Raw genomic sequence first — 411,856 nt, 5'->3', positions numbered from 1 at the left:
TGGGGGATGGGGATGGGGGTAAGAGCTTTCACACAGCTACTGGGAACCTGGAAGAAAAGGATAATGAACTTGGCTACAGAAAAGTTAGGAACCTAGAAGAAAAGTGAACCACACAAAGGTAAACAACAACTGGGAGGAAAAAAATTCCACAGGGCTGAAGAGATGGCTTACTAGGTAATGAAGCCTGCTGTCAAGATTGAAAACCTAAGTTCGATCCCCAGGACCCACACAGTAGAAAGAGAGAACCAACTCCAATAAGTTGTCCTCTGACCTACACATGCTCATGCACACATGGGAACACACACACACACACACACTAAATGTAATTATTACAAATGTATTTATAGCACAAATGAAAGATGAGCAGATTCATCAGTGAAAGATAACACAAAATTGAAAAACAGATAAATGGCATGCCCAGGCCAACACAGGTGAGTGACAAAAAGAAGTTACAAGGATCAAAGGACCAGCCATGATTCTTGAATAGCATTAGGCAGTGTCACCAGGACACAGTGGCAGTCACCCAAATAAGACATTCTGCTGCTTCTGGGGCCTCTGCGCAAGAGGACAGGGGTGACTGTGGATACACAAAGAGCTAGAGAGGAAAATCCAGGAAACAAGCTGTGAGTGTTAAAGGTCTGGAGGGAAAGGTATCCTGGCCTTCAAATGCCAGGCAATACCAGTAAGTATCAGAGCTGTAGGTATCACCTGACTTCTGACGGCCAGGATACCTTTCCCTTCTGAGTTATAACACTTAACACCAGCAGCTAATGACCAGGGCTGCAGGAGGCCAGATGGGGCAGTACTGTTTGAGAAAGGTCTCTGGGTCCCACTCAGAAGAGCTTAGCTGTGCAAAGGTCCTGTGGAAAAGGAGCTGGTCATAGCTGCCATGGCTGGAGCTCCATGAAGAAGGGAGTGCCTCCAACCTCACCCTACAGACCCAGCAGCACACATTCACAGGCACCCAATGAAGCTGCTAGGAGTGGGAAACAAAAGCATTGCCTGTGAAATAGAGAGCAGGCCGAAGAAGTAAAAGGCACTGGGGCGGGGGGGGGGGTGGGGGGGGTGGGGGGGGTGGGGGGGTGGAGTCTGCCGCAGTTCTGAGAGTGCATGCCTGTGACCTAGGAGCATCTCTTAGGCATATGGTACTGCAGTGTAAGTGCAGATGAGACATGCTCTCACATGTCTCCTGGTGCCCCAAGCAGGAACCAGCCCAAGCCTCTCTCTAGAGGAGAGTTGTAAAGTTCCTGTGCAAATTTTCTAAAGGAGATGGCACCCTGGTCACTCTGGGGCGAACTGGTGGGTTTTTTCATTATTTACTGTTTTTATTTATTATTTGAAAATTTCACACAATGTGTTTTGATAATATTCATCTCCCTCTCTCTGTTGCTCCAAGACCTTCCCCTATCCCTCCCCTTCCAACTTCATGATCTCCCTCCCCACCCCCAACTCTCTCTCTCTCTCTCTCTCTCTCTCTCTCTCTCTCTCTCTCTCTCTCTCTCTCTCTCTCTCTCTCTCTGGGAAACAACCTCCAGTTTTTTTTGGCTAGCTGCTACTCCTGGCCACAGGAACTGCCTGCCCTAGAGTGTCCTCAGCAGACCAGGAGTCACTCCACTGGAGAAACTGCCTTTCCTGCTCCTGGCAACAATCAAGTGCCAACAGCCCTTCAGCAAAGTGTGGGCCTTCATGTCCACCACCCCTCCTCCATGCTGGGATGTTACCGGCCTGAACAGTGCAGATGCATGCTGTCACAGCCACTGTGACTTCATGTGTGTGCACATCTGACCTGTTGTGATTAGAGAACACTATTTCTCAAAGTCATCCATCACTGTGACTCTGAAACCCTTCAGCCTGTCTTCCAAATGGATATCTGAGCCTTGAGGGAAGGCATGTGATATCAACATCCCACTTATAGCTCAGGATTCCGAAGTCTCTCACTATACTCTGACAGATCTGACCTTTTCAAAAGCAACTTATGGTGCAGTACATGCTGCTTCCCTGTTGGTATAAACAGCACTGTAGCACTGCATTCTGGGCATGGGAACATCTCGGCCGGCATCCGATGCTCAGGAACCTGGTAGGCATGACTGCCCCTAGGGAGAAATGCGGGATAGCACAGAGGACAGGTTTTCAATCTTTTCCTTCGCATTTTCATCCTTGCACTTGAAGTGTGTGATTGTTTTGGTTTTGTTGTTGTTTATTGTGGTAAACTCCCACTAAGAAGACTTCTCTGAGCTGCCACCACCTTCCCCAGGTCCTACAGGTCTTTGTGACAGTACACCCAGAGCTTCTAGCACAGCGGTTCTCAAACTGTGGGATGGGATCAAACAACCCTTTCACAGGAGTTGTGTATCAGATAGCCTGTATATCAGATATTCACATTGTAATTCATAACTAGCAAAATTGCAGTTATGAAATGGCAATGAAAATAATGTTATGGATGGGGGGGCACCACAACATGAGGAACTGTGTTAAAGGGCCGCAGCATTATGCTTTAGGAAGGTTGAGAACCACTGCTCCATCAGATTCTACCTGTCCACACTCCAGCTCAGTCTTCAGGATGGGAGCACATGCTGCTAATGGCACCCTTCCTCATGAGGAGAACATTTGGGGAGCACCATGGGAGACCTGCCAACACAAAACTCCCTCCAGAGCCCTGGAAAGCTAGCAAATGTTGAAATACCCCCTATATGTTTCAGGCTTCTGCCTAAGAAATTGTATCTTCCAGAAAGTCAGAGCTTCGGGCTCCCATCCGCACCTCTAGATGACTAGCAGCATCTCCCACTCTCTGGGGAGAAACAGGTGAAGGGTTAGTCATGGTAGCTGCACCTCCTTGCACTCAATAGCTTATTTTTCTGGTCTGCCATTTTGGTTGTGGTCAAGTTGGACTTTCTAGAGCATTGTCAAGAAGTCAAGAGCCAAGGCAGGCATGGTGGGACCTTTAGTCAGAGCTCTCAGCAAGCAGAGGCAAAAGGATCTCTGAATCTCTGAGAGTTTGAAGCCAGCCTGGTCTACATAGCAAGTTCCAGTACAGCTAGGGCTCACAAAGAAACCCTACCGCAAAAAAACAAAACAAAAGAAGCAACTATTTAAAAAAAGAAGAAGAAGTCGTGAGCTTCTCTTTCTCCCTCCTGGCCCAGGAGTCACTCTATATGACAGCTCTAGTCTGACCCCCAACCAGGACCATGCCCCACTCCCTGCTCTCCAGCCTTAGAAATCATCTCCCTTCAGGTCTTCCCTGAGAACGGCTTATGGGACAAGTTAAAGATCAGCAAGACTGTCGAAGACTTCACTTGAGAATCTGGCTAAGGTACAGAACATGTGAGAATAAATAAAAGCATGCTGGTGGCTGTGTGGGGTGAGGAAAATACTTAAAAGCTTCATTTTTTAGAATTTATGTTTTTTAAAAATGAAGTAGGAGGATGTTGGTGGCACACGCCTTTAATCCCAGCACTAGGGAAGCAGAGACAGGCAGATCTCTGAGAGTTCAAGGCCAGCCTGGTCTACCGAGTGAGTGTCAGGACAGGCTCCAAAGCCATACAGAGAACCCTGTCTCAAAACAACAACAACAAAAAAAAAAGAAATAGGAAATAGTTTGTGTACAAATAAAATAAGAACCCACATGCCCAATGGTGGTCTCTGCCAAACAATCTAAACCCACTGGCTCTTCTGGGTCAATGATCAAGCAACACTTCCGGGGCTTCAGCAGGCAGGCCCGCAGGCAGTGGTGGGGAGAGGCCATGTGATAGAGCTGGTAAATCAGATGGAATGGACAGCAGGCCCTCAAAGTGAGCGTCCTGCCTTGTATGAGTCCTTCATGGGTTCCATTCTTCTACCCTGAAAACTGAAACATAAACACGGGATAGCTCAGTCTCCTGCTCTTGGGAATATGGCCCAGAGCACCAAAAGCCTGCCATTGACACCTCAAGGGGAAGAAATGAAATTTGTGGATGGATCCACGGAGACTTGGGGTTCCTTCTCTCCCAAGCAGTGACATGGAGCAGCCGGCTGTCACAGACAGTCATGAGACAGGGCACTGCCTGCACTCTGACTGCATCCAGGAAAAGGAACCTGGACTAAACCTACCAAGCAGATGCTAATAAGATCCATTTCCACGATACTAGCAAGGCAGGTCAGTATATTATGAGCACACTTTGAGTGTTGGGAGACAAACAGCCCTCAAAATAGTATGAGACAACAGCACAGTAGCTGGTCAAGCTTCTAGGGTTCCCAGACACCATCACTGCACTCTTGATGCAGGAAGAACACTCACCTTATGCCTGAACTCTGTGCTGTTCACCCTCGAGGAACAGCCACCAGCCTGCCCCAGGTCAGCTGAGGACACCCAGATCCGGTGTAGCTTTGTCTGACATCTTCCAAGGCCTGGTCTTTCTCCTAGGGTCAAGAAATGTTACTGTGATGCTAGGCAGGCTCAGACAGTCTGAGAAGAGTTATGAACACCAGGATAAGAGGTCCTTGTGCACATAGGTTAGCAAGAAAAGTTAAACGTGTATGCTGGTCTCTTCAAAGCAGGGAGATGTTAACCTGTCTTCCTCCTGGAATGCTGGGATAGGATGTAGTTTACAACCTGGAAATCTTTGCTATCTGTAGGTCCAGGCTTCACCCAAATCCCCCATAATATTGTTTGTTTATCCCAGACCTTTCCCCCTAAATCTTGAGCATTGTTCCTAAGTCCTTAAACCCATCCTTATGAGAGATGTCATGTGTTCTTTACAACAGCCCAAGTGACTTCTATGTTATCTTAGATAGAGGCCAAATCCTGACTCCTTGTTTGCCTCAGTCATTGTCTCTAGGCCCTTATCTTCAGCATTGTTCCTAAGTCAACAGAACCCATCTTCATGGAAGAAGCCATGTGTACTTTGTAAAGGGTTTCAGTGTAAACGTGTCTTAAGCTTTGCTGTACACACAGGACTGAATTCTCATCATCAGGAAACTTTTTTCCAAAATTGTGCTATGCTTAAATATGGCTAACGTACTCTGCCTGTGTCAGACTCCAGAATTTTGGCCCAGCATTGGCTGACTAAGTCAGGCTGAATCCAGTTTCATTCTTGTCTCTCCACATATCATTCCACTGCCAGGTATGGAACTTGCAGAGACACAACCCCCACCTCACCCCACTCCAACCCCCCCACCCACACAGGAGGAAGTTGAAATTCTGGGGCTTTAGCATCCAGGACAGTTTTCCAGTGAGTAGAGTAAGTCTGCCCTCCACAGCTATAAGATCTAAAGTGTCAATCAACTTCAAATGAAAAACATTAGGAAGGATGTGGAATGGTGCAAACCATGTACCAATTTTATTCCCTGTCATTATCTCTCAAACAACACAGAATAGTAACTACTTACTAAGCAATTCCATTGTATTCACTGTCAGTCACAAAAAGAGGATTTGAAGCCTATGAAAGGAAGTATGTGGGTTTTATGTAATTACTGTATAATCCCATACGAGGGACTTGAACCTCCACAAACTTGGTCCAAAGGTGATCTTGAAGTCAATTTCCTATGGACACCAAGGGACATTCAAACTTTCTTCAGTAACTGGTATCACATGGTAGGCTGTTTCTCAGGATGCTCAAAACATTGGTGATAGTCTGGTATTTTAGACTTTGATTTTAATTAAATATTACTTATAGTTTTAAAATCAATGTTAAATAGAGGGGGTTATGTATCCATTGCATAAGCAGTATGTTGTTATTTAGAGACTGGTTCATTTTCCATATTGCATAAATGTATGAGCATCATCAGCATATAAGCAAGAACCATGATACTACACCCCACAACCAGGCACTGAAGAATGCCAAAGTATTAGGGTGTATGCATCTCTTTGACCTAGGGCCAGAAAAATCCAGAAGACAGAATCCAATTCCTGCATCCTCTGAAGGTTACATCCACACAGCTGCCAGACAGCAGCCCTAACCCCTGCATCCTTGGAACCAGAAGACCCAGGAAAGGCTTGCAGTCAGAGGAAAGATTCACAGTGGAATCTTATAGAGTGTGAGGCTGTGACAAGTCGCCTGTTGAAGGCAGGGACAGCCCTCACCACTCCCCAAACCTGGAGTTTCTATGGTTTCCTTCCACGTCCCAGAATGGCAGAATAGATCTGGACCCTTGGCCCACTGTGGATTTGTCCCATTGCACTTGAGCCATGTATGACATTCTTAGAATGGCTATCACTCTCTGTCAGCCACAGGAAGCCTGACCTGTGGTCACATTCCTAAGCACTAGGGTAAGGGTTTCAGCTTGTGAATCCTAAGGGGACATAGCTCACAGTTGAGTTCACAATGCCCTCCTTGTTCCAAAGGCTCCATGGTGGTACCTTTGGAAGCATAAAACCCAACCAACTAAAGGCAAGAAAAGGTGTTCATGATGTTCTAAGTGAGGCCTTGGGTACATGTTAATAAGAAACGCAAACGGTGTTTTCTTCATTTACAAATGCAAAGAAGATTTAAAGGGTCAGATGGACACAGGCTAAAATGTGATCTGTGACCACTTCTGACTCCTGAGCCACCACTAAGATCTAAGTTACAAAAATATTCACTTTAAATACTATAAAATGGCTCTTTCTGTGGTCTGTCTCGGGACTCTGAGCATCGTAGCAGCCAGTGCCAAAGGGACACTTTTGTCAGGAGCCCTCCCCCTTGCTCCTTTAAATCTGATTGGAAATGTCATTTTTCCCAGGGGCGGCCTGCACAGAGAACTTCCGGTGCTGTAGATATTGCTGCCCTAAGAGTAGACAGGCTACTTCCTGGAACTGAGTCTTCTAACCGCCTGCAGCAAGGGCTGCAGCTGCCGCATCCAGTCAGAACCCTGGAGCACTTTGGCCCTGAAGGCAAATAGCACAGGCTCCTCCAGAGAGTCTGGTCAGGTCCAGAGACACTATCCTGCCTGGAAGGAGATCCCATCCCTTTCAAATCCATCTCCTGTAGGAGTTTCAGAATGACAGAAAGGGGTTTTGAGAGCCACCTGGGACAAACACAGATGGCGGTCACCAGGCGATGCCAGACCACCCGAGCAGCTAGCACATTTTCCCAGCCTTGAAGGCTGGCCTGGAAGCGGGGCCTCTAGCATCATCACTCCCAACCAGAGCCCTCTTCACCTTCTACCGCTGACAAAGCCAGAGTCAGGATTCACCCATGTGACTCTCTCCCTCTCACACACGCTGCTGGCTTCTCCCCAGCTGGGCTCTTAGGAGGCATGTGGCACATTTTGGTGGCGCCGTGCTCTGCTGATTCTACGCCTGGACACATGCCTCTCAGCTTCCGGCTTCCGAATCTGCTTCAGTCTAGGCATGCTGCCCTGAGGCTTCGTCAGTTCCAGGACGACATGCCAGCTTCCGTGGGCTGCTTCCAGGAGCCACAGCCCCTCAGAACGCTCAGGACACCGGAGCATTTTCAGTGTAATGGGGACACAGTACTGGCACAGCCCTCTTTCTGTTTCCACTGACAGACACACTCTTTAGACACACTGGTAAGCTCACAGTGGCCAAGTTCTGAGGCTCCTGGGTACTCTGTCCTTTGGAGGACTGAGCATCCAGCCCCATAAGGCTGCTACTTTGTAGTTCCTGGGCATGTTTGCTCGGCATCTTTCCACTATAGTTAAATGCCCCATATAATTAATTTTAAAAATCTCATAGTCCAGTACAATCCAGGGTTACTGTCCTGAACCTCTTGTGAAGCACCAGTTGGTAACAATCCAAGATGAATAGCAGAGCAAACCAAGAAGCAAAGAGAAAAACCATCCAGGCTTCTAAATCCCTCCAGGTGTTCCTCAGAGACCTAAGGAAACTCCAGTAGGGGATTGATGGAAACCCCCATTTCCTAAAGGTTCCACAGCCCTCCAGTAGCACCACCCTGGTAACAGAGTCTTTAACACAGGTGCCTGGGGGACCCTAACCACAGCCTGGCCTGTCTTAATGGGAGGAGTCAAGGGAAAGAACTCCAACATGACTTATCCCAAAGAGACACAGGAAAGAATAAGTGCCCACTCCATACCTGGGTTATCTGATTCCTTAGCTCCAGCTACACACCCCAAAACCCTCAGACACAACACACCACCCTCACATTTCTATCACTGAGGCCTGGAGAGTCCCGGGGTCGCCACCGCTCCCTCCCTGCCTCCCTCCATCCATCCATCTCTCCTAGTCCCTCTCCTTCCCTCCCTCCCTGACAACATTCCTCACACACAGGGCAAACACAGTATGTCTTCTGTGTTCTTATGACCAAGTCATGGTGTTACAGGTAGCCCACCAGAGGTGACCACTCCAAGTTCATAGGCAATTGAAAATCTTTATTCCAGTGGGCTGGGACCACACCTAGCTGTTGAGGTGTTGTCCGGAGTATCCAGAACATAGGGTTTTTAAGGGTGGAGACCCTGTCCAGGAACCTGACTCAGCAGTAGCTTCCAGGGGTCTTCCCAGTGAGCAGTTTGAAGCAAGCAGTTTTAACAGAAGCTAAGGTAAGCAGTTAGCTATCCCCGAGGGGCTTCCACACAAACAGGTGGCTAAGGTAAATGGTTAGCAGGAGGAGGATCCAAATAAACAATCTGGTTTAACAAAGGCCAAGGTAAGTTAGCTAGCACATCCTGACCTTCAGTTCCCAGAAGGGAGCTGGGTAATTTTCCATGGGGTTCTCCATCAAGGAGATCGGGTTCTAGGTAAACCCAGAAACAGCCTTGACAGACAAACATAAGATGGAGGAATGAGAGCTGTCTTGCCCTGTCACCGTGGAGACAACAGACTCTCATCCAGAGTCTTGGTGACCTGCCCTTTCTGCCTTACCTCCAAGCACATGGGTGCCCCTCTTATTTTACAGTGACCCCAGGCAACAAGGCTCTACAGAGGAAGGCGAGTTACTCAAAGCAGGCCTGGCTGAGCCTCAGTTCTCAAGAAGGGGGCCACACGGAAGCCACAGCCTGGAATGGAAAGGATGAGGACCTAAATGCTCCAGAGAGACAGAAAGGTGAGGCCTGAATGGAGGCCAGGGATTCCCTGTGGCCAAGTAAACATGCCATTCTTCCATGTGACCAAGGCAGTCAGCCTCGGTGGTCATTAGCTCTCAGACAGCTATGGTGGGACCTCAGGGAATTAGGAACACAGCCTCTCCCACAGCAGGGAAAGAATACAGATGACCATGGTGGCCGGCAGGTGGGGCCTTGGTCAAAATACAAGATGTGCTTCCCTGGGGCCTAGTGGGTGGGAAGATGCCTAACCAGATCTTCCCAGCATCAGCCATTCTCCCTTGGCCAGAATCCTGGAACAATTCCCTCAATGGCTTCCAGGGGGCGCCCATATGCAACAGCCCAGCCTGCCTGCCTGCTGTCTGCCTATCCCAGACAGGGCCAGCTAAGAAATGGATGCCTTGGCATTCGCATTAGTGGGGCCTCTAAGAAGGGTCTGCGGGCTTGATGAGTTTACTTTGCCCAGTATGATCCTCACATGGGGAAGAAGGAATGCTTGTGGCATGTGTGGATGTAAATATAGACACCAAGGTGACCAGACAGCTAGGAACCCAAGTGTGCCTGGGGGGCCAGGTTAGGGGGTTGAAGAGACGTGGAACATTTTTTTTTCCTAGATAGGGTTTCTTTGCATAGCCTTGGCTGTCCTGGAACTAACTCTGTAGACCAAGTTGGCCTTAGACTCAAAAATCTGCCTGCCTCTGCCTCACCACTACCACCTGGCTAGCATTTTTTATTTAATATTTTGCATTTTTCTACAATAAAAATGTTAAAATGGGTGGTAGTGGCACATGCCTTTAATCCCAGTTCTCAGGAGGCAGAGGCAGGAGGATCTTTGTGAGTTTGAACCCAGCCTGGTCTACAGAGAGAGTTCCAGGACATCCAGGACACAGAGAAACCCTGTTTCAGAAAGAAAGAGAGAAAGAGGGAGAGAGGGAGGGAGGGAGGGAGGGAGGGAGGGGAGGGGAGGGTAGAACAATGTCAAATTTGTCTTGACTTTTCCATATCATAGGCTTCATAGGCTTCTACGGTCTATTCTCTACCTCTCCTTGCTCTGTGCCTCTTTCTGTCTCTGTGTCTGTTTCTGGCTCTCTCTCTCTCTCTCTCTCTCTTTGCATGTGTGTCTCTGTGTGTCTGTGTGTGTGTGCGTGCCAGTGTGCACATTGTGTATTGTGCAGGGCCAGGTAGGAACGTGTGTTCCCTCTGGAGGTCAGAGGCACACAGGAACGGGGGGTGGGGGGCAGTGGAAGGAGAAGCTGAGACTGGGGACAGACACTTCCCATGGAAGTGGTCCAGCAAAACTCGCCTCTAGAAGTACAGAGCCCCCATCCTCACAGCAGACCCCATTCTGTGCAAAGCTCCTTAGAGCTTAGAGGACAGCAGGGCTGTGTCTGCAGACCTTCACGACAGGCACACAGAAGTTTGCTGCAACTGAGAGCCTGTCCCATGAGGTGCCGACAAGAGTGAGCAGTCTGTCCCAACACCCCTAATTCACAGATGCAAAGAGGAGATTACTGGATCCTCCGCAGACCCCATACCACCTGGCTCTGGAAGGAAGTTCCACCCAGATGACCTCATTCCAGAACCACAAACTGAGATCCAAGAAGCACAAGCCCAATGCTGTGTGAGCAACCACAGACAGATGCAGGCTATACAGGCAAGTCAGAGTACTCCACTCAACTCCACAGTCCTTTGGGCTCCCACCGATGATGCAAGAGAAGTTGAAGGACCTATCCTACACTACAGAGCCTTCCCAGCAGCTGCTCGGGAGAGGAGAAGGCAACGAAAAGGCTGCGCCAGGCCTGTCAATCCACCTGAGGCCAACTGGGCAGGGAAGCCAGAAGGCAGTACTAACTACCACAGATTCACCCTACCCCACTATGCCTCTGTTTGGAGACTGGTTGATGTATTGTCCCCTTGGGGCTTGTGACTTTCTTACTACCCACAGAATATGGTAGAAATGAAGGAGCATGACTCCAAAATTCAGCCAGAAAAGGCAATGGAGCGGGCACTCACCGCTGAAGCACTCACATAGCAAACAAGTTATCTGACTAGGTCGAGGCCACCATGCTGAGAGGCACCATCAGCCATAGAGAAGACACACGTATAAGAGCCAGGAGGTGGTATAAACATAGAAGACATCTTCAGAGCATTCTGCCTGTCTCCAGAGCCACCTCAGCCATAGCCAGGTCACAGGTTGAGACCTTACACATTACATGGTAATTACATTAATCACCCCTACTCTATCCTAATCCCAGGTCCACAGAAACACAGCATGGAGAGATGCTCTTCACATACTGAGTTCTGGGACACAGGCAACCAAAAAAGTTCAAAAGCCAAATCAACTTTCCACTTTTATGGATGCCCTGGTAACCCAAGGGTTAGGGTACTTCCCCCTGTTTAGCAAGCAAGGACCCAGGCTTAGAGTCTTGAGCGCAGTGTATTGAGGACAAGTTTAGCCCTGAGCCACCACGGCCTAAGCACAGGAAACCATGAGCAGCAGGCCCTGCCACACAAAGCCACCTCTCTGTTCTCTGTGAAGGACACTGGCAAGCATGCCAGCTGGGCTGGAGGCTGGATTTGCCAGGGTGTGTTCAGTGCATCTGGACCTGATGGATGAATGGGAGTCACAGGTTACTGCAGCAGCCACCCAACCCCAAGAGTTCCAAGTACAGATCACTGGCCTGTGAGCTTGTGAACCTGGAGGGAAATGCACCTTGGCTTTGCCTGTTGGTTCTGGCCCAGGATGCTGCTGGGACTGTCCCCTCTATCGGCCACTTTGATACTCTGGAAGTAGACAGATGGAAGTTTCCAGGAAAAAGGAAAGGATGGCAGGCAGTCTCTCCAGCTGTGGGAGCAGGGCTGGCAGGGTGCTGGGTCCAGATGGCCAGCAGCAGCCGAGGTCGTAGTGGTCAGCAACTTCCCTCATTGGTCACCAGACTATCTGTTTTCAGGCAAGAGTCCCTGGGAAGCCACAACACAAGCACTTTTATCCCTGGCTGTTGGGATGCCAGCCAGGGGACCAGAGGACCAAAGGGCAGGAGAGGCCCCCTAAGGTGTGGATTTGGCCTCTCAGAACATGGGGCCGGAAGCAACCTTGACCTCCTCCTATCCACACTGTGTGCCTGGGAAACAAAGGCCCAGAAAAGCCACCAATCCAAAATGTGTCGTTGCCAGGGGCAACCTGAACACAGCACTGACCAGCCTGGGAAAAAGCTGTTCTTCCCAGCAGGGAATGGGTATTTGTCTTGTTTTAATTTTTTTAAACAAAAGTTGGGTCAGATCAGATTTTTTAAATGCTGCTCCAGGGCATGGCGTTGCCTGAACACCACTTGAAAAGGCAGATCCAGGCAGAGAAACTCTCAAAAGATTGCAAAACATCGGCTCAGAACTCCTGCATCTCTGAACAGTGAGTCTGTCCTGTCTGTGCCTGGAACCAAAGGGTCGGCCCAGGTCTGCCTATGTTGGAGGACTCCTAGCTCCTAGGAGAGCTCAGAGCATACTCACCTTGGGCCTGCACCATGCCTGGAATCCCAGTGGTGCGTACATGTGATGCCAGGGAGGCAGGCTAAAAAGAAATAAAGGAATAAGCAATACAAGACAACTGGTAGGCACAAGCTGCTCCTGCCCTAAAGTCAGAAAAATGCAGGGGGAAAAAGCATTTAAGAAAAGAAGTTCTGGATCCTGAAGACCTTTCGCAGAGGCTGTCCTCATTACAATCTGTCTTTGATCCTGTGTTCTTCAGCTTGGAGGAGATGTGGGAGGTGGGGTTTTGATGGATTGAGGAAGAGCCCAAACAGGCTCAACTTCTCTGCAGGGGCTAACTGACCCCATGGGAAGCACAGACACTCAAGGGACAACATCAAGGCTGGAGAGCGGTGTGTCCCCCATGGTTCTAGAGTACAGCAGGGGAGCAGAGGGCACTTGCCTTGCGTGTTTGAGGACCTTGTCTGATCCCCCCTCATTAGAACATGTCTACTGTGGACAGGATTCTGTGGATTTGACACCAAACAGAAAGAAACCTGAACCATGATATGTTCTCTCGGGGTGTCACAGGCTCCCTTGAGATGTGGTTCCTGAAGGACAGTCAGCTGGCCGGAGCAAAGAGGCCTACATATAAACTTCAGCTTCTCTATGTGGCTCTGGGAAAATGTCTTTCCCACTCTGTGCCTGAGTTGTCTGTGTTTACAAGCCAATGACAAAGTACCATGTACTGACTGCTGTTCCTTTTGGTTCCATGTTCTACCTGTCATCAGCACTGTGTGGCCCTTGCATCTGAAGCTCGGTGAGGCCGGAGCATCTGCCCAGCCCTGCTGTGAGCTTAGTCACGGGAGCTTTGGAGAGGAAGGTCTGGTGTGTGTCCAGGCTGGTCCCCCATGCTGATGTGTCATCCAATGGGTATCTCGAGTTGCTGGTGAGGTGGCTGTGCCCGCTTGGTGACAGGGCGCTCCAGCCCTGTCTGCATTCTCCCTGACTCCTAGTTGCCTGGACTGGACAAAAGACTAAGTCTGTGCATAGTTCACCCTGCATCCATCCTGGGACTGGCAGTGAATAGAAGTCCACGTTCACAGCGAAAATTCATTCATTCATGCACTCATTCCTAGAAGAACTGGAGGGGGGGAGAGTTGTGCCCAACTGTATTTCCCAAGATGAATGTAAAGAGAGCTCCATTCCAGTATTTAATGCTTCTCTTACAGACATTCTGACACACTTTTGACCCGGCATTGGGTCTCTGCTTCATCTACAGCCTGGTGGGGCTGTGACTTCTGAAGTGAACCATACGGCAAGTGAGCCAGGAAGCTGATTCCCACTTCTGCCCAGCCCTTGGGCTTACTTGTGCTTGTACCTGTACCTGGTCACCATGCTGGGAGGACACCCAAGACATGGAGATGGCACTTGCAGGGGTTCCATCTGATTTGCCCGTTGTGTCTAACCCCAACCACAGATGACTGAAAACTTAAAGTAGAGAGGCTTCCCTGAAGCCAATCCACCCAAGACCGCTGGGATAACACTAAGAGCAACCGCTGCTGGAAGCCACTGTACTTTAGAAGGACCCATTGCTCTGCAGCAGATGCCCAGAACATGCGTGCCCTCCATGCACCGAGGTTAGAAAGGAGTTGGGATCCAAATGAATGAAGAAACCAAAGCCCCAATTTCAGAAATGGTGGAAGGAGCTTTGGAGAAGCTTCTAGAGTATACAGTACAGGTACAGGAGACAGAATGAAGCCCCAGGTTTGGGTTGCCAAATGAGGGTCACCTTATCCAAAAGTCCACTCAGCACACCCCCTCCCAAACTGACGACCCATGCCTGCTGTTACACCAAATAGACAGGCCACCTACAGTCGCAGGTGAGCTCTTCATGAAGTCACCTCAGATAGCTAAGGAAAACTTGACACAAAACAGACACCAAACTCAACCAATAACACACCAAGAAAGGGGGGTTGTATGAGAAAGAAATCGGGCTTTCAGAACTAGTAAAATTAATACATTTATAGACATTAAGACCAGGCCAAAAAAAAAATGAACCAATTAAAGCTCTTCAAGACTTGACATGTTTTTGTCACTTTTCTATTGCTGCGACAAAACACCATGACCACAGCAACTTGCAAAATAAAGTGTTTAATTGGGCTTAAGGTTTCAGAAGGTTGGCGTCCATGGAGGCAGAGCACAGGCAGCAGAGACAGCTGAGAGTTCCCATCTTCATCTGTAAGCTGCAGGCAGAGAGCACACTGGCAACGGCTTCAGTCTTTTGAAATCTCAAAGCCCAACCCCAGTGACACACTTTCTCCCCCAAGGCCACACCTCCTAATCTTTCCCAAACAGTTCCACCAACTGAGGACCAAGTATTTAAATATATGAGTTTATGGGGGCCGTTCCCATTCAGACCACCATAGCTTATGATCGTCAAAAACATCTAATGGGAAGGAGATAATGAGTTAGAAAAGCATAAGAAGAAATAGTAGAAGAAAAGTTTATCAAAACTTATTACCCCAAGGCTTAAGAAGAGATAGTAAACTTGGGAAGATCAACAGAAAAATATTTAGCATAGAAAATAAAAAGACTTAAAAAAAAAAAGTAAGCAGGTTCTACCCACATTTAAAATGTGTGTGTGTGTGTATGTGTGTGTGTGTGTGTGTGTGTGTGTGTGTGTGAGTGTGTGTGTAGTAATTATCCTGTTAGGTGAACTAGCTGAAAGCATATGGCAGTCTAGAAAGTGAAGCAGTCTGTGGTATGAGTGCAGCAGAGATCGATGCCAAAGCTGCAGGACCTAACCCTGATGAGCAGATGCCCTCTCTGCCTTCCAACTAACATTGTTGGGATCCAGGAGTGGGATGCTGGGAGGCTGAGAGAGTATTGAAAGTTCTTGGGCTACAGACCAATACCTGGTCTCAAGGAGAGAAAGAGGGAGAGAGGAATTGAAGTCATGAATATGATCTTATTATTCTTTAAACTATGATATAATGACTATGTCATGTTTATACTGAGATACTTTGGGGGCTACATTCATTTGTATTTTATATACACATTTTTTTGGTTTTTTGTTTTGTATTATATTGTTTTGGTTTGGTTTCTCTGTTTAACAGTCCTGGCTATCCTGGAACTCACTCTGTAGACCAGGCTGGCCTCGAACTCACAGAGATTCACCTGCCTCTGCCTCCCAAGTGCTGGGATCAAAGGTGGGCCACCAACGCCTAGCTTATATACACCTTTTGCATGTAGCCTAAAGACAAGTCTAGATAATATTTTGATCTGCAGTGGGGTGTCCGTGAAGGCTTGGGAGTTTGGGGCTTGGAAGTGTGCAATGCCCTGGATCTGGGATCCTCCGAAGACTTTGCTCCCAAATGATAGTTGGAGTTCTGGGTGGGTGGTGACTGGCTCCAAAGGGCTCTGGTCTAATCAATGGATTAAACCCTTGGTGGATTCCTAACCTGACAGCACTGGGCGGGGGGGGGGGGGGGGGGGTTTAGGAGGTGGGGCTGGTTGGAAGGAGTGCCTTGAAAAGGGCCCTGTTCCTGGCTCCTTCCTAGTGCTCTCTCTCTCTCTCTCTCTCTCTCTCTCTCTCTCTCTCTCTCTCTCTCTCTCTCTCTCCCCTTCCTGGGTGTTTGTCCACCCTCTCTATCATGATGCCCAGCCTTCCACAGACCCACAACAGTGCAACAGTGGGACCAGGTACCCATGGGCTGAAAGCTCTGAACTAAGCAGCTGAAATAATCTTTCTTCCCTTTACAAGGTTTCATTCACACATTGATCCTAAGATAAAAAAAGCTAAGTGACACACAGCAGTTCAGATTTCAGATTAGAGATCCTTAAACTGTATCTTACAGGACTCTTAAATAGATCCGTACGAACATGTGTGGGTTGCATGGCCCAAAGGAGCTGTCAATGGGATGTTTATGTCCTCTTGTCTTGTTGGTTGCATACATTTGTGCCCATTTAATTACAGGAATGAGATTCAGAAGCTAAATTTTCCCAGTGGGCATATGCCCACTCCACATCTAGTCAGGAATCTTCCACAGCACCAAGCTCCAGAACTATTGGGAACCATCTTTACAGTTGAAGGGCTGGGAGTTGACAGGAGAATTCAATGAGAAAGTGACACATAGGAAGACTCATGGTGTTTGACATAGCCACTATCTGTTTGGCAACCCCAGAAATAATCAAATGTCAGCAATGAGAAGACCCCAGGGCAGTGGCAACAATCTAGAAACTACGTAATATGCATGATAGTTAATTTTGGTTGTCTGTGTAGTTGGCTCTGCAATAAACTGAGAGATACTACCTGGGAGGGCAAGAGCCTCCCCAGAGTGGCAGCTCCTTGCAGCCGCTCAGATATAAAAGGCCGGAGGGAAAGGCAATGCAGCTCTTACATAACAAAAAGCTTTGACTCCTTGTTACTAAGTGTATTTACTCTGTTATTCCTGCCACTGCTACCTGTGACCATACTTCACTGATACCAGAACACAGCTTCAGCCTCCAACACGGACTGACAACCAGTGGCTCTCCAGGAATCCTGCAGACCACAGCCTCACTAGATCCTGCTCTGGGTTTTGAGAGAATCTTGAGTAATACAATGCATTTTGGTTGCCTGCTACCTATTGTGCTAGTAGGAAAACCGTGAGCATCATGGGGGTTGGGTGGCTTGCCTAGCTAGTGTCACTCAATGTTGGCGGGCTCTGAGTTGGTGGAAAGAGCCTTCATGAGAGCAGAAATCCTGCACTGGGTGCTGGAGGCATTTGGGATTCAGGAAAGTGGTTCAATAAGCTGATTTGACTGAAACAACCCAAAAGAAAACTGGCCTCTTTGCTCTGTCCATGCTGGTCCCTGGCCATGACACACCCTTGCAAGCACATGGCTTGGGACACCACACACTCTCTGCAGTCAAGCCTTGTTGACACAGCTTCCCAGGACAGGCACAGTGAGCAGCTCAGTGGAGGCTGGAGGCTGCTTAGTTACCACTAGGGGATTAGAACAAATGCCATTGTCCTTTCAGACCAAATGGTCATCTTTGTCAGAGGGCTATCCAAGGTCCCCTTGCCTCAAAGTGAGGATGGCATAGCTCCTAGGGTGTAGGTGGCTGTCACTAATGGTCCTCACTTGGGAAGTTGTCTACCACAGGCATTGTGGTACATGCTCAGCCAGGTATCACAGACAAGCTTGTTCTAGAACTCTGTCCCTTTGACAGCTGTGCCCTGGGCCTTGGCATCATCAAGAGAACTGGAACAGATGTAGACACTGGTCTCCAGGGGTGAGGCCAGAGACAAATATGACCTGAAAGCAGGCTGGGCTCAGATCATTCAGCCTGGACAGGTCTGAAGATCTGGGGGAATGCAGGGTCCTGCCAAGGAGCTAGGGCAGAAATGGAGGGTGGAAAATTCTGGGGCCCCTGCTTCTGCCCCTAGAGTGCCTATCACTGACCTTCTTAGGATAGGTTATTCTTTTCCAGCCTACAACCTGGGCAGACACGCTGGCTGATCTCATTGTCTTAGGGCCAGAAGTCCCAAACACATGGATCCCAGGGTTGTGGTCATCTCCATAGGTCCCCAAGAGGAGTCCTTTCTGTGTCTCTTCCTGTTCCTGGGACTCCCCCCATGTTACTTAGGGCCATAGCACTCCAGTTTGCATCACGTGGTCTTGTACTTTTTCCTGTTTGACCTCCCATCCTGCCTCTAGACACGCATCATTGAAGTTAGCATCTAACTAATCAAGGATGACCCTATCTCAAGATCTGTAGCTTAATTGCATCTTTAAAGACCCTTTCCCCAGACAAGGTCATATTCGCAGGTGTTTGTGCGTAGATAGATCTTTATGGGAGCCACCACTCCCACTAGAGGGACCACCTTTCTCATGATCAAACTAAGAGAAAAAAAAATCACATACTTCCTGCAGTGCTCTCAGAGGATTTTCCTGCGATGTTTTCAAGGAACCTTCAGTGGGCAACAAAGTGCATTCAGGAAGTTGATCATTTTCTGTTTAGTCCTGACTACATTTTGACAAACGTCTGTCTTTCAAAAATCAATCTTGTCATTGAATGTCCATGGCTAGCTGACTTGTTTGCATACTGCTAATAATAGCCAAATGATATTGTCATTACCCATTTATAGGCATTTGGTTTTGTGTCAAAGTTAGAACCCCTTCCCTTCAATACACACTGATCAGTATTGTCACTATAAAGCAATCCTTTCTTCCCCTCCATGCAAGTACCAGGGCAGATCATACCCATCATGGCAGCTGGGGCATGGGGCCATCCAAACACTATGCTCTATAGCCATTTAGGAAGCAAATTCCATGCAAGTATTGCCTGAAAACATACTGGAAATAGGGACTTATCTCTTTCTACAGGCTGAATTGTGCCCATATTCATATGTTGAAGTCTTAATTCCTAGAATTTCAGAAAATAATTGTATTTGAAAACAGGGTCTTTGAAGAATAATTAAGGTAAAATAAGGTTATATGGCTGGGTCTTAAGCCAATAAAATGAGTGTCAACAATAAGAAAGATCAAGACACACACAAAGATTATATGATGACTGAAGCAAAGACCTCGTCCATCAGCCAAGGAGAGAAGAAGCCAACTCCACCCATGCCTTGTCTTCCCAGGAAACTTGCTCTCTTCCAGACTTGAAAATGGTAAGAACTAAATTTCCGTTATTTGAGCTTCCAGTATGTGGCACTTCATAATGATAGCCTACTATGGACTGCATGCGTCCCCTCAAATTCCATTAGGTTGTAACCTAACTCCATGTGGCAGACAGGGAGAAGAGGCTGTGACAGGTGATTAGGTGCTAAGAGTGAAATGCTGTCAGCCAGGCAGTGGTGGCACATGCCTTTGATTCTAGTACTTGGGAAGCAAAGGCAGGCTGATCTCTATGAGTCTGAGGCCAGCCTGGTCTACAGAGCGAGTTCCAAGGCTACACAGAGAAACCCTGTCTCAAAAAACCAAAAGGAAAAAAAAAAGTAGGATGCTCATTCATGGGTTTGTTCCCCGTCTCTCTCCTGCCAAGTGAGGACACAATGGAGAAATGGCCATCAGCAAACAAAGAAGTAAACCTTCACCAGACACCAGACCCACCAGCATCTTCACTTTGGACTATCCAGCCTTCCAAGCTGTGAGAAGTACCAACTTCCAGCTAAGCTTTCTAGCTAAGCATAGCTTGTTGAGGCATCCCCAATTCACTAGGCTCATGAGCCAGCTCCTCCAGGCTGACCATCATTCCCCAGACACAATCATATGGCATCAAAAATGTGCTTAGGATCCAAGGCATTGGTCTGGACCAGCCAGAAACACTGTGGGGAAAGGAGTTTTCTCACAGAAGTAGCTGTCAGTACAGAAATGGAGGAAGCTAACTTTCACAAGAGTAAGGTCACTAAGGACCAGTGATGCCATCACGCCCTAGAGGCAGCAGTATCTGAGATTCATCAAGGCTTCTTAATGATGTGGGGGAGGGAATACAATTGATGTAACTGTACAAATATAATACATATACAAATGCAATTGATTACAATTACATGTGTCTAGATCTGTATCTACAGATTCGGTCAACTACTGAGTAAACACACCTTTTTAAAGAAAATTGTGTTTATACAGAACACACACAGACTTTTCGCACCATCACTGTCCCATTCCCTGAACAGTGCAGCATGGATTCTTGGGCAGCACTGGTGCAGTGTTGAAAACCATACATCATATTCAGGTGGTGTGGAGTGCACTGGAGGGTGGGTACAGAGTCCATGCAGGCAGCAATCATTCTATAGCACAGTTAACATCCATACAGTTTGGCATCTGAAGTGAAATCCTGGCACCAATCCCTCATGGATGCCAAGGGACAATCATAAATGTAAACACACACACACACAACACACACCATATTATGCTATGAAAGACAGGATTTTTTTTTCTGTTGTTTTTGGTTTGACTTTTGAAACAGGGTCTCATGTGACTCCTAGCCTGGTTTTGAACTTTTGACCCTGAAATGCCTGTACCTCCCAGGTCCTAGGTTTACAGCTGTGTGCTACCACACTTGTGTCACACACTATTTTGATTCTGTTTTATTTAAAATTTTTCATACAATATAATTTGATCATGTTTCCCCTTCCCCAACTCCTCCCAGATCATCCCCACCTTCTTATCTCCCCAACTTTATGTTCTTTCTCTCAAAACTAATAGGAAGCATGAAAAGAAAGAAAAAATGAGAAGAAAGAAAGGAAGGAAGGAAGGAAGGAAGGAAGGAAGGACCACAAAGACAAAAATCAAAACAAGCAAAAGACCAGTAAGGGGGAAAAAATGTCAAAACAAAGCAAGATCAAATAAAAAGTGCAAAATAACAACAACAACAACAACAAAATGAATTTGTTTTGTATTCCTTGGCACAGGATCTGCCCTGGAGTGTGGTTGATATACCTAGAGAGACTCCATTGGAGAAATTAAATGTTCTGTTTGACAGTGTATAATGATTCCTTCTCTGTTAGGGGTGGGACCCTGTGTCTACGCCCTGATCTCCGTGCTGGGACCCCATCTGGATTGAATTGGTGCAGGTCTTGTGTCTTTTGCCCTGGTCTGTGTGTTGCCATGGGCATCAGTCCTGTTGTTTGTAGAAGACAGCTTCTACAGAGTCAGCCATCACCTTGGGCTCTCACGATCTTTCTACCTCCTCTTCTGCATAGATCCCTGCGCCTTGTGGGGAGGAGTATGACAAAGACATCCCATTTAAGACTGAGTGCCCCAAACTCTCTCACTCTCTGCATTGACCAGTTGTGGGTCTCTGTGTTAGTTCCCATCTACAGCAAGAAGAGGCTTCTCTGGTGTGGGTTGAGTGGTTGCCTCTATTTTAAATTCTAATTCCTCACTCCTCCATTATGTCTCTCCCCACAAGCATCCAGAGTCCCAAAAAGGTTTTGTTAAGAGAACCACACTTTTATCAAGAGTGTGCTCTGGGCTAGCGGTGATGGGATTTTCCTGTAACCCCAGCACTAGGAGGTAGAGACAGCAAGAATTCAAGGACACACTCAGTTATATATCTCATTTGGGCCAGCCTGAGCTACATGGGACCTAGTGCCCCCCTCCAAAGGGCAACAACAAAGCACAGAGCCTGGTCCATGCTCACCAATAATCATGTATATTCCAGGATATGAACCTTAGGCCAACGATTCATGTAAACAGAGGAGGGACCTGACACTGAGTCACTTGGTGTCATGTTTTAAGAGCCCTGAAATGTCTCCTCTGGTCTACCTAATCATTTCAGTCTAAGGAACTATTAATAACAATAACAATAATAAATAAATACACATGTTACCTTCCTCCTGATTTCTCATTGCTGTGTTACCTGTTCTAACTATGACTCGAAATCATATAAATGTCCACTGATAGAAAATGGTAAAGTAAACCATATGCACCTACTTGCTAGAGGAACATAGTAGCCATTAAGGAACGAATCACAGCACAGGATGGTGGCACATATCTGGTTCTTGGCCACTTTTGAAAGCTGTGGCAGGAATTCTTGACCAGTTTAGCCCTATCAGCAGGACCTGAGGGAGGGAGCAAAGAGTTAGGAAAAAAGGAAAGGAGGGAGGAGGGCAGAGGGAGGAGGGCAGACAAGAAGGGAGAGAGAGGAAGGTCACAGGAGAAAGTGTGGGGTGCAGGAATGACTACCTTGTCTTCCTCTTTCCTGGTATTTACTGCATAAGCAACAACCTGACAATAGACAGCATTGTCCGGGACTCCCTTACAGACTTCAGGATACACTGTAACATTGTTGGTGCACTTTTTATCAGTTGGCTCTAAGTGCTTCCTGGAGAAACCAGGAAAGGAGGCACTGTACAAAATTGCAACAAAAACCCCCTCCTTGTGGAGACACATGCTAGAGACATGCTAAGCACACCAGTGGACCCGGCATGTGGAGAGAGGGTCTCTATTTACACCAGGATTCACAGTTTCCCCCCTTAAACATAATCCTTTCTCACCCCTCCTAAACTGTTGCAAAGCAAGACCACAGCATTCAAGCCTTGTATCAATTACCTCATGCACAATTCATGAACTGGCTCTTTCAGCCAGGCCTGATAGGGCAAACTTGGAGGAGCCAGCTCCGCCTCCACCAGAACAAAGATCTAAGATCCTTCATAGCTCAGGCTGGCTAGGTGCTGTGGCCCTAGGGACTCCGGTTCAGTGGTGGGTTTATCTCCAGCCTGACCGAGATCATCGAGTGACAGCCAAGATACAGAAACAGCTTGGAAGCATCCGGAGCTTCAAGGGAGGAGCCAGGGCTCTACAGCAGCTGCTCTGAGACCCCTAGAGCTCCCATGAGTGCTGGCAGAAAGTGGTCAGTGCTGAGACTGTAGGATGCTGAAAGTCTGCTGGCCGTGACCTTTTGTCAATGTTTACTGGACCCTAACCTCAGAAGGACAGAACTGGTCCTACTGTCCTTTGTCTTCAGCCTGGTATCCCAACTCCCTTATGCAGTATTTGGGGCTCCCCTCAGGGTGATCAGCTGGCCCTGGCATTTCTCCCAGAGAACACACCTGTTTCTGAGTCTGGCCCTGCAACAACCCCTCCTCCTCCATCCCCATCCCCCATGATCATCCCAGCCCACCTCCTCACCTTCCTCCAGGAATAACTAGATACCCTGACTTTTGTGAGACCATCCCTTTCTCAATAACCATCCAGATGCTTCCATGTGTCATTACACTATCTTATGCTGGCCACTAATGTAAGCAGACAGAAGCATGATCCAGCATCTCAATGATGGAAGAGAGTCAATTCCCCTGAGGCTATTATAGCCTGGCCCACCTCAGAGCCTTGAATATCGTTGGTGAGGATCTGGGAATTGGAGCTTTGAAAAGTTCACATTTCTTAAGCACAGGCTTGGAGAGTCTTGGTGGATTTTTAGGGGAAGCCTCTTTCCCAGCCATCCTTGCACCTACCAGATGAGAAGGGTAAGGAGTAAGGAATGGTTACAGTCTTGGTCTGGTACATAAGCTGGAATACCTGAGCTGTGATGTTTTCCTTTCAATATACTGGCTGCCCCTTAAGCAACTACTGTCCCAACCAGCAATTACAACTCCACAGCTACCAGCAGTCAGTAGGGAATTCTGTTCCCTCAGGCACCTGCTCTATCAGGACTGCTAAAGCAAACTTTATCTTGATCTCTATCCTACTATAGAATTGAGGACTCAAAGGTTGAGGTGAAATCCACCTAGCTCAGAGAGGCTGAATAGCAAATAGCTAACCTTCTCTCCTTGCTTGCCAAAGGGGGCAGCGTCCTTCTGCTCAGACCTGGTTAAAAAAAAAAAAAAACCCTTGAGACTTCATTCCTCCCTACCACTTCCTGTCAGCTACTTGCTGACTCAGTCTCCTGACCACAGGAGGTTGTTTATTCAAACAAATGTCACAGCAGAAACAAATGTGCCACACCTTTACACACTTAAAATAATATTTCACAACAGAGCTTTGCACTCCAAATGGATGTATGTAAGGCTCAGTCCTAGCCTCTGGGACAATGTGAGCAGGGTGGATTGGGGATGGCCTGCTGCAAGGCCCAGCTCACAAAGCAAAGCATGACATGTTAAGGTTATGGTTTCTACTTCAGCAAAGGCCATGTGCATTGGACCCACACCTGGCCTGGGGCAGTTTGGGGGTGTACAGCAGTCTAAATAAAATGTGCCTGAATCATCTGAGCCAGGCACTGTCCAGTCTGCCAGCTCCCCCTCTCCCACAAGCTCTCAGAAGTCCTAGCCCCTGGACTAGCAGGAAGCTTTTCTTCTGGGTTTTTTTGCTAACTTACTGAGCTCAGGATTCCCAGGAGTGGCTTCCTCACTGAGGGTAATGACTCAGCCTCGTGTCATCAGATGTGACTTCTCCTGCACAATGGGTGGGTCCACCTCCACATTTGTTGGATCGTGTATAGCCTGAGAGTCAGGCACTATCTTAGACCCACCTGGGAACATGTTGATGGAGGTCTCAGATCAGGACTTTACCCTAAGAGACCCACACAGGTGGCCAGACTGCCAAATACATAACAACTGCACAAATAAACAAATGAGGCTGGGCCAGATCCTGATGGGGATGCAGGTGCCTGGACTGTGGCATCAACCCATCACTGGGTGGTCAGGAAGCTGGAGCACTCAGTATGAATCAAGCCAGCTTACCAGAAGCTTTGGGAGTCACTCTGAGCAGCTGTCCCAAATCCAATAGAAGATACATGGAGGCCAAGGCTGAGCCAGGCCTGATTCACCTCTTCAGCACTGTTCGCCAAAGTCCCCGGCCTGCTCTCAAGGCTGGGCAGAGCTGGGGTGTGGGGCAGGAGCTCAGGCTGCCTTGGCTTTCCAGGCAGTGAAATGATGCTCATGATGTCGTGATTTCCAAACAGGCTGTCACAGAAGGCTCTGAGGGACTCCAGGGAGCTCTGACACCTGGGCCACACTGCACCTAGTGGATTAGAATATACATGCTGGAGTACACACACACACACACACACACACAGAGAGAGAGAGAGAGAGAGAGAGAGAGAGAGAGAGAGAGGGAAAGACAGAGAGACAAAGGGAGAGACAGAGAGGCAGACAAAGAGAAACAGACAGAAGAGAGAGACAGAGAGAGAAGGGGATTTAGTAGAACTGCTCACATAATTGGGGCTGGGTACCTCAACAGTGGTGATCTGCATAATGGGAGGTTGAGAAACCAGTAGCTTCTCCTGGGGTCCTGAAAGTGAATGCTTCAGCAGTCCCAGTTCAATACTGAAGGCCCGGCAGGTTCCTGACAGTATATGAGCTGGTCATTCTGTTGGGAGGCCAAAGAAGCCGGAGTCGGTGTCGGTGGCAGGTGCTATGATAGCTACAGCAGCAACAGACTCTCCAGCAAGAAGCAAAAGGCAGGGAGGGAGCAACAAGCCGTTCCCTTGGATCTCTCAGAAGGTGCTGCCCACTCTGAGGAAGCATTTTCTCCTCACAGTTAATCCTCCCAGGAATGCTCCTCAGACTGCTCAGAGTCCATTCACAGTTAATTCTGGATTGTATCAAGCTAACGGTAGGATTAACCATCCCATGTCCACCCCTTATCAGCCTGACACCCAACCACATCGCCTCATGGCATGCTGAATGTCCAGATAACAATAACAGAAGAAGCATATTCTACCTAACATGACCCATGCACAACCAAACCCACTAGTTCTCCATCTGGAACATTCCTTGAGAAATGCTTGGTTAACTAGTATGGTATGACTTAAATACAATATAGATTTAATAACAGCTAACTACTGAAACAGTCTCAGTTGATGGATAGTATATAAAATGATAGAACAGGAGATAAAACATAAGCATCTATAATAAATGGGTACGTATCTATGTGGTCACAGATACTTTGTTAATGAAGTGGTCCAGAACACTCAGGATAGCACCAGATCCTCCTTTCTGTAATGGGCCACATGGCCACAGTTGGTATTTATAAACAACTTCCCTTCCGCTACTACCCATTCTGTATTTCCTCCACCCTTGACAAGCACCTCAGCTGGTCTCTGTTCTTTACTGGGAGGGTGAGCCACATCTTCACCCCTGAGGGACCCATGCCCTCTGTTATCCTGCCTGGATTGAGTTTAGTTTATCATTAACTTTAATCACAGGACATGGCAACACCAAGAGATGCCCTAAAGCAGTGGGGAAAGACCACCTTAGGGGACAAAGGATCCTTTCACGGGGATCACCTAAGACCATCGGAAAACACAGATACTTACATTATGATTCATAACAGTAATAAAATAACACTCATGAAGTAACAATGGAAATAATTTTTTAGTTGGGGGTCACCACAGCATGACAGACTGTACTAAAGGGTGGCAGCATTAGGAAGGTTGAGGATCTCCCACACTTTAGACATACTCCTTGCTTCCATTGTGGCAAAGCAAACAAATCCCCTCCCCAAAACAGTCTGGGTCCATCACCCCTTCCAACACTGTTATTCTTTGCCTATTGACTCAAGGGTTATCAGGAACCCTAAGCATTCAAGGAGAAGTCTGAGCAGTTGTATCTCCAGCAAGAAACACTTCCCCATTTGGTACCAAGGCTTTGGGCCAGCAGAACAGAAGCCGCAGAACCACAGTGCAGAAATTTTCAACTTCAAAGTATTCCTTCTCCAACCATGCAGTCTAGGACTGGGGAAATAACCATAGAATGAGTTTGGGTTCACACTGAACCCACTGTGAGTCAGACTTCAGGTAAAACTCCATTACCATCTGACTCCCATAAGCCTGCTTTCACAGCTCCTACTGGAGGGCCAAAGTGCCGTCTGAGGTCTCCCAGTCAACTCAGAACCCAGAGAGGTCTGATTATTTCTTTTTCCCCAATGTACACTTCTCCTGGTAAAAAGGCCTGGGTCCCTTTGGTGAAGGGTGGGAGAAAGATTAACAGTAAAAAGTGTTCAGTACTGCAGACAGGGTGTTCCTCAAGGGGACATGGGACATGCCCTCTTCTTCACTCAAGGTGTTCTGGGTCTGGAAATTGGTTTTGAAGCCATAATTCTTTGTGCTCTGATTCAAGGTAGCCTTTTGTCCATTTGTTATGCTTATGCAGATAGAGCAAGAATTTAGTAGGCTTCTAGCTGTCCCCCTTCTGGGAACACCATGATTAATTAGCTAGTGCCAAAGGGCTCCGTGAGGCAGACTTTATCACCCTTGCCTTGACTGTGCTGTCCATGACAGTAAGTACACCTGCTTTGCCTTTGGAGACCATATGAGTGCTGCCACTTGCCACTTGCTACTCCAAGATTCCATTAGCTCCATTGCTTCTAAGTTATCTAATTGAGCAGCAGTGGCTTCCGCTATAAGCTCTGGCATGCTGAGAAATGACAGTTTTCCAGCTATGCAGGTTTCTGCCTCACATAACTGGTTCTGGCCCTTAGTAGTGAAAGAATTAATGTGGCTTCTGGACCCTGCCCTCATGGAGGATCAGTTTTCATATGGCAAAGCCACCCCAACATTTCAACCCAAGCTTTTAAATCCCTTCTTCAGCTAAACCAAGGGGTGTCAGACACATTCAGATCATTTACACTAGGCCATCTTTTGACAAATACTACACCTAGCCAACCAAATGAGCTGTTGAACCTCTTGTCAACAGTGGGAACTGCAACATCAGGTGCAGACTCTCCACTCAGTGGTCCTGTCATGTAGCTATACGCCACGCTCTATAATTCCTCTCCTTTCCAACCACTGCCCTCATTGCTTTTTCTCTTTTAATTTAGACAGGATATCATTATGGAACCCTGGATAGCCTTGATCTTGCTACATAGACCAGGGTAACATCAAACCCAGAGACAGCCTCTTGCCTATGCCATCATGTACAGCCTCATTTTAATTGTCAACATCTTTCAAAGCTGAGACTTAAGGTTGCATTGGCATGCCCAATTGTCCAGTAAGGCCTGGACTTGGTTTTCAGCAACTTGAGTCCTGTGACTGCTGGAGAGAAGGTCTCTCTTCCAGGACACACTTAGAAACCTGCAGGTTGATTATGCAATCTGAAAGTTTTCACCTCTAATGTATGATTACATTCTTAGGTTTCCAGAAATGTTTGAAAGTGTTCTATGTAGAGTCACTAAATTCACTGAGGTGACTCAGGGGCATTGGATATGTTCTTCTCAGGTATTTCTCTAAATGGCTCATAGGCTGGGTTTCCAGTGATCTCCACGCTACCAGAAGACTTAAAGTTCAGTTGAGTTGGAAAATCAGCTCCAGATTCCACCAAGCTCAAATTCATCCTTACAATTCTGTTCTCTCTAGAACCATTCTGAATACCCCATCTATACCAAGCAGGATTCTCTAGAGGGGCAGAACTAATAGAATGTATGTGGAATTTGCTAGAATGGCTCACATGTTAGATGAGTGGTCTAGCTATTGCCATTTTCATGCTGAAGGGGCTGAGAACTGGGTGGCTGGATAACTTGGAAGAACCAGTCTGGTACTAAAGGCCTGGGAATTTCTGAGAGAGCTGCTGATCTTCATTCCACAATGGGACGTGGAACAGGCTGTGTCTGATGTGAAGGACAGCAAATGGGACAGTTGTACCCACCAACAAGAAGTGAATGTGGCAGCCAGGCAACACTACCTTTTCCTTGGACCTCTTTAGAGCCAGTGTCACTCCCCTGGAAAGTGCTGCCCACTCTTCCACTCTAGGAAAGAATCTCCTCCCTCAATTAACTCTTGCAGGAAATGCCCCTGCAGAGCTTCCTAGGGGTATGTTCCTGTCAAGCCGACAATCAAAAGGAATCATCACACCTACTGTGTAACTATAGTATGCAGACTGAACAAGGGAATATAGGCAATGTACGTGTGACATACAACACAGTGATACATGTGACTGTACGTGACACACAAGGCCACACTGAAGTGTCCAGGCTTGAAGGCAGCATGCATGGCCTGGTTCACAGCTGTTTCCCTGTGTGTGAGGACCACACAGGATTGGTGGGCCAAGGTAGTGCATGTCAGCTGAGATGACCAGCCTAAGGTCACAGGGACCACATTTCCAAAGTGGCCTTTCTGGTGATGAAGCCAGTGTTACAGAAATATTTATTTCCATGTAAAATAGTGTGAGCTTCTCTGAGTGGCAATTATCACAGAATGACCTTTGACTGTGACAAATATCTTTAGGGCCCCAAATGTCCCAGTCCCTAACAGATGCTTATCAGTGAATTCACCCACCAGCAGCAGTGGTGGCAAGAGACAAACTTCCAGTCCCCAGAATTTGCCTGCAGTCTGGTAGCCACAGGAAAGTCTGATTCTGAGAAGTCTGGGGCAGGGTGGGAGGTGGGGGGGGGGATTACCAGGAACCTGCAAATGCGCCTGGCTTCTGCTCTACGAGGCTCTTTGATCAATGCTCTGCAATGAGTAGGACTTCTGGGGTGGGACCTGAGGAAGCCATCCCTGTCTGCTTTCTATGAGTCAGCAGCTGTTTCTCCCTCCCCCACATCTACCAGGGACAGCTGTGTCTCTGGAGGGGTGGAGGAAGGAGGGCAGCTCTGACCTTTCTGACACCCCTCCAGCGTCACCCTTGGTCTTCTGTCTTGTCTCAGTATTACCCAGAAGATACACAAACTCATCTCTGGTGTCCCTAAAAGGGGAATAGTTCCCCAGTCTTATTCCAATAGCTGGATGTCTCCTCCTGGATGAAAAGCTATTTCTTGGTAGCACTGTTCCTCCTGAAAGAGGGCTGGCCAAGTGAAGCAGAAGGGACAAGAAGATCAGATCTACCAACCCAGGAGATCGCTCGTTCTTTGAGCTGTGGTAGGCCCTGCCTTAGTTAGGGTTGCTATTGCTGTGATGCAACACCATGACCAAAGCATCTTCGGGAGGAAAGGGTTTATTTGGCGTATGCCTCAACATTACTGTTCATCATTGAAGGAAGTCAGGACAGGAACTTAGACAGAGCAGGAACCTGGAGGCAGAACTGATGCAGAGGCCATGGAGGTGAGCTGCTTACTGGCTTGCTCCTCATGGCTTGCTCAGCCTGCTTTCTTACAGAAGCCAGAACCACCATCCCAGGGATGGTACCATCCATAATGGCCTGGGTCCTCCCCATCAACCACTAATTAAGAAAATGCCTTACAGACTTGCTTGCAACCTGGTCTTAAGGAAGCATTTTCTCAACTGAGTTTCCCTCCTCTCGGATGATTACTATATCTGTATCAAGTTGACATTAAACTATCCAGCACAGCTCAGGCCTTTAATCCCAGCACTAGAGAAGTATATAAGGCAGGAGCAGGGTCTCAGTGCTGGCAATTAGTTTCCAGCCATGCTGAGGATTCGTGAAGACAGGGTCACCCCAGCCTTTGGAGAGGTAAGAACTCTCTGGTGGCTTGGCTGCTTTGCTTTACTAATCTTCAGCTTGAACCTATCTTTTCTCTAGGTTTTTATTATCTGTGCTACAGGAATCCACAGGGTAGACCATGATGACTGCCCACCCTCCCAAGGGCAGGCACCCATCTCTGGAGCAAACGACAAGACTGCCCTTCTGATTGTGCTCATTTCTATGCGGTGGCACATTGAAAGTCACACATCTTCCTTCTGTCTTCACCCTGGCAAAAGGATGTCCTGACTCAGCATCTTAGCATCTCCCCTGCTCCTGATGAAGCAGAGGACCAATAATATTCCAAGAATAACCATATGGCAAATGGTTGGGATACACCACTTTCCTGCCCCACCCCAAATGCCCAGGCGGTCTAGGATAGAGCTACAGAGAAAATTTAGTAGCATGGGCCCAAGGTCTATGCAGTCATGCAGGGCTCCAGAAACGGAGGGAAAAGGGACCAGGTTCAGGGTCATCAGAAGTGAGGCTGCAAAATGGAGGCCCTCAGCCAAGCATGGGATGAAGGACAGTGTGGCCAAGCACACTATGTTTATGTATTCCCTGCCTTGAGGTCACTGTAGAGAGAAGAAGCCACTCTGCTGAAGTTGGAGGCATTTCTGCAGGATGCTGGTTGCATGCCCTCACTGCAATGTCTAAGGTGGAGCATCCCAGCTCAGAACTAACAGGGCTAAGTCCCTGCCATATCTCCTCTCAATGGCAGTGCTTGGCAAGGGGTAAGGGGATGCTCAGCACTACAGGCAAGCTTTCCCATCCATCCAAGGTGCAAGGCTGGCTGGCTTCAACAAGCAGTAGGTGCCCAGGGTGCCGTGGCTTCTGCATCCTTGTACACTGTGGACCCTTAGCTGGGGCTTTGCTCTCATCATGACCCAACAGGCTATACTGAGGAAGGCTGGCTGCCCTGTTCAAGGCTGCACAGGATCCTGTGGCTTTGACTAAGTCCCAGACTCCTGCAATCCTCTAGGGCCTGGGATCATACAGAGGTCAAAGCATTGGCAAGCTCCTGATTAAACTGGTGTTGTTTGTTTGCTTGGCAGTACTGGGAATGAACCTAGGGTCTTGTACAGGCTAGGCAAGTTTTCTACCACCAAGAGATGTTTATTGTTTATTTTGAGACACGGTCTTGCTAAGTTTCCAAGACTGACCTGGAACTCACTTTGTAGCCCAGGCCACCCTTACACTTACTATCCTCCTGCCTCTGCCTCCCAAGAATGTAGATAATATTACACGACTATATCACCAGGTATGGCTTGCTTTAAATGTCTTTTTCTTATACCAACACCCAGCCAGCCATTCAATCTATCAGACATTTAGAGGCACAGGCCAGGGAATGGGACACTGAGCCCTACCTACCTTACATAAGTCATTCTGAAGAACTGAATGGACTCCTCTGAGACCAGTAAGCAAAAGCCTGACTCTATAGATGGGGGAATCAAGACTCTTGGATACGGTGCATTGGGGCCCTCGCAAGATGAAGTGAAAGCCTCCCTTCTGCCCCAACCCAGTGCCCCCACCCACCCACCCAGTTCACATGGGAAATCCAGAGACCTGGTTTCTGTAGCCAGCAGCCTGCAGGAACCCTGCTGCAGACCATATTTCTGCTCTGACAGCCAGGCGTTGTAAAAACTAGCCTCCTGCTTGCAATCCCTCACAAGTTTCCCCTTAGAGGAGCTGACTTTGAACTTACAGAGAACAAAGACCCCTTTGTGATTTGCCTTGGGGATGGGAAAAGGGGGAGAATTGCATAAATAATATGAGAAACACCAGCCTCGGTTCTATTTTGTAACCTCTCTTGTGACTATGAAATGAAACCCACTTTATTTTGAAAACTGCAGTACAGCCAAGTTTCTCTGGCTGGATGCAAAGGCCGGGGCCCAAGCAGGGCCAACAAGACAGCGGCTGTAGTATGGGTACAGCCGGGCCAGCTGTGGGCACATCAGACTGCTCAGGCCCTGCTTGGCCCAAGCAAGACATCAGTAAAACACAGCACGAACCTGTTCTTCTCCAGCCGTGGGAAGCCGCATTCGTGCAAGAAGAAAGCCGTTTCTTTATAACTGGGGCTGGAATGAAATGGTTCTGGCCCCTCTTTTCTCCCCATGCTCTCAGCCACAAGTGTCTTCCTGTGTCTCCTTCCTCCCCTCCCTCCCCCCCAGCACTCCAAGCAGAAGGGCTGGCCTGGGGCCCCAGCACAGAGTTCGGCTTTCAGGGTTTGTTTTCACACACTGGTACTCATCAGCCACATAGATTCTACCCACCAGGTTCCATCGGTTCTCTGAAAAACCTCATTCACTGCCTCTGGAGAAGCCTGCACAGTCCCCCCCCCCCTACCTCCCCACAACAATCAGCACAGTAGGTCGCTTTGTCTCACATCTGTCCAGCAGTTGACATGTATAATTGAGGGTGTCACCCATCCTTGGTCCCCAGCACCTGACCTAGGGCTTGGCACAACAGCAGTGTGGAGGTGGATAAAGATTCACAGACTATGTGTTTCTCTTACTTAGCATGCCCCGGGCCCTGAATTGGCTCCCCAGCACTAAAGGGGGTGAAAACAGTTTTTCTCTTGAGCCATAAGGAATGATCCTTGAGTCACGACACAAACCATCCAGTAGGGACTTAAAGGGATGGAACTGAGTTATGAGTAGAAAGCTTCATGTCTGGCTTGATCCAGGACCTCTGTCTGCCACTTGGCTTTATCACAGCCCACCCACATAGCAGAGAAGTTAAAAGATAGTTGAACCAGCTCAACTGTGATGCTGAAGAACAGTACCTCTGTTTCCAGGGCTCTGCAAGGTAAATGCTCTACACCCACCCAGTCCGGGGGCCTGGAGGCAGATCTTTCTGGGAAAGTAAATGCTTCAACCATTCTGGCGGAGCAGAGTCCTGGGAGGATAGAGGCACTGCCCATCACTCACACTGTGCTCCCAGCATGGATATGGGTACAGACATCCTACATATTCTTTATCAATAATCCATACATCATCTGCTACAAAAAGAGACCCGAGACATCACCAGTGTTTGTGGCCCTGTCCGTGGTTTATATAAAGGGTTCTCCTATAGTTGCAGCTCTATGGGGCATCCACAGTGAGGAATGAGGCTCAGAGGAAGTGCCAGGCTGGGACAGCCCCCCCCCCCAACACCACCACCATATGCACAGTCAGCAGAACCAAGGTCCTCCTGCAGGAACTGAGGAGATGTTGCTGCCCACTGTCCCCAGGAGACAAAGAACAAACACTTGCTATTGCTGTCATTCAGCCTCAGCTTGGTCCCCACTGTGATAATGCCCTCTTAGAGAGGTAGATCCTTATTCCCTGCATAGAAGAGCTTGCCATTACCATGGTCCTTAATGTTGCTGCCGTTCTAGCTTGGTAATAAAAGCAGTCTATCTCTATACATATGGATAATTCATACACACACACACACATATGAAATGGTACATAACTGAGGTGCTTGGGTTTGGTTTGTCCAGAACACACACATACACACACACACACACACACACACACACACACACACACACACACGATTCTAATATAGGCTATGCATGTACCTCATGAACCCATTTTACAGATTAGGAAATGGCCTCCTGGATAGAATATCTAAAATTGTCCAGGTAAGTCTAACAAAATACTCTAACATGGGTAATTTAATATGCAGAAACCTTGTTCCTCTCAGTTCTGGGGGCTGAACGGACATCCAAGATCAATGTAGTTCCATGTCTGCCAAAGGTCTAGTGTCCAGGTCTGGAATGGTGTCTGGCTGCTGATCCTCCAGAGAAGGCAGACCCATGTGGTATCTTCATATGGCAGAAGAGAATGGAAAGGACGAGCTCCCTCCCATGCATCTTTTACACAGAGGTGGTCTGTAGAGGGGTAGAAACACAAGCTCTGGGATGGAGCCATATTCCCTCACCAGTTCTGGCCTGGGGACAGAAACCTAGCTCTAATGAATCGGTTGTCATTGCCTTGGGCATTGACTTGGGGCAACAGCTACTGATGCAGATGTTGGTGTGGCCTGAGGCAGCTCAGCAGCTGTAGTGGTCCTTTTCCTCCAGGCACCCCATCCTGAAGCATCTCAGCCTTTACCCTTATCCTCTGAGAAGTACAACTTGACCTGAGAAAAACTCTCCCCAGCGGGGATGTCAGGATCCCAGTAGACAGAAGGTCCCACTGAAGGCTTCCTCAGGAACGTGCCCCCAAGGCCTACCAGGGCTTATCCAAGCTCCAGCCATGCAGGCCACACCCTCCAACATAAGACCAATGAGGAACACTTGTTCCTTTCTCCCAAAGCTAACTCCGGCTAGAGCTGGCTAAAGAAGGCCATCTTGAAGCTTGAGCTGGCCCCTCAGGTCAGGGAAACAGTGAGGAGCTGGGGACCCCCGTACCTGCCTCCCCCACAGCTCCTCCAACAAACACAGCACTTTAGCCTAGAAATGTGGAGTGCTGAGTCCAAGAGTCCACCCAACAGGCTCTGGTGTGATGAGTGGCAAGGCAAGAAATCAGATTTATTTTTACTTTCCAAGATTGCTCCCACCAAAATGAAGGCTGCTCTTTAACTAGCATCCACTAAAAATAAATATTTAAACACCACTTTGGTGCAGCCGAGCCAGGCCGCACCCGCCACCCTGCCCTCAGCTGGCCCTGACAGTGACACTCTCACACCTTTGGCAACCCCAACATTAGAAGGGCTGCGCCTTGGCCCTCTAAGAGGACAAACTCTGATGTACATGGGCATCCTTGCTCCCAGGGTCTTGAAAAAAATAGCAAGCTGGAAGGAAGCAGATCAAGGAAGACATCGCTCCTGCAGAGTGCCCCTGGTGACAGTGTGGTACACCTGTGAGAGGGGCTCTGCTGGTGTGACTATGGCTTCCTGAGGCTGTGTAGGCGCCAACCTACGCAGGTCGGTGCCCTCCACTGTGGAAGGCAGGAAAACACCCACAGGCTCTGGGAAGACCATGCTCTGCCTGGCATGGAGCTGGCCTGGGTGGTACAGAGGTCTTACCCAGAATCCTCTGTGACTTCTGTCATCAGAGGCCAGGCAGTGGGTGTTGTGTTTCTCAGAGCCTGGGAGATGAATGACAGACAGAAGGAAACAGAGGAAAGGATGAGAGAGGACAGTAAGTGGGCAGGCGGGGGTGGGGTGGAGGGTGGGGGGGTGGAAACCATAAAGAATAAGAACAGCTGGGAGAACAGCCTGAGCCCTGTGTGCGTGGCTAAGCTTGCCCAGTGTCAAGGGAGCTGCCAGCTTCTGCTCCCCCACAGTGTTCACAGGGGTTGCAGAGAACTTCCCAGCAACGGTTGATGAGGTGGAGCAGGACCTAGGGTCACACAGACCTTCCAGGAGGAATTGAAGTCCACTTCGCCCACCAGGCTCCTGTCACCTTGATCTCTCATTCGTGCTGTGTGGCTTAAAATGCTATCTACTTGTTAGCCTTTGTGATGGTTAATTGAGATTACCAACTAGATAGGATGTGGAATCAAGAAAGACACTCCTCTGTGAGGGTATTTCCAGGAAGAGTTGACGGGTGAGAAGACTCGCCCCCAGCATGGGCAGCACTGCCCAAGGGTGGTTCAGCAAAGTCTGAAGAAAAAATGCTGCTTTGGCCTGCTCACTTTCGCTTCTGGCTGGTGAGTGCACTGACTCTGTTTCTGCCTCTGCCGCCACTGCCACTCTTGGCTGACATCAGAGCCCTGCTTTTCAATTTGGACTGAAGATGGGTGACCCTCCAGCACTCCCCCAGGCTTCAGTACCAGTTTGGGACTGCTGAGTCATGAAGCTTTGGGCCTGAGCAGCTATGACTCAGCAGGCAGCCAGCTCCTATTGTGCAAGTTAACACAACAAATCCCCAGTGGTAATAAATATTCATTCTATTGGTCTTCTCCTCCAAAGAACTCTGACTAGTGCAACCTTATATGCTAAAAAAACGCACTTTAGTGCCAGTAACATTTTTTTACCAGTCTCCTACTGTTTTTAAAATGTACTTACATTAGCTTTTCTGTCATGGTGACAAAATGAAAGGTGTTTTCAGCCAAGCCTATAGAAGCCTGAGTTCAACCCCCAGGACCTGAGTGGTAGAAGGAGAGAACCAATTCCTGCAGGTTGTCCTCTGACCTGGGCCATATCATGTGCCCCCCACCATCATACACACTAAATAAATGAATTAATTAATGAGTGAATTCATTAATTTGTAATTTTTTTAAAAAGGAGAAACAAAAAGAAACAAAAGAAAACTTTTGTTTGTGGCCATTGGTTATGTTGCTTGGGGCCTGTGGTACCAGGGGAGAAAGTTGCCAAGCATTACAGTGGCCAGAAAGCAGAAGACACCATCCCTACACAGGCCAGTGATCTAATTTTCTCTACCTCATCTCGCCAGGACTCTACTACCCCCATAGTGTCATGAGCCAGCTGCCAGCTGCCAGCCTTTTAGCACAGGGATCTCTGGGGACATGTCAGCATTCTTACTCTCACAAACAGGGAGGGCTTCCTGTGTCTGAAACACACACCTATGTACACCACGGACCCAGAGGGCCCTGAGCAAACAGTGTCCCTGTGGAGTCCAGGACAACCCCCTACATGTTCACATTGACATCTTTGACCACTTAGGTCCCACTGGAACCTGAGACCCTGCCTGCTGCAGCCCATAGCTAGGGTCGAGCAGCCTGGAGGAAAGGGCTGGTAGCAAGCCCTGGGGTGACTGGCTGGGGTTCCCAAGGCAGCTCCCACTGTAGGCAGAAACTGGTAGTATTATGACACTCGGAGGTGTGTGGTGTTCCAGAGACCCCTGGCATAGATGTTACTAGTGAAGGTGGCTCTTTTTCAGTTCCCTCCGTCTCCAGAGATACCTTGAGCAAAGTGAAGTGATGGAAACTAGCCTACACTGGTATTTCTATTGTGTGACCAGGGCAACTCATATATATATATATATATATATATATATATATATATATATATAAATTTAATTAGGGTGGCTTACAGTTTCAGAGGTTTAGTCCATCATCATCATGGTTGGGCATGGCAGCATGCACAAGACACGGTGCTGGAGCCTTCTGAGGAAGAGACTGAGACACACCGAGGATAGCTTGAGCACAGGAGACCCCAAAGCCCATACTCACAGTGACACACTTCCTCCAACAAGGCCACACCTACTCCAACAAGGCCACACCTCCTAATAGTGGCACTTTCTATGGGTCAGGCATTCAAACATATGAGTCTATGGTGGCAGGCAAGCCTTTCAAACCACCACCCTATTCAGTATTAAAATGGCATAGTAGACATAGTGGCATGTTTCTGTGCCATAACACATGAACACATATCACATACCCAGTCCCATCTGATAAATCAACAGCCCTCCCTTGCTCCCTCCTCTCTCATGAGTTTGTATGTTGGGTATGCCAGCAGCCTTCCTGACCTAGGACCTTTGTGGATGTCTTCTTCCTGCTGTCCTGTGGTGATTAATGTGGGTGACCATTTGACCAGATCTAGAACCACCCTAGAATATGAGCCTCCAGGTACACCTGGCAGGGATTATTTGTGTCAGGCTAGTGTCCTGCTTTCATTTCTGCTACTGTGACAAAATCATCTTGAAGAAAGGCTTTGCTGGGCAGTGGTGGTGCACGCCTTTAATCCCAGCACTCGGTAGGTAGAGGCAGGCGGATCTCTGTGAGTTCGAGGCCAGCCTGGTCTACAAAGCTACACTGAGAAAAATCAAAAAGAAAAACAAGAAATAAAGAAAGAAAAAAGAAAGGAAGGAAGTCTTTATTCTAGCATGCAAGTCTCAATTACAGTCAATGTAATAACTTACAACAACGGGTCACATGACAGTCTGTCAGGAGTTAGTTTCTGGGCATGCTTGTGAAGGGTAATCTTGATGAGGTTATATGAGGTGGAAGGCAGATCCTAAAGGAAAGTGATGCCATTCCCTGGGGTTGGGTCCTAGACATAACAAAAAGGAGGAAGTGAGCTGAGCATGGACAGCCATTGGCCTCTGCTTCCCGACTGTGGACACATCAAGACTGGCCGCTGAAGCTGCCGCTGGGGTGTCTCCACACAGTGGACTCCTTGAGCAGTGAGCCAAAGTAAACCTCTTCACCTGTAAGTTGCTTTGTCAGAGTATGTTATGTTGGCCCTAGGAAAAGAAACACTGGATCCATGCTCTAGTCCCTCTCTTCATGCGGACCACAATACTACTCTGTCCTTTTGACATGCTTACTATACAACCATGCATGACTCCAGAAAAATCATCTCATTCTTAGGAAATACATACTGATGTGTTAAAACTATAATGAATTAAAAATCATCACAGGAGCTTGAAAGATGGCTTAGAGGTTAAGTGTACTTGCTGCTCCTGAAGAAGACCTGGGTTAGGTTCCCAGCACCCACATATGATGGCTCACAACTGTCTATAACCCAAATTCCAAAGAATCTAACTGGATCTTCAAGCCTCTCCTGGCTCCTGCGTGCACATCGGTGCACATAAACTCATGCAAGCAAACACACATACACATAAATAAACAAATAAACCTTTTTTAAAAACCCTCCTTCAGGCACAGGTGGCATGTGCTTTTAATCCCAGCACTCAGGAGACAGAGGAAACTTCATCTCCATGAGTTCAAGGCTAGCCTGATCTACACAGGGTGTTCCAGATAAGCCAAGGCTACATAGTGAGACTCTGTCAACAAATAAGTAAGTAATAAGTTTTCTTACAGTCTTTGCATCTTCTCCATCAGGGTCTGGAGAGATGGCTTAGTAGTTGAGAGCACTGGCTGTTCTTCCAGAGAACCCAGGATCAGTTTCTAGTACCCATGTGGCAACCTACACCTGTCTGTAAGTCCAGTTCCAGGGCTTCTGACACCCTCACAGACACACATGCAGCCAAAACACCAATACACATAATTTTTTTGTTTTGTTCTTATTGTTGTTGTTTGTTTTTTGTTTTTTCGAGACAGGATTTCTCTGTATTGCTTTGGAGCCTGGCCTTAAACTCGCTCTGTAGACCAGACTGGCTTTGAACTCACAGAGATCTGCATGCCTCTACCTCCCGAGTGCTGGGATTAAAGGTGTGCATCACCAACACCCAGCCAATGAACACAATTTTTTTAAAAAAATAAATGAATATCTAAATAGGCACAGTTCATTTTCTATCCTCCGATAGAGGCAACACTTGCCCAATAGACCATGAAAGGAAAATCCACCCACAGACCAGAATAAAAGATCCCTCTATCATACAGCTGACAAAAGACTGGCTTCTAGAATATGTGAGTTCTTAAAACTCAACAGTAAAAAGACAAATAATTCATTTAAAGTGACCAAAGAAGTTCTCTAAAGAAGATTCTAATGGCCAAATAGCACACGGCTTGTCATTAAAGGAAAGGTAATGTCAACCACAAGTGGAAATGACTACTGCTTGCTTATTTTGCATCTATGGAGACCAAACCGCAGATTTTGCAGATGCTAGGTAACACTGTACCACTGAACCATGCCCAGCCCTAGAATGAAAGGAGATTTTCAGATGCACTCTGCATGTGTGTGTAAAAATGTAGAGAAATGGAAGCTCATATGGACAGCTGGTAGAATTCACAATTGACGCAGACATGTGGAGAACCAGTTTGTTGGTGTTTTAAAAAGTTAAGACTGGGTATCCATGTGAGCAACAATCCCATCCAAGGAAATTGAAAACATTGGTGCTCTGTGTGTTATGTGGCAGTTTTCTCTGAATTAGGGGAGGCCGGTAGGACTCAGGAGGTAAACAAAAGGAAAATAATAAACACTTGGAAGATTCTTGAGGGCCCCTCCCTGACAGAATATAAAGGAGTAAACAAGGCTCTGGGAAGGGATGCAGGGCAGACAAGCCAGAGAGAAGAAATGTTCCTGGATGTAGAAGCTGCCCAAAAGCTGGGCAGAGAGCTTTGCCATTGTAGCTTTCATGAGTTGTCACCTGTGTTGGGGTGAGCTTTTGGGTGCTACAGCTGCCTTTGAATCATGCCTGTGCCTGTAAGTAACCCCCTCATCCATATGTCTCTCAGTAACTCCAATACCCAACAAAAACACATTGGTTTATCAGATGACATACTGGTGCAACTGTCTCTTTGGTTTGTCATGGGTTCCTTTCTGGGGTAAATGGACATGTGCATGTTGTGCCTTCCCAGAAAAATTCTGTCATTTAACATTGTGACAAAATACCCTGATAAACAACAGAGTAAGGAGAAAAGGGTATATTTTAGTTCATCTTTCCGGGTTTCATCCATCTTGCAGGGGAAGTAAAGGAAGGCAACAGGAAGTGAAAGCAGTTGATTAGCTGCTCACAGCACATCCAGGGCAGGAACAGGAGATGAACACATGCATGCTCACTTGTCTTTACTTGTCTGCTGGGTTGTGCTCAACTGTTTCTCTCCCCATATAGTTCAGGATCCCTGGCCTAGAGAATGGTGCCACCCACACAGGGCAGGGTCCTCCCCAACAATTAACATAATTAAGACAGGCCTCAGCAGACATGCCCACAGGGCAGCCAAATGGGGACAATCCCTCCTGGAGACCCTCCTCCCAGGGAGTTATGTTAATTTGACAATGAGAGCTAACCATCACAGTTGGCTTGCACAGAATCATAGACCTGAATCTTCACAGCTATATCATTCATAGTAGGCAAGAAAAGCAGAAGAATGTCTAAACCCATACCATGGAATATCAGTCTTAAGAGGAAATTCTGACATGCTGCAATGTGGATGAATCTGGGAAACACGGTGTGGAACTAAATAAGTCAGACACCAACAGCCACATAGTCTATGATTTCATGGGTATCAAATGCCAGAGAAGGCAAATAGGTGGAGGCAACAATTAGTGTTTGCCTTGGGGGGATGTGTAGAGAGGAGAAACAACTACTGATTGTATGAATTTTATTTTTTTCAAGTAATAAAAATGTTCTAGAACTAGACAATGGTGATGTTTGTGCAATCTTGTGCATAGATTAAGCACCACTGGATCTTGCAATGACAGCATTGTGGGAATATGAATTATAATTCACAATAAAGTCAAAACGCATATGAAAGATAGAACTCCGGGCAACTGCTGCATTTCCTGTAATATTTAATTCTCTTGATTTGCTCTTTTAAGTTTAAGGGAATGTGTTTCAATTGGATAACAAAATTTTTAAATAACACGTTTCTTTTTAAAGACTTTGTTCAAATTTAGTCAAATATTTCTCACTTGGATTAAAAAATTTGTAAATCTTGCGGTTTGCATTCATGAGTTGTCTTAAACTTTAACCCAAATAAGAATGTCAGTTATCTCACAGGAAGACTGAATAGAAGTGTCTCACCAACTTCATTCCTTTCAAGCTGACTGTTTAAATGCAGGCACACACACAGCTCCAGACCCTGGGGGCTGAATCGTGTCCCAAGTCCCCTCAGGACTCTCAACAGCTGGCATTGAAAAGGCACATTTCTGGACCAGTAGTATAGTCAACAACTCTCCAAATTAAAGTTCATGTAGGAAAAAACAAGTTTGTTACAACAAAACCTTGTTGACTTGTGGCCTGTAACTCACAGTAGCCCCAGCCATTGTTAGGAATTTAGACCAACAAAGCATTCTCCCTGGGAGGAGTCTGTTGTCCTGCCTGCTAATCAAAACCAGTGGTCCAGCTTGACCAGTTGCCTGAAGGCAGAACAATTAAGAGGGCTTGGGACAAGAAAGAAGCTCTTCACCCTAGTGTAGCGCAAATAATACCAGAGACAAATACTGGGATTTAAGCTGAAGATCATAAAAGCAAAGCAGCCAGCCAGTAGCTCTTACCTCCACCAAGGCTGAATTGGAGATCCTGTCTTCCCTGTGACTAGAAACTGAATCTCTTCCGCCTGGAGACGAATTGCCTAAGACTGACTTTGCTTCTTCCTTATATACCTCTCTATTGCTGGGGTTAAAGACGTGAGCTCTGTTTCTTTTTGAGACTGATTGACTCTGATTTCCCTCCAAGTTCTCTTCAGCAGATCAGTCAAGGACCTGGCTTTGTCTGAGTGAAGGCCCCCTAAAGGGGAAGCCCTCAAGCTGCTGACAGCAACACTGGGCTGCTCCTTCCTGCCATTGCTGCCACCATTGTTCTCTTAGTGCATGATGCATTCCTTACTGCCTGAACCCAGGTAGATGCCTCCCATCACTCTGCCCCCATGTGCTCTCTCCCCAGGGCCTTAGTCTTCGGTCTATGCTACTCCCCCTAGGATGTGAAGTGTGTCAAGCCTAACTTTATACATGACAACTCTAGGGATTCCAAGTCCTCAGGCATGTTGTCTGGGACTCAGCAGCCACTTCAAGGGACCCCATGATCCTTTTTATGGATGCCCCTTGACTGCTGCTCTGGCCCTAGTCCTGGCTATCAGACTCACAAACACTGTGTCTCTTCCCAGGATGCTGACCTGCTCCTATCTTAGTAAGAACCAGAGTTCTTACTGAGAACCAACAGTAGCCTCCTTCTCCAGAAATTATTTGCCTGTAGGAAAAGAGACAGAAAAAGAGAAAGGAACGTTCCTGCAGATGCCATGTCAGGGCTGCTGGGCCATATGATAAACACCCCAGGAGACAGGCCCTGCCCAGGTCACCCCAGCCTCAAAATACACTTGCACAAACAAATTAGGTGACATATGCTAATGGCTTGTGTTTGGATGCACAGGACCAAGAAAAAACAGTTTCCTTGCTTCGGAATGGCACTATTTCCCACAGCGTAGCCATGTGAACCTGAGAAGGCAGACTCTCAAAAGGCTCTGGACGTGTCGGTTATAGTGTCCCGGCATGAGCAAAAATAGTCTAAAGGAAGATACTTTCACCCTTTGATGATTAGGCTGCTGAGACAACGTGCCCTAAGGAGCTGGAAGTCCTTAGGAGTCAATGCTGGGAGGATAAGGGTGAACCTGGAGCCAGAGGAGGAGCAACCATCTCTGAGGGAGAGGACTCACACACTTCCGACCCCTTGTCAGACTTGCTGGAGAGACTGGAAGTGAGACAATGACAGCTCAGTGATGGGCAGGGCCACTTTTGACCAGGACTGCTTAAGTTATTCCTGCAAGCAGGACCCCTAAACAGATTTGGGGTAACAAACATCTTTCTCTGTTCTTCTTCCTAAAGTGGTCACATTGACTAAGCCTCCTTCTCTGCTTTTCTGTATTACTTGTCTCTTTAATGGGTCTATTGGGGACAAGTGGCAGAGCCTGCTTTGTTAGAGTTCCCCAGGCCCAGGCTGTGACCCTAACAATTGTGGCAACAGTTTTGTCCTCCTTTGTTCAGACAGGTACTCCTCTGTAGAGCAGGGGAGTTTAACAAACCACACGGGAGGCCAATCTAGTAAAGATTTTTCCCAAGTGTCTCAAATGTGCTTAATTCTTCTAACCAGCTGGGACAGGCCTGAGAAATACGTATATGTATGTATGGATATGGATATGGGTGTATGTACACACACACACACACACACACACACACACACACACACGTGCGCGCGCGCGCACACACACACACACACACACACACACACACACAATCCAAAGTGGTTTCCAATTTCACTTTCTATCTCCACACTTCAGCATCAGAGCCTACTCTAAAGCCTCAAGCCCTTCAGGCAGGAAGTGAGGGCCTTACAGTTTCATAAGAGGGCGTACTGAACCGAAGCTTGCACAGAGCCTGGGAACCAGAGGCTGGGAGCTGCAACTTAAGTCTTAGTCAGCAGGCCAGGAGGCCACCAGATCAGACTCCCGACCTGCCTTATGACCCCTGGAAAAGACCCTAGGAGCTCTACACAGGAGAAATGACCTCATGGCTTTACTTGCCAGCACAGAGAGCCAAAAGCAGCAGGGAAGCCTCTTGGCAGTGATTTGCAGACATGCTAGGGCTGGCTCACACCTGTGAGACTCAGCTGTCATGGCAATCTCAGCTCCACTGTCCCTGATACAACTGACCAGCATCCTAAAACAAATAGACCATGATGAGAGCATTTACCCAGCAGCAATCAAGCAATGCTCACCAAGTGCTTTCTCTTTGTTTCTTTCCTTTCTGCTGCTGCCCCTCCTCCTCCTATTTTCCCTCCTCCTCTTCCAGAACTGGTGACGTATTTGCCAGCATAGCACTAGGCCGAAGGATTCACACCAGAACCCTAGCAGCAAGAGAGGCAGGAAACACAGCTGCTCACTTCCAGACTCTGAGGAAATATGAAATGGTGCTAGCTGCCAAGCCATCACTGTGACACACATTTCTAAGAATGCGTCTGACAGTGAAGTCGCAAACATGAGGCATGCTGGAGGACCGAGGCTGCACAGCACTCTGGGTAATTGTGTGGAATCATTATTTCTTGGCATGGATGGCTTCTGAGTACATGTCAAAAGTGGGTTAGCCCCCTAACCAGGAAACGAGGTGAGAACCGAATGAGCTGGTTCAAAAAGGAAATTGTTGATTTTGCATTGAAAAGCAGCTAAATGAAGTGGGGGGGGGGGGCAGGCAGCTAATTGGGCCAAGATTCTCAGTTATATTTAACATGACTGTTAATATGCCATTTCCCTATTGGCTGCACCTAATGGGATGTGAGTCCCGGCAGTCATAGAAGCAGTTCCTGGTGAAACCAGCATCCATCAGAAATAACAAGAAATACATACAAGTCAGGCCACATCTGTAGATGATAGTTAGACGAAGTTACATTCCCTGGCAGAGCCAGATAACAGCTTGCAGGCAGCCCATGCATCCAGCAGAGGTCACAACAGGGCACCCAGAAGCCAGGGTCTGTTCATCCTCTCAGTATCCAGTCTCCAGGTCTGAGGTGCTAACTAAGCCCATGGTCACTTCTCCCTACATATTGACTATAATCAGATATGGAGGCTAGCTGCTGGCCCCTGAGCTGTGGTCCTCTACCAAAATGTTCATGAGAGCCTAACCCAATGTCACTGTTTTTGGAGGCAAATTATCTAGGCATGGTAACGCAAAGCTGTGACATCGGCACTCAGAAGACTGTGGCAGGAACACTGCCTCTATTTCAAAGGCCAGTGAGAACTACACAGTGTGACAGTCTGAATAACAAAGCAGGTAAACTTAGGTGAGGTCATGAGTGTGGCCCTGGTCCTATGGGGAGGTTGCTCACCAGGAAGCAGCCTGATGAAACTCCAGCTGAGGCACCAGTGGTGGCTGCAGGCTAATACTCAAGTCCACTGCTCATTAGTGAGAACCAGTCTGTAGTGAACAGGTAATCCACAGGGTGGAAGAAACATTTGTAATTCACATGTATGATGACAGCCCTGCTTGGCTGAAGCAAATGTGACCTCCTCTTCCCACGTTCCCCGTCTTCCCAGGAAGAGCCTGTCTTCTGCCCCCCGGAGCCCCACATTCTGTCTGGAAAATGACCTCTATGACTTTGTGATCACCTGTTGGAAGAGACATCTCTAAGACCCTTTACCCATCCTTGGGCCTTGCTACCTCATAACATCTTTAAGGACACTTGTGATATCCATGGTCAAGTGGGGAAATGAGGTCTGAGAGGCTCTGCCAAGAGATCCCAGCTCTTCTGTGAGCTCCCCTCTCTTAACTCCCAACCTCTGAGAACAGAACAAAGGTCAGAGGTTACAGCTTCCAACACACACACACACACACACACACACACCCCTGTAACCTTCAAGTTCCAGTAACATCAAACCTGGTCACTATCAACTAGAAAATACTAGGCCAGTCCCATCTGCCTCTTCCAGCCCTGGGAAACTGGGTGAGGAAGTAACCAGTCCTTGTCACTGTCTCCAGTGCCAGCAAGGAGGGCCTGGTGAATGTTTCTTCAGTCACTTATGAATGTTCTCTCCATTTATGCCAGAAAAAGTCCCTTTGCTCACCAACTCTCCCTCTTCAGCCTCTCCCCAGCCACATCCTCCTGAATTAGGCCCTGGCAGATTGGCAGGACCTATGTCCCAGTGCCCAAACAAGGGCAGAGTTTTGTAAGAAATCCTTAGATAAGCACTGAGGAAGTCAGGAAAGTTAAACACGCATATTTATTTCTTCAAAGGAAAGAAATGTTAACCTGTCTTCCTCCTGGAATGCTGGGGTAGGATGTAGTTTACAACCCGGAAATCTTTGCTATCTGTAGGTCCAGGCTTCACCCAAATCCCCCATAATATTGTTTGTTTATCCTTTCCCCCTAAATCTTGAGCATTGTTCCTAAGTCCTTAAACCCATCCTTATGAGAGATGTCATGTGTTCTTTACAACAGCCCAAGTGACTTCTATGTTATCTTAGATAGAGACCAAATCCTGACTCCTTATTTGCCTCAGTCATTGTCTCTAGGCCCTTATCTTCAGCATTGTTCCTAAGTCAACAGAACCCATCTTCATGGAAGAAGCCATGTGTACTTTGTAAAGGGTTTCAGTGTAAACGTGTCTTAAGCTTTGCTGTACACACAGGACTGAATTAATCATCATCAGGAAAATTTTTCCAAAATTGTGCTATGCTTAAATATGGCTAACATACACTGCCTGTGTCAGACTCCAGAAATTGACCCAGCATTGGCAAACTAAGTTGGGCTGAACTGAGTTTCATTTTTACCTTACCGACTATTTTCCTGCAGACCATAATGCCTACAGGGACACCCACACAGTTTGAGTATGTTTGCTAGGTGAATGCCCCTCAATGGTTGCTTCTACTCTTCAGCTATCACTAATGAAGCTATGAGGAACATCCATTCACAAACTCTCATGTGGACATACATGCCTTTCATTTGCCCTGGGTGAATTACTAGGAGTTGGGTTACTGGTCATTTGGTATAGATATGTTAAACTTTAAACAATGGCCCAAATGATCATCCAGCCTATCCTCAAACTCATGGTAACCCCTCTCAAGAGCTGGAGTCACAGGCATGTGTCACTATGCCTGCCTCCAAAATCTTCTCTGAAACAATTGTACCTTTTTTTTGGGGGGGGGTTCAAGACAGGGTTTCTCTGTGGCTTTGGAGGCTGTCCTGGAAGTAGATGATGCTAGTCTCGAACTCACAGTGATCTGCCTGCCTCTGCCTTCCGAGTGCTGGAATTAAAGGCTTGCACCACCACCACTTGGCTAATAATTGTAGCCTTTTATATCGGCTTATGACATAGTAGAAGGAGTTCCGTCTGTACCACGTCTTCACCTGTATTTAGCCTCTCAACCTTTGAGCATTTGCTCTTTCAATGGGCATTTGTATGGTGTCGCTTTCTTATGGAATTGACATGCATTTCCCTAATGATTCATGACACTGAGTTTCCGTAAACCAATGGGCATCTGGCTATCTGCTTTATCAGATCTTTGACCCTCCCCATTTCCCAACAGGTTTTTATGGCTTCACAGGCAGCTTGCAGCTGTATCTCAGTTCTGAACCTACCTGGCTAGGTCTTGAAGAGCCCCCTTATTCAGCATGGGGCACTCAGCTCTCAGCTGCTAGTGTTCAGATGGACTATTCTAGAGATGGAACCAACATGAGAGCCCCATGTTAGGAATTAAACTGGAAGAACAGCCAGCACTCTTAACCTCTGAGCCAAGTCCAATAAGTACTGCCCATATGTATGTACATAGGTGTGGGGCATCCACAGGAACATGGGAAACCTCTATCAGTGGCTACACCCTCAGGGAAGAATGATTCTCCCTTCGTCTAGAAGATGTCAACCTCCATTGGCTCCTCAGTAAGGAGTGGAGTCTGGATGGCACCTCCTCCATCTGTGCCTGAGCTTTGGTGACTCTGTCTTGTGCTGGCGATCACAGCCGCTGTGAACTCATGAGCTCAATAGTGTCACCTCATCCTGAAGATGGCGCTCCACAGCATTCTTCCATATTCTCCAGCTCCTGAAGTCTTTCCACCTCTCTTTGTCCTTGATGTTCCTTGAGCCTTTGCAGTGAGGGGTAGGTGAGTTGGGAGGATTGGTATGATGCTCCATTTAGGGCTGAGCATCCAGGTATCTTGTTCTCCCCACTTTGACTAGTTATGAGTCTCTGCACTGCCCCTTGCAGGAAGATACCTCCCTGACTGTTCTCATCTGGGTGATCACTGTTGAGGTAAACACAATGGCCAAAGCACCTCGGGGAGGGAAGGGTTTATTTGGTTTGTGTTTCCATGCCACTGTTCATCACTGAGGGAAGTCAGGACAGGAACTCAAGCAGGGCAGGGACCTGATGCAGAGACCATGGAGGAGTGCTGCTTACTGGCTTGCCCCTCATGGCTGGCTTGCTCAGCCAGCTTTCTTATAGAAGCCAGGGCCACCATCCCAGGGCACCACCCACAATGGTCTGGGCCCTCCCCCTTTAATCACTAATTAAGAAAATGCTCTGCAGGCGTGTCTACAGCATGACCTTTTGGAGGCATTTTCTTAATTGATATTCCCCCTCTCAGATGACTTTATCTTGTGGCCAGGGCCAGGGCCAGGGCCAGGGGGCCAGGACCAGGGCCAGGGGGCCAGGACCAGGGCTGAGTGGTGCTAACTTCCAGCTGACCCCTGGCTCAGGCTCTGTGTCAAGGAGCAGTTCTGGGCTGGCCTCTGCTAGCTGACAGCGTTCTAAGGGTGGCGTCTCCAGTATTCTTTCCATGCACTTAAACTGACCATGCTGCCAGAGCTATAAGCCCAAGTGGTAAGAAACCTCACCAATACTGGGAGAGGTCAAGCCAGAGCTACAGCTGTGTCTCCACTTTGACTGTTCATTCGGAAACACGGAGATTTAAATGCAGCCTCCTAAAGGATACTTTATGTATCCAGGTGTCCCCAACAATAGCAAATGCTAATGTCATGGGCATAAGCCTGAGGTCCCTGGGCCTCGAAAGTACAGGGAGGGGCCACCCTGAATGAGAAAAGAGCCTGGAGATCTATACAGACTTGGGGAACATTATAAATATATGTTATAACTTGGCAGCTTTGACCTCCCCTATCCACTGCTAGAGAAACACACACACACCCACACACACACACACCCCAAACAAACAAAAAAAGCATTGCCTTTAATGCTACAGAGCCCCAGACACTCCTAAGGTTAGCTGCAGAATACTTAGCTTCAGTGGGGACAGAGGGCCTTGATGCTGAGACACACTGACCCCCCCCAGAAGGATAGGTAATGAGACAACTGTTCCCTTTCTCTGGGATCTTGATGTCCCCAAGGTTGACCAGGTACAGATGGAGACATCTCCCTACAACAGAAGTGAGAAGTGTGAAGTGAGAACATGAAACCAGTCAAAGTGATCAGTGTGCGTGTCTGTGTGCCTCTGTGTGTATGTGCACGTGCCGGTCTGAGTGCATCTCTGTATGTCTGTATTTTTGTGTCTGTAGTTATCTGTGTGCATACAAGCACATGTCTGTGTATGTCTTTATATATGTTTCTGTGTGCATATGTGTCTATGTGTCTCTGGATATGTCTTTGTGTTTGAATCTTTGTGTATATCTGTGTGTCTCTGTGGGTATGCCCACATATCTCTGTCTCTGTCTCTCTTTCTGTGTGTGTGTGTGTGTGTGTGTGTGTGTGTGTGTGTGTGTATTAGCTTGACCTAAGCTAATATTAAGGGGTGGATCCCAAAAGACTTCACAAGACGATGACTGGCTCATGCCAACATTTCACTCTGTGTGCTCCACCTGTCTCCATGGGACCCAGACACCATTTTGGCCAAGAAGCCTCTACCCCATTAAGAGAATGCCATCATTTCAGAAATAAAAACTGGCCAATTCACAGGAATCTATTTCTGTTTGTGGTAGGATAATACAGTACCCCCACCCCCCACCCCTTACCCAAAGTTTTACTTTCTGAAGTTTCTGTTGCATGTGGTTAACCTCAGTCTGAAAATAGAAATGGAAACTTCCAGAAATAATTCAAAAGTTTTAAATTGCATGCCATCCCCAGAATGGAGAGATCTTGCACTGCCCCACTCCTGTGTAACGGACTATGAATCATCCCTTTGTTTACCCCAGGGTATCCACACCATATATGCTACCTACCAGTTAGCCGCTTAGTAGCCATGTTATCAGAGGAACTGCTATAGCATGCCAAAGGTAGCTTTGCTTAACAGTGACTCCAAATGAGCAGCAATGCTCACAATTTAGTGTATTGTAATTATCATACTGCTTATCAGTTTTTCACAACATCTCTTAATTCATGTAGTATCTTTATCATAGGGTCTATAGCAAAGAAAAGTGCATGTGATGCAGGTAAAGTGTTCAGCATTAGATGTAGTTCCAGATACACGCTGCCCTTTAAAACATATCCTTCATAAGCAAGAAGAGCCTTCTGTATTCTGACATATTAACTAAGGGCTTTGTTTTCTGTCAGAGGCTTTTTTTTTTCTTTACTCATACTACCCCATCATTTAGGCCATTCAGGTAGGCAGTTAGTTGAGACTTGCTGTCCTCAGGCTGGGGGCAACATGACAGAGAACAGAGCATGCACTTGTACACGCAGACTTTCCAGAGGCTATGATGACTCTGGAAACTGAATCGAGTGGAGGCTGAACTTAAAGAGCCTGGGCTCCTCAGGCAAAGGTTCCTGGCTTTACGTTTGGGTTTCAGTTGGGAGCAGCTCAGAAGATAAAGTTTAGACCATCAACAGTAAGAGAGGAAAAAAAAAAGTTGCTTGGAAAGCCGGTGCCTCACTCAGGGTGGCAGTTTGCCTCCAGCTGGAGGAGGGGCTGGCTGAGAAATGAGAGGCAGATACTGGCTCACAACCTGACCCTGGCCTCTTGGTCTCAGGCCAGGCTATGTGCTGAAGGGGAATGCAAGAAACCCTGGAAGCATGGTTCCACTGTGAGTGCTCACCAGGGCCTGGGAGATAGTTCCACTCAAACACGAAGCTGGGGCTGCCTCAAGTTGTCCCCCCATCATCCCGGGGGCCGCCTTTGGTCCTCATGTCTAGTTATGTGTTCTAGCCATGCCATCAGTGCTCTGAAGAGCAAGGTTCAGAGAGGGAGAAAGGGGCAAAGAAGGACATCTCTTAGGGATGTTTTCCAATTGCTGGCTCAGGGTTCTCCTTTCAGCCTATTGAGTAGAAACTTGATCTCCAGTGAAGCTGGGGCATAGGCTCTTTGTTTTAGGAGGCCAGGTACCAAGTTCAAAGCTATAAGTCTTGAGATCCATTGAGGAGATATGTGTTAGGTAACCAGCACTCTCACCAAGATATGTTAATATGTTGTTCCGAGACTGCCCACGAAGGTATCTGCCCAGCATAGGGCATGCAAAATCTCATATGATTGTGCCCACAAATGCCACTGCTGTGTGAGGCCCCTTCTCAACTCTAGCATGGGTTTTCCAGTTTGGAACCTCACTGTCTTGGGACTCTCCTTTGGATAAGGATATTTTACAAATAAGAGCTAGCCCCAGGCCTATCAAAGTTGTGAAATCCAATATGGCAACAATTCCTCATTTGCTATTTTTGAAATATATGGTTGAATTGATTCAAACCATATCAACAATAGCTTCAAGCATTCAACAGCCACATGATGCTAATGGCTACCACATTAGGCAGGACAGACACAGAACATTCCATTGCAGAAAGCTCTACTAATTGCTTCATTAATGCATGGATAGATGAGTGATAGGGAAATGAATAGATAAGTAGGTAAGTAAATGGAAACATAGGTACATGGATAAGATGGGTGGGAAGATAGGTAGGCAGGTGAAGCGAGAACCCAGAAAGTCTAGTCAATAATTTATTAAATGATGCAATGGAAAAACGGCCTCACGAATACAGAACAAGGTAGACACTGCTTCTGACCCAGCTGCCGCTGCCCTGCCCTCTGCCCAAGGGTGATGAAGACCAACCCCAAGGCTTGCTCCTGCTCCAACCACCCAAGAGAGAGAGCAGAGACCTCCTAAGTTTTATCTGGTTACATATCCAGAGAAAACCATACCATAGGGCTAGTCATCTCAAATGTCATTGGCCAAAATAGATCGAATTCCCATAACAGGCCGATGAGTGGATGGATATTTGGGTAGTTGTATAGATTGGTAAGTGAATGAATGATATAAGAAACCAGAGCTCAAAGACTCTTGCTGAGGGATCGAAAGCAGTGAAATTTACCCATTACTAGCACTTCTCTCATAAACACAGCTCCATACCCTAGCTCTACCTCTGCTAATGGATAGGTTGGATACTCTGCCTGATCCTAAGGCCTAGCCAAGGATCCAAATGTCAGCCAAACCATGTATCCTAATGTGGGAAGATGGACCAACATAAATTTAGGGCAAGGAAGCTTGAGATGCTGTTGGCCTCTGTGATAGCTGACAGGGCAAATGGAGGTAAATCCTCTCCTACTTTCATTTTTTTCTTCCTTCTACCCATCTACCCATGCACATAATCATCCATTAACTCACTCACCCATTCATTTGTCTATCTACCCTTCTATCCACATACCCATTCACTCACCTGCCCATCCATCCATCCATCCATCCACCCACCCATCCATCCATCCATCCATCCATCCATCCATCCATCCACCCATCCATACATCCATCCACCCATCTATTTAATCAATGCTTCCATTTAGCTACACACTTTACAATTCACCCATCACCCACTTATCTACATACCCATGCATCCATCTATCTGTTTGTCCATCTATTCACCCATTCATTCATTCATTCATTCATTCATTCATTCATTCATTTGCTTACTCACCTACCCATACAATCAGCTTGCTGTCTTTTCCGTCATCCATACACTCACCTGCCTATCTCTTCAGTGGTTTCAATGAGAATGGTCCTTACAGGGTTATATATTTGAATGTTTCTCAGTTGGTGGACTGTTTGGGAAGGATTAGGAGGTGTGGCTTTGTTGAAAGAGGTGTGCCACTAGGGTCATGCTTTAAGGTTTCAAAACTCATCCCAGGCTTAGTTTCTCTGTCTCTGTCTGTCTGTCTCTGTCTCTGTCTGTCTGTCTCTCTCTCTCCTGCTTGTGGATCATGATGTAAGCTCTCAGTTACTGCTTCAGCACCATTCCAGCCTGCTTGCTGCCATGGTTCCCACCATAATGGTTGTGGAGTCACACTCCAAAAACGCAAGCAAGCCTCCAGTTAAATGTTTCCTTTTTAAGTTTCCTTGGTCATGGTGTCTCTATACAGAAAAACAGAAGTTAGTGGCAGGAATGGCTTATTGCTGTGACAGGCCTGACAATGCTGTTTTGGAACTTTGGGAGTTGGTTAGGAAAGTGGTTGAATGCTGTTAGTGAGGCTTTTAAAAGGTCATATTAATAGGAGTTTGGGAGACAGTAATACTGAGAGCAGTGTGGACTGTGGGGGCCCAACTCAAGAGGTTTCAGAGAGGAATAATATTATCATCTGCGCTATAGACCATTCTTGTGATCTTTTGATAATGAATGTAGCTGAGCTGCCTAGTAGTGACTATATCATGTGATTATTAGTGATCACTCTCGTGCAGAGATATAATTTTAAAAAGTTAAAAAAAGTAAAAAAATTAAAACAAGTAAAGTTAATGCAAATGAAATTCAAGTCTGGCATGGTATTCTGGACCAAGCAGGCAGAAAATGGCAGCTTTGGCTTTGGCCATGTGGTCCTGGTTTTAGAGTCATGGACACAGTAGTAAACACTGTGGAATCTTCCTCATGGTTAAGATAAACCATTGAGGCCAAGTATGTGGCAAGGGAGTCCCTGAAGAGGCCACTGAGTAAAGCTGTGAGTGAAGTCTGGATTGCATTGGAAATCGCAAGATGTTGGAGTTGCTGAAGCCATGAAATAGCTTCTGAGAGCTGCAAACAGGAAATGGAATCGAGGGGGGCTTTTTAGTCAACAAAGCTGGACAGAATAGAAGATCTGAAGGACCCTCTAAGCCCTCTGACATCAGACCTAGTTTCAGTCTTAATTGAGGTATTTCTTCCTGGAGGAAGGAGGGAGGCTCTTAAGACACAGGAGAAAATGACATTTACAAGGCTCAGGATATAAATTTTCATTTATAAGGTTTGGGAAGTTTTTGAACATTACAGGAGTCACAAGGCACCTCCCCTAGGTTACATAAGCAGTAGCGATTGCTGGTGAGATAAGACTGATGGGCAGAGCTTCCTGAAATGTATGCAAGGGACTCTAGAGGTGTAGCTTCCATGAGTTGTCTTTTGCCTGTGCTGGGGTAGCTTTTCAGTGATACAGATGATGCCTTTGGGTTTCTTGTGCTCCTGTTAGTAACCCTAGTAAACTTACTGCTTCGCTAACTTGGACTTGGAGGAGTCATTTCTTTGGTTGGTCATTGATGTCCTACCTGGGGTGAGCAGAGATTTGTTTATTTCTCCTTAGGAATAATTGTAGGACATCTGGTGTCTCTCTTAGTTAGGGTTTCTATTTCTATGATAAAAACACCATGATCTAAGGCAACTTGGAAAAGTAAAGGTTTCTTTTCAGATTATATCTTATAGTCCAACATCCAGGGAAGTCAGGGTAAGAACTGGAGGCAGGAACTGATACAGAGGCTGTGGAGAAATGTTTACTGGCTTGCTTTTTTATATACCCCAGGACCACCAGCCCAAGGGTGGCACTTCCCTCATAAACTGGGCCCTCCCATATCACTCACTAAGAAAATGCACTAAAGACTTGCCTAAAGGCAAATCTTATAAAGGCATTTTCTCAATTGAGAGCCCCTCTTCCCAAATGACTCTAGCTTGTGTCAAGTTGAAATAAAACTAACCAGGACAGACCCCAAAATTGGGCCAATATGACTGAAGATAACTTAGGGAGGAATTGTTTCATGATTCCTGTAATGGGTGGTAAGACACGCAGCTGTGGCTGATCTGTGTGAGGGTAGAGTGTCTGCTGAGGGTGAGGTGTGCTCACTCTATCATCTATCTATCTGTCTGTCTGTCTATCTATCTATCCATTTATCCATCCATCTATCTATCCATCTATCCACCCATCATCCATCTATCCATGTACCCATGCCTCTATCCACCCTCCACCTATCTACCTATCCTTCATCCATCCATTCATCTCTCCATCCTAGTATCCACCCACCATACGTTCATCTACCTGTTAACTCACTCACATGGTACCTCTCCCTTTCTGCTTTCCAGACATTGCAGGTACAAAAACCTAATGAGACATAGTCACTCACTCACTTTAGTATGAAAGCAATTATCAAAATAACAATTGGTAGAGTGGCATAATAAGCATCCTGACAGATGTGGCTGGAATACCTTGGAGACACAGCAAGTTCTTCCTCTAAGAGTGTACTGGCTATTTTTATGTCAACTTGACACAAGCTAGTGTCATCAGAGAGGAAGGAGCCTCAATTGAGAAAAATGCCTCCATAAGATCCAGCTGTAAAGCATTTTCTTAATTAATATTCAGTGGGGGAGGGCCCAGCCTATTGTTGGAGGTACCATCCTTGGGTTGGTGGTCTGTGTTCTACGATAAAGCAGGCTGAGCAAGCCAGTAAGCAGCACCCCTCCATGGCCTCTGCATTAGCTCCTGCCTCGAGGTTTCTGCCCTGTTTGAGTTCCTGTCCTGATTTCCTTCCATGATGAAGAGCAACATGGAAGTGCAAGATGAATAAACCCTTTCCTCCCCAACTTGCTTTTTTGCCATGGTGCTTCATTGCAGCATAGAAACCCTGACTAAGACAAAGAATATTCCCTGCATGTGCTTAGGCTAGGAGAGTCTTCAGCATAACAGAACAAATAGTTTCAATAATTCCTGAAAATATCCCGATCCTTACACAGGAGAGCTTTTTAACAGACCAAGACAATTCCTTAATCCAGTCAGAGACAGCATAGATCAACCATCACAACTGTCAGTCCCAATGCTGGGTCTGTTCCCAGACTACCAGAAAGAGGATTGTGGTGGCCAAGAGACACCCCCCCCCAGGACTTGCTCTGACCAGACTGTTCTGGCAAAGTGTAGCCCAGGCCAGTGACTCACCTACATGCCCTGGGGCTCCAGGTTCTTGGGTTGTCAAGTCTCCACCCTCCCACAAGAACAAGCCCAGGAGTCCCTGAGACATGAGCTCACCTGCAAGGGAGCAAATATACTCCAGTCCCATCTTCTGAGAGGAGACAGAAGGGGCTGCAACTTGGTCAAAGGTCCATCTGCTAGGGCCTCATATATAAAATGTAGACAAACTGACTTGCAGGGTTGAAGGATGAAAATGACTGCCAGTGGGGTTGGCATACAACTAGTGCCTAATAAATAATACATGTACAGTTGTAATGTGAGAAAGATGTCTTTCCACTCAGAAGATATAAACTAGGAGATGAGGTGTGCAAGATCATTTCTGAAGTTTGACAAGCCTGAACAAAACCATCTTATACCCAGGCTCTGGCTGGTACTGGGGAAAGGGACAACACACTCTAAATCAAATCACACTTCACCAACTCTTCAAAGTCTTCATGACACATGTCAACATGCCAGACAGCCTGGAGGTCAAAGATCCCCAAGGAATGGCCCTTTACAATCATATGATTGGCCACAGAGCATTGATTCATGCTGGCGATAGGCAGCTCCCAGTCACACCAGAGGCTGAGCTGGTTGGCTGCATCTCACAGCTGGTTGTTTAAAGCTTAAGACCAGATCAATGCACTGTGCACACAGCTGGAGAGCTGAGTGGGCTATGGGTTTTGCACACTCATTTTTCTCCTATAAAAACACACACCCACAGGCAACCGCTGCTCAAGAGTTCAAGTCAGAGAAGCCGTCAGAGTTTGCAGAGCACCAGGTGCTGGGCTCCATTTCTGGGAGGCTGTGGGATCACTCAAAAGCTCTGCATGGAGTGTTTGCTCTTCTTGTTGTTAGGCAGAAAGCTGGATACTTAAGTTGGGAAGCAGATAAGAACATGGGCGAACTGTGTGTAGGCCAAGTAAATATCCAAGTGTTGTGAGGACAAGGAGAAGTAGGCTTCTGTGATAGCATATCATTGAAACTGAGAAGGTGGCCCAGTTGATAAAATGCTTGCCACGTAACCATAAGGACTTGAGTTCAAACTCCAACACCCTCCTAAAAAGCTAGGCATGGTACAAGCATTTTTAATCCCAGTGAGGCGGCAGAGACAGTAGGCCAAGGCTGAGCCCCAGGTCTCACTGGCCATCTCAGCCTTGCTTAATTGGCAATCCCCAGGTCCCAGTGAGAGGGCATCTCCAAAGGAATGACACACAACATCGATCTCAAGCGTCCATCTCCACAGCCATAATGTATACAGATACACACATCTGCATGCACAAACACACATACACACACACACACACACACACACACACACACACACACACACACACACGGAAGAAATAAAGTAAGACTTGGAGAAAAGATAGTAGGTCAGTAAGTCAGTCTCTGAATGAAAACAAGGAAAACCAAAACCCATGAGACACGGGGATGTGGTATGTTTAAATGGCCCAAGGCAGAAGTTGACTTGCAAGATTAAGTCAAAGGCAGCACAGTCAGGGAGCTGGGAGAGGTTTAATCCTTAGTTACAGGAGAGGAAGAATCGCACAGGAGCCATATGCTCCCAGTTATGCCTACGGGACAGCGCTTTTCTACGGCTCTTAGGGGAATGGAGGAGAAAGGGCAAAGGCAGAAGCTGACCTGGCAGGAGGCCAAGCTTGGGAACTTCCCGGATGAACACAGATGGTTCTGTGGCTGGGGGCAGAAAGCGGAGGACGTGGCAGAGTGGAAATGTATTACAAGATAGAAGCCAATGCCACTTGCCGCTGGACTGGTACAGGGTAGTATGGGAAGAACTCAGCAAATCATAAACCGCTGGCTTAAAAAGAGTGGCACCGAGTGTGGGAGGGCACATTGAAAAGGAAGACTTAGAGAGCTGAAGAAAGGGCTCAGTCAGCCAGTAGAGGCTTGCCACAGAAGCACGGACACCTTAGCTCAACCCCCCGCACCTGTATACGTGGGCATGGTGGTGCAAATTAGTAACTTCCGACTTGGCAAGGGCTGGGGCTTGCTGCCCCCCCCCAGCACAATCAGGCAGCCCTGGGTTCTGTGATACCCTCCCTCAGAAAACAATGTGAAGAGTGCCTGAGGGAGATACCAACACTGCCCTCAGCCCCTAAAGCATGGTAAATAAGAATCTGGGAAATGGTAGGCTGATGGATGTTTATGCAGGGAGAAATCACTTACACCAGAAACAGATGACTACCACAGGCTCTGTCCCAAGGATGCCTCTGGATTCTCTCTGTCTCTGACCAGGAAGTAAGAAAGAGAGCTGGAGTCTGGGACCCCAGACCTAGTCCCCCCAGGTCACACCCACACCTGTCCCTATGCCCCAATGGGCGTGGTCAGTGCAACAGGTGTGGGCAGGGTGGATATCTCACTAAACCCCACCCCTCTGCACACACACAAAGGCACACACATATGTATACATGAAGAAATAAAGTAAAGGAGAAGAAGAGAGACTTCTACCATTTGAGACTGGGGGAATGACCAGACACTGAGGTCAAATGGCTTAAGCACGTCAGGAATTCAGAGAAGAGAGCTGCCTGGAGTCTTACTTACTTCTTTATTGCTGTGACAAACACAATGACCAAACATGCAAGTTGGAGAAGACGGGTGTATTTCAGCTTACTGTAGTAGTCCATGATGAAGGAAAGTCAGGGCCAGAACTCAAAGCAGGAACCTGGCGTCAGGAGCTGAAGCAGAAGCCATGGAGAAATGCTGTTCACTGGCTCGCCCAAACTGCTTTCTACCACAACTCAGGACCACCTGCCCAGGGGTGGCACCACTCCCAGGAGCTTGGAATAATTCATCAAGATGGTGCTTGGCCAACTTGCCTATGTGCCAATCTTATGGAGACCTCTTCTCCTCCCAAATGACTCCAGCTTGTGCCAAGTTGACATAAAACTAACCAACATGCCCTGGGATCACCTAGGTACAGAGGAAATTCCAGTTTAAGAACGGGAGTAGGGAGGGCAAGCTAAGAAGACAGAGGAGACATCACGCCAGAAGTAGAAAAAGAGTGGAGGGCATTAGAACATCAACGTAGGAGGCCTTGGAAGAGCTTCAAGGAGGCCAACAGGGCACACACCCGCAAGAGCTCAGCATCACAAAGACCTGCCAGGGACTTGCCATCTGCTAGTCCCTGCTCATATCTGACCAGAGCAGTGCCATTGTGCCCGTGGGACAGAGTAAAGGAGAAGCAGGAAAGCAGCGGCAGCATGGGAACACCTGCAGGTTTTCTGGATGCTCATATGTTTGAGATAGACAAATTGGCTCATCTCTCCCAAGGGAATTCGGTTAGTAGCAAAGCAGTGTTCAGAAATCCCAGAGGGCCGTGTGATAGCTCCGGGCCTTTGCTATAAGCGCCATTTTTCATGTTTTCTTTTCCTTTACATAAGCTGTTGGGGACTAGGAAGATTTTACTTCCCTAATTGGCAGCTGCCTTAATGTAAAACCATCAGTGGAGCCAGCCAAATCGTCCTTGTGCTGGTCCAACTGCTTTGAACAGTCGTTGGATGTCTTGAGAAACTAGACTCCAACCACAGCTTCTTGCTGTAACTCCAGTCAATGCCACACACTGCTGTCACTCACCATTACCAGAAGGTTACAATAGCTGGGTGCTGATAGTTAAAGTGTGGATCAATACTTTTCCATTCCCTTTCCCAAAACCCTAAGACTCCAAAGCCTGGGACAATAGGCACCTAACTCTCAGGGTCTCTAGCCCAGCCTCCACAGCTGAGACACTGTAGAGCTTGGAACTGACAGCCCTGGCAGAATAATGTCTTCATCCACCTGTCCACCAGCTGCCTGGTAAGCACTCCAGTGCTGTTGGAAGCACCTCTCAGCTAGAAAAGCATTGCGTCCCTGGAACAGAACTGAGAAAACGTCCTTCCTGGCTTCCTTTGCAGACAGGGCACAAGCATGTGACCTGGCTCCAACAGGTCATGAGATACCTGTGCAGGACAGGGCTCCAGGGAGCAGACGTGGCCCAGCGTTAAACTCCAAGTCCCCAGGGACCTGGTGCTAGCAGCAGGGCCAATGGAAGTAACTGGAAGCTCCAGGGAGCCCATGTACAGTGACAGGTGTGATTCTGTGGAATTGAAAGGTTTTTTTTGGGGGGGGGGCAGTTTCAAGACAGTGTTTCTCTGTGTAGCCATGGCAGTCCTGAGACTCACTTTGTAGAGGCTGGCCTCAAACTCACACACATCTGCCTGTCTCTGTCCCTCACACCCCTCGCCCCAAGTGCTGGGATTAAAGGCACATGACACCATCGCCTGGCTATGTAGTATGAAGTTTGATGTTGGACCTTGAGACTCTTTTTGGAGTCTACTATACTTATCCTTTCCAAAATTCCATTTAGTAAGCACTCACTCTGTTTACTCATCTTGACACACACAACATCCATTGTTCCAGTCAAGAACCATGCCTGCTTGGGATGGACCTAGTGACAGGAATTGTTTCATGCGTATGAGGCTTAGGCTGGGAAATTCTACCTGTGGTCACTCTAAATGGTTAAAAAAGAAAAAGCAAGCTCAAACACATCTTTTATGAATGTATTTCCAAACTAGGTCAGCCAATACTTGGAGTGACCTCCATGATCCCAAATGATCCCAAAGTCACACCAATAGGAAGCTGTGTAGCCCCCAGAGAAGGCCCAGCCTTTCATAGGTGACCACAGAAAATAACACACACAAATAACACACATGTGGCTCTAGGGGTGTGGCAAAAGACCACATTGAGTTCCATCTGCAACACAGAGAGAAAGAGAAAGCGGGGGAGGGGGACCACCCTGGAGGAACTCCCAGAGGGCAGGGCCAACTCCACACACAGGCAATGGCTGCATGGGTCCTCCTGGAGCTGAGCAGGGCCTGGATGCTTTGCGGGAGCCACTCCTTCCTGGCCAGCCTTGAGCAGCATGGTGCTCTCCTGTCTGCTCTTCCCTAGTGGAAGCTGCCATGGCAGTTTTTACTTGTGACCAAGGATGTTGGAGCACACAGCTGGCCTCCTCATGTCTAGGACCTGGGGATGTCTCTGGGGGGCGGGGCTGCCATATAGCCTGCTTGGGGTAGCAGAACCAGCCTTGGGAGGCCCTGTGTTCTCTGCTCATTAGAGAGCAGCCTGGGCTAGTGCTGACTTGCAAGGGGAGGATTGTGCGGCAGACTGCCTGCCAGCCGTGCTCCAGGACCTGTTGGCACTCTGATGCAAACTTGCTTGTCTACAATTCTCATTTCTCTATTAGAAGCGCCAGGCCCTCGCCCAGCCAGTGAAATACGGGACAAGGGCTCTGAGGAAGAGGTTCTTCTCTAAAGTGTGCTCAGCGCTTGGCTGGAAAAAAGGCTACCTTTGTTCCTCGCCCCCTCTCCTCCCTCTTCCTGAGGGGAGAGGAAATGTGATGATGGTGATGAAGGAGCCTTCTGGCTGTGTGATATGAAGAGGGAAAGGCATCCTGAATCTGCCTACTTGAGAAGTCCCCAAACCTGCTTTCTGACATCCCAGATCCACCCTCTCTGGAAGTGGTTTCTGCTTTGTCCCTCTGTTCTGAGGGGCCAAGTGCAGGCTTTTCTCACCTCGGGTCCCCACACAGCCTCCCAGCCCAGAGGAAGCGAAACAAGCCCTGGTCAGGTCCTGGGCAGGAGGTGGTGGGACTTCCTCTGGGTAGATTCCACACCAGCCTCCACTGGTTTGGTTGCCTCTGCCTGAAATCATGTGTGAGCCTGAGGGCTAGCTATTGTGGGGAAGCGTGTTCCCTTCCACGAGTCCTGTCTGCCTAGAAGGCCCAGAATCTGCAGAGGTTGTGTGGTGGGTGTGGTGCCTGCCCTGCCTGTCTGCAGGCTGGGCCCTGATTCCACTGCAATCTCTTCTTGGTTCTATGCTATGCCTAGGCTGCACCCAGCTCTCCTCTCCCCACTGGCTCCTGGTGGGCCCAGCTAGATTGCACAGAAGTACCCACCATCCCAGGACAGTCATAGCCACAGCCATCTCCACCTATACCCAATAGGCTAAAGCAGAGGCCTTGGGATGGTAGAGATGAGGAGCTTCCAGACAATGGCTGACAACCTTCAGTTCTGTTCCTCTTGCTGAAAAGCAAGCTCTGAGCCAGTGAAGCACCCTCCCCAACCCCCCCCCCAACTCCCACAAGCCATCTGACTTCCCCAGCCCCAAGTTGTACAACAGGCACTTGAACTGCCAGAAACAGTCCCCAGATAACCTTATCAGCCACCCAGCCGCAGAGCCTTCCTGCTGCCCCAGTCACCCACAAAAATAGAGCTGCTGATTAGAACCTTCCAGAAACACTGACACAGGAGCCTTCCGGAAGCTGAAGAGACACCCTGGCAACTTCTGCTGCCCTGCTGACACTGGAACCTTCTGAAAGCTGGAGAGACACCCTGGAAACTTCTGCAGCCCTGCTGTATCTTAAGGCAGCATGAGAAATTTATTTTGGGTTCTTGAAATTGGCTCTCAGGATCTTTAGAAAGAAATTTGACAACTACTTTTAAAAAGCACTGCAAAGGTGTGGTGGTATTTTGTTTATTTTCTAACAAATAAAGCTTTCCTGAAGATTAGAGTGCAAAGCTAGCCACACTAGCGAGCCATAGTGGTCAGGCAGTGGTGGCACACACCTTTAATCCCAGCACTCTGGAGACAGAGGCAGACAGATCTCTTAGTTCAAGGCCACCCTGAGCTGCACAAAATTGGTCCAGTCTAAAAGAAGCAGAGCTCATACAAAGGTGATCTCAACACTTGGGACCCCACACCTTTAATATAAGGAATATAAGGAATATAAGGAGGGAGGAGACAGGAGCTCAGGCCAGTCTGAGGTTTGGTGGAGACGGATGCAGTCTGAGGACAGGATCTCCCCTTGAGCATCGTTAGAGGTGAGAACTCTTTGCTTCTCTGATCTTCAGCTTTAACTCCAATATCTGTCTCTGGGTTTTTATTATTCGTGCTACACAAAATTATTTGTCTTCTCTAATGTGTTTAACTACAATTTCTGATAGAGCTTAAAGAAAAAAATTGAATGGAAGGAAAAAAAAGTACTAGTTTAGGTTGTCTATCAATGGATTCATTGGAGGTCTAAGCTCACCCTGAAAATGACATCATGTCCAAAAATGGGAGGAGGAAGGAGGGAGAGAGGGAAGAAGAGGAAACAAGGAAGAAAGAAAAAAGTTAGGATAGGAGAAAGGACAGATACATGGCTACCTGCCCCACTGTGCCCCCAGAGAGCTCTTAACATTTAAGTGACAGGGCTCGTGGAAAGATGACAATGGATAAGAGCACTTAGTGTGCAAGCTAAGAGCTAAGTTTGGATCCCAGCAGCCACATAAGAAGTCGATCATGGGTGTGGACTCTGTAACCCAGCACTGCGGAGGGTGTGGATACAGGAGAGCGACTGGTTTTCTGGCTGTCAGCTTAGGTCCTGGTTAATGAGAGACCCGGTCTCAAGGAAACACGGGGAAGTGATAGCAGGGCACTTGTCCTCTCCTGGCTTCACACACACACTCACGCATGCACAGACACACGCACGCACAGACATTCTCTCTCGCTCGCTTGCTCTCTCTCTCACGCACATACATGCACAGACATTCTCTCTCGCTCGCTTGCTCTCTCTCTCACGCACACACATGCACAGACATTCTCTCACTCGCTTGCTCTCTCTCTCCCTCTCTCTCTTTCACACACACACATACACAGACATTCTCTCTCGCTCGCTTGCTCTCTCTCCCTCTCTCTCTCTCACGCACACACATGCACAGACATTCTCTCTCGCTCGCTTGCTCTCTCTCTCTCACGCACACACATGCACAGACATTCTCTCTCGCTTGCTTGCTCTCTCTCTCACGCACACACATGCACAGACATTCTCTCTCGCTCGCTTGCTCTCTCTCTCTCACGCACACACATGCACAGACATTCTCTCGCTCGCTTGCTCTCTCTCCCTCTCTCTCTTTCACGCACACACATGCACAGACATTCTCTCTCGCTCGCTTGCTCTCTCTCTCACGCACACACATGCACAGACATTCTCTTGCTCGCTTGCTCTCTCTTCCTCTCTCTCTTTCACGCACACACATGCACAGACATTCTCTCGCTCGCTTGCTCTCTCTCCCTCTCTCTCTTTCACACACACACATACACAGACATTCTCTCGCTCGCTTGTTCTCTCTCCCTCTCTCTCACACACACACAGTTTTAAAGATTTATACATATGAGTGTTTGCCTGCATGTATGTATGTGCACTACATGTGTGTGTAGCCCTTGTAGGCCAGAAGAGGGTGTCATGTCCCCCTGGAAATGGAAGTGGTTATAGGTGCTGGGTGTGGCGCGCCCCTGACCCGTAGGGGAAGAAGACCACCGACACGAGGATCCTTCTCTGATCACACTTTATTGAAACACTTCTTGGTTGAGGGAGAGCTGGAGATGAGGGGCACGCAAGCAAGGAAGGGAGCGGCTTATATCTAGGCAGGATGGGCGTTCCTTCCTGAAAGGACACCAGTCAGTCTGGGATTGGTGCATAGCTGTTGCCAGGCAGACTCGAGGAGGGCACGTGCCAAAATGAGGCTGTTTACAACAGTCTTCAGCGCCATCTTGTAATGGCGAATTGTGTGTGTTCCCACACTTCCCCCTTTTATTTTATTGACGCATCATCGGTCATAGCTGGGAACAGAGGACGCCGCCCTGTCGAGTGCGCCGCTCTTTTTCCAGGGATAGGGCGATTACGAGGGCAACCTATATGCTCGACATCTTGTTCCCCTGAGTGGATCGGCTCAGTGCACTCTCAGGTGCAAACTATCCGGAATAGTCTCTGACCGACTGCTTCAACAGCCATCTAGCCCTACCGGGTGCTATGGCAACAAGGCCTCCGGGTGCATAGGCACTAGACTTCATCGGCCATCTAGTCCCACTGGGTACAATGGCAACAAGGCCTCCGGGTGCATGGGCACTAGACTAGAGATCTTGAAAAATACTGATCCAAGCTTGGGGAGATTGGCCGGCCTCCAGGGCTGTCAAGGCTCGAGCAATGGCAACCTTTTCCCTTTTTCTGACGAATCGCATCCTACAGATCAGGAACAGGACTAAAGCCATGCCTGCCAGGCAAAACATGCCGAACATACCGACTCCGATCCATTCCTTAAAATAGGAAAATGTCTTCACCATCCAATCTGAAAATTGTCCCAAGGTGACTAATTCTACCTTAGAATCATTAAGCATTTGAATGTGATAGGTAAAATTAGCTTGAAGCTGCTCAAACTCTATAGACCAATTTCCACTCAAAATGCGAGATAGTTGTCTAGACTCATTAATGGAAGCAGGATAGGGTGTAATGCAAATGTGCGGGGTTCTATCCACACAACTCACTGTCATAATATCAAAAAGATCTTGTATGTTCCCTTCCAATAAGTCTATGCTCTTATTGAGCATAAGTATTCCTGAAGCCAAGTGAGTATTTACCTTCTCTTGAACATAAAGAGCACTAGAAGTTTTTTGTATCACCTCATTAACTTGTTGAACGGTCTGTACTTGATTTGCCATAGCTACTCCGGCAGTAACCGCAGCGGCTGCAGAGACGGCTATAGCCGTAACTATGGCTGCTGTAATACCAAAGTCCCTTTTTTGTCTGAACAGAGTGGCTATAGGAAAATTGTTTGGGTCTGCCTTTACAGGAATAGGTACAAAAATTGGCAGACGCATAACCAATGCTGAGTTATAATATTCAGCACCCCAGCATTGACTGATGACACAAGTCTGGTTCTCACAATCAACCAAGTCCTGAGAATAATTAAAAAGCAAAAACAAAAATGGTGGATCTACACATACCCTGCCTCTGGGATAGGAAATACTATGTTGTTTATGTGCCCATGATACTGTAAGCTTCTTGTTGGTGGTGTTCAGGCTTCCAGTTACATTGTAAAGTTCCACTTTACTATCCTCTAGATTAACTAATGGCGAGAGGTCACAAGCAGCACCCTTGGAATTAATGAGGATCCAGGATGATAAGGGCCAACCCGTTTTTGTGGAATTATTCTTATATTGATACCTCATCAAATCTGGCGTAAACCAAAGTCCCGATGAGATGGGAACTATTTTATCATATTTTCCTCTACAATCAAGAAATTCAGGCGGATATTCAGAAAACACATTGGGACAAAGATGTGTGGGCTTAGATCCGTTGTATGACCCATAGCTATTATGCCTACTAATTTTTGGGGCAATAAAAGTCATATTCATCCAATATGTAGTGACATTAATCACCGGGCTGCCATTAGTTCCGGTACCTGAGCCACTCAAAGCGCCTGATGCTATTTGAGACAATGCTTCATGCAACATCTTTACCTCTAAATCTAGGGTCAAGGATCTTAATGGGTCTTCAAATGCTGACAGCACCTGTCTTTGCACAAGGACACAAGGGGACGCATTGGTATCTTTAGAAAAACAGAGCGTTCCTTGCAGGGGCACTCGAGATTGATTAAATGCCTGTTGTTCCTTATTAACTTTGTCTTTCGCTTTGCAGGGGACCCCAAAATGGCAAAGGGTAGAATAGAACTGAGGGAAGGTTGAGGATACATTATGTACAGGCACAGGTATTGGCCATGTTCGGGTAAATGACCAAAAATATTCTTCATTGGCATGGGTCAGATGGATTAGTAACCACAGCATCATCCTTTTCCTCCAGAATATCGTCAGTGCTGACATCCTTCTCCTCTTGATTGTCGATTTTTCGAATCAGCATCTCCGGAACCCAAATTGGATCCGTACGGTCCTGCGGAAAAACACAAACAGATCCCCTGGATCTCTGAATAACAGGATCCGGTCCATACCATTTGTTATCCAATACATCTTTCCACATAACCTGTGCTTGTGGAACCGAGACTGATTGTGCATGTCTATCAGCAGCAGTCTGATTTGAGTCATTCAAAATCAAAAAATTAAGTGTAAAGAGGACTAAGGATATTCTTTCTCATGGGGTAGCATGTTCTGCTATTCCCCCTTTTTGTTTTTGTAGCAATTCCTTAATTGTCCTGTTGGCTCTCTCAACGACACCTTGCCCCTGGGGGTTATATGGCAGTCCCAGGGTATGAGAAACTTCACGGCGAGCACAGAACTCTTGGAAGCCACGAGAGGTGTAAGCTGGACCATTGTCCGTTTTTATTCTGTGTGGCTTGCCCCATGCTGCCCAGGCTTCAAGGCAGTGGGTTTTCACATGAGAAACCTTCTCTCCTGATAATGGCGTGGCATGTATAATGCCCGAACATGTGTCTACTGACACATGGAGATATTTAGATTTTCCAAATTCAGGTACATGTGTAACATCCATTTGCCATAGGGATAGTGGTTTTAGGCCCTTAGTATTTACGCCAATATGCGGCGGATGATGAAAAGGAACACATGACATGCAATTCTTCACTATATCTCTTGCCGTGCTCCGAGAAATATGAAACTTTAACCTTAAGGTATTAGCGGGAACATGGTATAAGCGATGAAATTGTTTTGCGGATTCCAAAGGATCCAATGCGGTCATAATTGCGGACCGTGTTGCCCTGTCCACTAAATCATTCATGGCTGTCATTGGTCCCAGAAGTAAAGAATGGGCCCGAATGTGACCTATATAAAAGGGATGTTTTCTATTTAAAATACAATTTTGAATTTGTACCAAAATAGGTGCTACCATACTCGATGAACGAATATTAGCAGCAACCTCCAAATTGGCAATCGCATTAACCACATATAATGAATCTGAGAACAAGTTAAAAGGTTCATCAAATCTTTCAAAAACCTTTAAAACCATTTGACATTCCACCACCTGAGGTGCATTGGGGCGAAAACTATGAATCACGGGTTCTTGCCCCTGGACCGCATAAGCCCCATTGCCTGTTTTTGACCCATCAGAGAATATAGTAATGGCAGTCACCAAGGGCGTAGTGGAGGTTATTTTAGGAAAATAAACTAAATCTTTATTAACAAATAATAATAAATCACTCTTAGAATAATGATTATCTATTATACCAGAAAAGGCACACATTAAAATTGCCCAATCATCTATTATTCCTGCAAGTACTTCAACCTGTTGCCTAGTATAGGGGACAATTAAAACATCTGGATTTTTTGCAAAATGTGTGAGGCTAAATTTCAACCCCATCAATGCTTGGACAGCCACCAAAGTAGGATAATGTTGTACTGTCTTTGCTCCAAGTGAGTGACCATGAAGCCACCAAAGAGGACCATCTTGCCACAATACACCTGTTGGATAAGTCTTTGTTTTTAAAATGCATAACTTTAAAGGTTTTTTTGGATCTAATCTGTCTAAACTTGTCTTTCTAATAGCTATCTCAACCTTACGAATTGCAGGCTCACCCTGGGGGGTGAGCGACCTGGGAGAGTTAATGTCTGGATTACCTTCTAATATGGAAAACAGAGGCTGAAGCTCATGACGAGGGATAGACAAATACCCCCGTAGCCAATTAAAATTCCCCAGCAACAGGGAGATAAGGGGGTGGAGCCAAGACAGAGTGCGGAGCCGAAGGCGCCATAGGTCCCGCACTTGACTTGGCAAAAGTCTGTCCTGGCCGCTGTTCATATCTTTCTTCCTCATACTCTTCCTCCTCCTCCTGCCCAGTTAGTTCCTCTTTATCTGTTTCTTCATTTTCTGAAAGTTCTAAATTAGCAAATGCATCCAGTACTGGATACAAAGGGTTTTTTGTTGTATTCCACTCTTCACTTTTACTATCCTTCTTGGATATAGTTTTCTTCTTTTCCTTTTTATCCTTATTATTTTTAGGCCTTTCTTTCCCCTCTCCTAGTGACTCGGCTTCAGATAGGCTGTCCTGATGATGCTCAGCTAACGCTCTACGTCCTTGCTTAATCAGATCCATATTTCTGCCGTCTCTGAAAAATTAGAGCGTACACACCAGGATTAACCCCGCCGATCAACATACCTGAGAGGACTTACCGACGTCGCCGCTTCGTGTGTAGAGTTCTGGATCCTCTTCGGCCCCTCACTAGTGTCCGCTGAAAGCAGTTCCCGGGTTTCCGCACCAGCTGTGGCGCGCCCCTGACCCTCAGGGGAAGAAGACCACTGACACGAGGATCCTTCTCTGATCACACTTTATTGAAGCACTTCTTGATTGAGGGAGAGCTGGAGGTGAGGGTCAAGCAAGCAAGAAAGGGAGCGGCTTGTATCTAGGCAGGATGGGCGTTCCTTCCTGAAAGGACACCAGTCAGTCTGGGATTGGTGCATAGCTGTTGCCAGGCAGACTCGAGGAGGGCACGTGCCAAAATGAGGCTGTTTACAACAGTCTTCAGCACCATCTTGTAATGGCAAATTGTGTGGGTTCCCACAGCTGGGGACCCAAGTACCCAGTGCTCTTAACTGCTGAGCCATCTCTCCAGCCCTCACAACAGTGTGTGTGTGTGTGTGTGTGTGTGTGTGTGTGTGTGTGTGTGTGTGTGAGATCTGTGTATGTGCAGTGTAGTGTGGCTTGTGTGTACGTGTGTCACCTGCTCTATCACTCTCTGTCTCGTTCTCCTGAGACAGGGTCTTTCACTAAACATGGAGTGAAGCTGGTGTCCAGCAAGGCCCAACAATCTGCCTGTCTCTGTCCCCATGAAGCATGGTCACATCAAGATTTTTATTTAGGTACTGGGATCCGAACTCAGGTCCTGGTGCTAATACAGCACTCATTCCTGCCCATGAGCCATCTCTCCAGCCTCCTACCTGATTTAAAAAAGTGAAACCATACCATTGAAGCACAAGCAAAACAAGCTATAATAAAGCCATGCCTGGAAAGCAAGTCCCCCCCCCACCAACTCCCAAGTTCTTTAGCAAAGGCTCCAATCTCAGCCCATGAAGACTGGAATCGTGGAGGACTCTGCCAACCCTGGTGGTTTGGGCATGCAATACCAGTGCTAGGGAGGCAGAGGCAGACACATATCTTATCGGAGGCCAGCCTGGGCTGCTGCAGGACTCAGGGGCTTTGTATCCACCCTCCTCATCTCTGAAATGGGCCACGGGCCTATACTCTGAATGTCTTACAAGGATTGGCCTTGTGATCCTTGGGGAAGACTCCTACCACCACCACTGTTCAAGGTAGAGCCACACCCTAGAGCATGGCCCAAGACACTGGTTCCCTTCAAAGACACAGCCCCCCCCCACATCCTGACCCCAGACTGACTCACCAACACCCCTGCCTCCCAAGGGACTATTTGACACTTTATGACACCTGGAGGCGGCTTCCTCTTCCTGAGCCATGTGTGAAAACCCTCCAGGGAGAACACAGCTGCAAAAGGGGGAAAAAAAGCCACACCAAACTACCCAGACACCAGGTCAATTGTCCCTGGCTATTCACCTTTTCCCACCCTCCCTCTGAAAGCCTCTGGGGATCACATATTCCTCTGCCTGCTCAGCTTCTGCCTGCTTAACCTCTGCCTCCGCAGCCTGAAGGCGTGGGTGGAAGGGGATGCTGGGGCCTGGGCAGGAAAGGGGCTTCTGGCTGTCCCCCTGACAGCTCATACAACTAGCAAAGGATTCCCATTCTCTTAAACTCACCCAGTCACTCAAGGTTCCGGCAGAGTGATGTCAAAAGCAGGAGCTGCGGGAATGAGGACATGGGAAAACAGACCCCCTGCTCTGTCTTGTGTGTCTCTAGAGGGGCCATTCTTCAAGAGGGTGTGAGAGAGAAGAGGACAAGTTGGAGCTGAGTGGGGTTGAAAGTGGAAGGGCAAGAAGATGACCCCATGGGTGGGGGGTGGATGGACAAACGGACAGGTAGAGAGCTAAGGAGGAAGATATACATTCGCCCCAAGTTTTCTGTTGCCAGGGACAGAAACTGGTTCAAACCAGTGTGTGAAAAAAGGACGAGGAGGGAAGGAAAGAGAGAAGGAAGAGAGACCTGCTCTTAACTTACACCCAGGGGTGTCGGCTTTCAGGTATGGCTGGATAGGGACACCAGTGATCACATCATTCTGTCTTCACTTCCTCTTGATTTGCCTTCTGTCTGAGTGACGCCTTTCATGTTTTTCTGCAGACAGACTTCGCTGTCATGGCAGAGGCCACCAGTCACCCATGCTTCCATGCCAGCTTGTCAAGTCAAGCAGATGCATTTATCAAGGTCTGATGGGCTTAGCCCCTCCTTGAGCTGACCCCTGGTTCCAGGAGATGGAAGAATGCGCTCCAGGCAAGCCTGGGTCATGTGTCTCCACAGCAGAGTCCCCACAGGATCACTTCTGGCTACTAAGTGTCTGGCTTCAGCTTTAGTCCAGATTGTACAAAAGCCTAGAGCAGGGTGTGTGGAGCTTGCAGCCAAGCTTGAGGGCTTGAGTTTGAACCCTGAACTCACATGGTAGAAGGAGAGAACATACTCCTGTAAGTTGTCTTTTCACCTATACATACCTGTGCCATGGCACACGCATTGCTACACCACCCCCAATGCATGAGCTACATAAATAAATGTAAAGAAAAGCTTGGCTGGGCAGAGAATATATGCTGGAAGCTGCTGGACTGAGATGCAAAGTGGGTCAGGACCGCCCCACAGGAGGAAGTCGTCCTCTGATCCAATGGTTTCTCACATTACCTTCCATCAAAATTACTTTAGGGCTGAGCTTCAAGGCCAACCTAGGCTACATAGCAAGGCCGTGTCTCAACAGCAACAACAAAACAACCAATGACAGCAACAGAAATCACTCCTGGATGCAGCTGAGAAACAATAACAAACCCCAGTTTAAGAATGAGCAAAGAAGGCTGAAGAAATGGCTCAGTAGTTAAGGGCACTGACTGCTCTTCCAGAGATCCTGAGTTCAACTCCCAGCAACCACAGGGTAGCTCACAACCATCTATAATGAGATCTGATTCCCTCTTCACACGAATAAAATAAATAAATATTTTTTAAAAAATAAGCAAAGAATGTAAAGCGATGGGCATGATGCTTAACATCATTAAGAAAACAAAATCACACCACCACCCCACACACCACAGGGGAATTTACTTTGCATGAAAAGCCATGCGGTGGTGCATGCCTGTAAAGCAGGAGGAGGAAGCAGGGGGTCATGAGTTCCTGGGCCATGCTAAGACCTGTCTCGAGAGGGGACACGTCTCAAGCTGCTGGGATTTGTAACCAGAGTGGTTCCAAGCTTGCTAGAAAGAGGACAGATGAGGGGAGAAAGGGAAGTACCTGTGTAGCCTGTTGGTGCAGGAGTGGAGAAGGCAGAGTCTGCCTGTGCTAACAGCGGTCATGTGGCTCTGCCTCAAATAATAAACAGAGCAGACCACTCGGTCCAGCGCTTCAGCTCCTGGGCATAGACTAAAGGAACTGAAGCTGCGTGTGAAGTATACTGTTAGAATCCAGCCTCTAGCAGCTGCTCAAACCACAATGCTTTGCAGCGGTCCTCCCCTTTCATCAGTACCAACAGACATCTACCAGACACTGTGAGTCCTTAGCTAGCAGCCTTCCCAGGGCCATCTCTCTCCTGGGACTCAGATTTACAGCAGAGCCATGCATCCTGTATCCTGCTCCATATGCCCCCACCTTGGGATCAGAGCCTGCATGCAGGCTCCGTCTGTGAAACCTCTCCCATCTTTGGAAATGTGTAAGAACAGACCCCATCTCAGTCACATGGGGTTCTGATCCCACTCTTCATGGACTCCACTGATGGAGATGTCATTCTATAAATATGTTTCTCATACTGGTTAATGAATAAAGCACCGTTGGCCAATAGGAAAGCAAGATAGGTGGGACTAGGGGAGAAGGAGGAAAGAGGAAGGAGGAAGGAGGAGTCAAGATGAAAGAGAGAGAGCAGAACGCCGGTGGGCTCTCTCTCGGGTAAGATAAGACCATGTGGAGATTAATAGAAATGGGTTAATAATTAAGACAGAGCTAGCTGATAAAAAACTAGTACCTGTCCAACAGCATTATATCAAATACAGAGTCTCTGTGTGTTAATTGGGGCAGGCACAACGGCGGGACAAGACCAGCGGGAGGAAAAACCTTACTCCTTACACTCCACCATGATGTCTGTCTCCATTGCTGCGGTCTGAATTCTCTTGGAAGCCCACACCATGCTGTTGCCTCCTTGTCCATGGCATTAAAATCTTTTCCAATAAACTCCTTACTCCCCAGGAATCTGGCTCATTGTCTCTCTTGAACCCCCACATCCAGACCTTTTAGTCAGAACCTGATGAGATCTTTACACAGCCATTCTGATGCAGCATTATTCACAGTGGTCAAGGGTAAGGGTGACTCAAGTGTCGATAGTAGGAGCTTGCCTAGAGCTCATTTGGTACCCAAGGCTAGCCTGGAGCTCATGGCAGTCCTATTGATTCTGAGTTTATAGGCAAGAGCCACTACATTCTCTGGCTTTCCTTTTTTAATTAATGAGTTTATCTTTCATATTTTGCCATTTCACAAATGTATTTTATCTATTTTAGTCATTTATGCCCCCATTATCCGCTCTTATCATCTTCCCACTCTTGCTGAACCTCTCCTTTCCAGGTTCCCCTTCTATTTTCAAGTCTTCTTATGTAACCCACTGAGTTTAGAATTGCTTGCTTGAGAATGGCTGTGGGGTTATATACAGGCCATGGGCAACTTAAGAAAATGGCATGTCCCTCCTCCCTCTGCAACCATTAACTGCCAACAGATGTCCTTCCAGGAGGGGTGGGGCTTCATGTGCTTCTCCCAGATCTGTGCTGGAATGTCAACAGGCTCACTCTTGACCAGGCCTTGTGCTATGAGTCCATGGCTACAACATGTCACATCCAAAGGCACCACTTTCTGCATTCTTTGTGGTCCTCTTCTTCAGTGTTCCACAGCCTTTCAGGATGAGGCATAGATATCTCACTTAGGGATAAGCACTCCAGTCACTCATTCTCAATACTTTTGCCAGTCTGTGTTAACCACAGATGATGCTCAGGCTGAGACAGCCCTAATCAGCCATCTTGGTTTTTAGGTAGAGTCTTGCTATTGTCCCTGGTACAAACTGTATAAGCCAGCCTGGCCTTGAACTTGCAGCAATCCTCCTGCTCCAGCCTCTCTCTTTCTATAGAGACAGTAACTAGTCATGGAGATGCCTCATGTATATGGCTGGGACTTCACCTTATGAATTTTGTGAGGATATAGGCATTCAGTACACAGTAAATTAAGGTGGTAAAGTTTATATTGAATGTATTTTACTACAATTACAAAGGAAATACAAGTAAAAGGATGCTGTGTGGAGTGGCAAGTCCTTGGGCTCCCCCTCCCTGTCCAGCCACCAGCTGTGTGTGGAGGATGGAGGATCTCTTACAGGCAAATCTGAGCCCACCACAGTGTGAGAAGTCTCCCACTGAGTTATAGAGGGTGATGGGAGATTCCCAGCCAGGCTGTGGCATGGTGCAAATGGAAGATTATGTACCCAGTAGACAGGCAGAGCCATCTTGTCCAGATGGCTAAGGAAGAGAGTGGGGAAGGAGAGAGGAGACACAGATGAAAGGGTTGGAGTGGGCATTATTCAGAGCAGGGATAATCTCTGTGGCCACGCTGAACACAGCTCCATCAATTTCAAGCCCACCTCTAGCCCTACCTGCAGCCCCTCTCCAGGGCAGGCACACCCTGTCCCTCCTCCACCTTGTTCTCCCAGAGTCACCCTGACTCAGGTGTCCAGCAACAGGACCATCTGCAGACACAAAAAGAGCCACTTTTTCTACTGAGGGAAAGCAAACCACGCCGCTGGGACCCGGCCAGCATGGAATCCAACCTTGGAGTGACTGGTGGAGACAACGGCATCTACAGTGTCCCCACCCATATCTGCCAGGAGGGAAACGAGAAACCCTCACTGGGAGCCATGTGGCTCTGCTCCTAGACCTTAGGCCACAGATGACTGCTTCTCATCCGAGGGACAGTCCCAGGAGAGGAAAGCAGAGCCATATCCCTCCTGTCTAGAGCCATTTCCAGTGCAGGAGGCCCTGGTTTTGTCCAGGGACACTAAAGGTCTGTCAGAGGGAAAGAGGCATGCGTCTTAGCCCTAGGCCTGGGCTCTGTGGGTGGAGATAAGGAGATCAGATTTTCTTTGAGGCCTCTTCCTGCTCTCCAAGTGCTTGCCAAGGCTCCAAAACAGCTCCATTCAGCATGATAAGTGGATGACAAAGCTGTAGGCTCCAGGGACAGCCCCAGCCAGATGGTAGATGGCCTCAGCCTGAGACAGTAAAGAAGGAATGGAAATGGGCCCACTCAGCCTGGCATGCAAGAGCCTTTGACACAGAGGGGGCAGGTGTGTTCCATGTTGCCTTCTGAGTCCTGTGTCCACAGTGATCACTTACATTTAAAATGCACACACACACACACACACACACACACACTCACATAGACACACACACTCAGATAGACACACACACAGACACACAAACACGTGCACACACACTCACATACACATACACTCACATAGACACATACACACTCACATAGACACACATACACACACACTCACACACACTCTCTCACACACACATAAATAAAATAATTTAAAAAGAGTATTTGCAGCAGATGGAGGTTATTATGAGTTCAGGGTCCACCTGCAGCTCAGATGTCAGTCTTAGAGCCTTAAATCCAGAAGTCCCCTCCCAATACAGGAGCTGTCAAGGTCTCCATGATTTATCCACAGAGAATCTCAGGTACTTTCCACTCCACATGCTTTCTGAAGAAATCTTGAATGATGCAGTTATGGATTAAAGTATTTCTGCCTGGCCCCCAAATTCACAAGTCAGAATCCTATCTCTACTACTTCAGATTGTGGCCTTATTAGAAAGAGGGTCTGCTGTGGGATGATGCTCTTGTACACTGTAAAGATTTGTCACTCACTTGTGTTGGCTTAATAAAATGCTGAATGGTCAGTAGCCAGGCAGGAAGTGTAAGTGAACAACCAGACTAGGAGAACTCTGGACGAGGAAAGGCAGAGACACAGTCTCCAGCCAGACACAGAGGAAGCACGATGAAAATGCCTTACTGAGAAAAGGTACCAGGCCACATGGGTAAAAGTAGATAAGAATTGTGGGTTAATTTAAGTTGTAAGAGTTTGTTAGTAAGAACTGACCACTGCAGGACCAGGTGGGACAAAACCTTCCGTCTCCAAGGGTCATCAGGTATAATTAGTAAGGCTGCAATGACATAGCAGTAGGGGTGGATTTCATTCAATTTGCCAAAATCCCTAATAAGCAAAGGAGGTGTGTCACACCGGAGTTAGGATAGCAGAGATGTGGAAGACAGACATCTTCAGGCCAGGAGCGAGGCCTGGGACAGAGCTGAGGGCTCAACCCAGGGCCTCGTGTATCCCAGGCAAGTCCTCTACCAGTGAGCCAAGCCACAGTCCCTGCCATCTCTGTCACATGTGGTATTTGCATAGACCCGTGTCAGAGCTCTCCGGGCTGGGCACTCACCATCTTCCTACCCCAGGCTTTAAGCGAGCTGTCCACACTATAGGACAGCATGCCAGGATTGTGTCTGGAACAAACATTTCACTCACCCCATTTTTTTGTTTATATTTATTCATTTAGTGTGTGCATGTGTGTGCAAGTGCATAACCCTGGTTCACACGTGGAGGTCAGAGAACAACTTTTGGGAGTGGGCGCCGTCTTTTCACCGTGTAAGTTTTGGGGATTGAACTCAGGCTGTCAGACTCCCCCCCCCATGCCATCTTACCAGCCCCAGCCTGGCAGCTCCCTCATTCCAGCAGTTTGGCTGGGGGGCATCTGTTACCTCCAGGGGTGGTTATTACAGGAGAACACAGATTATAGACACAGACAATAAACACAGATGGCACATGGAAGAAACACTGATAATATAAATGTGGAGGGATAACACAGACCATGGTTCCCAACTGCAGAGGGAGAGTTCCACCTGAGATTTTTAAGCCTTTGGCGGGGTGAGAGCGGCAGGCATTCAAGTAGAAACTGTGCTTGGAATTTAAAATCATAGCTTTTCCCATACTAGTGAGTGCAAACCATCCTGTCAGTGCTGGGCTTCATTAAGGAGCCCCAGCCCCATTCACCCACAATTATAAAGGGAAGGTAGCATAGCATTCTCACAAGTTAGGTATAGCAAAAGCATGGTGTGTGTGTGTGTGTGTGTGTGTGTGTGTGTGTGTGTGTGTGTCCGCATGTGCATCTGCGTGTGTGCGTGCACACACACATTTGTGAATGTGAACTCTGGGCATCTGGTCCACAGCATTATGATTTAGATAAGTTCTCTGTCACTGAGTTACACCCCCAGCTCTAGCAAATGCATTTTTTTTTCCTTTGAGTGTTTTCAGTCTGTGGGTGGTTTGCAAGTGCAGAGTTTTATTGTAAGTTAAGGAACAACTGTAGTTAAGTTCTTCACTTTGAACTTAGGAGGCACTGGGGTGGGGTAAAGCACTTGCTAGCATTCCAAGCCCTAGCTTCCATCTCCTGCACCATACACAGTATATTGATAAGACAGCATTATTAGTTGGAGCCTGGGTGAGAAGTGAGGGCAAAGTGTGGAGACAGCTGGTCTCCATCTGGGCCACTTGTCCTGACTCTGGGTTCTCAGACACCTAGAAACAGCTGGCACCTTAGGACTGGCACCTTGAGGTATGAGCCAGGTGCCTGGCTGTGCCTGGGCTGGGACAGTGAAAGAGAAGAGGCAGGAGAATCGGCACCACTGAGCAGGAGCAAGCACACCCCATAGACAGAGGGAAGAACGCAAGGGTGGTCTGTGGGGCCCCTGGTCACTCTGTTCTGCATATCAGGCCTCATCTTGATGCGGATTAGTAACTGCAAGCCTAGGTGTTCTCCTTCCGTGTCCAGTGAGAGGCTAAGGCTGTTCCTGTGGGTTTTGGAGATATGAATTCATCTCATCAGGTTTGCATGCTAAGACTTCCTGCCCACCGAGCTATCACCCCAGCCTCTGTGGAGTCCGCCCCATGCAGAAAAATTGGAAGTCAACTGAGGTTTGGAAGGAAGTAAACTTGAAGAGGCAGCTGTTACACCCACTGGCCCAGCTCCTTCCAGGGACTTCCCCCTTCCCTGGCAGCTCTCTTGGCAGCTCCAGACTCTTTCTTCCTACTGCACATCCAGAAAAGAACAACGGACTCAATGAGTTCCAATCTCCCACTTCTAAGTGGTCTGGTCTGTTCAGTGTACATCTTGGTGAGAGGCTGCTCCTATGATCTCATGTGTCACCAGCACTTTGAGTGGCTGTCCCTTTGCTGTCAACGTTAGTTCATTGCTTTTTTTTTTTTTTTTTTTTTAAATGTGTACGGATGTTTTAACTGCGTGTATGTCTGTTCACCATGTGGTGCCCCCAGAGGCCAGAAGATGTCAGATCCCCTGGAGCTGGAGTTATAGATGGTTTTAAGCAACAGTGTGGGTGCTGGGAACTGAACCTAGGTCCTTTGGAAAAGCAACCATGACTCTTAACCACTGAGCCATTTCTTCATTTCTACTGTTTTTTATTCTTGCTTTTTCTATGGTGCACAGTTATTTATTGCCTGTGAGAGGATCAGTTTGATGCAAACAAGCTATTCTATCCTTCTAGAATCTTCTGAACACTGTGTATCAAAGGTCTCTTTTCCTTCTTTTTGTACCAAAGAGCACAAGAATGGAATGTTTGATTTGAGTGTGCCCTCCACCCCAAGATGCCTATGCTGGAAACGGAATTCTTAAGTTCATACATCAATGGTGTTTGCAGAGGAAGTCTTGAGGTAAGTCCAGTTAGAGGAGGTCATGAAGGTGAGTCCCCATGACAGCTTGAGCTGATTTCTATGAACAGTAAGAAGAAACCCAGCGTAGCATGCTCGCGTGGTCTCACCATGAGCTGCCCTCCACCACATCAGTGACCTCACCAGAGGCCAGACGCTCTTTTGGACTTCCTACTCCTCAGCACTGTGAGCCAATAAGCTTCTATCTTTTGTAAAATGTTTGGTCACAAGTATTTTATGGCAACAGAAAAAAAACCCCACTAAGATATGAAATATTTACAAAATACAACCTTTTTTGAGACAGAATTTTACTATATAGTTCAGGCTGGCCTAGAACTCATCATGTGGCTTGGTCTTGCCTCAGACTCACAACTGTCCAGGGTCAGCTTCCCAAATGCTGTGGTTATATGTTTGTGCCAGCCAACTCAAAAACTTTAACACTTTGGGAGGGGTATTTGAGACAGGGTTTTTCTATGTAACAGTCTTAGCTGTCCTAAAACTCATAGATGTTTCTATGTAACAGTCTTGGCTGTCCTAAAACTCGGAGATCTGCCTGCCTCTGCCTCCAGAGTGCTGGGATTAAAGGTGTGGCCACCACTGCCCAGCTTCAACCTTTTTAAAGTGGAGGAATTTTGAAAAGATCTCTCATGCATGAGTCCATGGCTTGTCAACAGTTCACTGTATCCAGGGGCCACCATTTCCTGGTAGTAGGTGAGTTTTCTAGGCTGAGGATCCTACATTCCTGACAACCAGACACAACACTCTCCCATCCCCACCACACACCAGTTACCAGAAGTAAGGCCGTTCTGTTTAAATAAATCTACTATTTATCAGCTCTTTGACTTTAGGCGTGTTACCCACACTCTCTGGGTCCAATTGCTCATCTGCAGCCAAGGTCAGGAACACTGAGCTCACAAGGATGAAGAGAGCCACACATGAAGTAGCATCTCTACAGTGCTGGCCACTGAGTAACCACCCCATGAGCAGTCACTTTAGGAGTGCAGTGGGATGGTGGGCAGGCATTCCATGGCCTCTTCCACTGAGAGCTGTTTGGTTATTTTCTTGGAAGAGCTAAAAGCTGCAGCTGTCTTTATAGAATTATCTCACTTTAGCTCTTGTTTTCCTTTGACAAACACACTAACTCAACTTTGCACCGTGACTTACCAAGTCCCTCGTGGGTCTCCAAAATGAGTGTGTCCTGGTCCTGCCCGGTCCACTGTAGTAGCTAGGTGACAGGGAGATGGAGATTTGGCATCTGCAGCTACAACCTAGAACCTGCTGTGACAAGCAGAAAAGGAACCTGGTTGAGGCTGCAACTGGGCAAGTCTGCAGGTGTGCCCAGTGGGGTGGAGGGCACTCCAGATGTCACGTGTCCAGAGCTTAGGTTCAGATAATGATGCCCTGATTTCCTCTTAGGCACAGAGATGAGGCAGGGATTTATGTGGACAGGTGAAGTTGGAAAGGCAGTTGAGGCCCACTGGGTAAAGTGCAGGAAGGTCAATCCAAGCAGTCTGAGCTTGAATCACAGTACATTAGGAGTAGTGTTTGGTAAGATTTGATTGGGTTTTCTTAATTGTTTTGTTTTTTGGTTGTTTTTTTTTTTTTTTTTTTTTTATGATTTTTCAAGACAGGATTTCTCTGTGTAGCTTTGTAGATCAGGCTGGTCTCGAACTCACAGATCCACCTGCCTCTGCCTTTTGAGTGCTGGGATTTGAGGAAGGGGCTGGGAGGGAGGAAGGGAGTGAGCAGGGCATGCCCCACCATGTGTGGGTCTGGAGAGAGTTTCAGCCTATAGGAGAGGGGGTGAAGGCAAGTGGCATTATAACTGACTTAAAACTACAGGAACAGCCGAAGCCAGTCAGCTCCATTTTCAGTCTGGGGAAGCGATGGGTAACCACACCCACTTTACAGAGCAGGAAACCAAACTTTGGCACAGGAAATCTGTTCAAGATCACCCAGCTGCAGGTAGGGCCTGGGGTCTATGGAGATGATTCAAACCAGTGCTGTGTGGCAAACCCAACTTTAAAAAAAAGTCTGCTTTGAAGCACTGGCCATTTCCTACAGTGTAAAAATACTCCACTTTGGCTGGCCGATTTCTGACTGCTGTTGGGATGTCACAGGCAGAACTGGAAATGGGGGCTCCTTCTCCAGCCTGAGCTAGCCCCCCCCCCAGACAACTGTTGATAAACTCAGTTCTTGGTTCCGAACCTGTGACTCCAAAGCAAACAAGCTCACCAGTCCTTTGTCTTAGCTGACACCTTCCCTGTATGTCCTCAGGTGCTTACACAGCCACTGGTCTGTCTATGAAATGAGCTGATACTTCCTACAGTGTCTTTACCCACTATCCCATGTCTGTCTGTCTCAAGCCCTGGGCCCTGACATTTCAGCATGCACAGCTTAGCTAGGGACCCATTCTGCAGCCATTGTAAAGCAACATCCTCCAGTGACAGAGATGCTGGCTGAGATGCAGGGAGCATGGTAGCACGCTTGCATCAGTTATCTAGCTTGCCCAGGAGCCACAGACTGGCACAGTTCCTAGATTCAAGGTAACAGATACCTGCTCCTTCAGAGCCAAAGCACAGCCATCATTTGTCTCAGGTAGAGATTGTGTTTCCGATGGCAGTCTTTAAGTGGATTCAGCTTGCACAGCATTCATCTTGCAAGTTGGCAACCTTACATTCTCTCAGATGATTTATTTTTGGACAAACTGTGGCATCTTTAAACCAAACAGATAGAACTCTGTGTGATTCTGAATCTTGGGGCTCATTTGAAACAGAGAGCCAACCAGGAAGGATGCTGGCTAGGTGGTACTCCTACTGGGGAGTGGAGAGAGAGCACTGGAACAGTTAAGCTGTCAGGGAGCAATTACTTGGGGCAGGAGTGACTTAAAGAATAGAGCAGCAACACTGGCCATCACCTGAGGGGAGGGCAGACAGATGGTCTGCACACGCCTAGAGCCCCTTAACTGTCAGCAGAGAGGAAACTCTGGGCAGGCACAGCACCTAAGGCTGCCCAGCACTTCTGGCAGACCTACAGGAAACCAGCTGGGACTGGACTGTGCTTTCCAATCCCTCCACACTGATGAAATCTACCAGTCACATCCGCCCGAGGATGTGGCCCAGACAGTGACTGCCCTGACAATCCATTGCAGAGAAACGGCTGGCACTCAGTAGCTTGCGGGCACAGCCTCTCCTGGGGAAATCTCTGAATCTAATTTTAAAGACCCACAAGTCATGATGTAAACTCATTTCCCAGGGATGGGAGCCACATCAGACTCTGGCTCTTGGAAAGCCACTAGGGTATATGTGATTATGGTCACTTCCCTGGAGCCCAGCGTTCCCAAAGAAACCCCCAGGACACTGATGATGGGTGGAACAAATGCCCTCCCTCCCATCTTTCTTTTGTGAATCATGTCTTCCTTTTGTCCATTCTTCTGATAAAAACACTCTTCAGTGGACTCTTCATCACTGGAACTAACTGATGGATAAACGCTATCTTCCAATTTAGCGATGCACTGAGCCTTCCAGTAACACCTAAGCCAACAATAAAATTTGTTGTTGCCTGTTTTTAGAGACAGGGTTTTTAATGTGTAGCCCTGGCTGTCCTAGGTTTCACTCTGTAGACCAGGCTGGCCTCAAACTCACAGAGATCCACATGCTTCTGCCTCCCAAGTGCTGGGATTAAAAGTATGAGCCAGTACTGTCTGGCAACAATATTTAACTAACACCTATTATAACGCCGTCTTTTAAAACAGTTTTCAAAACTAGCCTTGTGCACAGGTTAAGTAGCTCCATGGTTGCCAATCGAAGTTCATGCTCATGTATTTGCAAACAAGAATTTTTCCACTAGAAATATCATGCCTGGTTCCCTGAGGGACACCTGGGCTCCTTGTCATACTGTACTGCTCTATTCTGCACTCCTGCTACCTCATCAAGTCTGGAAAGAGCTTTCCTTATCTTGAGCTGGCAGCTTCCATTTCTCGGCTGTCTGTCTGTCCCCAGTCCAAGCCTATGAGTGGACCTCATCCCCCAAGAGGCCACATATCTGGAGCTTGCCTGAGTCACCATTATGTCTGCCCTTTCCTCGTTTGCCATGACTCAAGTTTTGTGGCCATGGGGTTGAGTTTTGGAGTTGCCATTTTTCCAGGATGTATGGCCAACAACATACTGGGACAGTCTTCCCACAGTAGTTCCCAGATGTGATTTCGTTGTTTGGGATTATTTATATATATATTGCACTTATGTGGCACTGGGGATCAAAACCAGGGTCTTATACATGTTGATAAGTGCTCAACCACTGAGCTATATCCCAGTCCACTGGTTTTAATTTGAAAATGTTGTTTGAAAGATTTATTTTTAGATGTGCAGGTCCTGCAGAGCCCAGAAGGGTATGTCAGATCTGCTGGGATTGGACTTAGAGGCAGTTGTGAGTCACCCTATGTAGATGCTGGGAATGGAACTCAGGCCCTCTGCAAGCAGTGTGAACTAACCAATGAGCTATCACTTCAGCCTCATTTTAAAAAAATGGTTCCTATTTCTAATAACCCTTTTTTATAAACCCAAGTAGTCACAAAATGTCACTGCTGACCAAGTGACAATGCCCAGTTGACTTCATAATGTCATGAATGGCCAACCCCTACCTAATCACCCAGGGATTGGTTCCAGGGCCCCTGTAGACCTGACCACCAAAATCTTCGATACCCAATCCATTTATAGAAAATAGTGTAGGATCTACACAGAACTTACATTCTTCCCGTAGTTTTAAAACACCTCTAACTTGCAATGCCCAATACTATGTACTGTTGCAATGAAAAGGGCACAGCCCACTAGTGTTTAGTAAATGAAAATTTCCCCTATTTGTAATCCAATGGAGGTTTAGAATACTTCCTTTATAATACTGACTCTTTCAAAGTGTACTTTCAGGAACGTACTTAGTTCCAGATTCAGCCTGGGGGCGTGGAGAATGCTTTGGGGTGTGGGAACAAGGACCCCCTTTAAACTACGGGACAAGAATCTAGCTTTGCCTGAAGTCTTGCTTCACTGAGAATGAATGAGGTTAGAGTGAACTTCGAAGTCACACTAGAAGGGTTTTCTTTGCCCCAAGGAGAAAGTACTTTAGAGCAACTGAGGCATTACAAGGGTGAGGGGCTGTGTGCAGTCACAGAAGGTGGCCGCCAGGAGCCCTGTGGACCCAGCTGTGCCAGACTGCTCCCTGCAGAACAGTTCATCACAGACAAGGCCTTCGAGAACCCAGGGCTTCTTATCTGCTCCATTACATGACTTGATCAATTTTAAAAAATCTTCTCATTAAAAGCAATCCAGCATGGCTATCCTGTATCAAAGGGAATATGGCTAGAATGTTCCTTAAAGGACAATACTTAATTTTTGTCTAAACTAGTGAAACATGAAGAATGTAACTGCAGCATAGGGCCTATGGCTTTTGGAGGTTTAGAGCCTATACCCGTGCAAAAGATTCAACGACAAGCAAGCAAACAAGCAAGCAGGCAAGCAGGCAAGCAAGCAAGCAAGCAGGCAAGCAAGCAGGCAAGCAGGCAAGCAAGCAGGCAAGCAGGCAAGCAGGCAAGCAGGCAAGCAAGCAAGCAAGCAGGCAAGCAAGCAGGCAAGCAAGCAGGCAAGCAAGCAAGCAGGCAAGCAAGCAAGCAAGCAAGCAAGCAAGCTCTGGAGCACATAATAATGCTGCATCTTCTATCGGAAATCCTGAAGCACAGCTTGCTGCGGTTTACTCCACAAGGTTCCGACTTTCACATCTTCACTGCATTTACAAGTCATCTTCCCTGCATTTACAAGTCAGACCAAGCAAATGCACAGTGGACATTTAATTTCCACCTAGAACAGAAGATGGCTGCTTTTAAGGGCTTGGAAAATTGTCACAGGACTCACTAGGTGGATGGCAGTCCTACACAGCCACCTTAGCTGATACAACCCCAGCTGGCTCCTGGTCGCGTGGCACATAAGCTCCTTTGCAACCTAGATACAGGTCTTTGTATCAGTAGAAACCCAGCCTAATCCCTAGAGCTAGTGCTGTACAGGGTGCTGGGGAGTGCTGGCACCTGGGATCCCTCTGGACAAAGGAAATGCATCCTTTAGGTACTGGGGACTTCAATGGAACTCCTTGGCCATCAGGAGTCTCACTTTCAAGTGTCCTTAAAGACAAGGACACTGGCAACAGGGTGACACATCTGAGAGGTCCTTTTAATGTAAACATTCCCTTCTCAGATGAGGAGTGCTCTTAGACTCTGAGCACACTGGGCAAAGCTGTCTGCAGAGACCGCAAAGCTGTCTGCAGAGACCATCAAACCCTGGGCGGTCCTTCCAGGGACAAGAAGCTGCAAAGCCTCACTGCAACAAACACCAAGCAGACAGTGTTTTAGCATGTAGCATTGGGAGAAGAAAACACATACCTACCTATTGCTGGGCTGTGTTGAGACCTGGGCTTGGAGGACTTGGTATAACAGGATGTGGACAAGGACTGGGCAGGAAGGAGGTACAGACAGACTTGCCCAGATGGCTGAACATGATTGGCACGCTCATGAAGGTTTCTACTTCCCCTTCCTGCTTCCAGACTTAGGTGTGGGTTCTGCTGCACTCTCTCCCAGGGTGTCTACAGCCCAGAGCGGATATGTCAGAACTAGTACTGTGTGACCCTCACCTTTTTTTTTTTTTGAAACATGAGGATCTCAGGGTGTTATGGCTCAAGGCCCAGCTCCAGCATCACCCTGGCCCAGCGCAGCAGGTTCAACAAAATGCTACTTACTCATGGGAGTGACATACCAATTAGCAACATCTGCCATGGCTGTCTGACCGTCCTGTCCCACCACCCTCAGGGTTCCTCCAAGTCCAATCACAGCCTTCAAACCTGCCAGGCCTGCCCCACAGAGAGCAAAGGGCCACTCTGCTCTGCCCGCAAGCACCCCAAAGGCAGTGGGTATCCCTGCCAGGATCTATGTATTATAGGAATACTACTTTATGATCATATATTCACAGGCACACTTTCTTTACCAAGGTAATACAAACCCGGCAGTCCTTGAGCTGGACAACTGGATGGGGAAACTTCCATCTGCATGCCCTTGTGAACAGTAATCTCTCCCCTGCCTCCCTAACCCCATTCACATACTTCATTTAAAAAATATTGTCAATAGGGTTTGTCTAGTGTGTTTGGGACACATTAGTTTCTTATATTTTATTAAAAACAAGGCAGTGCAGCTGGAGCTGGGTGTGGTGGTGCACGTCTTTAACCACAGCACTGGGGAGGCAGAGGCAGGTGGATCTCTGAGTTGAGATCAGCCTGGTCTACAGTGAGTTTCAAGCCAGTCATACAGTGAGACCCTGTCATAAGATAAAGCAACCCATGAAGAACAAAGGATTGGCAAGCCAGACAGAGAGGCATAAACTGAAAGCTCCCCTGGTCCAGGTGAGGGTGGCACATCTCAGCCCATCCAATGACCATAGGACTTGGTGAGAATCTCAGCTCCCAACACATCAGGGAAGCCCTGGGACGAAAAGGCCCAGGTGCAATTTCCATGAGGTCTAATGAGGGGGAGATGACCACTAATCACAGCCACACAGGTGTGTGTGTGTGGGTCTAAGGTGGCATCAGTGCAGACTTTGGGGTGTTTCAGGAATGTCAGAGCCTCTAAGGCCACAATTTTGAGCCAGAGTTGGTGTGGCTATAAGAGGTGTCCTGAGTAGGGGATAATGGCTACCAGGCAGTGTCCAGGCTGAGGGCCTGGGGCAAGGACAATTATTGAGAATTCCTTTGGAAAGAGGACACTGGGATCACCAGGCAGTCATGGGATGAGAGTTGAACTTGGGGGCCAGCAGACATCACAGGGAACAGAGAAAGGACACTAGCATTCCTGGAGGTAGTCAGGGAGCTGAGGAGACCAATGCTACCAAGAAGTATGGGAGATGGTAGAATAGGGACAGAGGACCATGTGTCACTGCTTACAGGGCAGTGTTCCTGCCCTGTTCCTGCCCCACATCCCTGCATCCTGGTTCAGAACCCAAGGACACAGACATGACATGTCATCGGGTTGTGGATGATGCTCTTCCTCACTGGAGAATAAGATTGCTCATGGGGAAAACAAACTTAAAACAAAACAAAGACAGAAAGCCCAACAACTTGCAGATTGCATGGCAACTAGGCAGATTATAGCGATTCTATGCATACTATGTCATCACACTGCAGAAACCTCTCTCAGAGAGCAATTCTCATCCACGGAACCTTGCTAATAGCACCAGAGGGCACTTTCTGATTTCTGGATTCTATAGCAACCGTGTGCATTCCCCCCTTCTGGCTGCAATGAACCTAAAACCCCAAGAAATCAATTGTTGATGATTCCACATGGGACACTATTTAACCCTTGATGAGGGTGCATTTGTAGCCAGGGCCAGACAAGGGTCTAGGCCCAGTTTGAAGCCCTGTTTTTCACAATGAGTCAATAAGTTGATGGGGAGAGGGGATGAGTTCCCCCTAAATGAGAGTTAGTTCTGCAGTCCACAGAAGTGCTGACAAAGCCTGTGAGTTTGTGTCTCAGGGTTTTACTTTCCAAATGTAATTCAATTCTTCAACTAACACAGAAATAATGAGACAAAATTGGTCTGCAAAGTACAATAGAAAAATACTGTCCACTGGTTTATTTGTTCAAATGTGCAATAGGCTATTTACAAATAAGCAGATCTCCAACAATGTATATTAAAAATGGCAAATCTATCAACTGTTTGACATCTAAATGAAAACAAATTATTAAGGCACATTTGATCTGTGAGTTGAAAACAAACATTCTGGTGTAATAACAGACTCATTTCACTTTTGTTCCCAAAACACATGAGCACCAAAATGATAAAAGAACACTTAATATTTAGTAAGATGGGAATGTAAAAATTAAAGATGAGGACAAAGTGTTTTCAAAAGGAAATCTTTGGAGATCGTTTTACTGCAAATAAAACATTCTAACCACACTCATGGTACACATAAATACTAGTAACTGACAAGTACTCAAAATGGAAGAGATCTAAACAATGGGTATTAAATAAATTAAAGGTATTTAAGATAAACAAGATAGGACAAAACAGTGATTAAAAAATGAAGCGACTATCTCCACCCACAACACAGGATCAAGAGAACAGAGCCCTAATTTCCCCCAGCACATTTTCATTAGGGTTTGTCTGTTTAGCTTGCTTCCGTAACACTACTAACAGCCACTCTCTGTCCACCTAAATAATACTGTACCCTCTAAAGAGAAGGAGCAGGGGCAGAGAGAATGCCACGCCCTTCCTGGACTTCAGTGTCAGGTCTGTTTAGGACAGGGAATTGCAGTGGGTTAGCCACAGTTGTGCTTTTCCTCCGTCCCCTATGTGGCCACAGTGGGTAGAACACAGTTTGGGGGAAATAATCAATTTGGATAGCTGTCCTGGAGATAATGACAATACAGTATTAACATGTCTCCTTACTTTGTGACTGGAACCAAAGATGGCTTAAAAAAAACAAAAATAAAACAAAAACTTGTTTAAAAAAAAAGGGGGGAAGGTAGAATTTGTGCAAAGTTAACAGTCACAACAGAACATTTACCAGAGTTACAGTGTTTTTCTGTCACAATAATACTTCTTAGGAGTGTTCACAAAAGGGGTGAGGTGGGGTGGGGGTGGGGTCTGGAAAAGGAATGTAAAAAAGTAAAAGCCAAAAACATTACAAAAGTTTTGTTCATCAGGTATGTTTCAAGTCAGGATTAAGCAGGTGCTACATAATTTCAGCAAGATGTGTTCAAAGGCAAACATTGATCACATTTTTGTTCAAAAAAGCTCAATCTTAAAGGAGTCCTGTGTAAGAAAACCACTTGGAAAATATATCCTTGTATGGACTTCGAAAAACTGATCATACAAAAAAGTTTTTGAAAAATAAATTAGGCAATTAAAACATCCTGTCCAGGGGGCTGAAATCAGGCCGTCCTGGCAGAGCCATTACTACCACTTTTGCTGTAACTGGGGTCATTCTTTTCTAGCCACATTTCGGCCAACTGCTGTGTGGACCCATACGTTGACGATTTCGACCCCAAGCACATTTTATACTGTTTGGGATCCAGATTGGGGTCACAGAAGACAGGGTGGTGGATGTGGACGACTCCAACCTCCTGGCTCCTGAATGTCTTCAACCCGGCCTGGACAACCTTGTTAAAGAGGTCCACATCCTCTAGTCCCCAGCCTTGGATGGAGACATCAAAGCCACCCACTCTGACAAGATCTCCCTTGTAAATACAAGTAATGCCAAACCCATAGTTTCTCCAGAAGCCGGTTTTCTGAGTAAAGGCAAAATGGTTGTCGCTGGGAACCTTCCCACTATAAACAATCTTTGGATCGTACTGGCTAAAGATGATTGGGAAATAGATCTGCTGACCCAGCACTGTGTTTGATCGACAGCGTTGTAAGAATTCCACAGTAAATACCAGGTCAACATCACAGAAGAAGAGTAAAGACTCATTATTAAACTGGGAAGACCCTACTTCTAGGGCCAGTGCTCTTGAAAACCCTCCAGACACAGGCAAAACCTGCATGTCAGCTTTAGGGTACTTGACTCGATAATCCCTCATCAGTTCAATCTGTTTGGCCTTGTCAGGGTTGGAGTCCGAATTGAAAAGCAGAACAACCAGCTTGACATTCTGATTTGGAATGAGACATGTCTTCTCAAAGTTTCCCATGAACCTTACAAACATGTCAAAGCGCCCTGACAAAGGGATCAGAATGTTTATCTTCTTTTCTTTGGGCTCTTTGTGCTCAATCTTGGAGCCAGGAAGTTGGAAAGGAACGAGTTTCTTCAGGGAATTGGACAAGAACGACAGAGACCCAGAGTCCTGGTTGATTCTATTGGCCAGCTCCTGTGCATCCAGTTCCTCGTGCTCCACAAACTGAATCTTGCTGAAGGTCTGCTGCAGGTATGCATGCCTCCTCACGGGGACTGTCATCTTCTTCCCTTTGTGCTTCTTATACAGGAGCAGCAGGTCCAGGATGTACTCTGCCCCATACATGGGGTTCACACGACGGTAGCCATACTGGATCTCCTTGAAGTCAATGATTCGCCCTCGGGTCTTGGCATTGGCGTTTATCATCTCCATCACCTGCATGACGATATCATCCAAGGCCTCCCTTTGTGCTGAGTCCATCCCTCTCCGGGGAGGCTGGCCATCAGTGGCTGAGTATAAGTATTTCCCAGTCAGAAACTCCCACTCCAGGATCTCTTCTCGCTGGTGGGCTTGAAAGCGCATAAAGGAGGGAGGTAAACCCAGCTGGAGGTCTTCCTTATGGATCTCTGTGCTGCTATACTTGCTCATCAGGACGATTTCCCGGTGGAGCTGGATTGTGCGATGGCGCAGCTCGGCAATCTTGCGGCTGAGCATGTAACTGTGCAGCCTGTATTGGTAGGGTGGGTTTTTGTTGGGGTGTAAGGTAATCGCTCGGTGGATTTTACTGCTATGAAGATCTCTAATGTACCCTTTCTTGTTCTGTTCATAATTCTCATAAAAAAGCTGCTGCATCTGTTAAGAGAAGAAAAGACTACTGGTTTAGAATTGCATAAGTGTGATTCCATCTTCACAACTCCTCAAATGAGTTCTAACTCTAAAGCCAAAATCTGAAAACAAGAAGCCTTTCTGAATAGGTGACAGCATGTTAGAGATCTCCAGACAGGGTAGGGCTGGACAGAGAGGATATCAGGCAGGAGAAGACAGGTGCTCATGGCAGTCTGAGTATTGGTAGAGATGAGAACTCTCTAATGGCTGCTCTGCTTCTCTGATCTTTCAGTGTCCCCACCCCTACCCTGCCCCAAAATCTGACTCTGGGTTTTTTACTATTAAGACCAACGAAAATTTGTGCTACAATCCAGTGACTCCGATTCCTCATCACTCAAAGCACCTGAAGAGTCCTTCTTAGTCACTAAAACAGCTGCATGGATCCAGAGGCCTCCAGTGGAAGTGTTACTAGAATACTAGGTCACTACTGAGGGAACCAATGAGTCACTCCTGAAAGAAAAGCACCAGCTGAGGCCCAGCTGGCAGTCAGTAAAGGGCTCACTGGGACAGGTGGAAACAGAACCACGGCAACAACACAAGCAAAGAAAAGGCCTTGAAATTAAACATAAGATAGAAAAAAGGGGATGTGTTCAAGATAATGAAATCTCCCAAGGAACCTGGAATTGTAAGATGTATAGGTTTTTCCACCTTCCGCCACTGATTTGGTCCTGTCGCCGCACCGCCAGCCCCAAATAATGTACAGAGACTCTGTATTTGATATTATGCTGTTGGCCCGGTTACTTGTTTCTTATCGGCTATCTCTGTCTTAATTATTAACCCATTTCTATGTATTTCCATGTGGTTTTACCGAGAGTGGAGGAATGGCGGTTTTGTTCTCTCCAGACTCTCCATCTTGACTCCTCCTTACTACTTTCTTATGTGGTAAGCTATGTAAAATTAAGTTTATATTTTGTTTTATTGTGTTAAATCTTTCCACTTACAATGTTTTTTTTTTACAATTATTTTTTTTACCATATTCTATGTATGTATACTTTTCTTGTATTCAAGACATTTTGTATATTGATACAATTTGGGATATTTATCTTGCTGCCCTTCTTGACACTTATACTCTACCTCTATTTTAGGGATTTACATGTATGTATATGTAAATAGTTATATTGTTTAAGTATTTGTTCCTGCTTTACTCAGGGAAATTTTGATCAGTCTTTTAGCTAAATTCCTAAGTATTACAGATTATCTTCACTCATGTTTCCTGTACCTATGAGATTAGTCAGATATAGATGCTTAATCTTCAATCACTTCATAGACATACAGAACATGGCATTTAAATGTTTTAATATTAGTACTCCATTGACATGAGACACTGTTGCTCCTGACAGCACTGTACACTTTCCCGAAAATATGTTGGACACTGTTGTTGCTCCTGCTGGAGTTCATTCTCGCCTCAGTTAATGGCCTGTTGGGCAAAGAATTGCCCCCACCTTGACCACTGATTTGGACATGCAGTCCTATGTGCTTACAGGAGACAAATATAAAAGACTGCTTGACCTTGCCAAGTCAGGGTAAGACAGCCATTCTACCTCCCTGCTGTTGTTGTGGTCTGTCAAGTTCTCTTGGCCTTAGCCAAAACTGGGTGTACCAACGTTGCTGTGAGACCTAGGGTGACTGTTCAGGTGGCTTGCTGTTTCTGTCCTTGCTGCACCTTTTGGAAGTTGTCCATCCGCACTTCCTGTCTACTCTAGTATTGTTATTTTCCTTCTCAGGTCTTGATGAGGTTGAAGATTAAACTATCACAACTATTATTCTCTCTTCCTAGTTAGATATATTAGGTACTAGACTTACGTTTTCCAGCTTAGGACAACTCTATTGTAAACTCCATTATGCCTTCACCCTGGGACTAGATATGTAGATCATTTTGTTCTCGATTTTCCTTTTCTTAGAGCACCCTTGTTATTCACTGTCTTGTATATAGTTTTGTATTAAGCCTAAATCTTTTCTTTAGACTAAAAGGGAAATTGTAGTGAGATAGTCCTTCTGTGGCACTGTCCACGCCCATTGGGGGGGTGGAACCATGGGCGAAAGTGACCTGTGGAAGGAAGTCTGTGGAAGGAAGTTGGAGGGAGAGCCGCGAAAAGCTCTCTTGCTGGCATAACTCAGACAAGAGAGGATCGGGTTAAATTTCCTGGTGTTCATCTGTCTAGGTTGTAAGTTATTTCTCCCTAAATAAACATCTATTCAGCCTATTTGTTTATCCTGATCCTTATTTAACCGCAATATGGAATAATAAGGCAATAATCATTCTAGAAAGATAACAACATAGAAAATGGACCCAGAATTCAGAATTCCAGGACCTATGAGTCTGGTCAAGCCCTAAGTACCTGGCATAAAGAATACAAGTCCAGAAGGTCAAGGAGACAACATCCTACATGTGGAAGGTGGGTGCCAAGGACACCCTCTTTTGCAATGCACTCCCATGTGTGTCTGGTTTTCTCTGTATGACCAATCATTTCTTAGAGACTTGCAAGGATAACATATTCCCAGATGCTTTGAGAAACACCGTTAGAAAATGTTTTAGAGGCTATCTTTTGGCATTATTTTCTCAGTAACTGGGGTCTAGGTAGGATTTACCTACTACACTAGTCACTAACAGGCTTTGGGAGCATTAAAACAGACTGAAAATTTTTAAAGTTGAATAAAGTTGCTGCAGGGACCTTCTAATTAAACTCTAAAGGTTTGGCTGGAGGGAATACTGTGTAACAATTATCTTAAAAAAAAAAAAAATAAGTGAAACTGAGGAGAAAGTGAACAACAACAAAAAGGCAAGTCTATCCTCAGACTGGTTCTGTATACTTACTGCTGTTGCAACCAAAGGTACCATCCACCTGATAAACTGAATGAAACATGTACCTGGAGTAATCTAAGGAAAAGCTTAACTTTCAGGAAGGTCCTTGATCTCTGACACAGGCTGAGGGAGGCGAAATAAACAGACAAAATAAAAAGACGCACCATGTGAAGGCTAGTGCCTCCAAATAATCATGTTAATAGCTATGCCAAGATCTGGGGGATGGGCTTGGATGGCACATTCAGTCAATCAGCCTACGTAACACTCACCTCAACCCTGTACAAGGCCTCATCAGGAATGGCAACACTTCTTTTAATTCTCAGTGGTGAAAATGAGGGGCTATCAAATGTTTTTCAAACTTACAAGGTAAAAAAACAAAACAAAACAAAAAAAAACTGTTTTAGAGATAAGTTACCTTAAAAATGAACAAGGAGTAGGGAGAGGGCTCAGCAGTAAGGCACTTACTACGTAAGTGCAAAGGCTGGAGTGTGGGTGCCCAGACCCATGGAAAGCTTTCTGGGTGTGGTGGCACCAGTAGTCAAGTGTTCAGGAGGCAGAGCCAGGGATTCCCCAGGGCAAGCTGGCTAGCAAGACTAGCTCAAAAATGAGCTCCAAGTTCAGTGAGACCCTACCTCAAGGCAGAAGATAAAGACTGAGAAAGATACCCTATGTCTGTCTACCTTGGGCCTTCATATATATCAACACACACACACACACACACACACACACACACACACACACACACACGTAGATTTTAAAAGCATTTTATTATCACACAGTACTTCAATAATTCATCATTTGAAATGTTAAGAGGAATACTCTAAGCTGGGTGTACACCTTTAATCCCAGCATTTTGGAGGCACAGGCAGGAGGATTTCTGTGAGTCCAAGGCCAGCATACTCTACAGAGCGAGTTTCAGGACAGCCAGAGATACAAAGAGAAAACCCTGTCTTGAAAAGCCAAACCGAAAAGAAGAACACTATAACACAAGTTAAAATGTACTTAATAAACTAATGAAAATCAGTTTTTTTTTGTTTTGTTTTTTGTTTTTTTTTTTTTTGTTGTTGTTGTTCAGCAAAGCACCGCTACCATTTTGGCTCCCGCAGAGGCATCTCCCTGATCAAAGATAACTCAAGATCCTGATCCTGTTGACATCATTCTGCTGTAAACCAGAAAAGCTAATTCCAAGGTCATGTTGTTCCCAGGAACTTCTAGTACAGCTGGGCACAGCCATCATCTACCCACATCTAATCTTCCATACAAATACCTTTTAGAGTTCTCATTAACAAATATCCTCTGTCTTCTGCAACAAATGACAACATACCCGCTAGGCCCTTGTACTTCCTGTTAGTGTTTACATTACTGCCCTCATTAAATACAGTATATTAGTAGGCTATCACTGCTCCTGATGGGAAGTGTCTGGATTAGTGCTCCATTACTCAAACTCTCTTAACCCTTTGTTCTGAAAATTGGCTTTAAAACAATATTAAGCCATCACAACTACTGATAAAATAATTTAAATAGGAGAGATGGCTCAGTGGTTAATAGCACTGGCTACTCTTGAGAAGACCCAGGTTCAAGTTTCAACACCCACACAGCAACTTACAACTGTTTGTAACTCCAATTCCAGGGGATCCAACATCCTCACACAAAGGGTGCACATAACATTTCAAAAATTTAAATAGCCACTCCCACATTTTAAATATTTAAATTGATATTCTTATACAGCATAGGCATTTCATTTCACACTTCAAGGCAGAACTTTAAACTTTTTACTTATTCTTTGTGTCTTTCACATCATGTATCTTGATCCCATTCATTTCCCTGTCCCTTTGTATCTGCCCTCTATGCCTACACAGACCCCTTCCCACAAGAAGGGTAAAATTTAAGAGGAAAAAGGAAAAGAAAAGTAAAAATCTCATGATGGAAGCTGCAGTGTGCCACGGTGAATCACACAGTAAACCCTTTCGCCCATTTATCTTTCTTGCAAGTGTTCGTTGCAGTCATTGGTCTTATTCAAGGCCTCTGGTCTCTGCTACATCATCAACTCTGGGTCTTCACTTGGACTCCCTTGATTATCCTGCTGTTGCTTGTGTCCTGGAGATCCTGTCACTTTGGGTCTGCAGGGTCAGACCCTTCACATCCTCTTGCAGATCACACAGACAGGGTGGATGTTGGAGTGGGCCTGGGTAGTTGCGGGGTTGGTCAGCCTGACAGCTCTCCCCTGTCCTCACAACCAGGGTGAGCTCTCCAGCACTGCCTGACTGGTTCACCTCTTTCAGCAATGAGCAAGGGACAGGACAGGGTTCTCATGCCCTCAGGGTGAGCTCCCCCACACCTTCATCAGGTCAGTCAGCTCTACTGTGCTGTCCAGACAAGGTGCAGGGGCTACTCTCCCAAGTGCCAAAGCAGAACTTTGGAAAGCAGGCATCTGTTAATACCTATGTCAGACCACCAGCACACACTGAATGAACTGTCTCAAGCTCCTGGGGTGTATGGTTATCCTACACATCCCAATTAGTTCTCCCCTAATTAGTTTTGTGTTGGTGTTGCCAATTTTTGTTCAATTAAGTTCAAGGAGTATATACTTTGCATTTTAAAGACTTCATTCATAAAACTAAAATTTTCATGAGAATTAAACTGGACTGTTAACAGTAAAAATTGAGAAATGTGTACATGAGCCTCACTGGTTAGATCACAATTCTGAAATCTGAATATTAAAGCCTGGCCCATTTCAAAGTCACTGAGAATTGAGCGTGGCAAAGTTAAACAAACGTGAATGGTAGAACTTAAGTCCTCTGTGTAATGCAGCACGCAGAGCACTGAATGAAAAAAAAAAAAAAAAAGGTTTTGTGAGTGGAGGTTCCACAGTGGTTAAGACTAGGAAAATCCTTTTCTACAGTCAGAAAACTGCACAGAGCCCCGATCTCTGTTCCTTACAAACCCCCGATCCTCCTTCCTCTGCCTACCGAGTGCTGGGATTAAAGGTGTGTGCCACCACTGCCTGGCTATTTTTATTATAAAATCTTATTCTACATAACTACTTTGTGCTATTTTAGTTTATACATTTTATCAAGTAGTATTATATCCCAATGCAAAGCCAACCAATTGAAAAAAAGGTAAAATATATACACAGCATTTGCACCTTAAAACTTACTGAGTGAGGGCTGTGAGCACAAAGTGGCAGGGAACAGGACACATCCCAGTCCTATTCCCAAGCCTGGAATCTAGAAACAGAGCATACACTAGAGATATGCACCCTGCTTCATTTAGAAACAAGCCCTTAGGAGCTGGTTTTACCAAAGCATTCTCTCCACTTGGCACCAGCAGAGGAACTAAAAGTATGTAGGAAATCTCTGCCTTGTTGTCTGTCAATCATCTCCTCAACCTTTCCTCCTTAGCTGCCTTGGATTTCTGCAACAACAGACACACAGGGCAGACTCACACTGTGCAGTATAAGCAATCACCTTTTATGAAGCATCTTGTCTCCTCAAGCAATCCTTTCTTCCTCTACTTAAACCCAGAGAGATGTCATTGCCCCAAAATGGACTTAAGGACCCTGAACTCCTTTATCTGCTCCTTTTCACCAGCATGGCCTCTTCTGCTTATCTCTTTAATTGGCATACTGGAATGGCCAGATAGCTTGTAGGGGCTGCCAAAGGCCAGCTTTTGCATCACAAACTCCCTTTACAATTTCATACACTAAAATCAGAACCATCAGTAAATATTTCTATCATTTGATGAGTGTTTCTACCCTGTACAGGCTCACAAATCCCCATGTGTGCATATGTGTGTGTGAGTAGTGCATACATGTGTGAATTATAATTCTGGATATCTAAGTCTTGAGCGTGACCCATGGGAGGTTAATGTTTCCACTTGTCATCACCAATAAACTAGTCTAAGGGGGAAGGGTGGTTCTTCAGTTACAATTCAAAACCAGAAGCTCCCTTTTTAAGAAAAGATATTTTATGTTGTGTGTGCCTGAGTTTATGTGCATGTGCCACATGCATGGAAGGGCCCCCCAGAGGTCAGAAGAGGTTATGAGCCTTAATGTGGGTGCTAGGAACCAAACATGGGTCTTCTACAAAACAAGTTAAGTGTTCTGTCCTGGATTTCATTTTATTATTTTTTTTCCAACTTGACATAAGCTAGAGTCATCTGAGAAGATGAAACCTAAATTGATAAACTATCCTCATTACATTGGCCTGTGAAGCATTTTCTTAACTAGTGATTGATGCTGAAGGGCCCAGCCCTTTGTGGGTGGTGCTACCTACGCTCAGATGATCCTGGGGTATATCTGAAGAATGAGAAAGCCATGGGAAGCAAGTCAGTAAGCATCACTCCTCCATGGCGTCTGCATCAGTTCATGCCTCCTAGTTCTGCTTTGAGTTCCTGATTTGACTTGGCTGGGTGATGAACTACAAACTAAGCTAAAATAAATCCTTTCTTCCCCAAGTTGCTTTTGGTCATGGTACTCTGTCACAGCAATAGAAACCCTAACTATAACATGTTCTTAACTTCTACATTACCTCTACAGTTCCAAGAGTTTTTGCTTTTACAAAAGTGAAAAAGAAAGCTTTACAGAAAGAGGGGAGTGAGGAAGGGGCAGGGGTAGGTGTTTGGTAAGTGAAAGGTTCAATTGCAACTTAAAATTCTGGGGCTGGAGAGGTTGTTCAGCACTTAAGAATGTGTACTGCACGCTGGGTAGCTTACAACCAACAGCCTCCAATTCCAGCCTCAAAGAGATCCAATGCCCTGACCTACTTGGGCACTTGCACTCATGTGTGAACACACTGATACAACACACACAAATATAAACATAATTAAAAAGAAATCTTTAAAAAAATGAAAACCTTTTTAATTCTATGGCATCAAATTCCCAGAGAAGCTATAAAAATGGCTTTCAAAACACAGGCAACCAAATGAAAACAGGTTGGAGGTTTTATCTTAACCCAGCCAGAATGGCAAATGTCAACAAACAAGGGGTGTGGGGAAAGGGAACTCTGATGTGCTGTGAGGGTGCAAACTGGTTTAGCCACTCTAGAAATGAGTTTGGAGAACCTTCAAAAATAGTGGGTCTCCCCTTTGAAAAACCTATCTCCAAAAATATTTACATTATAATTAATTAACAGAAGCAAAATTAGAGCCACAAAGTAGCAACAAAAATAACTTTACAGTCAGGGTCACCACAACATAAGGAACTGTTATTACAGGGCCACAGCATTAGGAAGGCTAAGAACCATTGCTCAAAAATCTAAAAATGAATCTACCATAAGTCCCAACTAAGAAAGACAAACACTGCACTTTCTCTCTCATTTACTATTCCTAGATCTAAATCTTCCTATGTGAATAAACAACCTGTAGTAGCTACAAAAACCAGAAAATAAAATGGGACCCACAGGGTAGGGGTGAGAATGGGCATAGCAACAGTGAGTAGAATAGCAGGGTACAAGAGGGCGAATGTGCACACACACATTCACACACAGAATGTGTTTAAGTAAGTCTATCTGGGCCGACAATGCTCCCCAAAAGAGCCATAGACTATGTAACAAAATCCCAACATCAAGCATAAGAATGCTCCTTTTTGAGGTGTTACCCTTGAATGCCTTCTAAAGATTGAAGTTAAGTCCCTTTTATGGAGATACCATGTACTCTGGACTTGGGATCTGGAGGAACCAGAAGGTCCACACAAGCTTCCAAGGGAGGAGAGAAACCTATTGTCATAACCAGTTAGGAGCCTACAAACTAAAACAATGAACAGCATGTCTCAATAGCTCTAAGGTGTAACAATGGCACATAAACCTTGGTGGTAACCAAGGACTCCAGGCCCACTTGATGAGGGAAATCACGCTTGCTACTGGAAACCTAGCCAAGTACCTAAGGCTAGTGAATTCATGTATCTTGGAAAAAAATCTATTAACTACTATTTTACTAAACTAGCATAATCTGTAACATCATTCTAAATACTTGTCCATATACCCACAGATATGTGCAGTCCTTACCCCTCATCAAGGAAACATCTCTTTGCAACAGATGGAGGCCACTACAGAAAAACAAAATCAATCAAAACACAGACAACAAATGACCATGGTGTATCAAGCCCAACTAATACATCTACAACACAACTCTTGTACCAAAGGCTCAGTTATAGCAGGAGGTGTGGAACTATTCTAAGAGTCAAAGAAACAGGAAGCTTGCTGTGAGATTTCATTTCACAGAAATGTCAGAAGTTATAAATAAACAAACAAATAAATTCAGGCAGGTAGGCAGGCTGGTTGGTTTAAAGGGCCAGGAGGTAGTGATGCACACTTTCAATCCCAGCACTCAGGAGGAAGAGGCAGGCAGATCTCTGTGAATTCAAGGCTAGCCTGCTCTACAAAGTGAGTTCCAGGACAGTCAGGACTATTATACCAAGAAACCCTGTTTCAAAAAACCAAAAAAGTCAGAAGTTATACCCATAAAGTCTTATCAACTGTCTAGAATACAACCCTTGAAAGAGAAAGAACTGATACTAGATTATATAAAGTTGGAAACTTCTATCCTAAAAGGACAATGTCAGAGCCTAGTAAATCTCTGTGAGTCAACTAGCCAGAGCTACATAGTAAGACAAGTCAGAACAGAGAACATATTCTAGTAAGACTTACCAGGTAAGTTACTTGTCCAAGTCCCAAATTCTCAGGGATCCTAAAGCTTGACAAGAAAACCAACTCTAAAGTAGTCAAATGTGAAAGGACACCAGTGCCAATAGGAAAATACAAATCAAAACAGTGAGATGGCCAAGCACGATGGGCACATGTCTGTGATCTTGAGGAGTGAGTAAACTAACTGGAAGAAAGGCCACCCTGAACCTTTGGTTTTACAGTAGACAACCTTTTAGAACTGACTGTTAGCTCTGTTACCATTCAGAAGTTTATTAAAAAGGTCATTACCACTCCCTCTCCCTGACTGTACTTAAACTGATGTCACTATGTAAAGGCACCTCCTGGGACCACATCCAGCACTTGCTACCATGTACTAATGACTACCTATGAGGTATGTACCTGACTGCCCATGTTTTACATGATGGATGTCATGTGTCTAGGTTCAGCACCTTGAACACACCCACAGTTACTGCCTAGCTTGGTCAGGGTTGGTCCTTGAAATCAGAACAACATATATATCCAGGTCTCCAGATCTGAGTTCACCCCAGAGGACTGGAGGTAATGGCTTATTCTCCAAGAGCTCATATAGTAGCATTTCAAATAGTGACGAGAGCTTTGTAGCACTGCAAAGAAATGAAACCAGTAGCAAAGATGGGTGCAGTTTCACACCCGTGAGTCAGAGAAAGCCAGCCGAACTCTGAGCAGAGATCCACAGGCAGTGAGAGGGGAGGGAGTGAAAAGACTGGGCGTTCATTCATACATTCATGTGTGCATAACAGCACTTCCAAGGGGCAAGGAGTAGCCAGGGCTGGCCTCCAGACTGACCTGACCACATACCCAGGAGCGAGCAGCCACAGAAAAGCATCACAGCAGTCTTTTCTATGGGTTCCTGTGAGGCTCCAGACCAGACACATACAGACTTTAACAGCATCACCAGTAAGATTTCAGTTAGGAATGCTACTTAATATTTTCTATACAAAAGTTTATGAACTCCAAGGAACTAACTCAAAGTTAAAATTTAAGAAGGTTTGAAAGGCAACAACCTATGTGATGTATCCAACAAATATTCTAGGCATTAAAGATGAGCTTTACCTTTAGGAACCCTATGAATCTATTTCCCTACAAAAATCTATTCTCTGGGCTGTAGAGCTCACACTGCAACCATGTCTGTTCTGTGTGTGGACAGGCCAAAATCTCAGCAACTGAGGAACCCTGGAGGAAAAGAAGACTGTGACAAGAATGGCTTCCTTCTGCTTTGCTTTCTTCCTAACACTTACTGCAGTCTGCCTAGGCCAGAACCAGAGACCACCATGCACTTTGTCCAAATGAGAGTTAACGCAAAAGCACTGAGCCATTTGCTCTCTGTGTGGTAATGAAGTCTCCCACAGGAAAATCATTACTAAAAGTATTACTCTTAATCATTAAATAAGAGAACAAACGGGCAACATATGCTTTATTAATAATGTATGGGCTGTACCAAGTACTTCTAACCAAAAGGGAGTAAGCACAAAGTCCACTAGAGTAAAGCCATCTCACTTCAGTTAATTACACACGGTGGCTCTGTTTCTTATCTTGCTGACTGCACACACACATTTTAAGTGGGTACTTCACTTGAGAAATGGTATAGTGCACTTGGAGACTCTGTATTCCATTATTGGATTGAGTTCTACCTTCCTTATTAACTTTAATCTCTGAATTACATGGCCAAAATGACTACCTAGCTATTCATTTTGGCCTTAAACTCCTGTTTACATGTTGGTACTGTTACTGTGAGATGAAGCTATACCAACCACAGTGCCCCTGGCCCTCACTGGAATGGAAGCACCGCCATCCTGGCCACCTCCAAGCTCCAGCTCATCCCATTCTCTAACCATGCCTCTATTCCCACATTCAATTACGTTACAACAAGTCTCGACTTTGTGTGCATGTGTGAGTGGAGTGGGGAAGGGCAACAGTGAGAGCTGTGAAGGGTTGGGGATAAAGAGCCACACCATAAAAAGCCAAAATCCTATTCCAGTGCACTTCTGAAAGCAGGGCTGAAAGGACAGACTCTCCTATGTTTCCTTCCCTACAGTTCAGAACAGAACCCACAAGTCATATCTCATAGTAAAACTGGCCTCACAAAACCAAAATGGGACTCCATGAGTGAAGTGTGTGTGTGTGTTTGTTTTGAAAGAAGATCTGTTTAGTGTGTGCGCGCGTGTGTATTGAGAGAGAGAGAGAGAGAGAGAACCTGCATGTTTGTACACCACATGTATGTCTGGTATCTAAGACCAGAAGAGGGTGCTGAATTTAAGTGCTGAGCCATATATATATATATATATATAGTCCAGCAGTATTTCTAGGTCTATGGCGATAAAGCATCTGATTCCTAGCATGCATTTGTAAAAGTAGTTACATCATTTACAATACTATTTTTAAACCTTTTCAAATCGTTTCAGAGCTGATGAGATGGCTTAGTGGGTGCGGATGCTTCCTATTGAGTCTAAACCTTGGAACTCATGTGATGCAAGAGAACTGACTGCTGCAAACTGTCTTCTGACATCCAAATGTTTGGTGTGACATGCACACGAAGGCAAGCACTAACACATATAAAGTAAAAATTAATCTTTAAAATCTCTAATGGAAGTACATACTGACATTAAAACCGAAAAAAAAATTCAATTACACTACATAAACTATTGCAGTGTTCAGTTATGACATCCTACTACTTCTGGCCACTTTAATTTCCTGAAACAAACAACGGCCAATCCTTCAGGCAGTACAGGCTATATAAAAAGATGCACTAAGATTATAAGGTATAAGAACAGTGAGAAATTCATAGAAGCAAGAAAATTTGAAAGATTAATTGCAAAGAAGTAAATTATGCATCAGCTAAAAACTAGAACAATTTTTTTTTCATGAAAAATGATGGGAAAAACAGGGTAACAGCAACAGAGAACTAGACATACTCAAATTCCATTTTTGTGGCATCTTGACTTCATTAGCCAGTGTCAGTTACATATAAATGTAAAAAGTAGAGCCAAATGTGGTGGTTCAACTTGTAATCCCAGAATTTAGGATGTTTAGGCACATGAATACCACCAATTAGAGGCCAACTTGGGTCACATACTGAATTCCAGGCCAGCTTGAGCTACAGAACCCTTTATTTTTATTTTTAAAGAAAAAAAAAAAAAGGACAACAAAACATAAATAAGCAAAATAAAAGTAGATGCAGATACAGAGTAAACATACATTATTTTAAAAACAGGCTACTCATGAACCCTGAAAGAATGACTTGCACTTGAAGAAGGTCAATGCTCTATGTTTCTGAACCTCCTCCTCTCCTTCCTCATGTCCCATCTGGTGGCCAGATCTCAGACAGTACTGCACTCATGTAAAGGGAGGAGACAGAATTAAGGCCTTGGAAAAAAAAGAACAGGCCAAACCTAAGTCAGTAGATAGTAAGAAATAGTCAAAATCAGAGCAGAAATTAATGAAATGGAAAGGGGAGTCAACAAAACAGAGTTGGTCTCTGAAAAGATACACAGGTAGCCACTCCAGGACAGGGAAGATCCACATTAACCTAATTCAAGATAAAAAGGTAGCTTAATAGAAGGTAGTGAAGAAACTCAGAAAATCATTAAAAACGTATATCCATCAAACTAGAAAAATCTAGACCTTAGAAAAACCTGGAATGCCTGGAGGAGTCAGCCAGTATTGAATATAGAATTTTTTTCTATTTCTACTTCATTTTTTGGGTGTCTATTGTATTAGTTTAGCCTCTTCCTAAGATATACATATACATATACATATATATATATATATATATATGTCATATTAACTATTTCTTAAATAACACTTCAGAAGTATATCTCAATAAAAAGACATGGTTACATGACATTTCTGTGACCCCATGTCAGCCCTAAGTATCCTATTAGTCACATTGTTCCCATTTTGGGATAGTGGGGGAGCTCTAACTGAGAGCCAATAAGGGAACTGCCAGTAACTACAGGCTCAATTTCAAAACCTTCATGCCCACATGGAGCAGGGTCAGCATGTGTGCACAGCTGGTCTTGCTGAGTTCCTGTTCCAGCTGCTGAGCTCAGCAGCGGGAGCTGAGAGTCTATGGCCACAGACACTGACAGCTTTACTATCTGGCCCTTCGGAGAAAAAGTCTACAGACCCTTTATCTAAGAGCTTTTTGGGACTTTTCCAAAGGACACAAGGGTCCTAAATGTGGTATTTTCCCCCTGCCTAGAGCTGCTAGTAGCATTAGCTTTACCAGAGACCACTAAGAATATACAACAGGTGACAACTAGTTTTCAATAAGCCAACTCACTAGATGAACTCCCTGATGGAGAGCCCCACCTGGCAGGGACCCTGGGATCACTGGCTATAGATATCTGTAGTTTTTCTCATGTGCCACTACAGGTATTTGTCCCACTGCATATGGGAAGCACAAATTCTAATTGTTCTTAATTAAAAAAAAAAAACTTGGAGTCAGCTATCGGGGTGAAAAGCTGAGGGACCTGAGAAACAGCCCCTAGAGGTCTTACCAATGCTCAGACCAAAGGAGAGAGCTGTCCCTACCAACTCTCAGACTTCATCAGACTGACTCCCCAGACTGCATCACTGCCTCTGTCTAACCCTAACTGCCTCGGACCTGTCTCCTTCTGCCTTATAACCTCTCATATATCCCAGCCATTTCACTCCTGTCTCCACCTCCCTAGTGTTGGCATTAGAGGGTGTTATCCCAAGTGCTGGGATCACCTTTGTGTGAGCTCTGTTTCTCTTTTATACTGGATCACTTTCATGTAGCCAGGGTGGCCAGATCCATCTGCCCCTGTTTCCCAAATGCTGGGATTAAAGGTGTGTGCTACCATTGCCAGGCCTCTATGGCTAACTAGTGTGGCTAGCTCGACACTGATCTTCAGGCAAGCTTTATTTGTTAAAACATAAACAAAATGTCACCACATTTTTGTTTTTATCTCATGAAAATATTCCATCTACTAGGGACACATATAGCCATGGATGGTCAGGAAAATGATTTCTGGTTAATCTGTATAATTCTGATTAATAGAAATACTAGGTATTTTTCATTACTTAAACTGACAGGAAAGTAATAGTATTCTCAGTCATAAAAACAGCTAAGCTAATTTTAGACTTCAGAACAAATTCAAAGCAAACTGGTTGCTCCTGGAGACAAATACAAAAGGATAACTTCCCAGGTGTTTATTGCTGATGCAGTCAGGCATGAAGCAACTTTAGTAGATATAACTTTCTCAGCAACAGACTTTCTGCATGTACTCCTAATCCCAAGGTTCAGCCAACTAACTTTATTGTTTAAATCCTGAATTTTAATGTCACTTTCTGTCTGGGTCTGGGAACACTGACCACTTAAAGCACAGCCAAGAATTTCTCACTGGCCAGTCAGTGCAACCTCCCTAGCCTGAGAAAAAACTGTGTGACTTGCCATGTGTTATGAGACTGGGAAGACCCTGACAATTTAACATATAATTGTCTAGAGTTTGGCTGAAGGGGTATATAGAAGAGAGATGTGTATACAGGAGATATGTGTGAAGAAGTGCATGGCTGTGTGGAAAATGTAACTATGTAGACAGAAGTGCAGCTGTGTAAAGACTAACTGTGTGAAAAGAGATGTAACTGTGTATAGAGATATATGGCTGTGTAGAAGAGAGACTTAAGTATGTAAAGACAGATACATACCTGTATATGTAAAGAGATGTAACTGTGTACAGAGATTGTCAAGAAAGAGAGAGTATTTAAGTTGAGGGAAGTGAGTGTGTTTCCTTATTACCATCAGATAGAAAAGGTCTAGTACTCAGAAAAGAAACTGTTCTAGTCCCACTGCTGTGAAGGCATTCTTTTCTGCACCCTGGTGCAGTGCTGGGAACTGGCCTCCCATGGTATCTCCCAAGCAGTTTGCCTTCTCTTCCACAGCTAAAGTTCTCCTTGGTTCCTGAATGCCAAGCTAGCATTCTAGACCACTTCTGTCTCATCAATGGCAAGGTACTGTGTTTAACCTGCAATGTTACACCTCTGCCTTCTAGTTCTACCTTGTCAATGCTAACAGAACACCTTTAGGGTAAAATATAATCTTGGATAAGAAAAATTCTAGAAAAATCCCAGAGACTGTATTACAACAGGTGACTATACTTAACATTACTGAATTAACAGCTGTGCTAACAAATGTGTTATATGTATTTTACAACTAAAACCAAAAGCTGCTGAGCATGGCAGAACACACCTGTAATCCTAGCACTTTGGAGTCTGAGGCAGGAGGACTTCTGAGTTTTGAGGGCAGCTTCAGCCTCAAATAAACAAGTAGGAAACTAAAAAATTAAAATTTTAGCTAGGCGGTAGTGGTGCACACCTTTAATCCCAGCACTCAGGAGGCAGAGGCAGGTGATCTCTGTGAGTTTGAGGACAGCCTGGTCTACAGAATGAGTTTTAGGACAGTCAGGATTGTTAAACAGAGATACCTATCTTGAAAAACAGAATAAAACAAAAAAATTAATAAAATAAAATTATACTGTAAGCTCTCTAAAAACTGTAAGCTAAAAACCTGAAATTTAACAATTCCAGAAACAGAAAACATGCTGCATAAGTTGCACGTGGCCTTGACTTTGTAATATACATCATTCTACTTTGGGTTTGTGAAAGCAGTTTCAAAAAACTAAAAACAGATATAGCACTCCTAAAAACAGAACCCTCAAAGACATCAAAGAGCCAAGTATGTTCACTGAATCCCTGCTTCTAACCAGTATTACAGCTGCATCAGCAACTTATGGACCACAGAGCGGAGAAGTGTCATTCTGGTAAGATAGAAGAAAGCGGCTTCTCATACAATTCACTTTACACAGCATTGTCAGTGCCTGCATAGTGTATGGTTAAGGCACACCCGATGGCATGAAGGAAGTATCTTAATTCCAAGCTCTCATGATATTCAGGCATAATGGTCATTTAGACAGAATGAGAGAAAAGGCAGTCATTTCATGAGCCAAAATTATTTTCCATTTTTCTAACTATCAGGATAAAAAGAGAAATCTTTACACAATGAAGCTGGCAATAAACAAGATTACTGGGGTTCACAGTGCCATTACACTTAACACGACAGGAAGATGCTACCTAGAATGAGAAGGAAGTCTGTGTGCGTCCAAGTTTCCCAACTAACATGGTCTCAGTTTAGGCTAACTAAAAAATATCTTCAGAGGTTACAGCACAATAGGAACAAGACTTAAGATTGTTGGAGTCTGTTTTGGAGTACAACGAAATCTGATGAGGACACCTGGCTGCCCTGTGCCTTTCCTGGCCCCTAGATCAAGGGTCTGCCCACTTGGGATGCAACTGGATCTTCCCCACTAAGACCTTCTGAGGCCCACAAACAAGGCTCTTGGTACTGACCTCCTCACTCAACTGTCTGATGCACACGTTTCTTCTGTCCTTCCTGCCTCAGCCTTGGCCTCCTCTTTTGATACAGAAGCCTAGCTGTATTGCTAACCTGCTAAGAAAAATTTAATCCATCCAAACTATACAAGTCCTTGGCAAAAACCCAATTCAATAAAGAAAATAATGAAAGAAGGAGGGTGATGAAGTATAGGGAAAATGCTGAAAATATATACTTGCATAATAATAGCCTTATGAGACCCTGTCTGATAAAAATGAAGCAATGAGTCTCCTGTTCCTCTCTTGCTCCCCAGCCCTGTAGACATGAAGGCACAACTGCAGGAAGACTCATCTCAAGCCCTGTGGACTAAGGTGAAGCTTGAGAGTAGAATAAGGAAGTATGCATAAACTGCATGGTGACACTTATTTGTTGTCATAGGTCATTAGCTACTAAAGGGGCTCAAGTCGGAAAATCAGGGTTGCCTAAGAGTTCAGGGCCAGCCTGGACATCATAGCAAAACCCTGCACTCTGCTCCCCAAGGTGATGCCTAAGAACAGATGGGAGGTTGGTGGGCAATCCCCAGCACACTCCTCAGTGTCCATCAATGGCCAATCTGATCCAGCTGGTAGATAGACAGAGAGGCTCCTTTTCCAGCTGGCCATTGGGGAGATGGAGAGAGCAGGCACAATAGCCAAGTCTTAGCAAAAGTGGGAGTCTTAGATGCAGAGACAGCAGCAGGATGGCAGAACCCACAGGAAGAAGCACAGACAGTCCCTGGCTAATAAGAGCTACCCCAGTCCCATTTTAACCTTAGCCTATGTGATCATAAATAGGCCAGGTGAACTCAACCAAAGAAAATGAATACTGTGTTACTAGCCACCTTTCCTGAATTATGCCCAAGACAAGATGGAAGGTTACTTCTATGTCCTCCTAATTGGAGATCAAGTAGGAGTTGAAGCAATGTCAAGTCAGAGCAAGGCAGCTAGGAAAGGATTTGAGATCAATCCTCACCTCTGAACATGCTCCAGCAGCTTTTAATCTAAGGTCATGGAAGAGAACAGCTTGCCATGAGCCTTAGCAACCTCAGGATGCCAGTGACATGTTCACATTATCCAGCATGGCTGGAGGAGGAAGCAATAGAAGATGGAAGGTCCTGGTGTGAGACTCAGAGCAGAGGGGAGAGACTAGGAACAAAGCCGACCACTGCATATACTAGTATGGCTGGCTTGTGCGCGAACATATGTGCACGCACACACACGCGCGCGCACACACACACACACACAGTATTAAAAAAAAGATAACCACCCAGAGAAGTTACAAAACTATCATTGGGAAACATCACTGCCTTTTGCACCAGCCAGCAAATCATGACCAGACTTCTTAAAGGTTCTTAAACATTCCAAGAGACTTCCAGAAACATAAAGCAAAAAGTTTTTGTTCTGCAATGTTTTACTACACTTAAAGTTTGAAATTTTGCCGTCTGGATCTTTTTTCCTCCTCCTCTTATAAAAATGGAATCAACATGGTGGTATCTCACTATGTGCTTTCAGGGTTCCTAGACAAAAACCATTACTATTTCTGTCACTAATTCATTCTTGCTTGCCCTTCTGTGGGCATGACATCAATTTATTATAACCAATAATTTACCATGCCTTCTAGTCACCCAATTACCACCACATGCGCTGGTGATTCAGAGGGAAAAAATGAGTCTATGCAAGTTAAGCCACTATGCCATCAGCAGTATAAAGAAAAGCCTGGTCTTTATTTATTTCTCCTTCAATACAAAATACTTGTTATCAATCTGCAAAGAATATGTAGAACTTCTAGATGAAACAGAGAAAACACAGCTCCACCAGGATTTTAAGCTTCCAATCAGTCAGGACTCAAACCTGGAGGGCACCAAGATAAAATAGAACAAACCTAGGGTTTCTGTGTACATCTCTCATCAGCATTCAACATTAAATGCAAAAACACACACTTATTTGGCTCTGAGTAAAAACATCCATTTTGGAAATGGTTAAATAAATTGTTCCATCTCCTGTGTTCCTAGTAAGGTTATTATTTTCTATTTTATTCAAGGAACTAATATGTTCCTTCTTTAAAATAACATCAACAATTTTGATGTATATCACATAATACCTACATTGATAAATAGGGTTTCATTTCAAACCCATGCCTACCCCATATCTCCCCCTAGGATAGGCTCTGAGCTGAGAGCTAAAAAAGTAGGGACAGTGCCTGTACCACAGTGTCAAACTAAACAGGTGAAGAAAAACTCAACAGTTTTCAAATCAGTAGGACTAATTACCTGGGATGTGTTTCTCAAGAATCACATGATCCACTCAAAGAAGGACCTGAGCCAATGAGACCAGATGGAGGATACCAGAGGCATTCCTGACCACCAGAGCTAAGAGTCCTCATCTCTTGATTCAGCAACAAGGATGCTAAGGACCACTCCTGCTCAGAGATATGCCACTACTGAGCCTGCTTCCTGTGAAAATGTTTTGGAAAGAAGCAAACAGTAAACCAGAATGCAAACAGAAGCAGCAGCATTGGATCACATGAATGAAATGGCTACAAAAGAAAACAGATTATCAGCTGTGAGAAAACATGCCATTTTTCCATCCCACATGTAACTACTACTTATGGCAGAGAGAAGGGAGTAAATATCCATAGTTTGGGAGCTTAGCCCAAAGCAGTGTTCCAGTAAGAACAGAAGGTTTTTTCTTCCCATATTCAAATACACATATAAATACACATAAGTGTGTGATGTTCATTAGAAACATGTTCTCTCTTGTCCCAAACTTCAGGTAAAATTTACAGCTTGGGCATGTCCATCTATGCATGTCATGGAGAAACCTGGTTCCAAATCAAAATTTTACTTAAAAGAAAACAAACCACCCCAAACAGAAAACAGTATGGAAAATTCCTAAGGCATCGGAAACAAAATTCTATCTCCAACAAATACTTTTAACATTAACACAAGAGCTACCATCAAAAAGAAAAAAGAAACTGCTCACTACCTAACACAGAACTACAAAGCTTTTCCTCTGCAGCCAATGTGTGGACATAACATTTGGCTTAAAAAGGCGACGTTACAACCTACCAATCCCACAGAGGGCAGGACTGGTTATCTCTGAATGCTTCTTTACTGTTACTCACTGGTTGGAGTTATCAGAGAACAACTCATAATGCTGGCTGCCAACAATACTCTCATCCATATAGTATTTCATTTCAGAAATGGCAGAGCATCTTCTTACAATTCAAGAAACCTTTATTGAATTAGCTATATATGGAAGTTTACCACACATTAGGTGTCGTGGGGCTGTAGAGATGGCTCAGCAGTTAAGAGCTCTTACTGCTCTTGTAGAAGACCTGAGTTCAGTTCCCAGAATCAGTCACAATTACTTGTAACTCCAGATCCAGAAGGTCCAACATCCTCTTCTACCATCTGTGGGCAATTGCACTAATGTACAAAACCCTCCATCCCCCAACATACATAATTTTAAAAATAAATCTTTTAATTAAGTGTCAACTACATTAACCATAAAGAATATTTTTTTTCTTTTAAAGACAAATGTCTGGCACAAACACCTAACATACATATATACATACTATCAAGAAAAAAATAACTGCTTTGTTTTTTTAAATTTAGCAATTACATATTTCATATGTTTAAAAGAAGCCTGTATTAGCACATGAAAGAGTTGGGCATTTTCTAGTGCCAAGTTGCTAAAATTAAATCCTGCTTTTAGGAGTCAGTGGTAGAGTGCATGCTTGGCAAGTGTGGGACTCTGGCTTGCTCCAGCCTCCAGCAGCAGACAGATAGCTGATTCCAAGATGGGTTCAGACTTCTTTCAAGACCGGTCTGAGCCTTAGTCCTGAAGTACAAAACACGCCAGGGTGCCAGATTGGAGAAGACAGGCTCAAGAGCCCAACAGGGGGTGTCAGATGTTAGTGAAAAGGCTTCTATAGGTATTGGGAGTGGTAATGGAGTAACCTAACATAGCCAGCAGCACGGGTATGAAGAGGGCCTGGAAAGCATGGTGGGAATGCGGAGGCAACAGGATACTGTTCTCACACAAGGTGCAGTGAATAATTATATCTGAGAATAATGGATCCGCACCGTCAAAGAAACAAATTACAGATATGGAAAGAGATTAATAAGAGAGGAGTTTGGGGTACCAGCATGAACTAACAGACAGACATGAATCCATTCAAATGCACAAGACCTCTTTTCTCTGATTCAGTCCACTAAACATGGCTGTGAACAGCTACACCTTAAAGCAGTGATTGTGCCTTAATTTTTATGTTTTCCACTGTCCAGAATGAGGGTCTCAGCTGTAGGACTAGGGTATGAAAAATACAGATTTGGAAGAGGTTATTACACCAGAAAGCAAAGAACTGGTCAAGAAGGATAAAGGCCTATCTGAAAGACAGAAGCCAGTGAGGAAGTACTACAAACCTGGAAAGATTTCAACAGGAAGGCAGAACAAAGGAAGTGTAACCCACTGAACAAGATGGAAATGCAAGAGTCTACAGGTACAAACACAACAGAACAAACAGGAATAGGAACACTCTTTACTTTCAACTAGTAACAGCAGAGGGAGTGGTTATTTATTCAGCCGGAAGCACTGGTGAGTGCTAAAGCCAGTGGGGGTGGTGCATACGGAGACTCTGAGACGCTCCCCACAGATGCTTATTACTTTTGCACTATTTCATTACAGGATGGGAACTCTACAATGGAGAACCAGCACCCTCAATGGAGTCAAAACCACACACTGAGAACACAAGGCAGTGCAGCTCTTCCACCCTAAATGCACAATGAGAACAACTCATAGGAAGTCAATCCAACTGACTAGTCTACTCACCTGTGACCTCAGAGTATCAGTAATAAAAATCAATCTGATGACCTGTTCGGCATAAGAGTCATAACACTCAAAGCATTTAAGGCTTAATTTAAATAAAATGAAGACTTATACAAACATTCAGAATGACAGTAAAAAGAAAAGAAAAAAGGTTAAATACTGTCGGTTATGAAACTGGAAATAATATAAATGTAATATGCTATAGGGAAAAAACACTGAACAGAAACAACCAATACAAGGTGAGCAGCGACATAGCAATAAGCCATGTTCATTTTGAGTTAAGGGAGGAGGGTAGAGTGGTCAAAGAACCTGCACTTCCTGTGCTGAGTTTAGTTTCCAGGGCAGCACTATCTGAGATTGCTTTAACAGCTCAGAGCAACTGTAGAACACGCATACTAGCACTCCTTAGTTAATGTGTGTGTGTGTGGGGGGGGGGGGGCACAGTAACAGCATCAATGTCAAAAACCAACAGAGGGGTGGAAGCTCAAAAAATAACATGGGCTTTAACGTTGATACAGGATCTCACTAATTAGTTAAACTAGTATGAGCACCTTCTGTTGGTGAGGATTTTTTTAAACTACTTGGACCCAGAAGTTAGGGTGGCATGATCACATTCACGGTTTTACATATAAAGCAAAGCTGCTACAGAAAAGGAAACTAAGAGTCCCATTACACCTTGAGTATCAATCAGCCTCTTAAGACTGCATCTGTCGGTCTGTCAATCGAAAATCCACCCTAATGTAAGAACAGTGACAATCTAAAAATACAGCAGTACCTAGGTGGATAAGAATATGATTATGTTCAATCTCAAGTCCCATTTCCTTCAGTTTTAGAATTAAATTCTGTGTCTCAACGAAAATTATAGTCCATGCTGAAATAAAAACAAAACATAAAACCTAGTGTTAAGGGGTGAGGGTGTAACGCCATGGTAGCGTATATGCTTATTAAATTTGAGGAAATGCATACAAACAACTGAAGAGAATGGAAAGCTATATTTTCAGAGCAGAAATAAACTAGAAACAGTAATCTTAGAACAATGAAGCAGCTCTGAACCAGCTATATCTCCATCTCAAATGTGCAATGTGTCACACACTGAGTGTCTCTTGGAAGCGTAATTACAACCTTACTTGGGGACAACACTCATATCCAAAACTTGCCAATTTTACACATCTGGTATTTGTCAAGAGTTATTAGCCATATCAACTGTTAAACTGTGGGCAAATTAGAGAGAAATACCTTGCAGGAGGTACTGCTTTGTGGCTTCGGAGGCACATGGTTTCTTAGACAAAATATGGCAATGGGTTATGACCATGCAGGAGCAGAGAAAAGAAATATGGGCATAGCTGCTTTTCAGGTCTCCAGTCTATGGGACGGCACGGCATGGCACACATTCAGAACAGTTACTGCCCCATGTATATGTCCTCTCCTTGTGACACAGGTATACTTTACTAGTCCTAGGCATGTCCCAATCCAGTCAGTCCAACAAGTACTTAACTACCACAAAGACCAAATCCATGGAAAAGAGAGATGAGGTGTAAACATGAGATCAACATTTATCAGAAACAGACATTGAAAACATGTAACTAACATTTTTAAAAAGGATGATATAATGGACAACTTCAGTGAGCAACTAAAAATATCACCAGAAAACCCAAATCATGAAATATACTAAACTGGATGTGATTGCACATGCCTGTAGTCCCAGAACTTGGGAGACAAAGGCAGGAAGATGAGAGATGAGACCAGCCTGGACTGCTCTGTCTCAAAGAACAAAACCAGTGCTGACAAGATGGCTTAGCAAGGAAAGATACCCACTGTCAAGCCTAGCACACCTGAGTTTGATCCCCTGCACCCATACGGCACATGGAGATAAAGGCTACAAGCCCTTTAGTTTCTACATCATGCTATGGAACAAGTACACACACACATGCATGCACACACCACAAAAACATAAGTATGGGGTGACTGGAAGCAGAAATGCCATTGAGACCATGAGGCAAAGTGACCCTAATTCTTCATATATTATGGTTGAGAGTTAATATAGCACAACCATCCTTAGAGAAAAACACAGCCGTTAAAAATTAAAAACAAACAAACAAAAAACCCCTACCTTTTAAACCAGTTAACTCTACTTCTGGATATTTACTCAAAAAATAAAAGCAATCTCCATACAAAATTCATATATAAGTTTGTTCATTTATAATAGTAAAATTAAAACCCTGTTCAACAGTCAAAGACAAACTACAAAATACATAACCATAGGGATGAGTCTCAAAACCATTTTGCAACAGTGAAAGAAATTTCACACAAAGAACACATACATGACTCAAAATGAAGTTCTACAAGAGACAAAAACAATCTCAACAGTATTTGCCTTGGGAAACATGGGGCGATGCTTAACAACAGATCAGGGAACACAGGTATACACACCTGTTAAGAGGGGACTATGCATATAAGATTTGTTCATTTTATTACACATAAATAATTTAACAAACTACCCACCAATAGTGAAAACCAGTTCATGTGGACTGGGGAGGTGGCTCAGGCAGCAAAGAGTACAGCGAGCACTACTGCCCAAGCTATCTCCCAAGTGTGGACCTCTGCTCACATGAAACCCTAGCAATATGCTTCACATATCCCAGCACTGAGGAAGTGATGGCACAAGGATCTGTGACACTCAAAAGACAGCTAGTCTAGCTGAATTGCTGCACTCCAAGTTCAACAACAGACCATTTCTCAAAAGATAGTATGGAGTAACCAAAGAAGACATCAATCTCTGTCATTGACAAATGTGCATATACAACATATACCCACACAGTGTAACCATGTTCATACACAAAACAGCAGCAAATTCTAGGTAATTGTATAGGCATTCTGAAATCAGAGGATAGTAGTATGCCATTATAATTTACTTTGAAATATATAAAAAATAAGATGTACGGATGGTAGACAAATAAGCAGCAGATAAAAGTGTTACTGGAAGACTCATCTGTTTCAAGTTTTTCATAATAAAATGTTGCAGAAAACACAAAAGTAATATTCATTTTTTTCTAACAAAAACAATTCATAACAGAAGATAGGCGTTAAAGAAAACCTGAAGGAATTAAATTCTTCTGAAAGAAAGAAATGATTCCAGATGAGAGAACAGAAATGAAGGAAGTAAAAGAAGGGGTAACTTTGAATGTAAACTAAAATGTATAGTCATGGTATGGAACATTATAAACCACATCTTACAGGATATACAGACAGATGGCAACAGAACAAACAGCAGGAGTAAAATGGAGTTATCTTCTAAAATTCATGTACTACTGGGAAATGAAATTAACTTAGTCATTTACTAAGACAAAACTGCATGATATACTCTTTACTAGAGTTAACTACTACTATCACCAAGAAGGAAATAGAATTAAACATGATCTTGAAAGGTAAAGAGAACCAGTCCCAAGAAGAAACACCAATTTTTAAAAAGTAGCAAAATTGTAGTCTCTAGATCCAAGTATCAATTATTATTTAAAAAAAGGAAATATGGGATACAATTAAGACTCCCTTTGTTGTTTGATATAGGGCCTAATTATATACCCAAGGGCAACGTAGCTACCCACTATCCCATTTTCTCCCCAGTGAGAACAGACTGCTGATCCGACATTGGGAGTCCAGGAATGCTAATGCCAATCCTGTGTGTGTGTGTGTGTGTGTGTGAATGCTAATGCCAATCCTGTGTGTGTGTGTGTGTGTGTATGCGCACGCGCCCATGTGACCAGGATCCATTACCTGCCATGAAGGCATTTAAAAAGCCAGCACTGAAATGTGCATGGCACAGTCATCAGGGTGCATCACTCTCCTGCCTCCCATCTGCCAATCTCAGCCTTAACACACATCTGTTAAAGATACATCAACCTCACATCACTGGGCACAGCCATCTGCTGGCCCTGCCTGATAAACACTGACCTGTACAAAACAAAATGCAGTGATACTTATTTTACTACAATTTCTATCACAATGAACCTATATGTCCTTTTTCTGGGAGATAATGATTAAGATGTTAATCACACTTAAAGCCTTCATGTGTTTCATCTGCCATCTTAAAGAAAACATGAGTACATCTTGTGCAATGAGTACATCTTGTGCAATGAATACATCTTGTGCAATGTGGTTTACACTGGCAACTGAAAGAAGTGTTTCAGCTAAGACTAAGTCACAGAGCTTAAAATTTTATGAAGTTTACTATCTAGTATACTATCAATATGAGCTGACTAAGTCAGGAAGAACCCAATTAAGTTTGAAATGATCTACGAAATGAGTTTCAGGACACTCAGGGTTACACAGAGAAACCCTATCTCAAACAAACAAACAAAAAAACGGGAGGAACTGAAAGGTTAAGCATACAGAATTTGACAGGTAATAAATAATCCTTTCATTCAGTTGCCATGGCACAGTATCTCCTTCTTTAATCTTAAATCTAAAGAACAAACCCATTCCAAAATTAAATTATTATATAAATTTTAAATTTACATACTTAATATTAATTTTCAATTATGGATTTATAGCATTCTCATTACTTCCAACTTAATGCCATTTGATTTTTAATATTTTAATTACATTTATGTAGTGTATGTGAACATATGGTAGTATGTCCCTGAAAGTCAGAGAACACCTTTTGGGCATCAATTCTATTCTTCCACTATTAAGTTCCCAAGATTAAACCCAGACCATCGAGTTTGGCAGCAAGTGCCTTCACCCTCTCTGCCATTTTGCTGGTCCTTGTTTTCTGATATAGAGTCTCATATAGCCCAGGCTGGCCTCAAACTTACTATGTCGGCAAGGAAGGATTTGAATTCTCACCATTCCTGCCTCCATGTACAGGATGCTGGGATTATAGGAATGCATTATTGTACCTGGTTTATATATTGCTGGGGATGGAGACAAAGACTTCATCCATGCTAGCTGGGTCCTCTAATTGAACAACAAGTCTTGCACCTTTTCAATCTTGAAATCTTTTCCTTTCCCTAGCATATGAACTCAAACATGGTTGTATTATATATGGTTATCACTGCATGCACATATGGCCTCTGTCATTGCCTCATACACTTTCCACAAGGTTCTGAGTAACAGTCACCATATACATTGATTTGCCCTATCCATCCTATTCTGGTTTCCTATAACTATTTGTTTCTTTTCTCCCCCTCCCCCCCCACCCAATTCAGGGTTTCTCTGTATTGCTTTGGAACCTGTCCTGGAACTAGCTCTGTAGATCAGGCTGGCCTCGAACTCACAAAGATCTACCTGCCTCTGCCTTCTAAGTGTAGGGATTTAAAGTTGTGCGCCATCCAATGACCAGCTTAACCATCTGTTTCTAGCTGCACTTGTACTTCTGAGACACACTGCTGTGCACATCCTCTCCTCTGTGGGACAAACTCTTTGGAGGTAAGGTTGTTTTACCTATCTGTGATCTTTGGCTGTCTGAAATTACAAGAATGTCTTTATACTTGTACTTTCTATTTTTTATGACAAAAATTATTCTAAAAATATCCATTTTCTAACACTTTCGTTATGAAAGGAATGGCTGGAGGTAAGGCATAAAAACAGTACTTGCTGAGGGAAATGGCCAAATTAAAAACAAGCGTGCAGATGCTACACTAAAGGCTCTGGTACTAAACTGCCCTCCAGCTAGATGACTCCCACTAACTGTTGAGTTCTCCCCAGGGACTTGCCTGCCACCCACCTGAGTCTGTTAAGTCCCCCTCTTCCTTGACACCTCCCTCCATCCCATCACCAGGAAAGTGCTGGGCTCACTCTCAGTTTCTACACTTCTGTCTTCCTGGAGTACAACCCTAATGAGTTAAAGAACCCTCTCAAGCAATGACATGAGTTATGAGGAGGGCACACAGACTCAAGCAGAAACCCTGCCTGTTGTTCAATCTCACATGTCATGTGGTAGAGAATATGTACAATAATTACTGACTGCTTTTTTAAAAAAATAAATGCATATTCCTAAGTGAAAAAAAAATAACTTTCAAAAGCTATGTATTTCTGCGATTGTGTGAATCACAGAAATTATCTGTCTCAGATGAATTTCATAATGGTCAGCATTCTGGCAAAAAGTGCCAGTATCACACAGGAGCATTTAACAATGACCCTATGAGCAACAAATGAATGAACAATCCATGTAGTTTTTCAAACCATCTTCAGCTTGCTAATAATCATCTAAGTATAAAATGCAGAATGCTATTATCTCTAAGCTGTTTAGACTTGTCCTTAAATTTTTACATATCCATTAATATTATACACTCTATTAATATTCCAGATGCCTAAGGCACATGGGCCACCATAAAAAGAATGGGGGTTGATCAAACCCAACTCAAAAAGACCAGTTGAACAATTTTCTAAACCATCATTATATTCAGGCATAAACCTGCCCACAATTAGTATTAAGACAAAAGTGGGATGTGCTACCTGCCTAAATTACCAACAGCAAGAAGCACAGTGCCAAATAAAAATACCCCAATCTGAATTAAACAGAAGCAGCATTAAAAAAAAAAAAAAAAAAAAAAAAAAAAAAAAGCCTCTTCCCAGAAGGAAAACATAATACTGCTACACAACTATTAGCATGGGCTCTATTCCCAGCACCAAGGAGGAGGAAACAGAGAAGAAGGCTGTTGAGGAGAAGGATGGTGCAGCTGCTCCTCACGGGGATTCAGGCAACAATTCCAAAACCACTAGTCAGGAATGCTAGTAGATAATGTCAGGTGGTAAAAGGACTCTGCTAGGGTGGGAAGTTGGCAATTAAGCAAAGGACAGCAACTTCAATCATCCATGAGGTAGAGGCTAGAGGTCAGGACAACAGTACTGACTCATGTTACCTTAATCTAGATCTAGATGGTCAGACAGAAATGTTTGTAGCTATGTGTGTACACATGGCTTAGCACTCACATATGTCCTTGTTCTATCATGTGAGGGTACTAGACGCCCTAAGAAAGGATCTTAAATCCTAAGTTATCTAACAGAAGGAACCTGGGTTCCCTGAGAAACTGAAGATTCTAGGACAGGATAAAAAGTGTGGACAAGAGGAGAGAACATCTTCCAGTGCCTGAAAGTGAGGAAACATGGGAAACAGTTTGCTGCCGTGATATAAATGCATATCCCAAAGCAGAACAGGAACCATGGCCTGCACTGAAAAATGTCAGTGAGGTCTGGTGGCACGGGCTAGCCTGGGCGAACTGTGAATTCCAGGTCAGTCTAAACTATAGAACAAGAGAACCTGTCAAAAAGCAAAATATGGAGGTCAGCATTGATGGTGCAATGTAGCTGGCAGTACATTCCTCTATATAAGGTGAGAAAGACCTTTCTGTCTCTGTGGCCTCCTCAAACACCCCTAGTCCCAGTCTAGTTATGAGGAAAACATCAGATAAATCTCAGCTAAGGAAATCCTACAAAATATGTAACTATCAAAGTCATCAAAACTAAGGAAGCCTAAAACACCGTCACAAGCACAAAGAACCTGAGGAGACACATGAAAAAATGGAGAGTACACATTGCACATGGTAGGTAACATAAGTTTATACCCCAGCATTAGGGCAGTTGAGGCAGGAGAAGCCTAAGTTTCAGGCCAGCCTTGGCTAAATTTGAAAAAAAAAAAAAAAAAAAAAAAAAAAGGTAACTATCACTATATAAATAATAGATTTTGTCCTTATAATTTTTTTGCAAACCTAAACGTTTACCACAAATGAAAGTTTCAAGGACTGGAGGGACAGCTCAGCAGCTAAGAGCACTGGCTGCTCTTCCAGAGGTCCCAGGTTTGATTTCCAGCACCCACATGGCTCACCACCATCAAATACTCCAGTCCTATGGGGATCATATGCCCTCTTCCGGCTTCCACAGTCACAGAGCATGCATGTGGTATATAGACATACATGTAGGCAAAACACTCAAACATAAAAATAATTAAAAAAAAAAAATCAAAGCCAGCCAAACAAAAAACTCTCTTTTCGCTGTTCTCTAGTGTGGCCTCAGTTAGAAGGAATATCACTGCCTGGGAACATGTCAGAAATACCCTTTCTAAGCCAGACATGAGGGCATATCTGTAACCCCAAGCCCTAGGAGGCAAAAGGAGCAGGAGTTCAAGGTCAATCTTAGCTTTATAGCAAATCTAAGGACAGCCAAAGGGGGAGAGGGTGCTAGAAAGATGGCTCAGCAATTAAGAGCAGCAGCTCTTCCAGAGGACCCGAATTTGGTTCCTAGCACCCATGTTGGGCAGCTCCTAACTACCTCCAGCTCCAGGGAATCCAACACCTGGCCTTCATGGGCACTCATATACAAGTGGCACACAAACATATGCACCAATGCACACACTTTTTTTTTTAAATGGAATACTCCTTCCCATGGTGTCCCCAGATTAATAATTAAGACTAAAGGAAGCAGGGCCCCCAGTAATCTCAGTGATAGCACTTTTCTAGCATGTAGGATCCTGGGTTCTATCCTAAGGCCAGGGAAGGAAGACAGGAAGAGGAGGAGGCACAGTGTGATGCCTGTCCTTGGGAAACAGAGGCAATAGGAGTTTTGTGAGCTATTTAGTAAGTCCCTGTCTCAAAACAAACAAACAAATCAAAACCAAAAGGCCCTTAATGACTCTGATACATGCTTAACTCTGGGCACGCAGTGGCTCTGGTTTTTGATAGAGGACATGTGAGGACCTTGAGAACAGATACACAGCCTGCTGGTCGGGGGACTATACAGTAACAACCTCTGCATTAGACAACCAGACAGTAAGGTTGGCCATTACCAAATGCTCACTGTGAGCCAGGTACTTCATACAACATACTCGAAAGGCAGGAGTCCTATTATCAGAGACGGACTTTAGCAAGAGCAGTCCTTGGCCCCACAGCTCCACAATGGGGTGATGGAGCATCACTGTTCTTGTCTGGGTAACATGCTTCTTAAGACTGCTGCAACAGCTGGGTATAGTGGTGCATGCCTTTAATTCCAGTACTTGGGAGGCAGAGGCAGGAAGGTGTCTGTGAATTCATCGGCCAGCCTGGTCTACAAAGGCCAGCCAGGGCTTAAGAAACTGTTGTAACTAACAAATCACCACAGATTTACTGAATTAAAAAACAAGAAATACAGACCAGGTGGTAGCGGTACACATGCCTTTAATTCCAATAGATCTCTGAGTTCAAGGCCAGCTTAGTCTACAGAGAAAAAATTCTAGACAGCCAAGGCTACACAAAGAAACTCTGGTTTTTGTTTGTTTTGTTTTGTTTGGGTGGGGTGCAGGTGGAGGGAGTTAAGTATATTCATATTACCTGGTTATGTTCACATCTACAGTCATGTCATCATCATACTCTAATAGAGCAAACAGAATCCTAAATCATTACAGTATCCATCTATAAATATATACCAGGACAGCAAGCCTTCTAGTACCTTTACATTACATTGTTACAAGTAAAACTAAACTAAGCCTTCCCCCCCCCCTCCGGGGAAGGGGTTGAGGGACAGAGCATAAGACCTCTCATCAGGCAAAGGCTCTACCACTGAGCTAAGTCTTCAACCCCCACATCCAGAGTCTTTAAAAGTTATGCAGTATTTTTCTGGGTTCAATTGTTATTTTGCTCAGGAAATAAATGCCAGACATCAAATAAGTCAATCTGTACAGATTTCCTTATCTCCACAGTGGCAGAGGCTGCAGGGTTAACACCCACCCCACCTCACCCCACCCCGTGATGTCAGCAGGGGATTAGCATTCAATTGCTATGTGAATGATGAAAGAATTTTGCTACCCAGGAAAAGGGTTGGCTGTAATGGTCCCATTACACATTTTTTACAGACATGACATGGCACATTATAAGCTTGCTCAATGATAAGCTCTTTATGAGAGCTACAAGCCTTGTACAACAAAGACCTCTTCTGTCTTCAATTTCCTAGAAATCAGTAAGCTACAAATCACATCCTGTACAATATCCACTCAGAGGATCCAGTCTTGTATTACTTTGCCCAGTTTCCCAGAGCACAGCAGTTCACAGGACATGGCAACCGCAACAAATCCTTTATTTTCAATTAGATGTATGGCTCTGCCTTCTAACTGCCCCCATCCCACTTTTGGAGTCAGACTCATATAGTGGTCTAGGCTGTCCTCAAGCTTGCTATGTAGCTGAGGTTGACGTTAAACTTTCTTCTAAGTGGTGGAAACATCCTCCATCACCCTTGGTTCTAACTTTTTAAATTCTGAAATAATTTTAGCAGGACTGATGAGATGGCTCAGTAGGTTAAGGCAGTTGTCATGCAGTCTGATGGCCTGAGCTCAGTATCTGGGACACACATGGTAAAGGGGGAGATCTCTAACTGCATGGGTTATCCTCTGACCTCTACATATATACTGTGGCTGACACACATTTTCTCTCTCTCTCTCTCATATGTAACAAAAGTGCAGTGAAACCATTTCCAATTTCAGGGTTGTAAACAGAGAGATGCACCTGTCACCCTGTTTCACATCCTTCTACCTACAACAAACACATCAAAATGAGGAAATTAATATTCATATACCACTCGTCACTAAGCTGTAGACTCTGTTCACAATCCACCAGCTTTCCCTTCCATGCCCCTTTCTCTTCCACCCCAGAGTCCCACAAAGAACAGAGTCTTCCAGTCTCCTATAGTCTCCACTCTATTTATCTACCTTTCTTTGCTTTTTACGACCCTGACACTGGAAGAAACACTGATCAGGTGTCTTGGAGGAAGTTCTATACTTTGAGTTTCTACTTTAGTGTTGATTTAACATTAGGGAAGTGAGCTGTCCTCACATTCCATCACATTGGAGAGTCTAACATGGACATACCATCCCACTATGACTCTCTGTTGGTGGATGCTGAACTCACAGTAAGTCACACTTTGTAACTACTTAAACATGTAACTAGAATCATAAATAAACTTTAAGTTACTTAAAAGCTAATCTAAAAAGCTGAGTTTTCAGAGTGATTGACAACTATACCATGTAAATAACTATTTAGTTTTAACTTTGTAGTGGTACATGCCTGTAATACCAGCCCTCAGAAGGTAGAGGCAGGAGAACTGGGAATTTAAGGCCAACCTAGGCTACATGATGAGAACAAGTATCAACAAAGAAAAATCTTGCCAAAACTCTGTATTTGTCATCTCCTGTGACCGATGTCTTCCCCTGCTGTCACTCAGGGATTACTAATGTTCTTCATTCTCACTCATTTTTTATTTGGTCACACAATGGTCTGTAACGAGTACGTTTTTTTCACCCGCCGCCGCTGGTCTTGTCCTGCCGCTGCGCCAGCCCCAAATAACATACTGAGACTCTGTATTAGATATAATTCTGTTGGCCCGGTTACTTGTTTCTTATCGGCTAGCTCTGCCTTAATTATTAACCCATTTCTGCTGATCTATATATTTCTCTTACCAGGGAGCCAGCCTGCATACTGCTTTCTCCCGACTCTCCATCTTGTCTCCTCCTTACTACTTCCTATTTCCTCCTTGTCTCCTAGTCCCTCCTATCTTCCTTTCCTATTGACCAACAGTGCTTTATTCATTAATCAGTATGAGAAACATATACAGAATAACATCTCCCATCAATGGTCATCATGGCTTAGAGAAGGAACATAAATAGTGCTGACCTTATAAAGCACAGCCCAAGGGGGGAACATCTGGTGACCCATCTGGCTTCCCCCAACCCAATTATAGGCAACACTTCCTGAAAAGCTGGAGTCAAACTCTTTCTGCTACAAAGGACAAGGAATGACAATGAAATACTAAATTCTACACAGTTCCAAAACACCATTAACTCCTAAAAAAAAAAGTCCTGTGAGTGAGTATAAATGAATTGATGACTCCTGCATGTCTAGTGGCTATAAGAATCATCACAGAAGTACTACAGTAGACAGGGAAATTCCACCCATCAAGATGCCAGGTCTAGGTTTGGAAGTGGAGACATTTCCTCCCAAGTGACTGAAGTGAATCTACCTAAAGTCTACCTTCGATAAACTCCAACCTGGTGTAAGATCTACAGACAATCCCAGTACTCGAAATATACACATACATACAACATTCCTCATTAAACAAAGTCCCTCTGTTGCACAAGATTGTAACACATCAATTTACAACACTCTTCTAAACCTTAAGCAATTTTACCCAGTTCTCCTAATCCAGGCAACACTGCCTTTACCACCAATACTGCACTGTTAAATTCATTCTCACCTTTGTCCCCTCACATCCTATGTTAAATACACCAGATTAATTTACCAAACGGGATGATCAACTATCAGAACTAGAAACTTAAACTCGCTGCTGCCATTTGGCCTCTTAAAAAGTGGGAAGGTATCATAGTTACTCTTTGAAGCAATCTATAAGATGTACTTGCTTTATCAATACATATACTAAAACTGAACATTCCAGGTGTCCAATCATCTTCAGAGAAAGAGTCCCAGCCTGCCAAAGCCCTTTACGGTGCACTCCTAATCCACAGTGCTCCTCTCTCCACTGCTGCACAGCTCTGCTTGCTCTCCTGTGTAGACTGCAGTGTTCTGACCAGTTCACTGCCCATTTGTCAAGTAGACACGGAAGTACTTATACTTTCATGTTGATAAGAAATTCTTGGAATCTCAAAAAAGACTTTGAATACGTATACATTAAAAGGCAGGCATGCTATACATTCTGCTGGAGGAATGAGAGGAATAACACCTGTGATCTCAACTTTTCAACTATGCAGGAAGTGCCATTGGGCTATATTTTAAGGTTAAAAAAAAAAAGAATGTCCCTATCCTACCTCCTGTTAATGCGCTAAAGAGCTTTCTTGTCAACTGCACAAAAAAATTTAATAGGCAAAATGATACCTTCCAATAATAAAAGTGATTAAGAAACAAAGCCTAGAATACCTTTAACCCATGTCCACCAGACTCAAGAATTATGAAGACATGTGCTAGCCTGCCTTTCTCTCAAGCATAATCAATCCACCTATACACCATTTCAGAGATGCTATTGAAGATTTAACAGTTCCAAGTCTAAATGCAAGAAGAGGAATTCCAATTCAATGCTCTTTACAAACCAGTCAAAACCCTGTCTATACATGTCAAAATCTGCACAGATGGAATGAGTTCTGAATGACTGTTTTCCAATACCCAAGGTATCAGGACCAGCCCTCTCAATTCACAGAACTAACTCTTATCCTGCTCCAGTTATGATAACACGCATCATCATCACGATCCTTGACCACTCTCCTTCTGGGGCAATTTCTACCCTGTGCCATTCTGAAGGAAATTCAGGTTTGGGGAAGATAGGTAACTTGTTTCACAAGACCACATAGGTAAATGAGAAGCACCGTGATTCAAATCCAGGGATATTTGTGACCAATGTTCTCCCCTGCCCTCGCCATGTCTCAATTGCTGTGCTACTCTGGCCTCTCCATCCATTACTTCTCATGCTAGTCATTTTGCTGTCTTAAAACCATACACACTCTGTTTCTTCGTGCTCTAGTCCATTCCTTCTAGAGTATAAGAGTATAGGGTTTTCTTTGTTACTTTTGCATTGCTGTGATAAAACACCACGGCCAAGGCAACTTCTTAAAAAAGCATCTCATATGGGGCTATGGTTTCAGAGGGTTAGGGTCCATGCAAAGGCATGGCAGTAGAACAGCAGGATACTTACAGCTTGATCCTCAAGCTGGAGGAGAGAGAATGGCAAGAAAGTCCTTTAAAATCTCAAAGCCCTTCCCAGGTGACACACCTCCTCCAATATAGCTACATTTCCCAATCCTTTCCAAACAGTTCCACCAACTGGGGACAGTATTCAAATGTATGAAGCTGTGGAGGCCTTTCTCATTCAAATCACTACAAGGATCTATGATTTGTGCACCAGTGTCCCCAGAACAGAAGTGGTCCTAATTTTATTTTTTAAATGAACATGTTGTAACTCACTGCTCAGAAATCTTCCAAATTTTTAGGGCACAACTGTTTGACTTCTTAAAGTTATAAAGAGATACTAAGAATAATGTATCTAGGCCAGGCAGTGGTGGCACACTCCTTTAATCCCAGCACTTAGGAGATAAAGGCAGGTGGATCTCTGTTGAATTTGAGGCCATCCTGGCCTACTGAGCAAGTTCCAGAACAGGCTCCAAAGCTATACTAAGAAATAGGGTTTCAAAAAACCAAAAAAGAATAATGTGTCTATGTGAAAAGACACTTTAAGCATCCAATAAAAGTATATGAAAAGAGAAGAGTAAACGATTAAAAACTTCTGTCCTCTGTAAAAGTATACAGAGCACTTGTGAGAATACCCAGAAGTAGCCTTTTTTAGAGCTCTGAATTCTACCTGGGTAATCCAGGGAACATTTACACAAGAGAAGCAGCAAACCTGTGCAAACAGTTAGCTCTGTGGCCTTAGAACTTACTCTGAATCTAACTCACTTTCTAGATCTACACTATGACCACAGTGAAAATGAGCAGCCTGGGGGGAGGGGAGGGGGAGTGTGTCATGGATTTCCTTCAAAACTCCAGAACTAGAAAGCCGTCTCAGTGGTTAAGAGCATCTGTTGCTCTTATAGAGGACCCCACTTCAGTTCCTTGTACCCACACTGGGTGGCTCACAATTGCCTATAACCTCTGCTCTTGGGGTATCTAATACCCTCTCTGCTGGCTTTCATGGGCACTTGCATGCACATACCCACATACAGACACACATGCATACACATAATTAAAAACACAATTTCCAAAGAGCTGTAATATTTGTCTGGTAGGTTTCCTGAAAGACCCCACTTTACAAAGCTGTTTTTATTTAACTAGACCATGAGCTTTCTGATTGCAAATAGCATCTTTGGCTTAAGATAAGGGTAAAGGGATAGTATCTGCTCCAGATGACTGACTACTACACTGCTCACAGGATAGTTAATAGTCAAAGCAACAGACAAATGAGAAAACTTTTATAAAATGGGGGCAGTTGGTGGGCATGGCAGCATATGCCTTTAATGCCAACACTTGCGAAGCAGAGGCAAGCAGATCTCTGAATTCAAGGCCAGCCTGATCTATAGAGCAAGTTGCTGAACAGTTAGGACTACACAGGGAAACCCTGTCCAGAAAAACAAAAAACAATAACAACAAAAAGGAAGAGAAGGAGGGAGAGAGGAAGAGTGGGTAGTCAAGGGACTGGAAAGATGGGTTAGCAATTAAGAGTGCTTGTTGCTCAATCATAAGGACCTAAGCTCAGATCTCAGAACTCATGCAATAACATTCACACACATAAATAAAATAACCTAAAAAAAAAAAAAAAACAAGCAAACAAAAAATGAGGCAAGGTAGCTTTTTAATCACAGCACTCAGGAAACAGGTTACAGGAGTTTGAGCACAGCCTAGCAAAGTGATTTCCAGGACAGACAGAGCTACATAATAAGAGAGACCTTGATTCAAAAAAGAAAAGAGGGAGCATGCAGAATGGCTCAGTGGGTAATTATGCTTAGTGCCTGACAATGCAAGCCTGACAGTGTGAGATGGATCCCCATACCCACATAAAGATGGGTCCATAAAATCATCCTGTGGCCTTCACTCACATGCATTGGTGTGTGCCCTTTAATAATAATAAAGAGTTCCAAAAGAGACTCTGAAAAGTTCCTATGAATATACTGGAAGAATATACTAGAAGACCATAACCATGCAGGGGTTGTGCATGTTCTCAGGTTAGTTCTCAATTCTGACTGGCCGTAAGGTTCTGTCTGCAGTTTTCAGCTAACAGGTTTGAAGAAAGCATGGACTCATGTCTATGTGTGCAATATCCTCAGCAGGGTACAAGACTTATTGGATCTAGGCATCCAACTGAGGACTGAACAGACCAGGTGGTGGTGGCTTATCAAATACAGCAGCTGTTACAGGACTATCTCTGAAAAGTCACCAAACAGCACTGGCATTCCGAGTGAGGGACAGTCACTGATTTCCACAACTACCACACTTAAGAGTGTGAGAAGATGCCATTAGAGATAAGAAACTACTGCTTTTTTATTAAAGAGCCAAACAAATTCTGGAGTTGAAAAGTACAATACCTGAAATGAAAAATAACAGATCTGAACAGGCAGAAGAGACATCAGTGAACCTGAAGACATGTCAGATTATCCTGTGTGAGGAAAGGAAAACAGAATGAACAAGAATGAACACAGCCTAAGTACATGCACATGGGAGTCACAGATGGAAAAGATGCAGAAGGGAGCTGGGTGACAGAAGGAACAATCAGAAAAACATGGCTGAGAAATTCCCAACACTGAGGAAAAGCAGACCACTCAAACAAGAATCTCAACAAACTCAAGGATGAACACAGACACCACACACTGGAAAGCCAGAAATTCTCAAAAGAGCAGCATGGTAAAGAGACACATCACACACAAGGGATGCTCAGGAAGGAGGACAGAGAAGGGCAAAAACTGTAACACAGACAAAGATGGCACTTTACCACAGTAAAAGCATCAATCTGCCAGGAAAATAATAATAAAAATATGCATCTAAAATGCACTCCAAAATAAAGAAAACACTGACAAGGAATGAAAGAAACAACTAATTCAGCAATAGTAGACTTCAATGTTCTACATTCATAATGGATAGAATACTATATTCATAATGGATAGAATACTAGACCAAGAAAAAAAATCAATCAAAACCCAGAAAATCTGGTCAAATTTTGTGTATGTATGTGTTTCATTTTCAATAATGAATAGGATTATATAGCAACAAAGATGATTCAGTCAACACTTCTTGTGTGTGCTCATGTGTATATAGCATGTTGGGCATAGGTGCACTTGTGGAGGTCTATATTTGGTGTCTTCTTTAGCTGCTCTCCACCTATACTTTGGCAGCTCGTTTTTGTTTTTGTTTTGGTTTTTTTTTTGTTTGTTTTTTTTGTTTTTGTTTTTGGAGTCAGGGTTTCTCTGTAGCCTTGGCTGTCTTGGAACTCACTCTGTAGACCAGGCTGGCCCCAAACTCAAAAGAGAGCCACCTGACTCTGCCTCCTGAGTGCTGGGATTAAAGGCATGCACTGACCAGCTAGTATGTCTTTCATTTCATGCTGAGGATCTGTACTCAGGTTCTTATGCTTGCACAGATAGCTGTTTACACACTGAATCATTTCTCCAGCCCCTGTGAACATTTAAATTAAACCTAACAGATCCATAGAAACATAATTCACCAACAGCAAAAGACATAACTCAAGTACATATGGAACATTCTCTAACAGAGACTGACCATTTGTTGAGTCATAAAGTCTCAATACATTTAAAATACTAAACCTACACAAATGCATTCATTCTTTAACCACAGTGGAATGGAATTAAGAGTCCATAGAGCAATGGCTGGTCTTCCTTTCTCCAATTTTCCTCTTTCTCTTATGCTATTCCTACTCAGTGCTGATGTGGTTTTCTTACAGTAGCCTCTGTGGATGCGTGTGCATACATATCTGTGTTTTGAGACAGGGTCTTTCACAGAACCTGGCTGATCCAACTAGATTAGTTGGCCAGGAACTCTCCTGTCTGTCACTCCAGCTCTGGAATTAGGAAAGTATTGGGTACTAAGGATCCAAACTCAGCCCTTCATGCTTGCATGACAATGTCCTCAGCCCCTAAAATTTGCTATTCGAATCCATCAAAGGCTAAAAAACTGAGCCAACAAATTTACAGAACAACAACAAAAGTTTCTTCTTGTTTCCTCTTTTAAAACAGTAACATAGTAATAGTCTATACTTATGCCTAAATAAAACAAATCACTTTCCCAACTCTTCAACATTGCACCTCAGAAATTTGAGATAACAGTAACTTGAGGTAACAGTATCCACCCTATGTGAAGGGTACCAGACTTAACCAGCCTTTAAGCTTCTAGACCCAGTTCTTACTTTTCTTTAACTTCTCTGCGAAACTCAAAAACTAAAAATCAAGTGCTTAAAAGGCAGTTAATAAATACCAGCAATAATGAAAAAAAAAAGCTTAGAAATAAATCTGAGTTTTGGCTTTGACAACTGTTTCTAGTGAGTCATTTTAATTACACAGCTATTACTGGAGGAATTATTTCTACATCAAGGCAATTAAAAAAATTATTCCTTTGGCTAGGCTTACAATTGTGAAAAATAAGTACTTTCCAAGACTCAAAGCTTAATGTAATTCTCTTACAGGAAGTTTAAGGAAGGATTAATCTCGCCTGAATAATGAACATGGAACGATTGAATAGTAAATGTTCCAGATAATGTATTTCTTAAAATGAGAATGAAGAACTATATCTAAAGGGTAAAATTTTAAACACAGAAAAACACAGGATAAAATCTGTGTGACTCAAAGGAGGAACAATTTCTTAAAATACTAAAAAGATGGGCTGGAGAGATGGCTTAATGATTAAGAACATTGGTTGCTTGCTCTTCCAGAGGACCCAGGTTCAGCTGCCAGCAACACGTGTCAGCTCCAGAGTGGGGGATCCAACCCTCTCTTCTGGCCTCTGAGCAATGCACATGTATAGTTAGTTCACAGACACACATGAAGGCAAACACCCACACATATCACTTTAAAAAAATTAAAAAGCACAAGCCATCTAAGAAAGGTTATATTGAATTAGATTCAGATTCACCAACTAGCCAATTTTTAAAATTCTACAATTCAGTGAAAGCAAAAAGACAAAGCACATAGTCTAGAAGATACTGTATTGAGAACAAAGCACTTGAACAAAATCCTAAAACAGGCAGCATTCCATGTGAAACATGGGCCAAAACTGTGAGCAAGCAACTCATAGAAAACAGAACTCTCAGCACAGCTGAAGGGAGGAGCCTTTGGCACAAGCCCAGGGAAGAGCCAATATAATCTAGGAACATCAATGTCATCATAATGCATTTAAAGAACTGCAAAGCATCAGGGACATTCCTTCCAGCCTACCTGCTGCGTGCCTGCCCACATTCCTGGGGAGAGTCCCCATGGCTGCTGTTACTGAGGCAGCTGCCCTCTAGACCAAGAGAGGTAGGGGCTTTCCTATCAGATCCTCTGAGCCAGTAAGGCTATTTACAAGGTGCAAAGTCCCAGTGTCTGTGATATCGTGATATTGATGTCACAGATATTCCTTACCATGCTGTTTGCAGCTTTCATGTCACATTATCTCAGAATGAATGGGAACCCACCCCTCAGCCTTTTAAGTCCTGGAGTTCTAGGACCCCAACAATTTGGCACTGGTGTTAAATCAAAGTTCTTGCTCTAATTCAAGATAATGACTTTATCTAATAGTATCTATAAGTTATTAATGACTATATCAAGACACAATTATTTTCTAATCTCAAAAAAGGCCTGGGCTGTGTGGGAGTGGTAGTCAAAACCTGAAATCATTGAGTACCAGGCCAGGCTGCACTCCAGAGTGAGACCCTGTCCTCTACCCACACACACGATACCTGTAATCCCTGAACTGTGTGGGCAGAAGGCAGGAGTTCAAGGAGTTTTAGCTACAGAGCAGGCTCACCATCAATCAACCTGAGCTACCAAAGAGATCTCAAAACAACAAAAAGCAAGCTTGCCCTCTATATATATGTCAACAAGACAAAGCATTCCAAAATATACAAAGCATCATATATTTTAGCCATAAAGTATGTTATGGTGTAACTAATTAAGGATGGATAATATGCAGAAACACTGTCAGATGTAATCTACTCAACACAGCATGAAATACTTACATGGCTTTTGTAATAGTTTAAATGAGAATGGCCCTCATAAGCTCCTATGTTTGAATGCTTAGTTGTCAGTTAGCGGAACTATCTGGGAAGGATTAGGAAGTATAGCCTTGTTTGGGAGGAGCTATGACATTGGGGACCAGCAATGAGGTTTCAAAAGCCCACAACAGGTCCAGTTTTACTCTCCATCTGCCTGCTGCCTGTGGATCAGGAAGTAAAAAAAAGCTCTCAGCTACTGCTCCAGAGCCATGGTTGCCTGTTCCACCATCTTGCTCACCCCCTCTGAAACTGTAAGCAAGCCCCAGTTAAATGCTTTCTGTTATATGCTGCCTTGGGTCATGGTATCACTTCACAGAAACAGAACAATAGACAGCTTTCCTCACTGCAAACGTTCATGACAAAAGAGTTCTCCCAGGTTTGGTATGCAACCACCAGGCAATGGAGGCTAGCAGAGGAGATGGTAAGGCACATAAGAGATTAAAGGGCTTCCTCAGATCATATTTAGTATTTAAAATACCCCCTTGTTAATGTATAATTAAAAATTATACAAAGACCATTCCTGTACATTTAAAAATGTCTTGCTCCCTAAAAATTAGGTAAAAGTAACAAAATAATTGGAGAACATTTAATAGCAAGTTGGGGAGTGTGGAAGGCACACACAGGCAAAAGCAAGTCCCTTCCCTCAAATGCTTCGGAAAAAGCTGAGAGCTCACATAGGCGGGCACATTCTTGCTTTGGGCAAAGGCCTAGCAGTTCCTTCTGCTCTCCACAATCACCAACTAAACACAACAAATTCATTTCACGCTGCTTATCTTAGTTAGGGATTCTATCGCTGTGAAGAGATACCATGCCAGTAACTCTTATAAAGGAAATTAATTGTGGTAGCTTGCTTATAGTTCAGAGGTTTAGTCTGTTATTGTCATGGTGGGAAGGAAAGCAGCATGCAGGCAGACATGGTGCTAGAGAAGAAGCTCAGAGTTCTTACATCTTGACTCACAGGCAACAGGAAATGGTCTGAGACACTGGGCATGGCTTGAGCATCCACAAAGCCAGCATCCACAGTGACACACTTCCTCCAACAAGGCCATCTGTTGTGGGTGGTTTTCTTGTCATGCCAGGTCCCACGGCCCTTCTCAGCCCCAAATAAGCACACTGAGATACTATATTAATTATTGACTGTTGGCCAATGGCTAGGGCTTCTTATTGGCTAGCTCTCTCAATTATTGACCCATAACTACTAATCTATATAGTTCTACATGGTCTTGGCTGACCAGAGAATGCCCGAACCTGTTAACTCTTTGTGGTCTACATGGCAACTGTCCTGGTGGGCTCCCTCTGCCTACCTTTCCCAGTAGTCTCCTCATCTCCTAGTCCTGCCTACCTTCCCGCCTCATTGGCCAAGCAGTGTTTTATTCATCAACCAATAAGAGAAACATATATATAGAAGGACATTCCCCATCAGCCATACCTATTCTAACAAAGCCGCACCTCTCAATAGTACCATTCCCTATGAGCTTATGGGGACCAATTACATTCAAGCTATTACACTGCAGTTATTAGGTCTTGAAACTACAGGCAAAAGGCACACATGTACAATAAAATAGAAAAGCCCAAAATTAACTCATGTCCCCTTATTAAAGAGAAAATACTTTCAAGCAGACTCCCATAAAGGTTTCCTATGTTAAACTAACTCAGAACTGCCTGCTACCTAATGTGAAAGGAATGACTGCATCATAAGCTTACAGACAAAAGGTCAAGGTGTGTAAAGGTCATTTATTTCTTTTTGGTATTGGCAATGCCCTCAGGGATGCTAAGCACATGCCAGATCACTGTGCCACAACCCTAGCTCTCAAATGCAAAGCCAAAAGCTCCTGACTATTTCTTATCACTAACCATTTTATAAGTTGAAAACATGTAAGTTTCTGATCTGTGTAGGTCATCTTGACCATATGAAAGTACAAACTTTTGGGAAACGAGAAACAAAGAAGTATGCTATGCTCTTACAGAAATCATATGTTCTGCATGTCATGGAGAAATGTCACTAGCACTATCAGTAAACCCTAGGTCTTTTTTTTTCAAACTACGAGTACCTTTACTTTAAAAAGACATTAGGAAGTACAAGAAGTATGCTCTATCTAAAGGCCAGGGGAAACCACGGTAATAAGAACTTAAAAACTTTATACCAGCTTTAACCCTAAAGAGGGTAGTATTGCTAGCTTCCTGACTGATTCAGAACTCACATGGCAAAACTGATGGTTTTCCCATGTAAAGATTTCTGCTCTTACCTCATATGACCAGACACACTGCACACCTGCAAACCTCCGGACACATCTTCCCACCTCGACATCTTCATGGGTGGTGTACATTTCCCGGAGACACTTGCCAATATGTGGTGCCATTCTCCGAAGCACCTCCCGGCTCAGAATCACACCAGGCCCTCCCATGCAGAAGTTCTCTCCAGGCTCAAGAGCCAGTTTCCCCATTTCTTCTGTGGTGCCCAGTCCAGTCTGCCCGAGAAAGAGGGGCTCGCTGCTATTCAAACTCCTCAGAAAACTCTCCAAACGATCTCCTTTGATGTAAACATCATCATCTGCTCTCATAAACCATTCATATTTGTCCAAGTAGTGGTCATGCATGTACTTGAGCATCATGAAAGACTTCTTCTGGGGTGGATAGGAGTCATCTACACCCCGCAGTGGCACTATCGGAATGGGTATAGATGTATCGGAACCTTCACTAGAGAAGAACTCAACTTTCCCAGGAATTGTCTTGGACCATGTTCTGGAAATAAAATAAGCAGTGATTAGAGGACAGTCATTTTCAGAAATGAATTTATCTGCTCATTTCAATCACTATGTGTGGTCTATCTGCTTCTATCTAATGGAAACCCCCATTGAGTAATACAAAATCCAGATTCATTTTCAGGACTTTCAGGAAGGGTGAGATCTTAAAGGATCATTAAGTTCTAGTTATAGCTAAAAATCAAATTATCACAGCAAGATCTAGGTTGTCAGGTCAACTTTTGGATTTCATCAACTTCTGCTGACAAACTCCTCAGCTCGGTAAGGATGGCTAAGCCATAAAAGCTCAAGCTGCCAAGTCTCACCACCAACCTCAGTTTGGAAAGAGAGAACCAATTCCTACAAGTTGTCCTTTGACATGTGGCATGCACAGGCCCACATACTCCCACAAAGTAAACAAAATGTAAAAAATAAATGACAACAAAATCAAATTTTCTAGTCAACAAATTTTGCTACAAAGCTCAAGTGCCTATCAAGACAGATGCAATGGTGAACTAAAGCACAGTGGAGTCACGGAGCAGTCACCAAGACAGACAGTTTAGATGGTCACAAGGAAAGCCAGAACAGAGAATGCTTCCCTGAGGCAGGGAAATGCCGGAATGCTAAGGCTGACTCAGGGTGCAGAGCACAGCAGTCTGCTATGTGGGAAGATGGAGGAAAACTCAACAGAACTAGAGGTGGGGTCTACCTGGAAGTGGTCCTCTATGGTACAAAAGCCCTGGAAGGCACCAAAGGGAACACTGCAGGAGAAAAGCAAGGTACACTCTGAAATCCCCAGGTGGGTTTGAACGGAAAGAAGCTAGAGGTGTTTAAAAGGAGCTGCTTCAAGTCAGACAGAGAAAGGATCAGTAATCAATGAAGTGGAAACAATGTGCCGTTAGGAAGAACTAATTTAAGGTCATCATAATGTCCTTCCTCTTGCTTCAGGCTACTGCTAAAAACTTAAAGATTTAGCTGTAATCATTCATTTATAAAAACTACTTCCAAGAAAAACATGATAGGAAACAAATAAAATACAGGCTGAATATCCTTTATCTGGAATTTTTTCCCATTGTAAAATATGTATATATATTTCACCAGTAACATATCCCCTAACCCAAATAGCCAAGTGCCCTGAAACCTTGAATACTGCTAGTGTAGAGAATTTTGAATTTCCACATCAGAGATGTTCAATTTGTTGTAAATTTAATATTAAGAAAATCAAGCCCACACACTTTTAATCTCAGCACTCACACAGGGTAGCTGACAACTGTTTATAACTCCAGCTCCAAGGAATCCTCTTCTAGCCTCCAAGAGCACCAGCACACATGACACAAATATGTACAAGTATATGTGTAGAGACTCAAATATACAAATAAAAACAAAGTAAATCTTTAAAAATACATAGTTATTCATGGTAGCACATGGCTAATCCCTACTCAGGAGTCAGGGGTAGGACAGGACCACTTCAGATAATGAGTTTGAGATCAATCAGTCTGTACAACATGGCGAGATTCTATTTAAAAAAGCAAATTAAGCAAGGGGGAAAGAAAGGTAACAATACAGGATAGATGAACATAAAGGGACAAGTTCTTTGGCACATGCCTACAACATACAAAATATATGACAATCTACAGGTACTCTTGTGATGTGTTCCTCTCAGCCCTCCTCTAACCATAGGAAGCCAGTGTACCAGGTCCTTTTAAGCCAAGGAGCCCTGATTCTGCTCTCCTTACACACTGTTTGGCCTTCCTTGTTTTCTTTTGGTCACAATATCCTTTGAAAGTGTAAATAACCCAAATGCTTGGCATGTAACAAGAGATCAGTGAACACGTGGAATGAAAACTGCCCCCTCCTATACAGCAAGTGGCTTACAAATGCTGTGTGTTGTGTTTGCCAGAGGACAGATGAACTTCATAACTGTCCAGCAGCCCAGCCATAACCATTCTTACAATTCGTACATGAAGAAAATCAATTTACTCAAAGTACAAACAAGTAAACAATTATTCAAAGGGAAAAGTCACAGGCTCCATGTGTTGAAACACACTACAGCTGTGGTATCTATGAAATGTAACTCAAAACTAAATAATGTGCATCATCTTATGCCAGAATGAAAGGGACAATGAACGAAAGTACCTTAACTTCTGCCTATCAGTGTGAGTATGCCATGTGCTTCTATACTAAAATGTGGTCACTGAAACAGACTGAGTGCAAAGTAATACTGTAGCAACCAACCCCAGGAGCCATGAATATGGGAGCAAGAGGGTATTAACTGGGGAGAAGCAGCAGCTAAGGTGATCCCTGTCTTCAAAGCTGCAGCCTATTAAAGAAACTGGCACTCTACAGTGCTTGGCTTCAATGCACTGCTGGGATGGGTCCTGACTCCATTTCTAGCACTGCCTCAGTGTGACTTATTAGAGAAGGCAGAAGCTTGCAAATAAAATAAGGTAAGGAAAGAAGTAAGAGAGACAGGGCAATGTGGGCTAAACATGGAGTAGTCAGATTTAAGATTGCACTGTAGTGATGGCAGTATAGAAAGTGCATCTGGCTAAAACCGTAAACCCTCAAGCCATGTTCTAGATGAGAATTGTGTTTAACTCTAAATTTCAGACATTGTTTTAGGGTAGAATTCTAATAAGAATGTAAATATTATGTGTTTTTACTTAAAACACTAGGTTCTTTCATATTAGACTAAAGGTCAAACTTCATTTCTGCCTGGCACTATTTCCCAGTGCTCCAGGCAGAATGCATGCAGAACATACTGGTAATACAGCCGTCACGGATGCAATTAATGTCCCAACTGTGACTTGGAATGGTGTAATTTGTCCAAGAAGAGAAAGCAATTAATTTTAAAAACAGACAATCCAACCTCAAACCCTCCTTAAAATCTCCTCTGTAGCCCCACCCAATTATTATCCAGTCCTTTTTAGGTAACCTAGGGCAAGCCTCATGTTGTCTTTTCTATTCTAATTGAAGGGTGGTTTGAGGAAAATCTTCTCATGAATTCTTTTCAAACCCTCCAATCTTAAAAAAATTATGATCTTTTCAATTAGGGTCCCACAAAGTGAATGTATTTTGGAACATAACTCCATTCACTACACTGAGGGGGGAGGAAAACACACATTTACCATTTCAAATTGAAGGCCATACTGCTGAACAAGCAAGCCTGCCCTCCTGTGATCAAAGCAGGTCAAACTTCCGTGACTCTCATGAGCAAATGTCTACTTGGCCATCAACGCGTGTGCTGCCTGGAGCTCCTAATGGAAATGGCAGAACATTTGCAAAGGTCCTTGCCAGAAAGCTCAATTTTCAATGGACTGATACCCAACTCTTTCTACAGCCCAGATAAGACAGCTGAAATGTGAGAGTGCCAAGGAAACCTTCTATTTCCCCAAGTTTCTAAATGTTCTCCCCTGTACCAAATTAAGCCACAACTAAGAAGTACAGCTGGACAGATGGCAGCTTGGCCAAGGAATGCCTGTGTTGAGTTAGGGCTTTGTATCTGTTTCTACTTCTAGTCAATATCATTATAAGAAAAACTACATCTACATTATAGACATTGTCCTGGATAAGAATCCACAACATATGCCTCGGTTTACAAAGCAGGTCACAAGGGCTCAGAATGTAGCAAGTGATAGAGTGTATGACTACAAGTGCACAGGGAAGAGTATACGAATACATCCTTGCTTACTAAATACACAAAAGTAATGTACAACTTGACCCCAACATATTCACTGTGATTATTTCTAAATGGGGAATTAAAGATATTTAACTTAGGACTACAGAGATGACTCAGCAGCAAAGAACACCAGCCCCTCTTCTGGCTTCCTTGGCACTAGACATAAATTCAGGCAAAATACCCACACACATAAAATAAAATAAAGTCTCACCAACATGGCTGCCTAAACATGACATAAACAAGGACAACAACAATAGCCAGGCTAACATGGACTGGGGGGAGAGGGAAGGTGGCAGAGGGGCTGTTCAGTCCTACACAAAAGAACTACAGGCACTGAGGAACGTTGAGAGCAAGAGTAATTTTCTTCCCTAGGGCGAGCAAACCAAATGGTCAGCACTAAAAACATGTATATATACAAGTAACATTATGTGGACTGAGCAGGTTGTAGTTATATATTTAGGGGGATGGATACACATACACACACACGTTAATAATTTAAAGAAAAAACGAGACTACAAATTTTGAAAGAGAAATGGGTACATGAGAAGGTCTGGAGGGAAAAAGGGAAATGATACAGTTATAATTTCAAAAAAATATTTAAATTGATTTTAAAAAACTCTGAAAAGAAAACATTCCATTTTCTTTTTAGTTTCTACACCTTCTACAATAGATATATGTATATTTAGAACCAAGAAAAAATTCCCAAGGGACGCTTTGTGCTATCAAGAAAAAAAGAAAAACACAACAGTTTATTTTGTAATAACTTATCCAACAGGCAAATCAAAGAACAGTGGCATAAGACTGAGTTCCTCCTTTTATTTTCTAAAGTTTAATCGTTATGCTAATATTTATAGTTAAAAACAGGGGAGACTTTCTATTTCACAAAACCACTCTTTTACATGTTGCCTGGTGGTTACAGAATGCTGAGTTTGAAAGGCTAAAATCATCTCAGTTACTGCTTCTCAGTCTTGTTGCTGAGTCTAAGGAGGAAGACAAAATATCTTGTAAAGCTGAAGGACACTAAGAATAAATGTATCTAATCCTTTCTGCTTCAGAAAAGATTGACAGTTCAGTAACCAAAATGCATGCATGAGTAGAAAAATGAGCAAGAGAACATTAACAAGAGGAGGTAACCCAAAGCAAAGCAAGCAGGACAAATCTAGGTGAACAGGGGGCTCTGCCCTGTTCTGTAACAGGGCAAACTGGGACAGCAAGAACACTCCCAAGAGGTGCCCCTCAAACTGGAGCAAACTCCTGTGCTCAGCCCTGAGACCACAGCATCATCCATGTGTGCTAGCAGTGGCCCAGTTTCAGCTACAAGCTAAGGCAGAAAGGAAAAGTCACCAAACTGCCCTATTGCTCAGGGCTAAGTGTTAAACTATACCTGACACTAAGCGCTAAAAGAAAAGCCTCCTCCAGGCCCATCTCTGTGGGAAGCAGTCTGAGGGGCAACAGTCTAAGTAAGTCCTCTCAGAGAGTATACAGAAGGAAGATGCTGTCCACCACTGTCTGTCAGAGCAGCACCGGAACCTATGAAGACTCGGCTGCCTCCCAAGACAGAGGACACCCGATAACTGACGAGAGTTGCTTCTCCCCAGTACCAGGAACTCTACTTTTAATGTCCTCAGCATCTCTGTAAGTACATGGCTTCCGGGCATATGGTTTCCTCTTTTTAAGTCAACCGACTCACTGTCCTTAAGACATGAGTAAGCTCAAACATAACAGAGAATGGTGGGGAAATTATTTTTAAAGGCTAAATTATAGTCTTTCCTGCTGATCCTTAAACATAGACTTACTGAGAGAGCAAGTATAAAAGAGAGTTTTTTTGCTGGGCAAAGTGATGCATACCTTACAATCTAAGCACTTGCGAGGTTTGGCTGTATTATAAAACAATATCTTGTCCTAAAGGGGTGTGTGTGGAGGTTCTTCTCAGTTGAGTTGTTGCCAGGGTGGATCACAACTTCCTACCTCAACAATGGTCTGGATAGTAGTCCAGATGCATTTCCAACTATTAGGCACTAAGAGGAGCCAGCCCTGAGCCCAGGATCACAATCAACAATGAGGACACTCACCAAGACCACACACACCTTTTTTGAAACCTGTGAATTAAAATGCAGGTTATAAATGACAGAAGGTGCATTACAAGCCCCTGAAGGCTCCAGACGCATTTTCAAATCTTAGGGAAAAAATTCTGATCAGAGAAGTTATGCAAATAATAAAACCATCCTGGCCTTACTCTTGTAACTCAGTGCCCTGGTGCTACCTGGAATCAGCCTGTTTATCAACTACCACCAGCCAGAGATCCTGGACTCAACAATCAGACTACTTTATAGCCACTCACTCTTAGCAGGTGGAGGACTCTGAAGTATCATTATCCACAGGAAACTCAGGGCCGGTCAGCACAGAAAGCTAATGAGTATGTGCCAAGTGGAACAAACAGGTGGCACTCAGCAGCCTCTAAGGGGCAGCCTATCTCCTCACCACACCTGTTTCCTGGTTATGGCCAGTTCTTTCACAGTGGGGACAGGAGCACTGATAATACCAAGGAAACAGTCCTCTTAAATAAGGAGGGCAGCCTTGCACACACTTCTGCCACTTCCACCGGCCCTTTGTCTGCCTGGCTTGGCAACACAAAAACTCCTTCAGGTTGTGACTGGGTTTAACTGGAAGGCAAAAAGCTTGATTCAAACCCTCTTGTATGGACTTGTTTACTGTCCCAGATCCTGCACACTCACCTGTGGACATTACCATCAGAAACAAATTCAACAAAGCCTCCAAATGGCAAGACTATCATCTGAACTTGCAAACACAGATCCCATCAAGCTACTCTCATGCTGAAATACCACTTCTGGCTCTACACAACTCAAGTTCCCGAGTCTGGTAATAGGTCAGGTCCAGAAGACTGGACCAAACTCCAAAAGGCAGTCCAAATACTCAGAAATGGGCTGAGCCTGGACTAAAGGAAGATTTCTGGTGGCTAAAGGCCAGCTTTCCTCTGAAACTTGTGACACTGTTTCTCTCTACCAAAAGGAGTCACCTCCCTTAAGCTTGCCGAAGGGACCAATGGCTACCTGTGGTGAGTACCAGCACATCAAAGCTCATGCTGTCGTCCAGGCTCCTTCAGTGTCCCACGCAGTCCCTGTTACACATTTCAGAGTCCATGCTAGCACCCTAGCCCTTCTCACCTGCTCCCCTATCCTCAACTCGCTGCAGCGCATGGCTTCCCTGCCCAGCTGCTCAAGCTCCATATAACCCTGCTAGTTTCAGAGGCCATCCCCAGCTCCCTGCTACTGCCTCTCTCACCTCGTTTTCTCTATTCTTCGCCCCGCTATTCTCCCCTCTCTTGCAGATAACCCTGGGCCATGTCTTACTGGCTATGTTTGATCTACTTTCTTACTCTGGCTATACTCTTCCAGATGCCTCTGGATGTTCTTTCTCTCATATCTACAATAAAAGCCTTCCCCTTAACTATAGCATTATACAGCACACAGGTGACTTCTTTCAGCCTGGCCCTTGGTGTCCTTGTCATCGCTTTCCTGCCCAGAACTCACAGCTCAGCTCCAAGGAATTATCCTTTCTCATTACCTACCATTACCATTTCCTGCTGCTACACGACTTAGAAAACCTGCTACTGTCTCTGGCTCAGAAGAGAAGAAAGGGTTGCAGTATGGGTGAGAATGACCTTGACCCTTCAACACGAAGCATAAGTGAGTCCTTCTGCACATTTTCCTACAGGTACCTTGTGAGCCTTTGTCAATCAAAACTGTCTTCAGTTCTTCATCTAGACAAGGCTCTGAAGGGGTTGAAGCCCAGTATTACTAATCTTTCAATAACTAACAGCTTAATTATGGACAGCAAGAAATCAGACTGCCAGTGGAACAAGAACATATGTATCATTTTCTGCTGACAGCCACAGCAATCCTTAAAGAGTATTTTATTGACAACACAAAACCGTCAAACCACGATAGATAAAACTACACTCATTTCAGGACCACAACTTTCAGCGCTTTTTCTACAGGTAATTCATAATTTGAAGTTAGTTGTGCTGCAAAGTACACTTAAAAATTAATTATTTGGATTTACAGGTAAATACTTCCCATATTAATATTTGCCAAATTGAACTTCGTGGAAGAGAGCAACTGCACTGCTTCAAGGTAAACATAGTTTACTTAGCTCAAGAAATAAGGAAATTACTGAGATATATTAGGGAAAGCAGCTCATTAAGCTGGCAAGAGGAACAGTGTGCCTAGATTCAAAGCATTAGGAAGGGTCATTAACTGATAAAGTTGTCCTTAGTAAAAGTCCTTTATGTAAACTAGTGAGTCTTACCTCTTCTTCCCACACTTTGTCTGCATACAAAAGCTAATCACTCCTAGACAACCACTGCATCTTCAGAGGAAAGTAAAAAAGAAACCAAGAAAAACTGCTTCCCATCTTCAGGTCAGGGTCAGTAAGATCCAAACTCCTGTGAAAGGTTAAGCTCAGTGTTTTTTTGTTTTTGTTCTTTTTCCCATGGGGGGAGGGAAAAAGAGGGAGAGGGGGAGAGGGGTTATGTTGCTGGGAAACAGGCATTCATGGCCTGGAATTTAGCAGTCAGGCTAAGTTGGGGTCTAGTAGGCCCCAGAAATCCTATTCAGTCCTCTGTCCTGATCTTTTTGAACCTAGGTCCCAGGCTAGAACTCAGGTCCTCATACTTTCCAAGCACTCTATCGACCAGGCCATTTCCCACAGTAGAAGCTCACTGTTCTGAGCATTAAGAACGGATGGGATTAATCCCAGCACTTGAGAGGCAGAAGCAGATGGATCTCTGAGTTCCATGGCAGGCTCCAAAGCTACACAGAGAAACCCTATCTCGAAAAACTTAGGGCACTGGCCTGGTGACAAAGTTTGCAATCATAGCTAACTGAAAGCTAAGGCAAGCTCTAGGCCAGCCTGGACAAGGTGGTGAGGGCCTGTCTCATTTGAAAAATCAAAGGGACTGAAGGTAACTTTTTGAACTTAAGAAGGAAAATCTAAAATCAGGAGCAGGGAATAGTGACTTTTGCTTGCAATACCAGCACTCAGGAGATTGAAGGGCAGAAGGATCACTAACAATTCAAGGCCAGGCTGAACTACAAAGTGAGTCTCAAAAAAAAAAAACAAAAAAAAAAAACAAAAAAAAAAAACAAAATGGGGTTAGAGAGACAGCTCAGTGGGTAAGAGCACTGGCTGCTCTTCCAGAGGACCCAGGTTTGGTTCCCAGCACCCACATGGTAGCTCACAACCATCTGTAACTCCAGTCTCTGGGGATCTGAGGCTCTCTTCTGCCCCCCTTGGGAACAAGGCACATACACAGCATGCAGACATACATGCAGGCAAAACACCCATACACATTAAAAATAATAGACAATAAAGGAAGGCAGGTTGAATTATTTGACCCTTTAGCTTCTATATGTTAAAAAAGGAAAAAAATACAAAAATTGCAGATACCCAATCAACCTGTTGATAATTAGCACAACAAATTATTACATGTGAGTCATATTTCAAAGTAGAAACACCTAACATTAGACAAATAACTGCCAGTGAGTCTACATGAATTATTTTCTATATTTATTTGTAGAATCTCAGCTACCCATCTCCCTTTCTGCCCATAGCATCAAGTGGTTTTTCCATTCACTTGGAATACAATTCCATGAGTCTGAACAGTCAGACCCAGTTCCTTCTTTTATGGCCTTCTGGCTTCTGCCTCAGCATCTAGCTTTCCCTTTGCCAATGTGTTTATCAGCAATAGTCACACAACCAGTCTTTCACTATCTAACCCAAGTGGTATAAATGTCCCTTTCTCTAAAGCCTTCAATGGCCACCTACTACAGACAGGACACCACTCTGCCCAGCCCTATTTTCTCATCACTAGCCCAAATCCTTTTTAGAGCCCTTTTAATAGGACTGGCAGAACAAAGATAGTTTTGCTGTGCCCTCAAGACTCAGGTTTTGAATACACAAGTACCACACAGGTTACCTACTTTACAAAGGGCTGAACTGTACCTGAGTAGTGAGTCAGGATCACTCCTGTGTAGCAGTTAGACAGCTACATGGGATCAACAAAAGTTGGCTCCAACTAGTTTCTATCTGCTACACTTTAGTTTCATTCTGCCTACTTTCAAAACTGTTTTGTGTCTGATATTAGTTTTCATTGCCCAGCTGTCTCTCAGTGGGAGCCAGCCTCATTCTAAGTGTACTTAGTAAGAGTATATACAAATGAGTCTGTTCTACCATCAAAGCATTACACTGAAGTAACTACAGCCCAGGCAAGCATATCTTCCTAGAGTTTTCAAGATCTTCTTAGCTCCCTCCTGGATCTCAGTCCTCAGAAGGAAAAACTTTCAAGTTACTAGTCCCAAAGCATAAATTCTGACATTTTTACCTTATATAACAATGCCATCTTACTCTAAAGTGTTAGCATCTCCTTCATGTATAAGCCAAACAAAAGTTTTTTTTTTTTAAATTGGAGGAGGGGAACGATGATGGCAACAATCTAAAGAAGCTTTTGTTTGGTTTTAAAAGACAGTCTAGTGTAGCCAGGCTGGCCTTAAACTTCTAACCTGCCTGCCTCCACATCTTCAATGATGGGAATTTTCATATGATGAAGAATAAGCCAGGTGTGGTGGCATATGCCCAAAATTCCCAGCACTTGGAGGCTAAGGATGGAAGGTTCAGTTTAAGCTAGTCTGGTCTACACACACACACACACACACACACACACACACACACACACACAAAGAAAACAAATGAAAATTTACTTTTTAGGAGAAACAACACTGAGCACACCCACTTCTAAACTCAGGTTTCACCTTGTGCTCTAAGATTCAAGAATCAAGCTATTTTCACACAGTACTGTACATGAATGTTCCAACTTAAGAGCTCAGTGTGGATTTCTGACCCAGGCTGCAAAGAACAGTAAAACTGTAGTAATAACTTACAACCCACTAATCTCCCTCCCAATTTAGGCCTTCCCTGAAAGTTCCCTAAGGCTGGCCAATCTAACTATGGGGCTGACAGGCAGAAACCCTGACCAGCAATCAAAGACTTTCCTGTGCTTTCTTCAGATCACAGAGCATAAGTCAGAATAGGGAAGAAATGACTGGTGCATGCAGTGTTTCCTGGAAAGGATTCCTTCTTTGTCAGAGGAAGAAACCAAACAGAAAGCATGTTCTACTTCCCCGCTGACTAAAAGAAACTAGACAACGACAAAGTCTTAACATTAAAGAGGCTAAAAGGACTGCACACACTGCACTTCGAGATGGGCTTTGGGCTGCCATGGTCAATCACAGGGCAGCAGAGCTGGTGCACACTACATCCTGCGTGCCACTGGCACAATGAGTACTGTCCATTTCTGTATACTGACTTCATAAACATGAAATTGTGGGCGAGGGGCTAAGAGTCATATAATCCATCTGAAGAGACTACTCTGCTGTCTCCAGAGTTTTGATTTCATGTGACCTGACACTAAACTACAGTTCCATGGATTTATTTTCAAAACCAGAAGTCAAACAATTTGGCGGGTTCGTCCTCACTTTAATTTTATTACTGAAAGGACATATGTTTAATATTGTGTGTATGCTGTGTGGGAGGGCAAACATACCTGATGGCACAGGTGTGTAAGTCAAGACAATTCTGGGGAGTCAGCTCTCTCCTCCTACCATGTGGGATCTTTCTGGGGACCAAACTCAGGTTGTGATGTTTAGCAACAATCACCTTTACCTACTGAGGAATGGAGTATTTGGGGTGAGGGAAAGGTTTCCTTTCCTTTTACTGCTTGATTTTTCATTTTTGAGTCAGGGTCTCACTGTTAAGTCACACCTGTCATGGCAATTTGAGTAGATCAAGCTGTCCCAAAACTCACAGAGATCCACCTGCTCTACCTCCCAAATATGAAATTAAAACCCTGTGTCACCACATCTGCCCTAAATTTCTGATAAAGACATTAAATCACAGAACATCTGGCAGGGAATTTTGACCTACTGGTTCTTAAACTATTCTGTTGGTGCACACACGAAGCCAGCCACCTGCACTCTAAGCATCCCTGGCCACTCAGAACTTTTCTTTGCAAAATGCAACCTCTTGGCTTGAGCAGCAGGAATGGTGCTCAAGCCATTGAAAGGCAGCCTCTGGTCACTCTCCAGGGCTTTTCACCTTTCCCCCCTCTTCCTCACTTGGCTTAAAGAAAGGAGAGATCCTGCTGTGCTTTTCCCCTTATATCTGCTGCTGCCTGAAAACTTAAGGCCAGAAACTCGACTTAACAGCTAAAGTTACAAAAGTACTGGTTATTTAAAACAAACAGCAACCAGTGCAGCCTTGCTCCAAATAATTCAGAGCCCCAGAACATCCGTGCTCTGAAACCACTCCTGTCACTGAATCTATGCCTGGAGGAACTCCAGACTTCACCCATACAGTAAAGGTTTCTGTACTACACACACACACACACACACACACACACACACACACACACACACACACACCAAATTCCTTCGCTTGAGTCTACACCCCTCTTCCATTTCAGATTCGCTGCAATGCAAATGCCTTTCTAACCATGCCCTCCACTCCCAAACCATCTCCTTTCTAAAGGCTACTTTGGCTAATCCCTTTGATAATCCTGAACATGATCATAGCCACTTCTATGACTCATTTAGCTTACTAGGGCCCAGTTCCTTCCGAACATGCATACACCTCTGTAACTGAGCCAGGAAACACCAGAATGTAGTCTTGCATTGACTGAATCTATCACATAAGCTGTTTTTTTCCCCCCTCAAGATTCTTTCTCTCTACTTAACAAGCCCGAGTGGGTACTCTCACTAAAAGGAGTGACTGAAAATCTTGTGTGGCATGGAAGAATTCCAGCCAGGTTAATTTAGGCGGGCTCTCCCTTCGCAAGGACAAAGTGCCTATTTTGGGGACTCAAATAATAACCTCCACCTCTACTATCGCAGGTACAACGCTCTAACCCTTATGGAGGGGAGGTGGAAGACTGTTCCTTTTAACAAAGACGTCCTGGACCTAGAAAGCTTATTAAGCATCTTGCAGGAGATCTGGGTGACAGGCACATCCTGAGAAGCCAGGCTACTTCACTTAATCCCAAAGCCTTGCCCTTGAGCGTTGCACTCCTAAAACCCCCTGCTGCCTATGCCGGGAGTCGCCTACAGTTTCCACGGAAGCCTCCGGAGAAACCTCAGGCCGCCCGCCCGCCAGGATGCTGGATGCGGGAGATGGTGTCCACGGAGAAGGGGCTCACCTGTACACGGCCACGGCGCGGGTCTGCAGGTACTTCTGAGCCGTCATGACTCCCACGAAGAGAAAGTTCCTGTCACGCGGGACGCCCTCCGCGGCCGAGCTGTGCGGCCAGAGCTGCGCCCCGCGCGCATCGCCTCGCGCACCGCCGGGCTGCAACGCCGACTGCCCTGGCCGGCATCCCTCGGGACTGGGGCGCCGCCGCGGGCCCACACGCTTCAGCTCCGAGGCGCGGGGCAGGACGAGCCGCGAGGCCAGCACGAAGCCCAGCACGAGCCCGAGCAGCATGCTGAGCCAGGCGCGCCGGCCGCGCGTGGCCATGCCCGCGCCCCTCCGCCCGCCGGGCCGCTGTCCCCGCCGCAGGCTCCGCGCGCCCTCAGTCCACCGCCCCCGCCCGCGGAGGCCAGTCCGCCCTAACGCCACCAGGCCCGGCCCGGGCAGCGCCGCGGCCGCCGCGGGCCCGCCGCGCCCATCGCGGCTCCCGAGCCGCCCGCAGGCCCCGCGCCGGCGCTTTGTTCCGCGCGCCCGCCCGCACCGCCGCGGCCTGCGCCTTTAAGAGGGGACCATGCCCCGCGCGCGCAGCCGGCGACTCCGGCGCGAGGCGACAGCGGCTCCTCCGGCTCGCGTCCCCCGGCTGGCTCAGCTCGGCTCGCGCTGCGCCCGCCCTCTCGGTGCCCTACGCCGCCGCCACTGCAGCTGCACATCCTCCGGCTTAGCGCGCCATTGCAAAGGAGCCCCTCACGTCACGCACCGCGCGTTAAGAAGCGGCCCGCCGGCGGCGTGCCGTGACCCCTCTCGGGATCCGTCCGCGCTTCGTGATTGGCGCAAAAGTGAATGGGGGGCAGTTCACGTGGCCAAAGTTTAACCAAAAAAAAAAAAAAAAAAAAAAGGCGTCCGCAGTCAGCCGCGGGCTGAAGGGGCGTGGGTTAGCATCGACAAGAGCCCAGCGGCCGGGACTCCAGCCAGGGCTGCCCGTTACCCGCGGCCACGCCCCCGCCACCCGCGCCCCGGCTCCGCACGTGGACAGAGTTGACCGGCTCCCCAGACGCCCTTAGTCGCCACGCCCTTCCCTCCCCAGGCCGAGCTCCCGGCTCTGTGGCCAGTGCAGCTGTGTCCACACAGCTTTGTAATCGCCGTGCTATGGGCAGCCGAGCTGGAGCGAATGCAGACACAGTCCACCTGGGAACGCTTGCGGCACGCGGGCTGGGTGCCAAGCGTGAATTCGCTTAGTGGCTATGGCTGGCCTCGAACTCGGAGACTCGCCGGCCTCTGCTGACTTAAAGGATATGGAGGAGTAGTGGGCGAATTAACGGTGATGATAAACACCCTTATTGAGTCCCGGTGGGTGTTAGGGTTATAACAGCCCAGTAGCCACCTGGGCCTGAGTGGTTTTTTGAGAGTCTAATAGAGCTCAGTGTGGGCCAGGAGCTAGCTGAGGCTGAATATTATCTTGGATAATCTTCTTGATTATGCAGCTAGAGAGGCTGAATTCCAGGCCAGTGTGCTACCACACTGGTCTAGTGGGTGCCAGGAGTTAAACCCTGAATCTCTGATGGGCTACACCAGAATTCTACCCTCTGAATATGGCTCTAGGGCCTGAGAAATTCACTCATTTAACCAAACAAATAGAAGACAGAAAACAAGCATTCGTGGGGTGGGAGGCTATTCTTGGATCTCTTTTCCATGATTAATATATCAAAAGGCTGAAATACTCCAATTGAAACAGCAAAGCTGTGCAAGGTACAGATACCTCTCTGCCACTGAATGGTGGTTACTGCTGTTTATTCTTTGGATAGTGCCACTTTCTTTGACACTTGTGATTTATTTCAGAAATAGTTCGTTACCTGCCTCCCCAGACTCCCTCTGTAGGGATGGTCCACATCTAAGAATAAAATATTCATTATGCAGTGAAGACAGGATTCCAGCAGTGGTCTTTAAGGAAAATACAGAACACAGAGCCATGAATTACAGGCTGGGAACCATAGAGAAAGGTTCCAGTAAGACCATAAACCACAAACGCCAAGAAATCACCAGAGCCCCCAAATTCACACTGATTTACATAAAGTACAAATCTGGCAAGGCACAGATGCTCAACTCTGTGACATAGTCAATGCCTTCAGTGTCTTCTAGCCTGCTTTATGTCTATATTTTCTAATTAAGTCCAAATGAAAAGACAGAACTGTGTGATGAGAATATGCTGAGAATGTTGAACATCTTGTTCCCTGTTCCCTGCTTCCTAGAAGTCCCTCAGTTCCCAAGTCAACACCCTTACCCACCTGAGCTCCTGATGAACAGAGAAGCTATGTGCCCAAGTTGCTCCTTGTAGACTTGAGGTTATTACATTTATTTATTGTGTGATTCTGTGTGTGTTTATGCTCATGGTACGGTGCACATGTGGAGGTCAGAGGACAACGTTCATCAGTCTGTTCTCTCCTTCCACCATGTGAGGCCTGACAAGCACCTTTCTTTACCTGCTAAGCCACCTCACTCAAGCCAGGGCTCATCCTGGACACATGCTCAGCCTGGAATGGGATGTGAGTTCTACACTGAGGCCCTACTTGGCCAAGCTCAGAGTCTTAGGACATGACAGTCCCTTGTATTTCCTCTGGAGCACATGAAGGGTTCTAGACTAATGGTTCAAAATGTATTCAGAAGTGACAGCTTACTAAATTTTCTGTTTGCCTGAGTGCAATTCTTTATGACATCATTAAAACTGATCTCTGCCTGCTTTACATTTCCTGGTTAATTGCAGCTTTATTCTCTCACACATTACATTTTTTTTCTGCTGCTAATACACTGATTGCCTGTTTAAAACAGTGTAATGTTTCATATGATTTGTTGCCATTTCTTGGAAACACACGGTAAATACCTCAGTTGTTTGTTGGCATCATGCCTCGAACAACTGACAGGGTTCCCTGTATGGATTTCTTTAAAGAAACATTGAGGCCTCAAGCCCCAAACAGGAGTCTCTGGAAAAAAAGTAGTCATCTTTTCAAAAAAAAAAAATTCAGGAATGCCCCTTTTGTCCTGTCAGCCGGTTCTGTTTGCTGCATGCAAAGAACCCTCATGGCCATTCCACCGATGTGGCCACTTAACCTCAATTAATCCAGTGGAGCTTTCCTTCATTACCAATACTGCTATTAAACTGACAAGCAAGATCCTCATTAGCTTTTTTATTTTTCTAGACAGGAATGATAGCACACACTTGCAATGCTAGCATTTACTTGAGAGGTTGAAGCAGGAGGATTGTCAGCTCAAGGCCTCAGGAAGTGGGTGAGATCTTGTTTTAAACTTAAATAAATAAGGGAAGGGAGAAAGAAAGGGTTGTGAGTGTAGCTGAATGTAGAGTGTTTGCCTATCACACACAAGGCCTTTGGGTTCAATTCCCAATACTGCTCCATTTTTTTCTCAATATCTCCCTCTATTTAGGGGCATTTCCAGTATGAGACAGGAGATGACAATTGATTGTGTATTATGTTACATTTGTTGTCTAGAATGTCCTTAGTGTTGCATCAGTCAGGGTTCTAGGTGAACAGAATGGATAGAATCTATGTATGTTAAAAGATTTATTAAAGTGGTTTGCAGGTTATGGTCCAACTAGTCCAACAATAACTGGTGTCCAACGGAATCTGGTAGTTGCTCCTTCCATGAGGCTGCATGTCTTAAAACTGGTCTTTAGTCTGTGTTGGAATCTCAAAGAAGTAGGTTCTAATACCAGGAGAAGAAGGCCTTAACAGCAGGGTAGATGAACTTGATATCAAGAGTGAGGGTGGGCAGGCTAACAGCAAAAGCTTTCTTCTTTTGTCTGGCCCAGATTTGGGGTGGGTCTTGCTGACTCAAACAATCCAATCAAGAAAAATCCTTCACAGCACAGGAGTGCCCAGCTTCTTGGTTTTAGGTGGTTACAGATTAATCAAATTGACAACCAAGTTTAGCCATCACAAGTGCCTCATGTACTTGGTTTATTTATGAGTTCTGTATCCGGTTTCGTGAGACACACTTTTCCACACAAGCCTGTGTATATGTGCACACATGTATCTCAGAGAGAGTGAGAGAATTGCTAAAAGAAACAACACAGCTCTGGGAGCTGGCAGGACTCTTGGGAAATAGCTTAAATGTTTTTTAGGAGAAATCTTCATGACAAGGTTTGCTCTAGTCAAAGTAGCAATGATGTGTGACTAAACAGTGGTTGCCAAGAAATGCCATTGATTTTCAAACTGAGGCTGGAGCTTCCCAAGTTCATACAATGACAGTTCATACAATGTTTCTATCCACAGGACAGTCCTCCCCTCTGGTGAATCATGTCTGTGCCGGATGAGCTGGCTCAGACATGGCCACCTGAAGGCTCCCCACATTTCTGGTCAGGTCTGGGTAGCTCATGGAGCCACTCTGGAAATGTAGCTCAAGCTACATTTTAGTCTTAATGGAGGACTAATAAGTTGCAGAAGGCTGAAGCTACTAATTGAGGCAGCAATCTGAATCTACAAATCTCTAAAGTATGATTCCGAGGATAAGAAAACATTTATAGTGTGCCTTTTGATCCACCCATGTGTCACACACCCTGTTAATCTACAATCACTACAATACCGAGGCCATCTTGTCTTATCACTCACCTGATGGGTGCTGACTGCTGTTATCCAAGAAATAAAGGCCTCTCTGAGAAACCACAGTAACAGAGTAAGACACATTTTACTAGGGAAAAGCAAATCATATAACTCATTTGGAGGCCAAGTTTGTCAACATCACGTGATCACAAATGACAACTGCATTTTGGTTTTTTGTTTGTTTGTTTTGTTTCCAGACAGGGTTTCTCTGTGTAGCCCTGCTGTCCTGGAACTCATTTTGTAGACTAGCAGGCCTCAGACTCACAGAGATCTACCTGCCTCTGCCTCCCAGTTTTGTTTACTTTTGGGGGGGGTTGTTTTGTTTTGCTTGTGGAATGAGTGTGTGTTTGCCTGTGTGAGGGCACATGTGTGGGCATTAGTATGGAGACCTAAAGTAGATGCCGGACATTTCTCTTTCTTTTTTAACAAGCTTTATTTTTATTTTATGTGTATTGGTATTTTTCATGTGTGTCTGTGGGAGGGTATTGGATCCCCTGGAACTGGAGTTACAGACAGGTGTGAGCTGCCATGTGGGTGCTGGGAATTGAACCTGGGTCCTCTGGGAAAAGAGCCAGTGCTCTTTAGAGTTGAGCCATCTCTGCAGCCCCAATGCCGGGCATTTTCTTCAATTATACCCCACTCTATTTATTGAGGCAGAGTCTCTCAATAAAAGCAGAGTTCTCAAATCCAACTAGTCCAGTTAGCCAGCTTGCCCCAAGGACCTTTTTTTTCTGGGATTGCAGACAGCTGCCATGTCTGCTCTGTTTCTGTGTGGTTTCTAGGGACCCTAATGCCCTCACATTGCTAGAATTTCATCTAGCAAATCACCTCCTTGGCCTCTGCATTAACTTTTGACTTGGCAATCCCACTTCTAAGAACTTGGTTTCATTCAAACCAGTACAAAGTGCCTCTTGGACAGATTACTCTTTGCTCCATTGTGTGTGAGGGTTAACTGGGCAGCCCAAGTGTCTGTTTATAGGGCTACAAATGAAATACAGCTGCTGCTCTATTTGTGATAGGGCTACATTACATTCTGATTTCTCATTGTAAGTTGGGACTGTTGTAAGTGGGAAAAGCATAGAATATACAGAATGCACCCAAACACCCCAGTGAAGCTACAGGGCCCCATTAAAAGCTGGTTGTCTCCCCTGTGTGGCTGGTGGGGTGAAGATGCAGTCCAGCAGCAGAAGAGGGGATTGGATCATAGATCACCAGTCTAGGCAAACAAAATTCAAAGTGCAGTTTCTATTGAATGCTCTTTTTGTTTGTTTTGTTGTTGTTGTTTGAGACAGGATTTCTCTGTGTAGCCCTGGCTGTCCTGGAACTCACATAGATCCTCTTGCCTCTGTCTCCCAGGTGCTGGGATTAAAGGCTGTGCCACCATGCCCGGTTTACTGAAAGCATTTTCCTTTTGCCCTGTGATAAAGTCAAAAAGCCAGAAGTCAAACCTTCTTCCATTGAGACCATCTGTGTTCTACAGAGTGTAGACAGAGTGTTAGGGCTCTCTACACAGAGTTGGAAAGAATTCCACGTGATTAGAGACACAAAGCAGTAACAAAAAACATTTCCTTCATGTCTTTATGACAAATTATAAGATCTGAAAGTGATGACCCAGGGGGACCTGGGAAGGGAGGACGCTGGAAAGAAAGATGGGAGTGAGATTTCCCACCAGGTTCTCTTAATATTGGTCTGGCTTTTTATTGCTTGAGGAGTTTACAACAACAAAATGACACTGAAATACTGATAGTATAGGAAGACAATGGATTCTACCTCACAGTTCAAGCCTTTATCTTAATGTGAGCAGAAACTAAGTCCTGGAGAGGTGAAGCATTGAGTGCCTTCCCCAGCCACAGCCCAGAGAGCTCAGGCTGGAAGCAGGAATCACCCAAACACTCATTTGCATGTTTTGTTTCTTGTCTCTCAATACTTAACTAAAGTAGAAACTGCAAAGAATACATTTCATTTTTTGCTTTGCATTTCCTTAATAAACCAGCAAGAAAATGCCACTGATGATCTTCTTAGATCATTAAAGTGCCTACACAAGGTGAGCATCCATTTTTCAGATTACTGAAAAATCTCAAGCCCAAATGTTCCAAAATCTGCAACATTTTAACCACTGACAGGATCCCACAATTGAAAAACTCCATAACATAAAATTTTGTTTCATACACAAAATTATTTAAAGTATTGCCTAGAATTGCTTTCAGACTAAGTAAATGAAGCGTATATGAAGCATGAATGTACTCTCATATTGAATATCTCGACTGCCATTAGAATCTGTCTACGTATTTCACACTTAGCACCTTCGTTTATTCTCGAACCATCCATAATACTAGAGATTTATCTTTTTAACTATAAACATAAAAGAAAAAGTCTTCCAACACGTTTAGTACAGTGGTCATAAAAAAAAAAAAAAAAGGGTTAGTGCACCAGCAGTACTGGAACTTGAGACAACAGCGCCCTCTTCTGTTATACATAAATCTTGTCGTGACAGGGTTTCTTTAATTTTTTTTTTTTTTTTTCATTTTTATTTCTTTACTTTTTACATGTATGTCTATGGAGGTTAGAGGATAACTGATAGGAAGGAGTTGGTCCCCTGCTCCATCATGTGGGTTCTGGGAATCAAACTCAGGTTGCCCAGCTTTCAAGGTAAGAACCTTAACCCACTGAGCCGCCTGGCCCAGCCAGGGTTTCTTTAATCTTCAGTCTCACAGAGATCAACAATGATTGTAGTAAATCCCAGCATTTAGTTTAATCCAAGCACTCAGAAGGCAGAGGCAGGAGGACTTCTCTGAGTCCAAGGCCAATCTGGTCTACATATTAAGCTTCAGGACAGTCAGGACTACATAGAGATATGAGAGAGAAGGGGAGGAGGGAGGGAGGGAAGAAAAAGAGAGACAGAGACAGGATAATGGCCACATGCTTCATGGTTTATTTTAGTCTAATTATTGCCTAATCCAATATTTTCAAAGCTAATGTCTGGTTCTAGAGTTGTGATGACACTGTAAACAGAGCCGTTTAACTTTTGAATGCTGTCAGCTAGAATGTATCCTCTGCATCCTGAATTGAGAGTATTGGAGAGGTGGAGTTGGCTTCTGAAAGTTTATTCCAGCTGATCCCGATGCCCACATTGGTATGGAGCCATGGCTGACCTCTTTAATGAGCCTCTCATCCCCCACCAATGAATGCAAAATATTAACCAACATAAGTATCACATATGGGTATAGACATTATTGAGAAGTTTGTGTTTGTAGGAGTCTCTTGCTACAGAACCTCAAATCTCTGATATTATATAGCTACAAAAACTAGAGGGTGTATGTGTGTGTGTGTGTGTGTGTGTGTGAAAAGGTTGTGAGACTGCCTTCCCCAAGCCTTGAAAGTCCACAGCTTCTGGATGTTGGGTAGTCATGGAGTCAATTGGTATGCAACTGGAGGAAGGGATAGAGCTAAAGGTCAGAGAGGTATATTTCATCAGTAACCTTGGCAGCAATGTTCCTACAAGGATGCTATAGTTTGGATCTGGAATGTCTTGCAAAGGTCCATGTGTTCAAGGCTTGCTCATTAATTCCTAGTACTATTTCCAGGTGATAGACCCTTTAAGAGGCAGGGCCTACTGAGTGAGTCCAGTCTTGGAGGCATGCCCTTGGAGGGATGTTGGGGCCTGGATTCTTCCTGTTTCTCTGCTTCCTGGCTGCTATGAGGTGCTGACATTATATTACATAAAAAAGATAACATATCTTTATTACTATAAAGGGTGTGGCTTTGGTATGTAATTGTCCCTGAATCTCAGCTGCTACAGCTGATGGCTCAACACATTTCACTAATGGTGAAATACTGAAATGAGTTCAGGGCAGTGGTACAAACCTATAGTCCAAAGAACTCTACAGCACTAGAGTAATTTTTCTTCTCATTTTTCTGAATCTCGTGTGTGTGTGTGTGTGTGTGTGTGTGATGCATGCATGTGTGAGTATGCTTGCCCCTACATATGCACATGGAGGCCAGAAGTCAGTTTATCCTCCACAATCACCTTCTATTTTGTGAGCTCCTGTTTCAGCTAGACTGGTTGCCTAGCAACCCTGTGTGGTCCTCCTGTTTCTGGTCCAGCACTTGAGCTACAAGCATATGCCACCAGGCCAGCTTTTACATGAGCTCTGGTGATCAGAACTCAGGTTCTCACGCTTGTGCAGCAAGCGCGTTCCTCCATGCCCTTGTGGTATTTCTTAGCCAATGGGAAATAGTTTTTTGAAAAAGAACTTTGAACCAGTGAGATGACTCAGTGAGTAAAAGTGCTTGCAACCAAATAGACTGAGTTCACACTCCAGGTCTGAATGGGGGAGGAAAAGAACTGACTTCTCCAAATTATCCTCTGACTCACACACACACACACACACACACATAATTAAACCCTTTTGTCACTTTTTAATATTAGAAACAAATGTTCACACCATTGCAATATGTATTACATTTTAAAATATCTGGTCATAATAAATTTACCACCTGTGATGGCACATGCCTTTAATCCCAGCACTCAGGAGGCACAGCCAGGTGGATCTCTGAGTTCAAGACCAGTTTGGTCTACAGAGTGAGTTCCAGGACAGCAGGAGCTGTTATACAGAGAAACCCTATCCTGAAAAACCAACCAAACAAACAAACAAATAAATAAATAAATAAATTCACTACTTGAGCAGAGTGAGGAGCTGTGTGGCTCAGGCTTGCATACAGGAGCTTCCCATGCATTTGCCTAGAACACATTCCAACCCATTCACCTCTACTGTGCTACTGTGTCAACTTTCATGGTGCCAAAGGAGCAAAGTGGCTCCAGATCCAACACCAGAACCATTCTGTCACTTGGGGCCCTATCAAGGGACAGAAACATCAATTACTTTTTAATAGAAAGAATTTTAAGACAACTTCAGTGCGGTATGTCTTAGCTGCTTTTGCTGTCAAGGCACCATGACCAAGGCAGGCTACTGAAAAACGTTTATGGGGCTTACAGTTTCAGAGGGTATGATATGAGCCCATGACCATCATGGCTGGCAGGGGATGGGCACTGCAGCAAGTAGGGAAGAATGGCTGTGGAGCAGTAGCTGAGAGTTTAACACCTGACCCATAGGTCAGAGAGACAGAGTTAACTGGCAGTATCGTGAGCTTTTGAAATCCACCCCCAGTGAAATACCTCCTCCAACAAACACCCTAATCCTTCCCAAACAGTTCCACCAACTGGAGATCAAACATTCAATTATGTGAGCCTATGGGGCCATCCTCATTCAAATCACACATGGTATAGTCGACACACAGTAACTTGTGTATGTTTAAAACATATAATTTGTTTGTTTGCTTGGTTTTTCAAGACAGAGTTCCCATTGCAGCCCCGACTGTAGTGGAACTATGTAGACCAGGCTGGCCTTGAACTCAGAGATTCACCTGTCTCTGCCTCCTGAGTCCTGGGATTAAAGGCGCATGCTGCCACCATCCAGCTAAAATGTATAATTTAAGAGGTGTGGCTTCAGGAGTGTGCCTGAGGTCCTAGATTTGATCTCTAGTACTACAAAAAAATAAAAGTATACATTTTAGATTTCAACATCTGTATGTGAATGTATTAGTTATTTTTCGATTGCTGTAATGAATCATGATCAGAAGCAACTAGTAAAAGGAAGAGTTTATTTGAACTTACAGTTGCAGAAGGGTTTATCTTGGCTGGTGGGGGGGTGGCATGAGGCAGCAGGTAGGCATGAGATGAGAGCTCGAACAGCAAGCTGTGAGCTTACAATTCATTGGCAAGAACAAAGCTTGAGAGTGTACTAAGAATGCATGAGACTTGAAACTTCAGAGCCCACCTCCCTGGTACTTCCTCCAACACAGCCACATCCCCTAAGCCTACCAAAGCAGCACTACCAACTGGGGACCATTTGTGCAAACATCTGAGCCTATGGGGGACATTCTCATTTAAACCACCATGGTATCTATGACACTAAAGCCACCATCAGTTGAAACAGTGAACTTATTCATCCCAAATGTTTTCTCCCACAACCCTCCTTTGTGGGGGAGGGGGACTAGTCTCACACTATAGCCCCGCCAGGCCTTGAACTTCTGGCAAACCTGTCTCAGGCTGTTTTCAGAGTGGTGGGATCATGGGTGTGAACAACATCTAGTGTTTTGTTTGTGAGGATTCAGACTGGCCTAGAGATCGTTATCTTCCTGCCTTAGTTTCTCAATGCTCTACCAGGTTCAATCCCACCCCACTTCTGCTCACCTCTCTCAATCTGAGGTGTGCTCCATCACTATGGCATAGTGGGCCGCACTGGGGTTTTGTATAAAACGGAATCGTGTGTGTATACTTCATTTGCCCAGCTTCTTTCTGACAGCATTAAATATTTTGAAATCTGTCATGCTGTTGCATGTGTTTTATTCAATCATTCCATTGTACTGCTAAGTGGCATTTCATCCTAGGAATGAACATGTCTGTCAATTCATCAGTCCTTGGATGTGTGTATTGATTCTGGCTTAGGCTGTGATACATACAGTTGTTGTGAACATGTATATTATGCACATGCTTTCCCAGGGGCTTGAGCGTCCATGTCCCTTAGTGAATACTTATGAGTGCAATAGCTAGGTAATATTTGGTGCTATAGTAGACATAAATTCATTTTTTAAAAAATTTGTTTTAGCCAGGTGTGGTGGCACACACCTCTAATCTCAGCTCTGAGAAGACAGAAGCAGTCCATCTGAGTTTGAGCCTAGCCTGGTCTACAGATTAGTTCCAAGACGAGAAACCCTGTCTCAAAAAAAAAAAAAAAAAAAAAAAAAAAAAAAGAAAAAGAAAAAAGTTTTTAGTGTATGCTTGTCTTCCACGTTTGCAGGTGCCTGAGGTCAGAGGGGGGTACTGGATCTCAGGAAGCTGGAATTACAGTAGATAAGAAGCCACTGGACATATGGCTATGAAATGAACTTAGTTCTTCTGGATGAGCAGCAAGCACCTGATGGGCATGACAGACCATTTTTCCTTCCTTCCTTGTGCCCTCCAGTGTGGTGCTAGGGGTGGACCCCAGGGCCTTGCACATGCTAAGAAAGTACTCAGTCACTGAACCACACCCACAGCTTCCATTTTCTGCTTCTGACAGAGATGCATGAGTGTTCCAATTCATGTTGAGTGCACAGCAACACTTGAAAGAGTAAGTCTTAATTTCAGCCTTGGTGGCATTTCACTATGGCTGGCCTTCCTTCCTTCCATCTTGTGTGTGCATGTGTACACACACACACAGGTGCCTGCAGAGGTCAGAAGAGGGCCTTGGGTCCTTAGCAGTTAAAGTTACAGATATGAGCTGCCTGATAGGGGCACTGGGAACAGCACTCCAGGTCTTTGGGATAACATTACAAGCTCCTAACTACAGCATGGGGTCATCTCTCCCTCCAACCACTCTCACTGTGGCTCTTAAACTGCAGCCTCCTGACTACTAATGATATGAACACAAAATCGGATTAGAGAAACAGAGTACTTTCAGAAGCAGTCATAGAGTCCCTGGACATGACTGTGGATGTAGACATAGCTAAGCTGGGCGACAGGAATCAGAGGGCTGCAGGTATGTGGCAACCAAAGGGATTGCAGAGTCAATTTGCTGCTTCTGATGGCCTTTGCATGTACACAGAAAAAAAGAATCTCAAGATAGCTATGGGCCAGTGTAGAACACGAGGGAAAAACCAGGAAGCCCTGCTGGTCCCCATCCTGAGCCTCATTATACAAAGAGCTGCAAAGAATTCCTGACTCTTGGTCTCAGCACTCCACCACCTACTTCCATCGGTGCTTGTCAGTGCATGCACCAGGAGCAATATTCCTCACCTTGTGAGGCTCACACTCAGGCCTCAATCCACAGCTCATGAGATTTCCCAACATTCTTTGGAGAAGTATAGGACTGCTCTGAGTGGCCACAGCTATTCGATGAGTGTGGGTCAAGACCCTATCTATATGCACAGGCAAGCAGTGGGCAGTTATTGGAGTGGGACCTCTAAGGCTGGTAGGAGAATGAGGAATGAACAGGCTTATGGAAATGGGAGTTCAGACTCGATGTTTTGGGTTAGGGTAGTCCACAGTTCTTACCTTAGGGAGCTGGCCCAACATCCAGCTCCCAAATAAGTTCACAGAAACGTATTCTTTCTTAGGAATGCCAGCCTTGGTTTGGCTTGTTTCTAGACAGCTTTTCTTAAATTATCCCATCTATCTTCTGCCTCTGGCTTTTATCTTTCTCTATTCTATATACCTTTCTTTACATCTTACTCTGTAGCTGTCCATGTGGCTGGGTAGATGACTGATGTCGTCCTCTCTCCTCCTTTTCTTGCTCCTTCATCTCTCTTCCCAGATTTCTATTTATTCTCTTTGCCTGCCTGCCCCAGCTATTTCTCGCTCCTGCCTACCTTTTGGCCATTCCGCTCTTTATGAGACCAATCAGTTGTTTTAGGCAGGCAAAGTAACATAGCTTCAGAATTAAACAAATGCCACAGAAAAGAAGGCAACACAAGCTGGGTGGTGGTGGCACATGCCTTTAATCCGAGCACTTAGGAGGTAGAGGCAGGTGGTTTTCTTTGAGTTCGAGTCCAGCCTGGTCTACAGAGTGAGTTCCAAGACAACCTCCAAAGCTACAGAGAAACCCTGTCTTAGGGGGAAAAAGAAAAAAAAAAAAAAAAAAAAAAAAAAAAGGAATGCTTCACATTTTTGCATCATTAAACAATATTCCACAGCATAAAGAAATGTAACACATCTTCAACTAATATTACATAATACCTGTGTGCTTCAAAAGGTTTTATGACTGGCTCAGCCCATTCTTCCACATGAGGCTTGGGTTTTGACCTTTACACTCCTGCCCTCAGTTCCTTCTTTCTCAAGCAGGCAGGCCTTGAGTGATGCCAGGCCACCCATCTGAGTAATTACTGCCCTCAGTTTGTCACACATAATTTCCACAGAGTTGCTTCTTCAGTTGCACTAAGCTGAGCACACCTTGATTAGCTCAGGCTTTGGGTGAACACAAGGAACACAAGGATGAAATAGACTACATTGATTAGCACTGAGCAAGTTACTTAACTCCTCTAAGCTTCAGTTCCTGAAAACCAAGCAGGTACAGTGTTAACCAGCTCTGCAGATACCACATGGGAAATGCTTTCCCAAGCTATTACACAGGTGGCATCTTAATACCTAACACCCATTATTTATATATCAGCAACACTGATACTTCATAGATTCTGCATGATGTCATCAAAGCCTGCCAGGAACACCTAACAGTACACAAAATCACACCCTTCTACTACATTTTCTCCTATTTAGTTTCTACTATAAATCAACACTGCCGCTTAGTTGAAAGTCACTTAACACAACTCAATCCCTCTAGACTCCACGCCTTAATGAGCTACTTGTTTCTAACGCCAGTGCTGTGCCCATCCCAGTTCTTCCCTCAAGCCTTCCCCAAGACATTGATTGAGCCTCCGTATCTGTCCTTGAACTTGAAATCCTCCTGACAGCCTTCCTAGTGCTGTGACTACATGAGTACTGCCAGACCAAACTCCCCAACGGAAGTCCTAAAAAGACTATTTTCTCTTTTATTATGTCAAGACAGACACTCCACATACTATTTTGCCTCTAAGACTTCTAACTTTCTAGCCAAGTGTGCTATTATGGTTTAATTCTTTTTTACTTTCCATGACTGATTCTATGGCAAAAGTGTCTAACATCCACCATGTAAGCCAAAGCTGGCCTGAGTTAAGAATGGTTTTGCTGTTTAAAACAAGTGTTAAATAATACATAAAATTCAAAGACTGTAGCTGGGCACAGTGATGCTAGCTAGGCTCAACACCCAGAAGGCAGAGGTTAACAGATTTCTGAGTTCAAGGCCAGCCTGGTCTACAATGTGAGTTCCAGGATAGCCAGGTCTACGCATAGAGAACCTGTCTTGAAAAACAAAAACAAACAAACAAAAAAAATCAAACTGTGACACATAAATATATATACATACATAATCAGCAGAGTCTTACAGAAAATCCCTAGCAGGTCCTCTCAAGGTCAAAAGAGCCTAAATGAGCATAAAGGAAGTCCTGGCAGCTCAGTAAAGGCTTTGCTGTTAGGTTTGTGTGTGTTTAGACAGGGTTTCACTACCTAGGGCAGTCTGGCAATCCTCCAGTATCTGAAGTATTCACAGGCAAGTACCACCATGCCTATCTGTTTTCCTTTTAGCAGTTTGTTACAGTGTACTTGGGTTTCCTTAGGCAGTCTCACCATGTAGCTCTGATGAGCCTGGAACTCACCATGTAGCTAAGGCTGGCCTCAAATGTGCAGATATCCTCAGGTCCCAGTGTGGGGACAGAGGCACACACCACCGTAGCCTGCTATGCTATGTCTCTACCCTACTAATGCAGCGACTTTTAAAGTCACTGAGACTATCTGCTACTAGCCATGAAAAATAAGTAAAACAATTGGAGACTGAATGACAAAAAAGCTGTTTAATGCCTGGCAGACAAAGTCAAGCTCACAAAGAAATTTCCTTGAGTTTAATAAAGATGCTAAAAATGTTACTTTTCAAGTATTTAACTTTTTCTTTTTTACAAAGGTCTGTACATAAAAATAAATATACAGAAGCAAACCCAGTCAACTGTTTACATCAGTAATCCTCACTGGTGGGCTCACCATTTATAAGGAAGACATCATTCAACGCATCCTGTCACAGAGACTGTCCTATCAGCAAGGACTTCTACCCCAAAAGATCATCATTAGGCCTCCTTTACAAAGTCTGCTAAACAGCAAGGGGCCTTCAACCTACCAACTAGCAAGTAACCATGAAATTAATGGCTGTCTCATCTCTAAGTAGAGTGTGGACCTAATGACGATGTCTTATCTCATACTGATCAAAGCCCTTAAAATACAGGTAGTGAAGAATGGAAATAAGCCCCACCGTTCCTTGGCTAGTCACTGTGAAAGTGTGCGTAAGGCAATTGAGTTGAGGGTTAAGGGTTCACCTTGCTAATGTCAAGTGACACTAACAAGAGTCTTAACTTCATCCACCAGATGATGGGCCCCTGCGTCCAGGTCTCCAGGAGCAGGTTCCACCCCCTTCACCAGTCAGAGGGTTATAACCTGAAAGTGAATGGAAACAGAACCATTTTGATGGCTGGAGAGGTGGAGACATTATATATTAAAAACTATAGCCACAAATCTAGCATGTAAAACACTGCAAAGACATAGGTTCCATCTATTGAAGCTACAGAAAATGGACTTTTAAAAACAATTAAATGGCCAGATGTGGGATCTCACCCTTGTAGATCAACTCAGGAGGTTGAAGACCTTGCATAAGACCAGCCTTGGCTACACTGTGATTTCTAAAACAGCCCAGGCTAGAGTTTGAGACCTTGTCTCAAAAACAAAACAAAAGCAAAGCAGAACATTTTAAAAGGGTGTGATGGTCCAGGCCTGTGATCTCAGTCCTTGGGAAGAGGTAGCAAGAACAATGGTCAAGATCACCCTTGGCAACACACTCAGCTGGAGGGCAGCGTAGGCCTAAGACTTCGTCTCAAAAATGAACAAAAAACAAACCAAACAACCAACCAGAATGGAACTTTCCACTTCTAGGAGTCAGAACTGGGTCACCTACATCTTTTTTCCATCCTTCCCTCCTACATCAGATCCTCACAGCCAATATGAATAAGTGGGTGTTTCTTTCTGAATGCCCTAGGCTCCAGTCAGCCTTATGTGGGTTGGTTCTCCTCCTTGTTCACCATGAAATCTCACCCTGGGTCAATTTCCTCATTGGCAAAGCCAGGCTGTTTATGCTGGCCCTAGCTCAGGACTACTGGACAGCACAACAAACCATGCACAAACTGAAGTGTGTTGGGTGAGCTAGGATGAGAGAGTAATTAGCTCTGGAGGGGAGCGGGTGAGATACATGTTCCATTTCCTCAGACTCAGCCTGAATCACAAAAGATTGCTAACTTCTCTGTTTGTGTGTCCCATCTTCCCAAGATATGTGAAATCCCTCAGGGACAAAATGACAACATGCTGCTATGGTGTCACCTAGAGTGTCTAGTCATGTTAACACAGAAAAAACAGCTAAGTGAACATCTGTCTATATCTTGAGGAAGTTACTCATAGGAAATAGGGCAGCACCGTTAGCTAAACAGTGTCTCCAGACACTGCTCTGTCAGATCCTGGCTCTCCTTTCCTATCACAGCACTATCCCAGGAACAATTAAAACATTGAATCCAAGCATCCTTACTGCTCAGTGAACAGCCACAGCGCATTCTGCATCTGCTTCCCTTATCTCTACAGTCCTAAATTTGGGGACACAGAAACAAAGAGACTTTTTCCTCACTATACAGCCTAGGCTGGCCTCCTCCCAGAGGGAAGCTTCAGCTGCCCAAGTACGAGGATTGCAAGTATACAGTCTATGCTCAGTGGGAAAAAGAACCTGAGCAAATGCAAGGACCTGACTGCAAAGCCCTAGCACTTGTGCATAAAGCCAGGCACAATGACACACATACTTATAAACTCAGTGTTTAGGTTAGAGACAGGACTATTGAGACTTCCCAGCTGCCAAAATAGCTCCAAGAAGAGGGGAAGACCTTGTCTCAGTGAATAAGGTGAAAATTATAGAGCAAGACATCCAGTGCCCGCTGGCCTCTGTGTACAAGGATGTATGCACTGGCACAGTGAAGTGTGCACACACCACACATACACAGAAAGTATGAACAAAAAGACAACAGATCTTGTAATTGTTAACATTTCTAAATGTTTCACATTGCCAGGTTCTTACCACCTCCCCTCAAAGGCTTTTTGTCAGATTTTCTTTTGGGGGTGACAGATGAAGTAGAAGGCCCAGGACCATCTTCTTCCTGTTTGAACATACACAAGTTTAACAATCAGTAAATTCTACTCAGGGCTATAGCTCAATATGCCATGCTCTGGGTTCAATTTACAAAACCACAAAACCAATCCAAGTCCCAGCATTCCACATGGCTAATTTCTGTCAACTCCAGTTACCTGAGGCCTCCCTGTATTTCTTCTGTAACTTCTGCCTTCTTGCATGCTGTCCCACATCTCAATCTTCTGTCTTCTTTTCTCTTCTTCAAGCTAAGAAAGAATCACACACATAAGAAAGCACTCAAACTCCTATTAATCTCAAAGAAAATGCTCATCGAGAATTCTCAATTCAAACATCTCTCGAAACACATCTTTACTTTCATTTATTCCTTGGGGGAAAAAAGCAGCTGTGCATGGCTGGGCATGATGGTACACACCTGTAACCCTGGCACTTAGGAAGATGAAAGAAGACTAAGTTTGAAGCCATCCTGGCCTACACAGTGAGACCCTCTCTCATAAAACCGTTATTAAAATGCATGGAGGGGCTAGAGAGATGACTCAGCAGTTAAAGAGCACTGACTTCTCTTCCAGAGGACTTGAGTTCAACCCCAAGCATTCACATGATAGCCCACAACTGTCTGTAACTCTAGTTCCAGGGGATCTGGCATTCTCACACATACATGCAGGCAAAACACCAATTCATATAAAATCAAAACAAAGTTTTTAAAAAGTATGGAAAAGGAAACAAAAAGATTCCATTATTTCAACCCACTCTTATCAGGCCATTCTGGCAATGCAGAAGAAATGACCTGGAAAGGGTATGTGGCTGGCAGGTCTGTTTTATCAGTGGCTGTGCCACTTAGTCCTTTTGCCTTGGGCATTAGATCATAGGACAACAGACTGACAATTGCATTAGGAAGTTAAGCACTATGGAAACAAGCAAAATGATCACAGCAGAAAATCACACTTAGCAATGAGTGCCTGAAAAATCTGTGGTAGGTGTGGATATGTGTTATTTGCTTCTGCTTGCTGTTCCATTGACAGTAGCCATTTTTTTTTCAAGCAGCCAAGCAATGCATGCATGTCAGGGGCATTTGATCTCTCATTTCCAAAGGAATTCAAACCCAATGCAGTCCATTCTGACCCTAATTAGTTGTGATGTCATAAGGACACATGATGGATGAGATGCATTAAAAGCACACATTCTGCAAATTTCTCCATGGTATGCACATCTCTTGCCAAACCTGTCCCTTCAAGCTTGAGGACCTATTTGAGCCCCAGAACTCAAGAGTGGCAGGAGAAATGACTACTATATGTTGTCCTCTGATCTCCAACTGTATACCATGGCATGGACATGCCTGCACTCACACAAAAATAATAACTTTAAAAAATCCAAAATGATTATATAGCAGATATATTCAAGCATTGCCTATAAGAGATCTAAGCTAACCATAAGCCAGGCAGATACGATGGGCATTTGAAAAAAACATGCACATACTATTTCCATTTCTATTCAAAAGGACCCATACAATACACTCATAAAATACTGGATAAAATATATCTGTAAAAATACTTTAAAAATTAACATTACTGGGATATTTAGGCAGTAGGTAAGAAGCAGGGACAGTGGAGACTTAATTTCCACAGAACAAACTTCTATACCACAGGTTTTTAATTATTAACTTTAAAGTCAAGCTGGTGACTAAGGAGAAGATAGGCAACTAACATTGAAGGCTGCTATTGGAACAAATGTTTTAGGAAGAGGAGTGTATGTTTATGTTTTATTATGTCCTTTCCTTCTGGGTCCCAGCCAAGCTGGGAAGACCAGACCCAAAGGGATGACCAGGCAAAAGTAAGAGAAGCTGCCAACTGTGGCAGAAAGGCACATGTCCCTGAAAGCCCCAGCGGCACAACCGAGACTAAAAATTCTTTGAGACCAAATTCTCTGGTGCCTCAAAGCCAGCAGAGGGTTCTTTTTTGTGGAGATCAGACAGGCTGATGAGGCAGGCTCTGAAAACTTCTGGCATGAAATTGGAAAGCAGTCATTTCAATGACAGAGTAGCTCAATGCTGGTGTGCAAATATGATCTAAACGAGCTTGGTCTTCAGCTGGTGGCAATGTTTGCAGATGCCATGGAACCTTTAGGAGGGGCAGCCTTGCTGGAGGTTTTATAGCCTGGCTCCCTTTCCTGTCCTCTCTGCTTCTTGTGTGAGGGTGGTATGTCATCAGTCTGCTTTCTGACTGCCAGGCTGGCCTCATGCTCCTGTTGTCATGACAGACTATATCCTCCCCCAGGGACTGTACACCAAAATAAACCCATTCTCCCCAGCTGCTTCTGTCATTCCATCATAGCAACAGAAGTAACTAATACAGCAGTCATACTCCCATGAGGTCCCATGAGGACCAGTGCAACCCACCTGGATGCTCAAAGTAATCCTTGGTTCTTCCTTCCCCTCACTTCCTACTTTTCCTCCCATGGGGGGGGGGGGGATCTTCAAAATTCCCATCTTCTGGTCCACACCTCCACCAATACAATCGTCATCAAAGCCTTATGCTGTATTTTCTTGCTCTCCTGAAACCCACTGCAATGTGCTTCACCATCCCTAAACCAGGTCACATGCAAAACATAGCTTCAAACAAAGCTAAATGTGGAACTTGCAATCTCAGCACTTTGGAGGTAGGCAGACTGGTATCTACCCTGGTTCCAGTGGCATGTGACTCAGGCATACAGTTTTGTTGAGTAATAGTTATAAGGAAATACTTAAAGGCAAGACATAAAGATACACCTTTCTTCAAGAGTATTTCTTCCTTGACAGTTCTGTACAAAGCAAGCATGCTGACACACAGTAAACCAAAGGAAATTAATTCTTAACACCCACCCAAAAGACATGCATTCACTCACACACACTGTCCTCATGTGCTGCCTTTCACTGTAGCTAAGCATTCACACATCCATTCCTAACTAACATATTTTACTTTATATCTCCCATGTTGAGATAGTAGACTCTGAAATGCATCTTGATTAATGAGACACAACCCTGCTCTATAAGCTTGCAAATAACAGTAAATATATTTTATGGACTGTTATCACTAAGCCTCAAACAATTTAAAACTTCTAGGTAAACACAGTTCAAGGATAGAGGTGTGCATCAGTGATAGAGACCTTGCCTAGCATGCTCAAGGCCCTGAAAAAACAGAAAAGAAAAAACCCAACACATTTATTAAGTCAACCCAGGTCATACCTGTCTCAGTTTTTCCTTATGTTTTTCAACTTGGGCATTTAGATCTTCCTGCATTCTCAAACGAGCAGCTGCTAAAGCCTCTTGTCGCCTAACAACAACATCAGGTTCTAAAACAGCAGGGAAAAACATTAGGTATGACTCCATATGAAATAGCCTATAAATATAGAGGGGCTCAAAGGTCAGAAAACCATCACAAAATAGATCCTTGCATACGCACAGTAGAGCAATAAGCGCACTGATGGCCACCACAGCAAAACTCTACTATGCAATTTGGTCATCTCACTTGCATCTGATGTCTAGGTTGACATCAAAGCAAAAGCAAAGCAAAGCTGATGGCTTTGGCACCTTATCTATCACTTTATTAGCCCAGGTCTATGAAAAGAGGTGTAAGATCTTGTTTCAACAAAGGACAGTCCTTCCAACTAGCATTACAAAAACAAATGTCCCAGTTTAACTTGCTTTTGGTCTCATGCAACCTTGATTAGCCTCAAACTCACTATGTAACACAGAAACACCTTAAAACTGATCCTCCTGCATCTACCTCCCAGTGTGAGACCACAAAAGTTTGCCAACATACCTCCTTTTATTTGGTACTGGAGACTAAACCCCAGGCCTTGTGTATGCTAGTCAAGCACTCTACCAAAGAAATCACAGCTCCAGCCCCAATTCTTTAAAAAGAAAACATTTCTTTCTTTCTTTCTTTCTTTCTTTCTTTCTTTCTTTCTTTCTTTCTTTCTTCCTTTCTTTCTTTCTGAGATAAGGTCTCACTGTATAGCCAGCCGACCCAGAACTCTCTTTGTAGACTGGACTGACCTCAAAGTCATATAGATCTGCCTGTCTCTGACTCCTCCTGAGTGCTGGGACTAAAGGTATGTGCCCCATACCTGTAAATATGAAAAATAAAAAGACCCAGAGACTGATATTGGGGTTCAAACTTCAATCTTAAGCTCAGAAAAGCAAAGCAGCTGGGCCCTAGCTCTCACTCTACCTTAGACTGAAAGGTGATACTGGCTCCACCAAACCTCAGACTGCTGCCTCTCCTCATCGTGGCTGTAGAATGAATGAGGACTTCAATGTCTTCCTATCCTCAATGTGGCTGGAGAATGAATCCTTGATACTGAGTCCTTGCTTCTGTCTTATATACCTCCCTAATACTGAGATTAAACATGTGTGATCCCAGGTGCTGAGATCATTTTCATGTAAGAGGTTTCTCTTTAGAACTGGATCAATCTTGTGTAGATCTGAGTGGTCTTGTACTCACAGAAATCCATCTATTGCTTAAGCCTGAGTCCCAGATTAAAGGTGTGTACCATCACTCCTTCTGGCTGCTGGGATTAAAGATGTGTATCACCATTGCCTGACCGCTCTAGCTTATGGCTGACTTTGCTTTCTGAATCCTCAGGCAAGCTTTAATTAAATCATAAATAATGTATCACCACAATACCCAACCCTAGTTTACATTTTTACCTAGCTGTAAATCAAGGCTTTCCACCCTAATCTCAGTACTATAGTAATTCTAATGGATGGTAAAATTCTAATTTTAGTTATACAGAAACATAAAACACTTTCCTTTGGGCACACCCCCAGAAATAGCTTCTAATGGAATGGGTGCCCTTTAAGGTGTTTTTTTGTTTGTTTTGTTTTTGTTTTCCTTTTCTTTTAAAACAACCAAATGAAAAGTGGAAATCAGATTTGATGAGGTCAGTGAAAAAATTCAAAACAAAGTGAATGCAAAATTCTAAGAGTTTCTAGTCGCTCACAATAATTCTAGAGGTCCCTCAATGGATGTAGGTGGAGCACAAATAAACAGTTTTCACGTCAATCCTCTCTAAAATTAACAGTCACTAAACAAGATGTGTATTATGTGTGCTACACACTATGGAAAATTTTTGTACTTCCATAAATATTTCAAAACCCAAACTTAAAGGCATAAACTGCTGCCACCCACATATGTAAGCTACAGGTGCCTTCATTTCTATCACACTAACCCAGAACAGTCTCTGCTTGGTCCAGCTGCCTCTGCCTCAAGGCCCTCAGTCGGACTGCAAGTTTCTGGATGACAATGTAGAGAAGGATGCAGCTGAAGAGGATGTACCAGCCATAGCTGGCCAGCAGGGAGCCCACTGAAAAAAGAAACCAGTTTCAAAAACGGAAAATGCCATTTTTTCAATAATACCCAACAAAGATAAATCACAGCTCCTGCCTTCATAACCAGCACATCTAGCTGTGGAAATGGACTCCTAAGTAGTTACTATCTGGGTGAGGAATGTAAGGATTCCGGAATCGCTGGGTACACAAACTTGTCAACCACCAGGGCACTCGGGAGAAGCCTGGAGAGTCCAGGACACAGAAGCTGAGTTAGGAAGGACTAGGGGGACGTGTCTATCAGATTCAGGAAAGCAAAGGCCTTCCTGACTCCGGGAGCTGCACTTTGTAAAAGAGACGGCAGTGGGTTAGGGTTGTGCGGAGCGAAACGCCGGCCGGAGGACTCCAGTCACTGCAAAAGGAAGGTTTAAAGATTCCAGCGAACTAGGTCCGAGAGCGCCCGCCCAGCCAGGCCGACTCCCAAGAAGCTGAGCTCGGGCCCAGCCTGCTGTCCCGGCCTGCCCGCAGCGATAACGCCAAGCCTCCTAGAGGCCGACCCACCGAGCATGGCGGCGCCCGCCGCACGCCCCGCCGCCCCTCACCTGTGACGTGCAGGAATCTCAGGCCCTCGGTCTCCAGCGCCGGGCGCGCGGACAGAGGTTCCTCGGCATGCTCCATGGCCGCTAGCTGCCAACGACTCGGCCGCTCTTCTCGGCTCGCAGCTTCCGGTTCGGCCCTATGTACACGTGGCGCTCGCGGCCGCCGCGGTCCTGGCCTATCGTGACTCGATCTGTCTCGACGTTGGACCAATCATAGAAGGGGTGTGGCTGGAGGGCGGGGCTAGAGGATGCCCAGGCGGAAGCACGTTTGACTTTTAAGGGAGGAGCTGGCGGGTTTGGAAGCTCTGGAAGCTTGAGTTCGATCCACAGCTCAGCGCGTATAACCGATCTTAAGCTGATATCCTACAGACCTTGGGCTTGGTACTGATTGGACACCGAGGACCAAGAGATTTGGAGCCTCCTGGGGATAAGATTTGCATCCCGCCCTTGTCATGGGGCGACTGAGGGTTGTAGCATAGGTCCCCTCCACAAACGTGAAGGAAGCGACCTAATATTCCACTGACTTAAAATTATTTCTAAGGAACCACAACCCCAAGGGAAGGAATTAATCTAGTAATGATTCCAACATGTTTAGACTCTTACTATGTGTCACATGACCAGCTTTTGTAATGCTTCCCAGCTGGAATTTGAAACGAAACTGATGGAATCAAATTTCCCAAGTCTTAGGTTAATATGGGGATTAAGAAGGCAACAACTGCCTGGTGGTGGTGGTGTCACACGTCTTTAATCCCAACTCTCTGAATTGGAGACGGGTCTGATCTACAGTGCCAGTTCCAGGACAGCCAGAGCTACAGAGAGAAACCCTGTCTCAAAAGGAAAAAAAAAAAAAAAAAAAAAGCAACAATTTTATCTGAGGTGTTTAAAAGCGGGATCTTTGGGAATTTATATGAGGTCAGTGTGGAGTTCTCCAGGAAAAAGGAAACCAGATTTATATACTCTTCCATGACATAACACAGCCAAAGGGCCCTGGCAGAATTTATAACATGTTTTGTGGACTTAGAATCTCCAAAATGTCATTGCTTCATAAAATTAGTCTGTCAAGTATCTTGCTACAATAATAAAGTAATGCAATGATTCCTATTGAAGGACTAGTGTTCATGGGTCAGAGAGAAAAGCCTGAAATCGCTTCACATTATCAGCCACCTTGAAAATGGACTTATAAATCAGAAATTTGATGACTGGATACATCAATTAAGATATGACACTAGCCATCAATTTGCTGAATTAGTTTTATAATCTCAGTGTTTTCTTAGTGATAAAAAATTGTCACTCTGTGTAAAATTTTGGGTATTGACCCTCTACAATCTACTTCTGAGCTACACCCCCAGTTCGAACCATCACTCTTCACTTAAAGTGATTTCTCACTTGCTTAGGCTTTGTCATACAAATGCAAGTGAAAAAACTAGTTAAGGGTTGGAGAGATGATGGCTCAGCAGTTAAGGTTAAGAGCACTGAGTTCAATTCCTAGCAACCACCTGGTGGCTCACAACCATTTGTGATGAGATCTGGTGCCCTCTTCTGGCCTGAAAGCATATATGCAGACAGAATACTTACTATGTACAATAAAGAAGTTAAAGAAAAATCTGGCTCATTAATATCTGTGGTCATGATGATGAAATTAGTAGTATTTAATTTCATTAAAAGGGGAGGTGGAAAAATATAAAAAGAACAAAATGCCAGGCATTGGTGAATGTCTTTAATTTAATCCTAGCACTTGAGAGGTAGACTAGCACTTGAGAGGCAGAGGCAGGTAGATCTCTGAGCTCTGAGTATGGAGTGAGTTCCAGGACAAGCCAGGGCTATATGGAGAAACCTTGTCTCAGAAAACAAAACACATATATGAAAAATGTCATAATGAAATCTTCTCCACTTGGAATTTTGTAATATAAAATAGAGCCTAGCAGCAATTCATAAAGATAATGCATTAAAAATATACAAAGTAGGACTAGGAATGTTTCTCAGTTTGGTCAAGTGCTTCCTTTGTTGGACCCTAATTCTGGGGTCCTGATGGGACGGTGGGAGAGCCCCGTGACACAAACACCAAAACCAGAAGATGCAACAAGCAAGAGGTGTTTATTGAATGAGTACACTCGGGTAACAGCAATCCTGAGGAAAGCTGCACATAACTCCCCCAAAGGGTTTAGGCTCTCTTTTTATAGAGAAAGACCGCAATCAGCATACATGCATGGGACACAAGGTGATTGATTACAAAGTATGATCTCATGTTTGAGAGATCACTCAGGTATGACCTGTTCTTCTTCAAAGGATAAACCATAGAATGACTTGGAAAGACCCCAGACTGTCCGTTGGCCAGGAGTGACCCAGACAGGGCTGTTCATCTGGGACCATTTATTCCAGGGTTGGGGGCCTAGTTCCTTGTTGTGGGCCAAGAAAAGACCTGTGAGAAACTTTTTTCATACTCTGGCTTTCTCTTGGCTGTACATTTAGAGCCTTCAGTTATTCCACAAAAGATTGATGATTCAGTTACTAGCCCTATTTAACAAGATCAGTCTAGCATATAACCACTAGCCCCATCACCACAGTAACATTTTTCTTTTCTCATAATTTCTGTCTTTTCCTCCCATGTCAATGTCCATTCTTTGTGATTTTCTATATTCCGCTTGCAAGCATTATTCTTCTGCCCCTTTCCTACATCCTTGCTCTGCAAACTAAAATCTTTCACCTTGTCTAGTACTTACAAAGTCTTGGGTTTAAAGCTCTGCACTGCACAAACTGAGTATGGTGGCAAATGCTTCTAATTCCAGCATTTGTGAGGCAGAGGTAAGAGGATCAAGAACAAGGTCATCTTTGGTGTCATAGGAAGGCCAAACTGGGAAATGTAAGACTGATTAAAAAAAAATCAAAGCCATGGAAAATAGATGCAGCTGGATCTCTAGGAGTTCCAGTCTAGCTAGGGCTATATAGTTAGCACTTCTATAAAACGAAGCCAATTTAAAAAAAAAAAAAAAAAAATATATATATATATATATATATATATATATATATATATATATAGTAGATTTGTTTACTCTTGGGAAACAACCAGTGTGCATACTTAAGTGTGCACAGTATGATATTCAACTAAAATGTAAAGCATTTTGAATTGAGCTCATAGATTTTAAGCTTTTATTCCAATTTCTACAAAACTGCCCCTACATCTCAGGTGTGTTGCTTTTGTCCCTTTCATCAAGTGGTAGCCTTCTACAACTCAACTTTATCTGGCACTTGAACAGCTTAGGTGTTACTTTCAAAAAATAGGACAAAGGTGAATAGTAACCACAACTCTGACTACTGGTTACATAAGACTAAGGGGAGTGAGGCAGGCGTCTGGTCTCCCCGGTCTCTCCATGCTCTCCTTCTTACTTCTTCCTATTTCCTCCTTGTCTCCTAGTCCCTCCTATCTTCCTTTCCTATTGGCCAACAGTGCTTTATTTATTAACCAGTATGAGAAACATATACAGAATGACATCTCCCATCATCTCCTCTTTTCTGTTTAAATAAAAAGGGGTTTAACCTTAACATAGCAAAATATATCACATAACAGTTATCAAATAAGAATTACAGTTAACACTATTTAGTCCATTAACATTTAGCAAGATTTAAGAAAATATTCCATCATCTATTCTATCTTTGTGTGTCTAAAGTCTAAGTAACTTATCTTTAAGCCTAACTAAGGAAAACTATAACCATAACTATCTGTCTTCAACTCCTTCAAACACCACAGAAGGATAATATATAAACTCTACAAATGACAGAGACATCTTGCCTTTGTCAGTCACGTGAAGTTCTTCTGTAATCTTCCATCTTCAGCCCATAGGCCATAGTGTGTCTGGCAGACTCTTCAGCAAAGCAGGAAACTTTAAACTGTCTTCTTGTATTGGCAGTTTGTCAGTCACTTTCCTCTGTGTCCTGCAGACTGTCTGGCAGACTCTTCCATGAAGCAGGAACTCTATAGCAATGTCCATCTTGAATCAGCAATCACTTTTCTGTGGGTCCTGCATGTCCCAGTTTATACAGCATAAAGTCAAACAGTCCAGACAAGAGCAGTATCTTGTCCAAATGGCTAGTCTTGCCATACTGGAAGCAAACTCCATAACGAGTTTCTTCTATGTCCATCTTCCTTTCTGGTACAGGTGGTATTGCCAAGAGCAATTATGTCTCACTGTCACAAAAACCCTAAACCATTTTAAATGCCATATTCTGTAGGTCTTTGAAAGGTTTGAAGAATGCCTATCTATCTCAAATACATCTCTGTGTATCTTGAAAACCTAACTAACTTAACTCTAAGCTTTGACTATCATAGGTAATTATCTATAATCTGTACTACATTATACAATACATTTCTGAATGAACTATATAAACACAATACCTAAACAAAAGGAGAAATATACACATCACAAAATTGACCTCAAATTGTATCAATAAATGAAAATCCATTCCAAAACAAAGTATTCATATCTATACCATAATCCCTTTTTTACCTTTAAAAATATTTTGGTTGTGATCATTAACCATTTATAACCAACCCCATATAAATGAAAACAAACATTTATAAACAATATTTGGGAATTTGGGCATTGTTCTTTCCAAACTACTTCCTGCTCGTAAGGGGCGCTGACATGGGGGATTCTAAGAAGATGCAGAAATCCTGGCTGTAGTCTGTAAGGCTGCTTTGTTCAGCTGTTTTGAATGTAGGATCACCTGGAACTCTGTTTCAGGGGGTCTGGCTTGATCAAACCATATTAGTCTGGAAGGAATCCACAGCTTTTCATTTTCTGTGGAAACAAAAATAGAAATCCTTTTCCCCAGTAACTTGTCCTTGAACTTAAATTTTGGAGTCAAAGCATTTTTAAAATATATAAATTGAATTAATCCAGCAGTATTTCCTTTAACAGTTGTTTCCTCAGCAGTCAAACGATATAAAGACAATATAATACCATACAGTAACCAGAATCTCTCTGAGCTTTTTTCATCTTTACGTGTTTTTATTATTACTGTTTCTTTTACTTTTTATTTTTTATTTTTTGAGACAGGGTTTCTCTGTGTAACTCTTATCTGTCCTGGAATTCACTCTGCATACCAGGTTTACTTTGAAATCACAGAGATCTGCTTGCCTCTGTCTCCCGAGTGCTGGGATTAAAGGTGTGTGCCACCACACCCAGTTCCTCTTTGTCTCTTTAAAACCATTTTATTTTTTTCCATGTCTACGTATATTTTAAAACACACTGTAAACTTTTAGCGCTTTTTCTTAATGTGAATCTGTCTTTACTGCAAATCCTTGTCTTTTTCTGGCCACGAGTCTTTTATCAGGTAAACAACAACATGGCTAAAATGAAAGTCTTTATTGTTTCTGCCACGGTTTATAAAAGATGGTGGAGGGTACTTTTACCGCCAGCACGGAAAGCTGTGTTCACCGCCTTGGTCTGCACTGCCACCCAGAAAGCATGCTGCCGGCTTGAAGATGTGGTCACTGCCATTGCCATCTCTCATACACACCAATAAATTGTTAGCAGAGTTTCTTAAAAGCTGTGCGGTTTTTTGCCGCTTATGCTGAGTCAGGAACCTTCCCTTAAAGGAACCGTGTGAATTTCTGTTTGTCTCTCGCAAAGCAGAATTCAACCAAGAAAAATACTGCTACCAAGAAACCTTGCTTGTCTCTGTTCTTTTGTTTCTAAAACCCTTTTTTAAGCTTTTCTTAAATTTTAAGTGGAAGTTCTTAATAGCCACGTGGGCACCATTTGTAAGGAGTACGGTTTTTCCGCCCACCGCCAGCCCCAAATAATGCACAGATATTATACTGTTGGCCAGTTACTACTTTCTTATCGGCTAGCTCTGTCTTAAGTATTAACCCATTTGTGTTAATCTATGTATTTCCATGTGGTCTTCTTACCCAGAGCCGGCTGCTGTGTACTGCTCTCTCCAGACTCTCCACCATCTTGGCTCCTCCTCTTTACATATCTAGTCCTAGGGTGACTGTTCAGATGGCTTGCTGTTTCTGTCCTTGCTGTTGTCCATCCACACTTCCTGTCTACTCTAGTATCGTTAGTTTCCTTCTCAGGTCTTGATGAGGTTGATGAGGTTGAAGATTAAACTATCACAACTATTATTCTCTCTTCCTAGTTAGATATATTAGGTACTAGACTTACGTTTTCCATCTTAGGACAACTCTATTATAATCTCCATTATGCCTTCACCCTAGGACTAGATATGTAGGTCATTTTGTTCTCGATTTTCCTTTTCTTAGAGCACATTTGTTATTCACTGTTTTGTATATAGTTTTGTATTAAGCCTAAATCTTTTCTTTAGACTAAAAGGGGAATTGTAGTGAGATAGTCCTTCTGTGGCACTGACCACGCCCATTGGGGGTGGAGCGATGGGTGGAAGTGACCTGTGGAAGGAAGTCGGAGAGAGAGCCAGGAAAAGCTCTCTTGCTGGCATGACTTGGACAGGAGAGGATCGGGTTGAATTTCCTGGTGTTCATCTGTCTAGGTTGTAAGTTATTTCTCCCTGAATAAACATCTATTCGGCCTATTTGTTTATCCTGATCCTTATTTAACCGTGATAGTGGCTAATTAAGGAGAGGGAAGTAATTCTAAAGACAAAGGAAGGTAGCAGGTGTTTGTAGGTGTGTGTGTGAGATAAAATACATTATCTGCATGTATGGGAATGTCATGAAACACATTACTATATACAATTAATATAAGGAAATAAAAACATTAAAAGCAAAGAACAGAGTCAAATATGGAAATATGTAGATGATGTGGCAGTAGCTGCTGGTAAACTGCCAAAACTTGCTTACAAGATAAGAAGCAACTACATAGGACTAAGGGTGTGGGGAGCTCAAGAGCTCAGAGAAGGCAATAAAATGACAGTTCTGTTCAAACATGAATTAGGCCCTGCCTCTTTCTATGGACACTCTTTTTAAAAAAAAGTGTTTTGCCTGTATATGCATTCACCATACACTTGCAGTGTTCATGGAGGCCAGAAGAGGGTGTTGGATACCCTGAAACTGTTCCAGAAGGTTGTGAACTGCAGTGTTGGTGCTAAGAACAAACCCAGGTCCTCTTTGAGATCCTATGTCCCCCCCCCCCCCCCCCCCCCCGCCACACACACACAGAGGCATATGTATGGAGATCAGTTCTATCATGTAAATTCAGTGTCGGGTTAATCATTATTTCAAGTCTTATAATGATATCCATTAATTCAATTAGGTCAAGTCCTCAAACCAGGGCATTTACCAATTATATAAATATAGAGCAATAACATTTAAGGTCAGGCATGGTGACATACCTGTAATCTCAGCTGTTGGGAGGTGGTGGTAGAATTAGGAGTTCAAGGCCAGTTTCAGCTCTGTGGCTAGTTGAAAGCCAGCCTGGGCAACGAGAGACATCATGTCAAATCAGTATAGTCCTACAAACAAATTCTTGCAGGTATTGCATGACTATTGGCTGCTACAATTTTCTGCTGTAACATGGACAATAGTAGCCTGAATGAAACTCATGATCTACGAAACTCTTCACTGAAAATGTTAGGTTCTAGGGAAAACAACATGCATTAGGGTGAACCTGATCAATAATTTGGGCCCTGAGACACAGATGGAAGAGAAAGCCTCTCTTGCCTCTAGCCAGCTTTGTGAAGTCCTTGATCAGGACAATGGCACATGACACAACTATGTGTTGATTTTGCTTTTTTCCCCACCAACCTCAAATACTGACTCAGCTCTGTTAAGTTCAGCAGTCTCCATCATTCTCTAATGCTGTAGTGTAGCCCAGGCTTGGGTACCAAACTCAAGCTACTTTTAATAAAAAATTTGCAATTACAAATTACCTCAGGCTGCTGGGTGGTGGTGGCACATGCCTTTAATCCCAGCCCTCGGAGGCAGAGATAGGCAGATCTCTGTGGGTTCGAGGCTAGTAGCCTGGTCTGGTCTACAGGGTGAGTTCCAGGACAGGCTCCAAAGCTACAGTAAAAAAGTTACCCCAGGACACCAGCTTGTCATCACTGGGACTGTTGACTAAGAGTCTCACCCAGGAAAAGGACTCAAAGAAGCTATGGAAAACAGGAGTCCGATTTCTTTTCTTTGGTGCTAAGGGTCTTGCACAGTCTTACCATAACTGTCATCAAGCCACAGTCTCAGCCAAGAGGGAAGCATCTGTCTTATCAGCAACAGGGGCTGAAGCATGAACAGAAGGGCTATGGGAGCAGTAGGGGAGTCCGATTTCTTTTCTTTGGTGCTAAGGGTCTTGCACAGTCTTACCATAACTGTCATCAAGCCACAGTCTCAGCCAAGAGGGAAGCATCTGTCTTATCAGCAACAGGGGCTGAAGCATGAACAGAAGGGCTATGGGAGCAGTAGGGGTAGTAAACCAGACTTCAATCCAGAATGGAAGGAAACTTAATTTAAGCCTGGGGCTTAATTTCACTGTTCCTGCCATTCTTTTCACCAAGACCAACGCATCTCAGGTATCTGATAAATGCCTTACAAGATCAGTTATCAATGAAAAGCATCTAGAGAGTATTTAATATGCTTGTCACATTCAGAATTACCAAAGAAGCTTGGAAAACTGTAACCAGGGGCTGGGAAGATCATTCAGTGGGCAAGAATGCTTGCTATGAAAGCTTGAGTACTTGTGTTCAAATCCCCACCACCCAGGTAAAAGTGGGTCTGCTGGAACTGGCTGGCTCCAGGCTCAGAGAGAGACATTTTTCTCAACGGATCAAGGCAGAGTAGGGAAACCAAGGCACTAATATTTAACAATAAAAAAACTCTTTGCTAGATAAGGAATACAGTTAAGATACCTAGATGCTGAGAAATGTGCCCCACAAAGAAGTCATGACCCTGTGCCTGTTATAGCACCAACAATTCCTACTTAGAATTTTTCAAATCACTTTGTTAGATGTTCAAGTGTGCTTAATTAAAAAGGTCAAAGGATGTCTATTTGTCTAGTCTTAAGCCTGACTGCCTTTACAAAGAACTGTAACATTTCATAATCGGAAGTAATGTTCATTCAGAAACAGTATCCTCCCTGTGCTGGCTAGTTTTGTGTCAATTGACATAGGCTAGAGACATCAGATAGGATAGAGCCTTAGTTGAGGAAATTTTTCCATGAGTTCCAGCTATAAAGCATTTCCTCAATTAGTGATCAGCCAGGGAGGGCCCAGCCCAAGGTGGCTGGTGCCTCCCTGGGCTGCTGGTCCTTCTGGGAAGCCAGTAAGCAGCACCATGGCCTCTGCATCAGCTCCTGCCTCCAGGTTCCTACCCTGTTTGAGTTCCTGTCCTCACTTCCTTCAGTGAAGGACAGCAAGTGCAAGTGAAAGACAAATGAACCCTTTTCTCCCCAACTTGCTTTTTGGTCATGGTGTTTTGCTGCAGCAATAGAAACTCTAAGACACTCCCCAACTTCCAGCTTAAACATGTCCTTATACTTCACCGCAAACACACAACAATAGACAATCTGGCAGCAAGAAAGTGGCCTTTATTTTAACATCTGTAGAAAACTGGCATTTAGATTCCAAGGTTCATATTAAAAAATGATCAGCAGTAGTTCTGAACATTCAGCAACATGGACAGACCCCATGTTGCTGATACAAGCAAGGCTGTTACTCCATGCTCAAAAAGCAAGACTTGTCCCTAGACAGCCCATTAGACCACCTGTCACAGAGCTCAGGACCCATTTGTGACTGTGTCCTCCATCTCTTCTTCACCATCATCACTCGGCCCTGAAAGAACCACAAAACCAGAAGCCATGTCAATTTTGGATATCTGTCCACTCATCCGACACATATGCATTAACTAAAAATAAAGTGAATGAACACACAAACACACAAAAGGTTAACTGTTCTCCATAATCTGTGGTAGATTGTTTTGTTTTTTAAGATTTTTGGTTGCTGGGTGGTGGTAGCACACCTTCAATCCCAGAACTTGGGAGGCAGAGTTGAGGCCAGCCTGGTCTACAGCGTGAGTTCCAAGACACCAGAGCTACAGAGAGAAGCCCTGCCATTAACCACTAAATTACCATATACAGCCTTACCAGGCTTTACAGGGATCTATATATATTTCAGGAATTTTTTTCTGAATATGAACATGACAGAGCATACTTATACAAACTAGATGGTATTAAACTACCTATCTGGTGAAGACAATTATAAAACTAGACAATATGTCACTGTTCTCAATAATATGGACAACTGTAAAACAAAGTACCTGTGCATCTACAGGCATGTAAACATAGACTACATGTAGTAAAAATACCAGGCAGACAATGTTTAAGCTGTTACTTTATGGGGTCACTATTGTATGTGGAATGTATCAGTTCACCAAAAGGCCCATTGTCCATTATGTAGCATGTGACTTAGAAGTTTACAATCATCTCTAGAACTTTGTTCTTTTCATGTTATAGAATGTTTTGCTACAACTTGTAAAGACCTCATAAATATCCCAATGGCTTCACTTTACTGCTCCCTATCCTTTTTTTTTTTTTTCTTGGAGAAAGGGTCTCCTGTAGCCCAAGCTGGTCTCAACCTTATTTTGTTGCCAAGCATGACCTTCAACTCCTATTCCTCTTGCCTCAGCCTCCCAAATACAAGGATTCAAGGCCTGTGTGATCACGCCAGCCAGGTACTCCTCTGTAAACATTCCAAATGTGATGTTTTGAAGTACACACAGAACAGCTTTCTGACCTGATCTGCGCTCTCTGCCAGGTATCTGGCCAGACTGCAGCAAGCCTTTCAGCCTCTCAACCTCAGCCAATGTTGACGCATTTGCTATGGCATTCTGAAAGACACAGGAAAAGGGAGATGGATGATTACAACAACCCAAAAGACACTACAGAAATTCCTAGCAACTTTCCCCTAGAAAGTCAATCACATGGCTGTGTGGGAGAAGAATTTCACTGGCAAAAAAAGTCAACCTAGAAAACACAAGCATCTGTTTGGAATTCTATTACTGGAAACTTTAAGATTTTCTACAGATACTTCAATAGGAGAAGTCAGCCAACAAAACTTGGGAAGCAGAGGAACTAACACTGCACACCAAGGTCCTATCTTTACTATCTCCTGTCTGACAACACATCCTTACCTTGATTGCTTCTACATCCCCTGCAGATGGCCCACCTTTCTTTTTGTCAGTTGGCAAACCAGCACCTGGATTAAAACTTGGGAGGGAGAATATGATCGTTACACTCTGAATAGTGCAGGCTGCTTCTCTTACTTTCAAAAGCTTTGAAAGTAATTCAACCAGTGTAGTATCTTATCTTTGTTAACAAACTGATACAAGAACTCTCTCCTTCAGAAACACCACCCGATCTATCTTCCAATAGAGAAAGCAGGGTGTTTAACACCACATTAAGATGGTAAACCGAAATATATGCTTGCTAACCTGTAGAAATTTCCCTGTGATGTACAGACCATGCATGGTCAAATACCATCATTCAAATGTTAATACCACACTAACAAGTTTGGGGTTTAATTTTGTAGGAGGCAAACTGCCAGTTTTCTGATAGTGTTTCTGAAGGTGAAGTAGAGTTAAGTTGGATATCCGTATCTTACGTTTTGCTTCTCCTGGCAATATCCTTTGCAAGCTGTGCACCCCGTTTGCCCTTGAACATTTTCTCTGCTTCCTGACGCTCCTACAGCGACACCATACACAGAGTTAATCAAAATAGGAATACCACATGCATTTAGATGCATTCCTTAGAAAACATGGAAGAGAATTCTTCTGAAGTATTCTGGGTTGGTAAAAACACCAAAAGCCAACTTTAAATTAGGGCACACAGTGGTCTGACCTTCTTGGGCAAAGCTCTCAAAAAGTATCCCCTCCTAGTTTCTAAGTGGGACTCCCAAGGAACTAGAGAGAATCAGCACAGAGAACAGCCATTCTAACAGGCAGAGCTGCTCAAAGCTGGGTTATGTACGCCCTTGTTGGGAACATATCTAAGCAGACAAAGCACTGTGTAGTTCTAACATATGGCCAACTTTGAAATGGTCAATATCACCCTACCATAAACTGCTATCAGATGAAAACAAAAAAAGCCCCCCCTCCACAAGAACAACAAACAACCGTGACTTAATGCTTTCAAAGTAATGGTAAAATTTACTCATTAGGTAACTTTATTCAGTCATGAAAGCATAAGGAAGAGGACCATTCTGTAATGACTCAGCCAGTATGCAATACTCACTTTGAGTTTCACTTTCTGAAAGTCCAGCACTCTGACTTGTGGAACTTTGTAGATCACATAAAGTCGGTAATGCTTCTTATTTGTTACAGGATTTCTTAGGATGCTATAGAAAAGGGACAGTACCAATCTTACTCACAGCATTCCATTTGAGAGGGTCACTGAAAAGTGTAATGACTGTAACAGTGGAAGCACACCATTCTTCCCACTTTACTGTGTAGTACAGTAGCAGCCCGACGGTGTTATCTCAGGACTTTAATAGTCAAGTTATCACAACAAGCGATTTCCATACCTAAGATATGTCAGTGATTTGAGAGATGCCAAAGGATCCAGATCACCCTATAAAATAAGGGTCAAAATAAGAACAAAGTTGATATACACACTACTATCCTGATATTCTGAAATGATGAATATCTTTAAAACAGGGTCCACACTATCTTTTACTTAGTCTTTTTTTGCTGCCCTGGCACCTTGTCCAATATTAATACAACACAACTGCCTACATCTCCCACCTAATTAACTGCTGAATATAGTCTAGCTTCTTTAAGTCTTGGTAGTAACAGCACCTGTTTCAATAGGAGAAAAAAAATTGATTTCCTACAGCAATCTTAAAATGGCTACTAAGCAATGATTCAAAAGGAAACCAATGTCAACTTTGGTGATTACTTGGAGCAAGCTATTTACACAGGAACCTCAAGCCAAGATCTTGGTTTATTTGTGGGGTTTTTGTTGTTTGAGACAGAATTTCCTGAACTTGCTATGTAGCCTAGGATGTTCTTCAATCCTGAGCCTCCCAAGTGTTGGAATTATGGGTATATGCTGCTGAACCTGGTACAAAATGTCCTTTCTTGTTAGTATATCCCAAATAGCCCCAGGGAGCTTATTATCTTTGAGAGAGGGCACTGTTATCTTAGTCCACCCCACCCATCTCTTCAATTATTTTCAAAGACAAGGTGAATACTATAGTTCAAAACATTATGGACTCCAGTCATGGTGGCACATGTCTTTATCCCAGCACTCGGGAGGCTGAGATACAGAATAGGTGGCCTCAGACTCACAGAGACAGACAGATAGGTGGGACTGGCAGGTAGACAGTATAAATAGGAGAAATGAGGGATGAGGGAGGAGCAAGAGAACAAGGATAGATGTCAGGGGCCAGCCACCCAGCCACCCAGCCAGGCATGGAGCAGGAAGGAAAGTAAGGCACACAGAAGAAAGAAAGATAAAAAGCACTGAGAGAAAAGGTAGATGGGTTAATTTAAAATAAGAAAACCTGGTTAGAAACAAGCCAAGCTAAGGCTGGACACTCATAACTAAGAAATAATAAGCCTCTATGTATATATTAGGTGCTGGGTGATAGGCCCCTCAAAAAGAGAAAAGAATAAAAGAGCAAAAACATAACAAACATATCTATGTAAGAAAAAGAATAGCTAGGCCTGTAGTTCAGTAGTAAGAGGTTTAGCTAGCATTCAATTTTTGATTTCACGATGTATCACTCAAGGCACTGACTCCAGAAAGAAGCCCTGCTGAGACCTTCTACACCCTGGCTGTATGTGGTACATGTGGCTCATGTCTGTAATCGCTGCATTTGGGAGGCTAAGGCAAGAAGACTATAGTGAGTTCAAGGTCACCTTAAGTTACATATGGAGTTGCAAGTTAGCCTGGGTGACATGTTAAGAGACTGTCTCAAAATACAATATAGGCTAATAGCTGATCTAGGCTGCCTACCAGAAACTTGATGGCAAGACCCTATTGGTGAAGGCATCATACACTTTCATCACTTGGTACTGACCAGGAAGCTTCCTACTAGCTGGCTAGTGTTCAAAACCGTCATACCCAGCTGTGAATGCTGTCAGCTCAGTAACGACCATGTGGCAGTGACCCATGGGTGCAGTGGTGGCATAAATGTTATAATAACCAACCATTTTCTGGTTTGAACTTAGACCTACTTCCACAGGAGGAAATGCATGCCTGGGACAAGTCTGGCTAAGAACCCATGGTTGGGCAGCTCACAGGCCCTAGAGTTCACCCTACTACTGTTATTCTGCTAAGTGGACATAGCATCAAACTGCCCTCTAATATGTATCTCTTCCCCACAGATGAGTAGTGCAGCTTCTGGACCTCATCAGAGAAGTTTCTTTGTGGAGTGGAGAGTACTTTAAGAAGCTCACAGCTGGCAAAAGTGTAGCAAATGCATGTTTCTGGAGGGCTCAGTCACAGTGGGACATCTCTATCACAGCTCTTCTCTGCAAGGCTCAGACTGTTGAAGAGGAAGGGCAAGGGGAAAGACCCTAAGAGCCCAAGGTGGGAAGACCATGCAATACAGTATCTTCTGAACATGGCAGGACCACTACTCACATGAACTCACAGTAGCTGTGGTCATCTGCACAGGTCCAAGCCAGTCAATATTCTTGAGTTGAAGGTGACCGGCTTGGGGGGTGGGGGACAGGCAGGGAGCTCACAAGCACCCACCTCTACTAGAGGAATTTTTTACAGTTGAGGCAACTGGGGGAGGGAAGGGAAAGTCAGTATTTTTGAAGGGTGTGGCTCCTGGTAGGGTCAACCATTTTCCTGTAGATGGCCCAGCTCCATATCCCAGAGTACATGGCCAGCACAAAAAGGACATGATGGTTTTAAGGGGGGTGGGGGGACATGGGGGCATATGGCTTTAGTCCCAACACACAGTAGGAAAAGGCAGGCTCTGTGAAAGATCCCGTGTCACCAAAAAGAGGAGGAAATTAAGTTGTGAGAAGGTGGGAAGCAGGTATGGAACGTATGAATATGACCAAAACTCATTGTACACAGATATTAAATTCTCAAAGAATGAAAATACTATATTAAATAATTGTTGAGAAGGGTAAAGGTATTGGTTGACTTTAAACTGTTGAAATTGCTAGCTATGAATAGAAATAGACACAGCAAATAATATATAAACCATCTGAAAGAAAAAATGAAATGACAAATAGACAATACACACATGTACATAATAAAAAGAAACAGATCAGGTGACACAGAGGAAGTACCCCTCAAAAGACAAACTGTGATATAGCAATAATACTAATAAATGTAAATAACATACAGGCAATGTATTTAAAATACAGGCTTAATACTGGACTTAAAAGAAATTCTATCATTGGAGCTGGAGAGATGGCTTAATATTTAAGAATATTTCTTGTTCTTGCACAGAAACCAGGTTTGATTCCCAGCACCCATGTGGTGGCTCACAGTCATCTGTAGCTCCAATTTTAGGGGATCTGACGCTCTTCTGAGCTGTGTGGGCACCCAGCACATATAAGGTCATGCTTACACAATGCAGGCCAAAAACTTATACACATAAATATAAACATTTTTGAGAAATCTTATCATATGAAGTTCCTAAGAGACAACAAAAGTGAAAGTTCTGGATGGAAAAGATTTATCATGGAAGCATTTAAACAAAAAAAGCTTGTTTGAACTTATATATTACATTACATAAACCTCAAGACCAAACAGTATTAACAGAGACAACCCCTACAAAAAACAAACAAACAAACAAACAAAAAAAACAAAACAAAAGGTCCAGCTCCCAGGATAATATTGGCAAATTTAAAACTTGTATGTAGTAAGATTTCTAAAACTGACAAAACTCCAGATAGGTGAATGAATCTAACTGCAAACTAGAGCCTCTAAGCCCAGTTTTAAAACATGGACTCTGGAGTTAGAACACCATGCTTAAGTGGCAAGAGATTTACTGACGGTCTATCTCATGAGACTCGGGCATTTTAAAACTAGCTAGTAGCTATATTTACATAGAAAAACAGGTAAAAGCAAATTTAAACTCTTACCTAAAATATCAATGCACTGTGCATATAAAAAGCCACGAAGAAAGTCTATACCTTCATTTTTAATACTAAACCTGAAATCTGGCATATATTCTCTAGTTCTGTCCATCTCACTTAAGAACATTAAGGTACAACCATTCAACCCGTCACAACATGGGAGTCTATTTATACATGGGAGGGAAAGGCAAGTTTCGACAGAACATCAGAAGCACTAATGATAGTGACAGATAAATAAGATTGCACAGGAATGTTCCTACCCAGACACCCAACAGAGTCAGAACACAAATGGCACACCTGAGGGGGCAAAGAGATCTTTGACATGTTATCCAAATGCCTTACCAATTCCCAGGGGGAAACAAAAACCAACACAACCAAAAGGTTTGGAATAGTAAAATAATTATGAAAAAACACAAAGAGAAACTAGGAGATAACATTTCAAAGCAGGAAGTATCCTTAACCTTTCTCCTTAAATATAGCTTCTCCCATTTAACTTACCAGTTCGACTAGACTGTTATTGGTGAGGATGAGCTCTGTCAGACAGGGAAGAGCCTGATCAAGTCCCTCTCCAATACGGCTACAATAAAAACAAAAAGGATCTCAGTGACAGCAATACACAAGCCAACATTTATCTTCATCTTTGCAAGTATCTGGCACCTCAATGTTACAATACCCCTCTCCCACATCCCATCTCAAGGAGAGCAGCAGAGGAAGTCTTGTGTGAGGCACAGAGTCAGTGACAGGGATGGGATGACCTCAGAAACCCATGCCTCCTGGGCTTCTTTCCACATCCAAGTGGTCTAGTGCAACCCAAAGAAAGGTGGAATTCCAAGGTAGAAAAATATTTACAACATTTTGTTCAGAAAACTCAAAAACCAATGATTCTGCATGAACAGAGCTGGTATAACACATTCATCCTGAGAAAATATTAGTCATGAAATGGTTTCTACCTAAAAACACCACTCAGTACTTTCACGTGTATGGGTGTTTTGCCTGCACTTATGTCTGCATGCCACTTATGTGCCTGGTGCCTGTAGAAGCCAGAAAAGGGCCTGGAACTCCCCAGAACTGGAATTATAAGCTGCCATGCTGGTGTGGAAAGGAGAAGAACCCATGTCATCAGAACTGGAAAAGAAGCCACCAGTACTCTTAACCACTGAGCCATGTTTCCAGACCCTAGAATCTTTCCTTAATGAAAGCTTTGCCTTCAGTAATCCCAGTCCCCGACAATATTTCCCACAAGAGCCATAGACCCTAACAAAAACAACAGTAGCAGGCATGAGAAGCCTTCTTTAATAACTCCATTAATCACTCTTTATATAAAGCAGATCAACAGACAGGTTGTGGTGTACACATTCAATTCCAGTACTTGGCAAGCAGAGGCAGGTGGATCTGGAGTTCGAGGCCAGGTAGTCTCCAGCCAAGGCTACATAGTGAGACCCTGTCTCAAACAAACAAAACAAATAGCATCTTAATTTCACAGAATTATATTCTAGGAGCCAACTACAAAGAAAAAACAGCAGGATGTATGAGGTATATATAGGCTCTCAGTGAAAGTAGTTTTATTTTATAAAAAAGATTTTGTTGAGTTAGGTGGCGGTGGCACTCACCCACCTTTAATCCCAGCTCTTGAGAGGCAGAGGGAGGCAGATCTCTGAGAGTTGAGGCCAGCCTGGTCTACCAAGTGAGTTCCAAGACAGGATCTAAAGTTACACAGAGAAAACCTGTCTTGAAAAGCAAGCAAACAAAAAGAGATGTTATTGAGACAGGGTCTAACTATGTAGCATCAGCTGGAACCTGCTACAGAGACAAGGCTGGCCTGCCTCAGTCTCCTGAGTATTAAGATTAAAGGTGGGCACCACTACACTTGGCTTTTATAAATCTTTTTATTATGATGCTGTTGATAATTGTTCTAGAATCTGAAATGTATACATAGCAACATGTTTTAAATTGAAATTCAAAGTTTAGTATTAACTACAAGTACGAGTGGCTAGTAAGGTCAGACCAATGCCCAAGTTAATCTCCCAATCTCTTAGGAAAAGTATTTGATTCATTTCTCCCTTTAAGAAAAGACATTGACAGGCTGGAGTGCAGGCTGCTCTTTCAGAGGACCTAGATTCTATTCCTAGCATCCACATGATAGCTCACAACTGTCTGTAACTCCAGCTCCCGGGGATCTCACACCCTCTTTCTGGCCTCCAAAGGTACCACATAAGTATATAGATAGTGCAGACACACTTGCAGGCAAAACAGTAATATACATAAAATTAAAACTGAAAAAAACAAAACAATGTCTTCAGAGTACATTATAACATCTCTTCAAGGTAGAAAGTATTCTCACCAAATTCTGTTGTTGTTCACTAATAATGTTTTCAGTCTTCTCAATAAAGGAAAACCATCCAGTTTCCTGATTTCATTGTCAGAAAAATCAATAGCATCAAACTGGTCTAAGGTAGCACCTAGATTTTCAATGACAGGAATTTTATATCCTGTAAAGAGGAAAAAAAATACACACAACAAATATTAATATACACGAAAGGTCCTGAAAGCAGGAGTATCTGATTGTAATTAGACTCAAAATACTCATTCAAGAAGTAAACTGGCACAGGTGCCATATCACACGGTGCACAACAATACTGAAGATAAATGTACTGAAGATAAATGACAAATGAGTTACAGGGTCCTTACTGCCTCTAAGTGTGTGGTCGTGCAGTAAACCTAAAGAGGAGGTTGAAGGCAAGAACACAGGAACTATATTGGTGTCCACTGTTTATGAGAATATCTACAAGGTATTCACACTGTTCAAAGTCCTTAGGTTATCAGGCTCCATGACAAATTAACTCTGCTTACTGTTAATGCCCAAGCCTTGGGACACTGGTGACAAGAATACTGAACCATTCACGAGTCACCAGTATATCCTCATGGTACCCTGACTTACTCTCCTCTCCACCAGCTCCAATTCTGAGCAGAAGATGGTGTATATACAACATAAATCACACTGTGAGCATCCCCTTGATTGTCTAATGGGCATAATTATCGAGCTAGGTGCCGAAGGAAGAAGAGAAATTTAGCACACAACTCAGTTATGAAGGAGTGCAATACAATAAGCATTCTCAAGATTGCATGGTCTTCAGAGATGCAGCAGAGACCATGCCTCAGGTCACAGTTACACAGTCCAAACCCCCTTCAAAGCCATCTCCTGAAAAGTTGGTAACTGCACTTTCAATGCTATATTTTGTTGTTGTCGTTTGTCTTGTTTTATTGGCTTCGAGTTCAGAGATCTGCCTGCCTCTGCCTTCAGAGTGCCAGGACTAAAGGCGTGTGCCACTACTGCCCAGCTAACGCTGTTTGTTTTGTTTTAAAGCAAGCTCTGCTTAACAGGTGAGTGTTCCCCACCCCCCACATAAGTGATGATTATAAGCCCTAATCAAACAGATCAAGCTAGAAAACACCTTCATAAAAGTGGCTGGGGATCTGGTTCTGTGGGGCGAGTGATTGCTTATCATGAATAAAATCCTGGGTTCATCCGCAGCACCATATAAACAAGGGGCACATTTAAACCCAGCGCCAGGAAATGGAGTTAAGATGGTCGGAAGTTGGAGAAAATCTTTAACTACACAGCGGTTTGAAGTCAGCTCTGAGTACAGGAGACCCTGTCTTAAAAACAAATGAACAAACCCAAAAGGGATGGATTTATTGTATAATTAAGATAACCTTGACATATATCTACTCTACCCTCATGTGTCATATTAACGCATTTGCTAAAAACCAGCCGGTCGCCGTCCTGTATATGCCGTTTTCTATCTTCCTGGCTCTCAAACAGTGCTGGCTGCTGAACACGTTGAGCAAAGCCTACCGGATACGCACCCGGGAAGGAATCGAGGAGCCGTGTCTGCTAGCAGGAGCGGGTAACAGACGGCTCCAAAGGGCCCTGGCGGGAAGCCCGGGCCAGGCTCCGGCCTCCGCGCACGCGGCGGGGCCCTCTCCTCCCGGCCGTGCGCCGAGCCCGGACACAGCCCGCGCTCCGCCTACTCACCGCGAAGGTCCAGCTCGCGGTCCCGCACAGCGTTGGTGTACTGCGCCGCCTGCTCGATCAGCTCCGCCGTCAGCTTCACCATCCTGCCGCTGCCGAGTCCCCCTCACCTCGGCCACCTGAGTGCGCCTCCCGCCAGTGCCGTGTCCCAGACTGCACCGCGCCGCGCTGCCAGACAGCACCAATCGTTGCCGCGCTCACCTCGACCATCAGGCTAAAGCAATCGAAGACACCGCCGGGCATTGCGATCATCGTTTTTGCTTGTCTCAGTTGGAGCGTTCCTGGAGTGTGGAGAATCCGATTCCAGACATTTGTGTCCAAAAGATAAGAGCACGAGAGAGGCACTCTCGCTTCAGTGAACCTCGAGGCAGGGGTATTTGAGATTGTCCCCTTCTGCATTCAACAGGGCGAGGAGACTCCGCAAGGTTCCAGGGATTCAGGTTCCTAAACCGGATTTGGGGTCCCACAGAGTCTGGGCCAGTCCGCTGGATTGCCTTAAGATGGGCCACACCCTAGCTAGTGTGGTCAATTAAAGCCTCAGGGGAGACTTCCGGCCTTTAGACATTTAAATATTGATATCGAGGGGCTAGCCGGTGAGATGGCTTAGAGGTTAAGGGCACTTGTTGCTTTTGCAAATGACTTTTGCAAAAGAAGTTCTTCTAGCACCCAGTTGTGCACCTCACAACTGCTTGTAACTACAGCATCAGGGGATTCTTCACCCATTTCTAACCTCCTTGGACACCCGCAATCTCATATATAAAAATAAAATAAATCTTAAATGATATTCACATTGTACGCTGGGTATGGCTGGGAACGCCTTTAATCCCAGCACTTGGGAGGCCAGTTCCGTGAGATGTATACCAGGCCATTCTGATCTACATAGCGAATTCCACACCCAGGGCTACACAGAGAAAACCCAGTTTGAACAAACAACAGCAACGAACTTCGTATGAAGCAGGGGAGTTCGCATCAGAAACCTGACATTTGATGAATGCTAACAAAGTGAACACAACACACCTGCATAGCCTTGACCTCTGTCCCCAAAGACGACCAGGAATCCAATTCCACGAATCGGTGTGCTTTTTTTTTTTTTTTATCATAGCTTATTAATTAGTGTATATGCCACCTGTGTGTGGGTGCCAAGGGAGGCTTCTGGTCTGAGATTCCTTGGAACGTGCTGTTGTAATCCTGTGGACATGTTATTACAGGCTAAACACCACTCCTCTACAAGAGCAGAAAAGCACTCTTTAAATCTTTTTTTTTTTTTAATTACCTGTATATCTGTGTGGTTTTGTGCACGTGGGTGCAGATATCCACAGAGCTCAGAAATGCTGAATTCTCTGAAATTGGAGTTACAGGTGGTTGCTGGAAATGAACTCAGGTCCTCTGAAAGAGGTGTATGCATTCTTAATAGCTAAATCATGGGATGACTTTGAACATCTCACCCCCCTGCCTCCACCTCCAAGTGCTGGGATTATTGGATTGAGTTTGTCTAGTGGTGGGAATAGGCTCTGAGTTTCTGCGCATGCTGAGGCAGGTACTCTACTAACTGAGCCACATGCCCAGCCCTTATTTTGGTTATTCTAAGACAGGGTTTCATACTGTAGCTCGGACTGGCCTGTAAGTCTTCCCAACTTAGTCTCCCAAGTGCTGTGGTTACAGGTAGGCACCAATGAAATAGCTAAGATAATGCCATTTTGTCCTGACTGTTTTGTGCCTACATATTCTACAGCTTCCCCTCCCTCTCCAAGGGTCACATCTTAGCAATGCTTTTGGGACTGTCTGTGATCCTGATCATGGTCCAATGTATGAACCAGAATAACTGATGTTTGTGCAGGCTAAAAATGTAAAATTCAAATAACTAACAAGTTCGAATCAGAAGTAATTGTCATGGGGTAAGCTCTGCAAAAAGATGCAGTGCTGATCCCCCTCAAACATTGATGTGATTATGGGTTTTGTCTTGTAAAATGCTGTACTCCTCAGCTTCAGCACCAAGAGACTGGTTGCTGGCTAATAATGGGACTTAGATACTCCTAATTGCTCAGTTATTGTGATAACTATCTCATGTGGATTATTGCTGTATCCAGCTGATCATTGCACCTTTTTTGTTTGTTTGTTTTTCAAGACAGGTTTTCTCTGTGTATCCCTGGATGTCCTGGAACTCGCTTTGTAGATTAGACTGGACTAGAACTCCAAGTTCCATCTGCCTCTACCTCCTAGGTAGTAGGATTAAAGGCGAGTGTCACCACCACCCAGCTATGATCATTGCATTTTTAATGTGTGTGTGTGTGTGTGTGTGTGTGTGTGTGTGTGTGATAAATGCATTTGTGTTTGTGAGTGCACCTACCTGTGGGCATCTGGGGGCTAGAGGAGGGAGGAGGTGGCCTGCACTAGTACTCTCTGTCTTATTCTCTTGAGACAAGTTCTCTCACTGAACTTAGAGGTAGGACGGCAGTAAGCAAGCCCCTTAGTGGTCCTTGTATGTCCATGTCCATTTTATGCCCCAGCTCTGGGGTTATAGGCCCACACTACCACACTTGGCTTTTTATGTGGGTCTTGGGGACTTGAACTCAGGTTCTCATGCTTGTGCAGCAAGCACTCTTCATTGCTAACCCCTTTCTCTTGCCCTTGGTCTTTCGTTTTGATACATCATGCAGTATGCTTCAGCACCAAGAGACTTGGAGGCAGTATGACTCAGAGCAACTTAATGACAGAAAGGTTTATTTTAGCTTACCAATACACACACACACACACACACACACACACACACACACACACACACACACACACACTGTCATTGTGTTCATGATGTAGAAGTCATGGCTGTACTCATTGAAGCAGCTCCTCACATTGCATCTGTAGTCAGGAAGTAGAGAGAAACAAGTGCTGAAACCACCTCACTTTCTCTCTCTCTTTTTTATTTGACTGTGAACCCAGTTCATGGAATAGTATTACTTTTATTCATAGTGGATTTTTTTTCAGTTAAACTTATTGGGAAACACTTGGTCTGACACACCTCACTAATGTAGTCTGCTGGGAATCAGTTTGGAATCAATATAGAAAGGAAGAAACCAAAATATACTTTTTTCCTCATCTGAAAATTAAGTTGACTCAGCACCATCTTCAAAGGCCATCCTTTCCACACTGCTCTCCAAAGCCACTGTTGTCAAAACCAAGTGTCCAACTTGTGAGTCTACTTTTTGACTAGTTATTCTGTTCCATGAGTTTACTTGCATAACATCATAGTGTTTTAATAATACATGCTTTGTAAAAGAGCATTCAAGCTTCACTTTTTCTCATTACCTCCGTTATGCTTGTCTTTTATAGCTTTAAATATAAAACTTAGCTATATCTTATATCTGAAAAGAATCTTTGTGCTGGACAGCGGTCACACCTTTAATCCCAGCACTTAGGAGGCAGAGGCAGGCAGATCTCTGTGAGTCCACGGCCAGCCTTGTCTACAGAGCGAGTGCCAGGAGTCAGAGACACATAGAGAAATCCCATCTTGAAAAAACAAACAAAAAACAGCTAATACAACAGATTACTTATTTTGTACTATATTGAGCCTGTAGGTAAATGGAAAAAAATAATATTCTTACAATGCGGAGTATGCTAGTTTCTGAACATGGTATAACTTCACAGTTATTAAAATTTTTAAGCTTCAGGAGGAGTGTTTGAAAATTTCTGATAGAGGCCTTTCATAAAGTTTAGTCTAATCATTTGTAAAAGTATCTTTTATTGATGAGTCCATGTTCTAATTTTTAAAGTTTATTTATTTTAGTTTTGGAATATGTGTGCTATAATCTGCATTATCACCAGATAAGGGGTCTGGAAGAGGAGAAGATCTTTCAAGGAAGGGGAAATAGAATATAGAGTTATGGAGAGACAAAGAAGAAACTAGAATAGGGGGTTAAATGGGGAGGGGATTGGGAGATCAGGATAAAGAGGGAACATCACACTAAAGGCTTTTTGAAGAACCATATGGAAACCTACTACTATAGAAACTTCCTAAATTATATACATATATGAATGGGATCTAAATGGAGTCACCACATAATGGGAGAGACAATGCCCTAGCTAGACATCTTACGCCAACAAGTAAAACCTCCAGAGCTCAGGGTTATATGTAGTTGACTGTAGCTCCTGAACTACAATCTGTTCCACTAATTGGGCAAAGGCCTAGAGATTGAAAAAAGACACAAGACAGCTGGTCATTCGTTCAACAGGAATGTCAAATGCTGTTATAGGGGAAGAATCCAGCTTATATACTGACTCACAGCACAATGGAAAACAACCCAGGGTCAAGAGTGCAAGTTTTCAGGCTTAGCTCCTCCCCAGCAGATGTGTGTTAGCAAAGCAGGAACGACCCTGGGGCAAGAAAACAGGAAGAGCACCAATAATAACTCTGGGGCAAGATGTTCCAGCCAACAGCTTCAGGCTTGCTCAAGGTGCCTCAGGAATCCATGCAGGGCCCTACAGGCACCATGTTACAGGAATAACCCACCATTTTTGGTTGGATTTAAGGTCCATTTCATGAGATGGAACCCATATCTGCTGCCACTGCTGAAGTGACCCAGAATCTGAGACTATAGGTCATGGGCATAAGGGGAAACCTGCTATTTTTCTGCTAGAGGAGCATAGCAGTAAATTGATGCCTGCTATCCTCATAGATCAGTGCATCTCTCAGCCATCATCAGAGAAGCTGCCTCTTGCAACAGAACAATGTGCAGAGAATGAGAGACTTTGGAGCACTCAGTCCTAAATGGGACGTCTCCATCAAACCCTGCATTAGTCACACCACACTTTAGGGCAGGTCCCATGTCCAGGAGTAATTGGCCAACACAAAAATGAACCTGAGGTGCTTTGAATGAGTATGGCACCTATAAGCTCATATGTTTCAATGTTTGGTCCCCAGTTAGTGGTACTGTGTGGGAAGAGTTAGAAGTATGTGGTTTTAACTTCAGCACAGTAGCTGCATCTTAATCTGCTATCTCAGCCAGCAATTGCAACTCTGCAGTTACTGGCCTGCTTCTCTAGCAGTGGTCTGGCTGCTCAGGCTCTGTTGCTGCTGCTAAATGCAGCTTTAACTAAACTTCTGTCATTCTATTTACAAGTATGACTCAAGATTCAAAGGCTGGGGTGGAAACCTGCTAGCTCAGAGATGCTGGGTTGCAATCAGCTGGTGTCTCCCGAGGACCCGTGCTTCCACTTGGCCAAACTAGAAAAAGCTTAGCCACTCCAAACCCAACTCTATTGCTTCCTGTTCTCTCTATCTCTCCCGGATGCCTCCTGACCCAAACTTAATTTTATCTATTTAACGCAAATACAAACTCAAGGTTCACAGAATGATTCAAATATCCCCCAGTGGTGTTGGGCTTGTTGGAGGAAGTGTGTCACCTGAGTTGGGCTTTGTGGTTTCAAAAGTTCACACCAGGCCTACTCTTACTACTATGTGATGAAAATGGACTAGTTTTCTGAACTGGTAAAGAAGCTCCTAGTTAAATACTTTCTTCCAAAAGTTGCTTTGGGAGCTGGAGAGATGGCTCAGTGGTTAGGAGCATTGACTGCTCTTCCTAGAGTTCAGTCCCCAGCAACCGCAACCACAGGGTGGCTCACAACCATCTATAATGAGATCTGCTGCCCTCTTCTGTCATGCAGGTGTACATGCAGATAGAATACTATATACAAAAAAATAAATTTTAAAAAGTTGCCTTTGTCTCCTCATAGTAATAGAACAATAACCAAGACAGAGCTCCAGTGTGTGTGTGTGTGTGTGTGTGTGTGTGTGTGTGTGTGTGTGTGTTTGTGGTGCATGCATGGTTTTTGCTTTGTTTTGGCATTTTTTTCTTATTGTTTTGTTTGTGGGTTTTTTTTTTTCTTTTGAGAAAGATAACATGAAATTTGGTGGGTAAGGAGGTAGGGATGGGGGGGAGAAACATGATCTAAATATATTTTATGAAACAAGTAATGAAAATTAATTAACTAATTTATTTTGAATGTGCACCCTCTATGGCACATATATGACAGTCTGGGGACAATTTTTGGGAGTCAGCTCTCTTTTTCCACCAAGAGAATCCTTGGGATCTAACTCAGGTCATCAGGTTTAGTGGCAAGCACTTTATCCACTTAATAATCTTACCAGTGCCCATGTTCTAATTAATACTTTTTGGTACATGAAAATACAGTTGATTTTTGTTTGTCCACATTGTATCCAGAAACTTTGTGGAATTCCCTTATTAACCTTGTAACTATTCTTTTGTTTTTTGTGTGTTTGTTGTTTTTTCTAGATAGGGTTTCTGTGTGTAACAGCCCAGGCTGTCCTGGAAATCTCTTTATAGACCAGGCTATCCTGGAACTCACAGAGATCTGCCTGCCTCTGCCTCTCAAGTCCTGGGGTTCAAGGCATGTGCCACCAATGCTGGGCACTCTTAACGTATCTGTCTGTTTGTAATGCCGGGTTTCAGAAAGGTACTCTTAACATGTCTGTCTGTCTACCTACCTACTTACCCATCTATCCATTTGTTTGTGTTGGTATTTTACCTGTATGAATATTTGTGTGAGGGTGTCGGACCCCTTGGAAGAGGAGTAATAGGAAGTTGTGTGTGGGTGCTGGGAATTGAACCTGGATCCTCTGGAAGAGCAGCCAGTGCTCTTAGCTGCTGAGCCATCTCTCCAGCCCCTATGAAAACATTTTTGGGTTACGTAACTTTTCTATAAGTATGTCCGGATTGTTTAAACAACAAATCAAAACAAAATAATGCAGACTTTATTTCCAGGGTGAACCACCAGGTGGAGCCCTTGGACTAAAGAGCTGTTTTTTAAGCCCCAGAAAGACCTTGCAGTAGATAGGGGAGGCTCTGAGATACAGCAAAGAATATGGAAACAACAGCAACAAAACTGTATGAAATTCTCAAAAGGAAATTTTAAAAAAGATGTAAGAGTGTTTCTCTGATTTAAAAAGGGAACTGTGTCAAGCCCTTTGGAGGAGGCCAGAAGACCAGAACATTGGACACTGAGTTATTTACACTGTTAGAACTTGGCTTTGCTTGGATTGTGGTTGTGCCCTGGTTCTTCCCTCTTGGAAAAAGAAAGTATTTAATTTGTTTTTGATTTACAGGAACCTACAGTGAGAGTGTTGAACTTTTAAAAAGATTTTAAAAAAGAGACTGAACTTTTAAAGTGTTGAATTTGTAAAGACGGTGATACCTTTAAAGTTTGCAACATGTTTTATAATGTAATATTAGTGATGTCTTGGGGATAACAAGAAAGGAAAAGTTATGTTTAATAAGCTATCAACATGTGTGTATGTCAAGTTGATACAATTATGCCAGCTAGTTTTTATGTCATCTGAGAGGAGGGAACTTCAACTAAGGGAATTCTTCCATAAGATCAGACTAGAGACAAGCCTGTTGGGCATTTTGTTAATTAATGATTGATGTAGGAGGGCCCAGTCCATTGTGGGTGGGGACACCTCTGTGTTGGTGGTCTTGTATTCTATTAAAAAAAAAAAAAAAAAAGCAGTTTAAGCCGGGCATGGTAGCACATGCTTGTAATCCTAGCACTTGAAAGACAGAGTCAGGCAGATCTCTGTGAGTTTGGGCTACAGAGTGAGTTCCAGGACAGCCAGGACTGTTACACAGAGAAACCCTGTCTTAAAACAAAACAAAAGTAAGTTGAACAAACCACAAGGATCAAGCCAGTAAACAGCAATTCTCCGTGGTCTCTGAATCAGATCCTGCTTTCAGATTCATCTGGTTTGGGTTCTTGTCCTGACTTCCTTGGATGAAGAAGAGTGATGTGGAAGTATAAGTTCCCCACGTTGCTTTTGGTTACAGTGTTTTACCACAGCATTCATCACTCTAATGCAAACAGAAATTGTCATCAGGAGTGGGGTATCTTACTTTAGCAAACAAATAAGAGAAGTCAAACTATAGGTGGATCCTGATAACCTTATGACTTTTTAAATGTTTATCTTTTTAATTATATTTCCTGTTGCTAAGCTTTCTCAACCTGAGCCCTACTGACACTTTAAGCTCATACTTCTTGGTTGTCAAACCTTTGTGTATACTATAGAGAGCTTAGTAGCATTCCTGGCTTCTACCTGATAGTTAGATGGGAATGAATCCCTGTAGTTGTCAAAAATGTTTGCAGACATTGCTGAAGAACCTCTGAAAAACTAAACTCCCACCAGGTAGAGAACTTTTGTTTTAGGTAATAAGATGTTCTCAGCTCCTGACACTTGGTTCTTACAGGAATAGGGATCTTTATAATAATAGGCTCCACAGGAATGCTAAGAGATGTTTGCTCACCCTTAGTGTGGATAGTCTATGTGGCAGTTTGAATGAGAATGGCCTCCATAGGCTCATGTTTGAATGTTTGGTTTCCAGTTAAACTGTCTGGGAAGGATTAGGAGGTGTGGTTTTGTTGGAGGACGCGTGTCACTGAGGAGTGCTTTGAGGTTTTAAAAGCCCATACTAGACCCAACCCCCCCACCCCACCCCACACACACAGCCTCTTGCTTACAGATAAGGATGCAAGTTCTCAGCTACTACTCTAGCACCATGCTTGCCTGCCTACCTCCAGGCTTCTGCCATGACAATCATGAACTAACCCTCTGAAATTGTAAGCAAGCCCCCCAATTAAATACTTTCTTCAATAATTTGGCCTCGCAACAATAAAACAATAACTAAGATGGCCTATGATCCTGTATTTAAAATAATCTTTACCTTGAGGGTAGGCATTTGTGAACAGGTACTGGATGTGGTCAGCTCTTTGCTATGTGTAGTGATAGAGTGTCAGGCATAAAAGGAGCCATGGCCTCTGCTACTGAGCTAGACCTAGCCCCAGTCTATTTTTAAAAGGTGCCAGTTAGTCATTAGAACTTTGTCAATAGCTTCTCAACTTCCCAGGCCCTGGATGAGCCAGCCTAGATCTGTAATATGCATAGGGGCTTGTAAGACTGTCTGGTTGGCTGCTTGTACTTGGCGTTCTCTGGGACATAGAAGCTACATGGTGCACTCTGTCTGTCTGTACTGGGGATTAAACCTCATTGCATGCTAGGTAACTCCTCTTTTACTTAAGACATAGCCTAGCCTGGCTTTCTTTTTTTACTTTCCTTTCCTTCCTTCCTTCCTTCCTTCCTTCCTTCCTTCTCTCTTCCCCTCCTTCTTTTCCTTCTCTCTCTCTCTCTCTCTCTCTCTCTCTCTCTCTCTCTTTTTGATTTTTTTTGAGACCGGGTTTCTCTGTGTAGCTTTGTAGACCAGGCTGGCCTCAAACTCACATAGATCCACCTGCCTCTGCCTCCTAAGGGCTGGGATTAAAGGTGTGCACAACCACCTGGCTTTTCCTTGATTTTGATGTAAGGTTCTGTCATATAGTCCAGAATGGCTTCAAATTTGAGATTCTCCTGTCTACACTTCAGTAGTGGGATTATAATATCTGTCACCATTACTCAGCTCTCCATACATCTGGAATATACACTTTTAGTGAACAAAGAGCTGGTAATTTTTGATGCTTGAATCTAGAACGTGTCTTGATCCTTTTGGGAGGACAAAAGATCCTTTCACAGGGGTTTCCTAAGCCCATAGGAAAACACAGATATTTGCATCAATTCATAACAGTAGCAAAAATAAAGCCATGAGTAGCAACAAAAATATTATGGTTGGGGGACACCACAACATGAGGAACTGTATTAAAGGGTCTCTCAGTATTAGGAGGATTAAGAACCAGTGGTCTAGAGGCTGACAGCACACTCCATAACTTGCTGGTTTTAATTCAGAGGTAGTTCACCTAAGAGACAGGGCTCTGTGTGTGTTTATGTTGGGATTATCTAGACTAAATTAGTCTCTGGATGTCTGTAAAGGAATATATAGGTTAAATTGAGATGGAAAAGCCATCCTGAATGGTCCCAATATCATCTCATGGGTTGGAGTCCCAGACTGCGTATAAAAGCTAAAGTGAGCTAGTGCAAGCATTCGTCTTCCTGACTGTGAATGCAACATACCATTGCTTCAAGATTCTGCCACATCAAGATTCTGCCACGTTAAGATTCTGCCACATGGCTTCCCTGTAATGATGGGCTATTCTTTGGAACTAGGAACCAAAACAAATCTTCCTTCTTAAATTGCTGTTTAAACATTTATTTTATTCTATGTTGTGCTTTGCCTCACGTGTGTTCCTGGTGCCCACAGAAGTCAGAAGACATTAGATTTCTTGGAACTGAAGCTACATACAGTTGTGAGCTTCTATGGGGGGATGCTGGGAATTGAACCTGGGTCTTCTGCAAGAACAAGTGATCTTAATCTCTGAGCCATCTCTCCAGTCCTTTAAATGGCTTCTTGTCTGATATTTTGTTAAAGCAATGGGAAAAGTAATGAATACAGACATCAAACAGATCAAGAAACCACAAAGTAATCTTCATTTCATACACTGGCCAGGACCAAGGCTCAAATTTTTATCTTGGAAAGAAATCCAGGCTCCTTTGCAGTGGGATGTTAACTCTTTTTATTAACTCAGGGTTAACATTAGATTTGCTTTACTGATTTCTTATTTGAAGTTGTGGATTCAACAGACAACAGCGGGGTCCTTGCCACTCTCAGGTGACAAAACACATTATAGTCAGAGAGGGGAGCAGGACAATATGGAAAGACATAAGGTTGGAAAAATTTAAGGCAAATGTTATTCCCATAGTAAAGGGAGCTGATCAAGCAGATCTGCGCATTTCAATGAAAATATATGAAATATTTGTCAAAATAATTAACATCGGTAAAAATTAGAACACGTAGCTTATAAAATGCCTACATAGGCTTGGCAGAAATCAATCCAGCTATCATGTAGGCTCATACTCTACTGGACCAGAGCAGCATCTACCCGAGAACAGAGTCCTGAGAGCAGAGGCCAAATGCACTTGAAAAGCAGTTGTGTAATGTGGAGGGCTGGCGATTAGTGATTTGGGGGCTGGCTTTGCATGTTTAAGGAGGAAATGCTTGGCCATCAGGTGTCTTTTGGTTAGCCCTAAATGCCTTCCTTGAACCCTCCTCCACAGGCTCTGCATCTGTAGAAAGCTGGTGGCTCAGGTCCAGGCCCCAGGACACAGGAAGAACAGTCATGAGGATTAGCTCGGCTCACTCAGGAGAATGGCAATCGGTTTCCGTTTGGTGCTGGACCCTTCTAGGCGGTGGCTGCAGTTCTGGAAGGAGCTGACTACATAGACATAGATTCTATCCCCAGTGGTCATACATCTTATGTCCTGAAACCTGTTTTATTTACAGTCTGACCAAACTGTCCCTCAGGCTGTTTGATGGCCAGTGACACATGAGTAGGAGGCTAGGCCCTTTGTCATAGGTGAGGATAGCAGAGGGTCCTGCCAGCCAGCTTGGCGAGTTTGCCACGGTCACACAAAGGTGTGGGAGGAGAACTCGATGTGGTCCTTGACATCTCTCTCCTTCTGCTTTGGTCTTGACATTGCAGTAAACCAGGGTCCTGAAGCCACTCTGAAGCTGCAGGTGTGAGCCTCATAATTCATCTTGTTCCCATTTTGAGATCAACTTTAGACTGTAGCCACCAAGCAGAGTTTGAGGGGGTGTTGCAATTTTAGCCACATAGCCTTAAGGGTCACCTCCATCTGGTTCAGGCGCTGAGATGCTGCAGTAGGACCCAGCTCTGGGGGCGATCCAGCTGTCAGATGCAGGACCACCCCAGAAACTATGGCTGACTGTCTGGAGGAAGGTGGATGGGCAAATGGGCAGAGAGGAGGACCCTGCCCTCTGCGGGTAGCTGGTGCCCCTACCCAGCCAGGAGGCAGGTGCGGCAGCAGAACTGGATGAAGAGCTTCCGTTCGCAGAGCCGATTAGACTTCACCATCTCACAGAAGGTCTCATCAGCTGGCGACAAGAAAGGAAAAGGAGGCATCAGACTCTGGGTCTTGTTAAGGCTCAGCTGTTCTCCATTTGCCAGGCACTGATGGTGTTCCAGGCAAGGCACACAGTCTCTTATGAGCCATTTCAGTGCTAATGTCTGGTGAGGCTCAAGTGGCACTGAAGTATGGAACTTCTACTAAGTTTAAGTGACAATGGGGAGGGGCTTCCTGAAGGGGCTGTTGGGGCGAGATGGGGTATGCTATAGGAGGATCCCCGGACGGACAGAGGTGCAGGGCTAAAGCAGGGGGGAAAGCAGGCTTCAGGGAAATAGTCTAGGGGAGGAGATGGAGGGAGAAGACAGGCAGGAGGGAGTACTCAGTGATGGCGAGGCGGGGAGGGCAGTGGGGCTGGGAGTGCACCTCTGCATTGTCACTAGGGAGCAGGGTGTCCTATGGCAGCCTCACTTTCTGGGGCTGGACACATAACCTGAGCAGGGGCTTCCTAAACAGGAAACCTCCTGGGCTTTGGAAGGACAGGATTTTGCAATTTAAAAAAGTAAACAAGGCACACGTAGGTCACCTATAGTCAGGACACCTGCAAGGTGCTATCTGGGCACTCTGCCTGTGAAGGGCCCTGCCGGCATTATAACTGGGGATTATCTGTCCACCCTTGGACACATGGGGTGGGTGGATCCCTTCTCCTGCGTGTCAGGATATTGTATCCGGCACTGGCTCCATGCAGCTTAGTATAAGTCCCCCTTCTAAGACACAGCAATCCTCTCCTGTATGAGGCCTCCCGGTCAGAAGCCTCTGCTGACCCTGCTCCTGCCTGGCATCCCCACTGCTCATTTCTTCTGAGTTCCTATTTTGATAACTTGTCCTCTTACCCCCCACCATCTATCTACCAAGCCAAGGCCCTCCCATAGCACAGCTATTGTCAGCTGCGTTCCTATTACTGAGCATGGGGCTCAACTTCTAGTGCTGAGGATGAAGTCTTTCAGGCCTCCTGGTGTTGACCTCTTCTGGGGGAAGCCGCTGTATTCAAGCTGCCCATAGCCTAGGCCAGGGGAATGGGAACGGCTTACATGTAGCTTCAATTACTTTCAAGTTATGTAGCCAACTAGACGGTCAAACAAGTCAGAGAACAGCATCCCTGCTCTGGGCAGCCGTGCTGTGCTTTCTCTTTCTTTTTACTGCTTCAGGGACAGCTCCGAGGGTCACCCTGTTGGCACTCACCATTGCTGCAGGTGTGGTTGGTGATGCAGGAGGTCCCCAGCTGTGTGAAGCCAGCCTTGCATCTGCTGCAGTTCCTACTGGAGCCCTCACAGCTCAAGCAGTTTTCGTCACATCTGTGGGAAGACATCAGCCCCTCCTGAGGTTTGGGGGGAACCCAGAACCTCCTGACATACACTCCCAAGCCCTCAGCTTTGGTTTCAGTGGAGTAATGCCTTGACGATGCACTGAGTGTTGGGCACATCATTCTTGTTCAACCTCCCTGTTGCCATGGGAAGGCAAAAGTGGGAGCATTTCCAGGACGGGAGGCCAGGCCTTGTTCCCAGAGACTCTCTGTGGCACACCTGGAAATCCTAGTAGACACTAGTCCCCTCCCCACATGTCCTTCCCAGAGCTTCCAGATGTCCAGGTGTGATGGCTATAGGCTTGGGGTAGAGGACACATTCTACCTAGGGCCATGGCAAACCTGTTTCTGGAATGGGTCCTAGAACTTCTGCTGTCTACCAGGCTGAACATGCTTAACTGGTACATCTGCCTAACCCGGGGAGGGCCAGCCATATTCCTATTTCTGATTCCACAGATAGTCCTGGCCTAGCCTGGCCCCATGGTCCTGCTAATACAGAGTGCTATGACCTCAGGGCACAAAAGTGAACCACATCTTAAGTCCACTCCACAGTCTCAGGGGAACATGAGTTCATTTAGACCTGATCTGTGGGTGTCTGTGTCTCAGTCGTAAAGCTAAGTAGCTCTGATAGGTTGGCCCTGCAAGCCTGAATTATGCATTGTATGGCCCTTCACAGAAACAATTTAGCTTGACTCTGCACGATTCCCACTCAGGGCTGTGTGTGTACCCAAACTGCTATTTCCAGCTCTAGGTGACCAGGACTCCACAGTGGCTTCTGTTTCCCACTTCCCATGCTACTGTCAATAATTGTGGGTGGGACAGGCCTGGGGGAGGGGAAGAAGCCTGGCCATGCTTTGGCCTGCCCTAGGGGTCCCATGTTTAAGACAGATGACTGCTGCCACCTATGTGAGCCCTTCAGTGATGAAATGCTCCTGATGGGGTTTAATCTGAGTTACAAGAAGCCATCGTGCAGCATCTCCTCATGGATGAGGTGGGTGTTTATTCCGAATGCAATGGAGGATGGTGAATTGCTAGAGCTCAGAGCCCTGGTTTCAGATCAGTGTGTAAGCAAAGCGAACCACTTCTAGGCATAGTTCCCAGACTACAGGAACACTCTACTTCTGGTGCAAATTTGGGATGTCCCTGGTGTCTGGTTCTAGCCACACTGTCTCCCAGTAGTACCCACTGGGTCCTGATGACACAGGTTCCCTGGAGATCTTCCTGGCCTCTCTCATGGGCACACATGCCAGGCCAGCCCTTTCAAAGGATATTGGTTGTCTGGGAGGTTCAGGGACTTCCAGGTACTGGTTGAGTGCGGTTTCAGCCATGAGCAGCTACGGTATGGAGTGTGCTGCAGTGAGAACCCAAGCCAGGCACAGCTTGGCTCCTCACATACTGCTCTCTGAGCTCAGCAGGATGGCAGGTGCTTCTGCTTTCTATTTCTGCAGTCCAAACTGCCAGTAAAACATCGTACCTGAGCAAGCCTGGGCTCTGTAGCCAGAAGCCCAGGCAAGCTCAGAGGGAGCATTTTGCACAGGTCTCTGGGGGCCCAGATGTGGTGCTGGCCACCCCTAGTGCTCATTGAGAGTTGGAGGGGGAAGAGGGAGAAAACTGAACATAATGCTTCCTAAGGAAGAGGTGATATCTCCCATACCCCACTCCCCAAATGCCTCCTGTCTCCTGCTTCTGACTGTAGCAGCATACTGTCAGTGGTCTGTAGGGCAGGTGGGCTTTCGGGGATACCTATGGTTCTTCTGTAGTACCGAATTCACTCTAAAACACCATGGCAACTTTTTCATGCCAAATTCTGGAGAGGGAGCTGTGCTCATACAGACCTCTCGCTGTGTCACAGCAGGAGCTACCCCCTTTCGGGAAAGAGTGGGGCACAGGCCACCTGCTTCAGTCTGGGTAGAAATTAGGCAGGAAGCACAGCTTGAGGACTTCTGTACCTGCTGAGGAGTCGGGAGATTGTCGAGGGCTGGGGGAATGACTGGTAAGTCTGCCCCTGGAGCAAAACCCCCAGAGTTGCTCTCATTTTCTTCTAAGAGGTCCTTGCTTGGGAGCAAGCAGTTCCCTTACTGAGTCCTGAGTGTGGCTGGTAGTTTTTCTGTGGCACTGGTACAAACTGCTTTCAGCTTCAGGCTTCAGCGTCCACCTGCCTTCTTTATTCAAATTAGCAACCATGCAGGCCTATGCCATTCTGGCTTCCACATCTAGCCTCAGACAGTTATGCATTCCTTGGGGCTTCCCTGGCTCTTCTGTAAGGAAAGCATTTTGGGGCCTGGAGGATGCTTGTGGCTCACTGGCAGCTGTGGCTGTCTGAGTTGGGAGAGGCATCCAGAACCATGTGTATTTCCCTTAAGGGAAGGTTCACACTTATAGAGGCTCCCCAGGACCAGAGGCTCCATGAGGTAGAATCATTTGAAGTTCTGGTACTTTATCACTTTGGCTCTGTGCAAAGCTCCTGGGGGCGTGTCTCCAGGATTTGGTATATCAGCTCCAAGATAAGGCTGAACTCTCCTCTGGGTCTGTTATGGTCCCCTCAGATAAAAATTAGTACCCAGGAACTTGTGTCTAAGGAGCATTTGCAGCTGGTCTCCTGTCTCCTAGAGACTGGAATGCTTCTGGATGCCACAGTAAGTGCCCCGGGAGTCTGGGGCACTTGACAAATGAAAGTGATTATCACCATTAAGTTCCATGCTGTCCCTGTGCTGCTGTCCTTGGTTTAATTATCAGTAAACCAGCTGGCTTGTGAAATGAAAGGTTTACTGCACACAGCTGTGTCCACAGCCCTGCACACAGGACTCCGCATGGCAGAAGGAGGTGGTTAAGTTCCCTGTTTCAAACCAACCATCGAGGTGTTGACCCTTGTACACACATAAGGCACCCCCCCTACACACACACACACACACACACACACACACACACACACACTGGTCCCTTTTGTTCAGTACAAGGACTTGAGCTCATCAGCACACTGTTTATAGGTGACAACCCACGGTCATCCTCAAAATAGCCTAGGAGGAAGACCCCACTTAGGGCTTTGACACTGGGAGTGGGAGCTGGGCATGGGCTCTCACCTCTGCCTGACACAAGTGTCCCAGAGTGGCTTTGCTTTGAGTCTTTTGCAGCCAGAAGTCCCCTACTTCCACTTCCAAGGCCACCCCTCCTTTGCTTCAGCACTGTCACCTTCAAATGGCCTCCCTGTTGCTCTCACACCATAGTCTGCCTTTCCAGTCCTGGCCTGTTTATGATGTCCTGACCTGGCACAATCCCCAGCCAGCCAAATGCAGACTAAAGCACAAATCTGCTCCTTGAACAGCCTGTGTCCCACAGTACAGGAAGCACTCCCATGTGTCGCCAGGAGCAGACATATCTCCTTGTCATAAAAGGAAACCCTATGTTATTAAAACATCTTAAATGCCATGTTCTGTACATCTCTGAAGTGTTTGAAGACCACTGTCCACCTAAAATATGTCTCTGTTTGGCCTTGATAATATACTTAACATGACTACAAGTTGGGACTCCCAACAGTGGGAGTAGGGTTGTTCCCTGCTTTGGCTGGCTTTTGGTAACTTTTCCTTGCCCAGCCTTCATACAGGAGAAGTGCTGAGCCTGACCTCGCCAAGTGTGTGTATTCATGGGAGGAATGGAAAGAGAGTAAGAGGGTTAAAACACATGTGTGCACTGTCTAAGCCAGGACTGGTTTTGCCATGAGGACATGAACAGGTGTTTAATTTTGTTTAAAATATCTAATGTAGAGAAAGTGTTAACTCCCATACATGTGGTTGCCTTGACCACCTACAGTATAACAGCACCCTGCACCACGGCTTGAGCAGAACTGCCCTGTACCATCTGCTACTGGGGAGGGCCATGTGGCAGCACCTTGTTAACTCTGTATCCTGTCCTAGCCCACTGCTGCCCAGTGCCTGTGTATGGTTAAGTGCTTCACAAATAATTAGGCATTAAGAGGGGCTTGAAGGCTGCCAGCTGGCTTGAGACTCCCAGCAGTCACTAACTGTAGGCATCCCTTCCTCAGTAAATGGTTTCCTGTTTGCCCTCTGCATCAACTGCAGCAGGTGACGAATTGTGTCGATTCCCTAGGCTCCAGGGAAATGACACCACACCTGGCCATCCAGCTGTTCTTTCCCAGATGACCACTACTCCCCTCCAGGCTGGGTCACAGCCTGGAATACCATACCTTCGACACACTTTGTGAGGTAAGCCAGGCATCTCCTCTGGGTAGAAGCCTTCACCACATGCTGGCACACATTTCCAGTCTTGGAAGTGGAAGCTTTTTGCACAGTGAATACATTCTTCTCTGCTGGGCCCTGACAGGCGCGGGGAAAGAAGCAGATGTCAAGGACATATCTGTGTTTCAGAACATCTGTGGGGATCTTCAGCTGTCCCCAGGACACTCACACAGCTGACACTTTCCAGGAGCTCAGTGAGAGTTGGCTATGTGACTAGAGATAGGCCACCCCCTCTTCACAGATGGGAACAACAGAGGCCTAAACTAAGCTCAGTGGGGAGCTCTACTTGGGCCATCATGACTGACTTTGGTTCTATGTAATACCTTTCCCATCACCTTTAGGCTAGAATCAGTGTAGTAGCTACTCAATAGGTACAAACTGAGTCGGTAAAACACAAGCATGCTGTATTTTAATTGTATCACACTGAAGTGATGGTGTCTGAGGTTCACTGGGTTAAACTGGGCATGGTACCCAAGCTATTTCCACATGGTTCCTATTTTTCTGTGTGTGTGTGTGTGTGTGTGTGTGTGTGTGTGTGTGTGTGTGTGTGGCTTGGAAGATAATCTTGGATGTTCTCTTCAGGAATACTGCCTGCCTCTTTTGAGATGAGATCTCTTTTTGGCCTGGGGCTCACTAATTAGGATAGACTGAGTGACAAGTGAGCTCCAGGCCTCCTCCTACCTTCCAGCTTCTGTAACAGACAAGAATACCCATAGGGAGTCTCTTTCTTTCCTATGGTGTGGTTGTGTAGCCAACCCCCAGCCCCTCAAATTCGAATTTTCTCAGGTTTATCTTGCTTTTGATTGAAGCTTAGTCTCATGCTTGGGCCAATCTTCCCCCATGTCTGTCTCTAGAGAATATCTTCAGGGGGTCCCTCCATATTGGGTCTCAGGGACTCTCAGTGCCCAGCACTGTCCTACTCCTGTATCTTGTCTCTCATCTGTTCCACTGCTTGGCTTCCTCTAACCTAGGTACTACTATTTTTTTTTTTTTTGTTTTGGTGGTGGTATTGGGGTTCATGTATATAAGGTGTACACACTACCACTAGGCAATGAGATAATGCTCAGTCTAGTAAACCTAACAGTAATTATGGCACACTTATAACCCCAGCACTCAGGATGTGGAGGCAGGAGGATTAAAAAAAACTTAGGGACAACTTACTGAGTCCCTGTCTTTATTTTTAAAAGTTGATTATGGATTGAAGGTGATGTACTACATCATTGCCTAGCATGATGAAGGACCTGGGCTTTTGTTTGTTTGGTTTTGGTTTGTTGAGACAAGGTTTTTCTGTGTAGCCCTGACCATCCTGGAACTCACTCTGTAGAGCAGGCTGGCCTTGAACTCACAGAAACCTGCCTGCCTCTGCCTCCTGATTGCTGGTATCCAGTGCCACTCAGGAAAAATGTTGGTCACAGGTTCAGTACCCAGAGGAAGAATGTTGGTATAGGTCACATAACAACGTGAATGTGCTTACTGCCACTGAATTGTACATCTGAAAATGGCCAGGCTGGGATGGCAGGCACACTGAGAGTGGGAATTATAGGTGCCGGGACACTTGCAGATGAGAAGCTCTTCTAATGTTCTTGTGATGTCTTGATGGTCAACTCGATTGCATTTAGAATCACCTAGGCAACACCTCTGGCTTGTCTAAAGGTGTTTCCATAGTTTAACTTCCCTCAGTGTGGGTGGTACCATCCCAAGGGCTGGGGTGCTGGCCATCTCTCTTTCCTAGCTGTGCATCAGTGTGGCCAGCTGGCACACTCCTGCTACCACTGCTAGAGCCTTTCATGCTACCATGCCTTCCCTGCCCCCATAGATGACATCCTCAAACTGAGAGTCAAAATAAACCTCTCCCTAAGTTGCTTTTGTCAAGCATTTTGCTACAGTATTTTGCTAGTGAAAAAACTAATGGAAACAATTCTATAGCAAGAATAGGGCAACTAGCTGGCGGGTGATTACACGCCTTTAATCCCAGCACCCGGGAGGCAGAGGTAGGTAAATCTCTGTGGGTTCAAGGCCAGCCTGGTCTACAGAGCAAATTCCAGGACAGCCAGAGCTACACAAGAGAGACCCTATCTTTAAAAAAAGAAAATAAAGTAGAATAAAATAATAAATAATTATAGATGGCTAAGATGTCATATGTAGCCTGTTATAATAAAAAAATGCCAACGAGCACATTTTCTATGAAACTTTCACAACTACTAATTATGATGTTATACTCAAAATCTCTCAGGGATTCCATGCAGTCTTTATAGACTCCAGGCACTTTAGGAGCCCCACACTGTTAACAATAACAGCTCAACAGGATATGCTAACCCATCATGCTGGGTCTGGTACACATAGAATCCAGAGCCTTGTTCAGAAGGCAAGAAGAATATGCTGTGAGAAGTGCTAAGGTAGAAAGCATGCCTTTCCCTTGAAATCTCTCTGGACCTATCATGGTATTTTTTCACTCACTGTTTCTTGTTGTACCTTCCTAGGCACACACCGTGATAAACCATCCCAAGGGCTTAGGGCACTGCTTCTTATCCTAGTGAGCATGTAGGCATGTCCACCGGCTGCCCCTTGTCCTGGGTAGGTAAGTGAAAGCGGGCACTTCCCTCTCCCATGGGCTGACTCATCAACCCTGAGCCAATGATCACAGCCTCAATGCCAGGATGCTCTGGGCACTGGCAATCGAGATGGTAAGTCTCAGTGTATTTGGAACACTGTGGGCTAGGCCACCATGCTGTACCAAAGATGTCACCAGGCACAAGTGCTTCTAGGGAGACTATACCATATGGAGATGACTGAGTGGGTAAGAGAAGGCTCTGGCCCCCAGGTTACATGTGTTCCAGGGAGGTTAAAAAGAGCCTAGGCAGAGGGCATGGGGAGACATGGAGGATTCCTCTCTTCCTGCAGAACTACCTGCTGTTGAACTGAAGTCTTCAAATGATGGAGGAGATACAGGACTGAGATAAGAAAACCTACAAGTGACTCAATACAGCCACTGGCTGCCAGACAGTCTGGGGACTCCAAAAAAGATAAGGGAATTGAATTATTGAAATCAAGAGTTATAGACCACAAGCTTGAATGCTATGGATTCAAGCGACTCTGACATTTAAATAGGTAGCACTGGAGATGCATCTTAAATAACCTGGGTTAAACCAGGACTAAAACCAGGAAATAAAAAGACCGCAGGGCAACCAGGTAGGGAAAGCTGCCAGCTGCCTGTGGAAAAGATTCTTCTTAAGGTTAAGCCTGGACCCTTCTGGGGTTGTCTGAGGGTGGGGTGGAGGAGGACATGTCTCCCACAGGAGGCTTAGGGTCAGCTCCAGTCATTGCTTGTGGATACTGGATCTCTGGCATGTCCACTTGGATAGCATAATTGATAGCTACATGAAGCTCACACAGGACCATAAGGAGGATGACAGTGCCTGCCTCCTGGCATTTCTAATAAATGGTTTTGTGGCAAATGAGATTTAGCTGAAACCTAATTCTTATATTGTCACTGTAGCAAACACTCCATCTAATGTGAGTTTCTTAGAAGGCAGCAAAGTGCTGGCGGCAGGAAGGGAATCTAGAAGAAAGCTTCACCTGGAACGTGTCTTTGCACATAACTCACAATGCATGCGGATGACTGCAAAACGAAACCCAATAAAATGAATGAAAACTCTGCTATATTCTGCATAAAACCTGTGCCCGGAGACATCTGTGCTATAATCTCAGTGGGAAACGATAATGCATGTAAAATTGTTTATGGCAGTCTTTTCCTCTTTGAATAAAACGTTCAAAATAAGAGGAGATGGGTACAGAGGACTGAAGTTCTGTTTTATCACGCCCTGCCTGGAACTGTCCCCACCCCTCTCTGAGGCCTCTCAATCTTTATGATGCTGCATTTAGTTTAATTCTGCAGCAAGAGTAGAGTTTTAGGGCCAGCCAGCTCCCAAACTGCTAAACATCCTTTATTTCTTGCCTAAAAGCATTCATGGCATGGCTGTTTTTAAGGCTGGGAAACTCGGGCAGCTTGCTAGGAGTGGGTCTTTGCACTTTTGGATGTTCGTTTTTAATTTAGAAAACTGTTGGCTTCAGGAACATCACAAACTTTATCATCTGAAACATCTTAAAGTGTAGAGTTGGGTGGCATTACTGACTTCACATAAGTGGGCGGCCATCAGGACCCTCCATCTGTGGAACATTTTTCACTTCTGTACTTATTAGACAGTAACTTCTCATTCTCCCTCTATAGCCCTGGGAGACTGGGCGGACCTTTGTGTTTTTATAGTTTATTTGCTCCATACATCCTACATGGGAGACAAATGCTCTAAGCCATTTGCCTTTGAGTTTTATTCTGTAATAAGTGCAGAAACCCACAGAGTCATAGAACTTCCTGAATTTCAAGATAGCTGGCCTATTCACCTTGGTGACCATGCATGCAAATATCCAATGAGACAAAAGCCTTGGCAGCTTACCCACGCAGGTTCTGCAGGTGTGATGGCACTCCCCACATTTGATCAGCTCAGAATCAAAGTAGGTGCCCGGTTCACAGTCTGGAATGCAGCTGCCCCGTGCCAGGCTGGTAAAAAGAAAATAAGGCCTGTTTCCATGTGTGTTCCAAATTTCTAATTAAATTATGATCTATCCTCAAATGCTTTTCACAGGAGGAAATGAAAGTTATCAAAGCACTGTGCTTTGTGCCACTGGAGGTTCCCAGCTAATGAAAGCTGGCAAAGCTGTTCTGAAGCCAGCTGGAGGTCCTGGGGCCTCCATCGTAGTACAGAAGGCCAAAGCTTCCAGCCTTCTCCCACTCTGCGATGGCTTCTCTCCACAGCTTGTCCTGACACCTGAATTAGAAGCACCCCTCTCCCTTGGAGAACTGGAGCATCGAGCACTTGCCACTGTGGCAACCAAAGGGTTGTGTGTGAGGAGGGTAATGGTCACTAGGCTGACCATCAGTCCTAGATCTGCCCTGGATTCTTCCTTACTTAGATTAGATTAACTTGAAACAAGAGCTCCTCCTGGCAGCTGACAGCCTGCTATGTGTGGCTTCTGCCTTCCTTTCTCATCCCATCAGTGGCTACACATCTTTCCCTTAGCCAGGCAGCCCAGCAGGCAAGGCATCAGGACACAAACTGAGCTATACCACCCACACAGGACCTGGCTCCACAACTTCCCAGCTGTGCAACCCCAGGCAAGCCAGCAGACCCTGCTTTCTCCTGGTAATTGGTTCCTACAGCATAACACTTCTTGGAAGACTCACTGAGCAAATGCATATAACTGTTCGGTGTCTGGCACACAGCAGTGTAAATAAATGTCACCTATTATGATTTCTTTGGTTCCTGGGATTGTACTTTGTCTGATGCACACATTTTAAATGGGTTTGCCAATAAACAGATTGAGCAAGGGCTCTGGGGTACATCTGTCAGATCCAGAAAGTCCTGCTGTGATGTGATTTATAATTAGAAATATATATTTAGGCTTCATCCTGGCACATAGCTCCCAAACTCTGTAGAATCAATAGTGATAAGTGTCACTTTGTGTGCTAATGAGATGACTGGTAACCGGGGCTCTTCAGCAACTTCATGGTGGGGGACGGGTTGCCAGGTGAACAGACCATTGATCAGAGAGCAGGATTCTCCAGACCTACCACCCCAACCTCAGAGGAGGTGAAAGAGACTGAAGGTAGGACCAGTCACCAAGGGCCAATGATGTTAACATTAACTTAGGCCTCCTAATGGAGTCTCCATGACAACACCAAAGGAGATGATTTGGACTTCCCAGGTTGGTGAACAAGAACATATACACAACTCAGGAGGCTGAGGCAGGGGGACTGCCATGAGTTTGAGGCCCACTTTGGCTATAAAGAACATATCCATCTACCTACTTGGAGGGTGTTGCACCTAACTCCGAGGGAATGTAAGATCCTATACTCTTGATCCTGCCAGTGTTGCTATGTATAATACCACTTCAATCTACTTCCTTTGTGACACCTGTATGATAAATGGCTAAAGTAAGGAGAGTGTCTCCCTGTTCCAGGAGCAGGTGTAGCAAAGCAATCAAACCCAAGGACAGGATGACAGACAGCTGGAAGCCAGCATGGGGACTGAGTTCTCAATTTGTGGGACATTCAGTTAGGCTCATGGTTATCCAGTGTGTGGATAACCCCACCCATGTTTTGATGATCAGAAGGTAAGTGTGCCTTCTGTCCGTGCTGCATATGCAGGCACCCCTCCCTGTGTTTGGCACCTCCATCCAGATGCTCATGGGGTTGCAAGCTCCTCACCACAGATGGCAGATGCTCCCCTGGGACTCTTTCACTGTGGTGCCAGACCACCAAGCAGGACAGTTAAACCATGTTTGTAATAACTGACGCTTCCCTGTGAACTCCTCCAGTGTTTAACCCCCTGAAGAGATGGTCGGCCCAGAGGCAGCAAGTGGCTGTTCCCTCACAGCTGTGACTGACAACAATGATTTGAAGTCACAGCTGAAGAGGATATGGGGCAATAAGAGGAAGCTTTCTGTGGATTACGGCTGCTTTGTTTGTGTTCCCCCATGAAAGCTTGTTCCTATTGCACCCATCACACCTGCCCAGTGATTCCTGCCCAGAGGCACCCTCTCCCTTGCATCTGTCCCTGACTTCACTCTTCCCCACAGGATAGAAATAGGTATCTCGGACCCCTTGGCACTTTTCCTCTGGGAACTAGGTTCCAGGGAGTTGGATCCATGGAGGCTTCCATCCTTTGCACCTTCAGCTAGCAGCCTGGGGTTCATAGCAGGAGATACCAGTGCTAGAGGGGCCCAGGATATTAAAGCTGGCCTCTTCCAGCCTCCTGGCCACAGCCTCTAGTAACTGTCTCCTTTCTCTCAGCTTTGCTCCTTTTGGGACCAGTGGATCCTTTCGCTTTTAATCCTGCCCTGTCTAGCCAGTGGGTTTAAAGAACGGTAGATACGATGTATCACTTTGGAAGGTCTTGCTTTCCTTGCCTGTCACCCAGACTCTTGATCTGAAGGGAAGGGCAGGATGAGGGCAGTGTTCACCAAGCAGCCACATGGAGCCTTCCAGGAGAGTCACTGACCTCCTCTGCATGAAAACTTAGGGAAAAAACATTAATGACTTCCTAAGCTGCTGTACATGTTAACGGGGCGACATTGGTGGGGGCACTTGCAGTAAGAACAGATGCTCGTTAAGGCCATGTCCACTGTTCCAGGCTCTCTAAGTTCTCCTCCACCATTCTTCATTAGAGAAGGAGGAGAGAGGCTGAGCTGGGTAAACACGTGTAGCTTTGTAGTACCTACACCTGCTGCTTCCCGTCTGGACTGCAGCATCCCCTCTCCTGGGCACCTGGTGGACACACAGGCATGCAGGGTTCACCTTGCCTCACTGTCATTTGGACTCAAACCCCCAAGGTCCCTATGTCTCTCACAGGCACCAATGGTGCTGAATCCTTCCCTTTCTTGCTTTCCATGGAGACTGTGGTGTTAGTCCCTCTATGTGGGCATGTCCACAGCTTACTTTGAATACTTGCTTTCCACACTTTCAGGCAGTAACTGGTAATGGGCATCTGATGTCACTAAATGTAATCTGGGTGCACTGAAGGAGTCAAACACAAGGATGAGAAATTATTTGAAGAAGAGTTTTTTTTTTTTTTTTTTTTTTAAATGCTGAACTTTATAGGGCTGAGTTCTGTGGAACTGGGAGGATCAAGGATCCCTGGGAAGTCCTGGGGCAGCCAAGTTCATTCTCTGGCTGAAGATGGAAAAAACTGTGGTGGTGATGAGAAGAGTCAGGGTGGCCGGGAGGGAGGGTGGGTCAGTCCTTGCACCCGTGGCCTGGGCCAGGAGGGGAACTGGAGTGGAGGGGGTTTGCTATGGTAAAGGAAAGGGACCCAAACTTCCTAGGACAACAAACTCTATTGTACCTGATGTCTTCAACTCTCACTGTAACAGCTCTCCCAACCTGGCCTAAAATGTAGCAATTTTAACCGTCCTCCAGCCTTCTCTTCTTATCAGTCCCTTGACTTGACAGCCAGGACTCTTTGGGCTCCAGGCCTTTGGCATCTTGGCTTTCAGGAAAAGATGCAAATTCTTGAGAAAGCAAACACAGCACAAATGCTGTCTTTTTTGTTTTTTGATGTTTTTTTTTTTTCAGTTCAGGGCAGCCTCACCTGAATCCTTCCTTACACACAGTGCACTTCTCAGGCTCATCCACGCACTTTTGACAGCTCGGGTGGCACTTGAGGCAGTGTCTCTGACCTGGAGAAAGGCAGGAAGATGGGAGGCAGAGGATGGTTTGGGGGTGGGGCAGGCTCACAATGGAGGACGAGCTCCAGCATGCTAGGTGGTCTTGGCATGACAGCTCTCCCTAGGGCCCTCTCCAGAGCAGGTCAGGAAATTAACCACGGACCTGGGTGTTAGACCCCAGCTCTTCCACATCCCTTGTCTGGAGTATGTCAATCCAATCCTCAAATGACCAGCGGCCTTCGGAGGTGGTCCCTTCCTAGAGGAGATACTCTCATTCTGCTTATGGCCACAGGGACTGGAGCCAATTCCTGGCTAGCTGAGTACACTTGAATCCAGTGCAAGCCTTTATAGACCTTTGGGGTACCCTGCAGGCCAATGGCCCCTCTCTCAGTGAGTCTTCTATGGCAGTCTTCACTGAGGTCTTGGTATCTCTATAGTGAGGTAGGACCGGATCCCTCCTCCCAGGAGCTTCTGCATCATTCCAAGTCCCACTTGCACTCCCCAGCTTTATTATCTAGCTCATTCGTGTTGGTGCCTGATCAAACCCCACCTGGCGTCATCACTGCACCATAGGCCTGCGAGCTGAGGGCCCTTGCTGTACCTCTGTGTAGCCTCCCTGGGGCCCCGGGGTGGCATCGCATGCACCCATTTGGTACTCAGCAAGGACAGTGGTGAAGGCTGACTGACCCGACCTGGAAAGGCGAGGAAGCTGCAGATGAGGCTGAAAATGAGGTGTCTATGGGACTTGCCCTTCCCCCTCTAAAAGAAGTCTTTCCTTGATAATGTCTTTAAAGACCTAGTGGCTCCTTTTCCCCAGAGCTAAGAGGCATGGTGTGACAGGTGACAGGCTGGATCAGTGCAGGGGTGCTGCCTGCAAAACCGCTGAAATCTCTACCTGAGAGCCATCACCTGTCCGTTTAACACAAGCCTTCTCTTTCACCTCTTGCAGAGTGTGAGACCAGATGCTACAACATACACTGGAGTTCCTGCCCATCCATCCCTCACATCTACCTGGGACAGGTGGACCTGCCAGATGTCTGGCTGCCCCGCTGAGGGTGAGTCCTACCTCTGTCATTACTAGTTAGGGCCTTCTTCCTCCCTTTCAACTTCAAGATAAGGAAAATGGTGCTCTCCTCTTAGGGTATGGTCACTGCTGTAAAGAGCCACACAGACACTACCCAGACTTTCTGGAACCTGACTCCCACCTGTGAGCAGGGCCTGCATCTAAATCCCAAGCTGTCCTCATAGCACTTTCTAGGAGCTTCAATCTCCCAATTATGTAAACCTGTATTGATGCCCACAGCGCCGTCTTTCCTGGGCGAGAAATGACAAGACAGGTGGCAGGGCACCCTCTTCTGGTGTCTCAAGTGTGGCTGAGTTGTGGACCTGTGGACGAGCTACTTTTTCTGTATCCTGAATTCCAGTGTGCAGGGCTCGTTTCAAATGTGCTTTGGCTGAGTGTGCAGCAGGCTGCAGCTGCTGAGTGCTGTGGTTTCAAGCTCCCAGTCCCCTGTAAGCCCCAGGTAAGACCAATCGAGTACAGGGCTCCAATGGCCCAGGGAAGCCTCCCAGGGTAGGAGAGCGCAGCCCAGGGACAGCCACTTACTTTCATCACCATAAAGTCCGGCAGGACAGAGGGTCACACAGGTGTTCGTCTCCTGGTGGTGATAGAACCCACGGCGACAAGACAGGCACTGTGTTGGGCCCCTGCCCATGCAGGTCTCACATCCCTTATGGCATCGACGGCAGCGCCTTGCGGCTGTGTCCCCAAAGTAGCCCAAGGGGCACTCGCTCACACACTTCCTGTGGGACCAAGTGCAAATGAGGGTCTGTCTGTTTCAGTCCCACCCTGTGCCCACCCTGTGTGGCTCTTACATGGGCTGAGGCATAGCTAGTGGGAAAAATGCTGAGGACATAGGATCCTGGGGGAAGGTTAAGCCATAAGTAAGTTCCCCTATGCCTGCTGACTACAGCTGGGGGTGGGGGTGGGGTGCCTAGGCACGAACAGGCAGGTCTGAAAAATAGGAATCCAATTCCAGATACTGGGTCTGGTGGCCCACAAGTGTAATCGCAACACTTGGCTGAGGCAGGAGGATTCTGAGTTGAAAGTCAGTTTGGGCTACATATGGCAACCTTATTTAAATGAGACAAAACAGAGAAGGAATCCTTTCCCATTAAGAAGGTCCACTTGGTTTTCTGTAGGCATTAAGACTTCAGTGTTGACTTGAAATTTCATTCATTTGTTTGTTTTTTGGGGGGTGTTCTTTTTTTGTGGGGAGGACAGGGTTTCTCTGTGTAGCCATGACCTGTCCTGGAATTTAGTCTGTCAACCAAGCTAACCTTGAAATCCGAGACCCTCCTGCCTCTGCCTCTCAAGTGCTAGGATTAAAGGCATGTACCACCACTGCCTGGCTTGACTTGGAATTTCTGACAGGGTCAAATCCTACATGGTTGCCCGCATAGAACAAGTTTGGTGGTCAGTGAATGAGGCTGCAGATGACTGCCCTTGTCCAGGCCAGGGTGTGTCCTGGGCCTAGGGTGGGGACTCCAGATACAGCAAGAGCTGCATCTAACCACTTGTGACTAGCCTGCCTGGCCCTCATGGACAGGCATCACCATCCAGACCTTTAGGGTGTCCAGGGGTGTCTGGCTATCACCTTGTCTTTCTATGAAAGGCACGTGCAACACATGGTGGATGCTCAGGAAGATGTATGCATTGACTAAATAAAAAAGGGCAGCTTCAAGCCAGATAGGGCATGGTACAAGGGTCTGCAGCTTGCACATTCCCCACAGAAGGGACAGTTTGAGCTGGGACAATTGGTTATAGGCTCCGCAACCCAGGTCAGCTCTATCTGAGGTCTCCTTCAGGGAACAGGAAGTTGCACAGACTTTCTAGGCAGTCCATGAGTCATGTCACCCTGCTGGTCCTTTGAGGCCTACAGTACAGGGTCTTGGCCACCATCCTCTGTGGGCAGGCATGTGTACTCAGGATCCAGTATGGATGCAGAATGATGTCTAAGCACCACCAGCAAACTGTTCAACTCCTCACCTTTTCATAATGGACTTGTATCATTTTATAATGGGCTTGTTTCACTTGTGTGATTGGAACTGAGATAGAGAAAACTTCAAAAAGCACAAAGCTGTTAACTTGGATGCAACTTCTTTGTCGAGGGTTATACAGCTCAGCATGACCACCTCAGTGCTACAACATGGGGCTCTAGGGCATGCAGACAACAGCTTCAGCCACTTGTTACCTGCTTGTCTTGGCATTCCCCAGACTGAAGTGGACACAGTTCAAGCACTGGTCTGCATTGGGGCCATCACAGCCTTTGTCACCACACTCAGGATGGCACGCACCTTAAAGACACAAACACTTCTTTTCATCCAGAGAGACGCTTTCTCCATCTAATCTAGCCCTTTGTCAGGTTAGCACAGCCCCCCAGGTCCTGGAACTTCCTTCAGGAGTGATGTCTTATAGGGGCGACCACACTGAGACCTAATTATGGGATATGGTCACAGATTGGGGCTGAATCTAGCTGTCCTGACCCGCTATGGAAGAAAGACATGAGAGCAAGTGATATAGGCACTGGTGGTAGTGAGGGAACAAGGCCGGTGAAGAGATGGGAACTGAGATCCTAGAAATGCCACATTACAGCCATCATGATGGGCCAATCATCCTGTTATATCCACTGTGTTTGGGTTCTGACAGTGCAGCCATGGAATGCCAGAGGAGGGTAAAGGAGTCGCTCCATTGGCACACCTGGTGAGCCTGCTGCTACACAGGACGGGAGGGGACAGTGGGAACAGGGCACCAAATGAAGCTCATGGTGACTGTGGGTTGAGCTCCTTCCTGCCAATTTTTTTTTTTTTTTTTTTTTCTGGTTTCCCTCACTAGCTGCCAGCAGTAAGCCACTAATGTTTTCCGTCAAGCCTTGGGTGACTTGAATTCTAACTGTGGGCTCCATGCTGTTGGAAAAGCCATCTAAAAGTGCAGGGAGCTCTGTGAATTCCAGAAAACTGCCACCTTGTAGGTCCTCCCCCTAGGACCCCACAAGGATGAGGCAGGTTTAAATGTCTGCCTCCTCAGCTGCAGTGGGCATGGCTGCAGGTTCTCAGCTGCAAAAGCCAGCCTGAAGCTGGCCCCTGCCTTTCCCACTGGTCTGCTTTTGCTAAGCACACAGAGGGGACACATCCCTGGAAGTTGGAGTGATGCAGGGAGGGGCTGGAGGAGGCACTGGGAGGCTTCTGAGATTTGTGCTGGCAGAGGATGGGGAGTGAGTCCAGAAGCAAGGAGGAGTTGAGGTGCTGGCCACCTCACCTCGTGGGGAACATGAAGACAGCTGCCCTCATTTCCCAGCCCACAGTGGCTGGGAAAGAGGAGCACAGAGGCCTCTTTATTCACCCTCCATGTCTGGAGGTCCTCCCGGCCTTAGAGCTTGCTTCCTCTGCCTTTGTTGATCCCTCCCAGTTCTGCTGTGGGTGTCCATCTGTCTCTGTTCCCACTATGAACCCCTGCAGAGCTGAGGTCTTTTCCTGGATGTTCTAGACAGCCTTTTCAAGGGACTGCTGGCTTATTCTGTGTCCTAGATACACATCCCTGTCATTTCCAAAGTCCAGCACCTGAGCCACACCCTCACCCTGCCTCCCAAGACTGTTCATTATTTTGGAGTTTCTTGTTGGCCTCATCCCAAGTCAGTCCCTGGGAAACCTCTACTTCTCATTCTATCACACTATTGTTTGGCTACCTTCCCACCCACCAGACATGGTGGCATTCTGCTGTGGCCCTGCTGACCAATTCCTTAAAGGACTTGCCTTTTGGCTTCTGCAGAATTTTCTTTATAAGACTCAGAAGGCAGTAGGTAACAACGAAACCAGCCAGGTTGAAAGGAAGACACTAAGAGGCACTGTGTCTCTCAGTATGACTATGAGACCACTGTAATGATGGACTCCTAAGACATGATACATCCCTAAGATCACATGCTGGGAGAAGGAAAAAGCATTAGCCAGAGGGGGAGCTTGTCAATTGGAAAGAGATGTACAACTTGTCAGACCACCTTACATTATGAGACTGAAGCCCAGACAAGGATGGGTCAGTGGTATGCAGAACCACAACTTGACCAGGACATCTGACCTAGACATCTATCAAAACTTTAATCTCACTTCAGGACCTGGAACATGGACCTGGGGCACAGGGTCAAAGGATTTCCTTGTCCCTTTTCCTAATGTGGTCACATTGAATAAATCTCCTTTTCCTGCCTTTTTACTATTTGGTTGTTTTAACTTACTTCTTAAGGATGGGTAGCCAAACTTGGCTTCTTGGAGTACAAACTATGCCCCCAGGTTCAGTAATAATTTTCCATTTTAGGAAGATTAGCGGTTTTGGGGGAAGAGGGACATGAACACCATTTCCTCACAGACAGACTGGGGTCTGACAGGGTGCGATCTAGCTTGTTCAATGCAAGTTTCCAGGATGTATCTGTGTGGAGCAGCTTCTAGGCAAACATTTGCTGGTAGCTGAAATGGGACAGTATGGGCGAAGGGAGAGGGGAGCAAGGGTGCCCAGCATCTGTGTAGGCAGAAGTCCTGAAACTTAAATGGCCTTGGGGAGGGGCCTGGGCTGGGCCTTCCCTAGCATTGGTCCACAGGATGGTGATGTCACCTTCACTTTCCTCTCCCTCCCAGGCTTTCCCATAGTGGGAAGTTTCATCAGCCATCTCTACAGAGGAGTCCCCGCACTGGTCCACATGACAACTAGGGCAGCAGAATTCTGGTATAGCATCAAGGTCATGGGCAGCAGCCAGCCCTCAGTTGGAAAGGTTGGGATATGACAGTGTCCATCCAAGAGCAGCTATCAAATTCATAAAGCAACCAATCAAACCAGCATGTGGCTTTCTGGATGGGTTGAAAAGCCAAGTATCAAGCTTCATGTCACCCATGAAACAAGCTGAATCAGTTCCACCTGGCTGGCTATCATATCCCAACCACTGCTTCCCTCCCAGGAATGCTGGGGTCCAGCTGTAACTCATTCTCTCCATGAGCATCTGTTTTTGTTGTCACAATCTGTAATTCTGTCTGCTTTGCATCTCTCCTTAATTAGCTGGAAGTGACTCCAAGGCCTGGCTTTCTGAGTCAGTGTACTGGAGGCCTGGCTTCTGGAGTCAGTGTAATTGCCCGTCATCCCGAACAGAGAGAGAGGCTCCCAGCAGAAGGAGCGCTCCAATGTTCTGAACAATCTGGCTAACATAGATCACAACCCCACAGGGCTAACCAACACAGGCTAATTTGAAAAGCCAAATTTCAGTCCTTTGTGGGGCAAATCCAGAGTTGAAAAAAATAAAAAATAAAAACCAAATCAACAAATGAGGAAAGCAACTTGGGATCCTGTTCTCTCTCTCTCCTCTTCATCCCTCTTCTATCTCTCCTTTCTTTCCAGGACTAGGGACTGAATTTGGGACTGTACATAAAACAGGTAAGTGTGCTATCACTGAGCTATGTCACCTGTACTTACATCTTTAAGATAGAAATTGCAAGTTGACCAGGCTGGCTTTGAATTCACTCTGCAGCCCAAGTAAGCGTTGAAGTTAGAATCACATACCTCAGACAATCCCAGTACCCCAAGTTCCTGGGATGATAGGCCTGTACCATGAGGCCATTCATTTTCCTTGCTCAATAGCTGCTTCATTCCCAAGTCAGGCCCCCATCATTCCAATAATAGTTGGGTCACATGCTTGTAAGAACCCCACCCCAAGTCCTGCCTCCATCCTTTCTGGGCTTAGGTCTACTAGCTGCCTGGGTATAGTCCTACTTGGAGTATATCTTATTTACTTGCTATGAGTATAGACTTCAGAGCACCCCAGATCTGCTGAACCTGGTCTCTTAGGTGGGGCCAGCCTAGAGTCTGCTCTTTAATCAAGTGTCCCTATCAGTTCTGGTGGTGATGGTGGCAATCTACCTGCAATGCCACCACCAGATGGCTCTGTCACTGTAGCTGGCCCTAACTCAAGGTATTTATTCTTAGTTCCCTACCCTTCCCTGTGCCTGCTGAGGCTGCTACCCTTGCTTCCAGCAGGCCTTCTAGTCCCCAGTCCTCCTGTTCTCCACCACTCCACTTGCTAATGACACTGCTCATCCTCTACTTGACCCCAGTCTACCACTCACTTCACATGGAGACTAGTCCTGCTGCCTGGCTCTGACCAGGGCCTGGTCTAGTTTGGGGATGGCCCTAACTGTTCATGAGCTGGAATCTTGGTCCTCAGTACTAAGGTGATGACTAGCTCTGATGGTCAAATGATTGGCCTGAGGGAGCCTAGGAGATAACTGCAGCACACCTCCATGTGTATCTGTGTGGGTGCTTCCAGAGAGAACTGGATCAATTATGCCTCTGACCTAGTCAACACTTTTAGCCACTGATGGATTAAAAATGTTGACAGATTTGGGGAGGTGGTAAAACCATGGAAGGTGGGGCACTGCCAGAGTGTCACTGGGGTACCAGCTTCTTTCTGTCTAATTTCTCTTTCCTCTCTACCATGCAGTAAGCATCCCTGCCGCACCCACCATCTCCATCATGATGCTCTGCCGCAGCACTCAGAGCAATGGTGCTAAGCAACTGTGAACTAGAGTCTCTGAATCCATGAGCCAAAATCCATTGTTCCTTTTAACTATTTCTCTTGGTTGTTGTCCCAGGGATGAAATTCCTATGGGCATGTAGTGCAAGGTAGTTAGAACACTTTGGAAGTTGCCCTCAGAAAGGATTAATGCTAACTTGTGGCACTGAATTCTAGCAAGGGCAGGTTGTTATAAAGCAAGGCTTTGCCACCTACTTGACCTTTATACATCATTCTTTTTTTTTTTTTTTTTTTTTTTTTTTTTTTTTTTTCCTGCTTCTCCACTCTCCCGTGATATAGCCAAGGGGATTTTTCTCAGAGTTGGACGGGTAGGCTGCATTTCTAGTCCCTTGAATTGTGAGTTAAATAAATCTTCTTTTCTTTAAAAGCACTCAGCTCTGGGAGTTTTGTGAAACAACAGAAAATGGACCACTGCGATGCTGAGCATCCTCTGCAGAAGCCCTACTTCCTGTGGTGGGCAATCTTGCCAGCTATTTCTCTGCAGTCAAATGCTCTACCACTGAGCTATACCCCTCTACAAACATTCTCTGATCTTCCTCTTTCACCTCCTATTTCTTGTTCCAGGGAGAGTTGGCCCTCCACCTCTCGCCTCTCCTGTCTGCCTCTCCTCCTCTGATGCTACTCTCTGAGACCACTGTTCCATTGTACTCTCTGTCTTTCTTAATATTGCAAGTACTATCTTGCCACTATGTGCCACTACTGGCCACAAGGTCCAGGTGGAACCCATGCCAACCTAGACATTACCACAAATGCACTGTTTGTCAATGGTCAGCTTTCCATGTTCTGAGAACAAAAGCCCACGGCTCACTCCCTTGCCCTTTCTTTGGACTGTGAAGTGGCTGTTCCTCACTCCTCCTGCTTGACCACTCATACCTTGCTCCCCCCCCCTCACTCTGGCTTGCCTCTGTGATTGGGTCTCCTTTCCAGCTTCCCCCTAGACTTTAGGAAGCTTTCCGGAGAGTCAGAAACACATCTTATTCCCATGGAAACCTCCTCCTCCATGCTGGGTAGAGACCAAGTGACTCAGAGCAGAATAGCATAAGGATGAGGTGGCAATGTGCATGGCTGGAGTCAGTAGCAGATTTTGAGCGTGCGCGCGCACACACACACACACACACACACACACACACACACACAAATCAGCTCTTTATTAATAATTACTGAATCTAGCCATAGTTTATGAATCACAGGGGAAAACATCAGATTAATCCATACATAATTCAATGTTCTGTTTTAAAGGAAAGGCAGAAGAAATTAAAAATGGAATCGATCAGGGTTTATGCTTGATTTGTATTGGTGGAATTTTCCATTTAGTTATCCATATTCTGAGAGATCACCCATCATTTGTCAGGTAGCTAGGATATTTAGCTAAGAAAAAAAATATGCCCAACCAGAAACACCCAGTGTCATACAATTGCTGTGGAATGGATCAGAGGAAAATGAACAGCTTTAGGCTCTAATAACATCTTCACTCTGTTCAGAGGCAGGAGGTGTCTAAAGACATCTTTGGGTTAGTGTGGCTCCTAGCCACCTTGCAAATGAGCCAGCGGTCTAGAGACTAAGGGCACTGTGCCAATGGGATGTGTACAGGAGCACCTGCACCAGTGGTCTTTGCATGCTTCTGTACTGACTCATCTCTTGACAGCCTTTCCTGGGTACCAGCCCTGGAGAGTGGTCACTTCTCAACACCAGCTGCTTCTTGGAAACAAACTTGTGGAAGCCAAGTTTTCTTCTCATTTCTAGTTGCTCAAAGGGGATAGACTTGAGAGAGTCAGGATGCTGAGTCCTGCAATGGGGGCCCTGATGAAAGGGGGGGGGGGACCCTGGAGCTAGCTAATTAACCCAGGGCAAGCCCCAGTTCTGGTTGGGCATATAGGAGCTCAGTGCACAGCCTGGAAGTTCAGAGAGTACTTACTGGTTTGAAGCATACTTACTGGTCTGTAAAGTATTAGGAGAGCCTTGGGTGGAAGGAGCTGTATGAGTGCAAATTACCGTCATTATTACAACTTCTGGGCAAGATAAGACTTACAACCAAAACCCCACCTTTTGCCTGAAGGGGCCCCATCTTCAAGCTACAATGGAAAACAGAGTTGGGAGGCCAACCATCACCTCTCATTCAGTTTCATTACCTGTGTACTCTTCCTCATCCTCAGGAGTCTCTGCCTGGGGTGGTGGCCCAACAGCTTTGGGAAGCTCCAGCTCTGGCACTGAGATCTCCAGCATCCGCGAGCGAGACTGATGGGAACTGAACGTGTGGTACGGGTGCTCCGCTGTGCCGTATAAAATGAGGCTCCATGCTTTCAATTTTCCTGGAAGGCACCAGAACCACAGTTATCCCCCAAAGCTCTGCATGCTTGCCAGCTGCTAAGCTTGTACAGCAGCCTCCGTTCACCACTCATGAGAGCACTGGATGCGGCCTGGCTGCTGCTCCTACAGCAGGCACTTTGTCGTCACTTCACCACCAGCTCACCTGTTGGCCACGTGTGATGGTTGTTCCAGATGTTGTCAACTTGACTACATGTGGAATTATCTAAAACCCATGCAGCTGGGTACACCTGTGAGGGATCTTTTGAGGTGGTAAAGTGCGCCTTTAATTCAGATCTTTTAAGGTGGGAAGATCCACCTTTAATCTGGACCACACCTTCTGCTGGCAGCCTGTATGAAGGACATGGGAGAAGGAAGCTTGCTCTCCTGCCAACTTGCTCTCACTCCCACAGGCAAGTCCATGCCTTCACTGGCATTGGAGCTTACATTTTGGGGATTCTAGTGTCTACTGAAGACCAGCTGAGACATCCAGCCTTGTGGACAGAACAACTACTGGATTCTTGGACCTTCTGTTGGTAGACAGCCATTGCTAGCCTAGTTTGATCACAGCCTGTAAGCCAGCGATTCTCAACCTGTAGGTGATAACCCTTATGGAAAACCACTGTCTTCAAAAATATTTACATTACAATTCATAACAGTAGCAAAATTATAGTTATGAAGTAGCAATGAAAATAACTTTATGGTTGGGGGTCACCACACATGAGGAACTGTGTTAAAGTGTAGGGAACTGTATTAAAAGGTTGCAGCATTAGGAGGACTGAGAATCAGTGTTGTAAGCCATTTTAAAAATCCCCTTTCTATATATATTTATTCATTCTACAAGTTCTATGCCTCTAGAGAACCCTGATTAATACAGATTTTGGTGCCAGAAGTGGTTCTAGAGCAACAGGAGTATGAGGATGATTTTTTAAGGCTTTCCAATTTGTCAAAACCTACAGCTACTGAAGACTCTCCAGTCACTGAAGCCTCTTCCAGAAGCTCAGAAAATATGGAAAGACCATAGTGTAAACTACTTTACAAACTTAAGGAGGCAAAGCATTTGACTGATTGCACCCTAAAAGATCCTGGCTAAAAAGGGTCTTCTCACTTTAAATGACATAGTTAAAAAATAAAACAAAACAAAACAAACAAACAAACAAACAAAACAAAAACAAAAACAAACCCTCTTATAAGTGTACTCAGCACATGGTTTTTAGTTAATTCCAGATGTAGTCAAGTTGACAACCAAGAATAGTCTCCACAAGTGCACCCCTTATCAACTTGACATAGAATCATATCTCCTTACATCATGAGTAACTTTCAAATGAGAACAGTAACCAGGTCATAATTACATCTAACATGATATAAGTATCCCTCCAACAACCACAAATGAATTATGAATTTAAGAATTTAGTTGGCAATGTCTCTTGAGGAACATTCTTATAATATCTCAAACTTAAATATGATAGCCACTGATATTCTTAGTTGATATTATATATTACATGATCAAGAAATCAAGGAAAGAAAACACAAATAACTGTTTCCACCAAGGTCCAATAGCAGGCCAAAAGCTGTCTCTCAAAGGGAGAACAGTTGTCTACAGATGATGGTAAATCCCAAAATCCCAAAGGTCTCTTCTGTGATTCATCTACAGGGGACTCTGAAACAACATTCCTATCTGCCACTGACACATCAAATAACATTGTGTCTGCTAGATCATATGTCCAAGTGGTAGAGAAGCCTGCACAGCAGCCTGGACCTGTTGAAGAGCCTTCTCCTGTTCCAGGCCCCATAAAAAGCTAGCAGCTTTCCAAGTCACTTGGTATATGGGCCAGAGTAACACACCCACACGAAGAATGTGCTGTCTCCAGAATCCAAAGAAGCCCACTAAACTTGTGCTTCTTGATGGTGGGAGGGGCCATGTGCAAAATTTATCCTTCACCTTAAAAGGAATATCTCTGCATGTCCCATACCAGGTCTACTAAGAATTTCACTGAGGTAGAAGGTCCTTGAATTTTGGTTAGATTTATTTCCCATCTTCTGATGTGCATATGTGTTATCAAGGAGGCCAAAGTGGTGGCCACCTCCTGCTCACTTGGTCCAATCAACATAATGTCATTAATGTAGTGAACCAATATTTTGTGGAAGAGATAGCTGATCAAGATTCCTTCAAACTCAGTTATGACACAGGGCTGGAGAATTAATATATCCTTGAGGTAAAACTGTAAAGGTATACTGCTGACCTTGCCAACTGAAAGCAAATAGCTTCTGGTGCATTTGCTAGATCAATAGCTGCATACCATGTACCAGGAGATGTGTTAATGTACTCATGTAAGGACACCACCACATCTGGTACAGCAGCTGCTATTGGAGTCACTACTTGATTGAGTTTTTGAGTCAACTGTCTGTCATTCTCCATGATCCTTCCATCTTCTGCACTGGCCAGATAGGAGAGTTAAAGGGAGATGTGGAAACCACCACCCCTGCACCTTTCAAGGCCTTGATGGCGGCACTACTTTCTGCAGTTCCTCCAGGGATGTGACATCGTTTTTGATTCACTATTTTCCCTGGCAGAAGCAACTCTAAGGGCTTCTATATAGCCTTTCCAATGATAGGTCAGAGAACACATGTGAGAATTCAGCCAACTTCTAATTATGATTATCCCAATTATACATCTTGGACTGAGGAAATAATCAAAGGAGGAATTTGGAGACCCACTGGGCTCTACTGTGAGTCAAACCAGCCAAAATTCCATGAATCACCTGATCTTCTTAAGCCCCAACTTTGGGTAGAGGGCCACAATGTTTCTTGGGGTCTCCCAGAATCAGAGTTAATTCAGAACCAGTATCCAATCGACCCCAGAAAGACTGATTATTTCCTTTCCCCCGATACACAGTTACCCTTGTAAAGAGCCTTAGATCTCTCTGGGAAAGGAGTTGGGAAAGGCTAACAGGAAACTCTTGGCAATTTTATCAAGGTCCTTATGGGAAACTGGCTGTCCCATCATTCAAGGTGTTCTAGGTCTGCAAACTAGATCAAATCCAGAAATTGTTTCATAGACTGAGATTTCCTTTTGTCACAATCTTTTATTTGTCTGAGAATTTTTCTGCTTACATAGATCAAACAAAAATTCTGTAGGCTTCTTATCTATTTCATTCCTGGAAGCACCATGATTGATTAGTCACTAGCAAAGGTCTATATGAGTCATGCCACCATAAAAATCCCTCTGCCTGTGCTGCCCATTATGGGTCAGGCCTTGTGGAATTGGTTTGTCTATGCTGCCTATTACAGTAACAAATATCACCTTGACTTTGGCAATTCAGGGTTGTCATCTGGTTCCTACTACCTTGGGGCTCAATTAAACCCATTGCATTTAGTTAATTTGCCCAATTGAACAGCAGCATCTCAGACTCTAAGGTCTGGCACGAGGAAAAGGGTGACAACAAAGCTCTTTAAATGTGCTAGTACCCTCTCACCATTTTTGCATCTATAGGAATCATGAAGGGAGTGACTTCTGGGCCTTCCCATTGTGGAGGATTAGGTTTGACATACCATACCCACACTAGCATTGCAATTTCTCCAAACCTTGAAATCCCTTCAACACTAAGCCAAGGGATGTCAGGTATCTCCAACTCCTTTTCAGTAGGCCATCTTTTGACAAGCACTTTAGCCAACCTTCAAACAAACATTTTCTTTAACTGTGAGAACTTCCATATGAAACCTAGAATCCACTCAGAGGGCCCGTACCAATAAACTCGACCTGATCTAGTTTTATGTTCTTTCAACCATTTACCCCACACCCTTAAAATCCATTCCCACACATACTCCCCAGACTTCTGCTTGAATGAATTAGCAAACTCATTAAGCTCTTTAGTACTGTAGCAACCTCCTCATGGACTACATTTTCTATCTTCCCTTAGAGCCTGCTTTGCCTCTAGTCTGGCTGTAGGTCTAGGGGAAACTATTGGTGGGCCCTGGAGGACATCAGTATTGTCTTGTCTGGCATCCTGTTCAGGGAAGGTCACTGCTGGTTCAGCAGACAATGAAGATTAGTTTCCTCAGTCAAAGGCAGTAGGCCTGGGTGAGTGATAGCACCGTGCCACAGCATGGTGGTGATTTCCATGTGTGGCTCATTTGTAACAGAGTTTTTCTTTTGGCCAGTCCTAAGTTTACAGTCCCCAAACTGTCTGCTGTCCTTTAAATGTGTCCCCTTCAAAGTTCAGATGTTGTAAACACACCCCCCCATTAATAATAATAACATCTGGAGGTGCATTGGGAAGATAGCCGAGGGTAGATTATGTAATGTTGGTCAGGAGAGGAAGCGAGAGCGGAGCCAGCACACTAGCTCTGACTCACCATGGGATGCCCTCGCCAGTGCAATGCAGCAAAAAGGTTGCACCCGATGCTGGTGACGCAGTCTTGGACTTTTAAGCTTCTAGAACCACAAACCAAGCCAACCTCTAATCATTGCAAATGACTCAGCCTCAGGTATTTTGTTATAGCCACACAAGACAGAATTAGGCCTTCCCCCATGTCAGACCCTGCATTGTCTGAGGCTGGCTTGGCCCGGGCAGCATTAGATAGATGTATACAGGCAGGGTCCTTCTGCTTCCAAAAGCAGACCTTTTCCTAGTGCATAGACTTCCAACGGGTCTAGTTTATTTAGACACATGGTGGCTTAGCCCCTTCACACATTTCACAGGTGCACATTTGACAGTAACACTCGCTGAGTGTCTCACACAGCTCCAGCCATAGCGATGCCTTTATCCATCCAGTACTCCTGAGGCTCACATTAAAGCTATCTTTCAAACCACCAAGGCATCTGGGCTCTTTAACTACTAAGCAATGAATGGTGATTACAGAGTGGCTGTGGTGACTGAAGGACAGAGCCCAAGGGCTCTGTAAACTATAATTTAGCCAGGAGTTATTTCGGTCCTATAGGATGTCTCCAAAAACACCCACAAAAAGCCAACTCACTGAAATTAGAGTCCTATTTTGGCAGACAGTTTCAGTCGGACAAATAAAAGGAGTTGCTCCATCCTCAGGATCAATAGTGTCCAATGTGGAGGAGGAACCAGGCAAGCCTTCCCAGGAGCCACCCTGCAGGGGGAGGCAGCAGGGAGGCTCCTGCTCAGGAATGGAAGGGAGACTTCATTTTTTATTACAGGCCCTTGGATTGATTTTCTTAAAACCACAAACACCCACCATATTTCCTGTTCACATATATAAATTCAAAAACGCATGACTTAAAAAAAAAAAAACCCTACAAACAAAGAAGATACATGCCAAAGAAGAGATAGCAAAGAACAGTAGGTACATATGGAGTTTGTTTCTAAATAGGATGCATAAATGGATGGCTCAAACCCAGTTAACAAAAGCAAGATAGAGTCTCCCTGCCAGAGGGTGACAGAGCCTCATGCTGTGCTCATGGTGCTCTTTGAGGAATCATTTGTTTGTTTGTTTGCAGCCCTGGGAATTGAGCATCCAGGGCTCTACCACTGAGCTATAGCCCCAGCCCCAGCGTGTGCGTGTGCATGTGTGTGTGTGTGCGTGTGTGTAGAGTCCAGAGCCCCATACCACCCATACCAGGTGTTTTGATCAGTTGTGTGCCCCCCCCACACTTTTCTGAGGCAGGGTCTTCACTGAACTTGGTGCTCACTGTTTTGGCATGACTGACTGGCTAGCAAACTCGAGGTATCTGCCTTCTGCTACCCTCCCCAGAGCTACGTTTCAGATGTTTCAGAAGTACCTGCAGCACCTGGCTTTTAGGTGGGTGCTGGTGATCCAAACTCAGGTCCTTACACTTACTCAGCAAGACATTTTCTGACCATCTCCTCTGCACCCCCAAGTGCACATATGAACACCTAACCCTTTATTGACACATCTTGTGCCCCCCACCCTGCTTTTCCCACTACGCACCATGAAGGTCATTCCCTTGCTGCATTGCAGACAGTGGGTGTTATTTACTTACATCATCTCTGTTCTTTAGATTCTGCATAACAATTCTATGGCTCAGAATACCAGCTGACATAGAATTCTTGGCAAATAAAATCTGATGAACATGTCATTTCACATCTTGTTTTAAGGTAGGGTCTCAGTGGATCCTTCTCCGTGGGCCTTTTGTGGGTTGGGATCACATTTGCATCCCACCATGCTCAGCACACTTTGTGTCTTCTTAAGTGTACTTGTGGGCTACATTCTTGTACTAAGCCTGAGTATCAAAAGATGTGTGTCCCCTCGTAGCCCGAGACTCTCAGCTAACAGCTCTGGAAAGTTAACCTTGCATTTCCCTTCTGTGAGAAGCTGAGCAGCTTTTCAAGCGATTAAGTGCAAACAATTTCCTGACTGGGCTTGGTAACAAATGACGAGTCTTCGAAGATGTGTCGACGCACACCAAAGCCACATGGGCAGTGAGCCAAGGGGGACAAGAAGTGTTCTTGCTCACGCCTGCTCCATAGTTTTGTTCCTTCTACCTGCAAGATATTTATGAGTGTCTCTGAGGGCCCAGGTGGTATGCTAAGAAACTATGGCTCTGAGAAGCAGGACCTCGGCACGGAAAATGAGTTTGCAGGGGAGGGCAGCAGGGCCACAGGAACCCTGCATGTGCCCCCAATAGTACAATGCCTCTTTCTAGTAGGTATGATTTCCACAGCCCGTCCTAGGGTTACACATCAATTCTGAATGCACTCCTCCCCTGTTCTCTTATGCTGGTGCTCTTTTCACTTTGCTGCCTTCGTAAGACATGAAGACCTGCTAAGACCGGCTAAGAGTGCTTGTTGCTCTCACAGAGGAGCCGAGGTGGCTTCCCAGCACCATGTCATAATGCCTGTATCTAGAAGGTCTGGTGCCTTCTTCTGGCCTCTGGAGTACCTGCACTCCAGAGTGCACAAACCTGTATAGATATGCACATAAAGAATAAAGTAGATCCTTAAAAAGGTTATTCCACACATTTGGCAAAAAGTACAGGACATAAAACACATGGAAGGGATTTGAAGATGACTCTTTTGAAAGGTTATTTTCTGCTACTTATAGAAGACAGATCATTAAACACTGACGCACATAAAAAGGAAAATAAAAGTCATTCACAACTGCTCTGGCATGGGCTTTTCATTTACTTTCTATGTATGTGTATTTCCATGCAAGTGTATTTCCATGCAGTGTGTCATCTCCTTCCCACTCAGTGCCACATGGCATTTACTGAATTCAGGAACTACCTATTTACTAGTTCATTGTTTTCAGGGATGTGCCTTTCTTAGTTGGGTACCAGCTTTAGTATATGGCAAGTATCCTACATATGTTTACAGAATATATAAATTAATAGCTAAAAACATCGGGGGGTTTCTTTTAAAGAAAAATACTTCACTACATGAATAACACCCCACCCCCATGTGTGTACGTGTCCATGTGGGGACAAGAGTTCAATACCAATATTTCTCAAGAGTCATCAACCTTGATTTTTTGAGCCGAGCTCTCACTAGCCTGGAATTTTCCAAATAGACTAGGCTAGCTGACTAGTGAGCCAAGGCAGTTGTCCCTTTGTCTGGGATTACAGACATGCACTGCTGATTGGCTTTTCAGATGGGTACTAGGGAATCAAACACAGGTCCTCATGTGTCTACAGCAAGCATTTTACAGACTGAATTAGCTTCCTAGCCCTGCAATTGCTTCTTAACCAACACCTTAGCATGGATTATAAAAGAATGTCTCCCTCCCTCCCCCCCCTCTCTGCACACTCTTCTTTCTCTGGGTAGAGTCCCTCAAGCAGAACCACTGGGTCAGATGCTAAGATATCATGGAGGCTTCCCTCACCTAATGCCAGAAGCCACACACAGGGCCACCTGGGAAATCCAGTTCCTGAAATAACCAGATCCTGTATCTGGTCCCTTCTCCAGTCCCCACTGTCACTGAGTCAGTAAGCCAGACACTCTGGACTCAGCAAGGCACATCCCAGGCACAAAGAGCTGTTCCCAGGTCCTAGTTTTGGGGATGAAGGGGTGTTTTCCTCAAGTTTAACATGACCTTCACCTACTGCACCCCTTCCCATGTATGAGGACAAAGTCCCCAGAGGCCAGCTCCCTCTACATCCTCTAGAGGTCATGCTCCAATTGGGAAGGGGGGTAAGGAAGATGAAAAAGACTCAAGGAAGAGAAAGCAGGCTCACCCAAAGTGCTGCCATGCAGCCTGACCCCACACTTACAGAAGTACTACGGAGAGGCAGCTGTGGATCTGGCCTCCTTTGGGCAAAGCATTTAACTAGAAGGTATGAATCCTTAAGATCACCAGCAAGCATGCTCAAGTCCACCGTGACAAAGACCCAGCTAGCGCCACACAACTCTTTTCAGAAGGGGTCTCAAAAGATGCCCCAGTCTACAGTCTTCTGCTGTTTTGACATCAGATTCCTGAGATCAAGGACGAAAGACAGTCAAATCCACCTGCTGACACCCTGGGGCTGGGGCTGGCGCTGCTGGCACCGGCAACATGCTGCTTCCAGGTGCCAACAACGGAACCTGGATGACTATAGTTGCCAGAGGCCAAGGATAATCCCTGGCTAATGCCATTGGAGGCTGCCAGTCACAGCTTTATCTGCATCCATTATCTTCCCAATGCATTTCCCCTGAGTGAATTAAATTCCCAACAAGCCAACAGGATTACTCCTGGTTTTCAAAGAAAAAGCCAGTATTAACAGAGGACTGAGGTTGAGCTCGCCAGTAGGAAAGTGGCAGCAGTAATGAAGCCTTTTCTTTGCCCATAGTTTTGAAGTAATCCTCAAAGATCCCCTCGAGAGGAATTTATAACTGGAGGCAACATGGGGCATGGTGGGAGAGGTTCTGCTGGATTGCGACTATGAGCTAAGAGTTTGAATCCTAGCTTTTCTTGCTTGTACAAGAAGTTATTAACAATTGAGACTCTATTAAATCTCCCACACTCCTAGACTTAACCCATGCAGAAAGAAATACTCTAGTTGAAACACAATAAAGGAAGAAAGGGCTAGAAAATCAAGTGTGGAAGTTCTCGTTTAATGCTCCAATGAATGGTTTTCTTCTTCTGAGGTTCAAGGAACTAGTCACCCAAGAGCTACATTTCAAGTCACAAAGTTTAATTAAGCACAAAGATTCGGGCAAGAGGAATGAAGAAGGCTGCCCATGTCTATTTGTAAGAATACACAAGAACACCTTACAAAGGTCAGCTTTATGATGTGTGAATTTTATTATTCAAAAATATTGTGTATATATTATATCCGCACAGTTGCCATCCATAGCAACATTTACTCAATAAACCTAACACATGATTTGAAATGTGTTTAAAATCCTCATTATGGGAAGTAAGAGGGAGAAAGATAAAGAGCATCAAGGAAATGGCTTGGAAAAGGGCACATATGCTACTCCCCCCCCCCCCCCCGCAGTTTTGCCCTGGATTTTGTAGTCAAAAAATCCCTGAACAATGGTGTTTCAAATGCCAGAAGGATCCAAGAATTCTAGACTCCAGTTATTTGGGTGCAGGAAGCATCCCAGTGGATGCTGGGAATGGCAGATAGCCCTGTTCTGTGGAGACACTGTTCCCCCGTGCATTCATAGTCATGTTGAATATTGTCGGCATCTGAACTAGGCACCTGGCTTGCACTGTGGCTGTAACTTCTTCAAAGAGCAACAGAGAAACCAGTAGGAGCATCCCCTTTTCACACTTTTATGAATGGGAAAGTCTTTCTTACTGTAGCACACAACAACCTCAGTACACCCTTTCTCACTTAGATGAAGAACTTTCACTTTCACGCCTAAAGGAAGCACTTGGTGGCTTCTCTTTGGTACACCTGAATTGCCAGCCTCACTCTGCATATGCACTAGGGCCTTTATTAGCTAGACAACAGTGCATTGGACATGGACACTGTATTCGGTTACTGAGACAGTTAACTTGATAACCTAGGCCAGTTACTAAATGCCCAACAGGAAGATAGCCTGTCCAGTGTGAACACACTAGGGGAAGGGAAGACTCACACCTTCACCTGGATGGAGTTTAGCATCCTGCTCAGAACAGCATATGCTTGAAAGTTTATGAGCTGCTAATCTGTGAGATTCTTCATTAACTATTTCCAGAGTATGGTTGATTATGAATAACTGAAAGCAATGTGGTTTGAATGAAAAAATGTTCCCTACAGGCTCACACACTTGAACACTTAGTCTCCAATGGATGGCACTGTTTGGACCAGTTACAGAGCCTCGCTGGAGGGAGTATGTCATCGGGGGCGGACTGTGAGGGTTTCCAGCCTGGCCCCACTCAATGGTTTTGCTTTGCTCTCTGTGCGCAGATGCAGTGCAATCAGCCAGCTTCCTGCTCATGCTTTCTCTGCCGGTCGCCACATTTTCCCCCCATGGAGGTCCACATCCCTACCTTTTCTCCCTTAAGTTCCCCACCATGGTGGACCATGTCCCTATCCTTTCTCCCTTAAGCTGCTGTTGTCAGGGTATTTTATCAGCAATAGTCAAGAAACAGATACACAGAGGAAAACAAAACTGTAGCTTCAGAGACTACTGTATTTGCTGGTTAACAAGCAGTACCTGAGTATGCCAGTACACTTGGTGCTTTCCTTAGTAACCCTGTCAAATTTGACACTGGGATGCCTTCTTTTAATTAGTTAATTCAGTCATTGATTATGTGATGATGCCATGGAACCCAGAGCCTCACGCATGCTGGTAGGTAGGTGTTCTACCTCAATCTGAGTGTTAACTCTAAGATCCTTTGATTTCCTGAGGTGTAGGGGTTGAGACAGTGTTCTATGTAGCACAGGGTAGCCTTGACCTTCCTGTCCCCAACTCCTAGTTCTGGGATGGTAGGCATATGTCATCATATCCTGTGGGAAAGAGTGAATTAATAGTTTGAAATCCCAGATAAGACTCTGAGGTTTATAATGCATGGCAGACCCTTATTTGTTCCTTCTTCTTCCTTGGGATCCCATCAATGCACCACACACAGGAAGCTTCCTTTAATACCCTGCATGGCCTTCGCTGGCATTCACAGCAGATCCCACATGTTCCCCTGCACTGTCCCCCTTCCTTGGCTTCAAATACTGCCCGATGCCGCCCCACCTGAGGTGTGAGCACCCAGTTCTCTCACGCCACCTCACATGCCCAGCGCTCCTCTCTTCCTCTCCTGTTCTTCCCACACAAGTCCTTCAGCTGATATCCAGCATCTCGTCTTCACCTTCATCTCACTTTCTGGGGGTAATCCCTCCAGTTCATTGCCTGATTTAGCTACCTGTTTTTGGGTTCTTTTTAAACAAAACCTTTTATGTTGCTCTGGTTAGCCTGGAACTCATGGGCTGAAATAGTTCTCCTGCCTCAGCTTACTGAGCAGCTAGGACCACAGGGAGATGCCACCATATTCAAATGGACTCCAGCTTGAGTGTTTTAATTTTTTTTTATTTTCACATCATGTTTACATTTTAAAGGCATCTATCTTCTGGTGTTCATATAAAAACTACAGCGGCTGGCTCCTGTTTTACTATTGACATGCTTGTAGTTTTCTAAAGTTTCCTTTTGCTGTCTGAATTGCCCTTTTCCCTTGCCAAGTTTATTCTCTGCTAGATTTGTTTCTGCTTTAATATTGGATAACTCCCTCCAATCCCTGGCGGGTTCCTGGGCCTCCTCTCATATTTACCAGCCAGGCAATAAAAAGCTGATTGGGAGTTCTCCTGTGTTCCTGGAATATGGAAGTGTACCTTTTGTCTGTTTATTCATTTTGTATACAGCAGAATTGCTAGCTTATATAATGTGGGCAGGGAAGTGTTCAAACATAGCAGTTGGCTCAGATGTAAACAACATTCACGTGGCAAATACAAACATTTTCCATTAAAAACAATAGAGGTCACATGAAGTTGTAGTATCTTCAAACTGCTGAGATTACACAAAACATTCTGCCAAGTCAGATTCTACATCTAATCCAAAATCAGTTGAAATAAAGGCATTTACGAATATATCAAGCAAAGCTGAATTCACTGCCAGCAAACTAGCATGCCAATCGAGATGGTGGATGAACACACCTGTGAGTCTGGCTCTTGGGAGGCTGAGGTAGGAGGAACATGAATTTCAAGCCAGTTATCCGCTACATAGGAGATCTGTCTTTTAAAAGGGAAAGGGATTCTTCAAGTGCAGGGAAAAATGACACCAGGCAGGAATTTGGACTGGACATGGCAGATGTGTGGTAAATATTAAGGAACTGGGGATTTCCCTCTCTTAATGTCTCCCTCTCTCACTCTGTGCAGGTAGATCCGTAGTCTGTCTGGTGTCCTCTTCTGTTGCTTTCTACCTGATTTTTAAGACAAAGTCTCATTGAACCTAGAACTTAACAACTTAGCAAGAGTAGCTGGCCAGTGAGCCCCATAAGGATCTTCCTATCTCTGCCCCCCATGATAGGATTAGGCATGTGCCACTGTGTCTAGTTTTGTTTTTTTTTTACACATAGATGTTGGGGGATCTAAACTAAGATCTCGTGCTTGCTTGGTAAGCACTTTACTAACTGAGCTATCTCCCCAGTGCCTCCTCTTTATTTCTTTAAGGCATCCAAGGGAAAAACAGAAAGACCCAAACACCCCCGCCTTTCCTTTATCAATGAAAAATGAAGTTTGTAATGCACACAGAGATACAAGATGCCCTCTCCCCATCTGCTGCAACATAACACACACACACACACACACACACACACACCCCACAGATGGGGAAAGAGGGGACAGAAGTTGCTGGGAGGCCCTTACATTTGTGGTGATGGAGGAGTTTTGTGTCAGTTCTATCTGAACTGTAAACTATTTGGTGCATTTGTAATCCTACAACAACTGCTCAGAGTGTGGCTAAGAAGCCAATGCAGGAAATAAAACAATTTAAAAAATATTTGATTAATCTAAAATATGGTAAGAAAAGCAGTACTGAGTACATTACTCCAAAAATGCAATTGAATTTTGTTTTGTTGAAACCGACTTGGAGTTCTTTGTATTTGGTTCTTGAGTGAGGTCTGCACTTTCAGAATGCGTTATTGGGATTTGCTACCATAGTTGTATTGGTTTTATCAAACTAGTTGGATCCGGTTGCCCTCTTTGCTACTGTCTGGAAAAGTTTATGGAACACTGACACTATTTTTCATTTACATGTTAGTAGAATTTGCCAGAGACTCCACCTGTCCTTGAGGTGGAGTCCTTCCAAATTATAGAACTGCTTTCATTAATAGGACTATTCTAAAACTGTACCCAAAAGCACACTGGCTTCTCAAGCACAATGATATAATGATGAGACATAGAGCCACATAATTTGTTGGTCTGATGTTAATATAGCTGTATCATCTTTACTTGGTTATTTGATATATATATACTCATCTACCTTATTTTTCATATTTTGGCTTTCTTATGGTTGAATAATTTTCTTATGTATGGTTATAACAGTTCTAGCAGGGAGTAGACAGAACAGCTAACTTAGGAGAATCCAAGGCTTTTATAAAGAGACTATTCTGTGAGCAGAGCCTAAGAAAGCCAGAGGGAGATGTCCTTCTGTATATGTTTCTCCATCCACAAATGATGCCCAACATGAGGCAAGAATTTCCACATAAAACCTGACAAAAGCTTAAAAAGGGATTCTAAACACAAAAGAACAGAGGCAAGCATGGCTTCTTGATAGCAGCATTTTCTCAGGTGGGCTCTGTTTGCTAGAGACAAGCAGAGGCTCGAGGCTTCTTTAAGAGAGGTTTCCTGACTCAGCATTAGCATTGAAAAGGAAAGCGCTCTTTTAAGACGTCCTGCTATGAAACAATTATGTGGTGTTCATGAGCAGCAGGCAGCATGCTTCTTGGTGGTGACTTGAACCTAGAAACTTCACAGAGTTGTGGCAATAATCATGAAGCTAGAAATGAAGCTAGACTCCTAGAAAGCCAAGGAAGAGAACAGGGCTAGGCACTGCTTTAATTTTAGCCATGCTGTTTAAAGACTCATGTGGTTAGAAAAAGATGGTGATACATAGTAAAGATGATTCAGGTGAAGAAAAATCTCTAAAGGGCTTACAGTATCTTTAAAAATATATGTAGGCTTTGGAGAGAAAAGAAAAAGAAAAGATAAAGTCCTTAAAAAAGAAATAGAATAGCTGGGTGTGGTGGTACACCCCTTTAATCCCAATACTTGGGTGACATAGGTAAGTAGATCTCTGTGATTTCAAGGCCAGACTGGTGTACAGAGTGAGTTCAAGGACAGCTAAAGATACACAAAGAAACTCTGTCTCAAAAAATGAAAAAATAAAAAATGAAAAGAAATAATTTAAAAAAGCCACATAAAGATGGAAAGTATACAGAGTCTGGATACTGCTAAAAGACATTTGATTATAAATACTGATGGATTAATCCAACCTATATATTTTGAAAATGCCTTGACTTTAAAATTCAAGTCTAAGGACATTTTACTTTGGAAAAGAGATTCTGCTTTTGTTTCCACAGAAGACGAAAAGCTGTGGATTCCAAGCTAATATGATTTGATCAAGTTAGATCCCTGAAGCAGTGGCCCAGGTGATCCAACATCCAAAACAGCTGAGACAATGCAGCCTCAGACTACCACCAGGATTTGGCTAGGTTTCTGGATTTTCTCAGGATTCCCATGGTATTGACAGTACCCTCAAACAACAGGAAGCAGTTTGGACAGAAGGACACCCAAATTCTCAAATATTGTTTATAAATGTTTGTTTTCCTCTAAAAGGTGTTGATTATAAATAGTTAATGTCCACAGTCTCTGTCTAAAGAAAATATGAGATAGAAATGAATACTTTGCATTGGTATGGATTTTGGTTTACTGATACAAATTTAGTTACGTGTGTATTTCTCCCTTATTTAGGTATTGTGTTTATACAGCTCATTTAAAAATGTAATGCATAATTAAATACAGATTATATATAGTCACCTAAAACTTATATAGTTAGTTTTTCTAGATATACAGATATTTATATTTGAGATGGATAGATTACCATTCAAACCTTTCAAAGACTTACAGAATTCAGCATTTAAAATGAATTAGATTTTTTCATGATAGTGAGATACAACTGCTCCTGGCAACACCAATTACGTCAGAGAGGAAGATAGGCATGGAAGAAACTCATTATGGAGTTTGCCTTCAACATGGCAGAAATAGCCATTTGGACAAGAAACTGCTCTTGCCTGGACTTTTGCCTGTATGCTGTCTAAACTGGACATGAAGGACCCATAGGAAAATGACTGCTTAACTTGCCAAAACAAGATGGGACAGTCCTGCAGGATTCCTGCTTTGTGGAAGAGTCTGCCAGACATTCTGCAGAAGCAGGGAAAAATGACTGACAAACTGCCAGTAATAGGGGGAAGGATTCAAATTTCCTGCTTGGCGGAGAAGTCTGCTAGACACTCTAGGTCTATAGGCTGAAGATGGATGCCCCAATGTTACAGAGGAACTTGGGGTGGCTGTCCAGGCAGCGAGATGTCTCTGTATGTCTCTGTCACATCTAGAGTTTATAAATTATCCTTCTGAGGTCTTTGATAGAGTTGAAGACAGTTATGGTTTTTCTTAGTTATGATAAAAGATAAGTTACACATAAAACTTTAGACTCAGAAAGATAGGACAGATAATAAAATGTTTTCTTTAAATTTTCACCAAATGTTAATGGATTAAATATTGTTAACTATAGTTCTTGCTTGACAACTGCTTTATTATATATAATTTTACTATGTTACAGTTAAAAACCTTTCTTTTTATTTATACAGAAAGGAGGAGATGATGGGGTGTCCTTCTTCTGTATGTATGTTTCTCTTATTGGTTGATGAATAAAACATTGATTGTCCAGTAGCCAGTCAGGAAGTATAGGCAGGGCCACCAGATGAGGAGAATTCTGGGGAGAAGGTACAAAGAAGCTGAAAGGAGATGCCATGTAGCTACTGGAAATGTAGGATACCCAGACATTCTCTGGTAAGATAAGACAATGTAGAAATACATAGAGTAGTAGTTATGTGTTAATATTAAGAGAGAGATAGCTAGTAAGAAGCCTGGGCTATTGGCCAAACAGTTTATAATTAATGTAAGCCTTGTGTGTTTATTTGGAGCTAATCAGCCATGGGACCAGGTGGGAAAGAAACTCCATCCACACTGGTCCTTGGGGCTGGTATTCGATAAGCAAGAGGAAGATGGCCTATGACCTTGAGGAATGCTGCTTTCTAAAAGACCAGAGGAATGAATAACATAAAGAAATGTCTCCGCACTTCCTCCACTTAACTTCTGGAGTCTTTCTCTCTGCTCTCCCCTCTACACCAACTCAATCAGGCAATCTCTGAAGGGGTCCACTTCCCAAAGCAGAGTGATAGGCTGTGCATAAATAAAACATTCTGACACAAAAGCAAATACATTTTAAAAACCAAGTGTGATAATCTTTGTCCTTTAAATAATTAGTCCAGTTAGCTTTGTTGAAATTGTCATTATTATTGCACACACACACACACACACACACACACACCCTAAAGGTTCTGGGGATGGAAGCTAGGCACCTGTGAGTATACCTGCATTCATCTATTGTTAAAATTTTAGCACCCTGCTTTCCAGGCTTCATTCAGTTCTGCATTTCCTGTTTTTCTTTCCTTTGGTTCCTCCAAGGTCTCAGTGTGGGAAGGTCAGCTTGGAACTCTGCACACTCATAAGGAAAAGCTAGCTTTGCCTCTCCAGCCTGACTTTGGATACCAGCTTGCCCTTCAACAGATACTTAAAAAATTCTTTTCTATAGAAAGGAGGCCTCTAGATTCTTGGGTCTTCTATGGCATCGAAATGGAAGGAAATCTACACCATATTTTAATGTTTTAATTCTTTGTTTTTGGGTAATTTGTTAGCAATTTAGGGGGAGAAAGCTATGTTAACTTATAATAAAAATATAAACAAATTATTTAAAAAAATAAAGTTAAGAATTTGGAAATAGAAATAATTGCCAAAACTCTGTAGGAGATATTTGGAATTTTTAAAAGCTTTCTTTATTCTTACATATTTTTATGCATATAAGTACTTGCCTGAATATATGCTTGGTGCCTGTAGTGGTCAGAGGACAGCTTCAGATCCCTAGGAACTGAGTTACTGGTATTTGGGAGCTGCCATGTGGATGCTGGGAACTGAAACCAAGTTCTCTGCAAGAGCAGTCAGTTCTCCTAACCACTGACAACCTTTCTAGCGAAGATCATTTTTGAAAAAGGATATGCAATGACATTAAAATCACTGGATATGCAAGTAACAAAAAGAAATGCCAAGTTACATGTGTAACATGACTAGAATGCTGAACAGTGTTCACACTGGAAAGAAGGACTGGATGGAAATAGAAATATATTTTTGAACATGCCATATTTCTCAAAATAAGTTTTATCACTCCTGTTTAAACACTAAAAGCAACCACCAATTCTGGGGAGGGTTGGGTTGCTGCAGCACTGGCCAGCCAGGCAGCAGGCAGATCTGAGTGAGCCTTCACTCCTAATGCTGGCAGGAAGAATCCAAGAAAGTGGCTCTGGGGAGCCTTCCCATTCATTTCTCTCTTCCTCCCCCCTATCTCTTTCTTTCTCTCTCTATCCCTTTCCTCCCTCCTCCCTCCCTTCCCTTTTGAGCCAGGGTAGCTTTTCCTTTTCTGAATATCTAATTTTCTTTCTCTTTTTAAAGATTTATTTCATTTGTGTGTGTGGGAGTGTGTGCTTGTGTGTGTATGTGTGTGCGTACATGTATGTGTGTGGTTATGGATACCTTCAGAAGCCAGAAAGAGGCAGGTTAGCTCCTGGAGCAGGAACTATAGTTGGTTGTAAGCCACCCTATGTGGCTGCTGGGGAGTTAACTGTAGTCCTCTGGAGGAGCAGCAAGGGCTCTTAACCACTCAGCCATCCTCTCTTCGGGTCCAGGAGGGTCAATTTTCATTTTCATTTCATCATCCTGAGCATGCCATTTGCAAATTAAATAAGGGATAGATAAGCCTCCTCAGTCTACATTTGCTACCAGGACAAAAAGAACTGGCTAACAACACTGTGCTCCATGGAGGAGCCCAGCAGTGGTGGGGTAGGTGCCTCACCTACTGAGCAAGGTATTTCTTTTGTTCTTGAGCCAGGAGAGTTTGAGAGAAATATCACCATATTGGTCCCTGGGAAAGTAGAAGTGGATAGAAGTGACTGGCTGTAAATAATGCTAAAAAAAGGGATTGTGGCAACTGTGTGTCTGGGGGCCGTTTAGAAACTGTACTGGGTTCTTTGGTGCTGTTTCCAAGGCAGTGGGAGAGACGCTTGATAGTAGCTCTCTGCAGAAATGAGTTGAGTGGAAAACTTTAAAGCCAGCACAGAGGACAGGCACATTCAGCCTGTTTCCCTCTGAGTATAGAGGATAAGACAGATTGAGACATTGGCCACAGACTGCAAAATTCCAACTCTCATTTTGGAAATGACAATCAGCCCAAAACAGATGTCAATAAAACCAGCAATGAAGCAAGAGCAGTTAGGAAAAGACAAATATGAATGAGCCATGAAGAGGAAATCAAGAACCCATGGAACTTCTCAAGAAGATGAAGGAAGATACAGCCCTGAGAGACTCTTTCTTTTCCCTTTGATTATTGAACGTCCCACTGAGCATGCATGCTGAAAACAGAGTTGATTAGAACCACACAAGCTTTTGATTTAAATAAGGCTCACGAATGCACGCACGCCTGCCATTCAATCACTCAACAACTACTTATTAACCATGTTCCCAGCGCTGCGCTGGGAAGCGCTGGGAGGGGAGAGATGAGACCAGATTCAACCCTTGACTTCCCAAGGCCACTGCACAGTCACACTGTATCAGGTCTACACACAGTGGCTTTGTGACCTAGCCCTGCAGACTATTTCACAGAGATCATGGAGACTTGCCTGCCACCTGAGCATGGGTTAGGTTCTCTAGAAGACAGTATAAGGTGGTGTGGTCAAAAACAACACAGGGGGTAGCGTGGCCAGGGAAGGGCTTTCAATCTGGTCTCATGGGACTAAACTTAGACTGTCAATCAGGATGGGCTGTGTCCTTGCCTCATGGATAACCCTTCTGGGTTGGGTCACCAGCCTCACCACAGGGCACATGTTTGGGGGGGGATAAGGGGGCAAATGCCAAGTCTACCTGGAAGGTAAGAAAAGCCAGACCATAGGTCCTGCTAGCTTGGATCTGACCTGGAGCTACCAAAGCGCATGAGACCTATGAGGAGAATGATGGCAACCATGCCAAAGCCTGTCTCTACCTCAAGGGAGCCTCGGAGAAAGGAAGCAAGCTGTGGGTAAGGTCTATGGGCAGCAGGACTGGGCAGTTCTGAGGAGTCAATCAGAAGTTCAATGAGACATTAATGGAGTAAATGTCATCAGTACTGGCGCTTTGAGGTATGAGTCAAGCCCACAAGAGTCACCTTCCTAGGTTCTCCTTAGCTTTCCATTCAGCAAGCAGAGCTCCTCTTTGAGACTATCTTACTGCTGAGTCGAGTAGGAAAGTGGTGTAGTTGGTTCCCAGTAAGCTTAAGATCAAGTAGTGACTTGTGGGCTGGGGAGACAGCTCAGTAAATTAAGTGCTTGCTGCACAAGCAGGAGGACCCGAGTTAGACCCTTGAGCCCACATAAAACAAAAACAAAAACGAAATCCCCCAAAACAGATCCAGCAGTGTGCATCTGTAATCCCAGCCCTGGGGAGCAGTGTGTTCATGTGACTGGAGAGTCACAGACAGGTAGATCCCTGGGTCTTTCTGGGTAGCTAGTCTAGCCAAATTGGTAAATACAAGTTTAGCAAGACCCTGCCTTAAAAAAAAAAAAAAAAAAAAAAAAAAAAGTGAAAAATGGCTGCCAGAAGACACCTGCCAATTACTGCTGTCTTTCACATACATGAACAAAAGTGTACATGTTACCTCTCCATCCTCATCCCTGTACACTTATATGTACACATGTGGACGATGTGTACTTGTGGAGGTCAGAGAACAAGCCTGTGGAGTTGGTTCTTTCTTTCACGTTGATTCAATCTCAGAATGCCACTAGCTGAGATCTGAGATTTATCTCTCCATTTCTCCAATTTATAACATTTACTTACATAGTCCTGGCTGGCCTTGAATTTACAGAGATCCAACCACCTCTGCCTCCTGAGTGCTGGAATTAATGGCATGTGCCACTACACTTGCATAAGACTTATTTTTATGCCTCTTAATTATATGTGTGATGGGTGTGTTGTGGGAAAGAGTATGTGCACCTGCCTGCAGAGGCCTGAGGCATCAGATGCCCTGGGACTTGGAGGCGGTTGTGAGCTGTCCAACACAGGTGCTGGGAATGTAAGAGCTCTTAGCATTGAGCTATCTCTACAGCCCCAATTATAAGACTTTAAAAGCAGAAATCGTTATGGATGATCACGGCACTATGGACAGGGACAGACTATACTCTGAAAGCTTTTCCACTTCCTCATGGAGGAGTTTATTTAAGGCTTGCCTGCATTCTAAAGTCCTGTGCAGGTCCCAGAAAACACATACAATTATTTTTCCATATGAATGCAGAAGCTGGAACAGACAGAGTTTTGTATTAAGCCTAAATCTTTTCTTTAGACTAAAAGGGGAATTGTAGTGGGATAGTCCTTCTGTGGCACTGACCACGCCCATTGGGGGGTGGAACGATGGGCGGGGTGACCTGTGGAAGGAGGTCGGAGGGAGAGCGAGGAAAAGCTCGCTTGCTGGCAAGACTCGGATAGGAGAGGATCGGGTTGAACTTTGTGGTGTTCATCTGTCTAGGTTGTAAGTTATTTCTCCCTGAATAAACATCTATTCGGCCTATTTGTTAATCCTGATCCTTATTTAACTGCGATATCGGCCAGCAAGTGGCTTGCTGGAATTCAGAACTGGGCCTGCCAGATGCGCTGCTGTGAGTGTGCACAAACACAATCCAGAAGGCAGGGTGCTCTGTGGCAAACACAGGGCCTGTACTGAGCAGTGGTGCTGCCTCAACCCTACCCTTGTGCTTCTCTCAGGAGGCTGGGTGGACTGCGTGTCCATCTTCCTGGCTTAGCCATGCTTCCAGAACTCACTCTGAATGTTTTAACAAAAGCATTCCCATTCTCCCTAGGCCTCTTTGATCCCTCCCCAGCCTTAACTTTTCACACCTGTGGGAAGGCGGGGACCAAAGATGGGGTTCCTCTCCTCGGAAGCATGCAGTAGAGGTCAGGTGTGCCAGGCTGAGTGACAAGGAAAGCCAAGATGTGTGGGAACTGCTCTAATGCTTTGACCCCGGAGAACGCAGCTGAGCACACTGGAAGCCACCAGAAGCTGGGTCCCAGATGAGTGTCTGCTCACAGCAGTTCTGAAGCAAACTGTTGATTAGCTCATTTCTACTTGCATTGATTATAAAAAGCAAGACCAGAAACAAAAAGGGCTGCTTGAAGAGAAGGGAAGAATAGGTGTGCGCCTGTGGGGTTCGGAGAGTACTTTCCCTCTGGTCAGTTGTCTAAAATCAGCTTGCCTTCAGTGTGGCAGCCTGGATTCTCTCTCTCTAAACTCCTGACTTTTCCAGAAACACAGGCTGTGGGGGCTGGTATCTAAAGGTACCCCTGGGCTTGCTAGCCCCAGAAAGCAAATGGGCCAGTTCCTTAAAACCTACTCGTGAGGTGGGAATTGGGGAGAAAGAGGACCTCGGTTTCCATGGCAACTGATTTAAGTTGCACTGGGAAGTTGACTCCTTTCGGCAGGGAGCTGCATGACAACTGGGAAGCTGTGACCACTCCAAGGTCTCAGTCAGTAACAGGTATTGTGTCTGCACTGGGACCCCCAGTGTAGACAGCCACATCCATCCTGGAATTTTGCAATCCCTGGAACTGTGTTGAAGGGCTTGCCATCATACCTACTTCTTGTGTTGTAATTTGTTGTCGGTGCCCATAAAGATGACTGCACTCCATCTTGGCACAAGGAGAGTTCAAAACTGTCCTCAGCAAGTCATAAGACCTAAAGGTCAAAGGTGTGGCTACAGTAGGATGTTTGGCTGTCTTATTCTAAATAACAACAGACATGAGTCTGAGTTGTGACTACTCCTGATCCTCAAGGGAAGAAGTTGAACCTGAGAGGTGTGGCTACTCCTGACCTCAAGGCTAGGTAAGGAGAAGTTGAAGCTAAGGTGTGGTTACTGAATCCTTAGAGTATGTGAGGAAGAAAAGTCTGTTTGTTCCATATACATGATACTGTGTTCCCCATTTTTGGATAAGGTATATAAGAGTGGTGAAAAATAAACTTGTGGCATTTCAGTATTGACTGATCTGCTCTTCTGACCTTTATTCTGTCTCTCTGTCTTTTCTTTATCATCTATAGCTAGCCTTTCCCTCATCCACACTCCCCCACTCAGGTATGGACTTGGGGCCACTCGGCTGGTTCCGATTGCAGCTCCACAAAGACCGCTTCCAACAATTTATATTTTTTCAGTGATTGATAAAAAAGCTGAATGTCTTTCATTTGATAGTTATTTGCATTTTTCTTTGTAAATTAATTGAGGGCTCTTTTTATTTTTTAAATTCACTTAGGAGCATGTGCGTGCACACACGCACACATCCGTATGTATCTACTCATCTGTGTGTGCAGCATGTGCACACTGACCCTGTAGAAACCAGGAGCATGCAGCATGGAGCCATCTTTCTAGCCCTTGGGCTCTTTCTCTCCCCATTTATTTAAGTCTTTTGTTCATACTTAGTGATTTCTAAATGTTCTTTATATGTAAAAGTAAGAACAAAATACAAAGTTCTATGTATAATCAACTAAACACTGAACTCTGAGATTTTACAGATAAAGAAAATATCTACCTCTGTATTTCTGTATTAGACAGACATTTGGTTTTGTTGTTACTGTTGTGGGGTCTCTCTCTCTCTCTCTCTCTCTCTCTCTCTCAAGACAGGGTTTCTCTGTGTAGTCCTGGCTGTCCTGGAACTCACTCTGTAGACCAGGCTACCTCAAACTCTGAGAACCACCCATCTCTGCCTCCTGAGTACTGGGATTAAAGGTGAGCACTAACACTGTCCTGTTCTGTAATCCAGGTTTTATACTGTTGTTTTAATATTTGTCTTTGAAAGCAAATGACTTTTTGGTATATTGAGAATTCAGAGGATGGTTAATTAGCAAGATTTAGTCAGGTAAATAGCTTGATTTACATAATAGGCAGTTAAGCCAGTGGCACAGAGCCATGAGTGAGCTGGCCTGGGGGAGAAGTGAGCCAATGAATTTGAGAGCTTGTGGTTGTCATATACAGCCCTAGGAAGAGTCTAAGGTGCTAACAGGAGAGGCTCTCTCTATTCAGTAAATGAGGACTTGATTGGCAGGTGGCAGAATACTGATAAGATCTGAGTCTCAATCACATGCTAAACACTTTCTCCTTACATCATGGTTTCCACCTTCCTCATGCTATGACCCTTTAATACAGTTCCTCATGTTGTGCTGACCCCCAATCATAATATTATTTTCACTGCTACTTCATAACTGTAAATCTTGCTACTGTTATGAATCATAATGTAAGTATCTGTGTTTTCTGATGGCCTTAGGCAACCCTTGTTGAGAACCACTGCCTTACAGGATATTTACCCTCAAGATAGACAATCATGTACCTAATTCTTTATATGGAACATTTTGTTGACTATAAAAACATGGTTTTCATTTAAAATTAACATGAGGCCAGAGAGATGGTCAAGAGCATTTGTTGCTATTGCAAAGGACATGAGTTTAGTTCCCAGCACCCACATGGTGGGTCATAGAAATCCATAGCTCAAGTTCTAGGCAAATTTGATGCTCTCTTCTGATCTCCTTGATTGCCGGGCACTCATGTGGTGCCCAGACATACATGCAGGCAAACACTCACAAATGAAAGAAGACTGAAATGATCTCTTATATCCTATGGATCAATTTGGAAATCAACAGTAAGATAAATCACATAACATAAACGAAGTCATGAAGAATGAACAATATATCATTGAATGATGAATAGACCAAGGAAAGTGTAAGAGAAAGTTAAAAGTCCCTAAGCAAAAGAAAACAAAGACACAGCATACCAGAACCTGTGGCACACAGTGGAAACAATTCCAAAATAATTCAACAGCTAAGAGGGCTTCTGTTCAAAAAGCCAGCAAGATCTCAAATGAATAACATAATGATGTATCTCAGGGTTCTAGAAAAACAAGCAAGCCAAACCCCAAATAAGTAGATGGGAAGAGACAATGAAGATCTAGACAGAAATTATAATGGAAATTTAAGAATACAAAGAATGAATGAAACAAGGAGTTTGTCTTTGGAAAAGATAAACAAGATTGAGAAAGTCTTAGCTAAATGACACCAGAGAAAGAGAGAAGACCCAAACTAAGGTTAGAGATGAGAAGGCAGACACTGCAACAGAAACACAATCATTAGAACACACTTTAAAAACATACATTCCCTTAAACCAGTAAGTCCAATAGAAATGCATAAGTTTCTAGGCACAAAGTGTCTACAAAATTATGCCAACAGTGAATGCCTTAGAGAGAACTACAACAACTGAAGAAATAACGAAAAGATGCTCAGTTGAAAAGTCCCCAACCCAGAGGCAGTCACTGCTGGGACCCCACAGCTCCTTTAAGAAAAACTAACGAAAATGCTTCTCAAACAAGTCCATAGAGCAGAAAGGAAGGACCACCACTAAAGCATCTCTACAAAGCCACAACACTCAAACCCAGGCCAAAACGCAAAGGGAAAAGAAAATTATAAGCCAAACTTTCTGAAAGCACACAGAGGTAAAATATTCAATGACATATCTGCAAACCAATTCAACAACACATAAAAGATTGTTCACTATGAGCAAATTGGCTTCATTATAGGCATGCAAGGCTAGTTTAGCCCAGAGAAGCCAATTAATGTAACCAACAAATAGACTTAAAGATGGAAGTAACATCCGCAGCAACAGACACCGAAAAGGCCATGTACTAAGTCTGACATCCGTTCATGATAAAAACTCGGCAATGTGACAAAAGACCTACAGGCCACATTACACTAAATGGGGAAAAAGCTAAAGCGTTTCCACCAAAGTCAGGGACAAGATGGGGCAGCGTCCAGCCCCTCCATCCTTACTCACTCCATGTAGTACTTGAAGTGTTAGCTAAAGTAATATGGAGATTTAAAAGAAGAATAAAAGGTATGCACATAGGAAAAGAAGAGGCCTAAGAAAGCATCAATCTCTGAAGATGATAGGATCCTAAACATAAGAGACTCCACGATTCTGCCTGAACGCTCTCAAAAGTGACAGACACCTTCATCAATGTAGCAGGATGAAGTCAATACATAAAATTAGTCTTCCTATATGCCAACAATGAAGATGATGAAAAGGAACCAGAAAATACCATTCAGAATAGTCTAAAACTATATGGGAATAGACCCTCCAAGGGAAGTGAAAGACTTCTACAGTGAAAAAGATATTTAAATATTAAAACTTCTTGAGCTTTCTATACACAGCCATTTTATTTACATTTGTTTCCTGCCTTTCCATGCTATGCCCTGACATAATTTAAAAAAAAATCCTAGACATAGACATATTTCACTTATGAATATTTAGGATATACACTCCAGCAACAAAAATATTTATTCTTCAGTTTTGTGGTTCTAGGAACCGAACCTCGTGCCTAGGGCTTCATACGTGCTAAGCAAACTCCTATCACTGAGATGTAGTCTAAGCGCTTTTTCTTTGTTGTTGTTTTGACTGGGTAGGCTGTGAACTTGCCCTATCGTTTAAGCAGGCCTTGAACTTGTGATCCTTCTGCCTCAGACCCCTCAGTAGCTGGGATTATAGGCTTGCACATCTATGACTACTTAAGAGCCTCTGATTCCACACTGATTTTAACAATGAGGTCAAATGTGCCAGTGCCCAGTGAAAAATACACACATCCCAATTTTCTCTTGTCCTTTGGTAGATTGTTGGAAATAATGCTGTTGAATACATCGAAAACAGCATAGTGTGTGTGTGTGTGTGTGTGTGTGTGTGTGTGTGTGTGTAAGGAGTAAGGAAACAGCAATATGTGTGTATGTGTGTGTGTGTGTGTGCGTGCACGTGCGTACGTGCACGCGCCCATGTACATGTGTGCATGTGTTTTGGAGCTCTATTGGAAACAGGAAATAAGAGAGAAAGAGAAATCTTAATCAGAAAGAGTGAATTGCCAGCATTCAAGAGAATGACAGAATTTTAAAAAAAACGTTTTCAATTATTTCTGTCTATTTATTACTATGTGAATACAGAGCATTGGGCTGTGGAATGAGATACATGGGTCCGATTAGAGAGAGGCATTGAAAGGCATGCTTCATCATCTGCTCCTCCTGAACGCTGATGCTCACAGCTCCCAGGGCATGGGAAATAAATACTAGGAGCTGCTCAACTCTGATTGGTTACAAACAAGGGCTGAAGAGATCAGTATAATGGGAGATTTGCACTGACAGAACCACATGCCTGCCAGGCACTGGACAGAACACAGTAGCAAAGAATGAAGGTGCATGTCTTTGTCCCATACCTATTCCCGGAATGCAGTAGTTTCAGAGTCAGAGACGCACCAAGTCAAGACCAAGACCACCCAGGTCTGCTTGAAGCTAAGACCAGTCTCTCGGTGGGAAAACACACACTTCACCTTCACCAGGAGCTCAGAAGCCCCAGGTTATACGGAGGTGCCGTGTCCTTTCGGCACAGGGTGCTGAATGGGACATGCACCTGGGCAGGCAGTTGCCTGGCCTGACTTTAAGTGGATGCAGGGCTCTACCTTGTGACCTAGGAGTGACTTCCACTTGGAGCTGTGAAAGGACAGCACTTCCTGTCTGTGGCAGCCTGTACCACCACCTCTTGTGTAGTACCAGCTGACAGGAGAGGCCCAGTGTCAAGGCTGGAGAGCTAGTGAAACTGGAGGCAGGGGGACCTAGCCACAGGGTTTTGCATCCTGGAGGATGGAGCATGTATTTCTCAGAGAGCTGAGGCCTCACTACACATGGTGCCGACCCTCACTTTGTGACCGTTCTAGATAGAAACAATGGAATATGAAGCCAGATGAGCTGAGAGATGTTTGTGCACAAGGAGCCACTCATCCTGCCTCTGGCTGCACCACTACAGCTCCAGGTCTCTGGCCAGGCTCAGAAAGGAAGCAAGGCCTCCGCTTGTAGAAGCCCCGCCCTGAGAGGTGTGGTACACTGGAATGCAACAGGCACTGGCCTCCTATAGCATAGCCTTCCTGGGAGAGGCCACACCCCTTCCTTGTCTTAGTAGTAGAAGTGGATGGCTCATCTCCACTCAGGTTTAGAATATAGTTTTAAAACTAATTACATAAATCGAGCAAGTTCAATGGGACAGCTGAGGGCTCCAGCTAGTGTGGTTCAGATGACTTAATTACTTAGCAAACTCCAGTTCTTACCTGAGACTTTTCAAGCACTTTTTGCCCAGCAGATCATTTAAGACTGAGCTCCTTTTTTTTTTTTTTTTTCACATCTTCCTCCCTTCTTCCCTCCCTCCCTGACTTTTTCCTTCTTTCTTCATTATGTTGCAGAACTACAGGAAGAGTAAAATGGGTAACACAGATAGGAGGAGGTGCCTTGCCCTGAAAGCAGGCTCTCAGGGTTCCTACAAAGAACTGTTTTCTTCCTGAATTTGCTAACTTATGCCCTGAGGCCAGCAGCCAGGGGAGATCTCACTTCAAAAGCCACCTCACCAAGGAGCAAGTCACACGCCACAAAAATACTACCCCCAGGGCAGCAAACCCTGACAATACCAAAAGGACTTTCATTCTCCTGGACTCTAAACCCTGGAATGACAGTGTCGCCTTCTCAGGATGAGGTCATAGCAGACACCATCAGAGCAACCTGAGTTTTTCAGCCTTGTTTCCTTACACTGCACACCAGATGTGAGGCTGTACCTCCCTCTCTGTGACAATGATGGAGTGTTGAGGGTATAGGAATGAGCTACCACATGGTGTGTTTGGCAAGCCTTAAAGTGGGCCCTTCCCTGTTCCTTCAGTCAGAAGTTGCTGCTTGCTATAAATTCTGAGGCCTTCCTCTGGCTCTGGGGTGGCCCTTGGGGCCAAACCCTTCCTGCTTAGCCTGCTGGTCAGAAGCAGAGGTGGCATGTTAGGGTCCCTGAACATCTGTGTGGCATCTGATGAGTAAGGGAACTGCCTCAGTCAATCATGGGATGAGGACTAAATAACGAGCAGCAAGTATAGAACGTCCTGATTTGGCAGCTGAAGGTGACTTATCCTGGACAGACTTCAGCTGTGTTTGGTACCCATGGCAGCCAGAGGGGGCCACCTTGCTTTTACTGGAATCCCTCTGGCCCAGTTTTGGCTTCTGTCCATCACTGACTCACCATGTGCCCTGGAAAGCTATAGCACCCAGTTCAGAGGCCCATCCTTGAGCAGGTGGGTGACACAAGGCAGGTGGGGCATCGGGGAGGCTCAGCTGCTATTGCAATCAATGGACTCCTTCTATGGAGAGATGAAGAGAGACTAAGGCTGACTACAGCTATATGGAGGGCCACCAGGTATCAGGCATGGCTGAGTGTCCTACCAAGAGAAGGGAAGGGACATCCTACCCAGAAGAAGTGCCATGGGTCTCAGCTATAGAACTAGACAACCCTTGCCCTGGTATAGACCACACTGAGGAGTAGCTGGGAAAATCTGTGCAGAGCAACCTCAACCCAGAAGCTGCTCTCTGGGACAAGTGATGTGTTCCTACCCAAGTCACAGGAGGTCAGGGCCAGAAGAACTCATGAGTTTTTACTCTGCTCCCAATGCAATCCACATGCAAAGGCTTAGATACTAAACATGCTTAAACTTTGAGACCAATTCATTTCAAGACATAACTTGGGACCATTCTTGGGACTGTTTTGCACCCAATGACCGATTCACATGTTCTCTGTAGCTTGCAGGACATCTGGCCACATGGTGATTGTGGACAGTTCTGACAGTACTGATTAATTTCCCAGCATCTATGGGGTACCTATCATGAACCAGCATAAACGACTGGGGCATAGCAGGGGTCAGAATGCAGGCTGCATTGACAGGAAAACAAGAGGTAGTTGCTCCTGCAGAATGAGGCAGCTGATGAGCAGCACCTGCCTGGGCAAGAACACAGGTGTGCAGGACATGCCACTGTGACTTGTGTAATACCACAGACACGCTGAAGACCACTCAGCACACCAGCACAGACAGTTCTAAAGTATGGTCATCATGCAATAGTAGACCACCCACTACGCATAAGCCCTAGAGAGCTGACATCCTTCACAGGGAATGCATAATCTCCAGCCTGCCCTGCCCTGCCCTCCAAGTCTACATCTCTCCTGGGATTTATCAGAGGTGTCTTCAACTTGACCCTCCCCAAAGGAGGTCTTGACCTCTGAAGCACCTGTTCCTCCATGGTGTTCCAGCTTTAAGAAATGACAACTCCATTCTTCTGTGCAAGACAAAAACCGGAATCGTTGGTCCACTTTTCCCCTCCCATAGCCCACTGACCATCAAATCCCTCACCTGTCCATATATGATTGCTTTGCCAACCTCCACAGCTACGGCTGCATCTGAGTTACCGTCATTTCTTGCTGCAGTGACCTCCTAACTGGCCTCCCCATCTTTGTCTCTTTCCCTTCCCCATTTCAGTCTATTAGAACGGAGCTGACTTTCAGTTTATTAACGGAGAAGTTCAGGTCTGTTCTCTGTTGATATAAAATGACTCGCGGCTTCCCATCAAGGCCTGTAATGACCTACAAAGCGGTGCAGACTGGCTCCATGTTCCCTTGGTGAGTGACCACGTCATATTCTGTGGCTCCGACACCTCTCGCTTGTGTGGATGAAATGCCTTGACAAACGCCCCAAGACCTTTGCACCTGACAATACCTTTGCCTGTCATGTCCTTTCCCTAGACTGTTTGTGCACCTCACTTCCTCATCTTCAATTTACTCCAACATCTCTTTCATGAGGCGTTCCCTAGCTACCCTGCCCTGCCCTGAATCTCACATGCATTGCTGTGACACTTGTGATACCATGTGTGACACAGTACAGTCAATGTAGTGAACAGTTTGGCTGTCCCTTGACATGTTAAATTCAGAGTTACATAGGACTCATTGATTTCACTTCCAGGTTTATAACAAAGGACTGCCAGGCTTTCCTGGCTAGCTAGAAGATCAAGTATTGCTCTGAGGGCTGGGGAAGGCTGAGAAATGGTCACCAGGAATGTGGTCATCTGTGAGGGCTCAGGGCTTCTGTGCAAGTGGCTATCATTGCTACATGCGGGGCAGGAAGTTCAAGGGAGGTGAGTGTGCAGAAACTGGGAGGAAGGAGTAGACGGATGCTTATAGAGCAGTGGCTCTCATCCTTCCAAAGGCTGCAATGCCTTAATATGTTCCCTTATGTTGTGGTGACTCCAACCATACGATTATTTTGCTACTGTTACGAACTGTAATATAACTGTAATATAACTGTTTTTCAACAGTCTTAGGGGACCCCTCTGAAAGGAACTTGGACCCCTAATGGGGTTGTGACTCACAGGTTGAGAACCACTGTTGTAGAGGCAGATGAGGGAGGAGGATGGGGAAAAACCAAAGGTTAACCCAGGTTTGGGCAGAATAAGCATGCTGACAGAGAAGTTGCTTATACTTTGTGGGGTACAAGGAAGATACTTGGGGCACAGAGTTTGGCAGAGTTCAGGTGCAGAGCTCAGGAGGCTACTGCAGGGCCTGGGATGAGGAGGGGCAGGGAGAGTCAGGCTTGGGTACCATCATCTTGTACTGAGTTGAGTGGCAGTAAACAACCTGGTAGCATGTTGGGGGATGTGAAGGAGAGGGAGCATGTAGAGAAAAGGGAGCATCAAAAGAGATTCCTAGGAGTTGTTCTGAGCCTGTGAGGTGAGGCTTTACTGCCGCTATGCAGGATGAGCACTTCCAGAAGATAAGAGCCCAGCCTGCTCTCAACATCTTTATATTGATGGACGTCATCCTGTAGCTTGACCTGGTGACATCAACATCCCATTTCCCTTTTCTTTTCTCTCTGTGTGTGGGAGGTGTACGTGTTCACGTGGGTGCATGTGTGCATGTTCAAAAGCCAGAGGTTGATGGTAGATGTTTTTCCTGATCACTCTTCACTTTAGTATTTGAGATGGTGCCTCTCACTGAACCTAGAGATCATCAATTCAGTGAGGATGGCTGTCTAGCAGGGATCTTCCTGTCACAGTGCCCCTGTCCCTGGGATCACAGATGTGTCATGGTGCTTGGCTTTGATGTGGGTGCTAGGCTTCCTCATGGTTGCACGACTGGCACTTTGCTGACTGAGGCATATCTGTAGTCCCTGTCATCCCATTTTCTAAGTGAGGAGACTGAAGCCCAGGAAAGCTAGTGCTTTGCCCAAGGTGATAGGCATCTGCAGGAGTTTAGCTCCCAAAATCAGAGTTTTAACCACTGTACCATGTAACCACAGCAGAGAGTGACCATGTTGGGTGGTTTTTGTGTCAGGTAGACATACATGGGAAGGGGAACTTCAGTTAAGAAAATGCCTCCATCAGATCACCTATGGGTACGTCTTTAGCATGTTTTCTTGATTAGTGATTTGATGTGGGAGGGGCCAGCTCACTGTGGGTGGTGCCACTCCTGGGCAGGTGCTTCTGGGGTGTACAGGAAAGCAGGCTGAGCAAGGCACGAGTAGAAAACCAGTAAACAGCTCTCCCATGCCCTCTGCTTCCATTCCTGGCCTGACTTCTCTCAGTGATGGAGCATGATCTGAAGGTGCAATATGAAACAAGCCCTCCCCTCCTCATGCCTTTGATGGTTTTCATCACAGCAATAGAAACCCAACTAAGACAGGGGTCAATCATCCTGTTAAAGAGGCTTGGACTTATTTTGAAAAGCTAAGGAGAGCCAGGAACACTAGCTTAGGAAGCAGCGTCACAGTCTTAGGCAGGGATCACTGTATTCTGCTCATGACACAGAGCAATGACTGTGGCCCAGAGAGGCGAGGAGACATGCTGCCAACCTCCAGGTGCTTCTGCCCATAGAGCCAGCCTCATGGGCAAGCAGGCTGGTGGGCTGGCACAGGGACAGGAACTCTGAGGTACTCAGAGTGGTGTGCTTGACAGGGTGGCTCGCATGGAAAAGCAACCTCAGATTTTAATGCTAGGCCCCTAAGCTTTGGGGATTCTAAAAGAAACAATTTAAGAGCCTCTGCTATGAAAATGGGAAAAGTCATTAAAATTTTATGCTTTCATATTTTTAGAATATATCAATATTTTCTTATAATAGTTACTTTAAAGTCAGAAAGTGGATTTGAGAGAATCCTTACAGATGACTTGCTCATTTAAAGTAAACCTTTTGGATACAGCCACCACTGCCCCCACCCCTATAAAACAACAATACATCACCCTTGAAGCCCTACTTTATAAGCACTGGAAGTGACTTGAGGCCAGAGGATATTAGACATTCATAGGTTGAAAGAGGGAAAGTACGTGTCTTCATAGAAAAGGGGCAGGAGCAAAGCAAACCTCAGGGAAATGTTCCACACAACGCTAAGACTCCGGCCCATGTATTTAGCTATGAATCTACAGAGAACTGAGGGAAAACTGGCCTCTGTGGGCGACTACAGGGTGGGATGTTTACCCCAGCTCTTTTTCTTGGTCTAACTCCATCACCTAGATCAGTGCCTGGCTCTTAGTAGTTACTCTATAAATACTTGTTAAATAGATTATCAATTAGGAGGAATTACAGAAAGATGTAAAAGTTATCAGAAATAAAACTAAGAAAAAACATCTTAGGGGCTGGAAAGATGGTTCAGTAATGAAAAGCATTTGCTGCTTTTTCAAAGGGCTGGAGCTCAGCTCCCAGCATCCATGTCCAGGTCTTACAGCTGCTTGCAACTCCAGTTCCAGAGGATCCAACACCCACTTCTGGCCTCCTTGGGCATCTGGACACACATGACATACACTCACACCGACACACAGACGCACATCCAGACACACACACACACACACACACGTATATACATAAATAAATCTTAACTTAAAAGAAAATTAGGTCTGGAGAGAGAGAAAGAGTTCATTTAGTGGTTAAGATCACCGGCTGCTCTTCCGGAGGTCCTACATTCAATTCCTATCATCTACACCAGGCATGCAAGTGTGGCACAGACAGACATGCAGGCAAAACACCCGTACACATCAAACAAAAATTTAAATTAAACAAAACAAAAACCTGTTTCATTTAGAATAGCACTCAAAAGACAAAATAGTTAACAATTAGTTTGAGAAAAGCAGTACAAGGCCTATACACTGCAAACTAAAAGCAAAACATTACTGACTGGTGAATTAAAGTGAGTAGCGAGGGAAGTACCCATGGTGATAGGCTGGGAGTCACTATTTTTCATTCATTTATTTATTTAGTTTTTCAAGACAGGGTTTCTTTGTGTAGCTCTGGTTGTTCTGGAACTTGCTGTATAGACCAGCCTGGCCTTGAACTCACAGAGTCTCTGCCTCCTGAGTACTGGGATTAAAAGCCTATGCCACCACTACCTGGCTATTACTATTAGGATGGGAACTTGCCCCAAAAGAATTTAACTGCTATGAAAAAAAAAAAAAAAAAAAAAAAAAAAGTAAGGAAAAAAATCCACAGGGTCATCCTAAAAGTCATATAAAAACTTACAAGAGATTCAAAACAGCCAAAACAATTTTGAAAAACAACGAAGTTGGAAGGCCTTGAATTTATGAAACAGTGCAATGCAAGCCAGTTGAGTGTCCAGAATAAATCCTTGCACTCATCACCATGGATTCTGAAGCAGTGCCTGAGCAGTAGCATGGGGAAGGAAAGAAGACTCTTTCATAAACGGTGCTTAGAAAATGGATAGCCTTGTGTAAGAGGGTGATCTGGCTCTTCTCCTCAAGAGAGCCTTGTTTTTTTAATGCTATTATCAGATGCCACGAACAAAGCAACTTATAAAAGAATGTGTTTAACTTGGGGGCCTACAGTTTTAGAGGGTTAGACTATCACGGTGGGGTGCATGGCAGCGCACGGTACTGGAGCAGCAGCTGAGAGATGAGAGCTCACATCTTGATCGACACGCACAAGGGCAGAGTAAGAGTTAACTGGGAATGGCATGGGCTTTTGAAACCTTAAAGCCCACACACCTCCTCCAACAAGGCCACACCTCCTAACCCTTCCCAAACAGTTCCACCAACTGGGGCCCAAGAATTCAAACATGCAAACTTACAGGGGACATTCTCATTCAAACTGTTGCGATTAGTTAAAATGGACCCAATACCTAAATTTTAAGAGCCCAAACTACAAAATCCTTAAAGGGAACACAGGAATAAATCTCTGTGATGTTGGGTTCGTGTGCTGGTTTCAACTTGACACAAAGTAGAGCTGCCCAGGAAGAAGGAAGCTCAACCGAGTAATAGCTTCCCATCAGACTGGTCTGTGGGCACGATGTAGAGTCTTTTTGTGATTAGTCCCACCCTTGGGAGAGTGGGCCTGGGCTACATAAGAAAAGTAGGCGAATAAGCCAGGGGTACAATCCAGTAAGCAGCACTCCTCCATGGCTTCTGCTTCTACATGTAGTTTCTACATGTAGGTTCTTGTCTTGAGTTCCTAACCTGGCTTCTCTGGACTCTGTCCAAATAAGCTCTTCCCTTCTCCAAGCTGCTTTTGATCATGCATTGTGTTTATCACAGCAACAGAGAGCAAACTATGACAGTCAATATGCATGTATATATTGCATACATATCATTTATATATATGATACCAAAGAATAACTAAGAGAAACAAGGTAACTGGGCCTCATTACAAAGTTCTGTACATGAAAGGATCCCATCACTCAAGTGAATACAACCCACAGGGTGGGAAAAATATATTTAAGTCATATACATGATAAGAACTCCTACAACACAACACCAAAGCAAGGAACCCAGTTTTAAAAATAGGCAAAGGACTTGAACAAACATCCCTCAAAGAATATACACGAATGAATAACAAGAACATGAAAAGATATTTAACTTTCTTAGTCATCAGGGAATTGTAAATCAAACCCACAGATACTGTTTCACACCCACAAGGATGGTTATCAACACAGAGAAAAAGTAAATAGCAAGTACTAGGGAGGATGTGGAAAGGTCCCAGCTCCTTGACACTGGCGAATACAAAACAGTGCATAAGAGTCAGACCCAGCAATTCCACACCTAGGTTTAAAATTGGAAGAAAAAAAAAACCCATATCCATGCACACGATGTTCTTACAAACCCAATTTGGAATGGAATGGAATGGAAAATAAGCCATGTTTCCATCAACCAGTGACTAGCCAACAATGAATGTACGCCACCCAATGCAATATGTATATCTCCATAGATGGATCTTGAAAATAACCCTGAATGAAAGAGCCCACACATTGTATACCTTCATTTATAGGAATGCCCAAATAGAAAAATACAGAGACAAGAAGTGAAGGGGAGGCAGGCAGGGGTACAGCAAGGGAACGGATAGGAGCAACTGCTGTAGGTACAGCCTTTGCCTCTGAGGGGGTGAGGTGTTCTGGAATTCAATGGGATGGCTGTGCAACAAACATCATGAGTGAACAGAAGTTTCTGAACTTGAAAATGATTGTGATGGGAATTTTATCACCATAAGACAGAGAAAGACCGGCAACCCTGCCCTTAAGGTTGACACATAGAAGAGGTGAAATGCTGAGAGCCACTGACCTTGTTTCTCTGGGTTGCGGACCTGGGACGGTATATCCTGAATTTCCAGAGTCCATTCCCCTTCAGCCTTTTCTCCCCAGCAGTGGACAGTCATGAATTCCCAGTTTGTGAACCCCTCATTGGAAAAGTCCAGCAATCTGCAATAGGAAATGTCATGTTGGAAAGTGAAGGCCCTGTCTGGGGAGCCAGACAGAGGGAGCAACTCAAGGAGGACTCTGACCCGCCCACCTGGGGGGCAGAGGCCAGCTCTCTCCTACCAACATGGCTTCCAGGGAACTGAGCTCAGGTGGACCTGCAGGTAGGTGCCCTTATCCACTGGCCCATCTCCCAGGCTCTGTTTTCAAGGTCTTACAGCTGAGACCGACCTCCATCACCTCACAGGGCAGGACGTCCCGACATTGGTGAGGCAGGGCTACCTCAAGTACCCAACAACAACCAGAGACTGGTCCTGTATTCCCCTGGGAGTAGCCTGGGGAGGAGGAAGAGGAGGAGCTCCCCAACTCTTCCAAGGTTTGATGTCTCACCAGGCCCCTAGACCTTCAGCCTCCTCCATTTTTCATACTTAGTTCAAACAGAACAGACAGAACTTTTAACACTAATTTTCTCTTCTTGCAATGCTGTGGGATTGAACCAAGACCCTCTGCATGCCAGGAAAGCAGTCTACCACTGAGCTACATCCCCAGCCCTCTTAAATTAGGCATTTCTATTTGGGGATAAGAATTTGCATGCAGGACTGGACTCTTCTACTGTTCATCTGAAGTTAATATAGGCGAGCTGTTCCACTCTGCCTCGGGGGCTCCTTGAACACTGGAAGCAACATGACGCAGTCCAAAGGAACAGTCTTTGCAGTGAAAACAGTGCTAAGAAACTGCCAAGGTCAAGGTTGACTTTCATACGAAGCCAGGAGGAACCTGACACACTGGGGCTAAAACAAGGACAAACTGTCTTGTCGATGCCGAGGCCTTTAGGAATGCCAACTTTCAATGAAAAAAAAAAACAAAACCCAACAACCCTCCCCCGCAAATCTGGCAAGCTGAAATGCCTGCAGAACCCATTAAGATGTGAAGTAAGGTACAGGGTAACGGATCCCCAAACCACAATCTTGATATCATGCACAGATTCTTGGCAAAACATCAAATTCCCAAGGCTGCCAGGTGGCCTCAAGGGCGGTGCTTGTAGGCACTCCTAGCAACTGCCGAGTTCCAAACAAACCCATAGGACTGCTCTGGGTTGCAGGGAGCTCAAACACCTGGACTGATAGACAAAGATGAGTGACAGGTTGGAGGGGAAAGAAAGCATGGCTGGCCGTGAGCCTGCTGGGTGCTGGAAGGTTTTCACAGGTCAGAGAGCTGGTCTCATTTCAGGGGACATGAACAGTAGCCAAGCATTTTTCTCTGTTATCATATTTGATTCTTATAACATTCTTAATGTTCATGGATAAGTGGAATGGCATACCCAGATGAGGAATAAAGAGAGGCCATGCTCGGCTCCCAGCCTGGGTGGGCTGTGCAGAGGCTGGGGCATAACTTCCCTCTCCAGGCTCCAAAGCACAAGCCGTGTATCCACTGTGTCTCCCCTGCCTACCGCCTGCTCCCAGCCCCTAGCCCTTATGCTTCCCTATGGCCTCAAATACCCATGCCAGGATCTCTCAGACAAGGTTCACCTCTGTGGAGATCACAAAGGAGTCACAAACTCAGATGCTTCCAGGTGTAAACACAGATGCGAGTAGATGCACAGGGCAGGCAGCATGGGGTACCCCGAGGCAGGCTTGCCCCTCTCCACTAGGCTCTAGCATGGAACGGGCATCACGGGATACCCTGAGCAGACCTGCCTTCCACTGGGCTCTAGTTAGGCTGTGCTACTAGAGTGGGTTCAGAGAGTGCAAGCTTCCAAGTTTTCAGCAAATGCTAGAAGTGTCGATCTCTAGACAAAATTTTTAAATGGGGAAGCAAAATGCCTTCAGGCTTCAGTTTGCTGGCTAGCACCTTCAAACTGCATGTGCTTCTGATAGTCTCCTGGATGCAGAGGTTGAGCAAGGCTGAGTGTGCTGAACATGCTGAGGTGGCCTCCAGGAGAGGAAATGCCTCCATATTGGCCTTCTGCTAGGAAAGTGAGAGCTGGTAGGGACTCCTGGAACCCAGGCACTACAAGTTGCTCTATGGTTGACTCGACTGTACTGAGGACAAAGCTGATGCCAGGCCCATGGCCTGCTGCCTGCTGTCCATCTGTGGGCTGCAAATAGAGGGGTGGAGAGCACAGAACAGACCCCCTCTTCTCGGGGCGGTGGACCCAGCAACCTTGCATTGCTCTTTGACAGCTGTCTTATGCAAGAGGAATGGCAGAGGGTTAAGAAAAATGGATCCTGCCTGGCTTGTGTGTGAGCATTTCCCATATACCTTGCTTCCCAATCTCCCAGGCTCCCTATGTCTCAAATAAGGGCTACAACAGACAGGGCACACCTAGTCACAGGTGCTTTCTCAAGGGCTAAGGAACACATGCAAGTTCTAGAAACACTGGTTTGTCTGTGACTCTTGCAAGAGACTGCATGTGCCCTAGCCCTCCCTGAGTTTCCCCAGGTTCCTACAAATGTCTCTGCTCTATTTACCTGAAAGCTATTGAAGTTCACCCAAGCACTTGCCTTCATGTTATAACTGCACATAAGAAAGACACTCAAGCCATAACTGCACAGCACAACCTTTCACAAACCCTACAGGAAGCTGAGGACGCTCCAGTGGTCCCAATCGGAGCTCAGGCCTTTGCAGGGGAAGGCTATAGAGAAGACCCTGGGAACCCTCCCTGTACCTCACCAGCCAATCCTGACCTAGCCATCTGGATCAGTTCAGAACGGGGTGGGGATGCTCCCAGAGAAAAGCAAACATGGTGGTTTGTGTCAACTGAACAGGATGGTCATGGCCTTTAATGCATTTCCAGGAGCAATGGGGACACAGCATGCATTCTACCCTCACCATACCCCAACAATAGGCTGCAACTCCTATCACTTCTTCTTGAAGATTAAGGTTTAACAGGTCTGTTTCAAAGACCCTGGTCTGCTCTCCAGGGTTGTGGGTTCTGCCTATGTAGACCCAGGGAGAACCCCACTTCCCTGTTCAGGGTACCTTGCAGGGATCCAGAGTGGATAGGGTCTTCATGAGGAGCAAATTAGAGAGAGTGGCCTTACCTCTTTGCCAAAAGTTGAGACTTGGTTCCAGAGGGAGAAATCAGGTGGATTTGGAGGTCTCCCCGGCGTGGGTGTGAGATAGAGATGCGAGCTACCACATGCTCCAGGTAGACCACTCGCTGGTCTGAGTGGTCTGCACAGGCATTGGTCAGGGCCATGGTCCGTAGCACCTGCATTATGGGGATGCTCCTGGGGAGGAAAAACAAGCACAGTGCTGGACACCCAATTCCTAGTCTCACTTGAAGAGAGCTGTGGCTGTTTACAGAACCCCAGCCTGATCCTCCCCTGCTGTGGCTTCTGGGTTCTGGGGTCCCCAGTGGGTCACAGAGGTCTGACTCTTAGGTGCTCCCTCCATTCTAGAATTTGTTTATGGGTCCTCATGCACACTTGGGGCCAATGTATCTTCCTTCCTTTTGGTACCCAGGAGGCAGCTCTTTTTACATAGCATGTAGTCAGCTCTCTTTTTCCAGAGCTTTATCCTTGGAGATAGCATTATGAATGCTGACCAACCAGCACAAGGCGCTGGCTTAGAGGGATTAAGCCATCCATTCAGGGTGAGGTAAGGACTACACTCAGTGTCACACAGCTACCAAGAGGCAGAACTTCCATCTCTCATGTCATGCATGTCTCTTTGGGTGGACCCACATTTAAGAGACCAAATTTGCTTCAGCAGACCTGTTGCCAGTCATCCTGCTGGAAGACTGCCAACCATTGCCCCATGAAGGAAATGAATGATGGCACTTTCACAGCTCAATGGTCCTTCTGTCACATGGGATGGAGAATGAGGGCAAGCACATCTCCAGCCACTCAAGAACCAATCCCACCAGTTTTTGGAAGCACCAAACAGCCACAAACCCACAGGCTGCTTTGGGGGCTCACATCTCTTAAAACCTTGGCCCCCTCCCTACCAATTTATAAACAGAATAAAGATAGCATTCTTTGGTAGAATCCTGATTGCCACCCAATAGGACATTAGTAATTCCCTGCTACATGTGGGTTTATTATAGGAAGGTTTTTCCCTCTGTGCATGTTTCACTCCAATGTGTGCTTGCAGTCTCTTAGGAATGGTATCTCTGGGCTCTACTGGGCCTGAATCACAAGAAAGCATTCAAAACAGCTAGAAAGAGTGATGTAATGCCCCTGGGACTCTGTAAAAATTTGAAAAACACACTTTGCATGTACTATAAATCGACTTAGAGGCTGGCTTCTTTCATCACTTTCTTTAGGTTTTATGGTCTGGGTTTACTGGTCAGGAGCCCCACCACTGTGGCAGATCCAGGATACAGCAGAAAGTTCCAGAGAGGCCTAGGCCTTGCAGGGCTCACATAGAGGGCCCACATACCCTACCAGGTAGTGCTCACCTACAGCACCCAGCCTATGTACTCAAGATGCAAACTGAATGTGTTGGTGTCAGGGGCTCCTTGTCACAGGTCACCAGTGCTCCTCCAGGACTTCCAAGTTGATGCCAAAGACCCAGGAGTGACTTCATTCTTACCCTTCTAACACTTCCAAAGTAGGATAGCAACATCAAGGCAAACAAGTTCTGATCAATATTAAAGCACTGCTCCCTCCCTCAGCCTTTCGCTAACTGCTGGAGACAGCAATCGCCACACTCTAGAAATAGACTTGGAACCCCACTGAGGAAACCTGGATCCCCAGGTTAAAGACACAAGATTTAAGTGCACGGGAGTGTGATGAAGAAAACAGTCACCTGGCAAATGCCTCACAGCTGTAGCTTGGGGCTCAATGCACCCAAACTTTTTCACTCAGCTTCACTAGTCTTAGTGTGTCTGCTGAGGGAGAGGAATCTGGGCTGGTTTCCCCACAGGGAGCCACTCTGATGCTAGGCCAGGATGGTGGGCTGGTGGGCAGTTCAGCTCCTGCAGGAATTAATGGCGTCTCCTGTCTCAGTTTTCACAGCCAAGATATTAAGCTCCTCTGGGGTTGGGGACCAGCCTGCCCGGGGCACAAAGCTAACTGTAACAATTAGTTTTTATGTGAAATCTCTTAACTGTGAAATCACTCAGTTAGCCACCAGGACTCCTCATTCCTGCAAGTTTCAGGAGAGGCTGGTAGCTGGGACACTCCTCCATGAAAGGGCAAGATGTTGTCCTTTCTGGGCGTTATTGCTGTTGCTGCTGCTATTGCAGCACAGCAGCAGCAGCAGCAAATAACCTAGCAAATAGCCTAACACTCCAAATAAAGGGCTTTTTACATTTCTTAATGAAAAGCAAAAGGGATGAAGCTTTGAAATGGTCAAAACATCCAAGTTGGCTTTTGATAGAAACTCCAAGTCGTGACTCCAAGGGCTAAAAGCTCTTATTTTTAAGACTCACTTAACTCCAAGACAAAAACTAAAAGAGCTCATGAAAAGGATAGAGCTTAAAAAAAAAAAAAAAAAAAAAAAAAAAAAAAAGGGAATTATTCTCTATCCTGAAACCATTGCAAAGGCAATACAAAAAAATGTAAGTTAACTGTAAATTTAGTTTTTTACCTTGATTTAAAGATTCACAGGGTATATATTTGTCACATGGACACTCTTTGTTCATCATGAAAATTGACTTAGAAAGATCTTAAAGTTCACAACTGCAAAGGCTTTTCTGCAATTAAATTTTGAAGTTGTCTTGTGTGGAGTCATTTTCCCTGAGTCCTAGAGGAACTCAATGAATTAAAGCAGTCTCTGCTTAATTGAGGGACACTAGGGATTTGGATGAGATCCCTAATGACACAGAAATGCCACTTCCCATCAAGCTACACTTTAGAACTGATTACTCATCTTCAGATGTTCTCGTTGCAGCCTTAAGGCTCTGGACCCACTCCATTCCAAAGAGGCAGAGGGCTACCAGATGGTAGCCATCATTACAAGCTACTATCTCCACCCATGCCACTAATATGGTGGCTTCCTAGTTTTCCCCAATGTATAAAAACTTCTGATTTTCTGATAGAGTAATATTCAAAGCCAAAGATAAATATCCTCAAGTAACTAAGTAGCAGGGACAATCAGAGGAAGGCAGGCCCCTGTCAGAAACCTTTTCCCGCTGGGGCCTCCAGACTCTTCACTTACTTTCTGCTCCAGCCATGAAGGTACTATAAGCCATGATTTTCAGTTTCACCCCGAAGACTTCACTCCAGCTCCTTCACCCTTTCATTTCATTGGCAGGCCAGTCCTCACTCCGGCTCCTGCATCCTTGCCTTGGCAGGCCAGTCCTCACTCTGCTCCTGCATCCTTGCCTTGGCAGGCCAGTCCTCACTCTGGCTCCTGCATCCTTGCCTTGGCAGGCCAGTCCTCACTCTGGCTCCTGCATTGGTAGGCCAATGCTGCCTTTCTAGTTGGCAGAGCTAGGGGCAAGAACTAGCTAGCTCCTGTTTCTCATCAGCCAATTCTGAAATCATTTTGGGATTCCCATGGGAATGAAGAGATCACAGAGTCCTTCCCTCTGGTATATTTGGCATCTGGATGGAGAAGAAGGGATGGCTGATCTACTGGGTGGGACCATAGAGAAGACACTGGTCTAGGGAAAGTTTTCAATGGCCTTCTAAAGAATACTGAGAGGGTAGGTGGGAACATTCATTGGAGTCTACATACTAAATCCAAGTATGGGAAAACAGTTCAGTGAGTCATCTGCTAGATCTATGCTCTAGAATTAATGCTATCAGCTGAATCATCTGAAGTGAAGATCATTTTGCTAATGACATATGATATACCACATGAATTGGGATATATTTTGGGCTGGGGGAAAGATTGAGATAGGGTCATATGTAACTGAGGCTGACCTTGAACCAACTGTGTACAGGAGAATGACCTTAATCTCCTGATCTTCCTGTCTCCACCTTCTGAATGCTGGGATTATATTCACAGCTAGATGAAATAACTTTTGATTATTAAACCATAGATGATATTAATAGAAATAAAATTTAGCAACAAAAATGAACCTATTATACACTTAGACTAATTTAATTCATAATTCATTGTTCTACAGAGTATACAATGTATATTTGTAGCACACCTTTCTCTTCTATGTCCAGTACTAACAACAGTCTGAGGTTCAGCCTGATAGAAGTTAAAATATAGATTAAAGTTCCACAGCTCTTTTTGTTCAGAATGTGCATTTATCTTTTTGTGTACTCGCTAGGCGTTCAGGACTCAGGACTCCTTTGTGGCTATCTGAGAGCATGCGCAGAACAGCGAAGTCTGAGTCACCCAAGGCACGTCCCAGCTGAGGTCAGGCCAGGCCATGCCTGGCTTCTTGTTTCAGCTCTTACACTGTGAGGAGACTCCCATTTCACACTTTCTGTCATGGTGTGCTTTTCATGTTTAGGCTTTTTTATTGGGGCTCTGCTACTTTCAAGCCCTGACCCCCCAAACACCTCAAGCTCAGGCTGAGGTACTGTCTAATGTTCCTGGACCCCCAAAGCAGATGATGTGTCTTATAGGAAAATAGATTTACCGCATTCAGATCAGGCACAAGTGAAGGTGTCAGAGGCTCCGAGTTCAATGTCAACTGAGTCAGCAACAGTCAGTAAAAAAGGCACCTTTAACCAGCAATCCTTATGGTGAAACTGTCCCCCATTATCTGTCATCCACAGACATACTGAAAGTATCATGAGCTGTATGGCTTAGTGAAATCCCAGAAATAAAGAAATACAGGAAAGGGAGGATACAATTAACCTACAGCCAGTTCTACACAGACATCTAGGAACTGATCATCAACTGTGTAGATCATCTTCAATGATCACCAAAGGAGGGGGGTGGAGAGGAAGCAGGGCAGAGGCTTGAAATAAAAGATGGGTCAATGGGAGCAAAATTCTGAGTGGGAATCTTCAAAAGGAGCAAAACCTTGAGACCCACAGTACTGCTCTCATGCTCTCTGCTGGCTTAGCTGACCCTTTTGTTATTGTTGCCTCACCACCATCGAGTTGGGGGCCGTGGACGTCACAGACTTCTCAGCAGAAGTCTGCATATTTAAAAATGCAGGAAGTACTGGCCAGAAAAACCTGGTGGGTCAGCTGTGATTTTAATAATTCAAAGGAATTATACTAAGCTTAGCTTTCTTTTTCACTCGAATAGGAGCTATGAAAGGATTCATTTTGCCTGCCTCTATGCAGAGATCCAAAACTCACTCTGCACAGGCAGGAGTCGCTGCTTATGATGCTATTTACCATCCCTTCATGGAAGAAAGGCTCCAAATAAATTAAAATTACTTATCTCCAAAGCAGGGAAGGATGCTTTCAACCTACACTGGGCTTGGTTATCACAGGAGCAGTGATCCAGGCCACACCTAGGTTTTCATCCAGAAATACCCACACGATGTTTAAGGTTCAAGTGATCGTCCCTTGTTCTTGCATTTAGAGTTAGCATCTGCAAAATATTGTCCACAACAGCCTTGTACTGTGGCCCCTGCAGAGGAAGTCTTGGTTCTAGTCCTGTCTATTGTGGTTCATGGGGGACAATGGGCCATAGTGATACTCAGCAAGGCCCAGTAAGAGCAGCGGTCCTGATCCTTTGACTGTCACCCAAGACACTCTTCCTGTCATCCTGTTTCCAGATGGCTTCCTGGGCCTTAACCTGAGAAACTTCTATGTAAAGCCAAGTGTCTCTGAACATTCAGGGTCTAGATTAGTGATGCCCTGGGTCCCCTCTGGCCAGTCCCTTTCTATACCAGTCTTCTCTTCAGATTACAGATAACCTAGGACAGCTTTCTCCCAGAGAGGGAGGTGAAGTCCTGCATCTGTGGTGACGGTCAACACAGGTGGAGCCAGCCACACACTCCAGCCCTCCCCACTCTCAGCTGTTGGCCTCTTGGCTCCTCTTGGTATGGCTAACCATTCAGAGGCCGCGGCACACCAGCTGGGTGGCATGGGAGAAAGCTGCACAATAGAGGGGTCAGGGCTACTGAGTGCCAATGCCAGCTGGTCATTTGGGGCATAATGACAGATGCCAGTTTCTAAGCAAGGTTGGGCAAGCAGGAAGGCTCAGTAGCAAGTGTCAGTCACTGTTCTTGTCAGCGAGGATATCATAGGACCTACCATGCTGTGGAGAGGGATGTGTCCCACTCAGGGTTGGGACAGGGGTTGCTATCCTACATGACCAGAGAGATGGATGCTACAATGACACCTAGCCACTTTAAATCAGGACCTCATACAACATTACCCTAGTCACAGCAGGTGCAGGCACAATGCCTTCCAGACCCTGGACTTAAAGTCTAGTAGACAGACTTTGGTCACAGCAGGACAGCATTTCCTTTCATCCAGGAGTGAGGCAGGTAAGCGTGCCGCACACAATATGCACAGCCAGACACACAGATATTCCCCTCCCCTCCCCCACCCTGCTCTCCCTCTCCAGTTCTGTCTTCTGCACTTGCTCTCACTCTTTGTCTAGCCACAGGAAGCAGCTGAGGCCAGATTTAAAATATAAAGACCTAGGCTTCCACCAAGAGAAGAAGAACCCAGAAGGAGGCAGAGAGCAGTCAATGGGTCTGAAAGGCAGGGAGAGGTAAAAGAAGACATATGGGAAACGTCCTGTCCCTTTAAAATCAGGTGACCCAGTGTGGGAAGCATGCAGCTGAGAGATGGGGGTCAGCAGTCCGGGTGCAGATGACAGGAACCCCCTTCTGTAGCCTGACAGCAATCGAGCTGTAGCTCTGCAGGCGGTGAAGAAACAGGAGTAGAGAAGGGAGATCTGCCCCCTGCCCCAGGTGACGCTGCTCCCTCTGAAGGCCCCTATGTCCTTAGGAACAAGGAAGCTGTAGAGGCAGGAGGTTAGCTGAAAATTCCAGACAGCGTCAGAAACAGCAAAGGGGGAAGAGGATTTTCCTTTGGAAACAGAAGTCCGATTCTTGCCCCCTTTTGGAGTTTGTAGGGGCCTTACTTTCCTCAAAGAATAGGAACAATGTTACACTGTATTTTAGTGTGTGTTCCTTCAACCTATGCTGTCTAGACTCTGTGTGCTTTCACTCAAAAAACAAAATAAAACAAAAATAAAAACAACCACTCGCCACCTAGGCACCACTCGATCATCTTAAACAGATTTCTGGCAGGAAAAGAATGCTTCATTCAGGAGTAGCCCTCCCTGGGTGGGAGGGAAGTGGGCAACACCACAGGTCAGAGACCAGAGCAAGAGACAGCTCCCCTAACCTGTGTTGCAAGCAGCTCACAGCAGAGGAAGTCAGCACCAGCAAAGGCCCTTTATCCCACAGCAGGCCCCTCCTTCTGAGGTCTAGCACAAAAGCTTTCTAGAGGAAAGGAGGCCTTAAGAAACCAACAGTGAGACCTGCTTGCTTGCTGGCTAGTAGACCTGTCTGGTTCTAGAGTGATGGCCCCAGAAGTCAGTGGGTACAATTAGGCACAGAGTGGAAATTTGTTTCGAAAAGTCCTTCAATGACTATTCATCCTACTCTCTGAACTCTCACAGTTTTCAAGGCATGCTCAAGAACACAACTCTCAACCTTTTGTGGAAAAGTGCTTAATGTAAGAGATGTACATGTTCATGGAGGTGTACATGTTCAAAGACGTGGTTCTACATTTGTAGTTAAAACTAGGTAGCCTACTTTCTCTCCTCTCTTCCTGTGTGTGTGTGTGTGTGTGTGTGTATGCATGCGTGTGTGTGCACATGCACACACATGTGAAAGCCAGAGGATGACTGAGATGTCTTCCACTATTGCTCTCCACTTTATCTTTTGAGAGCTCACTGATTGCCTGGACTAGCTGGCCAGACATTTCCAGAGAGCCTTTTGTCTCTATCTCCAAGTGCTAAGGCTACAGACATGTGCTGCCATGACTAGCTCATGTGTCTCTGATTATCCAAACTCAGGTCTGCAGGCTTGTGCATCAGACGCTTTACTGGCAGAGCCTTCATTTTTCAGTGCTGGGGACAGAACTAAGGGCGTTACACAGGGCAGGCAGATGTTCCACTACAGCCACATCCCCAGCCCAGCTAATGACTATATCAAGTCTCATTCAAGCACATATTTCCCAAAGGTAACAAAACACCGTGTTCACATTCTTAGAAAGCACAGCTGTAATGGCACAATCCAGGATAATCTGGTTTTTTAATGGAGTAGGCTTCTTCCCATCTGATTTATGTTACAGTCCATTTTGATTGTTTCATTAAAAACAAAACAAAACAAAAAACTTCCAAAGGATAGCACAGAAAAAGAGATGAAGCCAGAGTCCTACAGACCCCTGCTCAGGGTCTGTTTAAACATTCCAGTACATGAGCCGTAAGAAGGTGTATAGGGCTGTATAAAGGCAACGCTGAGATGCTGTGCAGTCCCTGAGCCCCCACACCCAAGCCTGCTACAGAGAAGGGGCAGACCCTGCTGCTCCTGTTCACATACAAGCTCTAGGGCAGTGGGGCTGGGTTATGGCTATGGCACCAACCTCTAGCAAGTGGAACAGAAAGGACCCTGTGGCTGCTGCTCTTATATCCCATGGGCAAAGCAGATCCCTGGTCTGGTTGGCTATGCCAAGCCTAAGGATGAGAATTTCCAATACCAGGCCAAGAAATGCAGGCTGAGAAACAGACCCCCTATACCTGCATCATCTTCTACAAAAGGACAGGAGGCCTCCAAACAGTAGCACATCTAGAAGGGCATCTTCTCCTAGCTGCATAATACGTAAGAGAAAACTTGGGCATATTCACATGGGTACCACCCACGTCACCCTTCCTGTCTATGTGCATAGAGATGTAGGGCTGAATGAACACCTTCCCTCCCACCCTTGCTGCACAGCCAGGTTTCTGGTACCTTAGAAGTCACCAGTGTCAGAGCAGAGCCTTACCTGGGCCTTTTGTCTGCAGTGGCTACACATATGTGTTGGGATGGTACTGCTGTCCATTTTCTGGCCTCCAGGACGAGAGCTTCGGCATCCACCAAGCCGAATCCGTAGAGATGGCTAACTGAAAAAACAGGGCCTTCAGAGCCAGTTCTTCCTGCCCCTCCCCTCCAGGAAGAGTACTACCCCATTAATCTATGATCTTAGGAGCACACAGCAGCTGGTGTTACCTCAAGGTCACCCTAAGGTGCTGATAGGCTCCCTAGGTAGCTTTTGGCTCAGGAAGGATGGCAGGGAAGTATGTCCAACTCTGGGACAGAGTCTAGAACTTTCTTTTGAGAGGATAAGGTCAGTTCTTTTTTTGTTAGGAGGACCTGCAACATGTGTGTCCCTGAAACTCGGACTAGACATGAGGCCTAAAAGCCTCAGAGCCCAGAGTATTGGTACTGGGCACCAAGTCTTGGCTATGAGCTCCAGTACACACCCCTAAAACCCAGGCACCTGACTCTGCTATGCAACAAATACAATAAAACAAGGCCAACTGTTGTTTCAAAAATAATTTTCTGTTGGTACTGAGTCTCAGGGTTTTCAGGATAGCAGGATACTGTCAGGAGTGCTGGTAGAGCTGGGTGGATCTGGGATTTGACTTGGCCCAGAGAGGTTTCAAAGCTTAATTCCAGGCAAGGTCAAGACCTGATACAATCTATTTTCCATTTTAATTAGACAAAGATGGAAGTGGAGGGCAATGTTACGGGACACCACCGCCAACTACAAACGAAGATCTATGAGGCTTGGTCAGTGACCTCTTTATTCAGAGGGGTGCCCCTCGTTACTCACAGTCACAATGCTTGACCTATATGTACAGAGAGTGGTATCAGGCTTGGAGTCACGGTAGTTGGATCTGAACTTCAGAAAAGGGATGAGTTTTCTCTACTACACCATGGCCAACAGGAATGTTTTTTAAGTACTTCCTGTCCACTTACTTCTCCAAGACCCCAAATGTCTGGACTGGCTATGTCCTCATCATGGAGCCATGTTACCACCCTTGTGTCTGTGGTGGGGACAGAGGACCCATGCGCCATTAGTTATCCCTATAACAGAGGCTGGCTGGCAGCACGTTTAGCGATCAGAAGTAAATTACACAGCTATCTCAATGTCTCTTTTGTAGAGATGGGAAAAGTGAAGGGGAGAACTAAAATGGAGAGCCTGGCTGGTGAATTCATGGTCCTCTTGCTGCAATCTCCCGAGTACTTGGATTGCAGGCACATGTCTTCATGGCTGGCTCTAAAGTTGAATTTTGAGTCACATTTCTTTGTGGAAAAACAGAAATCAGGGAGCAAATTGAGACAGGACTATTAAACAAACCCTCGACATGGCAAAAGTTGTGGCACTTAGGGAACTGGACTCTGGGAAACTGAGGTTGTCCCTTCACGACAGTATGTGCTCTGGGAAACTACCCTTAAATCACTGCTAGGTAGTTTAAATTCTTGCAACATAAGTCAGTGATGACAATGGATGCTATTTGGGTCACCAGAGTGCCTGTCCCAGCCCACCAGGAGCACCCGCACCTTTGTGCCCAGCACTGTTGACTTTCCAGTCGCTCGCCTTCAGATGAGCTGTCTGTGACGTCTTCACTAGCAGGTGCTGCACATCCCTCCAGGTTAGCTGGTTGCTGCAGTGGCATAGCAGAGACCACTGAAGTCAGCGGTGTTGGCCAGGCAGGCCATTCCAAAGAGGTACCCAGCAGTCAGCCCAAGGCTCAGCTCGCATACCTCCACAAGGGTTCACTTTGCAACAGTGGTTTCCAGCAACTGAACCCTAGGCTCAAAGAGTTCAAAGGTTCTAAAATCTACAGGCACGAGAGACCTAGCCTGGCTGCCAAAGCCACTTGAGTTTATAAGTGAAGCTGGGCTCTGTCACCATGCACAAGGGTATGCGGAGCTCTGTTCTAAGGGGAAGCACGGGCTGCAGACTGTAGGAATTCTAAATTTACTTCCTGTCACCGTACATAGAAACATGCCATCCAAGAACACATGGCCCCCCAGTGTCAACCACAGACCATATTTCTTGGATTTTAAACACCTCTGAAAACTGGCTCCATCATATTCTGTCTATTCTAATTGCTCTGTCCCCAGCAGTGAGCCCATGTTATACTGTCTGGGATTGCTGAGCGTGGTGCTGGCTATTTTTATTGTCAATTCCAAGTTGAAATAACCCTTAGGATAAAAGAACACTACCCTAGTTGTACAACATCTAAGAAATATAAAGACATTAGTATTACCAGCACTTGTGGTCTTTCTGGGAGCATTTTATATTCTGCAGTCCTGGGTTAGATGAAGACAGTGCTTCTCATACTATCACCAGATAGAGAAAAGCAGGAAATGAAACCCTATTCCTGCCTTCTCTTATGCATTAGTTATCATGGAATCTGGATATCTGAATGCATAAGCTTTAAATATAGTTCATACAACAGCTACATCAGACTCATGCAGAGAGTAGGAAAAATTTTGCAATGTGAAGCTAACAGCTGAATGAAAAGCTTGAAGTATACATTCATGCTTCTAACCATGATCCTAAGAAATAATTATAATGTTTTATTAAATGGGTCTGTATTTCAATTAGCTCTCAATCAGAATGCCAGCCAAAGACAAATGAACATTCTTCTTATTCCCTTCAAAAAGATAATTCCTTTCCAATCTATCTTTTCAGGACTTGTTGAAATGAGAGTGACCAGGATAGTCCTCAGGACTGTCTCAGGACTTTGTTGGTCATACTATTTGGGCATGTCAATGAGGCCAATACAAGAATGCTGAAGCCAGAAGCCAGTCTTCCTGGAAGTTTATCACCAAGGTCCCAGAGAGCCATGAGCCTCAGATTTGGGAACAGACTATGTCCAGATAGGGAGGGAGACTATAGAAACCATTATTCCCTTTATTTGCATTTATTTTATGCTGAATTTCTCTCCATGTCATGAGTTTTTATTTCTTCGGAGATATCTTCCTCCTACGTACCCTTATCTTCCAGCTTAGGCACTGTTTCCTTATACTGAAAATCGTCTCCACATGGCAGAGAAGCCCAGGAGGGGCTGATATGACCCTGAGCTCTGTGAGTGTAGTCTGCAGAGCACCACGGGCACTTTACTTACCTGGAGAGTCTGCATCTGAAGCTCGAAGTTCAATTTGTTAGTTGCATGCCTTGTTACACACGTGTGGCAAAACCTCAGCATGCCTTTTGGGGCCACCAATCTTGTGACTAGCCCAGTCATACCTACCAACTCCACTATCAACAGCATGGGGACACACACTGCTTCTGTGAAGTGACATCTTTCAAATATACAAGGGCTTTTAAAAGATGAATATCCTTAAAAGCCTGAGCTCATGAATTGTAACCATTCCACAGGTCACTCAGGCCACTCTCCAAGAAGAGGCTAGGGACCATCTCATCAGGAGGAAAGAAACCGTTTTTTGCTTTTTTTTTTTTGAGTTTTGTTTTTGCCTCTAGGGGATGTCTGAGAAAGAGCAAAGAGTGTTTAATTTTTGTGCAGGGTCTGAACTTGGGGCTCACACACTCTACCTCTAAACTACAGCCCTAGTCCCCAATACTCTTTTCAGTGAAAATAGAGGTGGATGCACATTTGGAATCGGCACCAAACTAGAGGGAATTCTTAGGTTGTCTGCCCGTGCCATTCTTATCACTTGCTGCCCACAGGTCCTCCCATCCCCACTGGGAGTGTCTTCCTCTAGGACAGTGATTCTCAACCTTCCTCATGCTGCGACCCTTTAATACTGTCCCTCATGCTGTGGTGACCCCTGATCATAAAATTATTTTGCTACTATTATTATTATGTTTCATACCTATAATCTTGCTACTGTTATGAATCGCAATTTAAATATCTGACAAGTGACCCCTGTAGGGGTCACAACTGACCTGCTTTAGGACTTTCATCTACGACACTGAAGAAGGCAATGCTGACGTTCTGCTGCCTGAGCCTGTAGTCTCCAAGTATCCTAAATTCATCTGAGTCCCTAGACACCACATGGTCCCTCCTGAACCAATCCTAAATTCTAAGCAAATTCTCCCATGAGGTTTGCTTGAATTGCACCTGCAAATCAGCCTGTCATTAGTTTTTTTCAGGTCCACAGGCAAGCTTAAGGGGACAATTGGTCATGAAGTGGAGCGTGTTTTCTATTTAGGTCTGACTAACAAAATTCCTTGCATGTTTCCAATAAGGAATGGAGGGAAATAGAGAGTGATGAACTGCTAAGTATGAGAATGGAACTTTTCCACACAAGTAACTAATTATTGCAGAGCCCCAGGACACAGAAGCTAACATTATTTTTTGGCCTGAAAATTGAAAATATTTCACTGTTTTTGTTAAATTGGTAGCATTTGAGCATTTTGGTCTTTAGCTCTGGAAATCAGCATGCAAGCATGCATAATTTCAAGGATTTACACATCTCAAATATTCTCTCTGAATTATTTAAAAACTTATCTAGAACAAAGAATTACTGCAAATGTAGAGCCGTTCTGTGACAGTTGATGTCTAAACTGTTTCTGACTCTACAACTGCTCATGAAGTGTTTTTGTTTGGATGGGGAATGGCCCCATGGGCTCCCACCTTTGAGTACTTTGTCTCTGGCTGATGGCATTGAGTTAGGGGGGAGGCTGTAGAACCTCTCATAGGGTGAGCCTACGAGTAAGAAAGGGGCCACTGGAGGTTGTGAGGGTGGACCTTGAAGGTTGTAACTTAGGCCTGGTCTAAGTTTTCTATTGCTGGGAAGCCACATGTGATCATGGCAACTCTTACAAAGGAAAACATTTAATTGTGGTGGTGGCTTACAGTTCAAGGTTCAGTCCATTATCATCATGGCAGGATTTGGCAGTGTGGAGGAAGACATGGGGCTGGAGAGGCAACTGAGTGTGCTATGTCTTGGCTTACAGACAACAGGAAGTGGCCTGTCTCACTGGGACACATTTCCTCCAACAAGGCCACACCTCCTAATAGTGCCACTCCCTTTGGGGGCATTTTCTTTCAAACCACCACAACCAAGAACTAACAAGCTGTGCTATGAGCTGTTGTCACCACATACAGTGCCAAGGTGCCAGGCCTTCTCCACCATGATGAACTGTATCTCTTCAAACTAGGAGCCAAAAATGAATTTCTTATTACATTAATGAGGAAGTGGCTCATTCACAAAGTTAACCCTTTTCTGTTGACCATTTTCTAACTCTAGGTTTAGATAGGCAAAGTGGTACTTAGTCACTGTCAGTTTATGAACCAAGATTCAAGGAAAGAAGCTATGACAGACAGCCTAGCACACAGTTTAGGTACGTGGATATGAATGGAGATCTCTGGCCCATGTAGCTCCAGGGAGAAGAGGCAGTAAGTAGGCGTTATAAGAGAGAAAGCGCTTTGAGAATGGCCTAAAAAGGAAGGAAATTCTGACACTGACTACAACATAACCACCCATGGCTTCATGTTAAATGAAATACACCAACCACAAAGGGCAGAACAGGCAAGGAAGCATCCTTATCCAAAATACAAAAAAGGTATTACAGGTTTTAAATGTTTGGAGTGTCTGCATAGACTTCATGAATGTCTTTAACCTGAAAATCCAAAATTCCTCAGACGTGAAACTTTCTGAGCATGCTATCAGTACTAAAAGCAGTTCAGAGTTCGTAGCATTTGGCTTTGGGGTTTTAGGACTGGGGATGCTTGTGTGAACTGTATGGTCTGTTACTGGAGGTACTCAGAGCCAACAAGTTCAAAGACAGGAAGCAGCACGGTAGTTGTCGTGGCTGAAGGACAGGGAGTGTTATGAGCTGGACTGTGGCATGAGATGAAGGCCTAGGCCCTGCCCTGCTCCTCAGAATGTGACTGTATTTCAAATATGGCTTACCAAAAATAATTCAGGGGAATGAGGCTATCAGCATGAACCAATTGGAAGCGGCTAATAGAAAGTCAAGGAGATGGCAACCCTGCTGTTGCCTCAGTCCAGGCAGGGACTTTGAGGTCACATATTTCTGTTGTATGAGCAACCTTTTATGGCAGCCTGGGCAGATCAATACAGAGAGTTAATGTTTAATGGGAACAAAACATCAGTTTGGGAAGATGACAAAATTCTGGTGATGTGACAGTGATGGGTACAATGGCAACGAAAATGGGAACATACAGCTGAGCTTGTCATTTAAATTTCTCAGCATGCTAGGTCTCATGTCAGGTGTGTTCCACCAGTGTACAAACACCCTTTCAAAGGAAGAGAAGGGAGGTTGAAACTTACTTTGCTTCCAGAGCCAAGGCAATGATGCCAGCCACCATGGGGGCTGAGACTGAGGTCCCAGTGTGACCATCTGTGCAGCGCTGACGCAGATCCGTGGTGACCTGCATGAAAGGGAGACCTGTGACGAAGGGCAGCGGGGAGGCTGGCTCCCTATGAGAGAATTGAGGCCCTCTGCAGGCTGCCAACTGGAGACAGTGACCTTGGGTGCTGGTGGCAGAAAAGGCATGCTGTCTGGCTCTTCTGCCTGTGCACTCAGGTGCAAAACTGCAGGCCATGCTATAGATCAGGCTAATACCAAGGCGAGAACAGAGAGGCACAGCAGGGAAGACAAGCATCTAAAAGCACAGGGTGTGCTTTCTGAAGGGATCAGCTCAGCTGGTTCCTGAAGACCACAGAAGCCAGTGTAGACAAACGGTAAGGCAAGATGAAGTGGACCCTCTGCTGACCCTTCTTCCTGGGGTCCCCCTGCTTATGCACTAATATGCATGAAACCTGATCCCACCTGCAGAGCTAAACTCAGTGACTCAGGACATCAGAAACTTTCCCTGTGAAGTGCTCAAGAGCCCAGATGGTGTTTCTACCTTTAGCTGCAAGATAAGGATTGGGATGGTGGACATCCCTCCCTGGGGAATCTTGTTATCACAAGGCCTGCTGAGCAGGACAACAGGGCTGCTGGTCTTTCTTTTGAGGAAGGGGAGGTTGGCTCTGTGAGCTGGGACTCCTCTGCCTGTCCTCACCTAAGGTAATGGCTCTAGGAGGGTGGGGCACTGACTCATAACCTCACAACCGCTCAACCTGACTTACACATGCCCAGGGAGGACACAGGGGCAGAGGTTGTGGGATCAACACAGAGTTCAGTTGGGATCACAGCCCCTGTGACTTGCACTCCTGGATTGAATTCTAAGCCCTCTGCAGATGGAATCAAGACTGCTAACTTTGAATCAGAGGGAGTCTTCTGGGTTTTCCAGCTGGGCTGGAATCAGAATGTTTTAGAGGTGGAAGAAAAAAAGCAGAAAAACCTGTTGGAGAGGTGAGTCATGAGCAGACTCCAGCCGTCACAGCTGGCTTTGAAGAGGGAGCTGGAGAGCCCTGAGCCAAGGGTGTAGGGAAAGAGGGGCTCTAAAATCAAGAGTGCCTGTTATCCAACAGCCCACAAGGGAACGAGGACCTCAGTAATGCATTGACAGGGAGATGAGACTTGTCTAGTCTGCATAAGCAAGGACCTCCCCAGAGATGACAGAGAGCCCTTCCGACATGTTGACTTCAACCTGTGCTTCTGGAGCTGAGAGCCAGAGGCCACCTGGCTTCTGAGTTACAAGGTGGGGGGATGTTAGTCAGTGCCACCTTAGGATGCTAAGTTTATGATGACAAACATGGTAGGGCAGCAATAAGACACCAGCTCACCCATCTGCTGCAAAGCTAATGCAGCCATTTTATGGAACCCTTGAGGATGAATTTCTCCAGCACTAAGGTCGGATCTTTCCACATAGACCATGTCCTCTGGTCATGTTGTAACTGGACTTACAACCTCCCAGGGGAGGGGTATCTAACCTGGGCCATACATTTATGGGGGGGGGTGGAGAATCTGACAGGTATTTTACTAGAAACCAGCTTCCTCACTGCACACACTGCAACTCGAGGAAAGAGAGAAGGTCTAGCCCAGGAAGGACTTCTTGTGCTGCTCCCATACAGGCCACAGCAGGGCACCTACTGCTGCTCCTGTTTGGTAAACAGCCTTTGGGTGGGCCCAGCAACTGCAAGCAAGCAAGGCCCAGGGCGGGCTCTCTACCTGCAAGGCAGAGGATTTAGGGAGGGAACAGACTAGCCCTGGAGGGAGCAGAACCAAGGTGGGCAGAGCCGCTCCCGCATCTGAGGGTCCTGCGTGGAACACCACTCACGTTGGATGAACTGACCCTCATCTTTAGTCCCTGGGGTGAGAGGTAAAGGTTTTAGTTCTCTGATGGAGAGCCAGATCAGTTCACGAGGGGTCCCCCACTCCTGATGGGCTCTGCAGGGAGGAAGCATGCAGAGGCAGCTTTGACTGACACTAGAGCTCACCTGAACTCAAGGCTGTGAGGTATATGCTGTCTATGGGACAAAAAGGCCCAGAGCAGAGTTCCAGGACAGCAACTCTTGACACTCAATCTTATCTTTTCTCTCTCCCAACCGTCTTTCTTATCCATATGTATTGCTCAGAGGAGGGGAAATTATTTTAAAAGAAGGAACTCAAGAGTCGAATGCCTGTCACATCTGTGAGGGAAGCCAAGAGGAACAGGAATTCAAGGGTAACCTCCACTATACAGTAAGTTCAAATCCAGTCTTGGAAACAAGGTTGGGGGTGGGGGTGGGGAACTAAAGTGTCATGTCGATAGATGTGTGCACATTTAAGCATGATAAGTAAATAAAGTCACAAGTCCTACTTACAGAGCTGAGTGCCACCTCTGAGGAAGCAGCTCTAGTACTATGTATCCAACAATGCCAACCTCAACTTGTCTCCAGTTAGCCAGGAGGCCTTTGCTGGGTGTCAGCAAAGCATCTGTTTAATAAAGCATCAACGGGTTTGTGCTCAAATGAGATGAAAGAGGAAACGAACAGGACATGGTGCGGAGACTCAGCTGTGCATCCCAGAGCTGGGCGATGCTACGGGATGGGTAAGCAAGACCTTAACGTGTCTTCGAACCAGCCTGGGCCACTGCCAGGCCTACAACACGATGATAGTGGCTGACCTTCTGTGGACACACAGCAAATAGAGAACTGGAAGCCTGTGTGCAACCCGGGGAAAAAAATAAAAATAAAATTGAAAATAATTTGTGTCTAAGTACCAGGAGGGATGAGAAGGCGCTGGTGAGCGCTAAAATCAAACCTTGTCTGGGCAGCTCCAGAGACTCATTTGTAAAATGTCTACACACTAACTTAATGACTCTGCATCTGAATTTTGCATTAATTTAGACTGGGGACCTTCTCCCACATCGCTCCCCCCCCCTTTTTTAATGTAGGAAAGTATGTACAGAAGGAAGAAGCATAAATCTTAGCCATATACTTAAACAGTTACCATCTGAGAGACAAATCGGGGGCTGGGAATGTGGCTTGGTGGTGGCGTCCCTGCCTACAGTGGGTTTAAATGCCTCAAAGAAGAATAAAAGAAAACTGCAGTGAGCAGAGCTGGCAATAGCTGTGGCTTTACTTCCAAGTGTCTAGGGTGCGTCCCTTGGCTGAAGGGAAGCCTGGAACGCTCGGGTTTCCAGAACATTTCAGCATATAACCAAGACTTTCTATTTTAAGCACCAGAACAAGACTGGTCAACTGGACTCTGGGATATGACCACAGAATTCCAGAGAGCTAAAAAGAGATATGACAAGGATGAACCCCATTCTTAAATGACATTTTTAGGTCTCTAAAGTCACAGAGGGTTTCATTGGCATTTCTGGGCACAGATAAGTGGAGCATCTTATAAAATAGTAAAGTCCGAGGCTGGCTGCCAAAGCACTGGGGTTGACCTTAGGCTCAGCCTGTTCACAGATGGATGAGGAAGGGACCTGAAACCCAACATATCTGGCCCTGGCCAAGCTTGCCCTGAGGAAAAGGTAGCCCTCGAGCTTAGAAGAGAACTCACAATCTTCCGTTCGTAGAAGGCCCCACTGCTGTAGGTGGTAGCCAGGGTGGAGGCGCATTCCTCCAGGTACCAGGGTTTGTGGCCGTTCTCAGTGGTGCTGCTCACAGAGATGGTGTAGATGCTGTTGGTATAGCCGTCACAGGAGCAGTGGTCCCCTTCTCTCCCTCCGTTCCCAGAGGCCCAGACAAAAATGGAGCCCAGGCCTTGGCGGCCCTATGTGGAAAAAGAAGAGGAGGTCAGCAACTGTAGTGGGACCCTGTGGGGAGCGTCCCACACCAATCTGCAGCTCTGCCTTCATCATGTTCCTCCATAGGGCTGTGATGGTGCTTTGAAACCATGGAGGCCCTGCCCAAGGGTTCCATGTGGGTTTCAGGGAAGCCATTTTGCCCATGGTAATAGCATTAAGAGTGCAGATAGTCAAGATCCTGTCAGAGGAGGGCCAAAAGACCCTTCTGTCATTCACAGGAAACTCCAGGCCCCAGTGCAAGCTGTTCTAGTTCAGACAAAGCCTCTAATCTCTAGTGCAATATTGGATGACCAAGGGAACTCAGCCTAAGACCAAGATTACAGATAGACACTAGCAGGATTTGGAATGGTTTCAGTTCATGGGTCAAAGGAGCTGGTTTCAGGAGGGAAGAGCGGGGATTTTCCTGAAAATATAGTTGCAGAGGCAAGCTTCTCAGAGGTCCAGCTCATTTTTCAAAGAGGGTGAGGGGCGAGGGGCTAAGACTGACTTCTACATTAGACTGTTAGATAAACACGATTATTGTCCAGAATACTGCTATGTAGACTATGACTACAGAAGTCCCATTAGAGTTCCCAGAGATTGCTGCCATGGACAAATGGATACATGTTAAAGCAGTCAAGTCAGATGTCAACACCAACCCAGGCTGCTGACTTCACTAGTTCATGGGGAACACGAAAGAAAGTGCATGACCGTGGCGGGTCAGGCAGGTTCCTGCAGCTCTGTTCTATACCCCGCCCATGGGATCAATGGTTTCTGACCAAACTTCGTGTCATCCCAGCCACAAACACTAGTAAATGATTAGCTCATGGAAGACTGGCCTGAGTCAGCCTTAACAGCTGGGCCCATTGAGGGTGCACATCATGAAGTGGACCTCCCAGGCTCTTAACAACTGAGAACCCTCCCTTCCAAACTTAGGGAGGGGACTGACCCCAAATCAGTCAGTTTAAAGATAGCTTTCAAGCAGATTTTATGACCTGATGCAGATATCACTCCTCAGAGTTCAGAGCTTTCCTTGGGGGAGTGGACCCACCTGCTCTGAAGCCAGTGACACTCTATTTTACATACTAAAGAGACTTTGGTTCTAGGCTGAGGCTCCCAACAAAACCGACAGGGAGGTTCCTGTCGTCCCCTGGCCTTGCTAGGTCAGGATGGCCATTCACCCTGCTTTCTCCATCTCTAAGACGCAAAAGTGTTTATCACAAAGGTTACCTAGACTTAGCCCCAAAGGTAACTTTTAGGGTTGGAGAGATGGCTCAGCAGTTTAAAGCACTTGTTGCTCTTGCAGAGAACCTGGGTTCTATTTCCAGCACCCTCCTGATGGCTCACAATCATCCATAACTCCAGTTCCAGGAGATCTGATGGCCTCCTCTGACCTTTGCAAGCACCAGACATGCATATGGTGTATATACATGCATGTGGGAAAAACACTAATACACACAAAAGATAATTCTAAAAGAACTTCTAAGATATAGGTTAACTTCTAAAAGAAAGGCATTAAATAAGGAAATGGGTGTGACGTGTGAATTGGGTCATGCACTGTGTCAGGATGCTTCAATCAACAGTGGATCACACAGGTGCAGAAGCTAGGTGTGTGGAAGGGTTTCCTGCCATCCACGTGTGTAATGAAGTACTCTATCACGATGAAATCGCCTAATGATGGCTTTCTCAGAGGATGTCCTCATCATTAAGCAAAGCAAGACTACAATTACCTGTTGGAAAAGATTAATCAGAAGCCAGTTTAAAGTGATTAAAACACAAACAAAAAGGCATGCAGCACATCAGCGTATATCTATTCCTTGCAAGAATCATCCCCAGGGTACCGGTACCATCACTCTCAACTCCATATCCAATGCAGAACTCTTTATAAAATGTTCTTATTTTATAAAGCTCAACAATCTTATTATTTCAGAAGTGTAGGTAACAACTTAAAATATAGTGCTCCTCACTCTTAAATGTGTTGTGTACACTCTGAACCACAAGGGAATCTTGTTACAAACATCTTTGGGTCCAGCAGGTCTGGAGTGGCCTGTCAGTTAGCCATCCAGTATTGCAACAGATATGTGAGGTAAATCAAGTTACAAAGGAAAAAAAAAAAAAAAAAAAAAAAGAATTTATTTGGGTCATAGTTTTGAGGTTTCAACCCCATGATTGGCAGTATCCATTTTTTTAGCCTTTGGTCACAATGTCACAATAAAGACTCAAGGCAGGGAAAGTTTATTTGCCATATGGTGGGGATAGGGTTGGGGGAGCAGGGTCCCAAAATCCCCTTCAAGGCAAGGACCAGCTCATCTCCCACTAGGCTCCACCTCTTCTGGTTTCCTCCGTAACCCAGCAGCACCATGTTGATGGGCTTGAAATTTAGCATGCCTAAGAATTCTCAGCCCATGCTGCACTACTGATCCTAGCCTTCTACCTGACATAGGGCATTCATTGCCTGACCATCTAACTTCCCACAGGCACCGCAGTATCTATGGCTTCTTTCTTGTCTTGCTGTGGTTTTCTAGGGAGACATAGCTCAGAGGGAGCAGCTAGGTTTGGACTGTGAGGAGAAGCCTTGGCCGTCCCTGGAGGTTTCAGGTTCCCTTTCCAATCTTATCTACACAGGAGCTGGGGTGAAGGTGGGGGGTGTTCTGACTCCAGCCATGCTAGCATTTCTGTTTAGGAAAGCCATGACTTGAACTTCAAATGGCACTGGTATCCTCCCAGGGGGCAGGCTGTCAGGAATACTCTCCTGAGGGGTGTCGAACCCCAGGTATCTGGACAAGGCCAGCTGTTCTTTATCAGTGTTTAATCCCCTTTCTGAGTGAACACTCAGGTGAGGAGTGCGATATTAAAATTTTAAAGTCCCCTGCCACTCCACCACATCATCTACTGAAGATGCAGCCATATTTGACAGGAAAAGATAACAGGTCACACATGGAGTGGCATGGAGGAGTAACAGATGGGACCATGTGCTGTGGTTGGAGGTCATCACATTTCCGGGAGTATTCTCCCTGGTATCTCTAGACAGCTGTGACTTAAGGGCCTGTATAACACATTTTACTTCAGAATGACTAAAATTTAAATGGCCTCTGTGTCATAAAAAATCATGACAAGAATGGGAAGGGCTGAGTAGTTCCCTCTACATATCCTGTTACCTCGACAACCTGATGAAGCAGCTGTTCAGGGTTCAGAATGCAACAACGTTCCCTTCTTAGTAGCTCCAGCCTGTGTAAGCTAGGTACACAAACCTAAACACACTGCAAGTGACCCCTTGAAAAACCGGCATCTTTTCTCCTGGAAGCAGAGCCGCATCTTTAGGCAGCATCTCACAGAAATGCCAGATGTTCAGCATTAGCACCATTCCAACCCATGCCTTTTGTGCAGAAAAAAATGCGACCTCTGGGCTTAAGTCAGCCTCTCCGAAGCTGCAGCTCAGCTTAATTTTTAGGATGTTTCACTTGTCATCGAGTCTGAGATCTGAGTGATCTAACGGTGGGAGGGGAGTTAAGTCATGGAAACAAGTGATTTATTTATTCAGCAATCCCTGGCAGGACAGAGGCTTACTTGGTCATGCCTGAGTCTGCCAGCAGTCCCCTAGCCCAGCACGTGGCCCAGCACACGGCCCAGCACATGTAAGGGAAGCTGCCTCTGCTGGTGCAGTGAAAAGTCGGTTGTCCAAGTCTGAACACAGGTCTTATGCTGTCTGTGTCTGTACTCTGCCTCTTTTACTTTCCTTCCTCTGCCAGTCAGACACCACCCTGATTCTGGTTGCTGGTTTCTCAGGCACTGTGGCCCCGGGTGGCCTGATAAATTAGCACTGAAAGAGGATGGTGTCCCTTGTACTGTGGGGACATGCAAACCAGGTGTGCCTGGCAGGAGGTGAGGACATAGTACGCCCCTAACAGAGAAGTGTAGAGAAATGAAGGCACTCCATGTTCTTAGCGTGGCTGAGGTGGCAAGGGAGGATGCCCTCCAGCAAAGCTCTAGTTGCCATAGAAAAGATTACACACAGCAACCATCTCAATACATCCAAGAAAGAAATCAAGAGGCAATCAGAAAAAGAGCCCTGAGCAGAGTTTTAAGAAGACCGGGCTGGGAAAATGGCTCTAGTCAGTAAAAATACCTGCTACTGAAGCAAGAGGACTCAAGTTTGATCGCCAGAAACCATTTGTAAAAATAAAGAAAGAAGAAAGGAAAAGCTGGTGAATGGCACACACATTCTCAATGCTGGGAGAGAGGCAGGCTTGCTGGCCAGCCAGACTAGCCAATTAGCAAGTTCCAAGTTCAGTGAGCCCAATGAGAAACTGTACAAAATATAAGGTGGTGGTACACATCTCTAATCCCAGCACTTGGGAGACATAGTAGATCTCGGAGAGTTTGAGGGCAGCCTGGTCAACATAATGAGATGCTAGCCAACCAGGGTTGACATGGTAAGACCCTGACTTAGATAAATAATATATTTAGATAAATAAATAGGGGCTGAAGAGATGTCTCAGCAGCTAAGAGTAACTTCTGCTCTTGCAGAGGACCCAGGTTCAGTGCCCAGCACCCACACTGAGGCTTACAACTATCTGTAACTCCAGATCAATGGGATCCAATGACTTTTTCTGGCCTCTGGTCACCAGGCATGCACATCACACACACACACACACACACACACACACACACACACACACACACACACACACAGAGCACAGAGATTGTTCCTCTTTGGAGCAAGACTGCAGAGGGGAGGGTAGGCTGAGAAACACAGATGCTGTCAGTGTACACGTTCAGATTTTTTTTTTTTTTTTTTTGAGATAGGGTTTCTCTGTGTAGCTCTCGCTGGCCTGGAACTAACTCTGTAGGCCAGTCTGGCCTCAAACTCACAGAGATCTACTTGCCTCTGCCTCCAAAGTGTACTGCCATGCCTGACACTTTTGGATGTATTTATTCACTATTAACTGCATCTGAATAGCTTCGGATGGATTAAAATATAATAAAAAACTTTTAAAATGTTTTAAATCTTATAAATAATAAAATGAGTTCAATCCCTGTACCCTTTCTTTCCTGTTTTTCACAGGAAACAGAAATGCCTGGGCTTCCTGACAGAGCCTGGCCCACATCCCACTCCTGCCAGTATTCATTAGCCACACCTATGCTGTGGTCTGGGGCTTAGTGGGCCACCCAGGGCCTCTTGGATGCTAACCATGACTGCATCGGACTCTTCAAGAAGCTGTGCTCACCTGGAAATCTGTCTTGCCACCTGGCTTGTAAAGACTGGTTCATCTCCTGCTACCTCTTCCCAAGCTCATCTCTCCTGAGTCCCCTGTCCCACCAGCCCACCACACTGACAATGGGTGATGCACACAGGCTTAAGGGGAGGCCTCCTGGGATGAGCCTACTACCCTCCCGGTTGAGGAGTAATCGATCTCTTGCATGTTCCCAGAGGTTTGCCTATGGAACTGTAGCTGGGCTGGGCTGTGTGGTGGTAAGGGTGGCAGTGTCTAGGTGACAGCTCCCTGCTGCAATGAGGCTTTGGATTAGCCACGCCCCCCCCCCATGACAGACAGAAAGCTCTACTCCTTATTTTAAATACTTCAAGTAGGCCTGGAGGTCTGATTGAGCTGCTCTTTCCACCTATACAGGTCTCTTCAGACTCCAGTGGATTAGTCAGGGATGGTGGGTGCTAGGCTGACTTTCCCTGGACCGGCTATGGCATTCCTCCTGAGCTGGCACACACCATTTCCCAGAGCCCTTAAGAGACTTCTCCTTCATTCTGGCACTGCAGGGCTTTCCTGCCAGTCTTGTTTCAGGCCATGGCTGATGTCACTCTGATATTCAAATGGTGAGAATGTGCAGTCACCCCCACCCTGGGTGCTCCCCGTAGTCCTGGGTTACTCATACCTTTTTAATGCCATACTCGAAAGCCTGTTTAGCCAGAGGGCCGGGCCCGTCCACTGTCTTCCCATCATCATCTGGCCCCCAACTGGCGCTGTAAATGTCAATGTAGTTGGGTCTGATGCCCAGGGACTTGGCCTCAACCACATCAGTCACATCGCCATCCAGCATCCGGATGCCTGCAAGCATAGGGGAAGGCTCACTGTCAGTGCTGGAGAGTCTGATGGACATAGATCAGTGTAGAACTTGAGGACCAAGAAGTCTGTAAGGCCTGGGAGCCTCAGGAAGCTCATCTCAGGACACCATGCACTAGGCTCCCAGCAGGCGCCTGTGCCCACTGGTTTTATGTCATTTTGGAAGAGGAAAGCTCAACTGAGAAAATGCCCCCACCAGACCAGCCTGTGAACAAATCCTTGGGTCATTTTCTTGATCAATGATTGATGTTGGAAGGCTCAGACCACTGCTAGGGATGCCACCCCTGGGCAGGTGATTCTGGGTGCATAAAAAAGCAGGTTCAGCAAACAATCGTTGCCTTTGATGAGCAAGCCAGTGAGCAGTACTCCTCCATGGTCCATGCATAAGTTCCTGCCTCAAGGTTCCTGCCCTGCTTGAGTTCCTTCCCTGACTTCCCTTGGTGATGGATATACCTGAGAAATAAACCCTTTCCTCCCATGATGCTTTTGGTTAAGGTATTTTAATAACCATCAAACTTGGACAGTTTCTATTCAAACTAGTTCCAATACATTCTGGTCTGAGGATAGAAGGGCCCATCTGGTCTGAACTAGTTTGGGGGTACTTATGGAGTCAGACTAAACTATTTCTTCAAGTGAACTTTGAGGGAGAATTTTCTATTTACCATCTTATACCTATGCATAATCAAGACTGCATATGATTAACGCAGAAAGAGCAAAGGCCTGGGTAAACTAAGCCTGAAAATCCAAACAGAGAACCCCTATTACACTCTTAGTAATCAACTCTTCCTTCTCTTGAACCCCACAAAAGGTAACCCGCTGAGTACCCCAACTCACATGGCCAACTCACATGGTCTTGATACCTCGTTCCTTTCTAATCTGTACTATAGTTTTGCTTTGCAATAAAGTTTCCTTGATACTGTGCAAGCTGTGTGGGCTTTTAGTTCAGTTTTGAACGAGAAATCAAGAAACACCTGGTCCAGACTCCAACTACCAGTAACAACTTCCTGAGGGTGTTCAGGGCCTCCTGGACCTGGCTCTGTGAGTGCAATGGCTATACCTTTCTTGGAAGCATATTCTACATCTTACAACTACCTAAGATGTAATAGAAAAACACACCTTATACTATGATGAAAGCTAAGTAAACACAGAAAAAATAACCAATGGTGACACTGGTCAGTTTCTTCTAATATTTTCCTTTGCCCGAAATATACACTTTCATCCCAAATCTTTTCCTTTTCAAAAAACTGAACTTCATGGCTATTAATGGTCATGCACTCTGGCCCAGGTAGCCCTTCCTCTGAGCACGGAGGGGCTCTGTGCCTCTCCTGTACTAGAACTCCATAGGATCTTCAGGAACTAAATTCTGACTATAAGCGACATTCATTCATAGAGAGGCAGATGAGTCAGCTTTCTGTGTCCATGACTTCTGTACTCTCAGACTCAACCCAAAACACAGCTGAAAATTCCAAGAAGCACCTCCCCCAAAGCCCAACTGTTTTCTGTATTGTACTGGGATAGATGTTTTTCAATAAACAACTGTATATAGTATTAATACTGTATTATATAGTATGCACTATCTAGAGACGATTTTCGAATATACAGGATATGTGCAGACTCTTTGCAAATGCTACACCATTTCATAAAAGGACTTTAGCCCAAGCACTTTGGTATCTCTGTAGTTCTGGAGCTAATCCCTGTGGACACCTAAGGTCTACCATAGTACCTAACCCTGAGGTCAGGAGATGGTTCCCAATACAAGCAGGAGATACCACAAGAAGCAGAGGCCGCAGGGAACAAATGCCTCATGTGAATTCACCCCATGGTCCTTCATGGACATCCTGATGTCACCTTGCTTCTGGTGACCAGCTGCCGAGCGCAGAACCTTCACATATGCCTCCAATTTTCTTGCCTTATATCGTCTTCTTTAGTAGCACACAGGTTACAAATAACTACATATACCAAGGTGAGACTTTTTTCCCTGGGTGGAATTAGAAGATTTAGTAATCCTTCTCTTTAACCAGTTTTTAAAGGTCAGGTTCCTCTAAGGTTTTTTTTCCTGTACCATCTTCCCTGAAGTTCCCAAGCCATAAGCAAGAGGGTCAATGGAGGCGTCATCATGGGGGATCCTTGGGAGGTTGTACAGTGTAGTTAGGGATGCAGTAGGGGTAGGATGGCTGCTCTGGCATACAGTTGCATGGCCTTATACTTAGGTAGGATACCAGGTTTAACTGGAAACACCTGCTCTGAAGGTATGGGAATTCTACTTGAAATCATCTACTCGAAATCAGTGTCAGAAAGATTTACTGAAAATAATAATAATAATAATTATAATAATAATAATAGCAGCAAGGCACAAGAAGTCCAACAGTGGTACCCAGAGCTATACAAGGAGTAAGCCAGGTAGGCACAGGCAACAGTGGAGGATCAGGATGGAGTCACAGGAAAGGCCTGTCCATCAAAGCTTGAAGGCCTCTAAAATGAGTAGCAGGGATGGATTTTAGCTTAGCACCATCTGCCTTCTCTTTGGCTCTCCATCTACTTCCTTCCACTCATTATTATCCAGCTACCCAAAACACCATGACCAACCACACATAGGGACTTAGACATCATGACACCATGTCACCTGCTCCTGGGAGGGGTGACCCAACGGCAGCATGCTCCCGCTCTGGCCAGCAGGCACAAGGATGTATCATGGGTAGGAGCCCTGCTCTGGCTGCCAACTGTGACCAGATAGGGACCCTGGACGTTCTCTCATGGTACAAGTCTTGATTTGCTGTCCAAGGCAGTGCTGGAAGTCATCCACTCTACGGGTTGCCAAATGAAGGGAAAAGTATCTGGTGTGCACACAGGAAGCATTTCATATGCTTGACGTGACTCCCCTGAACCTCGGTTTTCCTATCTGTAAAAAGTGGGCATAATTTCAATAACTAATTTCTTCCTTCCTGATTTTCTAAAGACACACCAATGCTATCTATGAGGGGGACACTTGCATGCCTGTTAGTTATAAAGCCTAAGGAAACAATGGCTCCCATGAGCTTTCCATGTGATGCAAGTGAGAGGGTGAGACTCAAGGCGGGGGTGGTCCTACACATGTTTACTTTTCTCACCCTGCTACTTGAAGGAAATTGCTTAGAATTTTGGGTTATTCATTCCCCTGTCTTTTAAACACTATGGTTTTATACTTGGGTATATATTTACATAGCACAGTATTTACTTTTGCCCATCCTGGGAATTAGTCCTTTGCTGATTATATAGATTATAAAGTTTCCCAACTTGTATTCATAATGTATTTTTTTTTTTAATTTTGGAGATTGAACCCAGGGCCTGTGTGTGGAAAGTACTCTATCACCAAGTCACAACCCTTACTATACAGGCTCTTGATTTAAATAATGCTAAGTGTTCATTTCCTTTTGAAGTTTCTAGTCATAATGAAGCCCAAGTCTCCCCTGGGCTTGTGGGCATCTATCCATTGTACAGTTTCTTTAATGAGCAGGGCAGGACCCCTTCATCCACCCCAGCCAGAGCACACAGCACTGTGACACTGGCTCATTGTATTTTTTTCCTTTTTGGGCTCTGAGTAGAAGAATTGTGATGGCCATGAGGAACCATCCTTCCCAAGGCTCTAGTCTGCATGAAATAGACAATACCATATCTATTTCAGAGATGCTGGGCCCAAGGAGCCAGCTCATTCAGCCATGACAGCGAGGAAGTTAGCAGTAGACAAAGGCAGAGCAACTCACCATGGGGAGATAGCCAGAATCTCAGATCTGTGTGACCTTGGGTGTAGACTCAGCCTCTCTGAATACCCATTTTCTACAATGTTTACCACTAATGAAGGACTAATGAAGACACAAGCTGAACTCATTGACTGTAGCTCCAGAGTATCTTTCAAGGGTGCCTGTGCTGGAAGCTTGGTCACAGTGTGGTGATGCAGAGAAGTGTGGCACCAGCTGGGAGGTGGTTAGGTTCCTGAGTGTACCTACCTTCGGTGGGGATTTAAGAAGATCTCATAGAACCCTGCTTAGTCTCGAGAGAGGAGACTGTGACAAAAGAAAAGGATTATCATTGCATTGTTCTCTGACTTCTACATCCTCCTGCAGTCTCTTCCTCTTGCAAATGCTTCTGTTGTGACTCTATCTGCCGCCATGTGATTAATATAGCAAGGGAACCCTGCCAGAGTCAGCACTATGCTGGCCCAACTACAAGCCTCAAATCTGAGAGCTAAAGAAAACCCCTGTTGACAAGTTATTCAGCTTCAGATATTTTGTTATAGCAATGGAAAACAGACAAGTATGTCCTGGTTCTCAGTGCTGCTGCATAAATGGAAGACTAGTGTTTGTGCCTTTAAAGTTAGCAGCAGACTCTCTAGGGCAAGAGAGCTCACTGGTCATATGGGTGGCCAGAGCCAAGTCTGTGGCTCTAGTGCTGAAATTGGACGTGCTATTCTAAGGCCTTTCATACCAGTTATAGATGGTGAGATGCCTATTTATAAATAAGAATGGGATGCCAGGAGCCATCCGAAAACACACAAGAACACACAGGCAGAGTGGTTCCCAACAGCTCTCACAATGATCTCCATCTTGAAGGGCTGACTGGCATGTGAGAAGTAAGTGTTGAGTGCAGAGATTTTAACAGCACATCTATTTCCCCAGCACTGACAGTAGCCAACAGAAAAAAGGTAAATATTTTCAGTGGAAACCTGCTGTTCCACCATTAGCTTCAAACGTTAATGGCTCTCTGCAAATTCCAAGGAAATGGAACAACAACAACAACAAAAAAAAAAAAAAACCAAAATAACAAAAAACAACAAATAAACAACAACAACAAAAACCAGCCATCATTTCACTAGTGAAAAAAAAGGAAAGGCCCATCAAATTGCTAAGGATGAAAATAATCTGGCCAGATCATTTGGACAGCAAATTAACTCCTGCTGTTAGCTTGCCACTGGATTGCTTTCTTGTGGGTGGAGTCAGAGCACATGACTGCACATAAATATGGTTGACCCCTCTACTCTGATGGACAGTCTATGGGTTCCAAGGAGGAAGTAGGTAGACACGGTGGTTAAGTCTGGATGACTACGTGTGTGAGTGGAAAAGGAGACTGCTATTGGGAGTGAAGATAATTCCAGCTGCTTCTAGAAGTCCATCCTGGGGAGCATTGGACAGGCCTGCCTCCTTTCAATAATGTGCACAGTTCCACTAGATTGCGAAAACCCAATAGTTTAAATGCCCTGGGAGAATCTGGCTGAAATCAATGATTCTAGAAGTCTCTTAGTAAAAGTTAAAAGAAAACGCCAGTTTTCATAGTGATCCATTCTTCCTCCCAGCTTCTGGTTTATGTTGTGACTGTGTGAACAACTGGCTTGTGTACGGCAAGTCAAACGCAGCCACATGAGTGGCTCTATGAAAAGCACAGGATGTAGCATTTGCCCTGAAAACTACTTTCTGAGAGAGCTTAACATGAAAAGGAAGAAAAAAGAACACAGACACACGCACATGCACACACACACATGCACACACACACCACACACCACACACACACACAGAGCACTGGCCCCATAGGAGAAGTCAGACATCTTGCCTGCCTGTCGGCTAACGTCTGGAGGAAGGCGGAGGGGGGGGGGGGACTGCCATGCTGGGCCCACTTTTGTTTATTGAGCAGTAATGTATTTTGCCTTTAGCAAATGAGTGGCAACGCAAGAGCGATGAACAGCAGCAAGGAAAATGAGATTGTAGCTTCCAGAGTGTGACAAATAGTCCTCCTCAACAAATCCAACTCATTAATCCTGAGTTTGTTTCAGTAAACCCACAAAGAAATGTTTGTTTGTTTGTCTATTTTCCAGCAAAACCATAGCTCATTCTATTCCGTGAGCAGCCATGTGTGGAGAGTTTCAACAGTTGTTAAAAAGGCCACAAGTGGGACTGGAGAGATGGCTCAGCAGTGAAGAGCACTGGCTGGTTTCTCAGACAACCTAGGTCTGGTTGCCAGCAGCCACATGCTGGCCCACAATTGCTCGTACTTCTACTTATAGAGGATCAATGCCCTCTTCTAGCCTCTACAAGTACTAGGCACACATGCTGTACACACATATGTGCAGGCAAAACACTCACATGCATAGAATAAAAATAATTTTTAATAGCCACAAATCTGCAAAACTGTCTTTTAGTCTCTATATACCCCCCACCCCACCTGACAGCCTTTTCCCAAGGACCCTGAAAGCTGAGGTCTATAGAGCTGTCAAGACACCTACAGTCTGCCATTGTCCCAGGAAGTACAGGACAGTGTGGTGGAGCATCAGAAAGCCAGGCCTCTCTCAGCCTCACAACACAGCATTCCATCTCTTCCCAGAGATGCCCAGAGACAGCTGCAGCCAACAAATCACTGCATATTATGTGCATGCACCCATGGGCTTCATGCCTATACCAAGATAAGGCTCACCTCTAAGCAGGTTCTCATGCTAAGGGTCTTCTGGCACACTGACACTTGGGGGTCTTGCTAACCCTGAAGAGTCTTCCCTCTTCTGCCTTGACTAACTTCTAGACAGAGTAAATGACTCCTATAGAAAAGTATAATCTTTCATGTGGAAACCAAGCAATTTAGTCTCTACCTGCAACTTCCTTTATTGAGCCCTTGGCAATCTGACCAGTATTCTCACCCTTAGCACTCCAGGGGAGGTGGCAGCTAGCAGATGACCAGGGACATCTGCTATCCTGCTGAAGTCATCTGAAGTGGCCAGTCCCAGCCTGCTCTCCTCACCTCACCTTGCCTTCCCCATGGAAACAAACAGCAATGAATCTTCTGTTTCGCCTTGCTCCTCTGAGTCCTGACCAACCTTGGAGCATCACCAGGAGGCTGGCCTGGTGTGATGTGGCCTGACCTCTTAGGAGCTGTGAGTCACAAGCTACCCTTTCAATCAGTAGTGGTCACTGCAAGATGGTCTTGCAGAACCTAAGTTATAATGCGATCCATACTCCCTTTTCATAAATGGGTCCTGTTGTTGTCTCAGAGAAGGCTAGAGAAGCCACTGCTATTGTCTGAAGTGGTTCTCAATCTTCCTAATGCTGTACCCCTTTAATGCAGCTCCTCAGGTAGTGGTGACAACCCCCACACACAACATAAAGTTATTTTGCTGCTACTTCATAACTGTAACTGCTACTGTTATGAACTGTAATATAAATATCTGATATGCAACTCCCAAGGGGTCATGACCCACAGGTTGAGAAACACTGGTCTGGAGAGCTGATGTCTGCACTGACACTTTGGCCCACTGTCCCCACCATGGAGAACAAGGGCTAGGATCAGAAGTGAATTTTCTAGAGACTTAGGAATTCAGGGAGAGCTGGAAGCTTGGGGCACAGGGCAGACAGCGAGCTCCAGAGCCACATAGGACCCACATATCCACACCAAAGGCAAGGACAGCAAGGAACCCTGACAGCGTGTGTGGCTGAGGGAGAGGAAGGCAACTCATGCCCTGAGTGGCCTCTGGAGAAGGCAAGGGGGCAGTGGAAATAAGACATTGGGCATCCTTGAACCGGTGACCCCTGGAGATGGTCACTAAGCCTAAGACTCTGCTGGAGTCTCATCTTCTCAGGGTACCAGGAATGAAGTATCTCCTTAATGTTTAGGGTATCTCAGGAACTCTGACCTGGGCAGCCCATGGTGTCTGGGAGTCAGCTTCACCTGTCCTGTAGAGGGGTGTGTGTGCCACAGAGCTCTCTGGGGGGCGTGTGAGCAGCAGGATTTGTCTATCTTCTCCTTCTCAAGATCCTCCTGCTACGTGTAAGAATTTCAGGCTCAGTATTGGCAGGCACTTTAAACAAGAATATGTGAAAGGAGGGGTGGGGAAACAGGAACCCTCTTCCTTGACAGCACTGGCTCCCACATTCCCCAAAGCTCCTAAACCCCCTGTGCCTTTTAAGTCCCTTTGCTTTGAAGATTAATCTGGAGCTTAAACGGTTCCCTTAAAATGCTCACACGCTTAAACTGCTTAATGGAAGCGCTAATGAGACTGAATTCTGTGACTCAAAATTAACATAATTAACCAATTTATGGGCACAGATTAATTTAGTTGTTATGTACTTAACATTTCATGTTTATGAAAAAAAAAGAAACATGATTTAGTTCCCAATCAAAATACAGAGTGAAAACACCAACAGAAATCTGTTGCTGTTTACTTTTCCTTCCCTGAAGAGAAGTGAACATGGCAGAAACTGCATACAGTCAGTGCACACAGCAGAGATTGCACACAGTTAGTTCACACAGCAGAAAGAACTGCACACAGTAGGTGCACACAGCAGAGACCGCACACAGTCAGTGGACACAGCAGAAACAACTGCACACAGTAGGTGCACACAGCAGAGACTGCACAGTCAGTGCACACAGCAGAAACAACTGCACACAGTAGGTGCACACAGCAGAGACTGCACACAGTCAGCGCACACAGCAGAAACAACTGCACACAGTAGGTGCACACAGCAGAGACCGCACACAGTGCACACAGCAGAAACAACTGCACACAGTAGGTGCACACAGCAGAGACTGCACACAGTCAGTGCACACAGCAGAAACAACTGCACACAGTAGGTGCACACAGCAGAGACTGCACAGTCAGTGCACACAGCAGAAACAACTGCACACAGTAAGTGCACACAGCAGAGACTGCACACAGTCAGTGCACACAGCAGAAACAACTGCACATAGTAGGTGCACACAGCAGAGACCACACACAGTCAGTGCACACAGCAGAAACAACTGCACATGGTCAAGGGAGGCTGAGCATGGGACACGGCTTCAAAGTGCCAGTCAAACTCTGGGGTCCTGTGGTCCTCTTCTGCTCTGTACCCTTGAGCTACCAGCTCCTGAGCAGCATGGGGAGCTCCAGTCCCTCCAGTTAGTGATGCTTCTCAGAAGCAGAGGGGCCCTGAACTGTGTGCCTCATTGTAGCCCTCTTTCCTTAGGAAATCTGGGTCTTATTAAGCAAGAGCACAGGAAAGGTGCTGGTCAGAGCCTGCTGCACACTACTGAGCATTCTGACAGCTAAGTCATCTCAGGCCCAAGCTGCACCTGTCTCTCCAGAGAGCGTATGTCAGCAGGTGCTGAATGGGGCATGTGGCCCATCCTGGGGGCTCACATCCTCAGAGCTAGGTTTGAGTGGGGGCTTTGCATTCTGCAGACACTGTAAGGACGTGCCATGCCCAGGGGACCTGGACTGGGCAGTAAGTAAGCTGCTGCTGGAAGGGTGCGGTCAAGTTACCCACACCAATGCCAGCTGATAGCAGATGGGACAAGAGAGAAGAAGCACTCAAAAACAAAAGCAACGACAAATAAACAAACAGAAACAAAAGGAGGAGATCTCTGGGTGTGCCAGATTATTTTAAAATAAAACGAACAATTTGTAAAAACAGAATTTAAAAGAACCAAAAGAAGGCTAACAAGCGAGAGAGGAGACATTAAGGGAGCAAGGACGTTAAGAAAGAGGACGGCTGCTCTTCCTGCTCCCTTCCTGTGCTGTTCCATTATCATTTTCGGCTTGGGAAGGAATGTAAGCAACAATGTTCTTCCACGCAGCATGAGGACTTCCCTTCTGTTTCTAGCCACTGGGATGGCTCGGCGACAGCTGACCTCAGCTAGGACAGCAAAGGCAAAAACCAGCCTTCAGGTCATCAGGGCCTGTTCTCACCTGTTTCCTCTGCATCTGCATGATCTTGGAGGCCATTCACCTCCCTGCTCAGTTCCCTTTCTGGTGGTGTGAAATGGCCATGATAACACAAATCCTTCTGAGGATCAGATGTAGAGACAGAATGCTGCAGAGTTTGGTGCAGCATTCACAACTAAAAGCAGTCAGCAACAGCTGCTACTGTTATGATAATAATAATACTAAAGATAAAATACTAAGGAGACTGGGACAAGCAGAAAGTGAGCTGAACACACAGCCTGCCTCTCCTCAGGGTCCAAATCCCCAGGATTTAAAACACAGAAGGGAAGGAAAAGAGATACAGGCAGCAGGAGAAAACACCCTGCTACAAGTCTGCTAGGAGGAGATTAATTCCACAAGAGCTCAAACCCTAGGCCTGGGACACCAGCTAGGTCAGCAGGGATCCTGCACAAGCATCCCAACAGGACAGTTGCCTCCCTGCAGGCTTAGCCTGAAGCAGCACAGGGTTCATCAAAGATCAATCAAGTGAGGGTTGGTGGTAGGCCAGAGACAGGGGATGATGCCCTAAGACTAGGTAGCTCACTTAGCAGCCTTCCAAAAAGATGGCTCCTTCCAGCACCAGGTCCCTGTTTTCCCCATCAAAGGTAGACCCCTGCCAGGAGACTGATAATCACAGCCAAGAGGATTTATGTGTACAATATTATGAGTGCACAACCAAACCCAGAAAATATCTATCTGAAGAAAGTCAAACATCAAATTGGAAAGTAACACAGCTAGACGTCATGGCTCATGCCCACAATTCAAGCATTGCAGAGCCCAAGGAAGAAGGATGTAGAGTCTGGAGCCAGTATGGGAAACACAGCGGGATTCTGTCTCCAAAGAAACCCTACAAGCCAGATAGTTTTCCCCAAAGACAGAGATAAGAGAATGCATGCAGGCAGGGGGCCTCCAAAATAAGTATCAGTATGCCCAAAACGATGCAAGATGCCATAGTATTTGTCAAAATCAGCTGGAGCTTTCCTGTTTCTAGGAAGATGGGGCAGACATTATTCACCCCATTCTTCTTGCCTCATAAAGCCTAACCCTAGAGATGGTACATAAAATAAAGGGGGACTCTGAAAGGCCGACAGGCAGGCAGACTGGTTCAGGATCGTGCTCTGTTAAGAATGATATGGATCTAGTGTCATCTTCCTCATCCTCCTCCTTCAAGTTTAACTTGTGTGTATGGGTGTTGTGCCCGGGGGTGTGCCTTGTGTACTATGAACATGCGGTATCCCCGGAAGTTAAGAAGATGGCATCGTATCCCCATGGGACTGGAGTTACGGATGGTTATGAGCCACAATGTAGGTGCTGTGAATCAAACCCAGGTCCTCTGGAAGAGGGGCCAGCACCTTTAGCCACTGGGCCATCACTCCAGACCCATTGAATCTTCTTTTTGTGTGTGTTTCGTGATTTGTTCTGTTGTTTTGGGACAGAGTCTTGCTGAGACAGGATAGAAAGATGGAAAGACATGGGCACATGCTGCAAGGGCAAGGAAGGGCGGGCCTGATTCTCATACTCCTCACCCGAGAATCTGGCTGAAGCTTTCACCAGCCATGACTCAACAATTCCAACATAGTTAACAACATTTGCCTACGGCTTCCTCCCCTCCCACCCGTAAACCCACAATTTTCTAGGAATCTCCTAAGAAAGCCACTTATAGTAAAATGACGTGTCCTAACCCTAGTGGCTTCTGGTTTTATTTTATTAGATTGCAATCCCATATGAGGCATCTCCAAAGCTGCTTTATAACCGTATTTATCCAAAAAGAATGGGGGAAAAAATCTTAGCAACCCTTCAAGATGTAACATGGGAGCCACCAAAATAGTGCTCTACTCCTCAGCCACATAAGGACTGGAGGAGTGACAGCCAGGCTGGCACAGGACAGCTCCTACCTGAGAGGCCCACATTGCTTTCAGGTTTGCCTATTCTTTCCCTGGGAGTCTTCCTCTTTCAGTTTTTAATAAACGCTATCTGTTTTCACGTTAGTTTGTCCTGCAAAATCCTTTCTTCAGCATGGCCAAGGATCTGATTCTGACAGAGTAGAGAACTCTGAAAAAGGACTCCACATGGGTGACAGTGTGGAGCAGTGTCTCTACCCCTGCCGCCACTACCCCTGCTATGTATCTCAGGCTGGCTTTGAACTCTCCACCCTCCTGCCTCAGCTTCTCAGGAGCTAGGATTATAGGCACATACCACCACACTCAGATTGCTATCTTCTTCTTTTTTTTTTTTTTTTATCTCATTGAAACCTGAGAGATGAAGATGATGGCAAGCCAGAAATATCACTACAAGCAGACAGAAGGGGAAAGGCAACAAAAGCTTTGTGTTTCCAGCTTAAGTATTAGGAAAAGGGAATCCTGGTGATCCACCAGGAAACTTTTACCAAACCGTAGGTTTACCCCAGCCAAATAGCACACAGAAACCACAGGGCTAGCCCACATAGTTGGGTGTATGCTTGGCTCCCCCACCTCTGAGAAGAAGTATCAAGGCCCTTCTCCCCAAGCCAAGTGGTGTTAGAAACTGGCAGGAAGAAAGCAGGGATTCTATCATTCTGTCACACACGAAAGTCCATTCTTGATCTCAACCTGGCAACATCCAGTTGCTTCCCTGATCTTCCCTGGACTTGCCTTATGAGATCTGGTGCGTGTTGGCCACAGTAATGAGATAGTTCTCCTAGCAATATCACTGAAGACACATGGGGAGTAGAGAGTTCCCAGCATGCTCAGAGTCAATAAAGAGAAGCATGGATGCTCACACACACCTGCCAGAATGAAGCAGCTCCCCTTTTCTTGTTGAAGGCATGTTGGAGAAAGCAAAGATGGGAGGCTTAAGCAGGACAGAGAAGAGTCACATCACAGAATGTACAACTTTCTAATGTGTCACAGCTCTGTGTGGTGGATCTCTGTGAGTTCAAGGGCAGCTTGGTCCACAGAGTGTAAACTCCAGGACAGCCAGGGTTGTTGTTACACAGAGAAATCCTGTCTTGAACCGCCCCCCCCCAAAGAAACCCTTCAGAAAACCATGTCATCACATCAAATACAGGTTTGCAGTGACAGTGACTTAGCTGCAAAGGAATGCCACAGTGGAGTAACAGCTTGTAAAGTGTGGAGAATGTTTCAGCAAGCAGCAAGCAACCGCAAACATGTTTGACACAAATGAGGAAGCATTAACAAAGAAATGGAAATTATCACAGAGAAATGCAAGTTGTAAGAAAAAAAATATCAAGGTGAACTAATAGACAAATGACAGGCTCAGTAAATGCAAGGCACAAAGGGGGAAAAGAATGGAATGTAAGACAGACTCATAGGAATTACCCAACCAGAACAACAGGAAGAAAGAAAATGAACTATAACAAAAATCTAACGTTGATGCCACCAGAGTCCATAAAAGGGAAGGCTGAAAGGGTTTAGAGAAGTCTACCCAAACGTTCCAAGAGACACAAAATTATAGACAGACTCACTGGGCATTGCTTCTCCTCTTGATTTTTCTGTATCATATTTGATAGCTGAGGCAAAAATATCTAGTGTGGTTCTAATATGTATATATTAAGATAGTTATGAATATTACACAGGGGGAGGATAGAGAGGTGTAAAGGGAGTTAAGGGGTCTACACCTCATTCAAGCTGTAAAATAACCACTCATAGACTGATAAATTATCTGTAATTTTATACTATAATTTCATATACTATACTATACTATAATTTCATACTATAAATATATCAAACTGAAATATAAACAATATTTAATCACCGTTCAGGGAGGTAAAGAAAAGGGACAAATAAAATAACAGGAAACAAAATATAAAATATCAACCATGGAGCAATCAGATATTAAGAGCAAATACTGCTGTTGCAGATGATCTAGTTTGGTTCCCAGCACCCATATCAGGAGGCCCACAACAGCCTGTAACTCCAACTCCAGGAAATCTGAAAACCTCTTTGGATCCATATGGGCACAATATCACATGTATAAATCCATGCACAGACACATACAGATACACATAGTTTTAAAAACTTAAAGTTTCATACTTAAATATAATACATTAAATGTAAGTGGTCAAAATAAAGTAATTAAAAGTCATAGATTAATTGTGCGGGTTTAAAAATTCATGTGTGTATATATAATCTCTACAAGAAACTTAATGTGAATATAACTAATCTAGGCAGATTTGAAATGGAATGATTGGGGAAAAATAAGCCACACATGCATTCATGAAAAGAGAACCAGAATGACTATACCAATATTATAGAAAGTAACATTCTAAGTGGAGGAAGGGAGCAAAGACAGAGAGGCCTTTTATTAGCTACACTGATTGGTGAAGATCAATGGATAATGTTTTGAGATTTGGGTTTAAATTTAAAATAAAAACGTATCAGTTTTATAGAAAGAAAATAAATTTTTAGATTTCAAACACTCAGGATGTCTACAATCTGAATAACCATCTATGTATATAATAAACAATCAAAATTAGGTTTCAAGGAGTGATTAACTCAGAATATTTAACAAAAATAGGAAGAATTTAAAAATTCATATAAAAGACAAAGCTAAGAAACAACGGTGATCAAAGAAATAGCCAAATATTTATAATTAAATGCCTATCATTGTTGACACATAATGTAAGTTTATTAAAATAATCAAAGTCAAAATTCTGGATAGGGCGAGGGGCCAGAAGGCAATGGTAACGGGAAGCGGGGCTATGTTGAGGCCCTGGCTTTGCTTGGATGAGAATGAGTGCTGCTGAATGTTAACCACTGAAGAGACATAAATAAACACTAATGACTCAGGGTGGTCAAAATCAGAAGTAAAACATAAAGTTAAAAAAGAAGTAGGCTTGGTATGAACCCCAGCAGTCAGACCATTTGTTTAACATATGTAAAGTTCTCATTTAATCCCTAGTACCACAAAAACACAGAACAAAACAAAACAAAATTTATATAGAAGAAGACTGAAGAAATTATATAAAAAAATGCAAGGCTGGGTGTATGAATCATATTTATGAAAATAGAGCATAATAGAAATAAATCCAAATATATTTGAAATCAGCATATGTGTGAATATATCAAATTCCCTCTTCGAAGAGACTCTGCTTCTATTTAAAAAATAAATCCAGATATATTCTGCTTCCAAAATCAGGGCTAAAAATAATATGATGAAAAATGTACAATAAAAGTTACAATAAAATAGTCTAGCCGGTGCATAAATATTAACATTAGTCAAAGTACAATTAAACGTAAAATAATCAAGGCTTTTAAAATTCCAATTGAAGATCCAATACACTAAGATGACATATCTTTTATGTAAGTTGTAACATAACTGTAAAAGACATACAGCAGAAGCATAAAGAAATCAACAAATCTATGGAGAACCATTGCCTTTTTCAGAAACAGATCAGAGAAGAATAAGACCTAGTACCAGGCATGAGTTCCTTGCTGGGGAGTGAACCTCAAAGCCAATCCGAGAGTAGGAGGTTACCTCCATTACAGTCATGCCACTATTGCACAAGCATGCACAGCTTGACTGGCAGGTTGGTATTGAAATTCATAGTGTTCACTTCTACGTGGGATCATTGATACTTTTTCTTCCTCAATGTGCTGCATAGCTCATTTCAGCATTGTGAATTCTAGCTAGCAGAGATGTTTCCAGCTCAATATCTGCTTGATTTATTTATATCTTATACCTGAGATGCATTAGACTACGGGAACTCTGGCCTGATACTTATAAATCTAACTGAAAACACATGACCAAGGAAATTATGGGCTCTAGGAAGAACTTTCTACTGTTTGGTTAAACTAATATAGTGTCTAGCTGCCTTCTAAATATCTATAACTATACCCAGAGACAAATGCTACCCTCAGCCTTAATCAGTGAAACTCTTTGTAGTGTATGACAGTGAATGCAGGGACTCATAGATTCCCAGGGTGTCAAGAACAAGTGATGGTTGAGTGCTTCCTTGTAAATAAGACGTTTATGCCACCCTCTCTAAAGCTCAAAGAACATCACAGGAGAAGAGCGTGGAACAAATATAAGAGGCAAAAGAAGGGGGACGGTCTGCTAAATGCCATCTTCTTGGCATCATGCAGCGAATAGAATCACAAACTCTAGTGGATCCTGTTACCACCACTGGGCCTGCACAAGACTGGCCCTGTCAATAATCTGTCATGGGTCTGGGAGGAGCTTATGACATGTTATCCCTTCCTGCCTCTGAGCTACCAGTTACTGAAACATACTGGAGAAGGGAAGTCACTGTTTGCAGTGGATAGTTTCAAACCCATGAGCACATAAGTGTCCCTGGTTAAATTCAATGGACCACAGAATAAACCCAAAAGACATGAATGTGGGAAAGGGATTTATAGAGAGAAGAGTGAGGGAGATGGGGGTGAGATTAATCAGAGCACATTATATATATTACATTACACATATACATATAGTTGTCAAAATTTTAATGAATTAAGATAGTCTCTAGAAATGTTTCATTAGATTGATTAAACACACTGGTGACAAATGCAGATGTCTACAGGCAAGATCAAGGGACAAAGTGTCCAGTTTTATTAACAAGACCATGACATGGGTGGGGAATTTTCCTTTGAGACAGGAATGGCCCCCATGCAGCTGCCAGTAACTGCTGCCTTGAGAGATGAGGCCCTGCATGGCCAAAGCTTCTAGTTTTGCAAGAGTAAGCCCAACTGTTGCATATCCTAATTTACATAAAATCCTTTAATTTGTGAATGCAAGTTCATAACAAAATACTGTAAGGCACAGATCAAACACATGAATCTTCAGAGCTGGTGGGCAGCCACACCTGCTAATCTGAGTAGTTTTGACCCCTACAGCAACAGGGAAAACATCAGCAACAAAGAGCCAAAGGGATTTACCCACTGAAATGGTTTATAAGGCTCTTCTAAATAACTCCAGGATTAAAGAGAAAACTCAAAGCTGACATTTTAAAAAGTATTCAGAAATGGAGTGTTAAGATAGCTCAGTGGGAGAACTTGCTGCCAAGCTCAAAGACCCAAATTCAATCCCAGGAACTCACAACAGAAAGATAACCAAATCTAGTCATCCTCCAGCCTCCACCCATGTGGAGTAGCACTCCCAAGCCCCCACAACATCACACATACACACATAGTTATAATAAATAAAAATAATAATTAAAACATATTCAGAAACAAATAGCAGTAACAGCACAGTTTAATCCAGCCAGTGACAGTGGTCACAGAGAACCTGTAGATGATGCTCATTCCTTCATTAGGATATACAAAAGCCTAAACTTAAACAAAACAAAGCAAGCAACAAAAAAACTAGCTCCTCAAGGAGCTAGGAATAACTAATAATAAAGGTACGGTAAAGGAATTAAAAGGCAAGAAATTAATGAAATATTACAAGATTTATTTAAAAAAAAAAAACCTCATTGTCTGAAGAAACACTTCAGGAAAGAACAAGGGGAAAAAGAGTTATTATAAATAAATTCAGGAACAACAACTATAAGTATAAAAATACTATTAAATTATGAGAATACATTATACTTGTCAGACTTGAACCTCTGGAGAAATGAGTGCTCACCCAGACTGTGACTACAACCATGCAGAGTGACTGGTCACATCTATGGCTACCCCAGACCATGCCATGCCCTGGTAAGACAACTGCTTCAGAGCAGGAGAAGGGAGAGGTCTCTAACTCATCCCACAGGGTCACCCAAACGGCAACTGTGGTCTAACCTACTTACAAGCACACAAGCACACACAAAATATCAACCCTGAACACAGCAGTGGGTTGGAAGAACAATACTTGTGATCAACCAGGACTTATCTCAAGGAAGAAAAAAATACATATATTCATGCACTTTCGTACATTACACAGACGAAAAGCACATATGAGAAAGAATACAGTCATCTCCCGTAGATGACTTTTAAAGGAGCGTCTAATAAAAATGTCATGTCTATTCTTAATCGAAACTTTCAGGAATCCAGAAATAAAATACAGTAGCCTCATTTTGACAAAGGCCAACAACGGGAAACTTACAGAAGATAGCCACAAATGGTTTAATACTATTGCTGTTTACATCAAATATGACAACAGGAACCATAAACTTGGTAATTATATCAGGAGTCCCTATATACTGACATAAGATGAGAAAAAGAAATGAATTAGCAATATTAGAGATTGCCTGTCACCATCTTCACAGGTGCCTGCTATTTACATATAGGAAAGCCATAAAACTTCACAGCACCAATAGTATTCAACCAAGTCAGGCAGGCAGAGTCAATGCCTTTCCTAGATTCACTTCCGTATTGATTATGAATATATATTAAATATAAAACTTGATTCAAACCTAATTAAGTGTGAAATTCCATAAGGAGAAAGTGATAAAACGTTTTAAGGGAAACTCTTAAAACAGCCTAAAAATATGGAAACGTACCACAATGCTCCCTGGGTGGAAAGACTCACTACCGTAAGGACGTCAATTCTCCCCCAAATTAATCTGTACTTTGCATGCAATACTAATCAAAACCCACGGGAATTCTCATGGGACTTGGCAAGAAGACTCTCAAGTTCATCTGCAGGAAAGAACATGGGGGAATAGCAGGAACGTTTTTTTGAAAAACAACTATAAGAGAAAATCTGTCCTGTAAGTTGACAGAAAAACTCAAAACTCTCCAAATAATGATGGCATTGACAGAACTTAGAGACAGCATAAGGGACCATTGGTGGGGGGGGGGGGCTGTGTACACAGAGGATATGGGATGGGACAGGCAGTGTATACACCTAAGCTGAACAGCAATCTGTGAGGGGATGTTAGTGACTCACCTTCTTACTCACTATTCACGGGGGGGGGGGAGTTCATAGGAATAAGGAGGTAAAAATAAAAGATAACTCCATTAAAGCTCTTGGATAAATTATTGTCCTAAACACTGCATCTTCAGAGGAAACATGGGAGAACCAATATTATTTTTGTGCGCTTTTCTTAAGCTAGATCCCAAACTCCAGAGTCACAGGAGGAAGATAAACAAATTCGACATTATTAAAATTTCATTGGGTTTTTATTGGAATGTCACACACAGAAAAAGAATACAAGTCACCCACATGTAGCTCAAGAACTTAATAAAAAATTAAAATCTTCTAAAATGAAACACATCAGAGACTATTGGTTAACCACACTGGGGGCTCCCCACTCCCCACTCTAAATAATATGCTTCTATTGGCCCCTGAGAATATTAATCTCTCCTGAACAAAGGTGGCACACCTAATGACAATATGGCCAGGGGTGCTGGTGACTGGAGGAATTTGTTTCATAAGATGTAATTTGGATAGACACACTGTTTTTCCTTTAGTTATTTTTTATGTAATAAAACTTAAACAATTCTACAAAGAAAGTTGGTACAATTTTTTCCATTTGAATAAGGGGCAACCAATGTCCTTCCTCTTTGGGGTGTTAGTGATGCACTTCTGATGAGTAGAGTATGGTTGATGAGAGGAATGTGACTTCTAGGACTTGATCATAAAAAAATCAGCTGCAGTGAGGGGAGCTAGTTACCATGCTACAGGGACACCAAAACCACCCAGAGGAAAGGTATGTACATCGAGGAACCAGCATCCCCAGCCCACGGCTGCCGAGGAGTAAAGGTCTCTCATCAACAGCCACATACAGCCCATCTTGAGAGTGGATGCCCTAGTGTTCAGACCACAGACACAGCCAACACCCTGACTACACCTTGAGCCCGACCCTGACCCTGAATCATTTAGCATAGCCATGATATGCTATCTTGCAGATGTTTACTGTTTAAGGAATAACACTTTGAGATGGTTGTCATGTGGCAAAGGCTAACAAATGTGTACCCTACTATTTTGAAAAAAAAAAAAATGTGTTTAAAGTTTTAGTTCCAGTAAGGGGAGAGGAGATCGTAGCAGATCACCTCTTCACAGATAATCATCCGGGCCCTGGGAAACACATGTGCATTTTAAAGGGCATCAGAAAGCAGCCAGAAGAGGGCAGAAATAGATAGGGATCCAGTGGTTGAACAGAGGGACTATCTTGGTGTCCATGTTTAGATAGATTTCCTGGACAGGGGCTCTCCTTGCTCTGGCCAGGCCAGAAGTCAATTGTGACAGAACACAAATTTTTGAGACACTGAGAGCAGGAATCTCAGAAAGGACACTGCTATGGGAAAAGACATAGTGTTCACTCGATCCTTCAGCAGATCCCTGAAATATGTGTCTAGGCAATGTTTTTAAAAAACAAAACAAAACAAACAAACAAACAAAAAAAAATGAAACGAAACTCTAGCAGGAAGACAACAGGTACAAGCCAGGTCAAGCTGTGCAAATGTTGCAAGCTCTATGCACTCCAGGACCTCACGTTTCCACTGAATACCAAAGTCATGGTACAAGAGCAAATTATGTTCCTGACAAAGTCTGTAAGACTTAAGTCTCTCAAAATTCAAACTTAAGTCACTGCTACAACAAAATTTAACAGTATTCAGAAAAAAAAAAAAAACTCCAGGCTCTAAATTCTACAATATAGATTACTTTTATTGTATACTAAATTTTATTGTGTAATGATAATAAAAATAACTAAACATGTAAATAAAAGAGTATATGAACCATGGAGAATTAATCGTTAGGAACTTAAAAGTCACGGGGATACTGGACCTAGTACAGAAGATTCTAGTAACTCTTGCTGCCGTGTCAGAGAGTCTAAGATAAAAGATACTTACAGTGCATATGTGGGGAGTCTCGAGGAAAATTTAGAGATGGTTAGAAAAAAATAAAGCAAACTGAAAACTTAAGACAGAAAAATGTGGCAACTAAAACTTTGTAATTAGGAATTAAGAATAGACTGGATACAATAAAAAGAAGGCATGCCCAGAGACAGTATCACACTCACCATCTAATTAAAAGCAAGCAAACAAACAAAGATTTTCAAATATGAACAGAGCCTCAGTGACCTATGAGGTGTGTGGAACAGCCTGGCAACCACAACCTAAAAACAAACACTGGCTTTTTTTCTGTAAGTTATATATAGAGAGAGGGAGTACACAGGACCTCACTGAGAAACACAGCAAACTCCATGCTGGAATAATAGAAAGAAAATTACACAAAATGTTCATTATCGTCACAGGAAATTAATAATTAGGAAAAGCCTCGCCAGGCCTCCACAGGAACAGATCACACGACGGCAGAGGCAGCAAGCAGTAAGGATGGCTCCTGACTCACCAAGAAACAATGGCGGCCACAGAACATATTTAAAACATTGAAAGTGGCATGTCAGAATCCTGGTGGGTACAACTTCTTTCCCAGAAGAAGACAGAGACCACTTTCAGAGCCAGGAGTTCGATCTTTGGGGCACATATGGTGGAAGGAAAGAACCGACTCACCCAGGCTTTCCTCTGACTTTTCCTCGGTATGCATGGACATGCACCCACATACTAAATGTATTAAATAGTTTTTTAAAAACAGATACTTTCAAGTAAATTCTAGGAGAATTCTCACCAGAATACTTGAACTTCAATATATATATATATATATATATATATATATATATGTATATGTATATGTATATGTATATGTATATATATTTTTTTTTTTTTTTTTTTTTTTTTTTTTTTTTTTTTTTTTTTTAGAAATTTTCTAGACTACAGTGACTTGATCCTTTAGTCCCAATACTTGGGAGGCTGAGTTAGGATAATTGCCATATGTTTGAAGCCAGTGCTCCAGGACAGTTTAGGTTACTGATTGAGACCCTGCTTCAAAAAATAAATTCTTCAAATTGGAAATACAGAAAACACGAAACTTAAATACTAATATATAGGCTCAGGTTAACAGCACTGCCTGCTCTTCCAGAGGCCCTGAGTTCAATTCCCAGCAACCACATGGTGGCTCACAACCATCTTGTAATGAGATCTGGTGCCCTCTTCAGGCCTGCAGGCATACATGCAAACAGAACACTGTATACATAATAAATAAATAAATCTTTAAAGAAAAAGAAAAGAAATACTACATAAACAGGCAAGTATACCTTTGTATGAGCTGATTTGAGTATTTAAAGCAAGAATACCATTGAAAGCCGAGTCAGGTTATACACACCAGCTTTCTCAGAACTCAGCCGGCCTGATGGCTGTGAGGTCAACCTGGGCTACAGAGAGACTTACAGGCAAGTCAAACTGTGTGCCAAAATAGACTAGAAAGTAATAGCAATGAGCACAAAATCAAACAAATGAGCCGTCGAGAGTGTGAACTGAAATAATCTGTTTTGGCTTCATACATTATACATGATTTGTATGTGACTTATTCCAGCTAGACAGATGCAACTTAGGATCTGCATTTTTCTCTGGTGAGCAACAGGTGAAAGGCACATAAACAGACAGAAAAGTTTGTCCCCATGGTCAACCCAGAGGCACTGTAGAGAAATCCCCTGCAGTGCATTCAAACTCAGAGAGAGACCACCCTATGTCTGGGGTGCTCCAGAGTTACCCTGCCCAGCGGTGGAGGCCAGGGGAGGGCAGGCAGGAGAGGTGACCACCCATGCGGAAGCTGAAGCTGTGCATGATGGCTTTGGTGATACTGGCTGCCATGTGTCCCTTGGGTGAAGGATAGCGCTATCTCACATTTGTCTTCCTATACTCAGCCAGGCTCCTTGTCCCACCCCTAGGTGTCCTGGCTCCTCCCAGCCCCACACCGCTGATTTCTTATTTGTCTCCTGGCAACTCCCTCTGCAGCCAAGCCTCCAGGTCAGGATCCAGCTGAGCCTCTTGTTTCTGCCCTTCCAAGCTCACTCGCCTGTCTCACTTCAGTACTTGGTCTCCTACTGACTTCTAGGCAGCACTATTCATCCCAAAGGCATGCTGAGCTCCTGGAGGCTCCTAATCAGGTCTGGTTTCTTCTCCCCTTCAGTGGCTGCCCAGAGTTACACATACAGTACATGCTTCAAGATGTTCAATAAATTAATTTTTAAAACATTCTTGCTCCCAGCACTGTACAGGAGGTACTCTCTTTCTCCAAACCCTAGGAAGCTCAGGGGCACAATTTTTGCAGTAAGGATGGAGTAGAACCATCCAAGGACAGCACGCTGTACTTGGGTGGGTCTTTGTAAGCATTGCTTCTACTGGCTTGTCCTTATACTCTTATCCACCTACATGGCCCCAAAGAATCCTCTAGGCCAGTGTTTGCAAACTACCCTTTCCTGACAAACTCCCATGGAATCTGCAGGTCTGGCTGGTGGGTCTGGGATAAAGCAAAGAATCTGCATCTCTAGTAGACATTGGAGTCAGTGATGCTGCCAGATTAGGGACTTGGAGAAGCAAGGCTTGAACAACTCAAACAGTGGGGATCTATCTGCTCACTTAGAGCAAGATGAATTGTTTTGATTATGTGAGAGCTGTAATAGGAGTAGGAGGGAGTCAGCAGCTCCCTGGAGATTAGCTCCATGGCAAAGCCTGCAAATGCCATATCTGATTTTATTGTCATGCCAAAGCTGGGAGGCAGCCACTGCATTGCCATACTGTAAGTTGTCCAAGAATGCACAGGCAGGAGTGTGTGAGTGGGCTTAGAACTGAGACCTGATAACAAGGGACAAGTCCCAGCCACTTCAAGAAGTCCAATGAGAGGAAGATGAGTTCCTAATTTAGTAAACACTTGGGACTGACTTACTCAAAACCCAAGAAATTCTGCAAGGACTGGGTGATGCGGGGAACCGCTGACATACCTCTGCACCTCATGTTCTTTGCAGGCAATGCTGATGAAGATGCAGCCCCCACTAAGGAGGCTAGCAGCTGCCACCTGAGTCCAGCAGAGACATGGATAAGCACCTAAGCAGTCCTTGAGGTTGCCTGGAAGCCTTTCCTCTGTCCCACCTGCTGGGTTGTGCACTCAAAGGGCACTTCAGAAAGCCTGGTGACTTAGTTATCACACTGCCAGGCTCCCATGGGGCATAGGAAGACATGGAATCTTTTGCTCCAAAGCCTCATGCTAACAAGGGCAGCTTGACTTATTATCAACTTTTGAAACTGCTTGAGGAAGCCAGAGAGCTGAGGCCTCTGGACACACCAACCCCACCAGAAATAAGATGGAGGCAGAGGGATGGATGACTGGCAGAGAGCACGTCACCAAATCCAGAAACAGGAGTGGCTGAACAGCAACAGGAGACTGAGCCAACAGGGAAGCAAGCGTGTCTGGGAAGAGACAGGGGCTATGGAAGCCCGTCAGAAAGGTCCATGTGATGGCAGAGGTGAGTCAGTGGCCCGGGTGGCAAGGATGGGATTCCCTTCCAAAGGGACGCTCCATGGCAGGAACACAGTAATTCTGAGCTTGAGATCCACCTGCAAAGCTGGCTCCCTGGGCTGTGACGAAGGTGGCACTGCTCCTTTAGGCAAAGCCAGGGCCATACACAGGCCAAAGGACACGAGGCTGCTGAGCCCCACAGGAAGAAGTGTGCCCTCTATCCAGCCCTTGGCCCCCTTGCTCTCAGCTCATGTTTTGCCTTACCTCCTATTTTGGCGTTATATGCTATGCCCACGATGCAATAGGAGTTGTTGGCTGAAGCAGCGACTTCTCCTGCACAGCGAGTGCCATGTCTGAGGCAAAGAAAAACGAAAACGGAGAAAGTGAGGTCCTGGCTCAGCAATTATTAATGAATCCTGTAAACTGCTTATTATTTTCTAAAGTCAAGGTCAGCTATCCCTATGCCTGAGATGCCAGCAAAGCCCACCCCCCTCTTTTTTTTTTTTTTTTTTTTTTTTTTTTGCAGCCGTTCTGGCATATGTATTCAACCAGGCTCTGCCCAGCCCTCATTGCATCTAGAAATGGCAAACAATGGTTCCCAGGTTTCTCCTTCAAGGATGCCTCCAGTAGATTCCCAGGAAGACCTGCTGCCAGCATCCATGGCCCTGGGCATCTCTGCACTTTTTACTGTTCACAGACCTGCCTTGGTTCTGTGTCTCCTGTGACTAAATACATGTCCCTTGGCACTTACAGGTGTGCCGGTGACTATGCTCACCTGACCAATACAAAGCAAGGAAGAAAACATTGCCCTTCTCTCTTGGTCCCCTGTGTCCTGACAAACACCCTGCTTGCCTGCACAGCTCTGTCATTCCCACAGGGTATAACAGGAGCTGAGAAAGGACACTTTTAGTCAAATACTCAGTAGAGGCTGGGGACATTGAGGAAATCAGTAGAGAAACAATTTGCTTTCCCCAGGAATGACCCCATCTTGCAATGTGCCACAATGTGCCACAGTGGGTCATTTCCTCTAGTGGAGGCCAAAGCATGGGCCGGTCTGCACAGCACATCTGTGAGGAGAGACCACGGGGAATCAGAATCACTGATTCAGACTTGCAGCAGAATTTAAAGGTGGTCCCTTTGGAAAGGAGTCGTTGGTCATTCTCTGGAACTGTCACAGCCACAGGCCGGGCCTGCTGTCAGGTCACACACCGAAATTTGATTCTGCCCTTCAAGGATCACTGCATGGAATATAGATCATGCTTCCTCACCACTTGATGTGTGACCAGAAAGCAGGTCCTGTGCCCCAGGCCTTCCCACTGCTGAGCAGAAGGGCACCTTGGGACGTGAGACAGAAAGCAGCCCAGGAGCTCTGGGAGGTCAGCGTCTGGCATGTGGCACCCAGCACCTGAGTGGGCCTGCACAGCTCCTAGTGGAACCCACAGCATAAAGAAGACTGATGGATTCTGGATGTTGAATACCCTGCCCCTAATCTCATGTGTTAAATAAAGGCTTAGTTAGCTCCGCTGTGACATGATGTAGGATATTTGTATACTCTGTGAAGATGTGTTCCTGTGATTGATGTAAGAAAACGCTGAACAGCCAAGAGCTAGGCAGGAGGTATAAGCTGGACTTCTGAGCAGAGAGAAGGGGACTGGGAGGAAGAATCTAGGCACACAGGAGACGCGAGGAGACGTGGAACAAGTTGGACATACAGAAATGGAGAAGAGGTTTTTTTTTTTTTTTTTTTTTTTTTTTTTTTTTAAAACCACGTGGTATACATGGTAGAATAGAGATTAATAGAATCAGAGTGAAGTTATAAGAGCTAATGGGACAAGCCAAAGCTAAGGCCGAGCTTCCATAATAAATAAGTCTCCATGTCATTATTTGTGAACTAGCAGCTAGCTGTCTACATCGATATTACCATGAGGGGCTGTTTCTTTAGCAGATAGAGACTTAGGTCATTGCATGCAAGCCCTGAGGGAAACTGAGACTCATACTTTCTCTTTTGACTTTCTGGTTGATCTCATGCACTATTCTGACCTACTGTGTGTCAACTGTATGTTCCCACCATGATGCTGGCAATGGACCAACTGATCATGGATGGGGACAAAGTTATGAGCCAAAATAAACCTCTCTGTGTCTGTTTATTTCTCCTCTCCCTCTTTATCCCTCTTCTTTCAAAGGTGCATCTTGCTAAATTGTCCAGGCTGTCCTCTGACTCCTAGGTTCAGAATCACCTCCTGCCTTCCCCTTGAGCAGCTAGGACCAGAGACAAATGCCATTGCATGTAGTTTTACTATTCTTTCTACATGAACAGTCTCCAGCATTTCTTTATCATGATAGAAAGTTGACTAACAAGAATGTTGGATAGATATACACAGACCAGTGCTTTGCCAACATGGGGGAAGGAGAAAGGGCTTTGTTACTTTCCTTTAAGTAATTTTAAAAGAATGATAAAAGTTGAGCAAATCAGGCATATGGACAGAAAGGACAAGCAGGTGCCACGGAGTAAATCCTAGAGGCTAGCATAAGTCACTTGATCTCTTCAGGTCACCTGAGGTGGCAACTTATACAGTGTAAACAATTCCCACATGTCATCTCACTTACCCATCCCAAGAACCCTTGAGCTAGGGACAGCTACATGAAGCAGCCTCCAAGACACAAAGACTGTCTCAGCAAGGTTTCTCAGATGTGTGCAAACATCACACAACCAGTGGATGGAGAGCAGTGATTTGAATTTTTTATTTGTCCAGCATCATTCCTGTCTTTCTGTCTTGGTCATAAGGTCAAACGCTCAAGCATGTGACCTGTGTGCTCAAAGCTAACTGATGTTTGAAAATAGTCACAGAGAATCCAAGACAAAGGTGATTCTCCTAAATATCCCACAAGGCTAGAAACAGGGACAGGGTTTCACCATTTCTGTCCAGCCAGCAGAGGCAACACTCTTAAAAGGAGAGGCTAACTCCAACGAAGGCACCTGTGCCCAAAGAGCTGTGGTCAAGTGGCTTCTGAGGCCTAGACATGGCACGAACAGCACCCAGCACTTATGCCGGCCTCCTCTTTGTAAGGAAAGGAAGGCGAGCCAGGAAGGAGGCCGAGAAGGGACATACTTGTTCTCGTTGCTGGCGTCATATCGCGGAGATGGGTCATAATCGTTTCCGTTGACATCATAACTTGCATAGGAATCCTAGGAATTAAATCATGGTTAGTGGCGATTAGAGATACAATGTACAGCAGTCTGGCTTTAAACTTTCCCTATGCCAAGCATAGAAAATGAAGAAAATCACAAGAGTTGCTGACTGTAACTACCATCCTACATGGCGGAATATATAGTTCATACAATCTTATCTCAACAGTTTTTAGGTGTATGGCTCGGTGTTGTTAAATCCACACACACTTTTATGCAATTATCACCCCCATTTACCAATAGGACTTTTTCATTGTGTAAAACTAAAAGTCTGCACTGATGAGCCAGGGACTCCCCACTCCCTCCCCAAGGCCTGGCAACCATGCTACCCCTTGTCTTTCAGTATGACTCCAATTGCTTCACAAGAGTCACTCAGTGTTTATTTTCTATGACAGCTAATTCCACTCACCATAAAGTCTTAGGGTTCAAGTTGTCACATCTGCCAGAATTTCCTATTTTAATATGCATAGTTTTAATTTTAATATTAGTATGCATATTTTCTTTACACATCTATAATAATAGTATTCATACAAATTTCATCCTTTTTAGAAAATATATCGCCACGTTTTCCAGTGTTAATGCAGTCTTCAAAACTCATCTCTAAGCACTATATAATTATCTCAAAGTAGGCTCTGTGAGCTTTACTTCTCCACTCTTGACACCCAGGTATCTTAGATGATATAGTACATTTTCCATATTTACTGCATGCCGGGTTTTCGTGTTTACACTTGTGAACTCATCTAGTCCTTACAATAGCTCCATAAAAGGCAGTCCTCTTAGTCATCCTATTTTACAGATGGTAACATCAAGGAACAGAGAAATCAGGCAGTTTGCCTGGGATCCCAAGCAAGTGACAGAACCAGTAGCTCCCTGGGCCCAGAACCTGCGTTTTAAACATGCAGTGACCCACAGGCTACTGTAGGTGTCATGACCATCTCTGCACACAGGGTTCTATTCTCTAGGCTCTATTCGGGAAGCATATGGCTCAAACACGTGATCATATCCCTCTGCAAAGCCTTCTCTGGTGCCAGGGAGGAGTAGCAAAATGTTTGCATCTCTGCACTTTTCCAAGATGACTTTCATTATTCCTCAATTTAATGTGTTTGGGAAGAGAAAAGGCAATTTGTATGTATTTCATAACTGGTGTGGTTGAATATCACATGTGTCAAGTCCGAGGCTACACTTACATAATTGGGGGCCAGGTCTGGGTGATTCCTTTCTATGCCGTCATCAAGGATGGTAACCACTACATTCTTTCCTGTGTAGCCTCGCTTCCATGCTGCCTGGACATTCATCTCTGACCGACAGCGACTGTTCCTATCCGCACAATGCTGAAAACACAGAACACATGAAGCCCAGGGTGACGCCTCTGACGTTGAGCGGCCACAGAACACTAACCCAGATACTCCTGATGCCAACAGGACACAGCATGGCATCTCAAACACATCTGATGCCAACAGGGAACAGCATGGCAGTCCAGACAGTCCTGATGCTGACTGGGTCAGCATGGCAATTCAGACACTCCTAATGCCGTCAGGGCACAGTATGGGAACCCACACACTCCTGATACCCACAGAGCACACCATGGAAACCCAGGCACTCCTAATGCCAACAGGGCACAGTATGGGAACCTACACACTCCTGATACCCACAGAGCACACCATGGAAACCCAGGCACTCCTAATGCTGATAGGGCACAGCATGGAAACCCACAGACTCCTGATACCCACAGAGCACACCATGGAAACCCAGGCACTCCTAATGCTGATAGGGCACAGCATGGAAACCCACACAGTGGCAACTATATTAGGAGACAATGAAGAACAGTGGGCTCCGACTTAGGAAAGACTTTCTTATGTGTGGAGACTCCCTAGTTGCCCTGCATCATTTTCCTGTGTCACTGTCTCCTGTTGGGGACAGTGTCCAGGGACAGGTCATCCCTTCTCAGTCCATGCTACAGACAGCATCCAAGCTCTTCCCTCTACACAGAGGACTCTGGACTCTCACAGTCTCCTTTGAAATTTCATGTAGGGCAGTGGTTCTCAACCTGTGGGCCGCGATCTCCACAGGGGTCACATATTCAGATATCCTGTGTGTCATATACTTGTATCACAAATCATAAGGGTAGCAAAATTATGGTCATGCAGTAGCAACAATGCAATGTTATGGTTGGGGGTCGCTGCAACATGAGGAACTAGGTTAAGAATCAGGGATGTGAAGGTCTGTCTGGAGCTGTCCTGGAAACTCAAGGGAAAAGTTAACCCACTTCAGAGGCATTGCATGCTAATGTTCCAGAGAAGATAGAGGTCCTACTGCCCGACTCACCATGTACCACATGTTGGACCAAATGGGATCGTTGAAATAAAGAGAGTCGCTTTGCACCTGCCTCTTGACTCTGCGTTTCACCTCTTGTTGTTGGAGCCATTTTACCTACCAGAAAGAAATGTAGATATCATTTACTTTAAGGGTGCAATGTTTCCACAGGTAAAATACTTGGTGTGCAAGCCTGACAACCTAAGTTCAAGCCCAGGAACCAACATTAAAAAACAGGAACAAAATTGATGCAATGGCTCATATTTCTAATCTAGCACCCCTACAGTGAGATGGGGAAGCAGAGAAAGGAGATTTGCCCAGAAGCTCCAGGGCCAGCTACCCTGGAGTACATAGTGTAGCAGGGACTAAAGAGGCCCTATGTCAGACACAATGTGGAAGAAAAGCCATCCTCTGGGCTCCGTATGCACACTGTGCGTGCGTGCGTGCGTGCGTGTGTGCGTGTGTGTGTGTGTGTGTGTGTGTGTGTGTGTGTGTGTGTTCATGCATGCAAATACATTTACAAACACTTTCAAAAAGGCTGGCAAGATTGCTTAGAGTGTAAAGCACTTAGTACACAGACCTGAGACACTCACAGAAACGTGGAAGGAGAAAACAACTTCCTGATTGTCCTCTAGTCTTCCCATACGTACTATGTGTGACATTTGTGGGCGTGCACATACAAACTAATCAAAGGCATATAAACGACAGATACATAGATGATAGACAGATGATAAATACACAGAGTATTTTTTAAAGTGACCCCTCCCTCCCCCCAGCTTCAGTCTCTTATAGGCAGCGTGGGTTTCCTTTAGTAAGATTCTGAGTCATGGTAGGTGATCTGGATGGCACTCTGCACCAAGGGATATTTTTGACCGCATTTGAAAGCTGCTGGCTTATTATGAATGGGGGGGGGGTGCTGATAATATATCTGACAGACTTGGAAGTCATTCTACTAAAAACAATAGACTGTGACGGTGCCAAAAATTGGATTGATAACTGTTGCTCCAAAAAGGACACACGGGCATGGAAGAGAATGAATGAGAGGGTGGAGAAACTGTTTAGTCAAGCTGGTACTACAGGACATGAGTAAGAAAATGACCATAATTCATGTATTGGAAATCTGGACAGTGACTAGAAACATAGTACCAAACATGCGTGGAGAAAGAGCTAAACAGCAAACAACAAAGGGCTAACAACAGCAATTCTTAGATAGTGACATCATTGCTAATTTATAATTGAAGACTTTATAAATTTCTTCTATGTAATATTACTTGTCTTCATGATCGAGCAACAGTTTGAAAGGTAGGACAAATGGCACAGAAGACCAGAAATCTAGGACCCAGAATGACTGGAATAAAACTCAGCTCCACACCTCACAGTGCTTCTTGAACCTCAGTTTATCTGCCAATTAGAATGGGACTACCATGCATTCTGAAGGCCACTGCATATAGAGTACATACAAAGCACTCATACCAGTGCCCAGAAAACAGCATTATGCTTATCATGTGTGCACAATATTTTCCAACAGTAGGAACCTATCCAAGAACCCAAGGTAGTGGAATTGTTTTCTTTGGCCTTGCTGGGCTGGTCGGTCCCTCAGCAATGTTTGCAGCTGGGGTTCAGGCTGGTGCAAAAGGGGCAATGCTGGAAAATGAGAATGCAAACGTGCATCCAGCCCCTGCTCTCAAGAAGGCTGGGCCCCATTCTGGGGCTCCCACTAAGCAGACAGTAGAGTGAAGTTACTCTACACAAGACTGGCAGTCTACAGGGCTTGTCACAGATAAGAGAAAAGAACAAACAACAAGGGAACTCAAGGTTATTTGAGGTTGCTGGGCCAAGGCTGGGCACTATAGGCTGGTCCTAGGAAGTTAGAATTGGCTATCACAGAGAAAGCAAGGAATTAAGTAGTCTGGGGTCAAAGGTTAAGATTTCCTTCCTTTCTACAAACCTCAACTTCTACATTTCCTGGAGAAGGGGGCACACATTCCGACTGGGAGCCTCACAGGTAGACAATGGATCTCAAAGTCTCCCTGGTATATAGGATAAAACTTATAGGAAGAAGAACCATGGCCTGACCCACCACTAATATGATCTAACTATAAATCATTTATGGATTTGCAAGAAAGCTGGGTATGGGGGCTCACACCGCCAATCCTAGGACTTAGGAGGCAAGAGGTCTGATGCAAGTTCAAGGCCTGCCAGAGCTACATAGCAAGACACTGACTCAAAACAACAAGGAAACCCTGTGAAGGGTTCAAAATCAATTTGGGTTAGACATTTTAAAAGCTTTAGCCCCAAGTCCTAGGTAATTTCTAAGTGCCACAGATAGAGATTCCTACAGAAAATAAAATGATGAAATGAGATGTTTTGCTCATAACACCCACCAACGGCATTTTACAACTCTTGCACATATGTTACTACTTGAATAAGTAGTGGTATGAAAGATGTAAGGCAGTGTTTCAAAAGCTGCTAAACATCTTGTTATATAAAACACAGTGGCCTCTTCCGGCTCTGCACTGTCTGAGATGACTATTTCTCCTGCCATGCTGAGAGCCCTTGACTTACTGTCACCCCAAACACCCAGAGCCCCAGCGCCACCAGGCCTCATGCCCGCTCTGAGAAGGTTGCTGTGCTTTCTGAGTCTGGGTGGATGGTGTGGGGAAACAAGTTTCCAGTATGGAGTTGGCAGCTGGATGAGTTGAGCACCCCAGCTCCAGGTCATTGCTGGACTCAGGGGAAGAGCCCCATGCTGACACAGTTGAGGGTGACTGTGACCATACTGGATCTGTAGCACAATTTGAAACTCCTAATGGTATGATCTCTCCACTACTCTCCAGGGACAGGCCTGCTCATTAGAACAAGACAGTGACCAAGGCAGTCTCAGAGCAAAGAAACGAGACAACATGGATTATGCACCCAGTGCGAGGGTGTCTAGGACCCAACTCTGTGGGCAGGGACTCAGGAGGCCAGCATAGGCACAATGGCTAGTTTGGCTAGCTGTTACCCAGTCTTTTTCTCAGCCTTTGGTTACTGCTTTATTCTTCATCCAACTCTGGGAAAGTACACAGGATTCCCAATGTCACTTCTTGATTATCATAAAGAATAAACTAATTTTCCACCCCGATTTATCTGCATAGTGGACATCCTGGGGTCACTTATCTACTCACTTAACATGGGTCCAGTGCTAGGTTATGGGGAGACGAGGGTAAACACATTTGGTTCCTGACCAAGGCCAACACACTAATCCTCCACCCCAGCCAGATGTGAGGCTCTGTTTGGGTATCCTCAGGGAAGAATCTAAGAGCCACCCGACTATTCTAAGAAGGCCAGAAATATGCCTGTGTCCCAAAACCAAACCGTGAAGCTGCATCTCCCCATTCAGACAGAATGCCCACCCATGCATACAGATGGATGCTTTTGCATAGGCATGTTCGTGGACTCTCATTATGTACATGACTATGTGATTTACAGCAAAGAAGCATACTATTGAGGGTCTCTAATGTATCCTCATGGAACTGATGTTTTTGTAGAACTTGAAAGTAAATAGTGAGGAGTCAAGGGTGGACAGCGTGTCTTTTAGACTATTTTACCCTGTACATGTAATTATCTGTATTAGAAAAGCAACAGAGAAACTCTGTAGGATTAAGTATTGCCCCTTACAGTGGTTTGAATGTGGATGCCGCCCATGGGTTCAGATTTTTCTTTTCTGGGAGGTGGGGTAGGGGAGGGCAGCTTCTGTCACGTCCAGCACAGGGAGCTATTCCTTTGCTTCTTGCTTGCAGTAGATATGTGAGCTTTCAGTTTCCACTTCAGCCCCCAAGCCTGCACCTTGCTGCCATGCCTGTCCCATTTTGGGTTCTCAATACTCTGAAACTGTAAGCCTAAATAAGGTCTACCTTCTGTAAGTTGTGTTAGTTGTGGTATTTTATTTCAGTAACGAAGACTAACTGATGCAGACATTGGTACCGGAAGCGGGCTGTTGCTGTCAAGAACCTGATCATGTTGTTTTGAAGGAACGTGGAAGACTTTGTAACTTGGGCTAGAAAAGGTGTTAATGTGGTAAACAGAGATTGGCGGGCCATTCTACAAGCAGCCTGGAAGGCAGTAGGGCTGAGAGTAAAGGGACTGTGAGGCCTGGCTGGAGAGGTTTCAGAGGGCAACGTATCAGGAGGTCATTCCTATGATATTTGGCAAAGAATCTGGCTGCTTTCCACCCTAGCCCTAAGAACTTGCCTGAGGCTAAATTTAAAAAAAAAAAAAAAAGTGATGAACTAATTTCTTTGGCAGAGAGGATTTCAAAGTGCAATATTGAATCTATGGCTTAGTTACTGTTGATGACTCTTATGAAGGTCTACAATGAAAATGAACTAGCAAAACAGGAAAAATACAAATGTATGGTTTGGGGGGGGGACACTATAAAAGCTTAATGTTACACCCAAAGCCAGTGCTGGAGGAGGGGCTGTAACTGTTGGGGAGAGGGCTAATCCATCCTGGAACAAAAGGAAGGGTGTCCTCAGGGAAAGACTCTGTGCCCAAAGCGAACCCATGTGTTTTCTGCTTCTAGGAAACAACTGAATCCAAACGCTGAGGTGATTCAAGGGGGCGGGGCCATCCCAAGCTGGCAGCCAAACCTGGCAGTGCTGTCCATTTGCTGCTGGCTTCATGAAGGACCCAAGAGGGGAAGGAACCAGCGGTTTTCCCCTGTGGTTTCAGAGAGCCACTGAGGCCAGGCAGTGTGTGGGAGGGGAGGCCCCGTGTGAAAGCCCTGAGAGGACAAGAGGCTCTAGGAGGCATCTCACAAAGCTGTGAAAGCGAGACCTGGGTCACAGCCAGGCTCACAGACATTGGAGCTGCCATAGCTCTTCCACATCTGCCCAGGGGAGCAGCAGGGATGGAACCAGCCAAGAGAGTCATGTTTGTAGGTGGCAGCAATGGCTTTGCTGGGATCTGGTTTTGCTTTAGTCCAATATTCCTCACAATGCTCCCATTCCTCCATTTTGGGGTGGTCACATACACTCTGTGCTATTATATGTTAGAAGTATGTGGTTTGATTCTTGACTCTCAGAAGAGACTTTGGACCTTCAGACAGTGTTGAGACTGAGGAACACTATGCGGACTTTAAAAGTTGGACCACTTGGATTTTGCACTAGGATAAGGCCACGAGTCTGATGAACCCCTCCCCTAAGGGAGCCAGTGTACACAGGAAGTCTTCATGCTTCTCTGGAAGCAGGCTTGGCTACCCCTTCCCACTAAGGCTTCGTTCATGCCCTTTGCACCAGGTGCTTTTATGCTGTCTGTGAGGTTGCCAGACTTTTTCTCGCCAGGAGAAATGCATGGCAAGACACAATCGTACATATTGATTCAACTTTTGTGTTCACAGGTAAGAAACTTGGAGAATTAGTCCTAAACTCAAGTAAGCTCATGTCTGAGTGGCTCCAGCCTCCATTTCTGGCTGCATGGCTTTGGGCCTACTATGGTTTGCAATTACAGTGAAAGCTGTTTACTGGCCTGTGGTGCTCCTGAGAGTTGGTAGACCTTGAAGAGATGAGCTCTGGCCCAGTGGTAGACTGCTTGCCTAGCTAGCATGAACAAGACAAGATCCTGGGCTTCAACTCCAGCGAGGGGGGTGGGCCTGAGTTGAAAGAAGTTATGTCACTGGGGTGGGCTTTTGAGAGGATCTTAGCCTGGACCTTCCTTGGTGCCTTTGCTCCCCAGCTGCCACGGAGCAAAATCTGCCTTCTCTGTCATTTATGATATGGTGTGCTGTCATAGGCCCAAAACAATAGGACACTGGTTCTCAATCCCAAAGACACTCGGAGAACACAGGTATTAACATTATGACTCACAACAGTAGCAAAATTGCAGTTATGAAGGAGCAATGGAATAATTTTATGGCTGGGGTCTCTACAGCATGAGGAACGGTGTTAAAGGGTCACGGCATCGGGAAGGCTGAGAACCACTGCAATAGGGTCAGGTAAGTATGAACTCAAAGTTCCAAAATTAAGCCAAAACAAACCTTTGCTGTTTTTAAATCAAACTTTAGCAAACACAGCAAGGCACTGGGAAGCTTTCACAATGTACAATTATACTTCGTTCTAATCCCTTCCCCCTTTGTCCTCTTTAAGTTGGTTGTCTCAGGTCTTTGTCATAATGATGAAAAATGAATTTAAAATAGGAGTCCAATTATCCTATGCTGCCCTTCTGCCACTTGGACAGGGTCTAAGTCCTGTTGCTATTGTATTTCCACTATGCTAGGTAATGCGTGGCACTCGGATGGAGTTCATTAATGCTTCCTGGATGAGGAAATGAAGCCATGATTCAGATTTTAAATATAAAGATGTATCAGGCCGTATGTGACATACAACCATAAACAGACTTTCAGAAACATACTTCTGAGTTAAAAATATTATTTAAATAGATTTATTTTTCTTTTTGAGACAGGGTCTCACTATGTTGCTTCTGCTAGTCTGGCACTCACTCTGTAGCTCAGGTTGGTCTTGAACTCACAACCCTCTACTCCACAGTATTAAAGCTAGAGTATAGGCATGCCCTGGCATGCCCACACCCAGCTTGGGTATTGGATACTGCACGATGTTTGTTTGGTTTTTGTGGAACATAACAATGAGTGACTTGGGCTGGGAGAAAGGCCCACCATACACAAATCCTGTGGACTGAAAACTGGTACAAAACATCTTTATTTCTTTAAACTTTATTCTGACCCCTTTTCCTTCTCTCCATTTGTTTGTTTCCCAATAAGCCTATACCAGAATTACCACACACAGTTCTTTGCTCTGGGAAAGACTTCTAGGTAGAAAGAGGGTCCCATAATCTTCCCAGGGTTACACCCAGGTGGCACATTTGGCAGTAACTGCAGCCCACACACCGCCTTGTCCCAGCCCTATACTTTGTTTTGTAGCAAATGTCCAACTTTGCTCTAGAAAGTTAAAATCCAGCCTCTCTGGAATGCGTGTAAGATGACATAAAATTTACTGATTGATAGTCATAGGCTCCCACACAAATAAGCAGGGACCTAGTGGCAGAGGGCAGGGGTGGGTAGGGTGGGGAGACCCTAACAGGACTGCAGGAAACAGCCTGCAGGTGTCAATGGTCACTGGTAGCCTTACCAGTTTCCTCTTCCTGTGAACCAGAGGCACATGGTCAGACCAGAAGTCCAGTTGACACACTGGCCCTGGGTGTCACTAGCAACAAAGGGTTGTTTTGGAAAGTCCTCCCATGTGATGGTGCTGACACAAGAGAGAATAGAACTATGCTTGTACGATACTCAAAATCACATATGATGTCAAGCCCTTTCCTGCCCAGAAAGGTTTTGCTACAGCCTCAGAAACCCTAGCAAGCTTCCCCATAGAGCCCCCTTTCTATAAGTGGGTCTGTGGCATGGATGGATGGAGCTAAGTGACAAAGGACATTCACAGAGGCCTCTGTACTGAGGGCTCCTACAGAGTATAGCAGGGAAGGGCACACATTAGAACCAAGCTGCTAAACTTCTTTAAGCACTCAGGGGTGGGTCTCTATTGACCTTGAATGGATTCTGCGCTCCACGCACAATTGTACCCAAAGCAAAGGTGGCAGCTCCTGGCATTTCTCTCTTCCCTGTGCCTTTTGGCTTCATTAAAGTGAAGCAAACTTTAGTCTGTAAATGTAAAAGGACAAGAGAGACTTCTATGTGGTAAGGTAGTCTGACATCCCGCCATGCAAACTGGTAGAACAAATCAGAGGCCATGTTCCTGGGGACCAGGAACCATCAAATCCTAAAGCCACCTGCAGAAGGGAGCAGCTGAAGGAAATAAGCCTGTGTGGACAGTCAGATATCCTGTCCTGGCTGAATTGTGTCTCCCCTAGATTCTTACGTTCCAAACCATAAAAATGTGTGGACTTGGCCATCTCTGAGCTTTTGCAACTGAACAGTGTGATCACAACTAGGGTCCATCAGTGCTGATGGCTCTAAACACCTTGCTCTAAACACCAACCTACAACCTGCTGGAAGACTCAACAAGAGGCTACATGGAGAGGTAAGTGAGGAAGAGTGTTCACCTATGATTGCACAACACCACACAGCATATGCACCACTTGGCTGCGTGTGTGTAGATGTGAGGGGAAGTTAGGCTGGGTACATGTCCCTAAAGGAATGGAAGGCCAGGCTGAAGTCCTGAGACTTCTTGGAACTGTGTGGAAATGCTGTGGGAGTGGGTACGGGGTTTTGTTCTCTACAACCTTGATCTGTTTGTCAAATGGGTCCCAAACTCACTGTGACTAGGAACAAGGAGACAGACCTCTGGCCAACTTTGTCCTTTGATCTCCAATGCAAAATTTGTCACTTTGAAAGTTTAAACTAAGAACAATGTACTACATTAGACCAAGGAAATAAAACATGGATTGAAACGAAACAGTGACAGCAATAACAAAAAGATCAGGGGGAGCCAGGCAGTGGTGGCTTTCACCAGGCAGGCAGATCTCTGTGAGTTAAAGGGCAGCCTGGTCTACAGAGTGAGTTCCAGCACAGCCAGGACTACACAGAGAAACCTTGTCTCAAAAAACAGAACAAAACAAACAAACAAACAAAAAGATCACCCAGCCTCATGTGTAAGGCGTGGGTGGACAGCTGTTGCCTCCTTGGAGGACAGGGGAACTGTCACCATAGGTTACTGGCTTCATTTGAGCTGGTCTTTGAAGAATGCCTGAGCCCACTTGTAGTGTGTACTTCTGCTCGGGGCTGACATGGAGCAGATGCCAGGTTGCTACGCCAGTTGTACAGCCAGAACATGTAAGCCAGGTCAGTAGACAATGAGAAAAAGTTAGGAAACCCAGGAATGAAAACACTCTAACTCAGCCTAGAATCCCACCAGCATCACCCTCTTCTGACACCAAGGCAACAGGAAGCAAGCCCCTCCCCTGCCCTCCCCGCTTCACCTGTAGCCACAGAAAAACACTGTAGAAGCCATTTCTTGAATTCTGTTTAGAAAAGCCTGGCTTCACAATCACAAGAGATGGCAATTTGAGCAGTGGGTACTTTGGGAAGGAAGTTAATGCTGCTCATTTACTTCTCACTTTGCTGAAGGATATAGAAGGTGCTGTTCTCCCCATCATCCGCCAGTGGCTTCCAGTCACTGAAAACAGCCTGTAGTACCTCAGAATGAGACTGTGGTGCTCAAACCCATGGCCTCACACATGTTAGGCAAGTGTTCTGCCACTGAGCCACACCCCAACCTCTGGAGACAGTCTTTAAAGAGATAGATTGAGTTAAAGTGAGGTCATTAGAGTAGGCCTTCATCCATTATTACTGATGTCCTCATGTGAGATTAGGACACAGATGTGCACTGAGGGAGACCATGTGAGGACACAGCAAGAACACAGCTCTTTGCAGACTTCAACAGAAACCTTCATCTTCACCTCCGGGCCTCCGTGACTGTGAGACAGAGGTATCTGCTATTTAAGCCTCCCAGTCTGTGGCCCTTTGTCATAGCAACCCTAGCAGATATTGGACCGCATTCCTAGTATCTATCATTTTGGCTTTAGCAATGTATTAAAGTGTTTGGAATTCAGGCTTTCTTGTGAGCTTCATTCTAAGTGACTTAGGGCGAACCACAATTTCCATCTAAAACATTTAAATAGAAAGAAGGTGATATGCAAATGAAGATAGGTCGATATTGCATGCATGAGCCTGGTCTTCGAAACTTGAGAGACATTTCAGTAAACATTTATTTTGCATCTGTTAGCTTTTACTGGGCAGCTGCTGGGCTTGCAGGGAGAATGAAAACAAATGGGATGTGGCCTTGGCTCTCAACAGCTTTGTAGTGTGTTAGCAAGGGATTGGCTTTTGTATGCCTGTGTCCAAGCTCCTCTTCCTAAGAGCATCTATGAATCTGGTTGGTTTACCTTCCTGTTACCTCTCCGTTGGTTCTATTGGCTGTAGTGTACTGGATGACCCAGCCTGTCATTCTAGGCCTCAGAGATACCATATGCAGCTCCCCGCCAATACTGTTTCTGTCACTGAGCAGATCCCAAGAAAACTACTAGTTGTGGTTGTCATTCCTATTGAATACTATGGTATGCACCCATCCAGGCTAAATCTGGAACACAAATATACAACTCTAGGAAGAGCAGACCGGGCCTGAGGATTTTGATCAAATGACAGGCTACCTGGTAGCAGGACTATTTGAGAGCAGAGGTAGGGAAGAGAAAAGATGGGCAAAGATGGAGAGCAGTCTATGCAAGTGAAGAGTAAAGCTCTCCCAATGCTAGCACAGCTGGGCTCAGGGGAGTCACAGGAGCAGGGCCTACTTGAGACAGTGGCAACAGGATCCCTTGGGAGTGTGGAGAAGTTAGCTGTAGACCACAGGTGACAAGGAAGCCCTCCGGAGGATAGCAGGGAAGGTAGTGTTGTAATGCAAGGGAGAGAAATTAGGATGTGGATAGGGCTACACAGGAAGGGGGCTGGCCCCCATCAATGAAGCAAGTTGGGGAAGGCTGCTAACACAAGCCAGAGAGCAACAAAGGAGTGCCTCTTTATGAGGCTGTGGGACCTTTGGGATGTCAATGAGGCATGTATGCAGATAACTAGCATTAGAAAACTTTGTCTTGAGGTGCATTTTAAAATTCAAAACCCTTTGCCAGTTGCCAAAAGCCATACCCCTCGAATCAGTTGTGTTGCTTTGAAAATATGAAGAGACAGCTCATGGCTGTCTCCTGTACTCCCTGGAAAGGGACTGATGGTCTGTGAGACCTCTAGTCAGTGTGGCTCAACAGCTCTCCCTACCCATGCAGGCAGGTCCATCCTGGGCAGGAGCAACCTGCCCGTTACGTAGTCCGTTGACCCCTGCGACCACTGTGGTCACTCGCCGTCTGTGTGCTGCTGTTTGCCAGGAACTTTCTGTTTGTTTGCAATTCAAACGGCTCTCACACACACACTGTCAGATAAAATTCCATCTATGGTTGAAGGAAAGAGCCGCTTAACTGTTGCATCAGTGTTGGAAAGAAATCCGAGCTTTGATTAAACTCTGGGGCAAAGTCCCATCCTCCTAAGCAGAATGTCCCCGCTGCAGCCCCCCAAATCATACTGGCAGGAGACACCAACTAGAACACCCCCACCGCCTGAAAGCCGCCACTGAGGCCCCCTCCAATAACATCTCCATCCTTCCATTTCCAACATCCAACTGGCCAAGCACCAAGGGGAAAAAAAAAAAAGGTCTGAACCAGAGTAACTGTGCTAAAATGTCAGGTTTGGAAGACAGGCAGCAGCGCCAGCTTGGAACAGAATCAGAACGAGTAATTTTTAAAACATTTGTGAGCCCTTTTAGCTATTGACTGAGGCTGCTGTAACATCTGCCCTTCCTTCTCCAGAAGTTTAGCAAAAGAACAAGTTAAAAGCAAACACTTCCAGCTTGCTTCAATGACAGCCCTTAGAAAAACCCAGTGACTGACACTGCACACTGGGAACATGTGGGTGTTTCTCCCTATGAAGGGCTGATCAGTAAAGCAAAGCAAAACGGCCCCTTCAAAGACAGGGAAAACCAATAAATGTTAATTAAGAAGCTACAGAAGGGAATGGCTCAGCAGTTAAAAGCACTGACTGCTTTTCCAGAGGACCCGAGTTCAATTCCTAGCACCCACATGTCAGCTCAGAACTGTCTATAACTCTAGCTCCAGGGGACCCAACACCCTCTTCGAGCTTCCACAGGAACTACATGCATGTGGTGCACAGACATGCAGGAAGGTAAAACACACACACATGAAGAATACAAATAATATGTGTATTTAAAAACAGAATGTAAGGAAAGTGAGGGCACATGCCAGCAGAGGATCTCTAAAAAGAGATGCTTGGCAGGTGTGACAGCACATATGTATCTGTGTGTGTCCAAAGACGAGCATCCCCCCACTCCACTACCTCCCTCTTACGCTTTGTTTAAACAAACACACACCCCATCAGTTTTATATGATGTTGGGGAGGATTGTAAATTCCATCACTCATCAAAGCATTTTGATACAACACAGACTGGAGGCAATTAAAATAAAATACCATCTGTATTCCATTGGACTTTATCCTAAGCCCTATAACATTCATTTCCAGTTTGGTCATCCCAGTGCATGGGCAACTACATTCCAATGTCTCTGAATAATATTATATCATGTTTTCCTTTTGTTAATAATATTAATTACAAAATGTTCCAGATGTAAAGGTATCATAACAAGGCTTTGCTAATGTAAGAAAATGGCTCAAATGAGAGAACAAGACCACATCATTCCACGAAGCAGCTAATTTCATCAAATAGTTAATTGGAAATGCCTAGGTAAAGTAAATATTCATCAGACGGACCGCTGATTCATTTGGCTTGCTTTAAAACTAGACTATGTAAACAGAGGTGTTTCATTTATGGTTCTGAATTCCTAATTGGTTTATACGCTTTTCCTGGGGTTGAAGCTTTAATTAGAACTCAGGGAGACCATCGGCCAATCACTGGCAGGTTGCAGGCAGGGCTGGGATGGTCGGGCTGTTCACCTTTTTCCTCTTTATTTTTTATTGGCAGGGTGCTTTGATAGCAGCCCTGCCAGGAGCTAAGACACTGGGTAAAAGGGATTTTTATTTGGAAAAACTTAACATCCAGAACCTTGCCGTAGGAAGTCTGTCCTTCCTTCTGCTCCCTTCAAGAACACAACTGCAGGGTACGGTGGCTCACAACTGTAAAGCCAGCATTTTGGAAACTGAGGCAGGAGGACTGCCATAAATCCTATGTCAGTGGGTTCTGGGTCAGCCTGTGACACAGAATGAGCACCTGCCTCAAATAAAATGATACAACTGATCCCCGGAAACACTTTGCCCCCAGATCCAAACTGAACACAGTTCTTTCAACACACCCAAAAGCAATCAGCAGAGCAGCTCAACTGTTGCATACAAGTAGAACTAGGGCATCTGGCCACTGCAAACCCTTACTCTATATCCCCACCACCTGCTGGCTCCGCCCATGGACAAGCCTTCTATCTTAGCATCACTGTGGTCTCACCAGTATGGGACCTACTGAGAAGCTCTGCATTCCATGGTTATACAGTTAATATTTGTGGAAAAGAAAGGATGCCCAGGGAGGGACTTTAGGGAGGTTCAACATTGCCAGGGCTATGGCTCTCATCTGTCATCTCAGCTACTCAAGAGGCCAAGTCAGAAGGATCAAAAGTTCTGTCAAAGCAAGTTATCTAGATTCTGCTTCTAAAATAAAAAATGCAAAAGCTGGACTGAAAACATTGCTCAGTGGTAGAACACTCACTTAGCATATGGGAGGCCCTAGGTTCAACTCCCTAACCAAACAAAATACCACAAAGGTGTTCTCTATGTCTCCTATATTGACTGTTATTGGTCTGAACGTCAAGGAGCAGTTTTAATTACTGGAAGCCCCCTTGAAAGGGGGTCGGGGGCCAAGTCTCTTGGCAAAGAACACCAATGTCAGAACATTCTCCATACAAATGTTTAGCCCCAGATTTTAACCCTTGGAGAGGTAGGAATTTAAAGATGTTAAAGACTCCAGATGAAGAAGTGAAAAAGCGTGCTGCCTTTCCGGGACACATCAACTGCTTGCTCGGAGTGAAACTGTGGTGCGGTGATGTGGCAGCAACTCCCTCCCTTGGTAGCTTAGGCTTTCCTCTAAGGTGACAGGTCACTTTCAACACCACAGGACCCATCACACCTCTTCGTGTTTAGGCTGTGCACTGAAACCAGGTGGCCCGCTGCCATTCTCTCTTAGTGTGGTGATATCTTGTTTATACTCGAACAATACAGCTTGCCTGAAGATCAGAGGATAGATCTAGCCACTAGCTAACCACAGATGTCTGGAGGTCTGTGTGGATAGACAGGAAGTGATGTGGCTAGGCAAAGAGAGGAATGTAAGGCCGGAGGACACAGGAACTCGGTCTCTCTTCAGACTGAGGATTTCATAGGGGTAAGAGCTCTAGTGGCTCTGCTTCTCTGATCAGCTTTCACCCCCCCCCCCAATATCTGACTCCAGGTTTTTATTATTAAGATCAATTAGAACTCGTGCTACACCTGAAGACTAGATCTGCCCAATCTTTCCTACTTGCTCTCATTCTAGAAGTGTGAGCAGTATGGTATGTCTCTGCTTCCTAAGGGAAGGAAATGTCCTCGTTCCTTTGGAAACCATTTCTTCAGGTTCCGCATTGTGAGCGCAAGTAGATATATTCATAGTCCCATGTAATTAGGTGAGATGATGTGTATTAAAATGCCCAGACACATAAGAATCTGCTAATAAACATGAGATCCCTTTCCTTGTTGAAGGACTAACAGGAATAGCAGAATGTCTCTTATCTGTATCTTGTGCATCATTGAGTACCTATCCATTCATCTACCCTCCATCAATGGCACACTTATCTACCCACTCACTCACCCGTCACCCACCCACAAACCCATTCATCCATGCATCCATCCATTCGTCCACCCCTTCACCAGCCTGACCATTCATCTGTCCATCCATCTTCTCATCCACCACCTATAAAACAGATTTACAAATACACTCAGGATATTTCTGCCTTCCATAGCCTACTTACATGAATGGGGACTACTTCCCCTGTACTCCAAATCAGGACACCCACAGAGTGATGCCCCAGCACAAAGTAATTCATCACTGTGACTGACCAGGGATGAACTGCCCTCTCCCCTCCCTCCCCATCCCCCTGCAGCTCTGTCAACAATGAAGCCATGACTTGACAGTGCAGTGCCTTGTGGCAACATCAAAAACTCTTTCTCCAAGGGAACTTTATTGTAAATGTTCTCCAGGAACTGTGAAATCCTCTTGTGCCCAGGCAGTGGGTTCAGACTGACATTTAGCACACTGCTTTTAAGGCGAGATGACTGCTATGTTTAAAACGATGGCCTCGCAGTGACCACACTTCTTTGTGGTTAGTGCTGCCTCTCACATGAATGTCCTTCTCCCGCACAGCTCTCACTGCCCCGCGACAGATCACATTTATTGCTTCATTTTTTGGTCAGCCCAGCTGCCAGCTTCGCTGCTATTACTGTAGGCAGAATAAGCCACCCAGCAGGTATTTTAAGTACCTACTGAATAAAGGAACTTGTGAGAGGCCCACCTGCACACTGTGCATTCCTATCTACTGACAGATATTTGCCAACATTCATTTCAAATACAGGCAGAAAGGAAGCATAACCGACTGACCCAGTCAGTAGGGGTTACCCAAAAACTTTTCAGATGAACTGATTTAAATCTGAAAGAGATCCCCATGAAATTTTAAGGAAAGAGTCACAATTACTGCCCTGGTATTTGAGCCCATCGCAACCATTAAGATATGTATTATAATAACCAGGAAAGAGCTTCTCTCTGCCTGACCACTAATTTCATTATTAAATACTTGCTTGAAGGGTTTTTGATTTGTGGGTAAGAATCATATATGTATCTTTTGTAATGGTTGCATATTTTTAACAGTAAATTAACTTTTGCAGTAGTACTGCAGGTGGAACCCAGGGTCTTTTGCATGGTGGACAAGGACTCTACCACTGACACATCTCCCAAACCCGATTGATTTTTAAAATATTGGTATATTTCAACATTTTAACAAAGTGTTTTTCTCTGATGAAGACACACGTCACTGGCATTTAGTGGAACTGACATGTTTCTACATCTCCTCTACATTTTATTCAAAGTAGATGCTTAAGCTAATTTTTTAGACTAGAATTACATCATGGTTCACTTTCAGGAGGGTAGAGCCAGGCACTCTAGTCCTTTGAAGGAACTGTGCCCTGCATGTACCTGCGGGTCCATTCTGAGGAAGGTGTGAGGGCCTCTGCTGCTCAGGGTCGATCGCTTGAAGGTCTTGCTGTGGTAAAAATGGTAGTAATTGTCCAGATTCCCGATCTGCAAAACAAGAAGTAGGTTACCTTTCTCCAAAACAGCCTGGCAGACAGTACCAAAAGCTCTCCAACATGCATGCACCCACTTCCCATTGCCGGAGGCATTAGGCTTCCGGAGGAAGCCTCCTCCCCCCCTGCTCCCCACCTGTGTCTCTGGCACACAGTCGGTGTTTATGAACCGGAAGTTGTTTTCAGATAAACAACCTTAGGTGACATTTCTGAGGAAGCACACACTCCACCAGAAGTTACTGGTTAATACTGTCTAAGTTTATACTATTGTGGCCAAGTTTTATAGACACAAATTAGTTTTTAGTTTGGGTCAAGTACCCCTGAGGTAGCTAAGTTAGTGTCAAGTCAGGTCTACTCCAAATATTCATTATAAACACTCTCCTTCCTCTCCACCCCATGGGTAAACCAAAATCTCTAAGAATGGACACTCACTCTCAAGTGCATGGAGGAAGCCAAAGAAAACACACCGGTCCATCTGCTCTGGGGTTTTAAGAGGTCAGATGAGAACATCCAGACCCCTGGAGTGTCCCAGTTTTCTGTTTGGGCAGTTTTTCAGGACAGATTTCAGCTTGAGACTAGGTAGAACTAAGAGACACCATGTGGCCTGATCTGCCCCTCTCCGCTTTCAAGAAAGGTTGATGCTCACGCCCTCCTGTCATGTCGGCTTGCCAAATGTCAGAAGACTTGAGCATGAGGACACAGCTTTCAAAGGCCTGTTCATCCCAGCTGCTGCTGGCTAGCCACCACCCTCCAAAGCAGCATTTGAAAATGCAGAAGGACCGAACCTACACAGGCTCTCCTAAGCCTGCTGAGTTGCTGACTCAGGGAGGGGTTGAAAATTAAGGAAGCCACCTCTGCCCTCTCCCACGATTTCACTTACAAAGTTATCTGTAGTTGATTGGGATCTGCAAACATTTAATGGAAAATTCCAGTAATAAGTAATTTGTGTCTTATAGACACATTATTATTATTGTTCTATTCATTATTGTTGATATCTTACTGTGCCTAACTTACAAACTAAACTTTATCATAGATATGTATATATAGGAAAAGGTACAGTAGGTATATCTGTCTATATGCATACACATGATTTATAAGTATATAATATACTATAGTACTATCCATTTGTACCTATCATGCATATATATGTCATGTATATATTTATGTATATACATACATGATATATATTCACATCTACATGATACCCACTTGTACATATCATATATATATGATATGCCATGTATATATTATGATATATATTTATATGTACATTATATTTATTTGTACATATATAAATCATGCGTATATGTGCATATACGCATGATATATATATATATCCATATTTACAAGATATCCATTTGTACATATCATGCATACATATCTATCTCTATAATTCTCCTCTAGAGCAATTTAGATGTGACGATTTTATATATAGATTTTCAGTCATCTGAGTCATTCAAAATCTTCCACAGCCACATGGCTTTGTGCAGGGATAGTCAATCAATCCCTGTTTATCTTAAACTTTTATGAGTAAAATGGGAATAGGACTACTTCCCCTTGTGCTTTTTTTGTGTTACTGATTCCCTTTGAATTTAACCAGGACTAAAGTTTACCCAGTGCAACACTGTCAGCTGCCCTAACTTCATTCTGTCTACTATAACTTGTCAATACCCAGTAAAGACTACAGTCCCCAGGAGAGACCAAGAGATTTCCACATCTTTGCACAGGAAGACAGAGTAAGTATACAAGAGGTTCTTTTGGATTCTTTGCCCACCTCGGCTTCCCCTACCAGCTAGACTGGCAGTCTGGCTGCTTCCTGTTCTTACACTTAGGAGAAAGCCCTTTGTTATTAAACAATGATGCCTCTCTCTTTGAGTTTGTTCTGGCATGTTCCACTCTCACACATGAAGAACATCAAGTACTATATGACAGTTGCATGCCACCTACTCTGTGGGAGAAACTAGGGTGGCGCTAACCAGTGGCAGCCATTCCTGGATGCTGAGAATGGCTCCCTGGCTCCTTTCTGAGGCCCCTCTATTCCTCTCTTAAGGTCTGAGATGCTGTGGATTTGGGATAAATCAAGCTGCCGGAGCCCTTTCTGTTGGAAAACCTAGAATGACCATCTCTGGGCTTTCCTTTCATCGTGAGATACTAAGTACCACTATGCAAGCTGATTGCTTCCAGATCTGAATGGGAGACCTATGTATAGGAGGAGGCAAGCAGGGCTCTGGGTAGGTAGTAACCATCCCATAACAGTTATCTGCAATTCCTATTCTCTGTTCATTTTCTACTTCAAGACATCTTCTGCCATCACAAACGTCGCTGTTTCTGCCCTATCTTACACACAGGCACTTTTGTCTTCCTACAGGCAAATTTCTTTGCTCACTTCTTTAAACAAGTGATCCAAAGATTGCTAAAGCATGGCCAACCTGCTACCAGCCAGAGGAAATCATGGAGCCTCACTGTATAGCGATAATTAGTAAATAAGTATGATTATGAACAGTCACTATCGGTGTGTGTGGGGGGGGAGTTATATAACTGTTGGTCTTTTAAGTCTGAGCATTTAAGCCAGTTCCCTTTTAGGGAAATGGTGAGCAGGTGAATGAAATTTGCTGGCAAATTAATGATTCCAAGTGGCGCTACCCACCATCTTGGAGGCCATTCAGGGCAGCTGAGCCAAGCCAGGGGAGCCATCCCTTTCCTTGATAAAAGTCCCAAGGCCACCCACTCCCCCTGTCTCTAGCCACCTGAGATCATCCTTAGAAATGGCTCACAAGGTCTCAAATGATGAGCTGTTCTCTTGGAAAAGGAAAGGAACAAATGGTTCTCATAATGCTAACCAGGCAAAATGGCCTCTGGGGTCAGCAGTGGCCAGTACTGCACCTGTTTGGACACATGTACAACTCAGCAGGAGGGTTGAGTTCCACTGCAGAAGAGAAGGGAACATCAGCCAAGGCATCCTCTTGTGCTTGCAAAGCTAGCTGCTAGCACAGTGAGCTAGCTACCTTAGCTACCCTGCAGCATCTGGCCTTTTGTGCCTGGCTCATTTTGATTAGCATAATGACTTCAAGGTTATCCGTGTTGTATTATGTGTCAGAATCTCCTTCCTTTTTAAGGCCGATGAACATCGCACTGTATGAATAAATCCATTCACATGTTGATGGGCACAAGTTACTTCCTCATTTGGCTATTGTGGATGTCATTGCTATGAATTTGCCCAGGTCCCTGCTTTCACTTCCTTTGGGTGTATTCCCAGGTCCCACCTCTTGCATTACTGGACTGGCCACACCTACTTGTTTGCTTAAGTAGCCACTTCCTGTTGCTTCTTCTCCACACTTCTGGGATTCTCACCTGGCCTGCCACAGCAGCACTGACTTCATGGTGCAATTCCGAGGCTTGGAAACTGCTCTTTCCAACCTCAGGTTGTTGTCAGGAGGAAAGAAGGCAAGCCCCAGGCTTGGACAAAGTCTCTCTCAGGCATGTCCACTCTCTTGGTTCAACCAGATGATACCTGACAGTGCTCTGACCCTGATTCAGAGTAGCCAGAGGGACTCATTGCCCTGTGACTCTGACTCTCTCTTCTTCAGTAGGTCATTGGAGACCGAGGCCCCAGTGTTACATGGGCGTCCCCAAATTTCTTAATTAGCAACACCTTCATTCTGTCCAATGATCAGCAAAGATATCTGACACTAAATGACATGAACACACAAATAAGACTTTAGATGACTGTTATTTTCTTGGTAGACCTTCAGGGTCAAACTGGCAAAAGCTAGACTTGGAAGAATATAGGAGTCTCCTATCTAAGACACTTGAAGCTACCAACAGCACCAAACCCCACAGATATTATGATTTCCCCCATACATATATACTCACAATACCTTAATAAAATTAGGCATAGCATTTTATAACAAACTAGAACAACCACGGCAAATATAAACATATCTACAACTACAAAGCAATATAAGCTGTAGAGTATAAAGTGCTTTATAATTTTTTATTTAATGTCTTTAGGCTGAGGTTAACCTGCCTCTATGAAATGTCAGCCCTCAGACAGCAAGGGACTCCCAGGGATAGAAAAGGCAGAATCAGGAAGCACAAAGCCTTTTTTGGAAGAAAACTGGTGCTGGGGACTAAACACCGAGTCTCATACATGTTCAGCATATACCACAGAGCTACACACCCAGCCAAGGAACATTTTTATCTTTGTTTGACACTCACATTCATATTAACACGGTTGCTTGGCTGTCTGTCCATCCTGGGCTGCTGTCTCTAGGCCACAGGCTGGGATAGACACTGGCTCTGCTCCTATGGCCACTGGCCACAACTCTGCACACCATCTCTCAGGCCAGCCTCCGAATAGCCCGTTGTTGCAGAGACACACTGGATGCCACAAACACTTCCATGCACAGGCAGGGGCAGCTCCTCTCCCCTCTGTGTGGGACAGGAGGATCTAGCCCCATCAGACCTACTGCCTTCCTATCCTGTCCCACTCTACCCTTACCAGGCCTCTGCCTGCTCTTTAGCAGCAAATCTACCTGCTCTGGGGTAAGGCACTGTTTCTTAAATCCTAACATAAAACTTCAATATGTTCTTTTTTACTTTCTTGCCCACGGTATTTTCACAGTGTCTTCATTAGAATTAGTCTCTGAGAGCACTATCCAATAAAACAGTTTGCTGAATATCAAATGCTCATGTCTCACTACTCAACATCAATATATAACGATATACATTAGTTGGTAAAATTGGTAATATCATTAAAACATCATTAAAGGCCTTGCTAAATGTTCTCAACCAGAACACAGGAAGAAATGAGATCAAAGAACTCATAGGGAACAGAATCAAATGTAGTTTAATTCTCCCTAACAGGAGGCTTTATTAGACATTTCAAAAACACTGGATAATATAGGCACCCGGTGCATACAAGGAAGGTACAAAGAGAGGATGGAGTTAGGAACAACTGCCTCATCCTGTCCCTAGCTGTCCTTGGCATTCAGGTGTGTGTGTGTGTGTGTGTGTGTGTGTGTGTGTGTGTGTGTGTGTGTGTGTGTGGTGTGTGTGTGTGTGTGTGTGTGTGTGTGTATGTGTTTATGCAGGGCTTGTGACTAAAGATGGGCAAGTCCTTGATTTTCTCATAACCATCTCATTCAAGTGGGCTGCTGGAGCCAGTACTGACTGCCAGAATTCAGAAGCCCTGAGTCTATGGCTCCCCACTATGCTATACTTCAGGACCAGGCAAACAGCTCCATCAAATGTGCTGTGAGGTGGGTGGGTCTGACTTCAGATGGAGATTCTGGTTCTGGAGGTCTGGGTGGTGACAAGGCTTGTAACTTCTAGAACAACAGGGGAGGCTGCTCCTCCCTGCTAACTGGTTGACCCCCACCTGCCTTATCCTATCCCACCCCCACACTGGGGCTCAACTTGGGGCCATTGGCTACCCTGGAGCCTCCCCTCTCTCCCTCTAGACGGATTCTGAGTACCTGGCACTGTCATGGTTAAGGTGTTGGGAGACTGGGCCATACTCTCAGCATCCCTGTCCTCAGGCTTGGAACAGCACAGGGATCAGCAAGTGACTCCTATCACAACTAGAGCGTCATTTTGCCCACCATCCCAAGCCTGCCCACCTTCTGAGGAGAACCATAGCAAGTCAGTATCATTGAAGAAAGACACCACCCAAACCTTCTCAAAGCAGTGCCTTAAATGGTCCACTGCCCCATCCCACAGGGACAGGCCTCAGGGTGCTGTGCTGGCCCATTCATCTCTTCCATACCACCACACTTCAGCCCCATCCAGCTCCTCCCTGTCACAGAGGACAGCATGAGCCCCTCACAGGGCACATTTGGATCTTCATCGCCAAGCCAGGCCACCTCTTTTGCCGCAGGCTTGGCCTCTGTGCTTCAGAGATGCTGCCAAGTGTGAGAGCCCTTCTCTTGTCTTGCCACTTCACAGCTCATGTTGGTCTTCAGGCACTGACTCCACTAGGCCCTTATCCTAAAGTCATCACTGCCCCCAGGAAGTCTTGCCGGATGGCCCAGACTCAGCTGGCCCACCTGTACCCATTACAACTCTCACCATGTCCCCCCTTTGCCGAAATCTCAACAGCGGGAAAGTACAGCACCCGTCAAGGTCTCTGATACACAGAAGCTGGGAAAACGTAGTAAAACAGAGCACAATTTCAGAATTTCACCTCCAAATGACACCAGGGAGATACTGGCGAGCTGTCTTTCTCATTCCTCCAATAGATATAAAGTAGCTCAGGGAAAGTTTGAGTTCAGAGGCAGGACTGATGTCCCCCAGTCCTTCCCCTCCTGGGCACTGCTGTCTTCCTGTACTCTCTTCCTACCGGTTCCCCTCCCAGGACATCTGTGAAGCTGGGCAGCATCGTTCTGTGGAGTCAGGGGACCAATTCATGGCTGGCAGCTGGGGTAGACACAGCTCTGTGCTATCTAGAAGGCACAGCTCATCCACTCTAGTGCCCGGAGTTCATTCATGTGGAGCACACCCCCAGATGGGAGGAGCACGGAGAACTTGCAGAGCCACACCTGGGAGTGTGAGAGCAGCATCCCAGCGGAGTCTTGAATTTTTATTTCAAGCACAAGAACTTAGTCTCACTCTTGGGTGAGCCCGTAGTCCTGCCAGCTGGAGCTCACTCTGTATTCTTCAAGACAGCATTATTTGAAGGGATGGAGGAGGATCCCCAATCTAATCATCCACGTCTGATGTGTAGCAGGCCACTGCTGAGCACCAGCATCCACCCCAGATGACATCCAGAGTCTTCCAAAGGCCCACCAGCCCCAGGGCCAGAAAGCTGGCTCTGTGGGGAGTTGCTTAAGTGCATATTTTGGACAGTCCAGGAAAACATCATCCCACCTCCCCCAGCCTACAGCAACTAAATCTCCCCTCAAGGGAACAGCTGATAAGCAGTCATGGGAATGTCACCCTTCAAGGTCTCCAAATGAATGAGTAGTAGATCTGCAGTACGTTCCTTTATCACTCCTGGAACCTGCCCTTGACTGGAGCCTGCCCTTGGCTGGACACAGATGTCTCCAGCCCCCTCTTCCCTGCAGCTGCAGTGAGCTGGCTTTCTGAGGTTGCTGGTCTTTCTTTGGTCTGACATCTTCCAAAGGCCTTGGAGTTCTGGAAGAGTCTACGTCTAAGTCACAGTCCCCTGGGCTCGTTATATAACGCTATTGATCCCAGTTGGCTTGCTTAAGAAAAACATAACTAATTAGAGCCCGTAAAACTCTACACACCAAATTAATTCTGAATTGCTCTGGTGACTCCCGCCTCTAAATGTTATAAATAGAGATGGCCACCAGGCCTATATTTAGCCTGTGCCGGGCTACCTGGTATTTATAATTAAGGAAGTCCAGAGGAACAGAATGGACATTTTGTTGTTGTTGTTGTTTTTTTAAGCACTTTTTTACAAACTGCTTCCCATTTCAGTCACATATACACATAGCCACATTTTGTTATTGCAATAATTACAATCCCACCCAAGTTAAGATACTGCACAATTTCTTAGTCCTTTAAAATTACGTTCTCCCCCAAATGGTGCAATTAGACTGGTCAACCTCCTGCAAATCACTGAAAAATAACATTAATTTTGATTTTGTAGACTGCATTTTTTTTTTCTTCCCTCAAGTTACTGAAGCAAACAGCTCAGTTTCTGATGAGGAAGCTTGACTTAACCAAGTTGGCCTGGGCTCATACTGCTCATGGCCACAAACATTCTGTATTCTGAAGATCTCCATTTTAAAGAGCTTACTAGTTAGAGAAGTCTTAGTGGTTGTGTGAAGTTGTTACTGTTCATTCCCAATTTCAACATCCCCTGAGTATTCACTTCTGTTTTGTTTTGATTTGATTTAAAAAGTAATACACACAGCTCTTCCGCCTAAAGTCCTCTATGGTAAAATCGTCATAAGGGGAGGAACACAGTTTGTGTAGGGAAGGGAGGAGGGGAAGGTCTAGGGTAGCTCAGGGCAAGGCACCACTCTGAAGCTCAGTAGGTGAGGAAGGCATCTGACTTGGTGATGATGGAGAGCAGAGAGGCCACTCTGGGCATCAGAATATGAGCAGGTGCCCATTTTGAGGATGGAAATCAATGAACATGTCAGATGGGTTAGCCACAGGGGCATGAATGTGTCAATTCACTGGGAACAACAGAAGCCAGATTTCCCACTACTGGAGAAGGTCATCCATACAAGGCGGGATTCCGAGAAGAACTCTATGATGAAAGACTGGACTTAGATATCCTATATCCTTGTAAATTCGGTTCAGGGAAGTAAATACATGCAGTGTGTGTGTGTGTGTGTGTGTGTGTTTGTGTGCTGTGGTTTGGCTAAGTGTCATCCAAAAGCCCAGGTGCCAAAAGCTTGGTCATCAGCCTTTGGGACTATAGAACCATAACAAGAGGCAGAGCCTCGTGGCAGAAAGTCAAACCACTGGGAGCAAACCATTGAAGAGAACAGTAGCATGCAGTGCTTTCTCTCTCTTGGTGCTTGGTCATGAGGCAGGCAGTTTTGCTCCATTGTGCACTCCCACCAGGATCTACCGCTTGGCTACAGGTCCAAAAGCAAGGGGACTATGGGCTGAAACCTCGCAAACTGTGAGACAAGATAAGATTTTCCTCCTTTTGTCACAGGTTCAGAACACGGTTTAATGAGGTATACATAGATACAGAAGCATAGACCTAACCTGCACCTGCAGCCTAAGAGCAAAGCAAGGAGCCCACCAGGAGCACCACCTCCATGCTCATGCATACCCTTTCCCTGATAAAAACAACAGGACTCTCTGGCGGTGGCTGGTTCTAGCCCCAGGATGGGGGCAGCAGAAGAATATGCAGTATCATAAGTTGGCAGAAAGCAAGCAAAGGCCCAAAGGACTCTAGAGACATTTCAGAAGGATACAGATGTTGGATTGAAGGATACCCACTAACCAAACTCAGCACGAGACATCCTCATGGGCTATGATCTCTGATTACTCAGGAAACCATGAGTCCCTACAGACACGAGTAAATTAAAGGTTTCAAAGGGATATCTGCCTTGTTTCATATGGTTCCAAAGCAGTACTATCCAAAATACTTATAATTACAAAGGCAAAAACAGAGATTTTACACTGTAAATTCTGATTTAAAAAACAAAACAAAACAAAAAGCACCCTAGTGAAAGGGTGCCTGCTTCAGGATGGTTTGCCAACTCCAAACCTCAGGCTGGAGTTTAGTTCCCACTGTGAGACTTCAAGGTGGTAGAAAGATAAACCTGATGCATAGAGATGAGATCTTTCAGGGGTGACTACAGTTAGATAAGCTCAAGGGGGGAGGCCCCATAACTGGAATTTTGGTAGCTTTATAAGACTAGGGAGAGATACCTCAACATATGAACATATTATCCCTGTTTCCTGCCATGTTATAACACCCTAAACCAGCCTTGGACCCTGCCAGCAGGGAAACAATGGCCAGTATGGGCCCTTGACTTTGGACCTCCAGAGCCACAAGCCAAAATAAACAGCTTTTTCTTTGTAACTTACCCCCTCCCTTGCTATTGTTATCAGCAACAGAAAACAGGCTAAGATGTGGTCAGGTGCCATGGCAACCAGTATTGCTTCTGTAATGCTTCCATTGAAACCTGATGGACCCAACTGGAAAGACATTCCCCAAAACAACTGGCTAATATGCAAAAAAGGTTTAGGTCACAAAACACCAATGAAAGCTATGGCCTCCCTGGAGGTCACAGTGAAGCCTGAGGCAAAGGGAAAGTTAGCAAAACTGGGCTGGATTGCATGTTTGGATATTTTGTTCATGGACGTTCATGCATTAGTTGTTTTAACATTAGTAATTGTTGCTTACCTTGATGATGTAGTCTTCTGGTACCTCTTAATACTGTGTCCTTCAGTCACATGGCAATCTCATCCTGCCCTACTGCCCAACCTGCTAATGAGACCTGCTCACAGAATGTAACCCTGACTTTGAACAGAATTCTTCTCTACAGTATAAGCTGGCCTCCAGTCACTATAACAAAATACTCCAGACAATTAATTTGTAAGAGAAAATGTTTGTCCTGGCTGCCTGTGGTGAGCCAGACTGTCATGTGGATACACATGGCAGAGCAAAGCAACTTGCCTATAGTTAGGAAGCACAGAGACAGGAAGGGACTGGCCTTCCACAGCCCCCTTAGAGGGTATGCGGCCATGTCTAGATCCACATCTTACAGGTGCCACCACTTCCCAACCACATCAAGCTGGGAATGAGCAAAGCCTTTAACACGTGGAGGGCATCCCAGTCCAGTGAGAGCCACTGTTGGGCACCGAGGAGAGTGAGGCTCACACATGGTGAGAGACTGTAGGGATCTATTGAAGTTCTGCAGAGACTGTCCCTGTTTATGTGACAGATGCACTGAATGTTGGGGCTCATGGGACCAGGCCAGCAACATTCTCACCGAGAGTGCGTGTTATACACTTTTGACTTTCCTGGGAGCTTATGATTGGTTTGTTTTGTTTCCACATTTTTAAAAGTTGCAATAAAGCAAGGTCCCTAACTTCAGAGTCTCCTTTCTCAATGAACAATGTGGTGGTTTGAATGAAAATGACCCCATAGGCTCATAGAAAGTAGCACTATTAGAAGATGTAGCCTTGTTGGAGTAGGTATGGCCTTGTTGGAAGAAGTATGTCACTGCGGGTAGGCTTTGAGGTTTCGGGAGCCCAAGCCAGGCCCAGTGTCTCTCTTCCTGCTGCCAACTGACCCAGATGTAGAACTCTCAGCTACCTCTCCAGCAGCATGTCTGCCTGCATGCTGCTGCATTTCCCACCATGCTGTAATGGACCAAACCTCTGAGTCATAGACCAGCCCTAATTAAATGTTTTTCTTTATAAGAGTTGTCATGGCTATAGTGTCTCTTCATAAGACAAACACTTAATGAAATCGTGGTCAAGACAAACACATTGGTATTGCAAACTTCGACACCAGAGAAGAGAGGACAAGAGGGTCAAGAGTACAAGGCCATCCTTGGCCACATGGTGAGTTCAGTGCCAGCCTGGATTACATGACACCCTATCTCAAACAAAACAAAACTATTAATGGTTTAGAAGACAAAAAATGAAATGCTCCAACTCCTGTAATGTACCTCTGAGGCACTCTCTATAGCTGAGATGTAAATGGTCTGAATTTTGTCACTGTTCCCTCCTCTAACCTAAGTAGACCCTGAGGGACCCTGGAATGCTGTAGAAGAAATAACAAGAACAGGAGGACTTATTCCAAAGAGTGTGACATGTGTGGTAGGGAGGCTGCAGGAGGCCTGTATATGCCCATAATGTCCCCTGGTCACTCTCTGTCAGGACTCATGACCCCTCCACAGGATATCTACCCTGTAGCCGGCTTTTTACTAAGGATGGAGTCATACCCTGTGTCTCTATTGCCTGCTAACTACCTTGATCTAATTACATTTGGTCTCTATAGTTGGGAGAAGCAAACCATGAAGAGACCCTATGGTGGGAGACAGGGTTCCTGAACTCTCGCCAAGAAGCCAATATTTGGGTTGCACATGAGTTACATACCATGTTTTTACCATTAGTACCTCATCTTAATGTTACTACTACTGTAGAACCTGCCCCAAACATGCCTTGGATCCCTGCAGCTAGTATCAGACTGTCCTGCCTCTAGAAGGCTCCTGCTTCCATTTGTTTCCCTGAGTGTAGAAGAAGCAGAGTGATGGCCTTATCTTCAGAAAGTCCTAGCTGGAAACCTCACTATGAAAAAGAAACCCTGGAAGAAGCCCAGATTTGCTCATGGAGATGAGTATCTCTGACTGGTAATTCAGTGAACTTCATCTGGGCACATGGCAGGGAGGATGGGGATGTCCATACCATCCGGTTCAGAATAAGCTCATGCTGAGTACTCATGCTGGCCCACTACCAAATACCCTAAAAGGAAGGTCAGAACCGGAATGTCCTCTGGGTCTACTTCCTGGAGGAGGATCATGGCAGAGGAGACTGTCAGGTTACAAAAGAGGGAGGTGGGGAGGGGGAGGCTGGAGATTTGTCTTTATGAGAGAAATAATTTATCTTTGATATCTAGAACCCTCACTGGAGAGTAGTTATCCAAAGGGGAACTAAAAGATATTTAGGGAAATTAATCTTCAAACTCCTATATTCCATAGGAGCAAAAGAAGGGGCTGTCAGAAACAGGTGCACAGCTCACAGAAACACCATTCACAACAGCCAAGCAGGAGAGCAGCCCTAGTGTCCATCAGTGGCTGTGGAGATGATGGGGGATGTACCAGTGGACAGTGTGGAAGCTTGGTCAGCCTCGGAAAGGAAGGAGACACAGTTGTGGAATACAACATGGCTGAACCCAGAGGACATCAAGCTGAGCGAAACAAGCTAGAATTAATAGGAGATTCTTCTGCTATGGATATGTGATTGGTCAAACTCACACACACAGGAAATGGAATGTTGGTGTCCCTGGGGCTGGGAGGAGGAAGGGTGAGGAGTGAGTTCTTAATACGTACAGAGTTTCAGTTTGGAGATGGTTGGTAGTGACCACTACCCATCAGCATAAATGGAGTTAATGGCACTCAGCTGTTCGTAAAGAAATGGTTCCTGCAGTATACAAATGGTTCCTGCAGTGTTACAAATGTGTTCTACGATCCTGTCCACATATTTCCTAAAACTGACTTGTCTGCTGTGTCACTTGGGATGTTGGAGGCTGTGGCTCCAGGGACTTGAAAGGAAGTAGGCACAGTGAGTGCAGTAAGGCTGTCAGCTATCCTGACTAGCTACCATGGCTCTAGGCAGCTCTTCCCCTCCTCTGGCCATCTCTATCATGTGATTTCCTTTAAAGGGAAAAATGACACAGGAAGGGAAGGAGGTTGACAGAGTTCCCTGGCCCATCCTAAGTCTTTAGCCCTGGTTAACATGGAAAGAAGGCCTCAAACACACTGCGAGCTCAGCTCCCTTTACTGGCTGCCCATCCTGAGAAGAGACCTCGGGGCATACAGGGCAGGTAGCCCAGGGACCACATGCCTGTGCTGACCTACACTAGCTTGCTATCAAAATGGGCAGCCCTGTCAGGAAGACAGGGAACACTTTTTAAAAACTTGTTTTTTTAATTTTTAAAATTGTTAAATTTATGTTTATGGATGCTTTGTCTGCATGTGTACCTATGCCATATGCACACGCCTCTTGTCCATGGAGGCCAGACAGGGTGTTGGATCCTCAGTCTGAAGTTATAGACCATTATGAGCCAACATGTGAGTGCTGGAAATCAAACCAAGGTCCTCCAGAAAAGCACTCAGCTCCTAACTGCAGAGCCATCTCTCCAGCCCCACACAGGAAAAGCCTGACATTGCTTTTTTAGATTCTCTTTTCTTACATGCATGAATGTTTTGCATGTCTATGAGCCACATGTATGCCTGATATCCTTGGAAGTCAGTGGAGGCCACTGAATCCCCTGGAAATGGAGTCCGCTGATCCCTGCCAGCCTTGGTTCCTCCTTCCTTGGAAGAAGGGTTGGCTTACTCTCCTGCCACTTTATGCTGACACCTGTGGTATCCGGAATATTTGCCCATAAACAACTTAAGCAGAACTTTCATAACCAAAGTAAAACCTCCACAACACTGGTCAATTCAACTAGTTGCTTGAAAATAAAGGCAAGAGAAAGCAGTCCATCCACTGTGCCCTCCGCATCTATGGCTCTCTGAGACGAAGCACATGTAGGGTCTCACACACCATGGACCCAAGGAAGTCCTGTCCAGGCCTCTGTATCTGTGTGTGTTTACTGACAGCACCACTGGGTACCACTGCCTTCTTCCTCCCACTGATGCTTTCATCTTATCCAGCCACTACAGGTCTCCACAGCACCCATCCATTCCCTCATGGATTCCCTCAATACAGATGTGAGCAGCCACTTGAGCAGGGCATGGTCCTCCATATGGGAGACCCAGCAGGACCCATGGCAGCCTAAGCCTGCTTCAGAGGAGGGGGTGATAAGGATGAATAGAGCAAGATGGAGAATACACGGAAGAGGCTATCCTGTCCACCTGGGGCTCGAAGGACATCATAAAACATTGCCACTTACCAGAACCTGTTCCAAGATACAAGCAGGAACCTGCATCCTTAGAAGCTTAGCAGAAAGAGCATATCTACTGTTCCTTCAATGGCAGATGGGGTGGGGGTGGGCACAACAGAGACAAGGAATTCACTGCCAGTTATCACCTTGCTGGACTACATAGGAACTCCAGTGAGTCCCAACTCGGCAGCTGAGTGAGGTCTTGGCTTTGGAGCTGAGCTGTTCATGCTAGCTCTGTTTAATTGAAAAGGGATTTTGGGTACAGCTCCTTCACTTCTCTGTGCCTTCATTTCCCTTTCCATGTAAGGAGAACACTAGTGTTCCCCTACCCAAGGCTGCAGGAGGAAAATGGTGGCACGCAATGCAGGAAATGCATTAGAGGGGTCTGGTAGCTTCTTGTACATCATTTCTTAAAGACAGGAACATGGGTGGCCCTTACTTTAGGAAAACAAATGTACCAAATGAAATTGGTTGTAAGGTTAGCTAACAAAGTGCATTTGCCCTTTAGTTTCTCTTCTTTTTCAGGTATACAGTCAGCCCTCTGTATCCTTGAGCTCTGCATTTTTGGATTCAACTAGCTTTTCTGAAAATACTCAGGAAAAAAAGGGGGGTTGTTATTACTGACATAAGCCAATTACACGTTAGGCCTATGTGGCTACTAGTACATCTATACTGACAATGTACAGAGCTCATATAGACTTTTTCTGAGACTTTATTCCCTGAACAATACAATCCAACAATTTATGTCATGCTTCCACTGGGTTAAGAATGGTCAGTTATCTCAAAGTGATTTAAAGTACACAGGAGGGTATGTGCAGACTCTCCATACACACCACACTATTTTTTTATTTAATTTATTATTTTATATGTTGATCCCAGTTCCCTCTCCCTCCCTTCCTCCTTCCCTCCCTTTTACCCTCTCTGCCCTCTCACATGCACTCTAAACACCCTCCCCTCCCATCCCCCACCCCAATTCCATATGTTGGTGAATGCCATCCAGTTGGGGTCATGTAGATCTGACAGGTCATGTGAAGTAGGGACTAGGGCTTCTCTCCTGTCTCTGGGTTAAGGCAGTTATCCCTCCATGGGGGATGTGTTAGCAAGGTCCTTTTGTGCACCAGGGATACATCCTAGCTCCACTGTCTAAGGTCCCTTAGACTGCTCAGTCCTTCTGGCTGAGACCCATATTCAGGGGGGCCTGAGTCAGTCCCATGTTGGCTTCTCAGCTATCAGTCTGGGGGCCGTTAGCTCCTCCTACACACCACACTATTTTATACCAGGAAACTGTGCACCCGCAGGCCTGGCTATCCATGGGGACCTTCGAACTAATCTTTTACAGATACCAACGAAAGACCCTACTTTATTCCTGGTTCCATGAGGAAAATAAGCCCACTTTGAAAGAGTCCCCAGAGGTCAAGATGAACAAAACAGCATTTTGCTTGCTAGGCCTCTACCCAAAGGGGCAGCAGGAGGGGGCTTGTGACAGCACCCATGTCTAACAATCAGCTGTATTTTCCAATTCCCCAAAGCTAACATTTCTTATCCATTTACCCTTACACACTCATCTAAGTTTGCAATATATGGCTCGTTCTAGGCTGAAACATTTTTTAAGTCTCAGAGTTCTGATTCTGCAAAACAAATTCATGCCGCATGTCATCTCTTATGTTCACAAGACTGCAAAGACAAATTCACTTTGAGCTTGGGAGCTGCTCTTCTGGGTCTGTGAAATCCTGTCTGATGGATGTACACTGTCTGCTAGAGATGACAGCTGGCATCTCTGATACCCTCATCACCCTATACTGGTGACATGTCTTCTCCAGAGATGTGACTGGTTCTGGCAAGGCTTTTGATGACTCATAACGTGGTAGCCTTACATGTCTTGCTTTCCAAGGGCCCCACAACTACCCCTCACGTGATCAGGTATCGATCACACAATGAGGAATTGATGTGGCTGCCTGGTGCCTTCCCTCAAAGAGTGACAGGCAAATTCATCCCAGGATGGGAACAGGTGCGATGACTGAGGTGGCTACTATCCACCCCTAACTCCCGCAGTGTGTGGTCCTTTTATCCCCTGTGTTGATCTGAGACACTGCAGCAGGCAGTCAGCATGTTTAGTGGGGTTTCTACACATCTCTGACCTGAGGTATAAGCCCAAATGCCCTAAAGAAGCAAGGGAGGCAGTACAGACCCTGGCTCACTGCAAAGCCTGGTTTCACAAGCAGACCCTCTGCACAGACTCAAGCAAACATCTACTTCCAAGGACTGCCCATGCATGCCTGCCTTCCAGAGTGCATCCCCCTGCAGGCTCTCCTTAGAAGGACTGCAGTACCACAGAACATGCCTCAACGCTGAAGGTTTTGGAGCTGTCTTCAGAGTGGGGGGCAGGCTGGTTCTCTAAAAGATGCATTCCATTATGTTGTTTTCTAATGCCAATGGAAGACACAGACTTTGAGAAGCATCACTGGGTTCTCGGGTGCAAGTATAATTACTTGTTACAGCACTCTGTAACCTCGCTGCTGAATGCAGGCTAAATTTAGCAACTTTTGGTCCATCTTTGTCAGCTTCTACAGAAGTCCTCCTATCCACCTCTCATGACAGAAAACGAACTGTTCCTGCACTCCCATTGCATCTGACCACCGGGCATAGCCTGCCCATCCTCCCCACCATACTTGAATTTCCCTGGAGGCTTATGCAGAGTGCCACACCACCATTCTACAAGTATAGGGACAGCTGTGTGTGGCTCCTCTAAGCCGACAGGGAGGGACTTCACAGAGACCAGGATCAGATGAGGAAAGGAAGATACAGCTGGTCTGACAGAGCTACCCCAGCCCTTAAACCTCTGGTAGTCACAGGCTGGTGTGGCCAGGGAATCACAAAGCAGTGATTGGGACCTCCATACTGGTCAGCTTCTTACACTTCCTGCTGTTCTGGCTGTCCTTGAAAGTGACAGCCAGCCTCCCCTCCTACCCAGCACCTGCAATATGTCCCTGATGTCATCACCAACTGTTCCTGCCTCCTCATTCTGTGCATCAAACCTCTTCAGAAGACTTCTTCCTGGGCCCCGTGGCTCCTCCTCCTCCAACAAATAAAACACTCATCTACCCCTTCCTATCCCCTTGTGTCCTCTAAGCTGCTTGATGTCCCTCCCCAGTAGTAGTGTTTTCCTGTCTTCTCAGCCCTGTCGCCCTGGCTTAAGCTGCTCTGGCCCCCCTTGCACTCTCAGAAATGCTCTGGGTTATGCAGTGGCCAAGGTCACGTCTCCAGGGCAGGGGCATGCAGGCCAGCGCACGGCTGTCATGGCTTACCCGAGGTCCCACTTCCACTTATCCTCGCCATGTCGCCCACAACCACTAACGGGCTCACTTTCCTCCCCTGTCACCTTTCTGCCACTGACACAGGGCAGATAGCCAGGTAAATTACTCTCCTGACTCCCTGATTCTTTCCCTGACCCCTTTATCACAGCAACCATGAACACAGCCCTGGACAGGCCCTTTACCAAAAGCCATGTGACCTTCATCATTCCTGGTTCCATGGTGACCTGATTCTCCATTCCTCTGGGCAACTATGTCAACCAAGTTCTCTTAGAACCCAAATGACCTGACTTCCTCCTCTCTAGTTCTACTCTCACAGACGAGGATATCCTTACCACATGGCCAATTACACTGCATTACTGAGGTCACCTAAAGTGGCCAGTATGACCCTTCCCTGCACCCCAAGTCTACCCAGGTCCAAGCTCTGGCATTCTCCCTACAGGTGCCTCCCCCAAACCCCAGGAGTCAACTCTTCCTGACTATGAAATAGGGTCCTTTCCCTGAGCCTCTGGCCTGGTGCAATCCTCGCCTTCTCTCTCATCTCCTCTACAGAGGTCAAACCACAGCCTGGCTTTCCCTCAACAGTATTCATGTTTCCCTTTCTGCTCAGGCCCTCTCAGCCTCCATTACCCACCAGGTCTCCTCTATGATGGCTATTCTTGGTTGTCAACTCGACTATATCTGGAGTGTGAGCTACAATCCAGATATGGAGGGCACAGTTATGATTTGGATCTTGAAGCAGGAAGACAACCTGTCTTTAGTAGAGATTGTGAGGCTGAAAGACACAGATTTTTGATCTGGATTTTGAGGCAGGATAACCTATGCCTCTAATCCAGATCTTGAGTTGGGAAGGCACACTTTCATCTGGGCCACACCTTCTGCTGGAAGCCTGTATAAGGAAAAGGGAGGGTTATCTGCCCTTCACCCGCTTGGCCTCGCCTTGCCAGCACATCCATTCCTCCATTGGCATTGAATCCCAGCACATACAGAAGACCAGCTGAGACACCCAGCTTCGTGGGGCTGAGCAGCTACCGGATTCTTGGACTTTCCAGTCACAACTAGCCATTGTTGGATTGCAGCCTGAAGTCATTCCAATAAATTCCCTCAGACAGACAGACAGACAGACAGACAAACAGACAGATGATTGATTGACTCATTCCATACGTTCTGTGACTAAAGAACCCTGACTAACCCTACTTCACTGACACATGAAGTAGAGAAGGTTTGAGCCATGTTACTAAGAGGCTTGCTCCAGCAGATGTAATTCTACCTAACAAAAGTGGAGGACATTCTTCTCCAGAGACTGAGGAGGTTCCAGAACCTAAAATAAATCTCTTCAACATCAAAGAACTAATTCCCAGGATGATATCCAATCTGAAGACCATTAGGTTAGATATTGACAACATGAAAAGATGAAAAGTCCACATGTAGAAATTAGCATATATTAGCATACATGCTTAGGTATTGCATGGATCAAACATCAAAATGTGGTCTTCAGACAGGCACACTGTAATGGCAGTGAAAGTGTTGATGGGAGAACTGATGAGCACCACGGAATATGACATCAGACGGGACACTGCATCCTCTCCCACACTAGTAGAAGCAGGGTTTATAGACACTTGTGGTATCAAGAGTCCAGCTAAAAAGATTGTGTGTGTGTGAGTGTGTGTGTGTGTGTGTGTGTGTGTGTGTGTGTGTGTGTGTGTGTGTGTAACAGCCCTAGCTGTCCTGGCACTCACGCTGTAAACCAGGCTGGCCTCGAACTCACAGAGAACTGCCTGCCTGCCTCTAACTCCCTAATGCTGGGAGTAAAAGTATGTACCAACACGTCTGGCTTAAAAAGATATTTTTAAGTTCAAGAAAACAGAGAGGAAGAGCATTAAAGTTAGGAGAAGAGCTCTGTAAAATAGACAATAAATTAGTAATAGGGAAAAGTTAAGCAGCTGGAAACACTTCTTTAAGAACCCAGCAGGAGAGATAAATCTACCCAGTACAGACAAGGGGAAGATGCTCAGGGAAGTAGGATCACAAATGAAAGGAGAGATGCTGCTGGAGATAAAGCCCAGGACTAAAGGGTAATAAGGAGGCACTCACTGGGACGCCACGCTAATACATTTGAAAACCTAAGGCAACAAGAAGAGATGACTTGAAAATTATGATCTATGAAACGATCTAAAGAGAAGGACCACTTGGCTCTTCCATTAGAGCAACTGAAGCAGTGGAGAGACATTCATCTCTCACAAGGAACTCCAGTGCCTGGATTTAAAGGTGGGCCCTACGCAATGTTAAGGAATAGACTGTCTTAGTCTTGCACAAACTGGTCCAGAAAACAGAAAAAGAGCAAAATTTTACGAGGCCAGGGTAATATTGGAGCCAGACAAGGGCTGTATCGGAAGGGGAAATTATGGTTCCTCTTTGGCCATGAGTATAGAATCTCAACTCCCAACTGGCTCGGAAGGCCAGATTCGGTGAGGAGTCGGGAACTATAAGGTGTATTTTATCCATAAATGCAAAAGCATCTGAACACTAAAAAGCCAATACATTTAACTCTTTCTGCCAACAAACTGAAAATATTTTTAAAGTTCAAAACCCCTATGATTAAAAGCTTTTTTTATCTGGTAAAAGACTTCTTGGCCTGTTATGAGGCAATCTTCAAAAAAAAAAAAAAAAATCTGACAGCTGTAGGAGGGTACCCTGTAATCCTAACACATGGGACATAGCGGCTGGACATCATGAGTTCAAGGCATCCAGGGCAGCCTGGGCCACTTCAGACTCCACAGGACAAGCAACAAACAGGAAACATTAGTCTTCATGGGGACACATTTGAAATATCCCTTTAAAATTAAGAGCAAAGGTGAGAAGTCTCGTGGTCAATTCTTTTATTCATCATTACATTGAAAGTCCAGCTAGCTCCAGCCACAAAAAATCAGCAGCTTCCAGAATGTTTGGGGGGGAAGGGGACAAAATTATTCACAGATAAGGTCTACATTGGAGATCTTAACAAATCTATGATTTCCTATGGTTTGCATGAGAAAATCACATTATAGCTTATTTGAAAAGAATAAGGAGCTTTGTAACAATGAGTCTATAAAAGAGACCAATATAAAAGCATTGTCTTTCTATAAACTGGCAACAAATGTTAGAAAATTTACAGTGCCTATATATTTGATAAAAGGTGTTTAAGTCTTACAGATAAAAAATTACAAAACATTGCTAGTCATTAAAAAATACTTAATAAGTAAAATGACATGCATGCTATGTTCGCAGACTGGAAGGCCCTGTATCATTGTGATCCATTTGATCAAATGTATCAAATAGAGTTATGTGTTACATAACATTTCAGCCAAAATACTGAAGGAATTTTGTTGGTCTGTTTGTTTTTCAGAAATCGTTACATTCCTTCAAAGTCAAAAGGGGAAAACAAGAAAGCAAGAACAGCCTAAAAACTCCTAATATTGACTAAGGTTTGTCCTGTCAGATGTCAAGACTTATTCTAAAGCTGGGGGACTAGAGTCTGTGAGACACTGACCCAGGAAGCAACTTAATACACGGAACAGAGGACAGAGACCCACGCAAGAGCAGAGCTTGGTTTTCAGCAGAACTTCACTGGCAAACTGGATATAGTGCACACACCTGTTAGCCCAGCACCTGAGCCTGAAGTGGGGATAAAGTAGTGCACACACCTGTTAGCCCAGCACCTGAGCCTGAAGTGGGGATGAAGTAGTGCACACACCTGTTAGCCCAGCACCTGAGCCTGAAGTGGGGATAAAGTAGTGCACACACCTGTTAGCCCAGCACCTGAGCCTGAGGTGGTGATATAGTAGTGCAACACCTGTTAGCCCAGCACCTGAGCCTGAGGTGGGGATAATGTAGTGCAACACCTGTTAGCCCAGCACCTGAGCCTGAGGTGGGGATAAAGTAGTGCACACACTTGTTAGCCCAGCACCTGGGCCTGAAGTGGGGATAATGTAGTGCACACACCTGTTAGCCCAGCACCTGAGCCTGAGGTGGGGATATCAAGAACAGCTTAGGAACACATAGGGAGATAGCAAAGTAACCAAAAAGCAGGACAAAGCCCAAGGAGAAACTACTCAAGTGCTGATCCAAGGAGAGATGGATGTTCTGTGGGGAAAAAATTAAATCAAATCCTGTTTCACAGTAAACACAAAAACAAATTTGAGCAAATTGAGACCTAGGTGTGACACATGAAAGTAAACCTGCAGCTGGCAACCTGGCCGTCTCTGATTCCCCCTCAGTGCACTCAGTGTACCCCAGTGTCTCACCTCGGGTTCTGTACTAGTTCTCTTTTGTTATCATTGTTGCCTTTTTTTTTTTTTTTTTTTTTTTTTTTTTTTTTTGTCAACTTGACACAGGGTGGAGTCAGCTGGAGAGACAGAACATCAGGTAAGGAATTGCTTCCATCAGACCAGCCCTTGGACATGTCTGTGAGATATTTCTTGATTGATGTGGGAGGGCCCAGGCCATTGTAGATGTGTCCACCCCTAGACAGGAGGTGCTGGGCTGTATAAGAAAGCAGGCTGAGTAAGTCACGGAGAACAAGCCAGGAAGCATTGCTTCTCCACGGCTTATGCTTTAGTCTCTGCCTTCTGATTCACAACCCCGAGCTGCTGCCCTCACTTCCCCTCTTGATGGACTGTACGCGGTAAGATGAGGTAAACACCCTTCCCCCTCCGGTGTTCCTCATAGCAATGGGCAGAAAGCTAGGATGGAAACTGGTACCAGAGAGTGGGGTATGACAAAACTGACCGAGTTGTTGTGGGAAAGACTGTGGAAGGAATTTAGAATGTTGGCCTGGATGCAGCCTCCATTTCAGCTTTCAGCAGATATTACAGTGCATATTGCAGAAGCCAGGCCTATGGGTGGGTTCCCTACTAAGCAGAGAGGTAGGTGTGATGTGGGGCTGGCCTGTGCATAGGAGACAAGCTGTGTGTGCTGAGGGGAGCAGAGCAGATGTGGCACCACCCAAGCAAGCCCTTTGGGACCAGAAGATTGCGAGTCTCGATGTCGGACAATGAGCTACTCATACCGCTGTAGTTTGGGGTTTGCTTTGACTTGACTGTAACTGCCCCCGAGTTCTTCCCTCTTGGAATAAGATATAACTTGCTTTTTATTTCATAGGAGCTCACAATTGAGATGCTTTAGATACTGGATATTTTAAAGAGACTTGGAAATTAAAAATAAATGGTTGGACCTTTTAAAGGCTATGAGACTTTTAAAGCTAGCTATGTCTGATATTGTAATATTAACATGAGATCTTAGGAATAAACAAGAAGGGAGGCCATGATCTAATAGTGATATATTTGTGTGTCAAGTTGCCAAGGGCTGACTGTGGTGATTATTTGTTTTTAAATCAATTTGACACAGGCCACAGTCATCTGGGAAGAGGGAATGTCAACTGAGAAACTGCCTTCAACAGATTGGTCTGTGAATATATCTGTGGGGCATTTTTCTTGTTTAATAATTGATATAAGAGGGCCCAGGCCATAGTAGGTGATGCCATGCCTGGCAAGGTGCCCCTAAGTTATATTTTAAAAGAAGCTGAGGAAGCCATGGAGAGCAAGCAAGCAAGCAATGTTCCTCCAATGCACTTGCCCTGACTTCCCTGTTCGTTGGATGACCTCCCACTACCCATGCGCAAGAAAACAGCCTTCTTTCTCCACAACGTGCTTTCCCTCAGCAAGTGTGGATGACTTATCTCTCAAGATTCATCCACCCCTTATCCTGCCTAAGCCCATATTACAAACCAAGTCATTAAGTCCAGAGACACGGAGCTGCCTTGGTTAGGGTATATGGGAAGTGTGAGAGACGGTTCTTCACCATGAGATCCAGGGATGCGACATAAAGGGGCCTGATGCCAGCCAGATAGCAAACAGATGTGGCTGCCTTCCTCACGTGGAGTTGTGTGTAGTCGAGCCCAGCACAAATAAAAACCAGTGCCACCCTGTGATGCTGAGTTCCCAGCCACTATATACCCTATGTCCTCAAGTCTAAGAGCTGGGCCAGCACCCACAGTCTCTGAAGGAGCAGCAGCGCCTGAGGAGTCTTATTTCTAGCGATATCCTAAATAAATGCTGCTGGTGGTGGACTGGTGTGAGGAAATGGGGATAGTAAAGGGATTCATCTATTAAGATATCCTGCCTTCCACTCCCATGATGAGGCGAGAGGCCACTCAGCTTCCCCCACAGACTTAGGAAAATACCCTCGTGAGGGGCAGCAGATAGCCCAGGGGTGCTCCAACAACACTGGCTCCCCCACATCCCATGGGTACCATAGAACACTGCTACCAGAGGCCAGTGGCAAGCAGACCTGAATAACTAACTGCCCTACACACAGGACTGCAATGTTACTCATGCCCTGATTTACAGAACCTAGGTGAGGGTCAGGGATAAAAAAGGCAGGCAGGCAGGCAGCTCAGGAAGATGCTACTTGGCACAGATTCCATGCCTCAGTTTCCTTATCTATTATATGGGAAGAAGTGTCCATTTGGAGGAAATAAGGTTGAGCTCTGGGAGCCATTCCTTCTGCGGTAAGAGTCCATCACCCTTGCCCACTGCCGTGTTCTTCCTCACGATGTCTTCATCTCCTTTTGTTGAAGGTGACTGCCCTCTCCTCCCTCTGGAGTCACTTGCACCTTTCCTAGGGAGTTGGCCACATTCTACTGGCACTGGGCTGCTGACACTGCTGTCTAGGCATCTACAAACACAGTCTACCCCTCATTAGACTACACGTTAACCCAACACTAAGAGGTAGCTGCCTCCTCGGAATACACAGGATCTTTGCCCTTTCTGTCTTTCCTCCCTTTCTCTCTCTGTGTAGCTCTGGAGCCTGTCCTGGAACTCGCTCTGTGGACGAGGCTGGCCTAGAACTCAGAGATCTGTCTGTCTCTGCCTCCCGAGTGCTGGGGACTAAAGTCGAGCATCACCACCACCTGTCTTTTCGGTCATTCATAAGACAATGGAGAGGCACTACTTGTGGTGTGGAGGGAACACCATAGACAGAAAATCCTACTTGTATTCTAGCCCTTCCTCTCTTTTATAAAGGCTGTATAATCTAAAACTCTTGATTTCCCAGACTCGCCTGAAGCCAACAAGGCCATGTAACATAGCTATAACCCTGAGGTAGATTACAGACAGGCCCAAGTCCCTGGGGAGGGTGGCACTTTTTGATTGAAATGGAAAAGGTCTTTGTTCTATTTGTTCATCCCCAAACACCGCAGTCTGCCTAGTCCCTGGATATTAGACTTCAAAGTGTATGTGTGTTATTGAGCCCATATTGCCACAAGGGACTGCCCACAAGAAGGGCTTCCTGCCGAGAGTGACAGAGGGGAGTGAAAGGGTCACGTGACACAAACAAACCAAAATAACCTCCACAGTGTTATCATCTCCTGAACCCATTCCTAGCTACAAGTTAACACTTCTCTGACACTGACAACACATGGCATATGCAAGTGGTATATTACTTCCCAATGGAATGCAAACTATCCATGAGTGGCAGCAGCGGTGGTTTTAGATGACTGGTTAAATTAAACTACAGCAAATCCCTCATTTCACATTCTAGACTCTTAATGTCAAAAGACAGGTGGTGACTCCAGGACTCCAACACCCCAAATTCTATGCTCTTTCAAAATAAAGTGTGGAATCAACCCAGGAAATACGTGAGGGAGTAACAAAAAGAGGCAGTCCTAATACAAGCGGGCAGCATCCACCCTCCTGGTCCTAAGCCACTGGTCACAGTGGTGACTGGCTAGGTATCCACTAGGGACAATACCATTCTCCTAGAGGTCAGTTAGGAGGACCACATTTTTATCCACACTAACAAGGCAAGGGCTCCCATCCAGAGGAGAATATTCTCACAGCAATCTCCAACAGCCGGCTGCCAAATTCTGTTTTTGCAATGATGACTGCAATCATACATCACAGATGAGTGATTTGACATCCAAGGATGTTACGTGGGCCCGCCAATTGTTGATCAATGTGTAGGCAAAAGTGTTCAGATCATATCTAAATCTTCTGCTTGTGTTTGCCTAATGGCTCTGCTTGCAAAAAGCTGGTCTGTGAAGGTAGTCCCAGAAAAGGAAAGGCTGGCTTTATGTGCTATGGGGAAATTTAGCTACTGTGAGGAGAGCAGGATGAAGAGAATAGCATCTTTACCTATACATTTCTAAGGCCTCCTCAGAATTTTTGCTCATTCGCTGATGCCAATACTCTGTATAGTCCTCATACATGATGCCCAGAGCAAGAAACATTTGGGGAGATGATAAAAATCTAACATCTCCAGGTGTGCAATGAAAGTGAGTACCTAGGGTAAACAACAGCACAGATAGAGGATGCCTGCTGCAGCTTCCCTATAGACCACAGGCCATCCTTTGTGGGCTTTTCTGTTAACTCCACAAGCCAACTGGCAGGTCCCGCTATTTTATTTTTCTCCTATTTAAAAGAGAACTCCTTCTTAGTCCTGGATGGCAGGGGCTTCTCTTGTAAAAGTGTTGGTGGGTAGGAACCCTCCAAAGCATGCTAGGCAGGGGAGGGAGGCCCCACCCACTGCTGAATGGAGGGTGACAGCCAGGCAAGTCACTGTGATCAGCTCTGCAGTCATGACATGTCCCAGCAGCATAAGTCATAGCTCATGAGTTTAGTCTAGCACGGCTTCTGCCTGCTCTGTCCCAAGTGTTAACAGCTGCAGCCTCCATCAGAAAGACGAAAGGAAAAACAATATTTGTTTCCCCCACCCCACCATCTTCATGGTGTTGGAGATGGAAGCTGTGGCCCTGGACATACCAGGCAGAGGCTCTGCATCTCAGATATCTACCCCCAGCCCCCACCCTCACCAGCTTTGAATTCCTGCCTTAAATGCAGAGCTTTCCTAGGGCAACTCCAATACACCCAACACTGGGCAGACTGGTAATGTTTGCACTGGGTAGACTGGTATATCTGGCTCCACTGGCGCAGATAACCATCACTACGATGATGATGATGCTATTAGCAGCAGCTGGTCACTGGAGGACAGGCACTATTCCAAGCACACTCTTATTGGAAGTGCTGCTAACTTCCATTTTTCAAAAGACAGGGTTGAGGTACAGGAAGGAGCAGTCAATGTCAGAAGAGAGATTCTTATCACCCATTCCTTCATTCATTAGATTTTTTTTTAAAAAAATTTACTACATGCTGGCACATGCCTTTAATCAGGAGCAGAGGCAGGTACAGCTCTATGGGTTTAAGGCCAGCCTGGTCTACACAGAGGCTAGCTAAGACTACCTAGTGAGACCCTGTCTCAAAAAAAAATAAAATTAAAAACTGAACTGAAATTACATTTATTTGTGCCCTACATGCACACACACCTATTTGGAGGTCAGAGAATGAATGACTAGCAGGAATTGGTTCTCTCCTTTCCACCACATGGGGTCCAGGACCTGAACTCAGGCCCTCAGGTTTGGTGGCCAGTGGCTTTGTCACTAGGCCATCTGGCTGGCACCTACTCATTAGACTTTAATCTGAGTTTTCCCCTATAAGTACATGTTCTTCAAACTCTACCTCATTGCCTGAAAAGTGTTGTCTGATTTCAGATTGCCTGACACAAGTGGCTGTTTACTTTGTATTAGACACCCCCCCCCCCGCCGCCTTTTGTCAGTGGTCAAAACTCCCCCATTGGAGGCACAGCACCATAGTGGCTGTTGGAGGAAAATGTCACAAATTATAGCTATTTGCATATTTTATCATATTTAATAATTTTATTTTGCCGATGACTCTTAAAGCACATTAAGTAGTTAATTGGCTTTATTTCCTTTTCCACATTTTATTTGTCTCTATAATGTAATTAGTGTAAACTCCACATTCGCTTTCCCCTTGAGTCAGCTTAACACTTTCTCCTTTTCAGTATGAAATATTTTATGCTTCCTTCCAAGTTTTCTCCTGATTTTAATTTGCTCTCGGGTACAATGTGCTCTAAGACGATTTCATTTCAGAAAAAAAAGTCGCATCTTCCCCTTGGTACGGAGTCTCTTTTCATTTCAGCACGTTCCCTAGTTTAGTTTAACGTCCTTTCCTTTCTATTATGTGTTATGTGTTCCAACTTTTATATCCCTCCGGCGGTTGTTCTAATAGAATTAGGAGAATCTATAAATAAAAGCTGCTTCTTAGAATAATGCTTTCATTCTTCTCCTCTGTCCCCGCCCTGACTCAGGAATTTACCAGCAGACCCTCTCAGGCAGAGGCGGTGCCCAAGAGTACTAGAGTTGTCTTTGCTGCATCTGGTCTGGGGCGCCCCTGGGGAAACGGGCAGGGGTCCAAAATAGGGCTCCCATTCAGGACTCTGCACAGCAGCAGGGCGGCAGCAGCTGCTCCTGACCCTTGATTCCAAGAGTCAAGAGAGGCTGAGAAGTCTTCAGGAAGTCACAAGGTCTGATCCTGAAATTAGGGAAAACACAGTAGAGCAGGCGGGAGAAGAGAATTAGGAGAAAACAAGCCAGGCTGACACTGGCAGGGTGTCTGCAGCAGGCTTATCATTCCTGCACAGGAAGTTCCTATAACTGTGTGATTGGGTTCATTTGCATTTTCTGCACCTCCGCCAGCACAGAACTAGCAAGTGAGGGCCACCAGGAGTCACATTTGTTCCTTCGGGTGCCAAGGTGGCCTACACCCTACAGAGAAGTAAGTGTCCCAGAGTTAGACTCATTGCTACTGCCGTGATGACATCAACATCTATTAAATCCCTAGAAGTCTTCTAATCTTCATCTGCAAATAAGATTCCATCATTAGGACAACACCGGCTTCCTCCTCAGAGGCCACATCCACCACGCCCTAAACGTCTTTTTCTCTTAACATCTTATTATGGAAATTCTCAAATATAGAGCTAAGTTGAAAGACACCTGTGGGCAGCAACCCCCCCCCCCATGTCCCTGCTGTCCCCTTAGGGGTCTCTCCCTGAATCCACCTTTCTTGGAGTGCTCACTACAAGGTAAACTGCCATATCAGCATACTCCCTGAGTAACATGTCCACATCCTTAGCGAGTTCAGTATTTACTTAGGGTTTTATTTTTCTAGTTTTGGAGCAAAATGTCTATGAAGAATTGAGCACATGTTCATACCACATCTGTTGAGAGCTGATACATTATATACGTGTACCAAGACATCACCCCGGAGTATCTGTGAGCCTTCCCATCAAGCCCCCAGCCGAAGATTGAGTCCCTCTGAACAACTGGTTTTGTAGGCTATAGCTTTCTACAGTTGGAAACATCTAGTTGTGCCACATGACTTCTGTCGCGTGGTGTGATGTTTGTGAGGTCTTTCTCACATAGGTGTTGTCTGTTTCCTTTTGTGTGTTTGAGACAGGGTTTCTTTGCATAGCCCTGGCTGTCCTGGATCTAGCTCTGTAGACCAGGCTGGTCTCTGCTTCCTAATACTGGGATAAAAGGCGTGTGCCACCACCACCCGACAAGTCTGTTCTTCTTACTACTTGTTCTGTGACCCATTTCTCATACTTGCCTAGGAGTAATGCCAGCAAATTTAAAATTGTGGTAAAAATTAAACAGTCCAGGAAACCTCATAATCATCGGGGGTAGTAAAAAACAGTACCCCAATATGCTGAGAAACCAGCATTGACATAGGCAGACTGGTAATCCACTCTGACCAGAGAAGCTTGCTGGCCTGATTCTCTCAAGTGGGAAAACCATGGCACTAGTTCTCCTAGTCGCTAGAAGGGCTGGTCATGCCATTCATATTGCTGACATACCCCCTATTGCTACGACAAGTTGATATAGGAATCACACTGGGATCAAGGCTAACACACATCCATGAAAGAGCTTAAGACAAAGGCAGGGCATTTAAAATGGACTAGGTAGGTTTGGCAGAGGACTATACTCGCTGGCTTTGTCCATTGTCCCTAATGACCCATGTGGCATCAGTTTCATGCCTATGATGCATGCAGGAACATGGCCCAGCCTCAAGACTCACAATCTAATTCATGCAGCCTGGCAGCATGATTCAAATAAAACAAACAAGACAGCAGGGAGCATGGCAGCAGGAAGCATACAGGAAGGCTCCTCAGCCTTGGGGAAAAGACCTCTCAACAGCAGGACCAGCCACTGACAATCTGCAAGAAGTGGTCTGTGTTCAGGATGCTGTGAGGCTGGCTGTCTGGCCTAGACACAAGCCGGGGCTGGCACAGCCACAGGCACTGATCAAGTACAAAGGCACATAAGCTACTAACTTCAGGAACCACTGACTGGAAAGTAATCCAACTTTGAGTAAGAAAAGCACATTTGGCTTTAAGATGGGACTTCTGCAGCTCTCCATAGCTGGACTTCTGACACAAGAAGAAAGCAGAAAAACCCACCCAGTTGAAGATGGACTCATCTTCAGAACTTAGGGGATTGCTATTAAGACCAACAGGACAGAAACAATTGTGTGGTTTTGTGACTCCTAGCTGCCCAGCACAAGCAACATAGTGACTGATGTCAGTGTGTCCACATCTACTCCCAGGATTCATCTGGGGTTGAAGTGGATTTAGCAGGAGAATGTTCCTGAGGTGACTAGCTATCAAAAGGTAGAGAACTATATCCCTTGAAAAAGAACTAAGAAATGGAGTGGGAGTCAAGGATTAGAAAGTGAAAATGACAATGTTTTGTATAAGAACACAAATCATTCCCCCAAGTGAGCCCGGGGTGCGGCTGAAGGGCAGAGCACTCCCTAGCTTGTATAAGGTCCTGGACTCCATCCATAGCACTGCCAAAGCAAAACAATTGTTTAAGTGAAGGGCTCAGAGGATCTTGAACTGGCTGAGTCAGGGACAGAAGCTGGTTGAAGTCATTGAAAGGAACCCAGCTTTCTTGTTTGGGCTAATAGTATCACATTCCTGCAAATGACATATTAGAGGGTGCAAAGAAAGGTGTTAATGAGCTCTTGACAGCAAGACAAAAAAATGGTTTCTCTTCTATTCTGGAAAAACAGGGCTTTATCCTGAGGAATATAAAGTTAGTGAGGGTTTGTTTAACTTTAAAAATCAGCGGCATAAGATGGAGATGTATGTGAGATGGAGTCTAGCGATGGCCAAGAATGGACTTATTTTTCTGTTAAAATCTGTTCTCAGACAGACACACCTAAATAAACTCCAAGTGAGACACAGGCAAGGCTCCAGGGACATGGGGTCTGACAGACACCAAACCGCAGGCTTCTTCCATGACCCTTGAAGAGAACATGCATAAAGCTAAAACTGGCATAGGAGGGGGGCTGCTGGGGTGCACAGCCTGCCTGCCCAAGCCCATCTTTGTAGCTCAGCACTGGTCAGGCATCCTGCTAAGCTTGAAGGCACTGCACACTTTTAGTGAACAAACAAACAAACAAAAAAAAAAAAACAGCTGATACATATCCCTGCCATCTAATGCCATCAGATGTGTGGCAAAGTTAGATCTACCCATCTTTCTTCTCCCTTCCTCCCTTTCTTTTTTTGAGACGGGGTCTCACTGGGTAGTCTGGCTGGCTAGTCTGGAATTCACTAGCTAGACCCAGCTGGCCTCAAACTCACTGCCTCTGCCTTCTGAGTAGTAGGATTAAAGGTGTACATCCCACAACAGCTGTCAAAATTAAAAAAAAAAAAAAAAAGTAGTGTGTATGTGTGTGAGGATGTGTGTGTAAATGTATATGTATGTGTATGTGAGTGTGTGTGAGTGTATGTGTGTGTGTATGTGTGTGTGTATATGTGTGTATTGGTGATGAGTGCACAGAGGCCAAAAGAGGGTGTCAGATTTCTCAGAGTTGTTATAGGTGTTTTCAGGACAACTGCATGGTTTGCAGCGGTGCAAGGATCTGAACTCAGATCCTCATGATTATAGAATCAGTGCAAATTATTTTACATGCATGAATGTTCTGTCTGCATATATGTCTGTGCACACCATTTGTGCCCCTGTCATTGGATCCCATGGCACTGGAGTTACAGATGATTGTGAGCTGCCATGTAGTAGGAATCCAGTTCCTCTGGAAAAGCAGTTGATGCTCTTGACTTCTGAGCCATCTTTCCAACCTCCACTACACCCCTTCCCCCCTTCAGAACTCTTCTCTCTCCAACCTTGCTCTTTCCTGGCTGATTTTTTCCTACTCTCTCTCCCCAACGGCTCATTTGCCACCTGCTCTGCTCTGTGAGTGGGATGGCTAAGCCTTCCAGAGAGCACCACCAGGCCACTGGCAGCTCCAGAAGGTGGCTGCATTCTCCATAGTTGGTGACTCTGCTAACAGCAACCCCCACCCCATCCTCTCTTCACCACTCCTGCTGGTTGCTCCCTCAGAGCCCTTTCCTGAGATTCTCTACTTCTTAAGGGGATGCTTCTGAACAAATTGCTTATGAATGGGATGCTGAGTGAGATACTGTCCAAACATCGGTGGGGCCCTCAGATGTTACAAAGCCCAGGGTAAAAAGTTCCTGCTCCCTGCTGTTATCTATGTGTTCCCTTCAGTGCTTACTTAAGTTCCTGTTGGCTGTAGACAGGAATCAAGTTCTGCTCATCCCTGAAATACACAAAGGGCAGGCCTGATGCCTTGCAAATAGTGGCATTCCCGGTTCTATTTCAAAATACAACAGGCAAACAAACAAACCCACTGAACAAGGTGCAAAGAAATTGCTGCAATGTTCTGAAAGGAAGGAAGGAAGGAAGGAAGGAAGGAAGGAAGGAAGGAAGGAAGGAAGGAAGGAAGGGGAGGAGGGTACTGATTCTCAAAATACACAGAGTATACCTAACAGATCAAAGACAGACAATTCAACTGAAAAACTGGGCAAAGAATATGAATAAGCAATTCAGAGAAGACTGAAAGTAGTGAATAGAAATGTCATCAGGAGACATTTGACTTGAGTTGCAATTGCAAAGAAAGTCAACAAAATAATCTTCATCCCAAATTGGTAACCACCTTCTCACACCCTTCTAGAGACAGTGTCAATCTTCATCCACCTGCCTGGGAACTACAGCCAATGCCCAATACAAGGTAACATGCATATACACTATGACACATCCCCTCAATTGCTGGAGTCAGGCCACCTTAGTCCAAATGTTGGGTCTGGCATTTACAAACTGTGGAGCCATGGACCTTACTTCTCTGTGTCTCAATTTCCTCATCTGTAAGATGGGGATGATAGGCACCGACCTCATTGTGTTTCAAAGAAGATAAATGAATCAGTACAAGGAAGAACAGGTGGAAAATTATCTGCCATGGATCCAGGACCATATAGGTGTCTGTGACTTTCATTAACACATCTGTTCTTGCTCTTATGTGCTCTCATGCATGTGCTCAGAAAGAAATGAATAAGAAGGATCATGGCAGCATGGAGATAAGGCAAATGAAGATCTAAAGTTAAATAGTGCAACAAGATGTCCACCACAGCCATAAAAATGACATAGAGCTACTGATATTACCTAGGAAGCAGGCAGCTCAACACTTCCAGGATGGTTAAGACAGCTGGGTATTAAAAGAATGCTTATCTGGATCCAAGTCCAATGTTCTATGTGTGCACATGTTCATATTTTTTCTTTCAAGAAATAAAAACAGAAACATATATACTGAGATGTGAACAGTGGTGATATCAGGGGGAAGGGACAAGGGGAATGAGTACAGCAAGGACATTTTGGGTTTGTTTTTTTCCTCTTTATACATCTGTACTATTTTAACTCTGTGTTAGCAAAGTAATTACAGCAAATATGAGTAAGTTTTTTTTTCAGTGTTGGAGATTGAACCCAGGGCCTAGTGAGTGTTAGGCAAGTACTCTGTCATCAAGCTATCATCTCCAGTCCTGTAATTTTTAAAAATAAAGCTATATGTTCATTTATTTTTATTCTATATGGATAGGTGTTTTGTCTACATGTGCGTCTGGGCACCATATGTGCTTGGTGCCTGCAAAGATCAGAAGAAGGCATCAGATCTCCTGGAACTAGAGTTATAGATGGCTGTCATCTGCCATGGGGGTGCTGGGAATCAAACCTGAGTCCTCTGGAAGAGCATCCGGTGCGTTTAACCACTGAGCCATCTCTACAACCCATAGCAATTTTGTAAAGTTAAAAAAATTCTCAGCAAGTTAAACAAATAGTTCTAAGTTCTACAACGACAGAAAAGTGAGACCGGGCACCATCAACAGAGATGTGATCTGGTCAGTGGGGACAGAATCAGCAGATCCACCTCCCGACAAGTTCCCAGCATTAGACCAAGTGCTCCCAACACAAAGAATCCCTTGACCTAAATCTCATGGAAATGCTAGGCAAATTATCTGTCAGCCACACAATGGCATACCACCCATTAAAAATTACAATGGAGAATAATTGCTAACTTAGGAAGGATAATTTTCAAAACTATACAGTCTATTTGTGTAAGTCATCCATGCATATAGGAGTGTGTGTACACATATATTAGCATAAGTATGTGTGCTATGCCTACACAGTTACAGAAATAACAAAAAAGTCTGGGAAGACAGCTCAGTGGGGAAAACACATACTATGTAAATGTGAGGACATGAGTTTGAACCCTCAGAACCCACATAAGGCTGGATCCATCTGTAATCAAGAGCCCTACCAGCAAGACAGGAGTTAGAGATAGGAGCATCTTGGATGTTCTTGGGCCAGCTAATCTGGCATTCACAATGTTGAACAAGAGATCCAGTCTCAAACAGTAGAAGTTAAAAATCAATGCTTGAAGTTGTCCTCTGACCTCCATGTTTGCCATGGCATTCACACATAAAACCCCCACACAAAGATTTAAAAAACAAAAAAGGACATGGTCCAAATTTTATCTGTAGTCATCTTTGGGGAGTATATTATGGATGATTACTGCAGTTTTCTGTTTCCAAACTTTTCTACATTTAAAATTTGTATTGCATTTACTACATTTCATTGCTGCAATGGATGAAGACGATTAGGCTTTGTAGCTTAGTGGTGCCACCCTCAGTGCTGCCCTGGGTCCCCACCAGGATTTTCCTTACTTCTAGGTTCTACTTTCTCACTCTGATGCTTAAAACCATTATAATGGGAACACAATGGGTCTGCTAGGATGTGGGTACACACTAGGATGGGTACACACTAGGATGGGTATACACTAGGATGGGGTATACACTAGGATGGGTATACACTAGGATGGGTATACACTAGGATGGGTACACACTAGGATGGGTATACACTAGGATGGGGTATACACTAGGATGGGTATACACTAGGATGGGGTATACACTAGGATGGGTATACACTAGGATGGGTACACTAGGATGGGTTACACTAGGATGGGTATACACTAGGATGGGTACACACTAGGATGGGTACACACTAGGATGGGTATACACTAGGATGGGTATACACTAGGATGGGTATACACCAGGATGGGTACACACCAGGATGGGTACACACTAGGATGGATATACACTAGGATGGGTATACACTAGGATGGGTAGGACACTGGATGGGTACACACTAGGATGCGGGGTATACACTAGGATGGGTATACACTAGGATGGGTACACACTAGGATGGGTATACACTAGGATGGGTACACACTAGGATGGGTACACACTAGGATGGGTATACACTAGGATGGGTATACACTAGGATGGGTATACACTAGGATGGGTACACACTAGGATGTGTACACACTAGGATGGGTATACACTAGGATGGGTATACACTAGGATGGGTACACACTAGGATGGGTACACACTAGGATGGGTATACACTAGGATGGGTATACACTAGGATGGGTACACACTAGGATGGGTACACACTAGGATGGGTATACACTAGGATGGGTATACACTAGGATGTGTACACACTAGGATGGGTATACACTAGGATGGATATACACTAGGATGGGTATACACTAGGATGGGTATACACTAGGATGGTTATACACTAGGATGGGGTATACACTAGGATGGGTACACACTAGGATGGGTACACACTAGGATGGGTATACACTAGGATGGGTATACACTAGGATGGGGGGGCCGGGGGCCGGGGCCTGGTATACACTAGGATGTGTACACACTAGGATGGGTATACACTAGGATGGGTACACACTAGGATGGGTATACACTAGGATGGGTATACACTAGGATGGGTACACACTAGGATGGGTACACACTAGGATGGGTATACACTAGGATGGGTATACACTAGGATGGGTACACACTAGGATGGATATACACTAGGCTGGGAGGGCATAGAGTAGGAAGAGGAGGGTATACACTAGGCTGGGGAGGGTATTCACTAGGCTGGGGAGGGTATACAAGAAACCTTTCCTGCTCTTGAAATTCTTGGATCCAATGTAATAAAGCTGGTCTAGGGCTGGGGTGTGGCTCAGTGGTAGAGTGCTTGCCTAGCATGTGTAAGGCCCAGGGGTTTGATCCTAGGCAATGCTGGTCTGCCTTCATTCCTGCATAGATAAGCCTTTGATTTAAGCTCTGGGTCAGAGGCCTGATAAGAAGGGAGGATCCCAAGTACAAGGCACCCTCACTTAACAGGGCCACAAAGGCACCTTCCCAGGGCACCGCCCTTTCTCCCCAACCTGGAGAGTTGGCTGGACTGCAACTCTGTCTTCGCTGGTTGGAAAACCTGACTCAAGCCCCCACTGGCTCACACATCACCTTCTCTTTGTGCCTTTCCTAACAGGGCTGACACTGCCAGGGCAGGGCCCACAAGTCAGGCTGCCAAGCTGTTGAGTTGGCATCCACTAAAGTGTAGTAAATTACTCAACCTCTCTGGGGGTCAATTTGTCCAGCTGTGAAGTTAATACCAGGAGTCTAGGCATTACCAGCACATTTGGTGGCTAGTAAGGACCAGGTAAAAGCTGGGTGGTGAGAGTCATGGTGGGAGTGGCATTTGATTAGTCACACCTGAGGAACAGTGTAGTCAGGATCAGACTGCCACTCCAAAGACTAAAACTATCACAGAAGACTCCCCGCTGAAGCTTGGGGCGAGCCAAACTCTTTCTACGCCATCCTTCATGCTCTCCATTATTTATTTCTTCCACCTCAACTTCCAGGCCCTGCTGGTTTCTTCTGTCCTTACCCTTACCCTTACCCTTACTCTGGGACACCGGGCTCGGACCCTGGGTACCCCCAGAAGTGTCAGTTCTGCCTTGTAGTGGCCACATGGCAGGGACGGCTGAGGTTATTCCTTGGCCTTGATTTTTTAATCCCTGCAGGTGACCCTGAAATCATGGAGCAAGACCTAGTCCTGTGGAACATATCACTCAACAGCAAGGTACCAAGAGATGTCACAGGATAGAAACCCATATATGTCCTTGACAGTTACAACCAGAGAACTCCACAGCAGCTGTGACAATAAAGTTAGCATTTTCCCTTATTGGTGTTCTCAGTGAGTGAACGCAAGAAACCACAAGTCCTGGAATAAAAACACAGTAAAGGTTACAGGTTAACTGAGCCTATGTGCCAGGGCAGGCCGGGTCCTAAGGAGATATGAAGTTGAAGTTACTACCACACGATGCTGCAGTCCAGGGAGAAGACACACCTACACACAACTGTGGCCAAGCCCTTCACGGAGCTCATGCCTGTCAGCAGTAGCCAGGTCACAAAAGACTATCGCAGCCAGCCCTCAAAGATGATGCGGTTCCCCGGGTGGGTCACATGGAGAATGTGAGCAGTAACAAATAACAGATGCAGAAAGAGAGCACGGGTAAGATTTCCAGAACATCAAAGTCCTGGCTCTGCTGGAGCAAGTAGGAAGGAGCTAGGCTAGAGATTATTCAGGGCAGACAGGCCCCTCCCCAGGGCTATGTGTGCCACACAACACAGGAGCCTCTCATGGTTTGGAAGCAGGGAAGAGACAGTGTAAGCCTTGTGGCTCTAAAGGACCTTCTGGTTGGTGGTGGGGGCCAAGGCTGAGAAGGGAGTCGGGGAGGTAATGAGGCAGCAATTTGGGTGTTAGCAGAGTAGAAGCATGGGCTGGCCTGGGCTGTGGCTGCTGGCTTGCGGGGTAAGGGGTGAGAGGCAGCAGGAGGTAGGCTGACAGGGATTTTATATAGGGGTTGCCGATACCAGGGAAAGGAAAAAAATCTAAGAAAATAATCTGGTTTCTGGCCTGGAGGGCAGAGAAAGAGAGAAGATGGACAGAAAGGCAGGCTTGAGGGTGTAGGGTACCCCATGAACTTCCAGAGAGGGTCCTGAATTCCACAGTGGCACCCTCCCCTCTACACACACACACACACACACACACACACACACACACACACACACACACACAAAATGCTGGTGATCAGATCACACAGGTAACCTGGGCCTCTCCTGAGCAAGAAGGATGCTCTGTGATCATTTCTGAGATTGTCACCAGGATGACTAGAAGCCAAAGGGGAAAAGTTTGGAAATCCAGCTTGCTTCAGAAACACAAGGGATTTGTTTACCCTGTGGCAGGAGTGGCCTGGCTGGTCTTTGAAAAGTTGGCCCTAATCAACAAGGGCTGATGGTGGCCAATGGCAGAAATTTAAGAGTCCTTTGAGGATCCAAGAACTGATAGTGATGGCCTCCTTCCTGGCCCAGTTCAGCAGGGGACATGTGCAGAGTACCACTGCAGATCAGCAAATCTGGCTAGACCTCAGGGCACTGCAGGCCCTGCGGGGTGCGGCTTGTTTGTGCCCAAGCAGCCAAAGGGGAGACAATGAGACTATTTCTTCCCCTCTGCAGTGCCACCATCTCAACACTGAGGGCATTGATGGGCTGGTTACTATGGGAACCCAAAGCTACTGATCCCATCCCAACAGCTGATGGCTATTCATCCTGGTTCTCTGCGGGACCAGACAGAGGCCCTGGACCCATCACTGTCTTCAGATCCCTAATATCAGAGGCATGAATACACCAGGAAGATGCAGGATTCGATGGAATGATAGGACCTCTGGGTGGGAGGCATGCATGGCAGGACCCCAGGCACTGCCAGGGAACATGGGGCTCTCAGTTCAGTGTGGAGCTGACCTGACCCAGAAGCAAAGGGCATCCCAGGAGGGTGTCCTCATGCATATGCACACACAAGGCTGAGTGAATTTGAAAAGCAAGAGATTAAAATAAAAAGCAGTGGGAGAGATGTTCAATAAAATGAGGGCTGGGCCCTGACCACAAAGGCTCACAACCTCTACAAGGACTCTCTAATTGAACACACAGCCCCAGAGGCAGTGGTAGAATCGGAACTGACTTCACAGAAAGAACAGCCAGAGGATCAACTTGAGACTCACCAGAAAGCCCAATCTAAGTGGCAGACAAACCAGGAGGCCATAATCATCAGGGATGATGACAGTGATGAGGAGCCCGAAAGACAGTTATGTCCTATGGGCTGGGGCACTCGGGAGGGCTGCTGATGGTGGAGATGAGCTGGCAAAGATGAGGGATAGGCGGAAGAGTGAGGTCCATCCTAGGTGGACAGGGTAGCATGAGGAAGCCGAAAGGGAAGTCTGAGAGTGAAGAAAGGGTTTCAGAGGTGTGGAGCTGGGGTGGGAGGTGGTGGTAACACAAAGGCTTTGCAGCAGCCTGGTATGCAGGCAAGTGGGCTGGGGGATCTCACAGACAGTCAGTTTGGGGTGAGATGGGATTGGTTAGAGAACAGATGTGAGCAACTGGAACCCAAGGCAACTCTCAGGCCTCTAGTTCAGGCACCAGAGTGGAAGTTCCTCTGTGAAATGAGGACACAAGAAGGTGAGATTTACAGCTAAGTATGCCCAGTTGGTAAGTACAGTTATAGTAACTGAGCACAGCAGGATGTAAGTTTCAGTGCCAAGAAGCCCACTGTCCAAGACAGAACGATGCAACATGCAGCACAGTGCATGTGTGTATACACACAGGTAACACGCATCACAGTGCGTTTGTGTATATACATCGGTACCACAAAGCACAGTGCATTTGTATATACACACAGATAACATGCAGCAGAGTGCATATGTGCATACACACAGCACGTTGCATGCATGTATACACACAGGTAACACACGGCACAGCGCATGCGTGTATACACACAGGTAACACACAGCACAGCACATTTGTGTATACACACAGATAACACACAGCACAGCACATTTGTGTATACACAAAGATAACATGCAGCACAGTGCATTTGTGTATATACATCGGTACCACAAAGCACAGTGCATTTGTATATACACACAGATAGCATGCAGGACATGCATGCATGTATTCACATGGGTAACATACAGTACAGAGCATATGTGTATACACACAGGTAACACACAAGCACAGAACATATGTGTATAACACAGGTAACACACAGCACAGAGCATGCATGTATACACACAAGTAACACACAGCACAGCGCATGTGTGTATACACACAGATAACATGCAGCACAGAGCATATATGTATACACACAGATAACATGTATGCGTGTATACATATGGGTAACACAAAGCACAGTGCATGTGTGTATACACATGAGTACCGGGTGAAAAGGAGGCGAGACACTGACTGTGGCTTCATTAGCCCTCACTCAGTTGTTTATTTCATCAGGAATCATAAGGCTTCCAGTAAGAGCATGACTTGCCCTTGATTGAGAAGCAGAGACAGGGTCCACCTGCCAAAGGTGATGAAAGTGGAAAATGAGCCACCGAGAGTGGATTTGGGCTCCAGTCTATCAATCATGGGTTTGCCAGACTCTAATTGTACCAAATGCCTCATGGCCAATAGATGACATCTTCCTACAGGTCTGACTGACATAAGGGTCCCCAAGCAAGGACACCCACACAAGAAACATCAGTCAGTGTGAGGACATGCCAGGGCTTCTGGTCAGCCTCGAGGTCACAGCACAGTCTTTAGAGCCAGGAGGAAGACAGGCACTGGAAACAGGTGCAAAGAAGTTCTGCGTGCAGGTCCTGGGAAGAGGGGAGGCTTCTGTTCATCTTGGGCTAGGCAAAATAGGGCCTAAAAAGTTGCTGCCTTTGCAGAGGCTGAGAGACCCAAACAAGCCTGGGATATGTTCCCAGGACAGCAGGGAATTGACAGACACTGGAAAACAGTGTCTTACAGCCCCTGTGTGGCCCTCCGGCCACCCAAAATGAAAGGCAAACTGACGTCCCAGTGTCTGCAGGCTCCCTCACCCTGTGCTACCATTGTGTTTCTGATGTGCTCCCTGGCATCGGCCAGGGAAACACGAGCACTTCCAGTGGGCTGGTCATCTGGCCAGCTGCTCAGGCCCCATTCCGTGTCTGCTTTTGGACATTGCCATTAGGGGCCCTCCTGGATCCACACACTCTCGCCAGACCAGTGCCTGTCACTGCTGTACACCCAACCTCAGTGATTCTGGAGAGCAGTCTAGTCCATCAAAGCCCCATCCACTAAGTGGAGATGCCAAATGGGACAGTACCACACAAGCCTCAAAAACCCCAATCTTGTCTGCAACCCCGTGTACATTCAGGACCTCTCTCAGGCCAGCTGTGCACAACGGCAGTACTCAAGAACTCGATCACAGATGACTGGCACTGTGGGCTTTGCCTTGTCCCCACCAAGCCCCTGGTGCTTCGGCTGGCACAAGTTCTGGCTCATTATCCTAACACTCTTTATTGTGAGCACAAGTTGTCCATAATGCAACAGTTTTCCTCTGCTGACGAATGGATTCCACAGGCTTACCTGAAATTCTGGGCCAGGGATGGCCCGTTCACTAGCTATTTTAAGAAACACTATTTAGGGCAAGTTCAAAATCATTTAAGGCTCTTAGATCTTTTAGGGCCCTGGCAGCCAGCCTGCTCTTTTTATGTTCAGACTCAGAACTAACAAATTAGCTCAATACCCCAGGCAAAGCAAAAGCACAAGGGGAAGTATGGTGTCAGAGTACCACCCTTCAGATAAACATCACCTCCAAAAGCTGGAGATGCTTCACTACCGTTCCAACTGAGGAGAAAATGGTGTTGCACACCCAGCCCATAAACCACTTGCCTTGTCTAGAAGTCATCAATGTCAAAGGTAAGCATGCACATGCGCTGGAATGAGAGCCCTTCTGCCAAGAGACAGTGAAGAAGAAAGGAGTATGGCAGAGGGGAAGGGCAATGGCCGGAAGCCAGAATGCTTGGTGCTTGGTGCTGCTCTACCCAAATACCCTGTGATCTGTGGCCAGGCCTTATGTTCACTGAGTCACTATTTCCTCAATAAGTAGATGGGCTCTGCCTTGGAGTTCTTAAAACAGGGACTTCTCTCTCTCTCTCTCTTTTTTTTTTTTTTTTCCCCGATAGAGGGTTTCTCTGTGTAGCCCTGGCTGTCCTGGAACTTGCTATGTAGACCAGGTTGGCCTCAAACTCAGAGCTCTGCCTACCTCTGCTTCCCAGAGTGCTGGGATTAAAGGCATATGCCACCACTGCCTGGCTTAAGCAGGGGCTTCTTAACAGAGGCCCAAAGGCACCTTGGGTGTCCACAGATATGCTCCAGGCAGCCCAGGAACACTGTGGCACATGGGTCTGATATACACCTTTCCTTTCTTTCCCCCATTAATGTGTTATGTGTAGATGCATATGAGGATGTGTATGCATGCTGCAAGCAAACATATACAGCATCCTATGTAATGTATGCTGACTTGAAGAAAAATGTAAACTGCCTAAATAAATTTGTACATAAGTCAGATGCATTTCTATCAGCGCAGGCATTCTCCAGTACCCACAGATACCACAAACAAGGATGCTCACCTCCCTGTACAAATGATAGGGTATGTATAAAGAGCATCTTCCCACACGCTTTAGATCATCGCTAGATTACTGGGGACACCTAACCCCATGTGGACCTGTGCAAGGAGTTGCTCCATATTGCTTAAGGAAGAACAAAAAGTCTAGTCTGTCCATGTCACACACACACACACACACACAAGCATTGTTTCCTGGGTAGCCTAATCTAGTGCAGTCTAAGACCAAGACCAAGGATGAGAAACCTGAGGCCACTGAGAACATATCTGTGCACCTTGAGAATGTGACTAACAGTATTCATTGCTTTTTCAGAGGACCCAGGTTCAGGTTCCAGCACCCATAAGGTGGCTCACAACCAACTGTAACTCCAGCCTCAGGGGATCTGGCACTCTCCATCTGACCTGGGGACCATACACACATATGCTGCACATACACATGTATGCAAAACATCCCCATACATGAAGCAAAACAAATACATCTTTAAAAATTATTTTAAAAAGGAGTAAGAAAGCTACGTCTCCCCCTTCTTAGAAGCTTTTATAAATTAGAATTTGAAGGGCATTCTTGCTGCCTAGGCTTCTGAATTTTTGCTATCCTTATGTTCATCCACCGAGTAATATGTTTTGATTTTAAAATCTCAGATAAATATTGTGCACCTCTAACTGCCTTTAAAACTAAATGCTGACTGAACAGTACACATATATACCTCCATTATGAATCTGTAATCACTGCCTAGTAATTCCACAGTGTGACTATTCTGAGTCATTTCTTCCCTCTTCTCCTGGTGGATTTTTAGACTGCTTTGCCCTTCATTTATGTATACGAAGGAAAGTCTCAATGGGCATTCTCCTCAGAGTCTCCTTGTACACATGGCAAGTTTCCCCAGGACAAGCCTTGATAAAGAGGAGCTGGTGCAATATGTCTCACCATGGAACCAAATCCTCTCTAAAGTATGCACCAGTTTCAATGAGGATAAGAAGAGGTTTCGGGGCTTGACACTGTGCAGGGTTTACCCATTTGATAGGTGTGAAGTAGTGTCACTGTCGCCTTTGGGCAGCTCCCAGCCAGCCCAAGCACTCCTCTTTATTGCCCATTCATTTCCTCTGCTCACCTGCTTCTCTGCTTTTCTACTGAGCATTGGCCTTTTTTCTCATCAATCTGTATTTTTAAAAGTAATCTGTGCTCTGATTTTTGTTATCTTCTCTAAATACCTTTCCTTCGTCTATGGCTCTCTCAATACTCTTTGAGGGTTTTTCTCTGTACAGAATTTTTATTTTGACATAGCAACCTCTCCCTTCTTGTACCAGTTTATTGCTTGTAAGTTCTAGTTTTACTAAGATTTTTAATCAAAAAGAAAAATGCAGGCTAAGAGAAACCTCTAACTACCGCCTATGGGAGTGGCACGAGCGTTGGGATTCTGAGGCATGGGCTATCAGTTGCTGCTTTAGATTTCTATACCAAGAACTTTAACGTCATTACTATTTGCCCATTTTAAAATCCTAAATTCAAATCTATTTTGCTTAAGACATTGCTTCCTTTCCCAATGTCACAGGGTATGGCATTATATCTTTTTAAGAATCATATGTACACTCAGGTCTTTAATCCCATCTAGAATCTATCATTGTATAGTGTGGGCTAAGACTCTAATTGTTCCTCCATGTGGACAGTCAGTTCTTCCAGAACCACTTATTAACTAAATGGTCCATCTTGCCTCATCCATCTGTAACTCTTCCACTGGCATGCACAGGTTCCCACGCACACTGGGCTTCGAGCTCATTCCACGGATGGGCGGGACCATCACTGGGCCAGTGCCCCTCCTTGCTCTTCTTTCCCAGACTTGTCTGAGGGATTCTTGGACCTCACTACACCGTATGAACTCTATACTTCATCTGTGGATTCCATATACAGTTCAGTCCCACGTGGATTAATGGATTAACTGGGGAAAATATTTTTTGCGGGGTTATAACCTTAGCAAATGATCCATCCCCAGCACCTCAAAAACAAAAACTCATTCTTTCCATGAATTCTCCCCTTTAAATAACCCAGCTTTTATGCTGGGGTGGACTACAGTTTTTCTTGTCTTCTGTTTGCTAAGGTACAGGTGGTCAGAGCTCTAGCAGCCCATTCTACTCTTACATTCTACTCTCTTACAAGTTCTCACAGCTAAACCACATAGCTACGTCAACTATCTATGACAGTATTTGACTCTTCCTAAGTTTTACTTTTTGGGTGTGTTCAGACGTGCACACATGTGTGACTCCACAGCACACATGTGGAGGTCAGAGGACAACTTTTGGGAGTCAGTCCTCACCTTCCACCATGTGGGTCCCCTGGATTGAGTTCAGGTAATCAGACTTGGCAGCAAGCACCTTTACCTGCTCACTGAGTCATCTCACTGGCCCATAACTTGTATTTCATGTTAAAAACAAACGTGTTGCATTATCTGGAATGAGGCTTAGAGAGGGAAAGAGTGGCTAGCTTGTCTTTATTACATGAATATTTTTTAATGGAAAGGGACAGAACCTATATCAGACTGAAAGAGATCTGTAATTTGAGAAAGGTGACTAATAGCAGGCCTGAGTTACTGTGGGTCATGTTCAATAAATCAAAGCAGGTTATCAATTGATTGACAGTAAAACAGAATGTTAAAGTACAGCCAGATGGATAGACAAGAAAACCAAAACTGTGACTCAGGCAGGTAGAGAACAGAGCACTGATTGCTCATTGAGGGTTTGGGAGAGAGTCACACAAAGGCGATCTCCGAGGAGAGAAGGCAGCAGGAGGCAAAAGCAGCCATCATAATGGCAGAGGTGACACCAACAGTCCCTCCCAACCCCCACCCCACTGCCCCATCTATAAAGCAAAACTAAAGACATCTACAACTTATTTATGAGTCACAAATTCTCCTCGTTGAAAATGGCAATAAGATTTTTAAAAGAGTTTTACTGAGTAGATAGAGGTTGGAAAGTTCTGGGCCTTTCCACATTAGCTGTGTACTTAAAGGTAGGGAAAGAAAAGCAGGTTTGGGAAGAAAGAGTAACAGGGCTTTCCTTGAGTAATTACACCCAAGGCAGCTCCCACCCCCAACTCAGTCATCTTTCAGTTCATAAATGTCCCCATCATGCCCAGGACCAGGCTTACCAAGCTGAGTGACAGGCTGTGGAGTCTGTGGCTGCACCATCCAGAGAGACCTAAAGGGCCACCCAACTTTCCCCCATGGTGGTGGGACACATGCCTCAAGAAACTTCCCACCCCACAGGCAAAATCGGGAGCACAGGCCTTGTTCATAAACAACTCAGTGAGGCCCAGTAGACTCAAAAGCTAGCAGGGCCAAGGGGTAGGGCTAACTGCCTCTCTGCCTCTTGCAGGGTACAGCTCAGAGTTCAACTTCACCTCCTCTCTGCTCATTTAATCATTGGAACCCAAATCCCAGCCACTTTGTAATTTATCATCCAGTTTAAGAATCATTTTCAGCTGAGACAAAATGCTGGGCCACCCTGAGCAGGGCCACAAAAGAGTGGCAGGAGTCTGGAGCTCTAAGCAGACTGGAGAGTGGTCTTCAGCTCAGACAATAGGCCCTGGGAATTTGACAGCTACAGAGAGAAATGAATGAAACCAGAGACACCAAAAGTCAAAATCTTAGCTCTTAGGATGTCTGAAGACAGAAAAAGCTGATCATTTCTTTCCGATAAACTCTGACCTGCCTCAGGAACTGACTTCACATAGCAAAATTCCCCCCTTCCAAAAGGCCCTTCTACTTCACATCAAGTGCCGGAAAAATGCCATTTCGATCAGGACCACGGCACACTTTGCTGGCTTCTGTCACAGATAATGACGAAACTAAATTCAACACTGCCTGGTCCTGCAGTTTGAGTTATGAGGCCACGCTCCCTTCATTTCACTGGATTCTCCTGAGGTTGTGTAGTTTGTCGATCTGTAATGGTGCTGAGAGCTACCCTGGTGGGACTGCACACTTGAGCCTGCTGAGGCCCTCCCAGCATGGGCCATAAATCGAGATCAACCAGTCCCCATTGCCCCTCTGCAGGGCTGCATCAGGAAAAAAGAGCCCTATGTTGGCAGTGCTCAGGAGCTGCACTAGCTTAGTGCCCAAACTTGGCTTCTCTTAGTCTAAATGACAGCCAGCCTATACCTCCAGGGGTGAACTCGCATCCCATGACTAGCGCCTTGCTTCTGAACATCACCCGTTCATCTCGTCAACTCCAGGCAGTACAAAGCCACTACCCTTATGGATGAGCAAGTCAAGAAGTGACATGTCCAAGGTCATGCAGCTCGTGTGCAGACAGCTACCGTTCTAGCTGCAGCCAGAGCCCAAAGCAAAGCTATCATCCTCTTTGCCTAGAGAGGTTTTAAGTGCAGAGTCTAGCCTCCAGCCATCACGCTGTTTCTGGGTTCTGCTTGCTCCCAGACCCAAACCTGACTTCTGGGCACAGGCACCAGAGCGCTACACCGAGGGAAAGCTAGTAGCTGAGTTGCGGGCCACGCTCAAGTCGCCCAACCAGCGCCTGAGTGCCTTGGTGCGCACACCTAGCCCAGAGCCCCGCGCCACCCGTCGAGGGCAGAGTGGCCTGAGAGGCTCGGAGGCCACGGGAAACGAGTGGACGCTGAGGATGGTGCAGCTGGACAGAACGCAGCGACCCCTTGGACGCCAACTCAAGCTCGGCTGGGCAGGTGTCTGCATCGGATCAGGGCTTCCGAGGCCACACTTCCGAGTGCGAGTGCCCGGCGACACCTTCTGGGGGACCAACGGCCTCGGGCTCTCCCGCGTGACCGTCCACGCAGGCCACCAAGTCCTCCCCGCAGGCCACCAAGTCCCACTGCACCTTCCTCGAATCCCCGCAGGGCGCCCCCCGCCGTCCCCAGCGGTGCGGGTCGCCTTCCCACGCGGCGCCGCCGGCGGCCGAGCTGCTAAGGCGCCCCCTCGCGCGTGGCCGCCGGCGGCCGGGAAAGTTTGGGGCGCGCGGGGCCGGCGGTACTCACCTGGCCCAAGTTGAGGTAGCCGTGCGCCGCAGCCACGCGGTCCGCCGCTCCGGGGCCGCCCAGCACTTGCACTGCCCAGTGGTTGGTGTAGACGGGGCGCGGCGGCGGCGGCGCGGAGCAGGCGGCGGGCAGCGCGAGCAGAAACAGCCAACGCCAGGGGCGCAGTGCGAGCGGCGGGAGTCCGTGCCGGCCGGCGTCCCCTGCGCCTCGCGCGACATCGGTGGCCCGGGGCGGCGGCCGGAGCCCGGGCGCTGGCGGCGCGCGCGGAGGCATGGCAGCGGCAGGCTCGCGCGGCGCCCTAGCGGCGAGTGCGCCGGGGGGTGGGGAGCCGCCTTTTAAAGCCGCTCCGCGCCGGGGAAGCGCCGCCGCCGCGGGCGGGAGCCGGGGAGGAGGAGGCAGCCGCGGCGCGTTCCCGCCCGCGCGGCCGGGTGGCGCCCCTGGGCCCGCGCTCGTGCGGCAGTCTCCTGGCCCGCCAGCAGCCGGGGGCCGGCGCAGGGGAGGCCCGAGACTTTGGGGCCCTCGGGACACGGAACTGATCGGGGTGGCAGCCTCTGCCCCGCGCGTTCTGCCGAGAGCAGGGAGGGCCCTGGGCATCCCACGTGAGTTCCCCATTCCCCCCGGAGGAGTTGACTTAGGTAGGCACATTTCTACCGGTTGCGCCCCTGGAGGCTGAACTCACCTGCTGGGGTCCCCAAAGCTACACAGCCTTTCTCAATTTAGCTGTGGCAGTGAACTTGCCAATGTACCCAGATCTTAGGGGAAAAGATGCCAAGGAAAACACTGGGGTGTCCCAGAACATGGGCTGACCTGAAGACCACATTAAATGTGCAAAGGGCATGTGAAGAACTTAACTGGGGTGCGAGAGAGTATTGGGGACACAGTGTCCATACAGGACTGAGGTTGCTGCCTAGCTAGAAAAGCTATGCCTAGCTAGAAAAGCTATGCAGCTTATGGAGGACCACTTAGTATCTGTGTGATCTTGGGCACCTTTCTGTCCTTGCTTTCTATTCTTGTAAGATGGGGGTAACAATAGCATCTATCCCTCTGGCTGTTTTGAGGATGTCAGCTCTTCCTTTGCAATCAGCTGACAAAAATGTTTATTTTGATGAGCCCAGGGCCTGCCACGTGGTTGGTGTTCACTAGATTGTATACACTCTTAAAAGCACCCACTGAGCTAGGACCAGTCAGTAGGAAAGTGAGTTGACTCATCCTCCCGCTCCTCCCTAGAGCAGCCTGGAGAACTGTGCACACGTTCACACTGTGAACAAGCAATGATGAGAGGCTAGGATGGCTGCCATCCTCGGAGGACCCATGGGTCCCAACTGGCCCCTATGCAGAAAGCAAACCTTCAGCCTGATTAATGCAGGAGGGGAAAAGGGAAACAAAACACAACAAAACAAGGCAGTAAGGAAGCCACTTTGCCAATGCTCAAGTTGCAAGAGCAGCTGGTTCTGGTTTTGGCCCTGTTTGGTGTTCACTTCCTTGAGTCTATTGTCAGGTAGGTAAAACAGAAGTGAGAGGGAATACAGGGTAGAGAGAGAGAGTAGGATCTACAGAGGGCCACCTGAAGTCCTTTCCAGCCTCCCTTTCAGGAGTCACCCTAATGAAGTTGGGAGAAGGGAAGGAAGTATGGTGGGAAGCCCAGCCAGGACAAGCCAAATTCAGGCCAAGGGCCCCTTTTAGCATCTGGGGCCTTTGCTCTCCTTCCCCAGATCATGACTGACCCTGCTGTCACTGGCCAGATCCACTGTGCTGCAGAATCGAGGCCTGGATGCTCCCTGGTCCTGGGCCTGCTGGAAATATGTGAGGTCATCACATAAAAGTGGCCAGCCACCCCTAGAGGAGAACACTCCACACCTGTAAGACAAAAACAGTACCCGGAGCCTTCAGCCTGCCTATGTCCAACCAGGTGGTCCCTAGAGAAGCCACTGGGTGGAGGAGAGTGGAGTCAGAGGATCCATTCCGTTCCTTTCCAGCCAATCTACCAGCCCGTCTCTGCCTCATCCCAGATCCTCTGCTATACTTCAAGAGCATGGCCTGCTTGAAGGCCCTGCACACTGCACAAATTGTAGATGATATGGAGCACCTCATACCTCCCAGGAGGGTATCCCTGGCCCAGCAGTCAGCTTGACAGGCAGAGATATAGGTTTCCTATAATAATTTGGTAGATTCAGGGATTTAGCATACTGACCTGAGAGGAGACTAACATGCAACTGAATTTTGTATTTGGAGGAATCAGAATTATTTTATTAACAAGACTGGTCATTTGGGACTAAACTTCCTGCTTGTTGTAGAAGTACCTGGCATGGCTGTAGGACGGCCATCTTGCCAAAATGAACATCCTAAATCAAATCGCCTCCTGTGAGTTTCCTATTGATTTACACAGTGACAGGATTAACTCAATCACAGGAGTCCCAGCCCTCAGAGTTGAGATAGGATCTGTAATAAAACTTGCCTCCTCTTCCTGCCGGGAGGGGATTTCATTACTCAGCTCTGCTCTCCAGATGGCCCTGAGGTACACACAGCTCCCAGGCTGGGGCATTGGGGGTGGGGGGGGAAACGTGGGAAGTGCATTGCTGCATCCTTAGATTGAGGTCAGCCAGGCTGAAGAACAGGAAACGGCCTAGAAAAGTAACTGGAGATGGCCATGTCTCCGAAGTTAGAAAATACTCACATAGAGATTGTGATGCTTTCACTAACATTTTCCCAAAGAGAAGACCAGCCACTAGGAGGTGATAAGGAGTTGTGTTCTTATACCTGTCTCTGGTCCCTATACAGCAAGAGGAGGACTGCCTAGCTGGACCCCTGACATACCCCTAAGTAAAGGCCAGCGCACAGCCTCTTGGGATTCAAAATCAATCCCCATTAAAGTGATAGAACTTGACTGCAAACTGTACCTTTGAGAGTATACTAGGTTCTGCAGGCCAAAATGCTAGTTCTGTCACATGGGCAGCGCCTTTAGGGGTCTGGAGAAGAGTGAGCACTCAACACCCTGGTTACACACCACTCACTTGGTGTGTGATCTCAGACAAGTTGCTTCAGTTTCCTCTGCCGTAAGTGTTGCTGCTGTCCCTATGGAGGGCTCCGTGAGTCTGACAGAAGCTGGTTGGTATGGAGCCCAGCACCGGGCACCTAGCACATCAGTTTTTATACTTGACAGCAGTGGTGACCATGCTTCTGGGTACCAGGCACTCCTGCAGGGAGGGGATGCATGTTTTGGATGATGTGGGTGTGTGTACCCATACTCGAGGATGCCTGTGGAGGCCAGAAAAGAGCAATGGGTTCCCTGCAGCTGGAGTTACAGGTGGTTGTGAGCCACCCAACATGAATGTTGAGAATCCCACTCCTGTCCTTTATAAGAGCAGGAAGGTCTACTAACTATTGAGCTATCTCTCCATCCACTGACGTTTTCTTTCATAATACCTTAGCGCTGGGGAGGCGGCTTAATGAATGGAGTGATTGCTGTGCACGGAGACCTGAGTTTGGATCCTCAAGCATCCACATAAAATACAAGCAAAAGGGGGTCCAGCAGCACTCACCTGGTACCCCAGCAGAGGGAGGCAGCCTGGGGGATTCTCTTGGGCTTGCTGTCTGGCCAGTCTAGCTAACTTGGTGAGCTCCTGGTTCAGTGAGAGACCCTGTCTTGTAAAGTGGAGAGCAATTGTGCGAACACAGTGTCAACCTCCGGCCTCCACACATATATGTTCAAATGTTCATGAGGGCTTGGACATATGTGTGTGTGTTAATGACTCATGATGTCAGTGCCTTTAAGACACAGCTCAGTAAAGAGACCCATGGGACTGTCACAAATGTACTTGCTTTCCCCTCCTCCCTGTGGCTTCTATTGACATCCACAGAGCTTTGATCTTTCTTCTTGCTTGTTTCCTTTTCCATCAAACTTGATCATGATTATTCTGCAAAGTGAAGGCTCCTTCTGAACTGGTTCTCATTGTATAATGCTCCCTATTCTGTTTCTATCTGATCAAACTGGCTGCTTCAGGCTGCTCTGTGTTCTAGGTGAGATAACTGCCAGGGCTTAACGCTTCCCAACAAACTGTACTTCCTTGAGACCAGACAAACATCAAAGGTTTCCACTATGAAACACTGATGTGACTACAGGAAGGAACCTGAGACAGGGGAGTAAGGCTCTGTCTCTACCCCTATCCCCCCCCCAAAAAAAACCACTGCCTAGGCCCAAAGGTTCCCCTAGCCACATCTACTTCTCTACTAGCTTGTATTTCTTCTTTCGCCTTTTCATTCTCTGGGAATCCTACCCACAGCTTTCCCCTGCTCCCATGATGGATGGGGAAAGTTCTTTCCCTTCCAGCCCCACCTCCCAGCCCCCTAGGTTCTGTTCCCCCATTCATAGAACCCTCCTGGGCCAGCAGACATAGTTCCCATCCCACTTTCTGATTCTCCCTTTGTGTCTGCACCCTAGAGTTCTTGAGGAAGAACCCCCTGGAAATGGCTTTCCCGGTACACACAGTTATCCTGCATCCCACAACTAGTATCCTGGGGCTCCTTTCATAATCCCATGTAAAAGCTGAGTGTTAAAAAAAAAAAAAAAATCCAAGGCTCTGGGTGGTGGTGGCTCACACCTTCGATCACAGCCCTCAGGGGGCAGAGGAAGGTGGGTCTCTGTGAGTTCAAGGCCAACCTGATCAACAGAGTGAGTTCCAGGGCAGCCAGAGTGGATATATTTTTTTTTCCAAAAAACTAAACAAACAAAAACAAAAAACCAACTCAAAGTCTGAGATGCTGTTCTGAATAGAGGCACTTTGATGTGTTTCCTTTTCACTTTGTAGGATTTCCTAGGCTCAGAGCTAGGAGTGACAGAAAATTATAACATTGATACCCCCTCTTCTATAGTGATAAGGATGCCTTTGGTTACAGAACACTGGAAGGAAGCACACACAGTGAAGATAGCTTACTCTTTCACCAACAGGCAACTCAGAGCCGGACAATGGCTTTTCTATACTTCATCTGGCTTTGCCCTGTGGTTCCTAAGTGACTGCCACAGGCTGGAGCATCCTTTCCTCCCACAGCCTCCATGGGAAGAAGGCAGGTGTGGTCTACTGCCTCTTGAAAGCCTCTCATCTCCTTGTGGAGCAGAGTGCCACCCCCACTCCACCCCAGGCCCATTTCCCCTTGGGTGCTCCTGGCCAGGCCTGGGTCACAGGCTCTCTTCCTGCAGCCCAGTTTTCCAGGATGCTGTGACTGATCATCTTGGGTTTTCTCCTGGAGGGACATTCTCCACCCTGCAGCATGTTGCTGCCCTAGATTGAGCAAAAGAAAAATTAAGTCAGCAAGAGGCAGCGACAGCCTGAAGGTGGCTGGGGACCTAGCCTGTCTCCATCTCCCCTCTCTGTTTCTACTGTATTTCTTTCTTCTAGATTCTGCTCAGCTAACAGCAGGCTCCAACAAATGTTTACTGAAAGGAAGAAAGGGAAAGAAGAAGGACTGGGTACAAAGAGAACAAAGCAGTTAGTAAAAGGAGGGAGAGCCAGGCTCGTGTTATTAAATGAAACGCTGCCTAACAGAGCCACAGAACTGCCATAAGTTGCTTTAAGCTTCTCCAAGTGCCCAACCCTACGATGGCCAAGTGAGGATCTAGCTGTGTTTATGTGAGTCCAGCTGCGGGATGTACCCTTTGTTCCTCTTTAGAGATGCCCTTGATTCCAGAGTGGGTTCTCAGTTGATGCCCATGTGTTTTTCCAGGTGAATGTAACTGGGCTCGCTATCCAGGCAGGGTGAATGGAGTCAAGCAGAATGGATGGGAGTGGTGAGTCTACAGTCACCAGAAGATCTGGAGTTAGGTTCTGTCTACAAAGAGAAGCCCGGTGTGTCCATAGCTGTCAGGGAGCTTCTTGGTGCAGGGACATAATAGAAGTTAGTGTTCAGTGGGGGTTTTTACAGATTCCATGGCTTCTGCCTTCCTTCAAGGAAATCACAAGTCAGGGAATGTCTTTATCTCCTGCCCTGTCTTTCTCCAAAGCTGTCCAGATCCCCAGAGACTATACATGGCATAGGCTGATGCAGCCCTTACTCTTCTTTTCCTGATTCTTTGTTCCTTCAGCAGAAGGGCCTCCATCCTAAAAAGGATGCCTGCCACCCCTGCCCTACCTCCCCTTCAGCATCCCTTCTGTTTCTTCTGTTGGAGGTGCCAGGCCTCTGGACAGTGTCAGCCTTGCATCCACCCAGGAGCTGTCCCTGTGCTGCTGAGGGCAGGTGGAGAAGAAGCAGAACCTCCCTGACTGGTCGGCCTCACCCCACATTCGTCCTCACACACCTACCCTGACACCTGAGGCTGGCTTTCCTGCTGATTCAGTCCCTCCAGCGCCACACCCCCACTTCTGGCTCAACACCTTGCTCCATCTTTCCCAGGAGATGGCCAATCCCCTGCCTCTCTGGCTTCCCGACATTGTTGTAGGGGGTCCTGGGTCCTTGCCGCCCCTCTGTGCTGCTCTGAATTCCAATCCCATGCCTGTCAATAAACATGCCTCTCGATTGTCAAAACTTCTGCTTTGTGCTGCACACTATTGAAAACCTTTCTTCCATCTACCTCCTGTTCTCTCCCTTCTCTTTATGAAAACAATCCTGAAGAAGCTGCCTTGTCCTCGGGTCCGTTTCTTCCCTGCTTTGACCTGCATCAAGTCCCACCCTCAGAACCCTCAACACTCACCACCGCCAGCCTCCATGCTAATAAATCCAGTGTGTGTGTGTGTGTGTGTGTGTGTGCGCGCGCGCGCGCACGCATGCATGCGCACACACGTGTGTACTCACACCATAGTACATATGTGAAAGTCAAAGGATAGATACTAGAGCGTCCTTCTCCTCCTCCCCCTCCCACTCCTCCCCTCCTCCTCTTCCTCTTCCTCCTCTTCTTTCTCTCCCTTCTCCTCCTCTCCCCCTCCTCTTCCTCCTCCCCCTCTTCCTCCTCCTTTCTCTCCTCCTCCCCCTGTTCCTTCTCCCCCTGCTCCTCCACCTCCTCCTCCCCCTCTTCCTTCTCCCCCTCCTCCTCACCCTCCTCCTACTCCTCCTCCCCCTCCTCCCCCCTCCTCCCCATCTTCTCCTCCCCCTGCTCCTCCACCTCCTCCACCTCCTCTTCCTCCTTTCCCTCCTCCTCTTCCCCCTCCCCATCCTTCTCCCCCTCCTTCTCCTCCCCCTCTCCTCCCCCTCCTCTCTGTGATTTCTGGGGATTGAACTCATGTCATCAGGCTTGGTAGCAAACACCATTACAGGCCGTGCCACCTCACCAGCCCCAGCCCTCATCTTTAAACCCTTTACCTTAGGGACTCCAAGGCTGACACAGGGTGGCCCCAAGCCTGGAATCCTCTCTCTCAGTCACTCTCCCAGTGATCGCTCTCATTCTGGTGACTTCAGCTATGTTGCATATGAGTGACTCCAGGTGACAGATACCGTCTCCGCTTGAATGTTGGAGGTTTGTCACAAACTTCCCCTCTATACTCCACATCAGCCTGGATGTGGTTGATTCTGTATCCCAGAGATTCACGTTTTGAAATTTAATCCCCACCATGAGGCATCAGATCAAGAGGTGGGAGCTCTTAGTGTTCAGAGGCGTGGCCTCCGGGAGATGATGAAGGTTAGACAAAGTCATCAGGGCAGAGGCTTGGATTGAGTCTGGTGGCTTTATAAGAGGGGGAGAAAGAAACAGGAAAGGCATGGATCCATACATACATGTATACTCTCTCCTTGGCATGTGATACCTTGTAGCACCTGGGAACCATTTCAGATGCACCTGGAGAACCATGAGCCAAAAGACACACACACACACACACACACACACACACACACTCACACACACAGAGACAGAGAGACAGTGACAGAGAGAGATAGAGAGATAGAGACAGAGACAGGTAGGAAGAGAAGGGGAGGGAGAGAGGCAGAGAAAGAGACACACATAGACACACAGAGAGAAATCTCTTTTCTTCCCAGAATTGGGTATTTCATTACAGTAAGGCAACATAGACTCATACACACCTCTGCTCCAGTTATAGCAAATGCCAGCTCTGTCTTCCTTTTGCTCAGACCTGAGACTGGGGTTAACTTTCTGCCCCTGGTTCCCATGTCTCCAATGCCAGTAAAGCTGGTTGTTTTCCCCCCTGGGTACCCACTCCGGATCTGACTGATTCTTACCACACCCTCTGCTATCCCTTTGGTCAAGTCACCTCATCTTCCAGCAGCCTCCAACAACTCCCCACCTTGCCTTCTTCAATATGGAGAATATTGTATGACTGAAATCAGGTCACTCTCCCCTCAGCTCAAAGTGTCTCCCACAGATTTCTGTCTCATGTGGAGAGAAGCCTAGTACCCAGAGGGTCCACATGCCCCCCCACCCAATTCAGAATGAGCCTGCCAAGTGTCAGAAGAGCATTGAACTAGATGGATCAAGGCTGCTCGGAGGAAATGATTTTCATGCTGAGCTTGAAGAAATAAAGAAGAACTATGCAGATAAGTGGTCCATCAGCCAGGCCAAAGCAAAGAAACAATAATCACACTATTTCTGATGGAGGAAACCAATGACTTGGGTAATAGAGGAACAATCCAGGCACAGCCTAGTCTTTCCAGCCCCTGGCAGTGTCCAGGAAAAGCACACCAGAGTGGATTAGCAGGTACAAAGGGCCTGGAGTAGGAGGGAGCTTCCCATGCTAGCAGCTGGGGAGGAGGGAGGGAGGGAGGGGGTAGGAGTATTGATAGTGTAAGGAGGAGAGTGGGGGAGGGAATAAGGATTGATACAGGTCTGTGAAGGCTCTCTCGGCTTCGACAAGAGTTTGGTGTTAATCAGAAGACTAGAATGCCAAGGAAGCTGTGCTCCAACCAGCCTAGCCTCAGTGGTTCCCACGCCAGTACCTATACACTCACTGTGACTTCTCAAGGCCACACCTGCCTGACACTGTGGGCTCCTTGCTCACTATCTGCTGGTTGTCCCCTGAAACTCTGAGCCACCCGTGCCAGCCTCCCTACCTCGTATAGACTCCACATGGCCATGAGTGTTCCTTGAGGCAATTACAGCCGTGTCTTCTATCCTAGGACCCAGGGTAGCTTCTGCTAGACTTCTCTCCCCCATCAATCTACCCTACCCCACCTAGCTCCTCTCCATACATGCCTAGCTATCCTAAGCTGCAAAGCGTCCCTGCTGCCCATCAGTCCCCATCCCCAGCTGTCCTCAAAGCCTCAGTTCCCAGGCCCTCCATCTGGTCTTCCTGACCAGCAGGGAAGAGCCCAGACTTGCAAACTGTAGCATCATCCTTCTTGTGTGTCCTGCCACCACCACACAGGGAAGGCCCAGGTCTGTTTCCAAAGGCACTGGCCACTCAGGCCTGGCCTCCATTCCCATGGCACATGGTCTTCTCTGTGTCTTCCCATTCATTGGTGATGTGTGTATCTCTGTGTGTATCTTTTGGCTCATGGTTCTCCAGGTACATCTGAAATAGTTCCCAGGTGCCAAGGAGAGAGAATACATGTATGTATGGATTCATACCTTTCCTGTTTCTTTCTGGTACTTCAGGAGGGACATTCCTCTACCCCCTGCCATAGAGAGAGCTTCAGGATCACCTGTCACAGGGTCTACCCCCTGCCCTGGAGGACTAGCTGGAACACCTCACTGGGTGTAAGACCACATGACAGTGTATAATACTCTATTGGTTCAAGTAGCACAGCATTGTCCAATCACAAAGCGAGGGCCAGAGCCAACATGTGATGATGGTAGAAATGCTAGGTTGACCAGTTGGCTGCTCTGTCACTTCCTCACTGTGTGACCTTGGAGGAGTCTGGGACTCTCTGGGCCTCCGTTTTCCTGACTGAGCATAAAATGCATGCAATATTTGTGATCACTACACATGAGTTAGTATGAAGCCAGGCTCTTGACAGCAATGCATAAGAGGGCTTATCAAAAGGCAGACATTTTATGGTATCTAGTTGCTATTAGTAATATGGAAGGTTCTAGACGTGTGCAGTTGTGTTAGGTTGCAGCTGGGCTGTCCAGCCTCACCAGACCTTTGCACATCTCCTGTACGTGACTCAGTCCACCTTCCCTTTCCCCTTGGCACCCCTCAGCATCTGGAGGTGCTGGGCTCTCCCATGTGTGGCTGATGGAAGGCATGTCCCCTAATTTGTGAACTCACCTTACTCATCCCTTCTGTTTGATGGGTGAAACATCTTGAACACAGAGGAAGGGTCTTACCTGTGATGGCGTGAAATGAGAACAGTCCTAGTGGCTCTATCTGTTTGAATGTTTGGTCTCCAGTTGACAAAAACATTTGTGATGGATTAGGAGGTGTGGCCTTGTTGGAGGAAGTGTGCTACCAGGGATGGGCTTTGCGGTTTCAGAAGTCTATGCCCCCTCTCTCTCCCACGCCCCTCTCTCTCTGCTTCCTGCCTGTGGAAAAAGATGTGGGCTCTCAGCTACTGCTCCAGAACCATGCTTGCCATGCTCTCTACCATGATGGCCGTGGACTCTAACTAAACCTCCAAAGCTGTACATCCCAATAAACTCTTCTTCTACAAGCTGCCCTAGTCATGGTGTCTCTTTACAGCAATAGAAAGTTAACCAAGACATTCCTGAAAACCACACTCCCCCTAGCTTGCTAAGGGAATTGTTAAGATTCTGTTAATGAGGGGTGGGTGAGATGGCAATGAAGTTACATGTAAGAGGGAGAGGGAGAGGCCTCCCTACACAAGGGTCTTGTCTCTTTGTGCCACACAGCCAGAATAGCTCTTAGATGAAGACTCAGGCTTTGCTCAAGGGGAAGCTGAATTCCACAGCTGGTCTGTCAGAGTGTCCATACAGATCTAGCTGTGGGTGACTATCTGCAGAGATGCCATCTAAAACTATACTCCCAGGGTGCTCACCAGGACTTTGCAGGCTGCTCTATGTACAGCTCCTCAGAGGACAGAAGAGGGGAAGGATCAGGTTCCCCCAGCCTAGCCAAAGGAAGCTTGGGATGACTGCAGGTGGCTGCAGATCTTTGATTGTCACACACCCAGAAACCACCCTGTAGGTGCTCCAGGTAGAAGGCCCCTGGGTGTTGTGAACACAGTCCTTTGGGATAGGAGTTCGGGACACACCAAAGACAATAGCATGCTGGTCCCTGTACCACTGCCCCCTCTGGATGCTCTCTGCATCCCTGTCATGCTTCTCAGCTGAGGGACAAGTTGTCCTGTCTATCAGCACCAGGGAGAGTCCCCAGGACATGTTTAGAAGTCAAGTAGTCTTATAACAGTAGCATTTGGGAGTTGAACAACACCTTTAAAAAAAAATCTTTCCAGAGAAGCTTTCGGACACCCAGGAGCCCTGCTGTCAGCTATGAATATTCTCTTAAAAATAAAAATTATAGTGCGCTTAAAAAGGAGCATGTTATGTCAGCACCAGTGCTAAGACAATTTATTACTGACTACAAAAAGAAAGCCCCAATGATGTGCTAGCAGCTGGCTCCACGGGCTGTGAATTACAAGCCATTCTCTCTCTGGCAGGAATAAATCCTCTTGTCACTCACAGTGCTCGCCCTTGACAGGTAGCACACAGCCAGGGGTGGGCACAGCTCGAACAACGTGTCCATTACCTGGGAACCATTAAGCCTCGCTACCTGGCGGGGCTCAGATGCATGTTTCCACAGACATATGATCACCCCTCGGGACACATGCCCTTTCTGACATGAGAAAGCAACAGATGTTGGTGAGTTCCAACAGGCTGAAAATGAGAGTTCAGTAGGGAAGGAGAGGGTCTGAGATAAAAGCTCTTATTGGGGTGCTGTGACTTGAAGGAAGCACCCCGCACCTCCTTGAGTACCTTCTCTTCCCCATAAAAAGTGAAAGTTGAGCGAAGAGGGGCACTGATCAATAGAACCACTCCCACAGGCTCATGCTGCATCTGAGGAATCACAGGTCCCAAACTCAGTAAAATCAGTAGCATACCCCATAGCCTGCCTTGTGTCAAGATGTAAGTACCCAGGCTATACCACCCAGTCAACCATCTAGCCAAGCTAGTCCAACTTCTTCAGCTTGCTCTGAGGGGGGCTTCCATAGGAGCTTGCTGTCTACAGCTGTTACCAAACACAAAAACACCAGGAATAAACAGCATGGTTAATCACCCACAGCAAATACAATGTGGTGTGTCCATTACATGCCTGAGGAACTACATACTTTCATAAAAGGCTAAGGGAACAACTCAGTAGGGTGGCCAGTAGATATTGGATGTGCAGTTAAATCTGAATGCCAGATAACCTTGAAAATCTTTTATTTGGAGTATATATCTCTCTTAGTTCTTGCTTTATTGCTATGAAGAGATGCCATGACCAAGGGAACTCTTATAAGAGACAGCATTTAAATGGTGGTTTGCTAAGTTTCAGAGACTTAGTCCATTGTCAACATGGCAGGAAGCAGACAGGTATGATGCTGGAGCAGAGAGAGAGAGAGAGAGAGAGAGAGAGAGAGAGACTTTCAAACCTCAAAACCCACCCTCATCAACACTTCCTTCTGCTCCAACAAGACCACAGGTCTAATCTCTCTCATCCTTCTCAAACAGTTCCATTCTCTGGTGATTATGCATTCAAATATATGAGCTTGTGGAAGCTGTTCTCATTCAAACCACCACATTCCATTTCTTGGTCCCCAGAGTCTTGTAGCCATATAATAATGAAAATTACATTCAGTCCAGTTTAAAAAAAAAAAAAAACACACACACATATTCTTTCAAAGTCTTAACACTGTTTTAAAGTCCAAAGTCCTTCTGAGACTCACGGCAATCTCTTAACTGTATCCTCCTGGAGAAAATCAAAATCAAGGGGAGCTGCCGAATACCATTTAGACATGGCCAAGTCCAAGAATCACATACAATCAGTCCCGGAAATGGCACAGAAATGGCATCAAGAAACCCTGGTCACAAAGATATCAATCTCTTAAGGGGGTTGACCCCAGGTTCCTGAGGAGCATGCGCTTTGCCAAGAAACACAACAAGAAAGGCCTGAAGAAGATGCATGCAAACAACGTGAAGGCAATGAGTGCACGCGCAGAGGCCATCAAGGCCCTTGTGAAGCCCAAGGTGGTTAAACTCAAGATGCCAAAGGGTCCCAGCTGCAAACTCAGCCATATTGCTTTCATTGCTCACCCCAAGCTTGGGAAGCAGATTAGAAGCTTCATGGCCAAAGGTCATAGGCTCTGCCAACCAAAGAAATCTCCTCTGCCAATCCAAAACTCTCAATTTAGCTTCAAGCAGATTTTTATGACAAGGGCAAAAAGCACCACATTCTTTGCCAAAATATTACAAGAATGGACTCTAGGCCCACTGAAAATATAAGAATATATGAACCTCTGAGCCAAGCATGGTAACACATGCCTTTAATTATAGCACTTGGGAGACAGAGGAAGGAGGATTTCTGTGAGTTCAAGGCAAGCCTGGTCTATAAAGCAAGTTCCAGGACAGCCAGAGCTAATACACAGAGAAACCCTGTCTCAGCCACCTCCCCAAGAAAGCATTTAAATGGGGGCTTACAGTTTTAGAGGGTTAGTCCATGATAATTGTGACAAGGCCACACCTCCTAATCCCTCTCAAACAGTTCCCCTTCCTGGTGACTAAGCATTTGAATATATGAGCCTATGGAAGTTAGTGTATTATGAAAATTAAAACTCACCCAGTCCACCCTTTTCTTCACCTTCATTCCCAGAGGCCACCACATTGAGCCATTTCTGTGTTTGGTTTCTCTGGAACATAACAGCTTAATTCTATCTTTATCTCCATAGCAGTTTGGGTGTTGTGTATGGAGTTCCTGCCATGAAACACAGGCATAGCTGAATTACACAGCCATCTTCTCCTGTCTTTATGACTTTACTATTTTTAGGATTTTTTAAATCTGGCTATTCAATCTTATACTTAAATATAATTTTTTGGTCTATTATTTTGGATAATGTCTTGATTTCTCTCAGGTATTCCTAACTTTTACCCCATCAGAGTTGATAGTTCTATATGCTTTTTGTAAAAACAAGTACCGTATGTTGTCCATAGCTTCATTCTAAAATCCTGAAAAACAAACAAATGGTAAACATTATTATAACTTTGTAGAAACTATTCCTTAAAATTCACTCATGGGGGCCAGTGGGATAGCTCAGCCAATAAAGTTCCTACTTCAAGCCTAAGACCCTAGGTTGGATCCCTTACCCACAAAAAAAGGTGGGCAGACAAGATCGTTGGGACTCCCTGGCCAGCCAAACAACCATAATTGGTAAGCCAATGAGAGACTCTGTCCCCAAGAAGTGATGTCTTCTGAAGAACAACACCAAAGGTTGACCTCTGACCTCCACATGCACTAGGAACACATACACGTTTCAAACAGTATCTTAGAGCTTCTTTTTTCTTTTCCTATAGATCCATTGTAAGCAACATGGTAGTCTAGTTGTTGAGTTCATGACACATTTTTGTCTTGTTTTTATTTAAATACAGACCTGAGTTTCTTACATGACTTTGTGTTTTCTTTAAAATCCTAATACCCTAATTTGTTCCTTGTTAATAAAGCGACATTCATTGGCTGACTATTTGTTCCTTGTTAATAAAGCGGCGTTCATTGACTGACTATTTGTTCCTTGTTAATAAAGCGATGTTCATTGGCTGGCTCTTCCTACTTATCAGGATCCTCACAATTCTCTAACCTCTAAAGTATCCTGTTTCTTCAGTAGAAAGAGTGCCTCTTTAAGTCAAAAATCATTTTTTCCCCACATCTTTAAGAAGTTTCTGAGTTCAGTGATATTTCCAGAATTTTCTCTTTGACTACCTAATGGTCCTGTTAAGATGTCTGGGTCTGGTATTCTTTTTGTTCCTTTGAGAGCTTTTTCTTTTATTCCTAGAAGCTTTCTTCTTTGTGTCTGATGTGATAAAATATCTTGAGTCTATATCAAGGCATGGGTCTTTTATTCTCCGCCCTCCGGATTTTGGGGGTGTCTTTTAATTGGGAGGACTAAGATAAGGTTCCCTGATGTGCTTGCTTTAGTTCAGGGTAATTTCTCCTTCTGGCCTTTACTCTTACTGTATTTTTTGAAGCAAAGTTGAAACTTATTAAGAAGTAATTGTAGTAGATGTTGAAGCCTAGATGTTAAAGGAGAGAGAGGGGGCTGGGTGCTCTGGGAAAGAACAGAGTACACTCAAAGATTGGTGAGGCCTCTTCAAGAGATGGAAACACATCTGAGGGTCTTCACAACAGCGGGCATGATTTGGGTGGCTTTTGAAGTTATATGACTGAAAATTTTGGAAATTTTGCCCTCCCCTTTTCCTCGGTAAACGAGATGCTAGGGTGTTTCCTGAGGTGGCCTGGATAGGATAAGAAAAATCCACTGGGTATCAGCATTGAAGGAACCCTCCTTCTACTAGGTTACAAGGGTGTTAAGACACATGTTTTGACTATAACAGAGTTCGTGATCATGTTTGTAAGCTTGGTGGTTAGAGAGGTGGGTGGATCTGGGAGGAGTTGGGGGAAGTATGACCAGAATATGCTGTGTGAAAACTTTTATTTTAGTCGAAACACAAAGTGAATTTACAGCTAAAAAGGTGTGATGTTAAACTCAAAGATCATTGGCACTTTGGCCTTAAACATGGCTCATTGCTAGTTTAACATTTTTATTTGAAATATCTCTGTAAAAAAGTGCAATTTCTACACTGGTAAACTTTGTGGTATATTTTGTTAGTTGTGCTGAAATTCTCTATTCTCATCCAACAAGACTTCAAGGGTAGGGACTCCTTTTCCTTTCTTCTTCCTGTTAATATTTCTGTCTTTATATCCTGCCTCAGTTTTCCCTCTGAGGCTTTGACGCCTTAGTTGATGATGACCAAGGATCCATTTCCTGAGGTCTCTTCCCCACTGAACAGGGATGCACCTATCCGGGCACTGACATACTTGACTTGTCTGATCTAAGAGGGAAATGAAAAGATCCTCACCTGGAGGTCAGAGGGTCATCATTTGATGAGAATTGAAAAGAGGCTGTCAAAGAGAGGGCATCAAACCACATGAGCAATAAATCATACAACAGACTGATAGGCCCAGTCCCTGCATTAGCACCAAACACAACAAAGTCATTTTCTCCCGAGATGCCTGATAGCCATGCTGCTACTAAGTCACTAAACTTAAGGCAGACTCTGACAGAAATTTAGTTCAGATACGTAAATTTTAGGGCACTGAGGATGCATTGTCTCAGTTGTCAGGAATATATACACAGCATTTACTTTAAAAGTTGCATAGCTCCTCTTGTGGTGCTCTCAGATGTAGTCGAGTCTTTGTTCCACCAGCCAGCTCCCAAAAAATAACACAGAGACTTCTTATTAATTATGAAAGCTCAGCCTTAGCTCAGGCTTGTCCCACTAGCTCTTATAACCTAAATTAACCTGGTTTTATTAGTATACATTTTTATCATGGAGATTAATTTACTTTTCTTTTCATCCTATGCCTCCCATTTCCTCTCTCTGTGTCTCCTACTCTCCCCCTTGTGCCTCGATTATCTCGTTTCCTCTCTCTGCCCAGAAGTCCCGCCTATCTCTCCTACTTAGCTATTGGCATTTAGCTCTTTATTAAGCCAATCAAAAGGTGTCTTAGGCAGAGATGCATCTTTACAGTATTGATGGGGGATGTCCTTCTGTATATATGTTTCTCTTATTGGTTGATGAATAAAACACTGATTGGCCAGGCAGAAAGATAGGCAGGGCTACCGGAGGAGGAGAATGCTGGGAAGAGAGAGGCAGCAAATTGATGCATCATAGCTGTGGAAGGAGTAATAGGCTGGGTATTCTCCCCAGTGAGCCAAGACCATGTGAAAATACATAGATTAATAGTTATGGGTTAATAATTAAGAGAGAGCCAGCCAGTAAGAAGCCTGAGCCATTGACCAACAGTTTATAATTAATATAGCTTTTTTGTGTTTATTTGGTGCTGAAGGGCAGCAGGACCTGGTAGGACAGTAACTCCCATCTTTACAGTGTAAACAAACATGCCATAACACTCAGAATGCAAGGACTGTTAGTGTGCAAGACAACTAACCTCATCATCTTAAATTCTGAGTTTACGAATGAATGCCCCCTTCCTTCCCCACACTATGCTGTAAACAAAACAAGGCAAAACCCAAACAAAACCCAAAGCCAAAACCTGAAATCAGAAACACTGAAATTTATATATTGAGAATGTGGTAGACTACAATAAAGGACTTCAATAGTAGAATCCATTAAAATATTGTGGGATTTATAATGACATCAACAATATTGAAGAGTAACACTACCAAAAAGCAGTTTAAAGTAGAAAGTATTGTGATCAGAGCCGAGTGATAGGAGCTGGCAGACTTACATGTGGGAATGACCTGTCTTACTTAGGAGGTTAAATGTCTATTTTTAAAGAGAACTTTGACACTTTCTAAAGATTTCTTTGTTTATATATTTCGTGTAGATGGTTACTTTGTCTGCATGTACCTCTGCACACCAGAAAAGGGTATCAGACAGTTGTGAGTTGCCATGTAGGTTCTGGGAATTGAACTCAGGACCTTTTGAAGAACAGTGAGTGCTCTTACCCATGGAGCCATCTCAACAGTTTGCAGGTTGAGCAGACTTCTCCAAGGAGCTCTTGAAGCAACACTCTCCGAACCCTGCTGGAAGGTCCCCCTCAAAAGATGTCAGTGTCAGGAGGAGCCGCAACTCTATGCTGCCAACTGAAAAGGGCCAGGACTGGCTTTCAGAGACCTCTACTCGGGTGAAGCTGGTTTCTTGACCATGACAGACAGAATTTCAGGACTCAGTACGAAGCAAGTTGTAGCTGTTCAGAGATGTTTTGGGGACTGGCAAGGTGACTCCGTGGGTAAAGGTGCTTGCTGATGAGCCTGATGCTTGAGTTAGATCCCCAGGACCCACACGGTAGGAGGTAAAAGCTGATCCCACAAGTTATCCTCTGATTCAATGTGTGTGTCATGGTACGTGCTCTCCTGCCCCGAACAAATAAACAAGCAAAATGTGTACAAATGTATTAAAACTTTAAAACAGAAACAGTTTAATATACACTAAAGCATTGGTATTGGAGGAGAGAGTTAGGGTAGCATATTTAATTCAATGAACAAATAAGTCTTTCTTATTCCACTCCCATGGCCTCAAAAACATTTCTTTCCCTTCCTATTCCTCCAATAGAACAGTATCAACTTTGAGATAAATCTATATTTGCACTGATATTGTTATGACTATGTAAACAGTATCTGAGGCTGTGGCCAGGAACAGCCACCCTTGTCATTTCTCTTAAGACAGTTTGTGTCTCCACTGGGGTCAATTTCTTGCCATTCATTTATTCATTTGTTTTCTATGTACCTGTCATAAATCCCACCCAGAAGAGAGGTGTTTTTTTTTTTTTCTTCTGTTTTTCCCTGAGAACTACTGAAAGCTTGCAGAGATGAATGCCTCTGGAAGCTCTGGTTGTCTTTAGTCTGTCTTGATTGCTGGAAGTGCTCTGTCATCCTTGTTCTGACTGAACAGCTAAGGGCTTGGAATCCCGAGTTGAAAGTCCCACACATGGCAGACTCCTTGCTTAGTTTCCAGTGTTGCCATTGAGCAATGTTTGCAGTCCTACCTCGACCTGTGTGTCCTCTCAGAGCTGCAGTGACTGCTCTTTGCTCACTGTTGTGACACTCCCCAGCGTGCGTGGTAGCTTTCATTCACTCTGCTGGCCACTTGCTGAGTGTTTGGGGCCAGAGAACTTTGGCATCCAGGAAATGTTCTCCAATCATTTCTTTGGAAGCTGCCCCTTCCCATGACCTTCCCTTCATTTAAAAGGACTTCCCTCAAGCTGCTGACTCCACTTTGGATCCTGTTTCACTAGTTTATGGCTTCTACTTTCCATTTTTTTTGGTTGTGATTGTTGTAGTTATTGGGAAATTGCCTCAACTTTCTGAATGTCTACTGGTTTTCTGCTTTCATGCTTTTACATTCCAAAGCCATCTTTGCTTCTAAAATGCCCCTTTCTATAACAACACTTCTTTTTCTGCTTATTGAGTTAAAATAAATATATAACCATTCGCTTTTAAAATTTATAGTTTACCAAGTTTTAAATCATTTAATTTGCTCTTTGGGAATTTTATCAAATGCCCTTTCATCATATCACTCTCAACTTGTTCAAGATCCACCCCAACTCATTACCTCTCAGCTTTACGTCCCTTTTTGTTTTCAAAATAACCCATCAACCCCAATTTGTGTTGTCCACACATTCCTGTGTGTGTAGCAACCTACTGGAGCATGATCAACCTCCCAGAAGCTACATCCATGAAGAAAACCAACTTTCCTTTCCCTAAAGGCCTCAGTTAGATATTGGGGCTCATGAACTACATGGAAGAATATCGACAGGCTTGCTATTGTGCCGGTCTTGTGCAAGCAACCATAGCTGCTATGCGTTTGTAGCTGCAGTAGTCCTGTCACGTCCAGAGACATGGCTTTGCTTCAGTTGACCCCTGACCTCTGGCTCTCAAAATCCTCTACCCTCTCTTCCAAGATAGCCCTTGAGCTGTGTGTGTGTGTGTGTGTGTGTGTGTGTGTGTGTACTTGAGCACATGTTTGAAACTTGTAGAATGGTGAGTTTCCATGCTGTTTTTCAAACATCCTTAGTGTTAATCATCCCTTCCTCCACCCCTCCTTTTCTGCTCTACCCTCCCATTCCTCTTTCCACTTAAGCTTCCCTCCTCATTATTTTCCTTGTTCAATTCACACCACCTGTGTTTTATTACATCCTTTTCTTCTAGTTAGCTTTCCATTGCTATAATAAAACACCATGGCCAAAAGCAACTTGGAAAGGAAAGGGTTTATTTGGCTTATACATCCCAGTCACTGTCCATGAAGGCAAGTCAGGGCATGAATTTGAAGCAGGAGCCTCAAGGTAAGAGCTGAAGCAGAAGCCGTGGAGGACTTGCTAGTTCTGGCTTGTTTCCCATGGCTTTCTCAGCTTACTTTCCTATAGTACCTAGGACAACCTGCCCAGGCTCAGTACTGCCCACAGTAAGCCAGGCTCTCCCACATCAATAATTAATCAAGAAATGGCCCACAGGATTGCCTGCAGGCCAATCTGATGGGGCATTTTTCTATTAAGATTCCCTCCTCTCAAATGACTCTAGTTTATGTCAAGTTGACAACAAACTAGCAACCACACCTGTTCTCCAAAATCCTCCTTCACCCTCCTGAACAATAGTCCCTTTCTAGATTCCCGGATTCCATTTCAGAATGAGAACACGTGATATATTGTTATTGTTCTGAATCTGGATTGCATCACTCAGTATACTTTTCTAGCTCCACCCATTTACCTTCCAACTTCATTTTTCCTTATAACTGAATAAAATTCCATTTTGTATAGGTATCACATTTTCATTATCTATTAATTAATGAATGGGAATATAGGCTATTTCAGGCCCCAGTTATTATGAATAGAGCAGCTGTGAATTTGGATGAGTATGTGCCTCTATAGTAAGGAAGAATCCTATGGATAGACACCCAGGAGTGATATAGTTAGGTTATACAGCAGAACTATTTTTAGTTTTATGGGGAACTGCCACACTGATTTCCACAGTGGTCATACCAATTTGCCCTCCTGCCAACAGTACATGAGGTGTCCCTCTACTTCACACCCTTACAACATTTGTATTAATTACTTTTCTGTTGCAGAGTGAGTTCCAGGACAGCCAGGCAATACAGAGGAGCCCTTTCTTGGAAAAAAAAAAACAAAACAAATAAGTAAATAAATAAGTAGGTTATCTTAACTGCTGAGCCACCTTTACAGCCCCTAGCATTGAGATCTGTGATCCATTTGGAATTGATTTGTGTACAGGGTAAGAGAGAAGGATCAAGTTTCATGCTTCTCACGTGCAGAAATCTGCTTTTCCAAACACCACTTGTTAAAGATGCTGTCTTTTCTACCATCTGTGTTTTGGGCATCTTTGTCAAAAATCAAGATCAAGGGGCTAAATGTTTGTAGAGTTAATATGGGTCCTTGTTTCTATTTCATTGATCAAATGTCTCTTTTTGTGCTAGTGCTATGATGTTTTCAGTACTATGGCTCTGTTTCAGCTATTAAGGATGTCCTACTAATTGGAATGCAAGAGGATTGAAACACCACCTCTCACTGTCCTGAAGAATTCAACAACTTTAATGCGTGTACATACCTATGAAACTTACCTATAATCAATACATGATGCTGTCACTATAGATTGGTTTACATTTTCTAAAATTTTATACAAGTCATGTATTATTTATGGCTGATCTTTTTTGACCCAGCATTTTTCTCTGTGTTTTATTCCTTTTAATTTGTACATCATATCCTGTTATATAAAGTATTACTGCATTTTGTTTAACCATTTACCTGCTGATTGATGTTTGAACTGTCTTCAGCATGGAGCAAGAACAAATCAAGCTGCCATGGTGTTGGTGAGCAGGACTTTGTATGGATCTGAGAAAACACCAGAAACAGAATGGCTATATTGTATGGTGTGTGTGTGATTAATATTTACGAAACTGTCTGTAGGAACTGTCCACTACCCTATAACTAGCTAAGCCCTGCATTAAAACCACAACTGTATTGCCTCAGAATTCCTGTGGGTGATGTTTCAGGGCTTGATTTAGTGCTAAATTCCCACGCCACCCTTATCCGGGTGAACTATCCATCTCTGTGTAGCCCATGTCTCCACTGCCTCGCTGTTTGCTTCTTCTTAATTTGTTTTGCTTCTTGGAGTTTCTTTGCATTTCCTTATAAGATTTTAGATGTTTTGCTGCCACTTTCTACAAAACACCCAGTGGTTGTTATGTTGTTCATTATATGCCAATTTAGAGAAATTTGTCATTGGTATGATTTGGCATCTTCTGATCACTGCCTGGGTTAAAATTTCAATCGCTGCTTTGTTTTGCAGTTTTCAGTGGAAAAGTATTTTTTTTCTAGAAGAAAATGAAACAGCTTCTCTCTCTCTCTCTCTCTCCCCCCCCTCAGATTTTATTTTATGTGTATAAATCTTTTGCCTACATGTATTTATGTGTACCATGTGTGCTGGGAATCCAACTCAGGTCCTCTGGAAAAGCAACAGGTACTCTTAACTGGACTTAACTGAGTTATCTCTCTAGCCCCCAATATCTTATCTTTTCTTCAAGCCTTAAGGCACCACCCTAAGTTTCTGGGGCTGTCCTGTGGTTAGAGGACGTGCTGCACTGTGCAGTGGTCCTACTGTGTCTCAGAACTATGTCTTCTTACCTTTGCCTCTTCTTTTTGTTGGACACCTATGAACTCTTCCTTGAGGTCTCTGTCAAATATTAAAAAGGCACAGGAAAGTATCAGGGGAACTTGTGGGGGAAAAAAAGGGCTCAAAGTGTTCTAGAGGGAGGGGTGGAGCTAAAAGAGTAATGGGGGATACATATAATAAAAATGCATATGTGTACGGACTAAATGATATATCAGATACTTTAAAATAAAATACATAATGGAAAATAAAATACATAACAAATTATCATAAACCATAATCACCCACTGTGCTATATATTATTTTGGTATTCCTTGTCCAACCCGTCTCCATTCCCCCATCTCCCTCCCTTTCTTTTTATTCTTTTTAAAATACACTTTACTGTCCCAGCAAATGCCTGTTTTACTGTGTCTGTGTCTATGTGTGAGGGCACATGCTCTTGTGTGTGCACAGAGAAAAGTGTCAGCACTCCTCTGTTACTCTTCATCTTATTCCTTGAGGCAGGGTCTCTCTTGAACCCAGAGCTTGGATTTTGCAGTCAGTCTAGCATCCAAGAGGCCTCACAAGCTTCCACTCCTGACAGTGCTGGGTTAGAGACATGTGTGAGCCTATGCCCAGGTTGTTACACGGGTGTGGGGATCTGAACTCAGTTTCTCGTGGTTATACAAAAAGAACACTTAACATCTGAGCCCGCCTCCTTCCTAGTCTTTAGGGGACATTATTCTTCTGAGACGCCACCTTTTGTAAGATACAAATGAGAGAAAACACCTGGGGCGTATCTCACTCAATGTGCTCCTGTTCAGTCCGTGTTGCCACAGAAGCAGGGTTTTACTCCTTGGTGGCTGAGAATCTGTTCCATGTACACACATCCATCCGTTTACTGATGGACATGTCAGTTGATCCTGTATTTCACCTGCTGTGAATGGTTTGATACTTCTGATTGTGCCATTGATATGCTGGTATCTTTTGGGTACACACTCAGTAGTATTAGGCCACATTATAGGGTAGCACAAGGTCTCATTTCTTGAAGAACTTTCATCATTTTCCACAGTGGCTGTATTAATTAACGTGTATCTGCACTGACAGTGTATGGGCATCCCTCCCCCCCCCTTGCTGTCATTTGCATTTTTGTCTTACTGACAATGGGCCATTCTGCCTAAGGTAAGATGAAATTTTGCTTAGGTTTTGATTTGCATTTTCCTGCTGATTCCTACTATCGAACCCTTTTCCTACACTTGTTGACCATTATCAAGCTTTTGAAAAATGCACGCAAAGACCAGCTGCTAGTCTGTGGAAAGGAATCCATCCAGTCCACACTTACGTAACTGTTTTATATTTTAGATGCTATTATAAGTGTATTGATTTCCAAAAGTTTAATTTTTAGTGATTCATGTCCAATATGTAGAAATACATTTGGCTTTCTTTGCAAGTGAATCTTAAATCTCAGATTATTTCTTAGTTCAAGCAGGCTTGTGGTAGATTCTCAGAATGTTTTCTACAGAGATGGGTTGTGTCTATACCTTCCTTCTCTTTCCTGGAAGAAGGTTTTCATCTTTCCTGCATCTCTTTTTCCCCCTGTGAACAATAATTCCTGGAAAGAATCTGTCTGCAGAGACTGACTGACTGGTTAAAACTGCTGTGCTGTAGAGAGGTTGGAATGTTGCAGGTCCAGAGGCTAATTACCTTATCTTGGGCTAATTTTAGCCCTCTGGGATGACCATTCCTTTCCCACCTCTGTATCTAAATGAACATCTTGTGACTAATCAGTAACAGTTTCTTGGACTCTACTAACTTAGGAGACCACTAGCTTCCCCCAACCCAGAATCTCAGAATGTCACCAAACAGCATTTTGGGCCTATAAAGAAGCTTCCCCATCTTGCTGTGACCACTTCTCTAATAATGATGATGATGATGGTGATGATGATGGTGATGATGACTATGGTGGTGATGATGATGTCCCAGGCTGCTTTCTACGAGGGAAGTTGGGGATGTGCCAAGCCAGGTCCAGCCATCTTAGACAAGCCAATTAAAATAGACAAGTTAAAGAAGAAAGCAGGAAAAGGGGATTTAGTGTGGCTGCATCAGGAAGAGGGACAAGGAGATCAGCAACCCTGGAAGTCCATCTGACTGGGTCCTAAGGTGAGGTCAAAGTTCAACAGAGCGCCAAGGATGTGCATATTGAAGCAGTCCTGGTCAAGGTAAAGTCATGCTCACCTCGACTCATCATTATCTGAGTTTTTACATTATGTACTTCACACCAAATTGGCTTAGAAGTAAATGTTCATGTAAATTAAAATTGGTAGCTTGGCCCAGCTTCACTTTGGCTCCTAGCAAAATGAAAATTTGATGGAACAAAATAATAAAAGACAAAGAGTACATTTAATCAGTGTGTGACCACACAGGTAAATAACTAGAGGTGACAAATGATCCTGAATCTTTCTCTAGGACAATTAATAGGAGTTTTTAAATTCAAAATTTTAACTTTGCTTTTAAGAACCAGACTAGATACTACGTACGCTTCTGGTCAAGATGTTATCTTCCTTCCTCTATATCCGGTTCTGGTTCTACTACATGGCTCCCATTGCTGGAGGGTGTAAATTAACTGTGAGAGATAATGATACCACTGCAGGATGTGTTCTTCTGTTGGACAATTGCCCTTTTATTCTAAAGAGCTCAGGTCTGTTTTTAAACATGTATGTTCATGAATGTAAGTATAAATACAAACGTTTAAGGATTTTTGAAGATATTTTTTTGACCACTATAGCCTCTTTAAAAACAAACAGGTTTTTCAAGATCCTTATTTTAGCCAACCCAATTTAAGAGAAAACCCTAAATAATTTTAAATTCTCATTTTAAAAACCTACTTAGAGGCTTGCACAGATACCCTAACGTTTATAGCACATCTCAATGTGTTATAGCACCATGACACATCTAAAAACTTTTTTAATTAAAAATGATAATAAAATCATAAATGCCAAACTGTCCTTCTCTGGATGCCATCTCCTACTTCGGATGATTCTTTTCTAACAACAACAAACAATAGCAACAACAAAAAACATTTCAAGGTACCTGTTATAATAATGTGATTTTTTTTTTTTTTTGAGACATGTTTTCTCTAAGGCATTGAGGCATTGTATTGGAGCCTGTCCTGGAACTAGCTCTTGTAGACCAGGCTGATTTCAAACTCACAGAGATCTGCCTGCCTCTGCCTCCTGAATGCTGGGATTAAAGGCATGCACCACCACCATCTGGCCAATATCGTAAATTTTTAACAAGTAACTAATTTAAATTTGGTTGAAAAAACATTATCTATTAATGTACTTTACCTGTGTTTGTGTATATACCTGTTAGACATATAACCACATGTTCTGTTCTTCAGTTTTAGCCTCCTGAGCTTTTGATTAAAATTTCCTCATTAAAATGGTTTTCTAAATTTTGCAATAATAATAATAATAAAGTTAGGTTTAAGGTACATTGTGAAATTTTGTTTAAAAATGAATGTGGTTATAACTAAGTTAAAGTAATATACCATTTTAAAGGTGAATTCAATCCTCTGCCAACTGTGGTGGCACATACCTTTAATCCCAGCACTCAGAAGGCAGAGGCAGCTGGATCTCTAAATTTGAGGCAAGCCTGATCTACAAAGCAGGTTCCAGAACAATCTGGGCTAGACAGAAAAACCTTGTCTTGAAAAAAAAAAAAAACCCAAAACATTAAAAATCAATGTGCTGAGATAAAATTAATGGTTTATTTTCTATAACTGTATTTTCTTAAGTATTGAGTTGTTCTTAGTATTCTTTTATTAAAGAATTAGAAACCTATGATTAAATTTTGTGGGTTTTTTTTTAATGTTTTTCTCCCTGGACAAGGCTTTTTGCTTTATGGATAATCAGTCATTACTTTAACCGTAAAAAATGCTCTTTAGAGAGTGATACTTACTTAGAATATTCTTACTGAATTGCATAGTAATTGTAATGGGCAAGTATTTAATATTGTTTATAAATTTGCTCTATTAGACAAGCAAACAAAGTATAATACTGTAAAAGACTTTGATAACTGAAGTTCAAAATTAGGTAGAGTCTTCCTCAAATGATTAAAAAATAGTCAATTTAATCAGCTAAAAAGAAAAAAAAAGATATCATACTGAAGACTCCATTTTGATCTAAAGATAGTGGCATATCCTGGTAGTGCTAACTCACTCCTACGAGGCTGTGGGGATTTCGAGAACGTGGGACGGTCCTCATCTTCAACGCCACTGCCAAGCAAGTGCACAGAATACCTTAGAGTAACAGCCTTCATCTCACATTTTATGTTTCGTAAATGCTTTTAAAATTAGATTTAAAATTTAATAATATTTACAATTCCACCAGAAATATTTCTAAGTGACAAAATAATACTAATCTTGATTTTAATCAGTGACACATGAAAATAATTTGTCCTTACGTTTGATCATGCCTTTTTGTTTTGTCTGTTTATTTGCCATAAACCCCTACTCTATTCAAAACTAATGTTTAAAAGTTTCAAATATTTTCATTGTCTTTATAAATACATACATATATATTCTCATTATTCAGTATAATTTGGATAAAACAAATACCTAGTTTTTAAATTAAACTTTAATTCCCTTTATTCTAGCTAGAATCAAAAGATTCTAGCTAATATCAAAAGATATTAATATCTAATAACATTCATGATTTTATATATTAAACACTAATATGTCTTGATTTAATTAATATCTAAAGTATAGCCAGGATTAAAGAATTAATTAAACAATGTTTGTGCTTTACTAATAAACAAGTAGAGACAATAATTCAAAGGCTCATCTCTAAGCATTTAAATATAAGTAGGGCAGTACATAGGGTAGAAATAACTGTATGGAGAAAAATATAGTCAATCTAGTTAAAAATATGTACATTTTTTGTCATTTATGTCTGTTTCATCTGTTACTCTCACTCCATTAGGCCAAACCCTGTTAATTTTAGGTGTAGTGACCCCCTATGTCACATGCAAACATTATGTCAAATATGGAGGGTGTAAGACAGTGTGGATCTGGATCTTGATGGTGAGTGGTTTGGGTATGACCCAGGGTTTCTTTCTTAGCGGCCTTTACCAGCCGCCCCTCTCTCCTGAAGCCTGCCATCCTGCCCACTACTCAGCCTCCTCTATATCAGATCCCAGGAAAGAGCCTTCCTAGCTACAAAGGACCTTACAATATTTAACAAATAATATATGCCCCCATGCACAAAAAGTGGTGCTTGATCAACGTGGGGACTTGGGAACAATATTTCCTGGAAAGAAGCTGTGTCTGGAGACTGACTCACTGGTTAGAACTGCTGTGCTGTAGAGAGGCTGGGCTGTTGCCGGTCTAGAGGCTAATTACCTTACCTTATCGTGGGCTGGTTAGCTCTCTGGAGTAACCATTCCTTTCCCACCTCTGTATCTAAATGAACATCTTGTGACTAATCGGTAACAATTTCTTGGAATCTATTAACTTAGGAGACACTAGCTTCCCCCAACCCAGAATCTCAGAATGCCACCAGACAGCATCTTGGGCCTAAGAGAAGCTTCCCAGTCTTGCTGTAAGCACTTCTCTAATGTACCCACCAATGGATTTTAAACTTCCTGTGACTTCTGACTTTCTTTGTTCTGTTAAACTATAAAACTTCACAAAACTGCTTCCACATTGAAACATGGAATTTGGGCTAACCTAAATCTGTGTTCCCTAGGGCATGCTCATTCAAAATGGGTCCAGAATAAACTTTCTTATTCTCTTTAAATAAGAAAGATTCAACATGAGCAGTGAAAGCCCATGTGTGAGCTCTCAGATGAGCATTTGTATATATACATATACATACACATATACATATACATGTATACATTTGCTTTTTTTGGAATAGGGTCTTTCCATATAGCCCTGGCTGTCCTGAAACTCACTACGAGATCAAGTTGGCCTCAAACTCACCAAGATGATCTGCCTGCTTCTGCCTCCCCAAGTACTGAGGTGAAGGTGTGTGCCATCATGCACATCGCTCTGGGTTTGATTACTTTGGGCTTAGGTTGTTCTGTTAAGGTACAAACGTATCATAACCAAAGAGCTCTGACAAGGATAAATTCCTCAATGTGACACGATGCACTAAAACATTGTGGTGCTTTTCTTTTCTTTAGAAATTGGCTTTATGTGTTAGGCTCCTACTTAAAATTCAGCAGAGAGTGTGGAGGGTCCCTGACAAACTTCCTTGCCAACAACTTTCCACACCCAGCAGCAGATTTGTCACTGTCCCTAAGTATACACCACCATAGTTCACATTAGAGTTCATTCTGTTTAAGATTCCTTTTTTAAAATGTTGTATTTTAAAACAGGTTATTTACATTTTTATTTTTATGTGTGTGTGATTGTGTGAACTTATATGTCCACATGTATGCAGGATCCCATGGTACAGAAGAAGATGTCAGATTCCCTGGAACTAGAGTTATAGACCGTTGTGAGATGCCATGTGGGTGCTGGGAACTGAACCCAGAACCTCTGGAAGCACAGCCAGTGCTCTTAACCCCTGAACTATCTCTCTAGACCCTAGAATTCATTCTTGATGCCTTATGTTGTGTGGGGTCGGGAGATATGTGATGAAAGAAGCTGACATTATAATCATGCAGTGTTTTCTCCCCTCATGACCTGTCTCCACAGTTCTGCCTTCCACACCAGGCCATCTACCTGGAAGCCTACAGTCTGCAGCCTTACTAGATCGGCTGTTTTCACTTGGTGATAAATGTTCAAAGTGTCCCTTGGTCTTTTCATGATAGCACATTTTTAATATTCTGAATAGCTTTCCACTTCAAGGGCACATTAGAATTTCTTCATCTTTTGACCTACTGTGGGACATCATGGCTGCCTCTAAGGTTCTGTAACTTG

The 411,856-nt window shown here is 45.1% G+C and overlaps 5 protein-coding genes across 7 annotated transcripts; all 5 read right to left on the bottom strand.

Annotated features, from left to right (window-relative positions):
- Positions 1-64,540: 64,540 nt before the first annotated feature.
- Positions 64,541-69,460, bottom strand: LOC127238013 (uncharacterized). Its single transcript, XM_051206469.1, has 2 exons — positions 69,113-69,460; positions 64,541-66,925 (listed from the first exon to the last, which is right to left on the bottom strand). The coding sequence occupies exon 2, from the start codon at positions 66,856-66,858 to the stop codon at positions 65,113-65,115; it is 1,746 nt and encodes a 581-aa protein (XP_051062426.1). The 5' UTR covers positions 66,859-66,925; positions 69,113-69,460; the 3' UTR covers positions 64,541-65,112.
- An 18,015-nt stretch (positions 69,461-87,475) lies between these two features.
- On the bottom strand, positions 87,476-147,860 carry Chsy1 (chondroitin sulfate synthase 1). Its single transcript, XM_051206468.1, has 3 exons — positions 147,528-147,860; positions 134,086-134,581; positions 87,476-90,394 (listed from the first exon to the last, which is right to left on the bottom strand). Exons 1-3 carry the CDS (start codon positions 147,842-147,844, stop codon positions 88,805-88,807), a joined length of 2,403 nt encoding a protein of 800 aa, XP_051062425.1. The 5' UTR covers positions 147,845-147,860; the 3' UTR covers positions 87,476-88,804.
- A 14,783-nt stretch (positions 147,861-162,643) lies between these two features.
- Selenos (selenoprotein S) lies at positions 162,644-171,027 on the bottom strand. 2 transcript variants are annotated; one of them, XM_051206470.1, is made up of 6 exons: positions 170,889-171,027; positions 170,190-170,324; positions 168,202-168,308; positions 165,140-165,229; positions 164,913-164,991; positions 162,644-163,240 (listed from the first exon to the last, which is right to left on the bottom strand). In XM_051206470.1, the coding sequence occupies exons 1-6, from the start codon at positions 170,962-170,964 to the stop codon at positions 163,161-163,163; spliced, it is 567 nt and encodes a 188-aa protein (XP_051062427.1). In that variant the 5' UTR covers positions 170,965-171,027; the 3' UTR covers positions 162,644-163,160. The 2 variants fall into 2 exon arrangements, with proteins under 2 accessions (XP_051062427.1, XP_051062428.1); XM_051206471.1 differs by lacking the exon at positions 170,889-171,027 and adding an exon at positions 170,848-170,875.
- Positions 171,028-180,362: 9,335 nt separating this feature from the next.
- On the bottom strand, positions 180,363-191,103 carry Snrpa1 (small nuclear ribonucleoprotein polypeptide A'). The gene is made up of 9 exons (XM_051206454.1): positions 190,934-191,103; positions 189,239-189,386; positions 187,396-187,474; positions 183,372-183,418; positions 183,083-183,185; positions 182,454-182,533; positions 181,984-182,059; positions 181,587-181,680; positions 180,363-180,626 (listed from the first exon to the last, which is right to left on the bottom strand). The coding sequence occupies exons 1-9, from the start codon at positions 191,013-191,015 to the stop codon at positions 180,571-180,573; spliced, it is 765 nt and encodes a 254-aa protein (XP_051062411.1). The 5' UTR covers positions 191,016-191,103; the 3' UTR covers positions 180,363-180,570.
- Positions 191,104-201,409: 10,306 nt separating this feature from the next.
- Pcsk6 (proprotein convertase subtilisin/kexin type 6) lies at positions 201,410-383,018 on the bottom strand. 2 transcript variants are annotated; one of them, XM_051206483.1, is made up of 22 exons: positions 382,723-383,018; positions 335,592-335,696; positions 319,822-319,926; positions 318,684-318,827; positions 317,420-317,496; positions 314,574-314,662; positions 290,211-290,383; positions 284,096-284,308; positions 280,483-280,583; positions 275,770-275,873; positions 274,208-274,325; positions 265,430-265,618; positions 262,252-262,388; positions 226,372-226,551; positions 226,177-226,215; positions 219,872-219,974; positions 218,224-218,420; positions 216,542-216,629; positions 212,849-212,952; positions 208,346-208,475; positions 204,024-204,136; positions 201,410-202,812 (listed from the first exon to the last, which is right to left on the bottom strand). In XM_051206483.1, exons 1-22 carry the CDS (start codon positions 382,993-382,995, stop codon positions 202,715-202,717), a joined length of 2,880 nt encoding a protein of 959 aa, XP_051062440.1. In that variant the 5' UTR covers positions 382,996-383,018; the 3' UTR covers positions 201,410-202,714. The 2 variants fall into 2 exon arrangements, with proteins under 2 accessions (XP_051062440.1, XP_051062441.1); XM_051206484.1 differs by lacking the exon at positions 226,177-226,215.
- Between the last annotated feature and the right edge of the window lie 28,838 nt (positions 383,019-411,856).

The sequence above is a fragment of the Phodopus roborovskii genome, unplaced genomic scaffold (assembly GCF_943737965.1).
Source record: "Phodopus roborovskii unplaced genomic scaffold, PHOROB, whole genome shotgun sequence".
Lineage (NCBI taxonomy): Eukaryota > Metazoa > Chordata > Mammalia > Rodentia > Cricetidae > Phodopus > Phodopus roborovskii.
This window is presented reverse-complemented; position numbering and strand designations above follow the sequence as displayed.

Coding starts and splice junctions, on each gene's coding strand:
- Chsy1 (XM_051206468.1), bottom strand. CDS start 147,844: ATGGCCACGCGCGGCCGGCGCGCCTGGCTCAGCATGCTGCTCGGGCTC. Junction 134,582..147,527: donor CGCGCCGTGGCCGTGTACAG/GTGAGCCCCTTC, acceptor TTTTATTTCCAG/AACATGGTCCAAGACAATTC. Junction 90,395..134,085: donor AGTGTGTCTGGTCATATGAG/GTAAGAGCAGAA, acceptor TTCTCTTAACAG/ATGCAGCAGCTTTTTTATGA.
- Pcsk6 (XM_051206483.1), bottom strand. CDS start 382,995: ATGCCTCCGCGCGCGCCGCCAGCGCCCGGGCTCCGGCCGCCGCCCCGG. Junction 319,927..335,591: donor TCCTCAGAATGGACCCGCAG/GTACATGCAGGG, acceptor TCTTTCTGGTAG/GTAAAATGGCTCCAACAACA. Junction 202,813..204,023: donor CAACCACACCTGCAGCAATG/GTGAGTGCCAAC, acceptor TCTTGTCGCCAG/CTGATGAGACCTTCTGTGAG.
- Snrpa1 (XM_051206454.1), bottom strand. CDS start 191,015: ATGGTGAAGCTGACGGCGGAGCTGATCGAGCAGGCGGCGCAGTACACC. Junction 189,387..190,933: donor CCGCGAGCTGGACCTTCGCG/GTGAGTAGGCGG, acceptor TCCTCTTTACAG/GATATAAAATTCCTGTCATT. Junction 183,419..187,395: donor ATAACAGTCTAGTCGAACTG/GTAAGTTAAATG, acceptor CTTATTTTATAG/GGTGATCTGGATCCTTTGGC.
- Selenos (XM_051206470.1), bottom strand. CDS start 170,964: ATGGAGCATGCCGAGGAACCTCTGTCCGCGCGCCCGGCGCTGGAGACC. Junction 168,309..170,189: donor CCAAGCAGAGACTGTTCTGG/GTTAGTGTGATA, acceptor CTGCTGTTTTAG/AACCTGATGTTGTTGTTAGG. Junction 163,241..164,912: donor AAAGCCTTTGAGGGGAGGTG/GTAAGAACCTGG, acceptor ATTCACTTTCAG/GTTATAACCCTCTGACTGGT.
- LOC127238013 (XM_051206469.1), bottom strand. CDS start 66,858: ATGTCAGCACTGACGATATTCTGGAGGAAAAGGATGATGCTGTGGTTA.